The sequence below is a fragment of the Scyliorhinus torazame genome, chromosome 7 (genome assembly GCF_047496885.1).
Source record: "Scyliorhinus torazame isolate Kashiwa2021f chromosome 7, sScyTor2.1, whole genome shotgun sequence".
Taxonomy (NCBI): domain Eukaryota; kingdom Metazoa; phylum Chordata; class Chondrichthyes; order Carcharhiniformes; family Scyliorhinidae; genus Scyliorhinus; species Scyliorhinus torazame.
Window position 1 is genome coordinate 260,873,670 of NC_092713.1, and position 576,716 is coordinate 261,450,385.

General features: G+C 50.8%; 1 protein-coding gene across 3 annotated transcripts; it reads left to right on the plus strand.

The window, feature by feature from the left end:
- The first annotated feature begins 15,219 nt into the window (after positions 1–15,219).
- Positions 15,220–358,920, plus strand: LOC140426998 (BTB/POZ domain-containing protein KCTD16-like). Of its 3 annotated transcripts, none has more exons than XM_072512365.1 (2): positions 15,220–16,221; positions 356,071–358,920. In XM_072512365.1, the coding sequence occupies exons 1-2, from the start codon at positions 15,393–15,395 to the stop codon at positions 356,517–356,519; spliced, it is 1,278 nt and encodes a 425-aa protein (XP_072368466.1). In that variant the 5' UTR covers positions 15,220–15,392; the 3' UTR covers positions 356,520–358,920. The 3 variants fall into 3 exon arrangements, with proteins under 3 accessions (XP_072368466.1, XP_072368467.1, XP_072368468.1); XM_072512366.1 differs by lacking the exon at positions 356,071–358,920 and adding an exon at positions 184,521–185,334; XM_072512367.1 differs by lacking the exon at positions 356,071–358,920 and adding an exon at positions 151,412–153,348.
- The last annotated feature ends 217,796 nt before the right edge of the window (positions 358,921–576,716 follow it).

Genomic DNA, 576,716 nt, shown 5'->3' on the forward strand with positions numbered 1-576,716 from the left:
TACACCACCTGCTGCCTGGGGAAAGCGGGCAGCATAATCAAAGACCCTGTCCATCCGGCTTACTCACTCTTCCAACTTCATCCATCGGGCAGGAGATACAAAAGCCTGAGTACACCCACGAGCAGACTCAAAAACAGCTTCTTCCCCGCTGTTACCAGACTCCTAAATGAGCCTCTTATGGACTGACCTGATTAACAATACACTCCTCTATGCTTCACCCGATGCCGGTGTCTATGTATTTACATTGTGGACCTTGTGTTGCCCTTTTATGTATTTGCTTTTGATTTTATTTCCTTGTCATGTACTAAATGATCTGTTTGAGCTTCTCGCAGAAAAATACTTTTCACTGTACCTCGGTACACGTGACAATAAACAAATCCAAATCCAGGAGCCAAATCATAACGCCAGTGCAAGTTAAGTCAGAAGCAAACATCAGTGTTTAAACCTTACAATGCGAAAGAGAGTCCTGGTCCAGCAGTTATCCAGTCAGTGGTATCTGAATTGCCGTTCAGCTTTGCTCATTATGAGACCCACAAATAGGTTTAAATGAGGTTTGGCTAGAATCAATATGGGTCAGGTATTTGATGAGAAGCTGCAACACCCACATTTTGAAAGACACTCTGGTGAACTCTGAGAAGCACCATTTTAATTAACTTAAATTACATTGATTCTTTCGATTAATAGTTTTAGAGAAACTGGTCCTCATTATATTTGCAAATGATTCTCAGAAATATAGAGCATGACTTAACAGCCACGTTGTGCCCAGCATGGATCTGGAAGTGCCGGGTAAATAGCAGGAAAGACCAAAATCGAGATTTGCACCGGGCACGAACCAGTTTAAAATTCACTCGGCCCGCTCACGATCTCGCCCAAAAATGGCAAGCATATCATTAACCCTCATTTGCATTCATTTCAATCATATTAGCGAGATTGAAGTTGAATGCAGCAGCCTCCCGGGAATTAACAGACTCCCCAGCAAGAAATGGCACGGACGTAGTTTAGTATTCTTCTTCAAAAACGTGAAGTTGGTGCATGGCAATTGAGGGGAAGTGAGGAGGTGAGTAGACATTTCCATTTTCTGGCATGCAGCTCAAGGGCACCGGAGCTGCTGGCCCAGTGCTCGGTGGGGGAAGGGGGTGAGGGGGATGGGCTTGGTCGGGAGGGCTGAAGCGTTTTAGGTCGGGGGAAATCCCTGGGCCAGTGAGGTGAGGGTCTTGTATCTGTTAGGCCTTCAAACCATTTTTAAATATTGTGGAGACCCACAACCACAGCTGCAGCCTGTCTGTCCTTCTGCACACTTCCAGGAAAGAGCCCTGCTCTTGGTTCTATACTGAAAGTCACTTTAACTCCCTTCGACTGTGAGCGGCCTCTAACTTCACACCTGAAGGCTGTTGCAAATAAGGAATTGGCTTTGTTATTTGTTGGAGCACTTCACACGCCTCAGCTCTCAAGTAGCCTCTCGAGGGCACATGTGCCATGTTTCAGAGGATGATTGGTGCATCGCATTTCAATCAAACTTTGAAGCCTGAACACTGTGCCTGAACTCTTGGTGCGTCACCGACACCGAGATTGGCCTATGCCAGAGAGGTGAGGATCCACTGCCCCTTCACACAGATGACGTGTCTCAAGTGAGTTGTTCATGTCAGACAAACAGATCCTACCCTCCCACTGACTACATGTCCATTTTCTCACAGGATCTCCATCTGTTAAAGCAGGGCCATCCGCGGCCAATTCCCCCTGCCACCTAAGAGACCGCCTCGGAGGAGCGCTCCGAGGAAAACACCATCGAGGCATCACAGCTGTCACCCCACCTTCCACCAGCGCAGAGACACACACCTCAGTAGGTGACATTAGTGGACAGGCTTCTGAGGCACAATCTGGTGAGCACCACACAGTCACTGATGCACATCAGGTGGAGGCAGGAACATCGAAGGGAGACAGCAGTCGGAGGTCTGCTGGATCCCAGGACTCAGTTGTGTCCCAGTTAGGTGCCGAGCCTCTGGACAAGGTTATCCCAGAGCTGATACAGATGATAGGGCACAGCTGTGAGATTCAGGAGGGGATGTTAGCGACATTCTAGTGAGTGCATAGACAATTGGAGGAATCCCAAAGGCTATAGGCGCAGGAAATGATGCCGACAATGTATGGCATTAAAACCAACACTGCTAGGGTGACAACAGCAGTAGAAAGTCTGGAGCATGACGTCCGCATCCTGAGTGGTGGTGCCCAAGGCATAGCTCAGTGTGTGATGCGTCTGCATCATGTCCCAGTCACTGAGGGACATGTCCCAGCTGCAGGCGGATATTGCTGAGGCACTGCAGAGCATGGCCCAGTCTTTGAGGACCATTGTTGAAGGCGTCAACACAATGGCGCAGACAATGGGGAGTTGCCAGGATTGGCAGTGCCAGATGACTTAGAGGCTTCTGGAGCTCACTCCAGTTGCCCCTCGATCCCATGAAGACCCTCAGGGACCTACGGGCACCATAAGAAGGAGGAAACACTGGAGGCCAACCCAAGGCCTGCCACAAAGGAGACGACGATGGTCTCCAGTTCTTCCAAATACTCCCTCCTGACACTGGCGCATCTCAAGGGCAGCAGGCAGAACAGGGTGCCATTAAATGTGGGCCGCAATCCTTCCAAAGCAGCCATCAAGGAACACCCTGCCAATCGTGCCCAAAATGACACTATGGGCGCGATCTTCTGGCCTCGTTGCGCTCTCGCTCAAGCGTAATGAGGCTGGTGAATAGCGGGAGAGCCCAAAAATGAGAACCACACCATCCGCCAAACAGTTTGCGATGCAACCAGCCCGCACCCGTAGGCAAAATCGGAATCTCGCCGTAGTGTGGCGAGAAACCAAATAGCACCACCTAAGCCCCACTCCCATAAATTAACGAGAGCCACCCGTCATCCAATGGCCTCCTGTCATTCAGCAGCCACCCCAGCAATTGGTCATGCTGGCGCCGATTAGTACTCCTTTTGAGAAGCCTGAACCTGGAGGATGGGCTTCTGTGGGAGCCAAGGAGGGGAGTCGCCACCTTTGCTCAAGGCGAAGAGTCTGGGGGTGCTGGGCTTCAACCACAGTGCTCGGCGGGAGGGGGGGGGGCACGACGGGACCCTCCACAGGGGTGGGCCACCATGGCAGGGTGGGGGGCGAGGCACTGGGGGGGAACTGGGGTGTGTGGGAGGCAATCACTCATGGCACCACCATGCCAACCTCTGGATCCCAACCCCATTCCGGGGGCAACCATTGTCCCTGCCTGTCTGCCACACCGATCACCCATAACCCCCACCGACTGCCTCTGGCTGCACGGTTGAAGGCTATCGCTAATAGGGAATTGACAATCCTAGTTAAGTGAAGCACTTGACACATGCCAAGTGGATTCCCGTGGGTCGGCGGGCCATGTAGCATGTGGGAGTCATTGGCTAGCATTCCAATCACACCTTGATGTCTGGACACTGTGTGGGAGTCAACACCGCACACGCAGCAGCCAACATCTGAACACCCAGGGGATGGGACACAGCTCCCACGACACGAGCACGGCCAGAGAGTGAGTGGGTTGGTGCCATGGGGAGGGGGGGCGAGGGTTTGCCTGGAGAGATAAGTAAAGGGTCAGGGGGCCAGCCCGCATTGCGGAAGAAAGTGACAGAGGCATCATAATGATTCTGTAAAATGTTGTTGAATGTGCTGTACAGTACCTCATTCCCAATAGTGCCGTTTCCCCCCCCAACCCACCCCCTCCTCACCCCTTACCCAACTCCTCCCCCCCTATCCCGGTGCCCTTGGTGATGGTCAAAATGCCTGGCCCTCCTAGCTCTACCACTACGTCTAGGTGTGTCCCCAGGATCTGAGGTAGAGGCAGCCAGCTGCTTACCTCGTCCCGTGGCTGGGCAGGCGTCCTCTGGGGCCGGAGGCCCCGGCTCACTTGTCGATGGCACATGCACAGCCGTGCCACCCTGTCCCATGTACTGACCCCGAGATGCGGCCTCATCAGGGGGGTGGAACACGAGGGGTGCTGGTGGCCACCGCCCATGGGACAGGCCCGGGTTGGCACTAGTTGCCCCCTCCTCTGGTCGGTGCCAATAGGGTCCTGGGGTTCACATAGGGACAGAGGGGCAGCTGATTCGAGCCTCGGCTGCCCCTGCATCATCTGGCTCTGCCAGCCCTGGTGGTTCCCCATAGTCTGCACCATCGTGTCGATGCTCCTCAGTGACTGGGACACATCCTCCAGTGATCGGGCCACGCTCTGCAGTGTCTTAGCCATGCCCACCAGCAACTGGGACAAGCTCTGCAGCACCTCGGCCATTCCCATCTGAGAGAAGGCCATATCCCACAAAACCCCATCAAGGTCGGCCTGGCACTGGGTGACATCCCCCAGTCAGGCAGACATACTGCCGAGGCCCTCAGCCACGGCTGTTACCGACTGCGCGATGCCTTGGACACCTTCACTCAGGGTGGCTGACGTCGTGCACCAGGCTCCTCACTGCGGTTGCCACCCTGGCAATGTTGGCCTTGGTACCACTCATTGCCGGTGGCATCTCCTGCGCCCGGAGTCTCTGGGATTCCTCTAATCGGCTATGGATCTGCTGGAGTGAAGCTGATATCACCGTCTGAATGTCCAGGTTAATCATCATAATCCCCTTCAGCTCCGGGTAACTCTGTTCTAGGGGCTCATCAGTAGGTTGGGACCCAACTGGGTCTAGGGATCCAGCAGACCTCTAACTAATGTCTCACCTGAGAGTTCCTGCCTACACCAGACATACATCAGCAGCAGTGTGGTGCTCACCAAATTTTGCTGCCGAAGCCTATCCACTAACATGTCCCACCGAGGTGTGTGTATCTGCGCTGGTGGAGGGTGGGGATGACAGCTGTGCCGTGACTATAACAGTTGCATCCTCAGTGCTCTCCTCCGAGGTGTTCTCGGAGTCAGGAGAGGGGGCCGCCCGTGATTGGTCGGCACCGTCGGTTGGAGGACCTGCGGGAGAATGGACATGTGGTCAGTGGGAGGGATGGGTCAATCAGTAAGGCAATAACAACTCACATTTGACAGGTCCCCGGGTGGAACCTGGTGGTTCCTCACCTCTGCGGCATCTGCCAACCTCCACGTGTGTGACCGCCCTGTCCTCAGCCACCCTGGTCACCTCCAGGGTCCGCTCCTCGAAGGAGGTGATTCTCAAATCCCCCCACAGCCAGTCTGGGCTCTGTCCCGCCGATTATGGGAGAGCTTTTCCTGAAGGGACACAGAGAGGGCATCGTTAACCACATGTGTGGTTCACAGTTGTGTGTGTGGGGGGGGGGGGGGGGGGGGGGGGGGGGTGAAGGGAGGGTTGTGGTGGAGGGAATGGAGGGAGAGTTGGGGGTCGCCTGGGTGGATGGCCCCTGGGGGGGGCGGGGGGGGGGGGGGGGGGGGAGGAGACGTTGGTGTCTATTCACTCGTGCTGCCCGGTGTATGTCGTTGACCTTCTTCCCACACTGGAGGCCCGTCCTCCTGTTCACATTGTCCGAGCTGACTGCTGCCGCCACCTTGTCCCAGGCAGCACTGGCTGCCTTGTGGCTCACTCTCCGGGACCCTCAGGGGAACAGGACATCCCTCCTGGCCTCCACCGCGTCCAGGAGCCTCCCCAGGTCAGCATGCCCGAATCTTAGGGCCGGTCTCCTCGGCGCCATAGTTGGCTGGGTTGGCTGAGCAAGTGCAGTTTAAGTGCTGCTCGGCTTTGTTAGAGGGGAGCTGGCGAGCGCGGTCCCGGCGAATCAGCTGGCGAGCCAGCATTCGGGTCGGGACGCCCGTGAGGCCTCGTTAAGTGGATCAATTAACGTTGAAAAGCGTTGCCGCCCTCGCTGGGCCGAGCGCTGGGAAACCCTATGGCAATTCACGCTCGCTACAGCACTTGGAAAGGTTTCCGGAAGATCTCGCCCTTTGAAATTTTTCTGTTGAATTGCACCCATAGTTAGTTAAAACTTGCATTTGAATGAATCACTGTAGCCACAAGGGGGTGTTTACAGAAGACAGACATGAAGCCTGGTGTATCAATAAAAATATATAATAATGTGGCATAGGTGCGACAATAACATGTCATACTGTAACAAAGGCAACAATGGATGGAATGAGATTGCAATGAAGTGAATGTGAGATTACTGTGAGGGTGCAATTTGTTTACAGTGAAAGTAAAGTGAGGTAACAGTGAGGGTGTAGAAAGGAATTAGTACTGAAAGGCAGGCAAAGTCAGAATGGGTGCACATTGTTGAGAAGTGCATTGACTCTGGAGTGAGGACTGAATTGGCAGGATTTTATTAAAGTCAGAAAAGCATCAAAATAAACTAAACATTGCTGTTATACCTCTGATGATAATGAAGAATCATTATCAAATATATGACCATATCAAGTAAATCACCCAGGATAGAGTTATCATTCTAAATGAGCCATTTAATTCAAATTATTTCATCATTCAAATTTTTAGTGTTGATTTTTCATTTTACTATTTTATTTAAATCCTTAATTCAAACTTTGAATAATTTCCCTTTTTTGTTTGGACAAAAATGTACTTGGAATTGTCAACTGTCGACTATACTGAGGCAAATTAATCCTTCAGGATAAATGTTTCAACAGAAAGGGAACCACAGATTCTGAATCCAGTCTGTCAGCATCGCAAATAAATGAAAGAGCTTTGAAGCAGTTGCCCAGAAGGGATTGGCTGGAAATGCAAATTTTCAAAATGATGCCCGACCTTTTCTCTTGTTTGTAAAACTGCGATTACACACTGCTGAATTTTTCCGATTTGATCCAAGAATGAAAAATAAGATGTCCCCTGAGATGAGCGCCAAAACCTTTAAAATTGCTTCCCACTGTAGTGCAACATTGGACTGATCGCAGGCTCTTCACACAACAGAATGATATTAGTCATAAACCTCTCACGTCTGGCAATTATGTACAACCTCCTACTTCAACATACAGCACTCTGCAATAGGTTCATTCTTGCTTGTCTGCATTTTTAAAAGTAAGTGTCAAATTCAAAAATTTGACCAGAAGTGTCAGCTACTCGCCCAAACCTTTTTTTTAAATGGAGAGGATAGGGGTTGATGGGTTGGTGGTGATGGAATGGGGACAGTTTCAACAACAAGCTCACCAAGTTTATTTTTTAAAGTTTGCACATTCGGAATTTAGACTTTTCGCATAGTTTTTCCTTGCCTTTGGTAATAAAGATTGGATTTATATAGAATTTTGAAAAGCAATACTATGTCAGCTGATACCCTAAACCCCAATGCTTAATTAATTGTAATGGGAAACAATGCTTAATCAGTTGCTACTACAATTATGCTCCAACTGTTGCCCCCTTAAAACGTAAAATATCTGCAGATTCTTTCAAATAGGCCCTTGATATTTACCCAGTGGACTTGGAAGCACCATAAGGTATGTTTGCTAATCCTGGAGCCTGACACTGATTACCATTGTTATTGCTTGTCAGGTTACCTGGTTTGAAATCCATCAAATAGTCACAGAATGTATACTTATATCAGACTATCTGTATTCCTTCTTGGATCTGTAATTCACATGAAAAAGGAAAGGTAAAGGAGATTATTCCTACAGGCTGGTTACAATGTAAACTGGGCTCAGTCACACCTGAGAAAATTATCCAAGTGCTGATCCAGTATCAATAAGATCAGATCTACATTTAAAAAATCCTATCCAGAACAACTTTGTCTGTCATGCAAGATATACCTCATGGCATTACACACTTACATGATGACTGAGCCACTTTTCATGTTTATAGAACAAAGCACAATTTGGCAGGTAGTGAATGTACCAACACCAAGCAGCAAGTAGAAATTGAAAACTTGAACCACGAGCTTCAGAAAAGTTCCACAGGGGCCTTGATACCTTCTGGACCTGAAATTAAAGTGAAGGGCAAGGATTAGCAGAAAGAGAGAGATGACTGGCTGCAACTTGCCATATACATGTGTAGGGTGAGGTAGCGGGATGAAGGAAATAATAGGATAACATGGAAAAATCTTTAGCATCTCTTCTCTATTTTCACTCACCACGGTCATGACCATGGGGGTGGCAGGCTGGCACAATGGTTAGCACTGCTGCCTCACAGCGCCAGGAACCCACGTTCGATTCCTCATCTCAGGTGACTGTGTGGAGTTTTACACATTCTCCCCGTGACTGCGTAATTTACTCCAGGTACTCGATGGGCCTAATGGCCTCCTTCTGTACTGTAGTGTTCCTTTGATCCCCCCCCCCCCCCCCCCCCCCCCCCGCCACCTCCGCATACTAGTCAGGGAGAGAATCTCGTCCTCCAGTGAGGAAATTGGTATCTGCCTGTGTTCTCAAATTGTGCACAACATTCTTCTGAAAGAAAAAATGTGCGTTAGCGTTAGTCCTATGAACTGTTTAAACAAAAATGCCTTCCAGGGTTCAATAGAGAGAAAGTTGTGTGCAGGGGTGGAATTTTCCGTCGCTGGGATTTTCCGCTACTTCCAAAGTCAATGGACTTTTGATTGGCTTGCCTCAGTTTGCAGCCCCACCCGTCCTGTGACGGGGCCGTAAAATTCAGCCCAGAGCGTGTGCAGAAGTGGTGCTGGAGGTAAGGGGCGCACAATGCATGAATAGGAGGCAAAAGATTGTGGAGTCATGAATGGTGCAACTGACTATAGGAGAGTGAAGGGACGTGGGGGAGGGGAGGGGACTGGTCAAAGTAGTGGCTTGAAGGGGTGAGCAGAAAATAATTGAGTTCAAAGCATGGATTCTTACCTTGATAACCCTAGTGAGGTTATTAAACTTCTTTTGGCATAGTACTCAAGTCCTGGGAGTTTTAACTTTGCATTAAATTCTTCAGTTATGTTGTTCTGCTGTTTTTCAAAGTGGTATCTTTCTCCTTCTCCACCACTTGCTGACCACAAGGGCCTCCAAAGCTACAACAGGTAATCTGTGTTTCTCTTGTTGCAGCTCCTGCAGCCATCTTTGGTAGGCCCTTGTGTATCATGTTGCTTGGAGCTTCGGTGCACCTCCCCTTTGAGAGGTACAGGCTGCCGTTAAGGGGCATCAGCAATGTTCCCATTCTCCAAAACAGGCCACAGCCAATAGGGAGAACCATTTAGGATGATCTGCGTGCTTACTCTGTACAATGAATGGCTAGCGCCAATTTCACATGGTCCCAGAGAAACCGCGCCAGACATTTACAGCGTCCACTGGACCTCATGCATGCCTGCTTTTGGATGCAATTCAATTCTTAGCCCAAAATATTTTGCAATAACAAACATTTATAATTTGGATGATTAAAAGATGAAATGTTCCGAGGTCCAACACAGATGGATGTTTCATCTGTAAAGGTCCATGTATTAACAATAATAGGAGGAAAGTCATGGATAATGCACCCACAATTCTCACTCTGTAGCTAAGGGCTCAGGAGGTTCTATCCACATTTAGATCTGCAATAGAGATCTAATAGAAACTTACAAGATAATGAATGGCTTAGATAGGGTGGGCGTAGGGAAGTTGTTTCCATTAGCAGGGGAGACTAGGACCCGGGGGCACAGCCTTAGAATAAAAGGGAGTCACTTCAGAACAGAGATGAGGAGAAATCGCTTCAGCCAGAGAGTGGTGGGTCTGTGGAATTCATTGCCACAGAGGGCGGTGGAGGCCGGGACGTTGAGTGTCTTTAAGACAGAAGTTGATAAATTCTTGATTTCACGAGGAATTAAGGGCTATGGAGAGAGAGCGGGTAAATGGAGTTGAAATCAGGCATGATTGAATGGTGGAGTGGACTCGATGGGCCGAATGGCCTTACGTCCGCTCCTATGTCTTATGGTCTTATAATAATAATCTTTACTAGTGTCACAAGTAGGCTTACATTAACACTGCAATGAAGTTACTGTGAAAAGCCCTGAGTCACCACACTACAGCGCCTGTTTGGGTACACAGAGGGAGAATTCAGGAAGTCCAATTCACCTAACAAGCACGTATTTCAAGACTTGTGGGAGGAAACCGGAGCACCCGGAGGAAACCCGCGCAGACACAGGGAGAATGTGCAGACTTGCACAGGCAGTGACCCAAGTCGGGAATCAAACCAGGGTCCCTGGCGCTGTGAAGCAACAGTGCTAGCCACTATGCTACCGTGCCACCCTAAGCCACACCCTCTCCCTTTGGAATGCCTGAGGCTGCCATCAAATTGTCTAAATGCAATTTCTCAGAGCATAAATCAGAGGGCTTATGATGGAGTAATAGTCTATCGTACTGTGGTTATATTCACTACCTCAAAACGTAGTTCAGGTGAAAACATTATGTAATTTCAAGAAAGAGTTTGATATAGCTCTTGGGGCTAAAGGGATCAAGGGATTGGGGGGAAGGCGGGATCAGGGTATTGAACTTGATGATCAGCCATGAACATAATGAATGGTGGAGCAGGCTTGAAGGGCCGAGTGGCCCCCTCCTGCTTCTATTTTCTATGGATGTTTTTACGTATACTTCTCAATAGCAGATACATTTTTGTGACCCTTTTACCTTGAGAAAGGATATCAATGCTTGATTGAGGTTTAACTTTCTAGAATGAGCTCAAGTGCCTGCAGCATCTCAAATTTATGTTTTTGGTGATTTTTCTTTGTTCATCAAAATGCAAGATGACATCTTGGTGATAAAGAAGTGTTTCAGCTTGAACACCCAGTATCTGCAGCGACTGTACCCTAGTTAGGTGTAGTAAAGGCTTGAGCTGAATAAAGCTCAGCAAATAAATCAGCAACTATATTTACGTGGCACCTTTAAAATAATAAAACATTACAGGTCTCTTCAAGGGCCCATTATAAAACAAAATATGATACTGAATGACATAAGGAGATACTAGGTCAGGCGAAAGGCTTATTGAAAGCAGTGGTGGTTGTGATGTGTAGGGATGGATCTCCAGGGTTTAGGACCTAAGCAATTGGTGAGCTATTGCTGGACTAATAAAAATCAGGGATGCTCAAGCGGCCAGAATTAGATGAGCGCGGGAGGGGTGGGGGAAGTTTTTTTTTGGGGGGGGGAGTTATAGGACTGGAGGCCATGGAAAGATTTGAAGACAAGAATAAGAAATTAAAAATAAAGGTATTGCTCGGCGGGAAGTCCGTGTAGGCCAGCGTGCACAGGGATGGGTGGATGGGATAGGTGAATAGGTGATCAGTGAATGGGAATTAGGACACAGGCAGCAGAGTTTTGGATGACCTCAAGTTAAGGGAGTCTAGTAGTAAGATAGCTTCTGGGAATCAATCCCACTATACCAGTTTATTACCTCCAGGCACATTTACTTGAAAATGAAATGAAAATCGCTTATTGTCACAAGTAGACTTCAAATGAAGTTACTGTGAAAAGCCCCTAGTCGCCACATTCCGGCGCCTGTTCGGGGAGGCTGTTATGGGAATTGCTGGCCCGCCTTGGTCTGCTTTCAAAGCCAGCGATTTAGCCCTGTGCTAAACAGCCCCAGCTGTTTACTGTACTTCTGAGAACATTTGCTAATTCATGGACGGTCTATGTTATGAATTAATAACTGGTTTGTGATCACTGGTTTGTGATTGCCAAAGTACATTTTCCTTGGCTCCCTTAAAACTGGCAGACAGAAATGTTGGCCTTAATCAACCTTTTGTCCTGATTGACAGCATGGAAATAAGTACGCAAAAATTGTGTTTCCAATCAATGTAATGTTTATTGTCACAGTGCGGCTTATATCACAACTAAAGTTGTGTATCCCCTTCCTTTCTGGATCTAGATTTAAACTTAATAATGTCAGTAATGACATTACTCGACAACACAAAGTTGGGGAGTTTTATGACTTGGGCCACTGTGACCGTCTTATTTACTGAGAGAATTGATAAATGTTAAAGAGATACATTTATATATGTTTTCAAACACATGTATTCACATATTTATTTTAAAAACTGAGGCGAAAGGTGGTCAAATATAATGAGTTAGGCAGTGAAATTGATTTCCTGAAGACTTAAAATAATACGTACGTAGTCATCTTGCCTGGGTAATCAATAACCACCACAGACTTATTATGTGTTGCAAAGTTCCGGGTCCTGGATGCTCAGCAGGGAAAGCCTGGCATAGATCTTCCCCCCTGGTTGTGACACATGGGGATAAAATAGAGACAGAAATATGCCCTAACAGTTTGATGTTTTAATAGAAAGCTGCTCGACAGATTTTCATTCAGATTCACAGTTATCTTTGTTAAGTCAAGTAAGCTGACATACTGATGGGGTGATGTGTAGAATTGTTATTTTGTATTGATTGCATTGAGTTCAATCATAACTGCTGCTCGATATGCCCACTTCCTATCAGAAATAAAACAGCTGAATTATTCATTCTAGCCTTATCTCACCAAAGTGTAAATGGACCACCACCAACTTTAATGCTGTAAAGGCACACATGAAAGCATGTTCAAAAATGATACCTAGTTTATACTGTACATCAAAGGTAACAGATACATTCTTACACCCTGAGGTCACATCATTGTGTTGATATTGGACTGTGTGAGTTGATTTGGACATAAGGAAAATGAATCTGCTTATGGGGTGACTGCTGCCACAGAAGCAAATATATTTATAGAAAACACCGCATTAAAAATTGTGATGCTATTTGTGAAATTACTCAAGTGGACATGGCTAGATGGCAGGATGGGCAACGAGGGTCTCAGCTGCCAACTGAGCAGCCGGTGAGGTCCCTGTGTTATTTCTTTTTAGGAAGGTCCACTCATCTTGTGCCATTCAGGCATTTGACAGGCCAGTGGTGGGCCTTCCTCCAGGGCCAAGATACTCCAGGTGCACAGTGTTTGTTTATTAATTCAAAGGAATCTTGTGTCCTTATGGATATTGTTGGCTAGCCCAGCTTATATTGCCCATCCCTAATTGCCCCTGAGGAGATAGTGGTGAGCTGCCTTCTTGATCCATTGTGCTCCATGTGGTGTAGGTACACCCACAGTGCTGTTGGGAAGGAAGTTCCAGGGTTTTCACCCAGCAACAGTGAAGGAATGGTGATATAGTTCCAAGTCACAATAATGTGTGGCTTGGTGGAGAACTTCCAAGTGATAGCGTTACCATGTCTCTGCTGCCCTTGTCCCTCTGGCTGGTAGAAGGTTTGTAAGGTGTCAAAGGAGCCTTGGCCTGTTGCTTCTCTATGGTGTGTATCCTGGTTGGGGGCGGGGCATTTTTCAGATGGTGGATGGGGCTAAGACCAAATGGGCTGCTTTGCGCGGAAAGTTGACAGCCAATCAGAGGTGGCCCCATCCACCTCCCACTTGACTAAATGCCCCCCAGGCCTCAAAACTCGCCAAAGAGGAGGGCACAAGATTAATGAGTGAGCAATTGTACACAGTCAGCCACAATTAATAATATCCTAAATGTATGGATTCCTTTGTGACAAATCAGAGTCCAAGTAGCCGAGTAAGTTTAAAACTCCACCGTGTATAATTGTGGGGTGGAGAGAAACTGCCAAAACTTTATCCGGCGATTGTGACTGGACAGTATTGGCAGGTTTTGAAACGACCACAGCAGGTTGCACCTGCTGCTTATATGTTTATTGCAACGTAATAATTAAAAAACAATCCTGGATCCGGATAGCAAGTTCAAGAGGGAAAAAAGGGAGGTTAACATTTTTAAAGCGATCATGAGCAAGTGTTAAACCCTTTGCACATGCACTTTCAACATTTTCTGTTCTAATTCCAATTTTCAGTGTTTGTGCTTTTTGACTCCTCCTGTAACGTCACCTGTGGAAGTTTAAACAGCATTAACCTGGGAAAAAAATCGGTCCTGATATTATTGAGTCTCGTGTGGTTTCTGTGCCACAATGCTATTTTACAACCATATTGTAGGAGATGGCACCCGTGGACAATGGTTGCTAGATTTGATGCCAGGGTTTGAATTCTGACAACCCTTTTACCCAATTAAAGCAACCACAATAACACGAATAAGTTATGAATGGGCTATTTTGTTTGTGGCACAGTTGGTTTCTCTGGGAAGAAAATTCTATGTTTTTTAAATGTTTAATGATGCTATTTTTAGCCACCGTCATGTGGGATTACTAGTGGGTGGATGTGTTTGGCGGCTGTTGGAGAAAATAAAATTCTACTGGTATTCCGGTAATAATTCACCGCAGCTTTTTTGTTATTACTATCGACTGCATTCGACTTTACTGAGGCTAATACCGGCCATACATGCCCCCAAAGGTAAACTTTTACTTCATACGTTGCATACAGACTTTCTCCCAAAATAAAAACTGGACCTCGCCTTTTTTTTGTAACATTTCTGTATCACTGGCATCAATCAGGCTGCGCTTCAGATATGGCTGCGAGATTTTATGGATTACTGGGTCATCTTAGCCGCACACTGTCACTTTATTATTTATTCCACAATGCTAAAATACCCCGTCTGCTCCCAGCAGATTTGATCCCTGGCAACCCGAGAGCTCCGGCACACGATGATGAAATGACAAATGAAGAGGAGACTGCAGCTCCCAGTGTTCCGCCGAGTGGGGCATTCAGTGCTCTCGGTTTCCTGGTGACTAATGTTCAATGACAACTTTGTGTCTGGGAGTGACCCACGGGGGACAATTATTTCCCCGTCTCGTTGCTTTCCGCGAAAAGCCCCGGGAGAGAGACGTGAGAAAAGCCAGCCGGACCAGGCAGGGGTGGGTGGGGGTGGTCTCAGCAAGTGTGTGTGTGTGTGTGGGAGGGAGGGTGGCGGAGAGAGTCTGCTTGGAGCCACTGACGGTCGGCGAGATGCAGAAGCCGGGCACTGCGAGCTTGCTTCTCTTTTGCCCGCGAAGCTGAATCGCCTCTGCCAGTCTCCCAAGTTGGAGAAAGTAGATCTCGACAGGAGGCGGTGTGTGTGTGTGTGATCCTGGAGAAGATGATGTAAGAGGCGCTCCCCCAGCTGCTTTCCCTTTCTCTCGGAGATGTGACACCGGCAGCTTTGCAGCAGTGAACCCCGGCGGCAGTGACCAGGAACCCCGCCACTCCCCCCCCCCCCCCCCCCCCCCTCGCCCCCAGGGAGGGACAGGAGGCAGCAGCAGAGCTGCCACCCGAGCCGCTAACTTTAACCAGGGGACCACAAGAGCAAACTTCCCCCAGCACCAGCACCACCCCGGGGCCGGGGATCTCGCCTCCTCCATCCCCCCCCCCCCCCCCCCCCCCACACACACTTTGGAGGCAGTGGAGGTGGAGGAGGAGGGTGGGTGTGGGAGGGAGGGGGGGGGGGGAGCAGAGCTGATACTCGCCTCCTCTCCGGGACTGGAGGAGCCGCTGGTTTGGGGCTGGCTATTTGGCTAGGGGAGGCGCTCTGTCCCGCTTGACTGTGCTGTGCTGTCCGCCTGGGGAGGAGGGTGGACACGGCCTCACTCACCTGGCCACAAGTTGTCCCCGGGCTCTCGGCCATGGCTCTGAATGCTACCTGCAGGCCAGCTGCCCCGCTCGCCCGGGACAGCAGCGGGCCGCTGCCCGAGGTGGTGGAGCTGAATGTGGGCGGCCAGGTGTACTTCACCCGGCTCTCCACCCTGACCAGCCTCCCCAACTCGGTGCTGGGCAGGATGTTCGGCCACAAGAGGAACTCTGGCAGCCCGGACCTGGCCCGGGACAACCGCGGACGCTTCTTCATCGACAGGGACGGCTTCTTGTTCCGCTACATCCTGGATTACCTGCGGGACCGCGCGGTGGTTCTGCCCGAGCTCTTCCCGGAGAAGCTGCGCCTCCGGCGGGAGGCTGAGTTCTTCCAGCTGCCCGACCTGGTCCGCATGCTGAGCCCGGAGGACGGGCAGAGCCCCGGCCTGGAAGAGCCCTCTCACAGCGACCTGGACGAGCTGTCCCAGGGCAGCGACCTCCCCCGGGCTGGCAGCCAGGCAGCCGAGCGCAGGGCCGGCTTCATCACCCTGGGTTATCGGGGCTCCTGTGTCCTGGGGCGGGACAGCATGCAGGGGGATGCCCGCCTCTTCCGCCGGGTCCCTCGGATCCTCGCCTGTGGTCGCATCGGCCTCCTCAAGGAAGTGTTTGGGGACAATGTGAACGAGAGCAGGGACCCGGACCGGACACCGGACAGGTACACGTCCCGCTTCTACCTCCGCTACCGACAACTTGAGAGAGCCTTCGACACACTGGCCGAAGCAGGCTTCACTCTACTGGGCAGCAATTCGTCTCTCACCGGCTCAGTGTGCGGCCAGGCTATTGACGACAGGGCATGGAGCAGCTACACTGAATACCTCTTCTACCGTGAGTACCGCCCATTGCATTGCTGTTTGCACCCAGCACGTGTGTACCCTGCAGTCCCAACATGTCCCACCACTCCCACTATCCAACATGTCCCATCCACTCCCACTATCAACATGACCCATCCACTCCCACTATCCCAACATGTCCCACCCACTCCCACTATCCAACATGTCTCACAATTCCCACTATCCCAACATGACCCATCCACTCCCACTATCCAACATGTCCCATCCACTCCCACTATCCAACACGTCCCAGTCCACTCCCACTATCCCAACATGTCCCATTCACTCCCACTATCCAACATGTCTCACCACTCCCACTATCCAACATGTCTCACCACTCCCACTATCCAACATGACCCATCCACTCCCAGTATCCAACATGTCCCATCCACTCCCACTATCCCAATATGACCTATCCACTCCCACTATCCAACATGTCCCATCCACTCCCACTATCCAACATGTCCCATCCACTCCCACTATCCAACATGTCACATCCACTCCCACTATCCAACATGTCCCATCCACTCCCACTATCCCAATATGTCCCATCCACTCCCACTATCCGAACATGTCCCATGCACTCCCACTATCCAACATGTCACATTCACTCCCACTATCCCAATATGTCCCATCCACTCCCACTATCCGCATATGTCCCATCCACTCCCACTATCCCAACATGTCCCATCCACTCCCACTATCCCAACATGTCCAATCCATTCCCACTATCCAACACATCCCAGTCCACTCCTGCTTTCCCAAAATGTCCCATCCACTTCCATTATCCCAACATATCTCATTGACTCACAGTATCCAACAAGCCCCATCCACTCCCACTATCCCAACATGTCCCATGCACTCCCACTATCCCAACATGTCCCATCCACATCCACTATCCCAACATGTCCCATCCACTCCCACTATCCCAACATTTCCCACCCACTCCCACTATCCCAACATGTCCCATACACACCCACTATCCCAACATGTCTCATCCACTCCCACTATCCAACATGTCCCATCCACTCGCACTATCCAACATGTCCCATCCACTCGCACTATCCAACATGTCCCATCCACAGCCACTATCCCAACATGTCCTATTCACAGCCACTATTCACACATATCTCATCCACTCCCACTATCCCAACATGTCCCATACACACCCACTATCCCAACATGTCTCATCCACTCCCACTATCCAACATGTCCCATCCACTTGCACTATCCAACATGTCCCATCCTCAGCCACTATCCCAACATGTCCTATTCACAGCCACTAGTCACACATATCTCATCCACTCCCACTATCCCAACATGTCTCATCCACTCCCACTATCCCAAAATGTCCCATCCACTCACAGGATGTCAACATAACCCATCAACTCCCACCATCCCAACATGTCCCATCCACTCCCACTGTCCCAACATGTCTCATCCACTCCCACTATCCCGGCATGTCCCATCCACTCCCACTACCCCAACATGTCCCATCCACTTCCACTATCCCAGCATGTCCCATCCACTCCCACAATCCCAACATGCGCCATCCACCCCCACTATCCCAATATGTCCCATCCACTCCCACTAACCGAACACGTCCCCTCCACTCCCACTATCAGACATGTCTCATCCACTCCCACTATCCCAATATGTCCCATCCACTCCCACTATCCGAACATGTCCCATCCACTCCCACTATCCAACATGTCCCATTCACCACCACTATCCCAATATGTCCCATCCACTCCCACTATCCAAATATGTCCCATCCACTCCCACTATCGGAACATGTCCCATCCACTCCCACTATACCAACATATCCCATCCACTCCCACTATCCCAACATATCTCATCCGCTCCCATTATCCAACATGTCCCACCCACAGCCACTATCCCAACATGTCCCATCCACTCCCACTATCCCAGCATGTCCCATCCACTCCCACTATCCCAACGTGCGCCATCCACTCCCACTATCCCAATATGTCCCATCCACTCCCACTATCCAACAAGTCCCATTCAATCCCACTATCCCAGTATGTCCCATCCACTCCCACTATCCGACTATGTCCCATCTACTCCCACTATCCGAACATGTCCCATCCACTCCCACTATCCCAACATGTCCTAGCCACTCCCACTATCCCAACATGTCTCATCCACTCCCCCTATCCAACATGTCCCATCCATTCCCACAATCCAACACGTCCCAGTCCACTCCTGCTTTCCCAAAATGTCCCATCCACTTCCATTATCCCAACATATCTCATTGACTCCCACTATCCAACATGTCCCACCCACTCCCACTATCCCAATATGTCCCACCCACTCCCACTATCCCAACATGTCCCATACACTCCCACTATCGCAACATGTCCCAGTTCACTCCCACTATCCCAGCACGTCCCATCCACTCCCACGATCCCAACATGTCTCATCGGACCCACTAACCCAACATGTCCCAGTTCACTCCCACTATCCCAACATGTCCCAGTTCACTTCCACTATCCCAACATGTCACATTCATTCTCACTATCCAACATGTCCAATCCAATCCCACTATCCCTACATGACCCAGTCCACTCCCACTATCCCAACATGTTCCATCCACTCCCACGACCCCAACATGTCTCATCCAGACCCACTAGCCCAACATGTCCCAGTTCACTCCCACTACCCCAATATGTCCCATCCACTCCCACTATCCCCCCCACTCCCACTATCCCAACATGTCCCATCCACACCCACTATCCCAACATGTTCCAGTCCACTCCCACTATCCCAACATGTCACATTCACTCCCACTATCCAACATGTCCCATCTATACCCACTATCCCAACATGTCCCAGTCACTCCCACTATCCCAGCATGTCCCACCCACACCCACTATCCCAACCTGTCCCATCTACTCCCACTATCCCAACTTGTCCCATCCACTATCCCAACTTGTCCCATCCACTCTCATTATCCCAACATGTCCCATCCACACCCACTATCCCAACATGTCCCATCCACTCCCATTATCCCAACTTGTCCCATCCACATCCACTATCCCAACTTGTTCCATCCACTCCCATATCCCAACATGTCCCAGTCCACTCCCACTATCCCAACATGTTCCAATTCACTCCCACTATCCAACATGTCCCAATCCACTCCAACTATCCCTACATATCCCAGTTCACTCCCACTATATAACATGTCCCAGTCCACTCCCACTAGATAACATGTCCCAGTCCACCCCCACTGTATAACATGTCCCAGTCCACTCCCACTATCCCAACATGTCCCAATTCACTCCCATTATGCAAAGAGGCTCAGGCTACTCCCACTGTCCAACATGTTCCAGTCCATTCCCACTATCTAACATGTCCCAGTCCACTCCCACTATCCAACATTTCCCATGCACTCCCATTATCCCAACATATCCCATCCACTCCCATATCCCAACATGTCCCAGTTCACATGTCCCAATCCACTCCCATAATACAAAGGGGCTCAGGCCACTCCCACTATCCAACATGTCCCAGTCCATTCCCATTGTCCAACATGTCCCAGTCCATTCCCACTATCTAACATGTCCCAGTCCACTCCCACTATCCCAACATGTCCCATCCACTCCCACTATCCCAACATGTCCCATCCTCTCCCACTGTCCAACATGTCCCATCCTCTCCCACTATCCAACATGTCCCAGGCCACTCCACTATCGAACATGATGCAGTTCACATCCAACACGTTAAGGTTACACACTTCATCTACTTTCTATCATACTGAGTCTGGATCCACCGGTTATCACCCAGTACATTTCAGTCCATATTCAACAGTGAGCTTACACCTCGAACCCAACACCGAGCATTAATGCAGTGGCAGCACCGACTGTGCCCGTGGGCAGAGAGGAGAGGGAACAACCCTCCCATTTCGAGCTAAACTAAAAGGAAACTATATATATATGTGTGGAGATACTGCGTACATATATATATATATGTACAGTAAATAATATTCAATCATGAACGGGACAAATTAAGAGTTCGAGTGGGCAAGAAACACAACACGTGTACAAAGGCGAGTACAGACTGTGCCGTACTTTGCGCATATACATACGTTTCTATATTGATCCCTCCAGGGGAAGGCGCCCAATCCGCCATAAAGTCTGTGTGCAAGGAGAATCAGTAGCAGTTGCAGAGTAGGACATTGCTGGAAAGAATTATAGTAATGAATAAATCATTGGGAGGTGAACTGTACAGTAAATGTAACTCTCCAACCTCCCCATTCCCCACCCCACCTCCGATAAGGAGCGTCTCAGCCCCGCAGTACTCGGCTCAATGCTTGCACTGGCTCCTGGACAGTGACTGACTGCTACTGTAATAAATGTAATAAGAAAGAACCTTTGATGCTGGATTGTAGGGTGTGATTCTGACCATTGCACAGTGCCTGCCACATTCTCTAAGGGTGAGAGCGGGATGTTTGGCCGTGTATAGCTGGGCTAGAAGGCTAACACCTCCAGACAGGAGCTTCCAGCATTAGTACACTTCCATCCAGCCTTAATTAAACCAACTCCTTGTCCTGTCTGAGATACTGTCCATGGCTGCAAATGGAGGTTATAATTCATATCAGTTTAATCAATATCTCCATAATAGCAGGAGGCAGTATCGAGCTGTATTTTCTGCTGGCAAGTCCTGACGCCTGCCAGGGCTGGTGCAACTTTATTGGACCCACATCGCCCGAAAGTATGATTCAGTTTGGAAAAATGGGTTTATTACAGTTTGATATCACATTACAATTGTTTTGGTTGTGGGATATTGCTCACAGTGGAATAATTGAGGCAGTGCTCTCACTTCAACCTACTTGTAAAGTTGCAACGTTAAACGCAAGAGGCATTACACAGCGGGAGGAAATCGAGGTCTCTGAGTCCTCGGGATTGGGACAAGGATAGGGTACGCTGTTGCTCCTTAATAGGTGTATGACAAAGCGCTGACTTGCTGAATCATCTTTAGGTGCTGTGCCACTGGCAAACATTGTCTCATTCATGCTTGTTCTCGACCTAGTCAATTGCCCCCTTAATTCGTTTATTCTTGAAATGCAGCGAGGTTGATCCAAAGATAGTAATTCACAAATACAACAACGTTCCTGAACAACTCGACAATGAAGGGAAGTAATGAATAACAGGCCCTAGCTGATATTAACAGTACATTTCGGGGCGGTGGGGGAGTGGGTCGGAAGTGGGAGGCAATTTGGCAAGTCAGCAACGACATTACAAAGTGGAGTGCACTTGGTCAGTGTTGAATATGTGAGGCTTGTAGTCCTGTATTGCTGTATTCTGATGACGCAGTATTAGTCATCCAAGCCATAAATTGTGTGAACCATGAGAGCATTCATCGCATTTTTTTCTAGTTTTAGGACAGAGGACTTGCCAGTGGGGCAGTAAAGCTTCCCACTCTTGAAACAAACGGCCAACTTTCTGGCATTATGTGATGAAAGGAGCAACAACTTGGCTCAACAACAGTGAGATAGGACTAAAGCACTGTCATTGCCAAATATTGGGTTATTAAAGTCCATTATTTTCTTATCAGTGGCAGGTTGCATTAAGGGCAATATAATACCGTTTTCCTTGATGCTGCAAACTTAAAAATATATACCTGCCCTGTAATGAGTGCTAACACCTGATGTTAGTTTCCACGTTAAAGCTCTTTCAACCCGACAACACCATGGCCCCTATTTGCCCCCATGTCAGGATGACCTGGCTTTTCATGTGAAGATCAAAGAATCTTTTCCTTTTGTCTGAGCTCATCAAATATAATGATTTGCTTGGGTTTCTTTGGTCCTTAAGAGGAAGTGGTGGTGTAGTGGGATTGTCACTAGACTAGTAATCCAAAGACCCAGGGTAATAATGATCTAGGGACCAGGGTTCAAATCCCACCATCAGACATAGGAGCGGAATTAGGCTGATTGAGTCTGCTCCGCCATTCAATCTTGGCTGATACTTTTCTCATCCCCATTCTCCTGCCTCCTCCCCATCACCCTAGATCCCCTTATTAATCAAGAACCTATCCATCTCTGTCTTAAAGACACTCAGTGACTTGGACTCCACAGCCTTCTGAGGCAATGAGTTCCACAGATTCACCACCCTCTGGCTGTAGAAATTCCTCCTCAGCTCAGTTTTAAAGGATTGTGCCTTCTGTCTGAGGCTGTGCCCTCGGGTTCTAGTTTCTCCTACTAGTGGAAACATCTTCTTCACGTTCACCTTATCTAGGCCTCTAAGGCATGGCAGGTGGTAGAATTTGAATTCAATAAAAATCAGGAATTAACCATTGTTGATTGTTGTAAGAACCCATCTGGTTCACTAATGCCCTTTAGGGAAGGAAATCTGTCACCTTACCTGTTCTTGTCACCTTACCTGTTCTGACCTATATGCGACTCCAGATCCACAGCAATATGATTGACTCTTAAGTGCCCTCAGGGGTGGGCAATAAATGCTGACTCAGCCAGTGACACCCACCTCCTGTGAACACATTTTAAAAAAATGCTGTACTTCAAAATATTATCACTGTATAGACATGGCAGCTGTTCTGTTCATCTACTGCATAGATACCATTAGTTTTTCAAATAGAACAGTCCAATAAAAGGACTGAACCTCTCAAATTGGGCCATGGTGTTGTTGGGCTGAAAGAGATTTAACATGGAAAATAACATTAGGTGTTAGCACTCATCACAGGGCAGATATATATTTTTGGGTTTGCAGCATCAAAGAAAAAGTATTATATTATCTTGACCTCTACAATTTGGGATAATTGATGGCAACATTTATTTCAACATATCTTCAGTAATTTGCATTTTAGTATAACTATAAGCGTAGTAACAAATTACTATATTCATTCTTCAAAGATGGTCAGTCAAACCAATAATTGAATCTGTGTTGATTTAATATGCAGGATTAAATTACTATCTTGTGCAATGTTGATAGAAATAAATTTATTATTTAAATTATCTAAAATGAAAATCCCAGGCTGCCAAATTTGAAGACTTGTTAACCATTCCAAGTGTGACTTTGTTGTTCTGTGCCATTGAGGGAGATATTTACCTTGGTCTGAGGGACTAACTCTACTCTTAACTCTGCCTCACCAATATGACACGGCAGTAGTCCATCATGGCTTGTAGTGTTACAGCTACTAATTACACAGATCCTTTCTTCCTCAATAGTTGTACAGAATCATCAGTTAAGCGAAAAAATAATAATTTAGTTTGAAAACCCCACTGTACCCATCAGGTGTCTACAGTAGATCAATAAGAAATCGACATAATCAATACAGCTTCAATTCAATACATCAACAGAGCTCATTTTGATGTGCAGTGCAAATAATTGGGTTGGCAGTCACTCTTTTGCTCTGTCCATGTCACCAATTAGCTATATTCATAGTTGCTGTCTGTGAAAATACCTCAAGGTTGCTTACACTACATGCTAATATCACTGTTGCTGGATGCTTGGTGATCCCCTTGACTTGGCTTCAAACTGACAACAGGAAAAGAGAAATCCACACCACGGAGCTTGCTAGATATTTGTGGCAGCTTTGGGAGTTTGAACTCACTGCTGAATGCTGTTGCTTTGTTACTGACCACTGAATCTGGGCTATTAGTATAAATCACACGGAGAAGGGAATTGGGGATTAAGATACAAATTCAGGACTGGCATAATGTGCTGACGTATCTACTGGGGCCATTGGAACAAGGGGAAGCATTTCTTCATAGACACTGGGTAAAAAAGCTAGCTGGGTTACAAAATGTCATTGACTGTAGACAGGAAACAAATTCTATTTGCCTGCCTTGCCAGTCACAATGAGCAGTGTGGATGTGATCCACACGAGATCCACACGTTATGCGTGGCATAAAACTTTCTTTGTGTTTTACGGCTCAGCATAATGTACAGTTCTGTTATTTCATTGAACCATGACCTATTCTCTGGACAATGGTCTATTCGCACAACTTATTCTGGAACAAATGCCCTAGAATAGTTTGATGCCCCACTCTGTAATGACTTACTTAATGCTATTCTGCTTAGCAATAGAGGTGATGCTGATGATCCAAATGGAGCCAATGCAACCCCAACATTTTTAAACTGAGAGTGACTTCAAAAGTTACTCTAAAGTAGAGTTTTGTAAGGCACGAGCTGGCGAATATGGATCTGAGCTTCCTTTTTTCTATACTACAGGAAGCTATTCACAAATTTGATTTAAAAAATGCTTTCTAACAATTGAAGCCGTTTATGACAATTAATGAAAAATTGTACATCACTCTGTGCTGAACAATTGTTTTGATGTATTATGTTACTCTTCGGCTTAATATAAAGTACAGTATTGATATTTTATTGCTCAGTGACCTCTTAATGTGCTGCAATCAATGATCTACTGTTACACCTTATTTAAGATTTGGGCAGAGTAGACTACCATTTATTATTTCCAATGTTAACAACATCTTCCTTTTTTAAAAAGTGGGACCTTTCACTCATTTTCACAATCTTAAAAAAGAATTCTGACATATCATTACGTGTGGAACATCTTTTATTTGTTTTCAGTGAGTGAACACTACTTTCAGTTCACAGACAAATGATAATTCCCATGAGTGGTTAACAAAAACATTAGTTCACCTGAATGAATGTTACCATTTAAGGATTCACTGTCAGCTGACAGTGTTTTACAGAACTGTAGACAGAAGAGGGTGCAGTGGCACAGCTCAAGACATAAAAGTATGATTGCATCATGATTTGTTGTTACAAAGTGTAAATAATGGTTACTAGTTGACCTAAAGTCCTAGTACAATCACATTTCGACATTGCAACGTGTAGCTACTAAGTGCTGAGGCACTCCAACCCTAAAACTGAAAAAACTATTACCATCACAGGGCAACATCGCTTTGATAATCTTAAACCAAGTGCATCTGTCCTGAAAATATTGTAGCTGCCTTTTCCCAGGATTATTCTATTTATGCCAATTTAAAACCCTGGAATAAAGAAAATATCTCACTACCAATAAATTGTGGGTATTACGCAAAGTCTCAGCTGTGAGAAACAGTCTCAAAATATTTAACATAAAAGAGGGACATTATGTTGCTGACAATTTTATGTAATTTATCACCTGGACTATAATGTACCTTCCCACCTTCTCGATGTATTCAAAGTCTGCTGCTCCATAGATCCAGCCGCTGCTTCATGTGTCTCAGTTCCTTCTTACTCTTGCTGAGATCCTTGCAAACTAGAAGCATTGCCTTCTTTATTTACTCTTACCACGAGTGTAACACTTGCCTTAAAAAAGCAGTGGGCCTTTTACTTGAGTATCACTAGATCTTATGATAATGGTGCTCCCATGATGGTGTTAAATAGGGAATTCCAGGATATTGTACAAGTATCAGTGAAAGAATGGTGATATAAATATCCAAGTCAGGATGGTATGTGACTTAGAGGAGAACTTGGAAGTGATGCTGTCCCCATTACATTGTCACTCTTGCCCTTTGTACGTTATTCACAGAGAGGGAGGAATATCACAAGCTTTCCGCCCCCACCACAGTGCTGAAAAAGCTTTTATCCAAGTCTCAAATAGCATCCTATGTGTCTGTGACAAAGGTAAACTTTCCCTCTTCATCCTTCTTGATCTATCTATCCTTTGGCATGGTTGCTCACACTATCATTCTACAACGCTTCTCCACTGTCACCCAGCTGGGTGGAACGTCTGTCACCAGTTCCATTTTTATTTATCTAATTGGAGCCAGAGAATCGCTTGCAATAGCTTCTCTTCCTCCTCCCATTCTATTACTTTGTTGCCCCCCTCCTGTTTTTCAGCTACATGCTGCCCCTCAATGAAGGCACAGTGTTAGTTTTCACACATATGCTAATAATGCCCAGTTCTGTCTCACCACCACCTCTCTCAACTCCTTCATTGTTGTTAAATTATCAGACTGCCTATCCAACATCCAGTACTGGATGAGCAGAAATTTCCATTAATTTCATGCTGGGAAGTCATGGTTTTTGGTCCCTGTCCCAACCTCCAGTCTTTAGCTACTGACTCCACCCCTCTCCCTGGAAACAGTCTGAGATTAAGCCAATCTGTCCACAAATTGTCATATTTCACCTTTAGATCAGCTACTGACCCGATATTTGTGCCATCACTAAAATCACCTATTTTAACCTCTGTAACTTTTCCTGACTTTGCCCCTGTCTCAGCTCATCTGCTGTTTGAACACTTATTCATGCCTTTGTTACCTCTAGATGTGACATTTGGTTGGTCTCCCACAATCTATCCTCCATAAACTTGAGGTCATCTAAAATTCTGCTGTCCATGTCTTAACTTGTAATAAACCCCATTCCCTTATCATCTATGCTTGCTGACCTATATTGACTCTTGGTCAAGTACATCTTGATTTTAAAATTCTCATCTTTGTTTTCTAATCTCTCTGTGACCTTACAGCCCTCTATTTTTCTTAATCACCTCCAAGCTCACAACCTTCAAAGATATCTGGGTTCCACTAATTCTGGCCATTTGTGCGTTCCCTATTTTAATTGCATTGGTGGACATGCCTTCTGTTGCTTAGGCCGCAAGTTCTGGAAAAACATCTGTACACCTTTCCAGCTCCACATCTTGTTTCCTTCTTTTAAGACACTCCTTAAAACTAGTCTCATTGACCAAGAGGGATTTTCCATGCCCCTCCATCGCATGTTTCTCGTCGGCCTGCCATTGGCCGGTGGTGGGATCTTCTGGTCCTGCCTCTGTCAGTGGGATTTCCTATTAAATCCACTCCTGAAACCCGCAGCAGGGGTTCACTGTTGGCGGGACTGGAAGATCCCGCTGGTGAGAACGGCTGGAAAATTCCCCAAGTTTTTTGTTATCTGACCTAATACCTCCTTATGTGGTGCGGTGTCATATTTTGTTTTATAATTCTCCTGTGAGGTACCTTGTGATGTTTCATTTTCTTAAAGGCATTATATAAATATAAATTGTTAATGTTTAAGCAAGTCATTCTGCAACCAATTCTAAGTTGTTTCTTAGCTGTCAGTTGCCTACCAGAACTTCAGAAGATCTAGAACAGGAAATCCGTTGTATCCTCAACATCCACAAGCTTGGCTGGGCCATACAGCATACTATTTCTAGCAAGGGAAAGAGGTGTATTATGTTTTTTCCCAACCTGGCAGTACTGAAGCCAATCAAATAGATTGTGTTGTTGCCCAGCTGAGATTAGCTGGCTCAATACACACCAAAAGTAAATTAAGATTTTTCTAGTGTTTAGCTGATAAGGTACAGTTCAAGAGACATTTCCTGTTCATTTTATGCTCTCTCTTTTTGATTAATTATATGTTCGAATATGGCTGTAATAGTTGTTGGGGATGTTTATTTACCAGTAGCTCCACTTGATAATCTCTAATTAACAAAATTAAAGAGAAGGGCATTGAAATAGCCCTTTATTTTGTAAATGTCAAGTTACTAGTTACATAAAAACTGGCATTAATTTAGTCATCCATATACTTTGGCACTCACAAATATGGTAGAATAATTACTTGATCCTTTTTTGGAAAACCTAAACAAAATAGACGTTAAAATCAAATCTGAAGTCAAGCCCACAATTATGTCGTTTAGGTGAAATATACTGAGGAATGTTATAATCTTCAAGTAAATAGGATTTGGAACTCAATCATAGGGTGCCTGGTGATGAGAGATCCATGATTCATACATAATAGTGCTGTTCTTTGCAGTGTGATATTGTGATACTGCTCAAAAATACATTTTTCAATAAATGGCAAGCATGCTTTTGCACCCTAGCACTTTGATTTACTGGTAAGTTCACTAAATAAGCGCATGCTGCCATTATAATTATTATCACAATAACCACAGAGGTGCAAAAGTAGGTGGAACATAACCTGCACTTCTTTCATGTCATATAATATCTACAGGTAGCACTGGCAGATGCTTGAGGTTACATTGCCCATTGTGCTCTCAGCGGAAGTAATGCTATACGTTGTGATGCGACAAAAGGGGGAAAAATAGTCTTTTAAGAAAACAGTTATGCAGTCCTCTGTATGGACTTGCTGATGTCCTTCTTGAAGCCAGTTCCACAAGCATTCAGGCGCAATCCCTGAAAAAAAGCAACTGTGATGAAGTCATACACTGTGAATGGCTGGCTGAAAAACATATCCCCCCATAACTCTTAAATGGCCAGACTTCCAGTGGAGGACAAAGAAAATGCTACAAAGACACGCTGAAGCTCTTCTCGAAGTGCGGCAGCATTGACACTGATGACTGGGCGGAGCTTGCTGCTACTCGTTCAAAATGGCAACGACTTGTCCATCAAACTGCATTATGTATTGAGACCAAACGCCTTAGTGACGAGCTAGAGCAACTGCAGGGAAAGAAAGAGAAGGAAGAAAATCCCTCTACCACATGGGACAACCAGCCCCATGTGCCCAAAGATCTGCGGGTTGAGAATCAACCTGTTCAGTCACATCAATTCCCAAGGCAGAAACTCACGACCCTAAGGACACCATCCTTGAATCAAGGGATGTCTGACAATGATGATGTGTATTTGCATATTTTAAAAATTAACTGCAGATTATTCCACTGTAAACTTCGGAACTCTTAGCTTTGGGTAGATTGTCATTTGTCAGTTGGCTATAAAAACTGACATATATTAGAGCAATGTAACTCAGAAGCTGCAATCTTTTCCCCCCCATCAATTTCTGCGGGCAGATAAATCCGTCTGTGCCAATGGGAGGATTGAAAACCATTTAAAGAAGAAACAAAACAAAGCAAAGGAAAATATTGTTAATGTGAGTCTTATTTGTAGCTTGCTTACCTCAGCAAGACTCAGGTCCAAGAACACAATTGGAAATGTAATTCAAAATGTCCAGCATCTTCTGTACAAAACAAGGTGAAGGAGTGATTCCACAGCATTAATCTGTTCCTAGCTCTTATAGTCATGGCCTCAAGCTAATCAAAAGCACTTGATTAGATTACAGCTGAGTATTTTTTTTCTCTCTGCCTTCCAATCATCATGCGCTACATTGTCAGATTATTTAATGCTGTTAATCCAATTACTTCAGTGGGTCAGGGAGAGGTTTCACAAGGAACTTGTGCTTTGGAAGTCTTACTGTAATTTGTTTCTCAAACAATTAGCTCCCTAAATGATTAAATAAATTGGGAAAAGTCCATCATGTTGCAGCCTTTTAATAGGCTGCATTTTCTTTATATTTTTCTCTTTGCTAGTAGCTATCATGTAGTTGATAACAATTGTATCAAATCACTATCAGCTATTGTGCCAAATTTTTCAAGTTGATGTTTTTTGAGATCTTTTTGTACTCATAGAGGTGAGAGTCTCCGTTCTGTAGACCACATCATTTTTAATGATAAAAGCAAATTACTTCAGATGCTGGAATCTGAAACAAAAATGGAAAACGATGGACAATCTCAGCAGGTCAGACAGCATCTGCGGAGAGAGAAGGGAGCTTATGTTTCGAGTCTGGATGACACTTTGTCAAAGTAATGATATTCTCATGCCACTATATGAATTCTGCGTTTTTGGTCATTGCCACAATCCTTCTGGAGTTATAGCACTTCTTTGAAGAAATGTGTTTTTTTTTTCATTTTCTGGAAAATCGTAAAAGCAGCAACATGGCATAACTTGGCTGCAGTGATTAAACCGCAGGGTTGGATTTTATGTGCCCCCGAGATTTGTGTTTTTGGGGGTGGGGCTAATGTAAAATAGCTCGGGTGGCTAGCCCACCACCTTCCTGCCCACTTCTGAACTGACCGCCATAATACACTGGGAGGGCGGGGGCAGAATTCAGCAGCCACTTTTCATATGTAACTAAGTAATTAATTGTCAGTTATTCTTGTTCGCGAGCATATTGATCCGGATTTTACACTGCCCATGCCATGATATGGCTGGCATGGATAGAAGGGCTGGGGCTTTTTTATGACTTACATGGAAGACGGTGGAAGTGTGTGTGTGTGTGGGGGGGGGGTGCACCTCACTGGGAGGTATCCTGCATCCATCAAAGCCACAACAGCCCCCCCCCCCCCAAGATGTTACATTCCATCCTTCTGCGCCACCTGCCCTCTAAAATCTACCTGTCCCCCCAGCCCAACATCCTTTTCTCTCCTCCCCTAGAGTCAAGGATTATTCCCCGCTCGCAAAACCCAGGATGTGTCTTTTTGGGCAGTCCTAATCTTCTTCCTCCTTGCTGCAGTCCTGGCAGCTCCCACCATTGAGCTTTGCTGCTGCTGGGGCTGCTGGCTAACCAGATTGTCCGGTCACTCCCAGGGGTGGGGATTCCTCCCACTGAGGGGCGGGAGTCCCACTCTCAACCAATTTAGCCCTCCCACCACGCGTTATGACTGTAGGGAAGGCTTGTTTCCCCTCGTGTCAGATACTGGCCCACTTTCTTTACGGAGCCCATGAGCAATCACCCCCCCCCCACGTCCCCCTAACCCCCCCTTCCTCAGCACCACTCCCAACTTCCCCTGTAAAATCCAGCCCCAGAGTCCATTATTCAAGGGATAATTTAAACCTTAATATTGATAAATCATCTTGTAATTATTTTAGCCAATACGGCCCATGTATATAAGCCCTAATTTGTTGTCCGGGCCTGGCTCTGTCATTGTATGCAGTTGTGCATATTTAATAATTCACTTGTTTGTTTGGTATATTGACTGGAAAATGTAATTCAAATAATTGGTTAGTGAATTGTAATATCACTTTGTAATGTGCAAGATGCTGAATTTCTGTAAGTGGAAATTAATTTGATAGAATCATAGAATCACTACTGTGCAGAAGGAGGCCATTCGGCCTTTCGAGTCTGCATCGACCCTCTGTAAGTGTCAGGCCTCCACCCCATCCGCTAAACACAGTAACCCCACCTAACTTTTTGGACACTGAGGAGCAATTGCTCACAGCCAATCCACCAAACTTGCACATCTTTGGAATGTGGGAGGAAACCAGAGCACCCGGAGGAAACCCATACAGAAAGTGCAAACTCCACACAGTCACCCGAGGCTGGAATTGAACCTGGGAACCCTGGAGCTATGAGGCAGCAGTGCTAACCACTGTGCCACCGTGCAGCCCAATAATGCTGCCCACTGATGCTTCATTGTAACTCATTGTCAAACACTGCAGTGACTACGCATCCTCCCTCTTTAAACTAAGAGTTTATGAACTTCCATGTTTCCTAAATCGAAGGCATCAGCTTGGCTACATGCACTCTGCCTTCCTCTCACAACCCTCTCTTCCTGAATTCCCTTCAGACCCAGTCTGAAACTCTACAATTCTTCTCTCTGCCTTCTTCAGCTGGGTTCCCCTATGAAATCCACTACTTACTTTCTCAATTACCTTGCAATGTAGCCCTTATCTAATTTCTTCATCTGAGCTCACTTTTGTTGACATTGTCAATCTTATCTTATCTTCAGATTCTGTTCTCTTGCCTTTGAAGACTGCTTTCATTAGTTTCTTCTTTAAACAACCATTCTTTTCCAGAAAACTTAACTTTAAACTACTTTTCTATCAAGTCTTTAATGGCATTGTTGTCACTCAACTAAATTTGCATCTCCCTTGATGGGCCGTGTGCAAGTCCCTCCAATCTAGCCTCTGACTTTGACACAGTGCTATGAATGTCCTGATCAAAGTCAGTAGTGGCATCCTGCATGACTGCAGCCATGGTTTGAGGCCCTGCCTGTCCTTTCAACTTCTCTGCTGCTTTCAACATGGTTGCCTGCTCCATTGCCTTCTACGCTCTGTTGCTTGTGGCACTGCTACCTCATAGCCCCACTCCATCCAGTTTCAGTGCTGACACTACATCTCCTCAGCTTCTTCCCCTGCCCACATGACCATCTTCACTATATCTTGGGTTCCATCCTTAGTGCGCTCCTTTTTAATTAGGCTGTTGCACCTGAGAGCACATCTAACTTTCACATATATACAGGTAAAATCCAACCTGGATCTTCCTTGCAGCACAGTTGCCGCTAGGGCTGTCACTGTATTATTCTATGGCTTTTTGACATTAAATGTTGCATGACTCAAAACATTGCAGAGCTAGGTATCTACAAAACTGAAGCCATTCTTTCTATCTCTGGCCAGCAGCTTCTTCCTTTGACACCATCAACCACCCTGACTGCCTGCTGTGGTTGAACTTTGAGTTACACAACTTTGACAATCTGTTTGACCTGAGCTAAACGCCCAGCCCCAGAAACAATATGTCCTTAAAGTTCCTTTCTTCCACTTTAGAACATTGTTCACTGCTCCTTCTTTGAAACTCTCCACCATCATTGCCTCACAATTTTTGCTCTATAATGAGTTCCTTGCCAAATTTCTGCCTCCATCATTTATGACCTTTAGCTATTCAAAACTTTGAGAAGCAAGCCTTCTTCCACACAAATAACATGCAGTATCATCACCACCATCCTACTATCATTTCTCTCTGTCTTTTTCTCATTGCAGATCCGTCCATGACCTGACCTCACCCTATGAGCATTTTTCTCCATCATGAATCCCAGCTTTTTAGTCTGCTTACTTTGGATTATTGCTTGTTCCTTACCCTTCCACTTTAAAAAAATAAATTTACAGTACCCAATTCATTTTTTCCAGTTAAGGGGCAATTTAGTGTGGCTAATCCACCTAACCTGCACATCTTTGGGTTGTGGGGGTGAAACCCACGCAAACACGGGAAGAATGTGCAAACTCCACACAGACAGTGACCCAGAGCCGGGATCGAACCTGGGACCTCGGGCCCGTGAGGCATGCAGTGCTAACTACTGCGCCACCGTGCTGCCACTTTACAATCGGAGGCCGAACTTTAAGCTACTACATCAAGCTTTCTGAAGTTCACTTTCAAAACCATTCACTCTTTGTCTTTGAAAGTCTCATATTAATTCATTTATGGCTTCAATTTGCAACCCAAATTATTTCACCTCCTTTTGTAAAGTGCTCTGAGATGTCCTTTTCACTGACTACCGTATAATGTAAATTATCTGTTGATCAAATACGAGGTGAAGCATTTTTACGTTTCAGGCAATCTTCAGGAAGTTGCTTGTTGACAATATCTTCAGCAAAAAATGGTTCATTACAATTAAAATTCCTCTCATCAATAATACAACAAACAAGGAGGAGCAGAAAAATCAATATTTAGATATATTAAAATTCACAGGACAAACTGAAGTTTCATTATACCTGGAGCAACCTTGCAGCTCATTCAAAGTAAATCAAATTGGACCAGCCCTTTTAAAAAGGGAATCTATCTTGGTACATACATTTCCATCAACACAATCAATCTCTGCCAAATTCACTAAAATCATTGGCCCTTTTATTATAGAATGATCCATTACAAGACTGTATGCCTTTAGCACCAGTAATGTTATTCCTTCCCCTTCATGCTATTAATGTCGTGAAAAATGACACCACACTGAGAGGTCTGGGCTGTTTAGCTAAACTATAAAATATTTCTCAGGGATAAGGTGTAGATCAACCATGATATAATTGTATGGCACAACAGGCTCTAGTGGCTGAATGGCCTACTCCCGCTCTTACGTTTGAGTTCATGCTATTGGGATGGTTCTATTCATTCAGAAAAAGACACCTTGGACTTGGCTGTAATGATGTCAACCTGCCTAGTTCTCAATGCGTACAAAGGGGAAGAAATTCTGCTGCCTGGGTTCTGCAAAATGCATTTTTCCCACTGGGCGTCTCCATCATTTGTCAAAATTCATTTGGATATCCCAATTTTCATTGCTCAGCAAAACTGGAATGAATGTTATCTGACTCTGCACAAGCGTGTAAATAAGTGTTTTTGAGTTCTAATTTTCGAAGTACCCTGGTCACCTTATAAAATAGGAGTTGTAATGAGTTGAAAGCAACTAGCTCATTCATTGTATATACTAATGCTCAGGTTTCTGTAACAGATGACTGTATAGGTTGACAAATGCAAGGCAGTTAAAAATTTTTTTTTTTACAGTATCCAATTTTTTTTTTTTCCCAATTAAGGGGCAATTTAGCGTGGCCAATCCACCTACCCTGCACATCTTTGGGTTGTGGTGGGTGAGACCCACGCAGACACGGGGAGAATGTCCAAACTCCCCATGGACAGTGACCCAGGGCCAGGATCAAACCCGGGTCCTCGGCGCCGCGAGGCAACAGTGCTAACCACTGCGCCACTGTGCCATGCCTCAATGTAAGGCAGTTTTGGAGATTTATGTCTGACTGATCAGTCCACCCTGTGATGCAGCGCTCTGCATTGCCTGTTAGTTTTAGTGGTAGCCTGTGTTAAACCATTGTTACAGAGTCCACCCTTTCCTGGTTTGACTGGCAACATGTTGATTACTTAGCCTGTGGTTGGCCAGTTCGGAACATACACGTTACCTGAGGCAGTCTGATAAATTGCATATCTGTCAGCATTCTCCAATCACATGTAGATTGTGGTATTATGAATTCCTGTTTTATAGAAATTCAGCAGTCAAGAGCGGTCCATTCAGCTCCTGCCTCAGCCTGTTTAGTTGTACAGCTAGATGATGGCTGACCTCTATCTCAACTCCCATCTACCTACCTTGGTTTGGTAACAATTTTTATCATGGCCTAACAAAAACCTAGCACTTTCACTTTTGACATTTTCAATTGACCCCAAGTCTCAGCAGGATTTTGAAGAAGAAAATTCAATTTTTCCACAGCACTTTGAGTGAAGAATTGCTGACTGATGTCACCCCCTGAAGGGCTTTGTTCTGATTTTAAGGTTATACCCCTGTGTTTTAGACTCTGCACCACCTCCCCCCCCCCCCCGCCCACCACCACCACCACCGCCACCGCCACCACTGCCACCTGAGGAAATAGATTCCTATCAAATTCTTTGACCTCCTGCAGCTCAACTGTAATTCAATTATTCTTTATGAAATAGTTAATGACTGTTTCTCCAGCAGCAAGAGGTGACGGAAGGCTGTAGAATGGTATTTCTCACCTCAGTTTGTGCAGTAACATGTATGAGGTCTCAGTGAGAGTATCATCCGCAGCTGGCGATTCAGAATTTCATCTGGGTAGAATTGTGTGTATAGCTATTGTGAATCTTCAATAATCTATTGGCAAGCTTTCCTTGGCACCTTTGTGGCAGAAATCTCAATTAGTACAGTTTCCTTGACAACATTGAAATAGCATAGCAGCATGTTGGGTTTATTCATGCACAGATGGAGACCATGATTCAAACTAGAACTCTCCACACTCGTGCATTGATCGTCATTGCAAAGTTTGTTCTCAACCAACATGGGATATGTAAGAAAAGCTGGCAAGTGCTGTAATCAAAACCATGTTTATGCCATAAGCAATGTGGAAAAAATGATTTACAAGGCGTACCTTCTCAGAAAAAAAGTCGCAAAGCACAAAATGGTGAATCCTGAGATAATTTATCTCAGTAACCATCGTAGGGAAGGAGGTTTTTAAATGCACGTTTGAATTTGGGCTATATTACAGTCTGTGAGGTGTTTGAGCCTGTGCTGTGTTTGAGCCTCTGCTGTGTTGAAGCCTGGGCTGTGTAGAAGCCTGCACTGTATTTGAGCCTGGGCTGTGTTTGGGTCTGGGCTGTGTTCCAGCCTGGGCTGCATTCAAGCCCGGGCTGCGTTCGAGCCTGGGCTGCGTTTGAGCCTGGGCTGCGTTCGAGTCTGGACTGCGTTCGAGCCTGGGCTGTGTTTGAGCCTGGGCTGTATTCGTATGAGGGCTGCGATTGAGCCCGGGCTGTGCTTGAGTCTGGAGTGTGTTCCAGTCTTTGCTGTGTTCCAGTCTGGGCTGTATTTCAGTTTGGGCTATGTACGATTCTGCGCTTCGTTTGAGTCAAAGCTGAGTTTGCATCTGAGCCATATTCAAGTCTGGACTGTGTTCGAGTCTGGGACAAGTTCCAAGTTTGGGCCATGTTTGAGCCTGTGCCGTGTTCCAGCTTGGGCTGTGTTCTGGCCTGGGCCTTGTTCGGACCTGGTTTGTGGTGGAGTATTCGAGCCTGTGCTGGCAGGTACTGTAATCAAAACAATTTTATTCATAAGCAACGTATCTAGTGGTGTGGTGTAACAACAACAATCTCTTCCTCAATGTCAGTAAAACTAAGGAGCTGATCGGGTAGCACGGTAGCATTGTGGATAGCACTGTGGCTTCACAGCGCCAGAGTCCCAGATTCGATTCCCTGCTGGGTCACTGTCTGTGCGGAGTCTGCACGTTCTCCCCGTGGCTGCGTGGGTTTCCTCCGGGTGCTCCGGTTTCCTCCCACAGTCCAAAGACGTGCAGGTTAGGTGGATTGGCCATGCTAAATTGCCCTTAGTGTCCAAAAAGGTTAGGAGGGGCTATTGGATTAGGGGGATCGGGTGGAAGTAAGGGCTTAAATGGGTCTGTGCAGACTTGATGGGCCAAATGGCCTCCTGCTGCACCGAATGTTCGATGTTCTATGGTCATTGACTTCAGGAAGCGAACACAGGGTCGTGCACGCCCCTGTCTCCATCAATGGTGCCGAGGTGGAGATGGTTGACAGCTTCAAATTCCTAGGTGTGCACACCACCAACAATCTGGTTCACCCATGTCGATGGTACGACTAAGGAAGCACAACAGTGCCTATATTTCCTCAAGAAACTAAGGAAATTTGGCATGTCCACGTTGACTGTTACCAGTTTTTATAGATGCACAATAGAAAGCATCCTATCGGGCTGCATCACAGCTTGGTATGGCAACTGCTCGGCCCAAGGTCGTAAGAAACTACACAAAGTCGTGAACACAGCCCAGTCCATCACGCAAACCCGCCTCCCATCCATGGACTCTGTCTACGACTCTCGCTGACTTGGGAAAGCGGGAAGCATAATCAATTACCCCTCCCACTTGGGTTGTTCTCTCTCTTCCAATCTCCTCTATCGGGCAGAAGGCACAGAAGTCTGAGAACACGCACTAACAGATTCAAAAACAGCTTCTTCCCCGCTGTTACCAGACTCATGAATGACCCTCTTGTTGACTGAACTGACTGGCCTGTGTTCGAGTCTGGACTGTTTTCAAGCCTGTATGATGCCTGAGCCTGGACTGTGTTTGAGCCAGGGTTGTGTTTGAGCTTGGGCTGTGTTTGAGGCTGGACTGTATTTGAGCTTGGGCTGCGTTTGAGCCTGGGCTGTGTTAAAGCCCGGGCTGTGTTTGAGCTTGAACTGTGTTCAGGCCTGGATGGTGTTCGAGCCTGGCCGGTGTTTGAGCCTGGACTGTGTTTGAGCCTGGACTGTGTTCAGGCCAGGATGGTGTTCGAGCCTGGACGGTGTTTGAGCCTGGACTGTGTTTGAGCCTGGACTGTGTTTGAGCCTGGACTGTGTTCAGGCCAGGATGGTGTTCGAGCCTGGACGGTGTTTGAGCCTGGACTGTGTTTGAGCCTGGACTGTGTTTGAGCCTGGACTGTGTTAGAGTCTGGACTGTGTTTTAACCTGGGCTGTGTTCGAGCCTAGGCTGAGTTTGAGCCTTGGCTGTGTTCGAGACCAGGCTGTGTTTGAGCCTGGGCTGTGTTCGAGCCTGGGCTGTGTTCGGACCTGAGCTATGTTCAAACCTAGCCGTGTTCGAGTGTGGGCTGTGTTGGAGCCTGGACTGTGTTGGAGCCTGGACTGTGTTTGACCCTGGGCCGTGTTTGAGCCTGGGCTGTGTTTGAACCTGAGCTGTGTTCGAACCTAGCCCATGTTTGAGTGTCGGCTGTGTTGGAGCTGGGACTGTGTTGGAGCCTGGACTGTGTTGGAGCCTGGACTGTGTTGGAGGCTGGGCTGTGTTGGAGGCTGGGCTGTGTTGGAGCCTGGGCTGTGTTGGAACCTGGGCTGTGTTGGTGCCTGGGCTGTGTTAGTGCCTGGGCTGTGTTGGTGCCTGGGCTGTGTTAGTGCCTGGACTGTATTGGAGCCTGCATCGTGTTAGAGCCTGGACTGTGTTGCAGTCTGGGCTGTGTTCCCGTCTGGGCTGTGTACGAATCTATGCTTCATTCAAGTCTGCTTCATTCGAGTCGGTGCTTCATTCGAGTCTGGGCTGTTTTCGAGTCTGGGCTGTGTCCCAGCCTGGGCCATGTTCGAGCCTGGGCTTTGTTTGAGCCTGGGCTATGTTTGAGCCTGGGCTATGTTTGAGCCTGGGCTGTGTTCGAGCCTGGGCTGTGTTCGAGCCTGGGCTGTATTCGAGCCTGGGCTGTGTTCGAGCCTGGGCTTCGTTCGAGCCTGGGCTGTGTTTGAGCCTGGGCGTTGTTCGATCCTGAGCTGTGTTCGAGCCTGGGCTGTGTTCTAGCCTGGGCTGTGTTCTAGCCTGGGCTGTGTTTGACCCTGGGCTTCGTTCGAGCCTGGGCTGTGTTTGAGCCTGGGCTTTACAAGCCTGGGATGTGTTTGAGCCTGGGCTGTGTTCGAGCCTGGGATGTGTTCGAGCCTGGGCTGTGTTCGAGCCTGGGCTGTGTTTGAGCCTGGGCTTTGTTTGAGCCTGGGCTTTGTTCAAGCCTGGGCTTTGATCGAGCCTGGGTTGTGTTCGAGCCTGGGATGTGTTTGAGCCTGGGCTGTGTTCAAGCCTTGGCTTTGTTCGAGCCTGGGCTTTGATCGAGCCATAAGACCATAAGACATAGGAGCGGAAGTAAGGCCATTCGGCCCATCGAGTCCACTCCACCATTCAATCATGGCTGATTTCAAATCCATTTACCCGCTCTCTCTCCAAAGCCCTTAATTCCTTGAGAAATCAAGAATTGATCAACTTCTGTCTTAAAGACACTCAGCGTCCCGGCCTCCACCGCCCTCTGTGGCAATGAATTCCACAGACCCACCACTCTCTAGCTGAAGAAATTTCTCCTCATCTCTGTTCTAAAGTGACTCCCTTTTATTCTAAGGCTGTGCCCCCAGGTCCTAGTCTCCCCTGCTAATGGAAACAACTTCCCTACGTCCACCCTATCTAAGCCATTCATTATCTTGTAAGTTTCTGTTAGATCTCCCCTCAACGTCCTAAACTCCAATGAATATAATCCCAGGATCCTCAGGCGTTCATCGTATGTTAGGCCTACCATTCCTGGGATCATCCGTGTGAATCTCTGCTGGACCCGCTCCAGTGCCAGTATGTCCTTCCTGAGTAGTGGGGCCCAAAATTGCTCACAGTATTCTAAATGGGGCCTAACTAATGCTTTATAAAGCTTCAGCAGTACATCCCTGCTTTTATATTCCAAGCCTCTTGAGATAAATGACAACATTGCATTTGCTTTCTTAATTACGGACTCAACCTGCAAGTTTACCTTTAGAGAATCCTGGACTAGGACTCCCAAGTCCCTTTGCACTTTAGCATTATGAATTTTGTCACCGTTTAGAAAATAGTCCATGCCTCTATTCTTTTTTCCAAAGTGCAAGACCTTGCACTTGCCCACGTTGAATTTCATCAGCCATTTCTTGGACCACTCTCCTAAACTCTCTTCTGCAGCCTCCCCACCTCCTCCATACTACCTGCCCCTCCACCTATCTTTGTATCATCGGCAAACTTAGCCAGATTGCCCCCAGTCCCGTCATCTAGATCGTTAATATATAAAGAGAACAGCTGTGGCCCCAACACTGAACCCTGCGGGACACCACTCGTCACCGGTTGCCATTCCGAAAAAGAACCGTTTATCCCAACTCTCTGCCTTCTGCCTGACAGCCAATCGTCAATCCATGTTAGTACCTTGCCTCGAATACCATGGGCCCTTATTTTACTCAGCAGTCTCCCGTGAGGCACCTTATCAAAGGCCTTTTGGAAGTCAAGATAGATAACATCCATTGGCTCTCCTTGGTCTAATCTATTTGTTATCTCTTCAAAGAACTCTAACAGAGCCTGGGTTGTGTTTGGGCCTGGGCTGTGTTCGAGCCTGGGCTTTGTTTGAGACTAGTCTTGAATGTGTTTGTACATGTTCTGTGTTTGAGCCTGTTCTGTGTTTGAGCCTGTTCTGTGTTAAAGCCTGTGCTGTGTTTGAACCTGTGCTGTGTTTGAGTCTGTGCTGTGTTTGAGCCTGGGTTGCGTATGAGTATGGGCTATGTTCCAGTCTGGGCTGTGTTCAAGTCTGGGCTTTGTTTGAGCCTGGGTATGTTGGAGCCTGGGCTGTGTTGGAGCCTTGGCTGTTTTCCAGTCTAGGCTGTGTTCCACCCTGGGCTGTGTTCCACCCTGGGCTGTGTTCGAGACCGGGCTGTGTTCGAGCCTGGGCTGTGTTCGAGCCTGGGCTGTGTTCGAGATCGGGCTGTGATCAAGCCTAGGCTGTGATTGAGCCTGTTATGTGTTCCAGTTTGGGAGTGTTCGAGCCTGGGCTGTGTTCGAGCCTGGGCTGTGTTCGAGACCGGGCTGTGTTCGAGTCTGGGCTGTGATCAAGCCTAGGCTGTGATTGAGCCTGTTGTGTGTTCCAGTTTGGGAGTGTTCGAGCCTGGGCTGTGTATGGGTCAGGGCTGTTTTTGAGCCTGGGCTGTGTTTGAATCTGTGCTTCATTCGAATCTGTGAGGCAAACACTTAGAGCTGGATTTTCATCCTTGAGGAGTTGGGAAAATTCCTTGTTCGGCCTGCCATAGGAGAATGTGCAGCAATAACAGGATTTCATTGTGGGGGCTGGCACATTCTACAGTCGGGCAAGCCAACTTTGAATAAAGTTCAGAGGCACCCACAAGGGCTCCTGTGTGTGAAAGTGGGCTTGCCTCGGTGCTATGGGGCTTTATCCTAGCTTTAATAAAAACAGAAAGGCCTCGCACCTTTCACAACCCTTCACTTCACACACTTCCCATGTTACATCTTTGCCACCTCATGTGGTGGCAAACCATCCCCTGTAGCCCCCAATTCCCTTCCATGACAGGGAATGCTCTCCCAAACAACCCCTATGGACCCTCATAAACCTATAACAGGCCAGTATACTTCCATGTCCACTCACTGACTGTACACTGTGCAGGAGCACTTAACCCTATAACAAGAGTAATATGTGTAAGAAAATGTTTTAAAAAGAGTAATTCATATATAACTTTGCACTTTCTTAAATACAAACCTTTTTCCTACAGCTCAGTAAAAGTGTCAATCATCCAGACCCTTTAAAGTATCTATAACAAAAACTGCAAGCACTTGAATCCTATTTAGCTTGTGCAAATAAACATTGCAGAATTTACTGCGTAGATCAGAGCTCGGTCATTTGTGCTGCCATCAAGACCATCCAGAGTACATTCTGTGCCCTTGCCACCCTTAGTGCTCCCTCCAAGTGCTGTTCAACATGGAGTTGTACTGACTCATCACCTGATCGGGGGATCGGGGGTTGGTACATGGCAATAAGCAAAAGAGACCTTATACCTTTGTGCTGCCACCTTTGCTGGATCTGTTCTGCCTGTGGAACAGGGCATACCCAGAGATGGTGATGGTGGAACATTACTTGTAAGGTATAGTTTTGTGAGCATAACTATTTAAGGTTGTTGCTTGACTAGCCAATGTGCACAAGCCCAGCCCCCAGATGTTAGTAAGGAAGACTTTGCAGTGTCGACAGAGTCCATTACCAATGGCTTGACACGACTGCAATGTGTTCCAGCAAACAACTTTTCTTTCCCCCGGTTTAACACTGATGCTGCAGTTTAATTTTCTTCATCATGCAAAACATTCCAGCTGGCAAAAGAGGTCATGTGAAAAATGTAGAGTAATAGCTTAATTGAGCAGCCACATTCAGGATTTTATCAAATCACTGTTTAAGGCAGCTGTTGTGCAAGGATAAAGGATATTGAGCGAATAGAGTGAACCTAAATCCGAATATGGTTGCAGGTTTAAATAGTGTGTTTGACGATAAGCTACCTCATTCAGAGCCAGTGAAGATTATTTCTTGTTACTAGCCTTTCATACTTCTGCTACACTCCCCCCGTACCTATCCTGCTTATTTATACATGCACTTTGCATTTTTAAATGGGCATTTCTTTTGTGAAGCTGGGGCTAATTAAATATATTTTTTCATGATTTTGTTACTTTGACAGTAAAACATCGATGCACCAGCATTGAATTGGCATGACAAAATGTTAAATGAGTCACAATTCGAAGGCTGTTTAAAGCAGTGTTTTTCAACTTTTTTTCACACAATCCGTCCAATATATTTTACCTGAAAACTGTGTAATCTTGGCATAAATTGTTCCAAAGGTGTTTGTCACATCATAAATCACACTCAAATTTGCAAGTTGTATAATCAGAGAGGAAGCTGATTGCATTGTATTGAATTGTGCACCAAGCTGGAAGAAGCAGATTTGAATAACAAACAGGTTGGACTCCCATAAATGCAAACAAAACCACAGATAAACAAAGGACTTGTGCTGCACTATTACTTACATTTGAGTGAAGTAATTGACACAAATATTCAACTGCATTTACTGACTGTGGTTTAAAGTTGCAATGTAGCATAAACTCGTTAGTTGTATCAATCAGCAAATGTTACTTTCCACACTTGGATTCAGAGCTAGGGCATGGAAACCCTTATTTTCAGTTTGTATAATACCTTTGTGTGTTTGCTTTTATATGCACAAATAATGTCCAATTTGTTTTCTTTCCTTCACCACAATGTCTTTGCTTCATCAGCTGAATCAACACACGGAGTTAAGGGCAATTTAAGTAACTATTTAAAAAGCATTGGAAGAAGTGCTGCCTGCAAGAAATCCTCATGAAATATTCTAAGATGTGATTTTTCAAAATCTTTTAGTCAATTATTGATTAGAGTAATTGCAGAAATCTGCAGACTCAAGTTAATTTCTTCACTTACATTGAGAAAAATGTAATGGGAGAATGCCATCTAATTAAAAAAGATTTTTAAAAAAACATACTTTTTATGACCTACTTGGCATACATTTGAGTTACAATTTGATGTATTCTACCATCCATTGAATTCAAGAGTCTGACATAGAAACAGGAGCAGATTATTTAGCCACTAGAAACTGTGCTGCCATTTCATTAGATCATGGCTGATCTATACCTCAACTCTGTTTATGCACCTGAACTCGATATTCCTTGATATTCTTATTGAACAAAGGCCTATCAATCTCAGTCATTGTAGATCGGGTGGTTACATGAGAACGTAACAACGTGGCTACAAAAGAGGTCACGTGACCGGAGTGCAGGAGCTATCCCCGGGAACAAGGGCAGAGAACAAGTGTTGAAGTAGCTACTAAGCTAGTGAATAAACTATTCTTTGTTGAAAGTGCTTGCTGTCAGTGATTTGGGAACCCGCAACATTACCTGGTGTCAGACATTGGCAGTATGGCACAAGGACTTTGCAGCATCGACCCACTCACCTTTGGTGAAAATATTGCGGATGGTTGGGAAGGAGTAGTGTATTTTCTGCAGTGTTTCATTGTCTGACAAGTCACGAATGATACAGGCTTATACTCTATTAAACTTAGTGGGCCCTGAGGCCATTAAAAAATTCGAGTCTTTGTCTTCCAGATGGACGAGGAAAAGTTGAAATAATCCTAAAAAAGTTCAAGAATATCTGACTCCCAGTAAAAAACATAATCCTAGATAGACATGCGTTCAATTCAACAAACCAAAGAGCAGATGAATCAATACAATCTTACATGGCCACCCTGAAAGTATTGGCGAAGAGATGTGCGTTTGGAACACTCATTGATGAATTAACCAGAGATTGAATAGTTTGTGGAATTCATGGTGATTTAGTCTGTTGATACTCTGGGATAACACAGGCTGAATTGGATGCAGCTTTAACCAAAAGATACTCCAGACCTTGAAGTTAGTTCAATCTGATTTATCGAACCAGTAGCACAGTTAGCACAGTTCTCTATGAGTTTGACTCTCTGCTAACCTAAGTGTGGTTACTCTGTCTGACTGAACCAGACTAGCTCTTAGCCACGTGTTGGAGGTGTGATACTGGACATACACCCTGATTCACTCTGTAGATGTTCATCAGTGGAAAGAGGCGGAGTGTGAGTGCCTCGTGCCTTTTATAGTGAGATACCACCCCTGAGTGTCCTGCCTGCTCATTGGTCATGTCCTGTTCTCTGTGTTCATTAGCTGCCTGTCTGTGCCTGTCTGTATATCACTATCTGCATGTCTGCATATCATGACATCTGTCAGCAGCTGCTGTGAGAGAAAGACCTAACATTATTTTCAAAAAATATTTTTCCAATTAAGGGCCAACTTAGCGTGGCCAATCCACCTACCCTGCACCTCTTTGGGTTGTGGGGGTGAGACCCACGCAGACATGGGGAAAGTGTGCAAACTCCACATGGATCGAACCCGGGTCCTTGGTGCCGTGAGGCAGCAGGTCTAACCACTGCACCACCGTGCTGCCCGAACACCTAACATTTTAAGCAGATATTCGTACATATATGTTAAATGAATAATCAGAAAAATGAAGCAGAGATTTTAGGAGAGAAACAGAAATACTTACAGTACAGGGGACTCCATGCTCCAACTGCAGTGGCCAGCACCCTCTGAACAGAATAGTTTGTTTTGCATATGGTAACAGAGCTCAGCCAAAGCAACAAAGCTCAAAGTCTCCAAGAACACTCCATTGCAAGAGTTGTCCACACCATCACAGAAGTGGCTGAGATCTTTACCACCCACGACATAATTTGCTGTAATGCAAGGCTAAAAAGTAAAGATTTACACTGGAGCCAAGTACGATGTATTATCCAGCTGAATGTTATGGAAACAGTACCCATATGCAGCACAAGACCCCAGCACCCAGGCAGACCACATGGTTTATTGCCGAAAAACCATCCACATGCAAGCTGTAGTTGCCCTCCACTGCACACAGGGCAATTTAAAGTTTCATATAGTTGACCAGATGTAAGGCCACTACTAGTTCTTTGGGACAGCATTACATTGGAGTTCATTTAACTTGCTCTACAACATCAAGCCTCAAAGATGACAGAATATAAAGATCTTTTCAACTGTGATGTCATTGATAAATTACCAGTTGTATAACACGTGAGACGAGAAGATTCAGCACCACCAACAGTTTGTGCTCCAACAAGAGTCCCTGTAGCCATGAAGCAGAAATCATAGAATTTACAGTGCAGAAGGAGGCCATTCGGCCCATCGAGTCTGCACCGGCCCTTGGAAAGAGCACCCTACCCAAGGTCCACACCTCCATCCTATACCCATAACCCAGTAACCCCACCCAACACTAAGGGCAATTTTGGACACTATGGGCAATTTATCATGGCCAATCCACCTAACCCGCACATCTTTGGACTGTGGGAGGAAACCGGAGCACCCGGAGGAAACCCACGCACACACGGGGAGAATGTGCAGACTCCGCACAGACAGTGACCCAAGCCGGGAATCGAACCTGGGACCCTGGAGCTGTGAAGCAATTGTGCTATCCACAAGTAGTCAATGAGCTGCATCGGATGACAACACTAGGTGCCAGAGCTCCTATAGATGAAGCTATAGAAGGGTTTCATCAGTGGTTCCCGCAGTAAAGAAAGATGGCACAGTCAGGATATGTTTTGACCCCAGTGCACTTGATAAAGGCACTGCTTAGACCTCATCACCCTATGAAGACAGTGGAACAGCCGATAGCTGACATGCCAAAGGCTAATGGAAGCAAAATACTGTGGATGCTGGAAATTTGAAACAAGCCCACAGATGCTGAGTTTATCCAAAATTTTCTGTCTTATGCCAAATGCTAAGGCGTTCAGCATTTTTGATGTGAAATGTGGGTTGTGGCAAATGCTATTAGATGAGGAATCCTCAGAATTAACCACATTCCCGTCTCCAGGAGGTAATTATCAGCCAGAATTCTCTGGCTATTCACTGCAGCAAGATTCTCTGGTTCCATTGTCAGCGCACCCCTTCCCGTGTGTCTCCTGGTGGTGTGGGGTGGCTTCAATGGGAATTCCCATTGACAACGGCAGGAGCAGAATCCCGCCGCTTACGAATGGCGAGCCCCCTCCTGCTGCAGAAAAACACATGGCTAGGAGGCTGGAGAATCCCTCCCACCATTTTCTTCATATGCCCTATGCGATCTCCAATGGCAGCAAGGTCTTCCAGTGGTGCATGAAACAACTCTGCAGGCCAACCTTGCAAGATCATTGTTGGTGACATGCTGGTTTGTGGTTGCACTATGGAAGAACATGATACAGGTCTTTGTCTTGTCCTTGACAGATCAAGACCATACAATTGAAACGTAACCCTGCAAAATGCAGATTCAGGTCAACCTGGTTCCTTACATGGGCAACTTACTCACAACCAATGGTGCCAAGCCCGATCCAGACAAAGCAATGACAGATGGCCATTGCTGCACGCCTTATATGCTTTCTTTGTATGACAAATTATTTTTCTAAGCTCATCCTGCGTTACAGCGAGGTCACAGGACCTCTTTTTCAACTTCTTTACCAGGACATCAAATGGTGCTAGCAAAAGCATCACACAGTGGTCATCAACATACTCAAACAAGCACTCGCAGCCCCACTGGTGCTACAATACTATGGCATTCGAACACCCATGCTTACATCGGCAGACCCTTCGCAGCATGGACCTGCATCCAGAATGGCAGAACAATAGCCTTTGCTTTAAGGGCTTTCACTGACATTGAAACACGTTATGCACAGATCAAAACAATACTTCTTGCTTTAGTTTTTGCCTGTCACAAATTTCATGACTTCATATATGGTCATCCTGCAACTGTTGAAACACATCACCAGATGCTCATAACTATCTTAATAAGGCCTCTTTACACTACGTCTGCACAACTGCAACACGTGATGCTGAAGTTGCAACGTTACAATTCAGCATTGTCTACAAACATAGCAAGGAGCTGTACTTGGCTGATACCCTCTCCAGAGCCCTTTTACCCACCATACATCCGGCAGATTGTGAGAAGACAAAGACATTATGGAAATAGAGGTGTTGGCCTCTCATCAGATTCAGGAACTGAAAGACACTTTACAGGAGGACATCACATGCAGGCAATTGTACAACGTCATCATGAGGGGCTGGCTAGAATCCTCAAAGGAGCTTCCCCATATTCCCCACATTCTTCACCATCAGAGATGAACTAACTGTACAGGGTGGACTAATACTGTGTGGCCAGCGATTCATCATCCCTACTGCTCTTCAGAGGTACTACACCCAACAATTTCACCAAGGGCACCCTGGGTTGGAAGCTGAGCACTGCAATGCCCTCAAGCCACATCAGGCAAAAGAAGTGCTGCATTCACATGTGATTCCAATCTCCCATGGTCATTCACAGCAGCTGATATGTTCCAATAGAATGATAGGCAACCTTTAGTCTTGGTTGATTTGCAATCGGGGTGGTTTGGACTTCACTGCCTGCCAAACGTGAGGAGTAAGTAACAGTCATCATCAAGCCCGAGGCACTTTGCCACAGATGCCGTCCTGCAGCCACTCATGTCAGACAGCGCTCACCAATTCGTCTCCACTGAATTTCAGCACTTTGCACATATATGGGACTTTGAGCATATCATGAACAGCCCCCTTTCACTTCCCATTCCCCTTAGTGTCCACCATCATTACCCCTAGGCTCGGAACCCTCCCCATTCTATACCGGGCCCACCCAAGATAGACTCCACCCCGTCCATGACCAAACCCATCCTGCATAGCTCCCATATCACCTCACCCCCACTCAAATAGCCCTCTCCCCACCCAACCCCCTCCCTCCAACACTGGCTAACCACCGCAACCTCTTCTGCCCACTTTATTTCTGTTCACTAGCATTTCTTGCTAGTGTGGCAACTCCAACTGAAGGAGTCCTTCAAAGACCGAACATCTCCCCTCCCTCACACCTCTCAATTAAATTTTCATACACAAATATCAACATTTAAAAACCACAAAACTACTGTAAAAAATAACAAAAATACCAACAAGTCCAGAACCCCCCCCCCAAAATTGCAACCCCCCCTCCAAAAAGGTAGCGGGGGGTTGGGGCGGGCAACTGTCTCCCTTTACAACTTCTCCCAATCAATAAACAGTAACAGAAAACAAACTTTTGCAGAGATAACTCCAGCCAAAGTCACCCCACAGGTCTCCCTTAACTTATGCTCCTTGATAAAGTCATTTGCCTCCTCTGGCATCCCAAAATAATATTCCCGATCCTAATAGGTTGCCCACAGTCTGGCCGGGTGCAGCTCGCCAAACCGGATCTTAGGCCGATACAATGCTGCTTTGGCCTTGTTGAACCCCGCTCATCTCCTGGCCAGCTCTGTTCCAATGTCCTGATAGATCCTAATTCGGTTTCTTTCCCATTCACAGTCCCGCCATGCCCCGGCCCACCTCAAGATTTTTCCCTTGTCCTGCAACTTATGCATCCGCACAATCACTGCCCGTGGTGGCTCCCCCATACTCCGCTCCTTCCTCAGGAACAGATGGGCACGATCCACCTCCGGGGCCTTGTCCAACATCTTCTCCTCCACCAACCTCGCCAACATCCTCGCAACATAGCTTGTTGCACTTGTTCCCTCCCCTCCCTCCGGCAGGCCCACAGTCTGCAGATTTTGCAGCATGAACATATTTTCCTGATCCTCCATCTTCGCTCGCAGCGACTTACACATATTCCCCAGGAACGCCATCTCTGCCTCCAATGGCACAATGCTGTCACTCTGGTCGGATGTCCTGGACCATTGCCCCGTGCATCTCAAGGCACTTCTCCACCCTTTCCAGTGTGCCGCAAAGAGGTGCCACTTTCCCCTCAATCACCTTTGACCAGTCGTTCTGCATTTCCTTTCGTACCAGCTGAAATTCCTCCTTGATGAAACTCATCAACTGCAGTTTCCCAGCTGATGACGACCCTTCCCCCTCTGCCATTTTTGTATTTGATGCTGCTCCACGAGCCTCCTCCAACTCCTTCGCCAGGTCTTTCACAGTCTTCTGCCAAGTTTGGTAACTCATAAACAAGCCCATCCAGGGGAGAACATCTACCCCTCCACTCACCGCACCACTTTGCCACCAAAACTACTCAAAACATGGGTAAAAAGGGCCACAACCATGCCTGCAGGAGCCACCCTGTGTGCTACCATTAACTGGTGCTTTCTACATGGCAACGCCTCTGTTGTGTTTTGGAGGTGTGATACTAGGGAGCACCGGAATAAGCCCTGATGCGTTACAATTGTCAGAAGTTCCTGTGACTTGCTGTCCACATTCATCTATAAGGAAGCTTGGCTCAGATCAATGTTACTGAAATGTTGCCCTCCTGCCAGTCCCGCAAACAAATAATCAGTGTAATGGGTACTGTTCAGCACATAACACTGGATTTATGGTGTCCTTGAAGTCCCTGCAATTCCTACGGATTCACCTTTCTTGATGACTGGAACCATTAGCTTGGCCCATTCACTGATGCTGACAGGTTCCAAGACTCCAGACTTCACAAGTCATTCTAAGTCAGCCTCCACCTTTAGCCTAATAACATATGGTACAGACCTTGCCTTCAAGCATTTTGTTTGGCTTCCTTCTTTTATTTTCAATTACCACCAGTTAATGGTGACAGTATGAAGTTGTTGTTACCCCTGACGTTGGTATTCTTGCAATTGTCCTGATGAGAGCACGATGAAAAGCTTTGACAAAATGGGCAGGATTTTCCAGGCAACCCGCTGCATGTTTCACGGCAGCAGACGTGACCCATCATTGGTTGGTGACTGTATCTTCTGGTCCCACTGTTGTCAGTGGGGTTTCCCATGGAATGCACTCCTCGCCCCTGTGAAACCCGCAGTGGGAGTGCGCAGTCGGCCGGACTGGAAGGTCCCGCCAGCCTGAACTGCCAGAAAGTTCCAGCCAATATCTTTTTTTCAGTAACACTCAAGTTCTATGCTCCCAAAGGACTATCTTTCAATTTTGTTTTTCAATCTATCTTAGCCAACTCACCCCTCATACCTCAATAGTTGCTTTGCTCAGATTTAAAATTCCAGTTTCTGATTTAACTAAATCACATTATATAAAATTAAATATTATGGTCGTTCTTCCCTTGAGGTCCCTTTACTACAAGGTTACTAATTGAGCCTTGCTCCTTATACAATACTAAATCGAAAATGGTCTGTTCTTTAGTTGTCCTCGACATATTGGGGGCGATTTTGACCCCACCTTCGCCGTCGGTGAAAATCGCGATGCGGGTGCTAAATACCACAAGATTTGGGAAATGAGATTCTCGGTGGTGAGATCTTGTTTTCCTCGCCCCTCGTCGATGACGTGACAAGGTTCCATCCCTGGGAACCTCATTTAAATACATTTAAATGAATCTGCAGATCATTAAAATCCAACCAATTACATGATCTGCCTTCACTGAATATTCAAACCTCGCAACATCATGTCGGTGCCATTCACTACAGCTTTATGAGGACGGGAAACAGTCAAGGGGATCCCGCAGTGGGTGTCAAGATAGATATAGCCCCCCAATGAGAGAGGGATATGCCCAGGCAGTGCCCTGGCCCCTTGCAGATGTAGCACTGCCATTTTGGCACTGCCAGGTTGGCAGTGTCATTCTGGAAGTGCCAGCTCTCGCCAACCGGGATGGGCCCTCATTGTAACCCAAGTGTGGAGGAGGGGTTCCCATTATATGTGGTAGAGAAGGAGAGCACCGAGGTCTTTGAAGATGGAGACTTGGCAGTGACGGGGGGGGGGGGGGGGGGGGGGGGGGGGGGAAGAGCGGGCAGTGAGGGAGAGACCTGGAATTGAGGTGGGATGTGGCGTTGATGGGGGTACCTGGCAATGTTGGGGGGGCCTGGCAGTAAGGCGGCAGCTCCGGCAATACAGCCATGGTGATTGTTGGCTGTGGGAACGGGAGCCCCTGGTAATTGTTCCGTGGGATGAGGGGAGGGATGGAGAGCTCCCGATAATTGCGACATGGTGGGGGAAAGCCCCTGATACCTTTGTGGTGGGGTGAGGGAGGGTAGGGGGGTGGTGTGCTGGTGGGAGTTTTACCTCAGTTCTGATCAGGGTGCCCTTTAAAGATGGCGACCGATCTCTCTGGAATCGGCCTTGCTGGCTCTATCAGGTTTAGCTCAGTTGGCTGGACAGCTGGTTTGTGATGCAGAGTGAGGCTAACCGATACCGGATGAGGTTGTTCATGAAGGCCCGTCCTTCTCAGCCTTGCCCTTCATCTGAGGTGTGGTAATTCTTAGGTTAAATCACTGTTGACCGACTCTCCCTCTCAAAGGGTAAAGCAGCCTATGGTCATCTGAGACTATGGTGACTTTACTTACTAAGACATTATCTAAATCACTCCTCTGCTCTCCAGCCTTGACATTTACTACTTTGAAACTTATCTTTCCCAGACCCCTTCATTAACTTAAATTCCTGCCTGCTGCTCGAGCTATTCAATTCCTCAGGACAATTATCCTAAACCTCGTCTGGTTTAAGCGCAGCCAGTCCAAGGGAACAGCTCTCTCTACCCCAGTTTTTGTCCCAGTCGCCAATCAAATAAAACCCTCCCTTCCTACTTTTTCAGCTATGCATTTAATTAACAAGTGTTAAATCTGAGAGCAAGGAAAGCCCCATTGGCGCTAAACTCTGGTTGTTACCCACAAGTACCAACATAAATTGAGAAGCTCTTCAAAGAAGTATAACGGGAAAGACAGGTTTCAGAAATTTGATTAAGGCACAATCCAAAATAGACCCAAAAGAGAAAGACAGCTGGATGCCAGAAAAGGGTGAGATTGTACATTGGAAAAATTACAAGAGACCAAGGGAACTGATTACAGGTATGGTAGCACCCTCCAATCAGAATGATGAGATTGATAAATTCCACAATTGCACAAACTGAACACAGGGCACAATTCTAGATGGTGGGCTATGGACCAGCTAACGGGAAGGCCATGAAATGGGAAACTGAGCTCGCAGAAAGTTCAAACTGGAGAATCCAATGCCCTTTCATGATTTGAAAATGTGGGTAAAACAAACATACACCTGAGTGCAGACCATTTAGCATTTGAATTGCTCGCCCTGCACAGAGTACTCTTTCTAAACTGTTATAAACTCGTTCCTCCTAGTGAATACAGTGTCCTTGGAGGATCCCATTAATCTTATCTTCTGTGGGTGGCTTTGGAAAATGGAAATATTTTCAGCAACTTCTTTGAAAGGGTGGGGCTTTCCGTGAGAGAGAGCAATCAGGTAGTAAATTATTCCCAGAAGATGAATCAACACTGTAAAATGTGCAGTGTTGTAGAAAGTTGCCAAGCTCCAGATTCAGCAGTAACAAACCTGACAGCAGAGAGGGACTGACAATTGCGAAGTTGTTAAAGTTGTGGGCCACTCATGAAACATCACTGCAGCGTTCAGGAAATTTCGCAATTGTCAGCCCCTCTCTGCTGTCAGGTTTGTTACTGCGAATTTTACATTACCCAGCAGTTATACCCTCTTAACCTGCTCACCTTATAGCACGTAGGAAAATAAAAGTAACATTTACTTAATTCCTCTGTAAGAAATAACTGGACATCAGGGGCGTCATTCTCCGACCCCCCGCCGGGTCGGAGAATGGCCGTTGGCCGCCGTGAATCCCGCCCCCGCCCCCGCCGAAGTCCCCGAAGGGAGAAAAGTCGGCGGGGCGTTAATGGCGTCGCTGCCGCGGAGAATGTCACGGGTCTGCGCAAGGCAGCCGATTTTCGGCCTGCCGATATTCTCCCTTCCGGATGGGCCGAAGTCCCGTCGACGTGATGACCGTTCACGCCGACGTGAATCAAACCTCCTTTTCATCGGCGTGACCCGGTGCTCCAGGCTCACGCCGACCATCGAGGAGGTGAGTGACGGCCTGGGGGGTTGGCTCTGGGCAGGAAATGGCGTGGCCGCAGACTGATTGTGTGAGGAGAGGTGTGTCTCAGCTTGTGTGTGTGTGTGTGCGGCGGGGGGGGGGGGGGGGTGGTTAGAGTAGGCTGGGCTCCGGGGGAGTGCCGGGAGGGGGTCCGTGCTGGGGTGGAGGTTCGGGGGGGGGTCCGTGCCGGGGTGGAGGTTGGGGGTTGGGGGGGGTCCGTGCTGGGGTGGAGGTTGGGGAGGGGGTCCATGCTGGGGTGGAGGTTGGGGGGGGGTCCGTGCCGGGGTGGAGGTTGGGGGTTGGGGGGGGGTCCGTGCTGGGGTGGAGGTTGGGGAGGGGGTCCGTGTTGGGGTGGAGGTGGGGGGGGTCCGTGCCGGGGTGGAGGTTGGGGGTTGGGGGGGGGGGTCCGTGCTGGGGTGGAGGTTGGGGAGGGGGTCCGTGCTGGGGTGGAGGTTGGGGGGGGGTCCGTGCCGGGGTGGAGGTTGGGGGTGGGGGGGGGGGGGGGTCCATGCTGGGGTGGAGGTTGGGGGTTGGGGAGGGGGTCCGTGCCGGGGTGGAGGTTGGGGGGGGGTCCGTGCTGGGGTGGAGGTTGGGGGTTGGGGAGGGGGTCCGTGCCGGGGTGGAGGTGGGGGGGGGGGTCCGTGCTGGGATGGAGGTTGGGGGTTGGGGAGGGGGTCCGTGCCGGGGTGGAGGTTGGGGGGGGGGTCCGTGCTGGGGTGGAGGTTGGGGGTTGGGGAGGGGGTCCGTGCCGGGGTGGAGGTTGGGGGGGGGGTCCGTGCTGGGGTGGAGGTTGGGGGTTGGGGAGGTGGTCCGTGCCGGGGTGGAGGTTGGGGGGGGGGTCCGTGCTGGGCTGGAGGTTGGGGGTTGGGGAGGGGGTCCGTGCCGGGGTGGAAGTTGGGGGGGGGGTCCGTGCTGGGGTGGAGGTTGGGTAGGGGGTCCGTGCTGGGGTGGAGGTTGGGGAGGGGGTCTGTGCCGGGGTGGAGGTTGGGGGGGGGGTCCGTGCTGGGGTGGAGGTTGGGGCTTGGGGAGGGGGTCCGTGCCGGGGTGGAGGTTGGGGGGGGGGTCCGTGCTGGGGTGGAGGTTGGAGGTTGGGAAGGGGCTCCGTGCCGGGGTGGAGGTTGGGGGGGGGTCCGTGCTGGGGTGGAGGTTGGGGGTTGGGGAGGGGGTCCGTGCCGGGGTGGGTGATGGGAGGGCAAATGAGTTGGTCCACCTGGCCAGGTGCCAGCCTCCAACAGTTGGACCCATGCGGTCCATGCCACCTGGCTGGGGGGAGGAGGGGTTATGGGCAATGATGACATGTCGTCGTTCCCCTCCCCCCCACCAGGCCGTCATGTTTTCAGACCATCCAGCGATGTTGGCCGCCGTGGTGGCAGCCGCTCATGTCTATGTTGCCCTGGATGAGGAGGAGGAGGAGGAGGAGCGTGCCAGAGAGGCGGCGCAGGCTGCCGCAGAGGGGCAGGCGGCAGCCGCCCAGGCTGGAGGGACACCTGACCGACAGGACGAGGAGGGGGAGGAGGACGTCGCGGCCCTACGGCAACGGAGGCACCCGAGGGCGCCCCGTGTATACCGGCCCCGGCAGTCATACCAGGACCTCACGGACCGGGAATGCAGGAGGAGACTCCGGATGAGCCGGGAAACCGTGGCACACATCTGCCACCTGCTGGCACACCTGTCACCGCGTGGCACTGGCGGGGGACACCCTCTCCCCGTGTCCGTCAAGGTTACGGTGGCCCTGAACTTTTATGCAACGGGGTCATTCCAGGCACCGAGTGGGGACCTGTCCGGCATATCGCAGACATCGGTGCATCGGTGCATCCGGGCAGTGACAGATGCCCTTTATGCCATGGCGCACCGCTACATCTGCTTCCCCGTGGACCGGGCCAGCCAAGATGCCCGGGCCGTGGGCTTCTCTGCCGTTGCCGGGTTCCCCATGGTCCAGGGCGCGATCGATGGGATGCACGTCGCCGTGCGGCCACCTGCAGAGAACAGGGCCGTGTTCACCAATAGGAAGCGGACCTATTCGATGAACGTACAGGTGGTCTGCGACCACCGCATGATGAACCTGCACGTCTGCGCCCGTCACCCAGGCAGTGTACACGACTCATTCGTGTTGTCGCGGTCATCCATCCCCGGCATGTACGAGGGACGCCATCCCCGGCTGAGGGGCTGGTTGCTGGGCGACAGGGGCTACCCATTGCGATCGTGGCTGATGACGCCTATACGGAGGCCACGCAATGAGGCGGAGAACCGCTACAATGATGCCCATGTAGCGACAAGGGGAGTGATCGAGAGGTGCTTTGGCGTGCTGAAGATGCGTTTCAGGTGCCTGGACCTCTCTGGGGGCGCCCTCCAGTATCGGTCAGATAGGGTCGGCCGCATCTTTGTGGTGTGCTGCGTCCTGCAGCCCAGCAGAGGGGCGATGTGCCGCAGGCAGAGGAGGGCGGAGTGGAGGAGCAGCAGGAAGAGGCCCAGTCCTCCCCAGATGAGGGGGATGGGGGCAATGGTCAGGGCAGACGGGGTAGACACAGGCGGGTGGCTGTTCACCGTTACCGGCTGGCCCAGCGGGCACGGGACAGACTGACAGACGCCCGCTTCACTGATTAGATGGGCGTGGGAATCGGGTAGTATGGCCACAGACCGCACACCATGGCAACAGCCGACCACCGACACCCCCCACCCATCCACCCACCCAGCACCCTCACCCCCCTCCCCAACCCCACACACCCCACCCGCATGCACACCACCCCCCCCCCCCCCAATTGCCGATCCACCGGCGGCACAACGGGCCGGGCTCACCCAGTTGCGGGTGGACGCGTGTCTATCGCAGGCCATGGAGGATGATGACAACCCGCCTCCGATGAGCTCCTGGCTCTACATCGTTGGACTATGTCTGACCCATGGCCACAGTACCACCATCCACCCCGACCATCCCTGCATGCGGCTGTGACACTGCAGCGCACGGTCCCGTCCTCTGCCCGGGGGATGTTGATGGCGGCCCAGGGGGAAGGGGGCAGACTCACCTGGGGCTGAGGTAAGACCACCCGTCACACACACACTTGCGCTCAATGTACATGACACGCCTGCACACTTTGGACAGAGCACAAAGGCAGCTTCGGTAGGTGTACCATTGACTTTAATAACCAAAGGAGTTCATGCACGTGCCCTAGCCCCTAAAACTCATCTGTGCCCTGCACCCGTGCCAACTTACTCAGTGTCTAATTGTTTGGCCTTACGGTCCCTTTGACTACGTCTACGTGGTTCCCCAGACGGTACAGCAGAACTGGAGGTGGACTCCTGTGATTCCTGCCCTCTGACACTGGATCCCTTTGGCGGCCGTTTCCTGGGGCGTCCTGGCCTAGATGGGCCAGGCTGCGGCCCGGGCGACTGGGATGGCGAGCTGCCAGCCTGTCCTGCCCGTTGCCCACCCGATGCACCTGGGACGGAAGGGGGGGAGTCCGAGGTGTCGCGGTGTACCGGGACCTCCCCTACAGAGGGAGCCGGGACGGACCACACCACCTCCTCCTCCCTCGGGGTGCCCGATGGCCCCCAGGCCTCTACATGGGTGGGGGTTGCGAACGGACTGGCCATCCGACGCGCCCCCGACATCTGGCGCTGCCAGTCCTGGAGGCCCGTGCTGGTATCGACAGGGGTCTGCAGGTTTGCAGCCATGGAGCCCAGGGGGTTGTCAAACCCTGTCTGTGACAGTGCGACGCCGGCTCGCACATGGCCACTGGCGCCGATGCCCTCAGCGATGGCCTGCTAAGACTGGGCCATGGCCTGCAGAGACTGGTCCATGGCCTGCAGAGACTGGGCCATGGCCTGCAGAGACTGGGCTATGGCCTGCTGAGACTGGGCTATGGCCTGCTGAGACTGGGCCATGGCCTGCTGAGACTGGGCCATGGCCTGCTGAGACTGGGCCATGGCGTTGAGCGCCTCTGCCATCTGGCGCTGGCACTGGCTCATGGCCTCCTGTGAGAGGGCAGCCATTTCCTGGGCCACAGATGCCGCCTGCACGGAAGGCCCCAGGCCTCGCAAACCGTTCCCCATGTCTGACACCGTCGCACCCATTGCCTCCACCGCGGACGCCACCCGTGCGGTGTCAGCCTGGGTGGCACGCATGACCGGGACCACTCCCAGCTCCTGGACGCGGGTGGACTCCTCCACCTGCGACCGCAGCCGCCGCAAGCCACCCGTCACCCTATTCGCTCGTCTCCGTGTCGGTGGTTGCATCGGATCTATGTGTGGGTGTGGTAACTGCAGGAACCCGGGATCCATCTGGGCGGCAGATGTTCGCTTGGCCTGGGCTGCCCTCCGACCGCCCGGTCCCTCTGCTGCTCCTACCTCCACCTGCTGTACCGGGACGGCTGTGTTGTGCGCACCAGTGAGTGTACCCGACGCCTCATCACTAAAGTGCCCAACCGTGGTGAGTGTTTCTGCGATGGTGGAGGGTGTTGGTGACAGCAGTGGCGTTGTGTCGTGCTCTTCGTCCCACTCTGACTCCATGGCACTTTGGGGTGGGGGTTCGTCTCCACCCATCCACTCTGAGTCACTGTCCGGTATTTCGTCTTCCCGGGTAGGGGTGTCCTGGGTAGTGCTGTCCCGGGTAGTGCTGTCCCGGGTAGTGCTGTCCCGGGTAGTGCTGTCCCGGGTAGGGGTGTCCTGGGTAGTGGTGTCCCGGGTAGGGGTGTCCTGGGTAGTGGTGTCCCGGGTAGGGGTGTCCTTGATAGTGGTGTCCTGGGTAGTGGTGTCCTGGCTCGGATGTGACGGGGGCCTGTGGCTGCCCCCCTCATCGCTGGGTGGTCGCTCCCGCACGTGACGGGGGTGTCGTCTCCCTGTTGCTCCAGGTCTCTCCGTCTCCTGTGGTGTGCGAGGGGCATCCTGCGGGCGTCGCATGCTGGAGGGTCCGGGTCTCTCCGTCTCCCGTGGTCTCCGAGGGGCATCCTGTGGGCGTCGCATACTGGAGGGTCCGGGTCTCTCCGTCTCCCGTGGTCTCCGAGGGGCATCCTGCGGGCGTCGCATGCTGGAGGGTGCGGGTCTCTCCATCTCCTGTGGTCTCCGAGGGGCATCCTGCGGGCGGTGTGCATCTGCGGGGATGGGTGCCTGGACGTTTGGTCCTGCGATACACAATGAAGCATGCATGGTTAGACATCAGGCAGTGATCAGGTGATACGGGGGAGGGGATATAGGGGAGGGGGGATATGGGGACGGGCTGTTGGTGGCTCACTTGCTCGTGGGCCCCCGACCTCTGCATCAGCAACCTCCCGGTCCTCAGGTCCGCCAGCCAGTTCCAGGGCCCTTTCCTCGTGTACGGTCAGTGGCCTCTCATCAGCGGGCCCTCCTCCAGTCGTCACATGCTCCCCATTGTTGTGTGCGCGCTTCTCCTATGGGGGGGGGGGGGGGGGGCTGGTGGCAGGGGTAAAAGGCAACAGTGTTAGGCAGGTATATGAATGCACGCCATCGGTTGCGCGTGCATTGCAGAGGTTAAGGTTAGGGCTGGATTCACTTGGGGATATGGAGGAGGGGGGATATGGGGGTGGGGGGGATATGGGGGAGGGGGATATGGGGGATATGGGGGAGGGGGGATATGGGGAGAGGGGATATGGGGGAGGGGGGGATATGGGGGAGGGGGGATATGGGGGAGGGGGGATATAGGGAGGGGGATATGGGGGAAGGGGGATATGGGGAGGGGGGATATGGGGGAGGGGGGATATGGGGGAGGGGGGATATGGGGGAGGGGGGATATGGGGGGATATGGGGGAGGGGGGATATGGGGGAGGGGGGATATGGGGAGGGGGGATATGGGGGAGGGGGATATGGGGGATATGGGGGAGGGGGGATATGGGGGAGGGGGGATATGGGGGAGGGGGGATATGGGGGAGGGGGGATATGGGGAGGGGGATATGGGGGAGGGGGGATATGGGGAGGGGGGATATGGGGGAAGGGGGATATGGGGGAGGGGGGATATGGGGGAGGGGGGATATGGGGAGGGGGGATATGGGGGAGGGGGGATATGGGGGAGGGGGGATATGGGGGAGAGGGGATATGGGGGAGGGGGGGATATGGGGGAGGGGGGATATGGGGGAGGGGGGGATATGGGGAGGGGGATATGGGGGAGGGGGGATATGGGGGAAGGGGGATATGGGGGAGGGGGGATATGGGGGAGGGGGGATATGGGGGAGGGGGATATAGGGAGGGGGATATGGGGGATATGGGGGAGGGGGGATATGGGGGAGGGGGGATATGGGGAGGGGGGGATATGGGGGAGGGGGGATATGGGGGAGGGGGGATATGGGGGAGGGGGGATATGGGGGAGGGGGGATATGGGGGAGGGGGGATATGGGGAGGGGGGATATGGGGAGGGGGGATATGGGGGAGGGGGGATATGGGGGATATGGGGGAGGGGGATATGGGGGAGGGGGGGATATGGGGGAGGGGGTGTATGGGGGAGGGAGGGATATGGGGAGGGGGGATATGGGGGAGGGGGGATATGGGGGAGGGGGGAAATGGGGGAGGGGGTGATATGGGGGAGGGGGGATATGGGGGAGAGGGGATATAGGTGATATGGGGGAGGGGGGATATGGGGGAAGGGGGGATATGGGGGAGGGGGGTATGGGGGAGGGGGGATATGGGGGAGGGGGATATGGGGAGGGGGGATATGGGGGAGGGGGGATATGGGGGAGGGAGGGATATGGGGGAGGGGGGATATGGGGAGGGGGGATATGGGGGGGGGGATATGGGGGATATGGGGAGGGGTGGATATGGGGAGGGGGGGATATAGGGGAGGGGGGATATGGGGGAGGGGGGATATGGGGATATGGGGGAGGGGGGATATGGGGGAGGCTCACCCTGCCTGCTCTGACGAGGTCGTTCACCTTCTTGTGGCACTGGGTGCCTGTCCGTGGTGTCAGGGCCACAGCGGTGACGGCCTCTGCCACTTCACTCCACAGACGCCGGCTGTGGCGTAAGGCAACTCTGCGGCCGTGCCCGGGATACAGGGCGTCCCTCCTCTGCTCCACCGCGTCCAGGAGCGCCTCCACATCGCGTGACTCGAACCTCGGGGCTGAGCGACGGCCAGCCATCCAGTCGGGTGTTGCGGTCGGGTGTTCCGGTCGGGTGGGGGGGAGCTGCGCGGCCTTATGAGCCGTCACGCCGTGCAGCTCGTATGACGCTGCACGGCGTGAACCACTGCGCAAGCGCGGATCCCGTCACATCGCTGCTAGCCCATTTCGGGCCGGAGACTATCGGCCCATTTTTATGACGTGACGCAAGTGGGATTTGCGCCGTTTTTTGCGCCGATCGGCGGACTTTCCGCCGATAACGGAGAATTTCGCCCCATGTTTTGTTATTTATTCCCAAGGTTTCTGGGGATATTCATAAAGTGTTCAATCTTTGCACTCATGGGGCGGGATTCTCCCCTTCCCAGCGGGGTTCGGGGTTCGGGCGTAATGGAGTGGCGGGAACCACTCCGGCGTTGGGCCGCCCCAAAGATGCGGAATTCTCCGCACCTTTAGGGGTCAAGCCCTCACCTTGAGGGGCTAGGCCCACGCCGGAGTGGTTTCCGCTCCACTGGCCTTTGGCACAACGCCAGCCGGCGCCGAAAGGACTTCGCCGGGTGACGCATGCGCGGGAGCATCAGGGGCCGCTCACGGCATCCCCGTGCATGCGCAGGGGGGTCTCTTCCGCCTCCGCCATAGTTAAGACCATGGCGAAGGCGGAAGAAAAAGAGTGCCCCCATGGCACAGGCCCGCCCGCGGATCGGTGGGCCCCGATTGCGGGCCAGGCCACCGTGGGGGCATGCCCCGGGACCAAATCGCCCCCCCCCCCCCCCCCCCCCCAGGACCCCGGAGCCCGCTCCCGCCGCCTGCTCCTGCCGTTCAAAATGTGGTTGAATCCACGCCGGTGGGAGAGGGTTGACAGCGGCGGGACTTCGGCCCATCGCGGGCCGGAGAATCGCCGGGGGTGGGCCCGCCGACCGGCACGATTCCCGCCGACCGGCGCGGCGCGATTCCCGCTCCCGCCGTATCTCTGGTGGTGGACAATTCGGGACACGGCGGGGGCGGGATTCACGCCAGCCCCCGGCGATTCTCCGACCCGGTGGGGGGTTGGAGAATCGCGCCCCTGGGGCGCGCATGAACCCCGCTCCCGCTGTGTCCCGAATTCTCCGCCACCAGAGATTCGGCGGGGGCGGGAAACGCGCCGCGCCGGTCGGCGGGTATCGCGCCCGTCGGTGGGCCCACCCCCGGCGATTCTAAGCCCCGCCGCTGTCAACCCTCGCCCGCCGGCGTGGATTAAACCTCCTTTTGAACGGCGGGACGAGGCGGCGTTGGCTGGCTCCGGGGTCCTGGGGGAGGGGGGGCGCGGGGCGATCTGGCCCCGTGGGATGTCCCCACGGTGGCCTGGCCCGCGATCAGGGCCCACCGATCCACGGGTGGGCCTGTGCCGTGGGGGCACTCTTTTTCTTCCGCCTTCGCCATGGTCTTCACTATGGCAGAGGCTGAAGAGACCTCCTCCCCTGCACATGCGCGGGGATGCCGTGAGCGGCCACTGACGCTCCCGCGCATGCGTCGCCTGGCGAAGACCTTTCGGCGCCGGCTGGCGTGGCGCCAAAGGCCTTTCCCGCCAGCCGGCGGAGCGGAAACCACTCCGGCGCAGGCCTAGCCCCTCAAGGTGAGGGCTTGGCCACTAAAGTTGCGGAGTCCGCAACTTTGGGGCGGCCCGACGCCGGAGTGGTTCCATCCACTCCATCACGCCGGGACCCCCCCGCCCCGCCGGATAGGGGAGAATCCCGCCCCTGATTTTTGATGTCTGCGGAGGTGCTGAGCATAAGTGCTGGCTTGTAACTCACTGACTGCCATCTACTCATCTGTATTTTTACCATTCAGTATATATTACAGTGATGCATTCTGCAATTGTTGCCATGGCAACAAATGGCACAGAGGAAAACACATTTCTCTAGAGGATAAAATGCTGAAAACGGAAAATCCTTGGATGATATTTTGGAGCTGGTGTAGTGAAATAGATTAGGGCCTGGAGTTTCCACTAAGTTGCACTGGCATTTGGCCCAAATCAGCTAAATCCAAATCAGTGATACAGATTGTAAGTAGCTGAGGGCCCAGCACCAATCGACTAGTGGCAGAATTGCAATCCTGCAAATTACTCATTTATCCTGACTCGCAGTTTCCTGTCAGTTCCTTCTCTATCCATGCTATTATATCAACCCCCAACACCATGTGTTCTTATCTTGTGCGGTCACCTTTTATGTAGCACCTTATTGAATGCCTTTTGGAAATCCAAATGCACTACATTCACCCCGCTTGTTCCATGCTCAAAGAACTCTAAAGAAAATTGTCAAACGTGATTTTCTTTTCATAAAACCACGTTGCCTCTGTCTAATTGTGTTATGTTTTCAAAATGTCTTGCTATCACCACCTTAATAATGAGTTTCAGCATTTTCATAATGAAAGATGTTAGGATAACTGGCCGATAGTTTCTTGCTTTCTGTCTCCCTCTTTTCTGGATTAGATGCGTTACATTTGTGATTTTCAAATTTGCTGGGACCTTTCCAATATTAAACGAATTTTGGCAGATTACAATCAATGCATCCTCTATATCTATTGCCACTTTTAAGGGACTGGAATGTGAGCCGTTAGATGCAGGGGACTTGTCAGCCTTTAATACCATTAGTTTTGCCAGTAAGGTAAAGTCGCCATAGCCCCAGCTGACCATAGGCTGCTTTCCCCTTTGAGAGGGAGTGCTGACTGGTGGTGATTTAACCCGAGGATCACCACACCTCAGGCGAGAAGCAAGGTTGAGAAGGTGGGGCCTTCAGAGAGAAGTTTTCTCCAGTGATAGTGATTGTTTTAAATTTCTCCCTCCCTTTCACCTCTTGATTCTCTAGTATCCTTGGGATGTGTTTTGTGGCTTCTACTGTGAATACCGATACAAAATGCTTGCTCAAAGTCTCTGCTATTTCCTTGTTTCCATTATTAATTCCCCAGTCTCACCCTCTAACGGACCATTGCTTACTTTGGCTCCTCTTCCTTTTCATATACTTATAGAAGTTTTTACTGTCTGTGTTTTTATATGCCTTGCTAGTTTTCACTCATACTCTAATTTCTTCCTCTTTTTTTCAGGTCATCCTTTGCTGGGTACTAAAATTTTGTAATCTTCTGGCTTAAACTAACCCTCACAACATTGTATTCTCTCAATTTTGTACCATCCTTGACTCCCTTAAAAACGTCTCCAACACTGATGCAACCCGGACCATTGCACACAAAATGAAAATGCTTGATCAAGGGATTCTCTTAACCAACTAAATACACAGTTATTGAACACATATTACAACCTAGCAAATGAAGGTTCTGTGACATTGGGCAGAATTCAACCAAAAAAATGTCTTAGTATCATTTTGGGCGGATTTGGCAGGATGTTTCCGGCCAGTTTTTTGGGTGAGATCCAGGCCAGTATTCATCAACCCGGTCCAGCCCACACTTAGACCTTTTTCAGCAACGGGGAACTGAACTTGCTGGCTAGACCAGCTCCTCAGAGATCTCTAACGGAGCTTGTGCATCCCCTAGGCCCCCCCACCCACAGACAATATCATCCCCCAGATACATGGGCATTGACCCACCCCCCTCCAAGTGAGAACGCCCCGCTATGGGGTCCCACACCTTTTGGGACTCCTACCCTTCACCCCCCCCCACCTTTATGAGGCACCTTCATACCTGCCCTCTCCCCCACCCTTCGTACCCCCTCATCCTCCCTTTCATGGGCATGGCGCCCCTCAAGCCCTGGCATGTGGCACCCTGGCAGTGCCTGTGCCACCCTCGCAGTGCCACCTGGTCACCCTGACAGTGCTAAGGTTCCAGGTTGGCAGTGCCAAGGTGCACAGATGCCAGCAGGAGTGCCAGGGTACCACTCTGCTTTGTCCTCAGATGTGACCAATGGCCTGGGAGAACCCCAGGTGCCATTACACCTGGTCCACGTTTGTGTGGACTAGTACTAAACAGCGCCCTGTTGAGATCTTCCAGGCAAGGCCTTTAGGCTCCGAGTGAGGGTGAGACCGAGATCGTGATGTCTCGCGAGGTTCGGTTGAATCTCGGGAGACGTTTCAAGTGTCGCGAATCTCGCGAGAGTCCTCTCGCGGGACTCAGCGTTTTCATCCCGACAGCAAGTCGGGTGCAACGTGGCCGGTAAATCGCACCCATTATTCACAGTGGTTAAACTGATATGTCATTACGATATGTTTTTAACCCAGGACAGCTGGTGTGTATATTGATCATCATGGCAAAGTAGGTTCATTTAACATTAAAGTTTAATAACAATTCTTAATGATTTATTTGGTGCAGACATTTCTTTTTCAATAGCTTAAGGGAAATTCTATTTGTAGTTTGTTGGCTTGGAGCCATTCATTTTGTCTGATGAAGTGAATTGGGGTGTTTTATTACATTAAAGATACTGCAAGCTATTGTTGTTGAAAGAAAAAAATAATTCCAGGTCAGGAATCATAAACGCATTTTTGCTTTATGCTGGGCTTTATGGTTTAAAAAGCTACAGAATGCAATGATGCATAAAGTGTAAAGGAGGCTAGGTAGCTGAATAGGAAGCTGAAGTGAAACATGAACAGAAATGCACTTGAAATCATTTTAACCCCCTTTGTGCCAAATTCAAAGTACTTAGCTCTCAAAATGCGTGTACTTCCCTTATCTGAAGGCAACCAAAATACTTCCTGCAGCTTTCAAACGTCAGAAATTATTTGAAGTGAATTAGAGAAAAGTAATAGAAAGAAAGCATTTACCAGTGTCTAATTTCCTTAGGACTATAATGGTGGCTGTTAACTCACCTTCAGGCATAACGTGTTTCGATTTCCCTGCCTTTATTATTATCCCTGCTAGAGGAAGTCAATTCATCCGTTAGTTGTCCAGTTTTATGATTATAATGTGCCATTACAATGGGATTTGAGATTCCACAAGCATAAGAATGGAATGGTACGGCATGAAGCATGTAAAGGTTAATGTTCAGAGAGACTTTGGTGTTCTCATATAAGGAACACAAAAAGATACCATGCAGGAATAACAAGAAATTGGGAAAAAAAAATGGCATTTTGGCCTTTATTTCAAAGAGAGGCGTTAAAAAAATAAATACATTTGTTCCAATTGTACTGGGCTTTGGTGAGACCACACCTAGAGTACCATGTACAATGTTAGTCTCCATATTTATGCAGCATGGCAGTACAAGTGGCTAGCACTGTGGCTTCACAGCGCCAGGGTCCCAGGTTCGATTCCCCGCTGGGTCACTGTCTGTACGGAGTCTGCACGTTCTCCCCGTGTCTGTGTGGGTTTCCTCCAGGTGCTCCGGTTTCCTCCCACAGTCCAAAGACATGCAGGTTAGGTGGATTGGCCATGCTAAATTGCCCTTAGTGCCCAAAAAGGTTAGGAGGGGTGATTGGGTTACGGGGATAGGGTAGAAGTGAGGGCTTAAGTGGGTCGGTGCAGACTCGATGGGCCGAATGGCCTCCTTCTGCACTGTATGTTCTATGTTCTATGTTCAATATATTTGCATTTGAGGCAGTACAGTAAGGGTCTATTAGATTGGTTCCTGCGAGCAGAGGGCTGTCTTATCATGAGTAAATTGGACTTATATTTTCGGTATATATAATGAGGTGATCTCATTGAAACATTCAAGATTATGAAGGGGCTTGATGGGGTAGCTGCTGAGAGGTTATTTTCCCAGGCTGGGGACTGTAGAACAAGGGGGCACGGTTTTAGGATAAAGGTTTAATCATTTATGACTAAAGTTAGGAGGAATTTCTTAACTCAAAGGATTGTGAACCTTCAGAATTCTCTACCCCAGAGGGTTGAGGATGCACAATCATTGAATATATTTAGGCTGGGATAGACAGATGTGTGTTCTTTCCGTGAATTAAGGGATATGATGAGATGGCGGGAAAGTGGAGTTAAAGTCCAGGATCAACCATGCTTGACAGGCCAAATGATATTCCCCTGCACCTATTTTTTATGTTTTCATGTACTGAAACCAGAAACCATCTCCTGGGCAACGGCTCTTGTCATGATGTGGGATATTGTGAAAGTACCACCCTGTCCTAGGGTATGGTTCACAGTGCTAACCTGAGGTTCCATGAAATGTGAAGCCATCTCCTGGCTGACCACCCGCAGCGGTGTTGACCTGCATACACATAAGTGAACAAAAATACAAACTTTATTGATAGAAGATTGTATGCTGGTAATTCTCAAGTTTGGTTTACCCTAGGGAGTACCTGACCCATTTTTTAAAATTTCAGCTTCAAGCTGCTGATGCAATCACTTATATAAAAAATGGTGAAATGTGCTGATGGGTTGGTGATTTCGAGATGTTATTAGGGTTGCTGTGAGGATGCCAGAAGGAGTAAAAATTTATCTGAGCCCTGTCAACTGCAATGGCTCCTCATAGTTGATCTGATAATCCCTTCCAGAGCATTAATATTGTATTCTTCTGTAAGATGTAAAACATTTTGAAGTAATGGTAAAAAATAGTATTAATATTTTAGTGTGACATTGAAATTCTTGGAGAATTTAGATTTCCTTGGCTTGCTGCAAGTTCATATTTTAGTTTTAATTTCAATTGGCCTGGAATAACATCAAGCTCTTAATCCTTCACAATATTAATTTCTGTACTTTTATGTGGGACACCTGTTTTGTTTTGGTCAATGAAGAGTTTTCGTCATGAAGAGTTGTGAATATCAAGACAAGATACTCCGTCAGATATTTCCAGGTCAATGATAGAGTAGAAAAAATTGTGGATACTGAGCAGGCAGGATTAGTAGAAGGCCCTCAGTAAGCAAATTGAGCCAACAACTATAGAGAATAAAATACCATATTTAACATTTCAAAGGGAAGGATTCCCCCCCGCCCAATTTACTGAAGTTTATGGAGTTCAATGAAAGAAGAACAGGTGAATGAATATAATCCCAATTTACTCAGCCTCTCTCATCACAAGACCACCCCCTCATCCCAGGGACCAGTGCTGTACTGCCTCCAGTGCGAATATATCCTTTCTTAAATGTGGAGGTCAAAACTGCACACAGTACTCCAGATGTGGCTTCGCCATGATTAATCTCGGGGCTCCACCCTTCGATCACCCCTCTTCCCAATGGGAAATATTTTACAGATGAACTGTAACATTTTAGTGAGTTGGATACTGCGAACGTTGAAGGTTGGTTAGCAGAGCAGTGGAGAAAGCAAGGAAAACAAAGTTCTGGAAAAACTCAGCAGGTCTAGCAGCATCTGTGGAGAGAGAAACAGAATTAATGTTTTGACTTTTCTCCAGAATGTTAGCTCTGTTTCTCTCTCCACACATGCTACCAGTCCTATTTTTCCAGCAATTTCATGTTTTTATTTCAGATCCCCAGCATCCGCAGTATTTTGCTTTTCTTTTAGTGGAGACAGGTCTTCCGGTTGTTCACGTCAGCGGGATCTCTCGGTCCCGCCGATGGTGCAACCCTGACCTGGGTTTCCCGGTGGCATGGGCTGAAATTAATGGGAACCCCATTGATAGCAGCGGGACCAGAATATCCCAGTGCCGACCAATGATGGCCGCCTTGTACCACCGAGGAACATGCTGCTGGAAGGCCAGAGAATCCCCCCCTTAGGTTTTTGCAGCTGAGGGGGGGGGGGGGGGGGGGGGTTGCAAATAAATATGTGTGGCATTACAGAGATCGAAGATTGCAGTTTTGTTAATGGAATAGATCTGGGAAAACTAAGTTTGGGAATGAGCAGAAAGCAACAATGTTGTTTCTCTGGGCTAAACTTGGTATCAGTTGGGGATATTGATGGAGAAAAGACCGGAGGGACGTTGGAGGTGGCAGGTATACAAAGAAAATGGTTTTGGTTTTGCTGATATTAGGAGAGATGAAATTTTAGCTTATACACTCTGGAAATGGAGTTGGAAAATATGTCAACAGCTTCAGGGTTATTGAAAAGGCAGAGATGTAAAGCTGATTGTCAGTATATAATAATAATCTTTATTGTCACAAGTAGGCTGACATTAACACTGCAATGAAGTTACTGTGAAACTCCCCTAGTCGCCACATTCCGGCACCTGTTCGGGTACACTGAGGGAGAATTCAGAATTCAGTATATGCCAACCCTGTGCTTTCAGATGTTATAAGAGAGTTAGCAGATAATTTGTGAAGTGAGCGAATAAAGGGTAGAGCACAGAGATTAATCTTGGCGAGATCTAGACTTCTGTGTGCAGTTTTGGTTTCCACATTTATGAAAGGATATGCTTGCATTGAAGACAGTACAGAAAAGGTTCTCTAAAATTGCCCCTGAGACAAGTGGTTTTGCAATGATGAGAGCTGAGTAAGCTGGGTCTATATTCTCTCCAGTTTAGAGGAATCAGAGGTGATAGCATTGAAACCTACAAAGTTCTGAAGGGGCTTGATAGGGTAGGCGCTGAGAGATTGTTTCCAATGGTCAGGGTGTCTAAAGCACAGGGGCACTGTCTGAGGATAAGGGGCCGATGATTTAGGACTGAAACTAAGATAAATTACTTCACTCAAATTGTTGTGAATCTTTGGAATTCTCTAACCCAGAGGTTTGTGGATGCTCCACTGTTGAATACATTTGAGGTTGAGATAGACAGATTGCTGGTCTCTCAGGGAATTAAGATATACGGTAGTGGGCAGAAAAATGGAGTTCAAGCATTGATCATATTGGATTGCGGAGCAGGCCCGACAGACCATAAGGTCTATTCCTGCCTCTGTTTCTTATATTCTTGGTAACCACTTCAGATAGAGTGATGGCAGTGCTACAGTCAGCTGGCATCTCAAGGAGGATGAGGTGAGGCAGTGTACCCTGATCACATCAGGCACATGGGATATCACTGATAACTTTAACTAGTGTGGCATTAGTGCAGTAGCTAGCTATGTAGAAATAGAACTTGAGTTCTTGAACAGGCAGTGGTGATAAAATTGAGATTCTGATACATTCCAGGAATTTTTTTTCCTTTATAATAACTTTATGTCACAAGTCAGCTTACATTAACACTGCAATGAAGTTACTGTGAAAAGCCCCTAGTCACCACATTCCGGCGCCTGTTCAGGTACACGGGGAGAGAATTCAGAATGTCCAATTCACCTAACAAGCACGTCTTTCGGGACTTGTGGGAGGAAACCGGAGCACCCGGAGGAAACCCACGCAGAGTGAACGTGCGGACTCCGCGCAGACAGTGACCCAAGCCGGGAATTGAACCTGGGACCCTGGTACTGTGAAGCAACAGTGCTACCCACTGTGCTACCTTGCAAATTTGGAATAGAAGGGAAGGCTAAAGATAGGGAGGCCCATCCCAGCAGAGGAAACCCCAACAGGGGGAAGGTGTGGCAGGAAGGGTAAATGTGGAATGGAGATGTTCCACTGGGTCTCAAAAAAACTTCTGAAATCTGGCTTCTCGTGGCCTCGTCCTGGGAGCTCTTCCGGGGCAGGTGTGACCTGTATAAGATGGACGGGTTGCATCTAAACCGGAGAGGCATAAATATCCTGGCCGCGAGGTTTGCTAGTGTCACACGGGAGGGTTTAAACTAGTATGGCAGGGGGGTGGGCACGGGAGCAATAGGTCAGAAGGTGAGAGCATTGAGGGAGAACTAGGGAATAGGGACAGTGTGGCTCTGAGGCAGAGCAGACGGGGAGAAGTTGCTGAACACAGCGGGTCTGGTGGCCTGAAGTGCATATGTTTTAATGCAAGGAGCATTACGGGTAAGGCAGATGAACTTAGAGCTTGGATTACTACTTGGAACTATGATGTTGTTGCCATTACAGAGACCTGGTTGAGGGAAGGGCAGGATTGGCAGCTAAATGTTCCAGGATTTAGATGTTTCAGGCGGGATAGAGGGGGATGTAAAAGGGGAGGCGGAGTTGCGCTACTTGTTCGGGAGAATATCACAGCTATACTGCGAGAGGACACCTCAGAGGGCAGTGAGGCTATATGGGTAGAGATCAGGAATAAGAAGGGTGCAGTCACAATATTGGGGGTGTACTACAGGCCTCCCAACAGCCAGCGGGAGATAGAGGAGCAGATAGGTAGACAGATTTTGGGAAAGAGTAAAAACAACAGGGTTGTGGTGATGGGAGACTTCAACTTCCCCAATATTGACTGGGACTCACTTAGTGCCAGGGGCTTAGACGGGGCGGAGTTTGTAAGGAGCATCCAGGAGGGCTTCTTAAAACAATATGTAAACAGTCCAACTAGGGAAGGGGCAGTACTGGACCTGGTATTGGGGAATGAGCCCGGCCAGGTGGTAGATGTTTCAGTAGGGGAGCATTTCGGTAACAGTGACCACAATTCAGTAAGTTTTAAAGTACTGGTGGACAAGGATAAGAGTGGTCCGAGGATGAATGTGCTAAATTGGGGGAAGGCTAATTATAACAATATTAGGCGGGAACTGAAGAACATAGATTGGGGGCGGATGTTTGAGGGCAAATCAACATCTGACATGTGCGAGGCTTTCAAGTGTCAGTTGAAAGGAATACAGGACAGGCATGTTCCTGTGAGGAAGAAAGATAAATACGGCAATTTTCGGGAACCTTGGATGACGAGTGATATTGTAGGCCTCGTCAAAAAGAAAAAGGAGGCATTTGTCAGGGCTAAAAGGCTAGGAACAGACGAAGCCTGTGTGGCATATAAGGAAAGTAGGAAGGAACTTAAGCAAGGAGTCAGGAGGGCTAGAAGGGGTCATGAAAAGTCATTGGCAAATAGGGTTAAGGAAAATCCCAAGGCTTTTTACACGTACATAAAAAGCAAGAGGGTAGCCAGGGAAAGGGTTGGCCCACTGAAGGATAGGCAAGGGAATCTATGTGTGGAGCCAGAGGAAATGGGCGAGGTACTAAATGAATACTTTGCATCAGTATTCACCAAAGAGAAGGAATTGGTAGATGTTGAGTCTGGAGAAGGGGGTGTAGATAGCCTGGGTCACATTGTGATCCAAAAAGACGAGGTGTTGGGTGTCTTAAAAAATATTAAGGTAGATAAGTCCCCAGGGCCTGATGGGATCTACCCCAGAATACTGAAGGAGGCTGGAGAGGAAATTGCTGAGGCCTTGACAGAAATCTTTGGATCCTTAATGTCTTCAGGGGATGTCCCGGAAGACTGGAGAATAGCCAATGTTGTTCCTCTGTTTAAGAAGGGTAGCAAGGATAATCCCGGGAACTACAGGCCGGTGAGCCTTACTTCAGTGGTAGGGAAATTACTGGAGAGAATTCTTCGAGACAGGATCTACTCCCATTTGGAAGCAAATGGACGTATTAGTGAGAGGCAGCACGGTTTTGTGAAGGGGAGGTCGTGTCTCACTAACTTGATAGAGTTTTTTGAGGAGGTCACTAAGATGATTGATGCAGGTAGGGCAGTAGATGTTGTCTATATGGACTTCAGTAAGGCCTTTGACAAGGTCCCTCATGGTAGACTAGTACAAAAGGCGAAGTCACACGGGATCAGGGGTGAACTGGCAAGGTGGATACAGAACTGGCTAGGCCATAGAAGGCAGAGGGAAGCAATGGAGGGATGCTTTTCTAATTGGAGGGCTGTGACCAGTGGTGTTCCACAGGGATCAGTGCTGGGACCTTTGCTCTTTGTAGTATATATAAATGATTTGGAGGAAAATGTAACTGGTCTGATTAGTAAGTTTGCAGACGACACAAAGGTTGGTGGAATTGCGGATAGCGATGAGGACTGTCTGAGGATACAGCAGGATTTAGATTGTCTGGAGACTTGGGCGGAGAGATGGCAGATGGAGTTTAATCCGGACAAATGTAAGGTAATGCATTTTGGAAGGGCTAATGCAGGTAGGGAATATACAGTGAATGGTAGAACCCTCAAGAGTATTGAAAGTCAAAGAGATCTAGGAGTACAGGTCCACAGGTCATTGAAAGGGGCAACACAGGTGGAGAAGGTAGTCAAGAAGGCATACGGCATGCTTGCCTTCATTGGCCGGGGCATTGAGTATAAGAATTGGCAAGTCATGTTGCAGCTGTATAGAACCTTAGTTAGGCCACACTTGGAGTATAGTGTTCAATTCTGGTCGCCACACTACCAGAAGGATGTGGAGGCTTTAGAGAGGGTGCAGAAGAGATTTACCAGAATGTTGCCTGGTATGGAGGGCATAAGCTATGAGGAGCGATTGAATAAACTCAGTTTGTTCTCACTGGAACGAAGGAGGTTGAGGGGCGACCTGATAGAGGTATACAAAATTATGAGGGGCATAGACAGAGTGGATAGTCAGAGGCTTTTCCCCAGGGTAGAGGGGTCAATTACTAGGGGGCATAGGTTTAAGGTGAGAGGGGCAAGGTTTAGAGTAGATGTACGAGGCAAGTTTTTTACGCAGAGGGTAGTGGGTGCCTGGAACTCACTACCGGAGGAGGTAGTGGAAGCAGGGACGATAGGGACATTTAAGGGGCATCTTGACAAATATATGAATAGGATGGGAATAGAAGGATACGGACCCAGGAAGTGTAAAAGATTGTAGTTTAGTCGGGCAGTATGGTCGGCACGGGCTTGGAGGGCCGAAGGGCCTGTTCCTGTGCTGTACATTTCTTTGTTCTTTGTTCTTTGTTGTCACAATGCCACTCAAAGTGTTGGAACAGACAGGATGATGACAAAAATCCTATCATTTCTACCTTGAGTATGTCCAAGATAAAGTGTGGCTGACTGAAGAAGGTTCTGAGTAATAAATGAAATAGACATATTTGCTGCATCAGTGTAGTAGTGGGGGCTCAATGCGAGCTTTCCAGCAAAATAGACCAATCGATTGTTTGGCTCGAGGTAGACATGCAATTGTCCGCAATAGCCCACCCACCGTCCCCACAAAGTGGAAAGGTCTTTCCTCAATTTTCTTGCACATTAACCCTTCCAACCCCACTCGCACTCCCTGCAGGGCAGAGACACAATAAGTGCTGTAAATGCTGTCGGCACATTGCTCTTGTTATGTTAATCAAGCCATGCCTGGAATTTGGAATTGGTTCAACAATGGATCACAGAGACATCTATAGGTATGTTTGACAGTGCAATAGGATTGGAAGAAATTTGGGCCAAGCGATTTAATTGAAGAGCATGGAGGGGTTGAGTGTTAGTTTTGTAAACGTGTGGTGTTTTTATTGAAATGAGTTTAGAAGAATATATTGTGCAAAGTACAAACATTCGTTCACGAATGCAGGAGGAACAAAAGAAAATTAGATTTCAGAAACATTGGGGTGGATTCTCCATTGCCCGACACCAGTATCGGGATTCCCCATTGGACAGAGGATGGAGTGTTGAGGGAAAAACAGGTTTGGCGCTCAATGTGATGCTCCGATCTCCTGCTGGCGGCTTCAGCGTGCTACCTGCTCCACCCAAGCGCATGGATGGATGCAAGTCGGTGATTTGCATCCATTTCCATGTGGTTAACGGGCTGGATGTCCATGTCTTCACCCCCTGTTGTGCACCGACCCCACAGCGGAAAATCCTCCAGGCGGGATTTGGTGGAACTTTGCTCAAGGGTGGCCCTGATGAAGTGGACCTCGCGGTAGGTCAAGAGGGTCAGTGCATAACTGAGGTGTCCCAATGTCTATCAGAAGACCCCTGCTCCCCACACAACACAAATCCTGCCCCCCCTCCGCTGACAAATCCCTCCCACACCATGGGAATAAAAGATCAACCCTCCCCACAGTATGCATAAGGGTTACCCAATCTCCCTCCACCTATTCCGACATCAGAACCCCCTAAATAGAGACCCCAAACAGAGACCCCCATCAGACTTCCCATCAGAGACTCCCAACAGCGACCCCTCATCAGAGACCACCACCAGTCACCCCTGCCTAAAAGCTGAAGAGCAGTCCAGGCAGTAGAGTGCAAAATCGCTACATTTTCACTTACCCTTTCCTAACACCTGGTACTTCAGAGAAAAGTGTTTAAGGCAGCAGCTGTTACAAGTGTTAGAGACTTCCTCGAAAGTCAAGTACACTTCAAAGGGCTTCAAGTTCCTTGATAACCTTTGAAATGTAAATCTTCTATTCAATTTCACACAGTAGTGCATTGCTTTAGCTAGCGATTGATAGTTTTATTACTCCAGAGACAGATGCTTGGTGGATTGTTGATCTATCCTTCCCTTCATATGGGAATGCATCTCAACTACATGGTTTTGATGCTAACCACAATGTTTATAAACACTCTTTCTATGATTGACAGCTCCTCACCACATCAGAAACAGCGAAGTGCTCTCACTTCCTGTTTTTCATAGAAGCTTCTGACACTTGTAACAGCTGCTGCTTTAAACACCTTTGCCCGAGGCAGCAAATGTTAGGGAAGGGTAAGTAAAAATGCAATGACATTTCACTCTATTGCCTGGACTACTCTAGCTTTCAGGCAGGGTGAATGATGGGGTTCTCTGAAGGGGTTCTCTGATAGGTGTCTCTGTTGGGGCTCTCTGTTGCTGATCTCTGTTGTGAATCTCTATTTGGGATCTCTGTTGGAGGTCTCTGATGGGGGTTCTAATTAATTAATGGGGGAGCTTCAGGGGTCATTTGGGGGGGTTGCGACACCCTCATCTGTATGTGCTGTGGGGAGGGTGACCTGTTATGCCTCTGGGGAGGTGGAGAGGATGCCCCTACTTATCAGTAGTTGGGGGGGAACCGGGGGCGTCATTCTCCGACCCCCTGCCGGGTCGGAGAATGGCCGTTGGCCGCCGTGAATCCCGCCCCCGCCGGTTGCCGAAGTCTCCGGTACCGGAGATTGGGTGGGGGCGGGAATCGGGCCGCGCCGGTTGCCGGGCCCCCCCGCTCAATTCTCCGGCCCGGATGGGCCGAAGTCCCGCCAAGAAATTGCCTGTCCTGCCGGCGTAAATTAAAGTAGGTATTTACCGGCGGGACAAGGCGGCGTGGGCGGGCTCCGCGGTCCTGGGGGGGGGCGCGGGGCGATCTGGCCCCGGGGGGTGCCCCCACGGTGGCCTGGCCCGCGATCGGGGCCCACCGATCCGCGGGCGGGCCTGTGCCGTGGGGGCACTCTTTCCCTTCCACCTTCGCCACGGTCTCCACCATGGCGGAGGCGGAAGAGACTCCCTCCACTGCGCATGCGCGGGAAACGTTCAGCGGCCGCTGACGCTCCCGCGCATGCACCACCCCGACATGTCATTTCCGCGGCAGCTGGTGGGGCAACAAAGGCCATTTCCGCCAGCTGGCGGGGCGGAAATCCCTCCGGCGCCGGCCTAGCCCCTCAATGTTGGGGCTCGGCCCCCAAAGATGCGGAGCATTCTGCACCTTTGGGGGGCGCGATGCCCGTCTGATTGGCGCCGTTTTGGGCGCCAGTCGGCGGACATCGCGCCATTGGGGGAGAATTTCGCCCCGGATTTATGTTGAGGGGGAGGGGGGCCCTCTGGCCCACTGACCCACCCACCATCGGACCTCGGTATTGGGCCGCCCACTCAAAATGACGGGCCAATACCAGGAATCGACAGATGCTGACGCGTTCTCCTCCATGCAAAATTAGCATGATGAAAGGGAGGAACTTGCACCCGGGCGCCGCTCCTTGCACCAGCGGAGACCAGTAACGACTCTCCGATTGCAGCAACACTTAGGGCTGGATAATCCGATTGCCGACGCCGAAATCGCGTTCGGCGATTGACCGAAGAAACTGTTTTTACGCCGAAATCGGGGCGGCGCCTGTTTTCAGATGCTCTGCCCCCTCAAAAATGGCGCCATCGCTGAGTACGCCGCACGCCATTGGGACGGCCTCAGGACGTCACCTGAGGCTCTCCCCTGATGCCCATGGGCCACCTTCCCAATGGCATGGAGCGTGTGTGCTCACAGTTTTCGGGGACCATGTCTGGCGGCTGCTGATTGTGTCCAGCGTCGCCACAGGCGAGAGGGGGAGCTGTTCCGCTGGCCGAGGGTGGCTTCGGCGGGGGCTGGGGAGCTGGTGGGGGGTGGTCTGGCGGTGGTGAGGGCGGTGCCAGGGGAGCACTATCTGGCAGGCTGGGCCCGCGCGCAGCCGGCACCATGTTGCATGGAGAAATTGAGGATCCGGCAATTCTCCATCCCTATCCGCAGGTAAAGAGGGCACTTTACATGGCCCCCCACCGGGCGGAGCATCAGTGTGAGGGCGATGCCGACTTTCTGGTCGTAAGACGAAATACATGCTCTGGACATAGCCTCAAAAAAGGAGAATCAAGTCTAGTCTCCAGAACAGAGAATCCACGCCATTGGCCAGAGCTCTCGGCCGTTCACTAGTAGTGGGATTCTCTGGTGCCACCGGCAGCGCACTCTGACCTGCGGATTTCCAAATGGCATGGGGTGACTTCAATGGAAATTCCCATTGGCAGCAGTGGGAGCAGAGATTCCCACCATCAGAGACCGACCCGTTGCGGAGAAACACGCGGCTGGGAGGCTGGAGAATCCCACCCATTGAAATGTCTGAAGAATAAATAATTTAAAATATATTATTAATGTATCCTGGATTATTCACTAAAGATGAAACGGTAATTTGCTAATCAATTTTTATATTATACTGGATATTCTAGAGGATTAAGAAGCCAGTGTGATAGAGATAAAAATGGGCGGCACGGTAGCACAGTGGTTCGCACTGTTCGATTCTGTGCCAGGTTCGATTCCCAGCTTGGGTTACTGTCTGTGCGGAGTCTACAGGTTCTTCCAGTGTCTGCGTGGGTTTCCTCCGGTTTCCTCCCACAAGTCCCAAAAGATGTGCTTGTTAGATGAATTGTGATGTGTTGGGTGCTCTGGATCCGTGGAACACATACAGGCCACCAACACTTAAAATAGTACAACACTATTTTATTAAGCTAGAAACTGTTGAACATACTTTCACTGTGGATTAACACGATGTTAGATTAAACTAAAGACCTATGCCTGCCCTAACCAGTCTATGCACTCAGCACATGGTGAAGATCTGTGCTGTAAGCTGTAGGCTCTGTCCTTCTGAGAGGCTGCATCCCGAATGAGCGGGAACTCTGATGCCCTCTGTCTTTATAGTGCGTGTGCTCTAACTGGTGATTGGCTGCGGTGTTGTGTGTGTTGATTGGTCTTGCTGTGTGTCCATCAGTGTGTGTGTCTGCACCATGATATACTGGTGTATATTATGACATCCCCCCTTTTATAAAAAAATGTATGTGTGTGGCAATAAATAATGTGTGGTGATAATGTTCCTAACTACGTGTGGGGTGCGAAGACATATTTACAGGACTACGTACATGAGAACTAAGCTATTTACATGGAAAGGTGCCTGGTGCAGAGAAGCAGTATGCAACAAGAGTAACGAGATCAACACTATATACAAACCGGGGAAACGATCAAACAAAGCAACAAAACAATTCAGAGAGTCCATAAATTCGAAAAGTTCATAAATTTAGTCTCTGAGGTGGGCGACGAATTCTGGTTGATCACCTCAAGGGTGGGTCGAGAGCCGCCGGTTCAGAAGCGGGCTGGACTGCGTCAAAGTCAGGCGGAGGCAGAGTGACAGGGAGCTCTGCATAGTCCGTGGCAGGGTCAGCAGGAGGGTGAGGCGACACTGGAGGATCACGTGGCGAGCGTGGAATGAGACGAAGGGCGCGTCGATTGCGGCGCAGAATAGAGCCATCCGGTAGACGAACCAGGAACAAGCGGGGGGCCACCTGCCAAAGGACAACAGCGTTTGCAGACCAGCCACCATCCGGAAGATGGACGTGGACATTGTCATCTGGAGCCAGAGCAGGGAGTTCAGCTGTACGGGACTCATGAGCCGCCTTGTGCTGTGCACAAGACAGCTGCATCTGGCGATGGACTGGAACGTGGTTGAGGTCTGGGACATGGATGGATGGCACCGTCGTCCTCAAGGTGTGACTAATGTGTAACAATATCTTCCAAGACTTCCGGGTGCGGCTATGCAGAGCTAGGTCGCACATTCGGCAGCTCCTGCTTGGAACGGACTTTTGGGCTCTTTTACAGGGCCCCCACGGCATTTGTTTGACATTTCCCGGTGTGGGAAGAAGGCGGCAATATTCCCCCGACAGTGTCCCCCAGGAAGGGTATGTCTCTTGGTTGCCAGACACACGCAGAAACAGTGAAGGATTTGGCTGCAACTACAGGATAAACAGGGCCTCTTCCAGCATGCAGGCGGGGGAAGGGCAAGCTTAAAGCTGCAAGCTGACCTGAGGGCCTGTATCAAAGGTGAATTCTAGCAGCAGAGGGAACAACTGTGAAAAGACCTCATCAAGGCCACTGAAGGGACTTCCGGTTGCGGTGATGCCTAGCTAGCCGCACGCTTCGGCGGCTCCAGCTCCGACGGACCTTCGGGCTCTTTTAAGAGCCCCAACGGGGAATTTTTCGACGACGCAACCCGGTGTGGGGCGTGTGAGAAGGGAGTCCCCCCCAAACGAAGGAGGAAAAAACCGGCGGCGGCGGCTGCAGCGCGAGGAATCGTCGACCAAAGGGTCAGAAAGAGAGAAGTACAAGATGGCGGCGGAGAAAGCGCAGGCGACATGGGGGCCTGAGCATGAAATTGTGAGACGGTGCGTGGAGCTGCTGAAGAGGGAGGTGCTGACCCCGTTGCTACAGGCAATTGAGGGGCTCAAGGAGACATTAAAGACCCAGGAGACAGAGCTCCGTGTGGTGGAGCAGAAGGTGACAGATATTGAGGATGAGATCCTGGGCCTGGCGGTTAAGACACAGACGCACGAGGCACTTCATAAAAAGTGTACTGAAAGGATCGAAGCCCTAGAAAATGGAGCGCGAAGGAAGAACCTTCGGATACTGGGTCTCCCTGAGGGTGTGGAAGGAGTGGACTGTGGAGCGTACGCAAGTACGATGCTGAGCTCACTGATGGGTGCTGAGGCCCCTACGGGCCCCTTGGAGGTGGAGTGGGCAAATCGGATTCCGGCGAGAAGACCAAAAGCGGGGGAACCACCCAGGGCGATAATAGTGCGATTTTACCGCCTTAAGGATAGAGAAGAGGTCCTGAGATGGGCTAAAAAGGTGCGGAGTAGCAGATGGGAGAATGCAGTGGTACGGGTATACCAGGATTGGAGTGCGGAGGTGGCGAGAAGGAGGGCGAGCTTCAACCGAGCCAAAGAGGTGTTGCATAAAAGGAAGGTGAAGTTCGGGATGCTGCAGCCGGCAAGACTATGGGTCACGTATCAGGAGAGACACCATTATTTCGAGACGGCAGAGGAAGCATGGACCTTCATCAAAGAAGAGAAATTGGATCGGAACTGAGGGACTGATGCTGCAGGAAATGTTATTGTTAATGTTACGGTGGAAGTTAATTGAGAAGTAAACAGGGAAGGGGGGAGACATTGGGGAAATGTGGGCGCCGGTGAGGGGGGAAAGACGGGACATAGTTGGAGAATGGGGAAGGGGAGGGGGAGGGGAAAGGGAGCTGCGCCATAAGAGGCGGGTCAGGTAAAGGGATGTTCCCGCACCAGAAAGAATAAGGCGGGAAGACAGGCGCAAGGCGGATGGGAGTTCCCCACATGGGGGGGGTCGAGGAGTGAGCAGGAGTAGCCGGGGTCAGTTGAAGTTAGCTGACTTACGGAAGTAATATGGGGGGAGCAATCAAGCTAGAAAGATATCTAGCGGGGAGGGGAGGAGGGAGGGAGAAGGGGGGGGGGGGACAACTGGGTTGCTGCTGCGGAAATCCAAAAGGAAATGGCTAAAGAGTGGGTGGGCGGGGATGGTGTGCGACGCTGGGGGAGCGAGCGGGAGCGCGGAGGCGGGATATGGGACTGGCCTAGAGAAGGTAATGGCTAGTCGACACGGGAGGGGGGCAGGTAGCCCCCTAGTGAGGCTGATCACGTGGAACGTGAGAGGCCTGAACGGACCGATAAAAAGGGCCCGAGTGCTCGCGCATTTGAAAGGACTAAGGGCAGACGTGGTTATGCTCCAAGAGACGCACCTAAAGGTGGCGGACCAAGTTAGGCTAAGGAAAGGATGGGTGGGACAGGTGTTCCACTCAGGACTGGACGCAAAGAATAGAGGGGTGGCCATTTTGGTGGGGAAACAGGTCGCATTTGAAGCAAAGAACATCGTAGCAGATAGCGGAGGTAGATATGTAATGGTGAGTGGCAGGCTGGAGGGAATGGAGGTCGTGTTGGTTAACGTGTATGCCCCAAACTGGGACGATGCGGGATTTATGAGACGGATGCTGGGGCGTATACCGGACCTGGAGGTAGGAAACTTGATTTTAGGAGGGGACTTTAATACGGTGCTGGACCCGGGGCTAGATAGATCCAGCTCAAGGACCGGAAGAAGGCCAGCAGCGGCCAAGGTACTTAAGGGGTTTATGGACCAAATGGGGGGAGTGGATCCATGGCGATTTCTTAGACCTAGGGCTAGGGAGTATTCCTTCTTCTCCCATGTCCATAAAGTGTACTCCCGGATAGATTTTTTTGTTTTGGGAAGGTCGTTGATCTCTAGGGTGGAAGAAGCTGAGTACTCAGCCATAGCGGTTTCGGATCATGCCCCACATTGGGTGGACCTGGAATTAGGAGAGGAAAGGGAGCAGAGAACACTCTGGCGATTAGATGTGGGACTGATGGCGGATGAGGGAGTGTGTGCAAGAGTGCGGGGGTGTATTGAGAGATACCTGGAGGTCAATGACGACGGCGAGGTCCCGGTGGGAGTGGTATGGGAAGCACTAAAAGCGGTGGTCAGAGGAGAGCTGATCTCCATTGGGGCCCACAAAAGGAAAACAGAGGCCAAGGAAAGGGAAAGATTACTGGGGGAGATTTTAAGGGTGGATAGGGAATTTGCAGAGACCCCGGAGGAGGAATTGTACAGGGAGAGGAGACGACTCCAGACGGAATTTGACCTTCTGACCACCAGAAAGGCGGAGGTACTGTGGAGGAAGGCACAGGGGAGGAGGTATGAATATGGGGAAAAGGCGAGTCGCCTGTTGGCTCATCAATTGCGAAAGAGGGCAGCAGCGAGGGAAATAGGAGGAATTAGAGACGAAAGGGGAGACACGGTGCGAAGGGCAGGAAAGATAAATGAGGTGTTCAAGACCTTCTATGAGGAACTGTATAGGTCTCAACCCCCAGAGGGGGAGGAGGGGATGCGGCAGTTCCTGGACCAATTGAGGTTCCCGAAAGTGGAGGAGCGGGGGGTGGTAGGCCTGGGGGCACCGATTGGGGTGGACGAGGTTATTAAGGGACTGGGAAGCATGCAAGCAGGGAAGGCCCCAGGACCAGACGGGTTCCCGGTGGAGTATTACAGAAAATATGTGGACTTGTTGGCCCCGTTGATGGTGAGGACGTTCAATGAGGCCAGGAAAGGGGGGACTCTACCCCCGACGATGTCGGAGGCGACGATATCGTTAATTTTGAAGAGGGATAAAGATCCGTTGCAGTGCGGGTCCTATAGACCCATTTCATTGTTGAACGTGGACGCCAAATTGTTGGCAAAGGTACTGGCATCGAGGATAGAGGACTGTGTCCCGGGGGTGGTGCACGAAGACCAGACAGGGTTCGTAAAAGGGAGACAACTGAATGTTAACGTGCGACGACTATTAGGGGTGATAATGATGCCCCCAGTGGAGGGGGAGGCAGAGATAGTGGCGGCAATGGACGCAGAGAAGGCATTTGATAGGGTGGAGTGGGAATATTTATGGGAAGTGTTAAGGAGGTTTGGGTTTGGGAACGGGTTTATTAGCTGGGTTAGACTTCTTTATGGGGCTCCAACGGCAAGCGTAGTTACAGGTCGACATAGATCGGAGTATTTCCGACTATATAGGGGAACAAGACAGGGTTGCCCGCTGTCTCCATTGTTGTTCGCGTTGGCAATTGAACCTCTGGCCATGGCGTTGAGAGACTCCAGGAAATGGAGAGGGGTGATTAGAGGGGGAGAAGAACACCGAGTCTCGTTATATGCGGATGACCTATTGTTATACGTGTCGGACCCAGCGGGGGGAATGATAGAGGTTATGCGAATTTTGAGGGGGTTCGGGGATTTCTCGGGGTATAGGCTAAACATGGGGAAGAGTGAATTATTTGTGATACATCCAGGGGACCAGAGTAGAGAGATAGAAGGCTTGCCTCTAAGGAAAGTGGAAAGAAACTTCCGATACCTGGGGATTCAGATCGCTAGGAGCTGGGGAACCTTGCACAGACTTAATCTGACACGGTTGGTAGAACAAATGGAGGAGGACTTCAAGAGGTGGGACATGCAGCCTCTATCGCTGGCGGGCAGGGTGCAAGCAATTAAGATGATGGTCCTCCCGAGGTTCTTATTTGTATTTCAATGTCTCCCTATCCTAATCACTAAGACCTTTTTTAATAAAATAGACAGGAGCATCACGAGCTTCGTGTGGGCAGGGAAAGTTCCGAGAGTAAGGAGGGGGTTCCTTCAGCGTAGTAGGGACAGAGGAGGATTGGCACTACCGAACTTGGGCGATTACTATTGGGCCGCCAATGTGGCAATGATACGTAAATGGATGATGGAGGGTGAGGGAGCGGCGTGGGAAAGACTGGAGAGAAAGTCCTGTAAAGGGACGAGTTTAGAGGCGCTGGTGACGGCGCCGCTACCGATCTCACCTAAAAAGTTTACCACGAACCCGGTGGTGGCGGCAACATTAAATATCTGGGGACAGTGGAGGCGACAGAGAGGGGTGCGGGGAGCCCTGGTGGGGTCCCCAATCAGGAACAACCATAGGTTCGCCCCAGGAAGAATGGATGGAGGATTTCAGAGCTGGTTCCAGTTGGGAATTAGGAGGGTGGGAGATTTATTTATAGATGGGACTTTTGCGAGCTTGGGAGCATTGGAGGAAAAGTATAAGTTGCCCCGGGGAAATTTCTTGAGATATATGCAGGTGAGGGCATTTACTAGACAACAGGTGAGGGAATTTCCATTGCTCCCGACACAGGGGATACAGGACAGGGTGCTTTCAGGGGTGTGGGTCGGAGAGGGCAAGGTGTCAGAGATTTACCGAGAGATGAGGGAAGAGGGGGAGGAGTCGGTGGGCGAACTAAAAGGAAAGTGGGAAGAAGAACTAGGGGAGGAGATAGAGGAGGGTATGTGGGCTGATGCCCTAAGCAGGGTAAATTCCTCTTCCTCATGCGCCAGGCTTAGCCTGATTCAATTTAAGGTGCTACATAGAGCACACATAACGGGAGCAAGATTGAGCAGGTTCTTTGGAGTGGAGGACAAATGTGGGAGGTGTGGCGGGAGCCCGGCAAACCACGCACATATGTTTTGGGCATGCCCGGCACTGGAAGGGTATTGGAAGGGAGTGACGGGAGTGATTTCGCGGGTGGTGAAGGCCCGGGTCAAACCAGGCTGGGGGTTAGCTCTATTTGGAGTTGCGGAAGAGCCGGGAGTGCAGGAGGCGAAAGAGGCCGACGTTGTGGCCTTTGCGTCCCTAGTAGCCCGGCGCAGGATCCTACTCATGTGGAAGGAGGCGAAACCCCCCGGACTGGAGGCCTGGGTAAATGATATGGCGGGGTTCATTAAACTGGAGCAGATAAAGTTTGCCCTGAGAGGATCGGCTCAAGGGTTCACCAGGTGGTGGCAGCCATTTCTCGACTACCTAGGGGAACGTTAGAGGGAAGACAGATGACCAGCAGCAGCAACCCAGGGGGGGGGGGGGGGAGGGGGAGGGGGGGTTTAGTTTAGGTCAAAGATAAAGGGGTTTTGTTACTTGTGTATTGTTTAAAATTTCTGTATTGTTATTGTTGCGTTTGCTTTGTAAGAGGGGAAAAATTGTTGTTTGGGGAAAAAAATTTCAATAAAACATTTATAAAAAAAAAAAAAAAAAAAAAAAAAAAAAAAAAAAAAAAAAAAACAATATCTTCCAAAGGGGGTGTTAAACGTGCAGAGTTTCCTGCTGGATTATCGAGCTGGATTTGGCAGAATCCTTTTGAGGCGTCAAGTTTGGGAAAGAGCTTGGCGTGAGCCAACTCACATGTGAGCTCTTCGCGCTTGGGAATTGGACAGTGCCGTCTCATAATATTGCGATTTAGATCCTTGGGATCAATGCAAATTCTCAATTCGCTGGAAGGCTTTTTTGCACATACCATGGAACTGACCCAGTCAGTCGGTTCCGTGACTTTGGAAATCACTCCTTGGTTCTGGAGGTCCTGCAGCTGCTGCTTGAGGCGGTCCTTAAGGGGACCCTGCGAGGTGTGTGCACCACAGGCGTGGCATTCGGTTTTAATAAAATATTGTAGGTGTACGGTAGCGTGCCCATGCCCTCGAAGACGTCATGGTACTGGTTGATAATGGCGTCGAGCTGCGCCCTGAAGAAAGTGTCCTGAAAGGCAGACACATCAGCAGGAGGCTTTCGAGGAGCCCATGATTTCAAAGGGAAGGATGGCTTTGCGTGACCTGTCCATCACTTCAAGTTGGCATGAGCCGCTGGCAGCAATGGCATTGCCATTATAATCTAATAGCTGGCAGGCTGATGGCAGGATGGCTGGTTTGACACAAAGGCTTTGGAGGTCAGACCGCGCAATGAGATTGGCAGAGGCACCGGAGTCCAGGTATTTGGGACCGGTTGACCGTAAGGGCGGCACACCACCCATCGTCCGGATCGAAGCTGTATACCGATAGAGGCTGGATTCTTTGCTTCGGGGACACCCTGTTTTTTGTTATGATACCGCCTTGAAAAGGCGCCTTCGGGTCCTCGGTGTCAATATCGGGTAGCAGGTCCGAATCGGGCTCGGTGACCGTGGGTTGAATGGCCCGGACATTCCTGCGAGGCTGGCTGGAGCGACGAGAGTTGGCAGGCTGAGCTGATCTGCATAAAGCAGCATAGTGGCCAAGTTTGCCACATCGCAGGCATTGTCGGGATTTGGCAGGACATTGCCGCTTTAAATGGGTGGAGCCACAGTTGCCGCACGTTGTAGCGTCAGTACGTTCGCTGCACCACCGCGCATGCACAGTGCGGCCGTACGTGGTGCGCGCCTGCGTAGTACGTTCGTTGACGTCGCCGTCCCCTCGTTCGGTGCACACAAGCGCAAGAGTCCGCGAAAAGCGCGCGAAATGGCCGCCCTCATCCAGGCTGAGGCCCTGGAGTTGCTCGATTGCTTGGACCCATTCTGCCTCGTGGGGACCTTGCCGCGCCGTTTCAGCCACTTAGATATGGGAATACCGACTAGTGGTGTGTTCATGTAGCATGCAGGTCTCGATGGCAATCGCTTGGGTGAGCTGCTTTACTTTGAGGTGCTGCTGGCATAGGCGGTCCGACTGAAATTCGAAAACGATCTGGTCGCGTATCATGGAGTCGGAAATGGACCCGTAATTACAGGACTGCGCAAGGATGCAGAGGTGGGTGAGAAAGGACTAGAAAGGTTCATCCTTACCCTGCAAACGCTGTTGGGATACATAGCGCTCAAAGCTTTCATTCACCTCGATGTCGCAGTGACTGTCAAACTTAAGGAGGACCGTCTTGAATTTTGATTTATCTTCACCATCAGCAAAGGTGAGAGAATTGAAAATGTGGATGGCATGTTCCCTAGCCATGGATAGGAAGAGAGCGATCTTCCTGGTGTCTGAGGCAGCTTCCCGGTCTGTGGCTTCAAGGTAGAGCTGGAAGCGTTGTTTGAATATCTTCCAGTTGGCTCCTGGGTTACCGGTGATGCGGAGCGACGGCGGCGGGCGGACGCTGTCCATTTTGCAGGATGGCTGTATGTTGGTGAAAAGCAGATCACTTGCAGGTAGGTCTAAGAAATTCTAACATCCCTCAACTACTGGTACCATGATGTGTTGGGTGCTCTGGATCCGTGGAACACATACAGGCCACCAACACTTAAAATCGTACAACACTATTTTATTAAGCTAGAAACTGTTGAACATACTTTCACTGTGGGATTAACACGATGTTAGATTAAACTGAAGACCTATGCCTGTCCGAATGAGTCTATGCACTCAGCACATGGTGAAGATCTGTGCTGTATGCTGTAAGCTCTGTCCTCCTGAGAGGCTGCATCCCGAATGACCGGGAAAACTGATGCCCTCTGTCTTTATAGTGAGTGTGCTCTAACTGGTGATTGGCTGTGTGTGTTGATTGGTCTTGCTGTGTGTCCATCAGTGTGTGTGTCTGCACCATGATATACTGGTGTATATTATGACAAATTGGATATTCTGAATTCTCCCTCAGTGTACTCGACCAGGCACAGGAGTGAGGCGTCTAGGGGATTTTCACAGTAACTTCATTGCAGTGTTAATGTACACCTACTTGTGACAACAATAAAGATTATTATAAAAAATCATTCAAAGAATCTTAAAACTTTCTGATCCAGTGGACCAGCTGGCTGCTATGCTGGGGTCCTAGATAATTGGGCAGACATTTCAGGTCAATTAGCCGCCTTCAGAAAGAACCATTCTCCACTGGCAGTGCCACAATCACCAATATGATAGAATGAATGCCTCACCGACAGTCAAAGTTCCCCACTTGCCGTAGTGAAGTACTAATTGTTTGTTTAGAAGCTGAGGACTACAGTTCGGGAGCCAAAACATAAATAAATGTAAAGAGAGATAAATGCAGGAGGAGAAATAATTATCACCAGAAACTTCTGAATTATTCATAATTTGGAAATTGCATAGATAATGAATTCTGCTAATAAAACTAGCAATACTCTGGCAATAAACAATGACAACAGAGAAAACAAATTCAAACTGGTACTGTTTATGATGTTTACCTACAATGGTTGTATTGCAGTATTAATGAGCGCTGATTTATGGAGTGAGGATTCAGGTGTCAAACATCTCCTCTTCAACTATAAAAATAAAACTCCATATTGACTGTTAATTGTAATGTATGCAGCACCTAAAAGAAATACTCCACAGGATGCTAAGCCAGCTTACATTACCCATCCCTAATTGCTATTGAGAAGGTGCTGGTGAGTGACCTTCCTGTACCCTTGCAGTCCATGTGGAGTAGGTACACCCATAGCGCTGTTGGGGATGGAGTTCCAGGATTTTGACCCAGCAACAGCGAAGGAACATGCATATAGTTCCAAGTCAGGATGGTGTGCAGCTTAGAGGGGGACTTGCAGGCGGTGGTGTTTCCATATATCTGCTGCTCTTGCCCTTCTAGGTGGTAGAGGTTGTGGGTTTGGAAGATGTTGCCAAAGGGGCCTGTGGTGAGTTGCTGCAGTGCATCTTGCAGATGGTGCATACACTGCCACCGTGCATCAGTGGTGGAGTGAGTGAATGTTGACGGTGATGGATGGGGTGCGAATCAAGCAGATTGCTTCATCCTGGATCATGACCAGATTCTTAAGTGTTGTTGGAGCTGCAATAATCCAGGCAAATGGAGAATAGGGAGGCAGGGTGTGGTGATATTGTTGCTGGAGTAATAAACTAGAGTCTGGGGATCCAAGTTTGAATCCCATCACAGCAGTTGGTGGAATTTGAATTAAATCAATAAAAGTCTGCAATTTAAAAACTAAGGATGACCATGAAATCATTGTTGATTGTCATAAAAATCCATTTGGTTCACTAATGTCCTTTAGGGAAGGAAATCTGCCACCTTTACCTGGCTTACATGTGAAATGAAAATGAAAATCCCTTATTGTCACGAGTAGGCTTCAATGAAGTTACTGTGAAAAGCCCCTAGTCGCCACATTCCGGCGCCTGTTCGGGGAGGCTGGTACGGGAATTGAACCATGCTGCTGGCCTGCCTTGGTCTGCTTTAAAAGCCAGCGATTTAGCCCAGTGAGCTAAACCAGCCCCTGTAAAATTAAAATCGCTTATTGTCACAAGTAGGCTTCAAATGAAGTTACTGTGAAAAACTCCTAGTCGCCACATTCCGGCGCCTGTTCAGGGAGGCTGTTACGGGAATTGAACCGTGTTGCTGGCCTGCCTTGGTCTGCTTTCAAAGCCAGCGATTTAGCCCTGTGCTAAACAGCCCCTAGTGTGACTCCGGATCCATGGTAATGTGGTTGACTCTGAATGCCCTCTGAAATGGCCTAGCAAGCAGTTCAGTAAGGAATGAAACCGGGTGGACCACCTGGATTCCACCTCGACACCGGAAATAGAAATGGCAAACACAACCCTGTTGATCCCACAAGGTCCTCCTTACTAACACCTGGGGGCTTGTTTCAGACTAGTCCATCAATATCCTGATATAGTCACACTCACAGAATCGTATCTTATAGATAATGACCAGACACCACCATCACCATTCTTGCGTATGTCCTGTCCCAACAGCAGGTCAGACCCAGCAGGATTCACAGCACAGTGGGGAGGGAGTTGCCCTCAGCATTGACTCAGGACTCAGCATTGACTCATGAAATTAAGAAAAAAATCATTCAAGGGATGCGGAGCTGAATTCCAGAGGTGAGGTGAGAGTGATTGCACTTGACCTCAAAGCTGCATTTGACTGAGTATGGCATCAAGGAGTACGAGCAGAACTGGAGTCAATGGGAATCAGGAGGAAATTGTTTTGTTAGTTGGATGTTGATAGCACAGAAGAAAATGGTTGTGGTTGTTGGAGAACAATCATTTCAGTTCCAGAACATCACTGTAGGTGCTCCTCAGGGTAGTATCTCAGGCTCAATCATCTTCAGCTTCTTCATTAACGACCTACTTTCCATCAAATTTCAGAATGGGGGCATTTGCTGATGATTCCACAATATTGAGCACCATTCATGAACTCCTCAGATACAAAAATAGTCCATGTCCAAATACAGCAAGACCTGGACAATACCAAGGCTTGGACTGACAAGTGGCAATTAACATTTGTGCCACACAAGGGTCAGGAAATGTCCATCCTAAACAAGAGAGAATCCAATTATCGTTCCTTGACATTCAATGGTAATACCATCACTGAATCCCCTACTATCAACATCCTGGGTAATATGTTAACCAGAAACTGAACAGAACTAACCATAAATACTGTCACTACAGGAGCTGATAAGAGGCCTGAAGCTCTGCAGCAACTAACTCACCTCCTGATTCCCTAAAGCCTGTCCATCATTTACAAGGCACAAGTCAAGAATGTGCTGGAATACCCTCCAGTTTCCTGGGCTTCAAGAACACTCAATACTATCCAGACAAAGCATCCCACTTGATTGGCACCCCATCCACAAACATTCACTCCCTCCACCACCGATGCACAGTAGCAGCAGTGTGTAGCATTTACAAGATCACCAAGTCTCCTTGGACAGCACCATCCAAACCCACGGCCACGACCATCAAAAAGTACAAGGGCAGCAGATACGTAGGAACACCATCACCTGCAAGTTCCCCTCATAGCCACTCATCATCCTGACTTGGAAATACATTGCCATTCCTTCACTGTCGCTGGGTCAAAATCCTGGAACTCCCTTCCTAATAGCACTTTGGGTGTGCTTATACCACATGGACTGCAGCTCTACACCACCTACTCAAGGGCAATTGGGGAAATGGAATAAATGAGCATAGCCAGTGGTGCCCGCATTCCATGAATGGGAGATTTTGGACAGGCTTTGCGGAGTCAGGAGGTGCGTTACTCTCCGCAGAATTCCCCATCTCTGACCAGCTGTTGTGGGCACAGTATTTATATGGCTGCTCCACTTTCACTTTCTGGTCAGCAGTAACCTCAGAGGATGTTGATAGTGGAGGATTCAGCAGCAGCAATACCATTGAATGTCAAGGGGCAATGGCTCGATTCTCTCTTGTTGGGGATAGTCGTTGCCTGGCCATAGTGTATATTTCGGAAGGTAAGGGTACCTTGAAGAGTTGATCCTTTGTAAAAAGTATTCTGATGTTTTGTTCAAACAAAATCTCTTTTCAGATGTTCACTTTTTTCAATTCACAGCTCTCCTAGAATAATCTCTTTTTGACTTTCAAATGACAATAACATGCTTTTCTTTAATTTTTTTTATCAGTGTCAGCCTTGTCTCGCTGCTCGTGCTTTTATCTCTACGTCTGTAAGAAGCTTCTGGGTTCCAGTCACCCTGCAGAGACTTGAATTAAAAAAAATATGTTGTGTGGTTCCGTCAAATTCCTTAATTAGTATTTAGAACATTCCGTTAAGATGTAGAGAAAATAATTCTCACAGATGTGTGATGAAAATGTGACAGTGCATTGGAATAGGCAGTCTGCATTCCTCACACTTCTCTTCATTGCCTCTGTTTAGCCCACACTCACAGATGTGTGACAGAAGCTGAAAGTCTTTAAGCATTCACAGCAGCAGGTATTTTAATTATCACCAAACAATTATTGTAATTATAACTGCAAAATACTACGTCAATCAACTTATTTTCCAACTTCAGCACCATTCTTCCCTTTGCTTTCTCATTGATTCATGGAACCCTGTCAGCTTATGGAAATAAATGTCCATAAATCAGTGCAATGAATGGCGCCACACTCACTGGAGGAAATCTGGGGCGGGATTCTCTCACCCCGGGGCCGGGTCGGAGAATTACTAGGCCAGGCGCAATTTGCGCGACGCCGCCCTGACGTTGGTCCGGCGATTCTCCTGTCACCGGAGAATCGGCGCCATTGGCGCCGGCGTGGTCGGCGCAGCGCGGTCCGGGGCCGATCCACGCGGCCCCACCGGCGATTCTCCATCCGGGATGGACCGAGTGGCCGCCAGTACAGCTTGAGTCCCACCGGCGCCGTTCACATGTGGTCTTACCCGGCAGGGCCTCGGCGTCCATCCTGCGGGGGGCGGCCTGGTGGGATGGAGGGGGGATCCGACCTGGGGGGCCTCCATCGTGGCCTGGCCCACGATTGGGGCCTACCGATCGGCGGGCTGGTCACTCCTGGTGGGAGCCTCTTTGACTCTGCGCTGGCCCCTGTAGCCCTACACCATGTTGCGTCGGGGCCGGCGCGGAGAAGGAAGCTACCGCGCATGCGCGCTGGCCGCAGCTCGCATGCGCAGACCCGCGGCGCACGTTTTGCGCTGGTATTGGCAGCTGGAGCGGCGTGACTCGCTCCAGTGCCATGTTGGCCCCCTGTAGGGCAGAGGATCGCTACACTTAGCGGACCGATAACGCCGTTGTTAAACTCTCCGGTTTTTACTACGGCGTCAACACTCTGCCGTCAGCAGGGAGAATCCCTCCCCTAATGGGCCAAATGAGTGTTCGCCCACCATTGTCAGCCCCCCTCTGTTTAGGATGGGGAAGGGCTTCCCCACAGATGTAAAGTAGCTCCTGGGTGCTCAAACAGGACACCTGCTTTTGCTGGCGATGGATGTCCGATATTACAGCAGATGCCACCCCTTCATCTGATGGCGGAAACACAAATGCCCCTTCATCGAGGAATCTCGAGCCTTTCAAAATACTGAGCATGGGAATGCAATCAGCATTTTACTCAAAATGTGAGAGACAAGAAGGGAATGGGTGAAATGAGCTGACTTTGGGAACAGTTATCTTCTAAGTGTTTTATTGAGGAAAGATATTGGGGTAGTGCCTAATTGTGTACCATCTTACTGGGCAGGTTATTGCAGAGCCTTGCAATGGCTCTGGAGTTATGCCTTTGATATCAATGGATGAATATTGATGTATTTGTGTAAACTTCCTCTCCTTTTTTAGCATTGTCTAAAAAATGCTACTTAAAATGAATGTCTCTGCTATAGTGGAGAAAAGGTTTTCAATCAATTAAGTAAGCATTTATTTGCTAGCGTTTCATGGTCTAATTTCAGGACACAATGTCACAATGCACAAACTGGCTGGAACAGCATACCATCAGAAATCACAGAATAGAAAACGGCCATTTGGTTAATCAGATCACTGTGTATACTGATTAATTTGTATCTCCACATTATCACTACAGAGCAAATTAAATATCCTGCTATTGCCTGAATCTATGGTACATTGTAACCCTGTGCACTAACAATGGCTGGTGTGGTAAGTAACTGATGGACTGATGAGATTGAAGACAATCTACTTTCTACCATAGAATCCGTACAGTGCAGAAGGAGGCCATTCGACCCATCGAGTCTGCACCGACCATCTGAAAGAGCATCCTACCTAGGCCCACTCTATCCCTGTAACCCCACCTAACCTGAACATCTTTGGAAACTAAGGGACAATTGATCATGGCCAATCCACCTAACCTGTGCATGTTTGGACTATGGGAGGAAACCGGAGCACCCGGAGGAAACCCTAGCACACATGGGGAGAATGTGCAATCCCCACACAGACGATCACCCAAGACCAGAATTAAACCCGTGTCCCTGGTGCTGTGAGGCAGCAGGGTTAACCACTGTGCCGTCCTGAAATTAAAGTCGCCATAGTGCTGCTTTCTCCTTTGAGGGGGATGACCATACTTCAGGTGAAGTTGAGAAGGCGGGGTCTTCATGAACAACCTCAGCTGATATGGGAATTTAATTCCCGCTGTTGGTCTCACTCTACATCACAACCAGCTGTCCAGCCAACTGATCTGAACCGGGACGAAGTCTAGAATTGTTTCTGTCAATTTTCTCTGACACACTATTGTCCAGTTGAAGATACAAGTGTAGATTTTCTGCTTCCTAAGGCTTTTGTTGGGTAAGGCATTAGACAGTAATATACATCGTTACCACTGTTGACTGATTTTCCAACTGGTATTTTAGACTGGCTAAAGTGGTCTCAAAAAAGAGCAATAGCTTAATTGAATTTTATTATACATTTGCATGAGGTTTAGCACAATATTCCATCTGCTTAGGCTGAGATTGAACTAGATGACTCACTTCACCCATCTGGAATGGACCTCAGGGAAACTCAATGAATAATGAAGCTGTTAAAAGCAGTTAAAAATGTGGAATTTTAGGATGTTTCTTTATTTTGTGGCGTATTTTAATGCTGTCTCATATTCATTTTGTTGGCACTAATATTATGAAATATTTTTATATGTTTTGGAGCTTTTCTTTCTTCCTTCCACCTAATGGAATATTTCCTGGTTATCTAAAGTTGACTGTAATTGAAACATTTACGAGCTTTTAGCCAGGCGGGAAGGAAAAAAGGAATCATCAAAAAGAGCTCTGACACATGGAAGGTCAGGAGATGATGAGGAGTCTAAATGAAGAGTCTTGTGAAGTCAAGTTCAGACCTGCATGAATCATGGTGCCAACAAAATCTACCTGCTTCCCCTGGCAAACCTGTTTGGCAGTAATCTAGAACAACTGCCACTGCAGGCTGTGGGGAACCATCTAGCTAGTTGTAGATCTGTGCTAATTGAAGTGAGGAAACCAGAAACCGAGTCATATTTAATGAAAACTCAACTTATGTCGATCTTGCCTCCACCTTTTTATTGCCACATGCTGCCTTACAGAGTTCCCCCTGTTGGAATCTCTCTGATATAGTAGTACCACCACTTCACCAGCTATCAAACAAGCAATTTCCTGGATCACTGAAGCAGAGAATCAATTCTGGCTACTATATTTATGCAGTATGCCGGAGGCAAAAAACAAAAATACTAATATTTTTCTCTATCCACCAGCAAGAAGAAAGCACTAAAATTCCTGGCCCTATTCAACAGCCACCAATTAAAGCAAATACTCCCAATTTCCCCACTGTCAGCTTGTTCTTCTCCAAGTTGCCATTCTCTCTTTGTAAAATAAACATACATCAGCTACAACTGCTGATTGGAACATATATCAAATACTCATGCACCTTTAAATGATGCATTTATTGTCCATCTCAAATTGCCCGAAAGAAAGTAGTGGTCTGTAGCCTTCTTGAACTGCTGCAGTCAATGTGGTGAAGGACACCAACTGTGGTGTTGGGAAAGGAGTTCCAGGACTTTGACTAAGCGACAGTGAAGACACAATGAGATATTTCCAAGTCAGGATGGTGAGTGGCTTGGCGGGGAACTTCCAGGTGGTTGTGTTCCTGCATCTGCTGCCGTTGTCCTTCTAGGTGGTAGAGGTCATGAGTTTGGAAGGTGCTATTAAAGGAGCCTTGGTGAGATGCTGCAGTGCATCTTATCTAGGAAGGAATGACTATTAAAGGTGGTGGATCGGGTGATAATCAAGCAGACTGCTTTGTTCTGGGTGGCATTGAACCTCTTGTGTGTTGTTGTTCTCCAGGCAAATAGAGAGTATTTCATCACACTCCTGGCTTATGCTTTGTAGATGGTGGACAGGCTTTGAGGAGTCAGAAGGTGAGTTACCCTATGCAGGATCCCCAGCCTCTGACCTGTTCTTGTAGCCACAGTATTTAGTCCAGTTTAGTTTCTGGCCAATGATAAACCCCAGGATGTTGATAGTAGGAGATTCAGTGATAGTAATGCCAATTGAATGTCAAGGTGTGATGGTTTGATTCCCCCATATTGGAGGTGCCTGTATCGTATATGGTGTGAATGTTACTTGCCACTTGTCAGCCCAAGACTCAATATTGTCCAGGTTTTGTTGCCTTTGGACACAGACTGCTTCAGCACCCGAGGAATCATGAATAGTTTTTTTTAAAAAGTGCATTTTATTACAAACATGTATCAAAATAGGTTACAGCAAGGAATCATGAATAGTGCTGAACATTGTGCAATCATCTGTTCACATTCACACTTTTTACCTTATGATGGAGTGAAGGTCATTGATGAAATAGCTGAAGATGGTTAGGCCTATAGGAACTCCTGCAACAATGTCCTCGGACTGAGATGATTGACCTCCAACAAATACAATCATCTTTCTTTCTAGCTGGGATTACGCCAACTAGCAGGGAGTTCCCCCCGATTCACATTGACTCCTATTTTGCCATGGCTCTTTGATGCCATACTCAGTCAAATTCTGCCTTGATGTCAAAGTAAGTCACTCTCACCTCTTGAGTTCAGCTCTTTTGTCCATGTTTGGACCTTAGGCTGTATTGAGATCAGGAGCTGAACAGCCCTGGTGGAACCCAAACTGTGCTTCAGTGAGTAGGCTATTGCTGAGTAAGTGCCACTTGATAGAACTGTCATGGACACTTTTCATTACTTTGCAGAAGATCAAGAGTAGACTGAAGAGCTGTAATTGGCTGGGTTGAATTTAACCTATTTTTTGTGTACAGGACATACCTGGACAATTGTTCACATTGCTGGGTCGATGCCAGTGTTGTAACTGTACTGGAACAGCATGGCTAGGAGCACAGCAAGTTTTGGAGCACACATCTTTGGTATTATTGCCAGAATATTGTCAGGGCCATGGCCATAGCCTTTGTAGTATCCAGTGCCTTCAGCTATTCCTTGATATCACCTGCGGTGAATCAAATTGACTGAAGACTGGCATCTGTGATGCTGGAGACCTTTGGAGGAGACCGAGATGGATCATCCACTTTTGGCAGAAGATTGATGTTCTTTACATTGATGTTCTGAGCAACTCCATCATTGAGGATGGGGATATTTGTGGAGCGTCCCCCTCTAGTGAGTTGGTTAATTACCTACCAGCATTCACGGCTGCATGTGGCAGGACTGCAGAGCTTAGATCTGATCCATTGGTTGTGGGATCGGTAAGCTCTGTCTATTACTTGCTGCTCCGCTGTTTGGCATGCACGTGGTCCTGTTTTGTAGTTTCATCAGGTTGACATCTCATTTTTAGGTATGCTTGCTGCTGCTCCTGGCATGCCTTCCTGTACTCTACATGCCTGCATTGAACCAGGGTTGATTCCCTGGTTACCTGGTTTGATGCTAATGGTAGAGTGGGATATATGCTGCCATGAGGTTACAGATTGTGGTTGTGTACAATACTGCTGATGATCCACAGTGCCTTATAGATGCCCTGCTTTGAATTCCAATACTGTCATGGACAGGTGCATCTGCAACAGGTGGATTGGTGAGGGTGAGACCAAGCTGGCTCTCTCACCACCCTCCACAGAACCAGCCTAACAGCCATGTCTATTAGAACACAGCCAGCTTGGTCAGCAGAGGTGTTACTGAGCCACTCTTGGTGATGGACATTGAAGTCCCTCTCCAAGAGTATATTCTCTGCCCTTGTTACTCTCAATGCTTTCTTGATGTTTAACACAGAAGAGTACTGGTTCATCAGCTGAGGGGTGATGGTAGGCAGTGACCAGCAAGTTTTCTCGCCCCGTTTGACCTGATGATATAAGACTTTATGGGGTCCAGAGGTAATGACAGTATTAGAGTAACCCCATCAGGCATTGTGGGGATGAGTTCCCCATCTTCACATTGAGGACACCCTTCATTGTGTGGTGAAGCACTGCCACTGTGCCAAATGGGACAGATTTCAAACAGTTCTAGCAATTCAAAACTGGGCATCTCTCATCACAACTCCCTCCCAGCTGTATGCTACCGTACCGTGCCTCCACCTCTTGTGATTCTGTCCTGTCAGTGGTGCATGGTGACCGAGGGATGGTGATGGTGATGTCTGGGCCATGATTCTGTGAGGATGACTATGTCAGGCTGTTGCTTGACTAGTCTGTGGAACACCTCTCTTACTTTTTGCATAAGCCCCAGATGTTAGTAAGGATGACCTTTCGGGATTGAGGTGTGTCAATGTAATTCCAGTACCTATGTTGATGCCTCTGGTTTAGTTTCTTTTAGACTTGATACAACTGAATGTCCTGCTAAACCATTTCAAAGAGTTATTAAGAGTCAACCGGATTTCTGTGGTTTTGGAGCCACAGGAAGGCCAGACCAGGTAAGGATGGCAGATTTCCTTCCCTAAAGGACTTTAGTGAACCAGGTGGGTTTTTACAAAAATCTATAATGGTTTTGTGGTCACCATTAGACCAGCTATTATTGAATTTGAACATTAGCCTGGGCCTCTGGGTTACACGTCCAGTGATATTACCATTACGCCACCACCTCCCGAATAGCTACCTATGGTAAGGCTATAGTTCAGATACACGGTGATATTATTTGCTCTGTTAATGAAGCGATTATTGGTGTTGCCTTTGCTGGAGCAGGGCATCCAGCCTGTGCCCATTGGTTAGATAATTTTTCATACCCTTCAGCTTGAAAATGCTTTGCACTATAAACTGCTGGATGTGTGAGCCGATAAAGGCACACAAAGTCCACGGGCCATCTTGGAACTTTAATGAATTATTGGACCAACAATATCGCTTTACTCAATGCATTTAAGGATAGAGGAAAAAACCGAGGAATGACTGAGAAGGACAGGGGGTGAATTGGAGTCAAGCTAACTACAGAAAGAAATGAAGAATGAGAAATAAGTTGGTCTAAGAGAAAGAGAAAAAGAAAATTAAAAAAAAAATAAATTTACAGGATGTGTGCATCGCTGGTTGGGCCAGCATTTATTACCCATCCTTAGTTGTCCTTCAGAAGGTGGTGGGGAGCTGCCATCATGAACCGCTGCAGTCCTTCAGTTGTAGGTACACCCACTGTGCTGTTAGGGAGGGAGTTCCCTAAGTGACAGTGAAGGAATGGCGACATATTTCCAAGTCAGATGGTGAGTGGCTTGGAGGGGAACCTTGTCCTTCTAGGTGGTAGTGGTCATGGGTTTGGAAGGTGCTGCCTGAGGAATCTTGGTGAGTTACTGCAGTGCATCTTGTAGATGGTACACGTGGCTACCACAGTTCATCGGTGGTGGAGAGATTGAATGTTTGTGGAAGTGGTAGCAATCAGGCAGGCTGCTTTGTCCTGGATGGTGTTGAGCTTCTTGAGTGTTGTTGGAGCTGCACTCATCCAGGCAAGTGGAGAGTATTCCATTACATTTTTGACTTGTGCCTTATAAATGGTGGACAGGCTTTGTGGGGTCAGGAGGTGAGTTACTCGCTGCAGGATTCCTAGCCTTTGACCTGCCCTGGGAGCCACAGTATTAATATGGTGAGTCCAGTTCAGTTTCTGATCAATGGTAACCCTAGGATGTTGATTGTGGGGGATTTTGCAATGTCCTTGAAAGCCAAACAGCGATGGTTAGGTCTTCTCTTGTTGGAGATGGTCACTACCTGCCACATGTGTGGCGGGAATGTAACTTGCCACTTGTCAGCCCAAGCCTGGATATCAACCAGGTCTTGCTGCATTTGGGCATGGACTGCTTCATTATCTGTGGAGTCATGAATGGTGCTGAACATTGTGCAGTCATCTGCAAACATCCCCACGTCTGACCTCATGATGGAAGGGAAGTCATTGATGAAGCAGTTGAAGATGGTTGGGCCTAGGACACTACCCTGAGGAACTTTGGCAGTGATGTCCTAGAGCTGAGATGATTGACCTCCAACCACCACAACCACCTTCCTTTGTGCCAGGTATGAGTTCAACCAATGGAGAGTTCTTCCCCTGATTCCCTTTGACTCCAGTTTAGCTAGGGCTCTTTAATGCCATACTCGGTCACATGGTGCTTTGATGTCAAGGGCAATCACTCTCACCTCACCTCTGGCATTCAGCTCTTTTGTCCTGTTTGAACCAAGGCTTCAATGTCAGGAGCTGAGTGATCCTGCTGGAACCTAAACTGAGCGTCCTTGAGCAGTTTATATGCTGAGTAAATGCCGCTTGATAGCACTGTTGATGACTCCTTCCATCACTTAGCTGATGATAGAGAGTAGACTGATAGGGTGGTACTTGGCTGGGTTGGATTTGTCCTATTTCTTGTGCACACGGCACACCTAGGCAATTTTTCACATTGCCGGGTAGATGCCAGTGTTGTAGCTGTACTGCAATAGCTTGACTAGTGGTGCGACAAGTTCTGGAGCACAAGTCTTGAATACTATTGCCAGAATATTGTCAGGGCCCATGGCCTTTGCAGTATCCAGTGCCTTCAGCCATTTCTTGATGTCACGTGGAGTGAACCATATTGGCTGAACATTGACATCTGTGATGCTGGGGACCTCCGGAGGAGACCGAGATGGATCATCCACTTGGCACTTCTGGCTGAAGATTGTTGCGAATGCCTCAGCCTTGTCTTTTGCACAGATATGCTGGGCTCCTCCATCATTGAGGATGGGGATCTTTATGGTGCGTTCTCCCCAGTGAGGAGGGAGTTGTTATATCTTTGATATTAGATATACAGTGGGACCCAATGCTTTTCAAAAGCAGCTGGTGAGTTGGACCTATGTATCTCATGTTTTCTCAGTACCCCATCAAATTACATTGTGCATTATTTACACGTTCAGCATTCTCTCCAGAAAATATTGAGGATTCTAAAATAAAATTAGCTTGGATTGTTTCAAACCCTTTTCCAGTAGATACAACAATTTTTTCCATTACTGCTGCTAGGTCCAATTCATCGAACTAAGTAAAAATCAATTCTTTTTTTTTTAATATAAAAAGCCTTAATAAACTGTCTAAAGCTTTAACCACTGAGATAAATAGTCTTGGAAGACATTTAAATGCAGAATGTATTTGAAGCAACGTTTTAGCAGAGACACACAGAGGACACAATTAAAATTCTAAAATCAACATTTGAATGGAATATACTGCTGGCTTTACAGCATTGTGTTAACCAAGGACGTTGCTGACATTGATTCAACGCAAACTAATTGAAACACATCTTTGCCTCATTAACTCAATTAGAATTTGATTCTACACTTGACCTTCTAAAGTCTGGTCAGCTTCCTCAACCTGATAACACCTACCCTGAATGCATCTTGGTCCTGCATCAGAAGATTGACCCTTAGATTTCTTTAAACCAATATTCTTAAATCAAGGTCTTCATTCCATAGATTATAGGGACAGCTTGAAGCAGGTAAAGATTTCAGGTCCAATCCTGTTACACCACAGAATCTTCACCTTTTGCAAGTCATTCATAGTAATGGTCTGGAAATTGCAGGTAGCACAGACAGACATTTTATGTGTTGCGGGCCAGTGAGACAGATTCCTTACTGGAAGCACAGACTTGTAATGTTGGTCTTTTCGTCCTTAAAAAACAATTTAATAGCATAAGTTGAAACAATTTACTTTTAGAGCTGGCTGGGTTTGGAAAAAGAAAGTCAACGTTCCAATAAGTGTTATTAGTTCAGGACAGAGATGTTGGTCTCGAGAATATAGAATATAGAATGAAGATGCAGGACCAAGATGCATTCAGGGTAGGTGTTATCAGGTTGAGGAAGCTGACCAGACTTTAGAAGGTCAAGTGTAGAATCAAATTCTAATTGAGTTAATGAGGCAGAGATGGTTGTTATTTGCAAATGGCAAAATTTGCCTGATGGATTAATAGATTAAACCCCAAAAGCAATCCTGACACAAATATAGCTTTCTTTCCTGTTCTTACCTATTGTCCTTTCAGCTTTTTAGTGGATGATCATGCTAAATTGTACTTGTTGCATTCATACCTTTTGCCACCTTTCTGGCATCAGTGCCTTTATTTCTTTACTCTGCTATTGATATTTTTGTGACCCGAAAGAAACTTTGGTATTCAGCCCTTCTCCCTTGATTGAGACGTATCCCTGGCAGGGTGAGCCTTGGGATCCTTTACTACGTTAGAGGTGCTATACAAATAGAATTTGCTGTTGTCTTCCAGTTGACTCTGTAGCCCCTTCCCCTCAAACACCCCCACCTCCTACCACCACCTTCCCATAAGTCCCCACACCCCAGTTGTCCTGCTGCTTCTGGTTGTATTATGGCCCTGGAGTTATTTACATACAGACTTGAAGAATTATGCCAGTCAGGGTGAGGTTGGATATCTGATTCAGTGGGCCTCAAGCACTTGCTGCAATGAGAGAAGGGAATGGTTGACAAGTTACTTGTTGAAAGATTTTCTGTCAAACCTTTCCACTTTACTAACGGGGCTTGCACAAGCCCCTCCTCAATGTTTGCTTGCGTCTCCCTCTTGCAATCTCTGATTGCCAAATATAACAGCTCTTGTACCCAGTGTCCAAAAGATATAAATGATAGGAAACACTATAGAAACGCTCTCATTTGCATTCTCCTAATGTGACCATCCACATGTAGAATCACAGAAATGTATAATTGATTACGTATTCAAATTGGAAGGAAGTGACTAGTAGTGTCGTGTAACGATCTGAGTTACGGTTCAACTCTTCACTATATTTATTAATGATTTAGATAACAAAATACAAAAGTAGGGAGGCTATGCTTCAGTTGTACAGGACACTAGTGAGGCCACACCTGCAGTACAGTGTACAGTATTGGTCACTTTATTTAAGAAAGGATACTGGAGCTGTTCAGAGAACGTTGACCAAACTAATACCTGGAATGGGTGGGCTGTCTTACAAGGGAAGGTTGGGCAGCATATGCTTGTGTCCAGTGGAGTTTAGAAGAGTAAGAGGCAACTTGAATGAAACATATGGGCCATGATTCTCGGAGCCTGCACCGGTGACCGGAGAATCGGCAGCAGTCATGTGCGCGCGGTCGACGCGGCTCCAGTCAGGGGCCATTGAAAGAGGCCCCGCGGCGATTCTCCACCGTCGACCAGCTGAGTTCCCGCCAAGTTCCGCCGGCATGGTTCACATAGGGGCTGGTTTAGCATAGTGGGCTAAATAGCTGGCTTGTAATGAAGAACAATGCCAGCAGCGTGGGTTCAATTCCTGTACCGACCGCCTCGAACAGGCAGCGGAATGTGGCGACTAGGGGCTTTTCACAGTAACTTAATTGAAGCCTACTCGTGACAATAAGCGATTATTATTATTATATCGTACCACCCGGCGGGAGCGCGGACCCGCAGCCGCGGTGGGCGTCCTGGTGGGGGGGGCGGGGGGATCAGACTCTGGGGGGGCCTTCACAACGGCCAGGTCCGCGATCGGGGGCTACCGATGAGCGGGCACCTGCGATCTGGGGAGGGCCTACCTTCTTCCGCCGGCGCGGAAACGGCCACCGCGCGCATGCGGCGGCAAGGAAACGGGCCTGCGCATAAGCGCAGTGCAAGGCCACGTATCGGCGCCGGAGCTGTGTGGAGCCATCCGGCGCCTTACTGGCCCCCTGTGGCCCACTGAATCGCTGGGCCAAGAGGCCCGTTGACGCCGGCGTGAAACACTCTGGTGTTTACGTCGGCATCAACATTTAGCTGGGGTTTTGGAGAATCCAGGCCCTGAGATCCTGAGGGGTCTTGACAGGATGGATGTGGAGAGGATGTTTCCTCTTGTAGGAGAATCTAAAACTAGGATCAATTGTTTATAAATAAGGGGCCAAACTCCCATTTAAAAAGGAGATGAGGCAAAATCGTTTCTCTCAGGGTCGTAAGTCTTTGGAAATCTTTTATTGAAAAGGTGACCTTTAAATATTTTTAAGGCAGAGGTAGATAGATTCTTGGTAAGCAAAGGGGTGATAGGTTATTGGGGATAGGTGGGATGCAGATTTGAGGTTACTATCAGTTTAGTCATGGTCTTATTAAATGGCAGAGCAGGCTCGAGTGGCAGAATGGCCTACTCCTGCTCCTTGTTTGTATGTAACATATATCCAAGTTCTCCAATAACTCAAAGCTTGTTCAGAGTAACTTCATTGCAGTTTTAATGTAAGCCTACTTGTGACAAGAAAGATTATTATAAATAAATAATATAGACTGGAACATCATTTATCCACTTTGCTTTGTAATTTTAAGTGAGTGGGTGAATTTGTAGCAGATGGATTTCAATGCCCTTTTATACCGGATAAAAGATAGATCTGGGTATTATTTAATTAGTGAGAAGCTAGGAACAATAGAGGTCCAAAAAATCTTGAGGGTCCATAAACACAGATCACTAAAATACGCCAGTCGAGTATAAGAAATAATCAAAAATGTTACCTTTTATAATGAGCGGGCTAGAATATAAAGGAGAGGAAATATTGCTGCACATGTGCAAAACTGTGCACAACACTTTAAACAATATTGGCCTTGAAAAGAATGCAGCACTGATTTACTGGAACATTTCCAGGGTTGCAAGGGTTAGACTATCAGCAGAGATTGAATAAATGCATTCCCCAGAATATAGGATGTTAAAGGTTAAGATTTGTTCTTTTTTTAGACTTTGAAAGGAATTGAAAAAGTTAGAGTAAGGTCATTCAGGAGAGAAGTTAGCAAATGCTTCCTCATGAACTGGGAAGTGTAGAACTTTCTCTCACAAATGGAGCAGAGGTGAGTGCAATTAGTAATTTTAAATCTGATAGATATTTGCTTGGCAAGCAAATCAAAGGGTAAGACAGGTAGCTGGAGTTAATATACAGTTCAACCATGATTTAACTGAATGGCTGAACAGGCTCGAGGAGTGGCATGGCCTTCTCCTGTTTCAATGACAACTGTTACAACTGTTTTCCACCTTCAGAATAGAAGTTCATACCTGAGCTCTGTGTATAACTTTGTGGGACTCTGATGCAAATGGAACAATTTAACGAGGATGGAAATTGACCATAATTTGACCAATCATCCTCATTGAGGTCCTCTGTAAAGATTACATCAGAAATTACTTTTAAAATAAATAGCTGGTAGTACCTGGGACATCAATGGGCAGTACTTATTTCCTATAGCACCGTCCTTTCGCTTATACGGCGACACGGTGCCACAATGGTAACACTGTTGCCTCACAACACCAGGGACCCTGGTTCGATTCCGACTTCGGGTGACTGTGTGGAGTTTACACGTTCTCTCCCTGTCTGCGTGGGTTTCTTCTGGGTGCTCAGGTTTCCTCCCACAGTCCAAAAATGTGCATGTTAGGTGGATTGGCCATGGTAAATTGCCCCTAAGTATCCAAAAGGTTAGGTAGGGGTAGGGTTAGGGGGAAAGGGAGAGGGATTGGGCTTTGGTAGGGTGCTCTTTCACATGGTCGGTGCAGGCTCGATGGGCCAAATGGCTTCCTTTTGCACTGTAGGGATTCTATGATTCTATGATATGTAGAATTGCAATTACTGCCTTCTATGGGTAGAAGTCAGCAAAATAAGACTGATGGGTGTTCAATTAAGTTAGACTTTCTGCAATATCTCTAGACCTATATTGCATTATGTTTTTATTCTAGATATTTTTAAAATTGAGCATTGCAGACATAGGTGAATTGTTATTTCTTATCATTCAGCATGTACCTTTACCTACCCAATATCGAGATAATTTGCCGCAAGCTCAGGGATTAACCAGAAAATTGTAATTGCTGTATTTCAACTTACCAATTATATTATGAGTCTTCAAGCAATTTTCGTTGGCTTAGGAAGGAGCTGCAATAATTACTTCAATAGACAAGGGCTTAATAATAAGCTACTCAATGGATTTATTAAATAATAAATGGATAAGTGAAAAGAAACACTATGGATTTACAGCAGTTTCAAATGTTTTGAGTATTAACCGTTAAAAGGCATCTTGATCATTAAAAAAAAAAAATTCCAATTAAGGGGCAATTTAACATGGCCAATCCACCTATCCTGCACATCTTTGGGTTGTGGGGTGAGACCCACGCAGACATGGGGAGAATGTACAAACGCCACATGGATACTGACCCGGGGCCAGAATCGAACCCGGGTCCTTGGCACCGTGAGGCAGCAGTGGTAACTACTGTGCCACCGTGCCGCCCCAATCTTGATCACTTGTAGTTTGTCTCGCTTCCCTCTCTCCCGCTTTTGGAACAAAGCAGACTGAAAAATACTTAAAGGGGAAAATTACTTGGTCTCAAGTAGCAGTGCCAATCAAATGTATAGTATCATAGAGTGCAGAAGGAGGCCATTCAGCCCATTGTGTCTGTGCTGGCTCTTTGAAAGATCTATTCCTTTATACCACCCTGCTGCTCTTTCTCCATTGGCCTGCACAAACAAACACAACCCAGGGGATGTTTCTGTTTGGCTCAAAAGACTTAGCTCCTCATTCAGATACCTGATTAGGAAATATCTATATTCTCAAACTATTGTACCAATTAAAGTGGGCCATTTCTTTGAGCATATACTTAGCCTTTAAGCCAACATGGAATAAGACATTAAGAAAGAAACATTTACCATGATACAGTATAAATAAAAATGCTCTACCTTTGGCACACCCATGCCTCTAGCAGTTCTCTCTCAGACACCTTGCTGTTCAAACCTAGCAGGAACAAAATATTACTTCAGCAAATTTGGGCAGCCTAATAACTGTGCACAATTCCCTCTACATGGAAAATCATTACAAGGAGAAGGATGACCTAGATTAGAAATGAAATGATACTGTGTGAGCACAAGTCTATCTTGCATTAAAATTAGACATTTTTCTGGACCAATTATTTACCCATGAAATTTTAACCAGGACTAATATTGAGAATAGCAACTCTGAAGGTGATTATTTTGCATTGGCTTTGGGGCCCCGAGTTAGCACATTAGCTTAGCCTTTTTATCCAGAGGACTAGAATACCGGGGGTTAGAAGTTATGCTATAACTATACAGATCCCTAGCTGCACAAAAGCTGCAGCACCGTGAGTAGTTCCAGGCACCATACCATAGAAAGGTCTTGACTAGAGTACAGCATAGATTTACCTGAATCATACCTGGACTCTAAAGGTTAAATGATGAGGAGTGATTGTACAAACTAGGGGTGTATTCCCAGGAATTTAGATTAAGAGGTGATGTGATTCGTTTCCTACAAAAGAGACATTAGATTTTAATTTCAACAAAGATATTTCTTTCCTGGCTTTATAATAATAAACATAAGAAAGTTTCCAAATGAAGGTGTGGGCAAAGTTGTTGACCCAGATGTTGCAGTCAGTGGTGAAGGAATAGTGCTTGTCATTCAGTATGTTGACAGCTATCCACAGGCCATTTAGCAAGTTTTTGAGCAGCAACTTGTTGTTATGGGAAAATCATGTAGCACATCCCACTCCGCAGGGGATTGTAGCATCTGTGAATAGGGCCAGAAACAGCAATGTCTCTTCAACCAATTAGATTGAAGAATCCTCATTGAAACACTAGGAAGTATAAATTGAGTTTAATTCAAGTACAGAAGACAAAATAGAGATTGGGAAAGAAAACTAAGATTAAGTGAAAGAGGTAAAAATAAAAGGAAAAACTAAAGCTTTAAACAAAATTGATAATCTCTGCGCTAATTACATTCTGAAGGAATGTGATTCCACACTTGTAAAACTACCTTTTCAGGGCTATAGGATTGTTTAGCAGTAATTATAGTACAAAGAACAAGGAAAGGTACAGCACAGGAACAAGCCTATTGGCCCTCCAAGTCTGCGCTGAACATGCTGCCCGTCTAAACTAAAATCTTCCACACTTCCGGGGTCCATATCCCTCTATTCCTATCCTATCCAGAAGGTGGTTTGTGGAGGAGCTGTTGTCAAGTGACAGTTAAACCCCAAACACTTCTTCAGTGTTTCCCTCCCTAAGCTCCTCCTCTAACCAAAAAAAACCCAATCACTGTAAGGATCCCAGCGAGTAAAGATCAAGAGGGAGATTCAAGGGCAGGTAGAAGAACAAAGAAGTTGAACCGTGATGTCACAGCCAGCAGGTAAATGATTGGCTGGTGACTGGTAAGGAGTTTTTCTTTTCCCTGAGGTGTGTTGATAAGGTATGTTTTTTTTAATTTCTATATTTTTTTAATCGTGTGATTGGTAACAGTTTTTCTTTTTTTCTTCCTTTCTAATTTATCGAATATTTAATATTATAGTTGGACCAAGTTAAGCTTAAGATTAAAAAAGGCAGGAGAGCTCAGACCCGTGTTATGCTCCTCTTGCTTAATGTGGGAGCTCAGGGACGTGGCTGATGCCCCTGGCTCCTTCACGTGCGGGAAGTATGTCCAGCTGCAGCTCTTGTTAGACCGCATGATGGCTCTGCAGCTGCGGATGGACTCACTTTGGAGCATCCTCGATGCTGAGGAGATCGTGGATAGTACGTTTAGCGAATTGGTCACACCACAGATTAGGATTGCTGAGGGATAAAGGGAATGGGTGACCAAAAGGCAGAGAAAAAGCACGAAGGCAGTGCAGGTGTCCCCTGCGGTCATCTCCCTCAAAAACAGGTATACCGTTTTGGATACTATTGGGGGAGATGGCTCACCAGGGGAAGGCAGCAGTAGCCAGGTTCATGGCACCATGGCTGGCTCTGCTGTACCGAAGGGTGGGAAAAAGAGTGGAAGGGCTATAGTCATAGGGGATTCAATTGTAAGGGGAGTAGATAGGCGGTTCTGTGGTCGAAAACGAGACTCCCGAATGGTATGTTGCCTCCCAGGTGCATGGGTCAGGGATGTCTCTGATTGGCTGCAGAACATTCTGAAGGGGCAGGGTGAACAGCCAGTTGTTGTGGTGCATATAGGCACTGATGGTAAAGGTAAAAAACGTGATGAGGTCCTACAAGCAGAATTTAGGGAGTTAGGAGCCAAGTTAAAAAGTCGGACCTCAGAGGTAGTAATCTCAGGATTGCTACCAGTGCCACGTGGTAGTCAGAGTAGAAATGAAAGAATAGGCAGGATGAATGTGTGGCTTGAGAGATGGTGCAGGAGGGAGGGGTTCAGAGTTTTGGGACATTGGGACCGGTTCTGGGGGAGGTGGCACTACTACAAATTGGAAGGTCTACACCTGGGCTGGACTGGAACCAATGTCCTTGGGGGTGCTTTTGCTAACGCTGTTGGGGAGGGTTTAAACTAATGTGGCAGGGGGATGGGAACCAAATGAGGAGGTTAGTGGACAGTAAGGAGGTAGTAACTAAAGTCTGTAAGGAATTAGATCATGAAGTCAGCGAGACTAAGGGGAAGAGTAGGCAGGGAGCAGATGATGAACGCAAAGGGACTGGTGGTCTGAGGTGCATTTGTTTTAATGCAAGAAGTGTAGTAGGTAAAGCAGATGAATTTAGGGCTTGGATTAGTACCTGGAAGTATGATGTTATTGCTATTACTGAGACTTGGTTTATGGAAGGGCATGGTTGGCAACTAAATATCCCAGGATATTGATGCTTCAGGTGGGATAGAGAGGGAGGTAAAAGGAGTGAAGGAGTTGCATTACTGGTCAGAGAGGATATCACAGCTGTGCTGAAGGAGGGCACTATGGAGGACTCAAGCAGTGAGGCGATATGGGCAGAGCTCAGAAATAGGAAGGTGCAGGAACAATGTTCGGGCTGTACTACAGACCTCCCAACAGCGAGCGTGAGATAGAGGTACAAATATGTAAACAGATTATGGAAAGATGTAGGAGCAACAGGGTGGTGGTGATAGGAGATTTTAATTTTCCCAACATTGACTGCGATACACTTAATGTCAGAGGTCTAGATGGAGCAGAATTTGTAAGGAGCATCCAGGAGGGTTTTCTAGAGCAGTATGTAAATAGTCCAACTCGGGAAGGGACCATACTGGACCTGGTGTTGGGGAATGAGCCCGGCCAGGTGGTTGAAGTTTCAGTCGGGGATTACTTTGGGAATAGTGATCACAATTCCGTAAGTTTTAAAATACTCATGGACAAAGACGAGAGTGGTCATAAAGGAAGAGTGCTAATTTGGGGAAGACCAACTATACCAAAATTCGGCAGGAGCTGGGAAATGTGGATTGGGAGCAGCTGTTTGAAGGTAAATCCACATTTGATATGTGGGAGGCTTTTAAAGAGAGGTTTTTAAAGAGTGCAGGACAGACATGTCCCTGTGAAAATGAGGGATAGAAATGGCAAGATTAGGGAACTATGGATGACAGATGAAATTGTGAGATTAGCTAAGAGGAAAAAGGAAGCATACATAAGGTCTAGGCGACTGAAGACAGACGAAGCTTTGGAAGAATACCGGGAATGTAGGACCAATCTGAAACGAGGAATCAAGAGGGCTAAAAGGGGTCATGAAATATCTTTAGCAAGCAGGGTTAAGGAAAATCCCAAAGCCTTTATTCATATATAAGGAGCAAGAGGGTAACTAGAGAAAGGGTTGGCCCACTCAAGGACAAAGGAGGAAAGTTATGCGTGGTGTCAGAGAAAATGGGTGAGATTCTTAACGAGTACTTTGCATCGGTATTCACTGAGGAGAGGGACATGACGGATGTTGAGGTTAGGGATAGATGTTTGATTACTCTCGGTCAAGTCGGCATAAGGAGGGAGGATATGTTGGGTATTCTAAAAGGCATTAAGGTGGACAAGTCCCCAGTTCCGGATGGGATCTATCCCAGGTTACTGAGGGAAGTGAGAGAGGAAATAGCTGGGACCTTGAACATGGGTGAGGTACCGGAGGACTGGAGAATTGCTAATGTTGTCCCCTTGTTTAAGAAGGGTAGCAGGGATAATCCAGGTAATTATAGACCGGTGAGCCTGACGCCAATGGGAGGGAAGCTGCTGGAGAAGATACTGAGGGATAGGATCTATTCCCATTTGGAAGAAAATGGGCTTATCAGTGATAGGCAATATGGTTTTCTGCAGGGAAGGTCATGTCTTACCATCTTAATAGAATTCTTTGAGGAAGTGACAGAGTTGATTGATGAGGGAAGGGCTGTAGATGTCATATACATGGACTTCAGTAAGGCATTTGATAAGGTTCCCCATGGTAGGCTGATGGAGATAGTGAAGTCTCATGGGGTCCAGGGTGTACTAGCTAGATGGATAAAGAACTGGCTGAGCAACAGGAGACAGAGAGTAGTAGTGGAAGTTTCTCAAAATGGAGAACTGTGACCACTGGTGTTCCACAGGGATCCGTGCTGGGACCACTGTTGATTGTGATATATATAAATGATCTGGAGGACTTCCGGTTGCGGCAGGGATGAGCTAGCCGCACGTTTCGGCGGCTCCAGCTCCGACGGAACTTCGGGCTCTTTTAAGAGCCCCAACGGGGACTTGGACGGCCGTAAAACCCGGTGCGAGGCGCGAGGGAAGGGAGCCCCCCCCTGAAAGACGGAGGGAAAAACCGGCACCAGCGGCTGCAGCCCGAAGAATCTGCAGCCAGAAGATCAGAGAGAGAGAGAGAGGGAGTGAAACAAAATGGCGGCGGAGAAACCACAGGTGACATGGGGGCCTGAGCAGGACGAGGTGGTGAGACGGTGCGTGGACCTGCTGAAGAAGGAGGTAATGACCCCGTTGTTCCAGGCAATTGAGGGGCTTAAGGAGACTTTAAAGACCCAGGAGACGGAACTTCGTGTGGTGGAGCAGAAGGTGTCAGGTATTGAGGACGAGGTCCTGGGCCTGGCGGTCAAGACTCAGACGCATGAGGCACTTCATAAAAAGTGTGCTGACAGGATTGAGGCCCTTGAAAATGGAGCGCGAAGGAAGAACCTTAGGGTACTAGGTCTCCCAGAGGGTGTGGAAGGAGTGGACTGTGGAGCGTACGCAAGTAAGATACTGAGCTCACTGATGGGTGCTGAGGCCCCTGCGGGCCCCATGGAGGTGGAGTGGGCAAATCGGATCCCGGCGAGAAGACCAAAAGCGGGAGAACCACCGAGGGCGATAATTGTGCGATTCTACCGCCTTAAGGACAGAGAAGAGGTCCTGAGATGGGCCAAAAAGGTGCGGAGTAGCAGATGGGAGAATGCGGTGGTAAGGATCTACCAGGATTGGAGTGCGGAGGTGGCGAGAAGGAGGGCGAGCTTCAACCGAGCCAAAGAGGTTTTGCACAAAAGGAAGGTGAAGTTTGGGATGCTGCAGCCGGCAAGACAGGTCACGCATCAGGAGAGACATTATTATTTCGAGACGGCGGAGGAAGCATGGTCCTTCATCAATGAAGAGAAACTGGACCGGAACTGAGGGACTGATGTTGCAGGGAACTGTTATTGTTGTTATTATTGTTTTTGTTAATGGGATGGTGAAAGTTAAGCGAGAAGTAAACAGGGAACGGGGGTGACACTGGGGAAATGTGGGCGCCGGTGAGGGGGGAGAGGCGGGACATAGTCAGAGAATGGGGAAGGAGAGGGGGAGGGGAAAGGGAGCTGCGCCATAAGAGGCGGGACAGGTAAAGGGATGTTCCCGCGCCAGAAAGAATAAGGCGGGAAAACAGGCGCAAGGCGGATGGGAGTTCCCTCACACCGGGGGGGCCGAGGAGCGAGCAGGAGTAGCCGGGGTCAGTTGAAGTCAGCTGACTTACGGAAGTGATATGGGGGGAGCAATCAAGCTAGATAGGGATCTAGCGGGGGGGGGGCGGGGGGGGGGGGGGGAGGGGACAACTGGGTTGCTGCTGCGGAAATCCAAAAGGAAATGGCTAAAGAGAAGGTGGTCGGGGGCGGAATGCGACGCTGGGGGAGCGAGCGGGAGCGCGGAGGCGGGATATGGGACTGGCCTAGAGAAGGTAATGGCTAGTCGACACGGGAGGGGGGCAGGTAGCCCCCCAGTGAGGCTGATCACGTGGAACATGAGAGGCCTGAATGGGCCGATAAAAAGGGCCCGAGCGCTCGCGCATTTGAAAGGACTAAGGGCAGACGTGGTTATGCTCCAAGAGACGCACCTAAAGGTGGCGGACCAAGTTAGGCTAAGGAAAGGATGGGTGGGACAGGTGTTCCACTCAGGACTGGACGCAAAGAACAGAGGGGTGGCCATTTTGGTGGGGAAACGGGTAGCATTTGAAGCAAAGAACATCGTAGCAGATAGTGGAGGTAGATATGTAATGGTGAGTGGTAGGCTGGAGGGAATGGAGGTCGTGTTGGTAAATGTGTATGCCCCAAATTGGGACGATGCGGGGTTCATGAGATGGATGCTGGGGCGTATTCCGGACCTGGAGGCAGGAAATTTGATTTTAGGAGGGGACTTCAATACGGTGCTGGACCCGGGGCTAGATAGATCCAGCTCAAGGACTGGAAGAAGGCCGGCAGCGGCCAAGGTACTTAAGGGGTTTATGGACCAAATGGGGGGAGTGGATCCATGGCGATTTCTTAGACCCAGGGCTAGGGAGTATTCCTTCTTCTCCCACATCCATAAAGTGTACTCCCGGATAGATTTTTTTGTTCTAGGAAGGTCGTTGATCTCTAGGGTGGAAGAAGCTGAATACTCAGCCATAGCGGTTTCGGATCATGCCCCACATTGGGTGGACCTGGAAGTAGGAGAGGACAGGGAGCAGAGAACACTCTGGCGATTAGATGTGGGACTGATGGCGGATGAGGGAGTGTGTGCAAGAGTGAGGGGGTGTATCGAGAGATACCTGGAGGTCAATGACGATGGCGAGGTCCCTGTGGGAGTGGTCTGGGAAGCACTAAAAGCGGTGGTCAGAGGAGAGCTGATTTCTATTGGGGCCCACAAAAGGAAAACAGAGGCCACGGAAAGGGATAGATTACTGGGGGAGATTTTAAGGGTGGACAGGGAATTTGCAGAGACCCCTGAGGAGGAGCTGTACAGGGAGAGGAGACGACTCCAGACCGAGTTTGACCTTCTGACCACCAGAAAGGCGGAGGTACTGTGGAGGAAGGCACAGGGGAGGAGGTATGAATATGGGGAAAAGGCTAGTCGCCTGTTGGCGCACCAACTGCGAACGAGGGCAGCAGCGAGGGAGATAGGAGGAATTAGGGATGAAAGGGGAGACACCATGCGAAGGGCAGGAAAGATAAATGAGGTGTTTAAGACCTTTTATGAAGAACTGTATAGGTCTCAGCCCCCAGAGGGAGAGGAGGGGATGCGGCAGTTCCTGGACCAGTTGAGGTTCCCGAAAGTGGAGGAACAGGCGGTGGCAGGCCTGGGGGCGCCGATTGAGGTGGACGAGGTTATTAAGGGACTGGGAAGCATGCAAGCAGGGAAGGCCCTGGGGCCAGACGGGTTCCCGGTGGAATTCTACAGAAAATATGTGGACTTGTTGGCCCCGTTGTTGGCGAGGACGTTCAATGAGGCCAGGGAAGGGGGGACACTACCCCCGACAATGTCGGAGGCGACGATATCGCTAATTTTGAAGAGGGACAAAGATCCGATGCAGTGTGGGTCCTATAGACCTATTTCACTATTGAACGTAGACGCCAAACTGCTAGCAAAGGTGCTGGCATCGAGGATAGAGGACTGTGTCCCAGGGGTGGTGCACGAAGACCAGACAGGGTTCGTAAAAGGGAGACAATTGAATGTTAACGTGCGACGGCTATTAGGGGTGATAATGATGCCCTCAGTGGAGGGGGAGGCAGAGATAGTGGCGGCAATGGACGCAGAGAAGGCATTTGATAGGGTGGAGTGGGAGTATTTATGGGAAGTGTTAAGTAGGTTTGGGTTTGGGAACGGATTTATTCGCTGGGTTAGACTACTTTATGGGGCACCAACGGCAAGCGTAGTTACAGGTCGACATAGATCGGAGTATTTCCGATTATTTAGGGGAACAAGACAGGGATGCCCGCTGTCTCCATTGTTGTTTGCGCTGGCAATTGAACCTCTGGCCATGGCGCTGAGAGACTCCAGGAAATGGAGAGGGGTGACTAGAGGGGGAGAAGAACACCGAGTCTCGTTATACGCGGATGACCTATTGCTATACGTGTCGGACCCAGCGGGGGGGATGATAGATGTTATGCGAATCTTGAGGAGGTTCGGGGAATTTTCGGGGTATAGGTTAAACATGGGGAAGAGTGAATTATATGTGATACATCCAGGGGACCAGAGTAGAGAGATAGAAGGCTTACCGCTAAGGAAAGTGGAAAGAAACTTCCGATACTTGGGGATTCAGATCGCTAGGAGCTGGGGAACCTTGCACAGACTTAATCTGACATGGCTGGTAGAACAAATGGAGGAGGACTTTAGGAGGTGGGACATGCAGCCTTTATCGCTGGCGGGCAGGGTGCAGGCAATTAAGATGATGGTCCTCCCGAGGTTCTTATTTGTATTTCAATGTCTCCCTATTTTAATCACCAGGACCTTTTTTAATAAAATAGATAGGAGCATTACGAGCTTTGTGTGGGCAGGGAAAGTTCCGAGAGTAAGGAGGGGGTTCCTGCAGCGCAGTAGGGACAGAGGAGGACTGGCACTACCGAATTTGGGAGATTATTATTGGGCCGCCAATGTGGCAATGATACGTAGATGGATGATGGAGGGTGAGGGAGCGGCGTGGAAAAGACTGGAGAGAAGGTCCTGTAAAGGGACGAGTCTAGAGGCGCTGGTGACGGCGCCGCTGCCGTTCTCACCGAAAAAGTACACCACGAACCCGGTGGTGGCGGCAACACTGAACATATGGGGACAGTGGAGGCAACAGAGAGGGGTGCGGGGAGCCCTGGTGGGGTCCCCTATCAGGAACAACCATAGGTTCGCCCCAGGAAGAATGGATGGAGGATTTCAGAGCTGGTACCAGTTGGGAATTAGGAAGGTGGGAGATTTATTCATAGATGGGACTTTTGCGAGCTTGGGAGCACTGGAGGAAAAGTATAAGTTACCCCGGGGGAATTTCTTGAGGTGAGGGCGTTTACTAGACAACTGGTGAGGGAATTTCCGCGGCTCCCGACACAGGGGATACAGGACAGGGTGCTTTCAGGGGTGTGGGTCGGAGAGGGTAAGGTGTCAGAGATTTATAGAGAGATGAGGGAAGAGGGGGAGGAGTCGGTGGGCGAACTAAAAAGAAAGTGGGAAGAAGAATTAGGGGAGGAGATAGAGGAGGGTATGTGGGCTGATGCCCTAAGCAGGGTAAATTCCTCTTCCTCATGCGCCAGGCTTAGCCTGATTCAATTTAAGGTGCTACATAGAGCACACATAACGGGGGCAAGAATGAGCAGGTTCTTTGGAGTGGAGGACAAATGTGGGAGGTGTGGCGGGAGCCCGGCAAACCATGCACATATGTTTTGGTCGTGCCCGGCACTGGAAGGATATTGGAAGGGAGTGACGGGAGTGATTTCGCAGGTGGTGAAGGCCCGGGTCAAACCAGGCTGGGAGTTAGCTCTATTTGGAGTTGCGGAAGAGCCGGGAGTGCAGGAGGCGAAAGAGGCCGATGTCGTGGCCTTTGCGTCCCTCGTAGCCCGGCGCAGGATCCTACTCATGTGGAAGGAGGCGAAACCCCCCGGACTGGAGGCCTGGGTAAACGATATGGCGGGGTTTATTAAACTGGAGCAGATAAAGTTTGCCCTGAGAGGATCGGCTCAAGGGTTCACCAGGCGGTGGCAGCCATTTCTCGACTACCTAGGGGAACGTTAGAGGGAAGACGGATGACCAGCAGCAGCAACCCAGGGGGGACGGGGGTGGGTGGGGGAGGCAGTTGAGTATAGGGCAATAGAGTACGAGGTTTTGTTACTTGTATATTATTACTACTATTATTACTATTGTTAAAAAGTTTAAAAATTTGTGTTTTGTTACTGTTATCGTTTCGCTTGTTTTGTAAGCGGGAAAAATGTTGCTCAGGGAAAAAAATTTCAATAAAATATATATATTTTTTAAAAATGATCTGGAGGAAGGTATAGGTGGTCTGATTAGCAAGTTTGCAGATGACACTAAGATTGGTGAAGTAGCAGATAGTTAAGGGGACTGTCAGAGAATACAGCAGAATATAGATAGATTGGAGAGTTGGGCGGAGAAATGGCAGATAGAGTTCAATCCGGGCAAATGCGAGGTGATGCATTTTGGATGCTCCAATTCAAGAGTGAACTATACGGTAAATTAAAAAGCTCTGGGGAAAATTGATGTACAGAGAGATCTGGGTGTTCAGGTCCATTGTACCCTGAAGGTGGCTGCGCAGGTCGATAGAGTGGTCAAGAAGGCATACGGCATGCTTTCCTTCATCGGAAGGAGTATTGAGTACAAGAGTTGGCAGGTCATGTTACAGTTGTATAAGACTTTGGTTCGGCCACATTTGGAATACTGCGTGCAGTTCTGGTCGCCACATTACCAAAAGGATGTGGATGCTTTGGAGAAGGTGCAGAGGAGGTTCACTAGGATGTTGCCTGGTATGGAGGGCACTAGCTATGAAGAGAGGTTGAGTAGGTTAGGATTATTTTCATTAGAAAGACGGAGGTTGAGGGGGACCTCATTGAGGTCTACAAAATCATGAGAGGTATAGACAGGATGGATAGCAAGAAGCTTTTTCCCTGAGTGGGGGACTCAATTACTAGGGGTCACGAGTTCAAGGTGAGAGGGGAAAAGTTTCAGGGAGATATGCGTGGAAAGTTCTTTACGCAGAGGGTGGTGGGTGCCTGGAACGCATTGTCGGTGGAGGTGGTAGAGGCGGGCACGATAGCGTCATTTAAGATGTATATAGACAGACACATGAATGGGCAGGGAGCAGAGGGATACAGATCCTTAGAAAATAGGCGACAGTTTTAGATAGAGGATCTGGATTGACGCAGTCTTGGAGAGTCGAAGGGCCTGTTCCTGTGCTGTAATTTTTCTTTGTTCGTTGTTCTTTGTTCTATTCATGTATTTGTCAAGATGCCTGTTAAATGTCACTATCGTACTTGCTTCCACCATCTCATCTGGCAGGGAGTTCCAGGCACCCACTACCTTCTGTGTAAAAAACTTACCTTGCACATCTCCTCTAAACTTTGCCCCTCGCACCTTAAACCTATGTCCTCTAGTAATTGACTCTTCCACCCTGGGAAAAAGCTTCTGACATCCACTCTGTCCATGCCCCTCATAATTTTGTAGACTTCTATCAGGTCACCCCTCAACCTTCGTCGCTCCAGTAAGAACAAACCGAGTTTATCCAACCTTCCCTCATCGCTAATGCCCTCCATACCAGGCAACATCCTGATAAACCTCCTTTGCACCCTCTCCAAAGCCGCCACATCCTTCTGGTAAAGTGGCGACCAGAATTGAACACTATATTCCAAGTGTGGCCCAACTAAGGTTCTATACAGCTGCAGCATGACTTGCCAACTTTTATATTCAATGTCCCGGCCAATGAAGGCAAGCATGCCTTATGCCTTCTTGACTACCTTTTCCACCTGTGTTGCCATTTTCAGTGACCTGTGGACCTGTACACCTAGATCCCTCTGCCTGTCAATACTCTTAAGGGTTCTACCATTCACTATATATTTCCCATTTGTATTAGACCTTCCAAAATTCACCACCTCACACTTGTCTGGATTAATTGTTAAATTTATTATTTAATTAATTGATTAATTATTAAAAATGCAGTTATGCCTGAATGTACCAACCCTAACTTTTACTGCTGTGTTTGGTGGACAACTAATGGGTAAGTACCACAACATCATGTCCTCACAGTGATTTTAATGTTGAGTACATTGGTGAGGTACTGCAGCCTGTGGAGGAACAGGCTAACTCAGACTGCAGCTTCTGGATATCTGCATTTACCATCTGCATTTATCAGGTCCTTTGGCTTTTTAATAACGGTGAGCACTGATGATCTTACAGTCATTCTTTGTAAGGGCATGGGTAGCACAGTGGGCAGCATGGTGGCACAGTCGATAGCATTGCTGCCTCACAGGGCCAGGGAGCCGGGTTTGATTCCGGCCTTGGGTGAATGCCTGTGTGGAATTTGTATGTCCTCCCCACGTTTGCGTGGATTTCCTCCGGTTGCTCCGATTTCCCCCCACAGTTTACCAAAGGGCTAAAGAGCTGGCTTTTAAAGCAGACCAAGGCAGGCCAGCAGCACGGTTCAATTCCCGTACCAGCCTCCCCGAACAGGCGCCGGAATGTGGCGACTAGGGGCTTTTCACAGTAACTTCATTTGAAGCCTACTTGTGACAATAAGCGATTTTCATTTAATTTAATTTCATTTCATTTCAGTTCAAAGATTGTGCAGGTTAGGTGGATTGGCCATACTTAATTTCCCCTTATTGTCCAACAGGTTAGGTGGGGTTCCGGGGATAGGGCGGAGGAATAGGCCTGGGTAAGGTGGTCTTTTGGAGGGTTTGTGCTGACTCGATGGGCCAAATGGCCACCTTCTGCACTGCATGGCTTCTATGATTCTCTATGATTCTATGATTCTGATTAAAAGATCTGGGCCATTATAGCGCAATATTTCAAGAAGGATATCCTTATTGGAAGGTGGTTAATGTGCCAAGATCAACATAGAACATAGAACATACAGTGCAGAAGGAGGCGACTCGGCCCATCAAGTCTGCACTGACCCACTCAAGCCCTCCCTTCCACCCTATCCCCGTAACCCAATAACCCCTCCCAACTGTTTTGGTCACGAAGGGCAATTTATCATGGCCAATCCACCTAACCTGCACGTCTTTGGACTGTGGGAGGAAACCGGAGCACCCGGAGGAAACCCACGCAGACACAGGGAGAACGTGCAGACTCCACACAGACAGTGACCTAACCTTTGATGGGCACTCACTTTCCACTCATTTCTTCCCATGCCCAGGTGATGAGATGGATCTTTATGAGATAAAGACATGCATTGAATAAGTATATCAAATTTTCAGCCAAAAGTTTGTTATTTTTCAAGTAAGGAAAGAAAATGTGTGACTTGAGCATTGAACTACCATTTTGCATAATTTTGTTTCTGTGAGTAGTTCTTAACAATATTATTTACATGTATAAGATATTACACCATCTATTGAAAAAAAAGGAGTGCATGTTGGATAACTCATCCACCTTTTCAGTGTGAGACCCAGTGGTGAGAAAGTAATGATTAGTTTTACAATGTGCTAGTCTTTTTCACAGTTCACTTTAAATGATATTCAGTGAAAAGTAACATTCACTGTGAATGAAAAGGGCAGGAGAGAAACTTTAATTCGTACACTTTATCCAACATGATTGTAATGGTGCTGCTGGTGCACACCTTCCCTTGTTGCATTTATGCAGTATCTTGCATGGCATCAAGATGTCCCAAAGTGCACTGGAGCCAGTGAAGTATTTTTGAAGGGTATGCACTGGGCTAAATCGCTGGCTTTTAAAGCAGACCAAGGCAGGCCAGCAGCACGGTTCAATTCCCGTACCAGCCTCCCCGAACAGGCGCCGGAATGTGGCGACTAGGGGCTTTTCACAGTAACTTCATTGAAGCCTACTTGTGACAATAAGCGATTTTCATTCATTTCATTGTAGTATAGGAAACGGGGCACCAATCTGCATCCAGAAAACTCCCACAAACAACAATGTGATAATAAACAGGGAACCTATTTTCATGGTGTTAATTGAGGGATGGATAACTTCCTAGCTCTTCCAAAATGCTAAGTAAGACAACGGCATACTTTTGAAAACTGTGCCAGGCAAATGAGTTGACAATGGACAAGAGTTTCCTGTCCCCCAGCCATGTGTTTCTCGCCGATGTGCCGTTCACTGGTGGGGGGGATTCTCTCTTCCTTCCGCTTGTCAATGGAATTTCCCATTGAGGCCACCCCACGCTACCGGGAAACCCACGGGGCGGAGGGGGGGGGGGGGGGTGGCGGGGGGAAGGGGGGGGGTTGCATTAGCAGCAGGAAAAGAGAATCCCAATGGCTGGAGAATTCTGGTCAATATTTTAGGGTAAATATGGTCAGTATTTGCAAATTGGATTTTTATGTACTTTCCCAGAAAAGCACAATGAATTAGAGAGAAAAGATGCAAGTAAATGTAGAAAGCTTACATACACATATTCACAACATATAACATAATGACATGACCTCACACAACTTGCATTTAAGAGGCCATTTCTGAGCTATAACATAAGCAAATATGATGTGGAGATGCCGGCATTGGATTGGGGTGTGCACAGTAAGAAATCTTACAACACCGGGTTAAAGTCCAACAGGTTTATTTGAAATCACTAGCTTTCGGAGCACAGCTCCTTCATCAGGTGAGTGACTCACTCACTCACCTGATGAAGGAGCTACGCTCCGAAAGCTAGTGGTTCCAAATAAACCCGTTGGACTTTAACCTGCTGTTGTAAAAGCAAATATGAAAGAAGGCCGTCAGGATATAGTATAAAGAAAACTGTTACAAAATACTGTAAGGACTTTTTTATTAATAGTAATCCAATTGCTGAAACCTGCCTGCTGTGGACACCTATTGGGAGTAATTCTGCACATCTACCTTGCTAATAGCACCCTCACTTGCTATAATTGCCTATTCAAAATTCAGGTGGTCAATGCAAGCCTGAGTTTCTGCTTTGCACTGCTGGCAGTCAAGGCTCCTTGTAAACTCACTCCAGTCAGGAAATTGTTCAATGTTTCTCAGTTTTCCATCCATTAATTTTAATGGACTGAAAATCGTGGGGATCTTGCCTCTGATTTCCTGTTAGGCTAACCTGATAGGAAGCCGCCCACATGTTCACAGTATGCCTCAAAGAACTGAGCAGCAGCTGAAGCTAGCCATTTCACACTGCCTATGCAAGTAGTAACACGAGTGGTGTTCACCACTAACGGGACGCTGCCGTCAAGCCTAAAAGACGTTCTATCACACAAATGAGTAATGCGGTAGATGAATTTCAGTGTGGGTGTGATGCTACTTCAGTAGGCTGTAATTATATTACATATATAAATATATTACATATATTTTCTGGATTATATCAAACAGCACGTCACTTTGGCTATTTGCAACAGCCAAAGGGCAGACTGTCCCCAAGTCCAGTCCGACCGATATCTACGACTCTTTGCGCACCCATCCCGCCATGGCGGGTCAGCTTCGGCGGGATTGGAAGATCCTGCTGTTGGGAAGGGCTAGAAAACCTGCCCATAGGGCACAATTCTCCAGCCTCGTTGCACTCTAGCTTGAGCGAAACGAGGCCAGAGAATAGGAGAAGAGGCCGAAAACGAGAACCGTGCCAGTTTGCGATGCAGCCAGCCCGTTCCCGTCGGCGAAATTGGGATCTCACTGTAGCGTGGTGAGAAACCAATTATCACCATTTAAGCCCTATTTTTCTACGATTAACGGTAGCCACTCTAAATCCAACGGCCTACTGTCAGTCATCGGCCTCCCCAACAAGTGGTCACGCTTACGGGGATTAGTACTCCTTTTGAAAGATATGAACCTGGCGGAAGGGCTTCTGTGGGGAGCTGAGGAGGTGAGTAGCCATATTTGCTCACAGGCAAAGAGCCCAGGGATGCTGGGCTTGATGCCCCAGTGCTTGGCGGGGGTGGGTGACCCTGGGCTGGATTGGGGGGGCACCCTCCGGAGGGTTGGGCCGCCATGGGAGGGTGCTGGGGGAGGGGGGCAACCAGCATGCCAACTCCTGGATCGTGTGTACCCGTTCTGGGAGCAAACCTAGCAACTGCCCGTCTGCCCCACCGACCACCCATAACCCCCACCCTCTGCCAAGGTCTCTGGCCATGCGGCAGAAGGCTATTACTAATAGGGAATTGGCAATCGTGGTTTAGTGAGCACTTCACAAAACCCACGTGAATTCCCGTGGGTGGGCCATGTAGCATGTGGTAATCATTACCTGGCATCCCAATCAGGCCTGGACACTGCTCGAACAATGCGGGAGGCAACACCTCAACATCTGACACCTAGTGGATGGGACACAGCTCCGGGGACATGCCCATGGCCGGAAGGTGCATGAGTACTAGGGAGAGGGGGAGCTTCCTGGAGTGCTGGGCCAAGAGTTCGGATGTCAGTCCACATAGCGGAGGAAAGTGACAGAGGCGTTATGCTGGTTGTACTCAAGAGTTTTTAATGTGTCACAGGTGTCATACAATTCCCCACTCCCAATGATGCCGCCCTACTCTCCCCAGCATTCCCTCATCCCCCTCTCACCTCCTACCTACCACCCCCACCCCCCACCCCACCCTCTCCCCCATCCCCCGGTGCCCTCAGCGATCTTCAGTGTGCTTCACCTTCATAGCTCTTTGCTACGTTTAGGTGTCTCCCCAGGGTGCACATCTGAGGTGGAGACAGCAAGTCACTTACCTCGCCCGTGGCCTTCGATGCCCCAGCGGGCGCCATCTGGCTCCCCTGGGGCTGGAGGTGCCTGGCGCACTTGTCGACAGCACATGCATGACTATGCCGTCCTGTCCTGTGTGCTGACCCTCGAGACACGGCCTCATTAGAGGGGTGAAATTCGGGGGGAGCTGGTGGCCACCAGCCCCGCTCCATGGGACGGGTCCGGGTTGGCACCCAGCGCCCCCTCCTCCAGCTCAATGCCCATAGGGCCCCGGGGTTCATCTTGGGACGGATGGGCAGCTGGATTAAGTACCGGTTGCCCCTGCATCATCTGGCTCTGCCAACCCTGGCGGGTCCCCATGGTCCGCACCATCGCGTCGACAGACTCAGCGATGCTCCTCAGTGACTGGGACATGCTGTGCAGGGCCTCGTCAATGCCCACCAGCAACTGGGACAAACTCCGCAGCACCTCGACCATTCTCATCTGAAAGCAGGACATGTTCCGCAGAACCTCACCAAGGTCAGCCTGGTACTGGGTAACATCCCCCAGCGAGTCAGATATTCTGCTGAGACCCTCAAACATGGTCGTCAGCGACTGTGCCACACCTTGGACACCTTCACTAATGGTGCCGACATCGTGCACCAGGCTCTCCAATGCGGTTGCCACCCCAGCAGTGTTGGCCTCGTGCCACCCATTGCTGGCAAAATCTGTGGTCCCAGCGAATTCGCTGGCGAGCCTTCATTTGCAGCGAGAAGCCCATGGGACCTCGTTACGTTGCCGGCCTCGCTGGGCCGAACACCAGGTAACTCGTGGCAGTTCCTGCTCGCTACAACACTTCGACATCTTTCCGGAGAATCATGTCCATAATGTCCAACATTAGATGTGGTTCTGCAATTGAACAGCCTTGCTAAAAAAATCTTGATTGTGCTAAGAATTACTCTGAAAATCAATTTATGTTTATCATTCTGGTTTGCTCAAGTGTGGCTCATTTACGCATGCTAGTACCTACATATGTTCACACATGGTATTCTGTCCTTGGATGGAGAGCATGTTCATGCATTGCACTTCTTTCAACTAAACAAAGCTGGGCGGGGGGAGTGGTGGAGACAGCTAATCCCTGGTTCATTCCCCATGGCAATGTCATGACCAATCAGAGTCAACCTGCCTGGCTTGAATTTGCACAGAAGCTTGCAGTTAACTGTTCCCTGATACATTATCCAGGTCAATGCCTCCACCAATCAAAGTCTACCTGCTAACTAATTACCTCTCTGTTCTCATGGAGTATGAATTGTTGTTCCCTTTACTGTTGGCATTCTTGCGAACCGTCCTGATGAGTGCTTCAACATGTCTCTTTTTTTAGCGATGCTCAAGCCTGTAGTACCAAATGATTATTCATTACCCTGGGTCACCACTGTATTGGGAGCCCAAGTGCCCACTAAATGTTGACGGAATCCTTACTAGCCCTTTTGAATCAGTGTACAATTACATCAATAGGACCCTGATGTAATTTCGAGAAAACAATAGGGAAAGGAGCTGTTTTTCAACCTCAACCTTGACATTTTTGCATGTCAAGGTGAGATGGTTGGATTCCCCGTTGTTGGAGATGGTCATTGCCTGGCACTTGGGTGACGCAAATGTTACTTACCAACCCAAGCCTGAATATTGTCCAGGTCTAGTTGCTGATGGAAGTGTTTCTGGCCCCAGGTAGCTTTAATTAGATGGCAATTGGCTCTTCCTGTCAGCCTCCTGCGCAAATGAAAATTAACCTCAAAGAAAAGACACTGCAAAAGCAGGAAAATTGAATTTAAAACAAAATACATTGGAAATAGGCAGGAAAACTGTAAGCATCTCAAGGACAAAAGACAGACAAGCTTTTAAATGCTGACCCTGGTAAGCTATCAGCATTTCTGTTTTTTTATTTGGACTGTTATATCTACAGTTTGGCCTCTGAGGTCAAGCTCGTCCTATTAATTTTACTGGTTTGATTCTTGTACTGTCACCCCATTCCAGGACTGTAATTGAAATTATGTCTTGAATCTGATGAAACTCATTAATAAATGTAGGATTGTGCATAATGTCTATTCCAGACTTGTATGAGCTTTCAACTCCTTTTATACCTAATTGAACATTTTCTAAGCCAGAGCTGCATCTTCCAAGGAGATTGATATAAAAGGATCCATTTAAAAAAAAACTTTTGTAGTGCCTTATTACATCCTTAAAATATCTTGAAGTACTTAATAGCATAAATTACTTTTGAAATTACTGTACTGCAATCAAAAGGTGTAATTATTCTGTAGCAGCAATGTTTCAAGAACAGCAATTAGAAAGTAACTTGACGATCTGTTTGTTGAGGAAGGGATGTTATCTACTGAGACAAGTGACTGCTGAGGCACCTTGAACATTCACCCATTTTGTCTGAAGGGCACCACCTCTAACTATCCAACTCTCTCAGCACCTCAGGTTCCAGTGTGGGACTTTGGCTTGCAATGGCCGATTAAGTTGAGTTCGTAATGTAAAAGATGGTGTTCTTTGATTAAAGATTTATCTTGTATATCTCATTGTAAAATTGAACTGGACACAAAATCTGTAACTTTCCAGCACAATACTGCCGCAATCCCACAGATGGGTTACAGAATAGCTTGTGACCCCGACACATCAGATGTATTATGCGGAGAACGTACTTGTTCCGGTCAAAGCCATTGGAGTAGGAGGAGTCTGGACAGGAGCTTGGGGACTGCTAGCCCAGGAGTTCCTGCATTTCCAGCCTAAACAAGAGACTGGAGAGTTTACTGTTGACCAAAATATAGGGTGCAACTAGGTGCACTGGCTGACTGAATGCCAGGAGTGAGGATTTCTTGTGTGTCAGGTTGGGACTGTGGTTTTTCACACCTGGCGAGTCGAAGAAATTATAAAAGATATTTAGGCCCCCTATTTTGGGTAGACCCAACACCCCTCCAGGATTGGGAAATCTGTGTTGCAGTTTGTGGCCTCGGGCACCTGAGATGCGCCTGCAGTGACAGCACATGTGCCATTGCTATGCACATGAAGGGAGTTCTCCCTGATCTTGCCAGATTTTCTGTAAGTCCAAGGGGGCATATCCCAGGATTATGTTAAAAGGTAGCTCTGGCCAATGGTAGTTAGCGACCCAGTGGATTCCACATTTTGAGACACCATACTTATTTGTGCTCCATCTGTTATATCAACATTTCTTTACGTCCTTGCATTGGGGTCACAAGTTAGTTTGTCATTCCTAATTGACATACTTCATATTCATATGAACTATCTGAGAAGTTAAATTGAGATCTAGGACCTGTTTTTAACACTTTGTAAGTTTTGAATGAGCTACAATTTCACCGTACTGGAGTGATCTCCCAGTAATTATTCATTATAAGAATTTTTTTGAGTGACTGTCAATCTGACATTTCATATTTCAGTTTTTTGCATTCAGAAGACTTGTACCATCACTTCAATAAGCTTGTTGTTTGTGTAGTTTAAACATTACAAACACGGTGCAAATATGATCTCATCAGAAATGTGGCCATTCACCTTGTAATATTATCATTATGCCAAAGAAAGACATATGATTCATCCACCTTCATTATTTCACACCTAGTTTTGTACTCAACATATTGATGTTGCACAACAAAACTGCAAAATGGTAGGGATAGAATTTCCACAGAGCTTTTCCTGACCTTCCTCATAGACGAGCAGAACAATTTTTGTACCTCTTTCCAGAGCTTCCTGACAAATTCAATTTCTGCTTTTGAACATTGTCTAATTATTACAAATATTTAGCCTGTACACATATGAATTCTAACTTTTGATTTTGAGAGTGACGTGCTTGTTTCTACTGTGTTTCTACTGCAGCTAATGCTTCGGAAGGAACAGTCTTAGAAACTTTGTTGCATGGAGTGTGGGTCTGGCATGACTGTTATTGTATTACTTCGCTGGTGACAATGTCTGAAATCATTCAAAAGGCTTTGCAATCTCATATCTGTCTGCCTGTACATGAATGAATCTGTTCCCAGACAGTGTGTCATTTATATGAACCCTTTCCTTAATCACATGAAGGCACATAGCAGATGAAATTTAACTCGAGTAGAAGCACCAAATGGTCAGTGTGTGTTCGCTGACCATATATATCTTGGCTAATCTTTGCTTCCAATTGACCCATCTCCCATTTTGCATTCCTGCTGAAGTTGAATTTCAAGGCTGCTGTATTCTTGATTAATATTGTCCCAACATTATTATGTCACATTGGACATCCCTGTACATTGTTAGCAGTTTCTTTGATTGGGTTGAGATCAATTCTCTGTGTCTGACTCCAGTCAGTGTACAGTTCATACGCTGAACATCTGTCAACCTTGCTTCAGTTTACAATATCCAGGCTCCTGGGATCTGCACTCATAGTTAATTTTTTAAAAATTCATTTACGGGATGTGGGCGTTGTTGGTTAGGCCAGCATTTATTTCCCACCCTTAGCTGCCCTTCAGAAGGTGGTGATGAGTTGCCTTCTTGAACCGCTGCAGTCCTTGAGGTATAGGTACACCCACTATGCTGTTAGGGAGGGAATTCCAGGATTTTGTCCCAGCGACAGTGAAGGAACGGCAATATATTCCCAAGTCAGGGGAATCTCCAAACCGTTAAGAGGGTCTACGGGAATAGCATGGGGGTGTGGGCCTAGCTAGGGTGCTACTTCCAAGGGCAGTGCAGACTCAATGGACCAAATGGCCTCCTTCTGCACTGCAGGGATTCTGTGATACTGGCCTGCCTTCCATCATAAGATCAGAAGTGGGGAACCTCCAGATGCTGGGGTTCCCAGGTATCTGCTGCTCTTGTCCTTCTAGATGGTAGCGGTTATGGATTTGGAAGGTGCTGTCTAAAGAATCTTTGTGAGTTACTGTAGTACATCTTGTAGATCGTACACACGGCTGCCACTGTTCATCAGTGGTGGAAGGTTTGAATGTTTGTGGAAGGAGGAGCAATCAAGCAGGCTGCTTTGTCCTGGATGGTGTTGAGCTTCTTGAGTGTTGTTGGAGCTGCACTCATCCAGGCAAGTGGAGAGTATTCCATTACACTCCTGACACTTGTGCCTTGTAGTTGGTGGACAGGCTTTGGGAGGGGAGGTGGTGTCACCATAGAATTCCTAGCTTTTGACCTGCCGTGGTAGCCACAGTATTAATGTGGCTAGTCCAGTTCAGTTTCTGATCAATAGTAACCCCCAGGATGTTGATTGTAGGGGATTTAGCGATGGTAATGCCATTGAATGTCAAGGGGCGAAGGTTAGATCCTCTCTTGTAGGAGATGGTCATTGCCTGGCATTTGTGTAGCGCGAATGTAACTTGCAAACTGACTGCCCAAGCCTGGATATTGTCCAGGTCTTGCTGCATTTGGACATGGACTGCTTCATTATCTGAGGAGTAACGTATGGTGCAGAACATAGTGCAATCATTCGGAAACATCCCCACTTCTGATCTTATGATGGAAGGCAGGCCAGTATCACAGAATCCCTGCAGTGCAGAAGGAGGCCATTTGGTCCATTGAGTCTGCATTGCCCTTGGAAGTAGCACCCTAGCTAGGCCCACACCCCCATGCTATTCCCGTAGACCCTCTTAACGGTTTGGATACTAAGCAGCAATTTAGCATGGCCAATGCACCTAACCTGCACATCTTCGAACTATGGGAGGAAACCGGAGCACCCGGGGGAAACCCACGCAGACATGGGGAGAAAGTGCAAACTCCACACAGACAGACACTTGAGGCCAGAATTGAACCCGGGTCCTTGGGGCTTTGAGGCAGCAGTGCTAACCACTGTGCCACCATGCTGCACTTTTGTAGGTTTACACCTTTGGACAGTCTTGCCCCTGAACCTATTTGGTAAATCCTTTGTTTCTACATAATACCACCAGCACTCACTGCGCTGGCTGTACAAATTTTAATTAAATTGTTCCACTGTAAGGATAGTGCAAGGATATTAAAGCTTTCACTTCTTATTTACCCATCCTCATTGGGCACGCCAGCAAATCTCAGGGCAAGGGCACATTTTTCATCCTCAATGAAATGAATGCTGACACTCCTGTTCTCTGGAAACTGAAGCAAGATTGAATGCAGCAGGGTAGGATTTCAGTCTGCATCATGCATGCCTTCAGCTGGCCACTTATTCTCAGTAGTTGGGTGTAAGCACTGTGTCAGGTTCTAAGCCATCACACAGCTCCTAATAATATGTATGTCACAGCAGCACTTGTTCTCCCTCCATGTGCCAAGCAAATTTGTAATTAATGGTTTCTGATGAGGCAGAATTGACTTCCTCTCCCCCGCAGAGCTAGACATTCCCTCTCCCCAAACAACAAGGCAAACAAATTCTGTGGTCCTAATTTTAGCCTCTGGGAACATCTCATCAATGGATAATAGAGTGAAATGTTGGCAGGAATCAGTTAGTTTGGAACTATACCCAAAATCCAAATGGAGTGAATTTCTGCCAATGAACATGAACGGGAGCTCTCACCAGAAAAAGGCAGCAGGTTCATTGTTATATGGAATTGTGGCAGAAGTGGTGTAATTTAGGTGTTGACTTCATTGTCCAATATTAGGATAAATATACACCGATTCTTCATTTCACCATTTAAGTGTTATGGCTTAGATTTCGAGGCTCACTCTGAAATACTTAGAAACATAGAGAGAAGCATGAGGAGGCCATTCGGCCCTTCGAGCCTGCTCCGCCATTCATTATGATCACGGCTGATCATCAAGCTCAATATCCTGATCCTGCCTTCCCTCCATATCCCTTGATCCCTTTGGCTCCAAGAACTCTGGGCGGGATTCTCCACTCCCACGCCGAAGTGGCCGCGCCGTCGTGAACGCCGTCGAGGTTCACGACGGCGCGGAACGGCCCGGGTCCCGACCGATTCAGGCCGTGACAATGGGCCAGTATCGGGGCCGTGTCATCTACACGTGCCAGGCCTTGTCGCCCGTACATGCGCGGCGTGGTTGTTGTCCTGTCTGAATCCGCCCTGCAAGAAGATGGGGGACGGATCTTGCGGGGCCGCAGAAGGAAGGAGGTCCTCCTTCAGAGAGGACGGCCCGACGATCGGTGGGCACCGATCGCGGGCCACCCCACATTCCAGGTGAAGCCCGGTGCAGGATACCCCCTCGCCCCTCCCCCACAGGCCGCCCCCCCAGCGTTCACGCACCGCCCACGACTGCAGCGACCAGGTGTGGACGGCGCCGGGGGGAACCCGCCGTTTTGGCCTGGCCGCTCGGCCCATCTGGGCCTCAGAATAGCGGGGGTGCCGGAGAATCGCCATTTTGGGTGTCTCTGGCGATTCTTCGGCCTGCGGCCCGCGAAACTCGACCGGGCCGTTCCCGCCGCTTGGGAGAATCGCGGGAGGGCGTCGGACCGGCGTCCCCGGAAATTTTGGCGGCTCAGGCGAGTCTCCCAACCGACGTGGGAGTGGAGAATCGCACCCTATATCTAATTCCTTCTTGAAATTACACAACGTTTTGGCGTCAATGACTTTCTGTGGTAGAGAATTCCACAGATCCACCACTCTCTGGGTGAAGAAATTTCTCCTCACCTCAATCTTAAAAAGTTAACCTCTTATCCTCAAACTATGACCCCTAGTTCTCGACTCCCTCACCATTGGCAACATTCTTTTTGAGTCTATCTTGTCTAATCCTGTTAGAATTTTTAAAGTTTCTGTGAGATCCCCTCTCACTCTTCCAAACTCCAATTAATATAATCCTATGACAGTCTGCCATCCCAGGAATCAGCCTGGTAAACCTTTGCTGCACTCCCTCCATAGCAAGAACATCTTTCCTCAGATAAGAACACCAAAACTGCACACAATGCTCCAAGCTTAACCTCACCAATGCCCTAAATATTGCAGTAAAACACCTCTATTCCTATATTCAAACCCTCTTGCAATGAAGTCTAACATACCATTTGCCTTCTTTATTGCCTGCTGTACCTGAGTGCTTACTTTCAGTGATTGATGCATGAGGACACTAAGGTCTCAATGAGTATCCACCTCTCTCAATTTACACCCAATCAGATAATAATCTGCCTTCCTATTTTTGCTACCGAAGCGGATAACCTCCGCACCTGCCATGCTTGTGCCCACCCACTCAGCCTATCCAAATACTGCTGAAGGGGCTGGTTTAGCACAGTGGGCTTATCAGCTGGCTTGAATTGCAGAACAAGGCAGCAGCGTGGGTTCAATTCCCGTACCAGCCTCCCCGAACAGGTGCCGGAATGTGGCAACTAGGGGCTTTTCACAGTCACTTCATTGAAGCCTACTTGTGACAATACGTGATTATTATTATTATCGCTGCATCCTTCTCAAAGCTCACCCTCCACCCAACTTTGTATCATCTGCAAATTTGGAACTATTACATTTAGTTCTCTCATCCAAATCATTAATATATAATGTGAACAGTTAGTGTTCTAGCACAGACCCCTGCGGTACCCCACTAGTCACAGCCTGCCAATCAGAAAAAGACTCATTTATTCCAACTTTTTACTTCCTGTCTGTTAACCAGCTTTCTATCCATCTCAAGACACTACCCGTAATCTCATGCACTTTAACTTTACGTAGTAATCTGCTCTGTGAGACCTTATTGAAAGTCTTCTGAAAGTCTTCTGAAAGATGTAAAGCACAACTGCAGGTTCTCCTTGGCCAACTCTACTGGTTACATCTTCAAAGAATTCTAGTAGATTTTTCAAGCATGATTTTCGTTTCATAAGTCCGTGCTGACTGTATCTGATTACACCACTGCTTTCTAAATGCTGTGCTAGACAATCCTTGATAATAACTCCAGCTATTTCCCTACTACTGACATTAGGCTCACTAGTCGATAGTTCCTTGTATTGTCTCTACCTCCCTTTTTGAATAGCGGGGTTACATTTTCTGCCCTCCAATGTATAGGAATCATTCCAGAGTCCAAAGAATTTTGGAAAATGACCACCAATGGATCTACAATTCCTCGGGCCACTTCCTTAAATACTCTGGAATGAAGATTATCAGGCTCTGGAGATTCGTCCTTCAATCCCATTAATTTCCCCCAAACCATGGGCTGGATTCTCTGATCCCTGATGCCGAAATCGCATTTGGCGACGGGGCGGAGAATCCCTGATGACGACAAAATCGGGGGCGGCGACGTTTTTGCGATGCTCTGCCCCCTGAAAAGCGGCGGACCACAGGAGTATGGCGCACGCCCTCCTTACATTGGCTGAGGCCCACCCCGCGTTACTCCGTTCACGACCAGCCGAGTTCCCAATGGCGTGGGACACGTGTGGTCTCACCCGTCGGGAACTCCATGTGGCGGCTGCGGATTCAATCTAGCGGCACCACAGTCGGGGAGAGGACCGATCCGCGGGTAGGGGGGCATTATTCGGGGCTGGGGGCACTGTGATGGGGTGGTCCGGGGCGCACGGGCCAGCCCAAGGTGGGTCTATTTTTGCGGGCCGGGTCCGCGAGCAGCATCCGCTATGCAGCACTGCGCGGCCGCTGCAGGCCGCCGCCATGCACATGCACGGCCACGGACCCGGCAATTCTGCAGGCCGTATCGGCAGCTGGAGCTCGGAGCTCTACGCTGACTGGCTGCTAGCACCCCCCCTGGGAATCGGTGGCCATTTTGCGCCAGTTTTCCTGGTGTAAAACACCACCATTTTCATGCCGGCGTGGGGTGTAGTCTCCAGAACGGAGAATCCAGCCCCATTCCTCTACTAATGCTAATTTCCTTCAGCTCCTCACTAAAACTTGTGTTTCTCAGAACTTCCGGTACATTATTCATATCTTCCTTTGTGAAGACAGAAGCAAAGTGCAAATTTAGTTCCTCAGCCATTTCTTTGTTTCCTGTTATGAATTCCCCGGTTTCTGACTGTTAGTTTTTCATCAATCTTTTTCTCTTTGTATACCTATAGATACTTTTACAGATGTTTAAAGCAACAAGTTGCAAATTTTAGCTTTGCTCTTATTACTTTAGCTGTTTTTTACTCTCCTTTTTAAAAAACTCCATTCCCCCCTTTGGTGTCAATACCATTGCTAGTAGAGTAGGATGGGAATTCTGCTTGTCCACATCTTGTGCTGCTAACTCCATTGAATTTCCTGCAGTATTTACAAGGAAGCTCCCACTGTTTTCCCTGTCTGCACTGGAAAGTGTACCTCAGGCGTGGATGGTAAATAACTAATCCAGGGCCGCATTCATTAGCAGTGGAAAAGCAGTGTATGGATGGATATAGATGGGCCACAGTTTAACAAATGTATGCAGCTGAATTGAATTGATTATGCAGCAGTCAATTCCACCCCTTGTAGAAAGCATTATACATTTAGATTCTAAGCTGCTGGCCCTTACCAATGCTGAATGCCAATAATAATTTGACAATGCTTGCCTTCAGCATTAATATTATGATAATGACTGACAATGTGACTTTGCTATGTCTTTGGATGAATTGTGCCTGATTAACGCTCGCTGACGGTTTTGGGAGAAAACCCTGCACAGGATAGGCAAACTGGCATAGTTATTTCTTTTTGTCTCACCGCCATAGGAGCTGGCAGATTCATCAGGGAAACTGCAGTTCAGCATACGAGGAAAGTTGCTACTCATGGGAAAGGGAGGCGCAGTGAAATATTTCCAGATGAATAATCGCAAGGGTATTTTGAGGTTGTGCGAGACTTTTGGATGGGGTGGGGATAACAGTCATGTTGCACATATTTAATACATTGCATTTGTGTAGGTTGTTACTGTGTCACTTGGCACACTTGGTGAGGTCATCAAAGTGTTTGTGGTACTGCAGCCAGGCCTGAGGAGCAATTCTATTTGCAGTTAGATGGGTTACCACTTCCTGCCAGGCATCCTCACCCAGCTGGCATGTCATGCAACAACCACCTGTGGGGAAGAACACCCCATATTTCTATTACTCTAATAAAAAGGTCCACCATCAGAGAATGAGGTCGCCCTGCTGGGTTGCTGGTTAACATTGTTGCAAACCATTCTCCTTTAGTTTTCACCAAACCAAGTGAGAGTGAAGTGGCAGCAAGCGATAGAAAACTGAAGCCAATGGAATTGAAACTTGGGAGAGTTGTAAAACAAGATGCCGATTCGCTACTGCGTAGTTTGCACTACTGCTCAGAATCAAAGGGCTGAATCTTATGAGGTGTGTGGTGGTGGCTTTGCAGGTGGGAGGGTGTAGGATTTCAGGAAATCTTTCGATCGTACCAGAGGCGAGTGAGGTCTGACCAGCACAGGCTGCCTTCCTGGCAGCAGTGGCAGCCAATTAGTGGTAACTAATTCATTGTTTGGAGCAGATTCTTGATGCGTCGGGATTTTCCCAATGGCAGACGGGGATCTCACCTAGGCCAAAGCCTGGCACATGCCTGAAGGTGGCCTCTCGGCAACATGAACCATGGTGCCTAAAAACAAACCTTGGCTGTGTTTGTTCTTTTCTGAGAATTAGTGATCCCAAAATACTGATGTAAGTACAAAATGAAAGGAGAATATGTAACTGTGTTCAGCTAGAATTATTGTTATTTTATATTACCATCTAGATTTTCGTTTCTGAAGTGATCTCTCAGTAAGTAGAACAAAGATTAACACCACTTTGCAGCATTAAGTGTAATAACCATACATCACCCATAAATGCCAAACTGATAAAGGCCCTGTGGTTAGTGCCACAAATTAAAGCTGTAGCATCAAAATGAAGGGTTCACCATTCCAATTAACTGAAAGAAGATCTTAATGCCAACTGATCGAACTATATTGCTGGCAGATTGGCAATAATTTAATCTGATTTTTTGCACACATAATGAGGAGTTGAACCTTTTTGCGAAAGCATTAGCTTGGTGGAGTTATTTCTTTCTCATTTTTTATTTTGCTCCTTCAAGTGCTTCTGAAATATTTGCTTATTCTAATGCGTGCGTAAATATTCATAGAATTGGGCGCCAGCGATGATCCTTGAAATTCATCTTTATTTTTGAATTACATATCCACATTAGCAGCCTTAAGCATTGCTGTCCTCGGAGAGATGAGAAGTGCATTGGTCATTACTTTCTATTTGTTCTGCTGTTGGTTATGAGTCCTGTGGGATCAACGGCAGTATCCTTGTAAGATAAATGTACCGGGGCAATAAGAAATTCTCTTTATCAAGCAGCCTGACTCATTGTTCAATCGCTGTATTCACTCTGAAAGATTTTTTAAGCCTATTCTCTGCAATCAGCATTTTCACACAAACTCTCTAAGCTTGTGCTCAAGGGCCAGGATTAGCCTATACAACAGCTGGAACTTAACCTTTATTCAGTTAACTTACTCTAAAAGACTTAACCCTTTTAATGATTGAAGGAGAGGAGAAAAAATGTAGGAATGCAATAGTTATCGGGGATTCAATTGGAAGGGCAATTGCTACGCGTTCCTGTGACCGCAAACGAGGCTCCAGGATGGTATGTTGCCTCCCTGGTTCTAGGGTCAAGGATGTCTCAGAGCGGCTACAGGACATTCTGGAGGGGGAGGGTGAACAGCCAATGGTTGTGGTACACATTGATACAAACGACATAGGTAAAAAAAAGGAATGAGGTCCTAAAAGCAGAATATAGGGAGTTAGGGTGGAAGTTGAAAAGTTGGACCTCAGAGGTAATCGCAGGATTACTACCAGTGCCAGGTGCTGCTCAGAGTTGTTAAGTAATGGGTTAAGAGACATTGCAATTAGTTGTCTCATTAATGGCAGTTGAAAATGGGACTTTAGCTGATAAAAAACTTGTGGTATTAAAACTGCATAGGCAATTTGCACATCCGTCTCCTCGGAGGCTGAAAAATTTATTAAAGGATGCAGGGGTAAGGGATGACGACTATACTAAACTGATAGAACAGGTTAGTGATTTATCCTACAGATTGGAGGGTAGCTAATGTAACCCCACTATTTATAAAGGGACGTAGAGAGAAAACAGGGAATTATAGACCAGTAAGGCTGATGTCAGTCATGGAGAAAATTCTATCAAAGACTCTAAAGTGGAGCACTTGGAAAACATTGGCAGGATTGGACAGAATCAGCATGGATTTATGAAAGGGAAATCATGCTTGACAAATCTTCTGGAATTCTTCAAGGATGAAACTAGTAGAGTTGATGAATGGATGTAGTTTATTTGCATTTCGGAAGACCTTGCACAAAGTCTTACGTAAGAAATTAGCATGTAAAATTAAAGTGCATGGGATTACGGATAGTATATTGAGATGGACAGAAAACTGGTTGGCAGACAGAGAAAAAAGGTCGCAATTTACCGCCTGCATCCCACTGGAATTGGGACAATTCCAGTGGGACACTCTTCCGGGATTCCCGACAGTCATTACATTCTGCTCACTTAACTATGCCTATGCCAGAACTAACTAGGGATCTGCCAGCCTTGCCAAGGAGACTCCAGCAGGGCGCTGTTTAACACTGGTCTCCACAAACGAGGACCAGGCAGTGTTTCCACCCTTGGGGTGTATCCGAGGCGATCAGATGCTCCTGAGTGGTTGGCCTTTGAGCAGGATGGCACACTGGCAGTGCCACCTTGGCACCCTGACCGTGCCACCTTGGCACCCTGACCGTGCCTTGCAGGTGCCAGTCTAGCAATACCAGGGTGCCCAGATGGCACTGCCCACCTAGCAGGGGCACTGCCAGGGTGCTAGGCTGTCTGTGTCAAGGTGCTTGGGTAGCATTTTGCCAAGCTGGAGATCAGGCCTGGGGTGCTCTGCCCATATGAGATGAGGTGCGGGGGTTGGGGGGGGGGGGGGGGGGGTGGGTGGGGGGGGGGGCTCAAGGATAACCAACAGGTGAGTTGGGGCGTGGGATGGTTCGGGGGCCACATCAAGTTCCAGAGATTGGGGTGCTATTTTTAAATGGCGCCCCAATCTCTTCCTGCACTTGAAAGCAGTGCTCCTCGGTGCACGAGATACGTCCTTGTGGATCCTTGGTAGGGCATACCCCGCCGAGGCCCGAAAAAATAACAGAGTCCCGTTCGATAGCGGGGTTGTTCGCGGTGCTCGCGCCCAATACGTGTCTCTTTTGTCTTGTTAAATTGTTCCCAAAATGTAGGAGTAAAACGGGTCTTTTTCCAAATGGCAGGCAGCGACTAGGGGGTACCGCAGGGATCGGTTCTGGGACCCCAGCTATTCGCTATATATAATAATGATTTAGAGGAGGGGACTAAATATAGTCACTCCAAATTTGCAGATGACACAAAGCTGGGTGGGAGGATGAGCTGTAATGAGGATGCAGAGATCCTTCAGTGCGATTTGGACAAGTTGAGTGAGTGGGAAAATGAATGGCAGATGCAGTATAATTTGAATAAATGTGAGATTATCTACATTGGTAGCAGAAACGGCAAGGGAGATTATTATCTGAATGGCCATAACGTAGGAGAGGGGAATGTGCAATGAGATCTGGGTGCTGTTGTACACCAGTCGCTGAAGGTAAGCATGCAGGGATAGCAAGCAGTAAAGAAGTCAAATGGTCTGTTGGCTTTTATAGCGAGAGAATTCGAGTGTAGGAGCAGGGATGTCTTGCCGCAATTAAACAGGGTCTTGGTGACGCCACATCTGGGACATTATGTGCAGTTTTGGTCTCCTTATCTGAAGAAGGATGTTCTTGCTCTGGAGGGAGAGTAGTGAAGATTTACCAGACTTATTCCTGGGAGGCAGGGCTGACATATAAGGAGAGAGTGAGTTGGTTAGGATTGTATTCGCTGGGAGAATGAGTGAGGTTCTTATAGAAACCTATAAAATTCTAACAGGACTAGACAAGATGTTCCAGATGGTGGGGCTGTCCAGAGCCATGGGTCACAATCTGAGGATATGGGGCAGACCGTTTAGGACCATGATGACGAGAAATTTCTTCACCCAGAAAGTGGTGAGCCTGTGGAATTCGCTACCACAGAAGTAGTTGATGCCAAAACATTGTACGTTTTCTAGAAACAGTTAGATATAGCACTTAGGGCGATGGGGATCAAAGGATATGGGGTGGGGGGGGGGGGGGGGGGGGAGGCGGGATCAAGCTGTTGAGTTGGATGATCAGCCATGATCATTATGAATGGCTGATCATACTTTCTATGTTTCTATGTATGGTCTGTTTTACATTACAGAAAGAGCAAATTATGGCACAAGTGATAAAGGTTAATTATCATTAATATTAATCATCATAGCTCTGCCTCCATTGAAATCAATGGCAGTCAAAAAATTCCTGAATTGATACGACTTTCAGCACCACTGAAACTCAGACTAGGAAATAATGGTTCTGTTGGGTCTTTATGACCTCGTAGCAGCATGAGATATTGATTTTACCAGTCTATTGCTCCACATTGTTTGCGATAAACATTCTTTTTTATATAACCCCAGAGGCGCAAGAAAGAAATGTGCATGTGATTTTAATTAAGTTTTCAAAATGGACATCTCGGCATTTGTTCGACATTCTGATATAACCTTGTTACAGGCAGCACTGCCTAAGGGATTGGCAATACTGCCTTGTTCTACTGCAGCACAAATACATTGGATTTTAGATAGTGTCAATAAGTATTTAAGTTATTGTAAGTTTTTGTGTTGCTGTTTAAAATTTCAATTCTAACACAATTTATTATGGCTTAATAAATACAAACACGGACTTCCGGTTGCGGCTATGCTGAGCTAAGTCGCACGTTCGGCAGCTCCCGCCAGAAACGGACTTTTGGGCTCTTTTTAGGAGCCCCAGCGGCATTTGTTCGACGGTTCCCAGTGTGGGAAGGTGACAGTACGATTTCCCCGGCACTGTATGGATTGGACCAGGAGTGGAGCGGTGAAGAAAGTGATTTTGGTGCAGCGAAAAGTGCGAGGGAGGAAAACCAAGATGGCGGCGGGTGGAGACCAGGCAGCGTGGGCGCAGTGGGCGCAAGAGCAGCAGGAGTTTCTCAAGTGCTGCTTCACGGAATTGAAAGCAGAGCTGCTGGAGCCGATGAAGGCTTTGATCGACAAGCTGGTCGAGACCCAGAAGGCCCAAAGGGCGGCGATCCGGGAGGTGCGGCACAAGGCCTCGGAGAATGAGGACGAGATATTGGGCCTGGTGGTGAAGGTAGAGCCACACGAGGCGCTGCATAAGAAATGGCAGGAGAAGTTTGAGGACATGGATAATCGGTCGAGGAGGAAGAACCTGCGGATTCTGGGTTTCCCGGAGGGAGTGGAGGGTTCGGATGCTGGAGCATACGTGGTCACGATGCTGAACACGTTGATGGGCGCGGGTGCCTTCCCGAGGCCCTCTGGAGCTGGATGGGGCTCACCGAGCCCTGGCGAGGAGGCCCAAGTCTAACGAGCCACCGCGGGCGGTATTGGTGCGGTTCCACCGCTTGGTGGACAGGGAGTGTGTCCTAAGATGGGCAAAAAAGGAGCGGAGCTGCAGGTGGGAGAATGCAGAGGTCCGTACATACCAGGACTGGAGCGCGGAGGTGGCCAAGAAGAGGGCCGGGTACAATCGGGCTAAGGCGGTTCTGCATCGGAAGGGGGTGAAATTTGGGATGTTGCAGCCGGCGCGAAAATGGGTCACGTTTAAGGACCGGCACCATTACTTTGAGACGCTGGAGGAGGCGTGGACCTTTATCCAGGCCGAAAAGTTGGACATGGACTGAGGGTCGGTTGTGAGGGGATGTCGTGGGAGGGTTACTGTGGTTACTGTGCTTTGGGGAATGCTGGGGGATGTTCTGTTCTGTTCTGTACTGATTCCTTGGGTGCTGGGTGGGGTAGGGTGAAATGGTTCGAAGTGGGGGTTTTGTGAGAGTGTGGGCATCGGTGGTTGGAAAGACGGGGCTCCGTTGGGGGGGGGGGGGGAGGGGAGAAATGGCCGAGTTCGACCTGTTCACCACCAAGAAGGCAGAGGTGCAGTGGAGGAAAGCGCAAGGGGCAGTGTATGAGTACGGGGAGAAGGCTAGCCGGATGTTGGCACACCAGCTTCGGAAGCGGGAGGCAGCGAGGGAGATTGGGGGAGTTAGGGATAAAGGGGGGAACACGGTGCGGGGTGCGGTGGGAAGAAATGGGGTATTTAGAGACTTTTATGAGGGGCTGTATAGGTCTGAGCCCCCGACGGAGATGGGGGGGAAGCGTCGATTTTTGGATAGGCTGAGGTTCCCAAGGGTGGAGGAGGAGCAGGTGGCTGGGCTTGGGGAACCGGTAGGGCTGGAGGAGCTGACTAAGGGGCTGGGGAGTATGCAGGCGGAGAATGCACCGGGGCCAGGTGGGTTCCCGGTGGAATTTTACCGGAAGTACATGGACCTGCTGGGCCCTCTGCTCGTGAGGACTTTCAATGAGGCGAGGGAGGAGGGGGGGCCCTACCCCCGACGATGTCCAGGGCGCTGATCTCGCTGATCTTGAAGCGGGACAAGGACCCATTACAGTGTGGGTCGCATAGGCCAATCTCGCTCCTCAACGTGGCCGCGAAGCTGTTAGTGAAGGTGTTGGCTACCAGAATTGAGGACTGTGTCCCGGAGGTGATTCATGAGGACCAGACGGGTTTTGTGAAGGGAAGGCAGCTGAATACCAATGTGCGGAGTCTCCTTAACGTAATCATGATGCCTGCAGTGGAGGGGGAAGCGGAGATAGTGGCGGCGATGGACGCGGAGAAGGCCTTCGATAGGGTGGAGTGGGGGAACCTTTGGGAAGTGTTGAGGAGGTTTGGGTTCGGGGAGGGGTTCATTAGTTGGGTTAGGCTACTTTACGAAGCCCCGGTGGCGAGTGTGGCCATGAATCGGAGGAGGTTGGAATACTTTTGGCTGTACCGGGGATGAGGCAGGGGTGCCCCCTATCCCCCTTTGCATTGGCAATTGAGCCTTTGGCTATGGCTTTGAGGGAGTCCAGGAACTGGAGGGGGCTGGTCCGAGGGGGGGGGGGGGGGGGGGGGGCGGAGGCGGAGGAACACCGGGTTTCGTTGTATGCCGATGACCTGTTACTGTATGTGGCGGACCAAGTGGGGGGGATGCCGGGGGTGATGCGGATCCTCAGGGAGTTTGGGGACTTTTCCGGGTATAAGCTCAACGTGAGGAAGAGTGAGCTCTTCGTGGTACACCCAGGGGACCAGGGAAGAGGGATAGACGAGCTTCCATTGAAGAGGGCGGAAAGGAGTTTTCGGTACCTGGGGATACAGGTGGCCAGGAGCTGGGGGGCCCTACACAAGCTCAACTTGACACGACTGGTGGAGCAGATGGAGGAGGAGTTTAAAAGATGGGATTTGCTGCCACTCTTCCTGGCGGGTAGGGTGCAGTCGGTGAAAATGACGGTGCTCCCGAGGTTCCTTTTTGTATTCCAGAGCCTCCCCATCCTGATTCCTAAGGCCTTTTCATGGGATTCATGTGGGCGAAAGAGACTCCGAAGGTGAGAAGGGTGTTTCTGGAACGGAGTAGGGACAGAGGAGGGTTAGCGTTGCCTAATCTGTGTGGGTACTACTGGGCTGCCAATGTGGCGATGATACGCAAGTGGGTAATGGAGGGGGAGGGGATGGCGTGGAAGAGGCTGGAGATGGCGTCCTGTGTGGGCACGAGTCTGAGAGTGCTGGTGATAGCACCGCTGCCGCTCCCGCCGATAAGGTACACCACGAGTCCGGTGGTGGCAGTGACTTTGAAAATTTGGGGGCAGTGGAGACGCCACAGGGGTGGGGTAGAGGCTTCGGTTTGGTCCCCGATCCGAGAGAACCATCGGTTCGTCCCGGAGAGAATGGATGGAGGGTTCCTGACCTGGCACAGGGCAGGAATTAGAAAGATGGGGGACCTGTTTCTGGATGGGACGTTTGCGAGCCTTGGGGCACTGGAGGAAAAATTTGGGCTTCCCCCCGGAAATGCCTTCATGTACATGCAGGTAAGGGCGTTTGTAAGACGGCAGGTGAGGGAGTTCCCGCTGCTTCCAGCACGTAGGATCCAGGATGGGGTGCTGTCAGGGTGTGGGTTGGAGAAGGCAAGGTCTCGGCAATGCAGGAGGAGGAGGAGACCTCGGTGGAGGAGCAAAGTGTAAATGGGAGGAGGAGCTTGGGGAGGAGATAGATGAGGGTACGTGGGCGGACGCTCTGGGTTGGGTTAATTCTTCCTCTTCTTGCGCCAGGCTTAGCCTGATACAGTTTAAGGTTCTTCACAGAGCTCATATGACAGGGGTGAGGCTGAGCAGGTTCTTTGGGGTGGAAGACAGGTGTGGGAGGTGCTTGGGGAGCCCAGAAAATCATGCCCATATGTTCTGGGCGCGCTTGGTGGTGGATGGGTTCTGGAGGGGCGTTGCGAGGACGGTGTCTAAGGTGATGAACCCCCGGGTTAAGCTGAGCTGGGGGTTAGCACTATTTGGGGTATCGGACGAGCCGGGAGTGCAGGAGGCGAAAGAGGCCGGTGTTCTGGCCTTTGCGTCCCCGGTAGCCCGGCGGAGGATTCTGCTACAGTGGAAAGATGCGAGGCCCCCAAGCGTGGAAGCCTGGGTCAGCGACATGGCAGGATTAATTAAATTGGAGAGGGTAAAATTTGCCTTGAGAGGGTCTGTGGAAGGGTTCTTCAGGCGGGGGCAACCGTTCCTAGGCTTTCTAGCGGAGCGTTAGGAGGTGGTCAGGAGTAGCAGCAACACAGGGGGCGGGGGGGAGAGGAGAGGGGGGGTGTACTTTGTGTTTACTACTGTGTTTATTATTGCTTAATGGGGGTTATGTATATTGGGGGAATTCGTGATGTAGTTGTAAGATGTTTATTTATGTGTTCTTTGTTTTTCTTTTTTCTGTAAAGTTTTGTTGAAAATATGTAAAGATTTGAATAAAAATATTTTAAAAAATAAATAAATAAATACAAACACATTTTTGGGTTGGATATTAACAATGTATTTTTAAAATCTGTTTTGTCAATGTAATGCAGTTCCATAAATCAGCTAGAACTCTGAATGCTTCATTCATTTTAGTACTTTAATAGCATTAAACTAAATAAACTAATACCACTATGAAGTGTGCGTTTCAAAAAAAATGGTTGTCATTGGAGCTACCCTATGGTTGTGAAGAAAAGATTTGGGTTTGGGCTAGGGTTCACCTCGTGGGTGAAGCTACTGTACAGCGCTCCCATGGCGAGCATACAGACAAACACCACCAGCTCCGAATACTTTCTAATGCACCGAGGCCTGAGGCAGGGATGCCCATTGTCCCCGTTGCTATTTGCCCTGGCAATAGAGCCACTGGTTATCACCCTCAGATTGTCGAATGGTTGGAAAAGCATCCAAAGGGGAAACAGAGCACAGGTTCACACACTTTGCGGATGACCTGCTCCTCTAGGTCTCAAAACCCCTAGCCAGCATCGGAGGAATAATGAAACTCCTAAGGGAGTTTGGAGCCTTCTCAGGTTACAAACTTAACCTGAGCAAGAGCAAAATCTTCCTCGTGAACCCCAGGGGGGATAACCAGAGCTGGGGACGCTGCCATTCAAACTGGCCCAAATCAAGTTCCGATACCTTGGATTTCAGGTAGCCCATGACTGGACACGGATCCATAAGTGGAAACTGCCGAGCCTCGTGAAAGAGGTAAAGAGAGACCTGCAAAGGTGGAACTTGCTCCCGCTTTTCCTGGCTGGAAGAGTGCAGACAATAAAAATGAACGTGCTCCAGGATTCTTCTTCCCATTCTGATCTCTCGCAATCTTTATCCCAAAGGCCTTCTTCACCAAGGTAGATAAATTAATTATGGTGTTTGTGTGGGCTGGAAAAAAAAACAGGATCTGTAAAAGTGTCTGACAAAGAAGGAGAAATATGGGGCCGCCTGCTTTCCTTTTCTACCATTGGATGGCTAACGCAGAAAGAGTCCGGGGGTGGGTGAGAAAGCCGGAGGCGGAATGGGTGCGATTGGAGGAGACTTACTGTATGGAGCCATCTCGCTGAGCACTGGCCACGGTCCCACGCCCATTTTCCCAGCCAAAAACTCAAGAAACCCGGTGGCCACACTAAGGACCTGGAACTAGCTCATGTACCATTTCAATCTTGGTGCAATGTCTGCTACGGCCCCCATCTGCAAAAACCATCAATTCATCCCAACAACAATAGACAGCTCCTTCAGAACATGGAGACTGGACGAAGGGGTACTGACAGTAAGGAATCTGTACGTGGATGGAAGAGTAGCGATCCTGGGGGAACTAACAGAAAAGCTCCAGCTCCCGAAAAGGAACGAACAACGATACCTACAACTGAGGACCTTCCTCTGCAAGGAGACTGCAGCATCTCCCCAGCTACCCGGACACATCCTACTAGACAGACTACTAACGTTGGGCGAATTACAGGCCGGTAACTGTGGCAACATGTATGGACGAATGCGAGAGGATGTAAGGGCCCCGCTGGACAAGACATGGGGAAGGTGGGAGGAAGAGCTAGGCATTGAGATAGGGGGATTCTGGATTGAAGCACTGCATAGGGCGAACGCAAACTCCTCATGCGTAGGGCTGAGCCTAACGCAGCTAAAGATAGTGCACAGGTAGCACTTGACCAGAACACGCATGAACAAGTTCTTCCCGAAGATGGAGGACAAATGTGAATGGTGCCATGGAGGGCCAGACAGAGACACCCACATGTTCTGGTCCTCCCCAAACTGTCGAGGACTGGGCCGCCTTTTTTAAAGCCAAGTCCAGGGTTGTGGGTGTGAGGGTGGAGCCATGCCTGCTGGTGGCGGTCTTCAGGGTGTCGGAACAGCCAGAGCTCTTTACGAGGAGAGGCAGAAGCCCTAGCCTTTTCCCACCGGAGACTCCTCAGCTGGAGGTCAGCAGTGCCACTCAATAAAACAATACTTAAAAAAAACTCTTGGTAACTGAAGGACCTCATTAACAGTGAGTTGGACTTCTGGTATAGCCAAGCTGAGAAGAGGGAGAGTGAGAGAGTTTGAGATGCAAAGCTGCCGAGTTGCAGAATATTAGAACCAACCCTGTTTTGGCCCAAGTGTGTTAATTTGGGAATCTACAACCGTGGGACAGTTGGAGGAGATTTGAAGTGGCAAACATGCCAAAAGTAAGTGGATGCCCCAAGAAATCTCAGCCTTTGTAGGAAGGAAAGTTGAGCTAATATGTTTGGCTTATTAGCACATGCATTCAAGGTTCCTGATAATCTGTCAGGCACCTAACTAGACTAATAGAATACCACTGCTTCACAGGATATTAAAGTATCACCAACCTCAGCCAGGGAGAGAGGGAAAGTAAATGAAGGAGATGGGAACCTGGTTGGAGATTCAGCAGGGGTGAATAAGGCGTTTAGGCTGTATCGGTCGGAACCCCCAACTGGGCCGGAGGGGATGGGGCACTTCTTAGGGGGGCTGAATTTCCCAAAGGTGGATGGGGAGCTGGTAGAAGGGCTGGGGCCCCCGATTGGGTTGGAAGAGATAGTGGACGGTCTGAAGGCCATGCAGTTGGGTAAAGCCCTGGGGCCAGATGGGTACCCAGTGGAGTTCTATAAAAAGTTCTCTGGGATATTGGGACCGTTGTTGATGGGGATGTTCAATGAGGCAAGGAAGAGAGGGGTGCTGCCCCCGACGATGTCACAGGCCACGATTTTGCTAATCGTGAAGCGGGACAAGAACCCGGAGCTGTGTGGGTCCTATAGGCCGATATCCTTGTTGAATGTGGTCCCTGGCTGCTAAGCAACAACCTAGTCTATCTTTGCACTTGTTTGTTTTCACATCGTAAACACTCCAGTCACAATGCAGACACAATTTGAAATGAAACCAAAATCCCCATACATGTAAACACCTTTATTTAAAATGAATCTAACTAAGGTTTTAACCCTTTATCACACAGAAATACAAAATTAACCTTACTTATATCCATATCTTGGGCTGGATTCTCTGCTGTTGGGATTCTCCGTTGCGCCAGCAGCCCAGGGATTTATCGATGGCATGGGGCTGACCACAATGGGAAACCCCATTGGCCAGCTGGTGAGATGGGGAATCCCAGGGTGCGCCACACCAGGGGCGTCATTCTCCGACCCCCCGCCGGGTCGGAGAATGGCCGTTGGCCGCCGTGAATCCCGCCCCCGCCCCCGCCGAAGTCTCCGCTCCCGGAGATTGGGCGGGGGCAGGAATCCGGCCGCGCCGGTTGGCGGGACCCCCCGCTGGATTCTCTGGCCCGGATGGGCCGAAGTCACGCCCAGGAATTGCCTGTCCCGCCGGCGTAAATCAAACCTGGTATTTACCGGCGGGACCAGGCGGCGTGGGCGGGCTCCGGGGTCCTGGGGGGGGGGGCGCGGGGCGATCTGGCCCCGGGGGGTGCCCCCACGGTGGCCTGGCCCGCGATCGGGGCCCACCGATCCGCGGGCGGGCCTGTGCCGTGGGGGCACTCTTTCCCTTCCGCCTCCGCCACGGCCTCCACCATGGCGGAGGCGGAAGTGACTCTCCCCACTGCGCATGCGCGGGAAACTGACAGCGGCCGCTGACGCTCCCGCGCATGCGCGGGAAACTGACAGCGGCCGCTGACAGTCCCGCGCATGCGCCGCATTTCCGCGCCAGCTGGCGGGGCAACAAATGCCATTTCCGCCAGCTGGCGGGGCGGAAATCCCTCCGGCGTCGGCCTAGCCCCTCAATGTTGGGGCTAGGCCGCCAAAGATGCGGAGACTTCCGCACCTTTTTGCCGGCGATGCCCGTCTGATTTGCGCCGGCTTTGGCGCCAGTCGGCGGGCATCCCGCCGTTGGGGGAGAATTTCGCCCCAGAAATCTGGTGTGGTGGGACGGAGAATCCCGCCTCCCATTTCTAATATCCAACAATACAAATATAGATTACTTAAAACTGCCTCTGTTTGCTGACAGGTGCAATGAGATAAGCCACGGGCTTAGAGAATGGCGGAATAGGGTCGATGGGTTAATGACCTACCTCTGCTCCTATTTTTATGATGTTATGATATAAAAAAAAATGAAAATCGCTTATTGTCACAAGTAGGCTTCAAATGAAGTTACTGTGAAAAGCCCCTAGTTGCCACATTCCGGCGCCTGTTCGGGGAGGTTGGTACAGGAATTGAACCGTGCTGCTGGTCTGCCGTGGTCTGCTTTAACAGCCAGTGATTTAGTCCAGTGTGCTAAACCAGCCCCTATATTAAAATGATAGAGATTAATTTGTATGCTGTGACATTTATTTTATAATTCAATTTATGAAGTATTAAGTAGCAAGTTACATTGAAATTAAATAAATTTGTCTTGTTTAATTAATATGTTTTTTTAATAGCTTTTCTTTAAAACAAACTTTACCTGTTAGCATTGGAAGCTTCAATAACAATGATGGAAAACAAGTTTCTTATTGTACTGTAAAGGATTAAAATAAACTCATCCTCTAAAATCCTCTAAAACACGGCATGGTGGCACAGTGGTTAGCACTGCTTCCTCGCAGCGCCAGGGACCATGTTTGATTTCGGCTTTGGGTGATTGGGCGAGGAGTTTGCATGCTCTCCCTACATCTGCGTGGGTTTCCTCCGGGTGCTTTGGTTTCCTTCCACAGTCCAAAAATATGCAGGTTAGGACTGACCATGCTAAATTGCCCCTAGTGTCCAAAAATGTACAGGTTAAATGGGATTCTGGGAGTAGGGTTGGAAATGAGCCCAGGTAAAATGCTCTTTCAGAGGGTTGATGCAGCCTTGATCGCCTCTTTCTGCACTGTAGGGATTCTATGGAAGATTAGTACCTTATTAGATCAGGCCTCTTTCCATTTCTCTTAGCGTATTTAGGAAATGGGAGATCTGCAGCTTTGAATTCCCCCCCCCCCCCACCACACACACACACACACACACAACAGCTTTCTAATTTAACTTTTCATTTATTGCCATGTATTCATTTTACTTGAAGTTCATAATTTATTTGTGAAAAATCCATTTCAATCCTCGATGCAGGAAATATCTGAGTTGTGCCTCATTGAAAGTGGTGAAAGTTGTGATGTGTTTCACTTGAATGGAATGTGGATTTCTTTGCCATGGAATGTAAAACTGTTTTCACCTGCCATGCAGCGCAAATAGCCATATTGGCTGAGAAATCAAATGATACTGTGCCTGTTTGCCAGGCACGAAATGGACATCTATTCATTCAGTATTGTGAGCTGGTTGCCTGTGTTCGTGGCAGGCTGGGAGTGCAGCACCCACCATTTTGGATTGGGTTTCTCCATAGGTGTCCAAGGCACATGCCAGAACTATTAATATGTTGAATTAAAATATTTAAATAAGGAACCTATTTTTGTTGTATTACCCCTCTTTAATATAGGACTGCTCAGCACTTGGCTCACCAGATGATGAAATTGTGCAGCAACTTGCTAATTGGCAGGGAGAAGACTTTTTTTCTCTTTTAAAAATAAATTTAGAGTACCCAATTATTTTTTTTTTTCAATGAAGGAGCAAATTAGTGTGGCCAATCCACCTAACCTGCACATCTATAGGTTGTGGGGGTGAAACACTTCCAGACACAGGGAGAATGTGCAAACTCCACATGAACAGTGGTCTGGCGCCTGGTCCGAATCCGGGTCCTCAGCGCCGTAGGCAGCAGTGCTAACCACTGCACCACCGTGCTACCCTAACAGGGAGAAGATTCTAACCATACTATTTCTCCCTTATTGTAAGGTTAGTTGCTGGTTTGTCATCTGAAGTTAGCGGGATAACTCCTTGGCATTTTGTGGCCTGCTTTTGGATTCAGAAAATTATATTCTGACTGCCAAGAAGAAGATTTTATTGTTGCTGCATGTTTCTTAGCTGCCATCAAAACAATTTGGCTACAGTTATGAAGAGCCTGGTTGATGGGTGGCACGGAGGCACAGTGGTTAGCACTGTTGCTTCACAGCGCCAGAGACCTGGGTTCAATTCCTGGCTTGGGTCACTGTCTGTACGGAGTCTGCATGTTCTCCCCATGTCTGCGTGGATTTCCTCTGGGTGCTCCGGTTTCCTCCCACAAGTCCCGAAAGACGTGCTGTTAGGTGATTTGGACATTTTGAATTCTCCCTCTGTGTACCCGAACAGGCGCCGGAATGTGGCAACTAGGGGCTTTTCACAGTAACTTCATTGCTGTGTTAATGTAAGTCTACTTGTGACAATAATAAAGATTATTATTATTACCTGCCTTTGGGGCTAGAAGACAAGGGGGAGCAGAAGAAAGACAGGAGAGCAAAAAAAGCAGCTGTGATGAGGTGGAAGACGCTGAACCCAAAATGGGCTTCCATGGAGCACACCTCTTACTCCAAATATTTGAAGGACCAACGTTTGATGTGTCCTTGAGTTACAAAGAAGGCTGTCACAAATAAACTACAACTCAAGGCTCAGGTTAGACAAGGGCAGCACTGCCTGTGGCTGCCAAGGTCATAGAGGTCCTTAATCTGCCACAGCCTGAAAAAGTTTTATCAGTGACATCTCAGAGTTGCAGGCACAATTGTCCTGGATCTGCATAAATTAAATATCAAATACATAGTTGCGAGCAACTTGAAATAAAAATCGTTGGGGCATTTACAAGAATTTCTTTTTGCTAGTTTTATTGGTTTTTTTCATTTTCTTTGCATAATTCTTTTGGATTATCGGAGGACAGGGTGTTTTGAGGAATAAGTCCACCTAGAATTGACAACCCTGGAGAGAAGACATCCAGGTTTATTGCTTTAAGAGGAGCACACATTTAACCTTTCAAATGACAACTCTTTGTGTTTGTTTAATCCAAACACTATTCTTTGAAAACACATTGGAAGCACACAAGAGAGGATCCTGCATTAAGGCAGCCCATTTATACTGCCAATCGTCTGCCACCTGAACAATGGGTGGCTAAATGTTGATTCTTTTGGGGTGTTACGGCCGCCTGGTCAGCTCTCAGCAGTGGCTAAGACACTGAACCAGAACCATAATATTTTTAATGCAGTGTGGAGAGATCGATTTGTTCCAGAAATTTTAACATAAAAAACAGGGCTTGGTTATTTTATAAACAAACGTTATTAAATCAAAAGAAAAGCAATATTTAAACTTCCAAACTTCACCCCTAACAATAACATATTCCATGCAGTTTCTTAACCCTAACACATGAGTTCCAATTAAACAGCACATCAAAGGAACGTGCAGCTCTCATACCACTTACACAGACAGGCAAAGTTTATACTTGCATTTACGAAGCAATGTTCCTTCTGTTAGTAAAGTTACTTCAGAACCCTTTTCGAAAGCCTGTCTCTGGAACAGATTTCCATAACCTCTCTCTGTCATTTTTAAAATCCTTTCCCCACCTATGCAAGGATTCTTTCTCTCTCTCTCTCTCTTTGAGCTCTGCCCAGCCCCTCAAACAAAGATAATCTCCTGGGGTGTCCAGACTTGAACTCATTATCGTTATCTTGGCTGTCTGATTTCCCACTCCTGCTTATACAAAATAACAGAGCCATGCTATTGATAGGCGATTAGCCTCCCATTTATCGACAAAAGAGGTAATCAGACTCTGCAATGGGCTAATGGCTGGTCAAACAAGAGTGTCCCAAAGGACAATGGATCGCGAGTGGATCATCCTGGCTGAACAGGGGCATCCTGTATTCCCACTAATGAGATAATGTAACTCAGGCCAGGTGTGGTAGTATCTCTCTGACTCCTTGATAGCATCTTTTCCCTTAGTCTGTTAACCTCTAAATTGGCTGATCCATCTTTCATCCCATTTCTGGACCCACGTTCCTAACATCTCCCTCTCGTAAATGACATAAATCATTGGGGGGATTGGAGGGGGCTGTTGTGTTTGCAAGTCAGCCATGGTATGGATGCTGGCGGCCCACATGATGCAATGTTCAGGCAGGCCTGTGAATGGATAAAAAGTACATCAGTGCAAAACAAATGTGAACCTGTTCCTGGGTTACGGGGATAGAATGGAGGTGTGGGTTTAAGAAGGGTGTTCTTTCCAAAGGCCGGTGCAGGTTCGATGGTCCGAATGGCCTCCTTCTGCACTGTAAATTCTATGATTACCTCATCCGATTGTAACTTTACAGTACAAATGGACAGGATATGTGTCACACTCCATCAATATGTGTGTGGTGGAGTCTGGCCAAACCCCAGTCACCTGTAAAGGAACTTCAAAGTGCAGCCTGTTTACAGCAATGCCAAGCACCAACCTGCCCATCACAGCTCCCTGCTCAACCCAGAAAACATCCCAGCAGCCCTAGGCTCAACTTGGAGACTGGCTCAATGCATAAGTCAGACAATTGCCCACTGCAAGTCCCCACCCCACACAGCCAGAGAGCTGTAGTGGAGTATCCTAAATGAGGCCCTAACCTGAACTGGTTTGGGTGTCTCAATCCTGATTTCAGGTGAGTCCAATGGCCATTCCATTGACTTTGTTCCCATTTCTGATGGAAGTTGAGGATTTACTCTTCCCCTCATAATTCTTTTGGATGCATTTCTAAAACTAACTGAATTTAAATAAGTCCAATCTATAGGGTTAATGCCTTAGGATTCACTCCTTATTGGAGGCAAGCTCTACAATTAGTCACATTAGTGAGTTGCCTGTGAATAGGATATTTTGAATACATCTTAATTTATAAACTCTTTCAAAGAAGGGAATCTGGAAGGAATCCAACATCACTTAAATTTGCCTGTTGATAGATTGATTTAAGAATTACTTTGACAGTATTCATTGAAGACATCTGTGGTCTACAATCTCCTCTGAGTTAGACCACCCCGCTCTCTTAGTTGAGGAAGACAATTTAACATGAGGGGAGGACACAAGGTGTGCAGGGAAAGGAAATAACAATTATAATTTGGTTAATCTAAGAAATTGGCAGAAACATGATTTATCGGGAAGATACGTTTTGAATTCCAAAGCAGGGATATCAACTCAGAAAGTGTCACATTACATTTATTAGTTAATTGAGAAATGGCAGATTTCCATTCATGCTGTCATGTTTGCACAAAAACGTAACCTTGTTAGCCTGGACAAGTGCCTTCAATTAAGATTTTGTACAGACATTCTTGATTGATCTACCATAATTATTGTGATTAACAATTTTTGCAACAGGAGAGATTAAAAGGTGTGATAAATACACATCAAGGGAAATATATATTGTGAATACTTCTGGATATCATTATGAAACTGTGGGCCCAATGACCCAACCAGTTGCCGTGGGGCACAAAATCTCCTACAATCCTGTAGCACCTCTGATTTGCAACAAAAATGTGATTGAAGCTCAATTTTCAATGGAAAGATTCTAGAACGTTGAATGGTAAATAGCAGAAATGTCTCTAAAATAAGTGGAAATCTTCTTTAGTACAGATGCGTTTCAAATTTTGACTGGCAATTTTGCAGCGTCCAAATATCTACTGGTATTAACGTCATTGGTCATGAGAATAGATGGATTTGGTTTGGTTCACATCTTGTTATTAATAGGCGTTTTGCACTGCCATAAATGAATTGATCTTTCACATCAGATACATCATCATTTTGTCAACCACCATGATTGTGTGTATCTGCAGTGCTAAAGTCAAATTCAAAAGGTCAAATCATGATAACGGCCTAGTGAACTCTTATTTAACTTGGATGATTCATAGCAGTGAGATTGCTGGTGATTGGTTTGTGATAAATCTAGCCAAGCTAATTTCTTTGTAATTATTGCCAATGACCAATTATTAGTAGCTAAGCCAAATAGCTTTACATTGTTCTGGGTCTACCTATTCCCTTAGAGTGCTTTTTAGGAAAAGTTGTTGTTCATTAGTTCCATTAGCCAACATATATTTCAACATTATTGCATTTAGAATTTTCAATAAGTTACTTTTAGTGTCTAATTTTATACTGGATACTTGGTAATATAGCCCAGAGAGGATCTATGACCTGTTCCTGGCAATGTTAAACATTGCCCTTGCCTTTGTAATGCTGCTGCATTACAGAAGGAGTAGACAGAAGTTTGAAACCTGGTTGTCAACACACAGTGACAACCACTTTTGATCATTTAGAAATGATATGTTGGGTTATAGAGAATCAATATTAGTGATGTATGCATTCACCAAGCCCATCCATTGTTGGTTCCCTACATGTATCCCTTTTGTTGTAAACATGTCCTCCTTACTCCCATTGCCTTATTTAAATCCTAGCTCATTTCTGAACTATTCAACTTCAGAAAAAAGATAATCCCCATAAAAATGAATCAGCATAAAAGGAATTGAAAAGTTCCTCTACAAAATAAAACTTCATACGTATACATATCGTCTCCAGTGTTTGTCCCAGCACAGGCGGAGGTGTGAGAAGGTGCTGTGTAGCATTACAGAACATGTGCAGCAAACAAAAAATACAGTTCATGGTATTCTGCCCAAAGTTTACAGATCAATCCTCTTGTTTTTTGTAGGTCTGCCAACCACCCTGTGTGCACCCCTGTGAAGCAGAACTACTGGATTGTCCTGCTGGTTCAGCCTCTGCCCTAACCACCAGCTCTGGACAAGGAGGAGCTCTCATCTGGGCCACCATCTCCTGCATACTGGCCGTTAGCAGTTTCAGGGGACTCCGGCGGGATGCTGCCAGATCTCAAATTTCCCCCTTGAGCTCCTTAACTCCTTTCTGAATCTTCCCCTGAGTTCGTGAAACTCTGGATGGATGTTTACTCTAAATGCATACATCTTCTGCCTACTCCCTAGTATTATCTGATTGGTCTGGCGGTGGAACATCTTTTCCGTGTGTCCATTTTGCTTTGGGGATTCTTTCTGGTGTCCTCCTCTCCCGAGTAGACTATTTCCTTAAGCAGAGGGAATGTATCTGAAGGGTCAAATGGATTGTTCTCGCTGACCTAGGCTACCATCATTTGGAGGACCTCGTCATGGTCTCGGGACAAGCATAAAAACTGGAATTATACTGAAAGCCATCATTTGGGAACAGGAAAAGAATCATGTAAAGAGATGTAAAAGAGATCATGTTAACTGCAATATTGTGATTTATGCTTTACATATTAGCAAGTAATGCTTAAAATGTCAAGTTGTAGACGTAAAGGTGCAAATAGGCACCTTGCAAAAAAGGTGCATGCTGTAGTTATGTTGATCACAATTGCCTGCTGTGAATCTTCTCTTGTTGGCCAGACTTGCTACTTGTCACAAGTACTGATTTGGATGAGTGAATTGCTATGCTGCTGATTATAGTAACTCTGGATTTGCTTATTTACAAGTGGTTCTATTTAGCCTCGTGAGACTTTTGGGTTTGCTACAACTCCTGGAAATGTAGAAAGTAGTTGCTGCTTGAGTGCACGTCACTGGACTACACATTTCTATTGTTCCACCTGGTGCTTGGTTCAGGGTTAGCAATTTTTGATTATCCCTCCAATGCCACCCTATATCATGACCTTGGACCTTAGATATGCTCTCTTACTTGATGGTATCAGCAACTTGCTCTTCGGGAAATATGAAGAACCTATAACAGTAATAGGGGGAAGGGTTCCAACCCAATGATTGATTTCCTTGATGCGTTTGGCTAATTTCTCTTTGTGCAGACTTGTTCTCTTAAAGGGCTGTATTTTTCTCCAGGATTTCACTCCAAATCAAGTGGGATCACAGCGGACAATAACGGGACATTTAAGCGGGTGAGACCAATCGGCAGCCAATTTGCAGTTTACTCTCCCACCCCTCCCATTTTGCTGGGGCAACTGCTGGCAATTCCTTCTCTGCCTGCTGCATGTAAATGGCAGTGACCTCTGTGGTGCTGCAGTCTGCCTGCAGCACTGCCAACATTTCCCTCAGGGCCAATGGTGAACTCCCGTCTTGATGGAGGGAATCCTGCCGGGAGATTGCCATGCATGAAAAATGACTTCACTTCGTAAAGCAAACTTTCTTACTTTTCTGGGATTTCACAAACGCCTACTTTGACCCCTGGAGTGTTTGATTTACAGGGACAATACCTCATCTGTGCAATTTAAAGTTGTTGGGTAACTGGATTTAAGAGGTTCTCTTTTTTCTAAAATGTCTGTGGTATGTTTCAGTTTTAAAAATGTATGTCCTTTCTCATTTAGCAGAATGCATCAACATGCTATAGCACCTAATAACTGCTTTTGAAAAGATTTTATTGTTAGTCAGCATTGAGGTACAGTGAAAAAGTAGAAAATGAGCTCAAATGTAGGGCTTTTAATTCAGAAATCTAAGCAGCAGATATTACGCAAGTCCCTTCAGACTGATCCTGAATGAGACAAAGTGAATCCATCAATCCAAGTCTGACTCTTATACTTTCTTATTTGAAAATGTAACACTAATGTAATGAATCAGAATTGGAGTTTTGAATAAAGTTTCAGATGCAGCGCTTGCAATATTTTGGAGTCGGTCCTGTTTGAATAAGTCTGGCTGTCTAGTCTATCTTTTAATTTAATAATGTGATTTTTCAATAGGCCTGTGTTTTCAGCAAAATTCTAATAGCATTGGACATAATGGGAACTATAGAGAGAGATAACAAGCATGTGAAAGGTTCATGATCGGTCAAAAGGTTTACTTTCTCACACTTAATAGAAAAGGAAGTGTCACCCGGATCAAAGTACGATAATAAGAAACAAAAGCAAAATGTAGGGGGGATAAAGCTTAATATTCTCATGTTTCCCAAATCATGCCATAAATTTATTTGCTTGAGTCCGCTTATTGCTTTTAGTGCATTAAACCACACTGTATGTGATTTGAATCTCTTAACTATTCAAGTGGAATGATCAATCTTTTAACAAGCAACATTGACTTACCTTGAACTGAGGAACAGGCCGAGAGCACTTAAGCTTAAAACATTCAAGGGAAGGAATTTGTTTTCGTAGCGTCACTTCTGGTAGGTTTGTGTCGATTGTTGAATGGTAGGCAGAACAGCTTTGTTCATTAACGAAAGAGAAAATGCTGGAAAATCTCAGCAGGTCTGGCAGCAACTGTAGGGAGAGAAAAGAGCTAATATTTCGAGTCCAATGACTCTTTGTCAAAGCTTTGACTTGACAAAGAGGACTTTGACAAAGAGTCATCGGACTCGGAACGTTAGCTCTTTTCTCTCCCTACAGATGCTGCCAGACCTGCTGAGATTTTCCAGCATTTCCTCTTTCGTTTCAGATTCCAGCGTCCGCAGTAATTTGCTTTTAGCTTTGTTCAATAACTGCCTGCACACAATGAATCGATGTGAGTCTAGAAAAAGTGCTACGCAAATGAACTTCTCCCCCTCAAATATGTTAAATTAAGTTAGGAAAGTTGCTACTGACAAATTTAAAAAAACAACTACTGCAAAATGTGTCAGGTCTAAATGTAATTTACTTTTGCTTTATTTTTGGCCAACTGGACAAACGCTGGCTCTAGAAGTCAGATATAGCCTGAGTGTTTCTGTTGTCCTGTATGCTTGAAAGATGGTAATGCACTGGGAGTTCTGTTTGCATAGAATAGTAAGTTTTTCCTATTTTTGCAATGGATGTTTCTTGTCCTGCAGTAGAGTAAAACTACCTTTTTTATATCTATAATAAAATGTGTGAGTCTGTACTTGTAGACTACTTACTGCTAGCAATATTTATCAGAGTTAACAGAACTACTTCATATTTTGCAAGGTGGGAAATACCAATGTTGAGATGATAAGATCAATTTTAGTTAATTTGTAATATGGAGTTTGTGTGGTGCATTCATTCGACTATAATCTAATTTATTTTTTTAATAAACTGTGTGGTTGGCCCACATTGAGAATTCCGGATTTCTATGCCCTTTATTTTTCATGGCACTACACTGTTTGTTTTTCATCTGTCATTTACCAAAACATTATAGTTCAATGCTCTATCCCCATTCTTTATCTAACCATACTTCAGATTTCCTCCTTTATTGTCTCGATTATGTGCGTTTTTATACATTCTTTTTGTTATTTTGAAACATCGTCCCAGTATCATCATTTTTTCACTGCCTGTTCTGACAAAAATCAGAAGGTTTGAAAAGAAAGGGGAAAATGATAATTTCAGGAAAGAAAATTAAGTGTCAAAAAGTAAGGAGAAAGCAGAAAGAAAAGCCCTTCAAAAAAACTTGGGAAAGATTTAAACTGTAAGCACGACGGGAACAATTACAGGCATCCCCCTTTATATCTCCCTCCATGATGTTTATTCTAGGCCTTGTCCTGATGATTCAGATAAAATTAGGAGCATAAGTTATGAAGCAAACTGTACAGTGGCAGCTTTGATTTTCAAATGTAAATCAAAGTATCAGACTGCGTAAAGGTACATATGTTAAGAAAGCTATTTGTATAGAATAGTAAATTTGTCCTATTTTTGCAATGCATGTTGACATGATTTTATAGTATTTGTTTTTGAAACATTTTCGACAATGTATTTTGTACAAGGAAACTTATTGCATCACTTATGTAAAATGACACAGCTCTCTTACATTTTCGACCATTGCTACACTCACCACGGATCATCTACAAATATTTTGCGAACAAAATGTTGCTTTGTCTTCACAAATGAACAACCTTGTGAATAGAGTAAGTCAAACAAAATGGAAGATGAAAAACTCTGATGCTGTAAAAGTATATGTGAGCATCTTGATGTCACGTGTTGTAAAATAGATGTCTTAAAATCACAAAAACACTTTAATAGAATCATGTAGTAGAAATGATAGGTCCACAGAAACTGCTAAAAAATGTTCATAAATGTTGCCTTAAGTTCCTGTATTACTAGGTTTTTTACTAGGTTGGTCCTATTATACTGTTATTGAGGAGATCTTTAATCCCTAGGAATGGGTGGGTTGGGAGCAGATGAGCAGGTTAAAAGTTTACATTTTAGAGCACCTCCTTAAATCCCACTTCGATTTAATAGAGGTGCAGTTCAATACCGGTGAGAAACCGACTTGCCAAAGTTGATGATTTAATTATTATAGGCAGCTAGGTACCTATTGGCACAATTAACATCCTTAGAAGATGTTAATGAGGTGTTTTCAAATTGTTTTTAACATGTCCTGCACAAGTTCAATGTGAAACCATGTTTCCGGAGCCTGGAAAACTGACTGGGGAAATGGAAGTGATTTTGAGCGGCAGATCAGGATACTTAAACGTGTCATTGTCCCATCTGCATTAATACTGGTGTCTCAGTTCTCTCTGGCAAAAATGTGGCAGAGATATCGGCATGGATACTGGGCTGGATTCTCTGGTCCCCCAGACCCGTGTTTGTCAGCAGCGTGCCATTCACTGGAAACGGGATTCTATCTTCTCACTGCTTGTCAAAGGGATTTCCCATTGAAGCCACCCCAAGCCATCGGGAAATCCATGGGCGTGGTTACACTGCCAGTGGAAAAGGAGAATCCCAATGGTTGGAGAATTCTGGCCACCTCTTTTCCAACTTTGGATTTTAAAAAGCCAAAATTAGGATCAGAGGCAGACTAACTGTTTGAAAACGCATCAGAAGAGGAAGGCCATCACCATCTATAGCAGCAAAGATGTGCTGCAGTGAGATCAGCATGTGCAAAGGAGGGAGGTGCACAGAAGAAGCATTGAGGTTGCAGGAGACATTACCTACATTTTATGGGCCCATCCGCCTGCAGACCCAGCAGCAGAGGACTGTAAAGTTCTCCCAATGGTACCTGGTCAACTGTTTAGGTCAGCAGACATCTGCATCACTGTGGTCATGGCCTCCACAGACTGATTTGAGAACCGTGTTTGACCTCCATGGTGATGGCCATTCCCTCCTAGGCAGTTCCCCGCTCCACCAAGTTATTCACGATCGAGGTGGGCCCTATTATCCTCTCTGTGGGGCGAGTTCATGGCACGTCTGTCAGTACCTGGCTAAGCTGGTAATGCACCTTTCCTATTCGTGGCCACTGTGGTTCAGCACCTTTATCCAGCTGGGCTGAGTTGGAGAAGATTGATCCCCCTCCCCAACAGGTGTTTTCTACAGGTGTCACTGCCAATAGTGTCTGCTCATGTTCACTGGTGGATGGTGTATCATGAGGTGAAAATCCAACTTAGCTGTCTAGATGAACTTCACTGAAAGTTTGAATATTTGCACTAATGCCTGGTTGTATATCTTGTAAAATTGAATGAATCCTGGAAAAGTAGAGATATTGGCAATTGCCATACTCAAGCTTCCCATTGTTCAATGATTGGTGAAATAAGGTCAGCATGTGTGTCAGAGAGAGTTGTAATTCTGCCACCAGGGGTGCCAATGTGCTATTTACCTCCATGACCTCTTCTTAAGCACCTGTGAGCTGCATAGTTATTGGGGGCCCTCCTCCAGTCCCTTCCTTCTTCTTGCAATTTGTGCCCTGGGGGAGTGGGGGAAGAAGCAGATATATAAGCGACAGAAGATCACGTATTCACCTGATGGTTGTAATAAATTTGGTGAGGGTGACTGTAAGACAGGTTTCACATTGCCATTCAACATAATGGATAACTGTAGAGATGATGAGGTGTTTAGAAAATGAAGGCCAATGCTGCTGAAATTGAGTGAATGTAATTACAATTAAAGCTGATGTTACTACTGGACAAGGATGAAATCTGACTCGCTAGATCTCACTTTTATTTTTTATTCAGGCATGTGGATGAACAAAGTCACAGGACTGCCAATGATTTTTAACAAAAGGATAAAACATTTATTAAACAAGAAAAGGTGAACTATAATGCATTGTTCCTTCACCCCATTAGATATATATATGTTCAGATTTGTAAGGATAATACAAGTTCCAAAATCCATCTTATACTCTAATATTTTCAGTAAGTATATAGTCCTTATAAATCAATAGGCAAACTGGTAAGATACACCACACTCTGAAATCAAATGGCACATGCCATCCTATACAACTTCTGTGGATTTATCATCAATTACCACCCAATGCTTGTCCCATTGTGAGCCAACCGGTCTCACTGGAACTCTGGCTTCCACACAAGGTTTTCCAATCTCCACTCTCGAAGAACACACCTTGGAATCTTCTCCAAAACAACGCTTTCTCTTGGGTATCTTCACCAAGGATCCACCTCCCAGATTTCAACCTCTCCTTTCAGTATTCCCCTGCCTTGGATTTGCACATGTATTGCACACAACCTCTCAGGTACCTAGCCATGCAAACAGAACACCACTGCTTCACAGGCTGTATTAAGGTGTCACCAATCTTTTGATTACTTTGACTATCTGGATTCTCCCAACCTGATTTCTCCAGGTCTGCACCTTACAGCCCCATCTTTAACTAGATGCCTCTCTCTGCTCCTTACTTTAACAGGACCTTGTTCAGATTCCTGTTCTTTGTTCCTTTGACTTCACAGACTTCCTAGAACTCTTTTCTGTTCCATTCTCTGGTTTCTGGGACTTGCTTATTTAGTTTCTGGGACTTGTTTTCTGTTCCCCAGGTATTGCTCTGCCTGTTCTAGCAGTTTCTGGGAAAGCTGCTTACTCCTGGGTAACCTTCTTTCAACTGCACTAACTGCTTCTGCTTTTCTATGTGGGGCCCAGGTTGCCAAGCAACAGCCTAGTTTTTTAAAAACCCTTTATTTGCTTTAACATTTTATAACTTCATTACAATGCAGGCATCTATGCCCACTTTTATTTAACAGTGGAAGTACCTTTTTTTAACATGAAGTTAAAACTGAACCCTTTCTTCGCAAAAGTTAAATCGCCATAGCCCCAAATGACCATAGGCTGCTTTCCCCTTTGAGGGGAAGAGCTGAATGGTGGTGGTTTACCCTGAGGATCACCACACCTCAGGTGAGGAGCAAGGTTGAGAAGATGAATTTGATTGAGTTTTTTGAAGGGGTAACCAAAAAGGTAAATGAGGGTAGTGGGGTCGACGTTGTCTACATAAACTTTCGCAAGGCCTTTGACAAGGTACCGCATGGTAGGTTGTTGCAAAAGGTTAAATCTTACAGAATCCAGGGCGCGGTAGCCAAATGGATACAAAATTGGCTTGGCAACCAAAACCAAAGAGTGGTTGTGGAGGGTTGTTGTTCCAAACTGGAAGTCTGTGACCAGTGGTGTGCCTCAGGGTTCAGTGCTGGGTCCACTATTATTTGTTGTATATATAAATGATTTGGAAGAGAATGTAAGGGGCATGGTTAGTAAGTTTGCAGATGACACCAAGATTGGTGGATAGTGAAGGTTATATAAGATTGCAACAGGATCTTGACCAATTGGGCCAGTGGGCTGATGAATGGCAGATGGAGTTTAATTTGGATAAATGTGAGGTGATGCATTTTGGCAGATCAAATCAGGGCAGGACCTACTCAGTTAATGGTAGAGAGTTGGGGAGAGTGACAGAACAAAGAGATCTAGGAGTACAGGTTCATAGCTCCTTGAAGGTGGAGTCGCAGGTGGATATGGTGGTGAAGAAGGCATTCAGCAAGCTAGGTTTTATTGGTCAGAATATTGAATACAGGAGTTGGGACGTCTTGTTGAAGTTGTACAAGACATTGGTAAGACCTCACATGGAATACTGTGTTCAGTTCTGGTCACCCTATTATGGGAAGGATATTGTTAAACTTGAAAGAGTGCAGAAGAGATTTTGAGGATGCTACCGGGACTTGATGGCCTAGGTTATAGGGAGAGGCTGGATAGGATGGAATTTTTTTCCCTGGAGCGTAGGAGGCTTAGGGGTGATCTTATAGAGGTCTATAAAATAATGACGAGCATAGATAAGGTAGATAGTCGACATATTTTCCCAAAGGTAGAGGAGTCTAGAACTAGATGATGTAGGTTTAAGGTAGGAGGGGGGAGATACAAAAGATACCAGAGAGGACATTTCTTCACACAGAGGGTGGTGAGCATCTGGAACGGGCTGCCAGAGGCAGTGGTAGAGGCGGGTACGGTTTTGTCTTTTAAAAAGCAGTTAGACAGTTACATGGGCAAGGTGGATATAGAGGTAAATGGGCCGAATGCGGACAAGTGGGACCAGCTTATGGTGATAGAAACTGGGTGGCATGGACAAGCTGGGCTGAAGGGCCTGTTTCCATGCTGTAAACATCTATGACTATGACTCTTCATGGATAACCTTAGCTGGTACCCTGGCTGTTGACCTTGCTCTGTATGAACCAGCTGTCTAGCCACCTGAACTAAACCAACCTCCTCCACACAAGTACAGAAACAGAAATGATGCTTAAACTTAAAGTTATACCTCATACCTAACACCGATAAAAACAAATATAAATCCGTCTCTATTTCATAACAATGTGAGGCGTAATGGAGTACATTGGGCAAGAAAGACTGAAATGGGGAGGGTCTTAAAGTATAGGATGCAGTTGATGCCAAATATATTCATTTTTTTCCTGTCCTGGGAGGTCATCAAACTTCATCCCATATCATTTCTATGATCTGGGCACCACACTTGCTGCTGTTTACAACCTCAGCTATGTCCAGCCATGTCGTCTTGGTGGGAGCTGTAGCTTTGCTCCCCACAAACAGGGGTAAGTTCATCCCTCCCACTAGTGACTGCACCCAGCAGCAAATCCAATGGTGCATCATTAAATTTGGGTACGGCCTTTGCTCCATATCCTTTCACCATCCGAAACACGTGCAATTTCATTTATGCACTTTCCCTTTAATTAAACTGAGATTGCGTCAAGTAATTGCGCACCAGGCCCGCTGTGTAGCTTGGAGGTGCCAAACCCAGCAACCAAAATTAATTGGTCCAATTGAATTACGATCGCAAATTTTGACCTGCTCATTTGAACTCCACATTTTACCCATGAAGTTATTTTCATTTTAATATCAGATCCACTCAGTAGGCAGTCACCTAAATCTTTTGAAGCACCAAACAAGGCAAAATCTGAATCCATGTCGAGGCATAACAGCCTTGCATTTGTCATTTAAAGAAGATTAAGTCCATCAGCAATTTTCAAGCAGATAGTGGTTTAATAGTCTGATTGATTTTTTTATATGGAGTAAATAACTCCACCTGATATAATCTGAAATCTTGCGTGACACATAGTTTAGCATCTGTAATTGTCTGAAATGTCCATAAGTAGGAAAGAATGGAAACCTGATTTAAAATGTAATTACTTCTCTAAATTGATTCTCTAAGTAATTCTCTTAATTTTACTGAACTATATACTCACATCCCCTCTTCTGACAAGGTGAATAAAAAAAAAATAATCACATTCAGAATTGTCTCTGTTCTCAGGAAATTGATGTAAATGCCTGATGCTGGTGCCAAGATGTGCTAAAGGTCACATGGATTATTCATTATTCTGAACAGATCAATACCTATATATAATGGCCCATTGCATAATGATTAATTATTTATACTGCAGTTAATGTTAGCAATCCAGCTCTGAGTTAGAAGGGTCAAGTCCCACTTGTAAAAGTTGGTTGGAAACCCCCTGCACTTGGTCATTTTGTCTCAGAACCATTTAATAGCTGATGGGTCTTTAATTGGCCTGAAGCCAGCAACCCATATCCATTGGAAAGGAAGCCCCACCTCCAAGAGCTGCTGGCCAATCAAATGGCCGGAATATCTCTTGGCCAAGCAGTGTCATGGGGAACAGTGGCCACTGATGGGACTACAGGCAATCCCCAATGACAAACAGCAAGAAGCCCTGGGGGGTGATTCTACAAGCCCCGCGCCGGGCCGGAGAATCGGCGCAACTGCGCCACGGTGCCCCGGCGCCGGCGCGCGATTCTCCGAGGTGCGGAGAATTGGCGCCATTTGCGCCGGCGCAATTGACGCAGAGCCGGCCGTGGGCTGCTGGAATCGGCGGGGCTGCCGATTCTCTGGCCCGAATGGGCTGAGCGGCAGCGCCGATACGACAGAGTCCCGCCGGTGCCGTTCATCCCTGGTCGCTGCCGGCGGGAACACTGCTCCTTCACCGGGGGGGGGGGGGCTCCGATGGGCGGGCCAGCCTCTCCCCCCGGGCTTACTTTCTGGTGCGGCCGGCCCCTGAACACCGACGCCATGTTGAGTCGGGGCCCGCGCACTAAAGAAGTCCCCCACGCATGCGCAGGTTGGCGTGGCCCAACTGTGCATGCGCGGGTTGGCGCGGTGCCCATTTGGCGCGGTGAAAGGAGGCTGGAGAGGCGTGAACCTCTCCAGCGCCGTGCTGGCCCCCTGTGACCAGAATCGGTCATACCCGGGCCCGGTTCGCGCCGTCGTGAATCGCGACGGCGTTCACGACGGCGCGAACACTTGGGCTCCAAATTGGAGAATCGCTCCCCCTGATTTATCATTAAGTCTGGGATTTAACTGGGGCCTAAGAACCTGGCCCTGGCTAGGGAGGTGGGGGTGGGAGGCTGGGCTTGTTGCTAACTTTAGCCTTAGTTTAATTGCTCTGTTCTATCACCTTTGCTCTTGAGTCGCCAGGTATCTTCTGATACCGCCACGTGGTTCAAGTCCGAGTAATGATCAATAATCCAATACACCGCTTAGTAAGAGTTAAATCAACGCACATTTATTATATACAGTAATCAATACTTATGCATAAATTCTACGTCTAAGCTACTTTCTACAACTAACAGGCCAATACTTAACTTGGAAATGGCCCACCAGGTCAGGGAAACGAATGGCCTTTCGTTCGGGTTCTGAGCCTGCGGGATTCGAAGCTGGTACAGATTGATAGCTAGGACCATCTATCTCGTAGCGAGCGTTGAAGTAAGACTTACGATTTGAGCGGCTGTTGAAGAGTGCAGAAGGCTAGCAGAAGGGTGCGGAAGGGTGGCAGAAGGGTCGATTTGAACTTGGACTCTATTCTTATAGTCCCCAGGGGCTTCCCACCTTTCGGGGTGGACCCTGTAACTGGTTCCAAGTGATTGGACTTTATCCCAATCACTTGGTTCGATATTCTCCAATGCTGGAGCGATTCCTTGATCGATGGGCGGTCTTGGGGTGATCGTTCACCTCCCTTTGTGTAGGCTCTTGTTGGCGCCGAAAAGTCTGGGTTGGCTTTGTGTGTCTAAATTGTTGCACATTGTTCCCGGGGATTGCTCATTAGTATTCAGATGGCTGGTGTTTTGTTGTGCTGATGGCTACAGGTATCAATCTTGTCTGGCCTTCCCAGAGGTGAATACACAGTCTACCTGTAGCTGCTTGTTTTAGTCCTGTTGGCTGATTTTCCCATCAGCCTTTTCCTTTCACCATTTTAAATCGGGGTTAGGCATTCTAAATCGGGAGTTAGCCATTTTAACTGGCTACAAACCCTCCTTGTAATCCTAACGCGAAGCGTGAAGGATCACATCACTATATTGCTTTCCATTCCCTGACCTGGGGGGGACACCTCCTTCATGGCCTCTGCACTGACCATAGCTATGCAAAAAATTTTTAACTAACAATTCTAAGGGCGCTATGTCAGACAGGGACATGCATTACAAAAGAATAAACTGGGAACCTCTAACTTATTCTTAATATACTACACTCACTTAAACATTCCATTGTCCTACCTTCCTCAATCATACAACAAAATCATAGCATTTCATACAGTCTTTCCTAGCTTGGCAGTCAAGCTCAGCATCATACAATTTGCTCATGAAAAAGTTCTTTACAGTTCTTTATTGACAATAACAATAAACACAAGTGAATGTACTTTATTATAGATCGCGGGGGCCGGGGGTCTGGTCGTAACCGAACATAGGGGATCTGATCCTATATACCGGGGTTCGAGCGCGGTAGGCTCTCCTTCTCCATTTCCGTAGACGCATAGTCTGCACTATGCAGCAGAGTATCGCTAATGCTAGTAATGTTTCGATTACATAGGACAGATAGTACCAGGTTATAAACCTGGCACACCAAGATGATGTAGTGTCGCTGGTGACTGGGCTCTAGGTACTGCGGGATAGTGAAACATTAACGGCTGGGGGTCTTGAAGTCATGGGGTTAGCGGTCACGCGCAACCAAATGTCCAAAAGCACAAGGGTGATCCACTTGAAGGAAGTCCACATGGCTCTTTTCTCTCCTTTTCTTTCTTTGTCTTCTCCGGTCCTGGAGCTTCTGGAGTTCTGTGGAAACAAGCATAGTGTCTGTAACTATCTTTGTTTAATATCTCGTACGCTAGTGTGTCTGTCCTTTGGTGCCAATTATTCCCTTTATAATTGGTCACGGTGTGTGACTCCCTCATTTTTTTTCAAAGAAACAAATTTTAGGAGAAGACACACTTCCCAATGATGAACCAGTGCTGATTTAGCATCCAAATGTTCCAGGATGTAAATAGCAGATGGCCGGCAACCTAAAGGTTACCTAAACAAAACAAAACTTTTTGAACTGAAAAATGCCAAAATGAGGTGCGTATGGGCCGCGACGGGTAAGAGTTGGATGGAGTCCCCGGGTAGGACGGCTACCAATGCCGTATCTCTCCTATCCGAGCGTAGTTGACCAGCGGGGGGTTCCCAGGCAGGGCGGGTCTCAAGCCGGTTCTCCACTGCCTGAGCAACCAACAAGAACGGGTTAAAATGTAGTCATCGTGGTGGGGCTACCGTAGTGGTTCTATCCTTCGAACCAGAAGGGCAGTTACGAACGGGCGTCTGGTTCCTTAACCAGTCTCTACAGACAAGTCCTCAGAGGTTTCGGCCGAATAGGTGTGGGGCAGTGAGAAAAAAATTCTCCTGTCGGACATACAACATTTAACAAACTTACACACAACATAAAACATTCTGCAGGTTTTCATCAGAAAGGACAACACTTCTCCCAAGCGGTTCCTTTTAAAACATCATCTGGACACCGCAGTTCTCGGTTGCGAACAGGGTCGCAAAGGGGTTCTCGGTTTGGGAGTCAGACCTCTTCTCCCGGGTGCCAAACTCTGGAGTGGATTAGGGCTGAAAGGGCTGCATGGTGTGCATTGGGGTTGCTCACGTCATTGCGGACGAGTCGGTATGAGTTGTCACGGTGCCAGTAATTGGTGTCTAGTTGTGTGGGGACAAAATCGGGGTCGTCACTGTGGTTCGGTGGTCGGTGGTGGGGTTTGTTCAGGAAAGTGATCATGAAGGGATCACTTGGGTCGTAGTCGGAATCGCTGGGTGTGGGTCCTGTTGCATGGGGATAGTACGGAGGCGTGCTGTGGCTATCGTCCGAGTCACAGTCGCTGTCTCTGCTGCTGCAGTCTGTGGGCATTCCGGGGCGGAGTGTATATTTCGGGGGTGGAGTCGAGGTCAAGTCCGTGGCTGGGCTGGACGTGTTGGGGATGGTAGGGTTATGTTGGCTGTGGGCGGGGTGTGGTGTGGTGCGTCAAGCATGACATGGTGGGCGTGGTTCGACTGTGTTCCATATGCCTTCAGCTGGTTAATATGAAACCACGCAGTCTTACCATTGGGGTACTTTATTTTATAAACGGAAGGGCTTACTTTATCCGCAATGGAATACGGACCCGAGTATTTTGGTGACAGGAATGTGTTGGGGTTATATACAGAGAGCATCACTTGCTGTCCGATACTATTCTCAGTCGCATGCACTGTCTTGTCGAAAAAAGCCTTGCTCTGTTTCTTTCTTGTGCCCAATTTTACTGCGGCTGCTAGCTGAGCCGTTTTAACATTTGCAACAAATTGCTCCACAGCTTTCTCGTGTGTGAGGGCCGTCACTTCGGGGCTGGTCAGGTCCAAACCTGACAAATATTCTGTGCCTTTCATGGGGTGTCCGGTCATGAGAGTGTGAGGGGTGTAACCTGTGGAGGTAGAAATAGTGTTAAGCAAAAACATCAGCGCAAAAGGGAGGACTGAGTCCCAAGTGGTGTTGTTCTGCTGGACCATTTTTCTGAGGGTGGATTTTAGGGTCCGATTCATGCGCTCCACGATACCACTCGACTGTGGGTGGTATGCTATGTGGAATTTTTGGGTGATGCCAAATATCGTGAGGACGTTCTGCATGACACGTCCCGTAAAATGGGAGCCTTGGTCGGATTCAATGCTGTGGGGGAGTCCCCATCTTGTAAAGATGTGGTGGGTCAAAATCTTGGCTGTGGTTTTTGCAGTGTTTGTGCGGACTGGGAATGCTTCCACCCATTTTGTAAATGTGTCAATTACCACAAGTACATATTTATAGCCATTCCTGCAAGGGGGCAATGGTCCTATAAAATCGATCTGGAGGTTAGTCCAGGGGTCATTAACGGGTCGGGTGTGGCTGAGTTGGGCCTTTTTGGCATATCTGTCCGGATTATTCTGGGCACAGATAAGACAATTTTCTATGTAATGGTTTACATCTTCCTTTAAATTCGGCCACCAACAAAGCTGCTTGAGATGGGCTGTAGTGGGATCGATTCCCTGATGTCTACGACCATCATGGAACAAACAAATCAGTTGATTCCTGTCCTGTTCAGGAACCACATAAAGGGTGTCTTTTAACACAACACCGTCATGTGTGGTCAGTGCATTTCTAATCCTCTCGTAGGATGCGGGATACTTTCCTTTTACAATCTCCCTGAGATTGCTGTCCTGCTTCTGGGCCTCTACTAGATCCTCGATCTTTGTCTGTGAGACCTGAACTGCACTCACTGGCGCGCTTTCGGGGGGTGTCCAAAAATACCCATGTCTGGAACCTGCTTTAGCCAGTGCGTCGGCTTTCACATTTCCAGGGGGGGGAGGAACGATGGTGACTGCGGACTTTGATGATCCCAAAAGTCCTGTTCTGGGCTCTTTCTAAAATATGGCGGAGCAATGGGGCTGAGAGGAGGGGTTTTCCGTCTGCGGAAACAAATCCTCTTGCTTCCCACAGGGGCAGAAATTCTGTGAGGCTGTTGCAGACATAGAGGCTGTCTGAGTATATGTCTGCTGGGCTGGGGAAGGAATCTGGGTGTTCAATTATATATGCGATGGCCGCGAGCTCTGCTGCCTGTGCGCCTAAGTGTCCGGGTAGTTTTAACGATATTTCCTCGAGGACGCGTCCCTGTGCGTCCCCGACATATATACCGCAACCTGTTATGCGCTGCCCATCCAAGACTGTGGAAGATCCAGCCACATAGATCTTTATGGGTTCACACATGTCCGTGTGCTGGGGGCTCTGAGTTGAACTACCTATCTTTCTGGGGGGTGTTTTTGCTATAAAGGGGCCTGTGTTGTGGTGTGGAGAGATAATCTCACATTCATGGGGGGTTCCGGGGTACCGTAAATTGTCAGCTAAATAGGTGTGTGTCTTTGTCCTTTTTACAGTGATGTCCCGTCCCTGCAAGAGAAGGGTCCATCTAGCTGCTCTTATTTGACTGACGGTACCGTCCTTGAGTCGTCCGTCCAGTAAAAGTTGGGTGGGGGTGTATTCGGTGAGAATTGTGATGGGGTTCAGTCCGGTAATGTATGAAAAATACTGGACCGCCCAGAATACTGCGAGCAGGTGCCTCTCACAGGCTGAAAATCCCTGCTCCACAGCATCTAAAATTCTGGAAGCGTAAGCTATGGGCTTTAACTGTTCGTGCCGTTCCTGGAGGAGCACGGCTGAAAGGGTGCGCTCTGTGGTCACTACCTCTATGGCGTAAGGGGAAAGCGTGTCTGGAACCTGAAGTGCGGGGGCAGCTATGAGCGCCTGTTTTAAAGAGTCCACAGCATCCTTATGCTGCGGAAGCCATTCCCAGGGGGCTCCCTTCTTTAGGAGGTCTGAGAGGGATGCTGCCTTGCTGGCGAAACCGTCAATGTGGTTTCGGCAGTAGCCAACCAGTCCTAAAAACGACCGGTGGGCTGAAACGTTCTGGGGAAGGGGCAATTTAGCAATCGAGTCAATCCCTTTATGCTCAATCTCGCTTTTACCATGCGTGATAATTGTTCCCAAATATATCACTTTTTCTTCCAAAATCTGGGCCTTTTTGGGGTTGACTTTACAACCGATTGCGTGTAATAGTTCCAGGAGTTTGGACAGAAGCTCAATGTACTCTTCCTTGGTGTCTGTCTGCAGTAGTAGGTCGTCTACATACTGTACCAGACATTCGGGGCGAGAGAATTTGGCTAAACCATTTGCCAGCTGTCGGTGGAAAATGGAGGGGGAGTTGTGGAATCCTTGTGGCAGGCATGTCCATGTGTACTGCTGTGCTTTAAAGGTGAAGGCAAATTTGTACTGGCACGCCTTTGCCAATGGAATGGACCAGAATCCATTACTGACGCCCAAAACCGCAAAGAATCGGGAATTGAGTCCCTGCTTGAGCATGGTCTAGGGACTTGTTGCTCCTGTGGGGGCTGCTGCGGGGGTGACTTTGTTGAGTTCCCGGTAATCGATGGTCAGTCGCCATGATCCATCGGGCTTTCTCACTGGCCAAATCGGGGCATTATTAGTGGAGGCTACTGATCGAAGTACGCCCTGCTCTAATAAGCTTTCTATTACCTTGGAGATTTCTCCCTCTGCCTCTTGGGGGAATCCGTACTGTTTTTGGGGTCAAGGGTCAGGTCCTGTTACCTGTACGGAGTCAGTCATCCGTCCACAGTCGTGCTTGTGGGTCGCGAATGCTGCCCTGTTCTTTTGCAGAACTGCCCTAACCTGCTTGTCCGTACTAAGCGTGGTCGGGTTGAACCAAAATTCGCCTACTGCACTAATTTTGTTCATGTATTCTCCTATGTTGAGCGTTGCGGGGGCTCTTGCGGATTTTGCCATCTTCCAGTCACACTGGTTGACTGGATCGAATGAAAGGTGGTGGGAATTCATGAAATCAATTCCCAGAATGTGTTCTGCTGTGTGGGGCAGGTCAACTAAAACCCCGGGGTGTTTGGTGGTGATGGTTCCGATTTGAATGGGTACAGGGGCTGTGATGTGTCCCTACTGTGAGTGGCCTGTAAAGCCGCTGAGGGTGATAGTGGCTGTAGGGGGCCACGTGTCTTTTTGAAACAGGGTGGAGGAATTTATTGTGGTGCGGGACCCTCCTGTGGCCCAGAGAAATTCGATGGGCTGTCCCCGAATTTTTGCTGCAACTACCGGTCGTCCGGACCTATCCCAAAGTGTGTCGCAGACCCAACTGGGGGAGCCCGTACACCGTCAGTCCATTCCGGTCAAGTCCGTCTGATCTGAACGGGCGCTAACGCTATGAATGGGCTCTGTCTTTTTCTTAATCAGAGTGCCCGTCTGCTGGGCTCTCTGTGGCTTTTTAGGGGCATTGCACTCTTTTGCGAAGTGTCCCAACTGTCCGCAGTTGTAACACTCCTGTGACTTGGGTGGGGGGCCGTTCTTTCCCTCATTCACCCATGCGGGGTTCTGGTGTGTTGTCTTTACTGCCTGCATATCTGCGCCGACCTGCTTTTCCTCGCTATCCTTAACTGCGGGTTTACTTTGAACAGATTGCTCCCAAGCGCAGGACAATCTTTTCACTACCCACTTCTCGTTATGGGCCTCCTCTGAGGGATCATAACTCGTACAGGCTTTCTGTCCTGTTTCTGTGGCATGGGAGATAAGGGTGCGGGTCCATTTGGCCATGTTGTCTGGGGACAAATGGGCACGGTCTACATCTCCAAAGACTGCTGCAAAGTGGATCCACAGGCGTCCAGCGAACGCTGTGGGGTGCTCGGATTTCTTTTGCCTACATTTGTTGAGGCCATCTACGGGGTCACCCCGGTTATACCCGATCGCATCCAGGATCGCGGTATGCATTTCTGCAAGGGTGCCTCCTCCTACGTTCTGTGGGTCGGGAAGGGCTGCTGCTACTGACGGATCTAAACTTAAAACGGTGAGCTTTACATGCTCTCTCTCATCCAGGCCGTACATGGTCGCCTGATGTTTAACTGTGGCAAAGAAATGGTGGGGGTCTGAGGTGGGGAGGAACGGTGTGATTTTATCGCACGTGTCCCGTAATTGGGTCACTGTTAAGGGGGTGGTATGTAGATATTCTGCATCGTCCGATGTGGCTGTGCAGTGGGTGGTTACAGGGTTCATTGGGGCTTGAACTATCTGCTGTGTGGGGGGTTGGGGTGCTTTTCTCTTTTGGGGCTTTCCCTGTGCACATGTTCCCTGAACATATCTCTGCGCTGTTTCATTCAGTTCTTCCCAATCAGGGCCGTCTTCCTGATCTAATTTTTCCCCAAAGGTTTCCTGAAAACCCTTTTGAACAGAAAGCAGTGATTGCAGCTCTGCAATCTGCTTCCGGCACTTTGCGTGGTCTAGCGTGCTTTGTCTTTGTTCTGTGCTGACAGCATGGAGTGCTCCTAATGCTGCCTTTAGATCGCTACACTGTCTCTGTAACATTTCTACCTGTTTTTCTGTCTCCTCACGTACCAGGACTGCACGTTGCGTGTCCTGATAGGCCTTTTCGTATTGAGACTGGAAGCTGCTTAAATGCGCCAGACAAGACTGGTGAGCCCTTTTGGCGTCACCCACCTCTCCATCTTTCGCTGCCAATTTCCTCCTCAATTCCATATTCTCCTTTTATACCTCGCTTACATCGACCTTACTCATCCGATGTGTGCCCTCAACTTCTTTCCGGAGCATCCTAACGACCTCCTCTGTGCCTCGCAATTGTGCCAAGCTGGACACGATTGCCATCGGCTGGCGAGCTTTCCCTAAGCTCTTTTTGTGGATCTCGCTCAGGTTCTCCCACCAAGTATGTCCTATACTCCCGGGACCTGATTCCTCATCATCACAGAAATCATTCCAAAGGGGCCATCCTTTCCCTTTGAGATATTTCCTGATCTCTTCCTCCCAAATGGGACATTGTCCCACTCTACTGCTGCTGGTCGCTGCGACCGCAAATTCCTCAGGGTTCATGAGGAGCTGCATTGCCTGCATTGCCATCTTTCCTATCCGAATGCTTCTTTTAAATTTGGAACAGGGGAGCTAAGGCGGTGCTGTAAATACGGGTACGGCTTTTGCTACTTTCCGATATACAAACTTCCGACAGTTTTGACGCAACAAAAATCTATCCGTTTTACCTTATAGCCCTGTTAGTTACGCATGCATACACACACTTCCGAATTATGACTATTGATCAGAACTGCTTGAACACTTGTGGTTTTCTGTTTCCAATTGGATTTCTAATACAAATTCTTGGGTTCTCCCGGAGTGGTTTTCCACTTCTAGATCGGGTCCCGTCAGGATGTCGCCAAATAATGTTGCTAACTTTAGCCTTAGTTTAATTGCTCTGTTCTATCACCTTTGCTCTTGAGTCGCCAGGTATCTTTCTGATACCGCCATGTGGTTCAAGTCCGAGTAATGATCAATAATCCAACACACCGCTTAGTAAGAGTTAAATCAACGCACATTTATTATATACAGTAATCAATACTTATGCATAAATTCTACGTCTAAGCTACTTCCTACAACTAACAGGCCAATACTTAACTTGGAAATGGCCCACCAGGTCAGGGAAACGAATGGCCTTTCGTTCGGGTTCTGAGCCTGCGGGATTCAAAGCTGGTACAGATTGATAGCTAGGAGCGCCTGTCTCGTAGCGAGCATTGAAGTAAGACTTACGCTTTGAGCGGCTGTTGAAGAGTGCAGAAGGCTAGCAGAAGGGTGCGGAAGGGTGGCAGAAGGGTTGATTTGAACTTGGACTCTATTCTTATAGTCCCCAGGGGCTTCCCACCTTTCGGGGCGGACCCTGTACCTGGTTCCAAGTGATTGGACTTTATCCCAATCACTTGGTTCGATATTCTCCAATGCTGGAGCGATTCCTGTTGGCGCCGAAATGTCTGGGTTGGCTTTGTGTGTCTAAATTATCGCACATTGTTCCCGGGGATTGCTCATTAGTATTCAGATGGCTGGTGTTTTGTTGTGCTGATGGCTACAGGTATCGATCTTGTCTGGCCTTCCCAGAGGTGAATACACAGTCTACCTGTAGCTGCTTGTTTTAGTCCTGTTGGCTGATTTTCCCATCAGCCTTTTCCTTTCGCCATTTTAAATCGGGGTTAGCCATTCTAAATCGGGAGTTATCCATTTTAACTGGCTACAGGCTGGACGGTGGGGTGGAGGGGAGTTCTGATGAGCACACATTGTCTGGCCCAGCCACAAGGCTCGCCCGGTTTACTTGGCAGCCGACAGGCTAATACTGCAGTGTAATACTGAGGAAATGCTGCAATGTCGGAGGTTCCATCATTAAGCAAAACTGCAAGGGCTGGAGTATTGGACCAGCATGCCCTGGGCTAAAATGTCAGGGATTGGGGGACGGGGGGATGGACCTGACCACCGCCTCGACGACTGCCCTGGAACAATTTCAAGTTGACCACTGCTAGGCCAAGAGAACCTCTGGTCATTTGATTGGTCGGCAACTCTATAGTCCCAGGAGGCGGCATGTGGCACAATGGTTAGCACTGGGCCTTCGGCGCTGTGGACCCGGGTTCGAATCCCGGCCCTGGGTCACTGTCCGTGTGGAGTTTGCACATTCTCCCCATGTCTGCGTGGGTTTCACCCCAAAGACGTGAAGGGTAGGTGGATTGGCCACGCTAAATTGCCCTTTAATTGGAGAAAAAATAATTGGGTACTCTAAATTTATTTTTTAAAACTCTATATCCCCAGCAGTGCCACTAGGAGTCACAGCTGGGACTGCAGGCTGTCCTCAAAGCTGAGCAGCCCGGACTGACAGGTGTGTTGCCATGAGGGGTTAAATTGAGGGTGGGTAGGGTCATGAGGAAATGGGAGGGTTAAAGGGGAGGATGACCTGGGAGGGAGGTGCCTCCAACGGACTGAGGTGGGTGCCAAAGGAGGTCGCCCCTTCTTGCCTGACACCAGTGTGCACAACTAAACCTACCAGGCTTCCTGCATGGTATGGGCCTCCCCCTATTGCGGGTAAAATACTTGCGGAGGTAGTTCGAGGCCCTTAAGTGGGCACCCCTATTGCGGGTAAAATACTGGCGGAGGTAGTTCGAGGCCCTTAAGTGGGCACTAATTGACTTCCAGAACGTTTTGTCTGTCAGATGGCACCCCCCCCATCACCCTGAAAACATGCCTGGTGGGGGCCTATACATTCCAATTCATGTTTAGTGGTCAAGTTGCTTACAAATTGCACATGGTGAAGGAACTTAAACCACACACTGATGATCCATGACAGGTTTGGTAATCAAATACTTGAGCGGTACTCCATGATTGACCAGCCAGTCTGACTCAGGAATGGAAATTGGAGTCAGGTGAGCTTTGTCCCTGTGGGAGAGAATGTGTGTATTCCATATTGAGTAAATAGGAACTGCACCTGACTTTTTCAAAGGTTTAAATGAGTGACTCTTTAACATAGTTACCATTTAACTACTGGTAGTTTGACTGCTCTCAGAAGATCTACTTAGTAAAACCTGAGTCACCACAATACTGTGCATAAACTGATAAACTGTTACTTCACGCCCAAATCTGATGTTTGTGTGTGTCTGCCACTGACAGAAAAAAGATAAATTGATTTTGTCTGTGCAAGGCACTTTTCTTTGCACAGTGGGTTTTTTCAAGTTTGTAATAATCAGAGTTTAGGAGGAGTGGCTGATTCTCTGCATTGTCAATATGCCTCCATTTTAACCGCACATGGCTCAAATGCTTGCTCCTGCAGTCATGCACTTGTAAAATGTGGATCCTATGATAAAATTGGAATCCTGACAACAATCTAGCCTAACATTAGCAGCCCTGACTAATGCCAGGCTTGCTAATAGAACTTGTTGGGATTGGTGTCTGAGATTTGCTGACCCACTATTTAAAGGAGTACTCATGTGTAGGTATGCATGGAAGCCGTACCTGGGAACAATGTTGATGGCACTAACTCTGTTGACCACCTCTGTCCAAGCATGCTGGGTAATGAACAGAGTTTTTCAAAGTGTGGGTGGCAACCCGCAGGTGAGCTACACCCGTATGTTGGGAGGGTCGCGATGATCGGTCACACCATTCCTGCAGTGGTCCCGATCACGGGAGAAGTATCCAATGCCAAGATGTCTATGGCAGCTGCTGTCACCTTTTAAATGAAAAGAAATTCAGCAGTGTTCAATCATCCGGTCAGAAGCGGCAGCGGTGAGCAAGTCAGCGCCTTGCATGTACACTTGATGTCAAGCACCCTCTATATATGTGCTTCTGGCATCCAATCAAAGAGACGGCCACAGACACAAATAGGCAGTCTACCTACTGGACTGGCTCTCACTACAGAATATGCTGGAGAGAGCTACTCAGGAGAGTCCAGGGTAAGACAGAGCAGTGCTAGTGTTAGCTCTGTACAGAGCTTCAGGGCCCCTACATAGAATAAACTTAACTCGGGAACAAAGCGGATAAAGCTGATTTCTTGCGGTATGGTTTTGTCAATTGTGCCAAGACAAATAAGGATGCAAAGCCCATGTGTGTTATATTCAATGAGGTACAGGCAAATGAGAGGAGAGATTTCATATTTTGAAAGCGAAGTAGTGGGTGAAAAATTGCTTTTGATGTTGAGACACTAGAGTCAATTATTAACTTACAACTGACTCCAAATTAAAAGACGAAGCTACTGTACCTGACCTGTGATGCCACATTAAAAATATACCAAAATCCCATGAGGCATTCTGGAGTAGCACCTCCCAGGGGTATCCATTGCTGAGTGTTTTGTTGCTATGGCCCTTCACAGTGGTTAGTACTGCTGTCTCACAGCACCAGGGACGCAGGTTCATTTCCAACCTTGGGTGACTGCCTGTGTAAGTTTGCACATTCGCCCCATGTCTGGGTGGCCTTCCTCCGGTTTTCTCTCACAGTCCAAAGATGTGAAGGTTAGGTTGATTGGCCATTCTAAAAAATGATCCCTTGGTGTCCAAAGGTTAGGTGGGATTTGGGGGTTTCAGGGATAGGAAGGGGAAGTGGGCCTTGGTGGGATGCTCTTTCAGAGAGTCGGTGTTGACGCGATAGGCTGAATGGCTTTCATCTGCACAATAGGGATTATATAATTCACAATGACCTATATGTGCGAGGTTGGATTTTTCATTTTCACAAAGAACTAGCTGACATTTGCACCTGATATGCGCATTTCCCGCTCCTCCTTTGAACCTGATTCAAGTGAGACTGTGATCACTAAGCAGGCTCCCCTTTCGCATTAAGGGTAACGAACATGGCGTGTGTCATGAAGGTCGGCCAGTTGGCAAAAGTGGGCCCCACGAAAATAAAGTTTGAAAAGCACTGACGTAGAAGACGCTTATATGGTCGCTGAGACTCGGTAACGACCTCCTTACCCCAACTCTTCCATGGGTGTAAGGGAATTATGCTTGGTATTCACTTGTACTAATGGGATTGTAGTCAGTTTTTGATCATTTTTATATCTCCTGAGACCACAAAGGGACCTCAGGGTGATTAGTTCTATGCATTTTAAACTGTTCATGTCTGTGTAACAAAGTCAGGGACAAAGCTCTGGTTTGATTTGATTTAAGACCATAAGACCATAAGACATAGGAGCGGAAGTAAGGCTATTCGGCCCATCGAGTCCACTCCACCATTCAATCATGGCTGATTTCAACTCCATTTACCCGCTCTCTCTCCATAGCCCTTAATTCCTCGAGAAATCAAGAATTTATCAACTTCTGTCTTAAAGACACTCAACGTCCCGGCCTCCACCGCCCTCTGTGGCAATGAATTCCACAGACCCACCACTCTCTGGCTGAAGAAATTTCTCCTCATCTCTGTTCTAAAGTGACTCCCTTTTATTCTAAGGCTGTGCCCCCGGGTCCTAGTCTCCCCTGCTAATGGAAACAACTTCCCTACATCCACCCTATCTAAGCCATTCATTATCTTGTAAGTTTCTATTAGATCTCCCCTCAACCTCCTAAACGCCAATGAATATAATCCCAGGATCCTCAGACGTTCATCGTATGTTAGGCCTACCATTCCTGGGATCATCCGTGTGAATCTCCGCTGGACCCGCTCCAGTGCCAGTATGTCCTTCCTGAGGCGTGGGGCCCAAAATTGCTCACAGTATTCTAAATGGGGCCTAACTAATGCTTTATAAAGCTTCAGAAGTACATCCCTGCTTTTATATTCCAAGCCTCTTGAGATGAATGCCAACATTGCATTTGCTTTCTTAATTACGGGCTCAACCTGCAAGTTTACCTTTAGAGAATCCTGGACTAGGACTCCCAAGTCCCTTTGCACTTCAGCATTATGAATTTTGTCACCGTTTAGAAAATAGTCCACGCCTCTATTCTTTTTTTCCAAAGTGCAAGACCTCGCACTTGCCCACGTTGAATTTCATCAGCCATTTCTTGGACCACTCTCCTAAACTGTCTAAATCTTTCTGCAGCCTCCCCACCTCCTCCATACTACCTGCCCCTCCACCTATCTTTGTATCATCAGCAAACTTAGCCAGAATGCCCTCAGTCCCGTCATCTAGATCGTTAATATATAAAGAGAACAGCTGTGGCCCAACACTGAACCCTGCGGGACACCACTCGTCACCGGTTGCCATTCCGAAAAAGAACCGTTTATCCCAACTCTCTGCCTTCTGCCTGACAGCCAATCGTCAATCCATGTTAGTACCTTGCCTCGAATACCATGGGCCCTTATTTTACTCAGCAGTCTCCCGTGAGGCACCTTATCAAAGGCCTTTTGGAAGTCAAGATAGATAACATCCATTGGCTCTCCTTGGTCTAACCTATTTGTTATCTCTTCAAAGAAATCTAACAGGTTTGTCAGGCATGACCTCCCCTTACTAAATCCATGCTGACTTGTCCTAATCCGACCCTGCACTTCCAAGAATTTAGAAATCTCATCCTGAACAATGGATTCTAGAATCTTGCCAACAACCGAGGTTAGGCTAATTGGCCGATAATTTTCCATCTTTTTCCTTGTTCCCTTCTTGAACAGGGGGGTTACAACAGCGATTTTCCAATCCTCTGGTACTTTCCCTGACTCCAGTGACTTTTGAAAGATCATAACCAATGCCTCCACTATTTCTTCAGCTATCTCCTTTAGAACTCTAGGATGTAGCCCATCTGGGCCCGGAGATTTATCAATTTTTAGACCTCTTAGTTTCTCTAGCACTTTCTCCTTTGTGATGGCTACCATATTCAACTCTGTCCCCTGACTCTCCGGAATTGTTGGGATATTACTCATGTCTTCTACTGTGAAGACTGACGCAAAGTACTTATTCAGTTCCTCAGCTATTTCCTTGTCTCCCATCACAAAATTACCAGCGTCATTTTGGAGCGGCCCAATGTCAACATTTGCCTCCCGTTTGTTTTTAATGTATTTAAAGAAACTTTTACTATCATTCCTAATGTTACTGGCTAGCCTACCTTCAAATTTGATCCTCTCTTTCCTTATCTCTCTCTTTGTTATCCTCTGTTTGTTTTTGTAGCCTTCCCAATCTTCTGACTTCCCACTACTCTTTGCCACATTATAGGCTTTCTCTTTTGCTTTGATGCATTCCCTAACTTCCTTTGTCAGCCATGGCTGCCTAATCCCCCCTCTGATAACCTTTCTTTTCTTTGGGATGAACCTCTGTACTGTGTCCTCAATTACTCCCAGAAACTCCTGCCATTGCTGTTCTACTGTCTTTCCCACTAGGCTCTGCTCCCAGTCGATTTTCATCAGTTCCTCCCTCATGCCCCTGTAGTTACCTTTATTTAACTGTAACACCTTTACATCTGATTCTACCTTCTTTCTTTCAAATTGGAGATTGAATTCGACCATATTATGATCACTGCCTCCTAAGTGCTCCCTTACTTTAAGATCTTTAATCAAGTCTGGCTCATTACATAACACTAAGTCCAGAATGGCCTGTTCCCTCGTGGGCTCCATCACAAGCTGTTCCAAAAAGCCCTCCTGTAAACATTCAATGAATTCCCTTTCCTTGGGTCCACTGGCAGCATTATTTACCCAGTCCATCTGCATATTAAAGTCCCCCATGATCACTGTGACCTTGCCTTTCTGACATGCACTTTCTATTTTGTGGTGCATTTTGTGCCCCTGGTCCTGACCACTGTTAGGAGGCCTGTACATAATTCCCATTATGGTTTTTTTGCCTTTGTGGTTCCTCAACTCTACCCACACAGACTCCACATCATCCGACCCTTTGTCGTTTAGTGCTATTGATTTAATTTCATTCCTAATTAACAAGGCAACCCCGCCCCCTCTGCCCACCTCTCTGTCTTTTCGATAGGTTGTGAATCCCTGGATGTTTAAATGCCAGTCCTGAACCCCCTGCAACCATGTCTCTGTGATGCCTACCACATCATACCTGCCAGTCACAATCTGGGCCACAAGCTCATCTACCTTGTTCCGTATACTGCGCACATTTAAATATAGCACCTTTAATCCTCTGTTGACCGTCCCTTTTTGTTTTCTTAGTGTGGTCGACCTTGGTTTACTGAGCCTTTCCATACACTGTGTCATATTTTGTGGGATGGGGACAATCGTAACCACTCTTGAGTTTTGTCTGTTCGTGTTTTTTTTAATTCCTAAGCAGCTACGCTCCCCGCTGATTACTTCACCTCTTGGTTCCCTGACTTTCCCTTCCCCCCCAATCTTTAGTTTAAAGTCCTATTGACCACCCTATTTACTCTTTTCGCCAGAACACTGGTCCCAGCTCGGTTCAGGTGGAGACCATCCCAACGGTATAGGTCCCCCCTGTCCCAAAACTGATGCCAGTGTCCCATGAAAAGGACCCCTCATTCCCACACCACTCTTTCAGGCACGTGTTAACTTCCCTTATTCTTGCCTCCCTATGCCAATTTGCACGTGGCTCAGGCAGTAATCCGGAGATTATGACCCTTGAGGACCTGTTTTTTAATTTGGATCCTAGCTCTTTATAATCTCTAAACAGGTCCTCTTTCCTAGACTTGCCTATGTTGTTGGTACCGACATGGACCACAACAACTGGATCCTCCCCCTCCCTCTCCAGTATCCTTTCAAGCCGGTCAGAGATGTCCCGCACCCTAGCACCGGGCAGGCAACATACCATGCGGGACTCTTTATCCTGCTCACAAAGGATACTATCTATCCTCCTGATAATAGAATCCCCTACAACTACAACTTGCCTATTTACTCCCTCCCCTTGAATGGCCTGCTGAACCATGGTGCCTTGGTCAGCTGACTCATCCTTCCTGCAACCCTGTTCGCCATCCACACAGGGAGCAAGTGCCTCATACCTGTTGGACAGAGTCAAGGGCTGAGGCTCCTGAGTTCCTGACTGCTGGTTCCCTTTACCTGCCTGACTTGCAGTCACACCCTGCTGTCCCTGGCCACTGGCAGGATTTAAACTACTTACTCTGACAGGTGTGACTGCTTCCTGAAACACAGTGTCCAGGTAAGTCTCCCCCTCCCGGATGTGCCTCAGTGTTTGAAGCTCAGACTCCAGCTCATCAACTCTGAGCCGGAGCTCTTCGAGCAGCCAACACTTACTGCAGATGTGGTCGCTGCAGCTCGCAATGGGATCTGCCAGCTCCCACATCAAGCAGCTCAAGCACATCACCTGACCAGCCATCACTAATTAATTAATTAGTTTAATTTAAGTATATGGTGGGGGAAGCTTCAGCCAATCAGACACTGATCTACACTGCACTTTTAACTGAAAAACAGCACAATTAGATTAACCACTTACCTTTCCTGGTTACCTCACTGCACCAAACTACCAAATTCTCACTGTCTGTATCTCTCTCACTCAGGCTGTGTCTCCTTGACCTGCACAATGCTAATAATATAATATAATAATGCTAATAATAATAATATAATATGGCACTTACCTCACACCAATGGATCTTATTATTAGGTTAGAGGAGGAGGGTGGGTGGGAGACACTACACGTGTAGTGTCTCGGGTTTCCTCTCCACCAGAATTTATTGGTTGGGGGGGGTGGTGGTGGGGGGGGGGGGCCTTCCCAGAATTCGAACCCGGGTCCTCAGCGCTGCAGTCCCAGTGCTAACCACTGCACCACATGCCGCCGCCCCGATGTATCTTATAAGGTAATGGAATGCGAGTGTCAGTCATATGGACAGATCTAAACTGACTTGGACCAAATGTAGAACTATCACTCACCTTCAGAATCAATAGAAATGGATGATACACACGGAAATCCTGTCCCAAACAGGATATGATGGAGACGAGAAACACCACAGCAGCCAGCTTCACAATCTCATAAAGATGTCAAAACAAGACAAAGAGAAGGAGCATCAACAAGGTCCAAGCCAAGTAGCTTGCTCCGCATCCAAAGTTAACATGGGAAGTATGTTAACCTCCAGCAACTTGTAAACTACTGCCTGGTCTGTTAGGTTTTACACATTTTAATGCTTAATAAATCCTCGCGAGTTGCCTCAAATTGATCTGTCCCTCATCAACTTCCTTTGTCTAGTCCAATAATCCTTATGCAGGATCTCCAGGGATGTGATCCTCTCTGATGCCAGAGTTTTTCAGAAGAAAATAAGGAATGCATTCTTGCTTTAAGAGATGCATAATTGTTTTAAATCGTGTTTAAAAGGCACACCAGTAGCCAAATACTCACTGGGACGCCTGGCAACCAGGTGGCCTCATGCATGTAGTGTAGTGGGTTAATAGAATAGAGATGCTAATGAGTGATGTAGATTATGATGTATCAGTGACTTCAGGCAGTCATGTGATAGACTCTCTTGAGAGAGAGGATGGTATACATTGTATTCAGGAGCAACGTACCAACTCTGTAATCTGTTTACATATAGTGTTGATAAACAAGTTTAAAGCAAGTACCAGAGTAGGACTACAATCTGTCTCGGGTATAAAAGGTCACTCCTACCCTTAATCAAGAAGCACGCCTAGAGCCAACAGATCATGGAGGCAGTACAAAGTGTGATAGCAGCAGTGCTGACACCAATCTACACAGAAATTGGCGCCACGGCGCAACCACGGCATGAGAGTGAAAAGCAACTTGTTAGCAGCTCTATTTACAACCCTACTGTTAGAGACAGGAGGCGGCTGGTGAGTTAATTTAAACAGCATTAATTTCTCCTCTCACCACCCATTGTAAACAGAAAGGATTTTGAGTTTGTTTCCCTTTTTATAAGCATATTTCTCAGCCCGCTTGGTCTTGGTGCAATCTAATTTTCTATTGAACAAACAAGATAGGATGAACTCAAAGGGTTAGTTTACTTGCACACACCCATAATGCAGAGGAAGGGTCACAACATTGCCTACACACTCAGACAGTAAAGAGAGAAATAGAAAAAAATGATTTACAACGCAGAGCCTGCAGAGAAAATACATATTGCTTCATGTGGGTTCCAGAGTTCAGAACTAAAGTCCAATGAAACATTCCTTCCCAGTGAGTTGAAATTCAATGCTGGATAATTCACTTTTCCAGTGGTGTTGACATCACACGATCAGACAGGTATGCAGAGATAAAATGAGTCTTGTTGGTGATGGTGCAGAATTTCCAGCAGAAACAATGAAGATGGGGGTCAGGGGCGTCATTCTCCGACCCCCCCGCCGGGTCGGAGAATGGCCGTTGGCCGCCATGAATCCCGCCCCCGCCCCCGCCGAAGTCTCCGGTACCGGAGATTGGGCGGGGGCGGGAATCGGGCCGCGCTGGTTGGCGGGACCCCCCGCTCAATTCTCCGGCCCGGATGGGCCGAAGTCCCGCCCAGAAATTGCCTGTCCCGCCGGCGTAACTCAAAGCTGGTATTTACCGGCGGGACCACGCGGCGTGGGCGGGCTCCGGGGTCCTGGGGGGGGGTCGCGGGGCGATCTGACCCCGGGGGGTGCCCCCACGGTGGCCTGGCCCGCGATCGGGGCCCACCGATCCGCGGGCGGGCCTGTGCCGTGGGGGCACTCTTTCCCTTCCGCCTCCTCCACGGCCTCCACCATGGCGGAGGCGGAAGAGACTCTCACCACTGCGCAAGCACGGGAAACTGTCGGCGGCTGCTGATGCTCTCGCTAGCTTTCGGAGCACTGCTCCTTCACCTGAGGAAGGAGCAGTGCTCCGAAAGCTAGTGATTTGAAACAAACCTGTTGGACTTTAACCTGGTGTTGTAAGACTTCTTACTGTCTTTTATTCCTGAGAGAGAGGTCAGTGGAATTGGAGGTGACTTACTTTAATCAGGTTCCAGCTAACCAGTCAGGGAGTAGCATTAATAGCAGCCATGGAAAATTAGATGAACCAGAAAGCATTCAAATAAGGAGAGTTATCACAAACAGACCAATCCACTGAGATAATATGGGTGATGAATCAAAGTAGAATAGGCTATAGTTTTCCAGTAAGGAAAAGGGACGAGACAAAAGGTCAGGATTTTAACTTGAGCAAATTTAACAATGTTTTGCACAGGAGGTGTCATGAGGTATCTAAATGATGTAATATCTGACAATTAAAAATTAAGCGGCAGATTTTCCAGGGTTCGCCCAACCTTATACTGTAATGTCAACAGGAAATCAGTGAAGCCACCGAGTGGTGGCACAAATGTCCATCTTTATCCACTTATGACATTTTGCCTGGATGTTCTGTCAACCTTGCACCAACATTACTTTGGAAGATTAGGAAGAAATTTCAGTTCCAGGTTTAAAGATCAGCAGGACAAAGGCAAAAGCAACCGAGTCACACAGAACAAGATGGTCCGACATTCAATGTCTGGGTCTGCGATAAGCTAGCTGATCTCAGCCAGTGTCATGAATGATACAGGTGCTACGACTGGGCTCTACATCCTTGAGTTGGGAAGCTGAATGTCCAATTGTGTGAACAACAGATGAGGATATAATTAAGCTTGACCAACTGGATACAGACCATGTTTGAACAATTTGTTAATGTTTAACACATCAGAAAGTTCATCTGAGGGGCCATAATATTAGCCGTGGAAACTTAATGAGATAGATTTATTTTTGAAACCCTCTGCCTCCACTCCCTCAGCAACTTTGAATGCTAGGCACACACAGGCATCCATTATGCCCAATGTTGCTAAGACACAAATCACGGAAAACAAATTATTTGACATGCATGTAATTATAATATGCTCACCCCATACACTGAATGTCAGTTCTGACAGAAAATGTCAACAGTAGCTGAAACAAGAGGAGAGCAGGCTCCTTAATAAGTTTCCATTACAATCCCCTGGAGTTTTGCAAGCGAAGAGCCATACGTCAAGTGGAAAATATGAGCCAATGTCTTCGGGAGTGGAAGGAAGAGATTAATGCAAAAGAAAAGAAAGGAGGACTAAAAAAAAACAGGTTTATTTCATCAGCATCATAACAGATGATATAAAATCACCCAGGTATAATTTTATATTGAATGATTAGATGCACAAAGCTAAACAACTGAAACAGCCCCCCTGCTTCTTCCTTAAAAATATAACTGTACATAAAATGATCCATTCAAATAATTAAGCAGATAGGCTTAGTTGGGAAATTGAAACAAAACATAAAATCTCAGCTGTGATCAATTTCAGCATAGTTCTCAGATTATTAACATGAATTATCTAATATGGTTGAAATCGTGGAATAAAAATCTTTGTATCATTTGATGGCTGGTGAAAGGAGTTAACGTTTAACCATTTTCCACGCAACAGATGACAATTAAAGGCTGAAGTGCACTTGTCTAAAAAAAGACTAAAGATGTTACCAATTAATCAATTTATCTTCACCTTTTTAGTAGCTCCTTTAAAATATCTAAACCAACGAATATTGATCCTCGTATGAATTAATGTAATTATTTGACTTTCATGAGTGATTTTGTTGTATTGAACCACTGAAAGTCCTGCTCTCAAAGAAACATGTACACATAATCATATGGTAAATTTTGAAATTATGAAATTAGCAAACAAATCATTAAGCTAGAAATGGAGGGGCCACAAGGGAAAGTGCTGCATTACAGGGATAGAGCTTTGGTATCAGCACATAGACACTTATTTTCCATTGCAGTGTGAGCAGGCAAACACACTTGTTGTATTGATGGTTAATATTCTTTCTAACACTTTGTGGTGGATGTGTGCATCCATGCATGGATCATGTACCAGTTGGAATCGCGCGCAGCTGAATAGAACCAACCTGAAATTCTGAAATTCTGAAATTTAAGTTGTCCATTGCATTGTGTACTAAAATAGATGGAATTCCTACCATAATTCTATAGAGAGCAGCAGGCAACGCATTAGAAACCCAAAGTTAACAGGCTCCGTACTTGACATACAGAAGGATACTAACGTCACGCCTACCCTCCTGTTACAGGGTATTTCAGCCACTGCTTTATTGCTGTTGACAATATAATTACAGCACAGCTGACACAAGCACTTCACATGGTGATTTTGATTCACTTCAGCCATGTGGGCTGGGCAGACACAATGGCCCAGCATCTTCTGTATGAGTGCAAATAATCCTTGGCAGGAACAATGTTTGCATAATTGTTTAAATCCTTTTTGCTGCTCCAAATCTATTTTATGCCAAAATAATGCAATACACAGATTTTTATGGGGTCAACAAATCACACAAAATGGACAAAACTCCACTGAAACAATTACACGGTAATGATAACATTGTTTGAAAATCACTTTTTAAAAAATCACGGTTATTCAAAGTCAGAATTCACACATGTTTTTTAACCAAAAATATCAAAATCATGTTTTCTGTTTGCCAAATGATTGTGTAGGAAAGCACGTTTTGTTGCCTCATGAATGGTACACTAGCTGGTGTTCCTAAACAGGTCAAAGTATCCCAGAACATTGGTTCTGTGCCGCATATCAAATGAGTCAGCAAGAGGGCAGAGTCATATCGCTAAATGTACCAAGAACAATGTATCCATGAAATTCTGATCATTAAATATATTGGTTCAACTCTATGTGGTAGGCATTCGCCTGGACAATTTCACAAGTCAAGAGTCAGAATACAGGAGGGAGATGCAGCGACAACATTCTATCCCTCAATGCCAGCAAAACTAAAGAGTTGGTCATTGACTTCAGGAAGCAAAGTACTGTACATACCCCTGTCAGCATCAACGGGGCTGAGGTGGAGATGGTTCGCAGCTTCAAATTCCTAGGGGTACACATCTCCAAAAATCTGTCCTGGTCCACCCACGTTGACACTACCACCAAGAAAGCACAACAACGCCTATACTTCCTCAGAAACCTAAGGAAATTCGGCATATCCACATTAACTCTTACCAACTTTTAAAGATGCACCATAGAAAGCATCCTATCTGGCTGCATCACAGCCTGGTATGGCAACTGCTCGGCCAAAGATTTCAAGAAACTTCAGAGTCATGAACACAGCCCAGTCCATCATACAAACCTGCCTCCATCCATTGACTCCATCTACACCTCCCGCTGCCTGGGGAAAGCGGGCAGCATAATCAAAGACCCCTCCCACCCGGCTTACTCACTCTTCCAACTTCTTCCATCGGGCAGGAGATACAAAAGTCTGAGAACACGCACGTACAGACTCAAAAGCAGCTTCTTCCCCACTATTACCAGACTCCTACACGACCCTCTTATGGACTGAACTGATTAACACTTCAACTCTGTATGCTTCATTCAATGCCGGTGTCTATGTAGTTACATTGTGTACCTTGTGTTGTCCTATTATGTATTTCTTTTCTTTTCATGTACTTAATGATCTGTTGAGCTGCTCGTAGAAAAATACTTTTCACTGTACCTCGGTACATGTGACAATAATCAAATCCAAATCCAAGTACGCCTTCTGGTTCAGGAATTGTATGAACCACCATGTCGGAAGCGGATTTGTAGCTGATTTAATTATTATATTCCTGAATACCAATGATTATATCTTGATATTTTTTGGTTGTGTGTAATTTCTTTTCCTGCCAATTAGATATTCCTGAGTTCAGCAATTGTATTCCCCAGAATCAGTCACATTTAGCCACAAGAAATTGTTCTACTTGCGGAACTCATATTTTATTCGAGTAAAAAACTAATATATTCCACAAAAGTTGTTATACTGTGATTAAGATGATTCCTTGCCCACTGCACTAGCCTCCTACTGAGAAAGATACATGGTCACCATGAATCTGATTCAACCCTAATGCTAGACTTTCTCTCAGGACTGGAAATTAGCAGGTAACTAGAGGTAAACATCTAAGTCATACAAATCCTGGAGTAATGTCACAGGAGGTGGGTGCACTGGTTATTCTCATTTAATCTAGTTAATCTATCTTGCATATAAAATAAGCTATTTTACACAAATGTAAGTATATGATGCTATTAAGATCACTGGAATATAAATCAGGAACAGCTTAGCACAAGAAGAAAGATTAAGCTGTGGTGTAGCTGGGAAGAGGAGCAAGTGCAATGAGAGGGCTGACATTCTGTATTCTGAGAGTTAGGAGACTTGCAAGTGCAGAAAAGGTCAGGGGTACAAAAGAATTGGAAGGACCAATGAGCACTGAGAATTGGAGCCGTGAGAGACTCATGAAGAGAGTATCAGGAGCATTAAGAAAGCTGAGTCAGGACTGCTGAAACAATTAACAGTCAATACAAAAAAAAACAGTAGAAGTCAATTTGTATTGTATAATCAGATGCATTTGTGATGTGCATCTGATAAATATTCTGGGAGGTTACATATCAGCACTGTTGCAAGTTCTGACAGGTCTAAAGCCGAGATCTAAGGCCCGCAATCCTCATCTAAATGAGTTGCTTCAGACAATTAGTTGTCTATTTACAGGTGTGCATTAATAAGCATCATTAATACTGACTCAGGCTCTTGATAGTTTATTTTTCCTCCTTGCTTTGTACAAACATATCTTCTAGCACAGTGCACTCCAGTGGAGTTTGCAGGCAGGTTTAATTATCTATTCCTCCTTTAAATTCTACATCAAATTACCTATCTTTCTAATGCTGTCAGCCGAAACACCAAAATTATTTGAAATATTTTTCATTTCCCTGAAAAATCAATTTCAAGGAAAAAGTAAATAGTTTGAATTGATTATGCCATTTAATTCTCAAAAGCAAGTACATTTGGTCTTGAGTGATCTACAAGTGATTGCAGTCTTGATTATGTGAAATGTATATTCATAATAGTTCAGGTTTCTCTATCAAACCTATTTAAAAAAATATTCAATCTCAGAATATTGATGGTGCTGTCAAGGCAAGTGTTTATTGTTCAACCCTAATTGCTCTAACAAGCTGCTGGAGGTGGGCCTTCTCTGTGAACCCAATAGTTTAATGCAACTGGATGGCTTGCTATGTCACTCCAGTGAGCACGTAACAGGCAACCTACATTTGGCCAAATTTAATTGCATCATTCTTGTACTGATAACTGATACAGAATGGGTCAAAACCTGCACAAAGTAAGTTCAGTGACTCGAGGAAGGCAGCAGTAGTGGAAGAAGGATTTATTAAACTATGCACAATACTCTGTGCGCGACAGTAACTTTCTCCCAATCCAGTCCTTATTTGGACAATCAACAACTGTGGGCCCTGCTTGGGCCGGATTTTGAGTGAAGGTCTTTAACAAGCTCAAGCTGGGTGGTCTCCACAGAAAGCCTCACTTTCACCTGCCTGGCGTCACCCTCTCCTCCCCCTCCCTCCTGCCAATCCCTCCCTACCTGCAAAGCTTGTACTCCACGATTCCCGTGGGGAGAATGAATTCCCTGTGATCCTCGTGGGGGCTATGACACTCCTGCACACCCCCCCCCCATGCCACTTCCGCAGCCAATGGTGGGGCCTTTGCATCGCTTCGCCCGAGGCTGTGCTTCAGCCTGCTGGTATATAAATGGCTGGGCCCTTTGGCTGAGGGGGGGTTCTTGACAAGGAGGGAACGTCAGTGCTGCCGGTTGGGCGTCATATAGAGCGGGCTGCTGCTTCTTTTCTTCTCCAAATGCTTCCTTTGAACTCTCCCCTGAATCCAGTGGCGGACCTACAATTTTGGGGCCCTGAAGCTTGAACTGTTACATTGTCAAGTACAGCTTAAGCGCAGTAGCCATATTGGGAAATACTTCAATTAGGTGTTGCTCACAAATAAGTTGAAGAACTTCTGTGCATTACATTTTAGATGCCGTGTTTTCTTCTGTGTTCTGGGATTTCCTAAGGTGCAAATATTCTTTGAACTGATAACATTTGTTGACTAATTTGTGGTCAATATCATCTTTGTAATACAATATTATAAGTTCAATACTGTCCTCATCAATTTCAGATTTGTTCACCAATTCTGAGAGGAACTTGAACCTTTTCGCAATCTCTTGTGTAACTGGATTAACAAGCAGTCATAGAATTGATATAGAACTTCTATCCTAAATTTGTCAGCTCCTCTCAAAGAAGCAATACCACTTGTTCCATCTGAAAATTTCCTTGAAACAATGCGTTTGGAAGCATCAGAATAACTTGAAGTGATATCTTCACACAAACCTTTTGCTTCTGATTCATAGTGTGCAATCCTATTGGCTGAATTTTCTCTGAGTTCTTTAACAAACGAAAGTAAAGATGATAGCAGAAGATAACCTTCAAATACATCAAAACCAGGGGTTTGGAGTTTCTTACTTGTTTTGTTGAAACGCTCCAGCACTTCTTCCCAAACGACTGTTAAAATAACATATTCCAGCTTTACCAACTTGTGGTATAAATTCTTTGCATCTCGTTTACATTCAGGCTTCTCTTCTGAGTCTTCAAAAATATATTTGAGAGTTTGTACAATACCCATATATCCATTTTTAATTGCCCGGATTGCTTCATAGTGTGCAGACCATCTAGTTACATTTAAGCTCTTTAGAGAAAAATGTAGATTGCCCTGTATGTTTAAAATCCCCCATCTCCGTGGAGATCCAGAAAAGAAAACATACAGCTCCTGCAAAATGCCAAAATAGTCAACAACTTCAGGTACAGTAGACACTACCTTTTCTCCAACAAGGTTAAGTGAATGGGCTGCACATGGTACATAGTCTGCGTACCTGTTAGTGTTTTTAAAGACTGCTTGCAGCCCTTTCTCCAAGCCCTTCATGTTAGATGGATTATCGTAAGTCTGACCACGGATATTTTCAAGTGAAAGCTTATGTTCACCCAGGACTTGTTGTATTTTGTTGAACAAGGTCGTGGATGAATGGTTTTCTATCAGTAAAAATGTTAAAAATCTCTCACAGGGTTTTCCATTATAGCAGTATCGAACCACAATTACCATCTGGTCAACATGTGTCAGGTCAGGCGTAGAGTCAACAATCATAGAGTAGTATTTAGTGTCTAGGTTGTTGACTTGATTCACCATTTCATCTTGCACATGTTTTCCCATGATTTCTATCAATTCTTCATACACGGGTTTGGATAGGTAAGTAGCATTTACGTTTTCATTTTTACATTTCTCGAGATGTTCATGTAAAAATGGGTCGAACTCTGCAATAAGTTCAATGGCCCCCATGAAGTTTCCATTATTTGGTGAGCCTCAGTTCTCCTCATGACCTCTAAATGCCAAACCTCTTTCACTTAAAAACTTTATAACAGCTACAACTCTTTTCAGTACTTCAAAATAGTACTGCATGGTTTTTCTCAACTGTTCTTCAAGTTGCTGATCCACAGTATTTTTATTTGACTTTCTTGTTATCCAACACAACATCGCCCTCTTATGTTCCATGCAGTCTTCATGATTCTCCAGAGTTCTGAGTACATTCATCCAGTCAGAAAACCCACCTGTTGTAAGTGATGTTTGGCATTTAGAAAAGAGTTTGCAAACAAAACAGTATATACAGCCTTTGCTCTTTGAGTAAACTAATCAGGATCTCATCAGTCTGGCCATTTTTCAATCTTTTTTCAAAATATTTGTTTGAGAAACTTCTGTTTTGCTCCTTGTAAACCCTTCTTGATTCGGTATATACATCATCTGGTTTTTTATTTTGAAAAAAAACCTAGGTCTTGCATTAAACAATTCTGTATGAAATCATTATCAACTGTTATGGGCCAATTTTCGAGGTCACTGTATTCTTTGAAATCACTGAATTTGCTTCCTGTTTCATGTTTCTGCTCAATCTCTGCTTGCTCCGCGGTACTTTCATGTTGACCACTGTGATCGTCATCTGTATCAAAAGCATCAACAGTGGGTTGAACATTGCTAGAAAGAGCTCCCATGGTTTGTGCACTATCACTGGCTTCAATGGTGTTTGCTTGGCTTGTTTCAACTGGTGTTGACAAACTTGACATTGCAAAATAGTTTGTTAGTTTTTGACATTTAGAAATTTTGTCAGATCGCTTTTCATTGAGTTTGCGTTTTTGGTATTCACTTAAGTACTTTTGTGAACTCATTGTTATTCCTCTAGGGTCTTGACCTCTGTTAAAAAGGGAAAACAATTACATTAGCCACAACAGAACAGTCAACTTACCGCGACACTCCACCTTGACAACATCTGTGCTACTGACTCTCAAACTTTGGGATTGTTGAAATAGAAACAACAAAAAATTAATCAATTTGAGTCATGCGACTATTGTTGCATACTTTGAAAGGAAAAAAAATTAGGTCTACTTTCTGAGAAAGGTTTTTTAAAAAAAACCCTTCTCAGAAAGTAAAGCGCCATTTTTAAAGATTTATAATAAATAAGCTAAATAGGCTAAACTAGGCTATGTTCAAACTAGCCTATGCTAGGCTAGACTAAGTTAGGGAAGACTAGGCCACCAAAACTCATAGGCTAAGATAATGTAACACAATTTTACCATTATTTGAACAGTTTTCATAATAAACACCTGTAATTTAACACAAATTTACCCTTTTGTTACTTTTTCATAAATACTTGTAATATAGTATTAGCCTAGGCTATGCGGTCGTAGCCTACCTTCCGTTCACCTCTTCATAAAAACAATAGGCTTAGGCTAATCTAACACTATTTAACCTTTATTACTTACCTTACTTTTCTAAATATAACATTTATTTTTGAGTAGGGGTAATTAAAATATTGTATCCTTATGAACACTTTATTGAAAAAAATTATTGACTCGATCGCTATCACGAGTGCTATTACGTTGAAAATTCACGTTAGCATTGTGATTGCCTTTTCAACGGCTCCCCTTTTTTTGTTATGACATGTCATCTACTGTTTGTATTTCTGTCATAAATGTTAATAGTGTTTTAAATTATTTATAATTATTTTATGTTAAATATATTTAGAATGAAACATCCTTAATTTGAACGTTTTTTTGTTTACGGCTAGCCTACATGATACTTTAATAACCTTTTAATTTTTATTTTAACTATTATTTTGCATTGAATTACACTACATTATTAATATTTTTTTTTTATTAAACCCTTTCTCATACAGTAGGCCCAAAATTTTTAAGCAATGTGGAATAAAGTCGCTTCTGGAGCCCCTCTGGGATTAGGGGCCCTGAAGCTTAAGCTTCATTAGTTTCATAGTAGATCCGCCCCTGTCTGAATCTGCCCCTGTACCTCCTCCCCAAAGTTGCAGCCTTAGACCCAATCCCCTGAGTGAAACTGCCGCCCTCGCATTCTCCGGTCATGGTGCCACTTCTGTGCCTCCTACTGTCCTCCACTTTCCCCTGTCCAGGGAAGGCAAGATACAGATTGCGCCGGGTGAAGCGACTCGGGTGACTCCCGAATGGCCCTGGCGCCCGGTGTGCAGTCCGATTTGAGGCTCGTGCGTGATTCACATGTTGCGCCCAAATCCACGGCAGGCACAACAGGGCTTCTGAATCACACCCAAGATATTTCAATCTAGAGGAGTCTTTTAGTTTTAATTGCTAAATATTTCATATTGCAAGCCAAGGCTGTTCTGCCCAGCTGCCCAAGCACCTGCTTTTCCAGTTACATTGCACATTTTGTTAGTTTTAATATCAAAGGACATTTTCTCCCAATCCATTCCTTATTGGGACAACCAACAACTGTGGGCCCTGCTTGGGCCGGAATTTGAGTGAAGGTGGCCTTAATCTTTTAGCCATCTGCACAGATTGTTACAGGGGACTCCAACTATCATAGTTAATTATGTTAATTTTGAGAATATTTTTGAGGCTCCTTCCTCTCTGCTGCATGAAACTGGTGGTGGAAGAATGGGGAGGAATGGTCCTGGTACCCTCCCATTTTTTGACACGTCCTGGAGGCCGCCATGTTAAACAGGCCAGCAGGCACTGAGAAATGGGCCCTAGATTCTCTTATTGAGGAAGAGGACATAACTGGTGTCCCTTGTGTGTCTGTATTGGATCTGACACACCTTGCTTTCTAGGCCTTGGGCTTTGTGAGGGCATACAAGGCAGCTGTGGTGCCAATATTTGAGGTGTTTTCGGCCCGTTAGCTACCCTACCCCATCTTCCGAGGATGAACACTGGAGCACCAAGAGCATCTGGAATCTAGGAATTGCCAGGCTCGCTGTTAGCTGTGGGAATCCCCCTGGGAGTCAGCTGTTATCTGATCATTCCAGAACCAAGGGAGGTGTGTCATGTGATGGAGATCTTGGAGTGGTCAGCGGATCCCGTCTCAAAAAGCAGAGCCCAATAGTTGTTTATATCGATGCATTTTTAAAGAACTCAGTACTGATTGGTCTGCAATCTGTGATGTTGACACTTCTCTCAAAGTGTCAGGTTTCCCTGACAATGTCAATATGCGCGAAGGTGGCACTCCGCAATACATAATTAATCTCAAATAGTAGTAAACTAAATACAAGTTAGTAGAAAGAACCCTGATAACAGCATGGCCCAACAGCTGACGTGTTTATTTACTGCATGAATGAGCCACTCAGTAGAGAGCTGGTGGAAACTGGTAATCAATGGCTCTCAAAATAAACAGTGCCACATTGAAGTAACTAATCAGCAAGTATCTTATGTTTTTTTAAAATAGCAAAATAACATCATTGAGCATTGATGAGGAACCACTCAATGAATTATCTTGACCTGAATCAATGGGGGAATTTCTATATGACATAATTTTCCTATTTATATTTGGAAAGAAACCTCTTCATCGAGCAAGATATTTCTTACAGCAGCCAAAAGCTCTAAAGGCAGACTTGTGCTTGGTTGCACCTTGTGTCTAGACACTGGCTGCTGGGTACATGTTAGAATCTGGGCTGGCCTTCAGTTGTCAGTTTTTTCTAAGGGGCTTTTGCTTGTTTCCAGATTGTTACCTATGAGCGATTCTGAACCATGCCCCCGTTTCCAAGCCATGAATTTCATTCATGTTTTCTCTCACCCCGAAGACCTGGCTAAGATTGCAAGAGCCTGGGAAGTTAAACCGCCTTCAGGGAAAAGAAAGCACTATATTTATACTGAACTCATTGAAGTATAAAATCCTCAGAGGCACAGACCGCACATCTCAGAGATAACAAAACACCCAAGTCCATTTTGCACTCTCAACATGGCTCGAACTTTCATAGCGGCATGACTTCTGGATCTATGTGTATAGACCCTGCGTCCACGTCGACCTGTCCAAAACTTTACAAAATTGTGAATTTGTAAAACCACGGCTGCAATATTGCTGAGCAGATGCCTGCGCTCCCTTCTTACCACCTGCATTGCTCTGCGTGTCAAACTGTGCCCATCGCCATGCCCGTGACAACGGAACTGAGTGAGCAAATTTGTGCTCTTCCACGAAGAGGGCAGAATTGAAACACATTGCTGTGTCTGTACGCAAAGCTGTTACTACATCATGTGGAATTGGTTCGGTGAACAAACTATCTTTACAACATGTTAAAAAAAAATGAACATAGGTGTTAAACATAGTGACACCTTCAATAAGAATCAAATTTGCAAACTCTCAAAACCCCAGGATGAGGTCAAAATGGTCACTATAATGATGTTAGCTGATTGTGTAGGTGGACTTGAGTATTATAGATGCCTGGATAATGTACCATAAGGTACGGTCTGAGCTAAATATGGGGTCACCCGACCTGGGGTTTGCAGGTCAGATAGCACATGGTAGGGAGGTAGTCAGCATGACAGATTAAGTGATGCCTCTCTTGCAGTTAAATCTGTGACTTTGACTCATGGTTTTTTTCAGCCTGAGATGTAATATTGCCAAAAGTCACCTTCTATCCTCCATTCCAGTATTCCTCCACTCTGTTATAACTGATTACATTTTTAAATCATCCATGATTTTGCTTTCAATTCCCTTTTGCAGAAGTGCATACAGGCATCGATCACTTCAGCAGACAGCCTCGTGTGCACCCAGTGTCTGTTGCATAATCATGAATGTGGCAACTAAAACCCCAATCCATGGATTGGGTCTCCCATAGTGTATGTGAGGAAATTCCGAAGTCAGTCTCCAAGTTACCTTTCAATAGTATCTGCCTTGTCCAAAGTTGAGGTTTAATTTCACGCATTGTTCTGGGTTTACTGATGTAGATTTTCCATTCGAGCTACATTCCTAAAGTCATACTTCAGGAGCTAAAAACCTAATATTGGAATCAATTTCTTTTAATCTTGTAATATGCAGCCATTACATCTGTTGCATCAGCATTTTCAAAACTGCTCTTTATTGGGAGGGTGTTGGTTGCAGAACAGCACTCTATAATCTTCTGTAGGTTGACTATAAGTCTTTGTTAACTACTAGTATTCTTTATACATGTAAAAGTAAAGTTACCATAGTCCCAGATGACCATAGGCTGCTTTCCTCTTTGAGCTGACTGATGGTGCTCTAACTGAATAATCTCAGCCGGTACAGGAATTGAACCCGTGCTGTTGGCCTCGCTCTACATCACAAACCAACTGTCCAACCAACTAAGCAAAAGTGGCCCTGACTTGGTGTCAGGAAGAGGCCATTGAATCTCGTGAGAGGCCTCTCTTGAGATTTGGAACACTCGAATCGTCTTGCGAGATTCAAAGGCATCTCGCGAGATGTCGCGATCTGGATCTCAACCTCACTGGGTGTTAACCAGATCAGTTATATAAGTGAGCCATTAGGCTAATTTAAATATGCATTCGCTGGTTTCACCCAGCGCCCAGGGCTCAACGGCCTCACCTGGGCGACATCGCCAGGATTCCGTTTAGTACTGATCCACAAATGTGGACCAGGTGTAGTGGCACATGAGTGGATCTTCCAGGCCATTGGAGACCCCCGGGTAGTCGGGGAGAGGGCAAGGTGGCACACTAGCACTCCCTCTGACACCTGGGCACCTTGGTACTACCAGCCTGGCACCCAGGTACCAGGTTGGCATTGCCAGGGATCGGGCCCAGGAGGCAGGCCTTGCCAGGTAGAGGGGGGTGAGGGGGGTTCCCGGTGGCCTCTACAAGGTTGGGGAGATGAAGGGAGGGTCAAAAACTGGGGACAGTGGTGCTGAAAGGGGGAAACAATCGGGGCTGCTAGACAAAATGATGCCCCGATCAGCATAAATTCCTCTAAGTGCGGCCTCAGTGGAGGGAAACAAAAGTGCTGTTGAATAGTGGGATGTTTCTCAGTACTGCAGCCACCAAGTAACACCCCACTAAATGCGCCGTTCTGCAGACTTTAACTTCAGACTACTGAATCGCACCCTTTATTTCATCAAATTGCTGAAGAGTTGTGTACTCTTTTCGAAGGGCAGGGCTTTGTTCTAGTTCTACACACTCATCAACTGGAAGAATAAATTTTTTGTCAACGGTTTCTAATAGTTTCTCAAGGTTGGTTGAGGAATCATCGACACCATGCATCAGGATGACTTCCTTCGCAAGTTCACTAAACGAGTATAAAAAGGTATTAACCTGGACTTCTTCTAATTTTTGTGCTTAGACCGGATGCACTCTGATAATTTAAAAAAAACCTTCTCCAGCACATCCAATTTTTCATTAGTGTTGACCTTGGGGTGAGTCCAAACAGATCTGATTCATTGGATTTTTGATCATAGTCAAATCATTTTTTTGCAGATTAAAATGTTGTTGCCCTTGTAAGAATGGCTGTGCCATAAATATTTATTTTCTCTCTGCTCTTCTTCCCATGATTTTAAGGTTTTTGCAGGCTCCTATTTCACTGATGGAACCTTTTGTTTTTAAGCTTCACACATAACCTTCAACACTAATAGTTTTGACCAATGATTTGCTTCCCTGAGTTTTTGAACTTGATTTGAACGTGCTTATTTTGTTCTGCTTTCAGTTAAAATAAAAATCTTTCTCTGGAGCTTGACTGGATTTCACAATGGTATGCCATTTACTTGGAGACAGAGCAATTTTCCACTTTTTGGTTTTCAGCGGCTCTGCCAAATGGTGATGACATTCTTGTTGGAAAGAAAATAGCAGTGGCTGCCTGGATTGGCTGACTGTCAAATTCTTTTGTTCACGGTTTACTTTTTGAACAAGTGAATCGGTTGAATAGGAGCTTCTGCTAGTTTTTTCCCGAAGTTGGACAGTTGCAACGTTCCCAAAATATTTAATTAATTTGTTCTCTTTTTTGTTCTCGGACGAGTTCAGAGGCCACTTGTTCAGGCTCTGACTCAGGGATTGGATTTCAGAAATGGGTCTCTTTTGAATGGCACTTCTGACAATGAATTATATAAAGTAGTTCTCAGGACTTGCTGAGTAACATAGAACATAGAACGATACAGCGCAGTACAGGCCCTTCGGCCCACGATGTTGCACCGAAACAAAAGCCATCTAACCTACACTATGCCATTATCATCCATATGCTTATCCAATAAACTTTTAAATGCCCTCAATGTTGGCGAGTTCACTACTGTTACAGGTAGGGCATTCCACGGCCTCACCACTCTTTGCGTAAAGAACCTACCTCTGATCTCTGTCCTATATCTATTACCCCTCAGTTTAAAGCTATGTCCCCTCGTGCTAGCCATTTCCATCCGCGGGAGAAGGCTCTCACTGTCCACCCTATCTAACCCCCTAACCTGGAATTTAAAAATATTTAGCTCACCCATTCAGGTTCTGTCCACTCTGTACTCTGAGGCTGAACAAAGGAGATTCAATGGAGTCTTTTGCTGCAGTAAGGAATTTTAAATCTCTTCCTTCAGCTTCCAGGCTATTCTTTAGGGCATTTTCTGGAGACCTTTCCTCTGGGCCTCTATATCTTTATGAGCTTCTTTTCAGATCAGAATGCTCTGTTGAATTTTTCTCAGTCTTCCAACATTTCAATTTGTCTCTGTACTTTAGCAAGGTTCTTGGTTATCCCATTGCTACCACCATGTTGAGAGGGTGTTGGTTACAGAATGGTATGTCTTCAAGAGGTCTCCATAGCTTTCTGTACTTTAATTGTAAGTCTTTATTAACTACTAGAACTATTTACACATGTACAGTAAAGTGCACGAGCTTGGATCTGTGTCCATGCTCAGGTCTATACACGTCTCTGCTCAACACTACACTGACCCTTGGGTCTGGGTCATGTGCCTTATACATCACTATGTGGGCGACCCTGTACTCAGTCCCGCATTACCCCTAAATGTGCCAGATCCTTATACTACATTCTTCACTTTCTGGTTTATATATAGCATTCTGTTCAGATGTTAGCTCACCTATTTCTGTATTTTTGTAAAGCACCATCCTGATACTGAAGGATTTCTGAATCATTGCAAGATAACAAAACTGTTCTATTGATAGTACAACATTCGTAGTATGTTTCTGACTGAGCAATGCATCTGCAATTTTCAGCCCTTGGTGGGATAATATTTCTGCTTATAAATTAATTCACAGAATTTCTCAGCACAAAATGTACACAGCAGGTTCCAGGATGGTGAGTGTCCTGTGCTCACTCATTTTGCACCAGAAATGTGCCACCTGCCACATTTTTATTAGTCTCCTCCTTTGGCATTCAGAGCATGTAGCGAAGTAATAAAAAAAACCTTGTGAAACTTTAAACAGAGTTCCTATGCTTTATGTTGTACTCTTTTGTGAAATCAGTGTGCCTCAGTGCCTGACAGTGCTAAACGTGGATTTCTACTGGGCGACAGAGCGTGGAGAAATGAGAATTGCAATAGCGGTGAGAGTGGGAGAGACAAAGTCTATATGAGGAGAAGAAAATGAAGTGTGTTACAGTGATTATAGGAGAGTGAGCAGAAGTAAGGGAGTATTTTGGCTTGTGAAGCTGAAGGTGGTGGAGGTGTGAGTTGTTGCTTCACAGCGTCAGGGACCCGGGTTCGATTCCCGGCTTGGGTCACTGTCTGTGCGGAATCTCCATGTTCTCCCCGTGTCTGTGTGGGTTTCTTCCGGGCGCTCCGGTTTCCTCCCACAAGTCCTGAAAGACGTGCTTGTTCGGTGAATTGGACATTGTGAATTCTCCCTCGGTGTACCCGAGCAGGCGGCAGAGTGCGGCGACTAGGGGATTTTCACAGTGACTTCATTGCAGTGTTAATGTAAGCCGGAATGTGGGGACTAGGGGCTTTTCACAGTAACTTCATTTGAAGCCTACTTGTGACAATAAGCGATTTTCATTTCATTTTCATTTGTGACCCTAATAAAGATTATTATTATTATTAGAGTAGAGACCGAGAGAGCTGAGAGTTAGGATTTTTAGATTCGTAGTTCTGATGAGGCCATTGAACTTTTTATGTATTGTAGCAAAAAACCTGGTACCTTTATTGTAACCTCTTTCCACAAACGATGGAATTGTTTCTGAGTGTTTTCTGTCTTCAGGGCGATGAGGATATCTTTTCTTTCCTGTTCACTGCCATTTCTTTATTCAGCCAGTGTGTACTGTCCTTTTAAGAGCTGTTTGCTGGCCTTTTAAGCGCTGTGAGAGATGTTTAATCCTCCCCAAACAGATGCACGCTAATGAAGAGTGCAGGCAGCATTAGCTGTACAGCAGAGTCATTATAATGTGCTTGAACCGCCAATTTAATGTAGTTCCTGCAACTAGATGAACTGGGAACAGGTGTGTACAGTGCAAGTCCCACCACCTGGGCGTCCACACTCCTGGACCCTGTTCTTTCTTAATTTGGACAAAATCTTTAGATGTAACAAATAATTTGCTGAGAAAGCATATAATTCTAACAGATTGCTTTCCATAATTATGAAATCAAGTTTTATATCTGATGCACCTGGGACGGCCAACATTGGTTTGACTGCAGGTGGAGGTATGATGGTGTCGGACTCAAACACAGGAATATTGCACTTTCAGCTGCACAAGGCCAGGGTATGAACTTTGAACATTTATCAATGAATTGTCAATGCAACAATACCACCAATATTGGGTTCCAGCTGTTCTACGCTGAAGTATAGCATAAAATAGATGCAATGTAAAGTCTTGTCATAACTGTTGCATCAAACACTTCTTTTTTTTTTTGAAAATCGTTTTATTGGCTTTTCTCATATTTATAAACAGTTGTTACTTATATACATTACATTTTTCTTGCCCAATCTAATTTGCTTTATTTTACAGAGAGGTTTGTTTTGCCCATCATTTGACTAACTGTATGTACATTTTGCTGCCCTCTGGATTGGACTATGATATCCCCCCTTCCTCTCCCCCCCCCCCCCCCCCATTGGTTTCAGCATGCTTCCTCTTCTCTTGTGGTTTCCCCATTTTTCTCCCCCCCCCCCCCCTCCGGGTTGCGCAGTCCTTTGGTTCTTCATCTTTTTTTTCTCCCTGGCTTACTCCTTGTTGCTGGCCTCGAACAGGTTTTGGAACAGACCGGTCCCCAAGTGTCCAGGAAGCCTTCCTCTGACCCTCGGGTGGCGTACTTAATCTTCTCCAGGTGGAGAAATTCCGAGAGGTCAGCGAGCCAGTCTGCAGCTTTGGACGGTGCTGCCGATCGCCAGCCGAGCAGGATTCTCCGGCGTGCGATTAGGGAAGCGAAAGCAAGGGCGTTGGCCCCCTTCCCCATGTGTAGCTCTGGCTGCTCCGATACCCCGAAGATTGCCACTATTGGGCATGGCTTCACCCTCACCCCCACAACCTTGGACATTGCCTCGGAGAAGGCTGTCCAGAACCCAGCAAGCTTGGGGCAAGCCCAAAACATGTGGGTGTGGTTGGCTGAGCCCCTCTGGTACCGTTCACATTTGTCCTCCACCACCGGGAAGAACCTGCTAATTCAGGTTCTGGTCAGGTGCGCTCTGTGCACCGCTTTGAGTTGTATTAGGCATAGCCTTGCGCAGGAGGTGGTGGAGCTCACTCTGCTCAGTGCTTCGCTCCAGAGTCCCCATCCCACCTCTGTCCCAGTTCGTCCTCCCATTTTTGTCTGGTCCCGTCCAGTGGTGTTCGGGCTCTGTCCAGTAGCTGTCCGTATATTTTCCCACATAGCCCCCCCTTCTTGCTGATTGTGCCTATCAGGTCCTCTAGTAGTGTGCTTTCTGGTACCCCGGGTACCCTACTGTCTCTTTGCGGAGGAAGTGCTTTATTTGGAGGTGTCTCAATTCCTGTCCTCTTGATAGTTTCCACTTCCTCGTCAGTTCATCCAGTGTCACCAGTCTGTGCCCTACTTAGAAGTCCCCGACCGGCAGTGTGCCTCCGTCCCATCTCCATCTTTTGAAGGTGGTATCTAGCATGGCTGGGGGGAATCTGTGATTGCCGTAGATGGGGGCCATAAGGGACATTTTGGTTATCCCGAAGTGCTGTCGCAACTGGGTCCACGTTCTCAGCGTGGCCGCTACCACTGGGCTCATTGTGTACCTTGTTGAGGAGGAAGGGAGTGCTGCTGATGCCAGGGCCCAGAGGGTTGTTCCTTTACAGGATGCCTCCTCCATTTGTACCCAATCTGTGTTGGGTTCTTGTACCCATCCCCTCACTTTTTCTGCCGTTGCTGCCCAGTGGCAGTATTGTAGGTTTGGTTGAGCCAGGCCCCCTCTGACTTTCCCTCTTTGCAGTGTCGGTTTGGGAATTCCCGGGTTCTTGCCCCCCCCCCACACAAATGCCATGATTAGCCTGTCTTGGGGACGAAGATTGGGATGGATCTAAACAGGAAGAGGAACCTTGGCAGCACGTTCATCTTGATCGTTGGCACTCTTCCCGCCAGGAAGAGTGGGAGTGAGCCCCACCGTTGAAGGTCTTTTCTTACTTCCTCCACCAGGCTGGTCAGGTTCCACTTGTGGATCTGTGTCCAGTCTCTGGCTATTTGGATGCATCAAACACTTCTGAGTCAGGCGCAGAATTGGCTTAAATGCAGGACTGAATTTTGCCAAAGACACTGACCCATCAAACATTGTCATATCAATGTAACACATTAGAGATGGATTACAGTTCGTTCCCTTTCAAAATATATCTTAACCTCAGCCTGAGGAGAGCGGATCCTTCTACTTGCACCTATGTGACATTAATATTTCCCACCCAAGCCATGAACGAGGTTTTCAATATAAAACCAATTTTGTACTGAATCAATATTGGAGAACATTACAAAAAACGAAAATACTGGACAATCTCAGAGGGTCTGACAGCATATGTGGAGAGAGAAGGGAGCTAACATTTCGAGTCTGGATGACTGTGGATGAGTCTGGATGAGATTGTCCGGTATTTTCGATTTTGTTTAAGATTCCAACATCCGCAGTAATTTGCTTTTATCTTGCAGAACATTACTCCTGCCAAGTGTATTTTGATGACCACCAATTTATTTCATGTTGCATTCTTACAGCTGGTCACAATTTGAATCCAAGTCTTAGAAGTTAAGAAATGCAGTGTCTCAGATAAGTAATTTCTTAAATGTAGTTAATAGATGTAAAGTTGTTGGTGTCCATTGCAGTAACATGCTCGTTTGCTGCTTCTGTCATGTAAAGCCATCTTATTCGAAGTACCATTTTCAAAATAAACTTTGAAATTCTTGTGTCATTCAATTAAAGAATAGACAGTGGATGGAATTCTCCCATTTTGAGACTAAGTGACGGGGGGTGGAGGGGGTAGCTGCTGTGTGGGTGGGTGAGGGTGGAGCGTTTTCTTCTGTGGAGGCTGGGGGAAGAACACTGCAAGTCTTCCTTACCTGTCCTCATTAATTATGCACTCAGGTGTTTTACGCCGTCTTCAGTGGCAGGGCAGGCCTAGATAGCGCGTAGTCTGCCATCATGTCTGGACACCATCTGGAAAAGGCACCCAACATCACTGACCAACTGACCCACTATTGAAGAAAGAAGGCAGACCGCCTGACAATGAAGTTGGATCACCGGGGGCACTCTAAGTTCGGAAGATGGACCTTCTGAGAATGAAGTTGGATCTGCAGAAATATTCCGAGGCTGGAAAATGACCCCCCACCCCCCACCACCCAGGAGACCTAATCTGAAAGGTCCACTTGCAGGTGCTCCCCGACCCACTGCTGTGGTGTTCCAGGGTATGGGTTACGGGCGACCTCCATTCCAAACACCAGCGGTAGCCCCAGACCATTGTTCAGATGAGCCCCGGCATACGCATGCCATGTTATTCCAAATCTGTTTCACACCGACGTGCTCTCCCGCTGAATAGCGGAAAATCTGGTATGGGAGACCGGACTTTCAAATGTATCCCATTAACGTGCTGCAAGTGAAGTTCATGCCGGCCTCTGTCGGGTTTTCCGATCCGCCATGGCAGGCACCAACAGAAGGTCCCACTGTAAATTCACACTGGCGTGAAACCGATTTCTGGGCTTCCCACTATATTCTTCCCCCATTCTGCCATTCTCCCACGGGCTTGGGAGAATTCCACCCAGTATCTTTTGGTTAAAACAAAATCCACATTATTTCCTTGGTTTGTTTGAGATTGTCCATGTCAAAGGAATGAGCACAATTTTGATATGTAAGATGGTTAAGGCTAAAAGTAGAAAGAAGGCTGAATTTCTTGCAAATTCAGCTACTTGATCAGATGAACTCCTCCATTTTTCTTTTTGCTCAGGCAAAGAATTATAGCATGACCTGATAATACATAAAGTTTTGAGAGAATATTAATTGAATTACCATGTCAGTAACACAAACTTTGCTTACCAAGCTATGGCAACTTGCATATTTCATTTTTTAAAATGTATTTCACAGGGTGTGGGCATCTCTGGCTAGGCCAGCGTTTTTTGCCCATCCCTAATTACCCTTGAGAAGGTGGTGTTGAGCTGCCTCCTTGAACTGCTGCAATCTATGTGCTGTAGGTAAACCCGTAATAGAGATTGCCAGGATTTTGACCCAGTGACAATGAATAAACATCAATATAGTTTCAACTATTCCTAGAATGCTAACATTCTTTAGAAGAACATTTTGAACGACCCTTTGAATATTTGAACATATTTTTCCAAAGGATGTGTTTATATGTTTACACAGTAGAATCACTACAGTGCAGAAGGAGTCCATTCAGCCCATCGGGTTTGCACCAACCCTCCGAAAGAGCACCCAGGCCATGGCCCCAACCTATCCCCACAACCTTTTAGACACTAAGGGGCAATTGAACATGGCCAATCCACCTAACTTGCATAACTTTGGACTGTGAGAGGAAATCGGAGCACCGGAGGGAAACCCACACAGACACAGGGAGAATGTGCAAACTCCACACTGACAGTCACCAAGGTCGGAATTGAACCCGGGTCTCTGGCCCTGTGAAGCAGCAGTGCTAAACATTGCACCACCGAGCCACCCATACATTTAGTTCTTATTGAATATTGCTATTGCATGTTAGTATTTAGATATAAATACATGTGTTATTTGCTTTACCTTGTAAACCTCCAACCTGATATATTAATATCTTCCATAAGAGTCCGCCTGTCTTTGTTAAATTGAGTAAATTGATAACTGTGTACATGGAGTAATTGTTAATCCTTTGGGATTATATAGTTCTGTGATGACAAAATATGGAAAAGGTATAGATTCCAGACCACAGTAAACATCATGGTCTGTTAACAGGAACTGCTACTAAACTGGTCCCTTAAAATCGCAAATCATTAGCTATGTGTAGGAGATTTGAAATGGAGTGGTAAACTGACGATGGAAGAAACAAAACTGAAAGGCAAAACAGATGACCATATTCTTTATTATAAAAACAGATAGCTTACATGGAGCGTCATGGAGGTGTAACACAATCTCACAGTTCAGGTAATGAACTTCACTCTCACAGTTCATGACATCATTTGAATCCCTCGAGTGTATCGCAGATGGAAGACAAATGTGAAGCTAATTATTTTATATGGGATAATCCTTTATTCCAGAGTGTGTTACAAGACAGGAACACTTGTGCCCCACGGCAGAGTCAAGTGTAGGGTAGACATTGACTCAAATTCATGACAATAGATTTGTGAGCAGATGTCTTTGCTGCTGGATTGCTACCTGGTTTGCAATTCAACAGTCTATGTCAAAGGCAGGATAAGCTATTATTCATTTTGGAAAAATATATTGCATATGTTTGTGTGATGATAATGCTCCCCACTTCGTGTGGGAGTCAATGCTTTATCTTCCGGCAAGTTTTGGTTGCACAATACATAAAGATCATGGGCAGAATTCTCTGCTTCAGAGACTAAGTGCCGATGCCAGGACTGAATCATGTGAGTTCTATGACCCCAAAAGAGGCGCCAGTCCCGGAGTGATTCAAGACACCCTAATGGGCCAGCACAGGTGCCACGTGGAACTAGTGCAATTCCAGCAAATACTGGCATGTGATTTGTTGGGCTCGTGACTAGCACTGGAGAACCTGACGAGCAGGAGCTGCATATTAGCACTCTACTCCCCTCATCCCAGCCAAGAAGATGGCACTGGTTGCGCTGGAGCATGCCCATCCCGTTGATGGGCGGCTGGGGCCTGAGGCGGGGTGGCCTGGGGAGGCACCCATACAACTCGTGGTGCTACATTCGCAGTGGGCAGTCAGCGGCGTGCGCAGCCACATGGCTGCCTTGCAGATTGCAGCAATAGTGGTCCATGCCTGTCCAGCCCCGACCCCATGGCTCACCTCCTGGCCACCCCCCACTACTCCCCCAGCCCTGGCAGAAGCCCCCCATCTAGCGGCATAACTGTCAGAACACTAAAGCGATGTTGGACACTATTTGTACCCCCTCTCTTTCACTCAGCAGCGAAGGCGCCTGAGGTTCTCCGAGCTGAGTTTGGAGGATGGAGTAATATTGTGGTGTGTTAGGGTGGTCATTCCCCATCTGGCACAGGAACCCCCTTTGCAGGATTCGCATGCTGGCCATTCAGGAGTTTCAAAAATGAAAATGCTGGCCTGGAGCTATGTTTGGTGGCTGGGTATAGATGGTGACATCGAGCGAATGGCACAAACTGCCCAGCTTGCCAGGAATTGCAGAATCTGTCCTCGGCAGAGCCTCTCCATCCATGGGAATGGCTGGATTGTCCATGGATTCGCCTCCAGGCGGATTTTGCTGGACCATTTACTGATTGTGGACGCACACTCCAAGCGGCTGGACGTTTTCAGGATGTGTTCCACAATGTCCAAGGTTACTATCAAGAAGCTATCAGGGGAACATTTTTGTACCTATGGGCTTCCAGAGATGCTGGTTATGGAAAATGGGACTCCTTTCACCAGCAAAGAGTTTGCCATTTTTATGCAATGCAATGGCAGTCGGCACATCCGCACCACACCATATCATCCTTCCTCCAATGAATTGGCAGAGAGGGCGGTCCAAGCTTTTAAACAAGGTTTGAAAAAGCAGTCAACCGGGTGTATGGACATGCGTTTGGTGCACTTCTTTTCAATTACCATACGACACCGCATGTGCCCACCGGGATTGCTCCAACGCTTAATGTGACGACGACTCCAGACTCTAAAATCATGGGCCTAGTCGGGTCATAATGTGCCAAGAGATGTTCAGGAGGTAGGCACTGTTTATAACCATGGGTTGTCCTGACACGCGCCCCAACACCATTTCTGGTCTTTCCACAAAAATACATGCAACGGGGCCAATAGGGAGGCTGGGTTTGCGATAAACCTGACATAATAATTAACGATGCCCAAAAAGGACCAGAGATCAGTGGTGTGGGAGCCTCCTTTATAGCCCAGACTTTGTCCTTGACTGGGTGTAGCCATCACTAGCCGAGGTAGGTCACTGCATTGGCAAGGAAGACACATGTACTTCGTTTTAGTCGGACAACCACATGGGCAAGACAGCGGAGTACCTCCTAGTAATTATCCATGTACTCCTGCTCCTTGGAACCGGTGATAAGAACATCCTCGAAGAAGACGGCCACTTTTGGCAAATATGTAAGATGTTCTCCATCACTCTCTGAAATATCACGAGGGCCGGCAAAACCCCAAATGGAAGGTGGGTGTATTTGAACAATCCTTGATGTGTATTTATTGTGTCAAATTTTCTAGACTCTGGATCAAGCCCTACCTATAGGTATGCGTGACTCATATTGAGCATTGTAAACGAATAGCCCCGCCCGGCCGAGCATATAGATCCTCGACCCGGGGCATCTGGTAGCAGTCCAATCGTGAAGCCCTGCTTATGGTAAACTTGAAGTTCCCACACAGCCAGGCGGTTTTATCAGGTTTCATCACTGGCACCACCGGTGCAGCCCATTCCATGAACCGTACGGGTCGGATGACTCTTAGATCTTACAACCGTTCCAGTTCTGCATCCACCTTAGGAAGTAATGCATCCGGAACCAACCTTGCCCGGACATACTGGGGCTGAACAGTAGGAACGACATAGATGTGGGCTCTGGCACCCTTAACCCTGCCAAAACCCTGCCAAGGCCTTCCTGAAAAACCTTCAGACATTAAACACATCTTAAAGACTGCCGGAACCAATTCAAAAGATTTTCTGCCAATCAAATCGAAGTACCCTCAATCAGTCACTTCCCAGTAAATTTGGACCCGGACCATGTACATCCACTAGGGGCAGGCAAACCACCTGCTGTCCATATACCACTGGTGTCACAGTGGTCCTCACAAATTTTAAAGATCCCCCCTCCCCATATATGTAGCCAATATAGCCTTGGTATCCCACAAGGTCAGCAGTATGATTCCAATACACAGCCATTGAAATGTGTGGAGGTCCACAATAGGTGTCCATTAACTTGCAAAGTAATCCGAATTGGTGTGAAACCTGGGGCGTCATTCTCCGACCCCCCAGAGGGTCGGAGAATGGCCGTTGGCCGCCGTGAATCCCACCCCCGCCGGTTGCCGAAGTCTCCGAAGGGAGAAAAGTCGGCGGGGCGTTAATGTCGCCGCTGCCGTCGGAGAATGTCACGGGTCTGCGCAAGGCAGCCGATTTTCGGCCTGCCGATATTCTCCCTTCCGGATGGGCCGAAGTCCCGTCGACGTGATGACCGTTCACGTCGACGTAAATTAAACCTCCTTTTCATCGGCGTGACCCTGTGCTCCAGGGTCACGCCGACCAGCGTGGAGGTGAGTGATGGCCTGGGGGTTGGCTCTGGGCAGGCGATGGCGTGGCCGCAGTCTGAATGCGTGAGGAGAGGTGTATCTCGGGTTGTGTGTGTGTGTGTGCGGCGGGGGGTGGGGGTGGTTAGAGTAGGCTGGGCTCCGGGGAGTGCCGGGAGGGGGTCCGTGCCGGGGAGGGGGATGGGGGGGGTCCGTGCGGGGGAGGGGGATGGGGGGGGTTCGTGCCGGGGAGGGGGATGGGGGGGGTCCGTGCCGGGGAGGGGGATGGGGGGTCCGTGCCGGGGTGGAGGTTGGGGGGGGGTCCGTGCCGGGGTGAAGGTTGGGGGGGGGTCCGTGCCGGGGTGGAGGTTGGGGGGGGGGTCTGTGCCGGGGTGGAGGTTGGGGGTGGTCCGTGCCGGGGAGGGGGATGGGGGGTCGGTGCCGGGGTGGAGGTTGGGGGAGTCCGTGCAGGGGTGGAGGTTGGGGGGGGGTCCGCGCCGGGGTGGAGGTTGGGGGGGGGGGTCCGTGCCGGGGTGGAGGTTGGGGGGGGGTCCGTGCCGGGGTGGAGGTTGGGGGGGGGGTCTGTGCCGGGGTGGAGGTTGGGGGGGGTTCCGTGCCGGGGAGGGGGATGGGGGGTCCGTGCCGTGCCGGGGAGGGGGATGGGGGGTCCGTGCCGGGGTGGAGGTTGGGTGGGGGGGTCCGTGCCGGGATGGAGGTTGGGGGGGGGGGTCCGTGCCGGGGTGGAGGTTGAGGGGGTGTCCGTGCCAGGGTGGAGGTTGGGGGGGGGGGGGTCCGTGCCGGGGTTGAGGTTGGGGGGGGGTCTGTGCCGGGGTTGAGGTTGGGGTGGGGGTGTCCGTGCCGGGGAGGGGGATGGGTGTCCGTGCCGGGGTGGAGGTTGGGGGGGGGGTCCGTGCCGGGGAGGGGGATGGGGGGTCCGTGCCGGGGTGGAGGTTGGGGGAGGTGTCCGTGCCGGGGTGGAGGTTGGGGGGGGGTCCGTGCCGAGGAGGGGGATGGGGGGTCCGTGCCGGGGTGGAGGTTGGGGGAGGTGTCCGTGCCGGGGTGGAGGTTGGGGGGGGGGTCCGTGCCGGGGAGGGGGATGGGGCGTCCGTGCCGGGGTGGAGGTTGGGGGGGGTCCGTGCCGGGGTGGAGGTTGGGGGGGGGTCCGTGCCGGGGTGGAGGTTGGGTGGGGGTTCCGTGCCGGGGTGGAGGTTGGGGGGGTGGGTCCGTGCCGGGGAGGGGGATGGGGGGTCCGTGCCGGGGTGGAGGTTGGGGGGGGTCCGTGCCGGGGTGGAGGTTGGGGGGGTCCGTGCCGGGGTGGAGGTTGGGGGGGGGTCCGTGCCGGGGTGGAGGTTGGGGGGGGTCCGTGCCGGGGTGGAGGTTGGGGGGGGGTTCCGTGCCGGGGTGGAGGTTGGGGGGGTGGGTCTGTGCCGGGGTGGAGGTTGCGGGGGGGTCCATGCCGGGGTGGAGGTTGGGGGGTGTCCGTGCCGGGGAGGGGGTTGGGGGGTCCGTGCCGGGGTGGAGGTTGGGGGGGGGTCCGTGCCGGGGAGGGGGATGGGGGGTCCGTGCCGGGGTGGAGGTTGAGGGGTGGGGTCCGTGCCGGGGTGGAGCTTGGGGGGTGGTCTGTGCCGGGGTGGAGGTTGGGGGGGGGGTCCGTGCCGGGGACGGGGATGGGGGATCCGTGCCGGGGTGGAGGTTGGGGGGGGGTCCGTGCCGGGGTGGAGGTTGGGGGGGGGGGTCCGTGCCGGGGAGGGGCATGAGGGGTCCGTGCCGTGGTGGAGTTTGGGAGGGGGTCCGTGCCGGGGTGGAGGTTGGGGGGGGTCTGTGCCGGGGTGGAGGTTGGGGGAGTTCCGTGCCGGGGTGGAGGTGGAGGGGGGGGGGGGGGGTCCGTGCCGGGGTGGAGGTTGGTGGGTGGGTTCTTGCCGGGGTGGAGGTTTGGGGGGAGGTCTGTGCTGGGGTGGAGGTTGGGGGGTTGTACCTGCCGGGGAGGGGGATGCGAGGGCAAGTGAGTTGGTCCACCTGGCCAGGTGCCAGCCTCCAACAGTTGGACCCATGCGGTCCATGCCACCTGGCTGGGGGGAGGAGGGGATATGGGCAATGATGACATGTCGTCGTTCCCTCCCCCCCCCACCAGGCCGTCATGGTTTCAGATCATCCAGCGATGTTGGCCGCCGTGGTGGCAGCCGCTCATGTCTATGTTGCCCTGGATGAGGAGGAGGAGGAGCATGCCAGAGAGGCGGCGCAGGCTGCCGCAGAGGGACAGGCGGCAGCCGCCCAGGCTGGAGGGACACCTGACCGACAGGACGAGGAGGGGGAGGAGGACGTCGCGGCCCCACGGCAACGGAGGCACCCGAGGGCGCCCCGTGTGTACCGGCCCCGGCAGTCATACCAGGACCTCACGGACCGGGAATGCAGGAGGAGACTCCGGATGAGGCGGGAAACCGTGGCACACATCTGCCACCTGCTGGCACACCTGTCACTGCGTGGCACTGGCGGGGGACACCCTCTCCCCGTGTCCGTCAAGGTTACGGTGGCCCTGAACTTTTATGCAACGGGGTCATTCCAGGCACCGAGTGGGGACCTGTCCGGCATATCGCAGACATTGGTGCATCGGTGCATCCGGGCAGTGACAGATGCCCTATATGCCATGGCGCACCACTACATCCGCTTCCCCGTGGACCGGGCCAGCCAAGATGCCCGGGCCGTGGGCTTCTCTGCCGTGGCCGGGTTCCCCATGGTCCAGGGCGCGATCGATGGGATGCACGTCGCCGTGCGGCCACCTGCAGATAACAGGGCCGTGTTCACCAATAGGAAGGGGACCTATTCGATGAACATACAGGTGGTCTGCGACCACCGCATGATGATCCTGCACGTCTGCGCCCGTTACCCAGGCAGTGTACACGACTCATACGTGTTGTCGCGGTCATCCATCCCCGGCATGTACGAGGGACGCCATCCCCGGCTGAGGGGCTGGTTGCTGGGCGACAGGGGCTACCCATTGCGATCGTGGCTGATGACGCCTATACGGAGGCCACGCAATGAGGCGGAGAACCGCTACAATGATGCCCATGTAGCGACAAGGGGAGTGATAGAGAGGTGCTTTGGCGTGCTGAAGATGCGTTTCAGGTGCCTGGACCTCTCTGGGGGCGCCCTCCAGTATCGGTCAGATAGGGTCGGCCGCATCATTGTGGTGTGCTGCGTCCTGCACAACATAGCCCAGCAGAGGGGCGATGTGCCGCAGGCAGAGGAGGGCGGTCTGGAGGAGCAGCAGGAAGAGGCGCAGTCCTCCCCAGATGAGGGGGATGGGGGTAATGGTCAGGGCAGACGGGGTAGACACAGGCGGGTGGCTGTCCACCGTTACCGGCTGGCCCAGCGGGCACGGGACAGACTGATAGACGCCCGCTTCACTGACTAGATGGGTGTGGGAATCGGGTAGTATGGCCACAGACCGCACACCATGGCAACAGCCGACCACCCACACCCCCCACCCATCCACCCACCCAGCACCCTCACCCCCCTCCCCAACCCCACCCACCCCACCCGCATGCACACCACCCCCCCCATTGCCGATCCACCTGCGGCACAACGGGCCGGGCTCACACAGTTGCGGGTGGACGCGTGTCTATTGCAGGCCATGGAGGATGATGACAACCCGCCCTGCGGTGAGCTCCTGGCTCTACATCGTTGGACTATGTCTGACCCATGGCCACAGTACCACCATCCACCCGGACCATCCCTGCATGCGGCTGTGACACTGCAGCGCACGGTCCCGTCCTCTGCCCGGGGGGATGTTGATGGCGGCCCAGGGGGAACGGGGCAGACTCACCTGGGGCTGAGGTAAGCCCACCCCTCACACACACACTTGCGCTCAACGTACATGACACCCCCGCACGCTTTGGACAGAGCACAAAGGCAGCTTCTGTAGGTGTAACATTGACATTAATAACCAAAGGAGTTTATGCACGTGCCCTAGCCCCTAAAAATCATCTGTGCCCTGCACCCGTGCCAACTTACTCAGTGTCTAATTGTTTGGCCTTACGGGCCCTTTGACTACGTCTACGTGGTTCCCCAGACGGTGCAGCAGAACTGGAGGTGGACTCCTGTGATTCCTGCCCTCTGACACTGGATCCCTTTGGCGGCCGTTTCCTGGGGCGTCCTGGCCTAGATGGGCCAGGCAGCGGCCCGGGCGACTGGGATGGCGAGCTGCCAGCCCGTCCTGCCCGTTGCCCACCTGATGCACCTGGGACGGAAGGGGGGGGGAGTCCGAGGTGTCGCGGTGTACCGGGACCTCCCCTACAGGGGGAGCCGGGACGGACCACACCACCTCCTCCTCCTTCGGGGTGCCCGATGGCCCCCAGGCCTCTACATGGGTGGGGGATGTGAACGGACTGGCCATCCGACGCCCCCCCCGACATCTGGCGCTGCCAGTCCTGGAGGCCCGTGCTGTATCGACAGGGGTCTGCAGGTTTGCAGCCATGGAGCCCAGGGGGTTGGCAAACCCTGTCTGTGACAGTGCGACGCCGGCTCGCACATGGCCACTGGCGCCGATGCCCTCAGCAATGGCCTGCAGAGACTGGGCCATGGCCTGCTGAGACTGGGCCATGGCCTGCTGAGACTGGGCCATGGCCTGCAGAGACTGGGCTATGGCGTTGAGCGCCTCTGCCATCTGGCGCTGGCACTGGCTCATGGCCTCCTGTGAGAGGGCAGCCATTTCCTGGGCCACAGACGCCGCCTGCACGGAAAGCCCCAGGCCTCGTAAACCGTTCCCCATGTCTGACACCGTCGCACCCATTGCCTCCACCGCGGACGCCACCCGTGCGGTGTGAGCTTGGGTGGCACGCATGACCGGCACCACTCCCAGCTCCTGGACGCGGGTGGACTCCTACACCTGCGACTGCAGCCGCCGCAAGCCGCCCGTCACCCTCTTCGCTCGCCTCCGGGTCGGTGGTTACATCGGATCTATGTGTGGGTGTGGTAACTCCAGGAACCCGGGATCCATCTGGGCGGCAGATGTTCGCTTGGGCTGGGCTGTCCTCCGACCACCCGGCCCCTCTGCTGCTCCTACCTCCACCTGCTGTACCGGGACGGCTGTGTTGTGCGCACCAGTGAGTGTACCAGATGCCTCATCACTAAAGTGCCCAACCGAGGTGAGTGTTTCTGCGATGGTGGAGGGTGTTGGTGACAGCAGTGGCGTTGTGTCGTGCTCTTCGTCCCACTCTGAGTCCATGGCACTTTGGGGTGGGGGTTCGTCTCCACCCATCCACTCTGAGTCACTGTCCGGTATTTCGTCTTCCTGGGTAGTGCTGTCCCGGGTAGGGGTGTCCCGGTAGTGGTGTCCCGGGTAGTGGTGTCCTGGGTAGTGGTGTCCTGGGTAGTGGTGTCCTGGGTAGTGGTGTCCTGGGTAGTGGTGTCCTGGCTCGGATGTGACGGGGGCCTGTGGCTGCCCCCTTCGTCGCTGGGTGGTCGCTCCCGCACGTGACGGGGGTGTCGTCTCCCTGTTGCTCCAGGTCTCTCCGTCTCCCGTGGTGTGCGAGGGGCATCCTGCGGGTGTCGCATGCTGGAGGGTGCGGGTCTCTCCGTCTTCCGTGGCCTCCGAGGGGCATCCTGCGGGCGTCGCATGCTGGAGGGTCCGGGTCTCTCCGTCTCCCGTGGCCTCCGAGGGGCATCCTGCGGGCGTCACATGCTGATGGGTCCGGGTCTCTCCGTCTCCCGTGGCCTCCGAGGGGCATCCTGCGGGCGTCGCATGCTGGAGGGTTCGTGTCTCTCCGTCTCCCGTGGCCTCCGAGGGGCATCCTGCGGGCGGTCTGCATCTGCGGGGATGGGTGCCTGGACGTTTGGTCCTGCGATACACAATGAAGCATGCATGGTTAGACATCAGGCAGTGATCAGGTGATATGGGGGAGGGGGATATAGAGGAGGGGGGATATGGGGACGGGCTGTCGGTGGCTCACTTGCTACTACGCCCCCGACCTCTGCATCAGCAACCTCCCGGTCCTCAGGTCCGCCAGCCAGTTCCAGGGCCCTTTCCTCGTGTTTGGTCAGTGGCCTCTCATCAGCGGGCCCTCCTCCAGTCCTCACATGCTCCCTATTGTTGTGTGCGCGCTTATCCTGTGGGGGGGGTGGTGGCAGGGGTAAAAGGCAACACTGTTAGGCAGGTATATGAATGCACGCCATCGGTTGCGCGTGCATTGCAGAGGTTAAGGTTAGGGCTGGATTCACTTGGGGATATGGGGGAGGGGGGATATGGGGGAGGGGGGATATGGGGAATATGGGGGAGGGGGATATGGGGGATATGGGGGAGGGGGGATATGGGGGAGGGGGGATATGGGGAGGGGGGATATGGGGGAGGGGGGATATGGGGGATATGGGGAGGGGAGCTATGGGGGAGGGGGGATATGGGGGAGGGGGGTATGGGGGAGGGGGGATATGGGGGAGGGGGGATATGGGGGAGGGGTGATATGGGGGAGGGGGGATATGGGGGAGGGGGATATGGGGGAGGGGGGATATGGGGGAGGGGGGATATGGGGGAGGGGAGATATGGGGAGGGGGGATATGGGGGAGGGGGGATATGGGGGAAGGGGTTATGGGGGAGTGGGGATATGGGAGAGGGGGGATATGGGAGAAGGGGCGATATGGGGGAAGGGGCGTTATGGGGGAGGGAGGATATGGGGAAAGGGGGGATATGGGGAGGGGGGATATGGAGGATATGGGGAGGGGGGATATGGGGGAGGGGGGATATGGGGGAGGGGGGATATGGGGGAGGGGGGAAATGGGGGAGGGGGGAAATGGGGGAGGGGGGAAATGGGGGAGGGGGGAAATGGGGGAGGGGGGGAATGGGGAGGGGGATATGGGGGAGGCTCACCCTGCCTGCTCTGACGAGGTCGTTCACCTTCTTGTGGCACTGGGTGCCTGTCCGTGGTGTCAGGGCCGCAGCGGTGACGGCCTCTGCCACTTCCCTCCACAGACGCCGGCTGTGGCGTGGGGCAACTCTGCGGCCATGCCCGGGATACAGGGCGTCCCTCCTCTGCTCCACCGCGTCCAGGAGCGCCTCCACATCCCGTGACCCGAACCTCGGGGCTCGGGATATGGGGGAGAGGGGATATGGGGGAGGGGGGATATGGGGGAAGGGGAGATATGGGTGAGGGGGATATGGGGGAGGGGGGATATGGGGGAGGGGGGATATGGGGGAGGGGGAATATGGGGGAGGGGGGATATGGGGAGGGGTGATATGGGGGAAGGGGCGATATGGGGGAGGGGGGAAATGGGGGAAGGGGGATATGGGGCGGGGGATATGGGGGAGGGGGGATATGGTGGAAGGGGCGATATGGGGGAGGGGGGATATGGGGGAAGGGGCGATATGGGGAGGGGGGATATGGGGGATATGGGGGAGGGGGGGATATGGGGGAGGGGGATATGGGGGGATATGGGGGAGGGGGGATATGGGGATATGGGGGAGGGGGGGATATGGGGAGGGGGGATATGGGGGAGGGGGGAAATGGGGGAGGGGGGGAAATGGGGGAGGGGGGATATGGGGAGGGGGGATATGGGGGAGGCTCACCCTGCCTCATAATCACAGGCGGTTTGGGGTTGTAGTTGTCCGAACCCATTGCCATGAGTTCATTGAATGACCTGGAATATGGTGCAGCCAGATAGGTCAAACGTTTGCTGTTTCCAAATGGCTGGGCCCTGCAGCTGGTCATAAGGAGAACATTTTGTCGGTCTTCCCCCAATACACCATTTGCTTGGAAGAAGTATCGCATGTGCTCTGCATACTGATTCCAATCCTCCAGCCCCACATTGAATGCATCCAATTTACCGACCACGGCATTTTAAATAATACAATGTACCGCACTTAATACGAACTTCCGGTGGATAGGCAAATCAACGGGCAAGTCTGGGGCTTTCATAAATCCTTGTCGCCAATACAACTCATAAGGAAGCTGTCGGTAAAAAGGATGAATTTACTTACATATTTACAATTACCTGCTTATCAAAGCATCTCACTCCCAGTGCAGAACTCTCTGGGAGGACCGGTCTGACCAGGCCTTGAGTTGGGCCTACTTTTAACACCCTGCCTTAATGAGCTCTAGGTGGTTGGCCTCCGCCACTGACCTGGGGAGCTCGTACTCCACGTGTCCCACAGGAAGTTCAGTGTTTGTTTCCCTGTGGTCCTCATGGGGGTTATAACAGAAAGAAACTGGATTGGCTACCTACCTAGACACTGCCACCAGTAATTGGATGCCAACCAGCTGGAGTAAGAAAGAAACCACCTCTGACACTGGATAGGAATAAAAACAATTGAAAGGTATGTCCATTAACAAATAATAGATGAGATTTTGGTTGTAAGTATAAGGATGAAATGGAGTGATCCAGTGCTGAGGGTCATTGACAAAAGCGTAGTTCGGGTAAAAACCTGTAACTCCAAAGCCCTGATTCTCTGTTTGTTGCTCTAATCCACATCGTTCAATGGTGAGAGCACAGAATTGCCAAAATGTTCTTATAATTCACTAAAGTGTCCAATCAAAAAGTAGTTGTTTGCAAAAAAATAATAAAAATTTGGATACAGCTTGAAGGCATTTGGCGGCAAATAGAAACAAGTGCTTGAAAATTTCCAAGGTCTTCTCCAATGGATGATGAGTAGAATGCCCAATAAAACAGTATAAAAAAAACTAAAGAAACCGCACTTTATGCAATTTCTGTGTTTTTCGGCCAATTTCTCATCAGAATTACAAAGGGAGACAGCAAAAGCCCCATGGGGTTTCAGACCTAAATCTACTAACTTTATACAGATTACTACTAAGGCCATACTTGTAATATTGGAATTTTAATTCACTGTATAAAGATTATCATATTTGTATTTGTCTGCATTAATGCAAGTGTTATGAGCTGAACTATGAACCCCATATGCTACCCATCACAAAGACCGTCTAATTGCAGCTCCAAAATATCAGCTGGAGCTGCCCCTGCCTCATCCCATCTGCGGCCGAAACCCTTACAAAAGCTTTTGTTATCTCAAGTTGGCGATTCCAATTCTTCTTTGTTCAACTTCACATTCTTCATTCTTCATTCGATTAACTTTAAGCTGATCCGAAACAGAGTTACACGATCCTAACTTACACCAAATCTCACTCATTCTACATTCCCTCTTCACTGCACTACAGTGCCAGATTTACTCAATAATAAAATTTCCACCCTCTTATTCAAATCCACCCATGACCCTTCCTTCTTTCTACTCTCTGTAACATCCACCAGCCTTACAACCCTTCAAGGACTCTGCGATCTTCCAATTCTTGCCTCATGTGCTTTCCTAACATTTTTGACCCACTGCTGGTAGCCGTGCCTTTAGCTGTCCAGACCTTAATCTCTGCAATTCTTGCCTTAAACTTGGCCTTCACTCTCTCTCTGGGTGGGATTTTCTGCATCTCCTGCCACATGTTTTGCAGTGGTGGAAGTGGCCTGCTATTGGCCAGCGGCGGGGTCTTCTGTTTTTTTTACCAAATTTTACCAAGTTTTTGTCTACTTCTTTCATCAGTCAATTTTTGTGTTTGATTATGCTTGTTAATTATTACGTTAAATATGCTACATAAATGCAAGTTATCGCGGTAAGTGAGTAAAAACCTCTTTGCATTCATTTAACTGAAAGGGTTATATGCAGTTTAAAATAAATAAATAAATAACCTTTATTGTCACAAGTAGGCTTACATTAACACTGCAATGAAGATCCTGTGAAAAGCCCCCAGTCGCCACATTCCGGCGCCTGTTCGGGTACACAGAGTCAAAAGAATTATGTTACAATGGGAAAGCTTCAAAGAGGAGTAACAGGAATGATTCCAAATTTAGGACTGTTACCATGAGAACAAATATTGAGAAAGAATTAAAATCCGCAATTAGATTTTTAAATGCACAAATAGCACAGAAATAGGTAGGGTGAGAACCTCCGGCCCCGCCCACAGTGTACTCCCGCCGTGGGTGGGTTCAATAGGAAATCGTATTGACAGCAACGGGACCAAAGGATCTTGCTGCCGGTTAACAGTGGGCCACCTCGCGCCGCCAAGAAACACGCTGCGGGAAGGCCAGAGAATCGTACGATGCAACGTAGATTATAGGCTCAGACTGCGTGGTTAATAGTATAAAATTAGCAACCCTAAACAAGACCAAAGATTAAATGATAAGCTTTACCAACCCCTGCTCACCAACCCAGTCCCCACAGATTGCAAATTTGTCAAATAAACTTGCATTCGCAAAAATAACAAATTGCTCAATGAAAGTTGAATAAACAAGTTGTTGAAAGGAATGACCTTGAGTGACTTTCTCTTGTCCTGAGCCTTGTGCTCTTACGCACAATAAGAATTGAAATGAGACTTATTGAAGAGAGAGAGAGAGCGATCCTGCTTAAATCAAATCTTGCTGAAAATATTTGAAGTAATCTATATCTGTTTGAGGTACAGAATTCCAATGAACCAAACCATTTCTATTCATTCTTATTGTGTTATATTCATGAACATAACACTGAAATACAAAATTGTTATCCAAGCACAGAATGTTTCTCAATTATCAATTTGTTCATGCTTGACATATTGGATACAATCACCCTTGCTGCGATCACAGAACACATCAAAACCAAATTATGTCTGTGTAAAACCTGTTTTGTTCAGCATTTTGGATGAGTTTGCCAAGAATGAATTGCTGAATAAATAATTCTGGGAATTGTGATACCAAGAGTTGTAAATTGGCTATTTGCTAACCGAACTTGACAGGATTTCTGATCCAAACAAGCATTTCTAGGTAAACTAGCAGTCCATTTCTCAAGCTCACCTGTTTGTCATTTCGCAATTCCAGGCATGCCTGATAAACAGATGTAATTTGGTGAAGCTTGATTATAAAATGGAGTGCAGATCCATCTCGTCCACTTTGTGGCTTGTGTACATTTCTGGGATTGGGGGAAATAGACCAGGAAGGTTCTGCTTGAAACAAAGGGGATATTAATTGCAGTTTGTTAATGAAGCACGGTAGCATTGTGGATAGCACAAATGCTTCACAGCTCCAGGGTCCCAGGTTCGATTCCGGCTTGGGTCACTGTCTGTGCGGAGTCTGCACATCCTCCCCGTGTGTGCGTGGGTTTCCTCCGGGTGCTCCGGTTTCCTCCCACAGTCCAAAGATGTGCGGGTTAGGTGGATTGGCCATGCTAAATTGCCCATAGTGTCCGGAATTGCCCTTAGTGTTGGGTGGGGTTACTGGGTTATGGGGATAGGGTGGAGGTGTAGACCTTGGGTAGGGTGCTCTTTCCAAGAGCCGTTGCAGACTCGATGGGCCGAATGGCCTCCTTCTGCACTGTAAATTCTATGAAACTTGTGTGATTTGATCATGTCCTCAAATTGCCAACACTCCACCATGCATTACATCAGCTGGCCTTAAACGCAGCATCTCCCCTACTTCAGCATCCATTGGTCTCCAGCTGCTTCATCTCTGACTTGCAGAGATTATTTTGTGCCTGCATGTGGGTTTTCATTTCATTTCAATTCTGCTATCACTCGTGGAGCAAGCTCGAAGGGCCGAATGGCCGACTCCTGCTCCTATTTTCTATGTTACTCTTCTCCTTTAGCCTGAAGAAAAATTACCCAAGGCTTATGCATTTCCCTGCGCTGCAAATATTTTGGGAGCCGGCGCGGAGAAGGCAACCCACGCTTATGTGCGGACTCGCGCCGGCCGTGGAGCGCATGCACGGACCCACACCGCCTGTGCTGGCACCCGTATCGGCAGCTGGAGCTGTGTGAAGCACTCCAGTGCCCTGCTGGCCTCCTTTGCGGCCCTGGATCGCTGCTCCTAGGGGCCAGATGACGCCGTCGTAAAATGCTCCGGCGTTTACGACGATGTCAACACTTAGCCCCATTATCGGAGAATCCCGCCCCCAATTTGTGGTCTCACCACTAGTCTACTTCACTGCCGATGTGCAAAACATTGTGACAATGAGCGAACCAGGGAACATCATGATGACTCCTAATTTGATCCTATAAGGATCTAAGCTAAACATTAGTTTACTAATTTCCTGCCGCAAGCTTGATAACAGTGGTAAAGTTCTCAATGTGCCAATATTGCATTGAGCTCAATACAAGGATCTAAGTAAGTATTACTTGTGGGCTGGTGGACAAGCTTACCTCTGACAGGGTTCCTATTGTCCATGTTAATATATTATTTCAATTATACCAAAAAATTAAAATGTGTTTACAGGCCAAAGTGTTCACCCAGCCACCTACAGAAGACTTAATTAACCATAAATGAAGGATATGGTTGGCTTTGATAATAAGGTGGTAATGCTGCAAGAAATGAAAGCAAACACCCCAATGGATGGTCCCAATGGAAAAGAGGTGGATTTAACGAATCATTAAGATAATTTGCAATTAAAAATAAGCAATACAGTGGATATATGAAATGTCAAATTAATTTAGAATGGGTGTAAAAGCAATGTACAGTGGTGGGCTCATTCTTAGTGGAATCATAATTTAATAGTAATAGAAATTGTTGATTTAGTCATAATACTTCTGGTAGTATACTTAAAGAAAAACAGCTGTTGCCCCCTGGTTAACCCAGATTTTCTTTCCCTGCTCAGGACTGAGTTAAAATTACAGTCGGGTCCCAGTAACATCATCAGATTTATCGGGCAGCATGGTAGCACAGTGGCTTCACAGCTCCAGGGTCCCAGGTTCAATTCCCGGCTTGGGTCACTGTCTGTGCGGAGTCTGCACGTTCTCCCCGTGTCTGCGTGCGCTTCCTCCGGGTGCTCCGGTTTTCTCCCACAGTCCAAAAATGTGCAGGTTAGGTGGATTGACTATGCTAAATTGCCTTTAGTGTCCAAACAGTGTTAGGTGGGTTTACGGGGATCGGGTGGATGTGTGGGGATAGGGTGGCGGTGGGGGCTTGGGTGGGGTGCTCTTTCCAAGGGCCAGTGCAGACTCAATGGGCTGAATGGCCTCCTTCTGCACTAAATTCTATGATTCTATGATCAGGATCTGACATGTATATGTAAAGAAGTGCCCCACTTTGGTTGGATGTTCTTGGTGTCTGGTGGATTGGCCATACTAAATTGCCCCTTAGTGTCCAAAAGGTTAGGTGGTGTTACTAGGTTATGGGGATAGGGTGTAGGCATGGACCGTAGAGGTAGGGTGCTCTTTCCAAGGGCCGGTGCAGACATGGTGGGCTGAATCTTCTGCACTGTATATTCTATGATCCATCTATGATGATCATCAAAATTAAAATTGTTTGGAGGCAAGTTCTGGTGGTTCTGGGTTGGTAAGTAACTTGCAGGATTTGTAACTGTTTACCTGGCAATTTCTACTGAGGTGTAGAGTTAAAATTGTCTTCCTTCAAAGATTCATTTATGCTAGAGGGCTCGTGGTTTGCCATTATATTGATCAAAAATGGAGAAGCCAAGGTTATCAATGATCAGCCAGTCTAACAACAACAGTGTAAGTATTCAGAGGTGGCTATATGGAGATCACATTACTACTCAATAGAAGTACATTGTTTACTAAATGATAGCCAGGATGAATGAATTTTAAAAAGGCCAGTCAAATACGATAACATTTGAGTGTTTTTTGAGAGGTCACTGTCTGTGTGGAGTTTGCCCATTCTCCCCATGTCTGCGTGGGTTTCACCCCCACAACCCAAAGATGTGAAGGTTAGGTGGATTGACCACACTAAATTGCCCCTTAATCAGAAAAAAAAGAATTAGATACTCTAAATTTAAAAAAAAGAGTTCTTTGAGAAATAACTGAATGTTTTGTAAATGAAATACAGTGAATGGTGCGCATGTAGATTTTCAAAAAAACATTGAATAGGATAGCCCAGTAGAAACTTGCTGTTAAAATGAAGATACACAATAGTGCCCTCAAGAGTTTAGTGTTAGGATCATTGGGCGAAATTCTCCCCCAACGGCGCGATGTCCGCCGACTGGCGCCCAAAACGGAGCCAATCAGACGGGCATCGCGCCGCCCCAAAGGTGCGGAATGCTCCGCATCTTTGGGGGCCGAGCCCCAACATTGAGGGGCTAGGCCGACGGCGGAGGGATTTTCGCCCCGCCAGCTGGCGGAAATGGCGTTTGTCGCTCCGCCAGCTGGCGCGGAAATGACATTCGGGGCGGCGCATGCGCGGGAGCGTCAGCGGTCGCTGACAGTTTCCCGCGCATGCGCAGTGGGGAGAGTCACTTCCGCCTCCGCCATGGTGGAGGCCGTGGCGGAGGCGGAAGGGAAAGAGTGCCCCCACGGCACAGGCCCGCCCGCGGATCGGTGGGCCCCAATCGCGGGCCAGGCCACCGTGGGGGCACCCCCCGGGGTCAGATCGCCCCGCGCTCCCCCCAGGACCCCGGAGCCCGCCCACGCCGCCTTGTCCCGCCGGTAAATACCTACTTTAATTTACGCCGGTGGGACAGGCAATTTCTTGGCAGGACTTCGGCCCATCCGGGCCGGAGAATTGAGCGGGGGGGCCCGCCAACCGGCGCGGCCCGATTCCCGCCCCCGCCCAATCTCCGGTACCGGAGACTTCGGCGGGGGCGGGGGTGGGATTCACGGCGGCCAACGGCCATTCTCCGACCCGGCGGGGGGTCGGAGAATGACGCCCATTGTTCTTCTCTCTTTTGTTCTGCATCTCCCTCTCTGGTTATATATTGTTCTATATTTACATATATGACCTGGGCTTGAGCATAAGGAACACCATATGCATGATACAAATCTATGATTACCACCAAGGGAAAATCAAGGGGGTGATAGAAGATTTTTATTATTCTGTGGAGGCTAATTAGGAAATGGAACATCTTACTAGAAGGGATGTTGATAATTATTTGAAAACCAAAATTTTGAATTATAAAGGAATGGTTCTTGCAGAAGGCTGCATTGTGTGCGATGGACTGTTTGGCTTTCTCCTGCACTATAAAATTAGTAATTCTGTGATCTACACTGCCTTCAATATAATTTACTGCTCAATCCTTATCAAAATGCCTCTCCTCTGGAATTATCCTCTGTAGCCACTGTTCTTTCATCGGTTCAATTTTGGCTGGTACATTGTAGATATCAAATTGCCGCTAACAATTTCACATCTGTGACCATGTGATCACCTCTGGTGTATCCCAAACACCAATTTCTTTATTATTTACATGCTAGTCTTGAAGACAAAATGCAGAACCATGGGAAACACTCATCTCTATTTTCATATCTCCATCAGTCCAGAGCTGCTGCCTCTTTCCCGAATTGCTCCACCAATTTGAAGGCCTATACGAGCCTAATGTTCTCCCATGTAAATGTTGCTAAATCTGAAGTCATCCTCAGGCTCATATAAACAGCTACACACCTCTGGCCTTGATTCCAAGAACATCCCTGCCTTAGGCTAAATGTGTTTGACCCAGAGTTTCCTCCCTCCCATCCATTCTTTTGCAAAAATCATTTTCTTCCATCTCTGAAACAGAACCCAACTCAACTCCAACCTCTCCTCTTCCACTGAAACTGTTTCTTCATTATTTCAAGCCTGGGTTTCTTTAAAGCACTATCTGTTTCCTCATCAGCATTCTCACACATGTAATCATGACTTTGATTACTCGTTACCTACCATTATCTTGCTAAGCTCCACTGGTTTCCACAAGACATTAAGACATAGGAGCAGAAGTAGGCCATTGGGCCCATCGAGTCTGCTCCACCCTTCAATGAGATTGTGGCTGATCTGATATAATCCTCAACTCCACTTTCCCACCTTATCACCATAACCCTTGATTCCCTGACTGATTAAACATCAGTCTTAGGTATACTTAATGACCTAGCCTCTACAGCTTTCTGTGGTAAAGAATTTCACAGATAGGACTTCCGGTTGTGGCGATGCGGAGCTAAGCCGCACATTTCGGCGGCTCCCGCTAGAACGGACTTTTGGGCTCTCCAGAGGAGCCGCAACGGAAATTGTTCGACCGATTCCCGTGTGGGAAGGTGAGAGCAAGGTCCCCCTTCCGTCGTGTATGAAGTGGAGCGGGGGAAAAAGTGGCTTTGGAGCAGCGGCAGAAACGAGGGGAAAAAACAAGATGGCGGAGGGCGGAGATTGAGCAGCTTGGGGGCCGGATCAGCAGGAGTTTCTCAGGCGCTGCGTGGAGGAGCTTAAAAAGGAGGTGCTGGCGCCAATGCTGATGGCGATCGAGGGGCTGAAGGAGACCCAGAAGGCCCAGAAGGTCCAGGAGGTAGAGCTCCGAGAGGTGAGGGACAAAACCACCGAGAACAAGGACGAGATCATGGGCCTGGCGGTGAAGATGGAGGCGCACGTGGCGCTGCACAAGAGGTGGGTCGAAAGATTCGAGGCCCTGGAGAACAGGTCGAGGAGGAAGAATCTCTGGATTCTGGGTCTCCCTGAAGGGGTGGAGGGGGCCGATGCCGAGGCGTATGTGAGCACGATGCTCAATTCGCTGATGGGTGCGGAGACCTCTCTGAGCCCCCTGGAGCTAGAAGGGGCTCACCGGGTCCTGGCGAGGAGACCCAAGGCCGGCGAGCCGCCGAGGGCAATAGTGGTGAGGTTCCATCGTTTCGCGGACAGAGAGTGTGTCCTGAGAGGGGCTAAGAAAGAGCGGAGCAGTAGATGGGAGAATGCGGTGATCCGAGTCTCCCAGGACTGGAACACGGAGGTGGCAAAGAGGAGAGCTGGTTTCAATCGGGCCAAGGCGGTGCTGCATAGGAAGAGGGTGAGATTCGGAATGCTGCAGCCAGCACGACTGTGGGTCACATTTCAGGATCAACACCACTATTTTGAAACGCCGGAAGAGGCTTGGAGCTTTATCCAAACGGAAAAATTGGACTCAAACTGAGGGTCTGTGGTTGTGGGGGATATGTTGACTGTATACAGGGTTGTAAATATGTGTAAAGAATGTTTCACGGGTGGGACGATGGATGGCGATGGGAGAAGCAATTTGATGGGGAGACTGTGGGGAATGTTGGCACCGGTGCTGGAGGGAGGTGAGACCCGGGGATGGGGGAATTGGGATAAGGCCGCAACAGGAGCTGCACCACAGGGGGCGGGGCTGGCTCAGGAAAGCGCGGGCTTTTTCCCACGTTAGGTAAGGATGGACGGGGGGGGGGAGGGGGGGTGGAGGAGTGCAAGGAGGAGGGGGGATTTCCACACGGGGGGGGGTCAATGGGAAGGCGGGGGAAGCCGGGGTCAGCAGGAGTCAGCTGACTTACAGAAGTATTATGGGGGGAGCAAAAGAGCTAGATCTGGATCTAGCGGGGGGTGGGGGGGGGGGGGGGGGAGAGGGTTGCTGCTGCATTGGCCGAGGGGGAACTGAAAACGGAGGAGGTGGTCGGGGCGGGGGTTCCCCGTCTGGGGGACTGGAGGGTGCGGGAGGCGCGGGCACGGGACTGGCTGATAATAGGAGATGGCTAGTCGGCAGGGCGGGGGGTGGGAAGCCCCCCAATCCGGCTGATAACGTGGAATGTGAGGGGCCTAAATGGGCCGGTTAAGTGGGCCCGAGTGTTCGCGCACTTAAATGGACTGAAGGCAGACGTGGTCATGCTTCAGGAGACACATCTGAAGGTGGCAGACCAGGTCAGGTTAAGAATGGGATGGGTAGGACAGGTATTCCATTTGGGGCTGGATGCGAAGAATAGAGGGGTGGCAATACTGGTGGGGAAGCGGGTGTCGTTTGAGGCCAAGAACATAGTAGCGGACAATGGAGGTCGATACGTGATGGTGAGCGGTAGGTTGCAGGGGACGTGGGTGGTATTGGTAAATGTATACGCCCCAACTGGGACGATGCTGGATTCATGAAGCGTTTGTTGGAGCGCATTCTGGACCTGGAGGTAGGAAGCTTGATAATGGGTAGGGATTTCAACACGGTGTTGGATCCAGCACTGGATTGCTCCAGATCTAGGACCGGAAAGAGGCCGGCTGCGGCCAAGGTGCTTAGGGGGTTTATGGACCAGATGGGGGGAGTGGATCCGTGGAGATTTGCCAGGCCTCTGGCCAGAGAATTTTCTTTTTTCTCCCACGTGCACAAAGCCTACTCCCGGATAGATTTTTTTGTCCTGGGCAGGGCGCTAATCCCGAAAGTGGAGGGAACGCAGTATTCGGCCATAGCCATTTCAGACCACGCCCCACACTGGGTGGAACTGGAGTTGGGAGAGGAGAGGGACCAACGCCCGTTCTAGCGGTTGGATGTGGGACTGCTGGCAGATGAGGATGTGTGCGGGAGGGTGCGGGGGTGCATTGAAAGGTATTTGGAGGCCAACGACAATGGGGAGGTGCAGGTGGGGGTAGTATGGGAGGCGCTGAAGGCGGTGGTCAGGGGAGAGTTAATCTCCATCAGGGCTCATAGGGAGAAGAGAGAGGGCAGAGAAAGGGAGAGGTTAGTGGGGGAGATTTTAAGAGTGGACAGGAGATATGCAGAGGCCTCTGAGGAGGGACTACTCAGGGAGAGGCGAAATCTCCAGGCGGAATTCGACCTGTTGACCACAGGGAAGGCAGAGGCACAGTGGAGGAAAGCACAGGGGGCGACGTACGAGTATGGGGAGAAGGCGAGCCGGATGCTGGCACACCAGCTCCGTAAAAGAATGGCAGCGAGGGAGATAGGTGGAGTCAAGGATGGAAGGGGAACTACGGTGCGGAGTGCGGTGAAAGTAAATGAGGCATTCAAGGCCTTCGATGAGGAGCTGTACAGACACCAGCCCCCAGCGGGGTAAGAGGGGATGCGACAATTCTTGGACCAACTGAGGTTCCCGAGGGTGAAGGAGCAGGAGGTGGCTGGTTTGGGGGCGCCAATTGGGTTGGAGGAGCTGGTTAAAGGACTGGGGAGCATGCAGGCAGGGAAGGCCCCGGGACCGGATGGGTTCCCGGTTGAGTTCTATAGGAAGTATGGGGACCCTGCCCCCGACAATGTCTGAGGCGATGATCTCTTTGATCCTGAAGCGGGATAAGGACCCACTGCAATGTGGGTCGTACAGGCTGATCTCGCTCCTCAACGTGGATGCTAAGTTGTTGGCAAAAGTGCTGGCTACGAGGATCGAGGACTGTGTCCCGGGGGTGATTCACGAGGATCAGACGGGATTTGTAAAGGGCAGGCAGCTAAACACCAATGTGCGGAGGCTCCTAAACGTGATAATGATGCCATCGGTGGAGGGAGAGGCGGAGATAGTGGCGGCTATGGACGCGGAGAAGGCCTTTGACCGAGTAGAGTGGGAGTATCTCTGGGAAGTGTTGCGGAGGTTTGGGTTCGGGGGAGGGTTTATTAGCTGGGTTAAGCTCCTATATAGAGCCCCGGTGGTGAGTGTGGTTACGAATCGGCGGAGGTCGGAGTATTTTCAGCTGTATCGAGGGACGAGGCCGGGGTGCCCCCTGTCCCCCTGTTATTTGCAAGAATTTCACAGATTCACTACCATCTGAAAGAAAAAAATCCTCCTCATCTCTGTCTTACATGGGTGACCCCTTACTCTGAGATTATACCCTCTGGCCCTGGTTCCCATGCCAGTGAATTGACTTAAAGATTCTTGATTTCAGCTTTGAATCTATCAATGGGCTCCATGGTCCCTGCCTCTACCATCCTTTCCTGGTGTATCCATTTTGCACACTCTCTGCTCCTCCGATATCAACCTGCTTCTCATTCTCCATTCTATCTGGTCAGCTGTCAGTGGCTTCCAAGTATTTCTCCCCTGGTCTTTGCGGCTCCCTTTTACGTTATCAGCCCCCTCCCTGCTTTTGAAAGTCTCCTGAAGACTATGCTTTTACCCGAACCTCTCATTTTTCCATCCTGGTTGGTGTCTTTTAGCTGTTCACCGCCTTATAAAGCATTCTGAGATGTCATTCTGATTTTGTTTCCTAATCTTACTGTTGACCCCCCCCAACCCCACCCCCATCTCCTTCATGAGCCCAATTTATTTCAGTGGTTATTATTCACTTTAGGAATCTCACTACATTTTCCACCGATTCATTGATTCCACCTTTAGCTCAATACAATTCAAATAATTTTTTTAGGGTTACAAAGTGGGCAGCTCGGATGAAATCATGGGAGAATGAATTACCAAATGGATACATATCCAGTTTTTGATCCCCAGTTTAAATGAGCTGTTTATACCATCTACTTCATAGCACCACGCAAAGCAGTGAGAAGAGCAAAACGCCTGATATGACAAGATTGTGGTTTACTAATGACAAGAATCATATTATATTTTAACTCACTGGATGTGATTTAACATTGTTGAACCAGTGATTTTAGTGGTGCTCCCCTGAGTGAGCACTTGTTGGAAATTGCTTTGTGACATTGTCACATTTGAAATATGTGCATAATACAGTCGAGAATGTTTTTTGCTGATATCTGAAGAGATTGAATAACTTTCCTAGTCTTTCTGCTGAAAGAGTTGTGACTGTGCTTTAATGCTATTGATAACGGAAGTGAAATAGCTAAACATTTATATATAGAAATTCAATGTGAATTAGTTTGTGGGATAAAATATCCAGGCATTCATTTGTTAGTCAATCAGCCTAAGTGACCAAACTGCAAGTAGTTGCGTTTATTGACTGATTCAATCGAAATTTACCTTCCATCAAAAGACTAAGGGCATGAAATTAAGTAACGTAGCATCCAATAGGTCCAGACTCCGAGAGTTGACCTTCCTGGCCATCTGCTCCCGTTCTCCTCTGAGGGAAACCCTTGACTGTCTCCTACCTACCTGCACCACAGTCCACAGCACCGCATCTGGCACTATTGATCCCATTATCTGCCCTGGTGTTCACTTTGCAAAAATTTACATTGCATGTATCATTTTGAGTAGCATATCTTAAGGTGCAGTCTGTCTTTAAGAAATAATTCAGATGAGGTGGGTATATTAAGTTTCCAATCCAAGCAGTGGTGGCAGGAACTCAACAAAGCTCCTTAGGTAGGAGTTCAACAAAACTCAGAAGGCAGCACCTTCCAAACCATAATCCCCATTCTCCTGCCTTCTCCCCATAACCCCTGATCCCCTTATTAATCAAGAACATATCTGTCTCTGTCGTAAAGACCACACCCACAATCATTACCATCTAGAAGGACAAAGGCAGCGGATACATGGGAACACCATCACCTGGAAGATCCCCTCCAAGCCACTCACCATCTTGACTTGGAAATATCGCTGTTCCTTCACTGTTACTGGGTCAAAATCCTGACACTCCTGCTCTGACAGCACTATAGGTGTACCTACACCACATGGACTGCAGCAGTTCAAGAAGGCAGCTCACCACCACCATCACAAAGGCAATTAGGGATGGGTAATGAATGCTGGTGCAGTCAATGTACTCCTCAGCAGCATGGTAGCACAGAGGTTAGCACGGTTGCTTCACAACGCTAGGGACCCGTGTTCGATTCCCGGTTGGGTAACTGTCTGGGCGGAGTCTGCACGCTCTCCTTTAGTCTGCGTGGGTTTCCTCTGGCTGCTCCAGTTTCCTCCCACCAGTCCCGAAAGACGTGCTTGTTAGGTGAATTAGATATTCTGAATTCTCCCTTAGTGTACCCGAACAGGCGCCAGAGTCTGGTGACGCGGGGATTTTCACAGTAACTCAATTGCAGCATTGATGTAAGCCTTCTTGTGACAATAATAAAGATTATTATAAAAATTGTGAATTGTGTGCACCCGACCGAAAAAATGGGGCTATCCAATTTATGATACCTTGGGCAAAATTCTCCGGTATCGGCGCGATGTCCGCCGACTGGCGCCCAAAACGGCGCAAATCAGTCGGGCATCGCGCCGCCCCAAAGGTGCGGAATGCTCCGCATCTTGGGGGGCCGAGCCCCAACCTTAAGGGGCTAGGCCCGCGCCGGACAAATTTCCGCCCCGCCGGCTGGCGGAAAAGGCCTTTGGTGCCCCGCCAGCTGGCACGGAAATGACATCTCCGGGCGGCGCATGCGCGGGAGCGTTAGCGGTCGCTGACGGCATTCCTGTGCATGCGCAGTGGAGGGAGTCTCTTCCGCCTCTGCCATGGTGGAGACCGTGGCGAAGGCGGAAGGGAAAGAGTGCCCCCACGGCACAGGCCCGCCCGCAGATCGGTGGGCCCCGATCGCGGGCCAGGCCACCGTGGGGGCACCCCCCCAGGACCCCAGAGCCCGCCCTCGCCGCCTTGTCCCGCCGGTAAGGTAGGTGGTTTAATCGAAGCCGGCGGGACAGGCATTTTAGCGGCGGGACTTTGGCCCATCCGGGCCGGAGAATCGCGGGGGGGGGGCCCGCCAACCGGCACGGCGCGATTCCCGCCCCCACCGAATATCCGGTGCTGGAGAATTCGGCAACCGGCGAGGGCGGGATTCACGCCAGCCCCCGGCGATTCTCCGACCCGGCGGGGGGTCGGAGAATCTCACCCCTTATCTCAGCAAAATGATTGCAACCAATTTAATTTCTTGGTTGCTCTGATGGCTTGGTATTTAAATGCAGTGTGGTGTAGCACTGAATCACATAGATGATGAAGATTCTTCTTTCAATCCTGGTCCATGCTGAGGAGGGGATTGGATTGAATTTACATTTTCTTACCTGCAACTTGAACTGGTTGATAATTTAAGGACTGCAACAATATTTTTGCACTCTGAGTGATGAATGGTACCTTTTAGGTGAGACTGGCAGAGCTGAATTTGATCAGGTAAAAGATCATTATAATGATATTTGTCTGGATTCTTACAATCTTGAAAGGAAGAGATATGCTAATACAACAGCTTATTACATCTTTTGGAAAGATTGCAAGCACATTTTACATGGTTTCTCCTGGAGTTCTGCCATTCTCCTGTACAAATTAAATGGAGACAGGGAAAATCCCTGTGGAATTTCTGAGCCTGGCTTTTATTCCCCTGGAAAATTTTACTTGTGATTATTTGCTTCCTAATAATACAAATTGGGTAGGCAGCTGGAAGAAATATGTTTAATGAGCTGAATGACCTTTGTCTCATTTTATACTCTGTGTCTTTTGTCCTAAAATTAATGATGCCGATGTGCTTAAGGTGGAGTTGTCTTCCATGTTCTCTATTGTACAGTCTGTGATTCGTATTGGAGCATTGCTTCAGCATGACAGAATATGAAAGAAGGTGTCTGATTTTCCCTATTCAGTTAACTTGGTGTTGAAAGAGGATTTCAGTTACTTCAACAAAGGCAATGAGATAAGATCATAGATAGTGGGGCCATGAAATTATTGATCTTATGTCTGAGTTTCTATTTTGGAGCAAAGAACAATACAGATGAAAGTCAGCTTGATCATATTTCTTTTTATTTCTTCTTTAAAATCTTTGCTCAAAGCTAGAATCTGTGCCTAGCGAGGCAGGATTCCGGCAATGAGCGCCAACAACATCAAAGGGGACTATGAACAAGATTTTTGTGATCTAATTAGAACCGTTTACAGCTTAGGCAGATAACATTTATTGTTTAGGCATATAAGTTACACTGAAACATGAAAAATAGGAGTAGGAGGAGGCCATTCGGCCCTCCGAGCCTGCTCCACCATTCGTTATGATCATAGCTGATCATCCAACTCAGTAGCCTAATCCTGCCTTCCTCCCATATCCTTTAATTCCCTTCAGTTGCACTAATTAGTGCCCGACCCGCCAGCGTGATTTCATGGGATTCGCCCCCTTTATGTGTTTTGCACTAAGGTCGGAGGTCTCCGTTGCGAGTCCATGCTCCCTACTGCTGCCAGCGGGGATGGAGAATTTGCATCTCAGCCAAATCTCCATTCACTGCAGTCAAACTGGAGAACCCTGCCGGCGTGAAGGAACGGAGAATCAAAGTCTGAATCCCAAATGATGTGGTGGAGAAAGACACCGTTGGTGCAGGCGGCATTCTGGAAAATATGGCCCTCAGTCTTGCCCTCGCTTGTGCGCACTATAGAAGATCGATGAATGCGTCTGAATAAATTTCTTGTTCTGACAAGGAGTCCCTCCCACTCTTACTGCCACCAAGAGGAGCGCGAGAATGAAGACACAGTATCATCATTTCATTTCACACATGCAGGGACTACGGTGTGCGATTAAACTATGCAGATTGTAATGCAGGCAGCGTACCATGTTGATGCTGGCTGCTCATTTCAGTGATCTCTGCGTTCATTCAGTGCTATACCACACCATTTGCTGAATGCATCAGCAGTGGGGACCAATACCGTGGGTGGTTAGCACCACTTAAAACTAGTTTGCATCTTTTAAAGTGGATGTATTATGGCTGGAGCAGGTGTTGCAGATTGTGGTTGAAGAAAACCTGATCGGGGAAAGAGTGAAGAATGGCATAACAAGTGGGAGAACAGCTAAAAGGTTTTTGGATACTGGAGGTCGTGGTGCAGGAGATGGAAAGGAGGAGAATTCCCTTGGATAGGGTGCTCTTTCCAAGAGCCGGTGCAGACTCGATGGGCCGAATGGCCTCCTTCTGCACTGTCAATTCTATGAATCTGCAGTGGGGCTGGAGGATCACTTGACGTTCAGTCAAAGGGCAATGGGAGCAGATAGCCTTGGAGGTGAAAGCCAGGAGTCAAGTCCCGGGGACCTGGGCGCAGTGCCACAGGAAGTTCAATGACCTCATGTGAGTGGTCAAGATCAGTGACGACAACTTTGAATGTAATTTCCTACCAGATGTGCTGTGGTCTCATTTACTGATCAACTCTCATCACTCGCCTATCAACAATCTCTATAAATCAGGACCTTATACCAAACATTTATATGCATTATCTCACCGTCACATACTGCTGTGAGCCTCACATTCACACCTCAGACCTTGCACATACCGCCAGCTATTCTATCGTGACAGCAAGATCAACCTAACAAATTTCAGGACACTTTCTAAGACACTTCCCTTTATCCTGCAGGACAAGTTGCAGGACAATTCAAGTCAGCAGGTGCTAACCAGAGAGGCACAGGCATACCTAACCATGTCCTAACCCTCATGGCCATTTTTGGGACAGCCAGCCATTGCCGAGGATGTGATGAGAGGCAGGGTTGAAACCATGGAAGATGATGGTATGCTCATTTTTAATCTTCCTTTTCACATCTACTTCTCCCTCATTCCATAATCGCTTCTGAATATCAAGCTTTCGATGGTATGTACAGGCATTCTTGCCCTTCTGCACCACCACCGCAGCCTTGTGTCTTTTTCCTTTCACTCCCTTTCAAGAGGTACAACCTGTTTAGGCAAGGGAGAAACACCAAGAGGAGCACGAGAATGAAGACACAGTATCATCACTTCATTTCACACTTGCAGCCACAAGCTCAGATACTTGCACCTACCTTAGAAGATAGATTAGAGGTGATATCTGCAACATAGTGTGACACTGGGCACTAAGTCGGCTAAAGCCAGTGCAGAGGATAAGGATAGTACAGGTCCCAGTTCGCTTGAGGATGAGGTCGCACACAGAATCCACTGCAGAGGACACAGATGAGCCCTCGAACAAGGAAGCTTACAGAAGAGTTCTGATGGTTAAGCAGAATGAAATGCATTTGGAAGTCTGTCAGGAAGCCTGCAGTCAATGCCAAGGAATTGGGTGGAGTTCCAACCAACTTGACTCAATGTTTTGCATAGAACGTGGAGACCATGTTTTCGAGCATGGAAGTGGTGGACAATTCCACTTTGTAGCGCACAAAGACTCCGAGAGACGAATAGAGTGAAGTCGATGAGGCTTTATTAAGCGTGACTGTTTCCCCCGCAGTTCAGTAGTAGACTACCTGCGGGGGAGGGCTCCAGGTACTTATACTCCGCCTTCAGGGCGGAGCTAGAGGTCAACGTCCAACCAGGACCCGGGATCTGTCAGCCAATGACATCATGGCTTCACAGTCCCACATGACCCCTAATGCATACTACCACATTCACCCCTTGTTAAAAATGAACCCGGCGGGGTGATGCTTCGCATGGTGGTAAGGGTTTACAAGGCTGGTCCTGGGAGGAAAACTTTCAATATAACAGTGTGTACAAGGGTTTTTTTTTTTGTTTCAACTATTTACAGCAATCGTCAGGAAAAGACAAAATGTTCTCGTTAAACGTCCACATTGTACTGTTAGATCGACGCCACGAGTCGGTCGGGCGGTCTGGTCGTCCGTGTCGATCGCCTCGGCCCTGGTGGTGGTGGTGCTTGTTCTGGTGTTGTCTTCTCCGGGAGCCTTACGGTTTCAGCTTGGGCTTTATTCCTGGTCGGGCCTGGGAGGAGGACTGATCCTCCTGGGAAGGGGGCGGTCGCGGGGTGCGGCGGTGGCAGGAAGGGTGATTGGTGTCGGGGTGGTGTGTGTGTTGCCGACGGGCGCCAGATCTCGCAGAGAGACCGTGTCCTGTCGGCCGTCGGGGTACTCCACGTAGGCGTACTGCGGGTTCGCGTGAAGGAGGTGAACCCTTTCGACCAACGGGTCCGACTTGTGCGCCCGCACGTGCTTTCGGAGCAAGATGGGTCCTGGGGCCGCCAGCCAGGTCGGCAGCGACGTTCCAGAGGAGGACTTCCTGGGGAAGACAAGGAGGCGCTCATGAGGCATTTGATTAGTGCTAGTACACAGTAGTGACCGGATGGAGTGCAGGGCGTCCGGAAGGACCACCTGCCACCGGGAAACTGGGAGGTCCCTGGACCGTAGGGCCAGTAGGACGGTCTTCCAGACCGTGCCGTTCTCCCTCTCTACTTGCCCGTTCCCCCGGGGGTTGTAGCTGGTCGTCCTGCTCGAGGCTATCCGGTTGCTGAGCAGGAACTGGCGCAGCTCGTCACTCATGAAGGAGGACCCCCTGTCGCTGTGGACGTATGCGGGGCAACCGAACAGTGTGAATATGGTGTTCAGGGCTTTAATGACTGTGGCCGCGGTCATGTCAGAACAGGGGATGGCGAATGGGAAGCGGGAGTACTCGTCCACCACATTAAGGAAGTATATGTTGCGGTCGGTGGAGGGGAGGGGTCCTTTGAAGTCCAGACTAAGGCGTTCAAAGGGGCGGGAAGCCTTAATCAGGTGCGCACCATCCGGCCTGAAAAAATGCGGTTTGCACTCTGCGCAGATGTGGCAGTTCCTTGTGACTGTACGGACCTCCTCTAAGGAGTATGGGAGGTTGCGGGACTTGATAAAGTGGAAAAACCGAGTGACCCCCGGGTGGCAGAGGTCCTCGTGGAGGGTTTGGAGGCGGTTAATTTGTGCGTTGGCACATATGCCGCGGGATAGGGCCTCGGACGGCTTGTTCAGCTTTCCGGGACGATACAAGATCTCGTAGTTGAAGGTGGAGAGCTCGATCCTCCACCTTAAGATCTTGTCGTTTTTGATTTTGCCCCGCTGTGCATTATCGAACATGAAGGCTACCGACCGTTGGTCGATGAGGAGAGTGAATCTCCTGCCGGCCAGGTAATGCCTCCAATGTCGCACAGCTTCCACTATGGCTTGGGCTTCCTTTTCCACTGAGGAGTGGCGGATTTCTGAAGCGTGGAGGGTTCGGGAGAAAAAGGCCACGGGTCTGCCCGCTTGGTTAAGGGTGGCCGCTAGAGCTACATCGGAGGCGTCGCTCTCGACCTGGAAGGGGAGGGACTTGTCGATGGCCCGCATCGTGGCCTTTGCGATATCCGCTTTGATGCGGCTGAAGGCCTGGCAAACCTCTGTCGACAGAGGGAAGGTCGTGGTCTGTATTAGAGGGCGGGCCTTGTCTGCGTACTGGGGGACCCACTGGGCGTAGTATGAAAAGAACCCCAGGCAGCGTTTCAGAGCTTTTGAGCAGTGCGGGAGGGGAAATTCCATGAGGGCGCGCATGCGTTCGGGATCGGGGCCTATTATCCTATTGCGCACTACGTAGCCCAGGATGGCTAGCCGGTTGGTGCTAAAAATGCCATTGTCCTCGTTGTACGTGAGGTTCAAGGCTTTAGCGGTCTGGAGGAATTTTTGGAGGTTGGCGTCGTGGTCCAGCTGGTCGTGGCCGCAGATGGTTACATTGTCGAGATACGGGAACGGGCCCGCAACCCGTGTTGATCAACCATTCGGTCCATCACTCGTTGGAAGACCGAGATCCCGTTTGTGACGCCAAATGGGACCCTTAGGAAATGGTATAATCGCCCGTCTGCCTCGAAGGCTGTGTACTTGCGGTCACTTGGGTGGATGGGGAGCTGATGGTAGGCGGACTTGAGGTCCACGGTGGAGAAGACTTTATATTGGGTAATCCGATTGACCATGTCGGATATGCGGGGGAGAGGGTACGCGTCTAGTTGTGTGTACCTGTTGATGGTCTGGCTATAGTCTATGACCATCCTTTGCTTCTCCCCTGTCTTCACTACTACCACCTGTGCTCTCCAGGGACTATTGCTGGCCTGGATTATGCCTTCCTTTAGTAGCCGCTGGACTTCGGACCGAATGAAGGTCCGGTCCAGGGCGCTGTACCGTCGGCTCCTAGTGGCGACGGGTTTGCAATCCGGGGTGAGGTTCGCAAACAAGGACGGGGGTTGCACCTTGAGGGTTGCGAGGCCGCAGATAGTGAGTGGGGGTATTGGGCCGCCGAATTTGAAGGTAAGGCTCTGTAGATTGCACTGGAAGTCTAATCCCAGTAATGTGGGGGCGCAGAGTTGGGGAAGGACGTGGAGCCTGTGGTTTTTGAACTCCCTCCCCTGCACCGTTAGGGTAACTATGCAGAAACCTTTGATCTGTACGGAGTGGGATCCTGCAGCTAGGGAAATCTTTTGTGCGCTGGGATGGGTGGTCAAGGAACAGCGTCTTACCGTGTCGGGGTGGATAAAGCTCTCCGTGCTCCCGGAGTCGACTCGGCATGGTGTCTCGTGCCCGTTTATCAGCACCGTTGTCGTCGTCGTCTGGAGTGTCCGGGGCCGAGCTTGGTCCAGCGTTATTGAAGCGAGACGTGGTTGTAGTAGTGGAGCGTCTTCTTCGAACCCCGTGGAGCCGTCGACACTGGGGTCCGTTGTTGCCTTCCAAGATGGCGTCGGGGATGAACAAAATGGCCGCCCCATGCATCGCACATGGCTGGGGGGTCACAAGATGGCGGCGGGGGTGGACAAAATGGCCACCCCCATGCGTCGTACAGGTCTGGGGTGGTCCAAGATGGCGGCGCCCTTCCTCCCCTCGTGGTGGCCGGGACCCAAAATGGCGGCGTCTGCGGGTCGCACATGGGGCGCTGGGGGGGTTGGGGAGCATTAGGAACGCGCGGGGCTCCCTCATCTCTGGGGACAGCGGTGGTCGGGACCCAAATTGGTAGCGCCGGCGGGTCATACGTGGGGCGCGGGGGGGGGGGGGTTTGGGGGGCGTTAGAGCTGCGCAGAACTCCCTCTTCTCCGGGGAGAGCGGTGGTCGGGACCCAAAGTGGTAGCGCCGGCGGGTCATACATGGGGTGCGGGGGGGGGGGGGTTGGGGAGCGTAAGCGGCGTGCAGGGCTCCCTGTTCTCCCGGGACCGCGGTGGTCGGGACCCAGAGTGGCTGTGCCTGCGGGTCGTACATGGGGCGCTGGGGGGGTTGGGGAGCGTAAGCGGCGTGCAGGGCTCCCTGTTCTCCCGGGACAGCGGCGACCTCGCGGGACCGGCACACAACCGCGAAATGGCCCTTTTTCCCGCAGCTCTTGCAGATCGCTGCGCGGGCCGGGCAGCGCTGCCGGGGGTGTTTCGCCTGGCCACAGAAATAGCAGCGGGCGGCCCCGGTGCGACTTGGTGTTTGGACCGCGCAAGCCTGTGGGGTGTCCGGGGGGGGGGTGGGTTTGTCGCAACAGGTACGTAAGGAGCCCAATGGGCTGCCGCGCGGTCGGGGCCGTAGGCGCGGGTATTACGCGCGGCCACGTCTAGGGAGGCTGCTAGGGCCCGTGCCTCTGAGAGTCCTAGCGACTCTTTTTCTAGAAGTCTTTGGCGGATTTGGGAGGAGTTCATACCTGCCACAAAAGCATCGCGCATTAACATGTCCGTGTGTTCATTTGCGTTCACCGACGGGCAGCTGCAGGCTCGTCCCAAAATTAGTAGTGCGGCGTAGAATTCATCTATCGATTCTCCGGGACTTTGCTGTCTCGTTGCGAGTTGATAGCGAGCGTAGATCTGGTTTACTGGGCGGACATAGAGACTTTTCAGTGCTGCGAAAGCCGTCTGGAAATCCTCTGCGTCTTCGATGAAAGAGAAAATCTCCGTGCTTAACCTCGAGTGCAGGACCTGTAGTTTTTGGTCTTCTGTGACCCGGCCGGTGGCCGTTCTGAGGTAGGCCTCGAAACAAGTCTGCCAATGCTTGAAAGCTGCTGCCGCGTTCACTGCGTGGGGGCTGATCCTCAGGCATTCCGGGATGATCCTGAGCTCCATAGTCCTTCTTAGGCACGCTTAATAAATTGTAGCGCACAAAGACTCCGAGAGACGAATAGAGTGAAGTCGATGAGGCTTTATTAAGCGTGACTGTTTCCCCCGCAGTTCAGTAGTAGACTACCTGCGGGGGAGGGCTCCAGGTACTTATACTCCGCCTTCAGGGCGGAGCTAGAGGTCAACATCCAACCAGGACCCGGGATCTGTCAGCCAATGACATCATGGCTTCACAGTCCCACATGACCCCTAATGCATACTACCACACACCTCACACACTTGTGGACTGCTCTGCGATGCATCATCTAATGGCTGATGTTGTATGCTCAATTGTAGCACAAGCAGCAACCATTCAATGTCCAAGTGCTGCAGTGGAAGACTGCTGCCAGACAAGATCAGTCTGCTGCCATCATGGCTGTAGTTGACAGTGTTCAAAGGGGTCTGTAGGGTGACACGGCAGTTCAGCAATGTGTACTCCGATAGATTACTAGGGAGGACGGCACAGTGGAACAATGATTACCACTGCTGCCTTACAGCACCAGGGACTCGGGTTCAATACCAGACTTGGGCCACTGCCAGTGTGGAGTTCACACATTTTCCCCGTGTCTGCTTGGATTTCCTCGGGTGCTTCGATTTCCTCCTAAAGTTCAAAGATGTGCGGGTTAGATGGATTGACCATGCTAAATTGCCCCTTTGTGTCCAAAAATGTTAGGTGGGGTTACTGGGTTATGGAAATAGGCGGGGGCGTGGGCCTAGATACGGTGCTCTTTCAGAGGATCGGTGTAGACTCGATGGGCCGAATAGCGTTCTCCTGCAGTGTAGTGATTCTATGATCTATGATTCTATGATTGCTGAGACACCGCCCTGGGTGAAACTGCAACACAAACCTGCTGTTCTCTCGTAGGAAGGTGGCATTGGCCTTCTCACTCCTGCCACTCGGCTTGTGCCCTTGCTGTTAGCCAGTGCAGACTGCTGCCTACCATGCGTATAAATGTTGCGGTTCGCAGTTGGGTCTTCTAGGAGCTGCTCAAGGGCATCTGCAGTTACCCACCACTGAAAGTCAGTAACCTCCAAGCAGCCATGCTGCAGGCACGAGGCTAACACTGCATAGGAGCCCTAGGACTGAGAGAGACACATGGCAGACAGGGACTAAGGGAAAGCACAGGTAAATGTGTTGACTTTTGTATGGAACATGGTGATATTTGATTCATAAAGTTGGTTTGGAATGTTTATTTTAAGCTGACTTTTATTTTTTTGTCATGGCCAAAAAGATGCAGTGATGGTCAGTGACAGAGAGAAGGTTAACCATTACTGAATGAAGAATTGGGGTTGTGGTTACTGACATTGCATTTGGATAAGCTTCTCATGGACAGATCTGCCAGAATAGCCCATAACCTCCATCTCCTTCTCCCCATGCCGCTCCTTAGTCACTTGCCATTTAATGGCAAACTTTGACACTTGAGCCACATAAGGTGATATTAAGGCAGATGGCCATAAAGTTGGTCAAAGAGATAGACTTCAATAGTGTCTTCGAGGAGGACAGAGAGGGAGAGAGATTTAAGGTGGGAATTCCAGAGATTAGAGCCCATGCAGTCGAAGCACAGAACCAGTGGGAATGTAGAACTTGAAATACAAATAGATCAGCCATGATCTTATCAAATGTTGGAGTAGGCTTGAGGCGCCGTTAGGCCTACTTCTGCTTCTATTTTGTATGTTCATAATGCTGAAGAAATTTAAATTGGAATGCTCGAGAGGCTAGAATTAGATGAGCGTAGACACCTTAGAAAGTGTCAAATTCCTACCGCTGAGGAGGGCGGTGGGGAGTTTTCGGAGATAGCCAGGAGTTGGGGGGCCTTACATGAACTGAATCTGACGAGGTTGGTGGACTAAATGGAGGAGGACTTCAAAAGATGGGACATGTTACCGCTCTCGCTGGCGGGTAGAGTGCAGTCGGTCAAAATGGTGGTCCTTCCAAGGTTTTTGTTTGTGTTTCAGTGCCTTCCCATCGTGATCACCAAGGGCTTTTTCAAGAGAGTGGGTAGGAGTATTATGGGGTTTATGTGGGCGAATAAGACCCCGAGGGTAAGGAGAGGGTTCCTGGAACGCAGCAGGGACCGAGGAGGGTTGGCGCTGCCAAACCTAGGGAGCTACTACTGGGCAGCAAATGTGGCGATGATCCGCAAGTGGGTTATGGAGGGAGAGGGGGCGGCATGGAAGAGGATGGAGATGGCGTCTTGTAAAGGAACGGGCCTGGGGGCATTGGTGACGGCACCGCTGCCGTTCTCGCTGTCAAAATATACCACGAGCCCGGTGGTGGTGGTAGCGCTAAGGATCTGGGGCCAGTGGAGATGGCACAGGGGTGCAGTGGGAGCCTCGGTGTGGTCCCCGATCAGGGGTAACCACCGGTTTGTCCCGGGGAAGATGGACGGGGGGTTCCAGGGCTGGCATCGGGCGGTGATTAGAAGAATGGGGGACCTGTTCATTGACGGGACATTTGCGAGCTTAGGGGCACTGGAGGAGAAGTTTGAGCTACCCCCTGGAAATGCATTTAGATATATGCAGGTGAGGGCTTTTGTGAGGCGACAGGTCAGGGAATTCCCGTTGCTCCCGGCACAACAAATTCAAGACAGGGTGATCTCGGGTGTATGGGTCGGGGAGGGCAAGGTTTCGGCAATACACCAAGAGATGAAAGAAGAGGGGGAAGCGCTAGCAGAAGAGTTGAAGGGTAAATGGGAGGAGGAGCTGGGGGAGGAGATCGAGGAAGGTTTGTGGGCTGATGCCCTGGGTAGGGTTAATTCCTCCTCCTCATGTGCCAGGCTCAGCCTGATCCAATTTAAGGTGGTTCACAGAGCGCACTTGACGGGGGCGAGGTTGAGTAGGTTCTTTGGAGTAGAGGACAGATGCGGAAGATGTTCAGGGAGTCCGGCGAATCATGTCCACATGTTTTGGTCATGCCCGGCACTGGAGGGGTTCTGGAGAGGAGTGGCGGGAGCAATATCTGAGGTGGTGAAAGTCTGGGTCAAGCCAAGCTGGGGGCTAGCAATATTTGGAGTAGTAGATGAGCCGGGAGTGCAGGAGGCGAAAGAGGCCGGCATTCTGGCCTTTGCGTCCCTAGTAGCCCGGCGAAGGATCTTGCAAATGTGGAAGGAGGCGAAGCCCCCTAGCGTGGAGGCCTGGATAAACGACATGGCTGGGTTCATAAAGCTGGAGAGGATTAAGTTTGCCTTAAGGGGGTCTGCGCAGGGGTTCTACAGGCGGTGGCAACCGTTCCTAGACTATCTCGCGGAGCGTTAGAGGAAGTTCGGTCAGCAGCAGCAGCAACCCTGGGGGGGGGGGGGGGGGGGGGGAATGGGGGATTGCTTAGGGGGATGGAGGAGCAGGACATAACATGAAGGGTGGGGGAAACTGGCACGTGCGGGAGAGAGCCAGTGTATAAAGCTATGTAAATATACCATTTTGCCATGTATATATCTTGCTCAGTGCGTTTCCATGTTATTTTGTTACGGGGGGGGGGTTATTGTTTGTAAGGGGAAAAAATTGTGTTGGTAAAAAACTTTAATCAATATATATTTTTTTAAAAAGCAAGTGTCAAATTCATGTTGCATGCTGACTGATATTGTTATCTGCCGTTTCTGCATTTTTCCAGTGGTTGCTCACTGTTGCACTCTAATACCTGAATCAATATGGCACCTACTGTGTTGTGTCCCACAGGTGTGCTGCAGATGACATTTTGGAGCAGTGCCCCAAAACAAACAAACCCAATTTCTCATCCATATTCTTTGTGAAGGCATTTAGATATCCAGGCTTTTTTTTTTAAGAGATACACAATGTATGTTCAAATGTGTATACCGAATTGTAACATTGAAAACATACCTAGTCTTTTTATATTTCAACAATTACGCGGGAGGGGCATTGGCAATGAGGAAGGGGCAGGTAGGGAATTTATCTTCAGCCGGTAGTTTTTCTGTCCATTATTGATCATGGTCTATTGAGGTGGGTTGTAGACATTTAACGTAGGGGTGACAGCCAAGATGCAAAAACATTGTCTCCCGAGATGGCTGACTGCAAAGTCTATCTCGGTGCAAATATGGGTTTGAAGGGCTGTATTCAGGTGATTTTTCAACTGTGATGTGGGGATTGATTTTGGGGATTAAACTGAGCCCCTTCTGATCTTGTGGATGGAATGTGTTTCAATCTTTGAAATTTTGGCTGGGTGTTTAAACTGAAGAGCAAACAAATCGCCATTGTCGCATTTTTATATATTTTGTCCAAGCATTATTTTGACTTGTATGCATCCTTTATTATGAATTGAAAATGGTGGTTATTTATTTAAGTTTGTTTTTGATTACCCTGTATTCTGGTATTTGTTACTTCTCAGGGTTTTTCGAAGTTAAAGTATGTTTGTAGCTCCAGGTCTACCACACACTAGGTCAAAGGCAGTCCAGTGTTGCTCAACTAGCTCTCAAGGAGCCCAATAAACAGGGTAGTATCATATTTCTTTGGTTTATCTCAGGCATAAGAATGATCAGATCTCGGTGGCACATAAACACACATGGGGAAATTTTAACGTTTTGTTGTCTATTGAAATAGACAAGGAGGGTTGTGAGCTGTCACTTGCTGCTCAATCTTGCTGGTTTCCCATGCTTTCCTCTCTGTCTATTCTTTGTCCTTCCTACCTTTTTGGGGGGGTGTGATGAACGGTTACTGCCTTATCATCATGTAAGGTGATGTCCCCTTTAAGACCGGGCTTGGAACCCTGGGGACTCCGCCTCTGGCTCCGCCCATCTGTGAGCCATATATAAAGGGCTGCCTTGTGGGCTGTACAGCAGTTAGCACATGTCTCAGCTCCAGCATAGTTCTTAGTCTAATAAAGCCTTCTTTACCATTTACACTCAAAGCGTCGTTATTGAGGGTACCTCAATTTATTAGACTAAACTAGATTCAGGATGGACGCATGTCTAAAACCGGAGAAGCTCAACCTGGAAGCACGGACTCCGGAGGCGAAGGAAATTTTTAAATACTGGCTGCGGTGCTTCGAGGCCTACCTGGACTCCGCAGAGACTCCCATCCTGGGGCCACGCAAGCTGCGCCTACTCCACGCCCGGGTGAGTCACAGAATCTCCGCTACGCTCGAAAAGGTGACGACTTATGAAGAGGCGGTTGAGTTACTCCGCAAGCGGTTTGTCAAGCCCATCAACAAGGTAGACCCCAGGCATTTGCTTTCTACCTGCCGGCAGCGCTCGGGGCAATCGCTAGACGAATTCATCGAGAAACTCACCGCGCTTGCCAGGGACTGTGCCCATCAGGATATGACAGGGGAAGTCCATATGAACCTGCACATCAGAGACGCTTTCGTGTCCGGCATCCGCTCGACCTACATCCGGCAGCGGCTGCTCGAAAACGGGGCAAAAGACCTCCAGGACACGCTAACGCTCGCCTCTTCACTGGAGGTGGCCCGACATAACTTGGGTACGTACCCTGCGGACTCTGCGAGCCCCCCCCGGACTTCCTCAGACTCAGCCGTATTGCAGGCCTGCACCACGCGGCGACCCGCTCACCATGGGGGCACAGCATGCTACTTCTACGGGCAGGGCCAGCATCCACGCCCACGCTGCTCAGCTCGCTCCGCGATCTGCAGCGACTGCGGGAAGAAAGGGCATTTTGTGAGGGTCTGCCTGGCCAGACCCGGGGCCAGAAAATACAAAGAACAGCCGGCCTGAAAATCAGGCTCTCAGGCCTGCAGGCCTCGCAATGTGGCTGCACAACGACCCAACACCCCCCCTTCTGACGCGTCATCAGCCTCGTGCGAATCATAGGAGCGGCCATCTTGGCAGCGGCCATCTTCTCGACCCGACACGTGCGACCGACGGCGGCGGCCATTTTACGAGTCCGACTCGGCTGAGGACTCCAACTACCCGCGAGTGGGAGCGATCACCCTCGACCAAACTCGGCCAAAACACCTGCAGAACTCGATGATGCAGGTCCAGGTCAACGGGCACGACACTGCATGCCTCTACGACTCCGGGAGCACGGAGAGCTTTATCCACCCTGAAACGGTAAGGCGCTGCTCCCTACGCACCCTGCCGCATCCCAAACCATAGCCCTTGCATCCGGGTCCCACTCGGTACAAATCAAGGGGTACTGTATTGCGGATCTCTCGATCCAGGGTGCCAAATACACCCGTTTCAAATTTTATATCCTCCCTCATCTCTGTGCCCCCCTGCTGCTCGGACTGGATTTCCAGTGCAGCCACCGAAGCCTGACACTGAAGTTCGGCGGACCCTTGCCCCCCACTCACGGTATGCTGCCTTACGACACTGAAAGTCGCACCCCCCTTGCTATTCGCGAACCTCACTCCCGACTGTAAGCCAGTCGCCACCAGGAGCCGGCGCTACAGTGCCCAAGATATGGCTTTTATCAAGTCAGAGGTCCAGCGTTTACTGGGAGAGGGGGTCAGCGAGGCTAGCAACAGCCATTGGAGAGCGCAAGTGGCGGTAGTCCGGTCCGGGGAGAAGAAACGGATGGTCGTGGATTATAGCCAGACCATAAACCGATTCACGCAGCTTGATGCGTACCCCCTTCCTCGCATCGCGGAAATGGTAAATCGGATCGCCCAATACCGAGTCTATTCCACGGTCGACCTCAAATCCGCCTACCACCTGCTCCCCATCTGACCAAAAGACCGCCCCTATACTGCCTTCGAAGCAGCCGGCCGGCTCTTCCACTTCCTCAGGGTTCCCTTCGGTGTCACAGATGGGGTCTCCGTCTTTCAAAGGGCGATGGACCAAATGGTGGACCAGTACGGTTTGCGGGATACATACCCGTACTTGGACAATGTCACCATCTGCGGCCATGACCAGCAGGACCATGACGCTAACCTCGAAAAGTTCCTCCAGACCGCCCGAGCCCTTTCCCTGATCTCTAACGAGGACAAATGCGTTTTCCACACCACCCGGCTAGCCATCCTCGGCTATGTCGTGGAAGCCAGGGTCCTAGGTCCCGACCCCGACCGCATGCGCCCACTTAAGGAACTCCCTCTCCCCCGCAGCCTCAAGGCTCTCAAACGGTGCTTGGGGCTTGTCTCTTATTACGCCCAGTGGGTCCCCAAGTATGCGGCCAAAGCCCGCCCACTCATAAAGACCACCATTTTTCCCCTCTCGGCTGAGGCTCAATTGGCCTTCAACCGCATCAAGGCCGACATCATCAAGGCCGCTATGCACGTGGTGGATGAAACCATCCCTTTCCAGGTAGAGAACGATGCATCAGACATCTCCCTGGCTGCTACCCTCAATCAGGCAGGCAGACCAGTAGCGTTCTTCTCCCGAACCCTCATCGCTTCCGAGGTTCGACACTCTGCAGTCGAAAAGGAGGCACAAGCCATTGCGGAGGCTGTGCAGCGCTGGAGACACTACCTCGCCGGTAGGAGGTTTACCCTCGTCACCGACCAACGGTCAGTCGCCTATATGTTCGATAACACGCAACGGGGAAAAATAAAAATGATAAAATTTTGAGGTGGAGGATCAAACTCTCCACCTACATGTACAATATCAAGTATCGTCCAGGGGAGCTCAACGAGCCCCCAGATGCCCTGTCCCGCGGCACATGCGCCAACGCTCAGGACGACCGCCTGCAAGCCATCCACAATGACCTCTGCCACCCGGGGGGTTACCCGGCTCGTCCATTTTATCAAGTCCCGCAACCTACCTTACTCAACCAAGGAGGTCAAGGCTATGGTCAGGGCCTGCCAGATCTGTGCGGAGTGCAAACCGCACTTCTACCGGCCAGACAAGGTTCGGCTCGTGAAGGCCTCGGGTCCCTTTGAGCGACTGAGCGTGGACTTCAAGGGGCCCCTCCCATCCACCAATCGTTATGCCTATTTCCTCACCGTGATCGATGAGTTTTCCCGTTTCCCATTCGCCATACCCTGCCCCGACATGACCTCAGCCACTGTGATTAAGGCACTGCACAGCATCTTCACCCTGTTCGGTTTCCCCGCTTATATCCACAGCGACTGGGGTACATCGTTCATGAGCGATGAACTGCGTCAGTATCTGCTCAGCAAAGGCATCGCCTCGAGCAGAACGACCAGTTATAACCCGCGGGAAAACGGGCAGGTGGAGAGGGAGAACGCAACAGTGTGGAAGGCTGTCCTTCTGGCCCTGCGGTCGAGAAGTCTCCCAACCACCCGCTGGCAGGAGGTCCTACCCGATGCCCTACACTCCATTAGGTCACTGCTCTGCACGGCCACGAATGAGACCCCTCACAATCGATTGTTTGTCTTCCCCAGGAAGTCTACCTCCGGGGTCTCGCTTCCACCTTGGCTGATGGCTCCGGGACCTGTTCTTCTCCAGAGGCACCATAAAATGGACAACCTGGTCAAAAAGGTCCGACTGCTCCACGCCAACCCCAGTTACACCTATGTTGAGTACCCCGACGGCAGGCAAGATACGGTTTCCCTCCGGGATCTGGCACTGCTGGATCCCCCACCACAGACGCCCCTTCCCGCGCCGCTCCCCTGCAGGACCCGGCGCCCCCTTCCGGCCCTAGCACCTACCTCACGCCCCCCCCTTGCGCCCCCCCCTTTACACACCCCACCGGCGCCGGCACCGCTACCCCCGGCACTGCCTAGTCCCCCTGCCCCGACCCAGACCGAAGCTCCGACCGCTGTGCTCCCGGATGTGCCCTCAACCGGGACGTCCGTGCCCACCACACCACCGCCCGAACTGAGGAGGTCGTTGAGGATGATCCGGCCACTGAGACGGATGGACCTATGATGGCACTTCACCCCCGCCAGACTCTTTTTAAACAGGGGGTGAATGTGATGAACGGTTACTGCCTTATCATCATGCAAGGTGATGTCCCCTTTAAGACCGGACTTGGAACCCTGGGGACTCCGCCTCTGGCTCCGCCCATCTGTGAGCCATATATAATGGGCTGCCTTGTGGGCTGTACAACAGTTGGCACATATCTCAGCTCTAGCATAGTTCTTAGTCTAATAAAGCCTCCTTTACCGTTTACACTCTAAGCGTCGTTATTGAGGGTACCTCAGGGGGATTTCCTTGTTAAGGCTCTTTATGGTCAGGCATATAATTCAAGTGCATCAGGACCAGTTTTGGGTCTGCCTACCAGCATGATCTTACTGGAGGCAGCCAATTAACTGGCTGCCTTAGGAGTCGCTGCACAATTAGGGACAGCGGGCAGCACATAGATGCAGGAGAGTCAATTGCAGGGGCCAGCAGAAGGGATTGGTCAGCACTGCTCAGGCAGAGGGAGCGCGAGGGGGCACTTCAAGATAGAGGCCCCACAAAAGGGTGCAGACATTGTGTTTAAAAAGCCAGGCACAGGATGTCAGGGCCATCATTGTGAAGGGGAGGGGGAACTCCTCCACATAAATGTGTTTGAATCATAGAATCATAGAATTTACAGTGCAGAAATAGGCCATTCGGCCCATCGATTCTGCACCGGCCCTTGGAAGAGCACTCCACTTAAGCCCATGCCTCCATCCTAACCCTATAATCCAGTACCCCCACATAACCTTTTGGACTAAGGGGCAATTTATCGTGTCCAATCCGCCTAACCTACACGTCTTTGGACTGTGGGAGGAAACCGGAGCACCCGGAGGAAACCCACACAGACACAGGGAGGAAGCACAAACTCTGCACAGACAGCCACCTGAAACCGGAATTGAACCCGGGTCCACAGACCCGGGTCTTCAGCACTTCAACCCTCAGATATCTGAACTCTTCTAATTCTGACCACTTGAGTATTCCTGATTTTAAACACTTCAACTCTGGCAGCTTTGCGGCTCTGCTGCTCTCCCTAAAACATTTCTTAAGACCTAACGTTTTGACCAAGCTTTTGGTTATTGGTCCCAATATCTTGTTAAATGGCTCAGCCAAATGACAATCTTGTGAAGCCCGATCGGACATATTACAACATCAAAAGTGCCATATAAATATAGGTTGTTGCTTAATAGTGCAGGGTGTTATTATACCTCTGGTTACTAGTCATTCATCAACCAACATTAAAAAAAAATATCTGGTTACTTATCTCATTTGCTGTTTGTGGTTTGGACACGGAGGTACCATATTCAGCCTATGGGATCATTGATACCAGCATGTGCATCAACCAATGACTGCTGCTGTGGAAGTAGAATATGCAGATTAATCGTGCACCGTGGTCCACCTGTCCATATGCAGGCCATATCAAATTTGTCGCCAATTTATAGCAGTAAGACATAGTCACAGATAATAATGGGTGTTATTGTGTCGGGATGAATGCTCAACGAGGTTAGTATTGAATGGAAGTTTATGTTATAGCTCAATGTTTTGTTTACAGATAATGTGAGTACAACAAAACAGCGAAGAATGTGATATTCAATTGCCTGCCAGGTCCGTAAGGAAGTAGGAAGCTTGGGGTGAGGGTGGCTACCAATAAGCTAATGTTTGTTGTTGCAAGTGGACAAAACTAATCCCAAAATGTAGGCACCTGTCTTGGGCCATTTTCCCCCGCACAATAAAAAAAAACCAAAGCCAATTGGGCGTAAATTCCCCAATTTGGCATAATTACTTCTGCCTGTGAGAGTCATTATTGTGGAGCTCTGTTGATACAGTAACAATTGTCTGTGTTCCCTTAACTGATGCTGCATGAGACTTGAATCTAACATTGCACTGTGAATGAGTGTAGCAGCATGGCGCTGATCCATAGCACTCACTGGAATATGAGGGCTGTCAAAGATAGCAGCCACAAATGCTGCCCCAACTGCATGTGGTAGAACCTTCAGATGCAGGTACTTCCATTTATGGGTCTTTGCCCCTTTGCCTCAGAGAACATTAGAAAAATGAATCACCAATTTAATACTGTATTTATTTTCTAATCTCATTCCAAACTGCATAATGAATAGTTTGACATTTGTATCCAGAGAGCCCTAGAATAACGGTGACATACTAGACATTTTGGTTGCTATATATTTCATTGTTGATCCAGCTTTTCCATGTTTAAGAGACTGAAAGGAAGTAAATGGGGCTGTATCTTCCTCTATGGATAGAAATGGAACAAATGTTGTATTTTTAACATAACTTTTGACCTTGGGAAACTACACAATCTGGAAATATGTTCTGATTGAAATTATAATTTCAATGGTGTCATTAAAACACTAGCATTTGCATAGCAATCATGTAACAATGTTCTATTAATATCACAGAAAACAGTAAAATTGCTTGAATATTGGTTAACCCAACCATGGAACTGTTGCCGATTTATCTCTACTACTTTTCTGTGGCTCTGTTCCAATTGGGACAATCAGTGGATTTGCCTTCTTTCTATATTGTCTATGTCCGAATGCTTAGAGGTGCCAGGTATTGAATGATACCACCACAAGTTTCAACCGGCTATCGATCAAAGAGCCAAACACCAGTTACTTAGTTCAAGGTCAAGGGTACTTTATTTACATACAATCAGTCATTTAACATAAACACTACTAGTCAACTACACCTATTACTAAGACAACCTGTACTTAACTTCGGGCACCCGGTTTAGGTCAGGAAACAGTGGCCGCTGTTCAGGATCTCTTGGGTTCGAAGTGGTAACTGCTGCTCAGCTGGGCTCATCCGTCTGGTAGTGGGAATTGAACTCGAACTTGCTTCTGGTGTTGCTGCAGTTGGCAATGGCCGTGACCGGGGTACCAAGGCCAAAAGAGAGCAAACATATGGCGAACTCTTCCTTTATACTCGGGGGTTTTCGTGCTCTTTTGGGTGGTCCTTTGATTTGGGCCTTACTAATTAGGTGATCCCTGATCACTCCGTTCGATTCCTTAGCCAATAAGTGGGCGGGGATTTGGATGGCTGGGTGTGCGGTCATTGACCCCGTTGTTTGCGTTTCCCTTGGTCAGGGAGTGGTGCCAAAATGTCTGGGACTGTCCCGGTTGCTGGAGTACCAGTCCTTTGTGTTGGGGGAGATGGGCCATCACCTGCTAATCGGCCTGATTAACATGCTAATGGACCGGAGATTTGATGCCGTCTGGACTTTGCTGACAAATATGCATTTCAGGCTCTGAGCCTGCCTGACTCTTGGCTTGTCCATTTTACCCATCAGTCTTTGCGAGTTGCTCTCTACCTAGTTGGAAGTGGCCATCCCAGATGGCTACAGAACGCACCGTATTTTTGTTAAATGCCTCAACGTATGTTGCTAAATTGCTTACTTCCTGACAAGGTACAGCAGTAACCGTGTAACATGCGGCACCCCTGTCCTCGCTGAACTACACTGGTTGCTAGTTAAGCGACGTCTTGACTTCAACATTTTCACACAAAAGTAAAATTGTGCAAATACTGGAAATGTTAAATTCAAACTGAAAATGCTGAAATGCTGAAAGGGGCTGGTTTAGCACAGTGGGCTAAACAGCTGGCTTGTAATGCAGAACAAGGCCAGCAGCGCAGGTTCAATTCCCATACCGGCCTCCCCGAACAGGCGCCGGAATGTGGCGACTAGGGGCTTTTCACAGTAACTTCATTGAAGCCTACTTGTGACAATAAGTGATTATTATTATTATCACTCAGCACCTCTGGCGGGGGGGCGGGAAATAGAGTTATTTTGCTGCATTTTCATCTTCTCTACGACTTCTGAGTTATCTGCGCTCCTCTACTCCTGGCCTGTTGAGCAATATCCACTTTAATCACTTCATGATATGCAACTGCACTTTCAGCTGCTAAGGTCCTACGCTCTGGAATTCTGTCCCTCAACCTCTCCATCTCTCCACATCATTGTCCTATTTTAAGTTGCTTCTTAAAACCTATCCCTTTGACCAAGCTTTTACTCATCAGGTCTAATATGGCTCATGTGGCTCAGTGTCATATCTTGGTGTATAATGCCTTGGGAGGTTTAATTATGTTAAGGATGCTATATAAATGCAAGTTATTGTTGTCATGTGTGAGCATGAAAAATAAATATAATTATTGAATCTAGGAGTAACTTAACTGAAATAATCTTTGTGGCCCTGGAATATCATCTCTTGTATTTTCATGCTGCAGCCATGTTTTCTCGGTCTCTTTTTATTCCTCTGCACATTTAAGCCTGGGGTTTTCTCCCAACGTTCGTATGTAGGGTCTGAAAATCTTGACTTGGGAAAAAGTTTCCCAAATTGCTGGATCTTCATTCTGTTTAGGGGTGGATGGGGGGTTGGGGGGTGGTATGGGGTGACATGTGCAGGATGGAGTTGAGCCTGGCATCCTTGTACGCAGCCTAGGTTCTCTTGCATTCCCTCAGATGTATTATGAAATATTGGGTCATTGAGGCCTCATTTCCCTCACCCGATCAGTAACTCATCCACTTTCCATACCCATACATGGCAACATGCCATTCCAGGCCCCCTGCTCATTCCCATGGCTCCTTTTAAGAACCCCACTGATGTTAAATGCGAGGGTATTCGAAGACCCAGCAGGGTAACTTGGAACATTGGTTCTTAGTGGTGTATATTTTCAATTTAGTATGCTGTGAGAAAAGATATGTGAACCAGGGAGGAATAGTCCTATCATTTTGTGATCAATTAATAAAGAATTAATAAAGAAAAATGCACAACAAGAAGGACTATAATACACTACTACAGTACATTTAACTACACTGATGGCTATACACACACACTATTAGATTAAGTTGACCCTTTGTTCCGAACTACCTTTATTTCCTGAATTCAGAGATGCCCATTGTTCCGCAGCAACATCCAATATTATGGGCGCGATCTACCAGCTTGCTTGAGCGCAACGTGGCCAGAGAGGCTTCCCGCAGCTTCCTGGCAGCCTTTATCCCTCACTACCCCTTTCATGGGCATGGCTCCCTCAGGCCCTGACCCTTGGCAGTGGCAGCCTGCACCTGGGCACACCGGCACTGCCAATCTGGCACCCAGGCAATGCCCTGGTAGCACCAACTGGGCAGCTTGATAGTGCCAGTTGGCAATGAAAGGGTGCCTCAGTGCCAGAGGGAGTGCCAGGGTACTACCCTGCCCTGTTCACAATCACCCACGGGGCTCTAATGACCTCTGAGAGTCCCGATTGTGGCATCGCCGGGGTGGCCGGTGACTCCCAGGCGCTGGATGAATGCAGCCTCATATCGACCGTGCATATTAAAATGAGCGTTCTGCAGTATAAGGATTCTATGATTCTAAGCTAGTGGTTTTGCACCTGATATACTCTTGACAGTTAAAGTTTCCTCCACATTGTAGATTAGTATCAGAGTAGGCAAGTATTATACAATTAAACTGAATATGTATTCACAGATAACGCTTTGGCACATTTTAGTTTTGGCCCTTCTTCTATTGGAATTATCTTGAATGTATGTTGATGCCTTTTCTCAAATCAGTTTGGAAGTCCTTTCCAAATCACTTTGGATGGAGAAATGAAGGCATACAATATTTTCTAAATGGGGAAATGCTTAGGAAATCAGAAGCACAAAGGGACTTGGGAGTCCTTGGCCGGGATTCTCCCCTACCCGGCGGGGCGGGGAGTCCCGGCGGGATGGAGTGGCGGGAACCACTCCGGCATCGGGCCGCCTCAAAGGTGCGGATTTCTCCGCACATTTAGGGGCCAAGCCCTCACCTTGAGGGGCTAGGCCCGCGCTGGAGTGGTTGGCGCGCCGCCGACCGGCAGGAAAGGCCTTTGGTGCCACGCCAGCCGGGGCTGAAGGGACTCCGCCGGCCGACAGAAGTCCGCGCATGCGCGGAGGCATCAACGACTGCTGACGTCACCCCCGCGCATGTGCAGGAGCGGGTCACTTCCGCGTCGGCCATGGCGGAGGCTGTGGCCAAGGCAGAGGGAAAAGAATGCCCCCACGGCACAGGCCCGCCCGCGGATCGGTGGGCCCCGATCGCGGGCCAGGCCATCGTGGGGGCACCCCCCGGGGCCAGATCGCCCCGTGCCCCCTCAGGACCCCAGAGCCTACCCGCGCTGCCAGTCCCGCCGGTAAGAGAGGTGGTTTAATTCCCGCCGGCGGGACTGGCATGACAGCAGTGGGACTTCGGCCCATCGCGTGCCGGAGAATTGCCGGGGGGGGGCGCTGACGGGCATGGCGCGATTCCCGCCCCCGCCGAATCTCTGGCACCAGAGAATTCGGCGGCCGGCGGGGGCCGGATTCACGCTGCTCCCCGATGATTCTCCGACCTGGCGGGGGGTCGGAGAATCCCGCCCCTTGTTCATGATTCTCTTAAGGTTAACGTGCAGGTTCAGTCAGCAGTTCGGAAGGCAAATGCAATGTTAGCATTCATGTCGAGAGGGCTAGAATACAAGACCTTTCTGAGCTGAATACGGCTCTGGTCAGACCCTATTTGGAGTATTGTGAGCAGTTTTGGGCTCCATATCTGAGAAAGGATGTGCTGGCTTTGGAAAGGGTCCAGAGGAGGTTCACAAGAATGATCCCTGGAATGAAGAGCTTGTCATTTGAGGAACGATTGAGGGCTCTGCGTCTGTACTCGTTGGAGTTTAGTAGGATGAGGAGGGATCTTATTGAAACTTTCAGGATACTGCGAGGCCTGGGTAGAGTGGATGTGGAGAGGATGTTTCCACTTGGAGGAAAAACTAAAACCAGAGGACACAATCTCAGCTAAAGGGACGATCCTTTAAAACAGAGATGGGGAGAAAATTCTTCTGCCAGAAGGTGGTGAATCTGTGGAACTCTTTGCCGCAGAAAGCTGTGGAGGCCAAATCACTGAGTGTCTTTAAGACAGAGATAGATAGGTTCTTGTTTAATAAGAGGATCAGGGGTTACGGGGAGAAGGCAGGAGAATGGGGATGAGAAAAATATCAGCCATTGGTGGAGCAGACCTGATGGGCCGAGTGGCCTAATTCTGCTCCTATGTCTTATAGTCTTATGTTGTGGCATTGACACGCTTGGCTGTGAATCAAAGCCTCTGGTGAGCACCTTGCTTCACACTATTTATGAAACACCGTTCGAAAACCTTCTTTCAATATCATCATAACAGTGGAAGTTCATTAAGGAAGTTAGAATTCGGAAGCATAATAATAGCAGGGAATGACTGAGGAGAGAATAATTATAATAACTTAATGAACATTTTCTGTCAGTATTCATAAAAGAAAATAATATGAATTTGCCATCCAATCTTTGACATCAAAATACACTCGACTGTAGAGTGTATTGTCAGGCAGGAGAGGTACATCCTCAGAGGTTGACGATGATGTCATCCAAGGGTTACTGAGGGAGGTTAATGAACAAAGACATGAGTTTGAATTCCACTATGACAGCTGGAGAAATTACATTTAGTTAATATATAAACCTGAGGAGCTAGCTTCAGTTATAGTAACCATGTAACTGCCAGATTGGCGTTGAAAATAAATCTGGTTCACAAATTCCTACAGTGCAGAAGGAGGCCAGTCGACCCATCGAGTCCGCACCAGCTCTCTGAAAGAGCACCCAACCCAGGCACAATCCCCCGTCATTACACAGTAACCCCACCTAACCTTTGGATACTAAGGGGCAATTTTATCATAGCCAGCTCACCTAACCTGCACATCCTTGGGTTGTGGGAGGAAACCAGAGCGCCCGGAGGAAACCCACGCAGACACGGAGAGAAAGTTGTGCAAACTCCACATAAACAGTCACCCGAGGTCAGAATCGAACCCTGGTCTTTGGTGCTGTGAGGCAGCAGTGCTAGCCTATTCAGATCTGTTGTATCTAATCTACAAAAATAATCTGCATGCCAAAATCAAGCTTGTTAAATATGCAGCCAATCCTAAGGGGAGAGCCGTATAGATAGAAGGAGGAATTTCAAATCATGTTGTGCAGGTAGACTGCTGGAAGGTTCTGGAAGAGCAGGGCAGCACGGTAGCCTTGTGGATAGCACAATTGCTTCACAGCTCCAGGGTCCCAGGTTCGATTCCGGCTTGGGTCACTGTCTGTGCGGAGTCTGCACATCCTCCCCGTGTGTGCGTGGGTTTCCTCCGGGTGCTCCGGTTTCCTCCCACAGTCCAAAGATGTGCAGGTTAGGTGGATTGGCCATGATAAATTGCCCTTAGTGTCCAAACTTGCCCTTAGTGTTGGGTGGGGTTACTGGGTTATGGGGATAGGGTGGCGATGTTGACTTTGGGTAGGGTGCTCTTTCCAAGAGCCGGTGCAGACTCGATGGGCCGAATGGCCTCCATCTGCACTGTAAATACTACGAAGAGGCTAAATCCATGTTACATGCAGCAGGTGAGATGCCTGCTGAAATGGCACCCAGCGGTACCTTGTCCGGGTATCAGATTGTCCTGGGGTCAGCCGACCATTGCTAGTCTCAGCAGGGACCTCAACTTCCTTTGTGGAACCTAGAGACTCCATTGAGATGCACAGTGATAAGTTTTGTATTTGTCTGTTGCGGCCTCAGTCTCTTCTACATCTGCTTCTAGAGAAGGGCATCAATCGCGAACAGACCACTAAGGCCATTAAAATGACTTGAGAAGTACTTGCACAGCACGTATTTATAGGCAACGTCCTCAGTTAGGTGGGCACTTCAATTGCCCAGGAAAACAGCAGTGTGAAAAAAAGCCCCATGACTCAGGCCAAAATAAGTATATGGCTTTCATATTAACTTCTGCTGGGCATAGTGACTTAAAGTCCCTCCAATGATTCAGGTGGGGATTTCCAGAAGGACTTAGATCAGTTAGACAATTGGAAACACAAATGAAATTTAATATTCACATGTAAAGCATTGAGCCTTGGGTGAAGAAAATGAAATAAGCATGAAATGAATGGAATATAATTAGTGGAGAGAGACTTAAAACGGATCTGGGAAAATCATCACTTTAATGTTGAGGCACTCTTTCAAAGTAATTAAAATGCAAATAGAATGTTGGGTTATGTAGCAAGATAAATCTACAAAGGTTATGCTAAGGCATTAGAAAGCACTCATCTTATTACATTCAGGATTTGATGTTCTGGTCACCATGTTACAAAAGGGATAAGCGTACAGACAGAAGGATGTGAAGAAGAGCAGTGAACTCCTGAGCATTAAGGGCCATGAGGAGACATTAGAAATGTTTACCACCTAAAGAAACAGGCATTTGGAAAGGCCTTTATTAAAGGAGAAAGCTTCTTAAAATGTATCAGTGAGATAAACTTGAAGTATGAGTAAGTCAAACTAGTGGGGCGAGAAATTGTCAAGTTAAGTAATGAAAAAGTAAAGATAAAACATGTTTGGAAGAATGTGCAGACTGAAAGAGTGATCACTTAGTGCCTATTGTATGTGGCAATCAGAGTGTACATTGTTAGATCAGTGAGAACAGAGCAGCGGCCAGGAAATTCGGCAAGAACCGGAAAATGCAATTCTCTCCAGTCAAGATCTCTTTTAAAAAAATAAATTTAGAGTACCCAATTCATTTTTCAACCCCAAAAAGTTCCTGTAACCAAACCACCAGCTATAAGCCTCCACAAGCACCCCCCCAAGTCCCCCCAAGCCCACCCAAGCCCCTCCCAAGCCCCCCCAAGTCCCCTGCAAGCCCCCCCAAGACCCCCCCAAACCTGATCAGCTCCCTGACCCTTCCTTGACTAGTCAATTGTGTCAATTAAGTTAGCACAGTGGGGGCGACACAGCGGTGCAGTGGTTAGCACTGCTGCCTCATGGCGCCGAGGACCTGGCTTCGATCCCCACCCCGGGTCACTGTCCGTGTGGAGTTTGCACATTCTCCCCGTGTTTGCGTAGGCCTCACCCCCACAACCTAAAAGATGTGCAGGATAGGTGGATTGGCCAAGCTAAATTGCCTCTTAATTGGAAAAAAAAGAATTGGTTACTCTAAATTTCTTTTAAAAATTAAGTTAGCACAGCAATACATGAGTGTGCCACTGATTGGAGCCAAGTTCTTAACACCTAAGAAGCGTTGACACCAAGCATTACACTCCAATACTCATACTAATGTCTACATTAGAGAGATCACACTAAAGTTGACCTCAGTGGAAGGCTTTATGATAAAGTCGCTCACCGCTCACCCTGCTCCAGGTCATTACGGGGAGTGTTGAGGTCTCCTGTGAGGTTACAAACAGGTCCAATGCATGCATTCAACTGCCCTGTCACCTATTTCTTGAATTTTGAGGGGAGGGGGGAATGGTAAGGGGTTAAGGACCACTGAGACTCTCTGGGGTTGACGCGCTTCATCCAGGTGGAGCTGAGAGGAACAACTATGGGGAAGTGGCAATTGTATGAAAGGGGAGGGAGTGAGGTTTGTGGAAAGGTGCTCATTGAGGGGGAAGAGCATGGGTGGAGGTCCAGGAATCGCAGAGGGCTGAGGGTCAGGACATTGTCAGGAATCCTCATTGCTCATTTTGATTTTCTCTTCCTTTCAGTTTATGATTCTATAGAATCATGGCGCCAGTCGAGTTGGCTGTTCTATTGATTGTGATCAGTAGACTTAGATTTATTGTCACATAGACCGTGGTACAGTGAAAGTATTGTTCTGTTTACAGTCCAGGAAATCATCCCATACATGAAAAACATGGGACATACGATAAGTACACAAAATGTAAACACATAGACAACGAGTGAAGCATATGGAATATAGTGCTGACAACAGTTGAGAAGATGCGTACAGAGTTCAGTTCCATCCCTAAGAGGGTTGTTTAGGAGTCTGGTAACAGCCGGGGGGAAGAAGCTGTTTTTGAATCTGTTGGTGTGTGTTCTCAGACTTTTGTATCTTCTGCCCGATGGAAGAGGTTGGAAGAGTGAATAATCGGGTGGGAGGGGTCTTTGATTATGCTGCCCGCTTTCCCATGGCAGCGGGAGGTGTCGACAGAGTCAATGGATGGGAGGTGGGTTCCCGTGATAGACTCTGTAGTTTCTTACGGTTTTGGGCTGAACAATTTGCATACCAAGCTGTGATGCAGCCAGATAGGATGCTTTCTATGGTGCATCTGTAAAAGCTGGTAAGAGTCAATGTGGACATGCCGAGTTTCCTTAGTTTCCTGAGGAAGTACAGGCGTTGGTGTGCTTTTTTGGTCATAGCGTCTATTTGCGTGGACCAGGACATATTGTTGGTGCTATGTAAACCTAGGAATTTGAAGCTGTCATCCTTCTCCACCTCGGCGCCATTGATGCAGACAGGGGTGTGTACAACACTTCGCTTCCTGAAGTCAATGATCAGCTCCTTAGTTTTGCTGACATTGAGGGAGAGATTGTTGTCGATGCATCATGCCGCTAGGTCCTCTATCTATGTCCTGTACTCTGACTCAGCGTTGTTTGAGATCCAACCCATTATGGTCGTGTCATCAGCAAACTTGTAGACAGAGTTGGAGCCGAATTTTACCACACAATCAATAATAATAATAATCGCTTATTGTCACAAGTAGGCTTCAAATGAAGTTACTGTGAAAAGTCCCTAGTCGCCACATTCTGGCGCCTGTTCGGGGAGGCCGGTACGGGAATTGAACACGCGTTGCTGGCATTGTTCTGCATTACAACCCAGCTATTTAGCCCACTGTGCTAAACCAGCCCCTTCGTATGTGTATAAGGAGTATAATAGGGGGCTAAGTACGCAGCTTTGCAGGCCCCGGTATTGAGGACTATCGTGAAAGAGGTGTCGTTGTTTATCCTTACTGAATGTGGTCTATGGGCCAGGAAGACACGGATCCAGTTGCAGAGTGAGGTGCCAAGTCCTAGGTTTGGAGTTTAGATATGAGCTTGACTGGGATTATGGTGTTGAAGGCCGAGCTGTAGGCAATTAATAGACGTCTGATGTAGGAGACCTTGTTGTGGAGATGCTCCAGGCATGAGTGTAGGGCCAGGGAGATGGCGTCTGCTGTGGACCGATTGTGGCAGTATGTGAATTTCAGTGGATCGTGGCATTCTGGAAGTATGGAGTTGATGAGTCTTATGACCAACTCCTCAAAGCACTTCATAATGACAGGTGGCAAGGCCACCGGGCAACAGTCATTGAGACACATTGTCTGGTTCTTCTTTGGCACCAGTATGTAAGTGGTCTTCTTGAAGCAGGTGGGAACCTTGCAATGGAGTAAGGAGAGGTTGAATATATCTGTGAACACACCCGCCAGTTGGTCCACGCAGGATCTCAATGCATGACCAGGGTCTCTGTCAGGAGCCGTCGCTTTCCGTGAGTTCACTTTCAAGAAGGCTGATTTGACTTCTGAGACTGTGACGGTATGGGTGTGTTCGAGGCTGCTTGGACAGTTGACTATGGTTTGCTGGCTTCCTGCTCAAAACAAGCATAGAATGCATTGAGTTCATCAGGGAGGGGTGTGTTGCTGCCAGAGATTCTACTCGGCTTCGCTTTGTAGCCCATTATGTTGTTTAAGCCTTGCCACAACCAACGAGAGTCCGTGTCGTTAGTCTGTGACTCTAGCTTAGTTTGGTGTTGTCTCTTGGCATCCCTGGTAGCTTTGCGGAGCTCGTACCTAGATTTGCCGTATAGGTCAGAGTCGCCTGTCTTGAACGCCTCAGACCTGGACTCCAGTTGGGAGTTGATCTCCCGGTTAAACCATTGTTACCAGTTGGGGAACACATGTACTACCTTATTTGGCATGCAATCATCGATACACTTATTGATAAAGTCTGTGACGGTGGTGGCATACTCGTCTAGGTTGGCTGCTGAGTTCTTGAATATGGACCAGTCCAATGACTCCAAGCAGTCACGTAGGAGCTCTTCCATTGCCTCGGACCAGCATTGCACAACCTTCTTAACTGGATTCTCTTGCTTACGTTTCTGCTTATATGCCAGGAGAAGGAGCACCATCTTGTGGTTCGATTTTCCGAAGCATGGTCAGGGGATGGATCGGTGGGCACCCTCGATGTTTGTGTAGCAGTGATCCAGGATGTTGGGACCCCTGGTGGGACAGGAGGTGTGTTGGTGGAATTTTGGCAGTACCAGTAGCAGTGACATCGATGTGCAACTGCACATGGTCAGGAACAGCGCCCTGCAGAGGAGGGGGAGGCTGGGCCAGATGTTCTTCCTGGAGTAGGTAGTGTAGCCTCAGAGAAGACTTTTATGACCAAGGGTATTCTGACCTCAAACATTCTACCTCCAGATGTCAGTGCTGCAGTCCTGGAGATGACTGCGTTTTCCTGGGGGATGGTGGACCATCTTTACCAGGTTATGGTAAAGCTGGCACCAGATGGAATGGGAGGTCATCCTTTGCCTCTGACCTTCTATGCCAGCAGTTTGTTTGGGCAGCACAGGTGATCTGTGTGGAATTTCCTAGTTAGCCGCACACAGGAGCAGAAGGGAGGTTACAGATACGCTCTTTGTGAGGGCCACAAGTACGTCAACTTGGACCAGGACCAGGTGTGCCAGGGCACCATGGCTATGGGATTCAACTGGTTAGCAGGAATCCCCCAGGGCAGGGTGTCATAGACCCATGTGGCTCTGCGGTCTCCATGACGGCATGCGGTGCCACTCATAAGCCACAAGGGATTCCACTCTTTCAATATTCAAATCATCTGTCGCATGCACATCAAGTAGGGGTGTGCAGGTCTCCCGGGGAGCATCCATGATAGTTACATCTTGGGGTGCTCACAGATCCCAGCCATTTTTGAGGGAGAGCAGTGGCAGGAGGGAGGGTTCCTCAGGGACAGAGTGTACTCACTCAGGAGGTGGCTGATGATGCCCGTGTGGAGGTCACAAACACCCATTGAGACTTGCTACAATGAGGCTCATGCATCAACATGTGTTCTGGTCGAGCAGACAATTGGATTGTTGAAGATGTAGTTCTGGTGCCTGGACCAGTCGGTCCAAACATCCCCCAGAGCGAGTCCCGCATTATTGTGGTTTGCTGTGCTCTCCACAACCTGGCACTGCAATGGAGTGAGAAACTGGACCAGGAGGAGATGGGGGAGCGAGACATCTCCTCAGATGATGAAGACATCAAGGAAGATGGTGAATGTCAACATGCAGAGGGGAAGGGAGAACCTCGGGCGATGGCCAGTTCCTACATGGGCTGAAGAGCTAGGGATGTCCTCTAGATTCTCGTTTTGGGAATAACCACGACTAGGGAGTGAAGTGCTCTCCCACCATGGGGTCTAACATCTAACCACGGATGTGGTGCCAGCAAAAGGCCCTCATGATGGTGCCTACATTCATAGACAGAGCGCTACAGCCATTGGCTGATCTCAGCAGGAGAATGATGCATTGAAGACAGAGCGATGCTCCTCTCATCCTCAGTGATATGTCTGATTCCTGCCTCCTGCCAATAAATGGGTTTATCATGGAATTCAAAGATGCTTGATGACTTACCTCAGCTACTGGAGCCCCTCCAAAGTCGGGGTCCTGGTGTTTTCCTTCAAGTTATATCTGAGGCAAGCAGCCTCTCAACACTTTGTCAGTCCTTGGCCTCCTCACCATTGCAGAAGAATGGCAGTCATGAGAAACTTGACCATTGATGTTGGGGGGGGGGGGGGGGGGGGCGGGAGGTGTGTCATTGTCCGTGGATGGGGAGCTGGGGGAGTGGGTCCGGGGGGGGACCTGTGCCAGCAGCAGCCTGACTTTACTGAGTCATCAGGGTGAGAGTTGGGAGAGACATCACACTGCCATTCGTACATTCCACAGTGATGAAGCGTCAAGTGTGTGTGGGGGTTTGCAGAGCAGGGCGCCATGAAATGCCAGGGTGGAGGATTTGTAGGTGAACAAAGTGATGTTTAATACAAGAGCTATATTACAATGGTGACCTATCTCTACTCTTGCCGAGGTTCACCCGTGCCGATAATTTCTTAGTCTTCTTCACCCTCCCACTATCTCCAGCTGTATCCTCATGATCCACAGCTGAGGCTGAGGTAGCCTGCTGTCTTCCACACCCTATTTCATTAGTGGCCTTGGCCGGCGACTCCTGGGGGGCCTGGACATTGAGGGTCAGGGCCTACTTTCGGTCAGCACAGGTTTGCAGTGATGCCCTCCTTGGTGTGTGAGGCTGGGGGTGAGCGGCTTACAAAGACAGGGGTGTCAGATGGGCTGCACAGCGCCAGGCTCTCCTGGGTGGAAGGCTCCATTCTGTGCTCCTGCCGATCTTCTTCCCTCTGGGTGCCTGGGTGCCCATTGTGCTCCTCCATGGGCCAGAAGGGCAGCTGGAGTGAGAACCAGAAGCTAAGCAGTCCTCTGGCACTGACACTCGTGGGTTCTCAGTAGTTCCTGCACCAAGCAGTTGAACTCCTGCGCCATGGAGCTCATGCCCTCAGCCATGGAGGTCATTAGCTGAACCATGGAGCAGTCATCACCCGCCATGGAATGCACATCCTGCACTAACGTCTCCACTGCAGATGCCCCTAGTAGTGTTGGCCTTGTTCCATTGGGGTTATGGCACCATCTTGTCAGACAGAAAGTGATGGGCCTCCTCCAGTCAGCCTTGCAGTCAAAGGAGGAATGCTGTCATCCCTTCCTAATGCTTGTGACTCTGCCTTTGCATTTCCAACATCTCTAGGACACCCATACCCAGGGCAGGTCATTGGCCAGGGGCTTAGCTGAATCCTGGGCTCCAGCATTCCTCTGAGTGCCGGATCCCTAGGACTTCCCTGCCTACACCTGCTGTGGGTCTTCAATTGTGAGGTTCTCACCAGTGAGAGACCCAGAAGCCTGCCTACTAGTTAATCCCGCTGAGATGTGAGTATCTACGCTGATGGAGGGTGCGAGTGACAGATGTGACGTGACTCCTCTTCTTTACTGGTCTCTGAGATGTCTCCAACAGAACTGATTGGGCCTGTGGTGTCCAGAAGATGTGAAGATGGTCCCAGCTTTCGACTGATTTCCCTGCAAGGGAAGGGAGATGGCATTAGTCTATCGCGAGGTATACCTGATGGGAGAAGGGTGACTCACGTGAGGTTTGGACTGTGACTGCATGTCTTGAGGGTTCTCACATTTTTCTGATGCCCCCACTTTGCCCTCTGCACAGGTGTGGTCCCGCTTCTCACTGGCAACTCAAGGGCTCTTACGTCAAAGGGTCTCTGCTTGAGCATGACTCTGGCTGGCTGTGCCTGCTCACAGCGATAATGCTGCAGTTTGTCCTGCAAAGAGGCAGATGGGGAGAGTGTAGGCAGGAATCCTGCTAGTCCAGATGGTAATGAAGTCTGGCATGCGTGGGACTTGAGTGAGAGCGGGGATGTGAGGAGCAGAGTAGCTACTGGGGGAGAACATGGGAATGTGCGTTGGGTCGGTGATGTGGAGAGCTGCATGACAGGTTTTGGGAATCCGTGAGGTGGCTGGGCGAGAGATCATCATGGAGGTGTGAAGTGTGTGTGAACGGGTGCAGCGGGAAACACGAGGAGGCAGACTTAACCTGGCTGCTAGAAGAAGGTCATTCATCTTCTCGTGGTACTGTTGCCCCGTCCTCTTCTGCAGCGAGCTGGTATTGATGGATGACCTTGATGGATGGAGATCTGCGGGAACATGGGTACAGGGCGTCCCACCTCTGCTCCACACCATCCAGGTGTTTGGTCAGGGCTCCCTCGAGGAACCTTATTGCAGGCTTCCTGCCAGCTATGCCCCCGACTGGATCTGGAACAAGTGCTGGGAAGTGCTGAGGAGGCCTGAAACCGGCATAGGGGCTGGTTTAGCACAGTGGGCTAAACAGCTGGCTTGTAATGCAGAACAAGGCAGCAGCGCGGGTTCAATTCCCATACCGGCCTCCCCGAACAGGCGCCGGAATGTGGCGTCTAGGGGTTTTTCACAATAACTTCATTGAAGCCTACTCGTGACAATAAGCGATTATTATTATTATTTTATTATTATATGGAGCACCTCACTGATTACAGAGATTAAGTTGTCCCAGAGCGAGCGAATCATCAGCAGGCCACCATGAGCATGGCGTGATTCACGTGTTTAAAATAGAATTGTTGACGAGGCTCAATACTCTGTGAGATTTGGCAGGATGTACACCAGGGGCGTCATTCTCCGACCCCCCCGCCGGGTGGGAGAATGGCCGTTGGCCGCCGTGAATCCCGCCCCCGTCCCCGCCGAAGTCTCCGGTACCGGAGATTGGGCGGGGGCGGGAATCGGGCCACGCCGGTTGGCGGGACCCCCCGCTCAATTCTCCAGCCCGGATGGGCCGAAGTCCCACCCAGAAATTGCCTATCCCGCCGGCGTAAATCAAAGCTGGTATTTACCGGCGGCGTGGGCGGGCTCCGGGGTCCTGGGGCGATCTGACCCCGGGGGGTGCCGTGGGGGCACTCTTTCCCTTCCGCCTCCGCCACGGCCTCCACCATGGCGGAGGCGGAAGAGACTCTCCCCACTGTGCATGCGCGGGAAACTGTCGGCGGCCGCTGACGCTTCCGCGCATGCGCCGCATTTCCGCGCCAGCTGGCGGGGCACGAAACGCCATTTCCGCCAGCTGGCAGGGCAACAAACGCCATTTCCACCAGCTGGCGGGGCGGAAATCCCTCCGGCGCCGGCCTAGCCCCTCAATGTTGGGGCTCGGCCCCCAAAGATGCGGAGCATTACGCACCTTTGGGCCGGCGTGATGCCCATCTGATTGGCGCCGTTTTTGGCGCCAGTTGGCAGACATCGCGCCGTTGGGGGAGAATTTCGCCCCAGTTTTCTCACTGGAACCAACACTTTGAAAAAATATGTGAAGATTCTGCCCATTGTTAAGCTCCCTCTACTCCTGAGCAAAATATTCAAATCAGATTATGGCAGTTTTAGAGTACAGGGCATACCTTTCATTAAAACAAAGAAGTGTTCAAAAAGAAATGTTCACAGGATTGGAAAAGGCCACAGGGCTCATCTTCCATTTCCAATTCTTTTTCTTGCTCGTTTGCTACATTTTCACACTGCTCAGCATCGCTGCTTGAGCCAGGAAAGTGAGGCTGTTTTTGTGGTAGATCTTTTTTGACTGCTGATCATAGAATCATAGAATCTACCATGCAGAAGGAGGCCATTCGGCCCATCGAGTCTGTACCGGTCCTTGGAAAGAGCACCATACCTAAGCCCATACCTCCACCCTATCCCCGTAACCCAACCTAAACGTTTTGGACACCAAGGGCAATTTAGCGTGGCCAATCCACCTACCCTGCACTTCTTTGGACTGTGGGAGGAAACCGGAGCACCCGGAGGAAACCCACGCAGACACGGGAGGAAAGTGAAAACTCCGCACAGACCGTGATCTATCATAGATTATCATAATAGAATTTACAGTGCAGAAGGAGGCCATTCGGCCCATCGAGTCTGCACCAGCTCTCGGAAAGAGCACCCTACCCAAGGTCAACACCTCCACCCTATCCCCACAACCCAGCAACCCCACCCAACACTAAGGGCAATTTTGGACACTAAGGGCAATTTATCACGGCCAATCCACCTAACCTGCACATCTTTGGACTGTGGGAGGAAACCGGAGCACCCGGAGGAATCCCACGCACACACGGGGAGGACGTGCAGACTCCGCACAGGCAGTGACCCAAGCCAGAATCGAACCTGGGACCCTGGAGCTGTGAAGCAATTGTGCTATCCACAATACTACCGTGCTGCCCTCAAACTGCCAGCACAAAACATGATTCAAACTGACCACTTTGGAGGATGTTTACTCCTCCCTCCAGAGCCTTTTTATTACTCCGCACTTAATTAATTTGTAAGCACTTCTGAGAACTGAACAAATTCTTCTGGCTGAAGCAAGAGAGTTCAAGTGATGGGCAGCCCTGGGATTTGAATTTGGCACTTTCTGGTTCACACTGATGTGCTGTTTGAATATTTAATAATCTTTCTATTTTTTTTCTCATTTGTAATACACTCACCCTGAATAATTAGTCAAGATAATAAACAGTGGATTCCACTACACCAAATAACAATTTTTTTGTGAGCAACATGAAGCTGAATGCATTTAAAAACAAAAAATGTATTAAAGCGTTCATAATTAACAAACATGATCTAAACTACAACACAACTCGTTCCAACATGGTACAATTGTCGTGCTAACAACACAAGGAATCAGAGATATAGTAATATAGGAAGATACATCCCCCGACCTGTAATCCCCCTAATCAAACCCAACCTCACCCCCTCCCCGCTGACAGCTGATGGTAATTAACTCTTTGAAGTATGAGATAAATGGCTGTCACTTCAGGTAGAATTCCTCCACCGACCCCCTGACGGTGTACTTGACCTTTTCCAGGTACATAAAGTCCATAAGGTCACTTAACCAGGCTGAGGCTCTAGGCGGAGTACACACTCTCCATCCCAGCAGAACTAGCCTTTGGACTATCAGCGAGACAAGGGCGAGCGCATCCACCTGGTGGCATTATCAGGTACTGCAGTACCCGAGAGGCTGAAGATCATTGGTTAAACCTAGGAGTTTACCATTGGCTGTTTGGTATATAGCTCCGCCCTGACAGGCGGGGTATAAGAACCGGTGCCGTCCCAGCAGCCCTCATTCTGTACCGAAGCTGCTGGGGGACAGTTGTAGTTATTAAAGCCTTCAGTTATGTTACTACCTCGTCTTTAATTGTAATTGATCGTGCATCAATTTAATAGATTACACTTAAGCTGAAAGAATGGATCTCCGAATCAAGCCGGAGTGTCTACAACTCAGCCTCCACGCGGAGAACTCAGCGGCGATATTTAAGCATTGACTGGTGTGCTTTAAAGGCTACCTCGAGACGGCAGGAGGCACCCCCCCTCAGGAGAACAGAAACTGCATCTCCTGCACTCAAGGGTAATCCCTGGGATCTACACCCTCATCGAGGAGGCGGAGGACTTCGATGCTGCGATCCAACTGTTAAAAGGACATTATATCCACCCTGTAAATCAGGTCTAAGCATGTCACTTTCTTGCAACTAGATGGCAAAGCCCTGGGGAATTGCGCTGTAAGACGGCCCACTAACTCCGTCGGGCCCCGTTGTTTCTTCTGCGGGCAGGCAAAGCACCCCCGCCAGCGCTGCCCGGCCCGCAAGTCCACCTGCAAAGGGTGCGGCAAGAAGGGCCATTTTGTGGGGGTCTGCCAGGCACGAGCCGTGGCCGCGGTCTCCAGCGACTCCGAACCGCCGCGGCATCCTTCCCTTCGGGCCCCAGGTGGCCAGCACTCACCGCCACCCCCCTATCCTAGGGCCACGTGCGACCCACGGGCGCAGCCATCTTGCCTCTCGGACACCACGCTGGACGGATGGGCGCCGCCATTTTGTCCATCTCCGCCGCCATTTTGTCCATCCCCGACCACCATGTGCGACCCATGGGAGACGCCATCTTTGATGGGGCCCCATGCCCCCAGCTCGGCTGACTACACGCTGCCTGATCAAAACCCGCAACTACTTCATCTGGCCTCGGTGACTCTGGCCCAAAATCGACCTCGGACACTCGCAACAGCAATGATGACGGTCTTCATCAACGGCCACGAGACGTCCTGCCTGATCGACTCTGGGAGCACGGAAAGCATTATACACCCCGACACGGTAAGGCGCTGTTCACTTGTTACCCACCCTGTAAACCAAAGAATCTCCCTGGCCTCCGGGTCACACTCGGTGGAGATAAAGGGGTTCTGCCTAGCAAACCTCACTGTCCAAGGCATAAAATTCAACAAGTTCCGCCTTTATGTCCTGCCACACCTCTGCGTGGCTACACTCCTGGGTTAGACTTCCAATGTAACTTACAAAGCCTGACCTTCAAATTCGGCAGCCCTATACCCCCCCTTACTCTCTGCGGCCTTGCGACCCTTAAGGTCGACCCGCCTTCCCTGTTTGTGAACCTCACCCCGGATTGCAAACCCGTCGCCACCAGGAGCAGACGGTACAATGCCCAGGACCGGACCTTCATTAGGTCAGAGGTCCAAAGGCTACTGAGGGAAGGGGTCATTGAAGCTAGCAACAGTCCCTGGAGAGCTCAAGTAGTGGTGGTAAAGACCGGGGAGAAACATAGGATGGTCATTGACTACAGTCAGACCATCAACAGGTTTACGCAGCTGGATGCGTACCCTCTCCCCCGCATAACGGACCTGGTAAACAGGATCGCGCAATACAAGGTCTTCTCCATGGTGGATCTCAAGTCCGCATACCACCAGCCACCCCTCCGTACTAGTGACCGCAAATACACTGCCTTCGAAGCAGATGGGCGGCTCTATCAATTTTTAAGGGTTCCCTTCGGTGTCACTAACAGGGTCTCGGTCTTCCAACGCGAGATGGACCGAATGGTTGACCTGTACGGCTTACGCGCAATGTTCCCGTATCTTGATAACATCACCATCTGCGGCCATGACCAGCAGGACCACGACACCAACCTCCAAAAATGTCTCCAGACCGTGAAAATCCTTAACTTAACGTATAATAAGGATAAATGCGTATTTAGCACCGACCGCCTAGCCATTCTCGGCTACGTCATGCGAAATGGAGTTATAGGCCCCGACCCTGAACGCATGCGCCCCCCTTATGGAGTTCCCCTTCCCTCACTGCCCCAAGGCCCTGAAGCGCTGCCTCGGGTTTTTCAGTTATTACGCCCAGTGGGTCCCTAACTACGCAGACAAAGCCCAACCCCTAATCCAGTCCACAACCTTCCCCCTGTCGACGGAGGCCCGCCAGGCCTTCAGCCGCATCAAAGCAGACATTGCAAAGGCCACAATGCGCGCCATCGACGAGTCCCTCCCCTTCCAGGTCGAGAGCGATGTGTCCGACGTAGCTCTGGCTGCCACCCTCAACCAAGCGGGCAGACCCGTGGCCTTCTTCTCCTGTACCCTCCATGCTTCCGAAATTCGCCATTCCTCGGTCGAAAAAGAGGCACAAGCCATAGTAGAAGCTGTGCAACATTGGAGGCATTACCTGGCCGGCAGGAGGTTCACTCTCCTCACTGACCAACGGTCGGTGGCATTCATGTTTGATAATGCACAGCGGGGCAAGATAAAAAACGACAAGATCTTGCGGTGGAGGATAGAACTCTCCACCTACAACTACGAGATCTTGAATCGTCCTGGGAAGCTAAACGAGCCTCCTGATGCCCTGTCCTACGGCACATGTGCCACTGCACAAGTGGACCGCCTCCGAGCCCTCCCGAGGACCTCTGCCACTCGGGGGTCACTCGTTTCTTCCACTTCATTAAGACCCGCAACCTGCCCTACTCCATCGAGGAGGTCAGGACAGTCACCAGGGACTGCCAAATCTGCGCGGAGTGCAAACCACACTTCTACCGGCCAGAGAGAGCGCACCTGATAAAGGATTCCTGTCCCTTTGAACGCCTCAGCATGGACTTCAAAGGCCCCCTCCCCTCCACCGACCGCAACACGTACTTCCTGAACGTGATTGACGAGTACTCCCGGTTCCCATTCGCCATCCCCTGCCCAGACATGACCGCAACCACCGTCATCAAGGCCCTCCAGGGTATCTTTACACTGTTCGGTTTCCCTGCGTACATACACAGTGATAGGGGGTCCTCCTTTATGAGCGACGAACTGCGTCAATTCCTGCTCAACCGGGGCATTGGCTCAAGCAGGACGACCAGTAACAACCCCCGGGGAAAGGGGCAGGTAGAGAGGGAGAACGGAACGATCTGGAAGACCGTTCTACTGGCCCTACGATCCAGGAACCTCCCAGTCTCTCGCTGGCAAGAAGTTCTCCCGGAGGCCCTCCACGCCATCCGGTCTCTGCTCTGTACAACTACCAACCAGACACCTCATGAACATCTCCTTGTCTTCCCCAGGAAGTCCTCCTCTGGGACCTCGCTCCCAACCTGGCTAGCAACATCCGGACCCATCCTGCTTCGGAAGCACGTGCAGGCGCACAAGTCGGACCCGTTGGTCGGGAGGGTCCACCTGCTGCACGCTAACCCCCAGTACGCCTCCGTGGCGTTCCCTGACAGCCGGCAAGACACAGTCCCCCTTCGGGACCTGGCGCCCGCCGGAACCCCACGCGCACCCGAACTATTACCCCCCCCCCTCCATAGCACCTCACAGGAGGGCCAGTCCTCCCGCTGCTCCTGCCTAGGCCCTCTCACCCACCGACGCCCCCTACAGGCGCCCCCCTTTCATGTCAACCGTTTGCCCCACCAGCGCCGTCTCGGGGTGACAAAGCTGCCGTGGAGGCCGAAACCACGCTCCCGGAGTCGCAGACACCCAGACCCCCACCAGAATCACCACCGAAGCCCAGACGATCCAGGAGGACGACCAGGCCACCCGACCGACTGATTGCTTCACTGTAACTGGAACTGTAAATGAACACTGAATGTATATATCTTCCACGCTTGTAAATATTCTCAACAACCCTGTAAGGAGGTTTCACGGTACCTCCATATCTGATCATACCATGTTTGATGCAATTGTAACCATTGGCCACCACCCCCACCGGACTCTTTTTTTAACAGGGGGTGAATGTGGTATTATCAGGTATTGCAGTACCCGAGACGCTGAAGACCATTGGTTAAACCTAGGAGTTTACCATTGGCTGTTTGGTATGTAGCTCTGCCTTGACATAAGAACCGGTGCCGTCCCAGCAGCCCTCATTCTGTACCGAAGCTGCTGGGGAACAGTTCTAGTCTATTAAAGCCTTCAGTTATGTTACTACCTCGTCATTAATTGTAATTGATCGTGCATCACACCTTCACCACTGTCCGCAGCCCCGACAGGTCCGCTACCCCGAAAATGGCCGCCAATGGTCAAACTCCAGATCAATGTTAAGAACCACTGACCTGGTGCTAAAGAAGGAGACCCAAAAGCTCACCGTCTCCGGGCAAGACCAGGTATGGTTGGCGGGCCCACGAGAACACCGCTCACACCTGTCCTCCACTCTATTAAAGAACCTGCTCATCCTACTTTTGGTTACATGAGCTCTGTGAACCACCTTGACTTGGATCTGCCTGAACCACGTGCAGGATGAGGTAGAATTTACCGTACAAAGAGCTTCATTCCACACGCCCTCATCTAGGATGGGACTCAACTCCTCCCCATTTTGCTTTCATCCAATCAAGCGATGAAACTTCCAATGAGATGGTCTGTTCATAGATATTTAAGATTTCCCACTCCTAACCGTAAGATTTCCTCCAGTAGGTATGACTGTGGCACCCAAGGGGAACCTTGGGCAAGCCCTACGGACTAAGTCACGCAATTGAAAATATCGGAATACGTGTGTCCCTGATAGTCAGAATTTCGCTGAGAACTCCTCCCTACTGGCGAACCATTCCTTTATAAACAGGTCTCTAAACACTCTAGTCCCTTCCCTTCCCATGTCTTAAAAGTCAAATCCAAACCCGATGGCACAAACAAATGGTTAGTATCTACAGGAGCCAACAATGACATGACACTCAGCTTGTAATGTTGCCTGAACTGCCTCCATATCTTCACGTTGGAGATCACTACTGGGTTTGTGGTATATTTCATTGGAGACAGTGGAAGTGGTGGCATTACTAAGGCCCAGAGGTTCCACCCTTTAAACAAACCTGCCTCCATCCTACCTCATATAGTCCAATTCTCTACCACCCCAACATCTTCTCCACGTTGGTCACCAAGTAACACATGAGGAAATTGGGTAGTGCTAGGCCCCCAACTGTCAGCCCCTCTGGAGGTACACCCTGCATATTCTTGGCATCCTACCCACTCATATAAACTTGATCATCCTAGTAAAATACGATTTAGCGAGGAAAATAGGAAGGCATTGAAACGAATAGGAACTTCGGCAGAATATCCATCTTGATAGTTTGAACTCTGCCTGCTAGGGATAACGGGAGGCGACCCTATCTCTTTGAAACAAGTCTCATCCTATCCAACAAACTTGTAAAGTTTAACTTATGAAGCCTATGCCAACCATATGCCACTTGGATACCCAGAAGCTACCTCTGGCGGAAAGATAATACCCCCAGATTGGCTCCCCTCCCTGGGAGAGTAACTGGGTACTCACTTTTCCCCAGATTTAACTTATAGCCGAGAAGGAGCCAAAGTTCATCAACAATTTCATAATCTCTCCCACAGAGGAGTCTGTACCTGTGACATGAGGAACAGGTCATCAGCATAAAGATACACCCAATATTCTCCTCCCCCCACCCCGATTAATCCCCCTCCAGCCCCCAGAATCCCTGGGTGCTATCGGGAGAGGTTCTATCGCAAGAGGGAAAAGGAGCGGTGATTTTGTACCCCTGTTCAGAGGCAAGTATCCCGAGCTTGTCGCATTAATGCAAACGCTCGCCATGGGGTTCTTGTATAGCAGCTGCACCATGAAATAAATTTCTGCCCAGACCCAAGCCTCCCAAGTACCTCAATGAGGTCCTTCCACTCCACTCTGTTGAGTTTTTGCTCTGCATCCACAGGGGCCGGGCCGGAGAATCCCCGCGACCGGCGCGAATTGTGCCACGCCGCCCCGACTCCGGGACGCGATTCTCCACAGAGCGGAGAATCGGCGCCATTGGCGCCGGTGTGGTTGTGGCAGCGCCGGTTCGGGAGCCGCTCTATGGGCCCCCCCGCCGATTCTTGGCCCAGGACGAGCCGAGCGGCCGTCGTAAAAAAGCCGGGTCCCGCCGGCGCCATTCACACCTGTTCTCAGCTGGCGGGAACTCGGCATTGAAGGGTCCGGGGGCGGCCTGTGGGGAGGGGAGAGGGGTCCGACCCCGGGGGGGGGGGGGGCCTCCGATGTGGCCTGGCCCACTATCGGGGCCCACCGATTGGCGGGCTGGCCTCTCTGGCTGGAGGGCTCCTTTCTCCCGCGCCGGCCCCTGTAGCCCTGTGCCATGTTGCGTCGGGGCTGGCGCGGAGAAGGGAGCCAATGTGCATGCATGCGTCGGCGCCGGTGCCACTGCGCATGCGCGGATCCCGCGGCGCCCAGTTTACGACAAGATCAGCAGCTGGTGCGGCGTGAACTGCTCCAGTGCCGTGCTGGCCCCCTGTAGCGGCCAGAATTGTTGATCCTGAGGCTGTGTTGATGCCGTCGGGAAACGCAACGCCGTTTATGACGGCGTCGACACGTAGCCTCAGGATCACAGAATCCCGCCCAGAATCACCTCCAGCTCTGGGGCCGAAGAAGGTGAAAGGAACCTGTTTCGAACCCACCGTATATTCGATGACAGCTGCCTTCCTTTCACAAATCCTGTCTCGGCTTCTGCCCCTATATTAAGGACACATGGCTCTAACCGCAAAGTCAGCACCTTAGCCAGTACCTTGGCATCCACATTTAGCAGCAAAATGGGCCTGTAAGAACCACGCTCCATTGGGTCCTTGTCTTTCTTTAAAATAAGGAGATGGAGGCATGTGAAAGCGTTTGCGTCAGGCAACCTCAAGCTGAAGTGTTACTGACCGAATCTACCACTAAGGGCACTAACTGGTCTGAAGATTTTTTGTAAAACTCAACAAGATACCCATCAGGGCCTGGAGCCTTGTTCGTGTAGCTGTATGTCTGCATGTCATGACAACTCCGGTGCTCCCTCTAGTGTTTACTTAGTTGTAGTGTATTTACATTAACCCCTTGTGTTTTTACAGTGATGCATATCACCACATGCATCAACCCAATCGCCCTCATCCAAGCCTAGCGGGGCCTCCAGCTACTCCCTACTCTCCCCCTCTGCTGTTGTGAAGAGCCTCTGTCTAGAAACTCTGACACCCCCTCCGGCAGCTCTGACCGATACTGATCCCAGTCGAAAGCTTCAAATGTCACATTGACATTCCTCGGTGCTGTCACTAAGGCACCTCTCGAGTTCCTGGCCTGCATAATCTCCCGAGAGGCCGCCTGCCCCCTCAGTTGGTGCACCAACAGCTGACCTGCCTTCTCCCTGTGCTCATATACTACACCCCTTGCGTGCCATAGCTGTCTCACCACCTTTCCAGTGGATAACAAGTCAAACTGCGCCTGGAGCCGCTTCCTGATTGCAAATAGGAGCCTCCTAGTAGTGACGGCCTGTTTTCAGGATCTCTCCTACCAAATGCTGCTGTTCCTCCCTCACTGCCCTGGCGAGGTGCACTTTATAAGAGATCACCTCTCCTCTTATCCTGAATGCATTTTACAACATTAGTCCAATAAAGAATTTAAAGAGTTAATATTGATGTGCTGAGTCTATTTTTTCAGGATTTAATTTATTTCATGTTGTAGCTTGCCTGCAATAATGTACCTTTAATCACGGAGAAATCACTGATGAACTGTTTTCAAAGAAATAACGAGCAGAAGCACTGAAAACGCAGGTGGGGAAAATGGGAATATAATTGACCATTGTATAAATGTAAGTGCCCATCAACTCAGTTTCAGCATTTACTTTGCAACAATGATCTAGTAAACCACACCGGCAGCAAGACTAGAGAGAAATAGGTTCCAAGCATTTCTGCCAGTAATGTCATAAAACATCTTTTGTTGCCTCAGAACACAAAGAGCAGACATGCCATTTTCCATCAAAGCAAGAATAGACCCCAACATACGCAGTAGGTAAGATTTATTTTGAGAGACTGATTGCAAATGCCCTCCTCTACTGTTACTTCCTCTTTCTCGCACCATGTCAGTTGGTCAATTGATTGGTAAAATTTGATTCAGGCTCTGAACATTGCAGCCGTGCAGTCATTTTGTCACCTTGGAGAGGTGTACCACAGCTGAGAGAGTTACCTAGCTATCTATTGTCTCCTCAGAAAAGATTCGAATATCACGTTGTATAGATCATCGCTGACAGCCCAATAATTTAGGAATAGGAATAGAAGCAGCCATTTAGTCCCTTGAAACCATTCTGCCACCTGATTAGATCTGTATCTTCATTAATTCTACCCAGCTGCCTTGGTTCCCTCATCCAAAATTATGATAATACTCGAGGTGACAGATTAATTTCGAAAATTAATTGCAGATGTTCCTCAATTAAATTGCTGGATTGCAGAGTATTTTACAGTTTGGAAAACAGGCCACTTAACGTACCAGCTCCTTGCCAATGTTGTTACAACATGAGCCTCCTCCCACCATTCTAGATCTGGGGCGAAATTCTCCTACCCGCCCCGCCACATTTCTGCCCCGACCGGCCGGCGGGAGTCTCCGTAACACCGGCCGGTCAATGGGGTTTCCCATTGTGGGGCAGCCCCACGCCGTCGGGAAACCCCCGGGCGCCGGCAAAACGGAGACTCCCGCCGGCGGAGAATGACGCCCAAGATATCATCATCATATCCTTCCATTTCTTATTCCTCATGTGTGTATGTAACGTCCCCTTCAATGAATGTATGCTATGAACTGTAATTATTTTGTGTTGTATTGTGTTCTGCACTCTATTAACCAGTCCCCACAGCCATGGCTCAGCTATTTGTAGCACTCTTCTTTCTGAATCAGGCGGTTCCGGTTTCAGGTCCCGCTCCAAGGTTTGAGCAGAAACATCTAGGCTGACACTCCGTTGCAGTGCTAAGGAAGTGCAGCACTGACAGAGATGCCATCTTTTGGGTGAGACGTTAATCCCGCTGCCTGCTTGGGTGGATGAAGAAGAGCAGGGCAGTTACCCTGGTTCCCTGGCCAATATTTACCCTTCCACCAACATTGCTTAAGCAAATGATCTGGTCCTTATCATATTGCTGTTTGTGGGAATTGGCTGTGCGAACATTGGCTGCCATTTTTAAAATGTTTCATTCAGGAAATGTGGGTGTTGTTGGCTAAACCACCATTTGTTGCCCATCCCTAATTGTCCATGAGAAGTGGTGAGCTGCCTTTTTGAACTACTGCAGTCCATGTGGTGTAGGTGCACCCACTGTGCTATTACGGAGGCAGTTCCATGATTTTGACCCAGCGACAGTAAAGGAACGGTGATATATTTCCAAGTCAGGATGGTGAGTGACTTGGAGGGGAATCTCCAAGTAGTGGTCCCAGGTATCTGCTGCCCTTGTCCTTCTAGATATTAGTGGTCATGGGTTTACACGGTGCTGACTAAGAAGCCTTGGCGAGTTCCTGCAGTGCATCTTGTAGATGGCACACACTGCTGTTACTGTGCATCGGTGATGGAGAGAGCGAATGTTTGTTGTTAGCGTTCCAATTAAGTGGGTTTTACCCTGGATGGTGTTGAGCCTGTTGAGTGTTGTTGGAGCTGCACTCATCCAGGCAAGTGGAGAGTAGTGATTATCTTATAATTATGACCCCAGTTTCTGGTCTTTCTGTTTACTCAACCAAACCCTTTTATTATCTTTAGCCTTTCTGTCATCTTACTCCTCAGTCTTCTCTTTCCGAGAGAATGGAGCCCCCAAACTATTTGATCTTTCCTATTACATATAGGGTTAGGTTCTCCGATTCTGAGGCTAAGAGCAGAGGATCTGTGGTGTTTTATGTGGAAAAAAATCGGTGTCGCCCCCTCACAGATGCTTCGACCAGTGAGGGGCTACCAGACGCGCACGTAAAATTCCCAGCCTCCACAAAATAAACGGCTGGAGAATGGCTGGGCCCGTGATCGGGCATGAGATCGGCGACGACCTGCAGGGGCTGAGCCGTAAAACATGGCACCAGCCGTGCGTGGACCCGATCTTCCAGATAGTGCCCCCCTGCCCGCCCCCTGGCCATTGCCACCAGTCCCCCCCAACCCTCGCGGAAGCACTCCCAGTCATCAGCACGGCTCCCGCCCGAATGTGGCGGCGCTGGACACAGTCCGCAGCTGCCACGCCGGGTTCCTGCATGGCTGAGACCATGAGTGAACCGGGCCGTTGTGAACTAGGCCCATCGGGGGCGGAGCATTGGGGGAGGGCCTTCAGGTGACATACTGAGGCCCTCCTAAAGGCGTGCGGACCGTCCCGTGGTGTTGTCATTTCGGGGGGGCAGGAGCATATGAAACCTGCATCAAACAGCCGCTGCCCCTGATTTGGACGTCAAGAGGGATTCCCCGCCTGATCGCCGATTACGAAATCTGCGTCAATGAACAGAGAATCCCGTCCATAATCTCTCAGTTGTGGTTTTATTACGGTGAAAAAAATTTGCAGCTGCTCTCGTGCCTCTCTATCCTTTTATAATCCTTTCTATTACTGAAATTGGAAATAGATGTAGAATTGTCGTGGGTACCGTGGCTCGTGATGAAGTATTTTGGTTAATCTTTGGTTTTGTTCTAGATTTGCTAATTTCCGAATAATGATCACTAATTCTGTGCCACAATTTATTCTGTGCAACAGACTATTTCATAGGTGGTGAGAGACTAGGAACTGTCGATGTGAAAAGGCACTGGAGTGTCCTTGTCAATAAATCATTGAAAGCTAACATGCAGGCACGGCAAGCAATTAGGAAGGCGAACAATATATTAGCCTTTATCGCAGGTGAATTTGAGTACAAGAGTATTGGAGCATTGCTTCAACTGTATAAATGTTGATTAGACCGCACCTGGAGACTGTTGGCAGTTTTGGTCCCCTTACCTTTGGAAGGATGTTATTGCCATAAAGGGAGTGCAACAAAAGTTCACCAGACTTGTTCCCGGATAGCTTGACTGTCCTATGAAGATGGATTGGGGAAACTGGGCCTAAACCCCGAAAGCTTCAAAGAATGAGGGGTGATCCATTTGATACATACAAAGTACTTAAAGGGATAGACAGGGTAGATGCAGGTAAGCTTTTTCCCCTGATTGGGGACTCTAGTCCCAGAGGATACATTTCAAAATAAGGTGGAAGCTGCTTAGGACCGAGGTGAGGAGAAATTTCTTCACTTAGATGATTGTCAGTCTTTAGAATTCTCTATATCTTGGAAGCTCAGTCATTGAGTATGCTTAAGGTAGAGATTGACAGATTCCTAAATAATAGTGATATAAAGGGATACGGGGGTATTGTGGGAAAAAGGCATTAAAGTGGATGGTCAGCCAAGATTGTACTGAATGGCAGAGCAGGCTGTATGGGCTGAATGGCCTGCTCCTGCTCCTATATTCCGTATTTAAGTTACAGAGCATATTTCCCTGCTATTCCTGCATTTTGGCAGTCTAGGTTATAAACTTTGGTACTTCTCATTCTTTTATACAGTATTGAAATGTTCTAGTTATCAATATAACACAATGGGAGTGCATGGATATGGTACTGTTCATTGGATTCTACACCTGACACAGATGTACAATATGGTACCGGGTGGAACTCAACTATATTAATGGAAGAAAAATAACTGCAATGAAGAATATATAAGAGTGAATGACAAGTCCTCAGGATAAGATGGTTTCCGTCTCAAAGTTTCCACCTTCAAAACCATAATCCCAGCCAAGCTCATATCAAAGCTCCAAAACCTAGGACTTGGCTCCTCCCTCTGCAACTAGATCCTCGATTTTCTGACCCATAGATCACAATCAGTAAGGATAAATACCAACACCTCCTCCACGATAGTCCTCAATACAGGGGCCCTGTAAGGCTGTGTACGTAGCCCTTTACTATACTTCCCATACACACACAGGGCTGCGTGGCAAAATGTGGCTCCAACTCCATCTACAGGTTTACTGACGACGCGACCGTAGTGGGTTGGATCTTGAACAACGATAAGTCAGAAAACAGGAGGGAGATAAAGAACCTAGTGGAGTGGTGTAACAACAACAATCTCTACCTCAACATCAGCAAAACTAAAGAGCTGGTCATTGACTTCAGGAAGTAAAGTATCGTACACACTCCTGTCTGCATCAATGGGGCCGAGGTGGAGATGGTTGACTGCTTCAAATTCCTTGGGGTGCACACCACCAAAATTCTGTCCTGGTCCACCCACATCAACGCTACGACCAAGAAAGCAGAACAGTGCCTATACATTCTCAGGAAACTAAGGAAATTCGGCAGGTCCACATTGACTCTTACCAACTTTTACAGGTGCACCATAGAGAGCATCCTATCTGACTGCATCATAACCTGGTATGGCAACTGCTCGGCCCAAGATCGTAAGAAACTACAGAGAGTCCCGAACACCACCCAGTGCATCACACTAAACCCACCTCCCATCCACTGACATCTCCTGCTGCCTTGGGAAAGCGGGCAGCATAATCAAAGACCCCTCCCACCTGGCTTATTCCCTCTTCCAACTTCTTCCATCGGGCAGGGGATACAAAAGTCTGAGAACACGCACGAACAGATTCAAAAACAGCTTCTTCCCCACTGTTACTAGACACCTAAACGACCCTCTTATGGACTGATCTGATCTCTTAACACATCTTCTCTACTGAGTAGTTCTACACTCCTGTATGCTTCACCCGATGCATGTGTCTATGTATTTACATTGTGTATTTATGTATGGCCTATGTTTTTTCATGTATGTAATGATCTGACTGGACTGAATGCAGAACAATATTTTTCACTGTACCTCTGTATATGTGACAATAAATCAAATCCAAACAAATCCAATCTAATCCAACCCAAAATAGGTCCCAGGCAAAAGTGTTGAAAAACACTGATCTACAAGATGCACTGCAGGAACTCACCAAGGCTCCTTTGGCAATACCTTCCAGACCCACGACCACTACCATGTAGAAAACAAGGGCAGCAGATACATGGGAACACCATCACCTGGAGATTCCCTCCAAGTGACTCACCATCCTGACTTGGAAACATATCGCCGTTCCTTCACTGTCGCTGGGGCAACATCCTGGAACTCCCTCCCTAATTGCATAGTAGATGTACCTACACCACATGAACGGCAGCGGTTCAAGAAGGCAGCTCATCACCACCTTCTCAAGGGCAATTAGGGATAGGAAACAAATGCTGGTCTAGCCAGTGAAGCCAACATCCCATAAAAAATTAATTTAAAAAAATACCTGTTCAGTGCTTCCATCATTTCTTTGTTTTCCATTATTAATTCTCCATTCTTACCCTTCAAAGGAACCAACACTCACTTTAATTACTGTTTTGCTTTGTAAATATGTGTAAGAATTCTTACTATTGTTTTTATATTTCTAGCCAGCTTTCTCTATACTCTAATTTCTCTCTTCTTTTTGTTTAGTCATTCTTTTCCGATCTCTAAAATATGTCCAATCTTCTGTCTTACCACCAGTATTGTACGCTTTGTTGTTCAATTTGATACTATTTTTAACTTCCTTAGTTAAACACAGAGGGTGCATCCTTCTCCTAGAGTCTTTCTTTCTCAATGGGCTATATCTTTGCTCACAATTATGGACTATCTCACCAAATTTCTGCCTTTGTTTCTATGTTGCCGTACCTTTCAAACTAGTTTTTCCAATTCCCTCCAGCCAACTCTGTCCTCAAACATAAATAAAGGCAATTACAAGGGTAAGACACAACTCTTAGACCCACACTTCTCACCTTTCTCTCCCCCAAACTGAATGTGAAATTCAAACACGTTCTGATCACAGCTATTTTGGGGTTCTTTACTGTAAGGTCATTAACTAAACCTGCCTCATTGCACACTACCAAGTCGAGAGTAGCCTGCTGCTTAGTTGGCTCTAGAATGTGCTGCTCTAAGAAATTGTCCCCAAAACATTCTATGAACTTAGGCTATCTTTGTTCATGTTATTCAATCAATCTGTGTGCAAACTATAATCACTCAGTTCGTTAGAGGGTCACTCAGGAGTCTGGTAACAGTGCGGAAGAAGCTGGGCGGGATTCTCCGACCCCGCGCCGGGTCAGAGAATCGCCGGGGGGGGGCACGCCGCCCCGATGCCAGGACGGGATTCTCTGCAGAGGGGAGAATTGGCGCCACTGGGGCTGGTGTGGTCAGCACGGGGCCGGGGCGCCCCCCCCCCCCCCCCCCCCCCCCCCCCGATTCTCAGGCCCGGATGGCCGTAACAAAAAACCCGAGTCCCGCCGGCGCTGTTCTACCCTGCTCTCAGCTGGCGGGACCTTGGCGTTGAAGGGTCCGGGGATGGCCTGTGAGGGCGAGAGCGGGTCCCACCCCGGGGGGGGGGGGGGGCCTCCGATGTGACCTGGCCCCCGATCTGGACCCACCAATTGGCGGGCCGGCCTCTCTGTCTCCTGGCCTCCTTTATTCCGCGCCGGTGCCTGTACTCCTGCGCCATATTGGGTCGGGGCTGGCGCGGACAAGGGAGACATGATGGCAATGCCGCACAACATGATGGACGGTGACCTCAGTGCGAAGAAAGGACTTGGTCTCCACAAGGTCGTCAATTCTATCAAAATAGACACTGACAGATGCATCTGTGGCAATTTGATTGGTGAGGATTAAATCAAGGAACATGTGTTTCCCTGTGTGGGTTCCTTCACCACCTGCTGCAAGCTCAGCCTTACAGATATATCCTTCAGGACCCGGTCAGCTTTTTTAATTGTGGTGTTACAAAGCCACTTTGCATTTAAACGCATTTAAATTTAACATAATGATGATTGGACTCCAAGGGTTAAATTATGAAGAAAGCTTACATTAACTAGGTTTATATTCCCTGAAATTTAAAAAGGTTAACAAATGATTTGCTCAATGTTTTCATGACTGCAAGCAGAACTGATTGGACAGGTAGAAAGAGACTATTTACGCTGGTTTGGAAGTCTGCCAGGAAAGGGGTGAGAGCAGAAATGGAATGGACAAGATCGATGGACCTGTCAACCATGGTTGGGATTGAGGAAAACGAAGACACCTTGTTATGGAGGGTGGCACAGTCAGAGGACGTGATGGAGAAATGGGGAGAATGAAATGGAATCCTTGCAGGAAGCAGGGTGGGGGAGTTAGTGTCATCAAAGAAGTTGTGGAGGTTGACGGACATATAGGAGGTATAAGTCGATGGAATATCCCAAGAAATTGAAATAAAAAGGTTGAAGAAGGGAAGAGAATTTGGAGATAAACCAACAAAGGCAATGGAGGGGTGGAAATTGGAAGCAAAGTTGGTGAAATTTTCCAATTCAATGCAAGAGCAGGAAAATGCCATGATATGTCCTCTGTGTACTGGAAAAAAAGGTGAAGGCGAGAATCAGAGTAGAACTGGAAGAAAGAAAGTTCCACATATTCCAAGAAGGGGTAGACAGAACTAGGGTCTATGTAGTTCCCATAGCAACACTTTTCCTGGATTCATCACTTTTAGTGATTTTTATGCCTGCATTATTGGTTCTTTCCGCTCCCCCACCCCACATAATCTTATTGTTGAAAAAACATTTGAACTCCTTATTGTCCCTCCTGAAATGTACCACCTAATGCTTTCCTTTATTGAAGCTCATTTATCAATTACATGCTTATTCTGAAAGTTTATTAATGTCCTCTTATGTATTAACTACACTACTCTCTTTGATTTTGGTGGTGTCTGCAAATTCTGAAATTGTACATGTGTTTCCCAAATCCAAATTGTTTATATCAATGATGAGCAAGAATGATATAGCATTAGGGGATCCCTGTGGAAGACAACCTTTTTACTTTTACCAGTTTGATGCTGGATAGACAGAGCTGTCAATCACGAAAGCTTTCATTGTGCCAGATGAATGTAATTGGGAAGTCTCAGTCTGACTGTTTGCAGTTGAAGTCCTTAACATAAACTAGAAGCTAATTGGTAACAATGGTTAGACAATTGGCAATTAAATTCAGGCAACTGCACAGATAGGCCATTTAGCAAATGGAAATGCCACAACGCTGGAATGAAACACAATGCAAAAATGAAAGCTACAACAAAATAAACATTCAACACCAAATTTATGAATTAATTCATGCAAAAATCATCTTACTGCTCCCCAACTGCCTGGACCTGTTGCATTTCTTGGATACCTGAAAGAAGAAAGGCGGCACAAGGGTAAGGTTGTGGCGCTGGGATGGCAGGGGAGGGGGGGGGGAGGCAGGTGGCAAAGAAAGAAGTGCATTATAACACCATCTGAAGCTCGCAAATCAGAAGACAGTGGGCTGACGGGTGATGCGAGAAGGAGGATTAGATATGAGTAAACCTTCCATGGTTTTAGTCCCACCTCTGGGCACGGCCTCAGTCATGGTCATTCCAAAGATGGCTGGCACCATCCCCTACAGAGGGGTTAAGGCATGCAGACTCACCGTTTCCCGCCTCTCTGGGTAGCTCCTGCTGCCTCCACTGTGGGGTGCCTTGTTCTGCAAGAGAGAGGGAATTGTGGCTGGGAGTGCCATGCAATCTGCTTGAGGCTGCCCTGGTTGACTAGCTGGCACTGTGTGTGTAGGTACGTGATGTGGATCCATTACATCTTCCAACTTGCCTTCTCAAGTCTGAAAATATTACCAGCAGTTCTTTTATCGCCAATAACACCAGCTGCAAGCTCACATTTACACAATTTTAATTTTTGCCTTTTTAAAAGAAAAATAACTGCCAAATTACTGAACTTCTGTCCCCAGTGGGATAGGAGCAGCTGGTTGAGTACTTTGTCATGTTATAGAAGATGCAATTATGAAGACTGCATTCATCTTTATGTTGGAAAATGTAACAATATTTCCATTCTTACGTGCAGCCATTGTAACAGACCAAAGCCTCCTACTTTCCTCAGGGATTGATTTAACAGTGGGGCTTAAAACAGAAGTTGCTTGCTCTGCGGGCAGGTATTTCCACATTATTTGCTATGGATTCCATGAGTGCCATTTCAGACGGGCATTTCACATCGACAGGATGCTGTAATCAGTTCCCTGCAGTATAACTGGCTGATATAACTGGCTGTTGCTAAGTTTGCAGATGATACAAAGATCTGTAGAGGGACAGGTAGTGTTGAGGAAGCAAGGGGGCTGCAGAAGGATTTGGAAAAGCGAGGAGAGTGGGCAATGAAGTGGCAAATGAAATACAATGTGGAAAAGTGTGAGCTTATGCACTTTGGAAGGAGGAATTTAGGCATAGACTATTTTCTAAATGGGGAAATGCTTCGGAAAGCAGACGCACAAAGAGACTTGGGAGTCCTTGTTCACGATTCTCTTAAGGTTAATGTGCAGGTTCAATCGGCAGTTAAGAAGGCAAATGCGATGTTAGCATTCATGTTAAGAGGACTAGAATACAAGACCAGGGATGTACTTCGGAGGCTGTATAAGGCTCTGGTCAGACCCCATTTGGAGCATTGTGAGCAGTTTTGGGCCCTATATCTAAGGAAGGATGTGCTGGCCTTGGAAAGGGTCCAGAGGAGGTTCACAAAAATGATCCCTGGAATGAAGAACTTGTCGTATGAGGAACGTTTGAGGACCCTGGATCTGTACATTTTGGAGTTTAGAAGGATGAGAGGGGATCTTATTGAAACTTACAGGATACTGCGAGGCCTGGATAGAGTGGACGTGGAGAGGATTTTTCCACTTGTAGGAAAAACTAAAATCAGAGGACACCATCTCAGACTAAAGGGACGATCCTTTAAAACAGAGATGAGGATAAATTTCTTCAGCCAGAGGGTGGTGAATCTGTGGAACTCTTTGCCACAGAAGGCTGTGGAGGCCAATTCACTGAGTGTCTTTAAGACAGAGATGGATAGGTTCTTGATTAATAAGAGGATCAGGGGTTATGGGGAGAAGGCAGGAGAATGGGGAATGGAAAATATCAGCCATGATTGAATGGTGGAGCAGACTCGATGGGCCGAGTGGCCTAATTCTGCTCCTATGTCTTATGGTCTTAAGGTCTTATATTATAATGAATGAGTACCTTAGATTATTGTGGATTGGGAAAAACACTGCTACTTTGTCGTCTTAAGTTCTCAGAGAACAGGATGGCATGGACCCTGGTTCAATTCTGGCCTTGGGCAACTGTCTGTGAGGAGTTTTTACATTCTCCCCGTGTCTGCGTGGGTTTCCTCTGGGTGCTCCTGTTTCCTCCCACAGTCCAAAGATGGGCAAGTTAGGTGGATTGGCCATGATAAATTGCCCCTTAGTGTTCAGTGAAGTGCAGGTTAGGTTAGGGGGTTATGGGGATGGGCGGGGTGGATATGGGTAGAGGGCACATTCAAAGGGTCAGTGATGACTTGATGGGCTGAATGGCATCCTTCTGAACTGTAGGGATTCTATGATTCTATGAGAACCTTCCAGAAGCAAATTGGCAGCCACACTTTACTTCCTATGTCACAAAGTGACTACACTTCAAAAGTGCTTCATTCGCTGTAAAGTACTATGTAAATGCAGTCTTTTCATTTTCTTCTTGGCTCACATAAAGGTCTCCTTAGGGTATGGGCCTCAAAAAAAAAGAGAAGGCATTTCTGATCTTTGTCCATCAGCACAATCCATTTATGTGCGTCTACCTGTCAATGATTTTATTCCTTACAGCTAAGTTCCCAGGATGACCTTTGCCCCCTGCTCCTGTAGTGCGTTGTCTCAGCACAATCTTTTCTTGCAAATCAATTTTTTTTCTAGTCTGCGTCCGGTGAAGGGGATGTACTGAGCAGTCGCACATCAGGTGGTTCTCCTCTGAAAGACAGGATAATCGGCACTTTTAGCCAAATTTAGCCCCCAGAAATCAGATTCAAACATCCCCCCACCCTCAACAATACGAAGTACAACAAGGATGCCAGGAAGCAACAGTTCGAGAGGCCGCAGTGACACCAGAAACAGCTGCAAGAGACAGGAGTGGCGAGCAAGTGGGTCAGCAGACCCACGAATCGAGGGGGTCCCCGGCCACTCCCGAGAGAGGGAGACCAGATACCTGAAAAGCAAGCTCCGCCCCCCTGTTCCCCAGCCAGGTGAACAATGTTCCTCACCAGGAAACTGATGAAGATGAGGGAAAACATTAATGCCGAAATCAAGGTGGGCAGTCAAGGTGATGGAGGCCACCATGCAGGTAGCCCTTGACAGTATGGGAAAGAGACTGGAATCCCGGGGAAGCACGATAAAGGAGCTGGAGAAAGCCTTGATGGACCAGAGTGGACCAATCGCCACCATGGAAGCCAAAATTAAGAAGTTGGTGGCGACCCAGGGGAGCCGGACAGGGAAAGTAGAGGACAAAGAAAATCCGTCGAGACTCCAAAATATTAGAATAGTGGGCCTGCCAGAAGGAATCGAGGGCAGGGACCCGACTAACTACGTGGCCCAAATGCTGGGTAACCTAGTGGGGAGAGGCAGCTTCTCCAAACCACTGGAGATCGACAGGGCCCACAGGTTGTTCTGTTTGAAACCCTCGATGGGGGAGCAGTTGAGACCTGTCATTGCCAAATGGCACGGATGCCAGAGCCGTGGGAAAGGATCATTCCCTGGGGCAGACAAACGAAGGCTTGCAGCTTGGAGGGACACAAGGCCAGAGGTTATCAGGATATTGGGGCAGACCTGGCAAAACACTGGGTGGAATTTAACAGAGTGAAGTCGACCCCATACAGGAACAGTATCAAATTCGGGATGTTGTTCCCAATCAGGCACTGTGTACTATACCAGGGCAGAGAACATTATTTTACTGCCCCTGCAGAGGTGGACGGGTTCATCCAAAAAAACCAGACTAGATAGACAGCAAGGGAGACAGCGCTAAGGCGGACACAGTGGAGACGGAGAAAAAACAATGGACAATTTGTACCGGACTGTATTGCCTCATTATAAACAGGGGACCCAGTTCACCGAAAGGAGGGGTGAGTGCAGCAGGGGTGAGGAGGAGACAGAAGGGAATCCAACATAGCGGGCATCAGAGGGGGTCAGACCGACCCCAGGAGGGGGACCGCCACGCTAGCGAGAAAGCAAGCGCCAGGAGGTATGAGTGAAGGGGGGGGGGGGGGTGGCTGCTGTGACCCATCTCCCACCAGGGAGAGAGTGCATGACAAAGGGGGGGGGGGCACAACACCAAAGGGAGGGGGAAAGCAGAGGGGCAAATAGGAGGGGAAGCAATAGGAGGGGGGGGAGTAATGTGGGGACGGGGGCAGCAAGAGAAGGGGGTAACAAATACGCACGGGGAACGAAGCAGCAAGGGAGGGAGGGCGCTAGACTGGCTTCAGCAGGTCACTCTTGGAAACTTGGAACAAGATGGCACCGCAAGCAGCCACTTTGGAGGGCCCCTGAACAAAGGGAAACCATGGAATGCAAGCACTCACCCACAAGGTGCACACACAGCGATCGGCCATGTTGGATGGCCCCCAAACAAAGGGAAACCCCAGAGTGCAGCGTGCATCCACAAGCTAAGTATGGTTGGTCCCACAGGAGTGGAGGGGAACAAATCCCCCCAACCCATCAGAATAGTCACCTGAAACGTCAGGTAACTTAACAGCCCAGTGAAAAGATCCAGAGTCTTCGACCACCTGAAAAGTGTGAAAGCCGAAACAGTCTTCCTCCAAGAGACGCATCTTAGAGAGAAGGACCGACTGCGGGTAAGGAAGGAATGGGTGGGACAGACATACCATACATGTTATGGGACGAGAGCTAGGGGTGTGGCCACACTGATAAGTAAGAGGATGGTGTTTACTGCAATGAAGACGGTTATGGACCAAGGGGGACGGTACATCATGGTCAGCGGTGTCCTGGTGAATGTGGATGCGCTCAACTGGTACGACACGGAACTTGGAAATAAAACCATGGCGGAAATCCCGACATAGAGACCCACAGACTAAGCATGGGAGGAGCCTTCAACTGTGTACAGGACCCAATGATGGACAGGTATTACCCAAAACGGGGAAAACAGCAGGCATGGCTCGAGAACTAAGGACATTTATGGAGCAGGTGGGGGCGGTGAACGCATGGAGGTTCATGCACCCAGGTGAGAAGGAGTTCTCATTTTTCTCACCAGTACACAGGGTCTATACCCACATCGACTTCTTTGTAGTGGGGAATTCGGTGCTTCCAGGGATAGTAAGAGCGGAATACTCTGCGATCGTAATCTCTAACCATGCTGCATACTACTTGGATGTGAGGTTGGAGATGGGTCATGCCCAACGCCTCACATAGAGGTTGGACGTGGCCCTCCTGTCTGACAGTAAACATCACAGGCCATACTAATAACCGAAATGGGGAGGCCTCACCTGGCACATTCTGGGAGATGCCAAAGGCTATGATCAGAGGAGAAATAATTGCCGACAAGGCAAGCAGATATAGGGAAGAGGAGGTCAGGGAGTGAGGAGGGTGAGGTTCGGGTACGGCCAGAACGGACAATAGGGAGCCTCGAGCACGGCCATAAAGACTGCAAAGAAGGCAGGATCCCAAAGAAACACTTAAAACAGGAAAGGGACGGGGGAAGGAAAGAAGGGGCGGGCCAGTCGACAGAGGGGGGAGGAAAAGGGCAGGGAAGAAACTGCACATATGTAAATATGTGATCCAATAAAGTATCCTAAAACAACAAAAAAAGGAAGGGTGGGGAGGGGGCAAGGAGGGAGTTTGGATGGGCTGGTGCTAATGGAGAGCTCTTGTAAATTGTATCCGTTCCACATATCTTTGTCTAATGTACAGTGTATAAAATGTCACAGCCTGTTAAATTTTACAACTATTCAAGATTTCTCATTGCTTTTATTTCTATGGGAATTCCAAAGGCGGAGAGACTCCAATAAGTCTTCTGCCCCAATATTGAAGCCAGAGGGCGGGGATTTTCCACTCCTCCGCACCCGTTTTCTGGTGCAGCGCGCCCCCGCTGGCAGCGGGATCCTCTGTCCTGGCAGCCGGCCAATGGGGTTTCCCATTGTGGGCACCCTCACGCAGTCAGGAATTCCACGGGTGTGAGTGCGCTGCTAGCTGACGGAGACTCTAGCCCATAGCGTCTGGAAAATTCTAATAGATTTTAAATAGTTATGTGGAATAAAAATAATAACAATATTTCTTCAAACACACACATTAAACATGCAAAGAAATTGCACCTCATTGTTTATATTCCTGTCACAATATATTATTTATATATTGTTAAATATTAAATATTATTATAACACTTAGAAGGCTAACTTGAATTTAGTTGGCTTTTTGAACATTCATTTAATTCTTCAGAACCTCAACACCGTTTTCATTAAATTTAATCTCTGAAAATGTTGCTTTCAAATATCAATGACGTTGCACAATAGGGGGATTGTGCTTGGGACATATCTATGAATTTGGCAGGGAAGCAGCAGGAGCATTTTGGCCCTGAAATTGTATCAAAGAAACTGAGACAGAGGGCTGAATAATCCAGGGAGGATGACCGACAGCTCCGCACCAGTCTGCCATGCAGCTGTAACGTGCCGTCGGTGGGCGTAACAAGGGTCAATTGGGACTTGCACTTCTTACTGGGGAGGAAGTCCCACCGTTGGGAGCTGCCGACTATTCCACGTAGGTAGCACTGTTACTTCATAGCTCCAGGGTCCCAGGTTTGATTGGGTCACTGTGCAAAGTCTGCACGTTCTCCCCGTGTCAAAGAACAAAGAAGAACAAAGAAAATTACAGCACAGGAACGATCCAGCCTGCGCTGATCCAGATCCTTTATCTAAACCTGTCACCTATTTTCCAAGGATCTACTTCCCTCTGTTCCCCGCCCGTTCATATATCTGTCTAGATGCATCTTAAATGATGCTATTGTGCCCACCTCTACCACCTCCGCTGGCAAAGCGTTCCAGGCACCCACCACCCTCTGCGTAAAAAACTTTCCACGCATATCTCCCTTAAACTTTCCCCCTCTCACCTTGAAATCGTGACCCCTTGTAATTGACACCCCCACTCTTGGAAAAAGCTTGTTGCTATCCACCCTGTCCATACCTCTCATAATTTTGTAGACCGCAATCAGGTCCCCCCTCAACCTCCATCTTTCCAACGAAAACAATCCTAATCTACTCAACCTTTCTTCATAGCTAGCACCCTCCATACCAGGCAGCATCCTGGTGAACCTCCTCTGCACCCTCTCTAAAGCGTCCACATCCTTCTGGTAATGTGGTGACCAGAACTGCATGCAGTATTCCTAATGTGGCCTAACCAAAGTCCTATACAACTGTAACATGACCTGCCGACTCTTGTACTCAATACCCCATCCGATGAAGGCAAGCATCATAGAATTTACAGTGCCGAAGGAGGCTACTCGGCCCATCGAGTCTGCACCGGCTCTTGGAAAGAGCACCCCACCCAAGTTCAGCACCTCCACCCTATCCCCACAACCCAGCAACCCCACCCAACACTAAGGGCAATTTTGGACACTAAGGGCAATTTATCATGACCAATCCACCTAACCCGCACATCTTTGGACTGTGGGAGGAAACCGGAGCACCCGGAGTAAACCCACGCACACACGGGGAGGATGTGCAGACTCCGCACAGACAGTGACCCAAGCCGGAATCGAACCTGGGACCCTGGAGCTGTGAAGCAATTGTGCTATCCACAATGCTACCGTGCTGCCCCCATGCTGTATGCCTTCTTGACCGCTCTATCGACCTGCGTTGCCACCTTTAGGGTACAATGGACCTGAACTCCCAGATGTCTCTGTACATCAATTTTCCCCAGGACTCTTCCATTGACCGCATAGTCTGCTCTTGAATTAGATCTTCCAAAATGCATCACCTCGCATTTGCCTGGATTGAACTCCATCTGCCATTTCCCTGTCCAACTCTCCAATCTATCTATATTTTGCTGTATTCTCTGACAGTCCTCCTCGCTATCTGCAACTCCACCAATCTTAGTATCATCTGCAAAAGTGCTAATCAGACCACTTATACCTTCGTCCAGATCATTTATGTCTATCACAAACAACAGTGGCCTGAGCACGGATCACTGTGGAACACCACTAGTCACCTTTCTCCATTTTGAGACACGCCCTTCCACCACTACTCACTGTCTCCTGTTCCCAGCCAATTCTTTATCCATCTAGCTAGTACACCTTGAACCCCATACGACTTCACTTTTTCCATCAACCTGCCATGGAAAACTTTATCAAACGCCTTACTGAAGTCCATGTATATGACATCTACAGCTCTTCCCTCATCAATTAACTTTGTCACTTCCTCAAATAATTCTATTAGGTTTGTAAGACATAACCTTCCCTGCACAAAACCATGCTGCCAATCACTGATAAGTCTATTTTCTTCCAAATGGGAATAGATCCTATCCCTCAGTATCTTCTCCCAACAGATTGCCTACCACTGACATCAAGCTCACAGGTCTATAATTCCCTGGATTATCCCTGCTACCCTTCTTAAACAAAGGGACAACATTAGCAATTCACCAGTCCTCTGGGACCTCACCCGTGCTCAAGGGTGCTGCAAAGATATCTGTTAAAGCCCCAGCTATTTCGTCCCTCGCCTCCCTCAGTATCCTTGGATAGATCCCATCCGGACCTGGGGACCTGTCCACCTTAGTGCCTTTTTGAATACCCAAAACTTCCCCCTTCCTTATGTCGACTTGACCTAGAGTATTTAAACATCCATCCTTTGCCTCAACATCCGTCATGTCCCGCTCCTTCGTGAAAACAGATGCAAAGTACTCATTAAGAATCTCACCCATTTCCTCTGACTCCATGCATAAATTCCCTCTTTTGTCTTTGAGTGGGCCAATCCTTTCTCCAGTTACCCTCTTGCTCCTTATATACGAATATGTGGGTTTCCTCCGGGTGCTCTGGTTTCCTCCCACAAGTCCCGAAAAACGTGCTTGTTAGGTGAATTAGACATTCTGAATTCTTCCTCCGTGTACCCGAACAGCTGCTGGAATGTGGTGACTTGGGGCTTTTCACAATAACTTCATTGCAGTGTTAATGTAAGCCTACTTGTGACAATAAAGATTATTATTATCCGATTGGCTAGCAGCTCCATCGATCCTGGTGTTAGTGGCCACTGCCAGGATGGCAAGAAGGAGACAATGAAGGCCCATGGATCCCCAAAGGGGATAAATTTGGGGTTTTGGACAGGCGGGTTTCAGCAGGTCAGGGAAAGGGGTGGTGTCGTGTGAGGTACACTGGTCTAACACTGGCTGCAACTGGATGCAGCTTAGATCAGAAAGATATTCCAGACCTTGAAGTTAGTTCTATCAGGTTTATTGAACTAATAGCACAGTTAGCACAGTTCTCTGTGAGTTCGACTCTCTGCTAACTTAAGTGTTGTTACTCTGTCTGACTGAACCATACTAGCTCTTAGCCACGTGGTGGAGGTGTGAGATTGTAACAACGCCCTTGACTGACTCTCTAGATGTTCATCAGTGGAAAGAGGCAGAATGTGAGTGCCTCGAGTCTTTTATAGTCAGATCCCACCCCTGAGTGTCCTGCCTGCTTATTGGTCATGCTCTGTTCTCTGTGTCCATTAGCTACTTTTCTGTATATCATTATGTGTGAGTCTGCATATCATGACAGGTGGATGTAAGGCTTTGGGGGTTAGGGAGAAAGAGAGGGTTCCATCTTACATGCTCCGAAGGGCAGGCCCCGAAGAATAACCCCCCCTAAAAAAAATGTTTTTACAGGATGTGGGCATCGCTTGTTAGGTCAGCATTATTGCCCATCCCTAGTTGCCTTCAGAAGGTGGTGATGAGTTGCCCTCTTGAACTGCTGCAGTCCTTCAAGTGTAGGTACACTCACTATGCTGTTAGGGAGGGAGTTCCAGGAATTTGCCCCAGTGACAGTGAAGGGACGGTGATATATTTCCAAATCGGGGTGGTGAGTGACTTGGAGGGGAACCTCCAGCTGTTTGGTTCCCACACCATCCTTCTCACCCATTAATGAATGCAGTTCAACCAGGCTGCCCACTCCCACCCAAAACTGCCCATGCCAAATGTTTAATGACATGGACAACATATTATCATGGTTAATTTGCTTGATAACAAGCCTAATTGACCCTTGATTTCCTATTTAGATATGGCAAGAAGGCTTCAGATTTTGATGCCGACTCATCCTCCCCATATTACGAGGATGAACTCTGGGCTGGGTTGGAGGGTGGTGGTGAGGCCTATTTTACACCCCCACCCCCCGCTCCCCCCAGAAATACAGCCAATGAGGTAGAGTCTCCACTATCTCAGTTTCTGAAGTAATTATCTGCTGCCCTAGTTTAAAAGAAGCACAGTCCTCAGCTAATCAGCACAATTTGAAAACATTCTGTGAACAGATCACTTAGAGATGCCTTTGCTCATTTATTCTTTCATCATATCCAGCAATGGGGAAAACACAGGAACAACGTGAAATCAGCAGCTTGTGCATTCGCACACTATTCACTTGATCTCCCTTACTCACACTCTCCGTAATTCCTGTTGTTTCCTGTCAGGAAGGTGCTGAAGTATTTTCTTTCAAAGGAACTTAGATAAACTTGGTTTTCAGCTGCCATTCTTGTGCCTTCAGTCTTGTTTCCTCACTTATACATTAGGTTTGGCAAAAAGTTTACTCCAAAGCGGATTGCCCTAATTTTTAAACTAAATTGGATATGGCATTCGGGTGGAGAGAGCCCATGACTGTGGCAGAGATGGCCGAGAACTTATTACAACCTTCATTACCACATAGAAGGCAGGAATCCTGCTTGAACCCAATGGCTACTGGCGGGTAGGAGTGGGATTTGGGCCTTCTTTGTCATCTTCTTGCAGTCTGGCAGCAGACACTAGCGTGCTCTTGGTGGTGCTGGGATCTCCTGAGGCAGTAATCCACTTTTGGAGGTTTGAGAGTATGTCTGTGGTGAGCATCCAGAATCAGTCACAATTCGGGAAAGGAAAATGTAGCTTGCAATGAAGGGACTCCTCCTGATTGTGAAAGAAACTATCAAAAAATGTTAAAACCCGCCTCATCCTCGTCTGTCCACCATGTTTCACTGATGGTGTGCCACCACAGCTGTTGATAGTTTTAACACCTCAGAGGTCAGAATGACAGTGTTGTTTAATGCAAGCAGATACTGCACATGGGGAGAAGAGGGTGGAATCTCTTGTAGCAGATTGACAGGAGCTCGTAGAAATGAAGTGGAACGTCTACTAGGAGCACCCCTTCACCAATTATCTTTCTTCCAGTTGGTACATCTAGAACAAAGAACAAAAAAAAGTACAGCACTGGAACAGGCCTTCCGGCCCTCCAAGCCCGCGCCGATCATGCTGCCCAACTAAACTACAATCTTCTACACTTCCTGGGTTTGTATCCCTCTATTCCCATCCTATTCATGTATCTGCCATTGATGCTGCTCCCACCACCACACCAACCTCCCTCCCACGTTCCGTTATCCAAATGAAAGTGGGAATAAGAGCATCCCCTTTTGATAATGCTAAATGATTTAAACCTTCAACATGGTGGTCAGGAATCATACGCTCATTATGACCTAGAAGTCGTACACACCCCTGTCTACATCAACGGGGCCGAGGTGGAGATGGTTGACAGCTTCAAATTCCGAGGTGTGCACATCACCAATAATCTGTCCTGGTCCACCCACATCGACGCTACGACCAAGAAAGCACAACAGCGTCTATACTTCCTCAGGAAACTATGAAAATGCACCATGTCCACATTGACTCTCACCAATTTCTACAGATGCACCATAGTGAGCATCCTATCTGGCTGGATCACAGCTTGGGATGGCAACTGCTCGGCCCAAGACCATAAGAAACTACAGAGAGTCGTGAACACAGCCCAGTCCATCACGTAAACCCGCCTCCCATCCATTGCCTCTGTCTACACTTCCCGCTGTCTTGGGAAAGCGGGCAGCATAATCAAAGACCCCTCTCATCCAGGTCATTCTCTCTTCCACATCTTCCATTGGGCAAGAGATAAAAAAAGTCTGCGAACATGCACTAACAGATTCAAAAGCAGCTTCCTCCCCGGTGTTGCCAGACTCCTAAATGATCCTCTTGTAGACTGAACTGATCTCTTCACACATCTTCTCTACTGAGTAGTACTACGCTCCTTATGCTTCACCTGCTGCCTGTGTCTATGTATTTACATTGTGTATTTATGTCTGTCCTGGGATTTTTTTCATGTATGGAACAATATGTATGGACTGTACGCAGAACAACACTTTTCACTGTACCTCGGTACAAGTGACAATAAATCAAATCAATCAATCAAGTGTGTAACATGTAACGTAGATAAAGGCAAAATATTAGGATCGTAGCTGGGCCCCACTCCTGAAATAGGTGTTAGAAGTTGTATTTGCACATGCAATGGAAATTTATCAAAGGGAATGTAAGTAAAAATGGGAAGAGATATGAAACAGATTGCCATTTGCCATAACGCGTTTTACACAATTGCACAATGTCAAAATTAGCCCTAGTCTGCATTTCATGAGTATCATGGTGTTATGTAATGACTAATTTATTTTTTATGGTATTGATTTCAAGTCTACTACCTGCAGAACACAATGCTTCAGACACTTATGATGGAGTATTTCAAATTGGCCATTTCATTTCGAAAGTGAGGTTCAACCAATTAGTGCTGTTGAAATGAGCCTATGGAAAAGGCAGAGAAAGAAGTTCTAAACCTTTCACTATAATAAATCTTTTGAGTATGTTCAGGCTAGTGTAGATTGTACATAGCTGACAAGCTTAATTGCCTGTTTTATTTTCCTTTTACTTTTTGCCTTTTACCTTTTATTTTTATCCGCATTCAAATAAAAACCCAAGATGGCTTATTTCTTGGACAATGCAAAGGCATTAATGTTAATGATACTGTGACTAAGTGTTTCGAAGATTATCTCTCTACATTGATAAGTGACTAATTTAAACATAATGTTATGTCATTTTGTGGTGCACATATGATGGGTAATCTTATTCAGAAAGCATGTCGGTGATAAATTTAATATATTACCAAGGAACAACAAGTTTGTCAGGAAAGCCTTGCAGCTTAAATCTGCTTATTCATCACTCAGCAATGTCGGTAAATTTATTGACTCAAGTGAACATTAAGGCTGCATTCATCAATGAATGATTTTAATTCCCGTGTTACTCACTCTGTCTTGTTCATTTTCACTCCCACGCCTCACAATATCCTTAATATCTAACAAAGCTTTACTTGCCATTCATCTGTTAAAAATGCATAATCGCAATAAATTGCAATAGAACCTTATTCAGTTATATGACTTTAATGCTGTGGAGCCATATCTTACATGATACTTTGCAGTAAGACCTTGGCCCAAATCTTGGGGTATCCGGATTATCGGAGATTGGACATAAATTGGAGATGTGTGTCAGAGTTTGGCAGATTCCAGTTTGTTAACCAGCAGAAACCACATGTGATAAACAGAGCTAAACCATTCAATAACCAATCGATGAGATCAAAGTTTGGCAATCCTGCCACATCCTGTTGTGAATGGTAGTGGGAAATTAAAAAGCTAATCTGAGGTGGCAGCTTCACAAACAACCTCATCCCCAATAATCCCCAACAATCCCCAACAGGCCAGAGCAGAAGACAAGGCTGAAACATTTGCCACTATCTTCAAACAGAAGAGTCAAGTGGATTATGCATTTGGCCTCCTAAGGTCCCCAGCATTACAGATGCCAATCTCTGGCCAATTTGATTCACTCCATGTGTTTTCAAGGAACAACTGAAGACACTGGATTCAGCAAAGGCTATGGGTTCCATCAACATCCCAGCTGCAGTGCTGAAGACTTGTGCTCCAGAACAAGTTGAACTTTTAGTGTGACTCTTTTAGTACAGCTGCAACACTCGGATCTACCCAACAATGTGGAAAATTGCCTAGGTGTATTCTGCACACAAAACGCTGGACAAATCCCAACTGGCCAATTACCTACCCTTCAGTCTACTCTCAATCATCAGCAAGTGAGAGTCAAAAATAATGTTCCTTAACCTGAGGAAGAATGCTAAGGTGAGGCTGTCAATAGTGTGCTTATGATGTGGTGCAACATCAGTTACGTAGGATAGAAACATTTTCACACTTTTTTCCAGATGATCCTCTGCCTTTATTTTACCTATTTGCTCCACTTCATTTCTGAGGACTAGATCTACTTTTCTTGGATTAGAAAATCTTTTGATCAAGAAGGGAGCCTTAGACTCATTGTAGGAACCAATCATCTTCTTTACTACATACATTGCACCAATCCCAGTCTACCGTTATTAAAGTCATAGAATTTCATGGTCCTGTTGTTCTCGTTTTATAAATTTGGCAATTTCTCTTCCTCTCTCTCCTTTCTACTATCTGACAGCCTGGAATGAACTCGTTCCAGTGTCCCAAAAATCTGAAACAAGTGATACCTCTAACATCTCTATGTCAACATATCTCATAGTCCACTATTTCATGCTATTTCTGGGTTGATTAATTTGGGCCTGATGTTGGGCATTAATAGATATCTTGAGTTTGCAACTTCAAAAAAGTACATAAACATCAGATCATTAATATAGAAAAAGTTCTACAGAGCTTCAAAAAATTGAGAATTGTAGGAGGCAAAATAGATGGGGATGAGCGGGAGGGTGCAGGACAATTTGATGAAATAGGTTTGTTTGAGGAGAAGGAAGTGGAGTGATAGAGGAATTCAATCAAGAAATACCAGAGGGTAGTATTTATTCCATTTAAGATATGATTGTAAATGGTGGGTGAAAGAATAGATTTGTGGAGTCAGATTAACAGAGTTCAGAAGTACAGGGAGGCCTGGAAAAAATGTAAAGGACAGGGAAGGATCAGGAGGCCATGGATGAAATTAAATATTTTTCCTCGGCCTATATGTAGATATGGAACACCTCAGAAGGTGGGTAATCCTTTGTGACAAGCACAGTACTTTTTCCATCCCTACTGAACAGCAGGACTGAAATTAGTAGCCCAGGTGGCATAGACAGCGAATTAGAGAGATCTGCTTCTGGTGAATTGAGAAGCACAAATGAGCAGAAGCTCTGCATCTGCTGTCCTGCCACGCTGCTTCGGGGCCAGCGCGGAGAAGGGAGCCACTGCGCATGCGCGCATTGGTGCCGGTCCCACTGCGCATGCGTGCATTGGCACCGGTCCCACTGAAATTGGTAGCCCAGGTGGCATAGACTGCGCATTAGAGAGATCTGCATCTGGTGAATTGAGAAGCACAAATTAATTGAGAAGCACAAATAACTTATTGTCCCGGCTAAAGTTATCCCCTCCGCCAAAACAAAAGAACTGATTATTTATCTCAATTGCAGATTATGGGACATTGCTATGTGCAAATTAGCTGCTGTGTTTGCCTACAAATCTACATCAAAAATAATGGGCGGGATTCATCAGCCCAGGCCGGGCCGGAGAATCGCCAGGACGGGCGCGAATCGTGCAACACCGCCCCGACAATTCTCCGGAGAGTGGAGAATCGGCGCCATTGGCACCGGTGCGGTCGGCATGGCGCTGGTCGGGGGCCACTTTATGCGGCACCCCCCGGCGATTCTCCGCCCGGGATGGATCGAGTGGCCGTAAAAAAATCTGGGTCCCACCGGCGCCGTCCACGTGTGCTCTTACCCGGCGGGACCTCGGCGTACATGCATCCAGGGGCGGCCTGGTGGGGGGGAGTGAGGCCCGACCCCGGCGTGGGGCCTCCGCTGTGGCCTGGCCCGCGATTGGGGCCTACCGATGGGCGGGCCGGCCTCTCGGGCTGGGGGCCTCTTTTGTTCCGCGCCGACCCCTGTAGCCCTACGCCATGTTGCGTCGGGGCCAGCGCGGAGAAGGGAGCCACTGCGCATGCGTGCATTGGCGCCAGTCCCACTGCGCATGCGCGCATTGGCGCCGGTCCCACTGCGCATGCGCAGACCCGCGGCGCCCATCTGATGCCGGCATCGGCAGCTGGAGCGATGTGGGTCGCTCCAATGCCATGCTGGCCCCCTGTAGGTGTCAGAATTGCTGCTCCTGAGGGCATATTGACGCCATCGAGAAACACGACGGTGTTTACGACGGCGTCATCACTGAGAATCAGAGAATCCCGCCCAATTTGTTAGCTTTGAATTGCTTTGGGATGCCATGTGGGTAAGAAAGATGCTATTTAAATTCATTATTGTTCCCCAACAGATATTTCACAAGGCAAAATCCACATTTCATTCAAGAGCCTACAATACAGACTGTACTAAAGTGAAATGGCATCACTTCAATGCCACAGGCAACACTAATCAGCTCGCTAATTCTCTGCCCACTTTCTCTGTACTTCCATTAACAGGTACATGCAAATTACCCAGCGCATTAAACAGTGGAATTCATTTGCTGCAACCTGCTGATACATTCAATAGCCAACACCATCTACTTATGAAGTAATATCTCATGTTAATTGCGAACCCATCAAATTGTTAATAAAAATAATACAATTCACTTGACGATAATTGTGCTGCAAATTATAGCCAGAGAGTTGAGCAGTTTTGCATTCCTAATGTAAAATTACTAATTCTATGTCTAGCCATAAGAATGAAGTGGCAAGGGTTGGTCCAAACTGGATGATGAAATTAAGTTAGCACAGTTCCTGCCTGGATACTTTGGATTGAGATCAACAAATATAAATTCTAATTTAATACCATTTGCAGGCCTGCGCCATTTGATAGTCAGGCTTCATTTACATTTTATTGCTAAGCTGTTCTAGCATTTCCAGTGGCATGACCAGCCCACCCAATTTGCAAAGAAGGACAGTTTCTGATGAGTTCACCATGCATTTAAGGAGCGAACGCTCCTCTTAGAGCGGGATTGTTACTTGTCTCTGTGCAAATCTATTCTGCCTTGGAGGGGTCTTGAGAACAAAACGTTGCAGGCAAGCCCACCTTGATTTTCGGGTGCAGGGATCAATGCACTCACAGAGCAAGTAGACACAGGCATATCCTGATTCCCTCAGAAGACATGTGGATATCGGAAGAGACCTTGCAGCGGGCCTGGAGGATGGTGGCAGACAACCTCAACACCACAACAACTTCACGTTCACAATTCCCAATAGCTCCTGCTCATTTGTGCTTCTCAATTCACCAGAAGCAGATCTCTCTAATTCGCTGTCTATGCCACCTGGGCCACTAATTTCAGTTCTGCTGTTCAGGAGGGATGGAGAAAGTACTGATGCTTGTCACAAAGGATTATCCATCTTCTGAGGTGTTCCATATCTACATATAGGCCGAGGAAAAATATTTAATTTCATCTCCTGTTCCTTCCCTGTCCTATTAATTTTTTCCACTATACTAGACTATCTGCTGAGACTTAGCGGGGTGGAGCCCACAACTGTTTGAATCAGCTGCAAGCATAATGCCACAGAGTTACACTGACGTATTGGCCCCAGTATTTTCGACAAGGCTGGTGGAGTGAGGGGAGGGAGGCAAATTACAGGAATGCAGAGGTCTCCCTAATATAATGGCAGGGCCTCATGACCATTCTCCTATTCTGTTTCTTGCCAAGCAGCTGGCTAAGGTGTAGCTGGCCCTCGGGTAGAAGGACAGGCAGTAGAACTTTGCAGGTGAGCTGATCCCTGGCAATGAATTGGTTTTATGGCTGTTGCATCCTTGTACTTGTAGCCTAAAATAGACGTTTATTAAAAGCTGTGAACTGTGCAAGGGCGGGAACTAGACAGAAGCCAAGAACCCGTGAAGCACCCAATGATGTCACAGACTGTTACGTAACTCAACTCTTAAAGAGACATTGCAATACAACAGCACAGAGATACAACATCCCTCCCCCTTTACTTATAAGGTCCAACACTACTAATAACTAATATTTTTACTGAAGCAAGGGAGGGGGGTCCCTGCCCCCGACAATGTCGGAGGCGACGATCTCTTTGATCCTGAAGCGGGATAAGGACCCACTGCAATGCGGGTCGTATAGACCGATCTCGGTCCTCAACAGGTCGCTAAGTTGCTGGCAAAAATGTTGGCTACGAGGATTGAGGACTGTGTCCCGGGGGTGATTCACGAGGATTCACAGCTAAATACCAATGTGCGAAGGCTCCTAAATGTGATAATGATGCCATCGGTGGAGGGAGAGGCGGAGATAGTGGCAGCTATGGACGCGGAGAAGGCCTTTGACCGAGTAGAGTGGGAATATCTCTGGGAAGTGTTGCGGTGATTTGGGTTTGGAGAGGGGTTTATCAGTTGGGTTAAACTCCTATATAGAGCCCCGGTGGCGAGTGTGGTTACGAATCGGCGGAGGTCGGACTATTTTCGGCTGTATCGAGGGACGAGGCAGGGGTGCCCCCTGTCCCCCTTGTTGTTTGCACTAGCAATTGAACCTTTGGCCATGCATTAAGGGAGTCTGGGAAATGGAGGGGGGTGGTCCAAGGGGGAGAGGAGCATCGGGTGTCGCTGTATGCAGACGACCTGTTGCTGTATGTGGCGGACCCAGTGGAGGGGATGGTGGAGGTCATGCAGATCCTAAGGGAGTTTGGGGACTTCTCAGGCTATAAGCTCAATGTAGGGAAGAGTGAGCTCTTTGTGGTGCATCCGGGGGATCAGGGAAGAGGGATAGACGACCTACCGCTGAGGAGGGTGGCTAGTAGCTTTCGGTACTTGGGGATCCAGGTAGCTAGGAGCTGGGGGGCCCTGCACAAACTTAACTTGACAAGGCTGGTGGAGCAGATGGAGGAGGACTTTAAGCGGTGAGACATGTTGCCACTCTCGCTAGCGGGCACGGTACAGTCGATTAAAATGGTGGTCCTTCCGAGGTTTCTTTTTGTATTTCAATGCCTTCCAATTCTGATCACTAGGGCCTTTTTTAAGAGGGTAGGCAGGAGCATTATGGGCTTTGTGTGAGCGAGTAAGACCCCGAGGGTAAGGAGGGGGTTCCTGGAGCAAAGTAGGGATAGAGGAGGGCTGGCGTTGCTGAATCTGGGTGGCTACTATTGGGCAGCCAATGTGGCGATGATCCGTAAGTGGGTGATGGAGGGAGAGGGGGGATGCATGGAAGAGGTTGGAGATGGCGTCCTGCAAAGGAACGAGCCTGGGGGCGCTGGTGACGGCACCGCTGCCGCTCTCGCCGACAAGGTACACCACGAGCCCGGTGATGGCGGCAACGCTAAAGATCTGGGTGGGGGCAGTGGAGACGGCACAGGGGTGCGATGGGAGCCTCGGTGTGGTCCCCGATCAGAGACAACCATTGGTTTGTCCCGGGAAGGATGGACAGGGCGTTTCAGAGCTGGCATAGGGCAGGGATTAAAAGAATGGGGGACCTGTTCATTGATGGGACGTTTGCGAGCTTAGGGGCACTGGAGGAGAAGTTTGGACTACCCCCGGGAAACGCTTTCAGGTACATGCAAGTAAGGGCGTTTGTGAGGCGGCAGGTGAGGGAATTCCCGCTGCTCCCGGCACAGGGGATTCAGTACAGGATGATTTCGGGCGTATGGGTCGGAGAAGGCAAGTTTTTGGCGATATATCAGGAGATGAAAGAAGAGGGGGAGGCTTTGGTAGAGGAGCTGAAGGGCAAATGGGAAGAGAAGCTGGGGGAGGAGATTGCGAAGGGGCTGTGGGCTGATGCCCTAAGCAGGGTTAATTCCTCTTCCTCGTGTGCCAGGCTCAGTCTGATACAGTTTAAGGTAGTTCACAGAGCGCACATGACGGGGCCGAGGTTGAGTAGGTTCTTTGGGGTAGAGGACAGATGTGGGAGGTGCTCAGGAAGCCCGGCGAACCATGTCCATATGTTTTGGTCATGCCCGGCACTGGAGGGGTTCTGGAGGGGAGTTGCGAGAACAGTATCTAATGTGGTGAAAGTCCGGGTCAAGCCAAGCTGGGGGCTAGCACTATTTGGAGTAGCGGACGAGCCGGGAGTGCAGGAGGCGAAAGGGGCCAGCATTCTGGCCTTTGCGTCCCTAGTAGCCCGGCGAAGGATCTTGTTAATGTGGAAAGAGGCGAAGCCCCCCAGCGTGGAAGCCTGTATAAATGATATGGCAGGGTTTATCAAGTTGGAGAGGATAAAGTTTGCCTTGAGAGGGTCTGCGCAGGGGTTCTACAGGCGGTGGCAACCGTTCCTAGACTATCTCGCGGAGCGTTAGATGAAGGTCGGACAGCAGCAGCAACCCAGTGGGGGAGGAGGGGGGGGCGGAGGGGGGTTATCTTTCTTTGGGGGGTGGGGGGGAGGAGGGAGGGATGGGGAAGGGGGGGTTTTCTGGGGGGCATTTTGAGCAAGAAAATACATGAATGATCCGGAAAACTGATATGTACGGAAGGAATCCAATGTACAAAGTTCTGTATCATATTGACTTGCCATGTTCATGTCTTGCTAGGCGAGCTTTCTTTCTTTTGTGTTACGGGGGGGGGGGGGGGGGGGGGGGGGCAGGGGCGGGGGGCGGGGGGGGGGGTTTGTTTGTATGGTTGAAAACTTTGTTAAAACATTCTTAATAAACATATTTTTTTTAAAAACTAATATTTTTACACATTTATTTACATCTATATACAAGTGCAGTCACTAAATTATTACAGTGTAATAACACAGTCAATGTGATAGATGATCAGGTGGGCACCTATTTCTTGCTGGTTGCCTGCGCACTTCAAGGATTTTGTTGTTCTCAACTTTAGATGTATTTTCAAGTCCTTCAGTAGATGTCTCTGCCCAGGAAGGCATTACAGTCTCTATTTCTGAGGAAAGACTAGTGGTAGCGGATACTTCTTGTGTAATCTCTGCATTTGCGGGTGGATTGGAAGTCACACAGCCAGGTGGAATGGAGGCTGTTTCCTCGGCAGGTAGTTCTGGCACTGGCGTACTGATGCGAGTGGATGACAATTGATTTGCATGGCTCCTCCACACGAGATTGTCCGCCGTTTGGACCGTGTAGGAGATTGGACCAGTCTGAGCCAAAACCTTCGTAGGGACTCACTTCCCACTAGTGGTGTATGTGTGCACTAACACTTGTTTTCCTTGTTTAAACAAGCATTTCTTTGAGGTATTTTCTTGTCTCAGACCTGTGACTGTTCGTTTTGCTCTACCATGGCAGATGTCTCCTCTGGTAAGAGTAAGTCAAAGGTAATCCTCAGCTTACTTTTCATTCATAGTAAGGCTGGGGATCTTTGGGTTGTCACATTTGTGGTGTTGCGATATGTTGCTAAACATTTGTTCACATGGTAATGGTGTGGCAATGGTCCTTGGAAGCGTTTAGTGCATGCTTCAAGGACTAGATGAACTTTTTGACTAAACAATTTGTGGAGGGGTGGTAAGTTGCTGATTTAATATTTTGAACTGCACACACCTTTAAGAATGTTTCAGACACTTGGGCTGTAAACTGTGGCCCATTGTCACTCACGAGTTTATCGATAGTCCATTTCATGGTTGTAGATCTCACCAGGACGACAATCAGGCCATTTGGAGTGAGCACCTACAACGAACATGAACATATGCCCCTTGTATGGACCAGCAAAGTCAATGTGTAAAAGTTGCCATTGCATTTTAGGCCATTCCTATCGTTGCAATGGGGATAATAGCGATGCGTTCCTTTTCAGCTGAGGATGAAATGAGTTGAATGGAATCACTTGAGAACTGCAGTAGCCATTTGCAATTATTTGCAACACCAATTCACTACTCTTTAAGTTGGACTCCAAACCCCACCCCTGACTCCAACCTCTTTCTTATTGTGTAGAGTGTGCATGACACACCTGTTAGTACCACTTGCTGGGGAGGCCGATGAATGACGGGAGGCTGCTGGATATGGGATGGAACTGTATGGAAATACGACTTAAGTGGTGATAATTGGTTCCTCACCACGCTGCGGTGAGATCCTGATTTTGCCTACGGGAGCTGGCCGGTTGCATCGCAAACTGTTTGGCGCCTGGCATGGTTCTTGTTTTCTGCCTCTCCCGCTATTTACCGGCCACATTGCACTTGAGCGAGCGAGTAACGAGGCCAGGAAATCGCAAACTTAGAAGGAAGTTCTCTCAGGATTCAACCCCATGCATTTCCAGTGAGTCTTGCTTGAAGCTTGAAGATCCTGCAAGAACATAAATTAGTTGTGGCAAAGTAATATTCCCTGCAATCACCACACTCAATCTTCTTATAGTTTAGTCATTGATGAAATAAAGTCAACATGTATGGTAGGGATACTTGTAATTCTGTCATCAGCTATTTGTGAGTTCTCAGTCTTCCTATTTAATAATAATCGCTTATTGTCACAAGTAGGCTTCAATGAAGTTACTGTGAAAAGCCTCTAGTCGCCACATTCCGGCGCCTGTTCGGGGAGGCCGGTAAGGGAATTGAACCCGCCCTGCTGGCCTTGTTCTGCATTACAAGCCAGCTATTTTGCCCACTGTGCTAAATCAGTTGAACAATTTGTGAAGGGTCAACTCTAATCTTTTCCCTCTCCCTGTCTTTTGCACTGTCTGTTATAAATGGTGAAATATCAGGCCAGCAAATAATCAAAGGTCACTAATTCACCTGATTATTTCAGTGAGGCTGACAATTAGATGTCACTGCAGAAGGGTTGGTGGTTAGAGATAGTTGTGGATAGGTGCATGGGGAGTTGAAAAAATACATTGAATGTGAAGGATGGGTGGTGATTGCAGGAAATATTACTTTGCCACAACTAATTTATGTTCTTGCAGGATCTTCAAGCCTCAAGCAAGACTCACTGGAAATGCATAGGGTTGAATCCTTCCATGGGCGTGAGGAATGATGTGACGGATTATGCTTGGCAAGGCAAAGATGGGGTGGGAGGTTTGTTTACCCTCTTCCCACCCCTCCAGAATGTAGGTGAATCTGCAAATGACCTCACTTTTCCTGACCCAGTTAGATCAGTAAACTGTTTCCTTCACCGCATCGAAGGCAGAGACACGATGCTCCCACTGCTCAGGTCCTCAGCACCCACAAGTTTCTTTTCTCGTAGCAGGTTTCTTTCCCCCAGTGCTGGGGAAATGTATATCCTTCCTGTTGCTGACTGCACCCAGGAGGACTTAAAGGGACGTGCCATTGAACTTGAATGCCACCCTCACTCTTTGTGAATCCATCATAAACTCCTCCTGGGACTCCTCCAAATTCTAATTCTGATCTAATCTAGTCAAAATTGGACAATCTGTCCCAATAATTTGACTGCACACAATTCTTGCCTAGCACTTTCCAAACCCACTTTTTTATCAACTGTCCATAATGTAGGAAGAGACGTAGTGATGGGGAATAGGAAATGTCAATGCAAAGCACTGCTCCAAGTCCAGTTGTGTGCTGTACCATTTCCATACAGCCTTAACATAAATTGATTTATTGCGCGAACATACATCGGGAAAATGGAAAGGCAAACGATACTTTAAATTTTAAAAATATCCTTTTTTTTAACAACAATTGTTTGCTCCCTATCTAGGCCTGTAGGATGTATAGACTTTCAACAGCAATGCTAATAAGAATTTAACCCAACTGAGAGCCTGGATTAGAACGAAAGGTGTTGGAACAGATAAGGACAGAAGCTGCACATAAGCCTGATTGGAGTATTAAGACATTCCAAATTCAACTTTGCTGAACCTTGTATCATTTCTCCAAATGTCAACCATTTTGGTGAAGTACTCTATTCTTATCAGTATTAGATATTATGATCAGTTTGGCCCGCATTTTTGGTGTTACTGGCACCCTTAGAAATTTAAAATCATACCTGTGGCAGTTTGCACACTTTTGAGGTGAATTGCTATGATGCCATATTGGTGCAGGTGTTGTCATAGAATCATAGAACCAATAAAACACAGAATGAGGCCATACAGCCCATTGAGTCTTTGCCAGATCTCTGTAAAGCAATCAGGTCAATCCCATCTCTCAGTTCTATCAACAAAGCCCTGCAAGTTTATTTTCTTTAAGTGGCTGTCCAATTTCCTTTAGAAATCATTGACTGTCTTTCCTTCCACTATCCATGGGGACTGCAAGATTCAGGTCATCACAACTTGTTGTACAAAAAAAATATTTTTTCCTCACATTCCACCTGCTTCTCTTGCCCTGAATCTTAAATCAGTGTTTCCTTGTCCTTTTACCATCAGCGGTTGGGAACAGTTTTTCCTTGTCTACCTTTTCTGAAGCTGTATTAATTTTCAAATTTTAAATCTCCTCTCCCTTTCCTTTTCTCCAATGGGAGAACAGCCTCGGTTTCTCCAACCTGAGTTTGTGGCTAATATCCCTCATCCCTGTAAGCATTCTGGTAAATCTCCTTCGCACTCTATCAAGGACACTCAAGTATTTCCTAAAGTTTGATGGCCAGAACTAGATGCAATGTTCTAGTTGCTACTCAGAACTTATTAAAGGTTGGCATTACTTCCCTGTTTTTGAACAGAATGTCTCTATTTGCTAACTACTTTCTCAATAAGTCCTGCCACCTTCTAATGGTTGTGCACATAGACCCCCAAGTCCCTCTGTCACGGTTTTTCTCACATTCCCCCTAAACCTCCTTCCCCTTATCTTGAACTTGTGTCCCCTCATAACCGACCCTTCAACTAAGGGAAAAAGCTGCTCCCTATCCACTATGTACATGTCCGTCATAATCTTGTACATCTCAATCAGGCCGCCCCTCAGTCTTCTCTGCTACGGCAAAAACAACTCAAGCCCATCCAACCTCTCTTCATAACTTAAATGTTGCATCCCAGATAACATCCTGGTGATTCTCCTCTGCACCCCTTCCAGTGCAATCACATCCTTCGTATAATATGGCGACTAGAATTTCACACAGTACTCCAGCTGTGGCCTCATTAAAGTTCCATGCAACTCCAATATGACCGCCCTGCTTTTGTAATCTGCCTCAATTGATAAAGGCAAGTGTCCCATATGCCTTTGGAGGAGGGCGTAGAAGGATGGGTGAGTAAATTTGCAGATGACAATAAAGTCGGTGGAGTTGTGGACAGTGCGGAAGGATGTTACAAGTTACAGAGGGACATAGATAAGCTGCAGAGCTGGGCTGAGAGGTGGCAAATGGAGTTTAATGCAGAAAAGTGTGAGGTGATTCATTTTGGAAGGAATAACAGGAAGACAGAGTACTGGGCTAATGGTGAGATTCTTGGTAGTGTGGATGAGCAGAGAGATCTCGGTGTCCATGTATATAGATCCCTCAAAGTTGCCACCCAGGTTGAGAGGGTTGTTAAGAAGGCGTACGGTGTGTTAGATTTTATTGGTAGAGGGATTGAGTTTCAGAGCCATAAGGTCATGTTGCAGCTGTACAAAACTCTGGTGCGGCCGCATTTGGAGTATTGCGTGCAATTTTGGTCGCCGCATTATAGGAAGGATGTGGAAGCATTGGAAAGGGTATAGAGGAGATTTACCAGGATGTTGCCTGGTACGGAGGGAAGATCTTATGAGGGAAGGCTGAGGGACTTGAGGCCGTTTTCGTTAGAGAGAAGAAAGTTAAGAGGTGACTTAATTGAGGCATGCAATATGATCAGAGGATTAGATAGGGTGGACAGTGAGAGCCTTTTTCCTCGGATGGTGATGTCTAGCACGAGGGGACATAGCTTTAAATTGAGGGGAGATAGATATAAGACAAATGTCAGAGGTAGGTTCTTTACTCAGAGAGTAGTAAGGGTGTGGAATGCCCTGCCTGCAACAGTAGTGGACTCGCCAACATTAAGGGCATTTAAATGGTCATTGGATAAACATATGGATGATAAGGGAATAGTGTAGATGGGCTTAAGAGTGGTTTCACAGGTCGGCGCAACATCGAGGGCCGGAGGGCCTGTACTGCGCTGTAATGTTCTATGTTCTAAGTTCTATTAACCTATGCTTCCGATTTCAGAGATCTATGGACAAACATGCCGAGGCCCCGTTGTTCCTCAGAACTTCCCAGTGTCATGCCATTCATTGAATGCTTACTTGTCAAATTACTCCTTCGAAAGTGTATCACCTCACACCTTTTAGGGTTAAATTCCATCTGCCACTTTTCTGCCCATTTGACCACCCCGTTTGTATCTTCCTGTAACCCAAAACATTCAACCTCACTGTTAATCACCCGGCCAATCTTTGTGTCATCTGCAAACTTACTGATCCTACCCCCCACATAGTCATCTATGTAGTTTATATGAATGATGAATAATAAGGGACCCACCACTGATCCTTGTGGTACTCTACTGGGCACTAGCTTCCAGTCACTAAAGCAGCACGATGGCACAGTGGTTAGCACTGCTGCCTCACAGCTCCAGCGACCCAGGTTCAATTCTGGCCTTGGGTGATTGCCTGTGTGGAGTCTGCACTTTCTCCCCGTTTGTGCGTGGGTTTCCTCCGGGTGCTCCGGTTTCCTCGCACAGTCCAAAGATGCGCAGGTTAGGTGGATTGCCCATACTAAATTGCCCCTTAGTGTCCGAAAGGTTAGATGCGGTTACTAGGTTACGGGGATAGGGTGGAGGCGTGGGCTTAAGTAGGGTGTTCTTTAAAGGACCAGTGTAGACTCGATGGGCCGAATGGCCTCCTTCTGTGCTGCAAATTCTATGATTCTATCCCCCTTCTGTTATCACCCTCTGACTCCTACAATTCAGCCACTTCTGAATCCACCTTATCAAATTGCCCTGTATCCCATATGCATTTGCAATTTTTATAAGTCTCCCATGTGGGATCAGGCGCAGTTCCAAAGTTCTTCCCAGATTTATCTTCCTACAGTAGAGTTCAGCTACCCTTCATCATTCAAGATTTGATTATCAGGTAGCCTCCGTCCACCACTTTACTCCATCTGAGTTCCACGGATGCGGGTATCAGCAACAAGGCGCACTTCTGTGGAACCTTCGTCACTCAGGCCATGAAAGTCCTGATGGCTGTCCCAGAGTCACCTTTGTCTGACCACTCAATAACACCTCGGTACATGGTATGATCGGCAGTGATTAAAAACCACCCAGCTCCTTGGCATGCCTCAACTGTTCACATAGTTTTTCAGGGCTTCTATCCTGTTCTGACCACAGGCTTACCTTCCAACCTTTTTTATTCTTCTCAATATCCTGAGCAACCTAACAGAGGCTCAGACACTGGAAAACCAATAAGTAAACCTCCTTCCCCAGTAACGTGTACCTGGTTTCGGTTTCAGTTTGGGACAGTATCAAAAATGTTGAAACTATTTTGCCACACCTCTGACCCTGCACACTCTTTTGAACTGTGCCATTTATATTGCCTCTCCTTGTCCCTTCTGCCAAATGCACCATCCCACACTTCTTTGTATTGAATTCCATTTGTCACTTGGCTGCCCATTCTGATAATTTATCTATATCTTGTTGCAGTAGGTTTGCAGTGAACAGTTGCTGTATGCATGCAGAACAGGCAGGTCCTGATGTCAATCAGTGCACAATGCAGATTTGATGCCCACTTGGTGTCATTTTGCCTCCTCATACAACTGAGCCTGCATCCAGCAGTAGTAGGCATCTATACCTCCTCCACCCCCATTAGTGCTATTTTAAAGGGACCACCAACTACTTACAGATCAGTTACTGGTTAATTTGCACTGTCTGCTATAAGTCTTTGCTGCTTTGTATAGTTGTTTAAAGTTTTAAAGATACAGTGAGTGATGTGGCAGGTGCTGAAGGGAATTTTATTGAGTTACTGGTTAATTTGCACTGTCTGCTATAAGTCTTTGCTGCTTTGTATAGTTGTTTAAAGTTTTAAAGATACAGTGAGTGATGTGGCAGGTGCTGAAGGGAATTTTATTGACCTCAGTGCTTGTGCACAAACCGGTTGGTGACAGTCATGAGTGCACTGGTAGGCATTCTCCTTGGAATACACCGTGCCTGGGAGAATGGGCAGAAGCCACGCAAGCAGGCCAGGTTTCTGGAAGAGGGTGGAATTTGAAGGGGTAAAGGGCTCTCAGCCTACGTCTTTTCCATTGTATGTGACCTGTTTGAGTAAGTACGTGGTAACTTTAAACTTGCTTGCATGGCTGCAAATTTGTTTAACCTAAAAGGGACAACTTGTCAGTAGCCCATGTGGTACCTTTAGGGACGATTGCACAGATGCACATTCTATCTCCAGGGAATATTTCTTTTAGCAGGAGGCTAGATCCACCCAGGGACCAATTCTCCTTGCTGAACCTCGGTGAAGAATAATGTGTAAGAAGTTTGCACTGAAAATGAAAATGGCTTATTGTCACAAGTAGGCTTCAAATGAAGTTACTGTGAAAAGCCCCTAGTCGCCACATTCCGGCACCTGTTCGGGGAGGCTTGTACGGGACTTGAACCGTGCTGCTGGCCTGCCTTGGTCTGCTTTCAAAACCAGCGATTTAGCCCTGTGCTAAACCAGCCTCTGCAGTAAGAATGTCCTCATTGAAATCTGTCATCTGCTCCAAGCACAATTGTAAACTTAACGTATTGCCAATGGCTTTGAGGTGAAAGTGATGATGGACTTTCATGTTCTTGGTTCCTTCCAGGCTGGAGCTAGAGACATTTGCAACGTCTCCTATTTACTGTCCACTGATGACAGAGGGATGTCACTGACACCCTGTATTCATTGAGACCCGATCGCATTTCATTCTTTCTGACCAGAGACAAGCAGATGAAGCAAGTACCTGTCTTTGCTAGCATTATAGGCTTCCCCATGTTGTGTGAACATTACTTTGTATGAGCTGCAAGTCAGGCCTGCCCAACACTGAAATGATAACACCCAGCTCTTACAGGATTATAGGCAGCGAATTGTGCAATAACAGGAGACTGACGCCTTTATTCTGGGGCAGTTTCCTATTCCAGTGCATTTGACCCACTGGATGGCAAAAACTATTTACCAATCACATGGATTATCACTCTGATGCGCAACCCACACATGCATGTACAGCATTCCGACGATGAGAGAAATACTGCCATATGAAATATGATAGAACAGGCTATTGACATGCTGAAATAATGCTTCTGCTGCCTGAACTGCTTTGGAGGGCCTATGACCTTGCCAGATGACCTTAAACAGCTCTGGGCCTAGACAACCTGTCATCACTCCGCCCACCCCCCCCCCCCCCCCCCCCCCCCCCCCCACCCATCTCTCTGAACGTACTGACTGATCAGTGGCTGGTTGAGAGGATGAATGTGGTCCTCTCGAGGGAGGACAACAGGATTGGGCTCTGTGGAATCTCTGTAATTCCACTGGGCTGGTGCCGAAACAATCTTACAGTAGTAACCTGTTGGGGGACAGATTGCTGGACTACTATGACATCCTACAAGTCCCATTTGCACACGGTAATCCACAGCCAAGATAGTAATAAGTGCTTCCAGTACAATACTCAGATGTTTGGGGGCTGCTGCTTCAGCTGTGTTGAAAGCTACAACATAAGCCATTGGATGCTGCATCATTCTTGACTTTGCAGATGAATTAAAGGATGTGGCCACCTATTCCATTCTGGAAAGCGTGGGCTCCAAGCTCCGGACAAAACCCTGTGCTAGTTTGGTGCTGGACTCCTCCATTTCTCTTGACACAAACTTCAGGCTGCCTTCCCACTGTGCCAAGTATTTTGTTGTTAACACCCAGGAGTGTTCTCCTATATGTTGCCCCATCTGCAGTCCCCATCTGAGTCCTTTCCAGTGGAACCCATGTGTGACCTCGCCCTCCAGGGAGCTGGCACTTGTGCTATCCTTACCTCCTGCCCTGGCTACAGGCCAAATGTGCCGACTGTCTTACCATGTGCTGATCCTGCCTCCACGTTACACTTTAAATTATGCGTAAGGTTTTTATATGAGCTGGTGGATATGGGCAGAATTATCCGGTCCCATTGTGCCTGGGGCATGGCCGGAAAATGCGGCGGGCCATTTATAAGTCAGTTTCCTTGAGCGGGATTGGAAGATCTTGTCAGGAGGAGGGGCCTGAAAATTACAGCCTACAAGTTGTGTGATGGTGTGTTACCATTGTCACTCTCTTCCCGCTGTTCCTCAGCTATCTGGCCAGATTGCACCTCTTCTGTATCTAAAAGGAGAAAAGCACCAGAGTATTGTTATGATGCAAGGAGATGGGCAGGGACAGGTCGCGGTATATATTTATACCATCTGTGGCATTCTAAGAATGGCCAGGACCGGGTCCTTCATGGGATTTAGGACATGAAAGTTAGTCCTGCTGCCTCGGTGCATCACCTTGTCCTGCAACAGTCAGGGAGTGTCCTAGGTGTCGTGGACAATGTGGCTGTCACGGTGGAACAGTTGCCAGTGTATGCAACCTATAACATGTGAAAGTGAGGTTTGCAGCAATGCTAAATGTGTCAAGGAGTCATGTTGCATATGAATATCTGGTATGAGTCCTGGTAGAGATTGTTGGTTGGTGAGTTATGGGTGTAGCAAATTGAGTAAAGTACAGAGTGCTGCACAGTTGGTAGGACATGGCATTTGAAGATACATTCACTGACCTTGGCCACTTATGCAAGGTCAGTACTGTATCAAGGTTGCACAAGGCTTGACACCTGGCTTTGACCTCCATGGCTATCTGATCCCCAAATGCCTTCTGTGTATGTTTTTGGATGATATCCTGACCCTCTGTGAATAAGAAACATCTCTCTTCCTGCCCATCTCCTCCTCCAGTACTTCCATCGCAAATCCTTACAGCCTACTCTCACTCCAGTAGTGTCATTCTTCAATGTTTCCTTGGTCAGAGTCACTTCCAGAATGACCACATGCACCCGTAAAACCATAATGTGCTTCCCATTTATGAGGTGCAGGCGAGCTTTCAATAGGGCAGGTTGGTTTTAAGTGGTGCTAGCCACCCTCAATATTGACTCTCTGTTGATGCATCCAAACAATCAAAAAGGGCTTATTGGATGCTGAAATCATTGAACTGAGCAAGCCTATATTGGCCTGCATTCCTGATGAGCTGTGTATTCTGATCCAGCACCTGTTTTCGGGTGCGAGATCGTAGCCACCAGAAAGTCAATTTTATAGACAAACATTTGCAAACAATAGTAAGGAGCAAACCTGTGTTCATAGCTTTAGTATTGGATGTATTTTCTCAGTGAAGGAATTGGGTCCATATATCAGTGTGGATGTATGAGTAAATATAAACCATAGATTTAAAATGTATTTCCTTCTGTGGCATATTCTGGATTAACACATTCATGGCCTCAAATCTTTCAAAGGGATTACCTTGGAGAATTAAATCTGGATGAGTTACAGCTACATGTTCTTCAAAGCAAATGCTAATTATAACAAATCAAAGTGTTTGAGTTTGTTCAGTGAATTTTCTATTCCCTATATTTCTTTTGGATTTATTTCAAGTATGCAGTAGAAGCCATTCTTCTAGTGGTTGTCGTCGAAAATCTGAGAGCACAATAGGCTTAAGGAGAAGGGAGCCTTCGAACCTGCAGCATCAAGAACCACTGGGCCCTGGCAATAGTATCTTAAAATGTCATGTAAAAAATCTTCTGCTTTGTGCATATAATTGATTCAAAGTTAGTCTTTCATCCTGAGAAAACAGGACATTATAAGACTCTACCCTCACCAGGACGCCGCTCAGATAACCTTAGCTACAGGAGCACCAGCCGAGAGATCCACAGGGAATATAGGAATCAACATTCAGGCGAGTAAAAATTGCCACTAATTGGGAACTTTAATTACTTGTTGGATTGCTGCTGTACTATTCGATTAATTTTGTTGGACTCAACACAGTCCCTCTTTAAATGGCCCTGGCCCTGGAATATTTGGCAGGGTCAGGCATCCTCCATTACAGTCTGTGCTGATGCTCCTGGGCTCTGTTCTTGTACATTCCATAAACATTAAAGAGAGTTCACTTCAACCTGCAACCTGTCGCTAAACTGGCACAAAGATAATGGGCGGGATTCTCCGTTGGCCGACAACGGAATCAGGAAATGTGATTTGGAGGAGAATCGGTTCGACGCTGAAATCGTGGCGGGCGCTGCTTTCACCCCAGATCGTAATGTTCCGTCGCTGTCGTCAATGCGTTCCAGAATGCACGTACAGTAAACATCCTTGGCATATCATTAGCAGGCCCAACCCGGTATTCTCCGGGGCCTCCTCGATTCTCTGTCTCCAATGGGGAGAATTCCCGATGGCGCAGTTTACACGTGCTTTTAAAAATCGTTGAAACTGGTGCCGTGGCTGATGAGGGAGAGAGAGGAGGTGGAACACGGAGAGGCGGGACCGTGGGCTGCTGGGCAGGACACTGGCTGGGCTGGCTGGCGTGGAGGGGGGATGTCCCTCCAGGGCCAGAGGGGGTGGGTGATGGTGGGGTGGTGGTGACTTGGGAATGGGCTGTGATGACGGGGTGACCCCCCACGGGTGCCCAGGCACGGACTGCCATAACCACGGCCTGCAAAGCAGCCATCTTGCTGGTATCTCACTGACCACTCATCTAGACCCTGATTCTGCAGATTGCCAGTGGCCGTTTGGGTGCCCCCACCTCACCAAACCCGCATCCCACCTTCTGCCAACTGGCCACCACCCGCCGGTGGTGACGGCGGGCAGCACGGAAGCATAGTGGTTAGCACAAATGCTTCACAGCTCCAGGGTCCCAGGTTCGATTCCCCGCTGGGTCACTGTCTGTGCGGAGTCTGCACGTTCTCCCCGTGTCTGCGTGGGTTTCCTCTGGGTGCTCCGGTTTCCCTCCCACAGTCCAAAGATGTGCAGGTTAGGTGGATTGGCCATGATAAATTGCCCTTAGTGTCCAAATTGCCCTTAGTGTTAGGTGGGGTTACTGGGCTATGGGGATAGGGTGGAGGTGTGGGCTTGGGTAGGGTGCTCTTTCCAAGAGCCGGTGCAGACTCGATGGGCATAATGGCCTCCTTCTGCACTGTAAATTCTATGAAATCAGTGTCACCAATCGAGCTCCGGGGTTTCCTGGGTTTCAGGCATATGAGTCAACTCTGTGTGGAATCAGCATTGCTGCTCAGCACATAGAACATAGAAGATACAGTGCAGAAGGAGGCCATTCGGCCCATCGAGTCTGCACCGACCCACTTAAGCCCTCACTTCTACCCTATCCCCGTAACCCAATAACCCCTCTAACCTTTTTGGTCACTAAGGGCAATTTTGGTCACTAAGGGCAATTTATCATGGCCAATCCATCTAACCTGCACATCTTTGAACTGTGGGAGGAAACCGGAGCACCCAGAGGAAACCCACGCAGACACGGGGAGAACGTGCAGACTCCGCACAGACAGTGACCCAGCCGGGAATAGAACCTGGGACCCTGGCGCTGTGAAGCCACAGTGCTATCCACTTGTGCTGCCATGCTGCACATGGGGGGGAGGGGGTTCTGGTTGTGGCACTGGCTAGATTAACTCGCCCCATCACCAGCAGCTCCTGCAAGACACAAGAAAAGACAAGACGCATTATTAGACTGTGGGCTGAGAGGGGGGAGGGGAGTGGGGGTGAGGGTGGTGAGGGTGGCGTGGGGATGAGGTTGGGGGTGAGGGTGGTGGAGGAAGATGGGGGTAGTGTTGGGCGGAATTGACACACATTGCACGGGGAATCGCAACTAAACGGGATCTCACTTCCTTTCATGCGGCTGATCTCCACCCCGGCGACTTCCCTTTTCTCAGGCCCATCAACCATGTCCAGGGCCTTCTGCTCTGCCGCGGTGAGGGGCCGCCGGTCTGGTGGCCCCCCTCCAGTTTTCTCCCACTACTGGCGGTTATGGTTGATGAATAAACAGAAAATGACAGTGTTAGACAGTGCGACGCATGCAGCCCAGGGGGTGGGTAGGTGGTGGCTTCAGTGGCCAGAGCACCCGGCCTTGGCAGCTGATATGGGTGCCAGCATGTGATGCAGGATGGGGTTTCAGCCACCCTCCAGGTGGGCAGCGGGTTACGGGTGTGTGGGATGGGGGGTAGGTTCCAAGGTAACAGTGTTGCCTACTCACCCTGGGCCACCCTGAGGAGGTCTTGCAGTTTTTTCCGGCACTGCTGGCCGGTTTGGACGGTGTTGCTCACGGCGCTCACTGCCTCTGCCACCTGCGCCCAGGCATGGCTGACAGCCTCCTTCCCGCGCCGGGGTACGGGGTGGCCTGCCTCTCCTCCATGGCATCCAGGAGGGTCTAAAGTTCGGCGACCGTAAAACGTGGGTCAGCGCATCTTGCTGCCACCTTGTTGGCTTGATGGTGCGTGTGGGGTGTGAAGTGTGTGTGTATGCAGCTGCAGCTTGTCAGCCTCCTGAGTGTAAATCGTGAACATGGTGAATCCCACACCGTTTCTCATTCGAATCGATTGTATTCTACGTGGCGCAAATATTAGCCCCTTAACAGTCGCTGATTCGGTCCAGGTGAGGCGCCGGTTTTGCTGTCCTGGAAGTCCACAAATTTTGTATCAGGAACGGAAAATCCTGCCGATTATCTTTAAACCTCAAATTTCTGCTGCAATAATAAGCCTAATCTCTCTTGTTTCCCACTAATGGGATTTACATGGCCATGTGTTCTTACAGTTATACCTTTCAAATAGATGTAGAAATGGTTCATCTTAATGTTCACATCAGCAGATAGCCAGCCTTTCAGCCAGGCAGCAGGATTCAGGATATTGTAGTCTAACATAATGTTCTAATTACCCTGTGGGCCTATTAGATTCTGTAGCGTCTCGAGGTTTGTTCATGAGTCCTGCTCTTTGACTTAAGGAGCAGTTGATTTTCTGAAATAGTTGTTACGTGCTGTCGTCAGCTTAAAATCTTTGAGATAAATCCTCGAGTTAGTAGCATACTTTCCATTTTGGACAGCTAATTGGCCCCTGTTAAAGCCCAGCATATAACGATAAAAATGCAGAAACTCAGCTTGTATTTTATTGCTGGAATTACAGTGCTCCTATCCCTTCGTGCAAAATGTTTCAATGAGTGATTTCACGCGTATACCAAAAGGCTGTTTAAAAAGCATCACTGGAATTAAAGTTGAATAATCACGGGATCTCATTTGCGATGTGATCGGAGGTGAGATGGAATGGAGATGTATTCGCATTCTGGAGAAAGCGATAGATTTTTTTCTATTTTTTGACACTGGTATTTTATTAGGAATATTTTGTGGATATCTCGTTACATTATTAGTGGATAGCCTGGGCTTAGACCAAGCAGCAGAGCAATCAGCCAGCAAAGGAAGCAATCTTGGATAGACTCAGCAGATCTTGCAGCATCTTTGCAGAGAGGAACAGAGTTAATGTTTCGAGTCTGTATGACTCTTCTGTAGAACTGAAGAGGGACAGAAATGTAACAATACAATCGAAGACAGAGGAATCGAAATGTAATCGTTGGTGTATCCACTTCAGCTTGCCCAATGTTTCATCGTTTTCATTCAATGGGTGGGATCTTCGACCCCTCCCATCTCCCACCCATGGCATGTTTTCCGCTGGCGGTGGCAGTTTGCTTATTGGCTGCTAGTGGGGCCTTCTTGACCTGCCGATGACCACGTCGTTTTTGTGGCTCACACTCTTGACTGCGCAGGAATCTGCCGTGGGGTGGGGTTGGAGCCGCTTTCGGCAAGACCAGAAGATTCAGCCAGTGGAAAGGCCTGGAAAATTTAGCCCAACGTAGATTGCGATTTTTGTCTTTCCTCCACAGAAACATGGGAAACTCTGTAGGAATCCTTCAGTGCGAATTTATTGATGAACCATCCCTAAACTTTTATAAACATTGCCATTTCTCCAGAGCTGCTGGCATTTCTTCTGTTTAAGAATGATAAATTTCACCAGCCATCATCCAACTTATTTTTCTTTGCAGACGATTCTTCCTTAACGACGATTCTTGGGCGTCATTCTCCGACCCCCCGCCGGGTCGGAGAATGGCCGTTGGCCGCCGTGAATCCCGCCCCCGCCGAAGTCTCCGGTACCGGAGATTGGGCGGGGGCGGGAATCGGGCTGCGCCGGTTGGCGGGACCCCCCGCTCAATTCTCCGGCCCGGATGGGCCGAAGTCCCGCCCAGAAATTGCCTGTCCTGCCGGCGTAAATCAAAGCTGGTATTTACCGGTGGGACCAGGCGGTGTGGGCGGGCTCCGGGGACCTGGGGGGGGCGCGGGGCGATCTGACCACGGGGGGTGCCCCCACGGTGGCCTGGCCCGCGATCGGGGCCCACCGATCCGCGGACGGGCCTGTGCCGTGGGGGCACTCTTTCCCTTCCGCCTCCGCCACGGCCTCCACCATGGCGGAGGCGGAAGAGACTCTCCCCACTGCGCATGCGCGGGAAACTGTCGGCGGCCGCTGACGCTCCCGCGCATGCGCCGCATTTCCGCGCCAGCTGGCGGGGCAACAAACGCCATTTCCGCCAGCTGGCGGGGCAACAAACGCCATTTCTGCCAGCTGGCGGGGCGGAAATCCCTCCGGCATCCGCCTAGCCCCTCAATGTCGGGGCTCGGCCCCCAAAGATGCGGAACATTCCGCACCTTTGGGCCGGCGCGATGCCCGTCTGATTGGCGCCGTTTTTGACGCCAGTCGGCGGACATCGCGCCGTTGGGGGAGATTTTGCCCCTTATCCCAAACATATTGGCTGGAATTCTCCGACCCCGCGCCAGGTCGGAGAATCACCGGGGGGGGGGGGGGGGGGGGGGGGGGGCGTGACAGTCGCGCCATGCCGCCCAGACGCCGGCCCGCCAATTCTCCGGCGCCGATGTTCGGGCAACAGCGGGATCGCCGCCGGTGTCGGTCAGGGGCCGTTGCAAGCGCCCCCCACCCCGGCGATTCTCCGGGCCTCGACGGGCTGTGTGCATGCCGAGTTCGGCCGAGTCCTGCCGGCGTGGGTTACGTATGGTCCCACACGGCGGGACCTCAGAGTTCTATCTGCGGGGGCCGTCCTGGTTGGGGGGGGGGGGGGCGGGGGGATCCAAACCCGGGGGTGGGGGGCCTCCACGGTGGCCTGGCCCACGATCCGGTCCGACCGATTGGCGGGTGGCTAGTTCCGTGGGGGCCTATGTTGCTCTGCGCCGGGCCCCTGTAGGGCTCTGCCATATTGCCCGGGGGCCGGCGCGGAGGCGGGAACCCACGTGCATGTGCAAACGCACGCCGGCCGTGGCTCGCCGTCCTTTGGGCGCCACTCCGGCGCCATACTAGCCCCCTAGGGAGGGGTGGATAGCTGCCAGTTGGGGTCCGTTGACGCCGGAGTGGCTTGCGCCACTTTCATGCCGGCGTCAGAACTTGGCCGCAGGATTGGAGAATCCCAGCCATTTTTCTTATATGGCTCAAGCTGTGGAGGAGAGAAACATAGGGTGGGATCTTCTGCTCCTGCCTGTTGGCAAGACTTATCGATGCCGCCAAGGTGAATGGATTCTTGGCCGGATTGCCACATCCGCTGCAGAAGGACTCGCCGCAGTGGGGCCATATAATCCTGACCGTAGAATCATACAGCACAAGAGGAGGCCATTCAGCCCAATGTGCCTGTGCTGGTGGATTGATAGTCAATTAATCCCATTTCCATGCTCTTCTCCTGTGGCCCTGAAAGTATTTATCGAATTCCCTTTTGAAAGGTACAATTGAATCTGCTTCCACGAGCAGTGAATTCCCGATCACAGATCACTGTGTAATAAAAATGTTTCTTCAAATCACTACTGTTCTTGCCAATTGACTTAAGTTTGGCATAAAACTGTGGATGCTGGAAATCTGAAATAAAAACAGAAAAATGCTGGCAATAGTCAGGGTTTTTGGCAGTATCTGTGCAGAGAGAAACAGAGTTAACATTTCAGATCAAGGACATTTCTTCAGTTCACCATAAAATTGTGTCCTTTAGTTACTGAACCCTTCTTGCATTAAAGAACAGTTTACTTATTCAATTAAAATATTCATGATGTAGGATTTCCGGTGGCGACCATGAAGGAGTAGATCGCACATTTGGTGACTCCCGCTCGTGACGGACTTTTTGGACCTTTTTCCCCCGACTTTTTGGGGAATTTTGTTATGGGGCCGGTGGTGGATGAGACTGTGAGGAGGAATCCCACCCAGTATATAGAGACACGGTGCAGAAGTGGACGTAAGGGAATAAATAACCGAATCGAGCAGACATGTGCAGAATCTGCAGCAAAGGAATGCATGGTGGATCTGCAGAGTACTGACTCGGCGGCTCAGTGGACACCAGATCAGCTGGTGGAGTTTATTCGGGAGGGCTTTGCCAAGCAAAAAAAGGAATGCCTGGACCCGATCAAGGAGTCGATCACTCGGGTGGAACAGAGACTGGAAGCCCAAGATTGGGCGGTCCAGAAGGTGGAGGAAATGGTGGCTGAGCATGAGGAACACCTAACTGCACTGGAAGCGCAGGTAGGGCTGATGAAAGAGCAACAGAAAAGGCTGCAAGACAAGGTGGAGGATCTAGAGAATAGGTCCCACCGGCAGAACTTGAGGATTGTTGGCCTCCCTGAGGGGTGTGAGGGAACGGATGCAAGGGCTTATGTGGCGAATATGATCGAGATGTTAATGGCCAAGGGGTCATTTTATAGTCCACTGGAAGTGGACAGAGCGCACAGAACACTTGCGAGGTTGCAACGGGCGAATGAGCCACCGAGGGCGATGGTGGTACGAATGCACAGATTCCTGGATAAGGAACAGATTTTGCATTGGGCCAAGCAGACGCGGAGCTGTAAGTGGGAGAATAACATTCTGCGTATCTACCAAGATCTGGGTGCGGACCTGGCCAAGAGAAGAGCGGGTTTCAACCGAGTGAAATCGACCCTTTTGAAGATGAAGGTAAAGTTTGTGTCTACTTTATCCAGCTGGTTTATGGGTCACCTATGAAGAACGGCAATTTTACTTCGAGTCGCCGGATGAAGCAATGGGCTTTGAGAAAAGCAAAGGTCTAGACAGAGACTGAGGTGACTGATCTTTGCTCTAGGGATTCTGCTAAAATTGTTCTTACTTTAGCACTACATGAGAAATGCCTTTTGTAACTTTTTTTTGGCTGTTGCTAAGTTCTGTGAGTTAAATTTATACTGGTGTGGAAAGGGTGGGTGAACTTTTAATGTTTTTTCTTTGGATGGGTTTGGGTGGAAATGTGCCTTTCGGATAGGTATGTCCGAGCGCGGGGAGGGAACAATAGGAGGTAAGATGTCTGGCGCTATGGGGGGGAGTCACCAAGTCAGCTGGGTGGGTTGGCTCACAGAAGCGCAGTGGGGGGTGAGCAGATGTTTTGTTTGTTGAAGGGGGTTGCATTTATTAACGGGGGTGGGGAAATTGCTCTGCTGACAGGGGAGGGGTGGTTGCTTGGAGATAAATGGGAGGTCAGAGACGAAGGCTACTTGAGGGCGGGCCAGAGGGAGCACGGGGCACGAGCTGGAGGCTGGCCTAAGAAGGGGGATGGATGATCGGCAGTGGGAAGGGGTGAGAAGCCAACCGACCAGGCTGATCATGTGGAACGTCAGAGGGCTGAGTGGGCCGGTTAAGAGGGCTCGCGTGTTCGCACATTTGAGGGGATTGAAGGCGGACGTGGTAATGCTACAGGAGACACACCTGAGGGTAATTGATCAGACTAGACTGAGGAAGGGATGGGTCGGGCAGGTATTTCACTCGGGGCTGGATTCTAAGACTAGAGGGGTCGCGATCCTGATTAATAAGCGAGTGTCATTTGAGGCGGGGAGAATAGTTGTGGATGTGGAGGGTAGATATATCGTGGTTAGCGGGAAGCTGGAAGGGTTAGCGGTGGTGCTTGTGAATGTATACGCATCAAACTGGGATGATGTGGAGTTTGTAAGATGGATAGTTAGGGAAGATCCCAGATCTGGATTCACACAAGCTGATCATGGGGGGGTCTTTAATATGGTCATTGACCCAAGGCTGGACCGGTCGAGTTCAAGGACAGGCAGGGTGCCGGCAAAGGCAAAGGAACTAAAGGGGTTCATGGAGCAGATGGGGCGGGGGGGGAGGGGGCAGACCCATGGAGGTTTGGATGGCCAAGAGCGAAGGAGTTCTCCTTCTTTAACATGTACATAAAGTATACTCCCGGATAGACTTTTTTATTTCGAACAGGGCTTTACTGGCGGGGGTGGTTGACACCGGGTATTCGACGATTGCTGTGTCGGACCATGCCCCACATTGGGTGGACCAACAGGTGAGCAAGGAGGGTGGTCAGTGCCCGCAATGGAGCTTGGATGTGGGACTGTTAGTGGACGAGGGGGTGTGCAGGCAGGTGAGGAAATCCATCCAGAACTACCTGGAGATTAACAATACGGGAGAGGTCTCAGCAGCAATGGTTTGGGACGCACTGAAGGCAGTGGTCAGAGGGGAGCTGATTTTGATTCAGGCCCATAGGGAGAAGGAAGAGAGGGCAGAGGTGGATAGGTTGGTTGGGGAAACACTTCAGGTAGACAGGAGATATACGGAGGCCCCGGAGGTAGGATTACTGAAGAAGCGACCGAGGCTACAGGTGCATTTGGCTTGTTATCTACGAGGAAGGCGGTGGAGCAGTTGAGGAAGGCGAGGGGGGGGCGATATATGAGTATGGAGAGAAGACTAGTAGAACATAGAACATAGAACAATACAGCGCAGTACAGGCCCTTCGGCCCACGATGTTGCACCGAAACAAAAGCCATCTAACCTACACTATGCCATTATCATCCATATGTTTATCCAATAAACTTTTAAATGCTCTCAATGTTGGCGAGTTCACTACTGTAGCAGGTAGGGCATTCCACGGCCTCACTACTCTTTGCGTAAAGAACCTACCTCTGACCTCTGTCCTATATCTATTACCCCTCAGTTTAAAGTTATGTCCCCTCGTGCCAGCCATATCCATCCGCGGGAGAAGGCTCTCACTGTCCACCCTATCCAACCCCCTGATCATTTTGTATGCCTCTATTAAGTCTCCTCTTAACCTTCTTCTCTCCAACGAAAACAACCTCAAGTCCATCAGCCTTTCCTCATAAGATTTTCCCTCCATACCAGGCAACATCCTGGTAAATCTCCTCTGCACCCGCTCCAAAGCCTCCACGTCCTTCCTATAATGCGGTGACCAGAACTGTACGCAATACTCCAAATGCGGCCGTACCAGAGTTCTGTACAGCTGCAACATGACCTCCTGACTCCGGAACTCAATCCCTCTACCAATAAAGGCCAACACTCCATAGGCCTTCTTCACAACCCTATCAACCTGGGTGGCAACTTTCAGGGATCTATGTACATGGACACCTAGATCCCTCTGCTCATCCACACTTTCAAGAACTTTACCATTAGCCAAATATTCCGCATTCCTGTTATTCCTTCCAAAGTGAATCACCTCACACTTCTCTACATTAAACTCCATTTGCCACCTCTCAGCCCAGCTCTGCAGCTTATCTATATCCCTCTGTAACCTGCTACATCCTTCCACACTATCGACAACACCACCGACTTTAGTATCGTCTGCAAATTTACTCACCCACCCTTCTGCGCCTTCCTCTAGGTCATTGATAAAAATGACAAACAGCAACGGCCCCAGAACAGATCCTTGTGGTACTCCACTTGTGACTGTACTCCATTCTGAACATTTCCCATCAACCACCACCCTCTGTCTTCTTTCAGCTAGCCAATTTCTGATCCACATCTCTAAATCACCCTCAATCCCCAGCCTCCGTATTTTCTGCAATAGCCTACCGTGGGGAACCTTATCAAACGCTTTGCTGAAATCCATATGCACCACATCAACTGCTCTACCCTCGTCTACCTGTTCAGTCACCTTCTCAAAGAACTCAATAAGGTTTGTGAGGCATGACCTACCCTTCACAAAGCCATGCTGACTATCCCTGATCATATTATTCCTATCTAGATGATTATAAATCTTGTCTCTTATAATCCCCTCCAAGACTTTACCCACTACAGACGTGAGGCTCACCGGCCTATAGTTGCCGGGGTTGTCTCTGCTCCCCTTTTTGAACAAAGGGACCACATTTGCTGTCCTCCAGTCCTCTGGCACTATTCCTGTAGCCAATGATGACATAAAAATCAAAGCCAAAGGTCCAGCAATCTCTTCCCTGGCCTCCCATAGAATCCTAGGATAAATCCCATCAGGTCCTGGGGACTTATCTATTTTCAGCCTGTCCAGAATTGCCAACACCTCTTCCCTACGTACCTCAATGCCATCTATTCTATTAGCCTGGGGCTCAGCATTCTCCTCCACAACATTATCTTTTTCCTGAGTGAATACTGACGAAAAATATTCATTTAGTATCTCGCCTATCTCTTCAGACTCCACACACAATTTCCCATCCCTGTCCTTGACTGGTCCTACTCTTTCCCTAGTCATTCGCTTATTCCTGACATACCTATAGAAAGCTTTTGGGTTTTCCTTGATCCTTCCTGCCAAATACTTCTCATGTCCCCTCCTTGCTCGTCTTAGCTCTCTCTTTAGATCCTTCCTCGCTACCTTGTAACTATCCATCGCCCCAACCGAAACTTCACACTTCATCTTCACATAGGCCTCCTTCTTCCTCTTAACAAGAGATTCCACTTCCTTGGTAAACCACGGTTCCCTCGCTCGACGCCTTCCTCCCTGTCTGACCGGTACATACTTATCAAGAACACGCTGATCCTTGAACAAGCCCCACTTATCCAGTGTGCCCAACACTTGCAGCCTACTTCTCCACCTTATCCCCCCCAAGTCACGTCTAATGGCATCATAATTGCCCTTCCCCCAGCCATAACTCTTGCCCTGCGGTGTATACTTATCCCTTTCCATCATTAACGTAAACGTCACCGAATTGTGGTCACTGTCCCCAAAGTGCTCTCCTACCTCCAAATCCAACACCTGGCCTGGTTCATTACCCAAAACCAAATCCAACGTGGCCTCGCCTCTTGTTGACCTGTCAACATATTGTTTCAGGAAACCCTCCTGCACACACTGTACAAAAAACGACCCATCTATTGTACTCGAACTATATCTTTTCCAGTCAATATTTGGAAAGTTAAAGTCTCCCATAATAACTACCCTGTTACTTTCTCTCATATCCAGAATCATCTTCGCCATCCTTTCCTCTACATCCCTAGAACTATTAGGAGGCCTGTAAAAAACTCCCAACAGGGTGACCTCTCCTTTCCTGTTTCTAACTTCAGCCCATACTACCTCGGAAGAAGAGTCCCCATCTAGCATCCTCTCCGCCACCGTAATACTGCTCTTGACTAGCAGCGCCACACCTCCCCCTCTTTTGCCTCCTTCTCTGAGCTTACTAAAACACCTAAACCCCGGAACCTGCAACATCCATTCCTGTCCCTGCTCTATCCATGTCTCCGAAATGGCCACAACATCGAAGTCCCAGGTACCAACCCACGCTGCTAGTTCCCCTACCTTGTTTCGTATACTCCTGGCATTGAAGTAGACACACTTCAAACCACCTACCTGAACACTGGCCCCCTCCTGCGACGTCAAATCTGTGCTCCTGACCTCTATACTCTCATTCTCCCTTACCCTAAAACTACAATCCAGGTTCCCATGCCCCTGCTGCATTAGTTTAAACCCCCCCAAAGAGCACTAACAAATCTCCCCCCCAGGATATTTGTGCCCCTCAGGTTCAGATGTAGACCATCCTGTCTGTAGAGGTCCCACCTTCCCCAGAAAGAGCCCCAGTTATCCAAAAATCTGAATCCCTCCCGCCTGCACCATCCCTGTAGCCACGTGTTTAAATGCTCTCTCTCCCTATTCCTCATCTCACTATCACGTGGCACGGGCAACAACCCAGAGATAACAACTCTGTTTGTTCTAGTTCTGAGCTTCCATCCTAGCTCCCTGAAAGCCTGCCTGACATCCTTGTCCCCTTTCCTACCTATGTCGTTGGTGCCAATGTGGACCACGACTTGGGGCTGCTCCCCCTCCCCCCTAAGGACCCGGAAAACACGATCCGAGACATCACGTACCCTTGCACCTGGGAGGCAACATACCAAACGTGAGTCTCTCACGCTCCCACAAAATCTCCTATCTGTGCCCCTGACTATAGAGTCCCCAATTACTAATGCTCTGCTCCTCTCCCCCCTTCCCTTCTGAGCAACAGGGACAGACACCGTGCCAGAGGCCCGTACCCCATGGCTTACCCCTGGTAAGTCCCCCCCCCCACAAGTATCCAAAGCGGTATACTTGTTTCTCAGGGGAACGACCGCAGGGGATCCCTGCACTGACTGTTTTTTCCCAGTCCCTCTTACAGTTACCCACCTATCTCCAATCTTTGGTGTAACTAATTCCCTGAAGCTGCTATCTATGACCCCTTCTGCCTCCCGAATGATCCGAAGTTCTTCCAACTCCAGCTCCAGTTCCCTAACTCGGTCTTGGAGGAGCTGGAGATGGCAGCACTTCCTGCAGGTAAAATCAGCAGGGACACTAACTGCATCCCTCACCTCAAACATCCTGCAGGAGGAACATTGCACTCCCTTCCCTGCCATTCCTCTAACTTTCTACCAAGATCTGGCAAACAACTAAATTAAATTTTTATAAAAAATAATAATAATATAATAAAATATGGTACTTACCTCAGACCAATGGGTTTTATTATTAGGTTAGAGGAGGAGGGCGGGTGGGAGACACTACACGTGTAGTGTCTCGGGTTTCCTCTCCACCAGAATTTATTGGTGAGGGTCTTCCCAGACGTCCGCGGGTCGACTTCCTGTTCCCGCCTAAAAAACTAATTTAAAATTAAAAAAAAAAAAAAAAATTCTCAGCTCCTGCTGAAATTGACTAACCAGCCAGCTGTTCTCACACCGCCGAAATCGACTGGCCTGCCCCTGCAAAGACAAGTGCTTTTAAAGGTTGACTTACCTCCCAGCAACCTCCTTCCGCAATGCTCCCGCTGAAACTGACTCACCAGCTGTTCTCCCGCCGAAATCGACTGGCCTGCCCCTGCAAAGACAAGTGCTTTTAAAGGTTGACTTACCTCCCAGCAACCTCCTTCCGCAATGCTCCCGCTGAAACTGACTCGCCAGCTGTTCTCCCGCCGAAATCGACTGGCCTGCCCCTGCAAAGACAAGTGCTTTTAAAGGCTGACTTACCTCCCAGCAACCTCCTTCCGCAATGCTCCCGCTGAAACTGACTCACCAGCTGTTCTCCCACCGAAATCGACTGGCCTGCCCCTGCAAAGACAAGTGCTTTTAAAGGTTGACTTACCTCCCAGCAACCTCCTTCCGCAATGCTCCCGCTGAAACTGACTCACCAGCTGTTCTCCCGCCGAAATCGACTGGATTTGTTATGCGGGTCGGAGCTAGGCCGATCTCCCTGTTGAATGTTGATGCCAAACTGTTAGCTAAAACCTTGGCCTCAAGGATAGAAGGCTGTGTCCCGGGTGTGATAGGGGAAGACCAGATGGGGTTTGTTAAGGGTAGGCAGCTAACGGCCAATGTTCAAAATCGACTGGCAGCTAGGGAGACAGAGAGAGTGAAGGACAGAGGAGGGAACACAATCTTGGACCCAGCAGGGGTCAACGGGGTGTTTAAGAAGTTCTACAGCAGGCTATATGAGTCGGAACCCCCAGCGGGAGTGGAAGGAATGAGCCAATTTCTCGGAGGGCTGGAGTTCCCGACGGTTGACGAAAGGTTGGTCGAAGGGCTGGGAGCCCGATAGAGATTGAAGAAATAGCAGATGGACTGGAGGCCATGCAGTCAGGCAAGGCCCCGGGACCAGATGGTTACCCAGTGGAGTTTTATAAAAAGTTCTCTGAGATGCTGGGCCGCCTGTTGGTGAGGGCGTTTAACGAGACAATGGAGCGCGGTGTTCTTCCCCCGACAATGTCACAGGCCTCAATCTCATTGATCCTGAAGCGGGAGAAGGATCCTGAGCTATGCCGGTCGGAGCTAGGCCGATCTCCCTGTTGAATGTTGATGCCAAACTGTTAGCTAAAACCTTGGCCTCAAGGATAGAAGGCTGTGTCCCGGGTGTGATAGGGGAAGACCAGATGGGGTTTGTTAAGGGTAGGCAGCTAACGGCCAATGTTCAAAGGCTCTTGGATGTAATCATGATGCCCCCAGAGGGAAAAGAGGTGGAGGTAGTGGTCACAATGAACGCGGGGAAGGCCTTTGACCGGGTGGAATGGAACTATCTGTGGGAGGTGTTGGGGCGGTTCAGGTTTGATCGGAATTTCATCGACTGGGCCAGGCTCCTGTACCAGGCACCAGAGGCGAATGTTTGAACGAACGGGCTGACGTACGGCTATTTTAGACTGCACCGGGGGACTAGGCAGGGATGCCACATCTCTCTGTTGCTGTTCGCTCTGGCCATTGAGCCACTGGCTATGGCGTTAAGAGCTTCCAGGGCCTGGTCCAGGGTGGGGTGGAACACAGGGTCTCGCTATACGCCGACGACCTGCTCCTGTATGTTTCTGACCCGTTAGAAGGGATGGGAGACATCATGAGGATTTTAGGAGAATTTGGCCGCTTTTCGGGGTACAAATTGAACATGGGGAAAAGCGAGATGTTTGCGATACAGACAAGGGGGCAGGAAAGGAGACTGAGAGAGCTGCCGTTCAGAGTGGTGGGAGGTAGTTTCCATTATTTAGGGATCCAGGTGGCACGAGACTGGGGATCAGGAGGACCAGCGAACCATGTCCACATGTTTTGGGCATGTTAGAAGCTTAGAGGATTCTGGCAGGGGTTTGCAGACGTCATGTCCATGGTGTTAAAAACAAGGGTGGCACCGAGTCCCGAGGTGCCGATTTTTGGAGTGTCGGAGGACCCGGGAGTCCAGGGGGCGAGAGAGGCCGACATCTTGGCCTTTGCCTCCCTGGTAGCCCGGAGATGGATACTGTTAGCATGGAGGGCCTCGAGACCTGGGGCAATGACATGGCTGACTTTCTCAGTCTTGAGAAAATCAAGTTTGCATGAAGAGCCTCAATGCTAAGGTTCGTCCGGAGGTGGCAGCCGTTTGTCGACTTCTTCAGAGAAAATTAACTGTCAGCAGAGGGTGGGGGTGGGGGGTGTTAGTCTACCTTACTGTTTTAGGAACGTGGGACCTGTGAGGGAGGTAGAGGATCTTTGCAATATGTTTGTAGTTGTTTGTATATGGTTTACTGTTACTGTTATTGTGGTAGTGCCAGGTATTGCGGTACCTAAGAGGCTGATGACCATTGGTTAGACCCAGGAGTCTGCCATTGGCTGTCGATACGTAGCTCCGCCCTGACAGGCAGAGTATAAGAAACGGTGCCGTCCCAGCAGCCTTCACTTTCTGTACCGAAGCTGCTGGGGAACAAGTTCTAGTAGATTAAAGCCTTCAGTTATGAAATCACTTCGTCTTGAGTCTAATTGATCGCGCATCAGTTATAAAATCACAAATGCCTTAATGAAATATTTTACAAAAAAAAAATGTTCATGATGTTGAACAGTCCTATCAAATCACCTCTTCACCTTTCTTGCTGTAAGGAGAACAATGCCACGTTCTCCAGCCTCTCCACATCTCTGGCATCATTCCATTAAATCTCTTCTGCACTCTGTTCAAAGCCTTGGTATCCTCCCTAAAGTAAGACGTCCAAAATTGAACACAAAGCTCCAGCTGAGGCCCAATGAGTATTCTTTAAAGATTTAACATAAGAGTTTTTGCTTTGTACTCTATTCTAAGTTAATAAAGCCAAGGGTTTAATCTTTTTCACAACAGTCCCACCTTGTCCTACCACCTTCAAAGGTCTGTATGCTTACCACTCCCCCACACCACCTTCACCCATCTCGGTCCTGCATCCTCTTTACAATTGTACTATTCCTTCTCCTCATTCACTTTTGTCTTTCAATGCAGTGATGAACAATCAGATTAGTTAATAAATCAGGACAGAATTTTCACCCCAATACCGGCGTGAGACGGGGCAGCTGATGTGCCAATTTTGCTGGCACCATTTACCTGGAAAAGGTTGGGGCAGACAGTTAGTTATCTTCCGTCAAGCTGCTGCTAGCCAATTAGGTTACATTTATGGCCTATTATCAGAGGTCAACTGGAATTTTACAGTCAGCCAGTGGTCTCTGATCAGGCCTGCTGCCTACGCATGGTCCCACAGCGGCGGACAGTGTACCAGCGCTCCAGGTAGATTTTGAGGGCCTCCCTCACCACCTGGCTATGGCTGCAGTCAGATTTCACCCTGTGAAGGTGTTCCCTCTCCATAATGCATCTTTTAATTACAATGGTTGAATGTGTCATGATCTTCGTGATTGTGGTAGTGGACCCCAGTGTTAGATATAATATAGTGCACTCAGTACTTCATAGGGTCACCTGACTGAGGGGGTCAGAGGTCAGATGGCACATGTAAATGTAAGTTGAAACCAGATTGCACAGGCCTGCATTGTGTGTCCATGTTCCGTTCTTAATGAAGTTAGTTTACAATAACAATAATGGTCATCCTGCAACATAAGAACATATTGTTGGAAGTGAGCTAAACACAACAATGGAGATTCTGAAACCAACGGCAGAGCTCAGTTTCGAGGGCAATCTCTCAGAAAACTGGAGGACATTCCAGCAGCAAACCTCACCACAATAGGTAATGATAAGAAAGACCTGCAGACACAGTCTCCATCTTTCCTCATGTAGACGGAGCTCTCGTGAAGGAGCCTTTCTTCATGAAGAAACCCTCGATGTTTATACTGCATTTGAAAGTGATGAGAAACAAAACGATTTGAAATAAATAATGGGAAAATTCAAAGCTTACTGCAGCCCTAAGAAAATCATCAAGTATGAAAGATTCAATTTTATTACCTGAACGCAAGGCAGTGACAACATTGGTCAGTACGTAATTGAGATGAAACAATCAACTAAATCGTGTGAATTGTAGACCTTGAAGAATCACTCATCCAAGATAGAATAATTTGCGGGATCGCAAATGATTCTTTGAGAGAACGGCTTTCGAATGAAGTGGATCTCACGCTGTATAATGCAGTAAAGGGCCGGGATTCTCCTTTCCGGGGACTAAGTCCCCACGCCGGCAGGAAAACCGGCGCCAACGACTCCGGCGTCAACGGGCCCCCAAGGTGAGGAATTCTCCACTTACCTCCTCTTTCTTGGGGGCTAGGTGGACGCCGGTGGGGTTGACGCCGCTCCAACCGTCGGCGAATGGACTGCGCGAGTTTGCGCATGCGACAAAGGGCTGGTGTGATCTCGCGCATGCACGGAACCGCCGGCGTGTTTTGCCGCATGCGTGGGGTGTTCTCTTTGGGCCAGCCATGGCGGAGCCCTCCAGGGTCCGGCACGGAAGGAAGGAGCGCCCCCACAGCACAGGCCCGCCCGCAGATCGGTGGGCCCCAATCGCGGGCCAGGCCACCGTGGGGGCCCCCACCGGGGTCGGGTCGCCCCGCGCCCCCCCGAGGACCGCCCCGCCGACTTACCTGCCAGGTCCTGCCGGTACATGAGCTGAGTGATTCACACCGGTTGGACTGGCCAAAAATGGACCGCCGCTCGGCCCATCGGGGCCCGGAGAATTGCCTGGGGGGCCGCTCCAAAGGGCCCCGACTGGCATGGGGTGAATTCCGCCTAAAAAACAGCGCCGGAGAATGCGGCAGCTGGCGTCGGGGCGGCGGGGCAGGATTCCTGCCGCACCCCGGGGTTTCTCTGACCCAGCGGGGGGTTGGACAATCCCGCTTAACATCTGCAGAGTGGCAGAGACAACAAAATGCCAGATTATACAGATGACAGAGACACCTCATAGAGTCAAGCAACTAGGATGCATTTGAACAGAAACATCATTGGGAAAAACAAATCGACAGCCTAAAGGTAAAAAGAATAAAACTGCTACTAAAACATTTAAGTGCAGTCGATGCGGAACGAAGCATTTACAGCATCGTTGTCCAGCTTACAGAAGGCAATGTAAGAATTGTGATAAACTAAATCACTTTGTTAAGATGGGTAAATCAAAGAAAATGCACACAATTGCAGATCGAGTAGAATTTCAATAGTGCCGAAGGAGGCCATTCGGCCAATCAAGTCTGCACTGACCCTCCGAAAGAGTATCCTACCGAGGCCCACTCTGCTGCTCTATCCCCCTAACCCCACCTAACCTGCCCAGCTTTGGACATTAAGGGGCATTTTAGCATGGCCAATCCACCTAATATGCACATTTTTGAACTGTGGGGGGAAACCGGAGCACCCGGAGGAAACCCAAGGGTAGAATTTGCAAACTCCACACAGATAGTTTGGAATTGATTCCGGTTGCCTGATGCTGTGAGACAACAGTGCTAACCACTGTGCCACCACTGTGCCACCGGGCCACCCTGCGATGATGATGATGCTCACACAGAAACTGAATTTTTCATAGGTGCAGTTACAGCAAATTTGAAAGAACATGAATGGAAGGTTGGTTTAAAAATGGCATGCCGGTGAATTTCAAATTTGATCCAGGTGCACAAGAAAATGCCGTCCCCATAATCCTATATCATAAAATAAGTGAAGGAAAGCCATTAACTGAAACAAAAGTGAAACTGTCTACTTACACAGGCGAAAAATGTCGAAGGACAATGCACACTTAAAGTGAAATACAAAAAACAGTCTCGAACACTTCCATTTACACCGGGGGAAATTGATGCAACACCCACTCTTGGAATCAAAGCTTGTGAAAATCTGAAGCTAATCAGGAGAATAATGACTAACCTCTGATGACATCCTGAAAGAGTGAGCACAAAGAAGTGTTCAAGGATTGGTTGCCCAAAGGGAGAACGCACCTTCAGTACTCCGGAAACTGTGACACCCAAAATGCACCCAGTCAGGAAAGCACCAGGAATGCTGAGAGACGGACTGAAAGCAGAGTTGGATAGAACAGAGAAACTTCATATCATTAGCAAGACTGAAGATCTGCCAAAATGGGTTAATCCAATTGTGATTGTAGAAAAATTGGATGGGAATCTACAAATCTGTCTTATCCCAGGGATTGAAATGAGGCAGCACAAAGACAGCATTATCAGTTACCCACAGTAAAAGAAATCACATGTAAGCACGGTAGCATAGTGGTTAGCACAATTGCTTCACAGCCCCAGGGTCCCACGTTCGATTCCCGGCTTGGTTCACTGTCTGTGCGGAGTCTGCACATTCTCCCCGTGTGTGCGTGGGTTTCCTCCGGGTGCTCCGGTTTCCTCCCACAGTCCAAAGATGTGCAGGTTCGGTGGATTGGCCATGCTAAATTGCCCTTAGTGTCCAAAATTGCCCTTAGTGTTGGGTAGGGTAACTGGGTTGTGGGGATAGGGCGGAGGAGTAGGCTTGGGTAGGGTGCTCGTTTAAAGAGCCGGTGCAGAGTGGCCTCCTGCACTGTAAATTCTAAGATATTCTATGATATATGATAAGAAGCAGAATCCACCATGATGTGTTGGGTGTTCTGGATCACAAACAGGTCACCAACACTGGAAGTGGTGCAACTCTATTTTATTATAAGGTTAACTATATTAACAGACTTGAACTGTGGGTAAATGGAATTACCAGCTTTAACTGTTGACCCTTGCCTAGTCCGAACCAGGTGATGCACTCAGCACATGGTGACTGTCTGTGTTGCAGGCTGTGAGCTCTGTGCTCCGAGCTGGCTGCTACTAGAATGAACGGGAACTCTCCTGTCCCTTGTCTTTATAGTGCGTGTGCTCTCACTGGTGATTGGCTGTGTTGTTGTGTTTGCTGATTGGTCCCACTGCATGTCAATCAGTGCGTGTGTGTCTGCACCATAATGTACTGGTGTATATTATGACACAGCAGTGAAGCAGCAGATAACCAGACAATACCTGAGAGTGCTGAAAACTATCTAAGGTGTGAAAGCCCCACGGAGCTGGTGAAGGCCCCGTGCCACCAAAATCACATCTGTCACCATTCACAACATCCAGTGGAAGAACTGTGAAAAAAACACAGAGATACAGAGATGAGTAAAAGACAAAACGGACTGGTCAAAACAGAGGCTGAACAACTGGACAGGAGACTTTGGGGATGTGGGTCGCCTATACTTACAACCTATTTTGTTTGAACGGAAACTAGTCTGAAATGTTTTTATTTTCTGGAAAAAAAGGGAAATGTCATGATATTAGAATGATTGTGCTAGTGGGCTCCAATATTAGATATGATATGGATTACTCAGTACTGCATGGGGTCACCTTGGATTTGAAATGGGCCATTGAGCTTCCACTGGCCTGAGAGCATGCGGAGAAAGGAATGCAGGAGCTGCAGGGGTTCATGTCTTATGGCATCCATAGTTTGGCCCACCCCTTGTTTCAAACTCCCAATGCATCACGGATTATCACGGGTGCAGGTTGGACATGACCTCCTACAAAAGAGCAACCTCAAAGGTAATTCTACAGCTGAGTCAGGATCTCAGGAGATACCGCTGATTGGTGATATATCTCCCCTAAGGATGAACGGGAGAGCCGACACATTGCCAAATGTGTGGTCATAAAATTTGTGATGGTCAGAACCACCAATTACCATGCAGGGAATGTCATCCACGACAGCCGCCGAGATTACTGTAAACCAAAGCCTTGCACGTGGACCCCCTGGGATGAGGAAGACTATTTGATGCGGTTGAACTGCATCACAGTCCCAAAGTTAACACTGATCCGTCACCCCGTGATAATGGAATTGGACACTGGAGCTGCTGTCTTGATCGTGGACCATCAAACATGTCAGTGACTGCGCAGGGATCATGCCATTGACATTGCGTGACACCAAAGCGAGGTGAGTATACAGGCGAGCTTTGGCAGACGATCTGTCTTCCCTTGGTTGTGGTGCAGGGACTGGGGCCGAACCTTTTGGGCTGAGACTGGTTGCGGGTTCTCCATTTCAACTGGCAACAGGATTTTCAGATGGGCACCGGGAATCTGTACGGCATGCTGGGAAAATACACCAAAGTGTTCCAGGAGGGTCTGGGCAGGATAAAGGGACCAAGGCCCAGATCTATGTGGATCCTGATGCTCAGTCCCTGTTACTTCAGCATTGCATGCCAAGATCGATGCAGAGCTTTGGCACCTGCAGGATCTAGGGCTCACACATCTCATGCAGTTTGTGAAATGGGCCACACCAGTTGTGCCAGTAATGAAGCCCAACAAATCTGTCCGACTCTGCAGAGATTTCAAGCTCATCATGAACCAAGCTTAAAGTCTGGACTGGTACCCGAAGCCTAGGCTGGAGAATTTGTACTCAAAACGTGTTGGAGGATGCACCTTCACGAAGCTTGACATGAGCCACGCTTATTTACAGGTGGAGCGAGATGTGGAGTCCAGAAAATTTGCAACCATAAATACTCATCGGGGGTTGTTTGAATACACCTGCACCCATTTGGGGTTTCAGTGGCCCCAGTGATTTTCCAGCAGGATTAAATAATATCATGCAGGGTCTGCTGAAGGTGGCCATCTATCTGAACAACCTGCTCATCACGGGCACCACAGAGAAGAAGCATACGGTCACCCTGCAGGAAGTGCTTTGGTGGTTTTCCCAAGTAGGGGTCCGGCTAAAGTGGAGCAAGTGCATGTTCCACACTAGAGCGCTGACCTATGGGATGGTCTACACTCGGTGGAAGATAAGGGGCGGGATTCTCCGACCCCCGCCGGGTCAGAGAATCGCTGGGGGGCGGCGTGAATCCCGCCCCTACCGGCTGCCGAATTCTCCGCCGCCGGAGATTTGGCGGGGGCGGGGATCGCGCCGTGCCGGTCGGCGGCCGCTAGCAGCAGCCCCCCCCTGCGAATCTCCGGCCCGCGATGGGCCGAGTGGCCGCCCTTTTTTTTTTTTGCTGGTCCCACCGGGTGTTTTAACCCTCATTAGGACCACGGGGAAACTATTGCTGATCTCCCCATAGGACTCGTGGAGTACGAGCTTCGCAGATAAGGGGCATAGGCCACCCAGCTGGTGTTTGTTACAAACAAACATAAAAGCCAGCCCAAGGCAAGGCCTGGTGTGGTTAGTTCTCCCTAGGATTGTACTGGGAGCGAGTTGCTGCTTGAGCAGAATATTGTATATAGTTAAATAAACCTCAGTTCTCTTACCACTGGCTTCCTCAAGTTACTAAAATAACAATACCTTGTCTGTGTGCATGTTCAACATTGCAAGCTTATTTATTTATTTAAGTCATTTGCACCATAACGCTATATCCTGGCAATCCAGATATGCTGCCATTTTCTGATTCTGCATAAATTGAACTTATGAACTTAGCAACTTGCACAGACAGGCTAAGGACTCTGTGTACGCCTAAATAGATGGTGTAGCTATTGGAAACTCTATAGGTCCTGCGCTCGCTAATATTTTCAAAAGCTCCCATGAAAAATGCGTTTTTGATGGAATCTGCCCTAACCTCCTATCCCGTGCAGATTTCTGATGTGTAAATGGAATGTTTGTAATCTTTGAGGTTCATAGGGATTTCCCTTCACATCTTAATATGCTCCATCCCATCTTGAAATTCACATTCGAGGTGGAACAGTCCAATGCGCTCCTTTTCCTCGATAGACTGGTTGAGAATTCTGCTAATGTATTCTTCACCACTTTCTACCTCAAGCCTACTTTCATATACATTGGGATTCATAGAGCTCCACACGCTGCAACACTGACTTCATCAGCAATGTTTTAAATAGGGCCCTTGCCATTTGCTGACCTTGCAAGTCTGTGGTAGAAATAGAGCACATCAATGCTATCCTGTGGGACTATGCCTATCTCGATCAGATCATTGTTTGTTGCGTACAATGCAAACTCACAAATAGGCCAAAAGTCACCGTTTTCGGACCTGGAAAGTGCCTGGTCTACCACAAATTACTTTGGAAAGGCAAAGTATCTCAAATATTTGAGCACCAAGTTAAGAAAGTTGTTTCACTTTGCTACTTTGCAATAGCTATAAACAAAATGCTGCTGTCAGTCCAAAAAGACACCCGGTCACCACATAATTGAGCAATGTTGTGAATGAATTTCAGTGCAGGGGCAATGTCAAATATGTAATCCTCATGTCCCAATGATTGGTTAATCAAATCAAACAGCATGTTCCTTTAGATTGTTTGAAATAGGCAAAAACAAAATATATACTGCTAGATGTGATTCTGCACTTGGGCAGCACTTGTTGATCAGTTCTGAATGTGCTAATAACTACACTAACAACCAATTTAAGATAATTAGTCAAATTCATAACGTGGCTCAATTACTCTTACACATTCATTTGCAGGGTCTTGTTCTTTGCCAAAAAGGGATATGTTCAAATCTGGCTGATATTTTACCCTCAACCCACACCTTCGAATCCCAGACGGGTTGAAGGACCTGAGCTCAAAACAAAACACTGCTTGATTGATATTTCTGGCTCTCTGATCTCTGCTGTCAATTTTGCAATGTATATTTATACAAGTTTAAGAGATTTCAAGTGCTTGCAGTCAGCTATTGGAACTTTAAAGGGTCTGAATGATTGATATGTTTATTACTCTGTAGTAAAAGCTCTTTTTAATATAGTAGAAAGTTATGAATGAATGCCTGTTTGTTTTTTTTAAAGCTTTTTTTACACATCCTACTGTACTACAGAGGACCTTGGATCGATACAGTGGGCCAATGGTCATGGAAGAGCTAGAGCTGGGCATAGGGGGCATGAGGGGACATGGGGGTGGGTGGTGGGGATAGTTTACATACGTAACATGATGAGTCATGGGGGTTGGGCAGGGTAAGCACACCTTGGCGAGGGACCATAGGGATTGGATGGGAGCTCATATCTTGAAATGACATGCATGAGGAGCCAAATGGGTTGTTTATGAGGCATATCTTGGCATGGGAGCGTGTGGGGGGCGAGGGAGAGGTGGCATGAATGGGCATGGGGAGTGTGTGGGATGTGATGAGTCAAGGCTGGAGGGCCACTTTTGGTTTTATTTTAACTGAGACCAAGTGCGATAGCACCGAGGCGGGCCTTTCAAGCAGACCACCTTGGCACCTGGCAGCCCCCGCGACTGCCTCTGAACATTTTCCTGGGTCGGCTAGGCCGACTCCAGCCTTTGCCCACTCCCCCACCCACAATGAGATTCCTGTCCTTGCGGGCACTTTTTCTTGGGGCTTCGGGTCGAGCCAGGAATTTTACTGACTCTCACTACCCGCATCAAGGATGACCATCCGGGCCCATATATGCAGTTGTACTGATGGATTGTAGTTACTTCAAACATTCCCCATCACTTCAAAAATCAAGGCTGTTGAGGATTTTTTGTTCTATTTTGTGTGAATGGACAGCAAACTGATTTTTAAAAATTCAGCATTTGCACAGCTTTGAAAACATTATTTTGTCTGAAAAGGATTAAAGGCTATTGAGTCAACTTTATAGTCACTTGGGATCGATGGAGATATACTTTTGGAAAGTATTGTTGAGCGTGGGAAGTGTGATGACTTGACAAACCTGAATCAGATTAAAAAGTGCAAGTGTTACAATCAATATTGTCGTTGTGACCCTTTGTCTTGTATAAAGAATGACAGCTTACATTGTACAAATCATCAAATTCTGGGCAGCCAACCTTTGATTGACTGAGAGCTGTATGAACCTCAGAACCTTTTCTCAGTTTACATTTACTTCTTGAAATGAAAAACATCAGGAAAAAAAAACATTTAATGAATAACAAACAAATATGCCAGCTTCTGTTTGCAGTGAAAGGCATGGAGTTCTTTAGGTATTAACACATTGGGCATTGACTTACTCAGCTGTCATTGTATATTTAACCTGCTTATACTCGTTCTCATTGTAAAACCAAAACTTATATATTATACCCAATAAAATGAATAAGTGTTGTGGCTATTATTTGAAGTAAATGAAAAGTAACTATTCTCACAATGAATGCCCATTCTTAATTGCAATGCACAAGTTAAGGAAAGAGAGTCGGCCGTTCCTCCCTTTGAATCTGTCCCACAATTGAATGAGATTATACCTGATCCGTATCTTACCTCCATTCACCTGCCTTGGCTCCATATTCTTTCATATTTAGGTCGACAAAAGTCTATTAGTCTGAGCTCACATCCTTGTTGAAGCTCACATCTCCTTTTTTGAAGGAGAGAATTTCACATTTCTATCACTGTTTGTGAGATGAAGTTCCCTAACTTCTGAAGCCCCCAAATGGCCTGGCCTTGTTTTTAAAGTCATGTCCTCTTATCTCCATCTCTCACCTCCTCTGTTAGTTCCTTTCAAGGTCCAAAAAAAACCTCAATCATATCACCCCTTATTCTTCTCTATTCCAAGAAATACAAAAATAGTTTATGTAATCTCTCTGCATAGTCTGGTCCTTGGAGCCGAGGTAACATTCTGATTAATCTTCACTGCATTGCTTCCAAGGACAATATATCCTTTGTAAGGTGCTGAGGCCGGAACTGCACACTGTACTCCAGCTGTGGTCAAACCGGGGCCTGTATCGTTGTCCTAAAACCTCCTACTATTTCCATTCTCGCTTTGTAGTTAGAAAGACGAACATTCCATTAATCTAAAATAAGCAAAATACTGTGAATGCTGGAATCTGATTCCATTAGACTTTTTGATTACTTTTTTTGTAACTGCATTTTAATGATCTGTGTGTATGGATCCCGAAATCTCTTTGGATCTCCACTGGTCCCAGTTATTCATGATTTATATAACACCAGTCGAATATATACCCAGAGTCAGATCTAGATATCAGTCGAGCGGCTGTGGCCAGCATGAGCCTAGGAATTGTTTCTTACTGCCCATAATGCTTTTACAATTGTGCATTTGTAAGGATTTTATAGGATATTGGACACTATGTCCCCTGTGTGATTTATAAAAAAATTATGAGAACCAACAACCTTAATTTTTTTACATTAACAATGTTCGTGTTTTGAAATGAACCTTTTACTTAAAAGGAAATGTTAGTTGAAATTATTCCAGATGAACAGGTACAGAAACAAGTTAACACAGAAGGCTCAGTACTATATGCCTTCAAATCACATTCAAGGATGAAGCATCACAACATCACTTTTGCATAATAAAATGAATATTTTAAAACGCAAAATGCTTTTCTGATGAAATAGCTGAAATGCAGGAACCAATCCAAATTGTTTACAGACAGTATCAATCTACTGATTTTCATCTTTTGTGCAATCATCAACATTTAAGAGCTGTGCAGATTCTGAATGAAATTGAGGAATGTATCAAGTCATTAAAAACTTTATGGTAAGACTCAACAGAAACAGCTATCATTCATAAGCTGACAGCAGTCTAAAGAAATGTTGGTGAAATACTGTAAAAATCTGGTGATTACTGTGATGGGAAAAGTGGCAGGAGGAATGCATGGAAATTTCTGTAGCACAGCCCACAGAATCCTAAATGAATAGTAATTTTGCAATAAATAATTAGTCAATAGAAACATGTCACTGTAGTACAACAGCTGGTAGAGAAATCTGTAACAATTCAAGGCTTCAAGAGTTTGACACAAGCTATAAAAGAATAAAAGATAGTCTTAAATGCACTGCAAGGTCTTTCTCGTGAGTATATTAAAAGGCCAGATAGATGTATTACAGGCTAAATTCATCTATCATACACTCCCTGTGGTGAAAGTTACTCAAAGGACATACAGATCAGAGACAGGGTTACAACAACTTATGCTCCCTTCAAATGCATCTCCCACTAGGAACATGGATTTATTGAATTTACCCTAGTACTTTATGAAAGAGATGCTCCAGGGAGGATCAGAAAAACTGTATTTGTGAGCTTTATTCCAATAATTTGTTTTTAAAAAGAAATGGAAAATATTGCAAGTGAAGAGTACCTCTTATTAAAACTGCCTCCCTCTCATCCCCCAATAGTATTATCATACTCTTCATCATCTTCAACTCAGGCTAAACGTCTGCTGACATATATTGATGGTCGTATGACAAAAAATAACATTAACTCATTCTGCTGTTACTGTATATTTACTGTGTAGAAATGTTTCAGATATAGGGACATAAGGATGACAACATAATCCCTCCGGAATTGTATTCTCTGATCTAGAACATGACATGAGCAATAGTATTAACAAGACATCTTCTGAGATGGTGTAGTTTGTGACTCTGGATAGGCAGAGAGGCTCTACTGGTCCCATCTATGTTGTTTTAAATTGAAGCACTTTCTATGGGAATAATTTAATAGGCAAAAGCAATCATGATTTCACCCACTTGAAGATGCCTGGACCCATTGAGAGATGAATCACTCCATTTGCATTGACACTCTTAAGGTCAGATTTAATCAGATTCAGTCCGAGCTCCGATCGGCAGTAGATTCAGAACTGAAGTATCTGGCCTTCCATGCACCGATCACCTCATTCTATCCTGCTGATTTTCCCATTGTGTGAAATGTATCATCATCCACGTGACGCTGAGGACTCACATAAGTTCAACAGCAAGCTTTCCAAAAGTGCAGTTGCAACTAGCAGAACATAGTCCAAAACTGTAGAGCCCCACTGAGATTAACAGTAATGAACGATACAATGTGCCATGGATTCTATTACTTCATAAGTAAGCAAATCAAAACCATTGTCAACATAAATAAAGGGTTGCTCATTTTTGGGCTGATGTTCAATTCAGTTCAATTCAATTATTACATTTTTAAATCAAGGTTTCATATAGAGGGACCAACCCAGAACGACTGACTATTTTCTCTCGAAATGCAGTAAAACATTTTTGACTGCTAAATTGTCAAAGGGTATTGTGCAGAAAATCTGCTGTTGGAATTTCAGGGGAGCAGCACAAAAGGAATTTGAGCATGCAGTCCTTCATGTGCTGATTTCATTCTTGCCACCCTAGGTGGTGAGGAGCAGAGGTACAAAGAACAAAGAAAAGTACAGCACACGAACAGGCCCTTCGGCCCTCCAAGCCTGTGCTGACCATGCTGCCCGTCTAAACTAAAATCTTCTACACTCCCGGGTACCGTATCCCTCTATTCCCATCCTATTCTTGTATTTGTCAAGATGTCCCTTAAACGTCACTATCTTCCCTGCTTCCACCACCTCCTCTGGCAGCGAGTTCCAGGCACCCACTACCTTCTGTGTAAAAAACTTGCCTCGTACAAGGCTGCTCACTAAAGGGATAGAATAAATCATATAGTTAGAATCAGCATGGAACACTGCCACACACCTATTGCTGATTGGTTAGATAAAGCTGCAACTTGCAAATCGGGAAAACAAACCTGGGAAACTGAGTCCATTCTTTTTACTTACAATCCATCGTGGACTTTAACCTGTATACATGTAGAAGTGGTTCCGAACAACTGAGGAAAGAATACTTGAATGACATACTTAAGTATGGTTGCTTTGATGTGAAATAGCATCAATAGAAAAGAGACTAATGTGTTTTCAGGGCTAAAACGTCACAAAGCTCAGGAAGGCTGTTACAGTCTACGTGCCTGTCTGCAAGTAGGAAAGGAGTACACTGGCTCTACAAATGAATGCACCAAGTTCAGATTAGCTCTCACCTGGTCTACATTGCACACGCCAGCTTTTACTCTCCTGGACCACCAGAATCTCACTTCAGTGGTGATTTGAATGGTCAGCTGCCTCTGTAAACCAGACATGCATGAAGACCAGTGTGACTCCAGTCTCACCGCCTCAAAAGGGGAAACGCCATGTTCATAGGCAGGAGTTAGGGGGCGCGATTCTCCACTCCCACGCCGGTTGGGAGAATCGCCTGGGCCACCAAAATTTCCGGGGACGCCGGTCCGACGCCCTCACGCGGTTCTCCCAAGCGGCAGGAACAGGCCGGTCGAGTTTCGCGGGCCGCAGGCCGGAGAATCGCCGGAGATACCCAAAATGGCGATTCTCCGGCACCCCCGCGATTCTGAGGCCCGGATGGGCCGAGCGGCCAGGCCAAAACGGCGGGTTCCCCCCGGCGCCGTCCACACCTGGTCGCTACAGTCGTGGGCGGTGCGTGAACACTGGGGGGGCGGCCTGTGGGGGGGCGAGGGGGGATCCTGCACCGGGGGGTACCTTGAATGTGGGGTGGCCCGCGATCGGTGCCCACCGATCATCGGGCCGTCCTCTCTGAAGGAGGACCTCCTTCCTTCCGCGGCCCTGCAAGATCCGTCCGCCATCTTCTTGCGGGGCGGATTTGGACAGGACGGCAACCACGCATGCGCGGGTTGGCGCCGGCCAAACTGCGCATGTGCGGATGACGTCCGTTATGCGGCGCCGGCCGCGTCATCTATTCGGCGCCGCTTTTACGCGGGCAACAAGGCCTGGCGCGGGTAGATGACGCGGCCCCAATACTGGCCCATTGTCAGGGCCTGAATCGGTCGGGACCGGGGCCGTTCCGCGCCGTTGTGAACCTCGACGGCGTTCACGATGGCGCGGCCACTTCGGCATGGGGGTGGAGAATCCCGCCCAGTGTTTCCAGGCTCTTATGTCTTTTTTGCCATGACAGAGAGTCACCCCGTCGTGCCAAACATCTGGGTGGTTATTTTCAACAAAATTTCTCTTGGAACAATGCAATATCTTTAATTATCTTAATGCAGGAAAGCAAAGCCAACAGGAAGTGGAAGTTGCCAGATAATTAAGGCTAGCTGAATGAAACAAGACAAATTACTGCAGTCAGAATTTCTGTTAGAGTTGGGAAGGTGGATCATATACCCACCCAAGAATGAACAGAAATATTTCATGCCATGCAATATACTTATTGCCATTTATACCATAGAAGCAAGGAGCGTCTATGCATCCCATGTTGCTTGGAGCATCAGGGAAATTTAAAAAGCTAGAATTTCTCTGTTGCAATCAATGAGAGTATGAATAAAACCGATTGGAAAAACTGACCACTTTTTTTGTTTTTTCAACAGCGCAGCAGACACATTTACCTCAAACTGACATTGACATCCTAATTATGCTGCAAATGACACAGATGCCTGTCAACAGTATGCAAATGCCTGCTCCTTTCGTTGCCGCTCCTGAGTTTAAACCGTTTTCCACCATATTTCAAATGACTATAGGGGAAACGGATTCTCTCAGACATTTATGCATTTCTAAATCATGTAGCTGCAAGCTCAAGGGGCTTGCTGCAGAGGTAGAAGGAGGCGGCTGGTATGATGTAAAATTGTAAAGAGGTTTCCTCTGTGCATGCTTACAGTCTTATTCCACTGGCACTGGTTGTTAATGCAGCTCCTCCGCCAGATGTTGCTGCCTGGCAGGTGGTCCTTGCGTCATTCTTGTTTTACAAATGATATAAAACACAATGGAGAACATTGGGCGTCATTCTCCGACCCCCCGCCGGGTCGGAGAATGGCCGTTGGCCGCCGTGAATCCCGCCCCCGCCCCCGCCAAAGTCTCCGGTACCGGAGATTGGGCGGGGGCGGGAATCGGGCCGCGCCGGTTGGCGGGACCCCCCCGCTCAATTCTCCGGCCCGAATGGGCCAAAGTCCCGCCCAGAAATTGCCTGTCCCGCCGGCGTAAATCAAAGCTGGTATTTACCGGCGGGACCAGGTGGCGTGGGCGGGCTCCGGGGTCCTGGGGGGGAGCGGGGCGATCTGACCCCGGGGGTGCCCCCACTGTGGCCTGGCCCGCGATCGGGGCCCACCGATCCGCGGGCGGGCCTGTGCCGTGGGGGCACTCTTTCCCTTCCGCCTCCGCCACGGCCTCCACCATGGCGGAGGCGGAAGAGACTCTCCCCATTGCGCATGCGCGAGAAACTGACGCTCCCGCACATGCGCCGCATTTCCGCGCCAGCTGGCGGGGCAACAAACGCCATTTCCGCCAGCTGGCGGGGCGGAAATCCCTCCGGCGCCGGCCTAGCCCCTCAATATTGGGGCTCGGCCCCCAAAGATGCGGAGCATTACGCACCTTTGGGCCGGCGCGATGCCCGTCTGATTGGCGCTGTTTTTGGCGCCAGTCGGCGGACATCGCGCCGTTGGGGGAGAATTGCGCCCATTGTTCCTTACTTATTATAATGAGGGGGAGGTGGTGACGCAATGGGTTTGTCTCTGGACTAGTAATCTAGAGACCCAGGTAATGCTGTGGGGGCCCAGGTTCAAATCCCACCTGAGCAGATGGTGAAATTTGAATTCAGTAAAAATCTAAAGGGGAAACAAACTGTTTTGATGAAGTTTCACTTCATGAGTGACTTGATAACAGTATATATATATTTTTAAACTATTTTTTACACGATTTACAAAGACCTCATGGGAAGTAGATTGTTCTCTGGACGCAGATTGTTCTGTGTCATGCTCTCTTAGAGCCTTTTGGTCATCTGACTTTGATGTCATTCTTACATCATCATTAACATCATAGTAATTAACCCTTTTTCAACTCCACCCCCACATATAATCGCAAACTGTTAAATTATTTTGTGAAACTATTTATAGTCCCACTATCTCCCCCAAAGCCATAACCTCACAGGTTGTACCAATCTGTTCCTTTTCGGAGTCTCCCTGATTTCATCTTGCGTATTCTCGGTTGAGTGTGTTGGTCTACAATCTGCTCCTGGACCTGAGTGCCGTTTCTTGGGATATCTGAATTAGAGTTTATCTTGTCAGTCTCATCATGATAATACTGGAATGATTGTCTCCTTGTGGCTTCTAGGGATATTAGAACTTTTCTGTTTCTTCGGAGAACGCCAAGGTGGGATTCTGGCTGCTGAGTTTTCTGATTGACAGCCTCTTATTCACACCTTTTCCCCAAGTTCTAACCTGGGTAGTGTTCTTGCTCTATTCAGCCGATTATTACCAGCTGTATTGTTCCTCTTTGTATGTTTTCCGTGACATCTTACTTGCTCATGGTCTTGTATGGTGACATTGTGTCTGAGTTGATGCTGCAGTGAAGGAAGTTGGATCTTTAGTCTTCTCTCCATCAGTAGATTTGCTGGTGCAAATTCATTCCCTAATGACGACTCCCTCGAATCGAATAAGGCTATCTCTAGGTCAATGTTGTTTTTCACCAACATTGTAATGGGTTTTTACCTCTCTCTCCGCTTCCCCATTCACCTTATGATGCTATGGCCAACTGATCACATGATGAAATCCATCTTCCGATGCAAATTGTCAGAAACTATGTATCATTGTTCGAGATGATCATCCGTAATGCCATCGACTGAGAAATGTGCTTCAAAGCTTTTTCCACAGTTTCCGTGTATGTGGTATGGAGTCTTCTGATTTCCAGTGCGTGAGAGCAATGGTCAATGACTATAAGGTAGTCAAAGAGGTCCATTAATAGCCTTTGTCAAAGTCTGGACAGAAATGTTGATGGGAGTAATGGTTCTGTTGGTTCTTGTCTGTTCATGGTGCAGGTATGGCATGTCAAAATAAATTCTTTGATAGAATTCAAAATTCCCAACCACCATACCGATTGTTGTGCCTGTGGTTTGCATTTGGTAATCCCAAACTGACCACCGTGGAGTTCTTGGAAAATGTCTTCTCGTATCTCTCTGAGGATTACGAGCCTATCGTTGAAGACTAGAAGGTCATCAAAAATTGTCAGATGTTTTTGTTGTTCACGGTATTGTCTCACCTTTATTGCTTGGGACATAATCTGGCCAACAGTCTGGCCTGACTGCAGTATGTGTCTGGCCTGACTGCTGAGTTTTCCTATTCCCTCTGGGTGGAATTTTCATATAACCACCGTGGCTAATTTAGCTCAGTCGGCTGAACAGCTGTGATGCAGAGCAATGCGAACAGTGCTGGTTCAATTCCCGTATCGGCTGAGGTTATTCATGAAGACCCCACATTCTCACTCTTGCCCCTTGCCTGAGGTGTGGTAATCCGCAGGTTAAATCAACAGCAGTCAGCTCCCCTCCTCAAAGGGAAAACCGGCCTATGGTCATCTGGGACTGTGGAGGCTTTAATGGTGTGCGGGAGGGCAATGTGGCAGGAGTTTCAAAGGTTGGTCTCACAACAGCGTAAACTTCTGCTCGCCAGAGGCCGGTGTGAAACAGAATTGTAACCTGCTAATGGGATGTTGATAAAAGCCCAACGGTAATTGCCTCGCCCTCCAGTTGTCGATGCGACAGTGAGAAAGAAACTCTGATCCAGAACACATCTGGACCAATGTGGCCTGTGCAAACCAGCACATACCTGAAGAAGGCTTGGGGGTGTCTCTGGAGTTTAAGATGGAGGCCTCCAGTGACCATGGATCCTGGAACATGCAGCAGTGCAGGTGGGAGCATCTATCAGGTGGATCTTCCAGCTTCAGAGTGCTCCTAGAGGTTCATCTTCTTTCTTCAGGGGATCCATCTTCTTTCTTCAATGGTGGTTCAGTTATATCCGGGCGCCTTCTAGATAATGGATATGATGGCGGGTGCAAGCCGTCCAGCCTGCTCCGCTGCGCAAAACCGCCAATGCATATGTATTGAGGCCAGGGTTTCCCAATATAGCGCCAAGCCCCAGTGACCTTTGATGCGGCTAACACTCCCCATCTCCGTCCCTGCCACGGGACTTGGTCCCAGGAGGTAAAATTCCACCGCCTGAGTTTGTTTGCAGAGGCTGGTGGGTAATTGGTATTGACGAATAATGTGCTCCCACCTCAGGAATGGGTGTAAAGTGATGTTCTGTAGCCTGGTTAACTGTAACTCTTGACAGTGTGTCAGCACTGAGGTGGCACAGTGGTATTGTCGCTGGAGTTGTAAACCAGAGAACTGGGGTAAATGATCTGGAGACGCGGGTTCAAGTTCCACAACAGCAGGTGGTAGAATTTATACCCATAAAATATCTGGAACTAAAAGTCTAATGATGACCATGAAACCATTGTCGATTGTCATAAACACCCATCTGGTTCCCTAATGCCCTTTAGGGAAGGAAATCTGCCATCCTTACCTGGTCTGGCCCTCATGTGACTTCAGATATATAGCAATGTGGTTGACTCTTGAATTCCCTCTGAAATGGCCTAGCAAGCCACTCAGTTTGTTTGTTTGTTATTTACAGCACAGAAGGAGGCCATTCGGCCCATCATGCCTGCACTGGCTCCCAAAAGAGCAACGTAGCTAGTCCCATTCCCCAGCCTGATCTTCATAGACTCTAAATTCATCACTTTCAAATATATATTGTATTTAATCACAAAAACATGAAAAAGGAATCAAACCGGACATCCGCCATTCACCCAGGCACCAATAACGGCAATCCCAGCCCTGTCGACCCTGCAAAGTCCTTACTAACATCTGGGGGCTTGTGCCAAAGTTTGGAGAGCTGTCTCACAGACTAGTCAAGCATAGCCATACTCACAGAGTCATACTTTCCAGGCAATGTCCCACACACCACTATCACCATCTCTGGGACTGTCCTGTACCACCGGCAAGACAAACCCAGCAGAGATGGCAGCCCAGTGGTATACAGTAGGGAGGGAATTGCCCTGGGAGTCCTCAACATCGACTCTGGACCCCATGAAGTCTCATGGCTTCAGGTTAAATATGGGCAAGGAAACCTCCTGTTGATTATCACGTACCAGCCGCCATCAGCTGATGAATCTGTACTCCTCCATGCTGAACACCACTTGGAGGAAGCACTGAGGTTGGCAAGGGTGAAGAATATCTCTGGGTAGGGGACTTCAATGTCCATTACCAAGAGTGACTCGGTAGCATTACCAAAGATCGAGCTGACCGGGTCGTAAGGGACATAACTGTGGGACTGGGACTGCAGCAGGTGGTGAGGGAACCAACAAGAGTAAAAAACATACTTGACCTCATCCTCACCCACCTGACTGTTGCAGATACATCTGGCCATGACAGTATCAGTAGAAATTTGTGATGAATTTCTCCACCTGCTTGACCATGCCTAACAACCTTTTGTATATCAGCAGCTGTCTTGGGTTGTGGAAACTCTATAATGGCCTTGGTCTTTTGGGTCTCTACTGTTTTCCCTTTTTGGCATATAATGTGGTCCAAATATCTGATGGTGGCTCTCTCCAAACTCTTTTAATTGAGAGTGAGACCTGTATGGTCAAACACTTTTAAACCCTCCCAGTCTCTATGATTGTGGTCTTCTTTAGTTGCAACATGGATGATTGATCAGGCGGCATGGTGGCACAGTGGTTTGCACTAGTTAGGGTACTCTTCAGAAGGTCGGTGCAGATTTGATGGGCTGAATGGCCTCGTTCTGCACTGTAGGAATTCTATAGTTCTATATGGAAAATTAGGTCCTTTCTGCCTTTGAGAATGTTGAACATTGTGCATCAAAAGTGTCCTGATGCAGAGGATATGCCAAAGAAAAGTCTTGAAACAAAAGCGACTAAGGGGAATGATAAGCATTGCGAACAACCTTGAATTTTGTGCAAGGGGGAATCTGGCAAAAAACGCTGTTAGAATCCAGCTTCATTAAAAGAACACTTTTGAACAACTTCACTGGACTGTCATCAGCAGAAGGTATCAGGTATATCTCGTCTTGAACAGCTTTGTTTAGTTGTGTCAGATCAACACAGAACCTGATATCGCCATTAGGTTCAGGGACAGTCACTAGCTTTGAGCTCCATTTTGTATATACTGGAACAGTAGAGAGCACTCCTTACAGCAGCGTCCATGTGCTCCTTGACTTTCTCGATCAGCAGGTGTGCTTCTCTTCCAGTGGTAAATAAGCAGATGGGTTTGCCATCCAGGAGTAGAGTGATGTGACGCTCACTTTTGGATTTTCCAAATTTCCCAGATCAACCCAAGGAATTCATTCAAAGTACAGCTCCGCTGTTATCCTGTAATCCCGTTGACTCTTTATCGAAGACCAAATCCCAAATATGCTCTTCTGCTGAGCAGAGAAAGTTGCTGATTCTGTGGGATGGATAGTTTCATTAATTTCTTTATCTTTAGGCCCAGGAGTTGTAGTGATCTGGGCGGGATTCTCCGCAATCGGCACGATGTCCGCCGACCGGCGCCAAAAGCTGTGCAAATCGGTCTGGCATTGCGCCGCCCCAAAGGTGCGGAATTCTCCGCATCTTGGGGGGCCGAGCCCTCACCTTGAGGGGCTAGGCCCGCGCCGGACTGATTTCCGCCCCGCCAGCTGGCGGGAAAGGCCTTTGGTGCCCCGCCAGCTGGCGCGGAAATGACTTTGCTGTGCGGCGCATGCGCGGGAGCGTCAGCGGCCGCTCATGGCATCCCCGGGTCACTCAGAGAAGTGAAACCTCATTCAGACATGATGGCAATTTAAGAAATTAAGACTACAGATTGGTAACCCACTGTTGACAACGTTGAAACAGCTTGATTTCACAATGAAGAAGGACAAAATAGAACATATTTTGGTAGGGGACAGTGAACCACTACAATGTCATCAGCCACTGAACAGTCACTATCCCTTACAGAGCACATTGAGGGTCCACAGCACTGACAAAAGTAGGAGCTCTGGAGGAGACAGTGTGAAAAGTACTGAACAGCTTTGGGTTTATAAGAAAAGGCACTTGGTCATTATGCTTCAATATGCAGTTGGTGACTTAGCTGATGATGTCCTGGTGAGACATGGAGCCAAGGAGGCTGCTGGGTCTTATGGGGAGATTTTTAAAAAATATTTTTATTCAGGACATTTTTATTTTATACACAAAACACAACATTCCATCCAATATTATACATTTTTATCAGGAGATTCTGAGGGTCTTCAATAATTACTTCAGCTCTAAGAATCTGGTCATTAAATTGGCAAGATAAAACCAACAGAGCCAAAGATCGGGTGAATCCATTGATTCATTTGTTAATGACTTGCATCGACTGGCCAGTAGTTGCAGTTCCAAAGCTTGAGCTCATTTGCGACCCCATCGTAGTCGGCATGCTCGAGGATGCACTGTTGAAAGTTTTGGCAACCCAAAGAGGATTTAACATTAGAGTAGGCCAACGTGTTTGCCCCGCCCACTAAGAAGCCCATTAAACCCTGCCAAAACAGCAAAAGGGGTGGGAAAAACCCTTCCGTTAAAATGTTCCAGATGTGGCATCAAAAGGCAGCATTACCACAAAGAGTACCCAGCAGGGAGAGTGAAATGCTTTATTGTGAGAAGACCAGGCATTCTAAACAGGTCTGCAGGTCTAAAGCACAATTGAAGGGAAAAGAGCAGGGGCAGGTTTCCCCCATTTTAAAATACGGCAAATTGACATTCAGGATAAAGATGTTGTGGAGAATTAAAAGACCTCAACATGCAGTTCTGGTCATTGAGCTAGAAGTCAAAGGATACGGAACAGAATTTAAACTGGACCCAAGTGCTGGGGTCACAGTCTTGTCAGACAAACTGGGTTAGTTTAATAATTTTGAGATCCAGCAATCAAAGAATGAAGCCAGAAGGGACAGGAGATTCAGGCCTGAAAGTGAAGGACCAGGGGCGCTATTCTCTGACCCCCCCCACCGGGTCGGAGAATCGCCGGGGGCCGGCGTGAATCCCGCCCCCGCCGTGTCCCGAATTCTCCACCACCGGAGATTCGGTGGGGGCGGGAATCGCGCCGCGCCGGTCGGGGGAAATCGCGCCGGTCGGCGGGCCCACCCCTGGCGATTCTCCGGTCCGCGATGGGCCGAAGTCCCGCCGCTGTCAACCCACGCCAGCCGGCGTGGATTGAACCACCTTTCGAACGGCGGGACAAGGCGGCGCGGGCGGGCTCCGGGATCCTGGGGGGGGGGTGTGCGGGGCGATCTGGCCCTGGGGGGTGCGCCCACGGTGGTCTGGCCCGCGATCGGGGCCCACCGATCCATGGGCGGGCCTGTGCCATGGGGCACTCTTCTCCTTCCGCCTTCGCCATGGTCTCCACTGTGGTGGAGGCGGAAGAGACCCCCTCCACTGCGTTTTCAGAGGCTAGATTCACAGTATAAAAGTGATCCCCTACAGTGCAGACTTTGTTTGCACTGAGTGCTGAATTTGGTGCATTTGAGTGCTATAGTGAGAGTTTGGTGACTGAGGGAGTATAGGCTTCATTTTTATCTAAAGTCTAGTCTTTCTTCTATTTAGTTAATTAACTTAAAAGTTGCTGTTTGGTTTAGAAGAAGGTGAATTTTCAATCAGCTTTAAACAAAGGTTCTACTTGTAGGTACTTGCAGCTGTAGCTTGTTAATTACTTAATTGGATTAGGCCAGTTTTCAGAGGCTAGATTCACAGTATAAAAATGATCCCCTACAGTGCAGACTTTTTTTGCACTGAGTGCTGAATTTGGTGCATTTGAGTGCTATAGTGAGAGTTTGGTGACTGAGGGAGTTAGGTGAGGAGGGAGTAAGGCGCTCCTTTCATTTTGTTTCCTACATTTCCGCAAAGAGCGAGAAGGGAGCCAGGAGTTTACAGAGAGTGCAGCTGACTGGGAGCAGAGTCGGAGGGCGAAGGTCCAGTTGGTCCACAGGGCAGCTATATTCTGTAAGGTAAGTGGGGATGGAGGCTAGGCCAGTTGCAGGCTCCTCCTGTAGGATGTGGGTGGTGAGGGATACCACCGGTGTCCCCGCTGACTATACCTGCGGGAAGTGCATCCAACTCCAGCTCCGCAAAGACCGTGTTAGGGAACTGGAGCTGAAGCTGGATGAACTCCGGATCATCCGGGAGGCAGAGGGGGTGATAGAGAAGAGTTACAGGGAGGTAACCACACCCAAGGTACAGGACAAGAGTAGCTGGGTTACAGTCAGGGAAAGAAAACAAACAGGCAGACAGTGCAGGGATACCTCGTGGCCGTTCCCCTTCAAAACAAGTATACCGTTTTGGATGCTGTTGGGGGGGATGCCCTACCAGGGGAAGGCCCTAGCGGCACTGAGTCTGGCTCTGGGGCTCAGAAGGGAAGGGGGGGGGGAATAGAAAAGCAATAGTAGTAGGAGATTCAATGGTTAGGGGAATAGATAGGAGATTCTGTGGTCACGAGCGAGACTCCCGGAAGGTATGTTGCCTCCCGGGTGCCAGGGCCAGGGATGTCTCGGATCATATCTTCAGGATCCTTAAGGGGGAGGGGGAGCAGCCAGAAGTCGTGGTGTACATTGGTACCAACGATGTAGGTAGGAAAAGGGGTGTGGCGGTAATAAACGAGTTTAGGGAGTTCGGCTGGAAGTTAAAAGCCAGGACAGACAGAGTTGTCATCTCTGGTTTGTTGCCAGTGCCACATGATAGCGAGGCTAGGAATAGGGAGAGAGTGCAGCTGAACACGTGGCTGCAGAAATGGTGTAGGAGGGAGGGCTTCAGGTATCTGGATAATTGTAGTGCATTCTGGGGAAGGTGGGACCTGTACAAGCAGGACGGGTTGCATCTGAACCAGAGGGGCACCAATATCCTGGGAGGGAGGCTTTCTAGTACTCTTCGGGAGGGTTTAAACTAATTTGGCAGGGGAATGGGAACCGGATTTGTAGTCCAGCAACTAAGGTAGCCGATATTCAGGACACCAAAGTGTGTAGTGAGGCAGCGGGGAAGGGAACACTGACAAAGGAGAGTACTTGCAGGCACGGAGATGGGTTGAAGTATGTATACTTCAACGCAAGAAGCATCAGGAATAAGGTGGGTGAACTTAAGGCATGGATCGGTACTTGGGACTACGATGTGGTGGCCATCACGGAAACTTGGATAGAAGAGGGGCAGAAATGGTTGTTGGAGGTCTCTGGTTATAGATGTTTCAATAAGATTAGGGAGGGTGGTAAAAGAGGTGGGGGGGGGGGTGGCACTGTTAATTAGAGATAATATAACAGCTGCAGAAAGGCAGTTCGAGGAGTATCTGCCTACTGAGGTAGTATGGGTTGAAGTCAGAAATAGGAAAGGAGCAGTCACCTTGTTAGGAGTTTTCTATAGGCCCCCCAATAGTAGCAGAGATGTGGAGGAACAGATTGGGAAACAGATTTTGGAAAGGTGCAGAAGTCACAGGGTAGTAGTCATGGGTGACTTTAACTTCCCAAACATTGAGTGGAAACTCTTTAGATCAAATAGTTTGGATGGGGTGGTGTTTGTGCAGTGTGTCCAGGAAGCTTTTCTAACACAGTATGTAGATTGTCTGACCAGAGGGGAGGCAATATTGGATTTGGTATTTGGTAATGAACCAGGGCAAGTGATAGATTTGTTAGTGGGGGAGCATTTTGGAGATAGTGACCAAAATTCTGTGACTTTCACTTTAGTAATGGAGAGGGATAGATGCGTGCAACAGGGCAAGGTTTACAATTGAGGGAAGGGTAAATACGATGTTGTCAGACAAGAATTGAAGTGCATAAGTTGGGAACATAGGCTGTCAGGGAAGGACACAAGTGAAATGTGGAACTTGTTCAAGGAAAAGGTACTACATGTCCTTGATATGTATGTCCCTGTCAGGCAGGGAAGAGATGGTCGAGTGAGGGAACCATGGTTGACAAGAGAGGTTGAATGTCTTGTTGAGAGGAAAAAGGAGACTTATGTAAGGCTGAGGAAACAAGGTTCAGACAGGGCGCTGGAGGGATACAAGATAGCCAGGAGGGAACTGAAGAAAGGGATTAGGAGAGCTAAGAGAGGATATGAACAATCTTTGGCGGGTAGGATCAAGGAAAATCCCAAGGCCTTTTACACACATGTGAGAAATATGAGAATGACTAGAGCGAGGGTAGGTCTGATCAAGGACAGTAGCGGGAGATTGTGTATTGAGTCTGAAGAGATAGGAGAGGTCTTGAACGAGTACTTTTCTTCTGTATTTACAAATGAGAGGGGCCATATTGTTGGAGAGGACAGTGTGAAACAGACTGGTAAGCTCGAGGAAATACTTGTTAGGAAGGAAGGTGTGTTGGGCATTTTGAAAAACTGGAGGATAGACAAATCCCCTGGGCCTGACGGGATATATCCAAGGATTCTATGGGAAGCAAGAGATGAAATTGCAGAGCCGTTGGCAATGATCTTTTCGTCCTCACTATCAACAGGGGTGGTACCAGGGGATTGGAGAGTGGCGAATGTCGTGCCCCTGTTCAAAAAAGGGACTAGGGATAACCCTGGGAATTACAGGCCAGTTAGTCTTACTTCGGTGGTAGGCAAAGTAATGGAAAGGGTACTGTAGGATAGGATTTCTGAGCATCTGGAAAGACACTGCTTGATTAGGAATAGTCAGCACGGATTTGTGAGGGGTAGGTCTTGCCTTACAAGTCTTATTGAATTCTTTGAGGAGGTGACCAAGCATGTGGATGAAGGTAAAGCAGTGGATGTAGTGTACATGGATTTTAGTAAGGCATTTGATAAGGTTCCCCATGGTAGGCTTAAGCAGAAAGTAAGGAGGCATGGGATAGTGGGAAATTTGGCCAGTTGGATAACGAACTGGCTAACCGATAGAAGTCAGAGAGTGGTGGTGGATGGCAAATATTCAGCCTGGATCCCAGTTACCAGTGGCGTACCGCAGGGATCAGTTCTGGGTCCTCTGCTGTTTGTGATTTTCATTAATGACTTGGATGAGGGAGTTGAAGGGTGGGTTAGTAAATTTGCAGATGATACTAAGATTGGTGGAGTTGTGGATAGTGAGGAGGGCTGTTGTTGGCTGCAAAGAGACATAGATAGGATGCAGAGCTGGGCTGAGAAGTGGCAGATGGAGTTTAACCCAGAAAAGTGTGAGGTTGTCCATTTTGGAAGGACAAATATGAATGCGGAATACATGGTTAACAGTAGAGTTCTTGGCAATGTGGAGGAGCAGAGAGATCTTGGGGTCTATGTTCATACATCTTTGAAAGTTGCCACTCAAGTGGATAGAGCTGTGAAGAAGGCCTGTGGTGTGCTAGCGTTCATTAACAGAGGGATTGAATTTAAGAGCCGTGAGGTGATGATGCAGCTGTACAAAACTTTGGTAAGGCCACATTTGGAGTACTGTGTACAGTTCTGGTCGCCTCATTTTAGGAAGGATGTGGAAGCTTTGGAAAAGGTGCAAAGGAGATTTACCAGGATGTTGCCTGGAATGGAGAGTAGGTCTTACGAGGAAAGCTTGAGGGTGCGAGGCCTTTTCTCATTAGAACGGAGAAGGATGAGGGGCGACTTGATAGAGGTTTATAAGATGATCAGGGAATAGATAGAGTAGACAGTCAGAGAGCTTTTCCCCGGGTGGAACAAACTATTACAAGGGGACATAAATTTAAGGTGAATGGTGGAAGATATAGGGGGGATGTCAGAGGTAGGTTCTTTACCCAGAGAGTAGTGTGGGCATGGAATGCACTGCCTGTGGAAGTAGTTGAGTCGAAAACATTAGGGACCTTCAAGCAGCTCTTGGATAGGTACATGGATTACGGTAGAATGATATAGCGTAGATTAATTTGTTCTTAAGGGCAGCACTGTAGCATTGTGGATAGCACAATTGCTTCACAGCTCCAGGGTCCCAGGTTCGATTCCGGCTTGGGTCACTGTCTATGCGGAGTCTGCACATCCTCCCCATGTGTGCGTGGGTTTCCTCTGGGTGCTCCGGTTTCCTCCTACAGTCCAAAGATGTGCAGGTTAGGTGGATTGGCCATGATAAATTGCCCTTAGTGTCCAAAATTGCCCTTAGTGTTGGGTGGAGGTGTTGACTTTGGGTAGGGTTCTCTTTCCAAGAGCCGGTGCAGACTCAATGGGCCGAATGGCCTCCTTCTGCACTGTAAATTCTATGATAATCTATGATTAATCTAGGACAAAGGTTTGGCACAATATCGTGGGCCGAAGGGCCTGTTCTGTGCTGTATTTTTTTATGTTCTATGTTCTGAGGCGAGGTTTCAAAAATTCTGGGGTGGGCGGGAAGATCTGGGCTGCTAGACCAAATGGCAGCCCAATCTGTGAGAGGCGGTTCTTAAGCAGGAAATCCCTTTAAGTGTGGACTAGGCGGAGAGAATCTCCCCGTGGCCAAATAAAAGGCAAAGTGCAGGTGGAATGCAGAATGTTTCTTGGCGCTGCAGCCCCCGAGAAACACTCCGCTAAATGTGCCGTTCAGCGGACTTTAACTTCAGTCTGCTGATTCGCGCCCAGAGTAATACATTACACTGTCGGGACCATATTATTTGCTTAATTTTCTGTGATCATTTTAGATGGAGTCTGTACAGAAAAGCTTGATCATTTTTTGAAAACAGTGATATTTCTAGAATTAGAAGTTTCCTCTTCAAAGGAGTAATATCTTCATGGAAACGGATAATTCATTGCTTGTCAGAAAAAAAAAATCATGGTGAGTTAAATCATGTCAGAACATGCCATCATACCACTTGTGTATAATATTACTTCAATGCAACTGCCCCACTCTTCTGGCTGTTATCCCTTGCAAGGTGAAGGGGTGCGTAAAAAAACACACCGCCAAACGATGTCCCTTTAAGTCAGCGGCATTTTGTCATAAAGATTTGCAACGATAAAACTAATATCCTGAAAGTATTCTTTTTTTCTTCACTCCTCCAGGTGGTTCTTCCCGATGGCCCTCACTACAGTGTGAATGTGGCTGCAGAAATGATAGAAGCGAAAAGGATGGGGAAAGTGTAACCTCGTGCAATGAACTATCCACCTCGAGCTGCGACAGCCAATCTGAGGCCAGTTCCCCACAGGAGACAGTGATCTGCGGCCCAGTCACCCGGCAACCTAATATCCAGACACTGGATCGGCCAGCCAAGAAAGGGCCAGTGCAACAAGTACAGCAAAGTGAATTCCGCAGGAAAAGTGATCTGTTGAGGACACTCACCAGTGGATCCCGTGAATCCAACTCGTGCAAAAAGAAAGTCAAAGAGAAACTGACAATTGAGGAAGAGTTAGAGAAATGCATCCAAGATTTTCTAAAAATTAAAATACCCGACAGGTTCCCAGAGCGAAAATATCCATGGCAACTAGAACTGCTGCGGAAATACCATCTATAGAGAATAAGCAAGGTCCTCGCGAGGACTGCTCCCAAGCTCAGGCTACCCTCCCATCTACGCTTCTGGGCTGTCCTGGCCTCAGACTGTACCCTGCTCCCAGGTTATTACAACTCCCGGTTCCGCTGCGCTCCTGAGCTCTCATTGCTCTCCAATCCCTGCTTTGGGCTCTGACAGTTCTTGGGATACTTTTGGGGTTTGACTGCTCCCTCTCCTCAACTTTAATAAGTCTCTGAGCAGGGTTGGTCCTATTTACTGAATCCTGAGCCAAATAAGGGCAAAGGTGGTGGATGGGGAAATGGCTTAAGATCTAATGAGTTATTTGCTGCTGATCAAAATTCAATGGAAACTTAAATCGTTCATGCCTCCCGATTGTAAGACATACCGAGAAAGTGAGATAATACGACTTGTGGTGTCAGGCTCACGTTTATCACATCTTCAGACATCCCGCTTAAAATAAAAAGTAGATTGGCCAAAAGAATGGACAGACAGGTAACAATCCTGCTTCTGGTCACACTGGGCTCTGACCACTGCCAGATCTACTTTCCCATTACTCCCTGTTCCGGCTCCTGCATGTATTACGTGTGCAGATTGTCAATCAGACTTCCGTTTCTGTGCTGTTCAGTGGAACTAACAACTTTGGTGTTTGTGACAAAAAGAAATTGATCTCTCACATGGAAACTCTCTGAAAAAAGCTTTCATATACTAAAGATTTCCTGACTGAAATATCTTGTAGCTGCACCACAATCGGACACCATTGGCTTGCTTGATTTAACAACACAGGTTATCTCCATTTTAAAAGAAAAAGCACATTGAAAAAATTGGATACCTTGCGCGTCAGTAATTATGCGGGTTTCGGCAGAGATTTTATGCGCTAAGTTTGCAAGTGCCCCTGACTCTGAAGCGATGGACACATTTCTACTCTTGAATCCAGTGGCTGCTGAAGTTGGCAATTACTTTTTCTTTTAGAAATATACAGGATAGGTTTGATGTAAAGTGGACTTGCACCGATATACCTAACAAAGTGTGACTCTGAGATTCAGTATTCACTGTGTGATGTTTTAATTGGATCATTACTAATAGTCTATGGATGACTCGTATTCTTTCCTTAGAGATTTGTGTGACTCTCTTGCAATGTGTGATCTCTCCCCCCCCACCCCCCTACCCTCCCCAGTAAGTTTGTGATACACGTTTCCCACCTGGGATGTTGAAGCACAAGTTTGTCTCTTCCATGAAATACTGCCACAACGGCGGTCTCTACTTTGATGATCAATTGCTAATTTCAGGTTAAATTCGTCAACACCCTTTGAGGGCTTCAGCAGTACATCTGCATTGTGTCTGAACTGGATAGGATATTTATATTTTGATTGTTTGACTGTTTGGTACAGAAAACTGTATTTTATGTGTTATACATTGGTCTCTTTGTGGTCTGTGCCCCTTGCTGTTATGTTAGTGCAGAATTTTAAAATTAATTTATCAGTCCTCAGAGGGTTAATTAAATAAGAAACAGAGTACCTTCAATTTTTTTCCTGTGTTTCACTTGGATATAAAGAAAAGGGACCTTAAATCTTACAGATTTCTCAACAAAAGTGAACAGATGGCCAGCTGAACAATGACACCCGTAAAGGTGCGTCATTGAACTGAGCAGTTTTATGGTCACTTTTCACTCATTACCTTTTAAATGTGCAATAAGATGGTGTAATTTTGTGTTGGTTGAAAATATCCGTCATTTTTATGTGATGTCATTGTGACAAATACAATTGATGGGCTTTCTGGGTTCTTCCCCACCTGCCCCAAACCATGAGAATCCCCCTTTGAAGGATGTATCTCACCTTGTTTCTATTTTTATTTTTGCTTAATAGCCAGAAGAGCAATTGTTCCTCACTGTGATATAATTTTGCTGAGGATTGACATCCAAAATATCACCTTTTAACAAGCAAGCCCAGCCTGGTTTGAGCCACTGGTTTTGCATATGTCTTGTGAGTGCCAAGTTAATGATAGAAAGACATTGCTAACTAAGCTATATCAGCCTCTTTTCCCTGTGGACCATCCAGATTGTCTATGTCCCTTAAGATAACTCATAAGCGATAAAGATAATGACCACTGCTGAACTACATCAGACTGTTAGCTGAATGCAAAGGCTGCTGGGACACCATCTTTGGCCACTGGGCTTACTTGGATTCAGTAGTAAGCTTTTGTGAATTAAGGTGATATATTGCACCGTGTTCTTGCATATATCCATATAACTGGTTGATATTTCTGTGGTACTGCACTGTTTTGTTTTATAAATTACAGACACAAAAGAAATGTGTGACTGACGGCTTGTAATGGTTGGAAATGTATAGTTTGAATATACAGTATAAGGAAATGCACAATATTTATAAATAAAAGTATACACAAATCACTCAGATTGCTGATGTGCTATAACATGAAGCAAAACATTATTATTAAATGTTATTAATAAATTTGATGACAATTATCTTGATGGCTAAGATTAGCTAATTTAGCACAGACCAAGAGTTGAACCTGAGACTTCTTACGCTGCACATTTGCCCATTGACCATCAGAGGTGCTTGCAGCAGAAGTGATTTGGAAATGTTTTACAACAGTTTTATTTTGCTTTTGCCTAACATTTCATATTTTGAGAGTAATTTGATTATTTCCTTTGGCTTCAAATTTGAGATATTGGACCAAGGCATCAGATATTCTAGAATTTAAGGCATGGTATAAAGATGGTTCCTCTTCAAATGATTACATTGCAAGGGACCAAAGGAAAAATGGACTGCCCAACCATAAAGGAGTCCTTCTGATTTTCTATCTACCAATTTAAAAGACCAATAAGTTGTTTGAGCTCTGTCTGTAGATACTGTTACAGATGCTTGGTCAGCTCTCAACAATGGCTAAGGGACTGAACCATGGCCATAACATTTTAAAGTTTTAAGACTGTACGGAAAGATTTGTTCCTGGTGTGATAATATAAGAAATAGGGCTTGGTTATTTTATTTTATTTTTATTTTTTAAAATTTAGTGTACCCAATTCTTTTTTTTCAATTAAGGGGCAATTTAGCATGGCCAATCCACCTACCCTGCACATCTTTGGGTTGTGGGGGTGAGACCCACCTGCACACAGGGAGAATGCAAATTCCACATGGACAGTGACCCGGGTCCCGGATCGAACCCATTCCGGCGTGGTTATTTGATAAGCAAACTTTATTAAAACGAAATAAAAGAAAACAATACTTAAACTTTTAAACTTCAACTTAACAATAGCACATTACATGTAGTTTCTTAACCTTAACACACTAGTTCACATTAAACAACATTGTAACAGAACATGCAGTTCTCTTGCCACTTTCACAGGCAGGCAGACAATGCTTGCATTGACAAAGCAATTTTTCTTCTGATAGGGACATTCGTTCTGAGCCCTTTTTCCAAAGCCTGCCTCGGTGGCAACTTTCATGACCTTCTCAGATGATTCCAAAAGGCTTCTCCTGTACCGGTTCCAAACGGTATTCCTTCTCTCTCTCTCTCCCTAAACTCTTCCCAGTGTCTCACATAAAAGAACAGAGCCATGCTATTGATATGCAATTAACCTTCCAATGACGGACAAAGAGGCCACCTGACTCCGTGAAGGGCTAAAACTGGTCAGACAGGAATGTCCCGAAGGACAATGGATTTCAAGTGACTCACCTGTGCTGAACCGAGCCAGTCTATATATTTCCACTAACGAATTCCTGAATGGGACAATGTAACTCATGCCAGGTTTGGGTATATCCCTCTGTCTCTGCACTAGCAGTTTTTCCCCCCTCAGTCTGTTTAACTGCTAAATTGCCTGCGACATTGGGGTCTCATTTCTGGACATAATTTCCTAATAATGCCATTCTTCCATCCTTAAATTTCCTCTCTGCACTATGCTGAGGTGATCGTTTATGCTCAAGAGCTATGAAAGAAGAATGTGTCATTATGACTGCCACTGCTGTACATATGCAATGACAAGCATGATAATACAGCTATGAAATTGTAGCATAAAAGTACAGCAACAAGAAACAGAATATTTGAACTCTTTGCAGTGATTCAGTATGCAGTTTAAAATCTGTCTATATATATGTTTCTGGAACATACCTCTTCATTCACCTGAGGAAGGAGCAGCGCTCCGAAAGCTAGTGACATCGAAACAAACCTGTTGGACTTTAACCTGGTGTTGCAAGACTTCTTACTGTGCTCACCCCAGTCCAACGCCGGCATCTCCACATCAAGTTTAAAGAAGAGCAGCATACACTGGGACTCTGTTCTTGTCCTTGTGGAAATGCATCTGTTCCAAACATTCATCATTTCTATGATAGTACACTGATATGACATTCTTTTGATTTCATGAAAGAACAGATTTGGTGAATGCAACGGGCATGATCAGATTTTATTCCAAGGTAAGCCTAGATTCATTGCTGTAGGAAACCAACAAGTAATTGAGCAGCATTTAATGGTGAGTGACATTACTGATTGTATATTGTAGAATCGTAGAATCACAAAATGGTTACAACACAGAAAGAGGCAATTCATTCTGCCGTGTGAGTTCTGGCTTTCTGCCAGACCAACTCAGCTAGTCCCTATAGCATGGCAACGTTTTCCCTTCAGATCCAATTTCCTTTTGAAAATCATAATGCCTCCACCAAAGTCTCAGTCAGTGCATTCCAGATCCTAATCATTTACCATTAAAAGGCTTTACCTCATGTTGTCCATGTTCATCTGCCATTCACCTTTAACATTCCTTGACCCTTCTGACAATGGGAACGATTTCTCCCCGTCCACCCTATTCAAATCCCTCATTTCGAACACCTTTATTAGATCTCCTCTCAACCTTCTTTCTCTTATCTAAGGAGAACAATCTTAGCTTCCCCATTCTATCCATATAATTGGAGTCCCTCATCCTTGGAACAATGCTATAATTTATAATTAAAACAAAGCTTTTAGGGACGGCACAGTTGGCACAGTGGTTAGCACTGCTGCCTCATGACGCTGAGGCCCTGGTTCGATCTGGGTCCCGGGTCACTCTCCATATGGAATTTGCACATTCTTCCCCTGTCTGTGTGGGGTCTCACTCCCAAAACCCAAAAAGATGTGCAGAGTACGTGAATTGGCCTCTCTAAATTGGTCCTTAATTGGAAAAAAAGCATTGGATACTTTACATTTATAGAAAAAAAAACAAAGCTTTATTTTGCCATTGGAATATTATTGAGGTTTCTGTAATATGTACAAAATAATGAACAATTAAGATTACTTTCTTTTTTTGCAACATTATTTGCACATGTTAAGAGTAGACAGAAAGCTCAGTTGTGTTCTGATGCAACCCTACTATGATGTGATTGATTTCAATGAGGTACATTGGCTGTCAACCAGTGGAGAGTCCCTGATATTGATGATCACTTCAAAAACTGACAATGTATTCCTGAGCATGGAGGTCCTTCAAAGCAACCTTTTTTTTGCATTTAAAAAAGAACATGAGTTGAACGCCCCCAATATAAAATAGAATGAAAAATATTTGATAAATTTCAGAATTCCAATTGTTTCGAGAATTAGTTCCAGTTTGTGTGGCCTGTTCTCAACAATTTTAATATGTGGAATAAAGTATAAAAGTAATCATGCTGATCAACATCAAAACATGTTAAAATAGATGTTTAAATAACTACTTTCAATATGACGCAGTGAGCAATCCAATAATTCAATGATGGAATGTCCATCGCTCCTTAATTGAACTTTTAATGATTTATTTCTTTGGTAAGATACGCTGAATCATTCCTTGCAGTGGATCAGTTTGTATACTCCATTCTACAAGAGTTAGAAAAAAATCATGCAGTTATCCAGCAGCTTATCATGTCCTTTGGATGTTCAGAATACTTTACCTCTAATTAATTTATTTTGAAGTCCAATCACTGCCAGCTGAGTTTTACTACTGCTGGCAGATGTGGGCCACTGTGTTGGCAATCAATTAAGCATTGCAATTTTCCACAAGGACCAATAAGATCATTGGCCAATTAATTGGTTTTTCACTGAGGGAGAAATATTGGCCGAGTCACCAGAATAAACTCCTTCTCTCTTGGTTGATCGGAGGCAAATGAGACCTCATTGTAACAATGGGCGGGATTCTCTGACCCCCGCCGGGTCGGAGAATCGCCGGGGGCCAGCGTGAATCCCGCCCCCGCCGTCTCCTGAAGTCTCCGAACGCTGAAAAGTCGGCGTGGCGTCAATCGCGCTGCCCGCCTCGGAGAATGGCGGGGGCCGGCGTGACACTATGGACCATGGGTCACGTCGGCGTAAATCAAAACACCTATATAACGGCGTCAACCAGTGCTGATGGTTGATGCCGTACAGCGTGGAGGTGAGGTCACGGCGTGGGGTTGGCCGCAGGGGAAGTGACGGTGTGGCCGCAGTCTGTGTGTGTGGGGGAGGGGGTGTGTGGGGGGGGGCTATGGGTGGGGGTGGGAGGCTGTGGGGGAGAGGGGTGTGTGGGGGAGGGGATGTGTGGAGGGGGGCTGTGGGGGGGATGAGGGTGAGTGCCGGGGAGGGGGGGGTAAGTGCCGGGGAGGGAGGGTGAGAGCAAGCGCCGGGGAGGGAAGGAGAGTGCGAGTGCCAGTGACGGGGGGGGGGGGGGGGGGGGCGGTGAGAGTGAGTGCCGGGGAGGGGGGGGAGAATGCTGGGAAGGTGGGGAGAGTGCCGGGGAGGGGGGGGTGAGTGCCGGGGAGGGAAGGAGAGTGCGAGTGCCAGTGACGGGGGGGGGGGGGGGGGGGGGGTGAGAGTGAGTGCCGGGGAGGGGGGTAGAATGCTGGGAAGGTGGGGAGAGTGCCGGGGAGGGGGGGGTGAGTGCCGGGGATGGGGGTTGAGAGCGAGTGCCGGGGAGGGGGGTGAGAACGAGTGCCCGGGAGGGGGGTGAGTGCCGAGGAGGGGGGGTGAGAGCAAGTGCCAGGGAGGGGGGTGAGAACGAGTGCCGGGGAGGGGGGGAGAGTGCTGGGGAGGGGGAGTGAGAGAGAGTGCCGGGGTGGGGGGGAGAGTGCCAGGGAGGGGGGCGAGGCAAGAGAGGTCATCCGCCTGGCCAGGTGCCATCCTCCAACAGTCGCGCCCATGCAGCCCATGGCACCTGGCGGCGGGGGGGGGAGGGGGGAGGTACGGGCAATGAACACATGTTGTCAGTCCGGGCAGTGACAGACGCCCTATATGCCATGGCGCACCGCGACATCTACTTCCCTGTGGACCGGGCCAGCCAGGATGCCCAGGCCGTGGGCTTCTCTGCCGTGGCCGGATTTCCCATGGTCCACAGCGCGATCAATGGGATGCACATCGCCGTGCAGCCAGCTGTAGATAACAGGGCCGTGTTCACCAATAGGAAGGGTACCTATTCCATGAACATCCAGGTGGTCTGCGACCACTGCATGATTATCCTGCACGTCTGCGCCTGGTACCCGGGAAGTGTTCATGACTCATATGTGTTGTTGCGGTCTTACATCCCCGGCATGTTCGAGGGACACCACTCCCGGCTGAGGGGCTGGTTGCTGGGCAACAGGGGTTACCCGTTGCGGTCGTGGCTGATGACGCCTATACGGAGGCCACAAAGTGACGCGGAGAACAGCTACAATGATGCCCATGCAGCGACAAGGGGTGTGATAGAGAGGTGCTTTGGCGTGCTCAAAATGCGTTACGGGTGTCTGGACCTCTCTGGGGGGGGCCCTCCAGTACCCACCAGATAGGGTCGGCCGCATCATTGTGGTGTGCTGCGTCCTGCACAACATAGCCCAGCAGAGGGCCGATGTGCCGCAGACAGAGGAGGGGGGAGTGGAAGAGCAGCAGGAAGAGGTGCAGTCCTTCCCAGATGAGCGGGATGGGGGCAATGGTCAGGGCAGACGGGCTGGACATGGGCGGGTGGCTGCCCACCGTTACCGGCTGGGCCAGCGGGCACGGAACAGGCTGATAGACGCCTGCTTCACTGACTAGGGGGCGTGCGAATTGGCGAGTATGGCCACATACCGCACACCATGGCAACATCCGACCACCCTCACCCTCCTCACCCACCGAGCACCCTCACCTCCCCTCACCCACCAGCACCAACACCCTCACCCCCCTCACCCACCCAGCACCAAAACCCTCACCCCCCTCACCCACCCAGCACCAACACCCTCACCCCCCCCACCCACCCACCCACCAACCACACCCACCCCACCCGCATGCACACCACCCCTCCATTGCAGATCCACCTGCGGCACAACGGGCCGGGCTCACATGGTCGCCGGTGGAAGCGTGTCTATTGCAGGCCATGGAGGATGATGACAACCCGCTCTGCGATGAGCTCCTGGCTCCACATCGTTGGACAATATCTGACCCATGGCCACAGTATCACCCTCCACCCGGACCATCCCTGCATGCGGCAGTGACACTGCAGTGCACGGTCCTGTCCTCTGCCCGGGGGGATGGCGAGGGGGGTCCAGAGGGAGGGGGTCACACTTACCCGGGACGTAAGACCACCCCTCACACACACACTGGCGCTCAACATACATGACACCCCCACACGCTTCGGACAGAGCACAAAGGCAGCTTCTGTAGGTGTAACATTGACTTTAATAACCAAAGGAGTTCATGTACGTGCCCTAGCCCCTAAAACTCATCTGTGCCCTGCACCTGTGCCAACTTACTCAGTGTCTAATTGTTTGGCCTTACAGGCCCTTTGACTACGCCTGGGTGGTTCCCCAGACGGTACAGAAGAACTGGAGGTGGACTCCTGTGATTCCTGCCCTCTGACTCGTGATCCCTTTGGCGGCCGTTTCCTGGGGTGGCCTGGCTGCGGCTCGGGTGACTGGAATGGCGGGCTGCCAGCCTGTCCTGCCCATTGCCGACCAGATGCACCTGAGACGGAAGGGGAGGTGTCCGAGGTGCTGCAGTGTTCCGGGGCCTCCCCTACAGGGGGACCCGCAATGGGCCCCAGCACCTCCTCCTCCCTCGGGGTGCCTGATGGCCCCCGGGCCTCTACATGGGTCAGGGGTGTGGTCGGACCGGCCGTCCGATGCCCCCCTGACACCTGGTGCTGCCAGTGCTGGTATCGACAAGGGTCTGCGGGTTTGCAGCCATGGAGCTCAGGGAGTTGCCCATCTTTGTCTGTGACCGTGCGACGCCAGCTAGCACATGGGCAATGGTGCTGATGCCCTCAGCGATGGCCTGCTGAGACTGGGCCATGGCCTGCAGAGTCTGGGCCATTGCCTGCTGGGACTGGGCCATGGCCTGCAGAGACTGGGCCATTGCCTGCTGGGACTGGGCCATGGCCTGCTGAGACAGGGCCATGGCATTGAGCGCCTCTGCCATCTGCCGCTGGGTCTGGTTCATGGCTTCCTGTGAGAGGGCAGCCATGTCCTGGGCCACACACGCCACCTTCATGGAATGCCCCAGGCCTCGCAAACTGCTCCCCATGTCTGACACCGTCGCACCCGTTGCCTCCACTGCGGACGCCACCCGTGCGGTTTCGGCCTGGGTGGCATGCATGACCAGCACCACTCCCAGCTCCTGGATGGGGGCACACTCTCCCACCTGCGTCTGCAGCTGCTGCAAGCCAGCCGTTATCCTCTTTCTCCGTCCCATGTTTGGTGGCTGCATCGGGTCTATGGGTGGGTGTGGTAACTCCAGGAACCCGGGACCCCTCTGCGCGGCAGATGTTCGCTTGGGCTGGGCTGCCCTCCGACCGCCCGGCCCCTCTGCTGCTCCTACCTCCACCTGCTGTACTGGTACGACTGTGTTGTGCGCACCAGTGAGTGTACCGGGCGCCTCATCACTAAAGTGCCCAACCGAGGTGAGTGTCTCTGCGATGGTGGAGGGTGTTGGAGACAGCAGTGGAGCAGTGGCGTGAGCATCGTCCCACTCTGAGTCCACGGTACTCTGGGGTGGCGGTTCGTCTCCACCCGTCCACTGTGTGTCAATGTCCTGTATTTCGGTGTCATGCGTGTCAGTGTCCTGGGTAGTGGTGTCCTGGGTAGGGCTGTCCTGGGTAGTGATGTCCTGGGTAGGGCTGTCCTGGGTAGGGCAGTCCTGGGTAGGGCTGTCCTGGGTAGGGCCGTCCTGGGTAGGGCCGTCCTGGGTAGGGCTGTCCTGGGTAGTGGTGTCCTGGGTAGTGGTGTCCTGGGTAGGGCTGTCCTGGGTAGGGCTGTCCTGGGTAGTGGTGTCCTGGGTAGGGGTGTCCTGGGTAGTGGTGTCCTGGGTAGGGCTGTCCTGGGTAGGGCTGTCCTGGGTAGGGCCGTCCTGGGTAGGGCTGTCCTGGGTAGGGTGGTCCTGGGTAGTGGTGTCCTGGGTAGGGGTGACCTGGGTAGGGGTGACCTGGGTAGGGGTGTCCTGTGTAGTGGTGTCCTGGGTAGTGGTGTCCTGGGTAGTGGTGTCCTGGGTATTGGTGTCCTGGGTAGGGGTGTCCTGGGTAGGGGTGTCCTGGGTAGGGCTGTCCTGGGTAGGGGTGTCCTGGGTAGTGGTGTCCTGGGTAGGGGTGTCCTGGGTAGGGGTGTCCTGGGTAGTGGTGTCCTGGGTAGGGGTGTCCTGGGTAGGGGTGTCCTGGGTAGGGCTGTCCTGGGTAGGGGTGTCCTGGGTAGTGGTGTCCTGAGTAGGGATGACCTGGGTAGGGCTGTCCTGGGTAGGGGTGTCCTGGGTAGGGGTGTCCTGGGTAGGGCTGTCCTGGGTAGGGGTGTCCTGGGTAGTGGTGTCCTGAGTAGGGATGACCTGGGTAGGGATGACCTGGGTAGGGGTGTCCTGGGTAGGGGTGACCTGGGTAGGGGTGACCTGGGTAGGGCTGTCCTGGGTAGGGGTGTCCTGGGTAGGGGTGTCCTGGGTAGTGGTGTCCTGAGTAGGGATGACCTGGGTAGGGCTGTCCTGGGTAGTGGTGTCCTGGGTAGTGGTGTCCTGGGTAGGGCTGTCCTGGGTAGGGCTGTCCTGGGTAGGGCTGTCCTGGGTAGGGATGACCTGGGTAGGGGTGTCCTGGGTAGGGGTGACCTGGGTAGGGCTGTCCTGGGTAGGGGTGTCCTGGGTAGTGGTGTCCTGGGTAGTGGTGTCCTGGGTAGTGTTGTCCTGGGTAGGGCTGTCCTGGGTAGGGCTGTCCTGGGTAGGGCTGTCCTGGGTGGTGGTGTCCTGGGTAGGGCTGTCCTGGGTAGGGGTGTCCTGGGTAGGGGTGTCCTGGGTAGTGGTGTCCTGGGTCCTGGGTAGTGGTGTCCTGGGTAGGGGTGACCTGGGTAGGGGTGACCTGGGTAGGGGTGACCTGGGTAGGGGTGACCTGGGTAGGGCTGTCCTGGGTAGGGGTGTCCTGGGTAGTGGTGTCCTGGGTAGGGGTGACCTGGGTAGGGGTGACCTGGGTAGGGGTGACCTGGGTAGGGCTGTCCTGGGTAGGGGTGTCCTGGGTAGTGGTGTCCTGGGTAGTGGTGCCCTGGGTAGTGGTGTCCTGGGTAGGGGTGTCCTGGGTAGGGGTGACCTGGGTAGGGGTGTCCTGGGTAGTGGTGTCCTGGGTAGTGGTGTCCTGGGTAGTGGTGTCCTGGGTAGGGGTGACCTGGGTAGGGGTGACCTGGGTAGGGCTGTCCTGGGTAGGGGTGTCCTGGGTAGTGGTGTCCTGGGTAGTGGTGTCCTGGGTAGGGGTGTCCTGTGTAGTGGTGTCCTGGGTAGTGGTGTCCTGGGTAGTGGTGTCCTGTGTAGTGGTGTCCTGGGTAGGGGTGTCCTGGGTAGTGGTGTCCTGGGTAGTGGTGTCCTGGGTAGTGGTGTCCTGGGTAGGGGTGTCCTGGGTAGGGGTGACCTGGGTAGGGGTGTCCTGGGTAGTGGTGTCCTGGGTAGTGGTGTCCTGGGTAGTGGTGTCCTGGGTAGGGGTGACCTGGGTAGGGGTGACCTGGGTAGGGGTGTCCTGGGTAGTGGTGTCCTGGGTAGTGCTGTCCTGGGTAGGGGTGACCTGGGTAGGGGTGACCTGGGTAGGTCTGTCCTCGGTAGGGCTGTCCTGTGTAGTGGTGTCCTGGCTCGGCTGCAACGGGGGCCTGTGGCTGCCCCCCTCGTCGCTGGGTGGCACACGCCTGCGTAGCCGCACCCGCACGAGACGGGGGCGTCGTCTCCCTTTTGCTCCGGGTCTCTCCCTCTCTTGTGGCCGCGCTGGGGCGTCGTGCGGGCGGTCGGCAGCCACGGGGACAGGTGCCTCGACGTTTGGTCCTGCAATACACAATACAGCATGCATGGTTAGACACGCTGGCTATGGGGGATCGGGGGATATGGGGCAGGGGCGATATGGGGAGGGGGGACATGGGGGAGGGGGGATATGGGTGATATGGGGGAGGGGGGATATGGGGGATATGGGGGGGATATGGTGGAGGGGGGATATGGGGGGATATAGGGGATATGGGGAAGGGGGATATGGGGAGGGGCGAAATGGGGGAATGGGGATGGGTCATGGGTGGCTCACTTGCTGGTGGGCCCCCGACCTCTGCATCGGCAACCCCCCGGTCCTCAGGTCCGCCAGCCTGTTCCAGAGTTCCAGGGCCCTTTCCTCATGAACGGTGAATGGTCTCTCAGCAGCTGGGCCCCCTCCAGTCCTCTCACGCTTCCTGTTGTTGTGTGCGTGCTTCTCCTGTGGGGGGCGGGTGGGTGGGTGGCAGGGCAACAGTGTTAGACAGGTTTATGAATGCACGCCAGCTGTTGCGCGTATATTGGCAGAGGTGCGCAGCACATTAGGGTTAGGGTTGGGTTAGCGTTAGGGTTGGTTGGACCGGGGGGTGTGCTGCACATTTGGGGGGGAGGGGGGGGTACTCACCCTGGCTGCCCTGACGAGGTCGTTCACCTTCTTGTGGCACTGGGTGCCCTGCCTTGGTGTCACAGCCACAGCGCTGACGGCCTCTGCCACCTCCCTCCACAGGCGCCGGCTGAGGCGTACTGCGGCCATGTCCGGAGTACAAGGCCTCCCTCTTCTCCTCCACTGCGTCCAGGAGCGCCTCGATGTCATGCTCCTGGAACCTTAGGGCTGCGCGGCGGGCGACCATCTTAGCGGGTCTTCCCGGGGGGGGGGGGCGCGTCTTTTGTGCTGTGACGCGGCACGTCCACGGCGGGTGACGCCGTCGTGAATGGCGTCACGCCACTGTTAGCCCATTCGGGCCCGAAGACTTTGCGCTGTTTGGGGGGGCCCGACGCCGGAGTGATCCATGCCGTTTTTGGCGCCGGCCATCTTGCCGGTTTTCCGAGAATCCCGTTCAATGTATTTGATTCACTGGCGTACCAGATTCAGCCCCATTACATGCTCAAGTCCTGGTGTGGGGCCTGGGCCCACAACCTTATTTGAAAGATGCATGAACTTCCCACATGGGGGCAGGCTGGGGCTGGGGCTGCCCCACATCGCTAAATGTTGGCAGCCCTGTCAAATAGCCTCTGCCTAGGCCCATTATTCTGCAAATCGCCTGTTCACTTCCTTGGAGTGGGCAACCGATTTGCCTCTTGTCCGCCATATCCCAGTGACTGGACTGTGTCAGGGAGCTGTCCGAACATGGCTCTCCACCAGTTTAGTGCTCCCTGTCTCTGTTCCATATGACTTTTCCCAGACATGATTATCACCAGCATTGGGCGGCACAATGACGCAGTTAGCACTGCTCCCTCATGGCACCGAGGACCCGGGTTCAATCCCGGCCCCGGGTCACTGTCCGTGTGGAGTTTGCACATTCTCTCCGTGTCTGCGAGGGTCTCACCCCCACCCCCCCAAAAAGATGTGCAAGGTGGGTGGATTGGCCATGCTAAATTGCCCCTTAATTGGAAAAAGAAAGAATTGGGTACATTCAAAACCAGCAAAACACTCTTATGCTGTGTTGTGACCACCTCTTAACATGTGCTATTCACATGGATTTCAGCAGACAGAAACACAACAATAACACCAGCTGCTGCTTAAGCTCCGAAACCCAGAGCCTGAGCTCCCCTATCTGATGACGTTTCCTGCATAAGTGATTGCCCGGTAAACATGGCTTCTGGAGTTTCCAATGCCACAGGATGTACATTCAACGTGACAGAAATGCTCTGCCATGTCTCTATTTGTTATACTACTATCTAAACTTAGCACAAATAAAACTAACTGAAGACTGAAAAATGTAAGATTTAAAGCTTAAAATGTCATCTATATTTTGAAACCTACATCTGCAAAGCCCCAGAAGGGTAATTACAAAAAACAGCTTATGGGAAATTTCTCTCCCAGTGTTATTAATCAAGCACAGACATGTTTTCCTTCAGAACACGTAGTTACCAGTGGGACTAGAGCTGAGAAATTATGCAAAACACTGGGAGTGTGTTATAGCAGATACTCGGGTCCAGAGGCTATCTTAATAACTTAGATGTTAGTTACACTTCATAGGGCTTCTCATAAACGTGCAGACATAAGGGTGAGATTATCTTAAGAAATTCTGCTCCTGATCCTAACCAGGGTGGCCGAAGGGGTTAACAGGTCTAGGCAGTGGATGGCCAAGGGGGTGGTTTGGCCGCAACTGGAGCAGGTGGATGATGGGCGGGGGTGGGGGTGGGGGGTTTGGGGGGGGGGGGGGGGGGGGGGGCGCTGAAGTGCATCATCAACACCAGGATTGCTATTTTAATTTAAGTTGATAAGTTTACTTTAAATGTTTTGTTTTTAGAACAGTAGGATAATGATGGGCCAGGCTCTTAATTTGTGGGTTCCCCGAAGGGGTTCATTCCAGATCAGCACATGGTACTCCAGAGTTTCTTTTTAAAATTTGTTTATGGGACTGGACGTTGCAGTCTGGGCCAGCATTTATTGTCCATCCTTAATTGGCGGGGAGTCAACCACGTTGCTGTGGGTTTGGATTCACATGTAGGCCAGACCGGGTAAGGATGGCAGATTTCCTTCCCTAAAGGACATTAGTGAACTTTACAACAATCAACAATGGGTCCAGGGGCGGGATTCTCCTTTTCTGAGACTATGGGATGGATTCTCCGATTTTGCGGCTAAATACCGACGCCGACTTGGAAACAGTGGCGTTTTACGATGCCAAAATCTGAGCTGAACCCTCACCGATTCCGGGACCGGTGAGGGGCTAGCAGCCATGCTGGGTAAGACTCCCGCACCAAAACCAGGCGGAGAATGGCTGGGTCTGTGACCGCGCATGCGCACGGCGACGACCAGCAGCGGTTGCGCCGTACAACATGGTGCCAGCCACGTGCGGACCCCACCTGCCATAGTGCCGCCCTGCATCCTCCCTCGCCACTCCCAGACTACCCCCCACCAGTCCCACCAGCCCCTGCCAAAACCCCTCCTTGGCCAGCGGAACGGCTCCACCCCGGCTGGACACAGACCGCAGCTGCCACGTGAGGTTGCCGAAATCTCAGAGTACACGTCGGGAAGATGGCCCATCGGGGGCGGACAATCGGGGGATGGCCTGAAGGTAACGTCCTGAGCAGTCCCAACGGCTTGCACCGAACTCCCTGACGATGCCGTTTTGGAGGTGTGGAGCATCCAAAAACAGGCGCCACCCCCGATTTCGGCGTCAAAAGGGATTCTCCGCCCAATCACCGAATACGATTTGATTTGATTTATTATTGTCACATGTATTAGTATACAGTGAAAAGTATTGTTTCTTTCATGCTATGCAGACAACGCATACCGTAGATACGGAAGGAAGGAGAGACGACAGAATGTAATGTTACTGTCATAGCTAGGGTGTAGAGAAAAGATTAACTTAATGCGAGGTAGGTCCATTCAGAACTCTGGTGGCAGCAGGGAAGAAGCTGTTCTTGAGTCGGTTGGAACGCGACTACAAATTTTTGTATCTTTTTCCTGACAGCAGAAAGTGGAAGAGGGTATGTCCTGGGTGCGTGGGGTCCTTAATTATGGTGGCTGCCTTTCCGAGACAGCGGGAATTGTAGACAGAGTCAATGGATGGGAGGCGTAATGGACTGGGCTACATTCACGACCTTTTGTAGTTTCCTTCAGTCTTGGGCAGAGCAGGAACCAGACCAAACTGTGATACAACCAGAAAGAATGCTTTCAATGGTGCATCTGTAAAAGGTGGTGAGAGTCGTAGGTGACATGCCAAATTTCCTTAGTCTTCTGAGAAAGTAGAGTCATTGGTTGTCTTTCTTAACTATAGTGTCGGCATGGGGGGGACCAGGACAGGTTGTTGGTAATCTGGACACCTAAAAATGTGAAGCTCACGAACCTTTCTACTTTGTTCCCATTTATGTAGACAGGGGCATGTTCTCCTCTACTCTACATCTACGCTTCCTGAAGTCGATGACAAACTCCTTTGTTTTGTTGACATTGAGGGAGAGATTATTGTCGTTGCACCAGTTCACCAGATTCTCTACCTCATTCCCATACTCTATCTCATCATTGCTTGAAATCCGACCCACTACGGTGGTGTCATCAGCAAATTTGAAAATCGAGTTGGAGGAGAATTTAGCCACACAGTCATAGGTGTACAAGGAATATTGTAGGGGCTGAGGACACAGCCTTGAAGGGTGCCAGTGTTGAGGGTAATCGTGGAGGAGGTGTTCTTGCCTATCCTTACTGATTGTGGCCTGTGTGTTAGGAAGTCCAGGATCCAGTCGCAGAAGGAGGAGCCAAGACCCAGGCCACAGAGTTTGGAGATGAGTTTCGTAGGAATAATGGTGTTGAAGGCTGAGCTGTGGTCAATAAATAGGAACCTGACGTAGGTGGGCTAGATTCTCCACCCCGCCGTGCCACATTTCCGTTTAGCCCCGCCGGCGGGATGATCCATTATGCCAGCTGGTCAATGTGTTTCTCATTGTGGGGCAGCCCCATGGTGTCGGGAAACCCCCGGGTTGCCGGCAAAACGGAGCACCCGCCGGCGGAGAATCCAGCCCTGTCTTTGTTATCTAGGTGTTCCAGTGTTGCGTGCAGGGCCAGGAAGATGGCGAATGCTGTGGACCTGTTGCAGTGGCAGGCGAACTGTAGTGAATCAAGGCAATTCAGCGTCGGGCAACGGAGAATCCCGCCCTAAGTGTTGGTGCCGACGCAGGATTCGTGGACTTTCACGACAGCAAAACTGAGCCGAACCTGGATTGATTCAGCGACTGTGGAGGGGCTAGCACCGGCACCACGTGGAGTACAATCGATTCCAATGAGAAACGATGCGGGATTCGGCGGGTCAGTGATTGACACTCAATATCCTGACAAGCTACAGTCGCATATATACATTTCACTACCCACACACACTCATCTCAACCAACAAGTCGGCACTGGTTGTGCTGGAGTGCACCCATACAGCTGATGGGGCCCCAAAGAGAATTTTTTGTTGTTTATGCTTTTATAAATTTAGAGTATCCAATTCATCTTTCCCAATTAAGGGGCAATTTAGTGTAGCCAATCCACCTCAGCCTGCACATCTTTGGGTTGTGGGGGCGAAACCCACGCAAACACGGGGAGAATGTGCAAACCCCACACGGACAATGACCCAGAGCCGGGATCGAACCTGGGACCTCGGCGCCGTGAGGCAGCAGTGTTAACCACTGCGCCACCGTGCTGCCCTCCCAAAGAGAAAATGCTGGAAAATTTCAGCAAGTCAGGCAGCATCTGTAGGGAGAGAAAAGAGTTAACGTTTCGAGTCCAGATGACCCTTTGTCAGCAAATTATGGTGATGTTGGGCCCTTCCTGTACCCTCTCTCTCTCTCTCCCTCAGCAGCCATGACACCGGTTTCACGATTTTTAAGTAAACTGCCCATTGGACTGGAGCTTCACGGAGGCCCCCGGGAATACCAGCTCAGGCCCGCCAATGACATGCAAACGGTGTTTATTGTACATGCGTTCTGGAAAGCATTGACACCGCTGTCAAGGTGACGGAGAATAGCGATTTGGTGTCAAATTAGTGTCCGCTAAAATCTTAGCATCGGTATCTATTCTCCGCCCAATTGCGTTTGGCGATTTTGGCGTCAGTCAACTGGTAATCCCGCCCCAGATTCTTATTAAATTCAAATGTCACCATCTGCAGTGACAGGATTTAAACTTGGGTCCCTAGAGTATTATTCTGGGATTCCAACGTGTGTGTGGACAGAGTGGGGGTGGGGGGGGGGGGGGGATATACAGCAAGGAAGCCACGAATTATGTGCAAATCTATTTAAATCAGTTCCCTGGGGGAGGTCTCTCGTTTATTAGTCCGGTGACAATACCACAATGCCACCACCTCCCCTATGTAATTTCCATCAAGAATAAACTCACAGGTTTGACAACTTTGAGTGCACTTATAATCTTTTCATTGAATGCATTTTGTAGTTACCAGTATGAACTTAAACATTCGTAAATGCGCACAGCTTTCTGCAATTGAAAAAGCAGATCACATTAGCTTCAACCTGCTAATGTTCAATACGTCAAATCCAGTACACGGCTTGCCCTATAAGTCATACTTGACTTAGATTTTACTGCCGGTGTGTCAAATACTATGTTGGTTATTTTTAGTTTATTCATGGAGATCCTCTGGTTATTGTTCACAATGAAGTAAAGGTTTCATTAAAGTATTCGGGGTATTAGAGAAGGACTATTATCAGGAACACTGATTTATTAGCTCTGGACGTGGCTCAGGATTGCAAAAGCCCTGGGAAGTGCCATGGATTCTGCCAGTCCTAGGCTCAGAATCCACAGATTCGATTGGCAACTTCAAGGCCAGGATCGGGGGCACAAAGTCCTGTGAGAGGCCAAACCCGAGAATCTTGCTGGTGAGATATCTGGATGCGATTGTCTCTCCAACCCCACCATTGATGTAATGAGGTTGCCACTCAGGAAGATCAGGAGCTAATGTAAATAGATTTGCATATATTTAGCAGACTATATCCAGCAGAGGGCAGCAGAGCAGAGCTGCTGATTGGCTGTTGCGGGGAAAATTTGCATCAGTGCATTGCGGTCACTGTATCAAGAACGTATACCTGAGCAAGACACCCTCCGTGTTCAAGTGAAGGCAAGCATCCAGCAGAGGGCAGCAGAGCAGAGATGCTGATTGGCTGTTGTGGGGAAAATTTGCATCAGTGCATTGCGGTCACTGTATCTAAAAGGTGGTTTGTGGAGGAGCTGTTGTCAAGTGACAGTTAAACCCCAAACACTTCTTCAGTATTTCCCTCCCTACCTCCTCCACTAACCAAAAAAAAACAATCACTGTAAGGATCCCAGCCGAGTAAAGATCAAGAGGGAGACTCGAGGGCAGGTAGAAGTAGAAAGAAGTTGAACCGTGACATCACAGCCTGCAGGTAAGTGATTGGCTAGTGACTGGTAAGTAGTTTTTCTTTTCCCTGAGGTGTTCTCGTGTGGAGCGCAGTAGTTGCTGAGTGAGTGCTTGCTGAGAAGGGGAGTAAATTTTTTTTAAAACTTACTGTTGGGAGTTTCCAGCTGAATCTGGTCGGAATGAGGACAGGTTGACTGCTGGGTAAGTAGTAAAGATTTAAATTGTTTGCGCGGGCCCATAACAGCTGATTGCTGTTCTCGTGCGAGGCGCAGTAGTTGCTGAGTGAGTGCTTGCTGAGAAGGGGAGTAAATTTAAAAAAAAACTTACTGTTGGGAGTTTGCAGCTGAATCCGGTCGGAGTGAGGACAGAGTGACTGCTGGGTAAGTAGTAAAGATTTAAATTGTTTGCGCAGGCCCGTAACAGCTTATTGCTGTTCTTGTGCGGGGCGCAGTGGTTGCTGGTTAAATGTTTTATTTTTACCTGTATTTAAGTTGGGCGGTTCCTAAACCCTAGACACTACACTTGTAGTGTCCCCCACCCTTCCACCTCCTCTAACCTAAGGGGTAGAGTGAATAACAGGTAAGCTCTTTCTTTATTTTTCTTGTTTTATCTAGAGGGGATGGCAGGGAAGGCAATGCAATGTTCCTCCTGCAGGATGTTTGAGGTGAGGGACGCCATCAGTGTCCCTGCTGATTTCACCTGTGGGAAGTGCACCCATCTCCAGCAACTCAGAAACCGCGTTAGGGAACTGGAGCTGGAGCTGGATGAACTTCGGATCATTCGGGAAGTAGAGGTGGTCATAGATAGTTGCTTCAGGGATATAGTTACTCCGAAGAATCAAGATAGATGGGTGACGGTGAGAGGGGCTGGGAGGAAGCAGTCAGTGCAGGGATCCTCTGTGGTTGTTCCTCTCAGTAACAAGTATACCGCTTTGGATACTGTTGAGGGAGACAGTACCAGGGGTAAGCCACGGTGAACGGATCTCCAGCACTGAGTCCATCCCTGTGGCTCAGAAGGGAAGGAGGGAGAGCAGGAGAGCACTAGTTATTGGGACTCGATAGTTAGAGGGACAGATAGACGGTTCTGTGGCAGCGAAAGAGACTCAAGGATGGTATGTTGCCTCCCGGGTGCCAGGGTCCGTAACGTCTCGGACCGTGTTTTCAGAATCCTTAAGGGGGAGGGGGAACAGTCACAAGTCGTGGTACACATCGGTACCAACGACATACGTAAGAGAAGGGACGGGGATTTAAAACAGGAATTTAGGGAGCTAGGGTGGAAGCTGAGAGCCAGGAGAAACCATGTTGTCATCTCTGGTTTGTTGCCGGTGCCACGTGCTAGCGAGGTGAGGAACTGGGAGAGAGTGCAGATAAACATGTGGCTGCAGGGATGGTGTAGGAGGGAGGGTTTTAATTACGTGGATAATTGGAGCACATTCTGGGGAAGGTGGGACCTGTACAGACAGGACGGTTTGCACCTGAACCAGAGGGGCACCAATATCCTGGGAGGAAAATTTGCCATAGCTCTTCTGGGGGGGGGGGGGGGGGGGGGGGGGTGTAAACTAATTTGTCAGGGGGATGGGAAAACGAGCTGTAGTCCAGAAGCCAGTGTTGAGAGTAGTGAGGTACTGAGGAGGGTATCAAGGTCGCAGTAGTGTACCGGCAGACAGAAAGGTGGGTTGAAGTGTGTCTACTTCAATGCAAGGAGCATCCGGAATAAGGTAGGTGAACTTGGAGCGTGGATTGGTACTTGGGACGACGATGTTGTGGCCATTACGGAGGCATGGTTAGAACAGGGACAGGAATGGTTGTTGGAAGTTCCGGGGTATAGCTGTTTCAGTAAGTGTAGGGAAGGTGGTAAAAGAGATGGAGGAGTAGCATTGTTAATCAAGGATAGTTTAACGGCTGCAGAAAGGCAGTTTGAAGGGGACCTGCCTACTGAATAATATGGGCCGAAGTTAGAAATAGGAAAGGAGTGGTCACATTGTTAGGAGTTTTCTATAGGCCTCCAAATAGTAATAGAGATGTGAAGGAAGAAATTGCAAAACAGATTATGGATAGGTGTGGAAGTCTCCGGGTAGTTGTCATGGGTGACTAACTTTCCAAATATTGATTGGAACCTCTATAGGTTGAACAGATGGGGCAGTTTTTGTACAGTGTGTGCAGGAAGGTTTCCTGACACAATATGTGGATAGGCCGACAAGAGGGGGGGCCATATTGGATTTGGTACTGGGTAATGAACCGGGCCAAGTGTTAGATTTGTTTGTGGGAGAGCACTTTGGAGATAGTGACCACAATTCGGTGTCCTTCACTATTGCAATGGAGAGGGATAGGGCCATATGGCAGGCAAGGTTTATAATTGGGGGAGGGGTAATTATGATGCGATTAGGCAAGAACTAGGGAGCATAAGATGGCAACAGAAACTGTCAGTGGACAATTTTCAGACTGGAGACCAGTTACCAGTGGTGTACCACAGGGATCAGTGCTGGGTCCTCTGCTATTTCTGATTTTTATCAATGACTTGGAGGAGGGGGCTGAAGGGTGGGTCAGTAAATTTGCTGATGACACCAAGATTGGTGGAGTAGTGGATGAGGTGGAGGGCTGTTGTAGGCAGCAAAGAGACATTGATAGGATGCAGAGCTGGGGCGAAAAATGGCAGATGGAGTTTAACCCTGATAAGTGCGAGGTGATTCATTTTGGTAGAAAAAATTTGAATGCGGATTACAGGGTCAACGGCAGGGTTCTGAGGAATGTGGAGGAACAGAGAGATCTTGGGGTTCATGTCCACAGATCTCTGAAGGTTGCCACTCAAGTGGATAGAGCTGTGAAGAAGGCCTATTGTGTGTTAGCGTTTATTAACAGGGGGCTTGAGTTTAAGAGCCGCGGGGTTATGCTGCAACTGTACATGACCCTGGTGAGACCATATTTGGAGTATTGTGTTCAGTTCTGGTCACCTCACTATAGGAAGGATGTGGAAGCATTGGAAAGGGTGCAAAGGAGATTTACCAGGATGCTGCCTGGTTTGCAGGATAGGTCTTCTGAGGAAAGCTTGAGGGAGCTAGGGCTTTTCTCTTCGGAGAGGAGGAGGATGAGAGGTGACTTAATAGAGGTTTATAAGATGATGAGGGGGATAGATAGAGTGGACGTTCAGAGACTATTTCCTCGGGTGGATATAACTGTTACAAGGGGGCATAACTCTTAGGTTCAGGGTGGGAGATATAGGAGGGCAGCACGGTAGCATTGTGGATAGCACAAATGCTTCACAGCTCCAGGGTCCCAGGTTCGATTCCGGCTTGGGTCACTGTCTGTGCGGAGTCTGCACATCCTCCCCGTGTGTGCGTGGGTTTCCTCCGGGTGCTCCGGTTTCCTCCCACAGTCCAAAGATGTGCAGGTTAGGTGGATTGGCCATGATAAATTGCCCTTAGTGTCCAAAATTGCCCTTAGTGTTGGGGGGGGGGGAGGGGGTTACTGGGTTATGGGGATAGGGTGGAGGTGTGGACCTTGGGTGGGGTGCTCTTTCCAAGAGCCGGTGCAGACTCGATGGGCCGAATGGCCTCCTTCTGCACTGTAAATTCTATGATTCTATGAGGGATGTCTGAGGTAGGTTCTTTACTCAGAGAGTGGTTAGGGTGTGGAATGGACTGCCTGCTGTGATAGTGGAGTTAGACACTTTAGGAACTTTCAAGCGGTTATTGGATCGGCACATGGAGCACACCAGAATGACAGGGAGTGGGATAGCTTGATCTTGGTTTCGGACAATGTTCGGCACAACATCGAGGGCCGAAGCGGCCTGTTCTGTGCTGTACTGTTCTATGTTCTATGTTCCTTGCTGTATACCCCCCCCCCCCCCCCACACACACACATACACATTGGGATCTCAGCGAGGTTTACAACAGGTTTTTAAAATTGGGAACCAGGTGAAGGGAGCCTGCTGGGGGCACACGGGTAAGTACAGCCCCTGGGGGTAGAGGGACACCCCGAGCAGTACCCAGGCAGTACTCTGGCACTGCCCTCTGACATCCTGGCACTTCCCCAATGCCCTAGCACTGCCCTATGGTGCTGAGTGTTCCCTGAGGTGCTGATGCACAACCTTCACCAAAATTATCGGAAGAGCCAAAATATATTACAATGAAAAACATGCTACTGTGAAAAATATTTGGATTCACAACGGAGTGGTCCTGAACTTTGGCAAAGACATCTGAGGAGGCAGTGTAATATTCTTGTCGGATGGCCCGATTTATAATACAAGAACACTTGTAGCTAAAGCGATAAACAATTTATTAACATTAACTGTGGGTCAAATATATACGAAACAACAGATGAATAACAGCATGAACATGCATTTTTGAAGCTGTTTTTGTTCTATTTTGAAAATTATTTTGGACAGAAGTTTTAGTTACTGAGGAAAAAGTGACAAATAAATTTGTTTCAAGAATTATTTTGATTGATTGAACTTGTTCACCTTCTCCTCTCGGTAGGTTTTCCTGACAGGTCACTTGGTGGCACACAGTTCTTAGTGAGGAACCCTGTATACAATCGTGCTCGTCATCAAAGAAACAATGGGGAACCTGTGCCAGTCTGTACATTAAAACCTGCAGCCACACTCTTCCATCTATGGTTACTAAGTAATTGTTGACACAGTACCCTTACAGCAAGCCATGACCGATCTATGTATTGCCATAATAATAATCTTCATTGTCACAAGTAGGTTTAACATTTACACTGCAATGAAGTTACTGTGAAAATCACCTCGGCGCCACACTCCGGTGCCTGTACACAGAGGGAGAATTCAGAATGTCCAATTCACCTAACAGCATGTCTTTCGGGACATGTGGGAGGAAACCGGAGCACCTGGAGGAAACCCACACAGACACAGGGAGAATGTACAGACTCCGCACAGACAATGACCCAAGCGGGAATCGAACCTGCGACCCTGGTGCTGTGAAGCAACAGTGCTAACCACTGTGCTACCGTGACTGATGCATTTTTTTTGTACAGCTGGGGAATTCATCCTGTTTGGATGACAGTGACATCCAGTTTTATGGCCTTGTTTTGTGAGCTTCCCATGATTAATCCATATAATTACCTCATGAGAAATGGCTGACTGTAGAGATTATGATTAACAATTTGCAGGAAATGGGAAATTTGCTGGAAATTGTCAAGATGCAGTCTTCCTCTCACAGAATCATTACAACTGACAGGTCCTAGCTTAAAAATTATGGTTGCAAAATTAGGTTGTGTGGAAAGTACCAGTGCCGCAGGCACTATGGAGGCGTAGTCCTCCAAAAAGCATGGCCAGACTGCCCTCTGGCCAGTTCCGGCACAACCTGTGCAGTGATTCATGATTGTATGACCGTTAACGCAGGCCTGCCATGCGTGTTGCAAACAGCATACAGTGTGTGAGGATTGTGATGTCAAATAGCATTTAACGCAGATTTGATCCACAAACTGCTATTTTGGACCTGTGAGTGTTCTCTCTTAATCGGTCCCAGCTGAACATAGATTCTAGAATATGACGGGAATCCCCAAAGCACCCCTTCCACCCACACACCCAACAAATGCTATTTAAAGGGATGATCCTGAGATTTCCAGGTGAGGTACTTTATTTTGCTGCCAAAGTGAGTGTAAGTATGGTGCTGAATGTTATTGAAGGGGTTCAGAAAAAGATTTGGATTCACAATGGAGTGGTACTGAACTTTGGCAAAGACATCTGAGGAGGTAGTGTAATGTTCTTGTTGAATAGCCTGATTTATATTACAAGAACACTTGTAGCTAAAGCTATAAATGATTTATTAACATTAACTGTGGGTCAAATAAATACAAAACAGATTAATAACAAAATGAACATGCACAAGCAACGTCTCTCCCAGCTCCCTAGTCAGTCTGAAGTCACCTGACTCTAACATTCGCTTGTATACTAAAGAGACTCCTCGTGGTCAGTCGGTAAATTACAACACAACCATGATATCACTACAGGGAGGCTGACAGGAGACAGTCTGCTCACAGCCATGGGTGTTACAGTTGCAGCCCCTTGTGGGCTGCAACATGACAGGGACATGGAGCACAATAAGCTGTGAGCAGAGAGAGGAGGACTATCGAGGGCCCCACTTACCAAGGTTCTCCAGGGAGTTGTTCTCCTATGCCCACATCAGACAGGAGTAGTGCCTGAAACAGCTACATTTCACCATGAAGGTGGCCACTGAACTGTGCCACCCCCACTAACTGGATTTACAGCTACACAGCGGGGCAAATATGGTACTGCCAGTGGCCGTAAAGATCTACACCACTGGATCTTTTTAAACAGCAGCAAGCGACATTAGCAACATTTCATAGTTCATTGCACATTGCTGGATCATTCATCCATGGTAAAATGAAGTTGTTTCAGGCACTGCTGGGATATCTGGGTACGCTGCTGTACAAAGATATCCCATCCGGATGATAACATGGAATGTGAGGTGCCTCAACGGGCCGGTGAAAAGATCCAGAGTCCTTGCCCATCTCAAAAGTCTGCGGGTGAACCTAGCCTTCCTACAGGAGACACATGGAAGAGAGAGGGACCGACTGCGGGTAAGGAAGGGCTGGGGGGGGGGGGACAAACGTTTCATGTATGTTTTGACACTGGGGCGAGGGGGTTGGCCATTCTAGTTAACAGGACAGTTTCATTCACAGCGACGAGCACCTTAACGGACCCGGGGAGAGGAGGTGATTTATTATGATCAGCAGGACCCTGGAAGGTGCCTGGGATAACCATGCAGTCAGTCTTGATAAACATATACGCCCCAAACCGGGATGACGCAGAGTTTGTCAAAAAAGCAATCCCTGACCCGGACACCCACCGACTTATCGTGGGGTTGGAGGACTTTAATTGTGTACAGGACCTGACAATGGACAGATCCAGCCCCAGGACAGGGACTATGTCAGGCATGGAATGGGAATTAAACGCCTTTATGGAGCAGATGGACCCGTGGAAGTTCAATCACCCGAGCGAAAAATAATTCTCCTTCTTCTCCACGTGCACAAGGCCTGCTCGTGTGTAGGTGTCATGTTCTGTAGACTGGCCGATATGAATGATGCACTACATAACATCTAGTTTAAATAATTTATTAAGAAACAACTGTGTGGTAAAGATAACCGGAATAAATAAATAACAAACTATTAACACTAACTAACTATTATAGAGTTACTGCAAAATACGTCTATCCACCAACACAACTTACTCCCAACTGCCTCGAGGCATAGAGCTGCATGGTGAATTTACACTGCCACACTGCCTCCTGCTGGTCGGAGATCATGTATATTATTATACACTGAATTGCTTTATGCATATCATCACAGTCGGGGAAATGGTGCTTCCTGGGGTAACAAAGGCAGAATACTCTGCAATTGTAATCTCCAACTACAAGCCACATTACATAGATGTGAGGTTGGATAAGGGCCGGGTCAATGAGCCCCATGGAGGCTAGATACAGCTCTCCTCGTCGATAAGGAATCCTGTACAAAGATATCCCAAGTCAATGACAGGTATGTAACCTGCAACTAGAACAGAGAGGTCTCACCCTCCATGTTCTGGGGGGCACTGAAGGCGATGATGAGGGGGTGATAAATCATAGGTTGTAGTGCCCTTAGAGACAGGAAAGACAGGGCAGCCAAGCAGCGCTGATCGACTCCATACTGGAGGTGGATCAGTGGTGCTCCATGTCCCTAACCATGGAATTGCTGGTGGAATGGATAAAGTTGCAGATGTAATTTGATCTGCTCTCCACAAGGAAAGCAGTCCACCAGCTCTGCCAGTCACAGGGGGCCTTTTACGAACATGGAGACAAGGCCAGCCGCATGCTGGCACACCAGCTAAGAAAGCAAGCAGCCACAAAAGAGGGACAGAAATGGCTGAATGGTGGCAGACCCAAATGAGGTTAAGGAGGTCTTTGCAAACTTTTACCGAGATCTGTACACCTCCGAACCCCCAGAGGGGGACTCGGAGATGAAGCAGTTCCTCAACAGAGTGGATATTCCGATGGTGGGGGAGGACAGGAAACAAGGGCAGGAAGCACCGCTAGGGCTGGGCAAAATCATGGAATGCTTTAGTCCATACAGTCAGGGAAGGTACTGGGACCTGATGGGTTCTCAGTAGACTTTTACAAAAGATTTGCAACGGCCCTGGCCCACACTTGCGGGAGATGTTCAACGACTCACTGTTGACGGGGTCCTGCCGCCCACACTGGCCCAGGCCTCGATTTCGCTGATCCCCCCAAAAGGACAATGATCCAACAGAGTGTGCATCCTACAAACCCATCTCTCTCTTAAATATTGATTTAAAAGCCCCAGCAAAAGCTCTGGCGAGAGCTGCCTGCCAAAGATGGTTGAGGAAGATCAGACCGGGCTGGTTAAAGTCAGACAGCTAACAGAGAACATCAAACGCCTGCTGAGTGTAGTAATGACCCCATCAAGGGAGAGGGCACCAGAGGTGATCTTCTCCCTGGACGCTGAGAAAGCCTTTGATCGAGTAAAATGGAGGTAACTCATGGAGGTACTTGAATGGTTTGGGTTTGGAGCAGTCTTCACCACATGGGTTAAACTACTGTACAGCAGTCCCATGGCGAGTGTACAGATATACGCCACAAGCTCCAAGTACTTTCGGCTGCATAGGGGAACAAAGCCCGTTATCCATGCTCCTGTTCGCACTGGCAACCGAACCACTGGCCATCGCCCATGGTTGACAGAGTCACGGACATTTGGAGAGGGAGCAGGGAGCACAGAGTTTTGCTCTGTGCAGATGACCTGCGTCTCTCTGTGTCGAACCCTGTAGCCAGCATGGGAAGGATAACAGGGCTCCTTAGGAAGTTCGGTGCCTTCTCAGGTTACAAACTCAACCTGGGAAAGAGCGAAATCTTCCCGGTGAACTGCCGAGAGGGAGGAGCGGAGCTGGAAGAACTACCATTTAAAGTTCAGGTTCTTGGGGATACAAGTGCCCCGCAACTGGATGAGGGTCCACAAGTGGAACCTGTCCAGTCTGGTGGAGGAGGTGAAGAGGGACCTGCAGAGATGGGACTCACTCCCTTTTTCGCTAGTGGGAAAGGTACACACGGTCTTCATCCCCAAATCCTTCTTCACCAGAGTCGCCAGGCTAATCATACCCTTTGTCTGGGAGGCGGGAAGAGTCTCTAGGACACGTAAGACCATCTTACAGTGAGGGCGACACATGGGAGGCCTGGTCCTACTGAACCTCCTATTCTGCCACTGGGTGACAAGCATGGAGAGGGTGAGGGGGCGGCTAAGTGCACCGGAGGCGGACTGGGTCCGAATGGAGGAAACCTCCTGCAAGGAGACGTCTCTCTGAGCGCTGGCCACCGCAACACTCCCGGCTCCCCCCCAACAGACACACTCCAGAAGCCCGGTGGTAATGGCCACAATAAAGACCTGGGGCGAAATTCTCCCGAAACGGCGCGATGTCCGCCGACTGGCGCCCAAAACGGCGCCAATCAGACGGGCATCGCGCCGCCCCCAAGTCTCGGAATGCTCCGCATCTTTGGGGGCCGAGCCCCAACATTGAGGGGCTAGGCCGACGCCGGAGGAATTTCTGCCCCGCCAGCTGGTGGAAACGGCCTTTGTTGCCCCGCCAGCTGGCGCGGAAATGACATCTCGGGGCGGCGCATGCGCGGGAGCGTCAGCGGCCGCTGACAGTTTCCCATGCAAGCGCAGTGGAGGGAGTCTCTTCCGCCTCCGCCATGGTGGAGACCGTGGCGGAGGCGGAAGGGAAAGAGTGCCCCCACGGCACAGGCCCGCCCGCAGATCGGTGGGCCCCGATCGCGGGCCAGGCCACCGTGGGGGCACCCCCCGGGGTCAGATCGCGCCGCCCCCCCCCCCAGGACCCTGGAGCCTGCCCACGCCACCTTGTCCCGCCGTTCAAAAGGTGGTTTAATCCACGCCGGCGGGACAGGCAATTTATCGGCGGGACTTCGGCCCATCCGGGCCGGAGAATCCAGCGGGGGGGCCTGCCAACCGGCGCGGCCCGATTCCCGCCCCCCCCGAAGATCCGGTGCCGGAGACTTCGGCAACCGGCGGGGGCGGGATTCACGGCAGCCCCCGGCGATTCTCCAACCCGGCGGGGGGTCAACAAAGAACAAAGAACAAAGAAATGTACAGCACAGGAACAGGCCCTTCGGCCCTCCAAGCCCGCGCCGACCATACTGCCCGACTAAACTACAATCTTCTACACTTCCTGGGTCCGTATCCTTCTATTCCCATCCTATTCATATATTTGTCAAGATGCCCCTTAAATGTCCCTATCGTCCCTGCTTCCACTACCTCCTCCGGTAGCGAGTTCCAGGCACCCACTACCCTCTGCGTAAAAAACTTGCCTCGTACATCTACTCTAAACCTTGCCCCTCTCACCTTAAACCTATGCCCCCTAGTAATTGACCCCTCTACCCTGGGGAAAAGCCTCTGACTATCCACTCTGTCTATGCCCCTCATAATTTTGTAGACCTCTATCAGGTCGCCCCTCAACCTCCTTCGTTCCAGAGAGAACAAACCGAGTTTATTCAATCGCTCCTCATAGCTTATGCCCTCCATACCAGGCAACATTCTGGTAAATCTCTTCTGCACCCTCTCTAAAGCCTCCACATCCTTCTGGTAGTGTGGCGACCAGAATTGAACACTATACTCCAAGTGTGGCCTAACTAAGGTTCTATACAGCTGCAACATGACTTGCCAATTCTTATACTCAATGCCCCGTCCAATGAAGGCAAGCATGCCGTATGCCTTCTTGACTACCTTCTCCACCTGTGTTGCCCCTTTCAATGACCTGTGGACCTGTACTCCTAGATCTCTTTGACTTTCAATACTCTTGAGGGTTCTACCATTCACTGTATATTCCCTACCTGCATTAGCCCTTCCAAAATGCATTACCTCACATTTGTCCGGATTAAACTCCATCTGCCATCTCTCCGCCCAAGTCTCCAGACAATCTAAATCCTGCTGTATCCTCAGACAGTCCTCATCGCTATCCGCAATTCCACCAACCTTTGTGTCGTCTGCAAACTTACTAATCAGACCAGTTACATTTCCCTCCAAATCATTTATATATACTACAAACAGCAAAGGTCCCAGCACTGATCCCTGTGGAACACCACTGGTCACAGCCCTCCAATTAGAAAAGCATCCCTCCATTGCTACCCTCTGCTTTCTATGGCCTAGCCAGTTCTGAATCCACCTTGCCAGCTCACCCCTGATCCCGTGTGACTTCACCTTTTGTACTAGTCTACCATGAGGGACCTTGTCAAAGGCCTTACTGAAGTCCATGTAGACAACATCCACTGCCCTACCTGCATCAATCATCTTAGTGACCTCCTCGAAAAACTCTATCAAGTTAGTGAGACACGACCTCCCCTTCACAAAACCGTGCTGCCTCTCACTAATACGTCCATTTGCTTCCAAATGGGAGTAGATCCTGTCTCGAAGAATTCTCTCCAGTAATTTCCCTACCACTGAAGTAAGGCTCACCGGCCTGTAGTTCCCGGGATTATCCTTGCTACCCTTCTTAAACAGAGGAACAACATTGGCTATTCTCCAGTCCTCCGGGACATCCCCTGAAGACAGCGAGGATCCAAAGATTTCTGTCAAGGCCTCAGCAATTTCCTCCCCAGCCTCCTTCAGTATTCTGGGGTAGATCCCATCAGGCCCTGGGGACTTATCTACCTTAATATTTTTTAAGACACCCAACACCTCGTCTTTTTGGATCACAATGTGACCCAGGCTATCTACACCCCCTTCTCCAGACTCAACATCTACCAATTCCTTCTCTTTGGTGAATACTGATGCAAAGTATTCATTTAGTACCTCGCCCATTTCCTCTGGCTCCACACATAGATTCCCTTGCCTATCCTTCAGTGGGCCAACCCTTTCCCTGGCTACCCTCTTGCTTTTTATGTACGTGTAAAAAGCCTTGGGATTTTCCTTAACCCTATTTGCCAATGACTTTTCATGACCCCTTCTAGCCCTCCTGACTCCTTGCTTAAGTTCCTTCCTACTTTCCTTATATTCCACACAGGCTTCGTCTGTTCCCAGCCTTTTAGCCCTGACAAATGCCTCCTTTTTCTTTTTGACGAGGCCTACAATATCACTCGTCATCCAAGGTTCCCGAAAATTGCCGTATTTATCTTTCTTCCTCACAGGAACATGCCTGTCCTGTATTCCCTTCAACTGACACTTGAAAGCCTCCCACATGTCAGATGTTGATTTGCCCTCAAACATCCGCCCCCAATCTATGTTCTTCAGTTCCCGCCTAATATTGTCATAATTAGCCTTCCCCCAATTTAGCACATTCATCCTCGGACCACTCTTATCCTTGTCCACCAGTACTTTAAAACTTACTGAATTGTGGTCACTGTTACCGAAATGCTCCCCTACTGAAACATCTACCACCTGGCCGGGCTCATTCCCCAATACCAGGTCCAGTACCGCCCCTTCCCTAGTTGGACTGTTTACATATTGTTTTAAGAAGCCCTCCTGGATGCTCCTTACAAACTCTGCCCCGTCTAAGCCCCTGGCACTAAGCGAGTCCCAGTCAATATTGGGGAAGTTGAAGTCTCCCATCACCACAACCCTGTTGTTTTTACTCTTTTCCAAAATCTGTCTACCTATCTGCTCCTCTATCTCCCGCTGGCTGTTGGGAGGCCTGTAGTATACCCCCAACATTGTGACTGCACCCTTCTTATTCCTGATCTCTACCCATATAGCCTCACTGCCCTCTGAGGTGTCCTCTCGCAGTATAGCTGTGATATTCTCCCGAACAAGTAGCGCAACTCCGCCTCCCCTTTTACATCCCCCTCTATCCCGCCTGAAACATCTAAATCCTGGAACGTTTAGCTGCCAATCCTGCCCTTCCCTCAACCAGGTCTCTGTAATGGCAATAACATCATAGTTCCAAGTAGTAATCCAAGCTCTAAGTTCATCTGCCTTACCCGTAATGCTCCTTGCATTAAAACATATGCACTTCAGGCCACCAGACCCGCTGTGTTCAGCAACTTTTCCCCGTCTGCTCTGCCTCAGAGCCACACTGTCCCTATTCCCTAGTTCTCCCTCAATGCTCTCACCTTCTGACCTATTGCTCCCATACCCACCCCCCTGCCATACTAGTTTAAACCCTCCCGTGTGACACTAGCAAACCTCGCGGCCAGGATATTTATGCCTCTCCGGTTTAGATGCAACCCGTCCATCTTATACAGGTCACACCTGCCCCGGAAGAGCTCCCAGTGGTCCAGAAAACGGAAACCCTCCCTCCTACACCAGCTGTTTAGCCACGTGTTTGTCTGCTCTATCTTCCTATTTCTAGTCCAGGGTCGGAGAATGACACCCCTGGAACTAGTTCAGGCGCCACTTCAGGCTTGGTGGTATGACTAGAGAGGCTCCCATCTGCAACATCCATAGATTCAAATCGGCGACGATAGATGCCACGTTTGGGACGTGGAGCGGAGGACAGAGGGACATTGAGAGTAAAGGACATGTACATGGACAGTAGACTGGCGACCCTGGGGGAACACTTGGAGAAGCCCCAACCCCCGAAAGGGAATGAGCTCAGATACCTGCAGCTGCACAAAAACGTTCCCCCAGAGACCCGTGTAATGATATGTATATGTGTATATAACTAAAGGGTTAATTATAACATCTAGCTGTAACACTACGACTAGAGGGCACCATTAGATCCCACGATAAGTATCAGCTCCCAGGCGATCTTGGTCTCTTTCAACCCAGGAGTGTTTAGTAAGCAGTAGTGTATGGTAGATAGCTCTCAGTGTAGTTAGTATTTATAGTTGTGAATCAGTTAATACAACCATATTTAATTACTTGATTTCTAGAGATAGTTCTGTAGAGTGTTAAACTCAGATATAATCAATCGTTACTTTAATAAATTAATTTGCTTAAGTTGAAGATTCGTGGTTTCTTCAGGATCACACCATCAGACCATCGGCATCAACAGAAACTAGTAACGATACATATTACTGGACCCAGTAATATAACAACCCGGACACACTTTTGGACACAATGGTAGGGCTAGTCTGGTTAGGGGACGACAAATGTGGTAACATTTACAGATGATTCATGGAAAAGGTCAGGACCCCACTGGACAAGATCAGATGGAAATGGGGGAAGGAGATAGGCATGGAGGTAGGAGGAGGACACTGGATCGAGGTGCTGCACAGGATCAACAATACCTCCTCGTGTGCCGGGCTAAGCCTGATGCAGCTCGAGGTGGTGCACAGGGCGCACCTTACTGAGACACGCATGAGCGGGTTCTTCCCAGGGGTAGAGGATAATTGTGAACAATGCGAGGGGGGCAGGCCAAGCACACCCACATGTTGTGGTTCTGCCCAGACTCAGGGAGTTCTGGATGGCCTTTTTTGAGACCATGGGTTGTGGGGGTCGCGATGGAGCCGTGCTGATCTGCAGCGGTCTTCGGCTATCAGAGCATCCAGAGATCCAGACAGGGAGAGGGGCCGACGCCCTGGCTTTCACCTCACTTGTCACCAGGCAGAGACGTTTGCTAGGTTGGAAGTCGGCAGCACCGCCCAAGGCTTCGGAGTGGCTCTCAGACCTGGCTGAGTACCTGAGACTAGAGAAATTAAAATTCTCGCTCAGAGGGTCCGGGGACAGATTCCGTGATACTTGGAAGATGTTCACAAACCTTTTTGAGGGTCTATTCGCGACCAACAACTAACTGAGTGGGGAGCAAATAGAAAGAGGGGGGCGGATAGGAAGGTGAGGGTATAAAGGGTGGGAGGGAAGGCACGGTGGGGGGCGGCGGAGGGTGTAAGTAGTACCGCCGGGATGAAAGGGAGCTCGCGTACAGCAAATGAGAGATGAGGAGCAAGGCCGCTCGTTGAAGCGGGCACAGACCCCTGCACAGAGAAAACAGAGGAGGTGTACCATCTGAACCTCCTTTGAAAACACAAGGGGGGGACAGAACTCCCCCCACTCCTTCCCAACCAAAATGAGTGTAATATAAATAAAGGAAAGAGTTCTGGCATTGATTGTAAATATAAATGTAAAATAAGAGAATTCGGGCAGGGGGACCTGGGTCACAGCGACAACCTGTTGTACAGATGTTTAGGAAGTTGCTGTTGCTTGGCTTCTTCTTTCGTGTTCTTGGCAATGGCTCTCGCATGTTGTGTATAAATCTTAAATGTTAAAAATCCCAATAAAAATATTTTTCAAAAAAGTAATTAATTGATTGTTCATTTTAAATGCATCATTATTCTTGAACTTACCAGTGGGTTTCGTAGCATTTCCCCTTATTGTTTTCACCCAAGTGCCCAAATTATAGCCTGTGGGACACGGGGCCCCTGAAATTGCTTGATTAAGTCTTATTTTCATATTTATTTTTTATTTACAAGCATATTTTTTGTTGTCATAGAAATCTGACAATGTTTTTTCTGATATTATTACTTTAGTAGTGAATAAACCCGAAATGAGAGAAGCAGAACTTGACAGTGTCAACAACGCGAATATTCTCAGTAACATTAACCTAGATTCAAATATTAATGGGCATGGTGTAACCCATGCTGCCATTTCTGTATTTACAATTGGAACGTTTTGTCGTCAAAGTGTTGTATATATTTTAATCAGAACAAGCTAAGCCATCCTATTTGGAAGTAATTGTCATCTATTGTTCACTTTTAATTATCTGCAAAATACATTTTTATGTGTAACATCTGCTTTGCGTGCAGTAATGTGTCCATCACAAGGGAAAGTTGCTTGGAGGTTGTTACAGTCCAAACGTTTTACAAATCTGCAACTTCCTTCTCCCGAGTGGAACTCTTCCCATATTTTTGTGAGTTTTCAAATGAGACAAAGGCTGAGAGTTCCTATGCCCATCTGCGGCTGGGGCCGTGGCGCGAGGGAGAGGAAAATGTGACGAGAAGGCCAAAAATCGCTTTTATCTTGTTGCAAAACAAGGTCATAATTGTGTGCTGGAGCTGTCAAATGGCGGGTCACGATTCTCACCGCAGCACGTCAAGAACATCATTTTAACGTATTTGTGTCTCATTATAAGGACTCCTTGCCAAAGTCACCGCACCCCCCCCCCCCCCCCCCCCCCGCCATGCATTATCCAGGCATGTTGGCGTGCCATTAGAATGATGTGATTCCCTGCATTTTCATGGAAAGACTCCTAACATGTCTGAGCCGTGCCTCTCGCCCCATTTGGGAATGCGTGGTTCAGGTGGGTGTCCCTTTAATCGAGGCCCCCCCCCCCCCCCAACCCAGGATGTAAGTGACGTACACCTGGCAATCTGCAATTCCACTTGTCGCCTACTCTTGCATCGTGCAGCACTCGCAGGAATCAGTACCTGGCTTCGCAGGCAGCACCACATCACTTTCAGGGGGTTGTCACAGTCAAGTCTCTACCTCTCAGACCAGACGTAACATGAGTCTGGCTTTTAGTGGGCTGCAGGGCTGTGGCTGCACTGGGGAAGAGGTGGGGGCAACAGACCTCAGGGCAGTGTTGCTCTTTTTAACCTTAGTCTATTTGCTCTGTTTAGGTCACCTTTGCTCATGAGTTGCCAGGTATCTTTATGATACCGCCACGTGGTTCAAGTTCAGGTTATGATTAATAACACAGCACACCGCTTAGTAAGGATTAAAACTACGGTCATTTATTATATACAACAAGCAATATTAATACCCTAATACTACTTTCTATATAATAAACCTATCACTACTGGCCAATACTTAACTTAGGAAGAGCCCACCAGGTCAGGGAAACGAATGGCTTGTCCAATCAAATCTGGCCCGCGGGATTCAAAAGGCTGCTACAGGTCGGTGGCTAGGTGTCTCTACCGGATAGCGATCGTTGGATTCAAAGTTACGGTGGCCGGTGGCTGGTCTTGCGAAGTTCTCGAGCAGGCGAAGATGAGAGAGAGAGAGATCTGAACTTGGACCTTCACTTTTATAGGGCCCAGGGGCTTCCCGCCTCCCGGGGCGGCCCTTGACCCTGAGTCCCAAGTGATTGGATTCTGTCCCCAATCTCTGGGGTCGATGTGTCCAATGGTGAGGCGATTCCTCGATCGGGGGGTGGTCGCTCACCTGTCTTTGTTTCGGCCACTGCAGGCGCCGACAGGTCTGGCCCGGTATTCAATTGCTAATATGTTGCAATTGTTCCCGGGGATAGCCGATTTGACTGTGGATGTCTGAGTAGATTAGGTGTAAACAGTCCCGAATGCAACTGCGGATACCTGGGTTGATGGGCTGTTGATAGCCCTGAGTATCGATCTGGGCTACGTTCCCAGAGCTGAATATGCAAACCTGTCTGCAGCTGCCTGCTTGTGTCTTCTTGGCTGCTTTTCCCAGCAGTCTTTCGGGTTAGCCGTTTTAAACTGGGTTTTGGCCAGATTAATCGGAACGCAGCCATTTTACATGGCTACAGCAGGGGAAGGGGCTGCTGGGCCAGGGTTGTACTGGGGGTTACAGGTGGGGAAGGTTGCAGTCAGTCACATGACTGTGGGGAGTGTGGGGAAGCGGGTGGTTTTGCATCCTCAGTGTCAGGATGGGGAGATGGTATGTTACAGAATGACAGAAGCCACTTGGGGCCAGAATGGGTGGATTGCTGATTGAAGAAGTGCCTCAGTTTACAATGTTAAGTTTGCAAAGTCTGTCCTTGCCTCAGTCCAGGGAGGGGAGGGAATGGTCAGCCCAGTCTCAGTCATGCACGTTTTTCACAGGGCGTGGTCATAAAATCACACGCCTCGGTCCGTGGGCTTTCTGGTATCACACTGGGCTGCCGATGGCACACTCAGTTAGTGGAGGTATCGGCAGCTTGCAGATAGGGAAAAGGCATTTTGCGGCTATCTGAGGGTGTATGTATGGGTATATATTGAACTGTGCAAGTTGCCTCAAGATGTGGAAGAGTGAGGTCCAAAATGGGCATTGAAACATCCACCTAAAAATGTTCAATGGCTAACAAATGGATATCCACCACAATCATGATGGGATCAAGGTATACAGGAGGAGGATTCACATGTCTGAGGGAGGAACATCTGAACATTAAGCTCTGGGACAATGGGAGGGGTTTCCATTCTCAAAGTGAAGCAATGATGCCCATTCATGCAAGACTAATCCTGTAAAGTAGCGTTAATCGATCTCCTTGTTGTAACCCCTTGTTCACAGTGTGGAAATTCCCCGATGTGAGAATGAACTCCAGAGCAACTGGGTGAATGGACAAGCTCTAGAACCTTGTTAAAAAGTTGGTGCTGGATGTTTCACTGAAGAAAAGCCTCAGGCCTCCCTCAAATAATCGAATTTGCTGACTAAAGATTTACACTCATGTTTATTCCCCGGAGTTAATATTTGAGTGAGGATCCCAGCACCTGGGTGGAAGCAGCACATCCAAGCACCTGGCCAAAGCAATATCATTGGTCATATTGGGCAGGGGAGTGGGCGATCTTTGGTACACACTTCACGCTGGCCATTATTTCTGGGGCAAGTACTCTCCCACATTGGACAAAGCCCTTGAACCCACATTTAATGGTGAGTTATTGACAGGAAGAGGGCCACGTGTGGTCCTAGTGGTCAGGAACCCAGCTTGCCGGCTGCGGACAGTGTTTAGTGGCGCCACATTCATCCGGAATCCTTGCCGCTGGCTGGGGGAAGGGTTCTGCCAAGGCTGGGGGAACTGGTGGGTAGTGGCCAAGTGCTGGGCTGTGGGGTTGTCGTTGGTGGGTTAGGTTCGAGCATGGGCAGCGCCATGTTTTACGGTGTGACTGAAGCAGGTCATCAGCCCTGCGCATACGCGGCCCGGGTCCCGGCCATTCTCCGTCCATTTTGGGCGCGATCTGTGGGCATTTCACGAGGTGCCAGTTCTAACCCCTCACTGGTACCAGAATCGATGAGGGGTTCGCGACGATTTTCCTGTCATGAAACTTCCGCGGATTCTCCATTCGAGCTGGCACTTCAGGAACAGAGAATCCAGATATTTCACACTTGTCACATTTCCAGGAATTAGCACCAAGGGGCCTGGGAAATGAAATGAAATGAAAATCGCTTATTGTCACAAGTAGGTTTCAAATGAAGTTACTGATTGCCAATGGAAAGTGACAGCCGTACTCAACTTTGTGATCCTGTCTCCTTCAAGGGCTCCACTGGGAACTCTCAACCATCCATGCACGAATGCATGCATGGGGTCATAGATGCTCTTTTTGTGAAGGGCTTCACAGGAAGACTGGACTTTGCTGGGATTTCTGTGCTCCCATAGGTGTTAGGTGCCATCAGCTACAGTCATGTGGCTTTAAAAGTTCCTTGAAAACAGGCATTTCAACACAAAAACAGGAAAGCAGACCAGCCACTCAAAATACAGCTGTTCTGCAACCATAAGAAACCTATCATGGAGGTTTGTGTCAGATACCTGGAAGTGTCCATGACACTTGAGTAGATCACAGATCTTGGACATCGTCGAGGGACCACGCACAATCTTGGGCTTGCTCTTCGGTGACATAGGGTACCCGCAAAGAACCTGGCTGTTGATGCCCATGTGGGGCCACAGAATCCTGCAGAGAGAAGGTACAACAAGTCTCTTTCTGCTACATGCCTTCAGACACATGTCTGAACTAGGTGGCTGACCCCCTGTGCAGCATTGCCACTCACCATGTTGCCATAGCCTCCCAAGCCGGATGGGGAGGTTGAGGGACTTCCAACATTGCGGCGGTCCTCCACCGCATCAAGCAGACGTTCCAGGGAGGCATGACTGAATTCCAGAGCCGCATGCTTCTTCCCTTTTGGGGCCTGCTATCTCATCTGTGGCAGTCCTGGGCTGCAGGCATTTAAAAAAATACTATGCGCGGGTACTGTTTAAATATGGCGCCTGGAATGTGGAAACGATGAGCTGTTGGCAGGGTGGGTGAATCTGATTCCACCCGCCAGCGAACCGGGGTGTTTCCTGTGCGTGCATAATTAAGGATTGGGAAGCAGACGATATGGCATGAAAACGCCCCACTGCGGCCGGTTTGTCACGCCCACGGCCACACTTAGTGCAACGGGTGGAATGCCCTGGCCAAAGGCTGGCGAGAGAGTTTGAAGGTTAATATTTCCTTGCCTCGGCCGGCATGTGGCGCAGTGGTTAGCACTGGGACTGTGGCGCTGAGGACCCGGGTTCGAATCCCGGCCTTGGGTCACTGTCCGTGTGGAGTTTGCACATTCTCCCCATGTCTGCGTGGGTTTCACCCCAACAATCCAAAGATGTGCAGGTTAGGTGGATTGGCCATGCTAAATTGCCCCTTAGTTGGAAAAAAAATAATTGGGTACTCGAAATTTATAAAACAAAAAAATATATTTCCTTGCCTCAGCCCCCTCCCATACATACATTTGCACACAAGTATACACACATACCCTATCTACCTAGTGGATAGACATAAATTGCATCAGCATTTTGCTATTCAAAACAGGGTTCAAAATACAACTGTTTTAATACTTTTTAATATGTGCATTGACCATGTAATTTGAATGTCGTACATGACATGCTGCTTACAACAATGGAATCTCAGGCTCATTGCACTTATTGAGAACAAGCAATTCTTCAGTAGCACAGTTCAACCATTTTAATAAAATGCTTGAAAGGAATAAGACTGTTTGAACCTATTAGTCCATCTTGTTCTATATAAAGAGCTTTGTATTAAGCTCAGCCAGGATTTAACCTCATTGGGTCTAATGCTGAAGATAAATTGGCAACCTGCAGAGATAGTTTAATAGCAGTGTCCATCACTGTCAGAATATTGCTGCCGGTGATGGAAACTGAATTGTGAAAAAATGTGCTCTTATTTTAGAGTCATATGGTTGACTGGCACATTTGTGGATGGTTTTCCATCGCAAGTTGCACTTAGATTTTTTTTTTTGTAGTTCAGGTTTTCAAAATTTTAGTCATAGCAAACCTACTCGTAATTAGTCGAAAGAAAATCCCCAGCAATCATTTGGAGCAATACTAAATCATTTTCTAAAATTATGTTCCTGGGCTCGCTACATCTAGATGAAGCATTAGTTGGGCAGGGAGCAGTGCAAATCAGCTCGGCATTGTGCAGTTCTGGGAGATGGTTCCAAATTGCAAAATTCTAGCTTTCTGCTCTGATACGCTGCACCAGGGAATCACCTGCCTACCTACAGATACCGAGACGTAAATGAGGTTCCTGCATCCTTGTGACATTATCCTACATGGTGGCAGCTGTACACTTTCCAGGGATCAATACTGAGTTCAGCATTACCCACTCCACCAGAATTGGAATTGAGCGCAATGCGATTAATCTGGAATCACATTTGAGCTGGCTGGACCAGTCGGAAGGAACTTGCAGTAGAAACGAACAAACACAAGGCGAGGGTGAGACTGTGCTGTCACTCGAGCATTTTCCACATTTCAATTCAAGCAAGGCAGATTCATATCTTAACTCTATTTATCCACCTTTATTCTATAAACCTGTGATAAACCTGCCAACTTAAAATCAGTCCCAGTTTTGAAATCTTCAATTGAACTAGACTCGCCGGTTTTTGGGGGGGAAAGAGAGCTGTAAATTTCCACTATCCATTGTGTTTAGTGATACCTGACATCGTACCTGAATGGCCTCTTTACTAGTTTGAGGTTACGACTTATTGTTCTAGAGACCCTCCCGGAGGATATAGGACGCAATTCAATGGAAAAATCTCTAAGTGTCATTTTGGGTGCATTTGGCGGGATATTTCTCGCATTCGCAAGATTGTGGCCCGAATTCAATGGCACTTACTGCCGAGAATGAGTTCCCATGATTCGCATGACTATGCCGCTAACAAGGAGGAGCTGCTTTTAAATGCTCCCTCACCATTCACTCCCAGGCAACACACAAGCATGACAAGCGTGCAGACCTGCTCCTTGCTTTAGGGATGCCAACCTGACCAGCCTTTTCGACCCTGGTGACGAGAGGTGGGACATCCTGTTCCCCCGAAGGGTTCGGATCACCAGCAGCAGGGTCAGCAATGCCACCTGGGAGGCATTGCCAGCGGCTGTCAGTTCAGGCAGCCTGACCAGCAATACTACTGTCCATTGCAGGAAGATCAACAACTTCCTGGAAGAGTAAGTTACCACATCTTCTCTGCCATCAGTTCCGCCTGTCACCTCTTAAATCCCCAAAGAACCCCTGCCCACACAGATCATTGGCTGACACCTTGCACCCTCCCCACTTCTGATCATTGTACTTGTTCCTCAGCATCCCCTGGCACCCACCAGTACAACCCCTTCCTGTCCAGGTGCAGAGCTCGCACATGCCACCTGCTATCGACCCCCTGACACATCAAGCATGCAGTTGGTGCTCACTCCAACTCCCCCTCCATCCCATGGTGTCCCAAAGAGCCCTATGGGCACCATCGGTGAGGAGGAAGCACTGGAGGCCAACCCAGGGCCTTCCATCAAAGAGACAATGGTGGTCTCCAGTTCCTCCAAATTCCCACCTGACACCGGTGAATCTCAAAGGCAGCGGGCAAAACAGGGTGGCACGGCGATGCCTTTGTCACTGTAAATCGGCAAGGCCCCTTCGGCTCCAGGCCCTCCAAAGGACGTCGCCAAAGACATCAAAGGCGACGAGGCGTGGAAAGCAGCTGGCTGCCTCCAGCTCTGATGTGCATCTGGGGGACACAGAGACGCAGTAGTACACCCTGAAGACCAAGACGATTGAGAAGCACTGAGTGGGCACTGCGGGGGGCGGTCACTATCTGTAGCTAAGGGAAATGAAAATGTCACATGTTCACTATTAAAACATGTAACACCTAATACATGTGAAGCCTCTATGACATTAATCTTCACAGCAGGGCTGCCTGCACCCTGTCATGATATGCAGACACACACATAGTGATGTACAGGCAGGCACAGACAAGCAGCTAATGGACACAGAGAACAGGACATGACCAATAAGCAGGCAGGACACTCAGGGGTGGGATCTGACTATAAAAGACACAAGGCACTCACACTCCGCCTCTTTCCACTGATGAACATCTAGAGAGTCAGTTAAGGGTGTTGTTACAATCTCACACCCCCACCACGTGGCTAAGAGCTAGTCTGGTTCAGTCAGACAGAGTAACCACACTTAAGTTAGCAGAGAGTCGAACTCACAGAGGACTATGCTAACTGTGCTATTAGTTCAATAAACTTGATTGAACTAACTTCAGGTCTGGAGTATCTTTTTGAGCTAGGCTGCATCCAGTTGCAGCCAGTTTTATACCAGTATACCTAACACGACATGATACCAGGAGGCGACTAATTTAAGGTGGTTTACGTCAGTCCATTCCGTGATGACCAGCAAATGTATGCCGGCACCATGGAGAAGATTCAGGCTCCTCACCAGCTCAGGACCTCCGGCAATCTCAGTGCCAACTGGCAGACATTCAAGCAAAAGTTTCTGCTGTACATCGCAGCCTCAGACCTCGAGGGTGCGTCTGATGCAAGAAAGATCGTGCTTCTCCTCTCAACAGTGGATGATCAAGCCATCCAACTCTTCACTTGTTTAACTTCACTGAAGGCCAGGACAAGACAAAGTTTCAAACCATCCTGGACAAGTTCGATAGTCACTGTGAAGTGGACACCAATGAAATCTTCGAGCGCTACATATTCACACAGCGTCTAAAAGGTAAAGATCAATCTTTCAATGCCTTCTTAACTAACCTCCGCCTGCTAGCGCTGTCCTGCAACTTTGGTGATATTGCTGACTCCATGATCAGAGACCAAATCGTGTTTGGAGTTCACTCTGATCCTCTGAGACAGCAGCTCTTAAAAATCAAGCATATGACCCTGCCAGTCGCGATTGAACCATGTACAGTGACTGAGCATGCAAAGAATCGGTATTCCCAATACAAATTGGCTGAAAATGAGAAACTTGCCTCCCACGAGGCAGAGAATGTGCAGGCCATCTCCCGGATGCAGCACCACAGCATTGAAGACAGTGGCCGTCCCGCGCGCTTTTCCCGGAGCCCCACGCATGCGCGATGCGAATGGGATAACAAAGTGGCCGCACCCACACTGCGCAGGTGCAGACGTCTGCCGACCACACTGCGCATGTGTGATGACGTACATCGTGTCACAACGCCGACGTCATGACGTGCCCGAACTGCAACAATGCCCACTTAAAGGGACACTGCCCTGCAAGAGGCAGGCGATGTTTAAACTGCGGGAAGCCTGGACACTATGCAGCCTTGTGCAGGTCTGCACTACCAGTCAGAGGCTGGCGCGTCCAGAATGTGCAATGACGATTACAGGATTCTGATCCTGGCAGTACAACAGATCCAGAGGACGAGTGCCTGGAGTCCACCTACCGAGTGGGCATCATTACTACACGTGAACATGCCACACCTAATTCATCTCGCATTCATTCCATCCTCGCTGTGGATTCGGAGGACGAATGGCGTGCGGTGATACAGGTCAACCACTGCTCCATCCAGTTCCAGCTGGAGACAGGTGCTTCTGCCAACCTCCTCTCACAGGCAGACTTCAAACGCATCAAGAAGCCCCCCAAGATCCTTCCAGCAGCCTGCCAGCTCCTGGACTATAACGGTAATGCCATCACGGCACTGGGGTCCTGCCATCTACCCGTCTCCAACCGGAACACCCATGCACGGCTAAGGTTTGAAATTGTCAAGCCGGATAGGGCACCCCTAGTGGGCGCGCATGCCTGGTGCAGCGGGTTTATTCAACGACATCCTCCAATGTGGATCTTCAAGCTGGCATTGAAGACATCCTCGCTCAGTGTCCAGATGTGTTTGACGGGATGGGCACTTTGCCATATTGGCACAAGATCCTACTGTGGCCTGATGCCAAGCCAGTGGTCCATGCACCACGCCGGGTCGCGGCTCCGCTGAAGGAGTGCCTGAAGGAACAGTTCAAGGAGCTGCAATAGGAGGGTAACTGAACTGACTGACTGGGTCAGCTCGATGGTGTCTGTTAAAAAACCCTCTGGAGACCTGTGCATCTGCATTGATCCCATGGATCTCAACCAGAATATAATGCGTGAACACTACCGCATCCCGAAGTGGGAGGAACTCACCAGTGAGATGGCACATGCACGGTTTTCCACGAAGTTAGATGCGTCACATGGATTCTGGCAAATCCAGCTGGATGAGTCCAGCAGAATGCTCTGCACCTTCAACACACCGTTTGGCAGGTACTGCTATAACCGTATGCCTTTCGGCATCGTCTCGGCATCGGAGATATTTCATCGCATCATCGAGCAGATGATGGAGGGCATCCAAGGGGTTTGTGTGTACGTGGACGATGTCATCATATGGTCCACACCCCCTGAGGTGCATGTTTCCCGTCTCCAGCAGGTATTCCGCCATGTCCACGCCAATGGCCTGAAGCTGAACAGGGCCAAATATTGCTTTGGCATGTTGACACTCAAGTTCCTAGGAGACCTGGGGCGAAATTCTCCGTTATCGGCGGAAAGTCTGCCGATCGGTGCAGAAAACGACGCAAATCCGACTTGCGTCACGTCGGAAAAATGGGTCAAAAGTCTCCGGCCTGAAATGGGCTAGCAGCGACGTAACGGGATCCGCGCTTGCGCACGTGGTTCACGCCGTGCAGCGTCATAAGGCTCATAAGGCCGCGCTGCTCCCCCCCACCCGACCGGAACACCTGACTGGATGGCTGGCCGCGCTCAGCCCCGAGGTTCGAGTCACGGGATGTGGAGGCGCTCCTGGACGCGGTGGAGCCGGGCACGGCCGCAGAGTTGTCCCACGCCACAGCCGGCGTCTGTGGAGGGAAGTGGCAGAGGCCGTCATCGCTGCGGCCCTGACACCACGGACAGGCACCCAGTGCCACAAGAAGGTGAACGACCTCGTCAGAGCAGGCAGGGTGAGCCTCCCCCATATCCCCCCTCCCCCATACCCTCCCTCCCCCATATCCCCCCCGTCCCCCATATCCCCCGTCCCCCATATCCCCCCTCCCCCATATCTCCCCATATCCCCCCTCCCCCATATCCCCCATATCCCCCCTCCCCCATATCCCCCCTCCCCCATATCCCCCCTCCCCCATATCCCCCCTCCCCATATCCCCCCTCCCCATATCCCCCCTCCCCCATATCCCCCCCTTCCCATATCCCCCCCTCCCCCATATCCCCCATATCCCCCATATCCCCCCTCCCCCATATCCCCCCTCCCCATATCCCCCCTCCCCCATATCCCGCGTCCAGGAGCTGGGAGTGGTGCCGGTCATGCGTGCCACCCAGGACGACACCGCACGGGTGGCGTCCGCGGTGGAGGCAATGGGTGCGACGGTGTCAGACATGGGGAACGGTTTTCGAGGCCTGGGGCTTTCCGTGCAGGCGGCGTCTGTGGTCCAGGACATGGCTGCCCTCTCACAGGAGGCCATGAGCCAGTGCCAGTGCCAGATGGCAGAGGCGCTCAATGCCATGGCCCAGTCTCTGCAGGCCATGGCCCAGTCTCAGCAGACCATCGCTGAGGGCATCGGCGCCAGTGGCCATGTGCGAGCCGGCGTCGCACTGTCACAGACAGGGTTTGCCAACCCCCTGGGCTCCATGGCTGCAAACCTGCAGACCCCTGTCGATACCAGCACGGGCCTCCAGGACTGGCAGCGCCAGATGCTGGAGGGACGTCGGATGGCCAGTCCGTTCGCATCCCCCACCCATGTAGAGGCCTGGGGGCCATCGAGCACCCCGAGGGAGGAGGAGGTGGTGTGGTCCGTCCCGGCTCCCTCTGTAGGGGAGATCCGGGAACACCGCGACACCTCGGACTCCCCCCCCTTCCGTCCCAGGTGCACCGGGTGGGCAACGGGCAGGACAGACTGGCAGCTCGCCATCCCAGTCGCCCGGGCCGCAGCCTAGGCCAGGACGCCCCAGGAAACGGCCGCCAAAGGGATCCAGTGTCAGAGGGCAGGAATCACAGGAGTCCACCTCCAGTTCTGCTGTACCGTCTGGGGAACCACGTAGACGTAGTCAAAGGGCCCGTAAGGCCAAACAATTAGACACTGAGTAAGTTGGCACGGGTGCAGGGCACAGTTGAGTTTTAGGGGCTAGGGCACGTGCATGAACTCCTTTGGTTATTAAAGTCAATGTTACAATGTTACACCTACAGAAGCTGCCTTTGTGCTCTGTCCAAAGCGTGCGGGGGTGTCATGTACGTTGAGCGCAAGTGTGTGTGTGAGGGGTGGTCTTACCTCAGCCCCAAGTGAGTCTGCCCCCTTCCCCCTGGGCCGCCATCAACATCCCCCGGGCAGAGGACGGGACCGTGCGCTGCAGTGTCACAGCCGCATGCAGGGATGGTCCGGGTGGATGGTGGTACTGTGGCCATGGGTCAGACATAGTCCAACGGTGTGGAGCCAGGAGGTCACCGCAGGGCGGGTTGTCATCATCCTCCATGGCCTGCAATAGACACGCGTCCACCCGCAACTGTGTGAGCCCGGCCCGTTGTGCCACAGGTGGATCGGCAATGGGGGGGGGTGGTGTGCATGCGGGTGGGGTGGGTGGGGTTGGGGAGGGGGGTGAGGATGCTGGGTGGGTGGATGGGTGGGGGGTGTGGGTGGTCGGCTGTTGCCATGGTGTGCGGTCTGTGGCCATACTACCCGATTCCCACGCCCATCTAGTCAGTGAAGCGGGCGGCTATCAGTCTGTCCCGTGCCCACTGGGGCACCCTCGGGTGCCTCCGTTGCCGTGGGGCCGCGACGTCCTTCTCCCCCTCCTCGTCCTGTCGGTCAGGTGTCCCTCCAGCCTGGGCGGATGCCGCCTGTCCCTCTGCGGCAGCCTGCGCCGCCTCTCTGGCATGCTCCTCCTCCTCCTCCTGCTCATCCAGGGCAACATAGACATTAGCGGCTGCCGCCACGGCGGCCAACATCGTTGGATGATAGGAAAACATGACGGCCTGGTGGGGGGGAGGGGAACGACGACATGTCCTCATTGCCCATATCCCCTCCTCCCCCCAGCCAGGTGGCATGGACCGCATGGGTCCAACTGTTGGAGGCTGGCACCTGGCCAGGTGGACCAACTCACTTGCCCTCGCATCCCTCTCCCCGGCACGGACCCACCCCAACCTCCTCCCCGGCACGGATCCCCCATCCCCCTCCCCGGCACGGACCCCCCCCAACCTCCTCCCCGGCATGGACCCCAACCTCCTCCCCGGCACGGACACCCCCAACCTCCTCCCCGGCACGGAACCCCCATCCCCCTCCCCGGCACGGACCCCCCCAACCTCCTCCCCGGCACGGACCCCCCCCCCAACCTCCTCCCCGGCACGGACCCCAACATCCTCCCCGGCACGGACCCCCCATCCCCCTCCCTGGCACGGACCCCCCCCCAACCTCCTCCCCGGCACGGACCCCAACCTCCTCCCCGGCACGGACCCCCATCCCCCTCCCCAGCACGGACCCCCCCCAACCTCCTCCCCGGCACGGACCCCCCATCCCCCTCCCCGGCATGGACCCCCCTCCCGGCACTCCCCCGGAGCCCAGCCCACTCTAACCACCCCCCCCCCCCCCCCCCCCCCCCCCGCCGCACACACACACACACAACCCGAGACACACCTCTCCTCACACATTCAGACTGCGGCCACGCCATCGCCTGCCCAGAGCCAACCCCCCAGGCCGTCACTCACCTCCACGCTGGTCGGCGTGAATCTTGAGCACAGGGTCACGCTGATGAAAAGGAGGTTTAATTTACGTCAACGTGAACGGTCATCACGTCGACGGGACTTCGGCCCATCCGGAAGGGAGAATATCGGCAGGCCAAAAATCGGCTGCCTTGCGCAGACCTGTGCCATTCTCCGACGGCAGCGGCGCCATTAACGCCCCGCCAACTTTTCTCCCTTCGGAGACTTCGGCAACCGGCGGGGGCGGGATTCACGGCGGCCAACGGCCATTCTCCGACCCTCTGGGGGGTCGGAGAATGACGCCCCTGATCTCTCAGCAGGTCGTGTGCCCCGACACAGACAAGGTCAAGGCCATCGCAGCCATGAAGGTCCCGGAAGACAAGAAGGCGGTATTGCGCTTCCTGGGCATGGTCAATTTTCTGGGCAAGTTCATCCCAAACATAGCCTCACACACCACGGCCCTGCGAAACCTAGTGAAGAAGTCCACTGCCTTCGAGTGGAAGGCGGCCCATAAGGCAGAGTGGTTGGAGCTGAAAGCCAAGCTCACCACTGCACCCGTCTTGGCATTTTTCGACCCAGACAGCGAAACGGAAATCCCGACAGATGCGAGCCAGGATGGCATCGGTGCGGTCCTGCTGTAACACGATGGCACCTCATCCTGGGCACCGGTTGCCTACGCATCAAGGGCAATGATGCCCACCGAACAAAGGTATGCACAAATAGAGGAGGAATGCCTCGGCCTCCTCAGTGGCATTCTCAAGTTTCACGACTATGTCTACGGCCTGCCGACATTCACAGTCGAGACGGATCACAGGCCCCTGGTCCACATTATCCACAAGGACCTTAATGACATGACGCCTCGGTTGCAGCGCATCCTCCTCAAACTCAGAAGGTACAACTTTGATCTGGTCTATACGCCTGGCAAGGAGCTCATCATTGCCGATACACTGTCCCACTCCATCACCGTGCCTAGTGAACCACTGAATGTCATCCGGCAAATTGAGTCACAGGTTGAGTCACAGCTGCAGCTGTGTGCTAGCACCCTCCCGGCATCTGATGCGAAGGTGTTTCGTATCCGTGAGGAGACAGCCAAAGACCCCCTCTTGTAGCGTGTTATTCAACACCTCGCCAATGGCTGGCAAAAAGGGCAGTGCCCTCAATTTTTCAATGTAAAGGACGACCTGACGGTGGTTGATGATATCCTCCTCAAACTGGACTGGATTGTAATTCCACTCAGTCTCCAGAGCTTGGTGCTCCGTCAAATCCATGAGGGCCACCTGGGTGTGGAAAAGTGCAGACGCAGAGCCAGGCAGGCTGTCTACTGGCCCGGGATTAGCCAGGACATTGTGAACATGGTCCTTAACTGTGCGACCTGCCAACGCTTCCAGCCAGCGCAGGGTAAGGAGACACTTCAGCAGCATGAAATCGAAACCTCTCCGTGGTCCAAGGTTGGCATCGACCTCTTTCATGCAAATGGTCGTGATTACGTGTTAATCATTGATTATTTTTCCAATTACCCTGACGTCGTGAAGCTCTCAGACCTCACATCTCGGACCATCATCAAGGCCTGTAAGGAGACGTTCTCCAGGCATGGTATCCCACTGATTGTGTGACAATGCCCGTGCTTCAGCAGCCATGAATGGTCTCTGTTTGCCCAGTTGTATCAGTCCAAACATGTCACTTCCAGCCCACACTATCTGCAGTCAAACGGAAAAGTTGAGAAAGGGGTGCACATTGTGAAACAGCTCATCTGCAAGGCCGCGGATTCTGTGTCAGGCATTCACCTCGCGCTGCTTGCGTACAGGGTGACTCCACTGTCCACTGGCATGTCGCTGGCTCAACTCCTGATGAACAGGGACCTGCGAACGACACTTCCATCCATACATTTGCCCAACCTGGATCACCTCCCGGTGCTGCAGAAGGTGCAGCAACTCCAAGACCAGCAAAAACAGGGCTATGAAGCTCATGCCACCGATTTGCCCATGTTATCCCCGTCAGACACTGTTCGGGTCAAGATTCCTAATGGAGGCTAGTCAGCTCCAGCTGTCATTGTTCGACAGGCTGCCCCCCGCTCGTATGTTGTGCGTCTGGCTGATGGTTCTGTTGTGCGACGAAACAGACGGGCCCTGCGCAAGGTTGCCTGCCCGCAACCACATTCTTCTCCGTTTCCTTCTGTTGTTTTGCCACCTCCTGATACCTCGACTCACGAGGCCACCAGTCAGGCTTCAATCCCGCCCATCAAGGCGTTGTCGTCCCCACCACCACCTCTCTGGCGGTCAACCAGGATCAGACGCAAGCCACAGAGACTGGACTTATGAACATTTGTTCTGTTTGCTATGTTCTGTGCTCTCGCATTAGACAGCTCTTTTCGCATGTACATATGTTCACATCCTCTGCATGTATATGTTAATATATTAATATTGGCCTACTCTTGTAAATACGTTCACATCCGTCATCCAAACATTAAAAAAGGGAGATGTCATGATATGCAGACACATACATAATGATATACAGGCAGGCACAGACAAGCAGCTAATGGACACAGAGAACAGGACATGATTAATAAGCAGGCAGGACACTCAGGGGTGCAATCTATCTGACTATAAAAGATACGAGGCACTCACACTCCGCCTCTTTCCACTGATGAACATCTAGAGAGTCAGTCAAGGGTGTTGCTACAATCTCACACCTCCACCACGTGGCTAAGAGCTCGTCTGGTTCAGTCAGACAGAGTAACCACACTTAAGTTAGCAGAGAGTCGAACTCACAGAGAACTGTGCTAACTGTGCTAGAAGTTCAATAAACCTGATTGAACTAACTTCAAGGTCTGGAGTATCTTTTGATCTAAGCTGCATCCAGTTGCAGCCAGTGTTCTACCAGTGTACCAAACATGACACACCCCCATCCCCTATTGTCCTCCTCTCTCACCACCCCCCGGCCCTGGGCACAATGGTCCAAGATCAAACATCCCCAATGCAGACCCCGTTCAGAGGATGGGTGTGGGCACGCTGTCAGCAGAAAGACAGAAGTCAGACTTCTGCAGAAACTGAGGAGCACCAGAACTTTCCTCACAGTGAGTTATCATCACTCTCTTGTCTTGTATAGTGACGCACTCACAGTGCCAACACTGGGCCATCACCTTGGAGTGTGTTATACCCTTGGTGGGTGGAACAGGGTGGCCAGGGAAGGGGAGGTGCGATTGGGGGAGGGGCGGATTGTGGGGGAGGGGGGATTTGGGGGAAAGAGGGAAATGGGGGGAGGGGGATCGGGGTGCAGAGTTCTCGTTGGTGCGTTGAATAATTCTTGGGAGGCCACTGCATCTGCTTCAATCTCGCTAATAAGATTGAAATGAATGCAAATGAGGGTTCATCATATGTTCACCATTTTTGAGCGAGATCAGGAACTCGCCATCGGGAGCGGGCAGGGTGAATTGCATCCGGTGCAAATCTTGATTTTTGTCTTTCCGCACCAGGTGCAACCTGGTGGTTGAATCGCACCCGTAGTTTATCTTGAATTATCCTATCAATCCATTGCAAACCTTGATTGCGGTAATAGAATAATTCCTTATTTTTCTAGATTTAAGGGATTAGCCTATTCAACCTGTCCTCATAATTTAATTGGTTCAGTTCTGGTTTCATTCTCATGACTCTGCACTGCTTCCCCTGCAAGTCCTCCTGACATGCAGTGCCCGGAACTGAGTGCAGTAATCCAAATGGGGGCCTAACCAGAGCTTTATACAACAGTGCAGCTTGCACTATTTTGCATTCTAGTCCCTTTGTGATAAATGTCAACCCACTCACCTATTTAATTACCCTCCGTCCACTAGCTTTTAGTGATCTATGTACTTGAACCCCTGAATCTCTCTGCTCATGTACATTTCCTAGGTTGTCATCACGAAAAATTACTTTGAATTATTATTCTTAAATCCAAAGTGTATGATTTCACAATTCTCCACATAGCACTCCATCGACCACAATATTCTAATTCAAGGCCCTATTGAATAACTTTTATGAGCCCCATGCTCTGGGACCTGACAAGATTATTGGACATTTAGATGTCCCAAAAAGATATTCTGGATGTAAGCAGTCACAACATGGACAATGCTGACCTAGAATTGAGGGAAGTAAACAATCGGTCCAGCGGTCAAATCATTAGAGGTAATCTGACCAACAATCATTTCAACTGGGTGTCATGCACTGGATATAATAAAATCCATTTATAACTATAAAGGTGTTAGCTTTTGTTAAGTGATTGTAATCCTTTCTCTGAGTTGAAGGTTTATGGGTTCAAGTACACTACAGAGGCTTGAGCTGGTAATCTCGGCTGGCACTTCACTGTAGTGTTGGGGCGTGCTGCATTGTTGGTGGTTCCATCTTTTGCATTTGACATTGAAACAAAGTGTCTATCTGTCTGTGGGCAGCACCGTAGCACAGTGGTTAACACAGTTGCTTTACAGCTCCAGGGTCCCAGGTTCGATTCCCCGCTGGGTTACTGTCTGTGCGGAGTTTGCACGTTCTCCCCGTGTCTGCGTGGGTTTCCTCCGGGTGCTCTGGTTTCCTCCCACAGTCCAAAGATGTGCGGGTTAGGTGGATTGGCCATGCTAAATTGCCCTTAGTGTCAAAAAAAATGTTAAGTGGGGGTTACTGGGTTAAGGGGATAGGGTAGATACGTGAGCTTCAGTAGGGTGCTCTTTGTAAGGGTTGGTGCAGACTCGATGGCCCGAATGGTCTCCTGAACTGGAAATTCTATGATACTCTCAAGCAAACATAGAGGATCCCATGGCAATATTCAAAGAATAGCAGGAGGCCATCATTAATCTTTCATCTGGTATCTAAAACAGATTGTCTGACCATTGATTTAATTGCTGCTCGTGTGACCTGGCTTTGTGTAAATTGTCTGCTGCATTCCCCTTAATACAACAGTGATTGCATTTCATAAGTACTTCCTTAGCTGTAAAGCACTTTAGGACATTTGAAGGTTGTCAAAAGCACCATGTGAATGCAAGTTTGCTTGTTCTTCTTTCCAAAGGTTCCTCCGCTCATAATCAAACGGATTTCATCCGCATAGGTGGTGAGACCCTCCTTTCTTCAACAAACTGCTGCATAAGAATCTACATAAGAAATTTCTATTCAAACACAATCATTAAGCCACCTGTCAAACATAATAACATATCACCAATTCTTTCCATGAATCAACTTTGCTTAAGTGATCTTCATCTTTCCAGAAAGAAAATGTGCTTTTATCTCGATTCCATAACTAGCAAAAAGCCTTGAGCTTGCCCTCAAATTCCTCTTTTCTGCATATCTGTGCATGGCAGTTGCCACGATGATAAGAAAATCCCCAGGAATTATACAAGGCAATATTGGACTTTAAAAAGAGCTGTGTTGTGTATTTTAAGAAATGGATACTGAAGGTAGCTGAGAATGTGCAACCAGCCACCGACAGGAATGGCTGCAGGAGGTTTCTCCAAGGAACAATGAAACCCCTCTCTGTGCTTCCAGATAAGGTACTTGTAAACCCATCTCCGGTAAGGACAAAGGGATATAATGATCTTTCAACTCCAAGATCCTGGGTATAATGGCCTAGACAGGTTTTATGATCCCAGTTGATCCCATTGGTTGGGAAGATCCCAGAATGGAACCCTGGCTCAAAAGACCATCAGCTGGATTCTCCGCCGGCAGGATGCTCCGTTTTGCCAGCAGCCCGGGGGTTTCACGGCAGCATCGGGCTGCCCCACAATGGGAAACCCCATTGACCAGCCAGCGAAATGGAGCGTCCCACCTGTGTGTTCAACCAGAAACCTGGGGAGTCATTCTCCGACCCCCCGCCGGGTTGGAGAATCGCCGGGGGCTGCCATGAATCCCACCCCCGCCGGTTGCCGAAGTCTCCACCACCGGATATTCGGCGGGGGCGGGAATCGGGCCGCGCCGGTTGGCGGGCCCCCCCCCCCCGCTGGATTCTCCAGCCCGGATGGGCCGAAGTCCCACCGATAAATTGCCTGTCCCGCCGGCGTAAATTAAAGTACCTGCTTACCGGCGGGACAAGGCAGCGCGGGAGGGCTCCGGGGTCCTGAGGGGGGCGCGGGGCGATCTGGCCCCGGGGGGTGCCCCCACGGTGGCCTGGCCCGCGATCGGGGCCAACCGATCCGCGGGTGGGCCTGTGCCGTGGGGGCACTCTTTCCCTTCCGCCTCCACCACGGTCTCCACCATGGCCGAGGCGGAAGAGACTCCCTCCACTGCGCATGCGCGGGAAACTGTCAGCGGCCGCTGACGCTCCCGCGCATGCGCCGCCCCGACATGTCATTTCCGCGCCAGCTGGCGGGGCAACAAAGGCCGTTTCCGCCAGCTGGCGGGGCGGAAATCCCTCCGGCGTCGGCCTAGCCCCTCAATGTTGGGGGTCGGCCCCCAAAGATGCAGAGCATTCCGCACCTTTGAGGCGGCGCGATACCCGTCTGATTGGCGCCGTTTTGGGCGCCAGTCGGCGGACATCGTGCCGTTTGGGGAGAATTTCGCCCCAGGTGTGGTGAGATGGAGACTCCAGCCCCATAACTTTAACTTTTTTATTATAAACAGCGGAGGAGCTGTCACCGGATCACTAATTAGTTTCAAATACAAGAAAAAAAAACATTTAGTAAATGTGAAAAAATTGGATTATGATGCAAAATGCCTTTACTTCACCCTTTTATCAACACTTACTCACAGGTTATAGGATTAACACAGATTACAAAAGATATCTTAATCTACAATTGTCTCATTAACATAAAAGTTCCTTTTAAGCACACAAGACGACTGTGGGCAAATACACTCTTCTCTCTAATCCCCAAATGATTGTTTGTGGATGTCTCCTTAGAAACCCCAGATAATTGTCACCTGAGAGTTTCCAGACTGCATTCCCAAAAAAACACTCAAAATCTTTTCTCATAATTATGCTTTCCCCCAGTGGTTTGAATTCCAAAAGCCACACCAATTTTATAAATGACAATTTTAAACAAAACTTCCACTCCACTTTTAACACTGAATGCTGTCCAGGGTTTTGGACCAAAGCCTTTAGGATTTCTTTGTCTTGACTGCTGTAAAAACTGTTCAGAATTGTTTGAACTGTCGATTCCCAGACTGTATTAAAATGGCACCGGATATTTGATTTACCTTTTATGGCTGCTGTTCCACTTTAAATCTGGTTACTGCAATTGTCTCTCTAACTGAGAACACTTTATTTACTCATCCTTGAATTCTTCTGAACAATATCTTGGTCTCTGTTCTCTTAACTCCAGTTGCCTTGTACTTTAGGAAGCCTGCCTTGCAGCTCCTGTCCTGCCCAGTCTCTCTTCTGGCACAGTTGAGAGATGTTCATACCCCAAGGTCCTGTCTCCAACTCCCTACAAATTCAGCTAAAACTAACATTTAAAAGTTTTTTTCATCCTTACAAGGGCCTCCAGTTGCTAAGCAACTTCTGTCACTTCCATTTATTCTTCATGCCATAACCCTCTCTAAGCACAATAGAATCACAGTTGGAATTGAAACTAATCCCCACACATACCTTTATCCAACATGACTCTAACTATAGATTTTCCTTTTCAAGACACAGAAACATTAAATAAACTCACATATAACTATACCTTTTTTCTAATGTTGACCAATAGAGATATAAACTCATTAAAACTACCTTTGTTTTCCTAACACATGCTAATACATTCCAGTTCTCCTAGAATACATGCATCTGGGGGCCAAAAGACTGCTTGCTACCAGCCTGTACTGTTCTGTCTGTCAGCCGGCAGTCTGTGTGTGCTGTGAGAAAGTTTGCCACACTGAAAAGCATACAATAACCAACTTTGACAAGAACATCTAAAACACTCTCTCTTCCTGTGTCAGTTGATAAGCCAGTCAAAGGGCCGCAGCTGGAAAAGAACTGAAATCTCGTCTGAACTACAGGACACCTGAACTGAAAAATCAACTAATCAGCAGCAGAAACCAAATATACTTGTGAATAATCGTAATCATCATCTTCTCCTCACAACTCAAGGACTGTTCCGTACAACTTTTATTTACATTTATTTACTTCTGGGCTCGATTGAAGGGGCGAGATTCTCCGACCCCCGCCAGGTCGGAGAATCGCCGGGGGCTGGCGTGAATCCCGCCCCCGCCGGTTGCCGAATTCTCCGGCACCGGAGATTCGGCAGGGGCGGGAATCGCGCCGCGCCAGTTGGCGGCCCCCCACCCCCCCCGCGATTCTCTGGCCCGGATGGGCCGAAGTCCCGCTGCTAGGATGCCTGTCCCGCCGGCGTGGATTAAACCACCTCTCTTACCGGCGGGACAAGGCGGCATGGGTGGGCTCCGGGGTTCTGGGGGGGGGGGGCGCGGGGCGATCGCGCCCTGGGGGGTGCCCCCACGGTGGCCTGGCCCGCGATCGGGGCCCACCGATCCGCGGGCAGGCCTGTGCTGCGGGGGCACTCTTTTCCTTCCGCCTTCGCCACGGTCTCCACCTTGGCGGAGGCGGAAGAGACTCCCTCCACAGCACATGCGTGGGGATGCCGTGAGCAGTCGCTAACGCTCCCGCGCATGCGCCGCCTGGAATGTAATTTCCGCGCCAGCTGGCGGGGCGGAAATCAGTCCGGCGCGGGCCTAGCCCCTCAAGGTTAGGGCTCGGCCCCCCAAGATGCGGAGGATTCCGCACCTTTGGGGCGGCGCGATGCCCGACTGATTTGCGCCGTTTTTGGTGCCGGTCGGCGGACATCGCGCCGATACCGGAGAATTTCGCCCCATATCTCTAACCTGTTTGACTGTAGGTGCATGTGCTTTATCATTTCTCCTTACCTTTTAGCAGTTAATAAACTTACTCTATCATAACTCAGAAAAGCCTGGTTGAATTGATTCCTTTTTGAACTAACGATTGGGTCTGGAAAAAGTATCCAAATGAAAGAACACCTTGTTCGATTAAGGGTGGGATTATCCGGCCGCGCTCGCCCGGTAACCGGGAATTCCTGCCCGAGGTCAATTGACCTTTACATCGTCCGCGTCCCTCCTGTGCCGATCTTGAGGCAGGCGGGGTGGAAGAAGGGGCGGAATGGTAGCACAGTGGTTAGCACAGTTGCCTTACAGCTCCAGGGTCCCAGGTTCTATTCCTGGCTTGGGTCACTATCTGTGCGGAGTCTGCACGTTCTCCCCATATCTGCGTGGGTTTCCTCCGGGTGCTCCAGTTTCCTCCCACAGTCCAAAGATGTGCAGGTTAGGTGGATTGGCCATGATAAATTGCCCTTAGTATCCAAAAACATTGCGTGGGGTTGCTGGGTTGCAGGGGTAGATTGGAGGTGTAGGCTTAAGTGGGGTGCTCTTTCCAGGGACCGGTGCAGACTCGCTGGGCCGAATGGCCTCCTTCTGCACTGTAAATTCTATGATTCTATGAATCCAGCCCTAAATCGTTTGTTGGTACCAGAAAATAATGCCACAGAGCCATTCATTCCTCCTCACCCTGGTTTGTGATACTAAGGGGGTATCTCAGCTGTAATGTGACAAATCAAGGGGGTCTCGCCCAGATCAATAAGCTGGGGCTGGACGTAACAACGGGAGTTTAAATAGATTCTTTCATGAGATGTAAACATTGCTTATTGCTCACCCCAAATTGTTCTTAAGAAGGGAATGGTGAGCTGCTTTCTTGAATTGCTACAATCCATTAATTGTTGAAACATCTCTGGTCACCTATACATTAGAGATATTGTAGCACAGGATGCAAAACAGACAAGAGCCATGTGACCATGCTGTCACAAATGAACTATGGTAAAAGGAGGAAGCTGCAAAGTGATTTTATAAATTATATGAGATATGTAAGGGTACAGAAAAGGCTATTTTACATTAAACTCTAGGAATCAAATTAAGGACATGGCTTCAAACTAGATAAGGGTAATTACAGTAAATATCAGTAAACTTTTCTTCACACAAATAGTTATGAACATGTATTACAAACTTCCAAATATAGCAGTGGAGGCAGAACCCCTGAAAGTATTGAAAAATGAATATTGAATGTTGCAACAGATGGGATTGAAATCAAGATGGCTGAATGATAACTTTTAATTATATTTATCTGTGATGCCGGCAGGAATGTTCTAAATCTGTTACCTACTAAATAAGTTTTCATTTTTTAATTTTAAGAGTCAGTTTCAATGTTGAAACCCTTAGGTTCAGTGAGGGTGGAATTTTCCTGACTCTCCTTGGTGGCTTTAATGGTGGATGGAGAGGTATGTTTGGCAGGAGCCAAAATGTTGGTTTTCCGCTGATGTAAAATAATGGCGGGAACACGTGCTCTTCCCATCATGGAGGGTACCCATTCCCGCCAGGGACTGGCGTGCAACGGTTTTGCATCCTGTTAATGAGATATTGATGAAGACTCAACTGGAATCGTCTCCCACTTCCCAATCATCTGTGCCGCCAGCCGGATTTTACACTGGTCCAGAACACGTCTGGACTAACATGGTTTACAAATGTTGGACTCATCCGCAAGAAGGCCTTGGGCAGCTTGCGGAGATGAAATGGAGGCCTCCAGCGACCGGACCATGGAACACCACCAGCAGCAGTGGGCAGGAGGAGCATCAACAAGGTGGATTTGTATCTTCAGGATCTTCCAGGATGTGCAACCTCTGACTTCAACGGTGGGTCAGTTGATGTCCGGGTGCCTTTTAAATTTGATGCCTGGATATGATGGGTGACATGAGTCATTTAGCCTGCCCTGTTATGCATAATGTCACAAAATCCCTGACTGCATAATTAATAGCCAAATGTCACTCAATGCGGTGCATATTCACAACATCCGACTTCTGTGGTGGAAAACTCTCCCCATTCCCACACCTGCCAAGGGAATTGGTCCTGGAATGGAAAATTGCACACTTTCTTCCAGCATCTGACCTAATAGATTAACTTTTGATACCGCTTTATCGTCATGAGAATAGTTTTCCAAGCCAAAACCTAATTGGGCCAATAGTTTAATTGATAATTGTGAGAAAACTATATCCTGAACCCAAAAAAGGTCACTGCTGCTAATCCAATTCCTCCATCCAGGCTCGCTGAGGAAATGATAGCAAAGCCATTCATGTGCGTCTGCAGGTCCTCATAGTTCCAATGGTCTAAGTCTAAAATACGATTACACATTTGGTTAATAGTTTGTCAGTATGGCAAAATCAATTGAAAAGCATTGTGCTCAAGGTTGAACTTAAACAGCAAAACTACAATTGTGCATTCAGAAGATACTTAATAAATATGAGTACAACCTTTATCTGTGCCCATCAGGAGTTGTTCGGTTTTGTGCCATTCTAATTTTTATTGACAAATCCAGAACAAAAATGGCTAGTCCTGCAATTGTGTAGATGAGGTCAGAATGTTGAACTGGCATCTGTTCCAAATAACTCTGCTGATTGGTGTAATGCCCAGTTTCTATGAACTATAAACTATCGTGTAAACACAAGCTGCTATTTTCTATTGACAGTTCGGAAGGAATACTTTATTGGATAGTGTTCAGAATTTGTTGATAGCTGTTCAATCATGATGAGAAAATAGCATTTAAACCATGACTGACATTATATTGCATAATCCAGTAAAATATCCATTATAGCACAAAAATAATTAATTGTAATCAATTCCACCGAAATAGGATCAGTTGCATAAAGTTTGGTATTTCTCAGCTGGGTCATGAAAGACTGTAGACTATTTTCTTTCTGGGCTCAGCTGAAAGCTACCTTGGAGACTCCTGTGCAACACCATCTATTGAATCATTCCAGTGTGGCCGTGGCAAAGGTCAGGGAGGAGCTTATACTCAAAATTCCCTCTGCAGTAATTATAAAATGTTGTGCATCACCTTGACGACAACAGTCCATGAAGTCTCCAATAAACGTAAAGAGGTGGTACTTTGCACCTGCCATTAAGTACCTTCATAGCATCTGTAGCAATATTTCTCCATCACTGGGGAGTATGTACCTTTAAACAATGGCCAAATGCAAAGTATGGTGTTGCTGTTTAATATTATCCAGTTGGACAACATTCATTTGATAAAGCAAATAATAATAATGGCTGATCAAGTCAATCTCCTTACCATATCCCAAAACAGAAATCCTCTCCCACACCAGATATGGGCATTTAGATGCCACTCATGCCATTAGAAGACTTGCCAAATCTTGTAGCACGGTGGTAGCATCCCTTCCCCTGAGCCAGAAGCTTCAGGTTAAGGTTTCAGGGCTGGTTTAGCTCAGTGGGCTAGACAGCTGGTTTGTGATGCAGAACAAGGCCAGCAGCGCGGGTTCAATTCCCGTACCAGCTTACCCGAACAGATGTCGGAATGTGGCGACTAGGGGCTTTTCACAGTAACTTCATACTTGTGACAATAAAAGGTTATGATTATTATTCTCATTAAGTCCAACGGGAAGACCTGTGGGCTATGGAAGGAGCGTTCATTACGTGGTTCATTGAGGTTGGAGGAGAGGGGTCTTCCCACCACTTCCCTACCACTCCCCAAAGGGAAAAAAGAGTCTGAGACAAGTTACGCTTAAAAAAAACCCTAAGTACTTCCAGTCTTGTTTATTCCATGCCTTCATCCTCCTTTTTGTAATACGTGGATAGATGGACACCCATTGGGAAATCAAATCTGCAGCCTACTGTCTCCTTAATGCAATGAATTAACCAAATTTGGAAACAATGCCATCTTTCTGGATAGAAAATGTGTGAGAGTTCTGTTAGTCTGCTTTCCCGTAACTGATCACATATCAAACAAATAGCTGTAGACAACCTGACTGTGATAGCCAATTGTGAACACTGTTAAATGTTTTCAACACCTGGGTAGAATTTATCAAAAACAGAAAATGCTGGCAATCTCAGCAGGTCTGACAGCATCTGTGAAGAGAGAACGGAACTAAAGTTTTCAGTCTGGATGACTGTTTGTCAAAGCTTTCACCTTAGTGTTTTTTAATGGGTAAACTTTATGTCTTAAGTTTGTTGAACAGTCCAGCTAAACAGAAGCACCCATCTGTCCTTTGAAACGCCTTTGGTGCATGATACAGATAAGCATTCCAGAGTCATGGAGACAATCTAACTTTGGGTATGCTGAAGGGTTTCTGCATGATTTTAGGCAGGAAGTCAACTGGAGAGCTGCTATTTTCTTGGCTCCCTATTGATTACCATCACTGCCAGGATGTTCAGCTCGAAGTGACAGCAGCTGGTGAGCACACCTGCCCAAATATGAATGGGCGCAGAAAAGTCTGCAGTAATGACAGTGTAACCTTACATGATACATTCGCTTTTACTACCACTATAAAATTGCTGGATGCAAGTAGCAGCAGTATATTCCTACTGCCTGATAATCTTGCGGCATGTAGGAGAGGACATAAATTTTAACGGTCCCCCTTAAGGAACTGCAACCTTGAGATAAATTGAACAACTCTTTGGAATACAGAACATTTTCTTACAAATATTTTTCCACCTCTTCACTTGCCCTCCAGACAGATTGCCCTGCTCGCTCTGTTACTCTATGTGCCTAAGGCCTGCCACAATCATTTTTTACCACTGGCACATGTGGCAATCTCATCAGAGACTCTCCAATTTTATTGCAAATAAGCTGACCCTGGAAAATCTGTAGTGGTCAGCAGCAGCTGAGTGGGACAGGTGCAAAGCCCACGCTGTTATATCATATTGGATGTCAGTGCAACAGCATATCCCAGCATGTCCAGCAAACCCCCACCCCCGATGGGCGGCACAGCTCGAGATGAAACCGACATGGCTGCACCCACCCATGCAGGCTGCATTGGCAGGATGGGTTGTGTACCTCTGCCAACATACACACAACCGCTGGTCCGTATGTATATGTCTGCCTAACACTGTTGCCCTTTATCCCTGCCACACTTCCGCCCCCGACAGGAGAAGCGCGCTCACATCAACTGGGAGCATGAAAAGACTGGAGGGGGTCCACCAGAATTGCGACCACTCGCCATTCATGAAGAGAGGGCCCTGGACCTTGCAGGCGGACCCGAGGACCGACAGGTTGCGGATGTAGAGATCGGGGGCGCACCACCAAGTGAAACCATCTCCCATATCCCCCCTTCCGCTTTCCCCATCCCCCCGTTCCCTCATATCCCCCTTCCCTCATATCCCGCCTTCCCCCATATCCCCCCTTTCCCCATCCCCCATTTCCCCCACCCCTCCTTCCTCCATATCCCCCCCTTCCCCCATATCCCCCTTCCCCAATATCCCCCCTTCCCCCATATCCCCCCTTCCCTCTATCCCCGTCTGCGTGTCTAACCATGCATGCTGTATTGTGTATTGTAGGACCAAACGTCGACCCACCCGTCCCCGTGGATGCCGACCACCCTCAGGACGTGCCAGGGCGGTTACAAGACAGGGACAGACCCGGCCCATCAGGCATACAACGTCCCCAGGATGTGCCTGGGTGCCCACGAGCCAGGGACAGACCCGGAGCACCAGGCGGACGCCACCCCCACGACGTGCCCGGGCGCCCACGAGCCAGGGACAGACCCGGAGCACCAGGCGGACGCCACCCCTACAACATGCCCGGGTACCCACGAGCCAGGGACAGACCCGGAACCCAGGCAGTCGCCGCCCCCAGGACATGCCCGGGTGCCCATGAGCCAGGGACAGACCTGGAGCACCAGGCGGACACCGCCCCCAGGGACCTGCCCGGGCGCCCACGAGCCAGGGACAGACCCGGAGCACCAGGCGGACACCGCCCCCAGGGACCTGCCCGGGTGCCCACGAGCCAGGGACAGACCTGGAGCACCAGGCGGACACCGCCCCCAGGACGTGCCCGGGTGCCCACGAGCCAGGGACAGACCTGGAGCACCAGGCGGACACCGCCCCCAGGACGTGCCCGGGTGCCCATGAGCCAGGGACAGACCTGGAGCACCAGGCGGACACCGCCCCCAGGACGTGCCGGAGCGCCCACGAGCCAGGGACAAATCCGGAGCACCAGGCGGATGCCGCCCCCAGGACGTGCCCGGGCGCCCACGAGCCAGGGACAGTCCCGGAGCACCAGGCGGACACCGCCCCCAGGACGTGCCCGGGTGCCCACGAGCCAGGGACAGACCTGGAGCACCAGGCGGACACCGCCCCCAGGACGTGCCCGGGTGCCCACGAGCCAGGGACAGACCTGGAGCACCAGGCGGACACCGCCCCCAGGACGTGCCCGGGTGCCCATGAGCCAGGGACAGACCTGGAGCACCAGGCGGACACCGCCCCCAGGACGTGCCGGAGCGCCCACGAGCCAGGGACAGATCCGGAGCACCAGGCGGATGCCGCCCCCAGGACGTGCCCGGGCGCCCACGAGCCAGGGACAGTCCCGGAGCACCAGGCGGACACCGCTCCCAGGGCGTGCTGGAGCGCCCACGAGCCAGGGACACACCCGGAGCACCAGGCGGACACCGCCCCCAGGATGTGCCCGGGTGCCCACGGGCCAGGGACAGACCCGGAGCACCAGGCGGACACCACCCCCAGGACGTGCCCAGGCGCCCACAAGCCAGGGACAGACCCGGAGCACCAGGCAAACGACGCCCCCATCTAGTGCGAATGCGGCGATGCCGGCGGGCCACACCAAGCGACGAGGAGGGCAGCCACAGGAACAGGCCCCCGGCGCAGTCGACCCAGGATACTGACGCACGGGACACAAGCACAGGACACAAGCACCCAGGAGACCTACAAACAGGACACACGCACCTAGGACACTCCCACCCAGGACACACCCACCCAGGACACACCCACCCAGGACACACCCACCCAGGACACCGATACCCAGGACACCGACACCCAGGACATTGACGCACATGATACCCACACACAGGGGACGGATGGACATGAATCACCACTCCAGGGGACCCCAGACTTTGGGTTGGATGAGGAGCTCGCCATTACACCACTGCTGTCTCCTACACACTCCACCATCACAGAGACACTCACCTCAGTTGGGCACTTTAGTGATGAGGCATCTGGGACACTAACTGGTGCGCACAACACAGCTGTCTCGGTACAGCAGGTGGAGGCAGGAGCAGCCGAGGGGCCGGGCAGTCGGAGGGCAGCCCAGCGTAGGCAACCATCTGCCGCCCAGATGGGTCCCGTGTTCCTGGAGTTACCACACCCACTAATAGACCCGATGCAGGCACGGACCAAGGGACGTCGAAGTGGGTGACGGCCGGCTTGCGGCAGCTGCAGACGAAGGTGGAGGAGTCCACCTGTGTCCAGGAGCAGGGAGTGATGCGGTCATGCGTGCCACCCAGGCCAACACCGCACGGGTGGCGTCCGCGGTGGAGGCAATGGGTGCGACGGTGTCAGATATGGGTCGCAGTATGCAAGGTGTGGGGCTTTCCGTGCAGGCGGCGTCCATGGCCCTGGACATGGCTGCCTTCTCACAGACAGCCATGAGCCAGAGCCAGCAGCAGATCGCAGAGGTGCTCAACGGCGTGGCCCAGTCTCAGCAGGCCATGGTCCAGTCTCAGCAGGCCATCGCCGTGGGCATCGGCGAAATTGCCCAGGTGCTGGCCGGCATCGCCCAGACACAGACAGGGACTCCCTGAGCTCCATGGCTGCAAACTTGCAGACCGTGTTGATACCAGAGTGGGCCTCCAGGACTGGCAGGCCAGGTGTCAGGGGGGCGTTGGATGCCCGGCCCATGTAGAGGCCCGGGGCCATTGGGCACCCCAAGGGAGGAGGAGGTGCTGGGGTTCGTTCTGTGTCCCCCTGCAGGAGCGGTCCCGGAATGCCGCGACACCTCAGACTCCCCCCCCTTCCGTCCCAGGTGCATCTGGTGGACAACAGGCAGGACAGACTGGCAGCTCGCCATCCCGGTTGCCCGGGCAGCAGCCAGGCCCATCCAGGCCGGGCTGCCCCAGGAAACGGCCGCCAAAGGGGTCCCCAGTCACAGGGCAGGAATCACAGGAGTCCACCTCCCGTTCCGCTGTACCGTCTGGGGAACCAGCTAGACGGAGTCATAGGGTCTGTAAGGCCAGAAAGTTAGACACTGAGTAAGTTGGCACGGGTGCAGGGCACAGATTAGTTATAGGGGCTTGGGCACGTGTATGAACTGTTTGTCATTAAAATCACTTTCACACCTACAGGAGCTGCCTCTGTGCTCTGTCCGATGCATGCGGCGTCTGGTGTGAGGTGAGCGCCAGTGTGTGTGTGAGGGGTGATAGGACGTCGGCCTCAGGTGAGTGAGTCCCCCCCCGCTCCCCCCCCTCCAGACCCAGGTCACCCTCGCCATCTCCCTGGGCAGATGACGGGACCGTGCGCTGCAATGTCAAGGCCGCATGCAGGGACGGTCCGGGTGGAGGGTGGTACTGTGGCCATGGGTCAGGCATTGTCTAACGATGTAGAGCCCGGAGATCATCGCAGGGCGGGTTGACATCATCCTCCATGGCCTGCAATAGACCCGCTTCCACTGGTGAGCGTGAGAGCCTGCCCGTTGTGCCTCAGGTGGATGTGCAATGGAGGGGTGGTATGCATGCGGGTGGGATGAGGATGGTTGGTGTTGGATGCGTGAGGTGAGGGTGGTTGGTGGTGGGTGGGTGGGGTGAGGACGGTTGGTGTTGGATGCGTGGGGTGAGGGTGGTTGGTGGTGGGTGGGTGGGGTGAGGGTAGTTGATGTTGGGTGGGCGGGGTGAGGGTGGTTGGTGTTGGGTGGGTGGGGTGAGGATGGTTGGTGTTGGATGCGTGGGGTGAGGGTGGTTGGTGGTGGGTGGGTGGGGTGAGGGTGGTTGGTGGTGGGTGGGTGGGGTGAGGATGTTTGGTGGTGGGTGGGTGGGGTGAGGGTGGTAGGCTAGTGCCGTAGTGTGCAGTCTGTGCCCATACTCGGCGATTCCCACACCCCCCAAGTCCGTGAACCGGGCGGCCATCAGCCTGTCCCGTGCCCGCTGGCCCAGCCGGTAACGGCGGGCAGCCTCGCGTCCATGTACAGCCCATCTGTCCTGACCATTGCCCCCATCCTCCTCATCTGGGGAGGTCTGCGCCTCGTCTTGCTGCTCCTCCCCCTCCCCCTCCTCTGCCTGCGGCACATCGCCCCTCTGCTGGGCTGTGTTGTGCAGGACGCAGCAGACCACAATGATGCAGCCGACCCTATCTGACGGGTACTGGAGGGCCCCTCCAGAGCGGTCCAGGCACCAGAAGCGCATCTTCAGCAGCCCAAAGTACCTCTCTATCACACCCCTGCTCGCTGCAAGGGCATCGTTGTAGCGGTTCTCTGTCAGTCTGTGGCCTCCGTACAGCCGTCATTAGCCACGACCGCAACGGGTAATCCCCGTCGCCCAGCAACCAGCCCCTCAACCGGGGGGGGGACGTCCCTCGAACATGGTGGGGATGAAAGATTGCGCCAATACGGATGAGTCATATACACTGCCCAGGTGCTGGGCGCAGACGTGCAGGATCCTCATGCGGTGGTCACAGACCACCTGCACGTTCATGGAATAGGTCCCCTTCCTATTCGTGAACACGGCCCTGTTATCCTCAGGTGGCCGCACGACGACGTGCACCCCATCGATCGACCCCTGAACCATGGGCATCCTGGCCACAGCAGCGCTGCCCGGGCATGCTGGCTGGCGCAGTCCACAGGGAACAAAATGTAGCGATCCGCAATGGCATACAGGGCGTCTGTCACTGCACGGATGCACCGGTGCACCAATGCCTGTGAGATGCCGGACAGGTCCCCACTTGGCGACTGGAATGACCCCGTGGCATAGAAGGTCTGGGCCCCCGTAACCTTGACGCCCATGGGGAGAGGGTGTCTTCCCCCAGTACCACGCGGTGTGAGGCGTGCCATCAGGCGGCAGATATGGGCGACGGTTTCCCGGCTCTTCCGGAGTCTCCTCCTGCACGCCCGGTCCGTGAGGTCCTGGTACGACGAGCAGGGCTGGTACACATGAGTCCTCATCGGGCGTCTCCTTCGCCGTGGCTCCACCACCACCTCCTCCTCCTCCCCGTCCTGTCAGGCGGGCGGCCATCCAGCCTGGGCGCATGCACTCTCCCCAACCCCCCCCTCTCTCCTCCCCTGCACGCACCCTCCCCAACCCCCCTCCCTCGTCCCCGGCTCGCACCCTCCCCAACCCACTCTCCTCTCCTCCCCTGCACGCGCTGCCCCCAACTCCCTCCCTGGCCCCCCAGCCCCTCCCCCTCCCCAGCCCTTCCCCCGCCCCACCTCTCTCCCCCTTCCCTCCTCCCCTGCCCCTCCCCTTCCCCCCCTCCCCCCCTGCATGCACACTCCAATGCCTCCTGCGACCCCCCCCCCCACCAACTGCGGCCGTGCCGTCCCCTCTCCGGCGGCCGCCCCACGCCGACCCCTACCTCCGCGCCAGACGGCGTCAACCAGCACGACTGGTTGACGCTGTTAAATAGGTGGTTCAATTTGCGCCGGCGTGACCCGTGGTCCCGTCGGCGAGACTTCGGCCCATCCGGCCCGGAGAATTGGGGCGGCCCCGGGGCCCAATGCGTCGCGCCCGTCCTTGCCATTCTGCAAGGCGCGCGCCACGATTCACGTCGACGGGATTTTGGGGGGGCCGGAGAATATCGCGGGAGGCGTCGGGGTGGCGGAGCGGGATTTTCGCCGCCCCCTGGCGATTCTCCGACCTGGCGGAGGGTCGGAGAATCCCGCCCATTGTATTTACTCTCTTCCAATTAAGCAATAATGATGACACGAGGACCGGAATATTCCGACCTCATCCGAGACTGGAATTTTCCGGTCCCGCTGCAGTGAATGAACTCTTGGCTGAGTGCCAATTTCTCCATTCCCGCTGGCAGGGGGCCGAACGCGAGCACGAGATTTCGCCAAGAGATTTTGGAAGTGATTTAATGCTGCAGAACATGTTTGCATCATTTGAATGAAATATAATTATTTAACAACCTCATTCATTTAATTCTTCACAGTCAGCTGCTGAATAATTTCTAATTTCAGTGCAACATTTCAGCTTTTGTCAAGTTCTCATTAAGGGTTGAGTGTGGAATCTTTCAGATCCTGGCAGTAACAAGATTTACCGTGACATGCTCAAGGAGGCATAGCTTTGAGCAAAAGTTAAACTTGCCTAAAATAGTTAAATGTTCATGACAACCCTGTGTGTGCATCTATTAACAACGTAGAACTTTGTTTCTTATATTTCTGTTGGTATCTTCCCAGGAGATGGAATAAATCTTCATTTTTAATCTAATTGAAGAATAAGAGAGCTTGAGGGTGGAACCTTCCCTTCAGTGCACAGAGTGCTGGCTGAGGCTGTTGTCTCTGCTGCCTCAGAGCTCCAGGTCCCGGGTTCAATTCCAGCCTCAGGTCACTGTCTGTGTGGAGTTTGCACTTTCTCCCCGTGCCTGCCTGGGTTTCCTCTGGGTGCTCCGGTTTCTTCCCTCAATCCAAAGATGTGCAGGTTAGGTGGATTGGCCATGATAAATTGCCGCTTAGTGTCCAAAACGTTAGATGGGGTTGCAGGAATTGGGTGGAAGCATGAGCTTAAGTAGGGTGCTCATTCCAAGGGCCAGTGCAGGCTCGATGGGCCGAATGGCCTCTTTCTGCACTATAAATTCTAATGAAACTAGAGTGCAACACTTTAGCGTGCTCAGCCGAGTTTCCTATTCAACACAATTCTGGAGGCATGGTTTTCACTGTCACTCTGGCAGGGCAATGCTGGCTCCACAGACATTGGGTCACGCCCCCCCCACCTCTCCCCACCACACAGACATTAGAGAACGCACCCTCCCCCACCACATAAGCAGCAGGGCACAGCTACTCCCTCCACCACTCTTAAGACCCTCCCTAACCTTCTCCACCAGTTTTGTTAAATTCCATCTGTGTAGCATCGCCTATTCCCTCGCTACCTGAATCCCCAGGTATCTAAACCTGTCTCTGGCCACCCCCTTAGATTGGCCAGTCGACCCGGGAACACGTTGCTTTTCCCTACATTTAACGTATATCCCGAGAATGCCCCAAAGGTCCCCAACAGGCCCATGATCCTCTCCATGCTCCGAAACATACAATGGTAGATAGTCCGCATATAGCGACACCTGATGGTCCCTTCATTCCCTCATAATGCCTCATCACTCTGCCGACCCCCTAAGAGCCAATGCCAGAGACTCTATAGCCAGCGCAAACAGCAGCGGTGACAGTGGGCACCTCTGCCTTGTTCTCCTGTTCAGTTCAATGTTCCATGAACCCATGTCATTGGTCTGCACACTCTCCATCGGTGGCACATACAACAGGCCACAAACTTCGGCCCAAACCCGAAACTTCCCAGGACCTCAAACGGGTACCGCCACTCCACCCGGTCAAATCCCTTCTCCATGTCCATGGACACCACTACCTCGGGCGCCTGGGCTCTCGACCGGGTCATGATCACATTTACCACCTGCCTTATATTCCTGGAAAGTTGCCTGCCTTTCACAAAGCCTGTTTGATCCTCCACAACCACCGCTGGGACACAAACGTCCATCCTTCCCACCACAAATTTAGCCAGTACTTTCACATCTGTATTTGACAACAATATGGGGTGAAATGACCCACATTCCCCCCTCCACCTCCACTGCCACCACTCTGTTCCGAGATCATCCTCTCAATCTCTTGGATCTGCGACCCCTGTGACTCCAAACATTTCTCCACTCTCTACATCGAGTCCTTCAGGGGTGCAACCGCCCCTTTGATGGCCTTCGAGCGATCCTCCTTGTGGTGATCTTTGTGAGGGGTTTCCAGGATGGAAGGCATAGTGATCACAAAGACATACAAAACTCTTTTGAAGAACAAAACTAATTTTATTAACACTACTAAATTTGACTTTGGCACTTATTCTAAATAGCAAACATAGATGTAGGAATTAAACTGCACTCATTAACACTATCTCTATCTACTAACTATAACTATTATAGCTCTGCAATGCATTATGAATCTTGTCTTCTTCAGTTCCAATCTAATCTCCTCCCCAAAGCCCAAGAGCTAGTGCAATTTATAATACTGTCCCTTAGCTCCCTCCGGTGGCAAGGCTACACATAACATTAACTCTTCACATGCAGTACATTTGTATAATGTCACACTCCTGCATTTCCTTCCTCTGGTGGCGGAACTCTTCCTTGATGAAAACCATCAACTATTCCATCTGGGGCTTTGCTCCTTGCTCTGGCCCTTCCCCCTCTGCCATCCTTCCACTGGCTGCTGCGCATAGATCTCTTCCAACTCCTTGGCCAAGTCCTTCACCTTCTTCTGTCGGGTTTGATAACCAGCAAACATAGCACTCCCTGGGGAAACTTCTTCTCCGTCCTCCAGTTACACTTTTCCATCGACGTTGCACCCGATTTTGGGTAAAAAGATATTTTTCCCAAGACTTCAAGCAGGAGCTGCCCTGTGTGCGACCACTCACATCATGGCCGCCACCAGAAACCATCATTAGCGGGCCTGATCTCGTATGGTCCAGGGCCTCCGCAATGCTCCGCCTCCACTGGAGGTAAATCCCGACGGCGAGGTTCATTTGTGCTTTTAAAATTCAGGAAACAGGTGATGAACTGATGACGGAGAGAGAGGAGGTAGGATACAGAGAGGCACTGTCATGGACTGCTGGTCCTGCCACGGCCGGGCTGGCTGAGGGGGAGGGGGGGTTGTCCTGCCAGGGCTGGCGGGATGACGGGGGATGACCAGGGGAGAAGCCTTGGGGCCGGGGTGACCCCCTTACCAGACTGAGGCAGTGTCCAGGCACTGGCCGCCATTGCCACCGCCCGCAAGGCAGCCATCTTGCTGCACACTCCACTGACTGCCCACTGTGGCTCGTTGTCCTGCAGAGTGACACCGGCCATACGGGTGCCCCACCACACCACCCCCCCATACCCAGCCCCCACCCTCCACTGCATCACAGGGCTGCAGCCCAGCCCAAACTCACTAACCCCGTACCCCACCCTCCACCATACCATCTCCCCAGCTGCCGGCAGGCATCACAAGGGTCACCCAAGGACAACACATACACTAGCCAATACCATTGGAGGGGGGGGGGGGGTGAACTGGGGCAGTGGAGCATATAGCTGACATGGGCAGTGCCAGCTGATGATACCCCTGGCAGTAGGGATGGGAGCCAGGGCCAGGGACCCCCACAATATCAATCACTGATGGAGCCAGGGGTGCAGGATGGAGGGGAGGGGGAGGGGGGCATGCATGGACAGGGTCTGCAGTGCCAGCTGCGGCCACTGTGTAGCCCTATGGACCTGGTTGGGCACGGGGGTATATACTATGCTAACATGTCTGCCCTTCACCCCCCACAGACAATGGATATTGGCATACAACCAGCAATGGTGGCCTTCCTTCTAGTCTCCAGAGCTCTGGGGATGTACTGAGACTGTACGAGCTGGAGTTGCTTGAGGAGGAGGAAGCTGTCGCAGCGGAGTCTGCCCCAGAGGAACAGGAGGCAGCCAGCGAGGTTGGAGAGCTGGCCGTCCAACAGGCTGAGGAGGAGGAGGATGAGACGCAAAGGAGGTGCCACCGAACCCCTTGGGTGGTGGAGGTTAGGACGGTGGGGAGGGGGTTGGGACACCGGAGCAGTGAGCGCTGGCTGACATAAGATCGGTGCATTCCCCGCCACCTCCCCCCCGCACGCTTCCGTTCCAGGCAGCCCAGACCAGCCCATCCTTCACACCCTTCTGTCAGAGCACTAAGACAGGTTGTAATGTTGTGCACATGTGGTGCACAGGTACTAAATGTGAATAAATATATACAGGTTTGTTACCTAGCCCCTAACGCTATTCTGTGCCCTGCACCCATGCCGACTTAACTGGTGTCTGCATGTCTGGCCTTATGGGCCTTAATGCTACGTCTAGTTGGATCCCCAGGCAGTACATCAGGACTGGAGGTGGCCTGTTGTGATTCCCACCCTGTGACCTGGGTCCCCTTTGGCAGCCTTCTTCTGGGGCGACCGGACTGGATGGGCCCAGCTGCTGCTTGGGTGTCCCAGGTGGCGAGGTGCCGCCCTGTTCTACCCGTCCTAAATGTGATGTGCCCGAGGGTGGGTGGGGTGGAGGGGGGCAGTTTGAGGTGCTGGAGTGTTCCGGCAGCTCCCCTGAGGGAGGAGTCACCTCCCCTAGGCTGTGGCGCAGTGGTATTGTCATGGACTGGTAATCCAGATACCCAGAGTAATGCTCTGGGCACCTGGGTTCGAATCCTGCCAGGGCAGATGGTGGAATTTGAATTCAATAAAAATTTGGAATTAAAAGTCTGGTAATGACCATGAAACTATTTTCGTAAAAAAAGACCATCTGGTTCACTAATGCCCTTTAGGGAAGGAAATCTGTCATCCTTAACTGGTCTGGCCTACATGTGACTCCAGACCCACAGCAATGTGGTTGACTCTTACCTGCCCTCCGGGATGAGCAATAAATGTTGACAAGAAATGCCCACATCCCATGAACTGATAATGGGCACTGGCCCCATCACCTCCTCCTCCCTTGGGGCTACTCCATGGAATGGGGTTTCGCCACCACCTGGCGCTGCCAGTCCTGGACGCCTGCTCTCATCTTGACCAGGATCTGCATGCTCGCACCATGGAGCACTGCGCCACGTCATGCTATGACTATGCCACCATCTTCTGGGTCTGTGCCAGATCATCCAGTGACTGCGCCATTTCCCTCTGAGACTGGGCCACTGCCCTCTGGGTCTGTGCCACAAAGAACAAAGAACAAAGAAAAGTACAGCACAGGAACAGGCCCTTCAGCCCTCCAAGCCCGTGCCGACCATGCTGCCCGACTAAACTACAATCTTCGACACATCCTGGGTTCGTATCCCTCTATTCCCATCCTATTCATGTATTTGTCAAGATGCCCCTTAAATGTCACTATCGTCCCTGCTTCCACCACCTCCTCCGGTAGCGAGTTCCAGGCACCCACTACCCTCTGTGCCACGCCGGCCAGTGCCTGGACAATGCTGCCGCGGCTCTCAGTCATGGCCCACATGGCCGACACCCTGTTGTGGTTGGGGTCAGGGGTCACCAGAAGGGCCCACGTCATCACCAGGAGCTCCTGCAAGACACAAGGCAAGACACATGATAGCATTGCAGGCTAGGGTGGAGGTGTGGGGGCGGTGGGGGAGGGTGTAGGGGAGGGGGGAGAGGGTGTAGGGCTGGTGGTGGGGGTCATGGTGGGGGGGTGACACATCTACCATGCGGAACCACGACTGAGCGGGGTCTCCTTGCTCAATGCTAACCTCCACCCTGGTGACTGCCCTTTCTTTTGACCCTCTGACCATGTCCAGTGCCCTCTGTTCTGCTGCGGCGTGAGGCCCCTCCAGTCTTCTCCCGCTTTCGGCGATTGCGCACGACTTTCTCCTGCGTGGGGGGAAACAGAAAATGCCCAGTGTAAGACCCTCCGACGCATACGGCCCAGAGGTGGGTGGTTGGTGGCTTCAGTGGCCATTGAATCCAGCCATGCCGGCCAGTATGGGTGCTGGCATGTGGTGCAGAATGAGGGTTCGGCCGCATGTGGTGGGGGTGGTGGTTGGGGTTATGGCTGTGTGGGACAGGGGTTAGTACTAGGTACACGGTGCTGCCTACTCACCCTGGCCGCCCTGAGGAGGTTGTGCAGTTTTTCTGGCAGTGCTGGCTGGTCCGGGCGGTGTGGTCACGGCGCTGAAGACCTCTGCCACCTGAGTCCAGGCCCGGCGAACGGCAGCATCTGCCAGCCTCCTTCCCTGGCCGGGGTGCAGGGTCGCCCATTCTGTGTCTCCAGTTCTGTGCCGGTGAATCTCAGGGTCTCACATCTTGCTGCCATCTTGTTGGCTGGGATGGTGCGTGTGGGGAGTGAAGTGTGTATATGTGGCTGCAACTTGTCAGCCTCCTGAGTGTCAATCCCGAATGAGCAAATCCGATCGTTTCTGATTGGAATTGATTGTTGTTCACATGGCGCCAATGCTAGCCTCTTAACGGTTGTTGAATTGTTCCAGATGCAACGCCAGTTGTGCTGCCTTAGAACTCTACGAATCCTGTTCCAGCGCCAACACTCAGGACGTGATCCAACAGCCACGCTGCACCCAAAAAGCAGGTCACTGCGGTGCTGAATGGCCGTTGAAAGCTGGGATATCCCGCTCTTGGGTTCTACCCAGCTTGCAAGCCTCGTGAGATTCAATGCAATCTCGCGAGATGTTGCAAGGTGAATACCACACAATGCGGGATCACTTTCTGACAAATTGCATATTAGAGCGAGGCAGTAAACCTTACTCTAATGTGCAAATTCTAAGTTGCCTGAGGCTCTGAGTTCAATTTCTTCACCTCAGAGACCGTAGGCGAGCACCATTTGGAACTGGTCTCCACAAACAGGGACCAGATGGAGGTCTCCCTGGGGATTGGAGGCCCTCAGTTGCTTGTTCTTTGGGCAGGGCGGTGCCCTTGCACTTGGTATGGACAGTGTCAGGTTAGCACTGCCAAGGTGTCAAGCTGGCATTTTTTTGCAGACGTGTGATTGGGCTGGGGTGCCCTACATGGGTGCGGCAGGAGGGGGACCCTCTCATATTGCGTTCGGGCTGGAGGAGGTCAGGGATTGTTTTGGGGCCTCGGAGAATGGGACAACATTTAAAAATGGCATCCTGGGGTGGCATTCTCCGACCCCCCGCCGGGTCGGAGAATGGCCGTTGGCCGCCGTGAATCCCGCCCCCGCCCCCGCCGAAGTCTCCGGTACCGGAGATTGGGCGGAGGCGGGAATCGGGCCGCGCAGGTTGGCGGGACCCCCCGCTCAATTATCCGGCCCGGATGGGCCGAAGTCCCGCCCAGAAATTGCCTGTCCCGCCGGCATAAATCAAAGCTGGTATTTACCGGCGGGACCAGGCGGCGTGGGCGGGCTCCGGGGTCCTGGGGGGGGGCGCGGGGCGATCTGACCCCGGGGGTGCCCCCACGGTGGCCTGGCCCACGATCGGGGCCCACCGATCCGTGGGCGGGCCTGTGCCGTGGGGGCACTCTTTCCCTTCCGCCTCCGCCACGGTCTCCACCATGGCGGAGGAGGAAGTGACTCTCCGCACTGCGCATGCGCGGGAAACTATCGGCGGCCGCTGACGCTCCCGCGCATGCGCCGCATTTCCGCGCCAGCTGGCGGGGCAACAAACGCCATTTCCGCCAGCTGGCGGGGCGGAAATCCCTCCGGCGCCGGCCTAGCCCCTCAATGTTGGGGCTCGGCGCCCAAATATGCGGAGCATTCCGCACCTTTGGGTCGGCGCGATGCCCGTCTGATTGGCGCCGTTTTTGGCGCCAGTCGGCGGACATCGCGCCGTTGGGGGAGAATTTTGCCCCTGATGTCTCGCTACAATAGGGGGTTCTGGTGAGCGGAGTTTCCCACTCCACAAAACGGGGCTATGTGCAGCCTCGGCCGCACGTTCCCCGTTCAGGCCCCTTATTCAAAGCGAGTTGCGTTGAATAGCCATGTGTTTCTCGGCACAGCGAGTGCCGGGAAACACATGGCTAAGCGCGCTCGCTACGGGACATTGTTTCCTTTAGGGAGAATTGCGCCCTTAGTCTCAGGAACGGAGAATCCAGCTGGATGGTTTCCCTATGGATATCAGGATGTTCAATGCATGCTAAAGACAAAACTGTGGTGGCGTGCTGGCTGCAGGCTGAAACTAACAAGAGCATTGAGGGCTAATTCCACTTTAAGAGTAAGACCTATTGTAGAATAATTATGGAATGACAATGGCAGTTTCCATGAAGGAATCAAATCATCCAGGTTTTGTGGCTGAAATTGAAAGTGATGAAATCAGGAATAATTGGAAGAAAAATGAGGGTTGGTTAATCAAGAAGAAGTCAAAAGATTTTGTGAATGACGCAACTTTGCATTTATTACCAAAGAGAAAATGCTAGAAAATCTCAGCAGGTCTGGCAGCATCTATAGGGAGAGAAAAGAACTGACGTTAAGAGTCCAGATTGTCAAAGCTACAAGACTTAGAAAGTGGGAAATATTTATATTGTGGCATGAGGGAATGAAAGATGAGTCATAGCCACAGAAACCAAGGGAACAGAGTGCTAAGAGCCGCAGAAACCAAGGGGAAAGAGTGCTAATGGCAGTCCCCAGAGAGAACAAAAGGTGTGAAAGGCCAAACAGCAGAGAAACTAACATCAGAGGGTAAACAGTGACAGATAATAATAATATTTTATTGTCACATGTATGAAGTTACTGTGAAAAGCCCCTCATCATCACATTCCTGCTCCTGTTCGGATAAACTGTTACGGGAATTGAATCCGCGCTGCTGGCCTTGTTCTGCATCACAAACCAGCTAACTAGCCCACTGAGCTAAACCAGCCCACTTATGTGGTTGTGGGGGGAGGGAAAGGGGAAGCAAAGGGGAGAAAAGGTAAGGAAATGGGGATAAGATAGGGGGGAATATATATAAACTAAGACAAGAAAGAAATAAATGGTAAAAGACAGTTAGAATGTAATGGGATGAAAACGAAGGGATGGGGTGGGGTAGAGCTAATCATTTGCTTTTATTTATTTGTATTTATTACTTTGGCTCTTATTACCTTTCGCCAGAAGTTCATATTTTCTGCACCTCTAAGTGATAGTTGTGTCATAATGCAATTGTTACCCAGCTTGCTGAAAGGCTTATCTTCTTACCATAATTACCAATGAGAATTTAATTTAAAATTGTTTCTATGCAGAGTTCACCATGATACAAAACTCAAAACAAAACAATGTGTCATGTGTTGCTTTGCATGAGCAATTAAAAAAAAAATTTAGAGTACCCAATTCATTTTTTCCAATGAAGGGGCAATTTAGCGTGTTCAATCCACCTACGTTGCACATCTTTGTGTTGTGGGGGCGAAACCCATGCAAACACGGGGAGAATGTGCAAACTCCACACGGACAGTGACCCAGAGCAGGGTTTGAACCTGGGACCTCGGCGCAGTGAGGCTGCAGTGCTACCCACTGCGCCACTGTGTTGCCCTTTGCATGAACAATTTTGACTATCACTACCCATGGATGCTTTATTCTTCCTCTAAACGTACTTTATGTACCTCCTTTGATCCCTTTCTTTTGGATTCAATTGTAATCAGTTTGACATCAACAGGAGTCTGTCTAAAATGATCCACCTGCTCAGAAATACACTGACGTTCTTCACCTGAGGAGCCCGAGCACATACTGCCTGACTACAGATGCAGAGATTACAAAGCTTTCTTTTCCATACCTCCCAGATCAGTTCGCAGTGGGGAGTTTGAATGAAATTCATTTACAACCGCTTCCAGGCTTCACTCGCTGAATAATTGCATGTGTTGTCTTTTAAGATCAAGCAACATCAGGCAGCAAAAGAAAAGCAACCGTTTGCAGAAGTATGTATTGAATTACTTTTCCTTTATTTAATTAAAACAGCGAAAAACTGAAATAGACAAAATAGGTCAGCCTTTTGGGGAAAATAAAAGTGTTTTCATGCAGTCATTAATGCACACAGTGGTGAGGATGTTCTGGGGGTTAAGAGATATGTCATGAGCTGTAAATCTTCAGAACATGCTAGTTGCTTTGCACAAGCGTCATTTCACCCTTGAACTCCCCATTATTTATGGGAGCTTGCTGCATTTGCACATTAATTGACCATTAAACTCGCCCTTGAAAGATGGGGATGGAACTTTACAGAATAAATACCTCTCTAATGATGGGATCATTGTTTGTTAACGCAATGTCAGTTAATCTCTATAGGTCAGGGAAGGAACAATTTAAATGATCGAATCTCATCTCAACATTTAGTCAAAATGGATATCAGAGAATATAAAATTGTCAAATTTACATTTTTAACAGGTTTCTCCGATTTATTTCCTTTTTGCTTCATTTTCTCTACCTCTGAATCCAATCTTGCTTCCCCGATCTTTATCATTCTTTCTGCAATTGATTTAACTCGAACTCATGCAGAAAATGTTGGACATCCTCAGCAGGTTGGCAGCATCTGTAGAGAATTAACACTTCAGGTTGATGATCCTTCATCAGCAAAGCTCCTCACTCCACAGAGGCTGCCAAACTGCTGAGTATTTCTGAAATAAAAACTTCCTACTTTGTATTCCTCTGTTTCTTTCTCAAACTTTAAACCTCATGGGCTAAGATGATACGCTGGTGACCTTGCTGTTCATTAAGATGCCAGATGCACAATGCCAAGATCAGCTGGCACTTCCTGCAAGCTGTGACGCAAAACATTTTTCGCGCTGAATGAAAGATGTGGGTAAAGTTCCAGCTAATGGAGCTGGCAAAGAGCTGTCTCACTCCAGAAACACCTGTTCCTGGGATGAGAGGGTTGTCCCATGATGAGAGGCTGAGCAAATTGGATTTCTGTACTCAAAGGGTGCTGAATCTTTGGAATGCTCTAATCTGCAGAATTGTAGATACTCCGTGGATAAGAACATTTAAGACGGAGATAGACCGATTTCTGGCCTCCCACCAATCAGGGGATATCGGGAGTAGGCAAAAGAGGCTGAAGATCAGCCATGATTGCATTGAATGGAGGAGCAGGCTAGAGGGACTGTATGGTTTATTCTTGCTCCTATTTCACATCTTCTATTAAGATTAAGTCCATTCCCACTCTAATGCTAAATTTACTTTATTTTGATCTTTTCAAGCTAACTTTCACTTACATTCAGTTAAGGATGCTACTTGTTGAATGAGGGTGCTGTAGAGATAGTAATAATCTTAATTGTCACAAGTAGGCTTACATTAACACTACAATGAAGTTACTGTGAAAAGCCCCTAGTCGCCACATTCCGGCGCCTGTTTGGGTGCACGGAGGGAGAATTCTGAACGTCCAATTATCCTAACAGCACGTCTTTCAGGCATTGTGAGAGGGAAATGGGAGCACCTGGAGGAAACCCACGCAAACACAGAGAGAATGTGCAGACTCTGCACTGACAGTGAGCCAAGCATGAATTGAACCTGGGACCCTGGCGATGTGAAGCAGCAGTGCTAACCACTATACAGTGAATGGTAGAACCCTCAAGAGTATTGAAAGTCAAAGAGATCTAGGAGTACAGGTCCACAGGTCATTGAAAGGGGCAACACAGGTGGAGAAGGTAGTCAAGAAGGCATACGGCATGCTTGCCTTCATTGGCCGGGGCATTGAGTATAAGAATTGGCAAGTCATGTTGCAGCTGTATAGAACCTTAGTTAGGCCACACTTGGAGTATAGTGTTCAATTCTGGTCGCCACACTACCAGAAGGATGTGGAGGCTTTAGAGAGGGTGCAGAAGAGATTTACCAGAATGTTGCCTGGTATGGAGGGCATAAGCTATGAGGAGCGATTGAATAAACTCGGTTTGTTCTCACTGGAACGAAGGAGGTTGAGGGGCGACCTGATAGAGGTATACAAAATTATGAGGGGCATAGACAGAGTGGATAGTCAGAGGCTTTTCCCCAGGGTAGAGGGGTCAATTACTAGGGGGCATAGGTTTAAGGTGAGAGGGGCAAGGTTTAGAGTAGATGTACGAGGCAAGTTTTTTACGCAGAGGGTAGTGGGTGCCTGGAACTCACTACCGGAGGAGGTAGTGGAAGCAGGGACGATAGGGACATTTAAGGGGCATCTTGACAAATATATGAATAGGATGGGAATAGAAGGATACGGACCCAGGAAGTGTAGAAGATTGTAGTTTAGTCGGGCAGTATGGTCGGCACGGGCTTGGAGGGCCGAAGGGCCTGTTCCTGTGCTGTACATTTCTTTGTTCTTTGTTCTTTGTTCTTTGTTCACTGTGTAATCGTGCTGCCAGTGGATTAATTCCAAAATTCTATATATTCTGGAATGGTTCCAGAAGAATGGAGGGTAGCAAATGCCACCCTGCTATTTAAGAAGGGTGGGAGAGAGAAAACAGGGAACTATAAATCTGTTAGCCTTACATCAGTAGCAGGAAAAATGCTACTGATAAAGGATGTGATAAATGGACACTTGGACAATCATGATCTAATTGGCCATAGTCAGCATGGATTTGCAAATGGAACACGTTGGATTTTTGTGAGGATGTTATTAACAACATTTACCAAGGAGAGTCGATGGATGTGGTATATTCGGATTTTATGACGACTTTTGATAAAGTCCCCCACAGGAGGTTTATCAGCAAAATAAAAGCACATGGAATAGGAGACAATATACTGGCATGGATTCAGGATTGGTTAACAGGCAGATAACAAGGAGTAGGAATAAATGGGTCAATCTCACATTGGAAGGTTGTGACTTGTGGGCAACTGGAAGGATCAGTGCTTGGGCCCCAGATGTTCACAATATATATCAACGGGGAGCGATGTGGGGACCAAATGTAAGATTTCCAGGTTTACTGATGATACAAAGCTCGGTGGGAATGTGTGTTGTGAGGAAGATGTAAAGTGGTTCGAGGATGATTTGGGTAGATTTAGTGAGTGGGCAAGAACATGGCAGATGGATATATAATGTGGAAACATTGTAATCCATTTTGATAGAAGGGACAGATGTGTAGTGTACTTCCTAAATGGTAAGAAATTAGAAAGTGTAGATGTACAAAGGGACTTGTGTGTTCTTTTCCATAGGTCACTGAAGGCTAACAAGGAGATGCAGCGAGCTATTAGGAAGACTAATGGAATGTTCACCTTTTTCACTAGAGGATTTGAGTACGGGAGTAATGAGGTCTTGCTTTAATTGTATAGAAGCTTGGTTAGACTGCATCTGGAGTACTGGGTGCAGTTTTGCTCCCCTTACCTCAGAAAGGATATTATTACCATAGAGGGAGTGAAAGAAAGGTTCAGCAGACTTGAAGAGAGATTGGAGAAACTGGGTCTGTATTCTCTGGAGATTTGAAGAATGAGAGGTGATCTCATTAAAATACTTAATGGAATAAACAGTGTGGATGCAGGAAAAATATTTCGCTTGGTTGGGGAGTCTTTCAAATTGCATAATTTCAAAATGAGGGGCAAGCCATTTAGGATTGAGATGAGGAGAAGCATCTTTACTCAGAGGATTGCAAATAATTGGAATTCTCTACCACAGACGGCTGTGGAATCTCTTTCATTGAGTATGTTTAAGGTAGAGATTGATAGATTTCTGATTAACAATAACATAAAGGGTTATGGAGATAAATGTGTGTAAAAGACAATAAAATGTCCAATCAGCCACGATTGCACTGAATGATGGAGCAGCCTCGATGGGCTGAATGGCTTACTCCAGTACCTATGCTCCTATGTTTACATTGTTATCTTCCAGTTCCCCCAGTGTTGTTCCATGGTGCTAAATTGTTCCTCCTGGTGGGAATAACTTTGGTCTCATCTCTGAGTCTGTATACAGATGCCTAGACAGCTTTCATGTCCTATGAGTTCAGGGACAGCCCTTGTCCCGAAGAAGCCAACCTCCCATCCAATTTCCTGGGTAAAAGAAGGTACAATCTGGGCTGGTACAGGATGACAACAGCCAGGAAATGGCTTGGATGTGCATGATATGCTGCATGTCATCACACACCAGTTTATCATTCAGTGAGTGGAACCCCTTCCAGCTCATGTATGCTCTAGGGTATTGTGGTGAGGTATCCAAGGCTACATGTACGCAATTGCTGATGCCTGACATCTGTAGGAATTTTGCAGTCCTGTCAAATCCATTTCTTCTTGCTACACGACCCCCACAAGAAAGAACAGTACATCCATCATCTGCACAGCAGATTGACTAATTTTGCTGCTGGCTTGGGGTAACATTGAGGTACAAAAACATTAAGTTCACAGCCACCTTCAGAGCGACAGACGAGGATGAATGCAACTTGGTGATGGTTGCAACCCTTGCCAGTAGCAATGAGGGTGACATGGGCAGTTATGCAAGTCCTGCAGGCATGAAATTTTGGTCTGTAAACTGTAGTGGGACAAAGGCGTCTGTGAGCTCCCCTCCTTCCGGCTCTTTGTCCAGTCGCTGCAGGTTGGTGGATTCTTCCTTGTCGCTCTTCTTCCTCATGCTTTTCTGTCTACAACGGCAATCCAGCAACCATTCACATCTTGCCACTAAGAGGTTTGGTCAGAACCCAGAGTAAAAAAAAGAAATCACTCTTGTGAAAAAGTAACTTTGCACAAAGTTTTACTCTGACACATAGACCATAAGACCATAAGACATAGGAGTGGAAGTAAGGCCATTCGGCCCATCGAGTCCACTCCACCATTCAATCATGGCTGATTTCAACTCCATTTACCCGCTCTCTCTCCATAGCCCTTAATTCCTCGAGAAATCAAGAATTTATCAACTTCTGTCTTAAAGACACTCAACGTCCCGGCCTCCACCGCCCTCTGTGGCAATGAATTCCACAGACCCACCACTCTCTGGCTGAAGAAATTTTCCCTCATCTCTGTTCTAAAGTGACTCCCTTTTATTCTAAGGCTGTGCCCCCGGGTCCTAGTCTCCCCTGTTAATGGAAACAACTTCCCTACATCCACCCTATCTAAGCCATTCATTATCTTGTAAGTTTCTATTAGATCTCCCCTCAACCTCCTAAACTCCAATGAATATAATCCCAGGATCCTCAGACGTTCATCGTATGTTAGGTCTACCATTCCTGGGATCATCCGTGTGAATCTCCGCTGGACCCGCTCCAGTGCCAGTATATCCTTCCTGAGGTGTGGGGCCCAAAATTGCTCACAGTATTCTAAATGGGGCCTAACTAATGCTTTATAAAGCTTCAGAAGTACATCCCTGCTTTTATATTCCAAGCCTCTTGAGATGAATGACAACATTGCATTTGCTTTCTTAATTACGGACTCAACCTGCAAGTTTACCTTTAGAGAATCCTGGACTAGGACTCCCAAGTCCCTTTGCACTTCAGCATTATGAATTTTGTCACCGTTTAGAAAATAGTCCACGCCCCTATTCTTTTTTCCAAAGTGCAAGACCTCGCACTTGCCCACGTTGAATTTCATCAGCCATTTCTTGGACCACTCTCCTAAACTGTCTAAATCTTTCTGCAGCCTCCCCACCTCCTCCATACTACCTGCCCCTCCACCTATCTTTGTAACATCGGCAAACTTAGCCAGAATGCCCTCGGTCCCGTCATCTAGATCGTTAATATATAAAGAGAACAGCTGTGGCCCCAACACTGAACCCTACGGGACACCACTCGTCACTGGTTGCCATTCCGAAAAAGAACCTTTTATCCCAACTCTCTGCCTTCTGCCTGACAGCCAATCGTCAATCCATGTTAGTACCTTGCCTCGAATACCATGGGCCCTTATTTTACTCAGCAGTCTCCCATGAGGCACCTTATCAAAGGCCTTTTGGAAGTCAAGATAGATAACATCCATCACCACAGCCAAATATTCCATTAATGAGTTGACCAGTGACATAACTGAGAGAGGATTATTTTAAATGACACTGCCAAGCAGCCCTCGGAATTGTTCCCGCCCATGATTTGTCGTCACAAATTCTGCACTAAGGATATTGGAAACCATACAATTTATATACTTTCATTAGGAACTTGCTGGCTTCAGGATTGCATGATGACTGACTAAAAAGAAGCTCAATTGAAAAGCGATCCCGTTGTTGTGCTTCCAGCACAGGATGGGGGTGAGGGAGGGTACCACCCAGTTTTCAAGGTCAGAGACTTTGGCGAGAAAAAATTATCCCCCATTGCACTCAGCTGATCTCTGAAAACTTGAAGAATGTTGAAGAACCTTTCTTTTAAAACTTTAACAGCTGCTGTCATTAAAAATATGAACCCCAGTGGATTTCTGTGCAGTACTGTTATCTTTTGTGCCAGACATAAAAATGTATTAACATTCTTTACTCTAAGACGGGATAAGCTCTCATCAAATAGATATAATCTTTAGACTTATGAAAGACTTATCATTGTGTGTGTTTTGTCTTTCTCTGAACTCTTTTCTCCAAATATTTTGTTTTGTGACTTCATTATGATGAGAAAGAGGGTATTAATCTTTGCATAATGCAGTAAGCACATTAAGTATTCTGTACTCATAAAGCTCTCTTTTCAAGATAGACACTGAATGTAGTGCTAATTACTCAGACCGCCCAGGACCAGAGAACACCTCAACCATAAATTCTGAAAATAATGCTTACCTTCTGCAGGAACTGACCCTTATTAGTTCTGTTTTAGGAGGAGAAACACAGACGTGCAGTGGTTCTTTGATGTCCTTTTACACTTTCAGGAGATTATCTGAAACTCGTGTATACTTACCAGTCTCTGAGGTGCAAACAGGAATTCTGCTAAATCAACAGTCGCCATGTTGTAATTTGAGTTTTAATTTTAATCCCTTTGGTAAAAATGGGCCTCGCGGGATAGGAAATAAAACATTGTATTCAAATTTGGCACTATCAGTTATAGCTACGTGATAAACAACTTCAGTATTATTTACGGATGTTGCGTATCTCTGTTCCCTGAATCAAGCATTTCTGTAAAGTTGTGAAATTTCATTTGTGCCATATTGCAGAACTGCAAAATCGAAGGGAGGAAGGCTGTGGGGAGTGGGAAGGGAGGGGTGGGAAGTTGGCAGAGAGGAGGATTGAGGGAGGCCGGAGGAGAGAGCATGGATGATGAGCCCTGGCCTGCAGTGGCCCATAGTATTTTTATGAAGTCAATAGCAGTATTCCTGTTTCTCCTGGCTCCACAGAAATGTAGTTCTAAAAACATTTGTCCCAAGCGATTTTGTTAAATTACTGCGGATTCAGTTACTCATGACCAAGCACAACAAAGTGGAGCTGCATGGTGTGAGCTTGTTTGTACCTGTTACGAGGATGTTGATCCTGACCTTGCTGAGGTGCAACCTGTCTCACTCGCACAGGTCCCACCTCACTCAGACGTGGTCTCGATGCCTCAGGAATCTAAAGTCCTCCCTCCTGCACCATCTCTCCAGTTACATATTCATTAGGCCTAACTTCCTACTTTTGTACTTACTAGCACCTGGCAAAGGGAACAATCTGGAGATTACGGCCGGGATTCTCCGACCCCCAGCCGGGTCGGAAAATCCCTGGGGGGTCGTGAGAATCGCGCCCCGCCTCCCCAATGCCAACTTACCTAGTCTCCGGCGCTGATTCTCGGGCGCCTGCAAGATCGCCACCGCGCCGGTCAGGGGCCGTTAAAAGCGTCCCCGTCCCCCCGGCGAATCTCCAGGCCCTGACAGGCCGAGTGGCTGCCAAGTTCGGCCGAGTCCTGCCGGCGTGGGTTACTCAGGTCCCACACGGCGGGACCTGGAAGGTGTGTCTGCGGGGGCCGTCCTGGAAGCGGGGCGGGGGGATCCGATGTGGGGGGGGGCGGGGTGTCCCCACGGTGGCCTGGCCCGCGATCGGGGCCTACCAATCAGTGGGCGAGCTGGTTCCGTGGGGGTCTATGTTCCTCCGCGCCAGGCCCCTATAGGGCTCCACCATATTGCCCGGGGGCTGGTGTGGAGACGGGAACCCCCGCGCATGCACGGAATCATGCCGGCCGTTCCGCGCCGGCTGGAGCTGCGGAGACCATTCCGCTGCTGACCTAGCCCCCAGGAAGGGGAGCATTCCTCAATATCGGGGACCATTGACGGCAGAGTGGTTGGCGCCGGTTTTCACACCGGCATCAGAACTTGGCCGCGGGATTGGAGAATCCAGGCCTACTACTTTCAAGCTTCTGCTTTTCTGTTACTCTTGCACTCTAAACTCTGTCTGTATAAACTCATCCCTTTTTTTTGCCTGTCAGTCATATCGAAATGGACCATGACCATTGGCTATTCACCCTCCCCTTCCCTCAAAATGTCCTGCAGCCACTCAATGATATCCTTGGCCCTGGCACCAGCAAGGCATCATACAATCCTGGAATCATGTCTGTGGCCACAGAAGCACCTGTCTGTTCCCCTCACGATTGAATCCCCTATCACTATTGCCGTTCCACCTTATTCCTCCCCAACTTCTGTGCAGATGAACATTTCATAGTTCAATGGACTTTGCTCTGCCTGCATAGAGGAACTATAACGCTCATCAGTATTCAGAACTGAGTATATATTGGATAGTGAGAGGCACCCTGGGGACTTCTGCACTAGCTGCCTGGTCATCCTTAAATGCCTGGTGGTCACCTATTCCCCCTCTGCCTGCACTCTCTAAAATTATAGGGTGACCACAAAAACTGTCATCCTTGTAGATGGACCACAGTGACTCCTCCTAGCTCCAAAACACAGAGCTTGAGTTGCTGTGACACGTCTTGCACTTAACCAGGCCGAAGCATCATGGGTTGCTCACATGACACAGGATGTGTATTCCGCAGGCCTTCGGCACTGCCAACTGTGAGCGACTTTGGGAAGCCCTACTCATTTTGGCTGCCCCCAAAGGTTTGTCACCATCCTCTGCCTGCTCCACAATGACATGTAAGCCATAATCCTGACCATTGCATCCACCAACGACCAAATTCACATTCGGACTGGGGTCAAGCACGGCCGTGTCTTTACCCAATGCTCTTCTTGATCTTCCTTGCTGCAACGCTCTATCTCACCCTCAGCAAATTCCGCACTGGGGTGGAGCTAAATTACAGAACAAACAGGAATGTGTTCAACCACTGCTGCCTGCAGGCCAGATCCAAGGTTGCCCCATCCTCTGGCATTAAAATATAGTGTGAAGATGTGTGAAGGGCAACACGGAAGCACAATGGTTAGCAATATGGCTTCACAGAATGAGGGTCCCAGGTTCGATCCTCGGCTTGGGTCACTGTCTGTGCAGAGTCTGCATGTTCTCCCCGTGTCTGCGTGGGTTTCATCCGGGTGCTCCGGTTTCCTCCCACAAGTCCCGAAAGATGTGCTGCTAGGAGAGGGCCAAGGAGCTCACAATGGAGGACCAGGGACGGGCCTGCACAGATAGAGAGATTGACCTGCCACAAAGAAATGAGGAGCCACTGCACATTCATCCAGATAACCTGTCTCAAGTGATTTTTTTTTGTCCAAACAATTGACCAGCCCACTTAGTGAAACCGTGCCTCTTGCCTTGCCGGATATTCAACCAATGAACCTCGTTCACGAGCAGAGACCCCCACTTTACCCTCAACAGCATCTCGAAGGAGATCTCAGAGGAGGACACGGATGACCCGTTACTGCTATCGCCTGGACCATCCACCAGCACAGAGACACACACCTCGGTGGTGGTCGTAGCAGGCAGGCTTTTGGGTCATTATCTGCTGAACACCACACAGCATCTGATGCACACTGAGTGAGGGAGAAACGTCCCAGGGATCGGACAGTCGGAAGTCTGCTGAATCCCAGGACCCAGCTGTGCCCCAGCCAGGTGCCATGCTTCTGGACACATTTGTCCATCAGCTGTTGAAGATGTGAAGGCAGTGCCGGAAATAGCAGGAGGGGTTGCCAGCGACATTCCTGTGACTGCAAGGCTGAATAGAGGAGTTCCAAATCCTTCAGTCGCAGGAATTGCCGGCATTGCGTGGCACCCAGGCCAACACTGAAATGGTGCCGGCCGCAGTGGAAAGCCTGGGGCAAGGTGTCAGAGCCATGCCTGGCAAACTTCACAACATGGCTCAGTCCCTGGGAACCATGGCTGAGGGCTTTGAAATCATGATGCAGTCACAGAGGACCATTACTGAGGGGTTCGGCATCATAGTGCAGATGCTGGCGGGCCTCCAGGACTGGCAGCACCAGATGGCATTGAGACTTCTGGAGCACAGTCCAGCTGTCACCCTATCCCATGGAGTAACCCAGGAGCCCTTGAGCTCCTGGAGGGAGGAGGAAGCTCTGGAACACATTCCAAGGCCTTCCACCCAGGAGACCGTGAAGTGATCAGCCAATCAGAACCCCTGTCCTGTTACTGGCACTTTTCAGGGGCAGCGAGCAGAACAGGGTGATACACAACATCAGTGGCCACCCAAACCTCAGCCGGGCCCCTCCAGATCCAGGTCTTCCAGAAGGCGCATGCCAAGGGAAACACCAGTAACAGGGCATAGAAGGTAGCAGGCTGCCTCCACTTCGATGTGCATCCTGGGAATACACCTGGACATAGCGAGAGAGCTCGCAAGATTAAGAAGTTTTAAGGACACAGAGCGTGCATGGGTGAAAACATATTTGTCACAAACGCTCAAGTCACCTTATTAAAACCTTATGTTGTTCACAACCATAAGGCCTCACTCTCTTTGACCATCCTCCCACTGGGATAGATCCTCACCCCACCTGGGCACAGCTTTTCCCATGTTCCCTCAGTGTAAGGTTGATAGTTAGGTCCACTCACAAGGTGAGTAATGGGAATGGAGAAAGCACTCTGCCATTAAACAGTGAATCCTAAACCTTATCCTCTTATCCCCCTTGAGGGAAATATGACAAAGGGAGGTGCCCCCAACCCTCACTCGCACATGAGCCGGGGAATCAGTGGTTAGCAGAATACAGACGGGACTCAGCCATAAGCAAAAGCTGAGGTTTCCTCACTGTGCATCATCATCATCCCGCTGCATCAACATGCTAAGTATGCACGAGGACTCCCTAGGCCCAGCAAATAATACAAAGATAAAAGCAGGTTACTGTGCATGCTGGAAACAAAAACAGAAAATACTGGACAATCTCAGCTGGTCAGACAGCATCTGCGGAGAGAGAAGGGAGCTAATGTTTTGAGTCAGGATGACTCTTTGTCAAAGCTAAAGAGAACTGAAAATAGGGTAAGGTTAACACTATTGTCGGGGGGAGTGTTGTGGGGGCAGTGGGGCTGTATAGAGGGCCAGCGATACATGGAGATTGACAAAGATCTTGTGGACAGAAAGACAAAAGGAATGTAAATGATGGAAATAATGGCTAAGAAGGGTGGTGATGGTGGCACATTAAGAGATCAGAATGTGTTAATGGCAGAGAAAGGTGAGCAGTGTGTCAAAGTACACCCTGGAACAGGGAACAGAACAGAACTGCAGAGTGTGGTGAACTCAGCCCAACGCATCACACAAGCTTGCCACCCGCACAATGATTCTGTATACACCTCCTGCTGCCTCAGGAAGGCAGACAGCATTATCAGAGACCCCTCCCACCCAGGCATTGCCTTCTTCCAGACCCTTCCATCAGGCAGAAGGTACAGAAGTCTGAAGACCCGCACATCCAGACAAAGGAACAGCTTCTTCTCCACAGCTACTAGACTCCTCAACGACTCTCCCTCAGACTGATCTGTTCCCTGTAGGAACACTATTCACGATGCCCTATGCTGCTCTTGCTCATGTATTTGCTTTGTTTGGCCCCTTGGTCTGCACTGTAACCAATCACTGTTTGTCAATATACCATTTGTCAATGTACTCTGTTGACTATTCTTTTTTTGTTTACTATGTACGTACTGTGTACGTTCCCTTGGCTGCATAAAAATACTTTTCACTACACTTCGGTACATGTGACAATAAATCAAATCAAATCAAATCAGATAGCCCAAGTGGGATGGGGTGGAGAAGGGAGGACAATGGTGAGGGAAAATCGGATCAATGGAAGAAATAAAAATTAATAGGTGGAAATAAAAATGGGGTGGAAGGTGGCAGAGAGAGTCCACAGTCAGAAGTTGTTGAACTCAATGTTAAATCCAGAAGGGTGTAACCTGCCTAATCAGAAGATGAGGTTCTGTTCCTCCAGTTTGCGCTGGGCTTCACTGGAACATTGCTGCGGGCCAAGGACAGACATAAGAGCAAGATGCTGAGTTTAAATGGCAAGAGACAGAAGGTCCGTGTCCTACTTGCGGACGGACCAAAGATGTTCTGCAAAGCAGTTACCCAGTCTACGTTTAGTCACTCCAATGTGGAGTAGACCGCAGTGGGAGCAGCAAATTTAATAGACCAGATTGAAAGAGGTGTGCGTGAAGCGTTGCCTCACCTGAAAAGAGTGTTTAGGCCCTTGGCCGATGAGCAGGGAGTGTGACATTATCATAAATGTAAGAGCTGCAAGTGTTAATGAAATGTCTAACTCAACCACTAGAGGGAGTTAGATGTACAAGTATATAAGACATCAATGCCTTAGGGGTGAGAGGTTGAGGAGAAGGCTAGAGAACAGACTGAAGGAAAGATAGTATGAGTGAGAGCAGATCATTGTTAATGTTATAGTGTAGAGATTAGTAGTAGATGAACGTAGATTATATGTTGATTATCAACTGTGTATTATAAACGGGTCCCAATTTAAGACTGAGATGAGGAGGAATTTCTTCGCTCAGAGGGTTGTGAGTCTTTGGGACTCCTTGCCACAAGAGAGCTGAGGGAGCAGAGTCCTTGTGTATAGTTAAAGCTGAGATGGATAGATTCTTGATCAGTAAGGCTAATCAAGGGTTATGGAAAAAGGGCAGAAAAGTGGACGTGAGGAATATCTGATCCTATTGAATGGCTAGAGGAGCCGAACGACCTACTCCTGTTCCTATTTTTTGTGGTCTTATGGTCTTTAACCCTTGATACATGAGTTGTCTTTGAGAATGTCAGCGGCTAACATAGTTAAGGCTTCTCTCAAGATGGCCAATTAGTTTGGCGAACATGACCCTCAGGAATATTAGGAGGCACAATTACTCTCTGGAGCTGAGATAGACAACACTAATAGGCACTGTTCATAATCAAACTGTGTCATCCCGAGATCTCATTTCTGTCACTCCATTGCATTTCAGAATCCTGGGCAGCCACAGCATAATCTCTTTTCTTTTTATAAATTTAGAGTACCCAATTCATTTTTTCCAATTAAGGGGCAATTTAGCGTGTTCAATCCACCTACCCTGTACATCTTTGGGTTGTGGGGGCGAAACCCACGCAAACACGGGGAGAATGTGCAAACTCCACACGGACAGTAACCCAAAGCCGGGATCGAACCTGGGGCCTCGGCGCCGTGAGACTGTAGTGCTATCAGTGCTCCACCATGCTGCCCAGCCACAGCATAATCTCTAATTGTTTGCCCACCCCCAGGCTGCTTCCCGTCGTGCCTACTCCTTCAGAGTCTCATCTAACCAGCCCCTTAGGCTGGGTTCCTTCAGTCTCATCACACCCTTCCCCCCACCTCATGCGCCCCACACCAATAGATGCCCTGTGCCCCCATGCCGCTAACAACTGTAAACTTAGCACTTATTTTCACCACCTGACCATACAGGCAGAAGTCTCATTCAGGGCTATGCACAGCTAATAAAACAGGCAGGCTCCAGAATCATTCAGACAGGCTGAAGGCTTCAGGGCAACACATATGAGCTGCCACCCCCATCCTGGAGGAGGACCCAGACCAACACCTTCTCATCCTCAATCCCCCAACACCCTTGAACCAGCCCCCCTCTCCAGCTGGCCAGCAGATATTTTCCCCTTGTACACTCTGGTTACAAGTGGGGAGGGGCAATCATCTTTTTCCTCCCTCTCAGAGGCCAGGGCTCCTGGTTCCCGTTTTTACAAAGCAGTTGTCAATTGCACCTATGTGACAACATGCAGGTGGGCGGGAAGACTCATTGAGGTCGGAACAGTTGACTATAACCTCGCTAATGATATTGAAATGGATTCAAATCAGGTTCTTGCCTTCCTGGAAGTGAACCTTATCGCATCATCGGAGCATTGTGATTGGAAATCTTACCGGCACAAATCCCGTTTTTGACCTCTTGTGAGATTTGCGGAAAATACAGGATTTGCACCCATGGCAAATGGACTTGCAGAACTGTGTCCGTGGACTATGCACAACAGACACCTTAAAACCCTGGAGAAGTACAACCAGCGCTGCCTCAGCAAGAACCTGCAAATTCATTCGCATTGGACTCCTCAGTCACCTGAGAGCTTGTTTTTAGTGTGGAAGCAAGTCATCCTTAACCCCAAGGGACTGCCTAAGAAGACAGACTCAGACTTCCGCTGCTCCTGCAGTGCTCTCTCTCTGCTGCTGCTTTGTCCTCACTGTGCTCTTGGGTCTTCCACTGTTCCATCAGTGATTTATGACTCGCACCCAAGTCGCAACTTCAAAGTCAGCTTTCTGCTACAGAAGTTAACTCTGTTCAGGCAACTCCTTTTAGTTGATTGACAGTTAATTTCTAGTGCCACTGACAGTCGGTTTCTATTTAGAAGCTAACTTAGCTAGTTGACAGTTGTAAAGCTCTTGATCAAATTCTAAATATTGATCTAAATTGCAACTGAGAAAGTTTTAACAGCAAATCCCAATTGCACCAAATTCCTAACTTTATCAGCCTGTGCTTCACAGTCCATAAGACTATAAAAAAATAGGAACAGGAGTAGGCCGTTTGGCCCCTTGAGCCTGCACCGCCATTCAATTATTAGTATACAGTGAAAAGTATTGTTTCTTGCATGCTGTACAAACAATGCATACCGTACATAGGGAAGGAAGGAGAGACTGCAGAATATAATGTTACAGTTATAGCAAGGTGTAGAGAAAAGATCAACTTAATACGAAGTAGGTCCATTCAAAAATCTGATGGCAGGAGGGAAGAAGCTGTTTTTGAGTCGGTTGGTATGTGACCTCAAACTTTGGTATCTTTTTCCTGACGGAAGAAGGTGGAAGAGAGTATGTCCGGTGTGCGTGGGGTCCTTAATTATGCTGGCTGCCTTTCTGAGGCAGCGGGAATTATAAATAGAGTCAATAGATGGGAGGCTGGTTTGTGTGATGGACTGGGCTACATTCACAATCTTTTGTAGTTTCCTGCGGTCTTGGGCAGGGCAGGCTCCATACCAAGCTGTGATACAACCAGAAAGAATGCTTTCTATGGTGCACCTGTAGAAGTTGGTGAGGGTCGTAGCTGACCTGCCAAATTTCCTTCGTCTTCTGAGAAAGTAGAGTCGTTGGTGGGCTTTCTTAACTATAGTGTTGGCATGGGGGGACCAGGAAAGGCTGTCGGTGATCTGCACACCTAAAAACTTGAAGCTCTCGACCCTTTCTACTTTGAACCCATTGATGTAGACAGGGGCATGTTCTCCACTACGCTTCCTGAAGTCGATGACAATCTCCTTCGCTTTGTTGACATTGAGGGAGAGGTTATAGTCGTCTCATCAGTTCCCCAGATTCTCTATCTCATTCCTGTACTCTGTCTCGTCATTGTTTGAAATCTGACCCACTATGGTGGGGTCATTAGCAAATTTGAAAATCAAGTTGGAGGGGAATTTGGCCACACAGTCATAGGTGTATAAGGAGTATAGTAGGGGGCTGAGGACACAACCTTGTGGGGCACTGGTATTGAGGATGATCATGGAGGAGGTGCTGTTGCTTATCTTTACTAATTGTGGCCTGTGGGTTAGAAAGTTCAGAATCCAGTCGCAGAGGGAGGAACCGAAGCCAAGGCCACGGAGTTTGGAGATGGGTTTCGTCGGAATGATGGTATTTTCAAAAATAAATTTAGAGCACCCAATTCATTTTTTCCAATTGAGGGGCAATTTAGCATGGCCAATCCACCTAGACTGCACATCTTTGGGTTGTGGGGGTGAAACCCACGCAAACATGGGGAGAATGTGCAAACTCCACACAGACAGTGACCCAGAGCCAGGATCGAACCTGGGACCTCGGCACTGTGAGGCTGCAGGGCTAACCCACTGCGCCACTGTGCTGACCAGGAATGATGGTTTTGAAGGCTGAGGTGTAGTCGATAAATAGAAGTCTGACATAGGTGTCTTTGTTATCTAGGTGTTCCAGGGTAGAGTGCAGGGCCATGGAGATGGAGGCTGCTGTGGACCTGTTGCAGTGGTAGGCGAACTTTAGTGGACCAAGGCAATCTGTGAGGCTGGAGTTGATTTGTGCCATGGCTAGCCTTTCGAAGCATTTCATGATGATGGATGTCAGAGCCACTGGACGATAGTCATTAAGGCACGCTTGACTTTGTTTTGGTACAGGGATGATGGTCGTCTTCTTGAAGTAGCTAGGGACCTCAGATTGTTGTAAAGAGAGGGTGAAGATGTCTGCAAACACCCCCGGCAGCTGATCGCGCAAGACCTGGGTGCTCGTCCGGGTACCCCATCCGGGCCAGTGGCTTTCCGTGGGTTGACCTTTGAGTAGATTGCTCTGACGTCTGCAGTGGTGATCTCAGATACAAGTTCATCCGCGGCTTCTGGGGTGGAGGGCTCGCTCTTGCTGACCTCTTTACATAGAACATACATCTTTCTCAAAGCTGGCATAGAATGCGTTGAGCTCATCAGGGAGGGGTGCGTTGGAGCCGCCGATTTTACATGCCTTCATCTTGTAGCCCGTTATGTCTTGCAGATAGTCATATTTGACCCACAGTTAATGTTAATAAATCATTTATAGCTTTAGCTACAAGTGTTCTTGTAATATAAATCAGGCCATTCAACAAGAACATTACGTGGTACCAGGATTGAATGGTATTAAACACTGAGAAAAAAACTATCAGCCTGCCACGAGATCCACAGAGATTTGAAGATTTAGCAGACTGCAAGATTTAAAAACAAGGAATCGTTGAGGCCACCAATGAGTCTCAGATTTCATGGTAATATGAACAGCAACTGGATTGTGTTAAACAACAATTCAATCTGTTTCTTACTGCTGTAAATTTAGGAGATCAATCAGATTCCTGTAAGGTAGCGATGCTCTGAACAGCAGCAGGGCCCGAAGCAATTGCTGGTTTCATACATTTAAATTTGTAAACAATGAAGATAGTAAAAATTTTAACAAAGTATTTTGTATGAAATTTCTGAGAGTTATGTGTTTAGATCACATGTACAGAAGACAGAAGTGTCAATAGATCATTTCATCACTGATTTAAAGTTAAAAGCTAAAACCTGTAATTTTTCTGCGGTGGAATCGTCCATGATTCGTGACCAAATTATGTTTGGTGTGCATGAAAATAAGCTGAAGGAATGGGTTGCTGAATGAATCGGAGTTGTCTTTGCAACAAACAGTTAAGATTTGTCAGGCTCACGAGCTAGCAGCACAGCGTTCAAAACTTTTTCTCAGTAATGGTGGCGTCTTCTTGGAGGAAAGTACTCCAGTTGCCGCCCTTTTTCCAAAAAGGCGGAAAACTTCCAATAAAGGTAGGAAGGTTCCTGTAGCTCCTCGCCACCAACAAATAGGTTAACCATCAGGACAAAGTCTTTTTGTGTAAAAGATGTGCTTGAAGGCACAAATTAAGGCAGTGTCCAGCGTTTGGCAAGTTTTGTTTCCAGGTGCAAAGGAAAAAATTATTTTGCTCAGAATTGTTACTCTAAGCTCAACCCCAGATCTGTCAGCGCAGTGGAAAACACAGTCTCCAGTGATGAAACATTATTTGTTGGAGTAATAACAGAGGAGAATAATTTTTTGGAGCCATCAAGTGTTCTTGTATTATAAATCAGGTCATCTGACAAGAACATTACAGAGGCCATTTGGTTAGCACAGTTGCTTCACAGTGCCAGGGTCCCAGGGTCGATTCCTGACTTGGGTCACTCTCTGTGCGGAGTCTGCACGTTCTCCCTGTGGCTGCATGGGTTGCCTCTGGGTGCTCCGGTTTCCTCCCACAGTCCAATGATGTGCAGGCTAGGTAGATTGGTCATGATAAATTGCCCTTGTGGTAGTATGTATTGGGGGTCATGTGGGACTGGAAGCCCTAATGTCATTGGCTGACAGATCCCGGGTCCTGGTTGGCCGTTGACTTCAAGCTCCGCCCTGAAGGCGAAGTATAAGAAGCCGGTGGTCTTCCCCCACAGGCCAGTTTACTATCGAGCTGCTGGGGAACAGACACGCTTAATAAAGCCTCATCGACTTCACTATATTCGTCTCATGGAGTCTTTGTGCGCTACAATTTATTAAGCGTGTCTAAAAAGGACTATGGAGCTCAGGATCATTCCAGAATGCCTGAGGATCAGCCCCCACGCAGTGAATGCGGCAGCAGCCTTCAAACACTGGCAGACTTGCTTCGAGGCCTACATCAGGACGACCACCGGCCGAGTCTCAGACGAACAAAAACTGCAGGTCCTGCACTCGAGGGTGAGCACGGAGATTTTCACCCTCATTGAAGACACCGACAATTTCCAGACGGCGTTCACAGCACTAAGAAGTCTCTACGTTCGCCCAGTTAACCAAATCTACGCTCGCTACCAGCTCGCGACAAGATGGCAAGCTCCCGGAGAATCGATGGATGAGTTCTACGCCGCGCTGCTGATTTTGGGACGAGCCTGCAGCTGCCCGTCGGTGAATGCAAACGAACACACGGACATGTTAATGCGCGACGCTTTTGTGGCAGGTATGCAATCCTCCCAAATCCGCCAAAGACTTCTAGAAAAAGAGTCGCTAGGACTCTCAGAGGCACGGGCCCTAGCAGCCTCCCTAGACGTGGCCGCGCGTAATACCCGCGCCTACGGCCCCGACTGCGCGGCAGGCCATTGGGCCCCGTACGTACCCGTCGCAGCAAACCCCCTACCCCCCCCCCCCCGGACACCCCACAGGCTTGCGCAGTCCAAACGCCGAGTCGCACCGGGGGCGCCCGCTGTTATTTCTGCGGCCAGGCGAAACACTCCCGACAGCGCTGTCCGGCCCACGCAGCAATCTGCAAAAAGCTGCGGGAAAAATGGCCATTATGCGATGGTGTGCCGATCCCGCGAGGTCGCCGCCGTCCCGGGGCCACAGGGAGCCCTACAAGCAGTCTATGCGTCCCAACCCCCCCCAGCACGCCATGTGCGACCCGCAGGCGCAGCCGCTCTGGGTCCCGACCACTGCGGTCCCGGGTGAACTGGGAGCCCTGCACGCCACCTACGCTCCCCAACCCCCCTCCCCGCAGCCCATGTACGACCCTCCGCCGCGCTACCGCTTTGGGTCCCGGCCAACACTCTCCACGGAGAGGAGGGGTTTTTTCGCGTCCCTAACGCCACCCTCACCCCCGTCCCGCGCCCCACACTTGACCCGCTGGCGCCACCTACTTGGACCCCGACCACCGCTGCCCCCCGGTGAGGGAGCTCCTCGCGCTCCTTGCGCTCGCGGCCCCACGCCTGACCCGCCGGCGCCGCCGACTTGGGCCCCGACCACCGCTGTCCCCGGTGAGGAAGCTCCCCGCGGTCCTAGCGCTCGCGGTCCTAGCGCTCGCGGTGAGGGAGCTCCGCGCGGTCCTAGCGCTCGCAGTCCTAGCGCTCCCCAGACCCCCCCAGCACACCATGTGCGACCCGCAGACGCCGCCATTTTTGGTCCCGACCACCACGAGGGGAGGAGGGGCGCCGTTGTGCGACCCGCAGACGCCGCCAATTTGGGTGCCACCATCTTGGACCGCCCCCGACCTGTACGACGCATGGGGGCGGCCATTTTGTCCATCCCCGACGCCATCTTGGACGGCAACAACGGACCCCACCCCACTACTACAACCACGGCTCGCTTCGGTTACGCTCGATCAGGCTCGGCCCCGGACACTCCAGACGACGACGACAACGGTCCTAATTAACGGCCACGAGACGCCATGCCTAGTCGACTCCGGGAGCACGGAAAGCTTTATACACCCCGGCACGGTAAGACGCTGTTCCTTGACCACCTATCCCAGCGCACAAAAGATTTGCCTAGCTGCAGGATCCCACTCCGTACAGATCCAGGGATTCTGCATAGTTACCCTAACGGTGCAGGGAGGGAGTTCAAAAACTACAAACTGAACGTCCTTCCCCAACTCTGTGCCCCCAACTTGCTGGGATTAGATTTCCAATGTAATCTACAGAGCCTTACGTTTAAATTCGGCGGCCCCATACCCCCACTCACTATCTGCGGCCTCGCTACCCTCAAGGTGCAACCCCCGTCCTTGTTTGCGAACCTCACCCCGGATTGCAAACCCGTCGCCACTAGGAGCAGACGGTACAGCGCCCAGGACCGGACCTTCATTCGGTCTGAAGTCCAGCGGCTACTAAAGGAGGGCATAATCCAGGCCAGCAATAGTCCCTGGAGAGCGCAGGTGGTAGTAGTGAAGACAGGGGAGAAACAAAGGATGGTCATTGACTGTAGCCAGACCATCAACAGGTACACACAACTAGACGCGTACCCTCTCCCCCGCATATCCAACATGGTCAATCGGATTGCCCAGTACAAAGTCTTCTCCACCGTGGACCTCAAGTCCGCCTACCATCAGCTCCCCATCCGCCCAAGTGACCGCAAGTACACAGCCTTCGAGGCAGACGGGCGATTATACCATTTCCTACGGGTCCCTTTTGGCATCACAAACGGGGTCTCGGTCTTCCAACGGGAGATGGACTGGATGGTTGATCAACATGGGTTACGGGCCATGTTCCCGTATCTCGACAATGTAACCATCTGTGGCCACGATCAGCAGGACCACGACGCCAACCTCCAAAAATTCCTCCAGACCGCCAAAGCCTTGAACCTCACGTACAACGAGGACAAGTGCGTTTTTAGCACCGACCGGCTAGCCATTCTGGACTACATAGTACGCAATGGGATAATAGGCCCCGACCCCGAACGTATGCGCTCACTCATGGAATTTCCCCTCCCGCACTGCTCAAAAGCCCTGAAACGCTGCCTGGGGTTCTTTTCGTACTACGCCCAGTGGGTTCCCCAGTACGCAGACAAGGCCCGCCCCCTAATACAGACCACGACCTTCCCTCTGTCGACAGAGGCTTGCCAGGCCTTCAACCGCATCAAAGCGGACATCGCAAAGGCCATGATGCGCGCCATCGATGAGTCCCTCCCCTTCCAGGTCGAGAGCGACGCCTCCGACGTAGCTCTAGCGGCCACCCTTAACCAAGCGGGCAGACCCGTGGCCTTTTTCTCCCGAACCCTCCACGCCTCAGAAATCCGCCACTCCTCAGTGGAAAAGGAAGCCCAAGCCATAGTGGAAGCTGTGCGACATTGGAGGCATTACCTGGCCGGCAGAAGATTCACTCTCCTCACTGACCAACGGTCGGTAGCTTTCATGTTCGATAATGCACAGCGGGGCAAAATTAAAAATGACAAGATCTTAAGGTGGAGGATCGAGCTCTCCACCTTCAACTATGAGATCTTGTACCGGCCCGGAAAGCTGAACGAGCCGTCCGATGCCCTATCCCGCGGCACATGTGCCAACGCACAAATTGACTGCCTCCAAACCCTCCACGAGGACCTCTGCCACCCGGGGGTCACTAGGTTTTACCACTTCATCAAGTCCCGCAATCTCCATTACTCTTTAGAAGAGGTCCGTACAGTCACAAGGGACTGCCACATCTGCGCGGAATGCAAGCCGCATTTTTTCACGCCAGATGGAGCGCATCTGATTAAGGCTTCCCGCCCCTTTGAACGCCTCAGTCTCGATTTCAAAGGGCCCCTCCCCTCCACCGACCGCAACGCATATTTTCTTAATGTAGTGGACGAATACTCCCGCTTCCCTTTTGCCATTCCCTGCTCCGACATGACGTCGGCCACAGTCATTAAAGCCCTGAACAGCATCTTCACACTGTTCGGTTACCCCGCTTACGTCCACAGCGACAAGGGGTCCTCTTTCATGAGTGACGAGCTGCGCCGGTTCCTGCTCAGCAAGGGCATAGCCTCAAGCAGGACGACCAGCTACAACCCCCGGGGGAACGGGCAAGTAGAAAGGGAAAACGGCACGGTCTGGAAGGCTGTCCTACTGGCCCTACGGTCCAGGGATCTCCCAGTTTCACGGTGGCAGGAGGTCCTCCCGGACGCCCTCCATTCCATCCGGTCGTTATTATGTACGAGCACTAATCAAACGCCTCACGAGCGTCTCCTTGTCTTCCCTAGGAGGTCCTCCTCTGGAACGTCGCTGCCGACCTGGCTGGCGGCCCCAGGACCCATCCTGCTCCGAAAGCATGTGCGGGCACATAAGGCGGACCCGTTGGTCGAAAGGGTTCACCTCCTCCACGCAAACCCCCAGTACGCCTACGTGGAGTACCCCGACGGCCGACAGGACACGGTCTCCCTGCGGGATCTGGCGCCCGCCGGCACCACGCACACCCCCCCGACACCATCAACCCAACCGCCCCCCCTTCCTGCCACCGCCGCACCCCGCGACCGCCCCCTTCCCAGGAGGATCAGTCCCCCTCCCCTTTGCACCGACAGCTGAAACCGTACGGCTCCTGGAGGCGACAACACTGGTACAAGCACCACCACCACCGCCGGGGCCAAGGCGATCGACACGGACGACCAGACCGCCCGACCGACTCGTGGCGTCGATGTAAAACAAAGATGGACTGTTTAAAGAACATTTTGTTTTTTTCCTATACCCTCTGTAAATAGTTGCAACAGGACGAAACTGTCCAATACTGTACTACCATGTGAATGTTCTATCCTCCCAGGACCAGCCCTGTAAACCCTTACCACCATACGAAGCATCACCCCGCCGGGTTCATTTTTGACAAGGGGTGAATGTGGTGGTATGTATTGGGGGTCATGTGGGACTGGAAGCCCTAATGTCATTGGCTGACAGATCCCGGGTCCTGGTTGGCCGTTGACCTCAAGCTCCGCCCTGAAGGCGAAGTATAAGAAGCCGGTGTCTTCCCCCGCAGGCCACTTTACTATCGAGCTGCTGGGGAACAGACACGCTTAATAAAGCCTCATCGATTTCACTATATTCGTCTCATGGAGTCTTTGTGCGCTACAGCCCTTAATGTCCAAAAAAGGTTAGGTGGGGTTACTGGGTTACGGGGATAGGGGTGGAGGTGTAGGCTTAAGTGGGGTGAACTTTCCAAGGGCTGGTGCAGACTCGATGGGCAGAATGGCCTCCTTCTGCATTGTAAATTTTATGATTTGGCCCATTGTGTAGAAGAGTAATAGTTATAGGGGACTCTATAGTCAGGGGAACAGATAGGCGCTTCTGTGGACGTGAAAGAGACTCCAGGATGGTATGTTGCCTCCCTGGTGCCAGGGTCCAGGATGTCTCCGAACGGGTAGAGGGAATCCTGAAGGGGGAGGGCAAACAGGTAGAGGTCGTTGTACATATTGGTACTAACGACATAGGCAGGAAGAGGCATGAGGTCCTGCAGCAGGAGTTCAGGGAGCTAGGCAGAAAGTTAAAAGACAGGACCTCGAGGGTTGTAATCTCGGGATTACTCCCTGTGCCACGTGCCAGTGAGGCTAGAAATAGGAAGATAGAGCAGACAAACACGTGGCTAAACAGCTGGTGTAGGAGGGAGGGTTTCGGTTATCTGGACCACTGGGAGCTCTTCCGGGGCAGGTGTGACCTGTATAAGATGGACGGGTTGCATCTAAACCGGAGAGGCATAAATATCCTGGCCGCGAGATTTGCTAGTGTCACACGGGAGGGTTTAAACTAGTATGGCAGGGGGGTGGGCACGGGAGCAATAGGTCAGAAGGTGAGAGCGTTGAGGGAGAACTAGGGAATATGGACAGTGTGGCTCTGAGGCAGAGCAGACGGGGAGAAGTTGCTGAACACAGCGGGTCTGGTGGCCTGAAGTGCATATGTTTTAATGCAAGGAGCATTACGGGTAAGGCAGATGAACTTAGAGCTTGGATTAGTACTTGGAACTATGATGTTGTTGCCATTACAGAGACCTGGTTGAGGGAAGGGCAGGATTGGCAGCTAAACGTTCCAGGATTTAGATGTTTCAGGCGGGATAGAGGGGGATGTAAAAGGGGAGGCGGAGTTGCGCTACTTGTTCAGGAGAGTATCACAGCTATACAGCGAGAGGACACCTCAGAGGGCAGTGAGGCTATATGGGTAGAGATCAGGAATAAGAAGGGTGCAGTCACAATGTTGGGGGTATACTACAGGCCTCCCAACAGCCAGCGGGAGATAGAGGAGCAGATAGGTAGACAGATTTTGGAAAAGAGTAAAAACAACAGGGTTGTGGTGATGGGAGACTTCAACTTCCCCAATATTGACTGGGGCTCACTTAGTGCCAGGGGCTTAGACGGGGCAGAGTTTGTAAGGAGCATCCAGGAGGGCTTCTTAAAACAATATGTAAACAGTCCAACTAGGGAAGGGGCGGTACTGGACCTGGTATTGGGGAATGAGCCCGGCCAGGTGGTAGATGTTTCAGTAGGGGAGCATTTCGGTAACAGTGACCACAATTCAGTAAGTTTTAAAGTACTGGTGGACAAGGATAAGAGTGGTCCGAGGATGAATGTGCTAAATTGGGGGAAGGCTAATTATAACAATATTAGGCGGGACCTGAAGAACATAGATTGGGGACGGATGTTTGAGGGCAAATCAACATCTGACATGTGGGAGGCTTTCAAGTGTCAGTTGAAAGGAATACAGGACAGGCATGTTCCTGTGAGGAAGAAAGATAAATACGGCAATTTTCGGGAACCTTGGATGACGAATGATATTGTAGGCCTCGTCAAAAAGAAAAAGGAGGCATTTGTCAGGGCTAAAAGGCTGGGAACAGACGAAGCCTGTGTGGCATATAAGGAAAGTAGGAAGGAACTTAAGCAAGGAGTCAGGAGGGCTAGAAGGGGTCATGAAAAGTCATTGGCAAATAGGGTTAAGGAAAATCCCAAGGCTTTTTACACTTACATAAAAAGCAAGAGGGTAGCCAGGGAAAGGGTTGGCCCACTGAAGGATAGGCAAGGGAATCTATGTGTGGAGCCAGAGGAAATGGGCGAGGTACTAAATGAATACTTTGCATCAGTATTCACCAAAGAGAAGGAATTGGTAGATGTTGAGTCTGGAGAAGGGGGTGTAGATAGCCTGGGTCACATTGTGATCCAAAAAGACGAGGTGTTGGGTGTCTTAAAAAATATTAAGGTAGATAAGTCCCCAGGGCCGGATGGGATCTACCCCAGAATACTGAAGGAGGCTGGAGAGGAAATTGCTGAGGCCTTGACAGAAATCTTTGGATCCTCGCTGTCTTCAGGGGATGTCCCGGAGGACTGGAGAATAGCCAATGTTGTTCCTCTGTTTAAGAAGGGTGGCAGGGATAATCCCGGGAACTACAGGCCGGTGAGCCTTACTTCAGTGGTAGGGAAATTACTGGAGAGAATTCTTCGAGACAGGATCTACTCCCATTTGGAAGCAAATGGACGTATTAGTGAGAGGCAGCACGGTTTTGTGAAGGGGAGGTCGTGTCTCACTAACTTGATCGAGTTTTTCGAGGAGGTCACTAAGATGATTGATGCAGGTAGGGCAGTAGATGTTGTCTATATGGACTTCAGTAAGGCCTTTGACAAGGTCCCTCATGGTAGACTAGTACAAAAGGTGAAGTCACACGGGATCAGGGGTGAACTGGCAAGGTGGATACAGAACTGGCTAGGCCATAGAAGGCAGAGGGTAGCAATGGAGGGATGCTTTTCTAATTGGAGGGCTGTGACCAGTGGTGTTCCACAGGGATCAGTGCTGGGACCTTTGCTCTTTGTAGTATATATAAATGATTTGGAGGAAAATGTAACTGGTCTGATTAGTAAGTTTGCAGACGACACAAAGGTTGGTGGAATTGCGGATAGCGATGAGGACTGTCTGAGGATACAGCAGGATTTAGATTGTCTGGAGACTTGGGCGGAGAGATGGCAGATGGAGTTTAACCTGGACAAATGTGAGGTAATGCATTTTGGAAGGGCTAATGCAGGTAGGGAATATACAGTGAATGGTAGAAACCTCAGGAGTATTGAAAGTCAAAGAGATCTAGGAGTACAGGTCCACAGATCACTGAAAGGGGCTACACAGGTGGAGAAGGTAGTCAAGAAGGCATACGGCATGCTTGCCTTCATTGGCCGGGGCATTGAGTATAAGAATTGGCAAGTCATGTTGCAGCTGTATAGAACCTTAGTTAGGCCACACTTGGAGTATAGTGTTCAATTCTGGTCGCCACACTACCAGAAGGATGTGGAGGCTTTAGAGAGGGTGCAGAAGAGATTTACCAGAATGTTGCCTGGTATGGAGGGCATAAGCTATGAGGAGCGATTGAATAAACTCGGTTTGTTCTCACTGGAACGAAGGAGGTTGAGGGGCGACCTGATAGAGGTATACAAAATTATGAGGGGCATAGACAGAGTGGATAGTCAGAGGCTTTTCCCCAGGGTAGAGGGGTCAATTACTAGGGGGCATAGGTTTAAGGTGAGAGGGGCAAAGTTTAGAGTAGATGTACGAGGCAAGTTTTTTACGCAGAGGGTAGTGGGTGCCTGGAACTCACTACCGGAGGAGGTAGTGGAGGCAGGGACGATAGGGACATTTAAGGGGCATCTTGACAAATATATGAATAGGATGGGAATAGAAGGATACGGACCCAGGAAGTGTAGAAGATTGTAGTTTAGTCGGGCAGTATGGTCGGCACGGGCTTGGAGGGCCGAAGGGCCTGTTCCTGTGCTGTACATTTCTTTGTTCTTTGTTCTTTGTGTCTGCAGTAACCCCCTTAAAAGAGCACCCTTCATAAGCCCACTCCCTATCCACCTAACTCGCACATCTTTGTACACTAAGGGGCAATTTTAGCATGGCCAATCCACCTAACCTGCACACCATTGGACTGCGTGAAGGAAACCAGAGCACCCGGAGGAAACCAATGCAGACACAGAGAGAATGTGCAAACTACACACAGACAGTAACCCAAAGCCGGAATTGAACCCCGGTCCCTGGTGCTGTGAGACAGCATTGCTAACCACTGTGCCACCCCTGCCCTAGCCCCATAATCCTTTATTCCCTTCATGATCAACAACCTGTCTATCCCAGCCTTAAATATACAACCACAAGGACTCTGCCCCACAGTTCTCTGTGGCAAGGAGTTCCAAAGACTCACAACCCTCTGAGAGAAGAAGTTCCACATCTCCGTGTCCACCCCATTGGCCATAGTGGGTTTCTCGATAATCCAGCTGGGCTTCCCCCCACGACCCGACAGGACCATGCCAAAAGGTCATGAGAGGTATTTGCATGTCATTGGTGGGCAGAACGCACCATTCACAAGCTGGTTGGGATGCTGAGGTTCCCAAGCCGAGAGCCCCGCTGGCATGAATTGGTGCAAGTATTAAGGGGCATGGACCTGGTGGCATGCAGTCCGAGGGGTGGCAAAAGTGGTAAGCACCCTCCCAACCATTGTTGTCAGAGTGCCGAGGGGGGTCCTTCCTGGGAGATGTGGGTCAGGGGGTGCTTGTGCTGGGCTCATGTGGCTTAGATTGGGGGTCTTCCTTGGGATGGAGTTCCTTTGGCTGCTCTCCCCATCTGCAGCCATTTAACCCATTAAACGGTCAACCTGTAACGGTCAAGGTTTTTCCATAATAAAGTGAAAATGTCCTTACCTGCATTCTCATAGAGGTGGTGAGTGCCAGGTGGGATATCCTGAGACCTCGAGATGTGTGGGGGTAGATTTCAATGTCAACTGTGATTTTATTGTGCTGTGGCGTGAAGTGTAAATAAACCAGCAGTGATTGCTAAGTAACTGGGGCCTTGTAAGGTAGAGAATCTTTTAAGTTTTAGTTTAACTAATTAGATTACAGTTGGAGATAGATAGTGAGCGAGAAGGCAGTTCTTACAGCTCTACTAGAAAGTTTGTTTTAGAAGGCTATGAGTGAACATCTCTCTCAGCCTTGCAAGAAGAAAAGCCATACGATGGAGTAATGGTCAAGAAAACGGATGCTGGGAATCCAGCTAGTTAAGGAAACTAGAGAATTGAAGACAAGTTTCCATGAAGGCTGGAGTTAACGGATAGAGGAAACTAGGAACCAGAAAAGATTACTGCTCAGTAAAGTCACAGAGAGTTGAAAAGACATTGAGAATCCCCATCCTCAGGCCTGTCAAGTCGGTCTTCTTTTGTGGCTGGCCATGATGTGGAGATGCTGCCGTTGGGCTGGAGTGGGCACAGTAAGAAATCTTACAACACCAGGTTAAAGTCCAACTGGTTTATTTGGAATCACTAGCTTTCGGAGCGTATCTCCTTCATCAGGTGAGTTCTTTTGTGCGAACTATAAACTAACGGTTAACAAAGCCTCACAGTCTTGTCGGCATGTGCCATTTTTCAATGCGTGATGGAGAACATTCTCCAATGGCTATCTGAAGTGGTAGTATATTTACACAATGTACTAATCACAGGAGCCATGGCAAAAGAGCCCCCAGCAAACCTAGAAGGGGTTTTCTGATGATTTTCTGATGCAAGTGTTTGTCTAAAATGAGAAAAATGTGTGTTCCAGGCAAGCAAAGTCATCTACCTAGGGTACCGAGTTGATAAAAAAGACCTACATGCAAGGAGGATGAAGTTAAGGCCATTAAACAGCCACCGATCCTGTGAAAGGTGACAGAATTAAAATATTTCCGAGGTTTCATAAACTACTGTGGGAAATTTATCCCAAACTTGACCAATTTATTGTCATGTGACAGTCGAGGAGTATTCTATATAAGATCTTCCCGATTAGTCAAGGTTGTAAGCTACCAGACAAGGTCTTGTGAATATCTGAAGTAAGGCTCGCTATTTGGGAGTTCTAATTATAGTACTCACAATGTGCCTTGCTTTCACTACCTTCAGTGTACAGGATAGGCTGTGGCTTAGATTGCTATCTTTTCCTTAACTTCAATTAAATATTTCTAATTCTTGAGAGCCAGGCATGGGTAAGTGACCCTTCAGATAGCCTCAAAGTGTGAGAATATGATGAGCCTTAGTTAAATGTCACTCTTATTTATTAAAATAGACACGGATCTGTATGGTAAAATGTATACGTAATTTATTTAAAGAAAAAGGGTAATACAAGTATTTTTGATAAATGATACAGTTTGACAAATACAGGATTTATGATCAGTTAGCCTGTTAGCTTCTTAACTACATATTTGCTTAAGCTATAAACATCTCATACTTACATTGACTAGTAGCCTCGGAATTCAATACTCAATCAATGAGCAGAACTCTACGAGTCGAGATAGTAGCTTGGTCAAATAAACACCAGCAATCTCCTAAACAGTTCTCCAAGCGAAACTCTAACTCTCGCAGCCTGTGTTTAAACATTTATATCCTTTTCTTGCTTCGGGAGTTCCAGGGAGTTTTTATGCAGAGCATCTGCTTCTGAAAAATAGATTGACTCCCCAGTTATTTTGAGACAAAGAACAGTCTCTCTCTTTTGGTCGGAAAGGCCTTGCTTTCTAGGGAGGTCTAGCAGGGCACCTGTTCCTAAAGATACGAGGTTGATCCCTCAGGTAGCTATCTCCAGAAAAACACCAGCCTCCCTTCTTGGCATGGCCTCTTGCCAAACAGTCGCCTCCCTTAGTGGCAAGTGGCTTAGTATCCTGTACCAGCCTCCCCGAACAGGTGCCGGAATGTGGCGACTAGGGGCTTTTCACAGTAACTTCATTTGAAGCCTACTTGTGACAATAAGCAATTTTCATTTTCATTTCAAGGCCACTAGACAAGCAATATCCTTCCTTAGTTGGCAAAGCTTATTTTCAGACAAAGCCACTGAATGAGTTCACTACATCTGGACTGTTACAAAGATAATGTCTGTAATACTTGTTGAAAAACATTATTGCGATAAGTAATGGTTTGCAAGAGATAATTGACTTAATCAGTCATCAGTTTTTAATATAGGGTTAAATACATGTTTTAATATAACATCAGTTCTGATCAGCTTTTAATATAAAGTGAATATATGATTTAATATAAAATCAGTTCTGATCAGCTTTTAATATAGAATGGATACCGCCACATCCTCCTCTTTAGCAAAATAAGTCTGATGGCTAATATCTTCTTCGGATGGTTTTCTTGATGAATGTCCTTGAGTTTCGCTTTTTATGGTCATGGTTCAAATTGAATGAATGTCCATCTTTGTTGCATCCCTCTTTTCCTTCTAACTGTTTGGAAAAGGGTTGATTCTGCCACCAGTCCTTCATGGGTGTTTTTCCCATGATATATGCTTCTGATTTCCGAATAGGCAGTTCAGTTCATCTTTTGAGGGTCCATAATAAGAGGAGATAATAACAGAATCCCAAGAGGAGTTTTGCTTTGTAATTTGTCCTCATGTTGAGTGTGATTCTGGGATTAGTGTTACGGGCAGTTTTCTTTTAGCAAGATATGGACTGTGGGTATTTTGTTCAGGAGATCTATTTCTGTTTCGTAGGTACAGTAATCTAAGGTTAATGTATTCAATAATAATGTTATAATTTCCTGTTATAAGGCAAACTATTCCTAAGGTTTCTAATGCTAATTAAGATTAAAATCGTAGATTATACAAGAGTAATGAGCATGATCTTTCTCCATAGGCTGAGTGTCCTCCAAGTATATGGAAACATAGCCGGGTTGGTCAATCTGGAAAGATAAGGCAGGTCTAGTCAGTTAGAGTTAGTGCCTAGGTGGAGTAAGTCCCATCTATCCTATCTCTGGTGGGCATCACTACTTGCTTATCTCATTACTGCTTTCTGCAGCGCTCTAAATCCATTCGGCCAGTTCCTGGCAGCAGGTTTTCTTTGTTTGGTTTGGTTGTGTCCCCATCCACGACAGAGGGAGAATTCCTTGAATCCTTTCTTAAATTGATCAGTTAATCTGTTCTCATCTCGGGCGTTCTTGGCATAGAGGATATTTTCCCATTCTGAAAAGACTGAAAATATTTCTTGGAAGTTTTGGGTATCAGCTTGTATTATTACTTTATGGACATCTTCTTGTCCTCTCAGGAACACTATCCTTTCCAGGCAGACCATCCATCTACCATCATCTGGGTAGATCATACGGAAGGTGTCTGTCTGTAGGAGCTCTGCTAGTGTCATGGTATTTGGATAGTTATGCCTGGTTTGGAGGCAGTTGGCATATCCTCCTGCCCAGAGTGTACATATTGGATCGAATGGGGTTTGCTGACCTGTTTCTTTTTCCATGGTCAGTATTTTGAGGGCTTGTTCAGGGGTACATCCTATTTGAGGTGCTACTTTATAAGAAGTTAATTTCAGGATTATCTTTTCTGCCAGCCTAGAATCGGCTTCATAGTTGTCAGGTGCTTGGGGATCTGAGATTATTGGGTCGGAGGACCTTGAGTCATAGTTAAAACAAATTTCTATTTCCATATTAAATTCCCATGCTTGGATCAAACAGTGCAGACAAATGGGAGAGTACTTCCAGTAAATATTCTGGTTGGAACAGGTTACACACTGGAATTGTGTAAGGTACCTTTGCTTCACGGGATGATTGTGGGCAAAGACAGGCGTTCCTGTGGTCAGATTACAATGGCTAGTATGGGCTTTCAGGAAGTCCTTGCTCATAAATCCTTGCAAAAGGGTTTATTTTGCTCACTCTGGGATGTAAGGGCAAGTATAGGAATGAGAAGTTTCTCCTTTAGTTACTCCAACATGGAAACCGCACTTTGATGCAAGTGAAGGTGTCATTGTTAGATCTGCAAAAGGTTAACGTGTCTCTATGTCCAGGGTCTTTATCCAATTTTTCCAGGTGGTGTGTATAGAAGTTGAAATTTAGATGATCACCTGTTGGCGTGGTCATCAAGATGAAGCAAGAGGTCCAGTCCTCGGTCCAGCGTGGGTATAGGAATTGGCATATCAATTCTCCGCATAAGGGGGCGCGATGCTCAAGCAATAATTGTTGCAGCTTTTGTAGAGTATAGAGGGTCTCTTGTCTTTGTTGATCGGTTTGGATTGAGTGGTATTGATTTGCTGAGCCCCATTGTTGGAGGACGGTGCAGTAGGGGGAGCAGAAGGTTGGATTATCAGGCATAATGGTTTGTAGATTTGTTTCTGGTTGGTCTTCTGCTTTGGTTCAAATTTTGGCTTTGGCAGTCATAATTCACAAGTTGCTGGTCATATCCTCCTCTTGTCCACCTGGGCTGCTGAGCAGACCGGTGGAAATACTAGTGTCCAAGTAACCAAAAAGGGGAAGTGGAAGGGTTGTAAAAACTGTTCTTTCATCTTATAATTTTTAGTCAGAGAGAGACACATCTAAGTTACGGTCGAACATATTGACATCAACGTCTTCTAGTCCTGGAAGTACATTCAGTCTAAGCCCAATGCTAGGCTGTTCCCTCAGCGAAGAGTCACGATTATCTGTCAATAAAGCAGAGGTAGAAACCAGATCGTGCGAGGCGTGTGGCGTGAAAGGCGCAGCGCATGGAGGGGTAAGGTAATAGCCAAGGATGCTCATTTGTATTGAAGGTGAGTTCTTTAATGTGAAACGGTCAAGTGGGACTGGAAGGACGTAGGATGTAGCCTCATAAAAAGACTTGAGGGGAATTTTATAAAGATGCCAATTCATAACCTTAGTGTTGTCCAGAAGTTGGCAACACAGGGTGTAGCACCAGGAATGGACATGCCGTGAGTGGCAAGATAAAGGATCAAAAGATGGGCAACAAAAGTCACAAAGCGGGCATGAGGCCATAAGGGCGGAGGGAACGCACAAGTGTCTCATTGCAAGCAAATTGCTTGTAGTCTGGAGGTCTGGATGTGAGAGGCCGAGTGAGAACCACAATGACGGGCTGACCCGGAAGTAAAGTGCGCCTGGAACGGAACCATTGGAGCTCATATATCATGGATACATATCTCCTGTGCCGGTGTTAATATTTAGTGAAAGCTTGACAAGAGCTTCTTCATATAATTCCGTTAATGACTGGGAAGAGAAGTAGGATTGGAAAGTGAATTCTTGAATTATGTTCTCGTCTCTCTTTTTGTATTGATCCATAACTGTCAATTATCTTTTGGGGCGAAGGAAACGTATCAGTACTATGCCTGCAACCCCAATCGAACCATATTTTAGGTATTTTCCCAGTCCTAACATATCGCCAAACCAGCTAAGCATTTTGGAGGCCGAGTTGACGGCGAAGTCAAGAGGAGAATACATGTGTTCGTTTCGGGAAGGCGTTTTTCATGGCTTCGCCTAATACAGTAAAGAATTCTCTCATGGCTCCCGTATAGGAAGTGTCTATTGACTCCAAGTGGGCCTGGAGGTGTTTGATCTGTTTCTCGATGTCCCAGTTAGTATATGTAAGGACTAATGGCTCCTGTATGATGACCATTGCGGCATCCATTATTTGTGAGATAAGCAGCCTTAGGAATGGATCTACCGCTGGGGGGCAGTAGGTAGACTGCTGATGTTGTGTGACTGGCGGTAATAAATAGCCACAACACCTGGTATGGTTAACAGCTGGGGTAATCAGCCAGGTGCCAACTGGAAGTGAACAATCATCGCAAAGGTTTGCTGTGGCTATAATGGTTGAGCCGTTGGCCATGGAGAAGTAGGAGCGGAACGCCTGTGTGATGGGCGTGTCTATCACAGGGCAACCATGTGCACTGGTATCGCAGAGGTTAACTGGTGTCCAGTCATCAGCGATGTAGAAGGATCCCTGAGGGTGTAATTTAGCCGTGAGCCAGGTAATGTTAGTTGAGGCGTGTAATAAGGCCGTCTGGTTTTTAAGGGGCAGCTCACTTTTCCAACATTATAGTCGGGTTTTATCTGTATCAGGTTACAGTGTTTGGCCCTACAGTGGGGAATACCGATATTGGCCAAAAAGTAGGTAAATAATGACACTCCAATTTCATGAAACATAGGTATTGAGAATACAAGCTGAATCTTATACCGACATCTTTGGTAATATCTAGTTACCATACCACCTAATATATCCCCAGCAGGATCTTCGGGACTAGAAGTAATGGCGTTATAAAGTTTTACAGTTGTTCCTCCTCTTTGTAAACCAGCCAGATGTTTGTCTGAAGACATATATTCATCGATTGACTGTTCTAACTCTTCCCAGGGCACATGGCCCATCTGGATAGCGTTAATAATTCTAAGTAGCTGCGTATAAGTTTTAGTGATTGATAATTTGGCCCCAAAATGTAACATAGCAGTTGCTGAGAGGGCTAGTCCCTGGGTCGAATGTTTTCCGAGGGAAATAATATGATGAGCAATATTCTGCTGGTTATTAGTCAGTTCCTTATTCCGGGATTAAAACCTGGAGAAAAGGTCTACTGAGATTTGTTGTCCCTTAACTATTTTAGCGGAAATAAATCTGCGTTCGCGGCTGGCCATGGACTGAGGCGCGGTGAGATTGTATGCAATATGTGCGAGGCCTGAGGGAAGTTCAAGAAGATGAACGTTGCAGTTGAAGTTAGAGATGAAAGAGGGGAGTTTATTCCTGAGGTGGCAATCAAGCTGTTGGAGCCAGGCACAGTCAATTGCTGCAGTCGAATTCCCTGCGCTGCCTGCCAGGGTAGTGTTCCAAAAGGGAATAGGAGTTAACGCTTGGTGAAGCGAGTGTACGAGGGTCTCGTTTTCTACTAGGACAAGATAGAGAGATCTGAAGGTGATATTCTGGTTACTGTTATCTGTCCAGGTAGAACCTGTGAGGCTATTAATACAACGCCAATATGGTTTTGTACTGGTGCCGTTTCCTCGTGGACAAGCTCCCATACCTTTTCTGTGCAATCTCATGCCAATTGTATGGTTTGATAAGGATTGATTGAGGAGGGCAACTCATTGGGGGTGCCTGCAAATGTCACGAACTGTGATAGGTTGAAAGAAATCTTGGCATGAACCTTAGTGATTGGTGCCTTGGAGAATATGTAGGCACGTATCGGGAAGGTTGAGGAAATTAATAGACTCTTTAACGGGGTCTCTGGATTCTTTGTACCAGGGTCCGTAGAAGGAAGTGGAACAAATAATATGTTCGCCAGCCATGAGTTGAGGCATATGGGAGTCAGGGGTCGAGTAATTGATGAAATTTTGAATGTGGACCCTGTTGGAGCCTGGAGAGGAACAGTAGGAGTCGAGTCCGAAATTGCGTAAATATGCCATTTGGCACCGCCACCCTCTCTGTGTGGAGAGAGAATAAATTTATGACTGCTCATCGTCCATTGTTCGAAAATGCGTATTCATCTAAGGATAGAAGTACATTGGTCTGTTTTTAGAGTGACTGGTGGCCGGGCTTCGGGCAGCGTGACGATATAACAGTGTGCATACTGAAGGATGTCTTCTTCTGGCTCAGTGAATTGAGCAAGCTTCAGCTGGGGAGAGGTCAATTTCAGCTGTCTGATAGCAGATGCCATTGTTATTTGGAGGTCATGTTTATGTCTATATTCTTTTAGCATGAGTTGGGCTGGAATGACATCTGTGTCTAGGACTAAGGTGTGTGGAACCATGATAGTTCCTGCCGCCCTTACTGTGGGATGGAGGTCAGTAGAGACAATAATACCATTTTTGACCCATGCTCGTTGAACCGGTGTCTCTGAAGGTACGGAGACCGTGGAGTTTGGTTCTTCCAATGATAAAAGGTGGTTTTGCCTGTTATTATTGTCATTATTATTCAGTTCTGTATAATTAAGGTCCTGGCCTATATTAGAGTTGAGGTCAAAAGTTTGCGTTGCAGCGAGGGAGACCGTAATAGTGCCAAATATGAGGCTAAAAAGGATAAGTGAAAAGGTAATGCCTAGTGCGGTAAGGCAGCAGCACTGGCATTGCTGCCTTTTGGACCATCTCTTTTGGGAACGTATTATCTTTTGTACTTTGGCCTTAAACTTTAGAAGTTGAGGGTGACCTTTGAGACAGGTCTTCCCAGGTGTAGTAATAACTAATCGATTGTGTCGGACCGCTTCCTAAAACAAAAAGTGGGAATCAATATCTTTTGACTGTAATGGATGTGTTTACTCGGTTTCCAGAGGCCATTCCAGTACGTAATATTACAGCTAAAAGGATTGTGGAGGAGTTACTTAAATTCTTTACAAGATATGGACTCCCCACAGAAATTCAATCGGATCAAGGAACAAATTTTACTTCAAAGTTATTCAAAGAAGTTATGGATAGCTTAGGAATAAAACAATTTAAATCAACTGCGTACCATCCAGAATCGCAGGGAGCGTTAGAAAGGTGGCATCAAACATTAAAGACAATGTTGAGGGCGTATTGTCAAGATTATCCAGAGGATTGGAATAAAGGAATCCCATTCGTATTGTTTGCAATTGGGGATGCACCTAATGGGTCTACCAAATTTAGTCCTTTAGAGCTAATTTTTGGTCATGAGCTAAGAGGATCACTTAAATTGATTAAGGAAAAATTGGTGGGTGAGAAATCGGAAATTACACTATTGCATTACGTGTCAAATTTTAGAGAACGATTAAATAGAGCAGATGAATTGGCTAGACAACATTTGAAAGTTGCACAAAATGTGATGAAACGGGTAGCGGACAAAAAATCCAAAGTTCATAGTTTTGCCAGTGGGGATAAAGTTTTAGTGTTGTTACCAGTGGTAAGGGAGCCTTTAAAAGCTAGGTTTTGTGGACCGTATCAGATTGAAAGGAAATTAAGTGAGGTGAATTATGTGGTGAAAACACCAGATAGTGTCATGTGAATATGCTTAAAAGGTACTTTGAAAGGGAAGGAGAGGAAAGGAGGTTTTCGTGATTCTAACTTAAAGTGACGAACCAAATCCAGATGACTGTGAATTTGACATACCTCAAATTAAATTGGAAAATGAGGATGTTCTTAAAAATTGGGATGAATTGTTAATTTATCTTCCAGAGGAAAAACAAACTGACCTGAAAGAGTTATTGATATCACATGGGCAAGTTTGTAGAGATAAATTGGGAAGTACTAAAATGGCTATACATGATGTAGATGTGGGAAATGCTGTTCCTATCAAACCACATCCATATAGACTTAATCCTTTAAAATTGGCACAGGTTAACAGAGAGATTGAGAGTATGCTGAAGAATGGCATAATTGAAGTGGGTTGCAGCCAATGGAGCTCACCCATAGTGATGGTACCTAAACCAGATGGTACCCAATGGTTGTGTGTGGACTATAGAAAGGTGAATGCAGTTACAAGAACGGACTCTTATCCTGTCCCACCATTGAAGGATTGCATGGAGAAAGTGGGACAATCTGCTTTTATTTACAACTTGCAGACATGGAAAGAACATTTAAGCCATCGTATGGAGTTCTTCAATCGATGTCAGGAGGCGGGTTTGGTGATGAACCTAGCCGAAAGTGAATTTGGAGAAGCCCAAATCACTTTCCTTGCGGAGTTTCAGTTATCTTCAAGACGAAGGGAAATAATGCGATTTCTTAGCATGAATGGCTTTGATCGAACAGTTGTGCAAACATTTTGTGGCATGATTACTCCACTGATGGAATTGCTGAAGAAACGTAAAAGAATTCAATGGACAGCGGACTTTCAACAGGCATTTGACTGTTTGAAAGCTGTGGTAACCAATGTTCCTGTATTGGAGATTTGCAAGGGACTCTGTGGTCAGATTGAACTAAAGTATCTGATTCTAAAGAGAAATGCCGAGGAGTAGAGGAATGGATGGATCGTGCAGAGACTTTGTTCAAAGAGACTGTCAATCGAGAAGGAATTCGGTTGGAGGAAGAAGAACAAAGAAAAATGGACTATATTATTATACCTGTTTGAATGTGTTGTTTTCTTTGAATGAAAATGTGTATTTACCGTGTGCATTTCTTAATTGATGGTGCAAAGGTGAAAAATGAAACCATCTTGAAGTTGATGGTTTATTTCTCTTTCTTGGGGGGAGGTGTCATGCGAGGCGAGAGTGCCTTTAAGAACTGGATGTTTAAGAAATGTACCTTTCAGAAATCAGTGATGTCACAGAGTGCGTGGAGCTCAGCTCAGGTCAGCCATTTTGTTTTGTTTTTGGTTTTGCAGTTTGAAAAGTGCCTGGCTGGTTTTGCTGAGAGCAGTTTAAAAGTGCCTGGCTGTTTTGCTGTGAGCAGTTTAAAAGTAGAAAGCCAGTTTGAGACAGCAGATTGAGAAGTCCTGGTTTGCTGTGATCTGCTTGCAGGGATAAAGCCAGGTTTGAGAAAGCAGCTTGGGTGTGTCTGTGTGTTTCCAGAGAGTTTGCAGGAAGAAAGCAAGGTGCTGGAGCTGAAGTCAGCCAAGCTAATATGTCTCTGCCAATCTGCAGAAAATATATATATCCTTTAACCTGATGTGATACTGTTTAAAGGTGTTAAGTCTCTTGGAAGTTTGAAGGAACATTTTAAGGAGTTATTTACTGTTGCAATATTTTCTGAGTTATCTTTGAAGTAAGGGGTGTTAAGAGATCCAATGTTTATGTAAGATGTTAAGTGGAGTTCATGGAATAAACAGTGTTTTGTGTTTAAAAACCCACGTGTCCATAATTGTAATCCCACACCTAGGGAAAAGCCGTGTGCTAGGAAAAGCAACAAATCCATTAAAGGGAGAGGTTGGTTGAACTCCATGATACATTTTGGGGTTCTGAGACGCCTCGCCCATAACACTAAGAATTTCTTCTAACTGTTTTTTTTCTATTATCCTGAGGGGCTAATTGAAGTAAATCATACTTTTGAATTATGCCTTGGGATAGGATAATGTCGCAATCGTGATCTTTGTCTAAATTTGGCCATAGTCCAGCTTGACATCAAATTACTTGATCATTAGCTAGAAGGGTGATCTGCACCAATGGCATTTGTCTTACTTCTGAACTTATGCCTTTTACACTCCTGGGGCGTCATTCTCCGACCCCCCGCTGGGTTGGAGAATCGCCGGGGGCTGCCATGAATCCCGCCCCCGCCGGTTGACGAAGTCTCCGGTACCGGATATTCGGCGGGGGCGGGAATCGGGCCGCGCCGGTTGGCGGGCCCCCCCGCTGGATTCTCCGGCCCGAATGGGCCGAAGTCCCGCCGATAAATTGCCTGTCCCGCTGGCGTGGATTAAACCACCTTTTGAACGGCGGGACAAGGCAGTGTGGGCGGGCTCTGGGGTCCTGGGGGGGGCGCGGGGTGATCTGGCCCCGGGGGGTGCCCCCACGGTGGCCTGGCCCACGATCGGGGCCCACCGATCCGCGGGCGGGCCTGTGCCGTGGGGGCACTCTTTCCCTTCCGCCTCCGCCACGGTCTCCACCATGGCGGAGGCGGAAGAGACTCCCTCCACTGCGCATGCACGGGAAACTGTCAGCGGCCGCTGACGTTCCCGCGCATGCGCCGCCCCGAGATGTCATTTCCGCGCCAGCTGGCGGGGCAACAAAGGCCGTTTCCGCCAGCTGGCGGGGCGGAAATCCCTCCGGCGTCGGCCTAGCCCCTCAATGTTGGGGCTCGGCCCTCAAAGATGCGGAGCATTCCGCACCTTTGGGGCGGCGTGATGCCTATCTGATTGGCGCCGTTTTGGGCGCCAGTCGGCGGACATCGCGCCGTTTGGGGAGAATTTTGCCCCTGGTCCCTATTATGGGTCTGTTTAAGGAATGGTAGTGGGCAAATCCTTCGTCTATGAGGGGCATTTCCGCCCCAGTATCTAGGAGTAAACTTACCCCTATTGTACCGGTTAGTAATTTTGGATTAAGATACGGGGTGGCATTTATGTATGGGAATTGAGCGGGAGCGATTTGGGAGAATTGGTGAGCGGACCTGCCTGTTAGTTGTAGCGCACAATGACTTACGAGAGAGACGAGTAGTGATGAAGTCGATGAGGCTTTATTAAGCGAGACTTGTCCTCAGCAGTTCAGCAACAGAATGAAGCGGTGGGGAGAAGCTCGGGTTCTTATACTCCGCCTACCGGGCGGAGCCAGGAGTCGACAGCCAACCAGGACCCGGGATCTGTCAGCCAATAGCATCACGGCTTCACAGTCCCACATGACCCCTAATACATACCACCACATTCACCCCTTGTTAAAAATGAACCCGGCGGGGTGGTGGTTCGCATGGTGGTAGGGGTTTACAAGGCTGGTCCTGGGAGGAAAATTTCGGGCATGTTATTACAGTTTTAGCCCTACACTGGGCTATGTACAAGGTTTGTGGAACTATTTACAATATTGGTAAGAGAAAATTTTTTTTTGTTACAGTCCAACAACATTCTTGGTGTCACGCCGATGCCACGAGTCGAGCGGGCGGTCTGGTCTTCCTCGTCGATCGCCTCAGCCCCGGTGGTGGTGCAGGTGCTTGTTCCGGCGTTGTCGTCTCCGGGAGCGTTTCGGTGTTTATTCCTGTTTTACTCCTGGGCGGGCACGGGAGGAGGACCGATCCTCCCGGGAATGGGGCGGTCGCGGGGTGCGCCGGTGGCAGGGAGGGGATGATCGGTGTCGGGGGGGGGGGGTGTGTGTGTTGCCGGCGGGCGCCAGGTCTCGCAGGGAGACCGTGTCCTGTCGGCCGTCGGGGTACGCCACGTAGGCGTACTGCGGGTTCGCGTGGAGGAGGTGAACCCTCTCGACCAACGGGTCCGACTTGTGCGGCCGCACATGTTTCCGGAGCAAGATGGGTCCTGGGGCCGCTAGCCAGGTCGGCAGCGACGTTCCGGAGGAGGACTTCCTGGGGAAGACAAGGAGGCGCTCATGGGGCGTTTGGTTAGTGGTGGTACACAGCAGCGACCGGATGGAGTGGAGGGCGTCCGGGAGGACCTCCTGCCACCGTGAAACTGGGAGATCCCTGGACCGTAGGGCCAGTAGGACGGTCTTCCAGACCGTGCCGTTCTCCCTCTCTACTTGCCCGTTCCCCCGGGGGTTGCAGCTGGTCGTCCTGCTCGAGGCTATGCCCTTGCTGAGCAGGAACTGGCGCAGCTCGTCACTCATGAAGGAGGACCCCCTGACGCTATGGATATATGCGGGGCAACCGAATAGTGTGAATATGGTGCCAAGGGCTTTAATGACTGTGGCTGCTGTCATGTTGGGGCAGGGGATGGCGAAGGGGAAACGGGAGTACTCGTCCACCACGTTCAGGAAGTATGTGTTGCGGTCGGTGGAGGGGAGGGGTCCTTTGAAATCCAGACTGAGGCGTTCAAAGGGGCGGGAAGCCTTGATCAGGTGCGCTCTATCCGGCCTGAAAAAGTGAGGTTTGCACTCCGCGCAGATGTGGCAGTTCCTGGTGACTAAACGGACCTCCTCCACAGAGTAATGGAGGTTGCGGGACTTTATAAAATGGTAGAACCGAGTGACCCCCGGGTGGCAGAGGTCCTCGTGGAGGGCTTGGAGACGGTCTATTTGTGCGCTGGCACATGTGCCGCAGGATAGGGCATCGGACGGCTCGTTCAGCTTTCCGGGACGGTACAAGATCTCGTAGTTGAAGGTGGAGAGCTTGATCCTCCACCTTAAGATCTTGTCATTTTTAATTTTGCCCCGCTGTGCATTATCGAACATGAAGGCTACCGACCGTTGGTCGGTGAGGAGAGTGAATCTCCTGCCGGCCAGGTAATGCCTCCAATGTCGCACAGCTTCCACTATGGCTTGGGCTTCCTTTTCCACTGAGGAGTGGCGGATTTCTGAGGTGTGGAGGGTTCGGGAGAAAAAGGCCACGGGTCTGCCCGCTTGGTTAAGGGTGGCCGCCAGAGCTACGTCGGAGGCGTCGCTCTCGACCTGGAAGGGGAGGGACTCGTCGATGGCGCGCATCGTGACCTTTGCGATATCCGCTTTGATGCGGCTGAAGGCCTGGCGAGCCTCTGTCGACAGGGGGAAGGTAGTGGTCTGTATTAGCGGGAGGGTCTTGTCTGCATACTGGGACCCACTGGGCGTAATATGAAAAGAACCCCAGGCAACGTTTCAGGGCTTTGGAGCAGTGGGGGAGGGGAAATTCCATAAGGGGGCGCATGCGTTCGGGGTCGGGGCCTATTATCCCATTGCGCACTACGTATCCCAGGATGGCCAACCGGTTTGTGCTAAAAACGCACTTTTTCTCGTTGTATGTGAGGTTCAAGGCGTTAGCGGCCTGGAGGAATTTTTGGAGGTTGGCGTCGTGGCCCTGCTGATCGTGGCCGCAGATGGTTACGTTGTCGAGATACGGGAACGTGGCCTGCAACCCGTGCTGGTCAACCATTCGGTCCATCTCCCGTTGGAAGACCGAGACCACATTCGTGACACCAAATGGGACCCTTAGGAAGTGGTATAGACGCCCGTCTGCCTCGAAGGCTGTGTACTTGCGGTCACCTGGGCGGATGGGGAGCTGGTGGTAGGCGGACTTGAGGTCCACGGTGGAGAAAACCTTATACTGGGCAATCCGATTTACCATGTTGGATATGCGGGGGAGAGGGTACGCATCTAGCTGTGTGTACCTGTTGATGGTCTGGCTATAGTCTATGACAATCCTTTGCTTCTCCCCGGTCTTTACTACTACCACCTGGGCTCTCCAGGGACTATTGCTGGCCTGGATTATGCCTTCCTTCAGCAACCGCTGGACTTCAGACCGAATAAATATCCGGTCCTGGGCGCTGTACTGTCTGCTCCTAGTGGCGACGGGATTGCAATCCGGGGTGAGGTTTGCAAACAAGGACGGCGGTTCAACCTTGAGAGTTGCGAGGCCGCAGATAGTGAGTGGGGTTATTGGGCCGCCGAATTGAAATGTTAGGCTCTGCAGGTTACACTGGAAATCTAATCCCAGTAATGTGGGCGCGCAGAGTTGGGGAAGGACGTAGAGCCTGTAGTTTTTAAACTCCCTCCCTTGCACCGTTAGGTTCGCGATGCAGAACCCTTTGATCTCTACGGAGTGGGATCCTGCAGCTAGGGAAATCTTTTGCGTACTTGGATGGATGGTCAGAAAACAGCGTCTTACCGTGTCTGGGTGAATGAAACTTTCGGTGCTCCCGGAGTCGATCAGGCTTGATATCTCGTGTCCGTTGATCAGCACCGTTGTTGTCGTCGTCTGGAGCGTCCGGGGCCGTGATTGATCCAGCGTCACCGAAGCCAGTCGTGGTCGTAGTGTCTCGGCGTCTTCTTCGGACCCCGTGGAGCCGTCGATGCTGGGGTCCTTTGTTGTCATCCAAGATGGCGGCGCCCATGAATCGCACGCGGCCGGGGGTGGACAAAATGGCCGCCCCCATGGATCGCACGTGGCTGGGGGGTCACAAGATGGCGGCGCCCATCCTCCCCTCGTGGTGGCCGGGACCCAAAATGGCGGCGCCCGCGGGTCGCACATGGGGCGCTGGGGGGGGGTTGGGGAGCGTTTGGGATGCGCTGGGTTCGTTCTTCTCCGGGGATTGAGGCGACCCCCCGGGACCGGCACACAGCCGCGTAATGGCCCTTCTTGCCGCAGCTTTTGCAAATAGCTGCGCGGGCCGGGCAGCGCTGCCGGGGGTGTTTCGCTTGCCCGCAGAAATAGCAGCGGGCCCCCCTGGGATGGTCTGGTGCTTTAACCACGCAAGCCTGTGAGGGAGGGGGGGGTTTGTCGCGACGGGTGTCCACGGAGCCCAAGGGGCTGTCACGCAGTCGGGGCCGTAGGCGCGGGCGTTTTGCGAGGCCACATCTAGGGAAGCTGCAATGGCCCGTGCCTCTGAGAGTCCTAGCAACTCTCTTTCTAAAAGTCTTTGGCGGATTTGGGGAGAGTTCATACCTGCCACAAATGCATCGCGAATTAGCATGTCCGTGTGTTCGATCGCGTTCACCGGCGGGCAGCTGTAGCCCCGTCCCAAAATTAGCAGCGCGGCGTAGAATTCTTCTAACGATTCTCCGGGACTTTGCCGTCTCGTTGTGAGTTGGTAGCGTGCGTAGACCTGGTTCACGGGGTGAACGTAGATGCTCTTCAGTGCTGCGAGCGCCGTCGGGAAATCCTCTGCGTCTTCTATGAGAGGGTAAATTTCCGGGCTTACCCTCGAATGCAGGACCTGCATTTTCTGGTCTTCTGTGATCCGGCCGGGGGCCGTTCGGAGGTAGCCTTCAAAACAAGCTTGCCAGTGTTTAAAAACTGCTGCCAAGTTCGCTGCGTGGGGGCTGATCCGCAGGCATTCCGGGGCGATCCGGAGCTCCATAGTCCTTTAAGCTTGCTTAATAAATTGTAGCGCACAATGACTTACGAGAGAGACGAGTAGTGATGAAGTCGATGAGGCTTTATTAAGCAAGACTTGTCCCCAGCAGTTCAGCAACAGAATGAAGCGGCGGGGAGAAGCTCGGGTTCTTATACTCCGCCTTCAGGGCGGAGCCAGGAATCGACAGCCAACCAGGACCCGGGATCTGTCAGCCAATAGCATCACGGCTTCACAGTCCCACATGACCCCTAATACATACCACCACATTAGTCAATAGTGATTCTTAGAGGCGGTATACACTCGGATGTTGGCCGGAACATGACCACCTCTAGAATTTCTACCTTGGCCTCTGTTTTGTCCAGTACTGCCATTAGTTCTAGGCTGATCCTGGTATTGTTGCTGTTGCCTCTGTGGATTTCTATCATCCTGGTATCTTCCAGGGGGGCGCATATTAGCACGATCTCGGAGCTCATACTGTCCTTGTTGAGGAGGGTACTGGGGGTATCGTGGCCCTCTGTCCTTGAATAGGCGACGGTGTGCTGCCTGTTGTGGGTCTCTAGGGGGTCCCGTTGGTGTCTGCCTGGGAGTATATCTAAAAGGCTACTGTGTGGGACCTGAGGCATGGGCTCGTGCACGAGTTCCTGGGGACCTTCCGGCAGGGGTTTGTCTCCTGCCTGGAGTATGAGGGGCAGTTGGTGCTCCTGTTCCCCCCCGGGTTGTGTCCCAGAGGTGGAGGGGACGTCCCTATGTCCTCCTAGTTCGGTAGCCGACAGCTGGCAAAGTTCCTCAAGGTCTCTGCAAGCCTGAATAACTGCGTGGTATTTAGCAGCCTGATTTTGTTGATCGAGTGCTGCATCCTGTAGGCACAGGTGGTGGGCTGAGTCAGTGAATGATTTTAGTCGCAATCGGCTGACTTGAGCAAAGTCAAATTGTAAATTGAAGGGCAAGCTGGAAAGTTTCTCTGATGCTTCCTACTTTAAGGGTGTTTAAAAGAATGTTTAGGAATCCACCTTGCATTCCATGACCATAAATTTTCTTATGGGCAGCAGCTAAAATTTGAAACAAGGTTCCACATTCCACTTCTGAGAGGTGGAACCCTGCTGGAGCAGTAACACGCAGCAGCTGCTGTTTATCTCTTGGAGTTAAGGGTCCGAAGAATATTTCTAACATGGACATTTTTTCAAAAAACCATTTAAGTGCCTGTTTATTGTCGGGGGGAATTGGTCCGAAGGTATCTTTAAATACATACACGCTGTGTTCCCCAATTACTGATCTCATCCTGACAGGGATCGCTGGTCCGCCTGCCGGTTTAGGTGCTGTCAGGAGGGGGTGATTCATCCCTGCAATGGCTCTTCTTGCTATCTCTGTCTGAGCCGGTGTCAGAAGTGCAGGGATATTAAGGTCACTAAGAATAATTATAGCGCCTCCCCAGGGATCCCCTGGATCGAAGGCAGGAGTTTGTGGGACCGGAACAGGATAAGCATGTACTGTTAACATTGCTAGCATTGAGTGGGTCTATATCTTCTGAGTGACAGACCACAATGGATACTAAATCATTTGGCTGGACACTACACCCTGGTCTGATTAAGCGAGTTGCTAATTCAAGCTGTGGTTTTTCCCCAGGAAAAATTCTGTTATTTCAAGTGTAAATCTCTGTCCGTCTGCGAAGGGAGGTTGCAATGCAAGTAAATGATCTACCAGTAATGTTCCTTTTGGAACATTAAATGTTTGATTCGCAAGGGGATCAGTGTTTGCTGGCGGATCACGCCAGAGATGCGCTTGAACTGCCATAGCCAAAGTATTGAAAACTATATATATACTTGGTCTTTCCAACTAGTAAACACAGTTTAACAATAGTAGTCGAATTTGATTTAATTTTGCTGGTATTAGCGCTTCATTTTATATTATTCTGACCTTACTTAAGGGTCATGTTGCACTGTTTTAGTTTAGCTTATAAATTAAATATATTCTAGTGACAGAGTTATTGTGTCTATTTGTTAAGATCCAAGTATAAATCTCAGGCCTCACATTAGGTGCCAGATGTGACAGTCGAGAAGTATTCTATCTAAGATCTTCCCGATTAGTCGAGGTTGTAAGCTACCAGACAAGGTCTTGTGAATATCTAAAGTAAGGCTCGCTATTTGGGAGTTCTAATTATAGTACTCACAATGTGCCTTGCTTTCACTACCTTCAGTGTACAGGATAGGCTGTGACTTAGATTGCTATCTTTTCCTTAACTTCGACTAAATATTTCTAATTCTTGAGAGCCAGGCATGGGTAAGTGACCCTTCAGATAGCCTCAAAGGGTGAGAATATATAAGCCTTAATTAAATGTCACTCTTATTTATTAAAATAGACACGGATCTGTGTGGTAAAATGTATACGTAATTTATTTAAAGAAAAAGGGTAATACAAGTATTTTTGATAAATGATACAGTTTGACAAATACAGGATTTATGATCAGTTAGCCTGTTAGCTTCTTAACTACACATTTGCTTAAGCTATAAACATCTCATACTTACATTGACTAGTAGCCTCGGAATTCAATACTCAATCAATGAGCAGAACTCTATGAGTCATAAACACCAGCAATCTCCTAAACAGCTCTTCAAGCGAAACTCTAACTCTCGCAGCCTGTGTTTAAACATTTATACCCTTTTGTTGCTTCGGGAGTTCTAGGGAGTTTTTTGCAGTGCGTCTGCTTCTGAAAAATAGATTGACTCTCCAGTTATTTTGAGACAAAGAACAGTCTCTCCCTCTTGGTCGGCAAGGCCTTGGTTTCTAGGGAGGTCCAGCAGGGCACCTGTTCCTAAAGATACGAGGTTGATCCCTCGGGTAGCTATCTCCAGAAAATCACCAGCCTCCCTTCTTGGCAAGGCCTCTTGCCAAACAGTAGCCTCCCTTAATGGCAAGGCCACTAGACAAGCAATATCCTCCCTTAGTTGGCAAAGTTTATTTTCAGACAAGGCCACTAGACTTAATGAGTTCACTGCATCTGGACTGTTACAAAGATAATGTCTGTAATACTTGATTAATATATAAATAGTTCTGATCAGCTTTTAATATAGAGTGGATACCGCCACAGTCACCCCTGCACACGCTGTTAAAAAACATCATAAGTGGATAAGTGGTTGTGGCAAGCGCCGCAGGATGAAGCCTTCGTGAAGGTGAAGCAACAGTTACTATCATCAAACATCCTGGCTCATTGCCACCCAAGGGGGAACTGGAATTAATATGTGATGCCTCTCCATATGGAGTAGTAGGGGCTGTCCTTTCCCAGCGATGGGATGATTGCACTGAGAGACCTATAGCATATTCATCCAGAACCTTGACGGACATGGAAAGGCGCTATTCTCAGATCAAAAAGGATTAATTAGTTGTTATTTTTGGGGTGAAAATTTTCCACCCATATGTCAAGAGCTGACATTTCACAATTGTAACAGAACATAAACCCCTGCTGAGCCTTTTCAAAGAGGATAAAGTGATTCCCCCCACCGCCTCTGCTCAGATCCATCATTGGGCATTATTAGTGGCCTATGAATACTCTCTCGAGCAGCGCCCAAGAACACACATTACCAATGTGGATGCCCTGAGTTGCCTCTCACTGCCCACAAGCTTGGTCCCTCTACTGACCTTGAAGGAAGTGATCATGATGTTGAACTTCCTGGATACCTTTCCAGTATCCACGAAGTAGATTTAAGCATGGATCCAGAAGGACCCCACACTGGCAAAATTACGTTAACCCTCAGTGGCGGAATTCGAAGACACCCCATGGATGACATGAAGCCATTTCTCACTAAGTGACAAGAGCAGAGAGTAGAAAATGGCATCATCCTGTGGGGGGAGCGAGTAGTTATTCCCCACCCAGGTCAGAGCTTAGTCCTGATGGAATTACACAATGGACACCCCGGGGTGTCCAAGATGAAAATGCTCACAAGGAGCTGCGTCTGGTGGCCTGGGTTCAATACAGGCATCGAGAGTCTGGTGAAGCAGTGCTCCTTGTGTCAGGAGAACCAGAACCTCCCACCTTCAACACCTTTGCACCCATGGAAATGGCCAGGAAGACGACGGATACGTGTGCCCATGGACTTTGCTGAGCCGTTTTTGGGACCGGCAGTTCCTGATGGTCCTGGGATGGGACGTTCGTTTTGTGTTCCAGGGTGGTAGCTTTATTTTCAGTTTAAAATTAACCAGTTTGCTCTTTCACTTCACGCCTCCTGGAATTATTAGACTTCCAAACGTGAAATTTATGCTTTTTTAAAAGCTTCTCCCGCAAAATCTACCAAAGTCTTAAAAGAAAGAGGAACAAATACTTAAGTGGTATTAAATTGACTTTTGGAAAAAAGTGCATTATTTTTCTGTTCCTTTGTTGATTTATGTATTTTTGCTTTCAGAGAAAGCTTTAGAGTTGTGAAGACTTATTGATTGTACAAAACTGAATGGCAGAGCCAATCAATATACAACAAGATGGTACTGAGACTTCAAAGCCAAAACTCAACATGATATATATTTATTCAGTAACAACCTATATTTTCAGATATAAAGTCAAAAATAATAAATTATAGGATAAAAATATCATAATAATAAATTCTATGTGCCTGCCCTTGCGAACTGAAGCCAAGTTTCAGAAGTGTGTTGCAATTCATTTCTGCCTACTTGATAGGAGAGCAGCGGTTCTTGCAGAGTAGAGCTTGCAGACAGTTACCATGGATAGTTAAAGGAGATTCAGTCAGACCATTTTAAACTGGAGCCGGGAGCAGCTGTGCTGCAATCAGAGATAATACCAATTGAATCACAGTGAAAAGGAAAGCTCAATGCCAGGATATAATGCCAATGAGATTATGCCAGTTCTTGTAAGACTGTGCCAAAGACAGAACGCAAATGAAAGAGAGCAATTCTAATGGAGTAGTACCAAGGCTAACGTAAAAAAAGCAAGTGAGAGAATGCTGTTAACAATGGGGCAGTGACAATGAGAAATGATGAATGAGTGAAAGGCAAATGGACAGATCCAGTGTTCCTGTCAATGAAAGAAATCTCATTGGAGAGATAGAAAATCTGTGTGTGAGACAGAGAGAAAGGGAGGAGAGAGAATGCACATATACTAATGATAATAATGTAGTAAGCCAATGAGAGCACCAGTGGGAAATGCCGGTGATAATGAGATAATGCTAATCAGAGAAAGCTAATCAAAAAAGGGGAGTATGGGAATGAGAGAACAGCAATGGGAGAAGGCCAGTGAGAAATATTGTATGAGTGTTTTCAAATTCATACACTGCAGCTTGCCATGTAGTAACTCAATCTCATCAAAAGTTAAATATTATTTTACGAGACAATCTGTTCGTTAACATTTTTTTATCATCAAAATTTAAATCTGTCACTTAACTGGTCTGCGGAAATATTTTTCAAGAGGGTCATAAAATCATGTGAAGAAATTGAAAAAAAAACGAGCAGCTTTTCCTCTGCCACTGGGGAGGATAACAGTGGAAAGGGTGAATGTTTGGGCACTAAAGAAGTTGCTATTCCCCTTTGGATTTCCCTGCCATCACCAGGGAAGGCCTGACCACCCCTTCCTTGCTGGTAGCAATGGTATTTTGGTAAACAGACAGACATGGCCTTGCAGAGTCCTCTTTTCCTTCTAATTTCCTTTTTAAGGGCGGCAAGGTAGCACAGTGGTTAGCACTGTTGAGTCACAGTGCCAGGCACCCGGGTCCGATTCCCGGCTTGGGTTACGGTCAGTGCAGAGTCTGCACGTTCTCCCTGTGTCAGCGTGGGTTTCCTCAGGGTGCTCCGGTTTCCTCCCACATGTCCCGAAAGACGTGCTGTTAGGCGAATTGAACTTCCTGAATTCCCCCTCTGTGTACCCGAACAGGCGCCGGAATGTGGTGACTAGGGGTTTTCACAGTAATTTCATTGCAGTGTTAATGTAAGCCTTCTTGTGACACTAATAAAGATTATTATTATTATTATTAATTCAGTCCGACTTCTTACTTTTCTGGGACAAGGCCTCCAAAATTGTTAGTTTTGTTTATCTGCAGCTTCTCTGGTCCTTTCGGGTTCCTCACCACTTCCCTCAGCAGCTCAGATTTCCTTCTTATTCCATATTCCATGTAGTTTAATGCCTCCCTTGAAAACCATTTCTTCAGACCATTTAAAAGATAGATTTTATTTATTTCTTTAAATAAATTTTAGAGTAGCCAATTTGTTTTCTTTTCCAATTAAAGGGCAATTTAGCATGGCCAATCCACCTAACTGGCACATCTTTGGGTTGTGGGGGTGAAACCCATGCAGACATGGGGAGAATGTGCAAACTCCACACGGACAGTGGCCCAGGGCCGGGATTTGAACCCGGGTCCTCAGTGCTGCAGTCCCAGTGCTAACCATTGCGCTGCATGCCGCCCACATATTTCATTTTTTAAGATAAAAATGTCAATAAATTAATGTGAAACGTGTCATAAGAAGGAACTGCTGACTTTGCAGGTTGCAGCAGATGAACTAGAACAACACTAAGACAGACTCGAGAAGGTAGCAGCCGCTGGCACTCTAGGCCGGGACCTTGTCCTGTCTGGCCCCAGGAAGTATTTTGGGTTACAGCAGGGTTGGAGGAGCAGCTGGAAACCCTGCTCCATCACTACCTCATCACTCGTTGGAAAATCCAGCTATTGATTACTCACCGGACACTTCGTCCGACTCTGAAATAAAAAAGGAAAATATGACTTACATTTATATCACATCTCAGAACATCCCAAAGTGCTTTACAGCCAATGAAATAATTTTTGAAGTCCAATCACTGTTGCCATGTAGGAAATGCAGCAACCAATTTATGCATAGCCAACTCTCACAAACATGCGATAATGAACCGATAATCTATTTTAGTTAAATAAAAGCAAAATTCCACGGATGTTGGAAATCTGAAATAAAAACACAAGATGCTGGAAAAACCCAGCAGGTCTGGCAACATCTTTGGACAGAGAAGCAGATTTAATTTTTTGAGTTCTATTGACTCTTCTTTGGAACTGGAGAGAAATAGAAATGTAATAGATTTTATGCTGTTAAAGAAGTGAGGAGAGGCCTGTGGAGCAATATAAAAGGTTGGGGTTAGGTTAGAGGGCAGGGAAGATTAAATGACAAAGATATAATGGAATACAAGGCTAATGATAATATTGAAGGCTGAGAGCGCGATTCAATGGGACAAAAGCAGAGTCCAGTTCCGCGCCCGTGTAGCAGAGTGTTTCTTGGCGCCTGCAGCATGGATCTTTCAATCCTCCTCAGCCATCCCATCGCGGCTTCCGGACCCCCTCACTGCACCCAATGTACCTCTTACGAGGTCCCAAGCCACCCCTCACCTCACCTTTTAAGGGCAAGGCACCCCTGTACCCGATCCCTGCCAGGGGCAACCTGCCACCCAGGCATCGTGACACTGGCACCCTGGCAGTGGTAAGGTGCCAGGCTGGCAGTGCCAAAGTGCTCTGGTACCAGCGGGAGTGCCAAGACACCACCGTGCCCAGACCCGACCATCCAAGGGGTATCTAATGTCCTGGGAGACCCCCACAGGGACCAGAGAGTCCCGCCGCCAGTGAACGGTCGAAGAAATCCGGCCCACGTTTCTCCCAGGGTCATGGCCTTGGTGGTAATGGTGATTGTTGTTAAGGTGACTGATGCTGCTGCTCCTCAAGCATCAAGAGATCCTGTGATCCCACGAGTTGCATCTATAAACACCTCTTATACTGCTTCAACGACTCTCAGAGCCCAAAGTTTTTTCTGGCAGGTCCAAGACTGGATGATTTTGTTAAAATCTGGTGCTGAAACACTGTAATGTTGCTTTGGCCTTGTAAATAAGTCCCTGTTTGCTGAGGTAGACATTTACCACCATTGTTCATCCAAGCTGTACAGGTGTATGGCTGCACAGCATCTGGAATGTACCGTGCATTCCAACAAACAAGCTGCACACAATCAACAATCCCTTCCAGATGTATGTACTTACGTTATGTGGGACCATGTAGTGCAGCAAGCAAGCCATTGCATGGACTGGTGGCAGGCAACAGAAGGAGGGGCTTCTTCCTCTTTCCTTTTCCCCCAGGCTCAAAACCCCAGGCCCCCACTCCCCTCGCCCTACCCATCACTGGGGTTTGGTAGCCTGGTCCCAGTATTTGGCTGGAATCTCCCAAAATGAGACTGTGTCCCCATGCCGGCGTAAAAACGGTAGAGTTTTACTCCAGAAATTCCTACAAGTAAGTTTAACGAATTCATAGCCCTGCAGAGGGCTAGCAGGGACCCGGAGTGATTCTCGCAGCTTTTGCGGGAGATATGGGCCTCTGCATCTCCGAGTCAAAGGCTGCGCATACGTCCTCATATGCCTTCCTCATGAGTCTACCTCATACGTTGCAGGAAAGGATGTCCCGAAGCATGGTACATTGGCAAGACCATGCAGACGCTGCAAAAACGGATGAACGGACATCACGCGACAATCGCCTGGCAGGAATGTTTCCTTCCAGACGGGGAACACTTCAGCAGTCAAGGGCATTCAGCCTCTGGTCTCTGGGTAAGCGTTCTCCAAGGCGGCCTTCAAGACTCGCGACAATGCAGAATCGCCGAGCAGAAACTTATAGCCAAGTTCCGCACACATGAGTACGGCCTCAACCGGGACCTTGGATTCATGTCGCATTACATTCATCCCCCACCATCTGGCCTGGGCTTGCGAAATCCTACCAACTGTCCTGGCTTGAGACAATTCACACCTCTTTAACCTGGGGTTACCCCTATCTCTGGATCTGTAAAGACTTAATTACCTGCAAATGCTCGCATTCAAAGCATTGTCTTGCATCTTTGACTTTGTCTGTATATATGTTTCTGGAACATACCTCTTCATTCACCTGAGGAAGGAGCAGTGCTCCGAAAGCTAGTGTTTGAAACAAACCTGTTGGACTTTAACCTGGTGTTGTAAGACTTCTTACCATGAAATGAAGTCAGTGGAAACAAAAGGAATCACTAAACATTTCTGTTCCTTGAGAGAATCCTGCAAAATTATAGCCACAAAAATTACCCACACGAAATTCAAATTCAAATAGATCTGTCTGGCTTTAATATATTATATGCAGTGTCTAGTTCATTAACAATCACCTCCTCTGCTTCAGTAGCTGCAACACAAAGCTGTAAACAGCACTGTAACCAATCTAAATCCACTTTGATTGAAAACAGACCACTAAACTGTATCTCATTTCCAAGTCCTTTGTGCAGGCCAAATGGTCAAAAAACATCCTGAAACATAATGAAAATAAGGCTTGAGTCAAGGACTGAAGTTACTGAAATTGGTTTCTGAAACTTGATAACAATGAGGAAGATGTGTCAGAATTTCAGTCGTGGTAAGGCGTTGGAAATGAATTAAATGTATGCAGAAGATCCAGAATTTATGAATGAGACCAGTCTGATGGTTCATTCAGAGTATAATATTTTCCAGATATTCATATTCCCACAGCTGACAGACGGTACATATGTCACCAGAAATCTTCCATGACCAGTATCTGAAGGAAAAGGGAAAACATTTTCATTTCCTGCATCATTGTACTGTTTGCCTCCTGGCCTGGATTTTAGTGGAGCAGTGTCTGCGCTGTGACAGGTAGAAAGGTACAACACACAGGTGGAGACAATGCCGAAAGATGGTCGAAAATCTTCTATTAATTATTTTGCAAATATCAATGTTTAGTTGAGAGTTGAATGTTATCAACACATGCAAGCTGCCTCCTGGAATATACACAAGTGGTATCTGAGAGAATGGGGGAGTGAATTTTAGGTTCTGCAAAAGCTGGGGTGTGTGCTGGATAGCTCTTTCAAAGAGCCAGTACTAGCGCAACAGGCTGGTTTAGCACACTGGGCTAAATCTCTGGCTTTTAAAGCAGGCCAAGCAGGCCAGCATCACGGTTCAATTCCCGTACCAGCCTCCCCGAACAGGTGCCGGAATGTGGCGACTAGGGGCGTTTCACAGTAACTTCATTGAAGCCTACTTGTGACAATAAGCGATTTTCATTTCATTTCATTTCAAATGGCCCTCCCTTCCGTGATGTACGATTCTGTGAATTGTGAATGTTGACTTCAAAATTGGTTAGGACCACAGAGACAAGTAAAGGAAAATTGTTTGCAATCATTCATGCCAATTGTTCTTTGACAGCATCAAGAGGGGAAAATGTGATGTGCATTTAATACCCAGGAAAGAGCTGTCATTTGTAGCCAAACTTTGCCGTTTCAGGTGAGAATCGCGAGTCGGGAGATTTCTCAAAGTCACGATCCCGCCTCCTATCCGGAAGCATTTTCATTATGGGGTGGCGGGGACGGGCTGGAGTCAGGGCTGCTAACTCCTGAAATAGATACGAGGCGGGAATGGAGGAGGGCAGATGCTAAGGTTAAAAGGACTGTCTCCATTCATTGGATATCGGCCCAGTTATGCACATGCGTGTTAAGCGCCCTAATCACCATGCCACAATTTCTCAGCCCCCAATCAATTCCACCCACCCCCATGACCCCATATCTTCCATTGACCCTCCATACCCCCATGACCCCATACCTTCCATGTGTCCTCCATACACCATGCTCCCTCCGTACCCCAATTCCATCTCCATACACTCATGGCCTCTCCGTACTTCCATGCCCCAATGTGGTAGTCACCACTGTTGTATTATATTGTATATACTGCACTGCATACGAGGGTATTACGGTAAGGCCCCTGTACTACAGGTACGGGGGTAGATCCCTGCCTGCTGGCTCCGCCCAGTAGGCGGAGTATAAATGTGTGTGCTCTCCGAACTGCAGCCATTTCGGCAGCAGCTGTAGGAGGCCACACATCTCTGTGTAATAAAGCCTCGATTACTCTCTACTCTCGTCTCGTCGTAATTGATAGTGCATCAATTTATTACACAGAAATTTTACAAAGATGGATCTCTGCATCAAGCCGGATCACCTGCAGCTGCATCCTCAAGCAGACAATGCCAAAAAGGACTTCGCACATTGGCTAGCTTGCTTTGAAGCATACATCGGATCTGCGACAGACCCAATCCCAGAAGCACAGAAGCTCCAGATTCTGTACACACGGCTGAGCTCCGATGTCTTTCCCCTCATCCAGAACACGCCTACCTACGCAGAGGCCATTGAGCTACTGAAGATGAACTACGCTCAGCAGACCAACAAGATCTACGCCAGGCACCTCCTGTCCATTCGGCACCAACTTCCCGGTGAGTCTGTGGAGGATTTCTGGCGTGCCCTGCTTGCCCTGGTGAGAGACTGTGATTGCCAGGCCGTTTAGTCCGCTGAACATTCTAAACTACTAATGAGAGACGCGTTCATTATGGGCATAGGGTCGACCTACATCCGCTAGCGCCTCTTAGAAGGGGCTACGCTTGACCTTGCGGCGACCAAGAAACTAGTGCTCTAACACACAGTCGCCTCACGCAACGTACAGGCATATGCCCCCGACCGCACGGCCCACCCCTCCTGGGCATCGTGGACCCCGCCAGCGGCCACCCCATCGTGGACCCCATCAGCAACCGCCCCCAGCCAACGCCTGCGCCACGCGGCAGCCAACCAACCCTGGAGGACCCAAGTACTACTTCTGCGGACAGACAAAACACCCCCGGCAGCGTTGCCCGGCGTGGAGCGCACTCTGTAAGGCATGCGGCAAGAAAGGACATTTCCCTGCAGTGTGCCAGGCCTGCTCAATCGCCGCTATTGTCTCTGCACCCCCCACGTGCGGCCAATGGCCGCCGCTATCTTGCTTGCCTCAGAACCAATGGGCACCGCTATCTTGCTCCCCTCACAACACGTGCGGCCCGTGGGCGCCACCATCTTGCTTGCCTCACAACCAATGGGCGGAGCTATCTTACCTGCCTGCTCATGCGGCCCAAGGGCGCCACCATCTTGCCTGCCTCAGGACACGTTGGGGCCTGTGGGCGCGCCATCTTCCCCGCCTCAGGACCCCTGCCCATCGGGCACCTCATCGTGCCGCTCATCGCCTGCAACTGCCGACGACCAGCTGCGTCTTGCCTCCGTCACGATCGACCAGTCCCGACCGCACAACCTCGCGACCGCTTCGACAAAGGTGAAGGTCGACGGGCATGAGATATCCTGCCTTCTGGACTCCGGGAGCACTGAGAGCTCCATCCACACCGATACGGTAAGGCACTGCTCGCGGTACACCCCATTAACCAAAGAATTTCCCTGGCCTCCGGATCCCACTCTGTGGCGATCCGGGGGTTCTGCATCGCCACCCTCACATTCCAGGACGTAGAGTTCAGTGACTTCCGGCTCTATGTCCTCTCCAACCTCTGCGCTGCCTTGCTACTCGGCCTGGACTTCCAGTGCAACCTCCAGAGCCTAACCCTGAAATTTGGCGGGCCCCTACCACCCCTTACTGTATGCGGCCTCATGACCCTTAAGGTCGACCTGCCCTTTCTGTTTGCAAACCTCACTCCGGATTGCAAACCCATCGCCACCAGGAGCAGATGGTACAGCGCCCAGGACTGGACGTTCATCAGGTCTGAGGTCCAGCGGCTGCTGCGGGAAGGTATCATCGAGGCCAGCAACAGCCCTTGGAGAGCCCAAGTGGTAGTCGTGAAAACGGGGGAGAAAAACAGGATGGTCGTTGACTACAGTCAGACCATCAATCGGTACACGCAGCTCGACGTGTACCCCCTCCCACGCATATCTGATATGGTCAATCAGATTGCACAGTACCGGGTCTTCTCGACAGTGGACCTGAAATCGTCCTGACACCAGCTCCCCATTCACAAGGCGGACGGCCAGTCCACCACGTTTGAAGCGGATGGCCGCCTTTACCATTTCCTTTGGGTTCCCTTCGGCATCACTAATGGGGCCTCGGTCTTCCAACGGGAGATGGATCGAATGGTTGACCGGTACAGACTGCGGGCCACTTTCCCGTACCTGGATAACGTCACCATCTGCGGCCACGACCAGCAGGACCATGACGGTAACCTTTCCAAACTTCTCCACACCACCAAACTACTCAACCTAACTTACAACAAGGAGAAGTGTGTGTTCAGCATGAACCGATTAGCCATCCTCGGCTATGTGGTTCAGAACGGAGTTCTAGGGCCGACCCTGATGGCATGCGCCCCCTCATGGATCTCCCCCTCCCCCACTGCCCCAAGGCCCTCAAACGATGCCTGGGTTCTTTTCGTACTACGCCCAGTGGGTCCCTAACTATGCGGACAAGCCCTGCCCACTCATCAACTCCACTGGTTTCCCACTGACGGCCGAGGCTCACCAGGCCTTCAACCGTATCAAGGCCGACATCGCCAAGGCCGCGATGCACGCGGTCAACGAGACGCTCCCCTTCCAAGTCGAGAGCGATGCATCAGATGTCGCTCTGGTTGCCACCCTCAACCAGGCAGGCAGGCCTGTGGCATTCTTTTCCCGCACCCTCCATGCCTCCGAAATTCGGCACTCCTCCGTTGAAAAGGAGGTCCAAGTTATCGTTGAAGCTGTACGGCATTGGAGGGATTACCTGGCTTTCCTCACTGACCAACGGTCGGTTGCCTTCATGTTTAACAACACACAGCGGGGCAAGATCAAAAATGATAAGATCTTGCGGTGGAGGATCGAGCTCTCCACCTTTAATTACGAGATTTTGTATCGCCCTGGTCAGCTCAACGAGCCCCGTAATGCCCTGACCCGAGCGACTCCAGACCTTGCACGACGATCTCTGTCACCCAGGGGTCATCCACTTTTATCACTTCATTAAGGCCCGCAATCTGCCCTTCTCCATCGAAGAAGTCAGGGCTGTCACCAGAGACTGCCAGGTCTGCGCAGAGTGTAAACCACACTTCTACCAGCCAGACCTGCGTGCCTGGTGAAGGCCCCCTTCCCATTTGAACACCTCAGCGTGGACTTCAAAGGGCCCCTCCCCTCCACCGACCGCCACACGTATTTTCTCAATGTGGTCGCCGAATATTCCAGATTCCCCTTCGCCATCCCATGCCTCGATATGATGTCTGCCACCGTCATCAAAGCCCTCAACACCATCTTCGCTCTGTTCGGTTTCCCTGCCTACGTCCACAGCGACCGGGGATCCTCATTTATGAGCGATGAGCTGCGCCAGTACCTGCTCAACAGGGGCATTGCCTCAAGCAGGCCGTCCAGCTGGCTCTACGGTGCAGAAATCTTCCGGCCTCCCACTGGCAGGAGGTTCTCCCCAACGCACTTCACTCCATTCGGTCGCTCCTGTACACGGCGACTAACGAAACCCCCCATGAACGTCTCCTTGCCTTCCCCAGGAAGGCCACCTCCGGGGTTTCGCTCCCAATGTGTCTGGCAGCTCCAGGACCCGTTCTCCTCCGCAAGCACGTGCAGCTACACAAGGCGGATCCATTGGTTGAGAGGGTACAGCTACTCCACGCAAACCCGCAGTACGTCTACGTAGCGTACCCCGACGGCCACCAAGACACAGTCTCCCTCAGGGACCTGGCACCTGCTGGGTCCCCACACACCGCCCCCCTCTGCCCCGGCACCACCCTCCCTTCCCCCAGCGCACCCCACCACAGCCCCCGCTCCAGGACAATCCGTCCTCCCCTTGGTCCCACCCGGGGATGAAGAAGATGGCGACACGCTCCCGGAGTCACCGACGACCGAGCCGACGCCTGACTCGCCACTAGCGTTGCGGCGCTCTGAACGTCGGATCAAGGCGCCCGACCGTCTAAATTTGTAACCGTCTCTGAAATGTTAATGACAATCTGTATGTAAATAGTTTTCCACCACCCCCGCTGGACTCATTTACCAGGGGGTGAATGTGGTAGTCACCACTGTTGTATTATATTGTATATACTGCACTGCATACGAGGGTATTACGGTAAGGCCCCTGTACTACAGGTATGGGGGTAGATCCCTGCCTGCTGGCTCCGCCCAGTAGGCGGAGTATAAATGTGTGGGCTCTCCGAACTGCAGCCATTTCGGCAGCAGCTGCAGCAGGCCACACATTTCTGTGTAATAAAGCCTCAATTACTCTCTACTCTCGTCTCGTCGTAATTGATAGTGCATCACCCGTCCATACTTTCCTATCCTTATGGCTCCTCCACATCCCATGCCTGCCCCATATACATATATCCCCTCTTGCCCACTCGCCCAGTATCCTCAATGAACAGAACTCATGACCCCTTTGATAACATTGGAAATTGTCTGAGTTGCTCTTGAAAATGTCAAGCAAAACAAAAAGATATTTAAAAACCTCTTCAAAACCTTAAGCATCTTAGGAGCTCAGAGAACTCAATCACAGCAAAGCACATTGTCACCTTGATCACCGTAGATAGCCCCTGCTGAGCTGAAGCCATTCATTCAGCTTGGAGCTCAACCAAACATCTGTAATGAGGTTCCATTGCAAACCGTGGCAACACAATTTCCAGAGCTGAAAAATCAATGCCTTTGAAATAATGGAACACATGGGCCCCCTTTCCACTGTTTCAAAGGCTGAACAGGCTGTTAATTGAGAAAGGAAGCCATCTATCAGCTATTTCAAAAGCGCAAAAGGTGGATGGGCTGATAATCAATGTAAATTGAAACATTGGCCGCTACCTAGTAGCCGCACGTCATGGACACAAATCCTTTCCTGGCCACTAAATCTCACAATGGGCCCAAAATGGGATTTACGCCAATAAGATTTAGTTTTGTTGTCTTCCCCACCTCCCCTCCCCCCTGATAATGTGATCAAGTTCACACCTTGGAAAGGCCGAGGAAGGGCGAGAGCCTGATTAGAATATTTTATAATAAATTTGAATATAATTAGAGGGCTTAATGCTGCTACTTTCACCCTCACCATATTGATCACGCTGGCGCCGATCACGACTGGTTTTCTGAAATGGAAACCAGTCGTAATGACTACACAGGCAATTATAGCCCATGAGTGGTGAGGGGCATGGCCAGGCTGCTCCCGGACATTTCTCCCTGGCACTGCCCCCAGCATGCCAACATGGGAAGTGCCAGGGTGGCAGTGCCAGGGTGGAAATGCCAGGAGTGGGCTGTCTGTGGAGCCCCATTGTGTGGGTTCCGCTTATATGTGGGAGGGGGGGGGGTACCCTGATGCTTGTGCGGGGGCAGGGCAATGCCTGTGAGAGGAGTGTCCCAATGCTTGCATGGTGGGGTGAGAATGGCCCGATTCTTGTGTGATGAAAGAGGGGGCAGTGCCCCAATTTTTATGTGGTGGGGGCTAGTGTGTGGGGGAGGATACCCTGACGCCATGTCCCTGATGCGTGAATGGGGGTCCTCCGTGTCCATGGGAGTGGAGTTTATTTACAGCATAGATCGGGGCACCCTTTAAAGATGGTCCCCAAATTACTGTGGAGCCGGCCTTGCCAGCTCTATCAAGCCCTGCCCCACAAGAATGATGGTGCAGACCATGTCCCTGGATTCTCTGTGCACTGAGCGCCAGAAGATCTGCAGTGAAAACCTGGCTGTGCATCTGGAGAGATACACACCGGGTTTCTGTCTGAACCTGACACTCCGGCAGAATTAGGGAAAATTCCGCTCACTGGGTCCAATTGGCATGTTAAAATCTATATGTCAATACTTCTGAATGCAAAATAGCACTTTATCCACTGGGTAATGTACCCTGATGAATTTGAACATCTTCACACTGCTGGAAAATGTAATGGTCACTTCTCTTTTAAGAACAAAACCCTATTAACAATCAAAGAATTAAAAACGTAATTAAATTTTCATACAGTAGGGCAGCACGGTGGCGCAAGTGGTTAGCACGGTTGCCTCACGGCGCCGAGGTCCCACGTTTTGGGTCATTGTCCGTGTGGAGTTTGCACATTCTCCCTATGTTTGCTTGGGTGTTAAGGGCCAGGGTTTAGAGAACCCCAAAGTGTATCATGGAGTTCACCTGACCCACAACATTTAATAGATTGTGGTATGGGGAGCACACGGCCCACTCTACAGGTGTGGTACAGCAGAAATGGAAAAGTATTTTTTAAAGCAAAACAATGTTTATTCTGTGAACTCAAGTTAACCTTTTTAAAACATACAGTGAACATCTTAGTAACCATTAATTCAAATACAATCCCCAAAGAATACAACACTAAGTTACCCTTTAAGCTTTCCTTTTAACATCCATAAGACTTAAAACAACTTTTACCAGAAGCACATCAAGTTAAAGTCACTACTGTTATTAATGTTAAATCACCAGGATCGATTTACAGCCTTTAGGTTACAGAGAGAGACTGTAATACACCTTCTGCCTGTAACTGCAGCTATCCAGCTCTGAAAACAAAACTAAAACACACCCTGCAGCAAACAGCCTAAAACGAAAGTAAAAAGCCGACAGACAGCCCAGCTCCACCCACTCTCTGACATCACTGCAGTAATAAACACCCATTTCTTAAAGGTACTCTCACTACAGATATTTATATACACACCCATTAATAAACACCCATTTCTTAAAGGTCCTCTCACATGGCAGTGGGTGTCACCCCCACAACCCAAAAGATGTGCAGGGTAGGTGGATTGGCCACACTAAATTACCCCTTAATTAGAAAAAATGAATTGGATACTCTAAATTTATTTTAAAAAATTATCATACAGCATTGAATTATCATACATGTGAACTTGACAACACTTTTTAGATTTACCTTTCAAAAGGCCTGCAATTCTAGGGGTGCAGGGGTGGTGGGGTGGGGCACCCATATGGCCAGTATCACTCTGCACAACCACGGGCCAAGGTGGATGGTCATGGGGTGCGCAGGAAGACGGCTGCATTAAGCAATGGCGGTCCATGCCTGGACACCCCATCCCAGGGGGGTCACTCCAATCCCACGGCCCACCCCCTGGTTTCCCCATGCTATTCCCCCCCTCCCCCCTGGCTCTGCTGGCAGTCCAAGGTCATGCCTCTGGGGACATGGCCTACCTCCTCCATCTCCCTGAGCAGCCACGGTGCCTGTTTCCCGATTTTTGAAACCACAAGTGAACCTCCTGGAGGACCCCCCTCCACCAGGGTGGCTGCGGCAGTCACCACTCCGAGTGCCCGCCGGGTGGAACCATGTGAGAACCACACTGGCGGGAACTCGGCCAGTTGCCAGCGGAGAATTGCCGTGATGGCCTCTTTCAATGGCCCCCACCGCGCCGGCCGTGCTCGCATGACTGGCGCTGATTCTCCGGTCCGCGGAGTATCGCGAGAAGGCGTCGGACCTGATCGCGGGTCTGACGCCTCATTCTCCACCCCCTGCGCCGAGCCGGATTTTGGCGAGGAGGCTCGGAGAATCCCGGCCCTTGTTTCTCTATTGTATACTTGCAACTCTAGGGTTCTGAGTATGCAGGATGGTCCAGTTACAAAACAATATTTTGTTTTAATCAATAGAGCGACCACAGTTCTAACACCAGGGAGTTATTTAGCAATGCCAGAGCCACAAATTCAGATATGGGGAAATTTTGGTCTGTATTTAGCCACTATTTGGAACATGTAAACTGAGAGCCACAGGCCTGACAGGATTATGGCTGTCAAATACACCTCCTGATGGGTGAGTATCCTTTCTGGTTTCTAACTGCACACATTTTGAGATACTAATGTAGATTTAGTACACAATTATTGATTTGAATGTGAAGGCCAGAGGAACTTTGGGGTTGGTTTAACCCACTTCATCTGGTGTGAGAGAGCTCATAGAATCGATTGATTAAACTGACCGTTCCACTACCATTGTCACTGTGCTGGTTGTCATTGTAGTTACATCATTTAGGTGATGGGAAGCAGTGGCATAGTGGTATTGAGACCCAGGGTAATGCTCTGGGGTCCTGGGTTTAAATGGTGAAATTTAAATTTAAAACAAATCTGGATTTAAAAGTCTACTAACGACTATGAGAGCATTGTCGACAGTCATAAAAACCTATATGTTTCACGAATGTCCTTTAGGGAATGAAATATGCCATATTTGCCTGGCCTGGCTTATGTGTGACTCCAGATAAACAGTAATGTGGTTGACTCTTAAATGCCGTCTGAAATGGTCCAGCGAAGTCATTCAGATGAAAATGAAAATCGCTTATTGTCACAAGTAGGCTTCAATGAAGTTACTGTGAAAAGCCCCTAGTCGCCACATTCCGTCACCTGTTCAGGGAGGCTGGTACGGGAATTGAACCGTGCTGCTGGCCTGCCTTGGTCTGCTTTAAAAGCCAGCTCTTTAGCCCTGTGCTAAACCAGCCCCAGATCAAGGGCAATTAGGGATGGACAATAAATGTTAGCTCAGCCAGTGACCCCGCACATCCTATTAATAATAATAATCTTTACTGTCACAAGTAGGCATACATTAACACTGCAATGAAGTTACTGTGAAAAGCCCCTAGTCGCCACATTCCGGCGCCTGTTCGGGCACACAGAGGAAGAATTCAGAATGTCCAATTCACCTAACAGCAAATCTCCCACTTGTCGTCCATTGTGAATACATGCAAATTGAGACTTTGGTGCAATTCTAACTGAGCAGAACTGTAGTCCCAACTAGCTACCAACCTTCTGAGAAAAGCCTTATAGGACAGGCCTCAGAGACTGTATGAAAGACTGGATTTGGATATGAGTTTATTTATTGTCACGTGTACCGAGGTACAGTGAAAAGTATTTTTCTGCGAGAAACTGAAACAGATCATTAAGTACATGAAAAGAGCACAGGAGCAGTAGCAGCAGGCATCACTTCTGAGTAAAGCCATATAGGACAGGCCTCAAAATCTGTTTGAGAGACTGGGAGCACTGGAGCAGCAGCAGCAGGCATCAGATTAAAGGAACATATGTGCTGTAATACTTGGTGGGTTTTCAAGGGATTTTCTGACATCGGAGTTGCCTTGTTCCTCTTCCTTTTGATTTTCCTAATCTTAATTAAACATTCATCACTTATCTTGGCTGCAATTTATTGCTCGTGGTTTATGAACAGTTGTAGGAAGCGGAGAAGCAGCAGCAGAATCCTCATGAAGATGAGCAACAGGTGGGCCTGTTAGAAGACAATAGCTAAGAGGCACTACTCATGGCCAGCCTTACCCAGCCAACAGGCCGAATCACTTTCTTTGAGATGATCAAGGAGTACTGTGAATGAACCTATTCCACATACCACTTTGTGCATCTCAATATTGATTTTTGCCCTCCCAGATAAGAAGCTACAAACATTAACAGGATGACATAGTGCTGACAAGCAGATCTGATCTCCGAGGTTTAACTAGAAGCCTTCACACAGACATCAATCATTTGCACAATCATCATAATATAAATACTTTGAGCACATGGTTCTCGGGTATTTATGATGATTTATGAACAAATGCCATTTGACGACTGTAGCAATTAATTTTTATTAAGTGTGCATCAATTTCAAGAAGGAATATTTTTAATAGTAGAAGAAAGCTATGAAGAAAATCATTGTTATGGATTAAATGTTCTCCCAGCATTTTTGGTTTTGCAGTCAAATGGTGGATTCTATCAGCAGAAGGAGTCTTCAAGAACTGAATTCAATGCTCTAAAGTTTGTTGTGTTTAAGATAACATGCTAAGAATGGACAATTACTCGTTTACTGTGGTGGTGGCCATTTGAGAACATTGCTTTGGGTAAGACTTCATTGACAATCCAACTACTTCTTTCTAATCCTCGTTATTTCTTAAGCTTTGTACTTCTGTGCTCACACTCCAAATGAGATAACATGCTTGATCCATGTTAACCACCCACATCAAGGACTCAATCATGTCTCATTTCAATTATAGCCACTGTCACGAAAATAAATACACTCTGTGATTCTTTCTTCAGAGTTTAAAGTTAAAAGTTACGGTAATCATTCCCTATCATTCTTTCCTGAATCCACTACAAACCTTTCGCATCAGCGTTGCAAGTTTAGGGCCTCACCTTAAACGTTCTTTCGGGTACAGCAGTGTTGGTTACTTCCAGAAGGGGGTCGAACATTTTACATTAGTGTCTATACTGTCTCACATCTAATGAGACAATCGTATAACTCATGGCTGAAAAGAATGACTCCCTTCATTGGTAGCTTTCATGTGCGCTTCAACCTTTTCAAGACATACTAAGAAAATGCTGGGTGCAATGAATTATGGATCCACTTTATTTCACAGCGGGTAAACATAAAAAGCAACAGTTATGATCAGATTCGCTTAGTTCAATCAATGCTACTTTTCTTCACATAATAATACAAAATGGACATGAAAATCGCAGAATGCAATTTTAAAAATATGTCAGGATTAAGCCAGTATACGTGCTAAGGAAGGTGTAATCATACTTTAGTACTTTACTGGTAACACATGAAGAGCAAGAAACATAGAAAATAGAAGCAGGAGGAGGACGTTCAGCCCCTCAAGCCTGCTCTGCCATTCATTATGATGATGGCTGACCATCCAACTCAATAGCCAGATCCCACCTTCCCCCCCATATCATTTGATCCCCTTCGCCCCAAGAGGTCTTACTAATTCCTTCTTGAAAACGCATGTTTTGGCCTCAACAGCTTCCTGTGATTACGAATTCCACAGGCTTACCACTCCCTGGGTGAAGAAATGTCTCCTTATCTCAGTCCTAAAAGGTTTACTCCATATCCTTAGACTATGACCGCTGTTCTGGACACCCCCACCATTGGGAACATCCTTCTTTCATCTACCCTGTATCTTACCCTGTCTAGAATTGTTAGAATTTCATGAGATCCCTCCCCCCCCATTCCTCTAAATTTCAGCGGATATAATTCTAACAACTCAATCTCCCCATACATGGCAGCCCCACCATCCCAGAAATCAATCTGGTACACCTTGTCTGCACTCCCTCCATAGCAAGAACATCGTTCCTTAGGTAAGGAGACCAAGACAGCACACAATACTCCAGGTGTGGTCTCACCTAGGTCCTGTATAATTGCAGCAAGACATCCCTGCTCCTGTACTTGAATCCTCTCGCTTTGAAGGCCAACATACCTCTAATAACCAGCATGAGACATGTGTTGTGGGATAACTGTTTCCCCGTGCTCCTCTGGGAGAGTGAACTTCCCTGTTAGTGGTGGGGTAGTTTATCTGTGCCTGTATAAAAGATCAACCAGTGTGGCCCCGACCGTCAAGAGAGAAAGTGCCCGGTGAGGTTTAACTGGGCCTCATGTATATACTGTTATTCTAATGAATATCTCAACTTAACTCGCTGTGGACTCCCCATGTCTTATTAAACTGGCAATAAGGGTAAAACTGGAGCTGTTGATGTGCAACTTTTCCAGCTGAGCCACCTCCCCGAATTTTATTTTTGATCTGTTGTACGGAGTTGGGTGGTTCACGTGGTTCCTGTTTGGGCGTCTGGCCGCTTTTGACCCCGGCATGGACATCTGGAATCGGTGCGCAGATTAAATGCGGGGCTTTTTCAGAGCCGGTAATGTCGTGGAAAACGAGCGCTGGGCCGACGTTCTGCAGCCGGCCTGTGGAGTGCATACGTCTGGGGTCATCTGGGGCCTCACGTTTCCGGCAGCGACAGATGCGGTACTATTTCATCCGTTCATTACATCGGTGGCCGATGTTTCAACCGAACACCGTCTAACATCGTTTAGTGACTGCCCGAACCGAGTCCGACCGCAGACCGGAGCCCTCCCGAACCGCATCCAACCGCAGACCGGAGCCCTCCCGAACCGAGTCCGACCGCAGACCGGAGCCCTCCCGAACCGCGTCCAACCGCAGACGGGAGCCCTCCCGAACCGAGTCCGACTGCAGACCGGAGCCTCCCGAACCGAGTCCGACTGCAGACCGGAGCCCTCCCGAACCGTGTACGACCGCAGACCAGAGCCCTCCCGAACCGTGTCCGACCGCAGACCAGAGCCCTCCCGAACCGCATGCGACCGCAGACCGGAGCCCTCCTGAACTGTGTCCGACCGCAGACTGGAGCCCTCCCGAACCGCGTCCGACCGCAGACCGGAGCCCGCCCGAACCGCGTCCGACCGCAGACCGGAGCCCTCCCGAACCGAGTCCGATCGCAGACCGGAGCCTGCCCGAACCGCGTCCGACCGCAGACCGGAGCCCTCCCGAACCGAGTCCAACCGCAGACCGGAGCCCTCCCGAACCGAGTCCAACCGCAGACCGGAGCCCTCCCGAACCGCGTCCAACCGCAGACCGGAGCCCTCCCGAACCGCGTCCGATCGCAGACCGGAGCCCTCCCGAACCGCGTCCGATCGCAGACCAGAGCCCTCCCGAACCGTGTCCGACCGCAGACCGGAGCCCTCCCGAACCGCGTCCGATCGCAGACCAGAGCCCTCCCGAACCGTGTCTGACCGCAGACCGGTGCCCTCCTGAACCGTGTCCGACCGCAGACCGGAGTCCTCCCGAACCGCGTCCGACCGCAGACAGGAGCCCTCCCGAACCGTGTCCGACCGCAGACCGGATGCCCGCCCAAACAGCGACCACCCGAACCGCGTCCGATCGCAGACCAGAGCCCGACCGAACCGCGTCCGACCGCAGACCGGAGCCCTCCCGAACCGTGTCCGACCGCAGACCGGAGCCCTCCCGAACCATGTCCGACCGCAGGCCGGAGCACTCCCGAACAGCGACCACCCGAACCACGTCTGACCGCAGACCAGAGCCTGGCCGAACCTCGTCCGATCGCAGACTCAGCCCTCCCGAACCATGTCCGATCGCAGACCGGAGCCCTCCCGAACCGTGTCCGATCGCAGACCAGAGCCCTCCCGAACCGAGTCCGACCGCAGACCAGAGCCCTCCCGAACCGTGTCCGATCGCAGACCAGGGACCTCCCGAACCGTGTCCGATCGCAGACCGGAGCCCTCCCGAACCGAGTCCGACCGCAGACCAGAGCCCTCCCGAACCGTGTCCGATCGCAGACCGGAGCCTTCCCGAACTGCGTCCGACCGCAGACCAGAGCCCTCCCGAACCGCGTCCGACCGCAGACCAGAGCCCTTCCGAACCGTGTCCGACCGCAGACTGGAGCCCTCCCGAACCGCGTCCGACCGCAGACCGGACCCGTCCTGAACCGTGTCCGACCGCAGACCGGAGCCCTTCCGAACCGTGTCCGACCGCAGACCAGAGCCCTCCCGAACCGTGTCCGACCGTAGACCGGAGCCCTTCCGAACCGTGTCCGACCGCAGACCGGAGCCATCCCGAACCGTGTCCGATCGCAGACCGGAGCCCTCCCGAACCGTGTCCGACCGCAGACCGGAGCCCTCCCGAACCGCGTCCGACCGCAGACCGGACCCGTCCTGAACCGTGTCCGACCGCAGACCGGAGCCCTTCCGAACCGAGTCCAACCGCAGACCGGAGCCCTCCCGAACCGAGTCCAACCGCAGACCGGAGCCCTCCCGAACCGCGTCCAACCGCAGACCGGAGCCCTCCCGAACCGCGTCCGATCGCAGACCGGAGCCCTCCCGAACCGCGTCCGATCGCAGACCAGAGCCCTCCCGAACCGTGTCCGACCGCAGACCGGAGCCCTCCCGAACCGCGTCCGATCGCAGACCAGAGCCCTCCCGAACCGTGTCTGACCGCAGACCGGTGCCCTCCTGAACCGTGTCCGACCGCAGACCGGAGTCCTCCCGAACCGCGTCCGACCGCAGACAGGAGCCCTCCCGAACCGTGTCCGACCGCAGACCGGATGCCCGCCCAAACAGCGACCACCCGAACCGCGTCCGATCGCAGACCAGAGCCCGACCGAACCGCGTCCGACCGCAGACCGGAGCCCTCCCGAACCGTGTCCGACCGCAGACCGGAGCCCTCCCGAACCATGTCCGACCGCAGGCCGGAGCACTCCCGAACAGCGACCACCCGAACCACGTCTGACCGCAGACCAGAGCCTGGCCGAACCTCGTCCGATCGCAGACTCAGCCCTCCCGAACCATGTCCGATCGCAGACCGGAGCCCTCCCGAACCGTGTCCGATCGCAGACCAGAGCCCTCCCGAACCGAGTCCGACCGCAGACCAGAGCCCTCCCGAACCGTGTCCGATCGCAGACCAGGGACCTCCCGAACCGTGTCCGATCGCAGACCGGAGCCCTCCCGAACCGAGTCCGACCGCAGACCAGAGCCCTCCCGAACCGTGTCCGATCGCAGACCGGAGCCTTCCCGAACTGCGTCCGACCGCAGACCAGAGCCCTCCCGAACCGCGTCCGACCGCAGACCAGAGCCCTTCCGAACCGTGTCCGACCGCAGACTGGAGCCCTCCCGAACCGCGTCCGACCGCAGACCGGACCCGTCCTGAACCGTGTCCGACCGCAGACCGGAGCCCTTCCGAACCGTGTCCGACCGCAGACCAGAGCCCTCCCGAACCGTGTCCGACCGTAGACCGGAGCCCTTCCGAACCGTGTCCGACCGCAGACCGGAGCCATCCCGAACCGTGTCCGATCGCAGACCGGAGCCCTCCCGAACCGTGTCCGACCGCAGACCGGAGCCCTCCCGAACCGCGTCCGACCGCAGACCGGACCCGTCCTGAACCGTGTCCGACCGCAGACCGGAGCCCTTCCGAACCGTGTCCGACTGCAGCCCAGAGCCCTCCCGAACCGTGTCCGACCGTAGACCGGAGCCCTTCCGAACCGTGTCCGACCGCAGACCGGAGCCATCCCGAACCGTGTCCGATCGCAGACCGGAGCCCTCCCGAACCGTGTCCGACCGCAGACCAGAGCCCTCCCGAACCGTGTCCGACCGCAGACCAGAGCCCTCCCGAACCGTGTCCGACCGTAGACCGGAGCCCTTCCGAACCGTGTCCGACCGTAGACCGGAGCCCTTCCGAACCGTGTCCGACCGCAGACTGGAGCCCTTCCGAACCGTGTCCGACCGCAGACCGGAGCCCTCCCGAACCGTGTCCGACCGCAGACCGGAGCCCTTCCGAACCGTGTCCGACCGCAGACCGGAGCCCTCCCGAACCGTGTCCGACCGCAGACCGGAGCCCTCCCGAACCGTGTCCGACCGCAGACCGGCGCAGTCCCGAACCGAGACCGACCGCAGACCAGAGCCCTCCCGAACCGCGTCCGATCGCAGACCAGAGCCCTCCCGAACCGTGTCCGACCGCAGACCGGCGCAGTCCCGAACCGAGTCCGACCGCAGACCAGAGCCCTCCCGAACCGAGTCCGATCGCAGACCAGAGCCCTCCCGAACCGCGTCCGAACGCAGACCGGAGCCTGCCTGAACCACGTCCGACCGCAGACCGGAGCCCTCCCGAACCGCGTCCGACCGCAGACCGGAGCCCTCCCGAACCGAGTCCGACCGCAGACTGGAGCCCTCCCGAACCGCGTCCGACCGCAGACCGGAGCCCTCCCGAACCGTGTCCGACCGCAGACCGGAGCCCTCCCGAACCGAGTCCGACTGCAGACCGGAGCCCTCCCGAACCGAGTCCGACTGCAGACCGGAGCCCTCCCGAACCGCGTCCGACCGCAGACCGGAGCCCTCCCGAACCGAGTCCGACTGCAGACCGGAGCCCTCCCGAACCGAGACCGAGCAGACCAGAGCCCTCCCGAACCGAGTCCGACCGCAGACCGGAGCCATCCCGAACCGCGTCCGACCGCAGACCGGAGCCTGCCTGAACCGCGTCCGACCGCAGACCGGAGCCCTCCCGAACCGCGTCCGACCGCAGACCGGAGCCCTCCCGAACCGCGTCCGACCGCAGACTGGAGCCCTCCTGAACCGAGTCCGACCGCAGACTGGAGCCCTCCCGAACCGCGTCCGACCGCAGACCGGAGCCCTCCCCAACCGTGTCCGATCGCAGACCGGAGCCCTCCCGAACCGTGTCCGACCGCAGACCGGAGCCGTCCCGAACCGCGTCCGACCGCAGACTGGAGCCCTCCCGAACCGCGTCCGACCGGAGACCAGAGCCCTCCCGAACCGCGTCCGACCGCAGACCAGAGCCCTCCCGAACCGCGTCCGACCGCAGACCGGAGCCGTCCCGAACCGTGTCCGACCGCAGACCAGAGCCCTCCCGAACCGCGTCCGACCGCAGATCGGAGCCCTCCCGAACCGAGTCCGACCGCAGACCGGAGCCCTCCCGAACCGAGTCCGACCGCAGACCGGAGCCCTCCCGAACCGAGTCCGACCGCAGACCGGACCCGTCCTGAACCGCGTCCGATCGCAGACCGGAGCCGTCCTGAACCGTGTCCGACCGCAGACCAAAGCCCGCCCAAACAGCGACCGCCCGAACCGCGTGCAACCGCAGACCAGAGCCCTTCCGAACCGTGTCCGACCGCACATCGGAGCCCTCCCGAACCGCGTCCGACCGCAGACCGGAGCCCTTCCGAACCGCGTCCGACCGCAGACCAGAGCCCTCCCGAACCGTGTCCGACCGCAGACCAGAGCCCTCCCGAACCGCGTCCGACCGCAGACCAGAGCCCTCCCGAACCGTGTCCGACCGCAGACCGGAGGCCTCCCGAACCGCGTCCGATCGCAGACCGGAGCCCTCCCGAACCGAGTCCGACCGCAGACCGGAGCCCTCCCGAACCGCGTCCGATCGCAGACCGGAGCCCTCCCGAACCACGTCCGATCGCAGACCAGAGCCCTCCCGAACCGTGTCCGATCGCAGACCGGAGCCCTCCCGAACCGAGTCCGACCGCAGACCGGAGCCGTCCCGAACCGCGTCCGATCGCAGACCGGAGCCCTCCCGAACCGTGTCCGACCGCAGACCCAGCCCTCCCGAACCGAGTCCGACCGCAGACCGGAGCCCTCCCGAACCGAGTCCGACCGCAGACCAGAGCCCTCCCGAACCGTGTCCGACCGCAGACCGGAGCCCTCCCGAACCGTGTCCGACCGCAGACAAGAGCCCTCCCGAACCGAGTCCGACCGCAGACCGGAGCCCTCCCGAACCGAGTCCGACCGCAGACCAGAGCCCTCCCGAACCGAGTCCGACCGCAGACCGGAGCCCTCCCGAACCGAGTCCGACCGCAGACCAGAGCCCTCCCGAACCGCGTCCGACCGCAGACCGGAGCCCTCCCGAACCGCGTCCGACCGCAGACCGGAGCCGTCCCGAACCGCGTCCGACCGCAGACCGAAGCCTGCCCAAACAGCGACCGCCCGAACCGCAGAACGGAGCCCTTCCGAACCGTGTACGACCGCAGACCGGACCCGTCCTGAACCGTGTCCGACCGCAGACCGGAGCCCTCCCGAACCGCGTCCGACCGCAGACTGGAGCCATCCCGAACTGCGCCCGACCGCAGACCGGAGCCCTCCCGAACCGTGTCCGACCGCAGACCGGAGCCCTCCCGAACCGCGTCCGACCGCAGACTGGAGCCATCCCGAACCGAGACCGACCGCAGACCGGAGCCATCCCGAACCGTGTCCGACCGCAGACCAGAGCCCTCCCGAACCGCGTCCGACCGCAGACTGGAGCCATCCCGAACCGAGACCGACCGCAGACCGGAGCCATCCCGAACCGTGTCCGACCGCAGACCAGAGCCCTCCCAAACCGCGTCCGACCGCAGACCGGAGCCCTCCCCAACCGTGTCCGACCGCAGACCAGAGCCCTCCCGAACCGCGTCCGACCGCAGACCAGAGCCCTCCCGAACCGCGTCCGATGGCAGACCGGAGCCATCCCGAACCGTGTCCGACCGCAGACCAGAGCCCTCCCCAACCGTGTCCGATCGCAGACCGGAGCCGTCCTGAACCGTGTCCGACCGCAGACCAAAGCCCGCCCAAACAGCGACCGCCCGAACCGCGTGCAACCGCAGACCAGAGCCCTTCCGAACCGTGTCCGACCGCAGACCAGAGCCCTTCCGAACCGTGTCCGACCGCAGACCGGAGCCGTCCCGAACCGTGTCCGACCGCAGACCGGCGCCGTCCCGAACCACGTCCGACCGCAGACCGGAGCCCTCCCGAACCGTGTCCGACCGCAGACCGGAGCCCTCCCGAACCTCGTCCGATCGCAGACCGGAGCCCTCCCGAACCGTGTCCGACCGCAGACCGGAGCCTGCCCGAACCGTGTCCGACCGCAGACCGGAGCCCTCCCGAACCGTGTCCGATCGCAGACCGGAGCCCTCCCGAACCGTGTCCGACCGCAGACCGGAGTCCTCCCGAACCGCGTCCGATCGCAGACCGGAGCCCTCCCGAACCGTGTCCGACCGCAGACCGGAGCCCTCCCGAACCGTGTCCGATCACAGACTGGAGCCCTCCCGAACTGTGTCTGACCGCAGACCGGAGCCCTCCCGAACCGTGTGTGACCGCAGACCGGAGCCCTCCCGAACCGTGTCCGACCGCAGATCGGAGCCTGCCCGAACCGTGTCCGACCGCAGACCGGAGCCCTCCCGAACCGAGTCCGACTGCAGACCGGAGCCCTCCCGAACCGAGTCCGACTGCAGACCGGAGCCCTCCCGAACCGAGACCGAGCAGACCGGAGCCCTCCCGAACTGTGTCTGACCGCAGACCGGATGCCCGCCCAAACAGCGACCACCCGAACCGCGTCCAACCGCAGACCAGAGCCTGCCCGAACCGCGTCCGATCGCAGACCGGAGCCCTCCCGAACCGTGTGTGACCGCAGACCGGAGCCCTCCCGAACCGCGTCTGATCGCAGACTGGAGCCCTCCCGAACCGCGTCCGACCGCAGACCGGAGCCCTCCCGAACCGCGTCCGATCGCAGACCAGAGCCCTCCCGAACCGTGTCCGACCGCAGACCGGAGTCCTCCCGAACCGTGTCCGATCGCAGACCGGAGCCCTCCCGAACCGTGTCTGACCGCAGACCGGAGCCCTCCCGAACCGTGTCCGATCGCAGACCGGAGCCCTCCCGAACTGTGTCTGACCGCAGACCGGAGCCGTCCCGAACCGTGTCCGACCGCAGACCGGAGCCCTCCCGAACTGTGTCTGACCGCAGACCGGATGCCCGCCCAAACAGCGACCACCCGAACCGCGTCCGACCGCAGACCAGAGCCCTCCCGAACCGTGTGTGACCGCAGACCGGAGCCCTCCCGAACCGTGTGTGACCGCAGACCGGAGCCCTCCCGAACCGTGTCCGACCGCAGACCGGAGCCGTCCCGAACCGTGTCCGACCGCAGACCGGAGCCCTCCCGAACCGAGTCCGACCGCAGACCGGAGCCCTCCCGAACCGTGTCCGACTGCACGCCGGAGCCCTCCCGAACCGTGTGTGACCGCAGACCGGAGCCCTCCCGAACCGTGTCCGACCGCAGACCGGAGCCCTCCCGAACCGAGTCCGACTGCAGACCGGAGCCCTCCCGAACCGAGTCCGACTGCAGACCAGAGCCCTCCCGAACCGAGTCCGACTGCAGACCGGAGCCCTCCCGAACCGAGTCCGACTGCAGACCGGAGCCCTCCCGAACCGAGTCCGACTGCAGACCGGAGCTCCCCCGAACCGAGTCCGACTGCAGACCGGAGCCCTCCCGAACCGAGACCGAGCAGACCGGAGCCCTCCCGAACCGCGTCCGACCGTAGACCAGAGCCCTCCCGAACCGCGTCCGACCGCAGACCGGAGCCGTCCTGAACCGTGTCCGACCGGAGACCGGAGCCCTCCCGAACCGCGTCCGACCGCAGACTGGAGCCATCCCGAACTGCGCCCGACCGCAGACCGGAGCCCTCCCGAACCGTGTCCGACCGCAGACCGGAGCCCTCCCGAACCGCGTCCGACCGCAGACTGGAGCCATCCCGAACCGTGTCCGACCGCAGACCAGAGGCCTCCCGAACCGCGTCCGACCGCAGACCGGAGCCCTCCCCAACCGTGTCCGACCGCAGACCAGAGCCCTCCCCAACCGTGTCCGACCGCAGACCAGAGCCCTCCCCAACCGTGTCCGACCGCAGACCAGAGCCCTCCCGAACCGCGTCCGACCGCAGACCAGAGCCCTCCCGAACCGCGTCCGATGGCAGACCGGAGCCATCCCGAACCGTGTCCGACCGCAGACCAGAGCCCTCCCCAACCGTGTCCGATCGCAGACCGGAGCCGTCCTGAACCGTGTCCGACCGCAGACCAAAGCCCGCCCAAACAGCGACCGCCCGAACCGCGTGCAACCGCAGACCAGAGCCCTTCCGAACCGTGTCCGACCGCAGACCAGAGCCCTTCCGAACCGTGTCCGACCGCAGACCGGAGCCGTCCCGAACCGTGTCCGACCGCAGACCGGCGCCGTCCCGAACCACGTCCGACCGCAGACCGGAGCCCTCCCGAACCGTGTCCGACCGCAGACCGGAGCCCTCCCGAACCTCGTCCGATCGCAGACCGGAGCCCTCCCGAACCGTGTCCGACCGCAGACCGGAGCCTGCCCGAACCGTGTCCGACCGCAGACCGGAGCCCTCCCGAACCGTGTCCGATCGCAGACTGGAGCCCTCCCGAACCGTGTCCGACCGCAGACCGGAGTCCTCCCGAACCGCGTCCGATCGCAGACCGGAGCCCTCCCGAACCGTGTCCGACCGCAGACCGGAGCCCTCCCGAACCGTGTCCGATCACAGACTGGAGCCCTCCCGAACTGTGTCTGACCGCAGACCGGAGCCCTCCCGAACCGTGTGTGACCGCAGACCGGAGCCCTCCCGAACCGTGTCCGACCGCAGACCGGAGCCTGCCCGAACCGTGTCCGACCGCAGACCGGAGCCCTCCCGAACCGAGTCCGACTGCAGACCGGAGCCCTGCCGAACCGAGTCCGACTGCAGACCGGAGCCCTCCCGAACCGAGACCGAGCAGACCGGAGCCCTCCCGAACTGTGTCTGACCGCAGACCGGATGCCCGCCCAAACAGCGACCACCCGAACCGCGTCCAACCGCAGACCAGAGCCTGCCCGAACCGCGTCCGATCGCAGACCGGAGCCCTCCCGAACCGTGTGTGACCGCAGACCGGAGCCCTCCCGAACCGCGTCTGATCGCAGACTGGAGCCCTCCCGAACCGCGTCCGACCGCAGACCGGAGCCCTCCCGAACCGCGTCCGATCGCAGACCAGAGCCCTCCCGAACCGTGTCCGACCGCAGACCGGAGTCCTCCCGAACCGTGTCCGATCGCAGACCGGAGCCCTCCCGAACCGTGTCTGACCGCAGACCGGAGCCCTCCCGAACCGTGTCCGACTGCAGACCGGAGCCCTCCCGAACCGTGTCCGATCGCAGACCGGAGCCCTCCCGAACTGTGTCTGACCGCAGACCGGAGCCCTCCCAAACCGTGTCCGAGCAGACCGGAGCCCTCCCGAACTGTGTCTGACCGCAGACCGGATGCCCGCCCAAACAGCGACCACCCGAACCGCGTCCGACCGCAGACCAGAGCCCTCCCGAACCGTGTGTGACCGCAGACCGGAGCCCTCCCGAACCGTGTGTGACCGCAGACCGGAGCCCTCCCGAACCGTGTCCGACCGCAGACCGGAGCCGTCCCGAACCGTGTCCGACCGCAGACCGGAGCCCTCCCGAACCGAGTCCGACCGCAGACCGGAGCCCTCCCGAACCGTGTCCGACTGCACGCCGGAGCCCTCCCGAACCGTGTGTGACCGCAGACAGGAGCCCTCCCGAACCGTGTCCGACCGCAGACCAGAGCCCTCCCGAACCGCGTCCGATGGCAGACCGGAGCCATCCCGAACCGTGTCCGACCGCAGACCAGAGCCCTCCCCAACCGTGTCCGATCGCAGACCGGAGCCGTCCTGAACCGTGTCCGACCGCAGACCAAAGCCCGCCCAAACAGCGACCGCCCGAACCGCGTGCAACCGCAGACCAGAGCCCTTCCGAACCGTGTCCGACCGCAGACCAGAGCCCTTCCGAACCGTGTCCGACCGCAGACCGGAGCCGTCCCGAACCGTGTCCGACCGCAGACCGGCGCCGTCCCGAACCACGTCCGACCGCAGACCGGAGCCCTCCCGAACCGTGTCCGACCGCAGACCGGAGCCCTCCCGAACCTCGTCCGATCGCAGACCGGAGCCCTCCCGAACCGTGTCCGACCGCAGACCGGAGCCTGCCCGAACCGTGTCCGACCGCAGACCGGAGCCCTCCCGAACCGTGTCCGATCGCAGACTGGAGCCCTCCCGAACCGTGTCCGACCGCAGACCGGAGTCCTCCCGAATCGCGTCCGATCGCAGACCGGAGCCCTCCCGAACCGTGTCCGACCGCAGACCGGAGCCCTCCCGAACCGTGTCCGATCACAGACTGGAGCCCTCCCGAACTGTGTCTGACCGCAGACCGGAGCCCTCCCGAACCGTGTGTGACCGCAGACCGGAGCCCTCCCGAACCGTGTCCGACCGCAGACCGGAGCCTGCCCGAACCGTGTCCGACCGCAGACCGGAGCCCTCCCGAACCGTGTCCGATCGCAGACCGGAGCCCTCCCGAACTGTGTCTGACCGCAGACCGGAGCCCTCCCAAACCGTGTCCGAGCAGACCGGAGCCCTCCCGAACTGTGTCTGACCGCAGACCGGATGCCCGCCCAAACAGCGACCACCCGAACCGCGTCCGACCGCAGACCAGAGCCCTCCCGAACCGTGTGTGACCGCAGACCGGAGCCCTCCCGAACCGTGTGTGACCGCAGACCGGAGCCCTCCCGAACCGTGTCCGACCGCAGACCGGAGCCGTCCCGAACCGTGTCCGACCGCAGACCGGAGCCCTCCCGAACCGTGTCCGACCGCAGACCGGAGCCCTCCCGAACCGTGTCCGACTGCACGCCGGAGCCCTCCCGAACCGTGTGTGACCGCAGACCGGAGCCCTCCCGAACCGTGTCCGACCGCAGACCGGAGCCCTCCCGAACCGAGTCCGACTGCAGACCGGAGCCCTCCCGAACCGAGTCCGACTGCAGACCAGAGCCAACCCGAACCGAGTCCGACTGCAGACCGGAGCCCTCCCGAACCGAGTCCGACTGCAGACCGGAGCCCTCCCGAACCGAGTCCGACTGCAGACCGGAGCCCTCCCGAACCGAGTCCGACTGCAGACCGGAGCCCTCCCGAACCGAGACCGAGCAGACCGGAGCCCTCCCGAACCGCGTCCGACCGTAGACCAGAGCCCTCCCGAACCGCGTCCGACCGCAGACCGGAGCCGTCCCGAACCGTGTCCGACCGCAGACCGGAGCCGTCCCGAACCGTGTCCGACCGCAGACCGGAGCCCTCCCGAACCGCGTGCAACCGCAGACCAGAGCCCTTCCGAACCGTGTCCGACCGCACATCGGAGCCCTTCCGAACCGTGTCCGACCGCAGACCGGAGCCCTCCCGAACCGTGTCCGACCGCAGATCAGAGCCCTGCCCAAACAGCGACCACCCGAACCACGTCTGACCGCAGACCAGAGCCTGGCCGAACCTCGTCCGATCGCAGACCCAGCCCTCCCGAACCGTGTCCGACCGCAGACCCAGCCCTCCCGAACCGTGTCCGACCGCAGACCAGAGCCCTCCCGAACCGTGTCCGACTGCACGCCGGAGCCCTCCCGAACCGTGTGTGACCGCAGACCGGAGCCCTCCCGAACCGTGTCCGACCGCAGACCGGAGCCCTCCCGAACCGAGTCCGACTGCAGACCGGAGCCCTCCCGAACCAAGTCCGACTGCAGACCGGAGCCCTCCCGAACTGTGTCTGACCGCAGACCGGATGCCCGCCCAAACAGCGACCACCCGAACCGCGTCCAACCGCAGACCATAGCCTGCCCGAACCGCGTCCGATCGCAGACCGGAGCCCTCCCGAACCGCGTCCGATCGCAGACCGGAGCCCTCCCGAACCGTGTCCGATCACAGACCGGAGCCGTCCTGAACCGTGTCCGACCGCAGACCGGAGCCCTCCCGAACCGCGTCCGACCGCAGACCGGAGCCCTCCCGAACCGTGTCCGATCACAGACCGGAGCCGTCCTGAACCGTGTCCGACCGCAGACCGGAGCCCTCCCGAACCGTGTCCGACCGCAGACCCAGCCCTCCCGAACCGTGTCCGACCGCAGACCAGAGCCCTCCCGAACCGTGTCCGACCGCAGACCAGAGCCCTCCCGAACCGTGTCCGACCGCAGACCAGAGCCCTCCCGAACCGAGTCCGACTGCAGACCGGAGCCCTCCCGAACCGAGTCCGACTGCAGACCGGAGCCCTCCCGAACCGAGACCGAGCAGACCGGAGCCTGCCCGAACCGCGTCCGACCGCAGACAGGAGCCCTCCCGAACTGTGTCTGACCGCAGACCGGATGCCCGCCCAAACAGCGACCACCCGAACCGCGTCCGATCGCAGACCGGAGCCCTCCCGAACCGTGTCCGATCACAGACCGGAGCCGTCCTGAACCGTGTCCGACCGCAGACCGGAGCCCTCCCGAACCGTGTCCGACCGCAGACCGGAGCCCTCCCGAACCGTGTCCGATCGCAGACCGGAGCCTGCCCGAACCGAGTCCGACCGCAGACCAAAGCCCGCCCAAACAGCGACTGCCCGAACCGCGTGCAACCGCAGACCAGAGCCCTTCCGAACCGTGTCCGACCACAGACCAGAGCCCTCCCGAACCGAGTCCGACCGCAGACCAGAGCCCTCCCGAACCGAGTCCGACCGCAGACCGGAGCCCTCCCGAACCGAGTCCGACCGCAGACCGGAGCCCTCCCCAACCGTGTCCGATCGCAGACCGGAGCCCTCCCGAACCGAGTCCGACCGCAGACCGGAGCCCTCCCCAACCGCGTCCGACCGGAGACCAGAGCCCTCCCGAACCGAGTCCGACCGCAGACCAGAGCCCTCCCCAACCGTGTCCGATCGCAGACCGGAGCCCTCCCGAACCGTGTCCGACCGCAGATCAGAGCCCTGCCCAAACAGCGACCACCCGAACCTCGTCCGATCGCAGACCCAGCCCTCCCGAACCGTGTCCGATCGCAGACCCAGCCCTCCCGAACCGTGTCCGATCGCAGACCCAGCCCTCCCGAACCATGTCCGATCGCAGACCGGAGCCCTCCCGAACCGTGTCCGACTGCACGCCGGAGCCCTCCCGAACCGTGTGTGACCGCAGACCGGAGCCCTCCCGAACCGTGTCCGACCGCAGACCAGAGCCGTCCTGAACCGTGTCCGACCGCAGACCGGAGCCCTCCCGAACCGAGTCCGACTGCAGACCGGAGCCCTCCCGAACCGTGTCCGACTGCAGACCAGAGCCCTCCCGAACCGAGTCCGACTGCAGACCAGAGCCCTCCCGAACCGAGTCCGACTGCAGACCGGAGCCCTCCCGAACCGTGTCCGACTGCAGACCAGAGCCCTCCCGAACCGAGTCCGACTGCAGACCGGAGCCCTCCCGAACCGAGTCCGACTGCAGACCGGAGCCCTCCCGAACCGAGACCGAGCAGACCGGAGCCCTCCCGAACCGTGTCCGACCGCAGACCGGAGCCCTCCCGAACTGTGTCTGACGGCAGACCGGATGCCCGCCAAAACAGAGATCACCCGAACCGTGTCCGACCGCAGACCGGAGCCGTCCTGAACCGTGTCCGACCGCAGACCGGAGCCCTCCCGAACCACGTCCGACCGCAGACCGGAGCCCTCCCGAACCACGTCCGACCGCAGACCGGAGCCTGCCCGAACCGTGTCCGACCGCAGACCGGAGCCCTCCCGAACCGAGTCCGACTGCAGACCGGAGCCCTCCCGAACTGCGTCCGACCGCAGACCGGAGCCCTCCCGAACCGCGTCCGACCGCAGACCAGAGCCCTCCCGAACCGTGTCCGACCGCAGACCGGAGCCGGCCCGAACCGTGTCCGACCGCAGACCGGATGCCCGCCCAAACAGCGTCCACCTGAACCGTGTCCGACCGCAGACCAGAGCCCTCCCAAACCGTGTGTGACCGCAGACCGGAGCCCTCCCGAACCGTGTGTGACCGCAGACCGGAGCCTGCCCGAACCGCGTCCGATCGCAGACCAGAGCCCTCCCGAACCGAGTCCGACTGCAGACCAGAGCCCTCCCGAACCGCGTCCGATCGCAGACCGGAGCCCTCCCGAACCGTGTCCGATCACAGACCGGAGCCGTCCCGAACCGTGTGTGACCGCAGACCGGAGCCTGCCCGAACCGCGTCCGATCGCAGACCAGAGCCCTCCCGAACCGAGTCCGACCGCAGACCGGAGCCCTCCCGAACCGTGTCCGACCGCAGACCGGAGCCCTCCCGAACCGCGTACGACCGCAGACCAGAGCCCTCCCGAACCGTGTCCGACCGCAGACCGGAGCCCTTCCGAACCGTGTCCGACCGCAGACTGGAGCCCTCCCGAACCGCGTCCGACCGCAGACCGGAGCCCTCCCCAACCGTGTCCGATCGCAGACCGGAGCCGTCCTGAACCGTGTCCGACCGCAGACCGGAGCCCTCCCAAACCGTGTCCGAGCAGACCGGAGCCCTCCCGAACCGTGTCCGACCGCAGACCGGAGCCCTCCCGAACCGCGTCCGACCGCAGACCAGAGCCCTCCCGAACCGAGTCCGATCACAGACCGGAGCCCTCCCGAACCGCGTCCGATCGCAGACCGGAGCCTGCCCGAACCGTGTCCGATCACAGACCGGAGCCCTCCCGAACCGCGTCCGATCGCAGACCGGAGCCCTCCCGAACCTCGTCCGATCGCAGACCGGAGCCCTCCCGAACCGCGTCCGATCGCAGACCGGAGCCCTCCCGAACCGTGTCCGATCACAGACCGGAGCCCTCCCGAACCGTGTCCGATCGCAGACCAGAGCCCTCCCGAACCGTGTCCGACTGCAGACCAGAGCCCTCCCGAACCGTGTCCGATCGCAGACCGGAGCCCTCCCGAACCGAGTCCGACTGCAGACCAGAGCCCTCCCGAACCGAGTCCGACTGCAGACCAGAGCCGTCCCGAACCGAGTCCGACTGCAGACCGGAGCCCTCCCGAACCGAGTCCGACTGCAGACCGGAGCCCTCCCGAACCGAGACCGAGCAGACCGGAGCCCTCCCGAACCGTGTCCGACCGCAGACAGGAGCCCTCCCGAACCGCGTCCGATCGCAGACCGGAGCCCTCCCGAACCGTGTCCGATCGCAGACCGGAGCCCTCCCGAACCGCGTCCGACCGCAGACCGGAGCCCTCCCGAACCGTGTCCGACCGCAGACCGGAGCCCTCCCGAACCGTGTCCGATCGCAGACCAGAGCCCTCCCGAACCGTGTCCAATCGCAGACCAGAGCCCTCCCGAACCGCGTACGACCGCAGACCGGAGCCCGCCCGAACCGCGTCCGACCGCAGACCAGAGCCCTCCCGAACCGTGTCCGACCGCAGACCGGATGCCCGCCCAAACAGCGTCCACCTGAACCGTGTCCGACCGCAGACCAGAGCCCTCCCAAACTGAGTCCGACCGCAGACCAGAGCCCTCCCGAACCGTGTCCGACCGCAGACCGGAGCCCTCCCGAACCGTGTCCGACTGCAGACCAGAGCCCTCCCGAACCGTGTGTGACCGCAGACCGGAGCCCTCCCGAACCGTGTGTGACCGCAGACCGGAGCCCTCCCGAACCGTGTGTGACCGCAGACCGGAGACCTCCCGAACCGTGTCCGACCGCAGACCGGAGCCGTCCCGAACCGTGTCCGACCGCAGACCGGAGCCCTCCCGAACCGAGTCCGACCGCAGACCGGAGCCCTCCCGAACCGTGTCCGACTGCACGCCGGAGCCTTCCCGAACCGTGTGTGACCGCAGACCGGAGCCCTCCCGAACCGTGTCCGACCGCAGACCGGAGCCCTCCCGAACCGAGTCCGACTGCAGACCGGAGCCCTCCCGAACCGAGTCCGACTGCAGACCAGAGCCCTCCCGAACCGAGTCCGACTGCAGACCGGAGCCCTCCCGAACCGAGTCCGACTGCAGACCGGAGCCCTCCCGAACCGAGTCCGACTGCAGACCGGAGCCCTCCCGAACCGAGTCCGACTGCAGACCGGAGCCCTCCCGAACCGAGACCGAGCAGACCGGAGCCCTCCCGAACCGCGTCCGACCGTAGACCAGAGCCCTCCCGAACCGCGTCCGACCGCAGACCGGAGCCGTCCCGAACCGTGTCCGACCGCAGACCGGAGCCGTCCCGAACCGTGTCCGACCGCAGACCGGAGCCCTCCCGAACCGCGTGCAACCGCAGACCAGAGCCCTTCCGAACCGTGTCCGACCGCACATCGGAGCCCTTCCGAACCGTGTCCGACCGCAGCCCGGAGCCCTCCCGAACCGTGTCCGACCGCAGATCAGAGCCCTGCCCAAACAGCGACCACCCGAACCACGTCTGACCGCAGACCAGAGCCTGGCCGAACCTCGTCCGATCGCAGACCCAGCCCTCCCGAACCGTGTCCGACCGCAGACCCAGCCCTCCCGAACCGTGTCCGACCGCAGACCAGAGCCCTCCCGAACCGTGTCCGACTGCACGCCGGAGCCCTCCCGAACCGTGTGTGACCGCAGACCGGAGCCCTCCCGAACCGTGTCCGACCGCAGACCGGAGCCCTCCCGAACCGAGTCCGACTGCAGACCGGAGCCCTCCCGAACCAAGTCCGACTGCAGACCGGAGCCCTCCCGAACTGTGTCTGACCGCAGACCGGATGCCCGCCCAAACAGCGACCACCCGAACCGCGTCCAACCGCAGACCATAGCCTGCCCGAACCGCGTCCGATCGCAGACCGGAGCCCTCCCGAACCGCGTCCGATCGCAGACCGGAGCCCTCCCGAACCGTGTCCGATCACAGACCGGAGCCGTCCTGAACCGTGTCCGACCGCAGACCGGAGCCCTCCCGAACCGCGTCCGACCGCAGACCGGAGCCCTCCCGAACCGTGTCCGATCACAGACCGGAGCCGTCCTGAACCGTGTCCGACCGCAGACCGGAGCCCTCCCGAACCGTGTCCGACCGCAGACCCAGCCCTCCCGAACCGTGTCCGACCGCAGACCAGAGCCCTCCCGAACCGTGTCCGACCGCAGACCAGAGCCCTCCCGAACCGTGTCCGACCGCAGACCAGAGCCCTCCCGAACCGAGTCCGACTGCAGACCGGAGCCCTCCCGAACCGAGTCCGACTGCAGACCGGAGCCCTCCCGAACCGAGACCGAGCAGACCGGAGCCTGCCCGAACCGCGTCCGACCGCAGACAGGAGCCCTCCCGAACTGTGTCTGACCGCAGACCGGATGCCCGCCCAAACAGCGACCACCCGAACCGCGTCCAACCGCAGACCAGAGCCTGCCCGAACCGCGTCCGATCGCAGACCGGAGCCCTCCCGAACCGTGTCCGATCACAGACCGGAGCCGTCCTGAACCGTGTCCGACCGCAGACCGGAGCCCTCCCGAACCGTGTCCGACCGCAGACCGGAGCCCTCCCGAACCGTGTCCGATCGCAGACCGGAGCCTGCCCGAACCGAGTCCGACCGCAGACCAAAGCCCGCCCAAACAGCGACTGCCCGAACCGCGTGCAACCGCAGACCAGAGCCCTTCCGAACCGTGTCCGACCGCAGACCAGAGCCCTCCCGAACCGAGTCCGACCGCAGACCAGAGCCCTCCCGAACCGAGTCCGACCGCAGACCGGAGCCCTCCCGAACCGAGTCCGACCGCAGACCGGAGCCCTCCCCAACCGTGTCCGATCGCAGACCGGAGCCCTCCCGAACCGAGTCCGACCGCAGACCGGAGCCCTCCCCAACCGCGTCCGACCGGAGACCAGAGCCCTCCCGAACCGAGTCCGACCGCAGACCAGAGCCCTCCCCAACCGTGTCCGATCGCAGACCGGAGCCCTCCCGAACCGTGTCCGACCGCAGATCAGAGCCCTGCCCAAACAGCGACCACCCGAACCTCGTCCGATCGCAGACCCAGCCCTCCCGAACCGTGTCCGATCGCAGACCTAGCCCTCCCGAACCGTGTCCGATCGCAGACCCAGCCCTCCCGAACCATGTCCGATCGCAGACCGGAGCCCTCCCGAACCGTGTCCGACTGCACGCCGGAGCCCTCCCGAACCGTGCGTGACCGCAGACCGGAGCCCTCCCGAACCGTGTCCGACCGCAGACCAGAGCCGTCCTGAACCGTGTCCGACCGCAGACCGGAGCCCTCCCGAACCGAGTCCGACTGCAGACCAGAGCCCTCCCGAACCGTGTCCGACCGCAGACCAGAGCCCTCCCGAACCGTGTCCGACCGCAGACCGGAGCCCTCCCGAACCGTGTCCGACTGCAGACCAGAGCCCTCCCGAACCGTGTGTGACCGCAGACCGGAGCCCTCCCGAACCGTGTGTGACCGCAGACCGGAGCCCTCCCGAACCGTGTGTGACCGCAGACCGGAGCCCTCCCGAACCGTGTCCGACCGCAGACCGGAGCCGTCCCGAACCGTGTCCGACCGCAGACCGGAGCCCTCCCGAACCGAGTCCGACCGCAGACCGGAGCCCTCCCGAACCGTGTCCGACTGCACGCCGGAGCCCTCCCGAACCGTGTGTGACCGCAGACCGGAGCCCTCCCGAACCGTGTCCGACCGCAGACCGGAGCCCTCCCGAACCGAGTCCGACTGCAGACCGGAGCCCTCCCGAACCGAGTCCGACTGCAGACCAGAGCCCTCCCGAACCGAGTCCGACTGCAGACCGGAGCCCTCCCGAACCGAGTCCGACTGCAGACCGGAGCCCTCCCGAACCGAGTCCGACTGCAGACCGGAGCCCTCCCGAACCGAGTCCGACTGCAGACCGGAGTCCTCCCGAACCGAGACCGAGCAGACCGGAGCCCTCCCGAACCGCGTCCGACCGTAGACCAGAGCCCTCCCGAACCGCGTCCGACCGCAGACCGGAGCCGTCCCGAACCGTGTCCGACCGCAGACCGGAGCCGTCCCGAACCGTGTCCGACCGCAGACCGGAGCCCTCCCGAACCGCGTGCAACCGCAGACCAGAGCCCTTCCGAACCGTGTCCGACCGCACATCGGAGCCCTTCCGAACCGTGTCCGACCGCAGACCGGAGCCCTCCCGAACCGTGTCCGACCGCAGATCAGAGCCCTGCCCAAACAGCGACCACCCGAACCACGTCTGACCGCAGACCAGAGCCTGGCCGAACCTCGTCCGATCGCAGACCCAGCCCTCCCGAACCGTGTCCGACCGCAGACCCAGCCCTCCCGAACCGTGTCCGACCGCAGACCAGAGCCCTCCCGAACCGTGTCCGACTGCACGCCGGAGCCCTCCCGAACCGTGTGTGACCGCAGACCGGAGCCCTCCCGAACCGTGTCCGACCGCAGACCGGAGCCCTCCCGAACCGAGTCCGACTGCAGACCGGAGCCCTCCCGAACCAAGTCCGACTGCAGACCGGAGCCCTCCCGAACTGTGTCTGACCGCAGACCGGATGCCCGCCCAAACAGCGACCACCCGAACCGCGTCCAACCGCAGACCATAGCCTGCCCGAACCGCGTCCGATCGCAGACCGGAGCCCTCCCGAACCGCGTCCGATCGCAGACCGGAGCCCTCCCGAACCGTGTCCGATCACAGACCGGAGCCGTCCTGAACCGTGTCCGACCGCAGACCGGAGCCCTCCCGAACCGCGTCCGACCGCGGACCGGAGCCCTCCCGAACCGTGTCCGATCACAGACCGGAGCCGTCCTGAACCGTGTCCGACCGCAGACCGGAGCCCTCCCGAACCGTGTCCGACCGCAGACCCAGCCCTCCCGAACCGTGTCCGACCGCAGACCAGAGCCCTCCCGAACCGTGTCCGACCGCAGACCAGAGCCCTCCCGAACCGTGTCCGACCGCAGACCAGAGCCCTCCCGAACCGAGTCCGACTGCAGACCGGAGCCCTCCCGAACCGAGTCCGACTGCAGACCGGAGCCCTCCCGAACCGAGACCGAGCAGACCGGAGCCTGCCCGAACCGCGTCCGACCGCAGACAGGAGCCCTCCCGAACTGTGTCTGACCGCAGACCGGATGCCCGCCCAAACAGCGACCACCCGAACCGCGTCCAACCGCAGACCAGAGCCTGCCCGAACCGCGTCCGATCGCAGACCGGAGCCCTCCCGAACCGTGTCCGATCACAGACCGGAGCCGTCCTGAACCGTGTCCGACCGCAGACCGGAGCCCTCCCGAACCGTGTCCGACCGCAGACCGGAGCCCTCCCGAACCGAGTCCGACCGCAGACCAAAGCCCGCCCAAACAGCGACTGCCCGAACCGCGTGCAACCGCAGACCAGAGCCCTTCCGAACCGTGTCCGACCGCAGACCAGAGCCCTCCCGAACCGAGTCCGACCGCAGACCGGAGCCCTCCCCAACCGTGTCCGATCGCAGACCGGAGCCCTCCCGAACCGAGTCCGACCGCAGACCGGAGCCCTCCCCAACCGCGTCCGACCGGAGACCAGAGCCCTCCCGAACCGAGTCCGACCGCAGACCAGAGCCCTCCCCAAACGTGTCCGATCGCAGACCGGAGCCGTCCCGAACCGTGTCCGACCGCAGACCGGAGCCCTCCCGAACCGAGTCCGACCGCAGACCGGAGCCCTCCCGAACCGTGTCCGACTGCACGCCGGAGCCCTCCCGAACCGTGTGTGACCGCAGACCGGAGCCCTCCCGAACCGTGTCCGACCGCAGACCGGAGCCCTCCCGAACCGAGTCCGACTGCAGACCGGAGCCCTCCCGAACCGAGTCCGACTGCAGACCAGAGCCCTCCCGAACCGAGTCCGACTGCAGACCGGAGCCCTCCCGAACCGAGTCCGACTGCAGACCGGAGCCCTCCCGAACCGAGTCCGACTGCAGACCGGAGCCCTCCCGAACCGAGTCCGACTGCAGACCGGAGTCCTCCCGAACCGAGACCGAGCAGACCGGAGCCCTCCCGAACCGCGTCCGACCGTAGACCAGAGCCCTCCCGAACCGCGTCCGACCGCAGACCGGAGCCGTCCCGAACCGTGTCCGACCGCAGACCGGAGCCGTCCCGAACCGTGTCCGACCGCAGACCGGAGCCCTCCCGAACCGCGTGCAACCGCAGACCAGAGCCCTTCCGAACCGTGTCCGACCGCACATCGGAGCCCTTCCGAACCGTGTCCGACCGCAGACCGGAGCCCTCCCGAACCGTGTCCGACCGCAGATCAGAGCCCTGCCCAAACAGCGACCACCCGAACCACGTCTGACCGCAGACCAGAGCCTGGCCGAACCTCGTCCGATCGCAGGCCCAGCCCTCCCGAACCGTGTCCGACCGCAGACCCAGCCCTCCCGAACCGTGTCCGACCGCAGACCAGAGCCCTCCCGAACCGTGTCCGACTGCACGCCGGAGCCCTCCCGAACCGTGTGTGACCGCAGACCGGAGCCCTCCCGAACCGTGTCCGACCGCAGACCGGAGCCCTCCCGAACCGAGTCCGACTGCAGACCGGAGCCCTCCCGAACCAAGTCCGACTGCAGACCGGAGCCCTCCCGAACTGTGTCTGACCGCAGACCGGATGCCCGCCCAAACAGCGACCACCCGAACCGCGTCCAACCGCAGACCATAGCCTGCCCGAACCGCGTCCGATCGCAGACCGGAGCCCTCCCGAACCGCGTCCGATCGCAGACCGGAGCCCTCCCGAACCGTGTCCGATCACAGACCGGAGCCGTCCTGAACCGTGTCCGACCGCAGACCGGAGCCCTCCCGAACCGCGTCCGACCGCGGACCGGAGCCCTCCCGAACCGTGTCCGATCACAGACCGGAGCCGTCCTGAACCGTGTCCGACCGCAGACCGGAGCCCTCCCGAACCGTGTCCGACCGCAGACCCAGCCCTCCCGAACCGTGTCCGACCGCAGACCAGAGCCCTCCCGAACCGTGTCCGACCGCAGACCAGAGCCCTCCCGAACCGTGTCCGACCGCAGACCAGAGCCCTCCCGAACCGAGTCCGACTGCAGACCGGAGCCCTCCCGAACCGAGTCCGACTGCAGACCGGAGCCCTCCCGAACCGAGACCGAGCAGACCGGAGCCTGCCCGAACCGCGTCCGACCGCAGACAGGAGCCCTCCCGAACTGTGTCTGACCGCAGACCGGATGCCCGCCCAAACAGCGACCACCCGAACCGCGTCCAACCGCAGACCAGAGCCTGCCCGAACCGCGTCCGATCGCAGACCGGAGCCCTCCCGAACCGTGTCCGATCACAGACCGGAGCCGTCCTGAACCGTGTCCGACCGCAGACCGGAGCCCTCCCGAACCGTGTCCGACCGCAGACCGGAGCCCTCCCGAACCGAGTCCGACCGCAGACCAAAGCCCGCCCAAACAGCGACTGCCCGAACCGCGTGCAACCGCAGACCAGAGCCCTTCCGAACCGTGTCCGACCGCAGACCAGAGCCCTCCCGAACCGAGTCCGACCGCAGACCGGAGCCCTCCCCAACCGTGTCCGATCGCAGACCGGAGCCCTCCCGAACCGAGTCCGACCGCAGACCGGAGCCCTCCCCAACCGCGTCCGACCGGAGACCAGAGCCCTCCCGAACCGAGTCCGACCGCAGACCAGAGCCCTCCCCAACCGTGTCCGATCGCAGACCGGAGCCCTCCCGAACCGTGTCCGACCGCAGACCAGAGCCCTCCCCAACCGTGTCCGATCGCAGACCGGAGCCCTCCCGAACCGTGTCCGACCGCAGATCAGAGCCCTGCCCAAACAGCGACCACCCGAACCGTGTCCGATCGCAGACCCAGCCCTCCCGAACCGTGTCCGATCGCAGACCTAGCCCTCCCGAACCGTGTCCGATCGCAGACCCAGCCCTCCCGAACCATGTCCGATCGCAGACCGGAGCCCTCCCGAACCGTGTCCGACTGCACGCCGGAGCCCTCCCGAACCGTGTGTGACCGCAGACCCAGCCCTCCCGAACCGTGTCCGATCGCAGACCTAGCCCTCCCGAACCGTGTCCGACCGCAGACCAGAGCCGTCCTGAACCGTGTCCGACCGCAGACCGGAGCCCTCCCGAACCGAGTCCGACTGCAGACCGGAGCCCTCCCGAACCGTGTCCGACTGCAGACCAGAGCCCTCCCGAACCGAGTCCGACTGCAGACCGGAGCCCTCCCGAACCGAGTCCGACTGCAGACAGGAGCCCTCCCGAACCGTGTCCGACCGCAGACCGGAGCCCTCCCGAACCGAGTCCGACTGCAGACCGGAGCCCTCCCGAACCGAGACCGAGCAGACCGGAGCCCTCCCGAACCGTGTCCGACCGCAGACCGGAGCCCTCCCGAACTGTGTCTGACCGCAGACCGGATGCCCGCCCAAACAGCGATCACCCGAACCGCGTCCGACCGCAGACCGGAGCCGTCCTGAACCGTGTCCGACCGCAGACCGGAGCCCTCCCGAACCACGTCCGACCGCAGACCGGAGCCCTCCCGAACCACGTCCGACCGCAGACCGGAGCCTGCCCGAACCGTGTCCGACCGCAGACCGGAGCCCTCCCGAACCGAGTCCGACTGCAGACCGGAGCCCTCCCGAACTGCGTCCGACCGCAGACCGGAGCCCTCCCGAACCGCGTCCGACCGCAGACCAGAGCCCTCCCGAACCGTGTCCGACCGCAGACCGGAGCCGGCCCGAACCGTGTCCGACCGCAGACCGGATGCCCGCCCAAACAGCGTCCACCTGAACCGTGTCCGACCGCAGACCAGAGCCCTCCCAAACCGTGTGTGACCGCAGACCGGAGCCCTCCCGAACCGTGTGTGACCGCAGACCGGAGCCTGCCCGAACCGCGTCCGATCGCAGACCAGAGCCCTCCCGAACCGAGTCCGACTGCAGACCGGAGCCCTCCCGAACCGCGTCCGATCGCAGACCGGAGCCCTCCCGAACCGTGTCCGATCACAGACCGGAGCCGTCCCGAACCGTGTCCGACCGCAGACCGGAGCCCTCCCGAACCGCGTCCGACCGCAGACCGGAGCCCTCCCGAACCGTGTCCGATCACAGACCGGAGCCCTCCCGAACCGTGTGTGACCGCAGACCGGAGCCTGCCCGAACCGCGTCCGATCGCAGACCAGAGCCCTCCCGAACCGAGTCCGACCGCAGACCGGAGCCCTCCCGAACCGTGTCCGACCGCAGACCGGAGCCCTCCCGAACCGCGTACGACCGCAGACCAGAGCCGTCCCGAACCGTGTCCGACCGCAGACCGGAGCCCTTCCGAACCGTGTCCGACCGCAGACTGGAGCCCTCCCGAACCGCGTCCGACCGCAGACCGGAGCCCTCCCCAACCGTGTCCGATCGCAGACCGGAGCCGTCCTGAACCGTGTCCGACCGCAGACCGGAGCCCTCCCAAACCGTGTCCGAGCAGACCGGAGCCCTCCCGAACCGTGTCCGACCGCAGACCGGAGCCCTCCCGAACCGCGTCCGACCGCAGACCGGAGCCCTCCCGAACCGTGTCCGATCACAGACCGGAGCCCTCCCGAACCGTGTCCGATCGCAGACCAGAGCCCTCCCGAACCGTGTCCGACTGTAGACCAGAGCCCTCCCGAACCGTGTCCGATCGCAGACCGGAGCCCTCCCGAACCGCGTCCGACCGCAGACCGGAGCCCTCCCGAACCGTGTCCGACCGCAGACCAGAGCCCTCCCGAACCGTGTCCGATCGCAGACCAGAGCCCTCCCGAACTGCGTCCGACCGCAGACCAGAGCCCTCCCGAACCGTGTCCAATCGCAGACCAGAGCCCTCCCGAACCGCGTACGACCGCAGACCGGAGCCCGCCCGAACCGCGTCCGACCGCAGACCAGAGCCCTCCCGAACCGTGTCCGACCGCAGACCGGATGCCCGCCCAAACAGCGTCCACCTGAACCGTGTCCGACCGCAGACCAGAGCCCTCCCAAACCGTGTCCGACCGCAGACCAGAGCCCTCCCGAACCGTGTCCGACCGCAGACCGGAGCCCTCCCGAACCGTGTCCGACTGCAGACCAGAGCCCTCCCGAACCGTGTGTGACCGCAGACCGGAGCCCTCCCGAACCGTGTGTGACCGCAGACCGGAGCCTGCCCGAACCGCGTCCGATCGCAGGCCAGAGCCCTCCCGAACCGTGTCCGACCGCAGACCCAGCCCTCCCGAACCGTGTCCGACCGCAGACCCAGCCCTCCCGAACAGAGTCCGATCGCAGACCGGAGCTCTCCCGAACCGAGTCCGACCGCAGACCGGAGCCGTCCTGAACCGCGTCCGATCGCAGACCGGAGCCCTCCCGAACCGTGTCCGATCACAGACCGGAGCCGTCCTGAACCGTGTCCGACCGCAGACCGGAGCCCTCCCGAACCGTGTCCGACCGCAGACCGGAGCCTGCCGGAACCGAGTCCGACCGCAGACCAGAGTCCTCCCGAACCGTGTCCGACCGCAGACCGGAGCCCTCCCGAACCGTGTCCGACCGCAGACCGGAGCCCTCCCGAACCGCGTACGACCGCAGACCAGAGCCCTCCCGAACCGTGTCCGACCGCAGACCGGAGCCCTTCCGAACCGTGTCCGACCGCAGACCGGAGCCCTCCCGAACCGAGTCCGACCGCAGACCGGAGCCCTCCCCAACCGTGTCCGATCGCAGACCGGAGCCCTCCCGAACCGTGTCCGAGCAGACCGGAGCCCTCCCAAACCGTGTCCGACCGCAGACCGGAGCCCTCCCAAACCGTGTCCGACCACAGACCGGAGCCCTCCCCAACCGTGTCCGATCGCAGACCGGAGCCCTCCCGAACCGTGTCCGATCGCAGACCGGAGCCGTCCTGAACCGTGTCCGACCGCAGACCGGAGCCCTCCCAAACCGTGTCCGATCGCAGACCGGAGCCGTCCTGAACCGTGTCCGATTGCAGACCGGAGCCATCCCAAACCGTGTCCGAGCAGACCGGAGCCCTCCCGAACCGCGTCCGACCGCAGACCGGAGCCGTCCTGAACCGTGTCCGACTGCAGACCGGAGCCATCCCAAACCGTGTCCGAGCAGACCGGAGCCCTCCCGAACCGCGTCTGATCGCAGACCGGAGCCGTCCTGAACCGTGTCCGACCGCAGACCGGAGCCGGCCCGAACCGCGTCCGATCGCAGACCGGAGCCCTCCCGAACCGTGTCCGACCGCAGACCGGAGCCCTCCCGAACCGCGTCCGACCGCAAACAGGAGCCCTCCCGAACCGTGTCCGATCGCAGACCGGAGCCCTCCCGAACCGTGTCCGATCGCAGACCGGAGCCCTCCCGAACCGCGTCTGATCGCAGACCGGAGCCGTCCTGAACCGTGTCCGACCGCAGACCGGAGCCGGCCCGAACCGCGTCCGATCGCAGACCGGAGCCCTCCCGAACCGTGTCCGACCGCAGACCGGAGCCCTCCCGAACCGCGTCCGACCGCAAACCGGAGCCCTCCCGAAGCGTGTCCGATCGCAGACCGGAGCCCTCCCGAACCGCGTGCGACCGCAGACCAGAGCCCTCCCGAACCGCGTCCGATCGCAGACCGGAGCCCTCCCGAACCGCGTCCGATCGCAGACCGGAGCCCTCCCGAACCGAGTGCGACCGCAGACCAGAGCCCTCCCGAACCGCGTCCGATCGCAGACCGGAGCCCTCCCGAACCGAGTCCGATCGCAGACCGGAGCCCTCCCGAACCGTGTCCGATCGCAGACCGGAGCCCTCCCGAACCGTGTCCGACCGCAGACCAGAGCTCTCCCGATCCGTGTCCGATCGCAGACCAGAGCCCTCCCGAACCGTGTCCGACCGCAGACCGGAGCCCTCCCGAACCGTGTCCGGCCGCAGACCGGAGCCCTCCCGAACCGAGTCCGACCGCAGACCAGAGCCCTCCCGAACCGTGTCCGACCGCAGACCGGAGCCCTCCCGAACCGTGTCCGGCCGCAGACCGGAGCCCTCCCGAACCGAGTCCGACCGCAGACCGGAGCCCTCCCGAACCGAGTCCGACCGCAGACCGGAGCCCTCCCGAACCGAGTCCGACCGCAGACCGAAGCCCTCCCGAACCGAGTCCGACTGCAGACCGGAGCCCTCCCGAACTGCGTCCGACCGCAGACCGAAGCCCTCCCGAACTGCGTCCGACCGCAGACCGGAGCCTGCCCGAACCGCGTCCGACCGCAGACAGGACCCCTCCCGAACTGTATCTGACCGCAGACCGGATGCCCGCCCAAACAGCGACCACCCGAACCGAGTCCGACCGCAGACCGGAGCCCTCCCGAACCGTGTCCGACCGCAGACCGGAGCCCTCCCGAACCGTGTCCGACCGCAGACCGGAGTCCTCCCGAACCGCGTCCAACCGCAGACCAGAGCCTGCCCGAACCGCGTCCGATCGCAGACCGGAGCCGTCCTGAACCGTGTCCGACCGCAGACCGGAGCCGTCCTGAACCGTGTCCGACCGCAGACCGGAGCCGTCCTGAACCGTGTACGACCGCAGACCGGAGCCCTCCCGAACCGAGTCTGACCGCAGACCGGAGCCCTCCCGAACCGAGTCTGACCGCAGACCAGAGCCCTCCCGAACCGCGTCCGACCGCAGACTGGAGCCCTCCCGAACTGCGTCCGACCGCAGACCAGAGCCCTCCCGAACCGCGTCCGACCGCAGACCGGAGCCTGCCCGAACCGAGTCTGACCGCAGACCGGAGCCCTCCCGAACCGAGTCTGACCGCAGACCAGAGCCCTCCCGAACCGCGTCCGACCGCAGACCGGAGCCCTCCCGAACTGCGTCCGACCGCAGACCAGAGCCCTCCCGAACCGCGTCCGACCGCAGACTGGAGCCCTCCCGAACTGCGTCCGACCGCAGACCAGAGCCCTCCCCAACCGTGTCCGACCGCAGACCGGAGCCCTCCCGAACCGCGTCCGACCGCAGACTGGAGCCCTCCCGAACTGCGTCCGACCGCAGACCAGAGCCCTCCCCAACCGTGTCTGACCGCAGACCGGAGCCCTCCCGAACCGCGTCCGACCACAGACTGGAGCCCTCCCGAACTGCGTCCGACCGCAGACCAGAGCCCTCCCCAACCGTGTCCGACCGCAGACCGGAGCCCTCCCGAACCGAGTCCGACCGCAGACCGGAGCCGTCCCGAACCACGTCCGACCGCAGACCGGAGCCCTCCCGAACCGCGTCCGACCGCAGACCGGAGCACTCCCGAACCGTGTCCGATCGCAGACCGGAGCCCTCCCGAACCGTGTCCGACCGCAGACCGGAGCCCTCCCGAACCGTGTCCGATCGCAGATCGGAGCCCTCCCCAACCGTGTCCGACCGCAGACCGGAGCCCTCCCGAACCGCGTCCGATCGCAGACCGGAGCCCTCCCGAACCGCGTCCGACCGCAGACCAGAGCCCTCCCGAACCGTGTCCGATCGCAGACCGGAGCCCTCCCGAACCGTGTCCGACCGCAGACCGGAGCGCTCCCGAACCGCGTCCGACCGCAGACCAGAGCCCTCCCGAACCGCGTCCGACCGCAGACCAGAGCCCTCCCGAACCGTGTCCGATCGCAGACCGGAGCCCTCCCGAACCGTGTCCGATCGCAGACCGGAGCCCTCCCGAACCGCGTCCGACCGCAGACCAGAGCCCTCCCGAACCGCGTCCGATGGCAGACCGGAGCCCTCCCGAACCGCGTCCGACCGCAGACCGGAGCCCTCCCGAACCGAGTCCGACTGCAGACCAGAGCCCTCCCGAACTGCGTCCGACCGCAGACCGGAGCCCTCCCGAACCGCGTCCGATCGCAGACCGGAGCCCTCCCGAACCGCGTCCGACCGCAGACCGGAGCCCTCCCGAACCGCGTCCGACCGCAGACCAGAGCCCTACCGAACCGCGTCCGATGGCAGACCGGAGCCCTCCCGAACCGCGTCCGACCGCAGACCGGAGCCCTCCCGAACTGCGTCCGACCGCAGACCGGAGCCCTCCCGAACCGCGTCCGACTGCAGACCGGAGCCCTCCCGAACCGCGTCCGACCGCAGACCGGAGCCCTCCCGAACCGTGTCCGATCGCAGACCGGAGCCCTCCCGAACCGAGTCCGACTGCAGACCGGAGCCCTCCCGAACCGTGTCTGACCGCAGACCGGAGCCCTCCCGAACTGCGTCCGACCGCAGACCGGAGCCCTCCCGAACCGTGTCCGATCGCAGACCGGAGCCCTCCCGAACCGCGTCCGATCGCAGACCGGAGCCCTCCCGAACCACGTCCGACCGCAGACCGGAGCCCTCCCGAACCGTGTCCGATCGCAGACCGGAGCCCTCCCCAACCGTGTCCGATCGCAGACCGGAGCCGTCCTGAACCGTGTCCGACCGCAGACCGGAGCCCTCCCCAACCGTGTCCGATCGCAGACCGGAGCCCTCCCCAACCGTGTCCGATCGCAGACCGGAGCCGGCCCGAACCGTGTCCGATCGCAGACCAGAGCCCTCCCCAACCGTGTCCGATCGCAGACCGGAGCCGTCCCGAACCGCGTCCGACCGCAGACCAGAGCCCTCCTGAACCGTGTCCGACCGCAGACCGGAGCCCTCCCGAACCGTGTCCGACCGCAGACCAGAGCCGTCCTGAACCGTGTCCGACCGCAGACCGGAGCCCTCCCGAACCGAGTCCGCCTGCAGACCAGAGCCCTCCCGAACCGAGTCCGACTGCAGACCGGAGCCCTCCCGAACCGAGTCCGACTGCAGACCGGAGCCCTCCCGAACCGAGTCCGACTGCAGACCGGAGCCCTCCCGAACCGAGTCCGACTGCAGACCGGAGCCCTCCCGAACCGAGACCGAGCAGACCGGAGCCCTCCCGAACCGCGTCCGACCGTAGACCAGAGCCCTCCCGAACCGCGTCCGACCGCAGACCGGAGCCGTCCCGAACCGTGTCCGACCGCAGACCGGAGCCGTCCCGAACCGTGTCCGACCGCAGACCGGAGCCCTCCCGAACCGCGTGCAACCGCAGACCAGAGCCCTTCCGAACCGTGTCCGACCGCACATCGGAGCCCTTCCGAACCGTGTCCGACCGCAGACCGGAGCCCTCCCGAACCGTGTCCGACCGCAGATCAGAGCCCTGCCCAAACAGCGACCACCCGAACCACGTCTGACCGCAGACCAGAGCCTGGCCGAACCTCGTCCGATCGCAGACCCAGCCCTCCCGAACCATGTCCGACCGCAGACCCAGCCCTCCCGAACCGTGTCCGACCGCAGACCAGAGCCCTCCCGAACCGTGTCCGACTGAACGCCGGAGCCCTCCCGAACCGTGTGTGACCGCAGACCGGAGCCCTCCCGAACCGTGTCCGACCGCAGACCGGAGCCCTCCCGAACCGAGTCCGACTGCAGACCGGAGCCCTCCCGAACCAAGTCCGACTGCAGACCGGAGCCCTCCCGAACTGTGTCTGACCGCAGACCGGATGCCCGCCCAAACAGCGACCACCCGAACCGCGTCCAACCGCAGACCATAGCCTGCCCGAACCGCGTCCGATCGCAGACCGGAGCCCTCCCGAACCGCGTCCGATCGCAGACCGGAGCCCTCCCGAACCGTGTCCGATCACAGACCGGAGCCGTCCTGAACCGTGTCCGACCGCAGACCGGAGCCCTCCCGAACCGCGTCCGACCGCAGACCGGAGCCCTCCCGAACCGTGTCCGATCACAGACCGGAGCCGTCCTGAACCGTGTCCGACCGCAGACCGGAGCCCTCCCGAACCGTGTCCGACCGCAGACCCAGCCCTCCCGAACCGTGTCCGACCGCAGACCAGAGCCCTCCCGAACCGTGTCCGACCGCAGACCAGAGCCCTCCCGAACCGTGTCCGACCGCAGACCAGAGCCCTCCCGAACCGAGTCCGACTGCAGACCGGAGCCCTCCCGAACCGAGTCCGACTGCAGACCGGAGCCCTCCCGAACCGAGACCGAGCAGACCGGAGCCTGCCCGAACCGCGTCCGACCGCAGACAGGAGCCCTCCCGAACTGTGTCTGACCGCAGTCCGGATGCCCGCCCAAACAGCGACCACCCGAACCGCGTCCAACCGCAGACCAGAGCCTGCCCGAACCGCGTCCGATCGCAGACCGGAGCCCTCCCGAACCGTGTCCGATCACAGACCGGAGCCGTCCTGAACCGTGTCCGACCGCAGACCGGAGCCCTCCCGAACCGTGTCCGACCGCAGACCGGAGCCCTCCCGAACCGTGTCCGATCGCAGACCGGAGCCTGCCCGAACCGAGTCCGACCGCAGACCAGAGCACTTCCGAACCGTGTCCGACCGCAGACCAGAGCCCTCCCGAACCGAGTCCGACCGCAGACCAGAGCCCTCCCGAACCGAGTCCGACCGCAGACCGGAGCCCTCCCGAACCGAGTCCGACCGCAGACCGGAGCCCTCCCAAACCGTGTCCGATCGCAGACCGGAGCCCTCCCGAACCGAGTCCGACCGCAGACCGGAGCCCTCCCCAACCGCGTCCGACCGGAGACCAGAGCCCTCCCGAACCGAGTCCGACCGCAGACCAGAGCCCTCCCCAACCGTGTCCGATCGCAGACCGGAGCCCTCCCGAACCGTGTCCGACCGCAGATCAGAGCCCTGCCCAAACAGCGACCACCCGAACCTCGTCCGATCGCAGACCCAGCCCTCCCGAACCGTGTCCGATCGCAGACCCAGCCCTCCCGAACCGTGTCCGATCGCAGACCCAGCCCTCCCGAACCATGTCCGATCGCAGACCGGAGCCCTCCCGAACCGTGTCCGACTGCACGCCGGAGCCCTCCCGAACCGTGTGTGACCGCAGACCGGAGCCCTCCCGAACCGTGTCCGACCGCAGACCAGAGCCGTCCTGAACCGTGTCCGACCGCAGACCGGAGCCCTCCCGAACCGAGTCCGACTGCAGACCGGAGCCCTCCCGAACCGTGTCCGACTGCAGACCAGAGCCCTCCCGAACCGAGTCCGACTGCAGACCGGAGCCCTCCCGAACCGAGTCCGACTGCAGACCGGAGCCCTCCCGAACCGAGACCGAGCAGACCGGAGCCCTCCCGAACCGTGTCCGACCGCAGACCGGAGCCCTCCCGAACTGTGTCTGACCGCAGACCGGATGCCCGCCCAAACAGCGATCACCCGAACCGCGTCCGACCGCAGACCGGATCCGTCCTGAACCGTGTCCGACCGCAGACCGGAGCCCTCCCGAACCACGTCCGACCGCAGACCGGAGCCCTCCCGAACCACGTCCGACCGCAGACCGGAGCCTGCCCGAACCGTGTCCGACCGCAGACCGGAGCCCTCCCGAACCGAGTCCGACTGCAGACCGGAGCCCTCCCGAACCGCGTCCGACCGCAGACCAGAGCCCTCCCGAACCGTGTCCGACCGCAGACCGGAGCCGGCCCGAACCGTGTCCGACCGCAGACCGGATGCCCGCCCAAACAGCGTCCACCTGAACCGTGTCCGACCGCAGACCAGAGCCCTCCCAAACCGTGTGTGACCGCAGACCGGAGCCCTCCCGAACCGTGTGTGACCGCAGACCGGAGCCTGCCCGAACCGCGTCCGATCGCAGACCAGAGCCCTCCCGAACCGAGTCCGACTGCAGACCGGAGCCCTCCCGAACCGCGTCCGATCGCAGACCGGAGCCCTCCCGAACCGTGTCCGATCACAGACCGGAGCCGTCCCGAACCGTGTCCGACCGCAGACCGGAGCCCTCCCGAACCGCGTCCGACCGCAGACCGGAGCCCTCCCGAACCGTGTCCGATCACAGACCGGAGCCCTCCCGAACCGTGTGTGACCGCAGACCGGAGCCTGCCCGAACCGCGTCCGATCGCAGACCAGAGCCCTCCCGAACCGAGTCCGACCGCAGACCGGAGCCCTCCCGAACCGTGTCCGACTGCAGACCGGAGCCCTCCCGAACCGCGTACGACCGCAGACCAGAGCCCTCCCGAACCGTGTCCGACCGCAGACCGGAGCCCTTCCGAACCGTGTCCGACCGCAGACTGGAGCCCTCCCGAACCGCGTCCGACCGCAGACCGGAGCCCTCCCCAACCGTGTCCGATCGCAGACCGGAGCCGTCCTGAACCGTGTCCGACCGCAGACCGGAGCCCTCCCAAACCGTGTCCGAGCAGACCGGAGCCCTCCCGAACCGTGTCCGACCGCAGACCGGAGCCCTCCCGAACCGCGTCCGACCGCAGACCAGAGCCCTCCCGAACCGAGTCCGATCACAGACCGGAGCCCTCCCGAACCGCGTCCGATCGCAGACCGGAGCCTGCCCGAACCGTGTCCGATCACAGACCGGAGCCCTCCCGAACCGCGTCCGATCGCAGACCGGAGCCCTCCCGAACCGTGTCCGATCACAGACCGGAGCCCTCCCGAACCGTGTCCGATCGCAGACCAGAGCCCTCCCGAACCGTGTCCGACTGCAGACCAGAGCCCTCCCGAACCGTGTCCGATCGCAGACCGGAGCCCTCCCGAACCGAGTCCGACTGCAGACCAGAGCCCTCCCGAACCGTGTCCGATCGCAGACCGGAGCCCTCCCGAACCGTGTCCGACTGCAGACCAGAGCCCTCCCGAACCGTGTCCGATCGCAGACCGGAGCCCTCCCGAACCGAGTCCGACTGCAGACCAGAGCCATCCCGAACCGAGTCCGACTGCAGACCGGAGCCCTCCCGAACCGAGTCCGACTGCAGACCGGAGCCCTCCCGAACCGAGTCCGAGCAGACCGGAGCCCTCCCGAACCGTGTCCGACCGCAGACAGGAGCCCTCCCGAACCGCGTCCGATCGCAGACCGGAGCCCTCCCGAACCGTGTCCGATCGCAGACCGGAGCCCTCCCGAACCGCGTCCGACCGCAGACCGGAGCCCTCCCGAACCGTGTCCGACCGCAGACCAGAGCCCTCCCGAACCGTGTCCGATCGCAGACCAGAGCCCTCCCGAACTGCGTCCGACCGCAGACCAGAGCCCTCCCGAACCGTGTCCAATCGCAGACCAGAGCCCTCCCGAACCGCGTACGACCGCAGACCGGAGCCCGCCCAAACCGCGTCCGACCGCAGACCAGAGCCCTCCCGAACCGTGTCCGACCGCAGACCGGATGCCCGCCCAAACAGCGTCCACCTGAACCGTGTCCGACCGCAGACCAGAGCCCTCCCAAACCGTGTCCGACCGCAGACCAGAGCCCTCCCGAACCGTGTCCGACCGCAGACCGGAGCCCTCCCGAACCGTGTCCGACTGCAGACCAGAGCCCTCCCGAACCGTGTGTGACCGCAGACCGGAGCCCTCCCGAACCGTGTGTGACCGCAGACCGGAGCCCTCCCGAACCGTGTCCAACCGCAGACCCAGCCCTCCCGAACCGTGTCCGACCGCAGACCCAGCCCTCCCGAACCGAGTCCGATCGCAGACCGGAGCTCTCCCGAACCGAGTCCGACCGCAGACCGGAGCCGTCCTGAACCGCGTCCGATCGCAGACCGGAGCCCTCCCGAACCGTGTCCGATCACAGACCGGAGCCGTCCTGAACCGTGTCCGACCGCAGACCGGAGCCCTCCCGAACCGTGTCCGACCGCAGACCGGAGCCTGCCCGAACCGAGTCCGACCGCAGACCAGAGTCCTCCCGAACCGTGTCCGACCGCAGACCGGAGCCCTCCCGAACCGTGTCCGACCGCAGACCGGAGCCCTCCCGAACCGCGTACGACCGCAGACCAGAGCCCTCCCGAACCGTGTCCGACCGCAGACCGGAGCCCTTCCGAACCGTGTCCGACCGCAGACCGGAGCCCTCCCGAACCGAGTCCGACCGCAGACCGGAGCCCTCCCCAACCGTGTCCGATCGCAGACCGGAGCCCTCCCGAACCGTGTCCGAGCAGACCGGAGGCCTCCCAAACCGTGTCCGACCGCAGACCGGAGCCCTCCCAAACCGTGTCCGACCGCAGACCGGAGCCCTCCCCAACCGTGTCCGATCGCAGACCGGAGCCGTCCCGAACCGTGTCCGATCGCAGACCGGAGCCGTCCTGAACCGTGTCCGACCGCAGACCGGAGCCCTCCCAAACCGTGTCCGATCGCAGACCGGAGCCGTCCTGAACCGTGTCCGATTGCAGACCGGAGCCATCCCAAACCGTGTCCGAGCAGACCGGAGCCCTCCCGAACCGCGTCCGACCGCAGACCGGAGCCGTCCTGAACCGTGTCCGACTGCAGACCGGAGCCATCCCAAACCGTGTCCGAGCAGACCGGAGCCCTCCCGAACCGTGTCTGATCGCAGACCGGAGCCGTCCTGAACCGTGTCCGACCGCAGACCGGAGCCGGCCCGAACCGCGTCCGATCGCAGACCGGAGCCCTCCCGAACCGTGTCCGACCGCAGACCGGAGCCCTCCCGAACCGTGTCCGACCGCAAACCGGAGCCCTCCCGAACCGTGTCCGATCGCAGACCGGAGCCCTCCCGAACCGTGTCCGATCGCAGACCGGAGCCCTCCCGAACCGCGTCTGATCGCAGACCGGAGCCGTCCTGAACCGTGTCCGACCGCAGACCGGAGCCGGCCCGAACCGCGTCCGATCGCAGACCGGAGCCCTCCCGAACCGTGTCCGACCGCAGACCGGAGCCCTCCCGAACCGCGTCCGACCGCAAACCGGAGCCCTCCCGAACCGTGTCCGATCGCAGACCGGAGCCCTCCCAAACCGTGTCCGACCGCAGACCGGAGCCCTCCCGAACCGCGTCCGACCGCAGACCGGAGCCCTCCCGAACCGCGTCCGATCGCAGACCGGAGCCCTCCCGAACCGCGTGCGACCGCAGACCAGAGCCCTCCCGAACCGCGTCCGATCGCAGACCGGAGCCCTCCCGAACCGTGTCCGATCGCAGACCGGAGCCCTCCCGAACCGTGTCCGATCGCAGACCGGAGCCCTCCCGAACCGTGTCCGACCGCAGACCAGAGCTCTCCCGAACCGTGTCCGATCGCAGACCAGAGCCCTCCCGAACCGTGTCCGACCGCAGACCGGAGCCTGCCTGAACCGCGTCCGATCGCAGACCAGAGCCCTCCCGAACCGTGTCCGGCCGCAGACCGGAGCCTGCCCGAACCGTGTCCGGCCGCAGACCGGAGCCCTCCCGAACCGAGTCCGACCGCAGACCAGAGCCCTCCCGAACCGTGTCCGACCGCAGACCGGAGCCCTCCCGAACCGTGTCCGGCCGCAGACCGGAGCCCTCCCGAACCGAGTCCGACCGCAGACCGGAGCCCTCCCGAACCGAGTCCGACCGCAGACCGGAGCCCTCAAGAACCGAGTCCGACCGCAGACCGAAGCCCTCCCGAACCGAGTCCGACTGCAGACCGGAGCCCTCCCGAACTGCGTCCGACCGCAGACCGAAGCCCTCCTGAACCGAGACCGAGCAGACCGGAGCCTGCCCGAACCGCGTCCGACCGCAGACAGGACCCCTCCCTAACTGTATCTGACCGCAGACCGGATGCCCGCCCAAACAGCGACCACCCGAACCGAGTCCGACCGCAGACCGGAGCCCTCCCGAACCGTGTCCGACCGCAGACCGGAGCCCTCCCGAACCGTGTCCGACCGCAGACCGGAGCCCTCCCGAACCGCGTCCAACCGCAGACCAGAGCCTGCCCGAACCGCGTCCGATCGCAGACCGGAGCCGTCCTGAACCGTGTCCGACCGCAGACCGGAGCCGTCCTGAACCGTGTACGACCGCAGACCGGAGCCCTCCCGAACCGAGTCTGACCGCAGACCGGAGCCCTCCCGAACCGAGTCTGACCGCAGACCAGAGCCCTCCCGAACCGCGTCCGACCGCAGACTGGAGCCCTCCCGAACTGCGTCCGACCGCAGACCAGAGCCCTCCCGAACCGCGTCCGACCGCAGACCGGAGCCTGCCCGAACCGAGTCTGACCGCAGACCGGAGCCCTCCCGAACCGAGTCTGACCGCAGACTGGAGCCCTCCCGAACTGCGTCCGACCGCAGACCAGAGCCCTCCCGAACCGCGTCCGACCGCAGACTGGAGCCCTCCCGAACTGCGTCCGACCGCAGACCAGAGCCCTCCCCAACCGTGTCCGACCGCAGACCGGAGCCCTCCCGAACCGAGTCCGACCGCAGACCGGAGCCCTCCCAAACCGTGTCCGATCGCAGACCGGAGCCCTCCCGAACCGAGTCCGACCGCAGACCGGAGCCCTCCCCAACCGCGTCCGACCGGAGACCAGAGCCCTCCCGAACCGAGTCCGACCGCAGACCAGAGCCCTCCCCAACCGTGTCCGATCGCAGACCGGAGCCCTCCCGAACCGTGTCCGACCGCAGATCAGAGCCCTGCCCAAACAGCGACCACCCGAACCTCGTCCGATCGCAGACCCAGCCCTCCCGAACCGTGTCCGATCGCAGACCCAGCCCTCCCGAACCGTGTCCGATCGCAGACCCAGCCCTCCCGAACCATGTCCGATCGCAGACCGGAGCCCTCCCGAACCGTGTCCGACTGCACGCCGGAGCCCTACCGAACCGTGTGTGACCGCAGACCGGAGCCCTCCCGAACCGTGTCCGACCGCAGACCAGAGCCGTCCTGAACCGTGTCCGACCGCAGACCGGAGCCCTCCCGAACCGAGTCCGACTGCAGACCGGAGCCCTCCCGAACCGTGTCCGACTGCAGACCAGAGCCCTCCCGAACCGAGTCCGACTGCAGACCGGAGCCCTCCCGAACCGAGTCCGACTGCAGACCGGAGCCCTCCCGAACCGAGACCGAGCAGACCGGAGCCCTCCCGAACCGTGTCCGACCGCAGACCGGAGCCCTCCCGAACTGTGTCTGACCGCAGACCGGATGCCCGCCCAAACAGCGATCACCCGAACCGCGTCCGACCGCAGACCGGATCCGTCCTGAACCGTGTCCGACCGCAGACCGGAGCCCTCCCGAACCACGTCCGACCGCAGACCGGAGCCCTCCCGAACCACGTCCGACCGCAGACCGGAGCCTGCCCGAACCGTGTCCGACCGCAGACCGGAGCCCTCCCGAACCGAGTCCGACTGCAGACCGGAGCCCTCCCGAACCGCGTCCGACCGCAGACCAGAGCCCTCCCGAACCGTGTCCGACCGCAGACCGGAGCCGGCCCGAACCGTGTCCGACCGCAGACCGGATGCCCGCCCAAACAGCGTCCACCTGAACCGTGTCCGACCGCAGACCAGAGCCCTCCCAAACCGTGTGTGACCGCAGACCGGAGCCCTCCCGAACCGTGTGTGACCGCAGACCGGAGCCTGCCCGAACCGCGTCCGATCGCAGACCAGAGCCCTCCCGAACCGAGTCCGACTGCAGACCGGAGCCCTCCCGAACCGCGTCCGATCGCAGACCGGAGCCCTCCCGAACCGTGTCCGATCACAGACCGGAGCCGTCCCGAACCGTGTCCGACCGCAGACCGGAGCCCTCCCGAACCGCGTCCGACCGCAGACCGGAGCCCTCCCGAACCGTGTCCGATCACAGACCGGAGCCCTCCCGAACCGTGTGTGACCGCAGACCGGAGCCTGCCCGAACCGCGTCCGATCGCAGACCAGAGCCCTCCCGAACCGAGTCCGACCGCAGACCGGAGCCCTCCCGAACCGTGTCCGACTGCAGACCGGAGCCCTCCCGAACCGCGTACGACCGCAGACCAGAGCCCTCCCGAACCGTGTCCGACCGCAGACCGGAGCCCTTCCGAACCGTGTCCGACCGCAGACTGGAGCCCTCCCGAACCGCGTCCGACCGCAGACCGGAGCCCTCCCCAACCGTGTCCGATCGCAGACCGGAGCCGTCCTGAACCGTGTCCGACCGCAGACCGGAGCCCTCCCAAACCGTGTCCGAGCAGACCGGAGCCCTCCCGAACCGTGTCCGACCGCAGACCGGAGCCCTCCCGAACCGCGTCCGACCGCAGACCAGAGCCCTCCCGAACCGAGTCCGATCACAGACCGGAGCCCTCCCGAACCGCGTCCGATCGCAGACCGGAGCCTGCCCGAACCGTGTCCGATCACAGACCGGAGCCCTCCCGAACCGCGTCCGATCGCAGACCGGAGCCCTCCCGAACCGTGTCCGATCACAGACCGGAGCCCTCCCGAACCGTGTCCGATCGCAGACCAGAGCCCTCCCGAACCGTGTCCGACTGCAGACCAGAGCCCTCCCGAACCGTGTCCGATCGCAGACCGGAGCCCTCCCGAACCGAGTCCGACTGCAGACCAGAGCCCTCCCGAACCGTGTCCGATCGCAGACCGGAGCCCTCCCGAACCGTGTCCGACTGCAGACCAGAGCCCTCCCGAACCGTGTCCGATCGCAGACCGGAGCCCTCCCGAACCGAGTCCGACTGCAGACCAGAGCCATCCCGAACCGAGTCCGACTGCAGACCGGAGCCCTCCCGAACCGAGTCCGACTGCAGACCGGAGCCCTCCCGAACCGAGTCCGAGCAGACCGGAGCCCTCCCGAACCGTGTCCGACCGCAGACAGGAGCCCTCCCGAACCGCGTCCGATCGCAGACCGGAGCCCTCCCGAACCGTGTCCGATCGCAGACCGGAGCCCTCCCGAACCGCGTCCGACCGCAGACCGGAGCCCTCCCGAACCGTGTCCGACCGCAGACCAGAGCCCTCCCGAACCGTGTCCGATCGCAGACCAGAGCCCTCCCGAACTGCGTCCGACCGCAGACCAGAGCCCTCCCGAACCGTGTCCAATCGCAGACCAGAGCCCTCCCGAACCGCGTACGACCGCAGACCGGAGCCCGCCCAAACCGCGTCCGACCGCAGACCAGAGCCCTCCCGAACCGTGTCCGACCGCAGACCGGATGCCCGCCCAAACAGCGTCCACCTGAACCGTGTCCGACCGCAGACCAGAGCCCTCCCAAACCGTGTCCGACCGCAGACCAGAGCCCTCCCGAACCGTGTCCGACCGCAGACCGGAGCCCTCCCGAACCGTGTCCGACTGCAGACCAGAGCCCTCCCGAACCGTGTGTGACCGCAGACCGGAGCCCTCCCGAACCGTGTGTGACCGCAGACCGGAGCCCTCCCGAACCGTGTCCAACCGCAGACCCAGCCCTCCCGAACCGTGTCCGACCGCAGACCCAGCCCTCCCGAACCGAGTCCGATCGCAGACCGGAGCTCTCCCGAACCGAGTCCGACCGCAGACCGGAGCCGTCCTGAACCGCGTCCGATCGCAGACCGGAGCCCTCCCGAACCGTGTCCGATCACAGACCGGAGCCGTCCTGAACCGTGTCCGACCGCAGACCGGAGCCCTCCCGAACCGTGTCCGACCGCAGACCGGAGCCTGCCCGAACCGAGTCCGACCGCAGACCAGAGTCCTCCCGAACCGTGTCCGACCGCAGACCGGAGCCCTCCCGAACCGTGTCCGACCGCAGACCGGAGCCCTCCCGAACCGCGTACGACCGCAGACCAGAGCCCTCCCGAACCGTGTCCGACCGCAGACCGGAGCCCTTCCGAACCGTGTCCGACCGCAGACCGGAGCCCTCCCGAACCGAGTCCGACCGCAGACCGGAGCCCTCCCCAACCGTGTCCGATCGCAGACCGGAGCCCTCCCGAACCGTGTCCGAGCAGACCGGAGGCCTCCCAAACCGTGTCCGACCGCAGACCGGAGCCCTCCCAAACCGTGTCCGACCGCAGACCGGAGCCCTCCCCAACCGTGTCCGATCGCAGACCGGAGCCGTCCCGAACCGTGTCCGATCGCAGACCGGAGCCGTCCTGAACCGTGTCCGACCGCAGACCGGAGCCCTCCCAAACCGTGTCCGATCGCAGACCGGAGCCGTCCTGAACCGTGTCCGATTGCAGACCGGAGCCATCCCAAACCGTGTCCGAGCAGACCGGAGCCCTCCCGAACCGCGTCCGACCGCAGACCGGAGCCGTCCTGAACCGTGTCCGACTGCAGACCGGAGCCATCCCAAACCGTGTCCGAGCAGACCGGAGCCCTCCCGAACCGTGTCTGATCGCAGACCGGAGCCGTCCTGAACCGTGTCCGACCGCAGACCGGAGCCGGCCCGAACCGCGTCCGATCGCAGACCGGAGCCCTCCCGAACCGTGTCCGACCGCAGACCGGAGCCCTCCCGAACCGTGTCCGACCGCAAACCGGAGCCCTCCCGAACCGTGTCCGATCGCAGACCGGAGCCCTCCCGAACCGTGTCCGATCGCAGACCGGAGCCCTCCCGAACCGCGTCTGATCGCAGACCGGAGCCGTCCTGAACCGTGTCCGACCGCAGACCGGAGCCGGCCCGAACCGCGTCCGATCGCAGACCGGAGCCCTCCCGAACCGTGTCCGACCGCAGACCGGAGCCCTCCCGAACCGCGTCCGACCGCAAACCGGAGCCCTCCCGAACCGTGTCCGATCGCAGACCGGAGCCCTCCCAAACCGTGTCCGACCGCAGACCGGAGCCCTCCCGAACCGCGTCCGACCGCAGACCGGAGCCCTCCCGAACCGCGTCCGATCGCAGACCGGAGCCCTCCCGAACCGCGTGCGACCGCAGACCAGAGCCCTCCCGAACCGCGTCCGATCGCAGACCGGAGCCCTCCCGAACCGTGTCCGATCGCAGACCGGAGCCCTCCCGAACCGTGTCCGATCGCAGACCGGAGCCCTCCCGAACCGTGTCCGACCGCAGACCAGAGCTCTCCCGAACCGTGTCCGATCGCAGACCAGAGCCCTCCCGAACCGTGTCCGACCGCAGACCGGAGCCTGCCTGAACCGCGTCCGATCGCAGACCAGAGCCCTCCCGAACCGTGTCCGGCCGCAGACCGGAGCCTGCCCGAACCGTGTCCGGCCGCAGACCGGAGCCCTCCCGAACCGAGTCCGACCGCAGACCAGAGCCCTCCCGAACCGTGTCCGACCGCAGACCGGAGCCCTCCCGAACCGTGTCCGGCCGCAGACCGGAGCCCTCCCGAACCGAGTCCGACCGCAGACCGGAGCCCTCCCGAACCGAGTCCGACCGCAGACCGGAGCCCTCAAGAACCGAGTCCGACCGCAGACCGAAGCCCTCCCGAACCGAGTCCGACTGCAGACCGGAGCCCTCCCGAACTGCGTCCGACCGCAGACCGAAGCCCTCCTGAACCGAGACCGAGCAGACCGGAGCCTGCCCGAACCGCGTCCGACCGCAGACAGGACCCCTCCCTAACTGTATCTGACCGCAGACCGGATGCCCGCCCAAACAGCGACCACCCGAACCGAGTCCGACCGCAGACCGGAGCCCTCCCGAACCGTGTCCGACCGCAGACCGGAGCCCTCCCGAACCGTGTCCGACCGCAGACCGGAGCCCTCCCGAACCGCGTCCAACCGCAGACCAGAGCCTGCCCGAACCGCGTCCGATCGCAGACCGGAGCCGTCCTGAACCGTGTCCGACCGCAGACCGGAGCCGTCCTGAACCGTGTACGACCGCAGACCGGAGCCCTCCCGAACCGAGTCTGACCGCAGACCGGAGCCCTCCCGAACCGAGTCTGACCGCAGACCAGAGCCCTCCCGAACCGCGTCCGACCGCAGACTGGAGCCCTCCCGAACTGCGTCCGACCGCAGACCAGAGCCCTCCCGAACCGCGTCCGACCGCAGACCGGAGCCTGCCCGAACCGAGTCTGACCGCAGACCGGAGCCCTCCCGAACCGAGTCTGACCGCAGACTGGAGCCCTCCCGAACTGCGTCCGACCGCAGACCAGAGCCCTCCCGAACCGCGTCCGACCGCAGACTGGAGCCCTCCCGAACTGCGTCCGACCGCAGACCAGAGCCCTCCCCAACCGTGTCCGACCGCAGACCGGAGCCCTCCCGAACCGAGTCCGACCGCAGACCGGAGCCCTCCCGAACCGAGTCCGACCGCAGACCGGAGCCGTCCCGAACCACGTCCGACCGCAGACCGGAGCCGTCCCGAACCGCGCCCGACCGCAGACCGGAGCCCTCCCCAACCGTGTCCGACCGCAGACCGGAGCCCTCCCGAACCGTGTCCGACCGCAGACCGGAGCCCTCCCCAACCGTGTCCGACCGCAGACCGGAGCCCTCCCGAACCGCGTCCGACCGCAGACCGGAGCCCTCCCGAACCGTGTCCAATCGCAGACCGGAGCCCTCCCGAACCGTGTCCGACCGCAGACCGGAGCCCTCCCGAACCGTGTCCGATCGCAGACCGGAGCCCTCCCCAACCGTGTCCGACCGCAGACCGGAGCCCTCCCGAACCGCGTCCGATCGCAGACCGGAGCCCTCCCGAACCGCGTCCGACCGCAGACCAGAGCCCTCCCGAACCGTGTCCGATCGCAGACCGGAGCCCTCCCGAACCGTGTCCGACCGCAGACCGGAGCCCTCCCGAACCGCGTCCGACCGCAGACCAGAGCCCTCCCGAACCGCGTCCGATGGCAGACCGGAGCCATCCCGAACCGTGTCCGATCGCAGACCGGAGCCCTCCCGAACCGTGTCCGACCGCAGACCGGAGCCCTCCCGAACCGCGTCCGACCGCAGCCGAGAGCCCTCCCGAACCGCGTCCGATGGCAGACCGGAGCCCTCCCGAACCGCGTCCGACCGCAGACCGGAGCCCTCCCGAACCGCGTCCGATCGCAGACCGGAGCCCTCCCGAACCGCGTCCGACCGCAGACCGGAGCCCTCCCGAACCGCGTCCGACCGCAGACCAGAGCCCTCCCGAACCGCGTCCGATGGCAGACCGGAGCCCTCCCGAACCGCGTCCGACCGCAGACCGGAGCCCTCCCGAACTGCGGCCGACCGCAGACCGGAGCCCTCCCGAACTGCGTCCGACTGCAGACCGGAGCCCTCCCGAACCGCGTCCGACCGCAGACCGGAGCCCTCCCGAACTGCGTCCGACCGCAGACCGGAGCCCTCCCGAACCGAGTCCGACTGCAGACCGGAGCCCTCCCGAACCGTGTCTGACCGCAGACCGGAGCCGTCCCGAACTGCGTCCGACCGCAGACCGGAGCCCTCCCGAACCGTGTCCGATCGCAGACCGGAGCCCTCCCGAACCGCGTCCGATCGCAGACCGGAGCCCTCCCGAACCACGTCCGACCGCAGACCGGAGCCCTCGCGAACCGTGTCCGATCGCAGACCGGAGCCCTCCCCAACCGTGTCCGATCGCAGACCGGAGCCGTCCCGAACCGCGTCCGACCGCAGACCAGAGCCCTCCTGAACCGTGTCCGACCGCAGACCGGAGCCCTCCCGAACCGTGTCCGACCGCAGACCAGAGCCGTCCTGAACCGTGTCCGACCGCAGACCGGAGCCCTCCCGAACCGTGTCCGACCGCAGACCAGAGCCCTCCCGAACCGTGTCCGACCGCAGACCGGAGCCCTCCCGAACCGAGTCCGACTGCAGACCGGAGCCGTCCTGAACCGTGTCCGACCGCAGACCGGAGCCCTCCCGAACCGAGTCCGACTGCAGACCAGAGCCGTCCTGAACCGTGTCCGACCGCAGACCGGAGCCCTCCCGAACCGTGTCCGACCGCAGACCAGAGCCCTCCCCAACCGTGTCCGATCGCAGACCGGAGCCGTCCTGAACCGTGTCCGACCGCAGACCGGAGCCCTCCCGAACCGTGTCCGACCGCAGACCGGAGCTCTCCCGAACCGAGTCCGACCGCAGACCGGAGCCCTCCCGAACTGCGTCCGACCGCAGACCGGAGCCCTCCCCAACCGTGTCCGATCGCAGACCGGAGCCCTCCCGAACCGTGTCCGATCGCAGACCGGAGCCGGCCCGAACCGTGTCCGATCGCAGACCAGAGCCCTCCCCAACCGTGTCCGATCGCAGACCGGAGCCGTCCCGAACCGCGTCCGACCGCAGACCGGAGCTCTCCCGAACCGAGTCCGACCGCAGACCGGAGCCCTCCCGAACTGCGTCCGACCGCAGACCGGAGCCCTCCCCAACCGTGTCCGATCGCAGACCGGAGCCCTCCCGAACCGTGTCCGATCGCAGACCGGAGCCGGCCCGAACCGTGTCCCATCGCAGACCAGAGCCCTCCCCAACCGTGTCCGATCGCAGACCGGAGCCGTCCCGAACCGCGTCCGACCGCAGACCGGAGCCCTCCCGAACCGCGTCCGACCGCAGACCGGAGCCTTCCCGAACCGCGTCCGACCGCAGACCAGAGCCCTCCCGAACCGTGTCCGACCGCAGACCGGAGCCCTCCCGAACCGTGTCCGACCGCAGACCAGAGCCCTCCCGAACCGAGACCGACTGCAGACCGGAGCCGTCCTGAACCGTGTCCGACCGCAGACCAAAGCCCGCCCAAACAGCGACTGCCCGAACCGCGTGCAACCGCAGACCAGAGCCCTTCCGAACCGTGTCCGACCGCAGACCGGAGCCCTCCCGAACCGTGTCCGACCGCAGACCAGAGCCCTCCCGAACCGAGTCCGACTGCAGACCAGAGCCCTCCCGAACCGAGTCCGACTGCAGACCAGAGCCCTCCCGAACCGTGTCCGACCGCAGACCAGAGCCCTCCCGAACCGAGTCCGACTGCAGACCGGAGCCGTCCTGAACCGTGTCCGACCGCAGACCGGAGCCCTCCCGAACCGTGTCCGACCGCAGACCAGAGCCCTCCCGAACCGAGTCCGACTGCAGACCAGAGCCCTCCCGAACCGAGTCCGACTGCAGACCAGAGCCCTCCCGAACCGTGTCCGACCGCAGACCAGAGCCCTCCCGAACCGAGTCCGACTGCAGACCGGAGCCGTCCTGAACCGTGTCCGACCGCAGACCAAAGCCCGCCCAATCAGCGACTGCCCGAACCGCGTGCAACCGCAGACCAGAGCCCTTCCGAACCGTGTCCGACCGCACATCGGAGCCCTTCCGAACCGTGTCCGACCGCAGACCGGAGCCCTCCCGAACCGTGTCCGAGCAGACCGGAGCCTGCCTGAACCGCGTCCGACCGCAGACCGGATGCCCGCCCAAACAGCGACCACCCGAACCACGTCTGACCGCAGACCAGAGCCTGGCCGAACCTCGTCCGATTGCAGACCCAGCCCTCCCGAACCGTGTCCGACCGCAGACCCAGCCCTCCCGAACCGTGTCCGATCGCAGACCGGAGCCCTCCCGAACCGTGTCCGAGCAGACCGGAGCCTGCCCGAACCGCGTCCGACCGCAGACAGGAGCCCTCCCGAACTGTGTCTGACCGCAGACCGGATGCCCGCCCAAACAGCGACCACCCGAACCGCGTCCAACCGCAGACCAGAGCCTGCCCGAACCGCGTCCGATCGCAGACCGGAGCCCTCCCGAACCGTGTCCGATCACAGACCAGAGCCGTCCCGAACCGAGTCCGACCGCAGACCGGAGCCCTCCCGAACCGTGTCCGATCACAGACCAGAGCCGTCCCGAACCGAGTCCGACCGCAGACCGGAGCCCTCCCGAACCGTGTCCGACCGCAGGCCGGAGCCCTCCCGAACCGTGTCCGACCGCAGACCGGAGCCCTCCCGAACCGTGTCCGATCACAGACCAGAGCCGTCCCGAACCGCGTCCGACCGCAGACCGGAGCCTCCCGAACCGCGTCCGATCGCAGACCGGAGCCCTCCCGAACCGTGTCCGACTGCAGACCGGAGCCCTCCCGAACTGCATCCGACCGCAGACCGGAGCCCTCCCGAACCGCGTCCGACCGCAGACCGGAGCCCTCCCGAACCGCGTCCGACCGCAGACCGGAGCCTCCCGAACCGCGTCTGACCGCATACCGGAGCCCTCCCGAACCGTGTCCGACCGCAGACCGGAGCCCTTCCGAACCGCGTCCGATCGCAGACCGGAGCCTGCCTGAACCGTGTCCGACCGCAGACCGGAGCCCTCCCGAACCGCGTCCGACCGCAGACCAGAGCCCTTCCGAACCGCGTCCGATCGCAGACCGGAGCCCTCCCGAACCGTGTCCGACCGCAGACCGGAGCCCTTCCGAACCGCGTCCGATCGCAGACCGGAGCCTGCCTGAACCGTGTCCGACCGCAGACCGGCGCCCTCCCGAACCGCGTCCGACCGCAGACCAGAGCCCTCCCGAACCGTGTCCGACCGCAGACCGGAGCCCTTCCGAACCGCGTCCGATCGCAGACCGGAGCCTGCCTGAACCGTGTCCGACCGCAGACCGGAGCCCTCCCGAACCGTGTCCGACCGCAGACCAGAGCCCTCCCGAACCGTGTCCGACCGCAGACCGGAGCCCTCCCGAACCGTGTCCGACCGCAGACCGGAGCCCTCCCGAAACGTGTCCGACCGCAGACCGGAGCCCTCCCGAACCGTGTCCGATCGCAGACCGGAGCCCTCCCGAACCGTGTCCGATCGCAGACCAGAGCCCTCCCGAACCGCGTCCGACCGCAGACCGGAGCCCTCCCGAACCGTGTCCGATCGCAGACCGGAGCCCTCCCGAACCGTGTCCGATCGCAGACCGGAGCCCTCCCGAAACGTGTCCGACCGCAGACCGGAGCCCTCCCGAACCGTGTCCGATCGCAGACCGGAGCCCTCCCGAAACGTGTCCGACCGCAGACCGGAGCCCTCCCGAAACGTGTCCGACCGCAGACCAGAGCCCTCCCGAACCGTGTCCGATCGCAGACCGGAGCCCTCCCGAACCGTGTCCGACCGCAGACCAGAGCCCTTCCGAACCGTGTCCGACCGCAGACCGGAGCCCTCCCGAACCGCGTCCGACCGCAGACCGGAGCCCTCCCGAACCGCGTCCGACCGCAGACCGGAGCCCTCCCGAAACGTGTCCGACCGCAGACCAGAGCCCTTCCGAACCGTGTCCGACCGCAGACCGGAGCCCTTCCGAACCGTGTCCGACCGCAGACTAGAGACCTCCCGAACCGTGCCCGATCGCAGACCGGAGCCTCCCGAACCGCGTCTGACCGCAGACCGGAGCCCTTCCGAACCGCGTACGACCGCAGACCGGAGCCTGCCCAAACCGCGTCCGATCGCAGACCGGAGCCATCCCGAACCGCGTCCGACCGCAGACCGGAGCCCTTCCGAACCGTGTCCGACCGGAGACCGGAGCCGTCCCGAACCGTGTCCAACCGTAGACTGGAGCCCTCCCGAACCGTGTCCGACCGCAGACCAGAGCCTCCAGAACCGTGTCCGACCGCAGACCGGAGCCTCCTGAACCGCGTCTGACCGCAGACCGGAGCCCTTCCGAACCGTGTCCAACCGCAGACCGGAGCCCTCTCGAACCGTGTGTGGCGCACAAAGACTCCGTGAGACAAATAGAGTGAAGTCGATGAGGCTTTATAAAGCGTGTCTGTTCCCCAGCAGCCCGATAGTAAACTGGCCTGCGGGGGAAGGCACCGGCTTCTTATACTTCGCCTTCAGGGCGGAGTATGAGGTCAACGGCCAACCAGGACCCGGGATCTGTCAGCCAATGACATTAGGGCTTCCAGTCCCACATGACCCCCAATACATACTACCACATTCACCCCTTGTCAAAAATGAACCCGGCGGGGTGATGCTTCGTATGGTGGTAAGGGTTTACAGTACTGGTCCTGGGAGGATAGAACAGTTACATGGTAGTACCGTATTGGACAGTATCGTCCTGTTACAACTATTTACAGAGGATATAGGAAAAACAAAATGTTCATTGGACAGTCCATCTTTGTTTTACATCGACGCCACGAGTCGGTCGGGCGGTCTGGTCGTCCGTGTCGATCGCCTCGGCCCCGGCGGTGGAGGTGGTGCTTGTACCAGCGTTGTCGCCTCCGGGAGCCGCACGGTTTCAGCTGTCGGTGCAAAGGGGAGGAGGACTGATCCTCCTGGGAAGGGGGCGGTCGCGGGGTGCGGCGGTGGCAGGAAGGGGGGCGGTTGGGTTGATGGTGCCGGGGGTGTGTGCGTGGTGCCGGCGGGCGCCAGATCCCGCAGGGAGACCGTGTCCTGTCGGCCGTCGGGGTACTCCACGTAGGCGTACTGGGGGTTTGCGTGGAGGAGGTGAACCCTTTCGACCAACGGGTCCGCCTTATGTGCCCGCACGTGCTTTCGGAGCAGGATGGGTCCTGGGGCCGCCAGCCAGGTCGGCAGCGACGTTCCAGAGGAGGACCTCCTAGGGAAGACAAGGAGACGCTCGTGAGGCGTTTGATTAGTGCTCGTACATAATAACGACCGGATGGAATGGAGAGCGTCCGGGAGGACCTCCTGCCACCGTGAAACTGGGAAATCCCTGGACCGTAGGGCCAGTAGGACGGCCTTCCAGACCGTGCCGTTCTCCCTTTCTACTTGCCTGTTCCCCCGGGGGTTGTAGCTGGTCGTCCTGCTTGAAGCTATACCCTTGCTGAGCAGGAACTGGCGCAGCTCGTCACTCATGAAAGAGGACCCCCTGTCGCTGTGGACGTATGCGGGGTAACCGAACAGTGTGAATATGCTGTTCAGGGCTTTAATGACTGTGGCCGCGGTCATGTCGGAGCAGGGAATGGCAAAAGGGAAGCGGGAGTATTCGTCCACTACATTAAGGAAATACGCGTTGCGGTCGGTGGAGGGGAGGGGCCCTTTGGAATCGAGACTGAGGCGTTCAAAGGGACGGGAAGCCTAAATCAGGTGGGCTCCATCTGGCCTGAAAAAATGCGGTTTGCATTCTGCGCAGATGTGGCAGTCTCTTGTGACTGTACGGACCTCCTCTAAGGAGTATGGGAGATTGCGGGACTTGATGAAGTGGTAAAACCGAGTGACCCCCGGGTGGCAGAGGTCCTCGTGGAGGGCTTGGAGGCGGTCAATTTGTGCGTTGGCACATGTCCCGCGGGATAGGGCATCAGACGGCTCGTTCAGCTTTCCGGGCCGGTACAAGATCTCATAGTTGAAGGTGGAGAGTTCGATCCTCCACCGCAAGATCTTGTCGTTCTTGATCTTGCCCCGCTGTGCATTATCAAACATGAAGGCTACCGACCGTTGGTCAGTGAGGAGAGTGAATCTCCTGCCGGCCAGGTAATGCCTCCAATGTCGCACAGCTTCCACTATGGCTTGGGCTTCCTTTTCCACTGAGGAGTGGCGGATTTCTGAGGCGTGGAGGGTTCGGGAGAAGAAGGCCACGGGTCTGCCCGCTTGGTTAAGGGTAGCCGCGAGAGCGACGTCAGAGGCGTCGCTCTCGACCTGGAAGGGGAGGGACTCGTCGATGGCGTGCATCGTGGCCTTTGCGATGTCCGCTTTGATGTGGCTGAAAGCCTGGCAAGCCTCTGTCGACAGCGGGAAAGTCGTGGTCTGTATTAGGGGGCGGGCCTTGTCTGCGTACTGGGGGACCCACTGGGCGTAGTACGAAAAGAACCCCAGGCAGCGTTTCAGGGCTTTTGGGCAGTGCGGGAGGGGAAATTCCATGAGTGCGCGCATACGTTCGGGGTCGGGGCCTATTATCCCATTGCGCACGATGTAGCCCAGAATGGCTAGCCGATCGGTGCTAAAAACGCACTTGTCCTCGTTGTACGTGAGGTTCAAGGCTTTGGCAGTCTGGAGGAATTTTTGGAGGTTGGCGTCGTGGTCCTGCTGATCGTGGCCGCAGATGGTTACATTGTCGAGGTACGGGAACGTGGCCCGTAACCCATGTTGATCAACCATTTGGTCCATTTCCCGTTGGAAGACCGAGACGCCGTTTGTGACGCCAAAAGGGACCCTTAGGAAGTGGTATAATCGCCCGTCTGCCTCGAAGGCTGTGTACTTGCGGTCACTTGGGCGGATGGGGAGCTGATGGTAGGCGGACTTGAGGTCCACGGTGGAGAAGACTTTATACTGGGCAATCCGATTGACCATGTCGGATATGCGGGGGAGAGGGTACGCGTCTAGTTGTGTGTACCTGTTGATGGTCTGGCTATAGTCAATGACCATCCTTTGTTTCTCCCCTGTCTTCACTACTACCACCTGCGCTCTCCAGGGACTATTGCTGGCCTGGATTATGCCCTCCTTTAGTAGCCGCTGGACTTCGGAGCGAATGAAGGTCCGGTCCTGGGCGCTGTACCGTCTGCTCCTAGTGGCGACGGGTTTGCAATCCGGGGTGAGGTTCGCAAACAAGGACGGGGGTTGCACCTTGAGGGTGGCGAGGCCGCAGATAGTGAGTGGGGGTATGGGGCCGCCGAATTTAAACGTAAGGCTCTGTAGGTTACATTGAAAATCTAAGCCCAGCAAGGTGGGGGCACAGAGTTGGGGAAGGACGTTAAGTTTGTAGTTTTTGAATTCCCTCCCCTGTACCGTTAGGGTAACTATGCAGAATCCCTGGATCTGTACGGAGTGGGATCCTGCAGCTAGGCAAATCTTTTGTGCGCTGGGGTAGGTAGTTAAGGAACAGCGTCTTACCGTGTCGGGATGTATAAAACTTTCCGTGCTCCCGGAGTCGACTAGGCATGGCGTCTCGTGGCCGTTAATTAGGACCGTTGTCGTCGTCGTCTGGAGAGTCCGGGGCCGAGCCTGATCGAGTGTAACCGAAGCGAGCCGTGGTTGTAGTAGTGGGGTGGGGTCCGTTGTTGCCGGCCAAGATGGCGTCGGGGATGGACAAAATGGCCACCCCCATACCTCGCCCGTAGCTGAGGGGTCACAAGATGGCGTCGGGGGTGGACAAAATGGCCACCCCCATGCGTCGTACAGGTCGGGAGCGGTCCAAGATGGCGGGTCCCCTCCTCCCCTCGTGGTGGTCGGGACCCAAAATGGCGGCGTCTGCGGGTCGCACATTGAGTGCTGGGGGTTCTGGGGGGCGCTAGGACCGCGCGGAGTTCCTGCATTGCGAGCGCCCGGGCCGCGGGCGCTAGGACCGCGCGGAGTTCCTTGGCTGCGAGCGCCAGGGCCGCGGGCGCTAGGACCGCGCGGAGCTCCCTCGCTGGGGACAGCGGTGGTCGGGGCCAAGGCCGGCGGGTCAGTGCAGCGAGCGCTGGGACCGTGAGGAGGTCCCTCGCCGGGGACGGAGATCGGGGTCCAGGTAAGTTGTATTGCCGGCGGGTCAGGCGTGGGACGCGGGACGGGGGTGAGGGCCCAGGTCGGCGGCGCTGGCGGGTCAGGCGTGGGGCGCGGGACGGGGGTGAGGGCCCAGGTCGGCGGCGCTGGCGGGTCAGGCGTGGGGCGCGGGACGGGGGTGAGGGCCCAGGTCGGCGGCGCTGGCGGGTCAGGCGTTGGGCGCGGGACGGGGGCGAGGGCCCAGGTCGGCGGCGCTGGCGGGTCAGGCGTGGGGCAGGTCGCCGGCGCTGGCGGGTCAGGCGTGGGGCGCGGGACGGGGGTGAGGGCCCAGGTCGGCGGCTCCGGCGGGTCAGTCGTGGGGCCGCGAGCGCTGGCACCGCGCGCAGCTCCCTCGCCGGGGACAGCGGTGGTCGGGGTCAAGGTAGGTGGCGCCGGCGGGTCAGGCGTGGGGCGCGGGACGGGGGTGAGGGTGGCGTTCGGGATGCGAAAAACCCCCTCCTCTCCGTGGAGAGTGTTGGCCGGCACCCAAATCGGGAGCGCCGGCGGCGGGTCGTACATGGACTGCGGGGAGGGGGGTTGGGGAGCGTAGGCGGCGTGCAGGGCTCCCAGTTCTCCCGGGGCCGCGGTGGTCGGGACCCAAAATGGCGGCGCCTGGGGGTCGCACATGGCGTGCTGGGGGGGTTGGGAGGCATAGACTGCCTGTAGGGCTCCCTGTTCTCCCGGGACGGCGGCGACCACGCGGGATCGGCACACCACCGCATAGTGGCCCTTTTTCCCGCAGCTTTTGCAGATGGCTGCGCGGGCCGGACAGCGTTGTCGGGGGTGCTTCGCCTGGCCGCAGAAATAACAGCTGGCGCCCCCGGTGCGACTCGGCGTTTGGACTGCGCAAGCCTGTGGGGTGTCCGGGGGGGGGGGGTAGGGGGTTTGCCGCGGCGGGTACGTACGGGGCCCAATGGCCTGCCGCGTGGTCGGGGCCGTAGGCGCGGGTATTACGCGCGGCTACGTCCAGCGAGGCTGCCAGGGCCCGTGCCTCTGAGAGTCCTAGTGACTCTTTTTCTAGAAGTCTTTGGCGGATTTGGGAGGATTGTATACCTGCAACAAAAGCATCGCGCATTAACATGTCCGTGTGTTCGTTTGCGTTCACCGACGGGCAGCTGCAGGCTCGTCCCAAAATCAGCAGTGCGGCGTAGAACTCGTCCATCGATTCTCCGGGAGCTTGCCGTCTTGTCGCGAGCTGGTAGCGAGCGTAGATTTGGTTAACTGGGCGAACGTAGAGACTTCTCAGTGCTGTGAAGGCCGTCTGGAAATCGCGGGTGTCTTCAATGAGGGTGAAAATCTCCGTGCTCACCCTCGAGTGCAGGACCTGCAGTTTTTGTTCATCTGAGACTCGGCCTGTGGTCGATGTGATGTAGGCCTCAAAGCAAGTCTGCCAGTGTTTGAAGGCTGCTGCCGCATTCACTGCGTGGGGGCTGATCCTCAGGCATTCTGGAATGATCCTGAGCTCCATAGTCCTTTTTAGGCACGCTTAATAAATTGTGGCGCACAAAGACTCCGTGAGACAAATAGAGTGAAGTCGATGAGGCTTTATTAAGCGTGTCTGTTCCCCAGCAGCCCGATAGTAAACTGGCCTGCGGGGGAAGGCACCGGCTTCTTATACTTCGCCTTCAGGGCGGAGTATGAGGTCAACGGCCAACCAGGACCCGGGATCTGTCAGCCAATGACATTAGGGCTTCCAGTCCCACATGACCCCCAAAACATACTACCACACCGTGTCCGACCGCAGACCGGAGCCTGCCTGAACCGCGTCTGACCGCAGACCGGAGCCTGCCCAAACCGCGTCCGATCGCAGACCGGAGCCGTCCCGAACCGCGTCCGATCGCAGACCAGAGCCATCCCGAACCGCGTCCGACCGCAGACCGGAGCCTGCCTGAACTGCGTCTGACCGCAGACCGGAGTCTGCCTGAACCGCGTACGACCGCAGACCGGAGCCTGCCCAAACCGCGTCCGATCGCAGACCGGAGCCCTTCCGAACCGTGTCCGTCCGGAGACCGGAGCCGTCCCGAACCGTGTCCGACCGCAGACCAGAGCCTCCAGAACCGTGTCCGACCACAGACCGGAGCCTCCCGAACCGCGTCTGACCGCAGACCAGGGACCTCCCGAACCATGTCCGACCGCAGACCAGGGACCTCCCGAACCGTGTCCGACCGCAGAAAGGAGCCCACCCGGACCGTGCCCGATCGCAGAAAGGAGCCCACCCGAACCGTGTCCAATCGCAGACCGGAGCCCTCCCGAACCATGTCCCATTGCAGACTGGAGCCCGCCCGAATTGTGTCCGATCGCAGACCGGAGCCTTCCCGAACCGTGTCCTGCCGCAGACCAGGGACCTCCCGAACCGTGTCCGACCGCAGACCAGAGCCTTCCCGAACCGTGTCCGACCGCAGACCAGGGACCTCCCGAACCGTGTCCGACCGCAGACCAGAGCCTTCCCGAACCGTGTCCGACCGCAGACCAGGGACCTCCCGAACCGTGTCCGATCGCAGAAAGGAGCCCACCCGAACCATGTCCGATCGCAGAAAGGAGCCCACCCGAACCGTGTCCGATCGCAGAAAGGAGCCCACCCAAACCGTGTCTGATCGCAGAAAGGAGCCCACCCGAACCGTGTCCGATCGCAGACCGGAGCCCTCCCGAACCGTGTCCGATCGCAGACTGGAGCCCGCCCGAACCGTGTCCAATCGCAGACCGGAGCCTTCCCGAACCGTGTCCTGCCGCAGACCGGAGCCTTCCCGAACCGTGTCCTGCCGCAGACCAGAGCCCTCCTGAACCACGTCCGACCGCAGACCAGAGCCCTCCCGAACCACGTCCGACCGCAGACCAGAGCCCTCCTGAACAGCGCCCGACCGCAGACCGGAGCCCTCCTCAACCACGCCCGACCGCAGACCGGAGCTCGCCCAAACAGCGACCACCGGAACCACGTCTGACTGCATAAGAACATAAGAACTAGGAGCAGGAGTAGGCCATCTGGCCCCTCGAGCCTGCTCCGCCATTCAATGAGATCATGGCTGATCTTTTGTGGACTCAGCTCCACTTTCCGGCCCGAACACCATAACCCTTAATCCCTTTATTCTTCAAAAAACTATCTATCTTTATCTTAAAAACATTTAATGAAGGAGCCTCTACTGCTTCACTGGGCAAGGAATTCCATAGATTCACAACCCTTTGGGTGAAGAAGTTCCTCCTAAACTCAGTCCTAAATCTACTTCCCCTTATTTTGAGGCTATACCCCCTAGTTCTGCTTTCACCCGCCAGTGGAAACAACCTGCCCGCATCTATCCTATCTATTCCCTTCATAATCTTATATGTTTCTATAAGATCCCCCCCTCATCCTTCTAAATTCTGACCGCAGACCGGAGACGTCCCGAACCGCATCCGACCGCAGACCAGAGTCCTCCCGAACCGTGTCCGACCGCAGACCGGAGCCGGCCCGAACCGCATCCGACCGCAGACCAGAGTCCTCCCGAACCGTGTCCGATCGCAGACCGGAGACGTCCCGAACCGCATCAGATCGGAGCCCTCCCGAACCACGTCCGACCGCAGACCAGAGCCCGCCTGAACCGCGTTCGACCGCGGACCAGAGCCCGCCTGAACCGCGTTCGACCGCGGACCAGAGCCCGCCTGAACTGCGTTCGACCGCGGACCAGAGCCCGCCTGAACCGCGTTCGACCGCCCAACGACAGAGCCCAGACCGGAGCCCTCCTGAATGGAGGCCGACCGCTCAGCAACCGAGCGCAGACCGGAGCCCTCCCGCCCAGCGCTCACCCAAGGACCCAGCAAAAACTCTTTAACTTACCTGCCCCAGGAGAACTGCTTTATCCTTTCCCCGGTGTAGGTCCTACTAGGCCCACACCGGAGTCCGACCACGTGGCCGTTCCCTCCAGACTCCGACCACGTGACCTGACCCAACCAAGTGGTGTTCAACCTGTCCATCGGATGGCAGTCGGATGGCAGTCGAAACACTTGTCATGAGGAAGAAGGAGGCTTATGTAAAGATGAGACATGAAGGTTCAGTAAGGGCGCTCGAGAGTTACAAGTTAGCTAGGAAGGACCTAAAGAGAGAGCTAAGAAGAGCCAGGAGGGTACATGAGAAGTCTTTGGCAGGTAGGATCAAGGATAACACTAAAGCTTTCTATAGATATGTCAGGAATAAAAGAATGACTAGGGTAAGAGTAGGGCCAGTGAAGGACAGTAGTGGGAAGTTGTGCTTGGAGTCCAAGGAGATAGGAGAGGTGCGAAATGAATATTTTTCGTCAGTATTCACACAGGAAAAAGACAATGCTGTCGAGGAGAATACTGAGATTCAGGCTACTAGACTAGAAGGGCTTGAGGTTCATAAGGAGGAGGTGTTAATAGATAAGTCCCCTGGGCCGGATGGGATTTATCCTAGGATTCTTTGGGAAGCTAGGGAGGAGATTGCTGAGCCTTTTGGCTTTGATGTTTAAGTCATCTTTGTCAACAGGAATAGTGCCAGAAGACTGGAGGATAGCAAATGTTGTCCCCTTGTTCAAGAAGGGGAGTAGAGACAACCCCGGTAACTATAGACCAGTGAGCCTTACTTCTGTTGTGGGCAAAATCTTGGAAATGTTTTTAAGAGATAGGGTGTATAATCATCTGGAAAGGAATAATTTGATTAGACATAGTCAACACGGTTTCGTGAAGGGTAGGTCGTGCCTCACAAACCTTATTGAGTTCTTTGAGAAGTTGACCAAACAGGTGGATGAGGGTAAAGCAGTTGATGTGGTGTGTATGGATTTCAGTAAAGCGTTTGATAAGGTTCCCCACGGTAGGCTACTGCTGAAAATACGGAAGCATGGGATTCAGGGTGATTTAGCAGTTTGGATCAGAAATTGGCTAGCTGGAAGAAGACAAAGGGTGGTGGTTGATGGGAAGTGTTCAGACTGGAGTCCAGTTACTAGTGGTGTACCACAAGGATCTGTTTTGGGGCCACTGCTGTTTGTCATTTTTATAAATGACCTGGAGGAGGGCGTAGAAGGATGGGTGAGTAAATTTGCAGGTGACACTAAAGTCGGTGGAGTTGTGGACAGTGCGGAAGGATGTTACAAGTTACAGAGGGACATAGATAAGCTGCAGAGCTGGGCTGAGAGGTGGCAAATGGAGTTTAATGCAGAAAAGTGTGAGGTGATTCATTTTGGAAGGAATAACAGGAAGACAGAGTACTGGGCTAATGGTAAGATTCTTGGCAGTGTGGATGAGCAGAGAGATCTCGGTGTCCATGTACATAGATCCCTGAAAGTTGCCACTCAGGTTGAGAGGGTTGTTAAGAAGGCGTACGGTGTGTTAGCTTTTATTGGTAGAGGGATTGAGTTTCGGAGCCATGAGGTCATGTTGCAGCTGTACAAAACTCTGGTGCGGCCGCATTTGGAGTATTGCATGCAATTCTGGTCACCGCATTATAGGAAGGATGTGGAAGCATTGGAAAGGGTGCAGAGGAGATTTACCAGAATGTTGCCTGGTATGGAGGGAAGATCTTGTGAGGAAAGTCTAAGGGACTTGAGGCTCTTTTCGTTAGAGAGAAGAAGGTTAAGAGGTGACTTAATTGAGGCATACAAGATGATCAGAGGATTGGATAGGGTGGACAGTGAGAGCCTTTTTCCTCGGATGGTGATGTCTAGCACGAAGGGACATAGCTTTAAATTGAGGGGAGATAGATGTAAGACAGACGTCAGAGATAGGGTCTTTACTCAGAGAGTAGTAAGGGTGAGGAATGCCTGCCTGCAACAGTAGTGGACTCGCCAACACTAAGGGCATTCAAATGGATATTGGATAGACATATGGACGATAAGGGAATAGTGTAAATGGGCTTTAGAGTGGTTTCACAGGTCGGCGCAACATCGAGGGCCGAAGGGCCTGTACTGCGCTGTAATGTTCTACGTTCTATGTTCTATCATCTTGAAGAACCTGGGGATAGAAAAGGTAAAAGACGAGGCCTTTTCAGGCCCCCACCAACGCCAATCTCAGCGAGACTAGATGCAGGGGTGTGAGGCCTCACCTGCGAACCGGGATTGCCCTGGCCAACTCCAGGGAGACAGGTACCCACCCGATTACATCAGAAGTTGAGCCCAACCTTACAGCCCCACGAGGCCAGACCGGCCCAGGCACAACCCCCTTCAGTGAGCCTGACACCGCCACCATCATCCACGACGCCCCCGAATACAACCACTTACCTTACGCAAAGCCAGCCCTGCCATCCAAGAGCAGCCACCAATCCTGGAAGTGGGGAAATGCGTCGGCCTAAAGCTGAAACTTAAATTAAGTCGCTTCAAGACTCCGCTCCCCAGCGTACTCCTGGTGAACGTCCAAGTGATTGGGAACAAGCTGGATGACCTCAACACTAGACTTACCTCCCAGAGTGAAGTGAGAAACTGCTGTGTGCTCTGCTCACCGAGACATGGCTCACTCCGGCCACAGCAGACTGCACCATCCAACCCGAAGGCTTTTCCATCCACCAGATGGACCGCACAATGGCCTCAGGCAACTTGAAGGGTGGGGGTGTTTCACTCCTCATCAACTGCTCCTGGTGCTCATATGTGGTGTCCCTAGTGTGCCACTGCTCCCCAGACCTAGAATACCTGACCGCGAAGTGGCACCCTTTCTACCTCCCATGTGAATTCACCTCCGTACTCATCACAGCAGTCTGCATCCCACCCCAGGCGGAAGTGAAGTAAGCACTTGACAAACTCCACTCAACCATCAACAATCACCCCGAAGCCCTGACAATCGTGGCTGGAGACTTCAACCAGGCCAACCTCAGGAAGGTTCTACCCAAACTCCATCAACATATCTCCTGCCCCACCAGAGGTGCAAACACCCTAGATCACATGAGCATCAAAGGTGCCTACCGCTCCATTTCCCAACCACACTTTGGCAAATCCGACCTGTGATGAATGGTTACTGCACCTTTAATGACCGGGTTGGAGCCTTGGGGACTCCGCCTCCGGCTCCACCCCCCAGGGAGCCATATATAAGGTGATGTTCAGTGGGCAGTGTGCAGTGAGCACACTTCTCGGTAGCTGACTAGTTCTCTGCTAATTAAAGCCTTTGTATTACCAATCATCTGTCTCGAGTTGTAATTGAGGGTATCTCACGACCACAAGTCGGTACTCCTACTTCCGGCTTACAAACAGCAACTCAAGCGTGCTGAGCCAGTCAAGAAAACCGTGCAGTGCTGGTCCGAGGCACCTGAGGACATCCTCCGCGACTGCTTGGAGTCCGTGGACTGGTCCATGTTCAATGCCGCAGCAACTAACCTGGACGAGTACGCACCCACCGTCACAGACTTCATCAGTAAGTGTGTCGAGGACTGTGCACCAAAGAAGACAATACGGGTATTCCCCAATCGGAAACCCTGGCTCAACCAAAGGGTCCACTCCCTGCTGAAGTTCCGGATGGAGGAGTTCAAATCTGACGACCCTGACCGATATAAGAAATCCAGGTACGACTTACGGAAAGCCATCAGGGATGCCAAAAGACAATACCGCATCAAACCCGAGTCCCAGGCCAATGACACTAACCCACAACGACGATCGCAGGGTTTACACGAGATCACAGGCTACAAAGCAAGACCAGGCAGAATATCTGGGGCTGGAGCATCCCTACCCGATAAACTGAATGAGTTCTAAGCTCGCTTTGAGCAGTCAGCCAGTGCATCAGTGCCACCCGCCCCAACAACCCTGGACACACCCATACCCACTATTACAGCCTCAGAGGTAAGAGCTGCCTTCTTGAAAGCGAATCCACAGAAAGCGACGGGCCCCGACGGAGCCATTGGGTGAGCACTCAGAGCCTGCGCTGACCAGCTGGCGAGTGTATTCACAGATATCTTCAACACCTCACTCCTCCACTCTGAGGTCCCCACCTCCTTCAAGAAGACCACCATAATACCAATAGCAAAGAAAACAAGGTAGCCTGGCTCAACGACTACCGACAGGTGGCCCTGACGTCTGTTGTCATGAAACAGGTACTACGTGTCCTTGATATGTGTGTCCCTGTCAGGCAGGGAAGAGATGGTTGAGTGAGGGAACCATGGTTGACAAGAGAGGTTGAATGTCTTGTTAAGAGGAAGAAGGAGACTTATGTATGGCTGAGGAAACAAGGTTCAGACAGGGCGCTGGAGGGATACAAGATATCCAGGAGGGAACTGAAAAAAGGGATTAGGAGAGCTAAGAGAGGGCATGAAAAATCGTTGGCGGGTAGGATCAAGGAAAACCCCAAGGCCTTTTACACATATGTGAGAAATATGAGAATGACTAGAGTGAGGGTAGGTCCAATCAAGGACAGTAGCGGGAGATTGTGTATTGAGTCTGAAGAGAGAGGAGAGGTCTTGAACGAGTACTTCTTTTCTGTATTTACAAATGAGAGGGGTCATATTGTTGGAGAGGACAGTGTGAAACAGACTGGTAAGCTCAAGGAAATACTTGTCAGGAAGGAAGATGTGTTGGGCATTTTGAAAAACTTGAGTATAGACAAATCCCCCGGGCCTGACGGGATATATCCAAGGATTCTATGGGAAGCAAGAGATGAAATTGCTGAGCCGTTGGCAATGATCTTTTCGTCCTCACTGTCAACAGGGGTGGTACCAAGGGATTGGAATGTGGCGAATGTCGTGCCCCTGTTCAAAAAAGGGAATAGGGATAACCCTGGGAATTACAGGCCAGTTAGTCTTACTTCGGTGGTAGGCAAAGTAATGGAAAGGCTACTGAGGGCTAGGATTTCTGAGCATCTGGAAAGACACTGCTTGATTTGGGATAGTCAGCACGGATTTATGAGGGGTAGGTCTTGCCTTACAAATCTTATTGAATTCTTTGAGGAGGTGACCAAGCATATGGATGAAGGTAAAGCAGTGGATATAGTGTACATGGATTTTAGTAAGGCATTTGATAAGCTTCCCCATGGTAGGCTTATGCAGAAAGTAAGGAGGCATGGGATAGTGCGAAATCTGGCCAGTTGGATAACGAACTGGTTAACCGATAGAAGTCAGAGAGTGGTGGTGGATGGCAAATATTCAGCCTGGATCCCAGTTACCAGTGGCGTACTGCAGGGATCAGTTCTGGGTCCTCTGTTGTTTGTGATTTTCATTAATGACTTGGATGAGGGAGTTGAAGGGTGGGTCAGTAAATTTGCAGACAATACGAAGATTGGTGGAGTTGTGGATAGTGAGGAGGGCTGTTGTTGGCTGCAAAGAGACATAGATAGGATGCAGAGCTGGGCTGAGAAGTGGCAGATGGAGTTTAACCCTGAAAAGTGTGAGGTTGTCCATTTTGGAAGGACAAATATGAATGCGGAATACAGGGTTAATGGTAGGGTTCTTGGAAATGTGGAGGAGCAGAGAGATCTTGGGGTCTATGTTCATACACCTTTGAAAGTTGCCACTCAAGTGGATAGAGCTGTGAAGAAGGCCTATGGTGTGCTAGCGTTCATTAACAGAGGGATTGAATTTAAGAGCCGTGAGGTGATGATGCAGCTGTACAAAACTTTGGTCAGGCCACATTTGGAGTACTGTGTACAGTTCTGGTTGCCTCATTTTAGGAAGGATGTGGAAGCTTTGGAAAAGGTGCAAAGGAGATTTACCAGGATGTTGCTTGGAATGGAGAGTAGGTCTTACGAGGAAAGGTTAAGGGTGCTAGGCCTTTTCTCATTAGGACAGAGAAGGATGAGGGGCGAGTTGATAGAGGTTTATAAGATGATCAGGGGAATAGATAGACAGTCAGAAACTTTTTCCCTGGATGGAACAAACCATTACAAGGGGACATAAATTTAAGGTGAATGGTGGAAGATATAGGGGGGATGTCAGAGGTAGGTTCTTTACCCAGAGAGAAGTGGGGGCATGGAATGCACTGCCTGTGGAAGTAGTTGAGTCGAAAACATTAGGGTCCTTCAAGCAGCTATTGGATAGGTACATGGATTACGGTAGAATGATATAGTGTAGATTAATTTGTTCTTAAGGGCAGGACGGTAGCATTGTGGATAGCACCATTGCTTCACAGCTCCAGAGTCCCAGGTTCGATTCCGGCTTGGGTCACTGTCTGTGCGGAGTCTGCACATTCTCCCCATGTGTGCGTGGGTTTCCTCCGGGTGTTCCGGTTTCCTCCCACAGTCCAAAGATGTGCAGGTTAGGTGGATTGGCCATGATAAATTGCCCTTAGTGTCCAAAATTGCTTTTAGTGTTGGGTGGGGTTATTGGGTTATGGAGATAGGGTGGAGGTGTTGACCTTGGGTAGGGTGCTCTTTCCAGGAGCCGGTGCAGACTCGATGTGCCAAATGGCCTCCTTCAGCACTGTAAATTCTATGATAATCAATGATTAATCTAGGACAAAGGTTCGGCACAACATCGTGGGCCGAAGGGCCTGTTCTGTGCTGTATTTTTCTATGTTATAAATGCTTCGAGTGGCTAGTCATGAGACGGAACAATGCCAGCCTCCCAGAGGGTCTTGATCCATTGCAGTCGGCTATCACCGCAACTGGTCCACAGCAGATGCTATCTCACTGGCTCTACAATCAACACTCGAACACCTCAACAACAAGGACACCTACGTGAGACTGCTGTTCATGGACTACAGCTCTGCCTTCAACACCATTATCCCGACAAGACTTATAACCAAACTGCAATCTTGGACTTGACCCCTCCCTGTGCAGCTGGATCCTTGACTTCCTCACCAACAGACCGCAATCTGTCAGGATAGGCAACAGCACCTCCTCCACAATAGTCCTCAACACCGGAGCCCTGCAAGGATGTGTGCTCAGTCCTCTACTGTAGTCCCTGTACACCCATGACTGTGTGGCAAGATTTAACTCCAACTCAATCTATACTTTTGCAGATGATATGACTGTGGTGGGTTGTATCTCAAACAACGACGAATCAGACTACAGAAGGGAGATAAATCACTTGGTTACATGGTGTACCGAAAATAACCTCTCTCTAAATGTCGGAAAGACCAAGGAACTGATTACCGACTTCAGGAAGCGTTTTACGACACACACCCCCGTCTGCATCGGTGGCTCCGAAATGGAGATGATCAATAGCTTTAAGTTCCTGGGGGTCACCATCACCAACAGTCTGTCCTAGTCCACTCAAATTGATGCAACAGTCAGGAAAGCCCAACAATGTCTCTACTTCCTAAAGAAGCTCAAGAAATTCAGCATGTCTGCATCGACTCTCACAAACTTCTGCAGATGTGCCATAGAGAGCATCCTATCCAGCTGCATCACAGCCTGGTATGGCAGCTGCTCGGCCCAAGATCGCAAGAAACTGCAGAGTGTGGTGAATTCAGCCCAACGTATCACATGAGCTTGCCTCCCCCACATTGATTCTGTATACACCTCGCGCTGCGTCAGGAAGGCAGACAGCATTATCAGAGACCCCTCCCCACCCAGGCATTGTCTTCCAGACCCTTCCATCAGGCAGAAGGTACAGAAGTCTGAAGACCCGCACATCCAGACATAGGAACAGCTTCTTCCCCACAGCTACAAGACTCCTCAACGACTCTCCCTCAGACTGATCTGTTCCCTGTAAGAACACTATTCACGACGCCCTATGCTGCTCGTGCTCATGTATTTGCTTTGTTTGGCCCCTTGTTCCGCACTGTAACCAATCACTGTTTGTCGATGTACCATTTGTCAATGTACTCTGTCGATTATTCTTTTTTTGTTTACTATGTACGTACTGTGTACGTTCCCTTGGCCGCAGAAAAATACTTTTCACTTTACTTCGGTACATGTGGCAATAAATCAAATCAAATCAAATTGAATTGCATCAAATCAAGTCAAATCAAATCAAATCAAATATTGCCTGACATGCTCCGCGACCGATTAGTCTGCAGGATGAACAACATTGACATTTGGAAAGTGCGATGAAAGTTACCGTGTGGCTGGAAGCCTTGCAAATGAAGACGGTAAAGGGTTGTTCGCTGCAGAAGATGGTAACTGGGAATCTGTATGACACCATTCATTCAGGTCTTTGGCAGGTGGGGCTTTGCTCATCTGCGAAGTGTGTTTGGAGAATACTTTGATTTGATTTGCTTTGACTTATAATTGTCACATGTATTAGTATACAGTGAAAAGTATTGTTTCTTGCATGCTGTACAAACAATGCATACCGTACATAGGGAAGGAAGGAGAGATTGCAGAATATAATGTTACAGTTATAGCAAGGTGTAGAGAAAAGATCAACTTAATACGAGGTAGGTCCATTCAAATGTCTGATGGCAGCAGGGAAGAAGCTGTTCTTGAGTCGGTTGGTACGTGACCTCAAACTTTGGTATCTTTTTCCTGACGGAAGAAGGTGGAAGAGAGTATGTCCGGGGTGCATGGGGTCCTTAATTATGCTGGCTGCCTTTCTGAGGCAGCGGGAATTATAGATAGAGTCAATGGATGGGAGGCTGGTTTGTGTGATGAGCTGGGCTACATACCACAACCTTTTGTAGTTTCCTGCGGTCTTGGGTAGAGCAGGATCCATACCAAGCTGTGATACTTGTGCATCTGTAGAAGTTGGTGAGGGTTGTAGCTGACATGCCAAATTTCCTTCGTCTTCTGAGAAAGTAGAGTCGTTGATGGGCTTTCTTAACTATAGTGTCGGCATGGGGGGACCAGAACAGGCTGTTGGTGATCTGTACATCTAAAGACTTGAAGCTCTCGACCCTTTCTACTTCGTTCCCATTGATGTAGACAGGGGCATGTTCTCCACTACGTTTCCTGAAGTCGATGACAATCTCCTTCGCTTTGTTGACATTGAGGGAGAGATTATTGTCGTTGCATCAGTTCACCAGAATCTCTGTCTCATTCCTGTACTCTGTCTCGTCATTGTTTGAAATCTGACCCACTATGGTGGGGTCATCAGCAAATTTGAAAATCGAGTTGGAGGGGAATTTGGCCACACGGTCATAGGTGTATAAGGAGTATAGTAGGGGGCTGAGGATACAGCCTTGTGGGGCACCGGTGTAGAGGATGATCGTGGAGGAGGTGTTGTTGCCTATCTTTACTGATTGTGGCCTGTGGGTTTGAAAGTTCAGGATCCAGTCGCAGAGGGAGGAGCCGAGGCCAAGGCCACGGAGCTTGGAGATGAGTTTCGTAGGAATGATGGTGTTGAAGGCTGAGGTGTAGTCGATAAATAGAAGTCTGACATAGGTGTCTTTGTTATCTAGGTGTTCCAGGGTTGAGTGTAGGGCCATGGAGATGGTGTCTGCTGTGAACCTGTTGCAGTAGGCGAACTGTAGTGGATCAAGGCAATCCGGGAGGCTGGAGTTGATTCGTGCCATGACTAACCTTTCAAAGCACTTCATGATGATGGATGTCAGAGCCACTGGACAATAGTCATTAAGGCATGCTGCTTGACTTTTTTTTGGTACAGGGATGATGCTCGTCATCTTGAAGCAGGTAGGGACCTCAGATTGTTGTAAAGAGAGGTTGAAGATGTCTGCGAATACCCCCGCCAGCTGATCCGCGCAAGACTTGAATGCTCGTCCAGGTACCCCATCCGGGCCAGTGGCTTTCCGTGGGTTGACCTTCGAGAAGGCTGCTCTGACGTCTGCAGTGGTGATCTCAGATACAAGTTCATCCGCGGAGGGCTCGTTCTCGCTGTCCTCTTGCTCAAGGTTGGCATAGAATGCGTTGAGCTCATCAGGGAGGGGTGCGTTGAAGCCGACAATTTTCAAATGCCTATCAAATGCCTAACTAGAATATTGGAGACACCACTTTATGGCGCGATGTCTGGCATATTCCAAAATGGCGCACTAACTCTGGGGCAATATGCACCGAGCCCAGCTAGTTTTTGTTTTCGACAAGGCTTTGTGCAACTAGGATGAATATTAACACAATAGGAAAACCTCTGGCCAATTGCTCCCTAGCGTTTGGGCGTGCACTGCAAATCTCCCTTTTCCACAATGGCGCTATATGGGGTGTTCAGGAGATATGGAGCTGGGTTCTCCGATTTTGAGACTAAGTGTTGACGCCAGTGTGGGAACAGTGGCGTTTTACGCCCATATAAAGGCGCAAAATCTCCAGAGAACCTCCGTCTGGTGGGAAACTAGCAGGCACGCAATGTAAAGCCCCCGGCTCTAACTGTGGATGCAGACGGAGAATTACCGGGTCCGTGGCCGGCGCCATGAAACATGGCGCCTGCAGTGCACCGACCCGGCCTGCCAAATAGTGCCCCCCTTTGGCCAGGCTCACCACCCTCCGGACCACCCCTCACCAGTGCCCCAGCCCCATCCAAAGCTGCCCCTGCCCGTGGAATGGCTCCCCCCCCCCCCCCTGGCTGTGGCAGCGCTGGACTCAGTCCACAGCCACCATGCTGGGTTCCCGAAAAAAAATAGCATGAGTGACCCTCGCTGTCGGGAACTCGGCCCATCGGAGGCGGAGTATCGAGGGTGGGCCTCAGGTGATATCCTGAGGCCATCCCAACAGCGTGGGGTGTATACTACGAGTATGCCGTTTTGGAGAGGACGGAGCATCGCAAAATTTTGGGATTCTCCGGCTGCTCGGCGAACGCGATTTCGGTGTTGGAGACCGGAAAATCCCGCCCATAGGGTGTGGAGCTGAATGTTGTCAGGCATCCCTCCCCCCCCCCCCCTCCCCCCCCCCACCCCCCACCCCCACCCTACCCCCAACCCCCACAGACACACACATACACCGTGGCCCCTCTACGGCTTGGAACAAACGCTGTAGCGATTGTGCCCCGGGTTGATGGGTCAGGCCTGCGTTACGCGACATCCCGGGGCTCGGCTGATGGCGACTCCGCCCCCTGTGTGTCGTGTGGGGTGTCGGGCCAGAGGTAATCACTAAATTATTACTTTGTGTCTGTTTTCACAGAGGAAACCCCCGCCCTACCAGAGGTCAAAGAGACTAGAGAGAATGAGGAGTTGAAAGAACTTTAAAAAAGTCAGAAAGTTGTAATAGAGAAATTAATGGGACTGAAAGTTGACAAGTTGATATTATGCAACCCACAGTGTTGAAAAACGTTACCGTGGAGATGATGGAAGAATTGGTGGTCATCTTCCAAAATTCTACACATTCTGGAATGGTTCCTGAAGATTGGAAGCAGCAAATGTGCCCCCCCCCCACTATTTAAGAAAGGAAAGAGAGAGAAAACAGGGAACTACAGACTTTTCAGTCTTACGTCAATGTTAGGGAAACACTGGAATCGATTATAAAGGTTGTGATAAATGGAAGCTTGGATAATCACGATCTGATGGGGCATAATCAGCATGAATTTATGAATAGGAAATCAGGTTTGACAAACGTGCTGGAGTTTTTTGAGGATGTTACCAACAAAATTGATAAAGGAAAGTCAATGGAGGTAATCTGCGGGATTTTCTGTCATTGGGATCCTCCACATCGCTGGCAGCACACCCACGCCTGCGGCATTCCTGATGGCACGGGGTGGCCACAATGGGAAACCCCATTGGCTGGCTGCGGAACGGAGAATCCTGCTGCCGGAGAGGGTGTGCCGGGCAGGAAAACGGGGCTGGTGGGACGGAGAATCCCGCTCAATATATTTGGATTTTCAGGAGGCTTTTTAGAATAATAATAATCTTTATTGTCACAAGTAGGCTTCCATTAACACTGCAATGAAGTTACTGTGAAAATCCCTTAGTCGCCACATTGCGGCGCCTGTTCGGGTACACGGAAGGAGAATTCAGAATGTCCAATTCACCTCACAGCATGACTTTCGGGACTTGTGGGAGGAAACCGGAGCACCCGGAGGAAACCCACGCAGACACGGGGAGAACATGCAGACAGTGACCCAAGCCGGGAATCGAACTTGGGACCCTACTGCTGTGAAGCAACAGTGAAGAAGGCCTATGGTGTGCTCACGTTCATTAACAGAGGGATTGAATTTAAGAGCCGTGAGGTGATGATGCAGCTGTACAAAACTTTGGTAAGGCCACATTTGGAGTACTGTGTACAGTTCTGGTCGCCTCATTTTAGGAAGGATGTGGAAGCTTTGGAAAAGGTGCAAAGGAGATTTACCAGGATGTTGCCTGGAATGGAGAGTAGGTCTTACGAGGAAAGGTTGAGGGTGCTAGGCCTTTTCTCATTAGAACGGAGAAGGATGAGGGGCGAGTTGATAGAGGTTTATAAGATGATCAGGGGAATAGATAGAGTAGACAGTCAGAGACTTTTTCCCTGGGTGGAACAAACCATTACAAGGGGACATAAATTTAAGGTGAATGGTGGAAGATATAGGGGGGATGTCAGAGGTAGGTTCTTTACCCAGAGAGTAGTGGGGGCATGGAATGCACTGCCTGTGGAAGTAGTTGAGTCGGAAACATTAGGGACCTTTAAGCAGTTTTTGGATAGGTACATGGATTACGGTAAAATGATATAGTGTAGATTTATTTGTTCTTAAGGGCAGAACGGTAGCATTGTGGATAGCACAATTGCTTCACAGCTCCAGGGTCCCAGGTTCGATTCCGGCTTGGATCACTGTCTGTGCGGAGTCTGCACATCCTCCCCGTGTCTGCGTGGGTTTCCTCCGGGTGCTCCGCTTTCCTCCCACAGTCCAAAGATGTGCAGGTTAGGTGGATTGGTCATGATAAATTGCCCTTAGTGTCCAAAATTGCCCTTGGTATTGGGTGGAGGTGTTGACCTTGGGTAGGGTGCTCTTTCCAAGAGCCGGTGCAGACTCAATGGGCCAAATGGCCTCCTTCTGCACTGTAAATTCAATGATAATCTATGATGAATCTACGACAAAGGTTCAGCACAACATCGTGGGCTGAAGGGCCTGTTCTGTGCTGTATTTTTTTATGTTCTATGTTCTGAGGCGAGGTTTCAAAAATTCTACGTTCTATGTACTACCCACTGTGCTACCTTGCCGCCCACAGGAGATTGATTAGCAAAATAAAATGGGATGGGAGACAATGTACTAGCATGGATTGAGGATTGGCTAACAGGCTGGAAACAGAGAGTAGGAGTTGGTCATTCTTGCTTTGGCAGGTTGTGGCTAGTGGGGTACTGCAAGGATCAATACTTTGGCCCCAGCTGTTCACAATGTATGTTAATGGTTTGGATCTGGAACCAAATATAATGGGTGGAATTCTCCGTCCTGCTGCACCCGTTTTCTGGTGCAGCGTGCCCCCGCCAGCAGTGGGATCCTCCGTCCCACCAGCCAGCCAATGGGGTTTCCCATTGTGGGCACTCCCACGCCGTCAGGAAATCCGCTGGCGTGAGTGCGATGCCGGCGAAACGCAGGATCCCGCAGACGGAGAATCCACCACAATATTTCCAAGTTTATGGATGATATCAAGCTAGGCAGGAATATGTGTTGTGGTGAAGATGTAAAGTGGCTATAGGAGGGTTTGGACAGACTTAGTGAATGGGCAAGAACAAGGCAGATGGATTATAATGTGGAAAAATGTAAGACTATCAACTTTGGTAGAAGGAACAGACCTGCAGCGTATTTCCTAAATGGTAAAAATATAGAAAGTGTAGATGTACAAAGGGGGGGGTCATTTTCCATAAGTCACTGAAGGCTAACATGCAGGTACTGCGAGCTATTCAGAGGATTTAAGTACAGTGAGGTCTTCCTTCAATTGCATGGACCCTTGGTTAGACTGTAGCTGGAGTACTGTGAGCAGTTTTGGTCACCTTACCTCAGAGTGTATTATTGCCATGGAGGGAGTGAAACAAAGGTTCTCCACACTTTTTCCAGGGATGACAGGACTGTCTTATAAAGAGAGATTGGGGAAACTGGGCTTGCATTTTCCAGAGATTCGAAGAATGAGAGGTCATCGCATTGAAACCTACAAAATACTTAAAGGAATAGACAGGGTGGGTGCAGGTAAGATGTTTTCTTGTTGGGGGGTCTAAACCCAGGGGGCACAATTTCAAAATAAGGAAGAAGTCACTTAGGGCCGAGATGAGGAGAAATTTCTTTACTCAGAGGGTTGCGAATTTTTGGAATTCTCTACACCAGAGGGCTGTGGAATCTCAGTCATTGAGTATGTTTAAGATAGCGATTGATAGAGTTCTCATTGACAATAATGTGAAGAGTTATGGGGATAGTGGGTGTAAAAGGCATTGAAGCTTCCGATCAGCAATGATCGTATTGAATGGCAGAACAGTATCGCTGGGCTGAATGGCCCACTCCTGCTCCTAAGAACATTAAAACAAATGGAAACACGGTGGCAGTGCTGCAGGCCACAGTCTCGCAAGCCACGGCCACAAATCGGTCCAGGAATAACATTGGAAGAAGAGGAACGGAATTCTCCATCGGCCGACGGCGGAATCAGGAAACATGGGGCGGGATTCTCCAAGCCCGCGCTGGGTCGGAGAATCGCCGGGGAAGCGGGAAATTCCCGCCACGGCGCTCCGACACCGGGCTGCGATTCTCCGGCGACCGGAGAATCGGCGGCAATCGCACCCACGTGGTCGCCGCGGCCCCGATTGGGGGCCGCTGAAATAGGCCCCCGCGGCAATTCTCCGCGGGCGACCAGCCAAACTCCCGCCAAGTTCCGCCAAGTACTGCCGGGGTGGTTCCAATCTGGTACCATCCGGCGGGAGATCGGACCTGCGGCTGCGTGGGTGTCCTGGTAGGGGTTGCGTGGGGATTGACTCCGGGGGGGGGCCTCCACGGGGTCCAGACTCGTGATCGGTTCCACTTAATGGACGTGCAGCTGCTGTGTGACCATCAGATGCGCATCATGCACGTCTGCGTTAGATATCCAGGAAGTGTGCACGACGCCTTCATTCTGGCACGCTCGATTATTCCTGGTTTCTTTGAGGCACACCCCCAGCTGGGGATGGGTGGTGGGGGTGTGGGGGTGAGGGTGGTGTGGGGGTGAGAGTGGTGTTGTGGGGGGTGCTGACACACGTGTCACTGAGAACCGCAAATCGGCGCGGTATCTCTTCCTCGCCCGATGCTGACCTCCACCCCAGGGACTGACATTTTCTCGGGCCCACTGACCACATCCAGGGCCTGCTGCTCTGCCACGGTGAGAGGCCGCAGGTCCAGTGGTCCCCCTCCATCTTCCTGTGGATGGCGGGGGGGGGGGGGGCAAATGGAAAATGACAGTGTTAGACAATCCCACAATGCAGCCTAGGTAGCTGGTGGCTTCAGTGGCCACGGCATCCGACTATGGCAGCTGGTATCTGTGCTAGCATGTATTGCAGGGTGGGGGTTAGGCTGCTCTCTGCGTCGGGTGGGGGGGGGGGGAGATAGGGTTATGGCTGTGTGGTTTAGGGGTTTGTGCCAGGTGCTGCCTACTCACCCTGGCCGCCCTGAGGAGGTCACGCAGTTTCTTCTGGCACTGCTGCCCGGTCCGGATAGTGTTGCTTGTGGCACGGACCGCCTCTGCCACCTGCACCTAGGCATGGCAACAGCGGCGGCTGGCAGCCACCTTCCTGGGCCCGGGTACAGGGTCACCCACCACTCCTCCACGGCGTCCAGCAGCGTCTCAAGCACCGTGAACTTTGGTGCTGCTCTCCTTGCTGCCATCTTGTTGGCTGGAATGGTGTGTGTGGGGGGTGGAACGTGTAAATACAGTTGCAGCTTGTCAGCCTCCTGAGTGTCAATCACGAATCCGGCACCGTTTCTCATTGGAATCGATTGTGCTCCACGTGGCGCCGGTGCTAGCCTCTCAACAGTTGCTGAATTGGTCCAGGTGCGGCGCCAGCTTTGCTGTTGTAGAAGTCCACGAACCCTGCCCTGGCATCAACATTCACTCTCAGGAACGGAAATCCCGCCGGTGTTTGAGATTGTTACACTCTTTGTGTCCAAGGCATTGTTGTCTTTTTTGAGGAGTCAGTTGAAGAAACTGCTGAAGAGCCGAGTTCACATTCTCACTGAACCCACCAATGAGATGCGGATTCTACGACCATTAATGAGACTTACCCTGGCCGAGCGAGTCAGGTCGTTTATCCTCCTGTGACACTGGTGTCTGCAGGAGGAGACCGAGGCTTGAGGAGGAGGAGGACTCCATTTACAGCCCTAGCCCCTGACGCAGCCCAGAATGGAGCCAGGAGCCAGTGGAAGAGGAGAACTCTACACATTTCAAGGTATCACAGCTTTCACTTGCATCCTCCACCAGCTCAGGTGCACACACCGTGGTGGTAGTTCAGGGAGGGTCGTATGTTCTGATGGTCACCGCACAGTTACATTTCCGGAGCAGGAAGGGGCATGTTCTGCCGTGCTCCCAGATTCTCGGAGGACTGCTGGGGAAGAGGCAGCCGCGAGGTCCGAGTCCAAAACCGAGACTTTGGAATAGACCTTCCAACTCATCGTGGAATGTCAGCAAGAGGCGGGGGAAACATCAGACTGAGATGTTAGAAGCCCTCACCTGCATGTGAGTCAGAGGAGTCTGTCCACCTGCTCTCTGATGAAGTGGCGGCGGCGTGTATGCACATCCAAGTCTCTAATGGGAGGTTGGCGGCCTCCTCATCAAACAGAGTGCCCAGTTTCTGCTGGAGATGCGTGTAGGCCTGCACTCCATCGCCATGGGGGAGTTCATTCAGTGACAACGTGAGAGACAAATGGGGGACTTCAACATCCATCCAGGTGCCCCTTCCCCTCAAGGAGTCTGGCTGGACCCTCGGGCACCCGAAGGGAGGAGGAACAGCTGCTGGACACCTGTGGGTCATCCATGCAGGACTCTCAGAGGTTAGAAACCCTCCAGCTTGTGCTCCATTTGGTCTCATGCGGTCACTGCAGAGGGAGCAGTTGGCTCAATAGTGGAATGTCAATATCATCCGATGTCCTCCAGGCCTCATCTCCCCAGAGGACGGCCACCCAAGATATCAAAGGCAACAGGGTCGACAACTCCACAGGCTGCCTCTACCCCTGTTGCCGATGTCCCAGCAGCACTTAGACAATTTCTCTCAGGCTGAGAAAAATTAAGGCATTTTGAACACAAGTGGTTGCAGTGGTGAATTCTGTCACGTGATTATATGTAAATACATTCACACTGTCGCAAAATAATATGCCTGTGTCATCTTTCAACATCATTATATTGGCTTCGGGAGGCCTCCCCCTCCTCGCCCATTCCAATTCCCCAAAACTCAGTGCCTGTGGGAGGGCCTTTCACCGCCTTGTGCACGACCTCCCCTGTGCAGACGGATCCTCCAGTCAGCACACTCATCTGATTGTCTCAAACCTTTCCAATGATGCCTGCTCTGGGTTCTCTTTCAGCGATCCATGTGAGCTGACCAGTGTCTCCATCTATCCACTCCCATGCAGAACCTGTGTCCTTCCTACACAAAACTCCCTTTTCTGTTAATGTGCAAGACTGATGGTTTCACACTTTGTTCTCAGCTCACCCCTCCTTTCTCCTCCCACCCATCACCCATGTCCTTTCCCCCATCAACATAACCCGACAGGCATGAACATGCTCGTTCCCAACCTCTGTGAACACCCCACCCCCGTCCACATTAACATCCCCAACATCATCCTTCCCACTCCCAGGGTTTGTGTCTGCGACTGGGTCTCCACCAACCATTCGCGCCTCTCCTTCTACCGATACAGACGCTTTCTCACCCTCCAACCCTACCGGTTCCCTGTATCCTTTCTCACACTCACTATTCCTTCCTTCCACACTCACCATTCCTTCCTTCCATATCTAACCTCAGTTCGCTCCCCAGGAGACAGTCATTGACTCTAAAAGCCCCTCCCTTGTATGTTCCCCCTCCGCCCTTACTCCATCACCCCTCCATACTCCCTCCCTAGTCCTTCACCATCCCATTACCTCTTCCTGCCTCCGGAGACCTCACCCAAACTCCCTCTGCACTCCTTCAGTTAGCATTACACGGACCTCCACCCTTACTCCTTTATCCCTCCAAACCTCTCTCTCGCTCCTTCTGTTAGTATCGGAGAATTCCTGCTGCTTCTGCATCAAGTGATGTATAGTGATATCAGCAGAGTGTTTGTGTGGGCTTTGAGCAGATCAACATCTTGATTGTATGAGCAACACCCTTAATAAACCTCTCATTATGTTTCACAAGAATCCAGAGTGTGGGCACCTCCAAACCTATTTCCTTTTGCGACACAAAGAAATATAACACCTTACTCCCCGTAACACCTACCTCCCCACTTGCATTCTTCTCCTGTTACCCCTTCCACCCTCTAGACACCTTCACCACTCAAAATCCCATCCCACCTTTAGTTTCAACCCTCCCCAACACCTTCATCCCCCCTCCCAGCTTAATAATAATAATCTGTATTGGGGCACAAGTAGGCTTACATGAAGTTACTGTGAAAGTCCCCTAAGTCGCCATATTATGACACCTGTTCGGGTACACTAAGGGAGAATTCAGAATGTCCAACTCACCTAACAAGCACGTCTTTCGGGACTTGTGGGAGGAAACCGGAGGAAACCCATGCAGACACTGGGAGAACGTGCAGACTCTGCACAGACAGTGACCCAAGAGAATCGAACCCAGGTTCCTGGCGCTGTGAAGCAACAGTGCTAACCATTGTGCTACCATGTTGCCCTTTACCCTGCCCATGACCTTCCTCTCCCTCCTGCATCGTTGTGTCCTTACCAGCGCATGGAATAGACCCTGAAGCTTCCAAGCAAGTTTGGCAACAGTGAAGCAAAACAACTTTGTGGAGACTTCCCATATTCCGAGAGCTGCATAATGGTAATGCTACTGACTTGAGATCATGGAATCACTACAGCGTAGAAGAAAGCCATTCAGCCCATCGGGTCTGCACCAACCTTCTTTCAAAGTACACCCTACCTGAGCCCACAACCCACAACAATGCCCAGAACCAGTGAGTGAATTGCAATTTAAAAACTGTAACCCAATAACCCCACCTAACCTGTTGAACACTAAGGCGTAATTTAGCATGGCCAATCCACCTAACCTGCACATCTTTGGACTATGGGAGGAAACCAGAGCACCCGGGGGAAACCCACGCAGACACGGGGAGAACGTACAAACTCCACACAGTGACCCAAGGCAGGAATTGAACCCGGGTCCCTGGCGCTGTGAGGCAGCAGTGCTAACCACAGTGCCACCGTGCCGCCCCCCCCATTCCAGGCGATGAGTTCCTCCAGGGTCCGATGGCTGCAGGCCTCCAGCATCGTCTTCTGCTCGAATATCTGTGATCTGAGCAAGTCCCGAAAGGTAATTCCTGAATTTTTCACACCACATTAGTCCAGATGTGTTCTGGACCGGTGTGTTTTCCCGTCAGAGAATCGGGCGGGCTGGGGTGGGGGGGAGATTCTGGTTGGGTCTTGCAAATCAGTTTCATGCTGGCCTCCAGCGGGATCCCGATCTGTCATGGTGGGTAGCATCAGAAGTCATTGATTTTTGGGTCCACTTCCTAAAATAACTATAGATTGAATCCCCGACAGGGATAGCATTGCAAAGATACCCGCACTAATTTTTAAACAAATGAATTGACTTAATAACATGGAGCCATCAGTCTGGTGATATAAACATATATTACAGCAGCAATTTTAAAAAACATTACTAGTATTGGAGCTTAATTCTATTGGTTTGAGAGAAAGGTTGCATATCACTGCCAAAGTGTTGCCTGGGAGCATCGTAGTATAATGGCTATGTTACTCCAGAGGCCTGGACTAATAAAGCAGAGATATAACTTCAAATCCCACCATTGCAGCTAGTGGTTTAAATTCAATTAATGGAATAAAACCTGGAATAACATGCTGGTATCAGTAATGGCAACCATAAAATGACTGGATTGTTATAAAATAAATGTTAGTTTATTAATGTGCTTTCGTAAGGAAATGTGCAGAGTTTATCTGGTCAGGCATATGTGTAAATGTAAAGTTGCCGTAGTCCCAGATGTCCGTATGTTGCTTTTCCCTTTGAGGGGCAGAGCTGACTGGTGGTGATTTAACCTGAGAATCACCACCCCTCAGACCAGGAGCAAGGTTGAGAAGGCAGGGCCTTCATGAATATAGGCAACTCCAACTTCACAACAGTTAACTGTCCTCTGAACTAGTCCAGCAAGCTAATTAGTTGTATTGAAGAAGTAGGTACACCACTACCACCTTTTCAAAGGCAATTATGGTTGGGAAATGCCCAGAACCAGTGAGTGAATTGCAATTTAAAAACTTGTACTTGCTCTCTCCGCGGCACAGCATCCACAGTCTCTCACTCACTCCCATCCCAGTTAGGATTCACTATCCTGCTTTACTTGCTAGCTTGTTACCCCCTCGAATTTCTGGGCGTGACTTAACCACCGCGATGCGCCTGGCGCTGTATCTGGGAGCACCGGTTAAATAGCAAGAAAGGCCAAAATCGAGATCCGGGCTGGACGCAAATCAGTTTACCATCTAACCGGCCCACTCCCGATGGTGAGTTCTGGCTCACACCTAAATATAGCGAGCATATTCATTAACCCCTATTAGCACCAATTTCCATCTCATTAGCGAGATTGAAGTCAAATGTAATGGCCTCCCAGAAATTAACCGGCTCCCCAACGACATGGGCGTGTTTCGTACTTTTTAAAAACGTAAAGCTGGTGCAGTGGCTGCTGAGGGGAACTGAGGAAGTGAGGAGCCATTTCCATTTTTTTGGCATGCAGCCCAAGGGCACTGGAGCTGCTGCCCCAGTGCTCGGGGCGGAGGTGGGGACTCTCAGGGTGGTGGGACCTGTTTGCCAGGCTGAAGCGTTCCAGGCTGGGTTTGCTTGCCTGTGAGCTGGGAGGGGGGGGAGGTGTCAGTGGTGGTGAGAGACCTTTTGTCCATGAGGCCTTCAGGCCATCTTTAAATATTGTGGATACCAAGGGCAACTACAGCTGCTAGCCATTTATCGTACCAAACACTTCCAGGACAGATGCCTGTTCTTGGTTATATTGAAGGTCACTTTAACTCCCTCTGATTGTGAGCAGCCTCTAGCTGCACAGCTGAAGGCTATTGCGAATAAGGAATTGGCCTTGTTAGTTGTGAAAGCAC

Bases quoted from the DNA above. Each gene is read 5' to 3' on its own strand.
- LOC140426998 (XM_072512365.1), top strand. From the start codon at position 15,393: ATGGCTCTGAATGCTACCTGCAGGCCAGCTGCCCCGCTCGCCCGGGAC. The intron at 16,222-356,070 runs GTGAGTACCGCC...TCACTCCTCCAG, and splicing joins CACTGAATACCTCTTCTACC to GTGGTTCTTCCCGATGGCCC.